Genomic DNA, 552,524 nt, shown 5'->3' with positions numbered 1-552,524 from the left:
GATCAGCATTTTCCAGAAATGAAGACAGCTGACACACCAGCCTGTGCTGAGCAATGGTGCTCTGGGCTGCAGCTGCAAGTGGAGCATCTATGCTCAAGGCAAGATCCAGGGACACCACCGGGCAGGAAACCTGGATTCTTTTACGGGAGGGCTGCCCCATTCAAGAGAGCACAAATTTGTGCATCCCCATCTGTCTCTTACCAACCTCAGACACTGTTTCAAAAATGTTTGGATAAGAAAGTTGGCTTCCAGGTGGAAAAATCTAAATTGGAAACAGAACTGTTAGAACCCAAAACTAAGACTTTGTCAAAAATGTATAATTTGCTGTTGAAATGGAATACTCAGGATGAGACGGTTAAATCTGCTATGATTAAATGGGCACAAGATGTTGGACATAATATTATGTTTGCTGACTGGGAACAGTTATGGACCACAGGTATGAAGTTCACGGCATGTAATGCCTTAAGAGAGAATATTATGAAAATGATATACAGGTGGTACATGACCCCAGTCAAGCTTGCGAAAATCTATCATCTGCCCGATAATAAATGTTGGAAATGTAAGGAAACCAAAGGCACATTCTTTCACCTTTGGTGGACGTGCCCTAAGATTAAGGCTTTCTGGGAAATGATATACAATGAATTGAAAAAGGTATTTAAATATACCTTCTTGAAGAAACCAGAGGCCTTTCTCTTGGGCATGGTTGGCCAGTTGGTGTTAAAAAAGGACAGAACGTTTTTTATGTATGCTACAACAGCAGCAAGAATACTTATTGCAAAGTATTGGAAGACGCAAGATTTACCCACTCTGGAAGAATGGCAGATGAAGATGATCGACTGTATGGGATTGGCAGAAATGACTGGCAGAATCCGTGACCAGGGAGAAGAGTCGGCGGAAGAAGACTGGAAGAAATTTAAGGACTATTTACAGAAATATTGTAAAATTAAAGAATGTTGAATGATGTTGGATTGAAATTAAGGGGTTTCCAGCTGCAATGTTTTGAGATAAGGATTTGCTGAGTAAATAATTTGAATTGGAATACAAGAAGGGGAGGTATGAGGAGGTCAGGGAAATATGTCATTGAAAATTAAGTATTGTGAACTGTATGTGTTTTTAAACTTTTTTGCTTTTTTTCTTTTTGTTTGTATAAAATTGGAAACTTAATAAATATCTTTATAAAAAAAAAGACACTGTTTCAAAAATGATAAAATGTGGCTGGGAGGTTTTACCCATTAAACTGGTGGTTCTCAAAGGGTGTGGCAGGAGATGATGGCAAGCAGGAGGGGAGATTATATTATATTTTGGGAATGACTCGTGGTCTTATGTAGCTGCGTTGTTTTATACTTTCTGGATGTCCCGTGATCATATTATAAAGTAGTTGTGTTCTGTGTTATAAATCAAGCACTGCTAGGAGCTGTTTCTTTTTGTTTTCAAAAAAAAAAATTGGTGTGGAGTGAGCAAATTTTTATTCTGAAAGCATGGCCTAAAGAAAAAGGGTTCGAGAACCACTGCATTAAACAGTCTATAATCCCAGTCAATCAATCAATCAATGAGGCAAAGTTCAATGCCACTTGCATATGAACAACACTGGACTTCACATTACCAGCAGTTTCATGTAGATGTGAAAAAGGACAGGAGACAGAACAGTATTCTGTATTCTTCAGCACTACCTCTGGTACAAGTGTAAAACAGTGCTTTGTCCTGGGCTAAGATACGGGTGATCATATCAAGAGCTTCACCAGATTTACTAGTGAAGCAGTTATAAACTGAAGGTGTGTCCCTAGTGTCTTTGGAAAGATAATTAACTTTATGGTGTATCTTAAGTTCTTCTCTGTCTTGTCTGTTTGACCTGACACTGGACTTTGATATTAGTGAACAGTAAGGAGCATTTGAGTATGAAGTGTTCTGTGTAGTGCTGCTGCTGGGGGTTTCTGTTTTTTATAGTCCTGGTACTTATGACCATTGGACCAATATGACTGTATATTGACTTGTTCTTTCAGTTTGCACCACTAACTGAGTCTAGTGAAAGGATCCCAGTTTAGAAATAATGTGGAGCTACCAGATTTAAATGACCATTCACCAAAAACAACTCACAAACCCAGCTGATTTCTAGGCCCAAATAGCAAGGTGTTGTTCATTGCTACTATTGGAGTGAAGTAAACATAGCATTTAAGATTTCCCTAGCTCTGCTAGTGTCAATAAATAATCCTGCTCAGCATTTGGGCCTGGGATTATGAGTTATTTATTGGTTTATAATCTGGTTTTATGGATTATATATTTGCTAATGATCACTGGACAAATACTACAGTATGGGAACAGATCCATTTAAAGGTAAATACTTTTATTTCTGGATCCGATTGTAAGCCCCACACCTTTTCCAAAGCAAATTAGTAGCCTTCATAATGATACAGTCTGTAGCAATGTATTTATGTGTGCTCATACTGAATTTTTAGGAATACACAATGCATGGAACAGCACAAAATCAGAGTCTCTTTCTAAAGAAAAACAATCACTACAAATCGGTCACTTTATAACCATGCCCTATGGAAAGGCACATGTTTATCCAAGAGTTGCCCTCTTAGGGTCTCTTATCATTGGCAGCAAGTTGCTTCAATCCCCCCCCCCCCCCAGCCTTGAAGAATTGGCTTCAACTTTAGCGTTATCATTAAGAATTTGCAACCTTCTCAGTCATTTTTAAAGGAATAAAGCAGTAGCAATTCTTCCCCAAGGTGGTTTCTTTGTTCTGCTTTGTTTCCCCTCCGCATGTTTCTCTTTGACTTAGGACCTGCCTGACAGAAGTCTGGCTTGGCAGGCCCTCTGAAAACTTATTATTACTTATGGCTGGCAGCAGCACTAGAAACATGAATAGTAGTGAGGCAATGACAGCAGTTAGGTTAGGAAGTTACAGGGTAATAATATCCCTAGCAACAGTTTTCTTAACTTTTCCTCTTCACTTTCTGGTTGACTGGTAATGCCAGTATTGCAGGCTGACTGCACTCACACCTGAACATTATAATTGCTCTGCTCTTCTAAAAACTTCTTCTGTGGTCGGCAAAATGGGGAGAAATGATCGGTTATTGCAGTGCCCTGCATGCAGAAAGTAACAGCCTCAATCCCAGGTGTCTCCAGTTAAAAGAATTGAGTGGCAGGTGATGAGAAAGACCGGTGTTTGAAACCCTTGAAAGTTGCATCCAGTCAGAGTAGTGGGGTAGGAGAGCTGGGGGAAAACCACACACCTGATAACCCATGCGCCTCTTTGGTCTACATGGGTAGATGAGCCTGGAACACAAATTTTCACGGCGCTCTAGCAGCTGTGGTGGTGGCTCATCAACCAGAAGTAATATATTTAGCGTTAACTCTGGAAGTGTGTACTTGATTATGAGCAAACTAAACCCTCCTAAGTTGAATATTATTGTATTCGAAATTTGTTTGTTTCTCATTCTTGTACCGATGTATTAAGTTGTGCCTTAAGGATGCTGCATATCATTGATTAACGGGGGATGAAGGTTTTATGGTCATATTTTGGGGGGTCATAGTGATGTGTATTTTGCTCTAGGGGTTTGCACAACAGCAGAAGTCTCATCATGCGAACACAAGTCTCATATATACATGACTTGGGGCTACAACACTATGTCTCAATCTTCTCCCACCTAATATCCTCCAGGTCCGGATCAGAGAAGAATGGAGTTGTAGTCCAAAACATCTGGAGGGCACCAGGTTTAAGAAGCCTGCGCTATGTCTTCAGAACGATCATGGATTTCCTGCATCTCATTTATTTTAGCCCTGTATGGTCAGAGACAAGGGATGCGGGTGGCGCTGTGGGTTAAACCACAGAGCCTAGGACTTGCCAATCAGAAGGTTGGCGGTTCGAATCCCTGCGACGGAGTGAGCTCCTGTTGCTCGGTCCCAGTTCGAAAGCACGTCAAAGTGCAAGTAGATCAATAGGTACTGCTCCGGCGGGAAGGTAAACGGCGTTTCCGTGTGCTGTTCTGGTTCACCAGAAGTGGCTTAGTCATGCTGGCCACATGACCCAGAAGCTGTACACCAGCTCCCTCGGCCAGTAAATCGAGATGAGCGCTGCAACCCCAGAGTCGGTCACGACTGGACCTAATGGTCAGGGGTCCCTTTACCTTTACTATGGTCAGAGATGCAACAATAGGCCCAGTACCAGAAGTCCATTGTGAATGCTCTGCCCTGTGGTGGATTTCAGCAGGTGCCTGACTGCTCAGGCCATGGCTGGTGGAGACATCTGCTTTTCTCCATAGATCCAGCGCCGAGGGCCTTCTGGCGGTTCCCTCACTGCGAGAAGTGAGGTTACCGGGAACCAGGCAGAGGGCCTTCTTGGTAGTGGTGCCCGCCCTGTGGAATGCCCTCCCATCAGATGTCTAGGAAATAAGCAACTATCCTACTTTTAAAAGACATCTGAAGGCAGCCCTGTTTAGGGAAGTTTTTAATGTTTAATGCTGTATTGTGTTTTTAATATTCTATTAGGAGCCGCCCAGAGTGGCTGGGGAAACCCAGCCAGATGGACGGGGTATAAATAACAAACTAATATTATTACAGTCATACCTTGGGTTGAATGCGCTTCGGGTTGAGCGCGTTCGAGTTGCGTTCCGCGGCAACCCAGAAATAACGGAGCGTGTTACTTCCGGGTTTCACCGCTCACACATGCACAGACGCTCAAAATGACGTCACGCGCATGTGCGGTAGCGGTGAAATGCGACACGCGCAGACACACTGTCGCATCTTGCATTCCGTTCGGGATGCGAATGGGGTTCCGGAACGGATCCCGTTTGCATCCCAAGGTACCACTGTATTATTATTATTATTATTATTATTATTATTATTATTCCTGTGATTTCAATAGGCGGGATTCCTCCTAACTACGATGAAGTTGGCCAACTATTGTGACTGGAATGGCAGCCTGCTCTTTCCTGTATGGCACCAGCCCTTTCTTTAGCTTCAGGGTGGTTATTTTCAATTGGCAATGACTACGTTTGGGCAGCTGGGAGATTCTGATCCCTGGCTAGGGAAATACCCGAAGTTTGCAACTGCACACATGTGTCGTGATCCTTCTGGGCCATGGGAGGCGTCTGTTAAGGTAGACTCTTCCAGTCAACATGTTTGTGCATTGTGTGGAAGAGAAGGTGTTGGCAGCTGTGTGGTGTGATTGTAGCACTGATGGTCTGCAACATAGAGATCAGTGGGTGGCAGTGGGGTTGGCTGAGATAATTGTGGGAGCGCCTGTAGATGCTGCTATTTTAGGGGTTGTTTCTACAGCTATTCTCAACTCTGCTGCTCTTATTACGTTGAAAGGGGTGGGGGAGAAATTTGATTCAGTTTGCATTTAAATGCAAAGCTTCCTGATATGTACTTTCCAAAACAATATGCAAACTGAAACAAAGTCATTCTAAAAACTGCATCTCTCTGAATTTTACAGCGCAGTCTTCCAGCCATGCAATGTGTACAAAAATGCATATAGTAGGAAGTGCATAAGAAATGCATTCATTATTGAAAATAACATAAAATGCATTGTATCACCGGGAATTTGTTTGCAAAAACATTATGTATATCTCACTCATATGGCTGGGTTGCTTTAGACAAAATTGAACACAAAAATGTGTAATTCAGGAGAAATTAGTACTAGCATGCTTATGAATTTTAATGAGGTGATAGATAGATAGATAGATAGATAGAGATAGATAGATAGAGATAGATGATAGATAGATAGATAGATAGATAGATAGATAGATATAGATAGATAGAGATAGATGATAGATAGATAGATAGATAGATAGATAGATAGATAGATAGATGATAGATGATAGAGATAGATAGATAGATGTATAAAACTGGTGAGGAAATGTGGAGAACCAAATTTAAGATTGGAAAAATAATAAACTGAAAAACCCAGAAATTGACAGATTGCCCATCCCAACACATAACATTGTGTCCATGTTACTGGTAGGGCATTGCAGCCATTTTTCATGGTGGGACCATGGAACCATCCAGTTCTTAATATGATTGTGCTCCTTATGGCTTTATTTGTAAGTTGTTTTAGCTCTGTCTACTGTTACCTGTAACTGCTTTGTTTCACTTGCCACATTTTAGTGCCTTTCAAATGGCTTGCTTTTATTATTTTCTTGTAAACTTCCTTTGGCGTTATTGGTGGGAAGGCAGGATAAAAATACTTGTAATATATCAGCAAATAAAACATACCTGACTAAATGGCATACGACAACCTAATAACATCGAATCACTATGCCAAACAGCTCTGGCTATTTTGGTTGCCATGACATCTCTGGGTGCTATAGACTCTTCTGTCTACATAGACTAGGTCTAAGATGTTCCTCAGTCTATCTTGGGGAAAACAGCATCTCCTAGAAGCTGTATAAGCTCATGTTATCTATTGGTTTCTTATGTCCCTAAGACCAGTTTTCGGTGGTCCACACCTTGGTTACCTCTGCAGTGCACTGATTATGGGGCTGCCTTTGAAAATATTCTGGAAATCCCAGTGGGTACAGACTACAGCTGCTGGAGTACTAATTGAGACTATGGGGGACATGAGCGTATTATGCCAGGAGGACTTCAGTAGTGATCACTGCCTCCTGTTGGCACTTTTCTAGGCTATTAAGTGTTGATTTTGACCTTTAAAGCCCTTCAGAGCTGCACCCTTCAGTGTCTGGAGAATAGTTTCTTTCCATCTAGCTACCCAGACATTGAGATCACCATTTTAGGGCCTTTTCAAAGCAAAATGTAGCAGGTAGCATGAGCTTTTTCAGTAGAATACTTTCCTCTGAGTTGCCCAGCTTGCACCTGCTCCCATTTGTTTTTAGTACTAGGCAGAGATACCTGTTTAGTTCTCAGGACTTTAAAACTATGTAGTGGTTTCATTATTTAGCTCTGTGAAATGGGATGGTTCCTCTGCTCTCTTGTTTTAAATTGACCTGGCTCCATGGTTTTATTTCCTGTTCTCTGTTTTGAATTGACTGCTTCGATTTTACAGTTGCAATTCACGCCTGCTTTTCCTGCCTTTTTATTGTAAATATGATCATTTTTATGTTTTAAGCCACACAGCAGACTTTTCTTATAAAGCAACACATAAATAATGTATATATATATATGCCTGCTGTTCCTTATGATACTTTTTCCACTGCTAGGACTGATTCCTGATAATGGATAGAGGTTCTAGGGCAGAGCCTTGGCATGCTGTCGGTCACAATTAGGACCACTCTCACGAACCTTTGATCACTTTTGCTATATTCTGGTGTTGGTTCAGCCACCTGCCTATGATTTTATCCTTTAACATAAACACATACTTTCTCCTGCACACAAACAGAACTATAATTCTTTTTTCTTTCTCAGCCAAAATTGGTGCTTGTCTTACTGGAGACCACGCTATAAGCAGTAGTGAATGCCACTTGTACAAAATCGACATAATATTAATCTTCAGGCTTGTGTATTAACAAAGTATTAAGGAGCAAAAGAGTGGAAAAAAATACAACAGGCCCATTGAGCAATATTACTATTGCCATAGCAACAGAGGGGCTCTTCACTGATGAGCTATTGCTGTTTATCAAAAAGCCTTAAGTTTTCCATTCTGCCTCTTTATTATACTTTTATTTTCTGGCCCTTTAGCCTTCCCTATTCTATGAAAGGAGCATGTTTGATGAGATTTCTTTTCCCCGTTATGAGAAATGGCATCTGTGTCTGCTTTTGTATAATGGTTCAGTTGTGCACATCAACAACATGACTGGAATTTTTATTTACAATTTTGGCGTAATGTGCCATCGTGCCTGTTATGATTTCATTGTTGGGGTGACAGTAGTTCAGTGCCCAGATGTATTTATAAAACGGCAATGGGAAGTGTTGACTTGACTGGCACCCTGATCTTAAGTTAATTTAATTGACAGTTAAGTCTCACGGGCTTAAATCTGAGAGCACAAACCAAAGGACACTCCCAGAAATAGAATGAAAGATGCAGATGGTTGCTGGGTAAATGCAGGAAATGGAGGTCTAGAAAAAGGAGGAGCCCGTATTAAATGAAAACCTTGAAAAATAGTTAGGACTGAAGTGACATCAATAAAGCCAGTGGAAATGACAGTGAAGAGATTGCTGAAAGGTGGGGCTTTTGCTTTTGAGAGGGCAACCCCCTGCTATTAAGTTGGCTTCTCTGAAACAGGGTTTAAGGGAGAATGAATGTGTAGAGATAATGTGGGGAAGAACCAACCAAGAAAAAGTTTATTTGACAGTTGATATAAAGGCAGCTTATTATATCCTAAAAGGAGCAGTTGGCCATTTGGTAGTTTCGTTTTTGTAATAGCAATATGTTGTCAATAACCCTTTGAGAACAATCATATGCTCCCTGGGAAAGTGTCTGAGGGGTGGTAGGAAGGGCCCGTTCTCTCTTTCCACGGACAGAGAATGATGTCCACAAGTGGAAGCCTCCCCAGTGGAGCGACTGAAGGCTCTGCTGCCATTGTTCTGCCACCAGCCATGGTCTGAGGGCAGAAACAGGATGTTCCAGGGACGTGTTAGAGGAGGCTCCAGATCTGCTGGATCTAGCAGCCCTCTTGTTCACATGCCTCCCATTCACTTTAATAGACTCGAAGAGTTGGAAGTAACCTTGATAGTCATCTAATCCAGGAATCCTGCCCACAGCCATCCCTGGGTAGGCTCAAACCACCAACCAGCCATGCGCTAACCCATTTTGCTCCCTGAGGGCTTACCCAGAAGGGTAAAAAAATATTCCAGGCCTGGGGCTGACAGGAGAAGAACTTTTAAAGGCTAAATGGATTTACTTTCCCCCCATTAGGCATGAGCCAGCAGGGCTTAAAGAACAGCAGTTTCTTCATCACAGAATCTCCACCTTGATTATTGCTCTGCCCACCCAAATTTTCCAGAAACTTCATAACACATCGTATGTAAATAATCCCTATGAAAGTCATTGAGGAAGGTTCATATTATTGTCCCTTCATTACTGTCTTGGGACTCAGGCAGAGAGATACTGGGTTTTGTATGTTGGTGTAGAGCTAACATTTGTGTTCCAGTGTCTAACTCGTGCCCTGTCTTCACCACTATGCTTCTCCAGCTATGACTGTGCTTTAAAGAAAAAAATTAAGGCCAGACTTTTGATACTTCATGTATTAATTTGGAATGACATCCTCCCTCCCACCCTGGCTCTGTCTTCTAAGAGAATAATTGACAGGCTATTAGCCACACATCCTTAGACACTGGATGTGCCTGAAGTTTGAATACTGTTTTTGATGCTGTTCTTGATAAAACTATCCTGGGGAAATATTTAGTCCATCTTGAAAGACTGCATTATGTAATATTTCTAGTTTTCCTTCTCTGAAGGTAGGCTCTTACAGTGACAGAATCAGCTTCCGATATTTGCATCTTTTAAAGACCAGAAAGTTTACTGATGCTAACAAGGTGACTAGTTGCTGACTGAAGAGGAACCCCAGTGACAGTCCAATTAAGATGCGGCATACTGCCTCCAGTAAGCTCCAGCTTGCTTCTAATTTTAGAACGGAGAGTGAGAGTGAGAAAATGGGAGAAAGGAATTCACAAAAGAGGTTTGAATTCTGGTACTTGGGCTGTGTAAGATCGCTTTGCACAGGTAGCTCTGAAATGGCTGTATTTTGTTATGCCAACATTAGACTTGGGAATAACTATGCTGCAGCACTTTAGTGAGGAATGAGAGGCAAGGTCCATAAGGAAACCTAGGACTAACAACAAGCAGGTTTTGATGATGCAGAGTGAATCAGTGCTCTGGCATGCCTTTAGTGATATCATTAGGCTGCTGCGGATGGTGCTGTGATTTTGGATAAAGTGTAAATCGATGTCTTGACTGTGTGCCAGATGGTGGGAGGAAAGTGAAGGGCACATTAGACAGAACATCCTTAGCTCACCCTTTCCTGATTAATGCCCTGAGAGTACTGTTTGATTGACACAGAGTATTTCTTCCTTCATCCTTAAGAGGGTGAGTCGCAGAGCCTTTCCCAATGTCCATTCAAGGAATGAGAAGAAAACTCAAGCTGTTTTGTAGAATAGCTTTGAGTTGAACATTACCCCAGTTATCAAGTTCCAGCAGGCATTCACTATTGCCCACAGATGGCCTAAATGGCCAGGGCCTTGTATGCCCAAGAGTGAATTCATCTTGCCATATTGCTTCTTTATCATAACTGGAAGCAGAAGAAAGGGTAGTATGGCACAAGAATGCAATACGACCAGTAAAGACCGTAGCTGCACACTCCAGTTGGGTATCAGATGTGCTGGCTCCAGTTATCCACTGTGACACTGATATGCCAGGATTTCTTTGGAGAAGTCCATTTAGAAGTAACTAGAAAAACAGGATCATGTTGCATCATTCTTTGAAAGTGGCTCCCTCACACCCACTGTGATGGTCACTTTATCAAAGCATAAAATCACTAAGATGAACTTTAAAATTCCAAAAATAACATGACATTATGTTTGCTGACTGGGAACAGTTATGGACCACCGGAATGAAGTTTACGGCATGTAATGCCCTAAGAGAGAATATTATGAAAATGATTTATAGGTGGTACATGACCCCAGTCAAGCTTGCAAAAATCTACCATTTGCCTAACAATAAATGTTGGAAGTGTAATGAATCTGAAGGTACTTTCTATCACCTTTGGTGGACGTGCCCAAGGATTAATGCCTTCTGGGAAATGATCTATAATGAAATTAAGAAGGTGCTTAAGTGTACCTTTCATAAGAAACCAGAGGCTTTTCTCCTGGGCATGGTAGGCCAATTGGTGTTAAAGAAAGATAGAACGTTTTTTATGTATGCTACAACAGCAGCAAGAGTTCTACTAGCAAAGTATTGGAAGACACAAGAACTACCCACGCTGGAAGAGTCGCAGACGAAGGTGATTGACTATATGGGACTGGCGGAGATGACGGGCAGAATCCGTGACCAAGGGAAAGAGACGGTGGAAGAAGACTGGAAGAAATTTAAATTTTATCTTAAAAATTGTTGTAAAATCAGTGAGTGTTAAAATGTCATGGGTAAAACATAGCAGATTTGCAGCGATAAATGATTGGACAAGTGAAAAAAAAGGTTAAAGAAAGGGAATTACAAGTAAGTTAGATCAGGGGTTGCTGAAAAAGTTTAAAACAGGGATGCAGAAAAGGGAGGCATGGGGAAGTCGTTGAAATTGGGTATAAGAAAAAAATCTATGAAATTATACATGTTTATATGTTTGTTTGTTTGTGTATTGTTGTTTGTAATGTCTTATAATATATGTTGAAAAACCAATAAAATTTTTATAAAAAATAATAATAAAATTCCAAAAATAAAACACATGGTACAGCCCCTCCAAGCAGTATTCCATTTCAGAATGTATGCTTCCTAGTGCAGTTTTCTCCTGATTGAAGCGCTGAGCGTTTAAGGACCCGGACATTCACAGAGAAACCAAAATGCTCATCTACAAAGCCATTGTACTGCCAACTTCACTGTACGCTTGTGAAACATGGACCACTTATAAACGCCATCTTCAACTCCTCAAAAGATTCCATCGGCAGTATCTCGGCTACGAGTGAACGCCCAGTAAGATTGTCTTCCATGAAACCGGTTTTAACAGTGAGTCCGTTAAGTGACTGTTGAGGCCAATTCTGGATCCACACGTCCTTCCACAGTGGGGACATAGAATTCTGGGTGGGAGTTGATCATGGTGAACACAAATGTGCCTTTCCTCTTAGCTCATTTTTCTTTTTTGCCCTGAATTTATGCTTCTTCAACGTCCACAACACCTATATTTATATCAAAAGGCATTGCTTTCTAAGTCCAGGTCAAAAATCCTCATGGGTGAAAAGCTAAAAAGCTGGGAAGGAGGCCTGTTTAGAACCCCCATCTGCAAATTACCACTTTCAATATTCAGTAGTTGTTTTTTTCTTTTACATTGGAGAACATTCCAATATGCTATCATCCACCTACAGTCTGAGACGATACAGTCCAGCAATAGTTTCATTATGTGCTGAGTTGCTAGAGAGTGTCTAAGAACAGATTTTTTTAAAGCAATGACAAAGTCATCTGTTTTTACCCCTTGGTATAAATTCCTTGCATATCAAGTAATGGGCATTATTTACAGGAACACTTTAATGAAGAACAGTCTTTGAAGTTGCTGCATCAGAAGAACATAAACTCAGGTGGACTTCAAATGATGAACACTTTGCTAGCTATATTTACAATATAATTTTGTGGGGTAACCATTTTTCCCACACTGATATGTGAATCTATATTTTTTCAGCGGTGGCAGGCTCCTTTTTCCTATTTCCCCCCTTTTTAATGATTTGATGGACATTAGACAGAGAACCTTGCAGCTGACTTGTCACTCAAAAATACGAAGATATATCATCATCAACATTCTGCAAACATGGTATTGGCCCATATTGTTTAGGTATTAAATTGTTTTTAGCATACTGTTGTATGTCTCCGGACAATAAATGTTTACTCCTCAATAGAGGTTTGCTGGAAATTGATATAAATCCAATTCACACAGCTGGCTGTATGCCTCTCTTTCTTATGCAAGGATTGTTTTGCTTGAATGCAGTGAATTGGATATTTCTTTAACACAGCTTGGCATCTCAGAATTGCCTCAAATACTGAAAATGCTGATCCTCCGACAAAGCCTCTGCGGTGCTCAGCCTAAGCATTACTCTGCCCTTCCCTTACATATTGGATTGATTATTTTCTCCTGGAAATTATGGATTTCCTTCCAGAGCTGACAGTCAGAGATGGCAACTGCCTTAGACAAACTGTCGAATGTCCATGCCTTCTGGCATGGAACCTTGTACAAAGTGTTTCTTAAGGTAATGGCACACCAAACACTCACCCACGTTTGCTACCAGTGGCATAACCTGCAGGAAGACACTCATTTTATTCACCCAGTATGTCATGCGTTCTGGATTACCACACTTCCCTTTTAAGGGATAGCCTGAATATCGTAGTATACTGAGTCTGGAATGTGCCGGTTCAGAATGCAAGTAGGAGCTTACTTGGCTGAAAGCTTCACCATCAACTCCATGTCTATCATGTCCGACAAAAGCCAAAGCTAGAACAGTGTTTCCCGTGCCGGTTCAGAATGCAAGTAGGAGCTTACTTGGCTGAAAGCTTCACCATCAACTCCATGTCTATCATGTCAGACAAAAGCCAAAGCTAGAACAGTGTTTCCCAACCTTAGTTCTCCACCTGTTTTTGGACTACAACTCCCATCATCCCTACCTAGCAAGACCAGTGGTCAGGGATGATGGGAATTGTAGTCTGAAAACAGCTAGAGACCCAGGGTTGGGAAACATTTTGCTAGAACCTACCTCACAGGGTTGTTGTGGATACATAATGAGCAGAAAGGAGACCTATGTGTGCCACCCTGAACTCTTTGGGATAGTGCATAGGATAAAAGCAAAGCATGAAAGGGAAAGAGTTACACTCCGAATATATTTAATGGCTGAAGTGTCTTGGGAAAACTTCAGTAAACTTAACACAATTAAAAATACATACAAATAAACAGTCTGTGAACAATCTGTGATTCCGTGAATCTGCTATGAAATGTGAAGTTAATACTGTTTATCTAAGTTCAGTTATTAGTTCCCATAGACCCTTAAAAACTGGGCCATCCTGATTTTTACAGACTTGTTTATATACCCATTTATCCCAAGATAACAATCCCCTTAACTAACTTCAGCCTTGGATTTTCTTGATTCAGTTAAGAAGAGTAAATCAAGTATTGAAGAAGGCAACAAGCTTTGGGATAACCACAGTGAAAAATACTTCACAGAACCAAAATTGGCTTAAGGTCACAATTCATAACAAGCACAGTGATTCAAGAGTAATCAAAGTTAGGAAACATGACCAATTAGACCTGACCAGTTTCTCCTGGAGTTTTCTGCCCATGTAAGCAAATCGAAGATGTTCATGTGGGAGAACAATGGCACCTTAACAAACTTGCACACAGAATTGGTATCTAAGAACAGGGTAAAGAAAGTTATGCTAAGAAAGCAATAACGAGTGCAAGCTGGCAAAGAACAATCCATTTAGAAAAGAGCCCCAATTTCACATTTTGTGCCTGTGATTTCTAGACCAGTGGTTTTCAGACTGTGGTCTAGAAAACCATTAGCTCCACTGGAACTGGAGTGGGTTGTAGTATATTCTCCAGAATCCTCTGCGTATTTCCCTCTGCAGCACAAAGGTTTTCTCTGGCAGACTTGCAAAGAGTTTCTAAGTACCGTAGATAAAAGCCCTACCCAGAAGTTATACTTGCACATAAGTTCTGCACATGAGCGGGGATTGGGGCCATGCTAAGTAACCATGCTCCCAACATCACTCACACTCACTAGCCCTACAAATATCTACAAGGAGGGAGCCTTGGCACATACACTTGTATGAACAAAGATACCCTCTCTGCAGATGTTCACCAGTGTGGTGTAGTGGTTAAGAGTGGGAGACTCGTAATCTGGTGAACCGGGTTCGCGTCTCTGCTCCTCCACATGCAGCTGCTGGCTGACCTTGGGCTAGTCACACTTCTTGAAGTCTCTCAGCCTCACTCACCTCACAGAGTGATTGTTGTGGGGGAGGAAGGGAAAGGAGAAGGTTAGCCACTTTGAGACTCCTTCGGGTAGTGATAAAGCGGGATATCAAATCCAAACTCTTCTTCTTCTCTTCTTCATCCATGGATGGATGCCAGGCGATGGGGCTAGTCATTGGAGCACTATACATTGACATAACCCTTTTAATGCATTGACCTTACATGCAAGTAGAACTTCTGAATAAGGCTTGTGAAAATGTGAAAAAGTGTCTGCGAAGCCAGAAGATATGTTCCAGGCAAATTGTCATCCAAGTACATTATTTTTTAGTAGGATAAAATCACATCAAAGCCACCCAAATCAGCTAAGCAAATGCAATGTAAGGTTGCATTTACATTAAAGGATCCTAACTATACTGGCACGTTCTGATTTATAGGATTAATAACACCCACCCCATTAACTGCAACTAGAGAAATAATGAGCCTTTGTAAGCTCAAATCATTTCCAGGGATCAATCTATCAATATCAACAAGGCACAATGTTTCCTGGAACCACCATAAGTTTAGCAAGAGGCATGGCTGGTGAAAGATTAGGTGCACCGAAGAGATAGTTCACTAGGTCTAAATAACTACTTGTTAAAGGAATCTGTCTTTTAATGACAGTTTGAAGGGGGGAACTAGATCTGTGAGGGACAGAAGAAGTTCGAAAAACAGCAAACGTGATAAATGATAGGTTTCATTAAAAAAGACCAATACAAGGCCAAAATGTTTATTGCCATAGACAATAGGGGTGTACATTGGATTTGGACAAATCCTGAACTGACACAGGCTGCTTGCTTTGGACCGATTCAAAGTCTGCTTGTGCACAAGTAGAAGCTCTTAGAAGTGCTCCAAATCAAAGGAGTGTTGTGGGGTGCTTTGGAGATTTGGATCTTTAAAAAATGCTGCAGAGTCTGCAAAAATCAAAATATTTTCCCTAAATGTATGGAGCATATACAGAAAACATCAGCATTGGGGGCAGAGGTATAAAGCAGCTTTGCAACTAACAGGTCTAGGTTCAAACCACAGGGAGAAAAACCTATCTCTTTTAACACTGGGTTTTTTTGGGGGGGTGAGGGGGAGAACTAAATGTGCCTAGCATGCATACGCGCACACAGAGAGTGACACACACACAAAATTCCTCTACCTATTTATAATTTAGCAGATTTCTTAGCTAGGTGTACATTTATATGCTGCTGATTATTCAGATTTTTTTTAGGCTGTGTACATAAAAACAATCCAAAGAAAATGGGATTGCCCATAAAACAATTGGGAAGATGAATTTTTAATCTCCAAACTCTAAAGGCTGTTCTTCAGAAATTTGGCAAGCTCCGTTCCCTCAGAAGGGATGGCCATTCCTGCAAATTTCATCCACTTTTGCAAAAAGGAAAACATTTATAGATTGTTCCTTTCTGGACACCCTCATACACATTTTAAAAGTGCCCAGCACCCTCCCCACAAACCTGTTTGTCTGCAGGTGACACATAGTCAAGTGGGATAACAATGTCAGCAAATTTCACCCAATTCTGTAAAAAAGAAAGAAAGCGTGGCCATTTTGTTTCCCCCCCATAATAGTGAAGGAGGAAGACATTAAGCTTCATTTCTTCTCCCCCCCAAAAAAATCAGTATTCAGATTTGAACCCTGAGTCAAATCAGACAGCCTCTGAAACACTGAATCAGGGTCAAAACTCAATATTGTGGCCGGTGTACACTCTTAAAAAGAACAAACCTGGAAAACTCTATCAATCTGCTGGTATTTAGTGCAAATGCTCATTCACCCCATTGCATTCAGTGCAAACATAGCTGTTTGATGGCGCTGACAGCATTTTTACAATCTGCCTTCAAGGTTCCATATTTGCCTTAGGCTATATATTATGGCAGCAGCCTTGGAAGAGAAATATCCCAATACAACTGTAAGTGGCAGTTGGTTTCAAATGGAGAATCGGCAGGAGGGTGAGAGCTGTAGCTGGAGACTTCCTTCCTCCACCTATCACTTCCTCCCCCTTTCCCCTGCAACCCTCTCCCCAGTCCATTCCCTGGTCCACAGCCAGACTTGGCCACTTGAAATCACCCCCCCCCCCCCGCGCGCCCTCTGCTGTTGTGTAATGGCCCATATCTGAAGACACAGATTGGCTGCTTAATGCGCAGTTTGGTTTCAGCGGTAAGAATGCAAAGAACCAAGTCTTTAGGATTGATTTGCCACTGAATTCCCCCCCCCACACACACACAACAATATGTCAAGGTGAATTTCGAGTTTCCTCCTCAGGCAAAACGTCTGAGGCATCTCAAGCGGGGTAAGTGGGAGAAGAGAGCTGATAAGACCAGCAACGTTTGAAGGCAGCAGCGGGTGTTGGCTGAGGCTGAGCTCCTGCTGAGATTCAATTTTTATTAGTACATTGTCAGCTTGGGGGCTACTGGCTGATTTCAGAAGACATCATTGCTTGCAGGCAACCTTGGCTCAGAAGCTGTGGAACTGAAGGGTTTGCCATACTTTTCCATAGATGGCTGGCATTTTTTCTGTAATTTGTTTTTAAATTTCCCCTCAAATCTAAAATCTATAATCCAGGGACCCAGAGGAACTAATAAAGATTTACAAGTCAAAGATAATGGTATGGAGAAAATACATGAGATTGAGGAGAAATGTACCCTCAACCTGCTTGCCTTCCCTCATGGAGTCCTATGGGTTCTCCTATAGCTATCACTAGGACTGTGTGTACTCTGCACTTTAAAAAAAAGGGGGTTAAACCTCTGCCCCCCAACTCTAATTTTGTATCAAGAAAAGTTGAATTCTGCAGCCTGCATCAATTATACCAAGTGATAAATTTCTCATGTTTTGCATAATTTAGTATCTACTTTTATTATAATTTAGCTTGGGTTTTGCTGGTCGTGAGCGAGTATCTATGTAAGGCATCGAGGCCTCATCCTGAACTATTCAGAATCTTATTTACTCATCCCCTCTGGCTTCTGAGATTTTAGGAAGCATTGCCAGCATGTCTCCAGACATATCTTTGTAGCCATAAGGGCTACACACACACACTCTCTCTCTCTCTATATATATATACTTAAAGATATATAAATATCTATATAGGTAGAGTATGAGAAAGTCAAACCCAATTCCAAATTGGATATATTTCCTACTCACATGAAAGAGCAGATAGTTTTAATGTATTAAAGCAACTTAGAATCTGATTCTAATTTGCCATACACAATTATGCAGTTTCTACCTCTAGACTGTAGGCTTTGCAACCAAAGCAAATCAACAGTTCAGCCAACCTGGCAATACAGTAAAATGTCATTGATCCACAGACATAAGATGGTCTACAAGAATATAAATAGGTGAAGGTCAGTTACACACAAACACACACACACGTAAACTATTGCAACTAATACTGACCTAATCCTAGAAAAAAAGACTGCTTGCTTGCTTGCTTTTTTATTTATTTATTTAAAAGAGTTCATCCCATAGGCAGGGGCCACAATAGAAAAGGCCCTCCTCCAGCTTGCTGCTTGATGAACTTCTGCAGGACATGTCATGATTAACACAGCCTCCTCCCAAGTTCTTAGTGAATGGGAAGTCTATATGGGAGAAGACGGTTTCTAAGTTCTTTAGGACTTTAAAAGTCAATAACAAAACTTGAGTTATATGTGCACAGTAGGGTGCTCCACTTAGCAACCTAGCTGCTGCATTTTGCACCAACTGCAGCTTCCAAAACAACCTTAAGGGAAACACTAGATTGCATTGTAATAGTCCAGTCTTGAGGTTACCGATACATGGTTAGCTAGGTTATCTGACCCAGGAACCATTGTAGCTGGCCAAGCAACCAAAGTTGGCAGAGGCTGCTCCAAGCCACTATGGTCAATTGGGGTGCCAGCAACAAAGATGGAACAGGGAACACTCCCAGACTATGTACCTATTCCTTCAGTGGAAGTGCAGCCCCATCCCCAGCAGATCCACTTCCCAGCTCCCAGATGTGTGAATGACTCACACACAGGGCCTCCATGTTGTCAGGATTCAGTGTCAGCTTATTGGCCCTCATTAAGCCCCTCATTGCATCCAGAAACCACTCCCATAGCTGATTCCAATGTAACACAGAAACAGAGCGTCATCATCATATTGATGACACTGAGGCACATGCAGAGGCAGTGCCTCTGCTGCTGCTTACAAGGATATGTGAGGGGAGTAGAGAACCTCTTCTGCTTTGCCACTCAGCCTGCGTGTTCCAGTTAGATCTACAGCTACATGGGTGGTGCTGTGGTATAAACCACTGAGCCTCTTGGGCTTGCCAATCAGAAGGTCGGGGGTTCAAATCCTCGTCACGGGGTGAGCTCCCATTGCTCTGTCCCAGCTCCTGCCAATCTAGCAGTTTGAAAGCACGCCAGTGCAAGTAGATAAACAGGTACTGCTGTGGCGGGAAGATAAGCAGTGTTTCCGTGCGCTCTGGTTTCCATCATGGTGTCCCGTTGCGCCAGAAGCGGTTTAGTCATGCTGGCCACAGGACCCGGAAAGCTGTCTGTGGACAAACGCCAGCTCCCTCTGTCTGAAAGCGAGATGAGCATTGCAACCCTATAGTTGCCTTTGACTGGACTTAACTGACCAGGGGTCCTTTACCTGACAGCTACCACTCTCAAGAGCTGGGTCTTGGGAAAGAAGGTATTGCAGCCTGTCATGTCCACATCGATCACACTCTTCCTCTTTTTGCTCTCTTAGTGAAACCATGCCAACCCTGAAAGCAGCGTCTTCTGCTGCTGAATACTCAATGAACTGAATGAAATCCACAGATGTAGAAATGCTAGCTTTTTGTAAGAGGTTATTTGCTATTTGTGCAAACAGATTAAATATTTAGTTGTGAATATGCTCCCTTTTCTATCAAGAGCTTAGAAAGTAGGAAATTAGATTATCCACCAATGCATCTTACATCATCCTTACAGCTATGTAGATGTCTGGATGTTTTGGGAAACACGATCTCTTTGGGCTGTCCAAATAAGTCCAGTCACTATCCCTTTAGTTCCATTGGCTAAGCTTTGAGGATGAGGTGTATTTATAAACGAGACAGAAAGAGGTGTCTGCAGATAGCCTGCTCCAGTTTTAATTATGCACAAAAAGATGTGTGCAACAAGTGGCCTCAGGCAGTGCATAGAGACCTACATTTCCATCTGCTTGTACAATGTATGCATTTGTGGTTTTTAAAAAATCTATATATCTAGCTGGAGCTTCTTAGAATGGCTAAGCCTACATTAAAACACCAGAAGAATACATAAGAAACAGAGCAACAGAGAAACAGTACGAGCCAAGTAAGAGCCGGTGGTTAAATTTATCATTTAAAAAGCCAAAGCAAATAAAAATTTCTTGCCAGGCACTGGGCAAACTTCAGTGAGTGCCACGACTGTAAATGCTTTTTCCTGGGCCCCAACCACAGGTCATCCTACACTTTCAGATGAAAGATGTCCAAGGTCTGAATCAATTTCATTGGGACGAAGTGCAACTCACAAAGCTTAGATCCAATCTGGTATGTCTTTGTGGTTGAAGGTAAAGGTAAAGGGACCCTTGACCATTAGGTCCAGTCATGACCGACTCTGGGGTTGCAGCGCTCATCTCGCTTTATTGGCCGAGGGAGCCGGCGTATAACTTCCGGGTCATGTGGCCAGCATGACTAAGCCGCTTCTGGTGGACCAGAGCAGCGCATGGAAATGCCGTTTACCTTCCGGACAGAGCAGTACCTATTTATCTACTTGCACTTTGACGTGCTTTAGAGCTGCTAGGTTGGCAGGAGCTGGGACCGAGCAACGGGAGCTCACCCCGTCGTGGGGATTCGAACCGCCGACCTTCTGATCGGCAAGTCCTAGGCTCTGTGGTTTAACCCACAGCCCCACCCATGTCCCCTCTGTGGATGAAACTCATGCATTAAGTTGAGGGTCACTGATGTTAAAGTCAAGAAATGAGTGAGGTACTATGTTCATAATTAACATATTTGGAAAATAACTAAGTTATGGTGAAACAAGATCAATATGACCGTTTTCCTTTCTGAACTGCAAATTGCTTGCTATAATAAGAGTGAAAAGCAAGGTCATGTTGGGACCTGTATTTGCCAAGCAGAGAGGATGCAGTAATAAGGCAATCTAGTTCTAAAGGGCTGGGATTCATTATGCTGATTGGCTGAGCAGATGGTAAGTGTAATTCAATGCAAAATTATATAGAATAATTAGTCTAGGATCAAGGAACCATCCTGAGAAATGCATGCTTACTGTTAAAAGGAACACTTATGTAATCAGGTAAGGGATTTGCAAGCTGTTGCGTAGCAAATAATCGAAAACTGTCGGTGGAGGCTAAGCCCAAAGCAAAGAAGTAAACAAGAAACAAGGTGAAGGGAGGGGGGCTGTATTTGACAAGAGCTGAGCGCAGTACACAACCATTTGAAATACCGCTGTCAGTATTGATAACTGTAGCAGAGAAAAGGCATCATTACCTTGAGAAGGATACTGTTTAGACAAGAAATATGATGCCAAATCTTAGAAGAAAAAATATTTTCTCCTATGAAATAGTTGAATAGTTGATAATAAAGGACATGTTTATTATCCATTAGATCAACAAGATTTTATAGGGGGTTGTAGAATGCTTCCCCCCCTTTAAGTGACCCTCTAAGACCCAGACACAGAATTCACTGCCATCACTGGGAGTTTATGGGGTATTTCACATGGGAAGAGACCAGGTATATAGGACAAAATTCTTTTTCCACTGAAGTAAGTGGGGATTTTTGTTACTTGCAGACTTTTGTGAAGTATCCCATTTGTATTCACAAATGAGTCCAAGAGCCATATGCTTCAGAGATCAGTGCGGAGACTGGGAGAAGACTGAGGACAGGACTACAGTTTAAGGTCTTATCCTACATGATGCACCTGAGTTTTCCAGGCTTTCAGTTCTGGCCATAGTCATTATTTCACAATAGAGCTGCTTGTTTTGTGCTAAGCAGTTGCATGCTTTTTGGCAGATTCTCCCCCAACCCCGTCAAACACACCCAAAGTAGATAATTCGTGATAAAGAATCTCAGCTAAAGAACCCGTGACAGATGACCATCGAACCTCTGCTTAAAAACCTCCAAGGAAGGAGAATCCACAACCTCTAGAAGGAAACCATTCCACTGTTGAACAGCTCTTACTTTGATAAAGTTTTTCCGAATATTTAGTCGGAATCTCCTTTCTTGTATCTTGAAGCCATTGGTTTCAGTCCTCCCCTCCAGAGCAGGAGAAAACAAGCTTGTTCCCTCTTCCATGTGACAGCCCTTGAGATATCTGAATTTCTTGAGATGTTTGAATTTGGTTTTATGGCACCAAAATACAGCCACTTTGCTGCAAATCACCCAGAGACTGGGCAGTACATCTGCCTTCTGCCCACAGATGGACCCTAGATGGCAGTCAGGTCACCCAGAAACCCAACATGTCATTGAGTGTTTGAAGGCATAAATGAAGGAAAAATGAATAAATAAATGAAGGCTCCTCAGATTGTTTTGGAAATGGAACTGAGCCTATGACAACCTTAAATATAATGCAGCATTACCTGTACTCACCAGGTATGGAAATTTGCAACAATATCATGGTTTCCCAGGGTTCCCTGTGAAGAGGGATGATTGATAAACCACTCTGCAATTGTAGCTCTACCAGGGGAATAGGGGTCTAAGCTTCCATAATTCTTTCGGTGAAGCCATGGCTGTTTAAAGTGGTAGCATAGCACTTTAAATGTATGGTATGAATGTGGCCTTACTCATCCCAACTGAGGGTGCACAGGTTTTCAATCTTATTTTTCTTCTTCACTAATATCCCCTGTCCAACATTTCTGAATTCTAAAACATATCGTTTCCAAAGAGAGCAATTAATGCCCAAATAGAAAAAGAGTGAAACTAATCTGACCACAGAAAGTGGAGCCATTTTTATTTACAGATTCCTTTTCCTTATGGCAGAATTAAGATACATTTTTAAAGGTGAGGCTCTCTTTCAAATTCCATGCACTTGTTTGCAAATAGAAATAAATGAAACTCCTGGCCTCATAATTCTGCTTTGAGATATACAGTCACGTTTACCTTGGCATGGTCCTTGCAGCCACCAATCAGCTAATCAAAAAGCAGTACACCTGCCAGCTGTGTTTATTTCCTTACCGGCATACATAATGCCCTTTTCAAGAGGGTCAGCGCAAATAGTGTGACTAGATGATTCATTTATCACACAGGAATTGCTGTACCACCAGATCCAATTCGTATTAATTACATGGCCACGCTTACAGAAATTTCTTTCAAATAGGTAATCAGCATGGCCGGCGCCCCTGTTCCCAGTCACCATTTTTGAGATAATCAAAATAGATGGCTCTCATCAAACGTTGTCGCTTTTCCTCTGGCAGCACATTTCTACAATATATATATATGTAGGTCCTCATCTGTTTTCTGAGATGATAGCTTCAGTCTCATTTTTCTGCCCAAGAATCTTGAAGAGTCAGACGAGAGTTGGAGAACACGTTATAAGATTCCAGAGGGATGCTGTGAAAAGGGGGCTCTTCATCCTGGATCATCTTACTCCCAGCCATAATGTACTGGAGACCTCACTGGGTGGATTGGGGCCACCATATGATGAGTTATGGTGCTCCTGTACCTCTAGTAATTGTAAGGAAAGAACCCCCCAGTTATAGCTCATCGTGACAAGTTTCACTTGAAGTGGCAAGTGAAGGTGCCTTGCCATTTTTGCATCCGGGCACCTCCTAGCTTTAACATTGCAATGGCCAGAGAAAACCTGAATTACTGTTTGTTCTGATTGAGCACTAAAGAGCAGTTTTCCCTGGGTGAAAGCAGCAGAGCTAGAGGAAGGGTGGATAAGCCCTTAATTTGCTATCACACCTGGTTTTTAGATATCAATATTTCTCAGTCATAAAGAATTTCCCCCTTTTCATCCTTAAGTCCTTAGCATCCCAGCAAACATTAGGTTAATCCTTCATCCTAGACTACTGTCTATCATTTCTATTTGCCAGTCTCACCACCCACAAAATTTTCAATCTCATTGTGTAATATAATCTTTTTATATGGAGGCCTATGACTAAAAGCAATAAAGTCTGTATGTATAATCATTATTGCTTAATTTCATCTAGTCAGCATTAATTACTTCTAATTGCCTATTAGAATCTTAATATCACTATTGGGGGGCGGGGGAACCAGTTCTTTGAACGACAATGGAGCTATTCAACAGAAACATTTTTTGTTGAGGAGAGGCATACATCAGCTCCTATCAGCTTCAATCACAGTCAGCATGGCCTTTGGTCAGGGATGATGGGTGTTAGAGTTCAACAACATCTGGAGAGCCAGGGGTTAGCCCAGAGTTTCCCAAACTTCAGTCTCCAGCTGTTTTTGAACTACAGTTCCCACCATTCCTGACTACTGGTCCTGCTAGCTAGGGATGATGGAAGTTGTAGTCCAAAAACAGCTGGAGACCCAAGTTTGGGAAATCTGCTATTAGCCACTTCCTGCTAAGTCAGCCAAATTTGGTGGGCAGCATTTTTAACATGATGTTTGCATTCTCACATTCACAGTTTGCAACTTGCTTATCTTTGAAGACTAGGAGAGCTCAGGTAACAGAAGCAGCTTATACACAGGAATGAATAACTTTGAACAGTTCTTGGAATAATCTGGGAAATATCCTGGTTCTGCCTCTCTGTATATCATGCTAAGGTTCCCCCGCCTCCCCACTGCAAAAAAAGTTTCCTAGTGTGATATCCTACTCCATTTAACATCCAGTCTAAAATATTACTGATTAACAGCAATACTCGGATCATGAGGTTGCTTCAGTTGATGTCCCAGTAGCAGTGTACACACAGAATACTGGGTTGTCCTGACTTTGCAGGATGCAGTCTAGTTTATGCTCCTTCTCACTTTGGGTTCACATCTGCAGATACATCAGGCCGACTCTTCAGATGATGCATGTCATAGCTGGAAGACTGTGGCATCGAAAGATGACTTGTATGTGTGAACGAGCTATTCACTGATCATATACCACACATGGAATTTCTGTGTCATTTTGCAATCTCCCAGAAGCGTGCTTTTCAGTAGGGTTGACTCACACACTTCACTGTGAGTTTTCAAATGATGAAAGTGAAGTACATCAGCAATCTGTTCCTCACGGGAATTTGCAACATGAGGACCACTTTAAAAATTTGACTCTCTCTGATTTTCTCATTTCTCTCACTTTCTATTTATTTTTTTAATCGCCTCATCACTGATGAGATGCAGTTTGTGAATCCCAATTAGGGTGGCCAAATACAAAAAAGGGATAGGGCTCATGCATGTTAAAAAAAGGAAGGAATTTCAGTAAGTGTAGCTTGTCATGCTTGAAGACTATGTATGTGTATACAAAGGTAGAGATGTGTGGTGGTGGCAGGTGACTCCCCACAGAGGGGCACAGAAGCAGAAGTGTGTGGAGGAATGACTCCAGGTTTCAGTTGTCTCTACACAAATGTACAGAGTAAGGGAAACAAGCAAGAAGAACTTGAGCTGTTAATACAGGATGGCAAATACTACCTAATAGGCATTACTGTGTCCAATTCTGGGCACAATAATTTAAGAAAGATAGTGACAAGTTGGTGCATGTGCAGAGGAGGTCAACCAAGATGAGGGAATTAGGTATGTTTAGCCTGGAAAAGAGGAGACTGAGAGGAGATATGATGGCCATCTTCAATATCTAAAGGGCTGTAACAAGGAGGCTGGAGCAAGCTTGTTTCCTCCTGCACTGGAGGGCAGGACCCAAAACAATGGCTTCAGGTTATAAGAAAGGAGATTCAGACTTAATATCTGTGTTCCATGACCAGCTGATTATCACTTGGTGACACAGAAGTCTGCCTTGGATTATAACATCCATCTTCTTGCATTCCACTCCTTGGGTAGGCAAATACAATAATGACCTCTAACTGCATCTTATAAGCTTATAGGTTTACCTTCTGACTCTTACATTTTTAATATTTTGTTATATGCTGCTCTGTTTTATTTGTGATAATACAGTTGCATTTTGTTTTTATCCAGTTTTTAGAAAATGTTACTCAGTGTTGTTGTTTTTTATGTTAACCACTTATAGGTTACAAGTAATTTATCTTATTTAGATTAACACTTCTTTATAGCATTTTAAAACAACAAAGATACAGTGGTACCTCGGGTTACATACGCTTCAGGTTGCATACGTTCAGCTTACAGACTCTGCTAACCCAGAAATATTACCTCAGGTTAAGAACTTTGCTTCAGGATGAGAACAGAAATCGTGCTCCGGCAGCACGGCGGCAGCAGCAGGCCCCATTAGCTAAAGTGGTGCTTCAGGTTAAGAACAGTTTCAGGTTAAGAACGGACCTCCAGAACAAACTAAGTACTTAACCCGAGGTACCACTGTACTAAAATCACAATATAAAACATTCAACAAATACAGCAATAATATCCCAGGGAAGCATAAAATAGCAGCCGAGTGGGCACATAGGTGATCCTGCAAGTAAACTGGTCCCAAGCCATTAAGGACTTTATATATTGTTGTGTGTTTGTGGGTGCCAGACCCCTAAATTCCTGGGTCAAGTAAGTGTTAGAATTTAATCAAGACTTGGGGTGTTAAACTGGATGCTTACTCTTCTAATTCCTGGATCCAGCAGGTTTTAAAAGCTAATGAAGACAGGCTAGCCTCCTGGGTGATGTGCCACTAAGAAATCAGAGCATCAAAGGGCTTGTGCTGGATGCCAAATGAGTGGGGGGCCCTTCCTCAACAAATAAAGCCAGAGTTTAGAGAGCTGAAGAGAGATGTGACCTAGATGGAGGGTGGGGAGATCAGCGTTAGAGAGCGATGTTTGATGTCTCTTTGAACCCAAGGCTGCTGCTACGGGAGAAACAAGACCCTTTTGGGGTGATGCTGCTGCAAACCCCTCCATCGTCGGCTCAGATATTATATATATATGTATGTAAATAACCCATATTGAAGTGAAGGACATGAGGCAGGAGTTGGCAATGCAGGTGAGCTGTGCGCAGGCAAGCTGCCAGCTAGCTCTGCGGAGGCTCTTTTTATTAGCACAATATGCAAAACCAGTCAGATACATTTTGGACTGTGCCCTTTACACATCTTCCAATCCCGAGATCGTGGGATGGTACAAAGTTATTTTGGCACCTGTTTCCACCACGTCATTTTCCCCTTGAACAATGTATGTCGAAGGAGACAAAGGTCACAGACAGGGCACAGCAGACCACTAAGAGAGCAAAGGTTAGATAGAGGGCATGATGTTCAGACAGCTGTGGTTTGTCTGTGGGTGGAAGTGTGCTCCACACTCGGCGGTCATTCCTTCACCATATATCATAAATTGCACCACAGTCTCCGCTGTGCCTCATTTCCAAAGGAAACATGAACCTGGAGGAGCGCCTAGACTCTCATAGCACTCAGAGATTGGAGCGGCATGCCACAGTATCAAGAGTAATATCCTGAACTTGGCCTGGTAACAGATGAGCAAACCGTGCAGCTCTCTGGGCCTGGTTGTAATATGCTGACAGGGTCTCATTTCTGCTAGCAACTGTGCTGCAGCATTCTGCACTAGCTGCCGTTTCCGGAGCACTGCAAGGGATGCTCCACATAAGAGTGCCCTGAAGTCAAACGATCCTGCAGCCACCAATGCCTGAACTGCTAGCTTACAGTGTGGATCGGGAGTGCAGAGAGGAATTCATGCCTGTCTGGTGGGGCAGGGGTTGGGGAGCTCTGAGGAAATGGTGTGGGGAAAGCCCCTAAATAATTCACACTGCCAAAGGCGAAATGCTATACAAGACGGAGTAAAACTGTGTCCCTTTCATTATTCACAATCCTGACATGGACTTGCACTTACACAGCCTGTCGCTTGGAACAGCTTCCTTATCATGCTTTGCGGTCTGCATTTTAAGTGCAGGTTTTTTATCGATATTAACACGAGTCGTTCAGAGGCCTAGAACGCATGCATAACAGAGAAGCATGGGGTTTTCGCTGGGCTGGGGGCTGTTTTACTTCAAGGAAATTAGGAGGAAACGGCACCAATACCCTGAAGCACTTTTCTTCCCTTTTTCTTTTTGTTAAGAGGCATAAAACAATATGTTGTGATCCACTAAGGAGTAATTGCACGGGGAAGTTACAAGGATGGCTTTTAGGAGAAGACTGTAAAACTACTCGTTACTCCAGTTACAAGGTACTTAGGTGACATTTCAGTTGAGTTATCAAAGCACTTGCATTACCCCTTTTCAAAGCCAGTGAAATCATAAGGAAAGTCTAACAAAGTTCACCATTGTCTGTGAGAGTCTGGGCTTGTAAAGCAGTACAGTGAGAGCAGGTGTAAAAGTTGCAAAGTAGTGATCCATGGGCTTATCCGAACTTACTTTTTACCCCTTGGTTTCCAGGCACAAACAGCAATTCAAGTTTTACCTTGGAGGTTGAATGGCCATCTGTTACCAAGTTACCAAGTTTTATTACGGCAAAAGCCAGTGACACTAAACACCACAAGATCAAACAAAAAGAAATCAACAACAACATCAGAAAAGAAAAAAAAATAAAGGATTACACAAGGGAACTTCGCAGTGTGCCATTCAACAGAAGAGATTTACGCTTCCTGATTACTAAAGTGCAAAATTTGGCCACCTCATATGATATTGAGCTTGAGGAATCTTCCAGAAGGTATTTTCGTAGAATTTCGGGGGAGGATTCCAAATAATGTTGTAGGGGTATGAATTTTGATAAAAGCGGCAAAATAAGTTGAACTCGCTCTTCACTATAAAATTCGCAAAATAGAAGGATGTGTGTGACAGATTCTACCGTATTTTTTGCACCATAACACTCACTTTTTTCCTCCTAGAAAGTAAGGGGAAATGTCTGTGCGTGTTATGGAGGGAATGCCTACGGGTGACATGCCTACGGATTTTCCTCCTCTAAAAACTACGTGCGTGTTATGGTCGGGTGCGTGTTATAGAGCGAAAAATACGGTACCTTATTAGACATACAGGGGCAGAGGCGCGCATGCATTGGTACCCGCGTGAATTTGCCGTACAGCACTGCTGAGGGCAATGTCTCAAAGCGGGCTCTAGAGAAAGCCCATCTATAAGCTTCGTTAGTGATGTTAGTTAAGTAATGGCCATCTGTCATGAGTGCTTTCATTGAGATTCCTGCATTGCAGGGCATTGGACTAGATGACTCAATGGGTCCCTTCCAACTCCACAATTCTGTGATTCTATAGGATATGTCCGCAGTATTATCTCCACCATTCAGATGGACTGAAGCTCCAATCCTATACAAGACTACTCAGGAGTGAGTGAGTTTAATGGTGAGGAGATATAGAGGGTTGCAGCCTAGCAGCTAAATCCTACGCATGACTACTCATGTATAAATGGGCACAGCAGCAGTTGCCAACGTGGTTCCCTCCAGATGTTCTTGGATTATAACACCCATGACTAACCAAAGGCCTGGCTGGTAGGATTCGGGAGTCCAGAACATCTGGAGTATACAGTGCTGGCTATCCCTGGTGTATGGCATTGTAGTCTGATCGGTGATTTAGGATCATCAGGTGTTCTCAAATGAGTTGGAATTGAACCCAGATTTCCACCAACTCTCATGACATTAACAATGAGCGTTAACACTGGAATAATGCATAGTTAAAATCGGATAAGTTGGCTGTCAACTTTTAATTCACGTATAATTTAGATCTCCACAAATTAAACTGTTTGAAGAACACATGAACAAAACAATTCTCGGGATAAAACTGTAATGAAAAAGAAAACATGGAGACAGTTTGGTTTTGTTAGCTCATCATTTACACAAGACTTCATAAGCATAATAATCTGTCAATGCTAAACTTCTTTATGAAGAATCTGGGCTGGTGCTATGACAGAATTTGCATCGATCTATAAATAGTCAGGAGACACCTTTACTGCAAACTGGAGAAGGGCAGGCTCTTCATCTTTGCCCTGCATTGTTTAACTCTGACCTTTACTCTTAGAACTGCTTATAGATTAATTTCTCAAGTCGTTTAACAGGAGTGATAGTATAGATTTTGCTCCCGATGAAGAGCTCATTGCTCAAAAAGTGCATTGTGGTCACGTTTGCACAATGAGATACTTCATAGCCCAGCTGAGTTCTGTAAACCCAAAATCTGCCTCAATATTTGTCCTAATAAAGGTATTGTCTGGCACAGCTGTTGACTTTTTTAAATGACCTCTGCTTTTCATATCACATGTGGCTTTTGCTTTCCTCTGCTCTCCACACATCCAGTTGCTCACTACAAGGGGTAGGGAATTTTCTCTGTGTAGTCACATCACCTACATTAAAATAAAAAGGTATACAGGTGATATAGAAATAAAAAGGTGATAATGAGATAAACAGGTGATACAGAGGACCTATGTACTAGTTGCCCCCATGAAACAATTTAAAATAGCCTCGCAACAAAGCTTGGTCACATCAACATCAAACATTTAAAGCACATTTAAAAGCACATTACTTCTCTCAAAGAATCCTGGGGGCTGTAGTTTGTTAAGGGTGATGAAAAGTAGCTCTGTGAGGAGTAAACAAATCCCTCCATGACTTGTTGGAGGAAGGCGTGTGCTTATAAAAATGTGTGTGACGGAGAGGCTAGTAAGTAAAAAATAAAATAAAAAAAATTCAGCATTGAGTAGGAAGATTATCAGAGTTTAAAAGACTAGTCTTGGAAAAACTCAAAAACGTAAATTACAGAAATGCGGTACATCCTTAAGGTATCTTCTGTCTCTTAATTATAGCGAGTGACGTTATCAATGCGAGACTGTCGCACACACTTTTTCTCATGAAATGATTTGTGGTTTCGGCTTGCACACTTCATTCACAACCGCATTTAAATTCTTGCATTATTACATCCATAGCCAGTTTGTACAATGTGAGAGACTGCTAGCGGTATATTGGAGCAGCTGAAATAATCGCATGTTGTCTGAATCCTCCTGCAGCTAAGAACTTGCTATCAAAAAGGGGAGAAGAAAGAAAATACTGGCAGGTAGCCAAAGTGCATGGCGTGGCTGCAGTAGGTGTTGTATCGTTATCGTCTAGATTGAGGAGGTGGAGATCTCTGCATTAGAGAAGGCGGGCAGGATTTTATAGTGGATAGAAACATTTTTTTTAAATGGAGAAGTAAATTATCAAATGGACATCTGAGCTGCTCTGTGACCAGGACAAGAGGTGAATGTATGAATAAGCAATTGGCTCAAGTAGGGAGTGATGAAGGCAGCATGGAAAAGCTAGACTGCAGCCATTATTAGCAGGGCAGAGGTGATCTGGAAGACGAGGTCGGCTCCGAGATTACAGTTCTCATGGAGGAAATGGAAGGATCACTTTAACAAAAGATATGGGTGAATATCCTAGCTACTTTGTGAGGAACTCCTTTGAGTGCTTCTCAGGTGGAAAAATATAACCAGAGCCCAAGAGAGGCAAGTTCACTAGAGGAGCAAGGTTGTAAAGCTGTTCAGTCGTACCTTGGAAGTCGAACGGAATCCGTTCCAGAAGTCCGTTTGACTTCCAAAACGTTCAGAAACCAAAGCGCGGCTTCTGATTGGCTGCAGGAAGGTCCTGCAGCCAATTGGAAGCCGTGGAAGTCCTGTTGAATGTTCGTGTTCCAAAGCACGTTCACAAACCGGAACAGTCACTTCTGGGTTTGCGGCGTTAGGGAGCCAAAACGTTCAACTTGCAAGGTGTTTGAGATCCAAGGTACGACTGTACTTGCTTACCTGGAAGGGAGTCCCATTGTACTCAGTGGGATTTACCTGTGAGCAAATATGCACAGGATTGTTCTGTAAGTCAGTGAATTTTAAGGAAGCAAGTCCATGCTGATGGCAGTGGGGACTTTAAGGTCCCACCCACATCATCCATTTAAAGTGCAGGCTTTCCTCCCAAAATTGTGGGAAATGTAGTTTAAGTGTGCTGTGATTTGTGGCTCCATGGGGAGTAAACTACAGTTCCTAGAGTTGTTTGGCTCCCAGTACGTTTCCGAGCACAATTCAAAGTGTTGGTGCTGACCTTTAAAGCCCTAAACGGCCTCGGTCCAGTATACCTGAAGGAGCGTCTCCACCCCCATCGTTCTGCCCGGACGCTGAGGTCCAGCGCCGAGGGCCTTCTGGCGGTTCCCTCATTGCGAGAAGCAAAGCTACAGGGAACCAGGCAGAGGGCCTTCTCGGTAGTGGCGCCCGCCCTGTGGAACGCCCTTCCAGCAGATGTCAAAGCGATAAACAACTACCTGACATTCAGAAGACATTTTAAGGCAGCCCTTTTCAGGGAAGTTTTTAACGTGTGATATTTTACTGTATTTTTGGTTTTTATGGAAGCCGCCCAGAGTGGCTGGGGAGGCCCAGCCAGATGGGCGGGGTATAAATAATAAATTATTATTATTATTATTATTATTATTATTATTATTATTATTATTATTATTATTATATTGTTTGGGGGCAGCCATGTGCTTTAAATATATCGTGGGGCTTTGTCTTTTGTTTTTATACATCTAAAACTTTTAAAAAATATATGTTTCATTATCTGAGAAAGGGTCGGTTGACCAAAGAAAAGGATGCTAACTTTTGTGCAACCATGTAAATTAAGATTCTGAGAGACTTAGTAGACAATTGTAGGGAAATAAATGCTTCTGGTCTCTAGTTCTGAAAATACCATATTTTGTGCTCTATAAGACTCACTTTTCCCCTCCTAAAAAGTAAGGGGAAATGTGTGTGCGTCTTATGGAGCAAATGCAGGCTGTGCAGCTATCACAGAAGCCAGAACAGCAAGAGGGATTGCTGCTTTCACTGCACAGCGATCCCTCTTGCTGTTCTGGCTTCTGAGATTCAGAATATTTTTTTTCTTGTTTTCCTCCTCCAAAAACTAGGTGCGTCTTGTGGTCTGGTGCGTCTTATAGAGCGAAAAATACGGTAATCAACCTTTGCTCACTTGCTGCTACAGCGATCACGTGTTTTTTCAGTGCAATTCCCAAATTAAGGATGGATTACCTTGTTGACATCAGCAGCAAGACAATTGGCTTAGCTGTCCCATCTGCATGCATGCCTTCTTCAATGATCAGATAATCCAGGTAATTGTTCCAACAAACCTTTACCACATTTAATTACATTGCCTGCAGAGTTCTCATTTCCTAAATGCTGGGGTCTAGAAATTTATAAGAATTGTGATGTAAGGCTCCTAGGTCAGAAAGCCTATGGCTTGCAAAGGACATCAACAAATCTCAGCTTTCTTCATTAAATAAAACAAATTATTATACCTAGCCCTCTCCCCCCCAAGTATCTGAAACAGATGAGCAGTTTTTCAGAAGCTGCCTCTGTTGTAGAAAAAAATTGGGCTTGGCTTTTACAGCCTAACTCTCCATAAAGGGATTCAGTCCGTTATCGGTCAGAGAAAAATGGATGGAGGCAATAGCCAGTCAAAGCAAGGCCTATCTTTATTTTCCTGTTGCAACAGAGTCCCTCCCCCCTTGTGCCCCCGCTGCAAGGAGGTGAGGACCCAGAACAAAGGTGTGCAAGAACTTTTAAAGGCTGTAGAAATTGCCCAACCCCTTAGCCAAAGACCACCCAAAAGCATCCCACAAGAGTCACAGACAGAAAATGTCTACAACAGAAATTTGACAGTGTAGTTTGTCTCCTCTCTGTCAGAATACCTGATATAGTTTGCTGGTTGTCACTGATTTTGCACACACTGATCTTGTCACTGTCTAATAGCCGTCGGGAGCATTCCTCAGTACCAGGAATAATATTCAAGATGACCACTCACTCTCATTTCACGGAAATCGCTTAGAAGGCCACACATTTTGCCCCATAACTTTATTTCATGGTGAAAAAAAGAAAGTTTAGAGTCTGGGGCACATGCCCACAGGTGCCAGGGAAAGCCTTTGTGAGCACCAGGTTGGCAACCTGTTATGTACTGAGTTGAATAGGATCCAAAAGGCAGCAGTCTGATTGGTCCACAGGAGCCACCCAATCCAGCTCCAGGTGGAAGTGAATCCGCAACCTGATTGGCCTACAGGCAAATCCTGGAATTAGCCAATCACATGGGGCCCATTGTGTAAATAATGTATATAAAGCAGACATTCTGGGGGAACTTCCGTTCCTCCTCACCACTATGAGCTGAATAAAGAGCATGAAATCCACTCTCGGCGCCGAGTATATTTCACAACCCCTGCTGTACAGTGTACACATAATTTCCATTTGTTTCTTGATATATAGATCCCCAAGCCATCTCAGTCAAGAGTCACCCATATGTCCTTCAGACTGCATATAAAAATCATTGAATCTTGGTGGGCCTTGTCACGAATTTGAGCAACCAAAAAGTCTCTTCCTCCACGTGCCTCTGCTGCTGTTCTCCCACTTATCTCTCCTCATTGTTGCTTTTCCTTACCTGTCTCCTCCTCAGCTGATGAGTAAGTGGTTTCAAAGTATGACAGAGACATTCAAGGGTATATTTAAGGAGATTCGTAGTAGATGCTGATTGCAATAAGCCACTTTAAATTTAGATCACTTTGGAACTCGAGCGATAGCTTAACAAAGCAGATACTGACCTTGCTGATCTATCTAGCCAGAAGCAGGCAGAGGGTGACTGGGTGTCTTGTTAAAACCACCCAGCTGAGCGGGAAGGCAGACATAACATACAGACTTGGGGCGCAGGGCACTCCAGTTAAGTGAGGCTTCTTAGGTACATTACCATATGCCATTAGACAGACAGTGGGATGTCACGCTGTGCTTCTTTAAAGATCAGTCAGGGGGAAGGAAGCATTAAGAGATCCTGACATGTGTCAGGAGGCCCTGACCTCACACTGCGGCTCAGCACAGCAAACGGTATTTGGCTCTTTGGAGAATGGCGATTGTTATGTACTGAGCTGGAGCCTCAGATGAATCCCGGGAATTATCCTGCGGACTTCTTTCTCCAATACAGTGGTACCTCGGGTTACATACGCTTCAGGTTACATACGCTTCAGGTTACACACTCTGCTAACCCAGAAATAGTGCTTTAGGTTCAGAACTTTGCTTCAGGATAAGAACGGACCTCTGGAACGAATTAAGTACAGTGAGGCACCACTGTACACAGAGGCATCTAAATTCAGGAGGGAATTCTGTTCCTATGCACTCGCCCTTTGTTTGAGAGGGTCTCTCTCTGTCCAGCTTCCAGCAGCTTCTGAGGGAGCAGGAAAAGCAGCAAAGGAGGAACTCTTCTAACATTTCCCCAGAAGACCCTTAAGAGGTCTCCAAGCTCCACTCTAAAAATGCCTGGAACAGACTCCAAGGAAGAGGAACTTCCACCAACACTTTCTTCTTCCTCTTGGATTTTAGTGTTATTGCAGGGCAGTAGAAGAAGCCCTATTACCACCACCTACTGGCCATCATGTTATTACTTTCCAGTTCAACTTCCTGGCTTTGCAGGAGCTGCCCTACACCTGGTGGGGCTATTTGCCCATCTCACCCAGTAAGGTCTCCTCCGAATGGCAATGGCCCTCTGGGGTCTCAGGCAGAGGGTCTTTTCCTATCACCTGGCACCTGTCCCTTTTAACTGGAGATGCTAGGGATTCAGTCTCTGACCTGGATGCAGTGCAAGTGCTCCCACTCTCTGCTATGGCCCCTTGCATTAAGTACAGTACAGCCACCCTCTCTTCCTCATTCCAGACTTGCCCAGCAGTGATTTGTTTACTTATTATTAAAAATATTGTTACAAGTTTGGGGTCAGTCTGCATTATGCCCCAAGTCCCTTCCAATTCTTGGGGTCCTGTACCCAGCGGGGGTAGGTTGCTGAACTAGTCGGACCAGTGTCTTCGTAAGACTGTGACCTTAGCTGGCCACTTAAGTGTCCCCATCAGCATCCCAAAAGAATGAGCAAGGGTGCAAGAGCTACAAATAAGTGATGGTGCCCTCTGGACTTTTTTCCACACACACCTCACCTAACTACTAGGTAGGAGAACAAAAGCCAGGGAGTGTGGGTTTGCTGAGCTAGAAGCAGGCTGGAAGGTGGATAAACAGATATATGCTTGCTCCATGCTGGATCCAAAGTTATGACTCATGGAGATGCAACATCTGTTGGGGTGTTAAGGTGGTGAGCCCTTCATCTTACGCTCAGGTTGCATATATGTGTAAATAAAACCATAAACACGCCACAGACTCTGCTGAGCTTCATTCCAAGGAAACTGAACCCGGGTAAGTGAACTGAACCTTGGAATTCTCTCAGCAGTCAGAGATTGGGGTGGCTGGTAACAATATTTACAGCCCACCCTTCCTAGGTACTGATGGAGGGGGGATAGATGCCATACCAATAAGCGAGGTACTTTACTTTCCATTATCTGTCTTTGAAGAAAAAGAATGGACGCTATAGGCAGTTTGTTTGTTGTGACAACAGGATCCTCGCAATTTTAATGGACTAAAACTCCCATGCCATCCCATGCCTTAAGCATAGAGCTTGGAGGGAAAAACTGTGTGTGTGTGTGTGTGTGTGTGTGTGTGTGTATGTGTGTGTGTGTTTCTGTTTAAATCAGAGACTGAGAAAGTTAAACCCCTTTGTGATAGTGTGCGCACTCCCAACTTCTGCCAGATGGGTTAACATGTCAGAGAGGTAGGCCTGTGCCACAGGTGATATTGTCTTCTTTCTTTGGTGATCACACGTAGCCAAGTAAGATTGTCTTTCATGAATATGGTCTTAACAGGTGATATTGTATGTTGGTGTTAATGTTATGTGTTCCTATGAACTCTTGCATGTCATTCCTCTCTTTCTTTCTTTTTTTGGACAAGCAGTAATGTATTGTGGCACCTTAAAGGTAAAGGTAAAGGTACCCCTGCCCGTACGGGCCAGTCTTGTCAGACTCTAGGGTTGTGCGCTCATCTCACTCTAGAGGCCGGGAGCCGGCGCCATCCGCAGACACTTCCGGGTCACGTGGCCAGTGTGACATCGCTGCTCTGGCGAGCCTGCACCAGTGCAGCACTCGGAACGCCGTTTACCTTCCCGCTATAAAGCGGTACCTATTTATCTACTTGCACTTTAAGGGTGCTTTCGAACTGCTAGGTGGGCAGGAGCTGGGACCGAAAGACGGGAGCTCACCCCGCCGCGAGGATTCGAACCGCCGACCATACGATCGGCAAGTCCTAGGCACTGTGTTTACCCACAGCGCCACCCGCGTCCCTATTTGTGGCACCTTACAGACTAACAAATTGTACAAGAGCATAATGGTTTTGGGAGGTCCAAAGGAAATTAAATCCATACAGTGCTGACAGGCAATTGCATATCATTAACACCGGTTGTTCACAAGAGCGGTTCACAACAAGCAGAGCTTGCAATGTCCTCTGTTCTTCATTGTTGATGCTGTATACCCTCCCCCCCATACAAACCTGCTTATAGCTTCAGACTGGTGCTATAGGAACATGGAACTGGGGAGTTGGTTTAGAAGTTAGCAAGCCTATTAGTAACCATTTTTTTACTGTAAATAAATAAAAAAACTGGATTTCTGCAGCCCACTCTTCAAAAATCTTGAAACCCCTTTCATAGTACAGTTCACTCAGCACCTCTAAAATTTAAGAAATGTGGTAATTTAGTGAGTTAGAATTAAAGTAAACAGATTATCTTTTAAGACTTAGGCAGTGCCGTGACAGCCCTTTAAGTTCCTGGAGAATAATGGGAGGAGAGCAGGCGGAGGAGCTGTAAACTCCAAAGGCAGAAAAACAGTTCAGTGGTGCCTGGGATAACTTTTGAACAAAAGGAACTGCCCAGCTCCTGCCAGAATGTGCAGTCAGGAGCTGCAGCAATGTTATTCCATTAAGAAAATATTGGCTGTCTCCTCCATTGTGCTGAAATCCATTTGCAGACAGGTAGGGAAGAGGTGGGTGGGCGGAAATGTGCATATTTCCCGAAGCTTGATTACCTCCCTGTCAGAATATGCCACATAATTCGTGGTGAAGCATCTATTTTATGCGTCTTCTAGAATGGTGGGATCTCAGCACTCCCCCAAGAACTTGTTAAAAATAAAATCGCAGAATAACTTTTTGGGTGCAGGGTGGTTTTCACTGCAGTGCTAAGGACAGAAGAGCATTTTCCTTCCTGTGTCTCACAAGTTATGAGTTCTTTTCACTTAGTACTTCAGGATATCATTAACACCAAAGAGAGGAAGAGGCACACATGCCTTTTAACCTCTGCCTCTCCTGAGGAAGCAGGAAATGTGGTCAGGCAGATGACACCATTGACCATATCTTCCTTCCAGAAGCAGCTATTAAAATATATTAGCCAGAGACTGTTGTTTGGGTCACAGTGTGCGGATTCAAGGGAAGGGATGTGGGTTTTCCAGTGCCTCTATCATCATTTCCTGATCTAGCAGGGCTCTCCCAATGCACTTATATTAAGTCTCTTAAATATGGCTAGCTTCTGAATGCTGCGAATATGATAAGGAGATTGTTGGCCTTGGTAATGGTTGAGCAGGTTTCAATGGCCAGTCGTGGATTTATTTGTTAATCCAGCCAGCTAGCCAACACGAGCACAAACACTGAGTCTCAACTGCCCAGTCTTTAATTGAAAAATTATTATAAGCTCCTCATCTGAGATTGGCGTGACTGTTGAGAATGACTCAGCTGCATGCATTTGTAAAGCCCTCTGCAAGCTCGGTTGTTGTATAAACGATCATTACTCATGAGTAGAGTAAGTGAGGGTTTTCTGTTTTCTTTCTAGGTTCTGTTTTCAAAGTTCCCCACAACCAGACACTAAGTGATGAAAGGCCATGTGCAAAAAAAGGGGGGAAATTAGCATTGACAGTATATTTATTTTGCAAAATGTTCTGGTCTTTGTCTGACAAAGAAAGATGATGTGCCCAGACTCGTTGAGCTAATGACCATGTTTACCTCTAAGACATAACAAAGGAATTCTGGTGCAAGCTTTAAGTTCTGCTGGAGATATAGCTGTGATAAATGCTTCATCGGCAGTGACAGAAATGTTATTCTCAGCCACCAGAGCCATAGAGGTGCTGAAAGGAATGGCATGACCTCAATTACTATCTAGGTGGGGTGACTGATTCCTATCTAGTGGAAGTGGCTGAAGAATAATTTTACATAGAAATTTGATCATGCTCAACCCCAAAGACCTATATTCAGAAAGCTGCAGCTATCTGCTAAAAGCTTAAACATAAGATTAACTGCATCTTCGCTGAGGTGAACAGACCTACCTGTGAAGAGCTGTCAAGGGCCAGTAATTAACATTTTAGAAAGGCAAGCAGGTAGAAAGTGGAGGCCTGAGAATTAGGGCTGATCTACAATTCCTCTAGTCCTGCTGTTTTCCCCCGCGGGAGAAACTAGTCTTTAGTGCTCAATCCCAAACCGCAATTTGGGATTTCCCCGGATTACTGCTTGTTCTGATCTATCACTAAAGAGAGAGTTTTCCTTTGGAAAGGAGTGAGGCAGGGGAAAAACCACTTGGACCCGTGCTGTGGGTCAAGTGGAAAGCTGCTCTGAGCAGCGCAAGCAGAAGTGTGGCTGAGCCCTTAGTTAGTAGATGCACTCTAGTAAACCATATGTTCCCACCTGCACCCCGCTGCCCAATAATGTATCACAAAAGTCAGTCACACTCCTATTCTTGTGTGTATCAGTACCACAGAAATCTCCTGGGCCAAATACAACTTCCTGTGCCAGGCGCTGCCAACTTTTCGGGTCCATGGGCACATTTGCAAACTAGAGAAACGGTTGTGGGCAACACTCACTGCAGCCAAGCACCCAACCTGTTCCATTGACTTCAGGGGAAAGCTTGTTTCAAGACTAATTTCAGTGCAGTCTGGGGGACAGGACTTTTGTGTAAAGTACAAATCCAAAGTCTCCATCCCTTTCCTGAAAGAGTCCCTGGCTCCTTCCCATTTCCCTGCACATCTGGGCACCCACCTTTTGCCAGAATGCAGATTGCAACCCTAGGGAAACTTACCTGTGAGCACCTTTTTCTTTGTAAACATGCATTGGGTTAGGCTGCTAAACAGTAAACTAGTTTACTTGGAACCAGTGCTTTTTTCTGGGGGTACGCAGGGGTGCGCACACCCCTAAACATTTTGTGGATCCAAGTTTGGCCTCATTAAGGGGCCGTATTTCAATATGAGTAGGAAAATGAGAGTACCCCTAAACATTTTTTAGGGGGGGAAAGCACTGCCTGGAACTAAATTCACTAGATAGTACCAAAACAGTAAATTTAGTTCCAGGCAGTGCTTTAGGTAGTACCAAAACAGTAGGGACACAGGTGGCACTGTGGGTTAAACCACAGAGCCTAGGGCTTGCTGATCAGAAGGTCGGCGGTTCAAATCCTCACGACGGGGTGAGCTCCTGTTGCTCGGTCCCTGCTCCTGCCAACCTAGCAGTTCGAAAGCACATCAAAGTGCAAGTAGATAAATAGGTACCGCTCCGGCGGGAAGGTAAACGGCGTTTCCGGGCGCTGCTCTGGTTCATCAGAAGCGGCTTAGTCATGCTGGCCACATGACCCAGAAGCTGTACACCGGCTCCCTCGGCCAGTAAAGCAAGATGAGCGCCGCAACCCCAGAGTTGTCCACTACTGGACCTAACAGTCAGGGGTCCCTTTACCTTTACCAAAACAGTGTGGGACAAAGAATCACAGAACTGTAGGGTTGGAAGGGACTCTGAGGATCATCTAGTCCAGTCCCTTGCAATGCAAGAATATGCAGCCATCCTATATGGGGATCAAACTGGCAATCTTGGCATTATCAGCACCACACTCTGACCAACTGAGCTATCCAGAAGCAAAGTTATTCAGGTCTGTCTCCATCTCTGATCAGAGCACAGGGTCCTGTAGAAGAAGGAGAGGAAAAGCAGAGAAAAATGTGTGCAGTGCTAATATAAGCTGGAAATTAATTTTAGATTATGTATGAGATAAGGGTTTTCTGTGTCACCATAAGACTGTCACATATTGCAGTCATGACTCTACTGAGCTTTTTTTTTGCCAGCAACCAATTTTTCTCTTCTCCCCACCCCTCCACCTTTTAAATAGCTGCATTTTAGTTGACTCTAATAATTAAGTAACACAATTCTGGTTGTATTTGTTTTTTCTCACCTGCAAACGGACCTTCCTGACTACCCTTTCTGTGTGTATGTCTAGTCCTGTCCCAAACTGGCCTTTCTTTGACTCCCCTGTCCAGTTTTAGAAAAAGCCTAATCTTGCTTCCCGTTCTCTGAAAATCCATCCTAGAAGATAGAAATTGATTTGGCACCTTTGCCATTAGCAGAGCTGTAGCAACAAAAACATTCTGCAATCAGAACCTAGTCAAAAGTTCTGTTGCTGGGTCAGCCAGAACAGGATGCGGGCAGTTCGTTCCCAACTGCATCAGCTCTGCATTGCTGAGCCGGATTAAGGAGGGTGGGGAGTAAAGGAAGAACCTGGTTGTTTAGATGTGCCCCAGAGAGGAGATCAATTGAAAGAGCTCTCAGACCAAAGACCATCTTTTCTTTAAGACATCAGGGGGGAGGGCGGCTCCTTTTTTAAAAAAAGCCAGGAGAAATTTTTATCTGGGCCAACTTACTGCACAGTTTGTGTGCTTTCTGCCTTCAGTGCCTTTTCATCCAGTTTGGCATAACAGAGCTATGATCCAATGCCAAATTCTACTTCCTGGGGATATGCCATGAAATCAGAACATAATTCAGGGGATAAGACCTGGATAGGCTTACAAAAACATCAGCTAAAGGCCTGAGAGCTTGGCTAATGCTTCCGGAGCTTGGATTGCTCTCAGGGAGAATGGAAGAGGAGGGAACAGGATGCACAAATGTGACAGCCTTCAGGTAGCATTACATGATGGCCTTGCTAGACCTCGATCTGGATATTCCCTTTGATCATCATAATTTACTTTAGAGTGTCACGCACCAAGCTGAGCCTGGGCCTTGTAAGACATGAATTAAGTCATCCATTTTGAGGAGTGGTGGTTCTTGCAGCTATATGCAATGTTCCAGATCAGACAGAACATACTATTGGGAAAGCAGAAGATGCCTATATATCTACATTAAAAGTAAAGAGACCTCTGACCGTTCAGTCCAGTCGCGGACGACTCTGGGGTTGTGGCGCTCATCTCGCTTTACTGGCCAAGGGAGCCGGCGTACAGCTTCCGGGTCATGTGGCCAGCATGACTAAGCCGCTTCTGGCGAACCAGAGCAGCGCACGGAAACACCATTTACCTTCCCGCCGGAGCGGTACCTATTTATCTACTTGCACTTTGACGTGCTTTCAAACTGCTAGGTTGGCAGGAGCAGGAACGAGCAACAGGAGCTCACCCCGTCGTGGGGATTCGAACCGCCGACCTTCTGATCGGCAAGCCCTAGGCTCTGTGGTTTAACCCACAGCGCCACCCGCATCCCTACATTAGGAATATGTGAATCAAGGCTACAGGATACCTAGAAAATCCAAAGAGCAAACACAGCCTGTTGCAGAGGCAAAGCTATCACAGTTGTGGTAAAACTCAGCCTATCGAACAGTGTTGCATGAACAAGTTAAAATATCAGGCGGTCCTGTCATAGCAAATAAAGTCTGGACATAGAGTTGATTCACCAATACATGTACCTATAGACAACTGGCAGCCGACTCTGTGAACAGTGAAGATCAATGTGTGCAGGGAGATATGAAAGCTCTGGCTGTAGCGCTAGATCTGTGATCAGAGGTGGATTTACGGCAGCGTGACCGGTTCCCTTGCACTGGGTGCCAAGCCGAGGCAGGTGCTGCAGGGCGTCACAACTATGACATAGTACATGCACAGAAAGGCAGAAGACGAGAGGCAGGGGCACCAAATTTTGGCCTCGCACAGGATACTGCTGAAATTTGAAAGGCCAAAGTCTGCCCCGGCTGTGATGGTTATTTATGACCTGTGAATAGAATGTTTCTCACACGTGTTGCATCACAGAGTTGGAACATTGTGCTGGACACATCCTCCGTACCAGGCAGTCCCAAGATAAGTGGCTATGTTGCTCTTTCACACATCACTTTCCAGACGACTGCTTGATTGGTTTGGATGTTCTGTACATCCTCTAACCTGCACCATTTATACCCCCGCCTTTATTTTGCCAGAATTGGAGGGCATACGGAAGGACTTTTAACTTTTCTTGCTTTTGTGATGGTGGTTTGTTTTCAAAAAACACTCTGCAGTCCATTTTGTCTATTGTGTGCTCCCTGTTTGATCAATACTTTCCCCTTTTAAGCTCAGCTGCTTTTTTATTTCTTCTGACAATGTGTTTTTTAAATAGCTTCCCCTCTTGAAAAAAAAAAGAAAAAGAAAAAAGCACCTTGGACATTTCAGTGCTTTTTGGCCCAGTGATCTCTCTCTCTCTCTCTCTCTCTCTCTCTCTCTCTCTCTCTCTCTCTCTCTCTCTGCTTGTGAACTTTATTAAAGATTCAGGATCTACAGAAGCCGTTTCAAGTGTTCCTGAGTGTATCTGGCCTTGAGGAGGCCCTGGGCGTTGCTTCTTTCCTCCGGTACATTCGGCTACTGAAAGTATCACATGCATTGGAGAAATATGACTGCATATTCTCAACAGACAAGTGTAATGAGATGTTTTGCCCAGAGACACAGTACAGCATGGGAATATTGCGCTTTTACATTAGTATAAGGGGGGAATTAGTTCTCACACCATAGGCCAGAGTGTAGAATCAAAAACATACAGCTTCATTATAAATAGAGATAGTGGTTTGTATGCAGATTACAGAATGAAAAATGGAGAGTTAAGCTAGTGGCATTCACATCAGACCAGCTACTAAGAAGAAGAAGAAGAAGAAGAAGAAGAAGAGGAGGAGGAGGAGGAGTTTGGATTTGATATCCCGCCTTTCACTCCCTTTAAGGAGTCTCAAAGCGGCTAACATTCTCCTTTCCCTTCCTCCCCCACAACAAACACTCTGTGAGGTGAGTGGGGCTGAGAGACTTCAAAGAAGTGTGACTGGCCCAAGGTCACCCAGCAGCTGCATGTGGAGGAGCGGAGACGCGAACCCGGTTCCCCAGATTACGAGACTACCGCTCTTAACCACTACACCACACTGGCTCTCCCAGTGGCTCTACTTAGCTACAGCTGGAGCCGTCTGAGGCAAGAAGAATCACCCAGCAAACATGGACAGCAGACAGACAAGAGGGTCAAGTCAGTAGTGGCCGGTGTGATGGGGCAGAGCCAAGGAGCTGCCTTCCTAACACTGCAGCTTTTGCTGAATCTTTTATGGGAGAGGCTGAGAAGAGCAGCGGGGTTGTGTGGGTGCACTGGCAGGAGTGTGGGATCAGCGTCACCAGCGCACCTACACGGAAATTCAGCTCTGAGGGCCTACTGATGGTTCCCTCACTGCAAGAAGTGAAGTTACAAGGAAGCAGACAGAGGGTCTTCTCGGTAGTGGCACCCTCCCTGTGGGACACCCAGCAGATGTCAAGGAGATAAGTAACTGTGCAACCTTTAGAAGACATCTAAAGGCAGCCCTGCATGAGGAAATTTTAAATGTTTGATGTTTTATTATGGTTTTGTATGTGCTGGAAGCTGTCCAGAGTGGCTGGGGCAACCCAGTCAGATGGATGGGGTATTATTATTATTATTATTATTATTATTATTATTATTATTATTATACAGCCCCAACCTCAACACTGCCTCACTGTCAGGGACTGGGGAGAGGAGGAATGGTGGAGACTGCCTCCCCAGACAATTCAGAATTACAACGGGTTTGAGGGAGGTCATAGCTCTGAAGCAGATGAGGGGGGAAGTTGGGAAATAATGGGAAAGGAGGAAGAGGAAGCAACAGAGGGGCGACAGCTGACGGACACAATGTCTTTAGAAAGCATTCCAGACTTTCCCTCCCTCGCAGAACCCAGCAAGCCTTGAAAGCAGGAGAGCAAAGAGCTCAAGGGCAGAGGGCAATTCTCAGCGCCCATAGTAGAGATGTTGAGCTTGATGAATGAGGAAGTGGAAGAGACAGGGTGGGCGGAGATTCACACAGGACAATGCCATTATCTAAGAAGCTGGGTTTTATAGCCTCTCTCTGTAAATACTGAATAAAAAGCAGACGGTAAGACCCTTCCTTGTCTTTGTGCGTTCCTGGGCAACCGACCACAGGAATTGCTGTTCAGCAGCCTGACACTCAACCTGTCTAGGCAAGCAGCAGTGATGCCAGTGTTGGAAGGATGGCTTTGTCCACTACACTGACTGCTCCTTGTATAGTTTAGCCAAGAATCATAGAGTTGGAAGGGAACACAAGGGTCATCTAGACCAACCGCCTGCAACACAGGAATCTTTCACCCAATGTGGGGCTTGAACCCACAACCCTGAGATTAAGAGTCTCGTGCTCTTACTGAAGAGGGTGCAAACATGGCAAAGTATAGGATCTGAATGGGGAGTAGAGAGGGAATGGCCAATATTCCCTTTCCCAGGGCCTGAGAAAATGAAGTGGGAATAGAGTCCAGAGATCACTATTACTGGAAGATTGTGATATTTTGTGATATTTTGTGATATTTTGAGGCATCCCTGAATAAGGCTAAGAAAGGGAAGCTGTTGCCTCAGATTCCAAACTAAATGAAGTTCAAAACAAAACAAAAAACAATAAAGGGAAAGGAATAGTGAGAGGTAGGATAGGAATTAAACCAAAGCTGTCTGAAGGAATAGATTGAAGGTGTCTGAGTATTCCACAAAGTAATCGTCCTCCAATCTGGATCTGTGAAGTGGATCCTTCAAGAGTTCACTCAGCCCATGAAACCTAACTGGGGATCCATCTAACAGGTCAAATTAAGAACCTAGAGCAGGCATAGGCAAACTCTGCCCTCCAGATGTTTTGAGACTACAGTTCCCATCATCTCTGACCAATGGTCCTGTTAGCTAAGGATGATGGGAGTTGTAGTACCAAAACATCTGGAGGGCCAAGTTTGCCTATGCCTGACCTAGAGGGTTCTTTCCCCCACATAATAGAGAAGCAAAGGTATTTATGGGCTCTTATAGCTACCATGAGTCTGAAATGAATAGAAGGTTTTCTATCCAGTGGTTAGAAACCACTGGAAGGTTTCTAACCTGAAATGATGCTGATAGCTATTAATGGGTTGGCCAGCAATGGTAGTACTTTAAATGCAGTGCCTAATTGCAAGTGGGCTGTAAGAAGGCCATGTTCATGGTGTGCACTTGGATGTCTTGATTTGTGTGTAAATCCAGTGATGAGGACGGCACCTGCATGCCAAATTGAGGAGAGGCTGTCCCATCGAAGCAAACATGTGAACTTAAGCTCTCTTGCCCTGGCTGTTCCCAAGCTTCATGCTTAGTCAAACTTTGCCCAGGCAAAACTAAGATAGCTGGAGTCAAGGTTCTTGGAGCAATTCCCAAGAGACCTGTGAGTCTGAGCAACTTGGTAACAAAAATGTCTGAATACAAATGGCTCTTAATGAGAACGCTTTCCCTTTCGCAAGGATCAAGAAGTGCATATAATGGACTGCTAGAAAGCTTTCAATACTAAGAGGATAGATCCACAAATTGACAGGCCAAGGAACTATAAGAGGGGTCTACCACATTGCAATGAATATCAAAGGTTTCTTCCACACAGTAGCCTATTTCTGGGTGTGGTGTTGCTCGTGCATGCATCCATACATTGACCATATCAAAATGCCACCCCACATTATTTTCCCATTTAACCTGGATTTACCGTTTCCACAGAAAATCTGATTAGTGAAAAATCCCCATTGAAATCTAGATTATATGAGGGGAGGGTGATAGGGGGTGACATTTTGAGGAGGAGATTGTTGTTCCAGATATGAGCAGCACCAAGTAAATAATCACCCACCACATGGAGCTACCTCAAAACTTAGTGGATGCTCACAACAGCAAGATGCCAGCAAAGGACCAGAGAGGCCTACAGTCCATCACATAAGCTTGGACCACCTGGTCCCAGTCACTAATCTGACTGCTGAATTCTCCATTAGCTACAGTTTGCAAACTGCCTTCAGAGGCAGCCCCATGTACAGACACATTGCAGTAATCTCACCTAGATGTCACCAGAGCACAAGCAACAAAATCTAGGCTATCTCCACCCAGACAGAGTCACAGATGGACCACCAGCCAAAGCCAATAGAAGGTACACCATGCCACAGAGGAAACTTGTGCCTCCAATGAAAGTAGTTGACCTAGAACATGTTGGGATACTGTCGGGGAGACGGGGGCATTTGGCAGGCCCCCAGCTTGCTCCAGCCACCAGCTAGCAGCCGGGTGATATCCGGTACAGCATCAATCAGTGACACGAGCCTCAGATACATTTGGAGACTTACCATGCTCTTATCAGCAGAGTGAATAAATCTTCTGACAACGGAAGTGGCGGACAGAGACATGTGTAAGCATATTTACAGCATTTATTCAGCATAGTTCAGGAACAAAGGAAAAAACATATCTGCTTCCCTTCATGTCCAGCAGACAGCAAGAAAGCAAAAGCTATATACAAACGGAAGTTCCCAGCAAACCTGTGCTGGAAGTAAACAGGCATGTGACACACAACAGTCATGCCTTTTTAAGGTGGAACGGAGCCATATCCTAACAGAATGGTGGTTCTCACAGGGTGTGGTAAGAGAGGTTGGCAAGTGTGAGAAGGGCAATCAAAGAAACGTTTAAACATTTCAGTGTAGTAGCGTACTATCAAAATAATTGTTTTCATTTGCAGAATATAGATAGATAACTTTTCAAAATCAAGCACTGCTTGGAGTTCTTTTTGTTTTCCAAAGTATTTCTTCTCAATTAAAAAAATCAGTGTGGCATAAGCAAATTTTCATTCTGAAAGTCTGCCCCAGTGGAAAAAAAGTTTGAGAAGCACTGATCTAGAAGTCTGTCTAAACTGTTCACCTGCTCCTTCAGGGGGCATACTAGCCCATGCAGAACTGGGTGCACCCTGCCCATCAAGTCTGAGGGAACATATCTGGGATTGTCATAATGCACACATGAAACACGGAATTCACTAAATTATAGATCATCACAGTAACATCATACTATTAAATATAACTAGCATAGAACATCACCAGTGATGACAGTTTATGGAACCGCTTTAGAACATGGGAAAATCAACAGGTAACATTCAAGGTATATCAGCTCCTAACACAGTGAACCAAAATTTGCCCTCTTTCAGGAAAAGGAAAAGGACATGAAGCCATACTCCCAGCTTTTATTATTACAGCTCTGTTTGGGTTCTGCACAGATTTTGTCCGTGCTTGAATGTACATGACACCCTTTCTGTTAGAAGGGGACAGCTTCATTATGGCAACATCATTCCCAGCCGCCACATTCAGAAAGAAAAAACAAAAATGGGACAGTTGAAAAGAAATGCTGAGAAAAGATGCAATGTGAAGGGGCAGAAACAACCTCAAGTATGTAGATGGGGAGAGCCCAGCAGCAATAATCCCTCCTATTTCTTATATTCAGGTGCTGAGTGCCATTGCATAAGAAGCCAAATGTGAGGTGGGGAAGAATGCAATGGTTTACAGAACTCAATATTTCAGGGATAGAAGAAAAAAAGGGGGGAACCCTAAGGGACCTGAACCCTAAAAACAGCTGCCTGAGCTCAGAATGCTGACTGTTGGGGGGAACCAATGGAAAGGTAAATGGAAAGGAGTATCCTGGTACATGGCTGGCTGACTGGATGCAGGAACAGTTTGTCGCTGGTCCCATTTTTCCTTTCCAAGAAGGCAAATCAGCTCCCTATAGATGAGGTCTGGGAAGGATTTGCTGACTCCTGTGTCTGACCCTGGTGATCAAACCCCATATTAAATCCATGTTGTAGACTTAAGAGCTTGGCTCTACTTTGTTGTTGGCTTGATAGATACAGGTTTCCATTCAGTCACCAGCCCCTCTTTCCACAATCTGCGAAATATCACGAGGCACAACCCTTTGCAAAGGGAGGAGGATTTAGAAAAGTTGATGAATGTGTTGCCTTTTTCAAGGCTGGATTATTGCAATGTATTGTTTGCCGGAGCCAGCGACCGTGTTATCTCTAGTATGCAGGAGCTCAAGTTCTTTCAGGCACTCAGTTGTTTCAACCAAATATTCCGTATTTCTAATTTCTGCACTGACTTCCAAATACTTCTTATACTTAACTGTTTTCTGCTCCTTGCCCAAAGAGCTCAGGGGGGCGTTTTAGCTCCACAACACCCCTGTCAGGCAGGTTAGCCTGATAAACGGTGTTTTGGGGGAAACACCCATTGCTGAGCTGCTGTTTGAACACTGTCACGCTGACTTTGGATGGGCTGTTACATCCTTTATGGCTTTCAGCTTACATATGTGGTTGATATATCAGTGACGGTTCAGAGGTGTTTAGACCTGTTTCACACAGAAATAAAAACAAAAAACTCAAAGAGCACACCAAACTCCATGTTTGTATCCGTTATAATAATAGTTGTCATTCAACCTACATGGGACTTTACAGAGTTTCCATGAGCAAAAATGTGGTTCTGTGAACTTGGTTGGGATTAAATCATGAAAGTCAATACAATTTTATGTAACTAATGTTTAATTTTGGAAAGCATTTATTTTTGCTACTTCGTTTCATTTCAATCTCATCTTTCCTCCATGGAGCTCAAGGTGGCATAAATGCAGCTTTCCCCCCTTTCTATTTTATCCCCACAAACGGAGCCAGCCCTAGGCATTTTGCCTCCTGAAGCGAACCACAAAACACATGCCCTACAGTCAGGAAAGAAGGGGTGAGTGAAGATCTACATCAGGAACAAGAGGGAAACAAAGATCTACATTGGGAACAAGGGTGGAAAAGTCCAGCAGAATCTCCTGTTTGCAGATAGACCTCCACATAAGTGGTTTGGAAGGAGGGCGGCTGAGGAAGCGGCAGATCCAGTCTCCAAGGAGTGCACCATAGCCATCGCTGCCGCCATGGCAGCAACAGTAGCAGGCAATGCATTCCTTAGAGGTTGACTCCGCTGCCACTATGGATTCTGTCGCCTGAGGCGGTCATCTCCCCTTGCCTCATGGGTGGGCCGGCCCTGCTCACAACCACTGAGTAAGATGAGTTAGCCTGCCCCAATTGGTGACTGGCCTATGCAATCCATTGAGCTTCACGGCTGAGTGGGAATTTGAATCTGGCCTCCCAGGTCCTAGTCCAACACTCTCACAATTACACCTCATTGACTCTTTATGTTCACAACCTAGATCTGGTTTCAGTCAGTGTGAGTTAGGAGTAGAAGGATGTTGGGATACTGCCAGGGAGGCAAAGTCCATCATAGCCCCCAAGCCGGCTGCCGGACGATACATCGACCTCCCGTAGACAGGCAGTATCAGCAATTAGCGACACGAAGCCTCAGAAATAGATTGCCACATTCTTAGGCTGGTGCACACTCTATCAGCAGAATTCACACAGCGAAAGATGCACAGCAGGAGAGCATTTTTCCAAGTTTATTCAGCGTTGATCAGAACAAAGAAAAACATGACTGCCTGTTTCGGTATGCTCAGGCAACAAGAAGAAAACGAAAGCAACTGAAAACATAAACATCCTGTGAACAGGAAATATGCAGACTCTGTGACTCACAAAGCCTGCTCCCTTTTAAGGTGGAACAGAAATATCCTAACAAAGGAGTCTATGTGAGAACCAGGCTGGCTAGAGGCAGTCTTATGTTTTTTCTAACGAAACCAGTTTAAGTTTAAATGCAGCTTTCAGTTCCGTCTGTTCTGTTTTTGTACTGTTTTATTGTTGTTAGCCGCCCTGAGCCCGGCTTCGGCTGGGGAGGGCGGAATATAAATAAATTTTATTATTATTATTATTATTATTATTATTATTATTATTATTATTATCATTCAAGTGAAGCAGAACATACCGTATTTTTTGCTCTATAAGTCTCACTTTTTCCCTCCTAAAAAGTAAGGGGAAATGTGTGTGCGTCTTATGGAGCAAATGCAGGCTGCGCAGCTATCCCAGAAGCCAGAACAGCAAGAGGGATTGCTGCTTTCACTGCGCAGTGATCCCTCTTGCTGTTCTGGCTTCTGAGATTCAGAATATTTCCCCCCCCCCTGTTTTCCTCCTCCAAAAACTAGGTGCGTCTTGTGGTCTGGTGCATCTTATAGAGCGAAAAATACGGTAAATAACAGTTCAGTTTGCATGTGGCGCTGTGTGACTAAACATTTGAACTCATCTGGCCTGCTGTGGAAGCTGCTCACGTCAAAATATAGTCCTCTCCTAAAGTCAGCAAGAAAAATTCACATAACACTTTCCCCCATTCCTGGGTGTCAAAGATCCATGCCTGTGAATTTCCTTTGTCTGTTGCCACTGATTGGTTCCTGCCCACCCCAGACACATTTGCAAAACAAATGGGATGGTGCTGTATGGCCCTTTGACTTATCCACACCTAATGCCTAACCCGAGTTTCCTGTTCCTAAACAGAATGCACCAACGGTAGGCCAAGGTCACACAAACGCCAAGCTTTTCTCCCTTTCCTGACAGAATAAATAAGTTGTGCAGATTGACAACTTTCTCTTTGGCAAAGTGGATCCCAAAGAAAAGCTGTTATTTGCCTTTCTTTCAGGGCCACCCCACTTGTAATTTCTGACCCCCTCCAACCTCTCCGCACACAAAAACTAACAGGATAACTTCAAACTACAAAGCAAAATGCTTTTCAGTTATTAATTTGCTGCTGTGGGAATCCTTGCAACCACCTGGAAACGCTGGGAAGGTAATGGGCTCTCCATCAGCCGTGACTCAGAAGTGCTTGTAAGCTGCAGATGAAGAAAGCTTGAAGAATGTGCATGCTGGCTGGAGTTTGTGCTACCACAGGGAAATCTGAAGATTCCCCGTGTTGAAAATTAAATCTGGAGAAGCCTTCTTTTTATAGTCAGATCCAAGAACGAGCAAAACAAAAAAAACAAAATGGCATTTACAATTTTGGTAGCGGAGGCAGAGAGATGACATTGGTGGAAAGCAAAGAGCGACAGGCTGCCTGTGGAACCAATTCCCCAGGTTCACATGGAAACCTTATTTAGAAACAATCTTCAACAATGGGAGGAAAGCGCTGCCCCAGAAGGCTGTTCCCAGTGCAGCATTCAAAGGTGAGGAAATTTCCCCAGGGGTTTTGAGAAGGATTCCATTATTAGAAGCCCATAGTAAAATGCCCCAGTACCACTTACAGCATTTGAAGCTGTCTTGATCTCTTCCTGCTGAGCACATCTTTTGGATACAAAAAACAAGACCTCCAGAGAGGTTTCCAATGGAGGGGGCAGAGTGTCTGATATCGAGCCAGTGCATTGGGAAGGAAAGAGGCATGTCTCAACATCATGCCAACTGTTATGTACTGAAGTTCTCACCCTGGGCCAGCAGGGGGATACTGTAGATTGTTCAGGTCCACATATGCAAATAAGGGATCGAAAGTGACGTTCAGTGATTGGATAGTTACAGAAAATGGTTACTGTTGCGTTGTAGTGGAGCTGTATATAAGCAGGCTGGCTGAACCCTTCAGTTCAGTTCTGTTCTGGCCTGTGAATAAACAAGAGCTGTTTGAAGAATCGCTGTGTCATCTGATATGTTCACCCACAACTTAACAGCAACTGAGTCATGGAACCCGCAAGTGGAAAGGATCCAAAAACAAACAAACCACTTTTGACTTCAGATGAAGGTACTGGGTAAGTAGCAACAGAAGAAGCCTAATGAAAACATCCATTATTAAAACAAAGCCATTATTTGCACTCTCTGGCAGCAATCCAGTACGGTGGTACCTTGGATTAAGAACTTAATTTGTTCTGGAGGTCTGTTCTTAACCTGAAACTGTTCTTAACCTGAGGTACCACTTCAGCTAATAGGGCCTCCCGCTGCCACTGCGCCGCTGGCACATGATTTCTGTTCTCATCCTGAAGTAAAGTTCTTAACCCGAGGTACTATTTCTGGGTTAATGGAGTGTGTAACCTGAAGCGTCTGTAACCCGAGGTACCACTGTAATGTGCACATCAGGCCCACAAGCGCAGCGGAACTATTTTGGTTGCTTTTTCTCTACAACCGTTAAATCTCCCAGCTGACTTTAACACTTTCTCTATAAGCAAACAAATAGAGGGGATATTGCCCAATAAATCCTGATGTGTATGCACTACACTTATGTGTGTGCGAGTGCATGGAGAGCAGTGTGCTCAATTGGGGTCTATTTACACATGTGAGTCACACTTCCTTTCTCAGGTTTGCACACAGGTCTCTCTGGCCCAATTTCTCTTACCACCTGATTATTGTACTTTGTTCCAGCTGAACGTGTGAAGAACCTTGTGAACTCCTTCCACTGTGTGCATTTCTTATCTCTCTCCCCCCCCCCCAGCCAAAAAGGCTCTCTGGGCAGATCACATAAGGCTGGAAATACAAATTCTAAAAGGCTCACAACACCAACGGGAAGAGGACAGGAGAGGAAAGAGGAAAATGCGCAAAGCCAGGCACCAGTTCTTAAAAGAGGTCAAGATGATATGATAGCTCTGCCTGTGGTAATATGTGTGGTGAGCCATTTATGAAACGGTCATCAAATGATGAACATGCACATGGAAATCAATCTCTGGTCTTAGCATAATGTTTTAAATTGGCTCCACTGAAAGGTATTTTGGTATTTTATGAAAGCGTTATTTGTGGTGCCTGACGCGGGTGGCGCTGTGGGTTAAACCACAGAGCCTAGGACTTGCCGATCAAAAGGTCGGTGGTTCGAATCCCCACGACGGAGGGAGCTCCCGTTGCTCAGTCCCTGCTCCTGCCAACCTAGCAGTTCGAAAGCACGTCAAAGTGCAAGTAGATAAATAGGTACTGCTCCAGCGGGAAGGTAAACGGCGTTTCCGTGCGCTGCTCTGGTTCACCAGAAGAGGCTTAGTCATGCTGGCCACATGACCCGGAAGCTGTACGCCGGCTCCCTCGGCCAATAAAGCGAGATGAGCGCTGCAGCCCTAGAGTCGGCCACGACTGGACCTACTGGTCAGGGGTTCCTTTACCTTTATTTGTGGTGCCTAATCTGTGGCGTCTCCTTCCCACGTGGGAGGCTGCATTATACCAGTTCCGACAATTTATCCATCTAGCTTAGTATTTTCTGCTCAGACTGGCAATAGCTTTCCAGAGTCCCCAACGGTGGTCTTTCACCTACCTGAGGTCCCCTTTAACTAGAAATGAAAGGGCTTGTGTGGGATCTGAACCTGGGACCTTTTGCACCCTAAGAATCATAGTCCTAGATCAGGATGAAGGGAACCTGTGGTTCTCTGGGTGTCATCGGACTCCAACTCAGCTGGCATGGAAATGGCCAGGGATGGTCCAGCAATATTGGGGGGCCATGGGTCTCTCATCCATGCCCTAAACCACCAAGCCAGACAACCCTCACTGTTTCCCCCCTTCTTGTTGAAAATCTTTTCAACTCACAGAACTTTATTTAATAAAGCCTGTTTCTGACCTCAGTTAAATTTTATATAATGTTTCACATTGTTTTCTTATTAAATTGCAACTGTATGTGTTGTAAGCTGCCCTGAGTGATAGGGTTACTCTATAAGGATGGAATATAGATAGAGTAATGCCATCAGTGAGTGAGAAGCATTGGCTAGGCTGAAATTTAGCAGGCCTACAGATTGCTAATCTTATCTATAATTCAGGGTTTAGCAAGAGCATCACAATGTGCTATAGCATCTTAAAGACAGGAACACATTTATTATGCCATAAAGCTTTTGTAGACTACAGTTCCTTTCATCAGATGCAGAAATGGCTATCCTCAGTTGCCAGGATTATATGGACATAAAGAAAAGGGGGGGATTCTAAACACCGGGGTCAAATAGCAATGGAGAACTTTAAAAGATATGGGAACTAGATATTGGCACATAAAGTCTTCCCAAGGACTTAAGTAAAATTTGGGAATTGTGACCCTTAAAATTTGTTTCCAGTTTTCTGAGAGAAGACTCTTTAAAATTATTATACAGATGGTATCACACTCCTTTGCAAATGTAAAAAACGTTTTCTTCTATATCGCCTAATTGTTGGAGGGGTAGCAATAAACTTGGTACGTATTATCATTTACAATGGGAATGTCAGTTGGTGCAAGATGTTTGGAATTTAATTATGACAGAATTGATAAATATTATTAAGGAAACAATTGCTTGTTGTCCAAAATTAATGCAGTGAAATTTGTGAACAGTACCTCCAAAGGAAAAAAAGACTTCCCTCGTTTGATTACATGCAAAATTATATTCAAACAGAGCCTGCTGCAGAGAAATCCCAGATGTGTCAAAGAGATTGCACATGTTCTGCCATACAGGCTAATAACCCACCAGTGGCACGTTGCATTATTTATAATTTTGGTTTATTGGATGCATATTAAAGGATGAATAGAATTACATACAGATTATATCATGGGATCTAGATAAGGTTTGTGTTTTATGAATCCTCATTTTGAATAGGTGAGGAGTTTTAGGTGAAGAAAAGCTGGGTTCTGGTTTTTCGCACCCTTGGTTTGCAGTGCAACCACTCCAATATTTCATCAGGTTCACTCCTTATTTATGCCACCGGAAATAAGATAAAAAAATTCCTTCCAGCACATAAAAATTGGAACAGAACAGTTCCACATCCTACTTTGTGTTCAAGGGTGAAGAACTAATCTAATGTGCTTTTTCTTGTCAAGTATGTATTACTAATGAATCATGTAGAAAATTTACTCACCACTTTGAAAGTTTCTATAGCATTTCTCTGGGTAAAAAGTATCATTCCTTTACTGTCAGAGTTTTCTTCACACTTTGGGACACTGCTATCATGATGTTACTGAAGAAGATTTAGTACTTAATATATCTACTGGTGGGGATGCGGGTGGCTAGGACTTGCTGATCAGAAGGTCGGTGGTTCGAATCCCTGTGATGGGATGAGCTCCCGTTGCTCGGTCAAAGCTCTTGCCAACCTAGCAGTTTGAAAGCACGTCAAAGTGCAAGTAGATAAATAGGTACCGCTCCAGCGGGAAGGTAAATGGTATTTCTGTGCACTGCTCTGGTTTGCCAGAAGTGGCTTAGTCCTGCTGGCCACATGACCCGGAAGCTGTACGCCGGCTCCCTCGGCCAATAAAGCGAGATGAGCGCCACAACCTGAGTCGTCTGCAACTGGACCTAACGGCCAAGGGTCCCTTTACCTTTAGCTATATCTATTGGTATTGATGAATTGTTTCTTGACTAACATAAATCAGTATTCAGGGTGCTGGGGGGGTAGTACCTCTGGTGGGAGACATGATGTGCTCCTTTGGGGTAGTTTGTCCATCTTTGGGCCCTACCCTGCACTCAGCTCTCACCTATGGCTCCTAGAAGCTGTCAGCATGTGGCAGTGGCCACACCCTGGGAACGGATTCAACTGGCCAGCTAAACCAGGTGAGGGTAGCCAATGGGTCTCAAACTCTCAGTGAGTTAGGAACTTCCCCTGCATGTGAAGACAGGCTCTGTCAGATTGAGCAGACAAGCCCAATAGTGGGTTCAACGGCAAAGAAGGCAGTTTCTGCACATGCTCTGGAGGAAAATGAGGGGCAGATGGGGCTCTTCAACCTGGGAAGGTAACCCATATAGGAGAAGGAAAACTCTGATCCTAAACCTCCACTGCCTTGCAGGAAATATTTGGGATTATCAGTGTTTTTGGGTTTTTTTGCTTGGGGTACACAAGGGTACACAGTACCAGCACCTTTTATTTTATTTTTCAAAAGTTAAAAGTGTGGCACTTACTCTAACAACTTCATGGTGAGTACTGGCACATTTCCCCCCCTAAAAAACTATTATGTTACTTGATAGTGTGTATAATATGTACATATTAAAAGGAAGTGACTGTAGATATCTTAGGAATAAGTGTGATGTCCTGGGATTCGGACTCGGATGCTGAACCTGAGGGATCCCAGCCTGCACAGGATTCCCCGCCTCCAGAACCAGCTGAGCTGGGGCTGGGGCATGAGCCTGAAGGGTCCTCACCTGTGCTGGATCCTCAGGTGCAGGCATCAGCTGAGTCTGCTCTGGCTCCTGAGGTGATGGAGGACCCATTGCCTGCAGGTGCTCCACTCTCAGCCCCGTCAGGGGAAGCTGAGGTTGCCTCTGGGTCCGGTAACCCTCCAGCCTCTCCTGAGCTACAGAGGCTCAGGGCAGAGAGGCGGAGGGAACTAAGTTCCCGCAGGAGGAGTGCTCGTCTCCAGGCCAGGAGAGTTGAGTCACCAGAGGATTGGGGCCGCCCTATGCCTTGGGGGAGATAAAAGCCGGCCAGCCCCAGTCCCAAGTTGCGGGAGCAACATTGTTGGTAGCCTGTTCCTGCCTGCACCCTGTCCTGCTTTTCTGTCAGAGCTCCTGACTCGCCCTGGCTCCCTGCTTGCATGCCTGTCCCTGACTTCACCCGACTCCCTGCCCTGCACCCTGATTCAGCTACTATGGACTGCCTCCACATTGCACCTTTGACCACGGACCAGACTTGGACCTCGCCTCTCGGGTAACCCACGGGACCAGTACACTCAGACATTGTACATTGAGCAGGTGGTTTTTCATCAATAATGGGAGCAAGAGATGATCTGGTAAGGAAGGCCCCACCGTGGGTGCAGGTGAGATGGGGTGTGTGTGCAAAATCAGCTAAAAATATGTCCATAAATATGTCTATAAATAAGACTTGTCCTTGGCTAGGAGGCACGGTCTGGACGGTCTTGACAGGAGCTCAAGAACACCTAGCTACGGCTCTGCCCCTGGTGTGTGTGTGTGTGTGTGTGTGTCTGGTGGAATGAGATACCCTTCAGAACCCGAAGAAGTGGACCCCTTCTTCCTCCAAGGATTACAGAGAGAAAGGGAAGCAAAGAGAACAAAAGAGCAAAGATTTTATATCTGGAGCTAGTTAAAACTGGGAATACACCTTTCAGAGGGCTGCAAAAATTCCTAGCAGGGGATTTGCTATTTGATATAGGAATGCCTGTTTGTTTCCATTATGCTCTGGTTGTAATTGGTTTCTTTTTTGAATTTATTGTGACAGTTGCATAAATAAAAGCAGTTAAGGCAATTGTATATACAAACTTTATTTTTAAAAAACCAAGTCTAGCTATAAAAAGCAGTTTAAAACAAGAACAGCAAAATCATAAAATCAATTTAAATCCAAGAGCGATGCCAACTGGGATAAAGATCTTAGAAGCTTTAGCATGAAGGAAATATTAGAGATTGACTGTCTTGTGCTCTTTTATCCAAAGGAAATTAAACCCTGTAGTATTAGCCCTGCAAATTTCCACTTGGTAGAATGGGGAAGTATATAACACTATAATGACAGCATATGGCATTATAAATGCAGTGAAAGTCTTACTTTTATTAGTTCAGCTCTCCAAATGTCACACTCCCATTAAGCATAGTCAGCCTGATCCAACCACCTTAATACACATTTCCAACTACAATGTACGGTATTTGCTACCAGAAAGCAAGGAATATTTCACAGGATCGGTTGTTGTCCTACACACTTCCTTTTCCTGCCTTTATAACTATCCATGCTTTGGATAAAAGACACTGAGTCCACAACATTTCACAAAGATGCTGGAGAGAACGTTTCTGAAACTTTTTATTTTTATTTTTTATAAATCCTGTGATTGATCTTGTCTTCCTGTTGACAAGTAAGGACAATTTTGCAGGAAGCAGTATTAGATTTTTGCAGTTTGAACGCTCGTAAATCCTACCATGTGTTAATGTGCATCCATATCAAGCTGTCAACTTAATTCACCAAATGTCAAAAGAAATGCCTCTCTTCAAAGGCAAAATAATTCATGAAGAAAACATGATTTAACGTAGCATTTTTTAGGAAAGGCAACCTTGATTTTATAAACCACGAGGTAGTAAAGCATTCCAACTACATGTATATTAAGCTACTGCTTCATCACTTGTTTCTTAGAAAGATAAACTAGATTTAGTCATGGGCAGAAAATGTATTCTTGCTGTAATCTGAGCCTGAACAAAGGTCCTGTGTATGCAGATTGTATGTTTTATAGGCATGCTTTGAAATCTTGGTTCAGCTCTGACTTTTCTGGGTTGCTTTGGGCTAGTCATGATCTCACTCTTAATTCTCAGTCTGCAAAATAGGATTAATCACCTGATCATCAGGGCTTGCATGGATCCATGTGCGCTTTGCAACCCCTGACAACCAGCTGGTGGTTGGTACATCAAAGTGCTGTACAGAGGCCTCTGCACAAGCTGATCAGCAGCACCCGCAAACCCCCTTTGCCCCAGCCGCCAGGTGGGTATAGCATGGCCAAAATGCCCTTGCAGGAGAAATTAGGAGACCCAAAAGCCGGAGGTTACCCACCGCGGATTAAGTCAAAGAAATGTCACCCGCCTTTTCCGGTCCTTTGCTCATATGGTCCAGATAAGTTGGTCCCCAGTGTACCTTGCCTTGCACTGCTGTAAGTCCATCATTATCCTACGTTCCATCAACACCAACACATTGCAGCTGCAACATCAAAAGAACTTCTGATGCAGCAACTGTGATACAGCCACTCTGCAACTCTTCTGCCAACCTGGTGCCATAGAGAATGCGCCAGGAAGCATGCAGTATTGTCCCTTCAGAATTGCCAATCATGCCCTGCACCTTTCTACCTGCCCCCCTGCCCATCGACTGTAAGAGCTGTATGGATGAGGTACAGGTGCCTTCCACTCTTCCCATAGGTCAGACGTTTTCAATCTTTGAGTCCATGGCTCCCTTGACCAACTACATTCTTTCTGCGTCGCCTCTGTGGGGCTCAGGAGCCCAGTTATGTCACCCCTTGCCTGCAGAGCTGGCAGCCTCTCCCCTTTTTTCGAACACCCTCCCTTGTGAAGTGCTCCCTCAGCCTCCTCTCCTCTACCCTCTCCTTGGGAGTCCTCCAGGCAGCCCCTGCTGTTGTTCCTGGTCTCTGAGCTGCCCCCCCCACCCCAAAGAGAGGTGCATCATTTGCCTGCTGCAATAAACAGCTGTGCAAGCCTTTGGGAGGCAGAGACGTGAGAGGGCATTAGAGGAGGGAGGGAAGGAAACAGGGACAGAGGCCAGTGTTGCCCGCAGCACCCCGGACCACCACTCAAGGCACCCCACTGCCATAGATCAATTCTGAGCTGGGCTTGACAAACTTAAGAAGAAGAGGAAGAAAAAGAATTGTTATAGATTTAGGGGATTAGTTTGGATCAGGGTTTCCCAAACTTGGGTCTCCAGCTGTTTTTGAACTACAACTCCCATCATCCCTAGCTTAGCAGAACCAGTGGGCTGGGATGATGGAAACTATAGTCCAAAAACAGTGGGAGACCCAAGTTTGGGAAACACTGGTTTGGATGATTCCCAGTGTGATTTCGTATCGACCAGATGGAGGCCTGTAAGAGAAGGAACACCTGAACTGATCAAACCAGTTTCTTAGTTAAGCCGGTCCAGGTAAGTATGTATGACTGAAGAGGTCGCTGAGTGATGATGCTCCCTAGGAGGAAATATCATATTGTAAGCAGAGAGAACAATAGCCAAGGTAGTCTGGGCTGGATGCTGAGAAGACACTCTGTGTGCTGAATTCAAAGCTATGGCTTTGGGGACAGAAACATCACAGCAACCTAATGGGGAAGCATAGTCTGTTGGAGTGTTAATGCTATAAGCCCTCACATCCTGTGCTCAGGTTGTATATACAGTGGTACTTCAGGTTACAGGCACTTCGGGTTACAGACGTTTCAGGTTACAGACTCCGCTAACCCAGAAAAGAGTACCTCGGGTTAAGAACTTTGCTTCAGGATAAGAACAGAAATTGTGTAGTGGTGGCAGCGCAGCGGCAGCAGGAGGCCCCATTAGCTAAAGCGGTACCTCAGATTAAGAACAGTTTCAGGTTAAGAACGGACCTCCGGAATGAATTAAGTTCTTAACCCGAGGTACCACTGTATGTGTAAATAAAACCATATATTCTAAACCAGGGGGTCACCAACCAGCCAGTGTTGGTCGTGCCAGTCACAAAATAGCTGCTATTGGGGGGTGGCATGACACAAAATGGATGCAATGTAAATGGAAAGATACAAGTTGAGATCCTACTCCAGGGAAATGCTGCCGCTCGCATCGCCATTGCTGCCACCGCCACTCTCTGCTCTAGAGACTTCATTGATGAGGTCCAATTATTCATTTGTGAAATTTCAGTAAAGTTCAATGGGAATTACGTAGAGTCATCCAAGAACAAAGGCTAATGCTCCACCAGTGCTGCTCATCAGAGCTTGACAGGGGGTTGATTCTGGAAAATGCTGATCACTTCACTCTTGATCTTGCAAAGGACGGAAGTGTTGGGTTATTTGTTGCTTTAAATTAATTTTATTTAAGATGCAAGTTCTCAGCTGAAGGGCAGATTAAAAGGAGAATCTGAGCAAAAAGTGTCTGGTCTTGTCTAAGCTACCCAAATTTTCTGCTACTTCTGCTTTTAAATTTCATAGTAGGAAGGAACATCAAAGATCATCTATTCCAATCTCCTGCTGATGCAGAAGATCTGCTACTACAGTATCCCTGATAGGCTGGCATCAAGCCTCTGCTTAAAAACCTCCAATGCGGGAGAGTCGTCCACCTTTCAAGACATTCAAATATTTGAAGGCAGCTATCATATCACCTAGTAATAGTCTCTTTCCCAGGCTAAACATTTTTGCCTCCTTTTTGGGTAAACCTTGATGCCTTTGAGCCAAGGTGCTCACAGTAGAAAACCCAAGATGGAGATGGAACATTGCTCTCTGACAACAGTGTTTTCTTTGTCATAAAGCGGGACGTAAAAATAACTTCCACCCTACTGGGAATGTTGCTTTTTAGCACATTGGTTTTGGTATTTATGCAGGTGTCTAACTGAGTTACAGACACAGTCACGGATTTCCTTTTCACCCCTATGCTGTTTGACATAATGCCTTGATTCGTAAGCAAGTTACATGGGTGCTAACCAGATTGCTCTTTGATCTTTTTTTGGAGCGACACGATGTTTGCAGTGTGCCTCACAACAACAAACAACATGAAGGGAATGGATAATGAAGGAAGGGTTGTTGTCCATGGAGCTTCTAATTTTATAAAGATACTGAATTAGTAGTCTCAGATTGTATGGGGTGTGGGCAGGGTCTGGGGAGCAGTAGTGCCTCTGGTGGGGGACACATCATGCTCCTTCTGGGGTAGTTTGTCCGCCTTTGGTCCCCACCCTGCACTCAGCTTTCACCTGAGGCTCCTATAAGCTGTCTGCATGTGACAGCGGCCACACCCTGGAACGGCTTCAACTGGCCGGCTAAACCAGATGAGGGTAGCCAATGGGTCTCAAACCCTTGGTGAGTTAGGGATTTCCTCTGCAGGCGAAGGCAGGCTCTGTTGGACTGAGCGAACAAGACCAATAGTGAGTCCAGTGGTCAAAAAGGTGGTTTCTTCACTTGCTGCGGTGGGAAGTGAGGGGCAGGCGAGGTTTACCAACCTGGGAAGGTAGCTCATCTCAGAGAAAGAAAGCTCTGATCCTAAACCTCTGCTGCCTTGTGGTTTATCTTCAGGAGAAGAAAAGGCTAAGCAGTAAACCCTACACAGATCTGGAGTGGAGTTCCTAAGACATTTGTATGCCTCCTCCTCCTGGCAACTCCTGCAGCCAAGTTAGTTCCAAATGCATTGCTTTCATTTAGACCACATCATTGAGGCCGGGGGGGGGGTCTTGTCGTCTGGGCAGCTCAGCTGTCTCAAATTAGGGAGCATTCAGAGCTGCCGCCCCAGTCTGCATGGAGCTGCAGGGCCTCCACCATATCCACAGCCCTATACACATGGCAACATGGGCAGGGAACGAGAGCGCAGACAGATCACTACATCCGTGGATGCTGGACCAGCCATCTTCCTGCCCCTGCAAAGCGGGCAGGGCTGGATGATGGGACACCTGGATCAGCCAGATTGGGCTGGTGGTGGGCGCGCAGCCGTCCAAAACACTTGGAGGGATCCAGGCTGGCAGTTCAGTTAGGATAATATGTCTTTCCCTCCTCTCTCTCCATGGCCTTCAGATGTGGGAAGGGATATGACATATTTTCAGGAGACAGCAGGCAGACTAGGACAAGTCTCGGGGGTTCAGATGGTGAGCAAGAATGGTGTGGTGGAAAGTTGCCATCAGTTTCTACTTACAATTGGCTTATTTAAGTCTAGGAATGGGAATGTGCCTGGATTAATAAGGGTCTTTCCCTCCCATAGTACATCTCACAATCTATCCATCCTCTCTTAAAGGTAAAGGTAAAGGGACCCCTGACCATTAGGTCCAGTTGTGGCCGACTCTGGGGTTGCGGCGCTCATCTCGCTTTATTGGCCGAGGGAGCCGGCGCATAGCTTCTGGGTCATGTGGTCAGCATGACTAAGCCGCTTCTGGCGAACCAGAGCAGCGCATGGAAACGCCGTTTACCTTCCCGCTGGAGCGGTACCTATTTATCTACTTGCACTTGACGTGCTTTTGAACTGCTAGGTTGGCAGGAGCAGGGACCGAGCAACGGGAGCTCACCCCATTGCGGGGATTCAAACTGCCGACCTTCTTATCGGCAAGTCCTAGGCTCTGTGGTTTAACCCACAGCGCCACCCGCGTCCCTATCCATCCTCTCTTACCCCTGACCTACTGTAGTCATTCCTCCTAATGGAAATGGATTGAGGCATCTGTGAGCAGTGCAATTTCTCACGCATTGTAAAACTAAATTGCAGTTTTTGCTGTGTTCCTAAAAGAAAGAAAGGAATCCTTCCTATGGATTAGGTTTCCATTCAGTTTGGTAGCGATAAAAATATTAAACAACTATGAACAATGCTGGGCATTATTGAGCACCAGCTTTCTATCATATTTTCTATTAACTGTGCGCAGAATTCTCTCTTTCAGAGTATCGCTATAGCTCAGCTGAAATCTCAGCAAAGACAAAAAAGATTTTAAAACTTGTTATCATGTCAGAGCACATCTCACAGCTCCCCTAGAAATTACCTTCTTTGTGTATGTGTGTGTCCCCGATTAACAGGATATACATAATGAGCTTGCCTCTGGGTTCTAATTTAGGAAAACCTCCAATCTGGGTTTTCTTATGTACAACTGCCTTACATCCAGCTGTCACACTTGCTCTTTTCCATTACATCCCTGATAGCAAATTCCACCCCTCCTATGTATTGGCACTTACATCAAACCCACGTTGTCAGTACCTGACATCAGTGCCTGCTGTTCAGTGACAGTAACACACCACCAAAGGTGCAGATGAAGAATAGTCTCCAGTGGTGTATTATTGGCACCTAATGGCATATTCTGAGGCAGTCGGGTGTAAGGTAGGAGCAGAAGCTGTCTACACATACCTAATGAAAACCAGCTGCGCAGTCCAGCGATATCAAATCAAAATGGAACTTCCCTAAGAAAGATAAATTGTTGTTGTTGTTGTTTAGTCGTTTAGTCGTGTCCGACTCTTCTTTTTTCTTTTAAAATAATTTTTATTGGTTTCATTATACAACACCAAACATTAAAACAACAAAAAAGGCAAACAGAACACGAAAAAGTAAAGAGAAAACAAAAAAAAAAAAACAAAAAAAAAACAAAAGGAAAAACAGTACATAACATAAGATACAAACAAATTAAACTTACAGTAATTAGATAACTAGATCACATAACAATAATTGACTTCCCTTCAACTCGGTTTTGGAATATATTACAATAAATTTACTATCTGCAGTTTCATTTTCTTAAAACTCTTTACGTCACAAGCGTTATATCGAGCCTACTGTGATTTTTAGGTTTTTTACATCTGTTTCAATATATGTCATAAATTTGTTCCATTCATTATTAAACTTTGTACCATTTTGATTTCTTATTTTCTGTGTCATTTTTGCCAACTCTATATAGTCAAATAGTTTAGATTGCCACTCATTTATAGTTGGGATTTTTGCTGTCTTCCAGTTTTGTGCTATTAGTGTTCTAGCAGCCACTGTTGCGTACTGGAAAAGCGTTTGGTCTTCCTTTTTAATTTCTTCTCCAGTTATCCCCAAGAGGAAGGCCTCGGGTTTTTTTGTGAAGGTATATTTAAATATTTTTTTTAGTTCATTGTAAATAGATTCCCAAAACTTTCTAATTACCTCACACGACCACCACATGTGATAGAAATTGCCTTCCTTGATCTTACATTTCCAACATAATTTGTCCCCGGTTTTGTACATTTTATCTAATTTTACAGGCGTAATGTACCACCTGTACATCATTTTATACATATTCTCTCTAAGTGTTGTACATGCCGAGAATTTCATACCTTTGTTCCAGAGCTTCTTCCACTTATCAAATTCTATGTTGTATCCAATGTCTATTGCCCATTTCACCATTACTTCCTTTATTTCCTCATCCTTGGTGTCCCATTCAAGCAACTGGCTGTACATTTTTGATAGGAGTTTTGATTTGCTTTCTAATATTTCTACCTGGAATCTGGATTTTTTATCATTCATCCCGTTCTTTTTGTCCTCAGTCCACATAGCATTAATTTGGTGAAATTGGATCCAACCTGTCAGTTTATTCTTTACCTCTTCATATGGCCTAATCTTCCATCCATTTTCTGTTTTTACTAGCAAATCTTCATACGTCCATCTTTCTCCTTCAATGTTTGTTTTTTTTATTGCCAATATATCGATGGGTGATAACCACCAAGGGGTATTTTTTTCCAGTAATTTTTTGTTTCTCTCCCATACTTCCAACAGTGGCCCTCTAATAATATGATTAGAAAATCCTTTGTGGACCTTTTCCTTATTGCGCCACAAATAAGCGTGCCAACCAAATCTTATATTGAATCCTTCTAAGTCTAACAGGTCTGTGTTTTTGATGACAATCCAATCTTTAACCCAACAAAGGCAGGAAGCTTCATAATACAACTTTAAATTTGGAACTGCAAATCCTCCCCTGTCTCTTTGATCTGTAAGTAATTTGAATCTAATTCTTGGCCTTTTTCCTTGCCAAATAAATTTGGAGAGTATTTTCTGCGAATCTTTAAAAACTGAGGTTCCCCTGATTATCGGTAAATTTTGAAATAAAAACAGCAATCTCGGTAATAAACTCATCTTAATTGCTGCCATTCTTCCCAACCAGGATAGCTTTATTCTGTTCCAGGTGTCCAGGTCTTTCTTTATTTCTTTCCAGGTGTTTGTGTAGTTGTCTTCCATTAAATTTATATTCTTCGTTGTTAGCCAAATTCCGAGGTATTTTATTTTTCTAGTTGCTTTAATCCCCGTCTGTGATTCAAGTTGGTTTTTTACCTCTTCTGACATATTTTTGGTCATCATTTTAGTTTTTACTCTATTTAATTTAAAGCCGGATAATTTTCCAAATTCTTCTAGCAAATCTAACACTTTACCGACACTTTTTTGGGGGTCTTCCAGCGACAACATAAGATCATCGGCATATGCTTTTAATTTGTATTCTTTCACTCCAATTCTTATACCGCGTATCTCCGAAGTTTTCCTTATCTTATTTGTGATTATTTCCAACACCAAAATAAACAAAAGAGGTGATAGAGGGCACCCCTGTCTTGTACCCTTTGAAATTTCAAAGGATTCTGTTAAGTTATTGTTGATAATTAATTTAGCGCTTTGTTGTGAGTAAACTGCTTTTATTCCTTCCAGGAATGTGCCCTCTATCCCTGTCATTTCCAAACATTTTATTAGAAAAAGCCAGGATACATTGTCAAAAGCCTTTTCGGCGTCAATGAACATTAATACCGCGGGAATTTCATTTTTCCATTCTAAGTATTCAATAAGGTTTATTGTATGTCTTATGTTGTCTTTTATTTGCCTATTAGGTAAAAAACCAGCTTGATCATTGTGAATGAGTTTAGCTAAGCACTTTTTAAGTCGACTCGCCATTACATCTGCGAAGATCTTATAATCATTATTTAATAATGAAATCGGTCCGTAGTTTTTGATGTTAAGTTTATCTGAGTCAGGTTTCGGTATTAGCGTAATATGTGCTTCTTTCCAGGACGCTGGTATTCTTCCTCCTCTTAGAATCTCATTCATTACTTCACAGAGCACCGGTGTTAAAAGTTCTTCTAAGACTTTGTAATACTTGGCCGATAGGCCATCTGGCTTTCCCCAGTTTCGTCTTCTTTATCGCCTCCTGGATTTCCTCTACTTTTATGGGTTTATTTAATAGGCTTCTTTCCTCCTCCGATATGCTGTTAATTCTATTTTCTTCTATGTATTTTCCTATTTCTATTATATCTTCTTCTTCTCTTTTATATAACTTTTCATAGAATTTAAGGAAGCTCTTTTTTATTTCATTAGGATCTTCCAAGACTTGTTCTTCTACTTTTATTTTATTGATTACGTTTTGTTTTCTCCTTTTTCTTAGTTGCCACGCCAGAAATTTACCAGTTTTATTTGCAGACTCGAAATTTTTTTGTTTCATTAACTTAATTCCCCATTCCACCTCCTGATTTATTAATGTTGAGTATTGTGTTTGTAACATCTTAGACAATTGCTTATTTCTTTCATCATTCGGTTTTTTTATCAGATTCTTTTCGCATTCTCTCATTTGTGTAATTAACTCTTCTTTTTTTTGCTCTCTCACCTTTTTTCTATAACTATTTTGTTGTATCAAAAAACCTCTTAACACTGCCTTACTGGCATCCCATACTATGTCCATATTTGTTTCTTTGTTAATGTTCACATCAAAGTAATCTTTCAAGGTGGTTTTAGCCTTTTCAATCACTTCCTCTTTTTCAAATAAATAATCGTTCATTCTCCATCTATACATACCCTGGGTCTCCCATTTTAAATGTAACATTATTGGGCTATGATCAGATAGTGTTCTGGGTTGTATCTCGCATTTCGACACTCTTATTGTTAATTCTCTTGAGATCCAAATCTGATCCAGCCTGCTCCAACTCTGATGTGGTTCTGAAAAGTGGGTGAATTGTTTTGTCATGGGGTTTTTATGTCTCCATATATCTATTAAATCTAAATTTTCCTCGAGGTCATTAAAAGATCTTGGAAGTTTCCCTTGATTTAAATTCTTCCTTTTCGCACTTCTGTCTAATTCTGGTGTGGGCACCCCATTTAAATCTCCAAGTAAAACCAATTTATTATTCTCTAGGTCCAGTAAGGTTTGTTCTAATTTCTTTAAAAAATCCGTTTTATTTGTATTTGGCGCATAGACCATTACCACATTGATTTCTTCTTCCTGAAAATTAATTTGTACTCCTGGGATTCTTCCTTCCTCATCCTTACATACTAATTTAGGTTCTAATTTCTCCTTCACATAAATTACTACCCCTTTTTTTTCTTAGAATCTGAATTGATAAACTCTATTCCCAACTTTTTATTTATTAAAAGACGTTTGTGTTTTTTGGCGACATGTGTTTCTTGGCAACAAATCACATCAATATTTTTCTTCTTCACAATTTTCTCAAATTTATTTCTCTTAGACTTTTCGTTAAAACCGTTCACATTCCAAGACAAAAATTTAAGGGTCATTTCAATATTTATCTAGCGTACGCTTTATCTTAATTTCTGATTTAAATTCTAGTACTTCTATTTCCAATGGTTTCCTCGTCTTTCCCCTCCTCCTCCTCCCCCGATTCCGCCTCTTCTACTTCTTCCTCTGCCTCTCCTCTCTTCCTCTCCGTTCCTTCAGCCTCTCTCCCCCTTCCTCCCCTTCTCTCCTCTATGCCCATCTCTCCTCCTCCAAGTCTTTCTTCTTCTTTTCCAAGATCCTTTTCGTATCTTCTCAGAAACTTTTCCACTTCTTGTATGTCTGTCAATTTGAACCTTTTGTTTTTGTAAAAGAACGAAATCCCTTCTGGGAATTCCCATTTGTATTGTATTGTGTTTCTCTTCAGGACACTTGTTAATTGTCTGTATCCTTCCCTTTTGCGCAGAATCCTGATTGGAATTTCTTTAAAAATGATAATTGGACAGCCTCCAATCATTAATTTTCTTTTGTAGCTTGTTCTTAATATTGTGTTCTTTATTTCTATTGAGTTAAATATAACTAAACAGTCACCGGGGATTTTTTTTTATTTGGTTTGTTGGGATTTCACTCTTATTCTAAACGCACTTTCTATCGTGTATGCTACGTGTTCTTTTTTTTATCTCCAACCATTTTGCAAGTTCTTTAATCATTCTTTCTCTTATATTCTCGTTTGCTTCTTCTGCTACACCTCTGAATTTTAAATTAAGTTGTTTCTGACGCATTTCTGTCATGGCTAAATTGTCCCATATTTGCTCTTGCGCTTTATTTAAGTCTTTTATTTCATCCTTTAATTTTTCTGTCTCTTTCTTTTGGTCCCTCAATTCTTTTTGAGTTCTTTTATTTGTTTCTTCAATTATTTTTGACTAGGCTGTCAAGTCTTGGATTTTACTAGAGAGCTCTCCTACAGCGCCTTCTATTTTCCTGTCTATCTGTTCCTGTATCTCTCCTAATTTGCTTTCCATATGTAATTCATTTTGCTTAAATTCCTCCTTGATCTTTAACCATAAGATGTCTAAATCTCTAATTTCCTCTTGACGGGATGCCTTTCTCTCTCCTGGCGTCCCTCCTGCTTTCCCCCCATTTTTCCCCAACATTTTGCAGTTTATTTTTCAATAGTCAGCTTTAATTTCAGCTCTTCCCCCTAGGGGGCGCACAATCTCTCTTTTACCTTTTCTGTATTTTCAACACTTTTATCTATCTATTCTTATTTCCCTTCCTTATATCTCTTTGTTTTGATTCTGAACGTGTCCCTTTTAGTTACAGTCCAAATTTTATACCCAAAGGAAAAGAGAAATATTTCAGTAACTTAATCAGTATTGTCCATTCCCACTAGCCTTATCAATAACCTTGCGCCATCATATGGTTAAATTAGTATGTTAGTATGTTAGTTTCAAAAACAGAAGAGGTTGGTGTTTTCCCTTTTGTGTTTGCAGTCTCGCCGTCCTCAGGGTCTTTTAAAAAAAAACAAAAAAAAAAGCGAAGCAGCTTCACACGGCTGGGTATTTTATCCCTCAAGGGTCTCCCCCTTGAGATTTTTGGGGGGTGCAGTGCCTTTGCAACTCCCCCAAGCCCCTGTATTACTCGGAAAACTCCTCCGAGGGTTTTCCGCGCTCCCTATCTGCTCGCGACGAAATCCGGAAGTCTAGTCGTGTCCGACTCTTCATGACCCCCTGGACCAGAGCACACCAGGCACTCCTGTCCTCCACTGCCTCCCGCAGTTTGGTCAAACTCATGCTGGTAGCTTCGAGAACACTATCCAACCATCTCGTCCTCTGTCGTCCCCTTCTCCTTGTGCCCTCAATCTTTCCCAACATCAGGGTCTTTTCCAGGGAGTCTTCTCTTCTCATGAGGTGGCCAAAGTATTGGAGCCTCAGCTTCACGATCTGTCCTTCCAGTGAGCACTCAGGGCTGATTTCCTTAAGAATGGATAGGTTTGATCTTCTTGCAGTCCATGGGACTCTCAGGAGTCTCCTCCAGCACCATAATTCAAAAGCATCAATTCTTCAGCGATCAGCTTTCTTTATGGTCTAACTTTCACTTCCATACATCACTACTGGGAATACCATAGCTTTTACTATACGGACCTTTGTTGGCAAGGTGATGTCTCTACTTTATAAAGATAAATAGGATCTTCTTAAGTTAAATCAAATCAACAATGCAGGTTTGCGGTTCATGGAGAGGCACAACATTATGGAATAAAACTTAAATGGATGGCATTTGATTTTTTAAAATATTGAACCTTTGAGCAGGTTCAGGTGTCAGGGTGGGGCAAGGCAGATGGAATCAAGGAAATATGTGATGAGGCAGATTTAGGGCCAGGGTGGAATCTGGTGTGCTTGGTGGAAGCCAAAACAGAGCCTGGTGGATTTATTGAAGGAGCCTTTGCATGACCTGCAAGTCTTTTTGTATCAAATGTTGGTGAGCTGACAGAAGACAGTTTTATTAAGTAGACACCGGGAAAGGCTGGTCGACTGGCTGGCTATTCTGCAAAAAGCCCACATTTGCCTTGCTATGGGTTTTGACATGTTTAAGGCATATATTTTTAAAAAAAATATATCTGTGGCAGAATTACTTACATTTCCACAAGGAATGCTAATCTAAGGCCATGAAAAACAATTGACCCAATGGAAGAGAAGGAATACAGTGGTACCTTGGGTTATATACGCTTCAGGTTACAGACTCCACTAACCCAGAAATAGTACCTCGGGTTAAGAACTTTGCTTCAGGATGAGAACAGAAATTGTGCGGTGGCGGCACGGCAGCAGCAGGAGGCCCCATTAGCTAAAGTGGTGCTTCAGGTTAAGAACAGTTTCAGGTTAAGAACAGACCTCAAGAACAAATTAAGTTCTTAACCTGAGGTACCACTGTATTCCCTCGGGGTAATGGATATGGTAAATAATGGATATTATACAAAAAATATTTAAAGTCTTAAACACAGCTTTGATTTGTCATTCTCTGTTTCAAAAGTAATTTAGTGAGGTGTATTTTGATTTATTTTGCACACCTGCACACTTCCTCAAATTGCATTTTAGGAAAGCATAAGCATACACTTCCATATCAACAGGGCCATACATTAAGACAGGGCTTCCTAACCTTTTTGGGCCTGAGCAAAATTGGAAATCTAAGAACCTCCAGCAGGCTGAACCCATTTCACAGAAGAAAAACTGGTGACCCACAGATATATTCTGACATATTGTTCACTAATTATTGTTCACTTATTATTTTTCTTCTCTGAAGGGTGGGGACACCATTTTGTGGTTTGCCTCAGATGCCAAAATGTATTGGGCCAGCCCTGCTAGCTAGCACTGAAAGCTTCATATGAACTAGGGCTGTGAATGACAAAAACGAATCATCATAATTTTCCGAAGCAGTGCTATGGTCTAAAAAAAACTGAATTCAGCCCAGCGATAAATCTGCTCAAAACACAACGGCTCCGTTCTTGAACATCAATTGTTGCAACAAATTTCACTATGAGCAGTAGGGGGAAATGGGTAGAATATTAAGTTGAGAGAGGAAGGAAAGAAGGGAAATTGTCTCAGCAGTTGTCAGGATACTCAAGGGCAGCCTAGGCTTAAGATAAAAGGGCAATGAAAGCAGGCTGGGCGAGTATTATGATGGAATCTGGACTTGGTATTACAAAGACAGTGGAGAGAAAAAGGTGAGCAGGGCCAGTCCTTACTATAAAACTGTGAAGTCATTTCATAGAATCATAGAGTTGGAAGAGACCACAAGGGCCATCGAGTCCAACCCCCTGCCAAGCAGGAAACACCATCAGAGCACTCCTGACATATTGTTGTCAAGCCTCTGCTTAAAGACCTCCAAAGAAGGAGACTCCACCACACTCCTTGGCAGCAAATTCCACTGTCGAACAGCTCTTACTGTCAGGAAGTTCTTCCTAATGTTTAGGTGGAATCTTCTTTCCTGCAGTTTGGATCTATTGCTCCGTGTCCGCTTCTCTGAAGCAGCAGAAAACAACCTTTCTCCCTCCTCTATGTGACATCCTTTTATATATTTGAACATGGCTATCATATCACCCCTTAGCCTCCTCTTCTCCAGGCTAAACATGCCCAGCTCCCTTAGCCGTTCCTCATAAGGCATCGTTTCCAGGCCTTTGACCATTTTGGTTGCCCTCCTCTGGACACGTTCCAGTTTGTCAGTGTCCTTCTTGAACTGTGGTGCCCAGAACTGGACACAGTACTCCAGGTGAGGTCTGACCAGAGCAGAAGCCATCAAAGATGTGCTGGAAAAGAAATGGCGGCCGACGGGGGTGTTTGTGTGTGTATCGCTCTTTAACAGCTAGTATTTTCTGCCAATCCCCCCCCCCCGCCCAATTGTTTAGAACAGTGATTTTGCCAAATTGTGTTGCAGGGAACCTCAGTAGCTCCTCAAGGGTTTCTCAGCATGAATATTAGTGAAAACTGAGAAGCTTTCCTTCCCATTCCTACCCATTTTCTACCCCTTCTGTGTGCAACCAGAATATTGGTTGGGGTTCCAAAGGGGTCCAGCAGCCCTGAGCAGCACTTGGGAGCTGGGAGCCAAAGAAGAACAAGACTAATTTAACCAGGAGGGCTTGGTTTTCCACAGAAAATCAGCATAAAATCTGGATGGGGATCACATTCCACACCAGAACTGCTTTTTCTCAAAAGTGAAAGCTAAGCACAGTGAAGGTTGAGCACAATTGCTTAAACATGTGACTAATATCATGTATCATTTGGCCCTTAATTTCCCTACTGGACTGGGGGAAATAACATATGAAGAAATGTGTTTTATTGTTCACATCCATGTTTGCTGCTTTCTGTTAGTGTTAATTGCTGTCTGTATAGTGGTGATGATATATATATATATATATATATATATATATATATATATATATAAAATCATTACTGTGAAACTGCTAAGAGACACGGTTGGATCAAAGGATGATATATAAATGTAATAAAGGAATGAGTGCTGTTAAAATCCTTGTGCAAACAGGGAAACTGTACAAAAGTTGCAGTGAAGCTGTAACGTCATAAATTAATGTTGTCAGTGCTCCATGGTACCAGTAAATTATGAGCAGAGAAAGAGCAAATTTCAGTATTCAGTTCAAGACACTGGACTTTTTAAATAAAAAATGCAGTGAGGAGCCACTGAAATATATTACATATTTCTTTCCCCACAGCTATATTCACGCAAAACAAAACACAATTTTCTCTTAATATTGCAGGGTAAGTACAATATACAATAAATAAATAAAATGTATAATTGACAGCTCAAACCATGCTGAAAGATCAGAAAGACTTCCTTAGTCCTCAAAAACTGAATTCAGATCCAACTGCCTTCATTTACCAGGGAGAGTCCTTATTTCTGGTTCCTGATTTGGTATTTCCCATATCCATTTTCTCTGTTTTTGCTTTTGGGGACTGCCATGTTAAAATATTATTAGTGCCAGGTGCTTGACTTGCCATTCTTCAGAGTTCAGACCACCCTCCTTTCCTAACTGAATTAGTCTCTGGTAGTGATGACAATGACAGGGATGCACCAAGTTAGTAGTAAAGGTAAAGGGACTCCTGACCATTAGGTCCAGTCGTGGCCGACTCTGGGTTTGCGGCGTTCATCTCGCTTTCTTCCTTCCGGGTCATGTGGCCAGCATGACTAAGGCGCTTCTGGCGAACCAGAGCAGCGCACAGAAATGCCATTTACTTTCCCGCCGGAGCGGTACCTATTTATCTACTTGCACTTTGACGTGCTTTCAAACTGCTAGGTTGGCAGGAGCAGGGACTGAGCAATGGGAGCTCACCCCATCGCGGGGATTCGAACCGCTGACCTTCTGATCGGCAAGGCCTAGGCTCTTTGGTTTAACCCACAGTGCCACCTGCATCCCTTAGGTTAGTAGTACCGCGTTGTAAATAAGCCCTCAAAAGTTACTAGCCTACAGAGAGAACGAAGGAATGAGCTTCCTGTCCTTTACAACCAACATGGAAACAAAGGCGGCTAGTAAAGAAGGAATGGAAAGATCTGTCTACCTGCTCACTCACCTGAGAGGCATTCCTGATTGCCTGGAGCAGTCCATACAAGGCTGCAGTCGGGGATATGCTGAAGCAGCCTTCTTTTTGCCTTGAGAGTCAGTCCACCAGGTGGTCACATGCTCGTGGTAAAGGGACCCCTGACCATTGGGTCCAGTCGTGACCGACTCTGGGGTTGCGGCGCTCATCTCGCTTTATTGGCCGAGGGAGCCAGCATACAGCTTCTGGGTCATGTGGCCAGCATGACTAAGCCACTTCTGGCGAACCAGAGCAGCGCATGGAAACACCGTTTACCTTCCCGCCGGAGTGGTACCTATTTATCTACTTGCACTTTGACGTGCTTTCGAACTGCTAGGTTGGCAGGAGCTGGGACCGAGCAACGAGAGCTCACCCCGTCGCTGGGATTCGAGCCGCCGACCTTCTGATCGGCAAATCTTAGGTTCTGTGATTTAACCCACAGACCACCCGTGTCCCATGCTAGTGGTACGCAGGGACAAAACAAGAATGGGTGTGCTCAAAGTGGGCGTATTGCACAAACACACAAAGCTGCTCATTTGATTCCTAATCAGCTTGATGTAGGGAAAGAGTTCACCATTACAGGGTGTCCTAAAACTCCCCTCACTGCAATCCTCCTCCTCCTCAGCTGATCGTGAGACAGCCGTGCAACTATGAAGAGGGGGCTGCACTCTTAGGAACCAACACTTCTTGGTGATTCATGTACCGTGAGGCAGAGGATCCTGACACAGCTGGCCTTCTCAATAGAATAGGTGAAGGGGGAAGTCATGGTCTGGCTGGACACAGGAGTGGTGGGAGGCACCAGATGGGAAACCACCAATGGAAGAAGGCTTAGAGACCGGGGATTGGTGGTGGGACAACGATGAGTGGTCAGAGGGAGAAGAAGGAAAAGAATGGGGGAAGGTGGTGTTGGAACCTGAAAAGGTAACAGGGCTTAGTGAGAAGGGAGAATCTGAGGCAGAGAGGAGTCCAGAAGCAGGAGAATGGGATGATGGAGGCCAAGAAGCAGAGATGAGTCCAGCTGGTGAAAAAACCAGGGTGTCCCCCACTCCTGCTGCAACAAGCTCCCCTCCCTGCTGGTCTCCCAGGACCAGGAGAGGTATGAAGTGAGAGGAGCAATGTCATGCACAATGGCGCAGTCTCAGATTGCTTGGGAGAGGAGGAGACTTAGGCAGCTGTGGGAAGGCGTAGCTTTCACAACTGCCTCATAGGGATAAGACCTACTGAAGAAGAGTTGCTGTGCTTTTCTAAGAAAGAGTTAACTTCACTTACTTTGTGTGGTTTATTGCTGACTTGCTCCTGAATAGGGGTGGGGAGGAAGCCACTGAGAACGGCAGCTTTAAAGAGCTGCAGGTGCCTTGAGGGGTGGCTGGCCTCCCAAACACCTGACCTTTCCCAGCAGTGAAGGACAAAGGAAGCCACTCAGAACCACCACTTCAATGTGTAACTGATGGAGGAAGTGGGCAGAACGTTGCAAGCACTGGAGGAAATCAGGCTCTTGATCTCCAGTGGTTGCAATGCTCCACCCACCTTCCCCTTCAACTACACTTGAAGCAATGATTCCAGAAGATGGCACTTTCATGGTCCCATTCACACTGCTGCTAAGGAGGCTGGTGGGCTGGATCCCACCTATGGGCCAACAGTTTTCTACTCCTGTATTAAGGCCTTGTTTAGTGCACAGCTTAATCATTTTACACATTGCAGCCCCTGAGACATACAGGTGAAACTCGGAAAATTAGAATATTGTGGAAAAGTTCATTTATTTCAGTAATTCAACTTAAAAGGTGAAACTAATTTATGGGATAGACTCATGACATGCAAAGCGAGATATGTCAAGCCTTTATTTGTTATAATTGTGATGTTTATGGCGTACAGCTGATGAAGACCCCAAATTAACAATCTCAGAAAATTAGAATATCAAATGAAATCAGCAAAACAAGGACTGCAAATAGAGCAATATTGGACCTCTGAGAAGTAGAAGCATGCATATGTACTCAGTACTTGGTTTGGGCCCCTTTTGCATCAATTACTGCCTCAATGTGGTGTGGCGTGGATGCTATGAGCCTGTGGCACTGCTGAGGTGTTATGGAAGACCAGGAAGCTTCAATAGCAGCCTTCAGCTCTTCTACAATAACTACCTGACATTCAGAAGACATCTTAAGGCAGCCCTGTTCAGGGAAGTTTTTAATCTGTGATATTTTAGTGTATTTTTGGTTTCTATGGAAGCTGCCCAGTGTGTCTGGGGAAACCCAGCCAGATGGGCGGGGTACAAATAATAAATTATTATTATTATTATTATTATTATTATTATTATTATTATTATTATTATTATATAGCTCGGTCTCATGTCTCTCATCTGTCTCTTGGCAATGCCCCATAGATTCTCTATGGGGTTCAGGTCAGGCGAGTTTGCTGGCCAATCAATCACAGTAATCCCATGTCCATTGAACCAGGTTTGGGTACTTTTGGCAGTGTGGGCAGGTGCCAAAGTCCTGCTGGAAAATGAAATCAGCATCCTCATAAAGCTTGTCTGTGGAAGGAAGCATGAAGTGCTCCAAAATCAACGGCTACGTTGACCCTGGACCTAATGAAGCACAGTGGACCAACACCAGCTGATGACATGGCTACCCAAATCTCTTTTCTGATGAGAGCAGCTTTTGCAACTCATTTGGAAACCAAGGACCCAGAGTCTGGAGGACGAATGGGGAGGCACACAATGCCAGATGCTTGAAGTCCAGTGCGAAGTTTCCACAGTCTGTGTTGTTTTGGGGAGCCATGTCATCAGCTGGTGTTGGTCCACTGTGCTTCATTAGAATAAAGGAACACAGTTTTCCAATGTGCAATGTGAAATTGCAGCGAGGCAGTGATCCTTGGTGAACGAGTGGGATGGGACTAGCGAATTTGTTTTCATTTGTGAAATATTGGAAGGGTATGCTATGATCATTCTTTCATAATCAGCTATGTCAGTTATTAGCTTTGTTAACGGAGGATTCTTGTTTTTGTCTTTTGTAAACAGCTAATCAATAATTTGCAAGGATTTTGTTGAGTGGAGAACCCAAAATCCCCCCCCCCCTCATCTCACCTCTCTGTTCTAGATTCCTTTCCCTCCTTTGTTAATATGCCAGGTTTATTTTTGCTGACATATAAACCTAAGACTGAGACAGCTGCAAGCCTACAGAAAATAGAATGAGGGAAGAGATCAAGCTGAGTAGCAGATAGGATTTTTCTGTCAGTCTCAGTAAGCAATTTATCAGCCCAGGGTAAAATTTAGCTGCTTTTTAAAAGTTTTATAGATTGAGAAGTGAAGCCCACATTGAGTCTTTGTCTGCAACTGCAACAAACAGTGCCTTTCTGTCTTCTTTCTGCAGTTAGGAAATGTTTGGTTTGGTTTTTTCCGCCTCAAGATGAAGTACATCATTTAAAGCTCTTTTATTGACAGCAATTACAGAGGGAGCTGTCCTTCATGCCTTAGTAGAAACTTGCAGAAATGGGATGGATGTTTACATGAAAGACAGACTGGGTCTGAACAACAAAATTGCTGCAAGGATGAAGATGATGATGAAGAAATCATTTTGAAATTGCTTAATTTTTTTGTCAGATCATCACATATGAAAAGGGAGCATGATTTTTTCTCCTTGCCAAATGTTATTTAGAGGATCACAGCAAGTTCCCTGCCTCAAGTAAAACAAAAACACCAAGCAAATTATTTGAATGAACTCACAGTTAAGAGGCCTAAGAAGAGAGCAGAATACATATTTCACGTTTCTCTTCAAGGATACTGCCCAGAAACTGTTAAGCTCTACCTCACACACTGGGATTATGGGCCCCCTAGATTTCCTCAATGGTATTTCCTTCTCTCTCTAACCCAAACCACCATCTTTGTTATTTTGTGCTACGGCTGTGTGATGTGATGGTCCTCTTCCACGAGAGCCTAGAGTCTCAAGGAAGGCTTTGTGGAGTTGGTCCCAATCTTTTAGTGAGAGCTTGACTGTGGTGCAGCAGGAGACCCTATGTAAATGTTGTGTTGGAAGCCGGGAGCTAAATATAGAACAATTCTGTTTGTAGGTACTTCTGTTGGATCAGGGTCCTCTTCTATGCTGGCTGACGACTTTAGCAAATTATTGTTGAGCATGTGTGTGTGTGTGTGTGTGAGAGAGAGAGAGAGAGAGAAAGCAAATGTTTAATTTACTTGTTAGCTTTTTGTTAGTGTTGCTTCCTATCTTTTAATTCTTTGTAATTGTTTTATCAAAGTTATGTTAATTATATAACGGGCTGTAACTAGGATGTTTTATTATGTTGCTGTTGCTGTTTATTGTCCACAAGCTGCTTTGGGATTCACTTGAATGGAAAGTTCAATCAGTCAATCAATTCTGGCAAAAGAAAAAACAAATAATGTCAGTGGAATATACTAGAACAATTTTCGGCAGGTTCCTCTATCACTTCAGCCCTGGGTTGGGATATCACTGAGGCAAATATATCGGTGTGTAGTTCACTCTTTCCAGCCATAGAAAGGTATCATCAATGGAGAAAGGCAAGGAAGAAGCAATGTCATGTGGACCAATGAGATGCTTTCAGATCTCCCAAGGGTGGAGCCAGAGAGAAATTTGTTCCAGAATGCTCTACTGACAGCAATTGTTTTCCATCTTGCATAATAGATTCCATCATGGAGGGCAGGAAATACCATTGCTGTATTCTATGTGGCCTGTATTCCATCCATTATATGAAACAGCAGTTAACTGAATATCTTACTTGCTTTATCACATGAACATATATTAGAATATATATATTATTTGAGACAGGCAAGCCAGGCTCCTTGCAGAGGTCCATGCACTAGAGCATGAGGAATTCAATGATGCCTAAAAACATTTTGCCTTCTCCTTTCAAGCGTAGCAAAAGAGTATTGAGAACCAAATTTTGTTGCTCTGGCTGCAAGTTGTGTGGGGAGTGCAAATTAGCAGGTTAGAAATGTTAGAAAGTTCAGACTCCTGCTGTAGTGCCTTTTTCAGATTTCAGAACATACAGAGAGCTCAGCAGGGATCTCTCCTCAACCCACAGCACCACACATCCACATTACAAATACGCACTTCTAGCCACATTCTTGTGTTTCCCGTCCTAAAGAACACCTTTTAGCATGATTAGATCTGGAATGGAGCTGGTGTGCTTTATCATTCTCCATCTGTACTTGTGTTTAGAGCTGTCTACCCTGGTCTGCTCTCAGACATGTACTTCTGCTTCATTGACTATGCAAAAGCCTTTGACTGTGTCGACCACGACAAACTATGGCAAGTTCTTAAAGAAATGGGAGTGCCTGATCACCTCATCTGTCTCCTGAGAAATCTCTATGTGGGACAAGAAGCTACAGTTAGAACTGGATATGGAACAACTGATTGGTTCAAAATTGGAAAAGGAGTACGACAAGGCTGTATTTTGTCTCCCTGCTTATTTAACTTATATGCAGAATTCATCATGCGAAAGGCTGGGCTGGATGAATCCCTAGCCGGAATTAAGATTGCCGGAAGAAATATCAACAACCTCAGATATGCAGATGACACAACCTTGATGGCAGAAAGTGAGGAGGAATTAAAGAACCTTTTAATGAGGGTGAAAGAGGAGAGCGCAAAATATGGTCTGAAGCTCAACATCAAAAAAACGAAGATCATGGCCACTGGGCCCATCACCTCCTGGCAAATAGAAGGGGAAGAAATGGAGGCAGTGAGAGATTTTACTTTCTTGGGCTCCATGATCACTGCAGATGGTGACAGCAGTCACGAAATTAAAAGACGCCTGCTTCTTGGGAGAAGGGCAATGACAGGCCTAGACAGCATCTTGAGAAGTAGAGACATCACCTTGCCAACAAAGGTTCGTATAGTTAAAGATATGGTTTTCCCAGTAGTGATGTATGGAAGTGAGAGCTAGACCATAAAGAAGGCTGATCGCCGAAGAATTGATGCTTTTGAATTATGGTGCTGGAGGAGACTCTTGAGAGTCCCATGGACTGCAAGAAGATCAAACCTCTCCATTCTGAAGGAAATCAGCCCTGAGTGCTCACTGGAAGGACAGATCCTGAAGCTGAGGCTCCAGTACTTTGGCCACCTCATGAGAAGAGAAGACTCCCTGGAGAAGACCCTGATGTTGGGAAAGATGGAGGGCACAAGGAGAAGGGGGCGACAGAGGACGAGATGGTTGGATAGTGTTTTCGAGGTTACCAGCATGAGTTTGACCAAACTGCGGGAGGCAGTGGAGGACAGAGGTGCCTGGCGTTCTCTGGTCCATGGGGTCACGAAGAGTCGGACACGACTAAACGACTAAACAACAACAACAACCTGGTCTGCTGCATCCTTTTCCCAACAGCAGACTGCTTGTAGGCTGCAAAACAGGCCTATATCCTGGATATACATGTTTACTGGACAGTATGAAGCTAGGGTCCCTGGAAAAGACCCTGATGCTGGAAAGATTGAGGGCACAAGGAAAAGGGAACAACAGAGGACGAGATGGTTGGACAGTGTTCTCGTGTCTCTACATGTTTTGTTGCCCTGTCCCACGCTGTTCTCAAAACCTTTTGCTTTTTTCTCCAATTCTCATCCTGGCACTGGGCTGCTTCTAGAACCCAGGGGGCCACATCCAGTTCTGTTTTAAACGGTTCTGCATACTGGAACACTCTGTCAGATCGCTTACTAGTCCATCTTATCTCTTTATCTAGAGTTTTCCCCCCGAAGTCATCATTATCATTATCATCACCTTTCTCTTCACCTTCCTTGCTTGCATCACAAGGGGGGTGGGGAGGGGCAGAGGGGGGAATCTTCTCATTTGGGTCCTCAGTTTGGGCATTGGGCGGAGAAGCAGCCCTATTTGCTCCCAGATTTGCTTGCCTTGGCGCAGTTGCTGCATATGGTGGTGGTGGGGTAATTATCTCCTCTTCCAGGACTGGCAAAACTGGTGACTTTTTAACTTGTAATTGTACTGAACACAGTTTGACTTGGGCAGTCACAATTCTATTTTTCTGAAGCCATGAGAGATTTTGATCCACATTGGCTTTCCAGATAGAAATATAGGGAATCTGATCTGTGTGGGCCTTGAAAATGTTACTCCATAAAATGTTGACCAAGTTTGGATCAAAGGATCCTCCAGGAGGCCATTCTGGTAAATACGAAGGCCAGTCAACTTCACATAAATGTTGGAGTCTGCTTTTTCTGAGTTTACATCCCCACTCTTCTGCTTTCATGGCACATTCCCAGTTTTCCAGAAAGCTTTGTAGTGGTGTCTCAAGAATTATTTTACTGCTTTTCCCCCCCATGACTCTGGGATCCTGGGGACACTGGGACACTCAGCCCTCCTAACGCTATTTTTTCACTCAGTCACAGGCCAGACGTTGCTTTCAACGTCCCACACACTCAAAACATTCACTGGAGTGTCCCCACACGCACATTCAGAAACCCATGCACCTCCCCCAATCCCCCCTTTTTTCCCCAAAACCAAAACCACAACCGGCAGTGCTTAGACTTCGACCGGGGCCCAGCAGCACCCTTTTTGCTGCTTTTCTGGGCGACACCAAAACCAGTGGCACTTCTTCTACCCTGCTGGCGGAGTTGATCAAACTCTCTTTTTGCTCGCACCTATACCCTGTGGAGCTTACCTTGTTCCTCGAGGTACCTTCTTTCTGCATGGCCGTTGCTCTTTCTCTCCGTCACTTGTCGCGTGTCCACTCAGGAACGGGTGGCCAGTCCCTCCCACGAAGTTGGCAGGATGCGCGCTGGAACTGTTGACCCAGGATCCCAAGCTGTTCGCCTTGCAGTGACGCCCTGGACCTCTTTGTCCCTCGATCTCGGGGAACGTGCTTTTTCCCGGCCAAACGCACCAGAAATATGTAGCCTTTTTAATCCATGGGTAGGAATAATTGTTGCACCCGAGCAGAGACAAAAGGAGCCAAATGACACCAAGGGGTTAATCCAGAGAAAGAGCGTTTTATTCTGCCATCCGGGGGGGGGGGGCAGAGGCACCTGTGTGAATCAGTTCACAAAAGACAGGCCGCACCGAAAACATTTTACAAGCAGGTTTTATCCTTTTTTCCAAACCCCTTTTTCCTCTCCCCCTTCGCAGATTCTTACATAGAAATGTTGCTTTTCGTTCTCTGACTCTGTTCCCGGAAGTATGTTGCAAAACAATGTACCAGGACAAGGTTATCTTGGATCTGGGAAGCGAAAAGCTTTTCTGTTCTCAGCTATGGGTTTGTTACAGCGTTTTTGTTACAGAGAGGACTGCGTAGCTCATGCTTCTTGTCTTAGAGGAAAATGCAGTTTTTAAAATGCGTACGCCGAGGCCTGGCTGGGGGGGGGGGAATTCACAAACAGTTTTTAGGGCTTTCTGGGGTAACCCTAACTGTACCCCTTCACCAACATGAGTTTGACCAAACTTTGGGAGGCAGTGGAAGACAGGAGTGCCTGGCGTGCTCTGGTCCAGGGGGTCACAAAGAGTCGGACACGACTAAACACCTAAACAACAACATGAAGCTAGGGGGAAAGATTGCGGTTTGGCAGCAGAGTGCATACTTTCCTTGCAAAATGTCACAGGAGCAATCTCTGGTGTTCTCCGTATAGGGCTGGGAAAGACAGCTTTCTGAAACCCTGGAAAGCTGCTGCCATTGAACTTCCACAGCACTGAGCTAAGCAGACCAATGGGCTGACTTTAAAGAAGGCATCTTCCTGTGTGGAACAGAGATCTGCAGAATTCCTGTGGGTGAAGGAAATGGCTTTAAGCCTCAATAAGGCAGAACTGAAAATATTGCTTTACAGAGTTTCTTAATAGCTCTGTACAAAGGTTATAAGCTTTTTGGGGGGGGGAAGGGAGCTGTTTATATTTGATATGAAAATAGCTGAGTGATGCTTTGAAAAACAACCTTACGATGCTATGATGATGCCTAGGGAATAATTCACAAGGCGATCCACGAGATTATTCCTGTTCATGCTGCTTGGCAGACAAGTGTCGGAAATAAAACAGATGCAGATGTCCCTGGGGAGAATATCTATAAATTGGAGTATACGAACTCAGTTGCTGAGTTCGATGTTGTTGTTTCCTTACAGTTTCAGGGTTAAGCTCCATTCATAAACCCACTTATTACTTGGGAGTAAAGCTGTTCAGAACTGAGTGCACACAAGAAAAGCATCGAGCTGTGTCTCATTTCCAGCAGCAGAGCTAATAATAAGGGCATCTAGTTAAACCCACCTGGGATTGAATTGGGCAGTAATGTTGATTGGCACCCATCCGTCTCCGGAGACGGTGGGGTGCATCTTTGGGGCTGAAGTCAAACCCCTGGACTTGCTGTGGCTGTAGAGAGCAATTCCAGAAGGGCATGTTTTGTTGCATCTGGGGCAGGTGAAGGCGTCCGGTTGTGCAAATGCACCGCGAACAGTAAAATGGCAATTTATGTCAAGGGTCTCAAAAGGCCGGTCTTAAATATAGGTTTGCCACACTGGCGCGTCCCTTCCAAAGCGGGGGGCTTCCCCGCAGCGGGTACTGGACACGGTGGGGTGGGAGCACCAGGCTCATTCTCCAGTTGCTTTTATGCCCAAAGACATTGCGCGCTCCCTCCCGCTTTGCTGCCAGCCGTCGCTTTCGTTTTGGTTTCCCTTCCTCTCTCGCGCTCCCCCTGCAGGCCGTGGGGAGGAAAAGCACCCGTCCAAAGTAAGGGCACCGGAAAGTGCCCTCTAATGACTTCACCGGCTGCTACTACGCATGTTCATTTTATAAAAAAACCCCCAACAAACGCGCGGTGCGCCTGCGCCTTAGCGATGGTAGGAGGTGCGTGTGGCTTCGCCGCGCATGCTCAGTGGGTTCGCGCGTAGTCGGAGCGGGAGCCGGGGAGGGCGAAAGGTGTATTTTGGCGGTTCAAGGGAGAGCTGAGGTAACTGAGGCCGGTGAATATTTGGGTCCGGCTCCAAGGGACCTGCCTGGCTCTTACTTCCACAGAAGCATAACAACAGGGCTTACTCACTGGGAGTCCTTACTTCAGACTCGCTTTATTGCAATTCTTGAAACAAAATGCATCTTGGCGGGGGTGGAATTGGCGACAAATCCCTTCTCCTCCCCAAAAATAATAACGTGGCGGGCAAGTGTGTTGCTTATTACCGCTGTGGTCGATATTTAGTGCCCGTTAGGAGCGACTTTCAAGTGTTAGCTGCTTCTTTGCAGATGGTCTGATCGTTAAAATCTACATCTATGCCATAAATACCAGGCTACAAATTAGTGGGGATAATCTCACATTTATTTTTATTTTTTTACTACGGCCCAGACCGCTGTCATCTTGGGCTTCAGGTGGACGATTGGTTGGGCTGCAGTGTTTAATTCAGTTATTATTATTATTATTACTGCTGCTGCTGAAACAGTATGCTACAACGTGAGAATCAGTTTGTCGCTTCATGTTTCCCTTAACAGACCTGCCCACCTCGCAGTCCTGGAAGTTGCAAGACACAGAGACAGAAGTTAAAATGCCTGTTTTCAAACATCCAGAATACCCAGAAGCGACGTTACTTCGCTTGGAAAGCTTGGTGCTTTTTCGGGAATCTCAAGTGTCCACCTTGTTATCAATCTTCGGAGAGGTAGCACTTTCTAATTTTCTTTTTTTTTTATTGCCCTTTAAGATACTTGGCCTTATTTTTTAAATTCAAAGTCTGCTTTTCAGGCAAGATACTTCTTACTGGACAGGAAAACAGTGTTTTGTTTTGGTTTTTTTTGCTTCTGACAGGTAGTAAAGCTGAAGTGGATATACCACAGTTGGCCCAGGAAGACCTGGGTTCAAATTCTACTTTAACTGAAGGTCTCTGTGACCTTTAGCAAGTCTTTACTATTACCTTAGCATGTCCTTTAGGAGTTCTTTGAACTCAGAGATACATACATGAGTTAACGCATGTGTTTTTTCATAACACAAGGGATTAACTCATGCACGTATCTCTTAAGTACAAAGAAATGCAGTTATGGTTTTTAATGTACGGTACAGTGGTACCTCGGGTTACATATGCTTCAAGTTACAGACTCCGCTAACCCAGAAATAGTACCTTGGGTTAAGAACTTTGCTTCAGGATGAGAACAGAAATTGCGTGGCGGCAGTGGGAGGCCCCATTAGCTAAAGTGGTTAAGAACGGACCTCCGGAACGAATTAAGTACATAACCAGAGGTACCACTGTATCAGTTTTGTATTGCTGCTTTTCTTCCCCTGGCTACCAATAGGAGTTTACAAGAAAATGTAGACTATTCAGGCCCCCCCCCTTTTTTTAAGGTTGCCATATAAAACTCAGTAGTGATTCTGTTAAATTCTAATGTACAAACATAGGCCTTCTTTTGACATTTATTTATCTGATTAGGTAGATTAGGGAGTAATGCATACTATTTATGTAACGCTGTTCCTTAAGTACTCAACCTTTTCCACATACAGTATCTCTGTATCCCCAGCTATGTTTGTGGAGACTGGGGTATTTCGATGGTTACCAGGAATTCCTTAATTTGAAAAAAAGTTATCAGTGGACCAAGATTTCCTGAAAGGCAGTGGGACCTCGGTTTTCGAACATAATCTGTTCTGGAAGACTGTTTGAGTTCTGAAACGTTTGAAAATAAAAAACTCCATACAGAAGCCTCAAAATGGAAAAAACAATACGGAAAACCCAAAACGTGCATGTTCGACTTCCGAAAAGTGTTCAAAAACTGAAGCATTTACTTCCGGGTTTACGCTGTTCGAAAATCAAAACGTTTGTCAACAGAGACATTCGAAAACTGAGGTTCCACTGTAGTGACCTTTTTCCTGTGCTGTAGCTATAGGGAACTATGATGTGTTTGTTCTAGGATGCCTTCTCAGTTCAGATTAGAAATGGTAAGGCCCAGTGTGCCTGGCCATTACTCCACATCACCTGTGGTGTTAGAACACGTTCCAGGTTTTTTTACAGTGTATGGGACTTCCGTGAAATGCATGCTTTCCTTGGCAAGCAAATTGTTATACAAAGAGCTATCTTCATGTAGTGCTTTCTAACTTACTTGCAGAATGTTAATATCCTTATAAATCTATGCTAAGTAGGGCAACATTATCCTCGCATTTCAAATGGGGCACACTGCCAAAAAGATAGTGGCCTATGTATGGATTCATGATAGGTGAGATATGAAGTGGGGAATTCTTGGCTCACAGCTCATTCTTTATGCAAAAGGTCTTTTTTAAACACAAACATTCCTTGGCTTATGTTAATAATGGGAAGAGCATCGCTTCAAGCGGAAACTGTGAGGGTAATACTCTGCTATTCCCTTCTCCTGTCTTATATAAGCAGCAACTCCTGCATTGATTAATATGGGCTGTGGCATAGTTGAAGTTGTTACCTTTATCTGTAATTAAATATAATATCCCTACAAGCCGTTAAGGAGAATAATGTGTCATTTGGTTCACGGTATGGAAATTGATGTCGGCAGTCGGCTGCGGCATTTAATTTTGCCTGACAGTCTTCTGAAGCTTGCTGTACTGATGTATTCAGCATGAGTGCTAGACGTGCAGACTGTTTTTAAATGAAAGGTTACATTTTTCAACCATGGAGATGATTTTGATTATCTCAGTAATTTCCAGGGATTCTCCTAGTAATCCCTGAAGAATGAATTTTTCAACCCTGCCTTCAGGAAACATTGCAACACTTGTTGGTCTACCCAGGCATTTAGCTTGAACTTAGTTAACTGAAAGACGTGGACGTAATAGTTATTCAAATGGTGTTCCTTCCAGAAACATTTTTATCGGTTTATACTCTTTCTTTTACCAGTTTATCTTTAAAATTATCACTGTGTACAATATACTTGTATCTGAACAGTTGTTGCAGAAACATGTCTACAGGTAGCATTGTATCTTCAAAATAGATTTTTCCCCTATTTTTCTTTTACTTCATTCCCAAGCAGTACTAATGATCTGTGTGTGGTGTTGCTTTTTCCTTGTTGAGTGTTTATATTGCCCTCAACAATTAAAATAACTTTTGATGCGTTGAAAATTGCCAATATACAGTTAATTGCTTTAAATAGTGTTGCAGAGAATGAATGAATAACTGCTGGAAATACCTTACTGAAACAGAACCTTTGATAAGGTGGCAGGAGGTCACATGTTTATGGTGGGTGGTTTTCGTTGTGGGTGAACAGCTGTATTTTTGCTTCATTTTAATGGATTTTGTTCTGTAGGGTTTTGTAAATCGTTTCAGGACCCCTTCTGTGTGAAGTGATGCATAATTTGATTGAACTTGAAATTTCATTGTTTAGAAAACTACTCATTGTGGGGCCAGTGTACACAATATCAGATTTAGCAAATCTTTATGTGAGGTGGGACAGTAGCCACTCATCATCCTGTCTCCTCCTTGGATGTGCACAGCAATGAGTGGACATTTAAGATTTTCTCAGCCTCAGATGGCTCAGTGCAATAGCTTGTGGACTGGAAAAGCAACTCAGAATAATTTCCAGAAAATATTTAAAAATGGTTAAGAAGCAAGATATTGACTTAATAATCAGTGGTTTGGATATGCAACTCTTTCTGTAAATTGAAAAAAAAGGAAGCAAGTTTCTTGCTAAGAAGAGGGAGAGAGAGAGAGATTATGCAGTTAAGTGCCAGGACCTCAGAATTGCAAATCATTGACTTATTTTCTCTTTAAAGGTATTTGACCACATACTGAAAAAGCATTCTCTATTTAGTTCTGGTGTCTCCAATTTTGCAGAGCCTGTGAGCACATTTGGAGTTCTGCAAAATTGTATTGGCTGTCATGGTGGGGGCCAGGCCCATTCACAAAACGGCCACTGTGTTGGGTATAGCTGGTCACTAGTGAGGCTAAAAGATAAGTAACTCGCCTAGGAACTCCAGGTCACAAAGCCATTTCTTAGAAACCATGTTAACTGAAAGATCACCCCAAAACTGTTTCACTCAGCCTAGTCCCTTCACTGCATATATTGAAAAAAACCACCCATCCCATTCAGTAAGCACAAGCACACAAAACATCTGCACACAGACTCTCTGCTTTATCAATCCCCTCATAGCCCTGGCGCCCTTCCCAGCACCCAAGCAGTTGCCCTCCCAGCACTTGGGTTCAGAAGTTGTCTCCTAACTAGTACGTTTACCTGCTTGTGTGAAGCAAGTGATTGGACTGCATGCACCATTACGTAGCTTGTGCACAGTATGGCTAATTCAGCCAAGGTTCTTGACTTACTGTTAATGTGTGAACATGGCCTATGACTCAACAAGTTTATTGTATTTGTTTCTTGCTTTTAGCTGCGATTGGCTTTCGAAGCAGCTTACAATTACAAACTGTCACAATGATGTTTTTGAAAAGCTAACTGTATGCTCCATATTAAAGGCTTTCTGTCATGGAGCCTTGGGTACTGTTACCAAACAGGCCAATCTCTTGACTTGTAATGTCTTGGGAGTTTCAGTCCTGGGCTTCAGGCCAGTCATTCTTTTGAACCGAACTTCCTTGTATTTTGATGGATTATAAAATCAAAGGGATAAGCTGTCCTGGTGGATCTTAGTTGCTGCATTTTTAGCGAACCCTTCATTCTTCAACTTTTCATCTAGCCAAAAACTTGATGAGTCAAAGTTCTGTACATCTTTTGATTGAAGAAAGGCCAGTGTGCTTGAAAAGAAAAGAAAAGAAATAAAACAAACACTGAATATATATATAATTTTTGTCCAGCGTCAGCATTTGAGCTTCCCATCCCTTTTTATCTATGGACACACATCCAGTGGGAAGACTTATGTGATGCAGACTCTTCTGAAAACCTTAGAGGTAAGAAGAATAATGGATTCATACTGTATATTGGGAAATGCTTTCAAGTTTTGTTTTAAAAAATCCTCTGAAACCTTCAGTTTGTTCATCTGTTTCCTCAAGAAAACCATTCTTGACTGTCCCCGGATAACTTGGTACATCGGGCCTTGGCTTACGCAACAAAGAATACAAGGAAGCAAAGCTCTGTTTGCCCCTACAAATCAGCTGTAACTTAGTGCTGTTGTATTTCTATATTTGCCCTGCCTCTGGCAGTGACTGGTACTGGCTATAGTGACAGTACATGTCCAGCCCTATCATTAGGCATACCTGAAGGTGGCCACTTCAGGTAATTTATTTTGTCTGTCATGAAAGGGCAGCAGATGGTTAGTTGTTTAATTTATTATTATTGTATTTTTACTGGCGGGAAGTAGGAGAGGCCCTTGTGAGCTTTTTCTGCCTTAGGTGCCAAAATAACTTGATAGACTTTGAGTGGCCTTGGGAGGGGAGTGTTAAATGCTACTGTGCCTCAGGCATCAATATCTCTTGTGCTGGCCCTGTTGATGATCCATGGGTTGAGGTGACATGAATGATAAGACAAGGGCTAACTCTTCAGAACAAGAGTGAACTAAGAAAAAACTTACTGGTTTCAGCTTCATGCTGTGCTTAAACCATATCTTAACAATCCATATTAAGTACTTTTAACGTTTTGGATGGATCATATTGTGGGTTTTAACATCTTTTTAGCCTCTCTCAACTTGCCCTGTGATGCTCTATGGTCCTCATTTTGGGGCCTATCAGATAATGTTGTTGTGCCATGTTCTCCTTAACTTTCTCTAACCTTGTTTACAGCTAGAGAGAGTGATAATGAATTTGTGATTGACATTGTATAATACTGGTTACGAATGGGCCCGGCCGTATCCCAAAAGCTTCGTAACCGGAGGTGCCCTTCTGCGCATGCACGGGGCGCAATTGAGTGTGTGCAGAGTGCTTCTGCACATGCGCGCGCGGTGAAACCCAGAAGTATACACATCCAGGTTTGCCGCAATCGCAACCCAAAAGTTATGTTACCCAAAGGTAACATAACCCAAGAGTCCATTGTAGTTGTTTATTGTTCACTTTCATGAACTTCCTACTGTGTGTAGACTACATTGAAATGGCAGCAAATGTAATAATTATTTCAACTTCATACATGAAGTCCAGTCATTCAATATTTAGTACTGAAATACTTGCATGTTTGTCAACAAGCAGTCCTCATTGAGAAGTAGTTATGTCAATAAATGTGAATGAATAATGATCTCTCAGGTTGTTGGGTTTTTTAAAAAAAAATCATAACAAAAAAAACTGGTGGTGGTATTCTGCAAATTCTTGTAACAGCATTAATGCAATTTTCTTTCTCCTTAGCTGCCTCATGTGTTTGTGAACTGTGTTGAATGTTTCACTTCAAGACTACTTCTAGAAGAAATTTTGAGACAGTTACAAAGCCTTTCCTCTAAGGAAGAACATCCTCTTCCATTCTGTGATACGTTCAACGATTTCATACGTTTATTTAAGCAGGCAACTATGACACCTGATCTGCAGAAACAAACTTTGTATGTGGTAAGTTTGAAAGGCCACCTGGGTTTAGGGTTGGGTGATATCTGCTTTCCAAAATTGTAATACACCGCCAGCAATATGATGGTGTTTTACAGTTTCGTAAAGGAGGTGGGCTTCCTCTTCCTCCTGTAAGTTCTTTAAACTTATTGAAGAAATTTTAAGAAAACCCATCTAGGCCTGATGTTTTATTGGTTTTCAGGTTTTTTTTATAGCTAGGTTGAGATCATCTTCAGTAATTTTAGAATTTAGGAAGATACGTTGTTCTTTAGATAGAGCAGACAAGTTCAACTACTTTTTAAAGCATTTTCTATACATTGCCACTATCCATTTAGGAAGTTTCTTCACAACTTAAACAAAACCCAACTGATTTATGAGTTCAGTAGCAACTTCCAAGACTGTTGAAGCTTCTGTTGGCAGTGGAAATTAAATAGATTTCCCATTCTTATTTTAATGTTTTGTGTTAGACCCAGAGGTTGTCTTCCTTTGGCACTGGAAGGGAAAATTTTCATCCAACCAAAACTTTTCCTGCACTGTCTTGCTTGTTAAGGAACATCTCACATATTGCAGGAGTCGTGCTCTAGGTCAGCACTGGGTTGACTTCAGGATTGTGGAATCTATTTTGTTTGTTGAGCAACTGGGAGTCAGAAATTCTTGCTGGTCAGCTTCATTGCATCCAGAGATCCACCTTCTGCTCACTCGATAACTCTAAGGTGCCCATTCATGTAGGGCACTGCTCTGGCCAGTTAGACCTCTCCATTACCTAACGTGAACTAAGAATACAGCCTAGAACACATCCAAAACTTTACTGCAGTTGTATATTAGAATGGAAGTGGTGGTGCCTTTTAGAAACGTTTGTCCACCATTGTGATCTTCTGATTGAGCAATCTCATATTTACTTCCAAGGAATCATAAGGCTCTCTGTGGCAGCTTTTTAAACTGCCTGATTTAATAATTGATTATGTAAAGGCGAATGAGGATACTAGAACATATCAATGTTTATTTTAGCCAAGTGTGAGAAGGGGAACAAACATTATCAACTCAGACAACCAACTAACTGTTACTGAAGGGTTTGTACTATAAAGCTATTAAGTGGGGCAGCTAATGTAAATGGGAAGGTTTGGGTAGGCTAGCATAAAGTTTGTGGTTTGGGGAGGGGAATTAGCTCCTTTGAATAACAGGCTGTTAATTTTATGAATCTTATAGTCTAGGGGCAAGATTAAAATCTGGGGTTTTTGTTGTAAAAGATTTAAGCGCACTTGAATAAATAATGTAGTGTGTACGTATAACTAGAGCAATGAAAAATTAATTGGGCAACATAGTCTGTGAAGAGTAGATGGAGGAGAAAGGAAATGTGGGTGAAAGATTATTGTACTACTTTGTATGAAAAATAGCTAATGCAGAAACACTCGTTAATGGATACACAGTGGGAATAGATGAATTCCTTTCAAGAGAAAGATCTCATTCTGAACCTCTGAGGAAAACTGAGAAAGTAATATCACACTGAAAATTTTATGTTAATTTTGAGCAACTTGTAACTTCACCGCCACCCTACCTCACATTCCCTCCTTTGGTGTTCTATTCAGCAAGCTACTAGTACACTGTCCATCCTGGAGTCTAATAAAAATCTGTGAATACGTTTTGAAACACATTCAGATACCTATTAAACATTGGCTATTATAATGGTGGATTAACTCCTGACTTTAGGAATTATATCATGGCTTTACTGTCATGTTTTGTGCCTTTATGGCTGCAAACTTATGTATGCTTACGTGGGTATGAGCCCCACTGATTTCTGTCACACTGATCTCCAGTGAAAATAATATTCGTAGCTTAGCGACAGAATACATATTTTGCATAGAGAAGTTCTTAGATTCAATCCTGGGTAGCTCCAGTTAAAAGGACCACAACTGATACAAAAGATCTCTGCCTGAGATCCTAGAGAGTCACTTCTGGCCAGAGCAGACAGTATTAGGCTAGGGAGAAAATTGGTCTGACATGGTATAAGGCAGTTTCCTTTGTTCCTAAGGCTCTGTTCAGGCCTATGGTTGATCTCTGGTTTTGGGAGTGGGCTGTGGGATTGTATACACTCTACCACTCCTGTTGTGCGTGCCTTCTGATCCTCTTCCTTGGTTTATGTGAATGTCTTCAAAGGAGGTTAAAGTGGACCTGCCTTTGCTCATATACTGTGAGAATGTGCTTATCATCAGGGAAGAGGATATGTACATGATCCTGCAGTCCTGCTTTGATATTTAAATCCAGGTTTCGTAGCTCTAAACTGGTTGTAAGGGAGATGGTTGGCTAAGGCACATATTCCTTGTGGCTGCCCTGCTTCTTGCCATTACAGGCTCACCAAAGTCCCAAACCCAAGTGCTTTTCCCAAAAATTTTTGAGACAGGTGTTTGCCCTGGCCTTTGGCTGAAGGCTAAGATGAAAAAGGCTGTGTGCATTAAGTTGAAGACTGGCTCACGTTAAGAGCAATCCTATTGTGACTGGCTGAGAAGAGCTCGCATGTAAAGCTGGTGCCACCTTCTGGAAGCTGCACACATGGCTCCAATGAGTTGCCCAATTGCAGGAATGCATAGATTGCCGCGGCCATGTTCACACTCTGTACGTTAGGTGGTAAATTTCACAATCAGGACTGCCTGATGGCCGCTCCACACCACTCGTGTGGGACACTTACGAGGTGGCACCTATAAATATGAATTAGCCTGTAGTTACTTCTGGCCATTTTCCAAAGAACCATGCACCTTCAAGGGAGTTTTTCAGCAATGGTTTCTCAAGCCAGAAGCACCATATTCCACATGGTAAATCACTGTTGAAACTGAGGCATGTTTCTACGGCTGTTTGTGATATGCCAGGGAAGTCTGCTGTTTAAATAAACAGCCAAAAAAGTTAGTAAGTGTGCCCAACATCTTTGGCTCACTTAATTTCTTTGAATTCAGAGGTAGTGAATTTGACATTGTGCTTTCTGACTGTGTCTCTTGGACAGGGTGTATGTTATCAAAAATAATGCTGGTAGTAGTGACAAGGTAGAAAGTACAGTAATTCCTTATTTTCAAGGGAGAGTTCCCCTTTACTTCTTCCTGGTGCAATAATCCCATACTGCTGCTGAAAATAAGCACCAGGTGGGCGCGGCCAATTGTATGGGTTCTTCACACCCAATCATTGCCCAGCAGAGAAGGACCCATGTCATCTTGTCCGGTATTCAGACAGTTGCTATTGGTGGAAGAGATCTTCCTACATTGAAGACTCCCACCCTTCTAGCGATAAAAATTAGTGCTAAGTGGGAAGGCAAGGAAATGCTTACTTAAATGTACAGTATCTTTATGCATTTAAACAAAGTACATCAAAGGACCTCCTCCATTTTCTTCAGGAAAAATGAGCATTTGTTGTTGTTGTTTAGTCGTTTAGCCATGTCCGACTCTTCGTGACCCCCTGGACCAGAGCACGCCAGGCACTCCTGTCTTCCACTGCCTCCCGCAGTTTGGTCAAACTCATGCTGGTAGCTTCGAGAACACTGTCCCACCATCTCGTCCTCTGTCGTCCCCTTCTCCTTGTGCCCTCCATCTTTCCCAACATCAGGGTCTTTTGCAGGGAGTCTTCTCTTCTCATGAGGTGGCCAAAGTATTGGAGCCTCAGCTTCAGGATCTGTCCTTCCAGTGAGCACTCAGGGCTGATTTCCTTAAGAATGGATAGGTTTGATCTTCTTGCAGTCCATGGGACTCTCAAGAGTCTCCTACAGCACCATAAAATGAGCATACAATTTATACTCATAAAATGAGCATAGTTAAGTGCTAAAAATGTGGTGTGAGATTCTGAAAGATTACTGCTGTCAGATGAGCATGTTACAGTGGGGCAACCCTTGACTTAACTGGTTTTAGAACCAATTTTTGGGAATTAATAATGTTACTTATCGTAATATTTGAAATTACTTTAAAATAGATAATAAAATACTAGGGCAGGACATTAAATATTGCAGAATGATCAATTTTATTGGGTAAGATGTTGGTAAATCAGAACAATTAAGTGTTAAATTAGAGCATTTCATTCTGTGCATGAAAATAGACAAGAGTGGGGGAGAAATCAATTTATGTGAATTAACCTGTGTCTTTGGATTTATTATGGGGTGGTTTAAATGGAGATTGATGGAAGAACTTGCGTTCTGGTAGCACAAGCTGGCAAAACTAATCTATGCTATTTCGTTTCATTCGTAAATAATGTGAGATATTTCAGCCTCAATTAATTCAGTGAAAATTAAGATAAATGGATGGTCTCTTCAGTGGCTTCTAAATGCTTCTCTTAATCCAAGAACAGGTACTGAACAATCATGATTAATCATGAGGCTCAAAATGATTCATTTTCCCCAGTGAAGGATGGTGCCAATAAAACTTTGTGTTTATACCTGCGTTGAGAACAATGTGTCCTTCGTGTTCCTTCTCTCCTGTGTTTGGAATTGCAATTCATCAGTCTAGTTATCTTTAACACATAAGAGCTGGTGTAGCATAACAGTTAATGTGACCTTTTCCCTGTTGAATCCACCAGGTGGCCTTAGCCAAGCCATAACACACACACACACACACACACACACACACACCGCCCCCAATCTCAGTATGGCCGTCATAGAAGGAGCAGGAATATAGGAAGCTGCTCTCTATTGTCTAGAGACAAAGCTGCTCTCCAAGGTTTCAGCCAGAGGACATTTCCAGTCCTACCTGGAGCTGCCAGGGATTGAACCTGGGACGTTTTGCATGCTATTCCTTGACAGTGTTGTTAAAAGGATTACTTAGATGGCGTATGTAAAGTTCTGTATAAAGTGTTTGTCAATATCTTTACAAACTCCACCTAGAGTTTGTATTGTAATCATTTGGTATATACATTTTGTTACAGAGAGATAAATGAATGCATAATTTGTTTAGATGGCCCATCGAGTACAAACATCCCTTAATAGCCCTGCAAATAATTTGCTGCCACTACCTATTTATGTAGAGAGAGCCTTTTATAAACTTGGCTCTCTGATTAAAAGGCACTGTGTGGAGTGAAATCTCCTAATGTAGTCTTCCTCAGGTCACCCTCCTTAATTGAAGAACTCTGTAAATATATTCATTTGTGGAAAATAATATCTAGTACTATTGGTAATTTGAGAAGAACACATAGTTTTAGCATAACAATTCTCTTTAACAGCTTAACTTTCCCTGATTATTCTTTGTCTGTTTAGCTTTCAGCTCCTCTAACTAAGTCCTACTCCCTAACTATCCTTTTCAGATGACCTTCTCTGTCACTCTTAATTCCACCCCACCACATTCAATCCCACTCTCCTGCTGTCTATTCATCCACCATTGTATTTTCCTCTTTGGATTAGGATCCCATGTTTATATATAAAGTGATAACCAACATTAATCCTACTCAGAGTAGCCTCACTGGAAATCAGTGGACTTAAGTAAATCAAACATTTTAAATTGCTTATGAGTTACTTTTATTGTGTAATAAAATTTCTCTTTGGTTTTAAAGGTTTTGGATAAAGCAGAGCAGCTGAGGGAACTAGAAACAAACCTCTTGCCAGGTTTCCTTAGACTACAAGAACTGGTAAGTAAATTGACCAAGTGATCCTTATTGAGCTACTTCATTTTAGCGGTACTTATAAAACAAATTTCCAGTATGTACTACGTTGGTTCAATGAGCCAATTTCTGCTGTGAAATACAGTGAATCCACTTGTGCTATGGGAGGAGCAACACTGGAGCCTTCTGTGCATTCACGGTAAACCAATAACCATTGTGATGTGTACAGCGGTCCAGTGTTGGAGACAAGGGAATCATCATTGTCCCCTTTCCACCTTAGAATTATGTTGTGTAAAGTAGATGTTTCATATTGCTTGGTACAGCTTACCTTGCTTTTGTTTTCTGGGACAGGGAGGTTAACGATATGCTCCTAGAGCATTTGAAATGCTAGTTTAGGGTTGCTCTTCCTGCCAGTTTCCTGTACAAGTAGGAACCTGATAAACGGTACTGATCATTTTTTGTAGATGTGCATTAATCTTGGTAGCACACTGGAATGGAGAATGCGCGTGTTGCTTGCTTTGGCACTTTCATGTGTTTCTTTTGCAATAATCTGATGAACTGTAACAAATGTGACTGTAACAAATGTGAGACTTCGACTGCAGGGAAGAAATGTGTTTTGCTTTGGATTGATGCTGGCTTTTGCTGCAATTCAAGTGGATTAGAGAAGCATAGTGCATGATTCTTATATCTTGCCAGTAGGTAGGAGCCAAACAAACAAGACTCCTTAACTCTCCTACCAGGAGAATAATTAGAGATCAACTTGTTGGAAAATTCCTGGTGATGCTCTTGGGAAGGAAGGCTACACAGCTATCATTTTTTGTGTGATGATGAACAATAGTGATATGCAAAAGAGGCTTGGAAAGCTAATTGATCTTGATTCAGAAACTGATATATGTAGCAAGGTCATATTGTGTGCTATGGAAGGTGAGATTTGAAAACATAAACTGTTCTCTTAATAATGGGAAATGCCTTTGTTTTCATGTGATACTCAGCCGCTAGATTAGGACAAGTGCCTTAAAATCTTGGTAGGTAAGTTAAAAGGTATTAAAAAGCCTTTGCCTCCCTCACTTTATTATATGTCTGTAAAGCTCCTTGGGACGTGGGTGATGCTGTGGGTTGAACCACAGAGCCTAGGGCTGGCCAATCAGAAGGTTGCGGTTCGAATCCCCGCAACAGGGTGAGCTCCCATTGCTCGGTCCCTGCTCCTGCCAACCTAGCAGTTTGAAAGCACATCAAAGTGCAAGTAGATAAAAAGGTACCACTCCAGCGGGAAGGTAAACGGCGTTTCCGTGCGCTGCTCTGGTTCGCCAGAAGCGGCTTAGTCATACTGGCCACATGACCCGGAAGCTGTACGCCGGCTCCCTTGGCCAGTAAAGCAAGATGAGCGTCGCAACCTCAGAGTCGGTCACGACTGGACCTAATGGTCAGGGGTCCCTTTACCTTTACCTTTAAAGCTCCTTGAGTATCTTGAGAGGGAAGAGACACATTTTCTCTCCCTCCAAATATTTCAGGCCTAAAGGGCAATTGGCGCCTCTGATTCCGTAGGTGAAAACACTTATAAATCTGCATTTATAGTTCCTGAAGCGATATGGATTTGATTTAATTATAGAAGCCTAGATTCCTGATCTTCTGGTTCTCAGTGGAGTTGCCCTTAGTGTAAACTGATGCCTTCGAATCTGTATTGTTAGAAACTGTAGGGTAATAAATTCAAAGAAACTGAGGCTGGAATCCTATATATGTCTGCTCAGAAGTAGAGGGTTGAACTAGATCAGTGGTGGCCAAACTTTGCCCTCCAGCTGTTTTTGGACTACAACTCCCATCATCCCTAGCTAACAGGACCAGTAGTCAGGGATGATGGGAAGTGTAGTCCCAAAGCAGCTGGAGGGCCAAGTTTGGCCAACACTGGACTAGATGGTCCTCAGGGTCACTTCCAACTCTGTGATTCTATGATAAGGAAGTCTCAACTCAGATGCTGTGTCCCTCATTTTCAAGCTACAGTCCTAGGAACATGCTCCTGCAGGGAACTTGCTCAAGAAAGGAGGGAGCAGTGATTTGAAGACTGAAAATTCTATGTCTCAACTGAGCTCATAGGCATGTTGTGAAAGCGACTGACCAACAGATGGACTGTCCGTTTATCTTACTAAGATTTTAATAATTTAAGAGTCAAGCTTTTTCAAGCAAACACAAGCCTCCTTCCTGACAATTAAGATGTGCAGCCCTATTTAGCTTAAATGCCATAGTGCACAGCAATAGAAGAACTGGGTTTTTTTTTTAATGCAGATGTATTAGCTGCTTGATTAGGCTGCTTACGGTCTTATGATTATGCAAATAATTTGCAATAAAATGCTGAATCAGATGAGTTTGTTTCAATTAGAAAGAAACTTCACAAGTTTTTCTGTGACTAAAAATGCAGCTACAAGGTCACCTTTTCCCTCTCTCCCCTCCCCAACCCCTGTCCTCCAGACGGAGAGAAATGTGACTGTGGTCCTTCTTAGTGAAATTGTGTGGGAGCTGCTTCGTCCAGCTACAGGATGCCTTGAACCATTGCCGTTGTTTTTTCCAGACTACAGCATAGGTAACACAAGACACTTGTTTTGGGTTGTTCGTGGCTATTAAACATAATAGCTAAACGAAATCTCTGTGAATGGAAGCTGTATACCTGAGTATCAGATGCTGGAGGCAAACCGACTAGGGAAAGCTACCTTCTCTCCTCAACATGCTTCCAAGTTTCCAAAGGGAACTGGCTAGTTACTCTTGGATGCAAACAGGATACTAGATTTGATGGGCGCTGGGATGATGTTTAACATCTACTTTTTGAAGAATGAATAATTAGTACCTTTATTTTCTGTATGTGTGTATACATCACACCCCTTGCAGTCCAAGGAATTAAGAACTCCTGGTTTGAGAGAATTAACCTTGTTTTATGAAAAGGATGGTGAAATCCGGAGCTTTTGGGGAGCGTGGTTCTAACTCATTGTGAGAGAAAAATTACGTTGCTAGTTAAACTTCCAAATCTTGGAATTCTTTATCTTTAAGTGCATATCACATGACCAAGTTTTCAGCACTGTTGTAGCTACCAGAACTGGTCACCAGCAAAATGCTTTTTATATATATTAAAGAGCTTTTTATGCTCATGGTTGGGTGGGGTGGAGCTTAGAAGAAAAGAAAGAAATCACCTCTCCTGGTGTTCTAAACTAGGTCCTAAGCATAAGAGTAAATAGTAGCTCTGTTTTTTGCCTTGTCACAGATTCTTAAATTCAGGTACTGATGAAGATTGACACAGTCAGGATTACATTTAAATGCATTAGTGTTACAAATAGCAATACAGAAAAATATAGCTATGAACAAAATACTATGTAATTAATGAACAACTAAGGTTGGTATATAGCATAATGATTAGGGCACACATAGCAGCACCGTGACTTGTGAAAGCAGCCCTAAATATCACAGTAGGACAGCTAGAAATTATAAATATGTATTGACTAAAGCTGGAATCCATAAAAGTGCATGTTTTTCTGTAGTTTAATACCTAAACTGAATTAACAACTCGGGTCAAATTTGAAATGGAGAACTTGTTCTTACCCTGAAGTCTGGGCCTGAAAGAGAAATTGATCAGAAGGGGAACCTTGGATTTTGGTCTGATTAAAAATGCCTGATTTAGGGTACTTAAAGTTTGTTTAGGTTTGATTGTTGTACTCACAGCTGACTGAGTCTGAAAGTGTGTGCCTTTATCTTGAAGAGAGATGATTGGAAACATGTACGCTTCCCCCTGAAACCATACATGGTGATTTTGCCAGTCCCTGTTCTTTCACATTGGAGACTCCTTACTACTGGATTTTCCAGAGCTGGTTTAAAAGGTGTTCAGTGCTGAATTGCCAAGAGGGAATTACAGGCCCTCTGGCAGAAGGGGGGTTTCCTGCTGAAGTATAACTGTATATCTAAAGTGTGCATACATTGTTTGTTCTCTGCATAATTTTTAGCCTGAGAACAATTCTATGATGTGCTCATCAGCTTTTTGTTTTTCAATGCTCTTTCTTTAAACAGGACACCTGCAAAAGATTCTGTCCCATGACCATCCTCCAGAGTATTCTTTTGATTTTTATGCTGCATATATAAATATTCTGCTTGGCGTTTTCTATCCTGTCTGCCGGGACCTGAAGGAGCTCCGACATCTAGTAAGGGGTCTCTTAGGTGCTTTCATAATGAATGTGGTGTCATAGTGCTTTTGATGCTGGCTTTGGAATTCTTAGAATGTCCTATATAACATAGCATGTGGATTCTTTGCTATTTCTTAGTATGTAACCAGGTGTAGGTTGCTAGGGTTGTCGGCTCGGCAGACAAGAAAGAGAAGCTCAGCGAGCTTGCAGCCTTCACAAAGCCACATTATTGATCTGCATACATAAAAGTAACTGTTGCCTACATGTAGGGGCTGGAATAATACAGCTCTCTCACTAGCAGCTGAGCGGGTTCTGAAAGACATGGTTGCTGTGTCTGAACATCCTTGAAATGTACTAATGCCTCTTGGTCGCCTAGATGAATAGGTACACAAATAGAAATTTCTGACTTTTATGTGACTGGACTGTAACCTACTGTACAAAGATATTTATATCCATTGTTGCACCCACTCCCAGCATGTCACCCTTGGAAAGTTGCCCACTAGGTTATGTGGCTCCAGTACTGAAAGAGGTTCCCCATTCCTGTCTTAAAATATGGACACTCATTCAGGACCTTCAGGTTACCAGATATGGCATTATACTGTCCTACTTATCCATGTCAAAGATTTATTTTGTTTTTATGGCTCTGTGCAGCCACTAATCCATCTACCCTTTTCTTGTTTTATTTCTCCTGCATGTAATTTCATTGTAAGCTGCTGCTCTTCAGGGTTGGAGAGGGGTGTTGCAGCTCCTTTTCAGATAGGGGTGGGATATTTTTAAAACGTGTCCCAGGGTTCTTTCAAATGCCAGGGATGCAAGGATTTAAAATGTGGGAAAATACCAGTTATACCACTGCTTGTCTTGCAGGCTGCACTCAATTTTTCTAAGTACTGTGAGCCTGTGGTCCAGCAAAAGGGTGAGTGTTTTTCGTTCATATGAATAAATAGTAGATGATTCTAGAGAGGAGGCAATAAAAAGCTTTCTGAATCTTTATATGTTTCTGACCATGATTAGGCAAATCAGAAGTGCTCCTTGGGCTGATTTACTCTTCTTCCTGCCTTCTCTCTCACCTGGACATCGTTCTCTGTCAGTTTTGGGGCTTGCTGTGGAGTTAAGTCTTATGTGTATTCCCCAAACCACGATTGGTAATCATTGTTGGAAATGGGGTGTGCAAACTGTGTTCTTGCCGTTACTACTTTAGGGGTCATGGGCAGGCTCAGTCGTCTAATCATAGTTAGGAGATCCAGTGTGCTTTTTGGCCTCTGTGCTAAACTGAACAGCAAGATTGGTTATACCCATAGGGCTGATCTCCAAGGAAGGAAAGGGGGAAGGTGGGGATGGTGCAATTTCAGTCTCTTGAACAATGGTTAGGTAATTGGATGGTGCTTTGTCTGCACCAGATTAACAAGGGCAGGACTGAAGAGTCTTTTCAGCTAAAAGGATGCAGATAAGACATAGAATTATCAGTCAGTAGGGCATGGAACTCTTAATCTCAGAGTTGTGGGTTTGAGCCCCACAATGGGCAAAAAGATTACTGTATTACAAAGGGTTGGACTGGATGACCCTTGTGGTCCCTTCCAACTCTACAATTTCCATGATTGCAGTTCCAGTTATTCTCAGATTGTACACATCTGCATAGGAGGGGAGAGTGCATAAGCTGAGGTTTGTTCTACCTTATGCATATCATGCTAAACCATCGGTCCGTTATCAAAACATTTTTCCATTATGCAACATTTGCAGCATAACAAACAGTTATACTATAGTTTGATGTTATGAACATAATCAGTACCAGAATCTCAAAAGAAATGTGACTTTTAATCTGTAAACCTATATTAAATCCAAGAGCCAGTGTATCACCTGAACACTTCTCAAAGTTCATCTTGAATCAATACTACTTCTGTGTGTTTGTGATACAGCAAGTGAACGTGACACACGCAAACTTTGGAAAAATATTGAATCCCACTTGAAGAAAGCTATGCAGACTGTTTATCTGCGGGAAATATCAAGGTAATTGTCCCCCTCTTTATTTTTAGAAAGCTGCCTCTCAAGACTTACCTAAAATGTCAAGTAGGTGCTGTAGGTGGTATTCTTTACTGCTAAAGCAGATGTCCTGGCTTTTAAAAATCTGTTAAATAGGTTACGCCTACCAGTAAATGAAAAATAATGCAGTATGTGTTTCTAAATGGAACATTAGGATAAAACTGTTAGGTCAAGGTGCTGCTAGATGAGATATGGGAAGTCTGCAAATGAGTGTGGTGTGCTGGTGGAGAAATGCTTGGGGTGATTTAGTTATTTAATAAGTTTAATTAATAATTTTTTATACAGGAATTATGTATTTTGGTTGCTTTCTATTTTTATGCTGGGGTTCCTTTTGTAAACTATATTGTAATGACCCCTTTGGTTAAGCGATACATGCAGTTTGATTTGAGGTGCTTAAAATTCTCCCACTGAAATTTGTGAGATTGACTTGTTAAATCAATTTTCTTCACTTTTCTCTTTCTTCCAGAGAGAACAGGGCTTGTTGGATATTTGTGTGTATTTGCCGGGGAAAGGTTATATAATCTGTACCAGGGCTATACTAGTTTAAGCTGAAGGTGTGTGATCTGAGATGGAGCAAATGTTTATACGGAAAAAAGTCTTCTTGTACCTGGAAGATTAGCATGGCAGGGAGAAGTCTGAAAGGGGATTTTGTCGCAGTCGCATACCATCCAGCATAACTGGATACTAACCTCATGCTGTTAATATTTAACATTTTCACTGATTGCTATTGCTATTTATGTTATTTTAAACAGTCAATACTTTAACGCACTTTAGAATCATATTGTACAACAATATTGTTTATTTATACCCCGCCCTCTCCGGCCAGGGCTGGGCTCAGGGCAGCTAACACCAAATATGAATTACAATAAAATGTAATAGAAAAGAAAAACAACAACAAACAAGCAATTAAAATACAGCTGAAAATACAGCTGAAAATGCAGCCTCATTTTAGTAATAGCCCATAAATCAAGACCATAAAGGGAGGAAACATCAGATATTCACCCGAGCCAGCTATCCATGCTGGTCCTACATGGGCCAGCAAAAAAGCCAAGGGAAAATTTATATACCAAATTGCATACAAGGGGTCAGAGTGAGTCCAAACCAAAGGCCAGGTGGAACAGCTCCGTCTTGCAGGCCCTGCGGAAAGATGTCAAATCCCGCAGGGCCCTGGTCTCTTGTGACAGAGCGTTCCACCACGTCGGGGCCACAGCTGAAAAAGCCCTGGCCCTAGTTGGAACCAATCTAACCTCCTTGAGGCTTGAGACCTCCAAAGTGTTGTTATTTATGGACCTTAAGGTCCTCCATGGGGCATACCAGGCGAGGCGGTCCCATAGGATAAGTCTTTTGTAATTAACTGATTGTAGAATATTATTCTGTTTTACCTACACTTAATCTTTTATCCATTTTTCATTTACATAAATGTTGCTGTGTTTAGTGACTATTTTTGCCAGCAGGCCACAAATAAGGGTTTCCTAGACTTGAGGACTAGCTTCCTGTTCCCCACTCTCTCCCCATCCCAGGTGAAATCATTTGATGTTTTCTTTTGTGGTGGTGTGGGGGGTGGTCATTCTTCTTGCTACAATTCCCTACCCAGTTTGGAAGCAGCTACAACAATGAAATGGAACCAGAGAACCTGAATGGGGAGTTACTTAGCAACTGAAGCATTGTGTTTGGGTTTTTCCCATTCTACCCCTGTGCATGACAGTTTTAAAGCTAGTATTGTTTCTTTAGGCAGTTTAATATGGTTGGCATTTAATATAGTGCTTTTTGAGTATTCGAATTATTTCACACACAATGCTTACACAACTACCCCACATGGTAGGTCAGTAATTTCCCCATAATGCAGGTGAGAGGCTAGAAGATTATGGCTTGCCTAGGACCACTTAATGAACTTACAGTTTTGGTGAGAAGTGAACTAGAGACTTGCCTGTTGATATTCCTAAACTGGGTCTAGAATGAGACATCAGTAGTAGTAGTAGTTGCTTGCAGGCCAGGTTGCACCATCCTTAGGTTGTTGTTGTTTAGTCGTGTCTGACTCTTCGTGACCCCCTGGACCAGAGCACGCCAGGCACTCCTGTCTTCCACTGCCTCCCGCAGTTTGGTCAAACTCATGCTGGTAGCTTCGAGAACACTGTCCCACCATCTCGTCCTCTGTCGTCCCCTTCTCCTTGTGCCCTCCATCTTTCCCAACATCAGGGTCTTTTGCAGGGAGTCTTCTCTTCTCATGAGGTGGCCAAAGTATTGGAGCCTCAGCTTCAGGATCTGTCCTTCCAGTGAGCACTCAGGGCTGATTTCCTATAGAATGGAGAGGTTTGATCTTCTTGCAGTCCATGGGACTCTCTAGAGTCTCCTCCAGCACCATAATTCAAAAGCATCAATTCTTTGGCGATCAGCCTTCTTTATGGTCCAAGCTCTCACTTCCATACATCACTAATCCTTAGGTTAGATTTAGCCAATGTTAAATCCAAGAATAAAAGTTACTTTGCCTGTTTTTGTCTGGCTAACTGATGTAAATCAGAACAATCTGACATCATTGTTAATCGTCTATATACTTTTAAACAGTTTAATTGCATAATTATTCCTATTCAAAAGTAACACAAATGCACTCACTCATCTCTAAAAATCAAATGTCTAAGTCTCTTGCTTTTAGGCATGGCAAATGCATTTTTAAAAATAGCTGCATTGTCTTTTAGCTCCCAGTGGGAACAATTACTCCAAGATGATGGTGAAGCGGGGCAACTAAAAGGTATGTGAAGAAGTAATAGTGTAGTGTTAATTATTGACAAAAAATACCCCTGTAATTTGGAGCAATTCAGTCATTGTCTTCAGTATGCATTTGCAAATACACCGACAGTTTAAAATGGAATGCTGGTACATATTTTCTTCCAGCAAATGGGGTTTGTGGGGATCAACATTGGTTAACTTAAGTCTTTCAAACTCATACATTTTTTTGTCTCACAACTTTTGTCTAGGACTTTCAGCCCATGCTCATGTAGAACTTCCATATTATTCCAAGTTCCTACTAATAGCTGCATACCTTGCTTCTTACAACCCTGCCAGGACAGATAAGAGGTTCTTCGTTAAGGTAAATAGGTTTGTTCCTTTTGCTGTAATCTGTTCCAGCATTCTTTAACATTCTTTAATACATTTGTATGTCTCGAAAGAGGGACATGGGTGGCGCTGTGGGTTAAACCACAGAGCCTAGGACTTGCCGATCAGAAGGTCGGCGGTTTGAGTCCCCGCGACGGGGTGAGCTCCCGTTGCTCGGTCCCAGCTCCTGCCAACCTAGCAGTTCGAAAGCACGTCAATGTGCAAGTATGCAAGTAGATAAATAGGTACCACTCCAGCCGGAAGGTAAACGGCCTTTCCGTGCGCTGCTCTGGTTCGCCAGAAGCGGCTTAGTCATGCTAGTCATGACTGTACGCCGGCTCCCTCAGCCAATAAAGTGAGATGAGCGCCGCAACCCCATGACTGGACCTAATGGTCAGGGGTCCCTTTACCTTTATCTATGTCTCTAAAGAGCTTTATAAACCATGGCTAAAATTACACTACTAGCTCTACGTGTTCAGCGGGGCTTTGAGCCAGACTTGGTAGCGCTTCAATAGCAGGAATCTCTCCCCTCAATTCTATATGGCAAAACACTGTTGAAAGTGGGGGATATAGTTTCATCTGGGGTAGAGATCAAAGAAGAGAGTCAAAATTCTGACTGGACATACCTTTAAGTAGCTTTTTGACTCCTAGCCAGTATGTACACATTAATAGCCTTTTCAGCAATCTTGTGTGACTGCAGTATGAATGCTGCATTCCTTTGTAGATAACCTTCCAGGGATGACACAGTGGTAGTGGGAAGGCCTAGAAGCAAAAATAGACAGAACAACAGATATGACTCTTGCCTTTCCAATACAGGCTACATTGGAGTCTCACAAAAGCCCTTCTCCCTCCTCCAGACTGTCAGGCAAGAACCATTCTCATAGTTCAAAGACACCTTGCAGCCAGGCAAAAGCACTTGGGGAAGGCGTAGATCAGGCCTTGTGGTGGGCCATGGCCTCCAGAGAGTCCTAAGAGCTGGCTAGAGAAGTCTGGAAGGCCACATTTTCTCCCTGCTCTAAAGGCTCTTCTCCCTTGCTTTAAAACAGGAGTGGGAAACTTGTTTTTTCTGCCATAGGCCTCTTTCTCTTGGAACTTCACACCACAGTGGAATCCTACCTGTATGGCAATGAGAAAAGATGCTTTGGTCAGTTAGGAGGTGCATAAAACTAGCATACAGTCAGAGGCTTAAAGACAGAAAATAATTAATACAGGGGTTGATGATCAATTGCATCCACCTGCTAATGGAATGGACATACAATGGGACTTCTTCCTGTCTCCTTCTCTGCAGCATCCCCCACCACGTGCCCTAAATTCTTCTCTGGGTGGCTAGAGAGTCCCCTGGAGCAGAATGTTTGGGGAAGGGTCATGGGTTGCAGGGGAAAGTAGATGTAGATGAAAGAGGAGTCCTGTTGCACAAGTGAAAGTCTTTGTGTGATGTTGGATTTCACTCACTGAGGGCATTGGAAAAATGGAAGCTTCTTTCTAATGCTGGGAGAAAAGCCTAAATCTAAACAATTGGTTGGTTTTAATTATTTCAAAGAAATGAATTGTACGTGATTCATTTTATTAATCAATATGATTGTTTTATACTACACTAGGATGAATATAGTTTATATGTAATTTTTCCCTTTTTATCTTTATAAATTGCTTATTTTTAATAAAAATACTCAGCAAGGCAACAGTTTGATTTACTTTATGTAACCAAATAGCAAAATCTGAAGAAACGTCAGTGGTGGGCTGATACCAGCATTTGGTTGGCAACTGTCCAAAATAATTAACCCTCCGTGCCTTCCATCAATTGCTGATTTGAACAGGCGCAAAATTGGCTTTGTATCTAAAATAACTACTTCTTTACCTAGATTTGATAAGGAAGCAAGGAAAGGCTGGCAGCATTTTAAAGTAAAGCAGTAGCTGCTTCATCTTGTCAGTTGATGGAAAGGAAAACATTTCTCCCCTCCCAGTCTTTTTGCGGCTATTTTACCAATAGGGAGAGAGCGTGAGAGCTGCATGTTTTAAATGGTTGAAATGGTTTAGTGAATTTTCAGATAAATTTGTGGATAACTGTTTTCAGAGGTACACACAATTACTTTCTGATTTATTTTTTATCTTATACCTTCCAGTAAATATTCCCCCCCCCCCGTTATAAATACTGTACTTTTTCAGTGGTGTGCACTGTCTGTCACAGTTTGATGTGCCAAAGGCAGGCCACAGTGGGCCATATTTTAGCACTGCTATTGTCCATACAGGGTTTGTGAAGAATAAATGAAATAGTTATTACATGAAGTATACCTGCAACAATACAGTTATTGTTTATGCTGTCACGTAGCTGTGTGATATGTTCAGTGATGTTGGGCTGTTCTCCCCTTATAAATTATGTACCATTGTAAATAACTATTTCACAGCGGGAATTTTCTTTTCACTTGCAGCATCATGGAAAAATTAGGAAGAAAAACTTTCAGAAGAAACATGAAAAGGTAAATTCAGCTTTCTGTTTGATAGATTATCTCCATTCTGGTGTACAATTGAAACAGAGTGTCACTAAATTGTCTTAACATATGATGAAATGTCCTACTTTATTTTACTGTATATTCTATGATTGCCTTGAGAGGACTTTGCCTTAAAAGGTGACCTAGAACTGCCTAAAGGAATAAAGGCAGCCATGCCCACAGGTTGATGTGTTTTCTTTCTGCAATAGTTTGCATTGCTGGAAAGACCATCCCTTCTTTAGTTTGATCTGTGTCCTTTTAGACTTTTTAGGGTAGGAACTGTTTTGGCTGAACACCCACCTCCAAGGAAACTTCCCAGACATGCATATATAATTCCACACATGCAAAAATCTCCTAGTGGCCAGAGGCTGGCAGAAAGTTTCACTCCCTTACTAGCAATAGCAGAAACAAGCCAAATAAGAATCTATATGCAGATTTGCTGCTTTTGCATAATTTGTACAGGTTGCAGAATGTATTTATATGAATAACGTTAGAAACCCTTCCTGGATTTTTATACCATTGCCTATGAATGTTTCCTCCGCTCCTTTTAAGATTGCAGAGCTGCTATATCTTTTTGATAACTAGTGCAGTAGAATGGCTGAAGTTGTTATTGAGAGAGATTGCCATCCAAAGATTTAGAACCGTGACTGCCTTCCCTTTAATCCTAGTTGTGAAGCAAGAAAAAATAAGGAATGCACACTTCAAGAAGAGATGTTGAAATGGAAGATCAGTTTATGGAATGAAAAAAATGTTTCCCACATCTACAGTTTTATACTCTGTAAATTAAATAAGTTAAAAATGTGCAGTCATCATACAGATTACTGGGTTGTAGCAAATGCTGACTTTTTCTCCCCATTTTTCCTTTATAAACATACCAGAGGCTCACCTGATCTTTGAATGTGCACAGAGCCTTAACAGAATTCAGGTGACCACATCATAGCTGTGTACTTAAATTATAAGTGTGGAACATACAAGTTGCATTGAAATTCTTATTACTGGACCTTGAATTACAGTCCCCTGGCTATCTAAATTCACTGTGTGAATCATCAGCCTTTTCAGATGTTACACTGAACATGGGTGTTTAGCCTGCAAGTGCCTCGTGTTTGCATGCTTCCCTCTTTGGCACAGCCATGAGATTGGAATTCTAACCAGACTTCCTTGTTGCATCCAATCTCTGTGAAACTGGTTCAAACAGAAAGCTGGTTTTCCCCACCATTTTAAATTTATTAATCAGTATAACTAACTGAGGCAGAATCCAGCAGGAGCACCTGTACAAGCCCAAGAGCAATAAGCAAAATCTGTGCAAGAGCACTCTCAATTTATTTTAATGACGCTTCTGTAAGAGGCATCCCCAACAGATTGCATTGCCTGTTGTTCGTGGTTGTCACTACTACTTGTTATAATCTTCATTGTGTTACTGGCTAGCAGGGGTGGTGAAGCCATGGCCCTCCAGACACCAGCCTCACCACATGTGAGTTTTTAAAAGAGAGGGGGGAAATCCACAGTTGCAGTCCAAGCGCTTGGCCATTTTGCTAGAGCAGAGCTTACCAACCTTTTTGGACCAGTGGGAATACTTTAAACTTCATGAAAGTGCTGTGGGCACCAGTCACAAAGTGGCTGCCATGGGCACATGGCATAACATAAAATGCTGCAAAAATTTGTGCTCCTTTTGGTTTGTTTTCTTCACTTGGACAAGATGTCTGTTTTCTAAAATAAGTCTTCTCTCTAACAGCTTATTTGATATTGTTTGCTAACTATACTGGCATCCTTTTGGCCTAGATGAGCTACTAATACTGTGGTTTTAAACAGTCCCAACTGTTTTTCTGCAGTCTCTTTATCTTTAAAAAGTTGGGTTAATATGTGTATAATCCTTGTAATTTAGTACAGATTGAGTCCTGAAGTCTTGAATGCTTTTACTCCTATACTGCAAAACAGTGTATTAAAAATAAAAAGCGGGGCTTTTTGTTTAATGTAAAAACGTATTGCTGTCTGATAACTGGAAAAATAAAATAAATAAGATCCAGCCTGCTATGTTCCAAGAAAATCCAGCTGATGAAATATACTTTCTTTTAAAACAGACCAGCAGTCACCTTCTTGGGCCAAAGCCATTCCCTCTGGACAGATTGTTAGCAATATTGCATAGCATTGTTGATAGCAGAGTTGCTCCAACTGCAAATATATTTTCTCAGGTGAGTTAAGTTCCTAATATAATTTTTTTAGACAACAGTTTACTGGTTTCTTTTTACAATATAATTGTAAGCTTTGGTTGTTTCTTGTGTTACCCTAATTAACCACTCACAGAAGTTATTTTAAATATTTAATGAGAAATTGACTGTGTTAGCAATTGAAACTTCCAAAGGTTCAGATTCATGGTTTCTCACTGTTTGGTTGTCATTTAGTTCCAAATGTTACCAATCCCCTTCTGAAGAGCTTTTAATGCAGATTTTAGCCAAGTATTTGTTGTGTTCATGTTGATATGTAGAAACTCTGCGCTGCATGTTGCAGCTTTTCATTGCGTAAATATAAGAGGCATGATTTAATAATCTTAACATGTGCTCAAGTGATGATATATACACATACATGAATTGTTACTTGGCACTACAGAACAGTAAACCACCTTTTAAACTGGTTCAAACTTAGAAAGGTGTTTCAGGGTCTTTGACCTGGCAAGGAGGGAGAGGGATTAACTTGAGAGTTATTCACTCATCTTTACACTTCTCATATATTTTGGCTGTTGCAACATTAGACAAGAATTATGTCTAAAAGGAAAGCACTGTAAATGCAGGTAGCTTCACTCAGGATAAGAGTAGTGAGAAATATGCTTGGTAATTTGTACAGTGCAACCCCCCCCCCAATGAATATCTGTCAAAAATTAAGCAGTGTGGTCTTGAATATTAAATCAAAATGATTACAGTTGGCAACCAAAATGATAGGCACCAGAGCACTCGCTCCATAAAAAAGAGAAAAGGTATAGCATATCTAATGTGCAGCACAGCCATTGTTTTCTGACTCCAAAAATGGTCTCAGTATGGTCTCTCTTATATTGTTGGTCTAGATGGGGAAACCATATTCTTCCTGAATGAATATAATTTGTCAGTTCTTGTCATGCAACGCACACAACCACCTCTCATTCTCCTCTTTTTATATCCTTCTCTTGCAACCTACTGGAAATGTGACAAACGGAACATATGCACCATGTGTTATAAACATTAACTGCCACATTCAGTTCTCATTTTCCCTTCCTTCTAATTTTGGAGCCTGCCTTAGTTGGTGCCATCAGGTGTCCAAGTGGCTACCACTGACCACAGGAATAGATTATGTAATTTTGAATGCACCAACTTGCTAACCGTGTAACCTACTCTCCTGGTAATGCCGCTAAAAAAGAACTTTGTTTAAGCTACACATTTGAGAAAGAACATTGTCAACTTTCTTTATAGTGTATAGATCTTGCTTGCCACGCTCCTTCATTCCCCTGCCCTGTCTTAAGTCTGTAGCAGTATCTTCTATGTAACATTTTGATATTTTTATTGAGTCAGTTTTCGCTAGATGGCAGCATAACCCAATGAACAAGGGCAGTATTTCAGGAAGTGACCCTCCATCAATGCACAGGTTTTTCTTTCACATTAAATAGAAGTGTTGGATGGAAGTTTACACAATGCAACCTTCCGTGTTGTGTTTAATAGACAGAGTGGTTGTCTGTGTAATAACTATCTGCGTGTGTGAATGAGCTTTGTATACAACAAAGTTACTGTTTCTCCATGTAGGAACATGGCTTTTACATTGTTATCTTAAATAAAAAACAGCAACTAGCCTCATGTAGCCCATGCCTGTGCAAACACAGGTAACCAAGTCTTTCAGACCAGACATTATGAGCTTCACTCATGCCAAATGGCTGCTCTGCCCTGGGACCCTGCATTTTGAAAATATGAAAGCCAGCAGTTATTCAGATTTGTATCTAAAATTATAAGTGAAACATCCAGGTCTCCTTGTGAAGCAGAGAGTGGAAGTAATGGGAAAATCAAGGTCTTCATATTTGCAAAGCTGAAGAATAATTTTAGATAGAGTACTGGGTAAAGATCAGTTGAAACCAAATAGGATAAGCAGACAAAAGTGGTTGAAGGGCATGCAACTCTGAAAAAGCAAAAAACTGTATTAGGTGGTAGAAGATCATCATCTAGTTCCAGGATCCCACGGTCCACTTATTGTTTCTTTGTTCCAGTAACATTGAGTGCAGCCACTAATCTGCTCTGCTATTTTGTTGTTTACCATTTAGCCTGACACGGGTGGCGCTGTGGGTTAAACCACAGAGCCTAGGACTTGCCGATCAGAAGGTCGGTGGTTTGAATCCCCGCAATGGGGTGCGCTCCCGTTGCTCGGTCCCTGCTCCTGCCAACCTAGCAGTTCGAAAGCACGTCAAAGTGCAAGTAGATAAATAGGTACAGCTCTGGCGGGAAGGTAAACGGCGTTTCCGTGTGCTGCTCTGGTTCGCCAGAAGCGGCTTAGTCATGCTGGCCACATGACCCGGAAGCTGTACGCCGGCTCCCTCGGCCAGTAAAGCAAGATGAGCGCCGCAACCCCAGAGTCGGTCACGACTGGACCTAATGGTCAGGGGTCCCTTTACCTTTACCTATTTAGCCTGAAGAATTCTGGCTAAGTACTCAGTACTTTGGGACATTTTGCTTGAGGTTTCCCCCTAATAGCCCAACGTGTCTGTTAGGGAAATGTTTTGAGTCCAGTAATGTTTTCTGTTTCAGCATATACACTAGATGGCAGTTGTGTCAAGTAATTGCCCTTCTTGAGTTGCATTGCAGCTAGATTATTCAACAGTTTGAAACTGATTAAAATGTTGCTTTATTTAAAAGTCAGCCACCCCACTCAAGAAGCAAAAATGTAGGATAACATAGTCTAATAAAGTCTGAAGAGCTCATGTGCACAAAGTTGCCTTGCAGCTTCTTCCTTAAGATGCTTCCTTATAAGCGACTGATTGTGTGTACCACAACTACGTAAGCAGAGAGGATTATGTGGGTCTTTCCACCCAAATGCCATCCGACCAGGAGGGAGGTAAGCCAGTAATTGGGTGGGATAAGACTTATACAGGAAGCCCTGTTCATGTGGTTGCAGTGTTGGTACATATGCTGCAGCTGTCTGGAATAGCACAACAGGGAAGTGACTGCCATGTACACATGTGTGATGGGATCCTGAGATTCATTTCTCCTTAAGGGCAGACTGGCTCATAATTCAGGAATCAAATGTACAGCCTTCCAACTAAACCCAGCCCCCTTTGGTTGAGTTTAAGGTGGGCAAGACAAAAAGGGCTACTCCCCTTTTCACTTCTCGCTTTGTAATTGGGTAGGAGGGACAGGGAGAGGAGCACAAATAAGAGAAGGAAGTGAATCTCCCTGCCATTTCTCTATCATGCAGTTTCCTCATCCACTCCCAGGGACAAGAGCTTTCATTCCCACCTTGCCTGCTTCTGCTTCACTTCTCTCTAGTACTATTCCTTGCAGGAGGGAGGAAAATATGGTGTATTACTTCAAACTTCCTCCTGACATGGCATATACTCTATATATGTTGTGTTAGAATTGGTTTTGATTAAAGTAATATTTTCTTGCACGCATGAGAAAGGTGAAGGTGCCATTTTAATTTGTTGTTTTTTAAAATAATAATAATACTGTGTATTATTGTACAGTGTTTTATATTTTAAAGAACGGTTCCACATTTTCAATATTAGGACAGTAGTATTTGAATCCATAATATTTCTTTCTTTTAAAAAAAATCTAGCAGATAAAGTAGAAATGAGATTGCAGAAGCCAAATATTTTTAAAAGTTCCTTGTATGTGTCGAGGCAGTCTTCCTTAATGCATACTAGGCAGTTGCAGCCAGGTAATTCTTAACCTCAGTCGGAGTGAATCTTCTCAATCCTGCCTTATTACAGATGCCAACCTCTATGTTATCTTCTGTCATTTGTCCTTCAAAGCTTTCCTTCAGTGTCAATATGAATAGCATCTTCAAGCTCCAAGTCTTTGCTGTACCTCTTTTCAGGGAATGTCTTCCCGTTCACATAGCTGTCTTCCCATTGCAGTTGCTTTCCATGCAAAATAAGCACCAGATGTATCAGACTGAAATAAATATGGTCATCCCTCATTCCACCCACATATTATCAATGATACACCAAATGGACAGATTTTGTGTATTCTTGCATTGCAGAAACAACCCCTTGCACTGGCCAAGCTGTTAGAATAGGTTTATGATAAACCAAGTAGAAACTGCTGGGCCAGTTTACATGCTGTGTGGACAAGTACTCTGTAATCAGCACCCATATACCAAGCCTATGTGTTTGATTTCGGGTTCCACCTTGCATACACTTCGTTCATCATACAGAATGGATTTCTGCTTTTTTCCTGTTGCCAGTACCACGCCATTTACAATTGCAATTCCAACTGATGGGGCTCCTGTGGCAACAGCTCGCATGCCTGTTTTTAGGTCTGTTAGCTTTTGTAGCCAAATGATCAACCTATTTTATATGTTTGCCCTCTCAAAAGAGTCCTGAGGAGCAAGCCTTGCTATAAATGATTTTCAAGACATGCCACATTACCATTAATTTCTGTACTACTCTGTTGCTGAAGGCACACCCACTAACAGTCTGCAAAATACTAGGATCTCCAAAAGTAGTGAAAATGTCCATCAGATTGTCTGCAACTTTTGCATTCTTGCTTGCTAAAACTCTGCATCTTTTAGCAAGATACAGATAACATCACTGTAGTAATGTGGCAATGAGAGAGAAAAATTGGAAGTCATTGCTATCGGAAAGAAGCAAAAATAAGATTCTACAACAAGACTCTTCTGGGTTATTTTCATTTTCCTAGTCATTGTTAGTTGCTTGTTTTTCTGTAAAAATAGCCTGTTTGGGCTTACAGAAAAGTGAGTTAGGTCTGTTTTCTTGGAGAGTGAGTCATAAAAATAACTTTGTCCCTCATTTTTCACTGATCATTACTTTCCTTCGACATCTGCTGCTCCCTCCTCAATCTTTGCTTGCACCTAGTCAGATTGATTTCTCTGGCAACATGGCCTCCTTCTTCTCCTGGAACCTTTAAAGCATTGCTTTAAAGGCCCATTGAGAAAGCTGTATGTGAGCTATATTTTTTATAATCCCAGAGGTCAGCTTTATTTTCCATTCTGTGAGTGCTTAGAGCCAGACTGATTCCTAGGTGGAACCAGTGTGTAGAATTCTGTCAGTCCTTCAGATTAATCTGCACAGTTACTGGTTATTTATGAACATTTTCAAGCATTACTGGTGGACAGTGATGTTGAATGATCAATATACAAAATTCCTTCATATATAGCTACTTTCTGCACACTATCTGAGGTTACTTGGAGACTATCCTTATTGCATGGGTGAAGCACAAAATGACCAAACTAGGCTGAAGTATTCACATTCTGCAGTGTTTCTTGGACACTATGTATATCTTATTGCATATCTTATTTTATTTAACAGGATTTAAATCTGCTTAATCATCAGAACTGCTAATATGTTAACGTATTGCTCAGAAAAGGTACAAAATGCAACTGAGAATATGCACATTCCCCAACACTTGTTAGAAATTATATCTATCGACCGGAAAATATACACTAGTTTCTCTTCACGGGTAGATTATGAGCACAGCTTCCATGACGTGAATTTGTGCATTGACTGATTATTATGCACCTTGATAATTCAACTTGCTCCTAACAACAATCAGATTTCACTGCCAGAGATCCCTAGCCTCCCTCATACAACACAGAAATATCTTAGAAGAGGAAATTACCATTGCACCATTTGAAATATGTGGTGTAGAACATATTTAGGATTGGAGTCTCCAGATAATAAGCCTGATCCTGGCCTCTTCTTTGTTGTAAGAAAAGACTTGCTCCACAGTAGTTAAAACACTAGTTTATCATGAGAAAGGAGGAGCAGAGCTGTCCCACTTCCCTCTAACATCTTGATATAGGCTTGTACCTGTGCCGGAGGAAGTACAAGGTTGCTTCTGTCCTGCTATACTGCAGATTATAGGACCATGCTCCAGAGTGGTTTTAAAACTGTTCTAGGGAAAACTGGGTCTCATCTGCGTATTGAGAATACTGTTAGTATATAGTTCCGTTCCACCTTAAAAGGAGCAGGCATGACTGTTTTGTGTCACATGCCTGTTTACTTCCAGCATAGTCTGCTGGGAACTTCCGTTTGTATATTGCTTTTGCTTTTTTTTTCCAAGGGAGGCCGGAGTTCGCCCAGCTGCTGGCCGGTGGCTGGAGCTAGCTGGGGGCCTGCCTGACGCCCCTGTCTCTCCAGCAGCATCCCAACAAATACCACTCCCCAGATGCACAGATGACCCTTCAGTGGCTTCATATGGGTGATGTAGGACTCACCAGTGAGCCAAGCAATCGCGCTTCCCCATGGCCACTCCCTGAAACCTACTTGTAGGTAGGAGTGGAACTGCTGAAACACTGTGCTTCAAACTCACAGTCTGCATTGCTGATCCAGGATACCTTGGTCAATGGTATCCAAAGCCAGTGAGAGATCAAGGAGAACCAACAGAGTTGCATTCCCCCTGCCTCTCTCCCAATGCGGATCATTGGTTAGGGCAAACAAAGCTTTTTCAATGCTAAAATTGAAATGGGTCAGGATAATAAACTTCTTTAAAACAAACTTCAAGTTGCACGGGTACCACCCCCTCGAGCGGAGATGTTTTCACAATCTTCTGGGTCCAGGAAGATCCTCTTAAGGAGGGGATCCACCACCAGCTCCTTTAATGAAGCTAGTACCACTGCTTCTCACAGTGAGGCATTAACTACTCCCTGGACCCACCTGGGTTCTCAGAAGACAATTTGATATGACCTGTGGATAGAAAGTTTGATAATCCTTCACTAAGAACATTCATATGTGATAAAAGTGATGCAGGATTCCCCTCCCTGGTGATTATGTACTCTAGAAACTGTCCAACTTTTACCTTGATGTTTGTCACTTTTGACTGGATCATTGCAAAGGGGAAGAGAAGTTATTATTGGAAATTGAAAAGTGGGGATATTTTGTATAGCTATTAAATCATTCCTTTTGTGGTTTCCGTTACATGTCATTGAACTCATTTTCTACAAGGAGATAGCATCTTGAAGTTTAGGCTAGAGGAGTTAAATGACAAGCACTAAATCTTTGCTACATTCTGGGGATGGATAGAAGAAATACTGGACAAATTCTTGATAAGATTACATGCACTGTTTGTTAATGTTTAACTAACGGACCCTAAAGAATTGTGCTCTGCTCTGCTGGGATCCACCTAGTGACTGTATTGGTGTCCCAAATTACAGGGTATATTACATAAACAGGTTCCCTCCTACAGAAATAACAAATAAATTTAAGAACAGGTGTAGAGAAGATAAGTGCGCCCCTGTGTGATTAGTCTGACCAAGAGTTGATCATAAAAGGAGCTATCTGTCTTTCCACATTCATATCGACCTTCCACAAAGGTGCTGAAAAGAACTTCTATATAGTTTTCCCATTTTGTCCTTGCGACAACCCTGAGCTGCAGAATAGGCTGAAAGATAGTGACTGACACAAGCTTCATGGCCACGTAGAAATTTGAACCTGGATCTTGCAGGTTCAAGTACATCATTCTGTCCGCTACACCATATTAAAGTGACTGCTGCATCGAAAGGAAGGACCTTGGTTGTTCACTGTATTTACTCATGAGGAACTGCATTTGTTTACACTGTGCTAGCAACAGGAAAGGGCAAATCGTGTTACATACCAAGTAGCATTACAGTTCCCTTCATAATATTTATGGTAAGGAGAAGGCATCTGTCCTGCTTAGATACACATATAATGCCTATTTAATTTGCTGGATAAAATGAGTAGTATTTCTGTAGCATACTACTGTCAAACTCTTTAAGTTCCAGTACTTAATAAGTTGAAGATTTACAGCAGGGATGAGGAACTTTGGCACTCCAGATAATGTTGGACTCTTAACTCCTATCAGCCCCAACCAAGATGGTCAAAGCCCATGGATGATGGGACAACATTTGGAGGGCCACAGGTTCCCCATTCCTCCTTTATAGCATTGATTTAAAAAAAAGCTATGATAGCAATCAGTGTCAGTTGTTGGGTTTTTTAAAAAATGTTAGTATAAAAAGGGAAGCACAACAGTGCAAGCTTTGACTTCTGCTTTCCTCAGGCCAAGATGATCCTGGAGAAATCCCTGTGGTGGCAGGTAGAGGGGCCACCACTGTGAGCTGGTGGCGGCTCACCAGACTGCTTTTCTTTAACCTTGACATAGATAAATCTCAGTTTAAGAATCTGAAAGCCCCCGGAGCAAGCAGCTGAGTTTCCACAAAGTTACCACAAACCTTAGTCATGGAGTAGAGTGTACCATATAATTATCAAAATGGTGCTGTCTGGAACTTATCTCTTTTAGTCATAGGGACAAAGATTTCTCCGCAAGGCATAGTCCTGGACATCACTGTTTCTAACCAAAATTTGGCCATGAGGTATAACTTAAGCTTTTGATTTGATTAAGAATGCACTTCATATTTACAGCTGTATCACTTAGACCGAAATACTGAATGCTAATATGATGTGACTCAGTCAAAATAATGAGCACTACTTTCACCACGCTTCCAGCTGGAGAGAGCCAAAGGGACTGTGTTTGAATAACAACCAAAATGTTTGGGCTTTTGAAGGAGGGACAATGTGACAGATTATCCCCCTGTCACGACTTTTCTTATCTGTTTCAAATGGATTGAACCTGGCAAGCTCCAATTACTGTGCTCTTAATTATTGTCCAAAGTTTATGTAGTGATTAAATCCAGTGAGAGACTTGTCTAACAACACATCACAGAAATATAGGGATATTTTTCAAACCAATGGGCTTGATGAACTTAAATAAACTGTTGTTTCCAAAATAAGGTCTAAGGTTTAGGGGTTTTTGACTCATTTCCCTATGGGAACAGTCTGTGGTGTCAGCTACATAGGCTGGAAAGGAACCTCACTTGTTGTGTTTCTCTGTTGAAGAAATATGCCAATTTAATAGTTATAGTCTTCTACTAAGCATTGCCATGGCTATAATTATCCTTATTTTTCACTGGTTCTGTAAATTAAATCTCAAACTGATTCCTGGAGTATTTTCCTTGGTATGAAATGAATGGAGACCACCACATAAGAGCATGGATAAACTTCTGTAGTTCCCATAATTCCAGTGATTCTTGAGCAGAAAAAAAAATCCCATCAGATTGTGCACAATGGTATAGTTTTGGTGAGTTTTTTTATGGCTTGTCCCAAAAAATGGTCAGTCCCCTTTCACTTTTCAGACAACTACTGGAAGAATAGGCTATTTAGGTGTTATATAAATTTTGTCTATAAATGTACATGCCTATATAGTTGGTCAGTCTTAAGTCATTCTGTTGAACAATTACAGTGGTGCCCCACAAGACGAATGCCTCGCAAGACGGAAAACCCGCTAGACGAAAGGGTTTTCCGTTTTGGAGGTGCTTCGCAAAACGAATTTCCTATGGGCTTGCTTCGCAAGACGAAAATGTATTGCGAGTTCCTGCAGGGTTTTTTTCCTCCCCCCCCCCCCTTTTCCCAAGCCGCTAAGCCGCTTATCAAATCCACCTCTTAGGCCAGATGGAATGAGTTGTCACCAGCTCATTCAGCTGAAGTGTACCTTGCACTTCAGAGGGAGAAAATGGGATGGAAAGAAGTTTAAAAGGCCATAATTTTCTTGTTATTTCTTTAAAACTTTCACTTGTGACAAATGTGGCAAGAGCATTCAAGCTAGACGTGTAGAAAGCGCAGCATGGTAGCTTTGGTTAGCACTTCAGTATGAAATGTGGCACTTTCAGAGAACCTGCTGTTGCACTGAAGGAAATGAGCAGGCTGTACTTTTTATAGCAAATTACTAATAGAATGTCAAGGCTTGCCATTGGTGTGAACAAAAAGAAGAAAAGAGAAAAACACCATATTTCCCATTAGAATGTTTTATTTAAAAAAAACAAATTAAAGGTGTTGGGATGCAGTCACTAATAAGTCGTAGTCATTTTAATTGATTTTAAACCTTTTTCCTCTTCTGAAAATGGAAGCTTTTTTCCTAGTTTATGTTTTGCAGATAATCAGACTTTATTAAATGTACTGTGCTACATATTATGGTGCATATTTCTATTCAATTCACTGATGTTGTCCCTTTGCATCTATTTACCAACATTCTCACAAGTGATCTCAGTATTTTTTGTTCATTTTTAGTAGAAATTAATGGACATTTGGAAATTTTACACAGACGAAAGATTATCTGACTACTACTGGAAACTGCAGAATGTACCATTTTATATTATCAAGGGAGTGTAGGTTTTCTGTGTGGTATGTCTTAATATTGTATTTTTATTTTGTTTTTGGTGAATATGATCTACTTGGTTACCAGTAAATGAAGATTTCATTGCAGCAATGATGGAAAATCACCATTATTTAGTTCTCACAGTTTCTCAGCAAAATACCGTAAAAATAGATGCTGGTCCCTAAGAATTAGAATCGTAGGATGTTCATCCCTGCTCTTATATATAGATTTCCAGTTGCAAGCCAGCAATTGAAGTCTAGTAACATTTCTGCTCCAAACCTTGAAAGAAGTTCCAGTGAAAGTATTTGCTAATGGTGTTTGACTGCATTTCTGAACTGACTTTTCTCCGTGTATTAACTCATTCATGTACTTCAGTAGAACTAGTGTTGGAGTCTGCAGAAAGTGGGTTTTTTTATCCCAGGAGTGGGGGCATTTTTTCCAAGGTCATGCTTGGAAGCCTGCTGTTCAGAGGAGAAACCCCAGTTTACTGATTAGCTTTCCTCAGTTTGTTTTTATGTAAGTGGCATAACTCCATACAGGCAACACACACCATGGTCAAGGAAGGTTATCTGTTGCTTTGTGTGATGTCTGAAATGATAAATTGTAGTTAACAGCTATTGCTGCACTTCCAGAGGCTGCTGGATCATGGAGACTATCATGAAGGGGAATACTCAGAGGATGGGAAACAGAAGCAGACAAACTGAGTTTTGTGCTGTACTTTTGGAAGCTCAAACAGTGCTTTGCATTCTAAATTAAGATTGGTACGAACAATGAATTGGTGTGATATCTTTAACTGAGCTATAGTTGGGCAGCTCCTGTTCTTTTTTTCTGTTGTGCCTGTGTTTTTATATCAAACAAATCCAGCTGAAGCTTGTTACTTACTGCCTTTTTTTAATCTTGCTGTTAAATACAAGCTCCTATTGTTTGGAGCTAAATAATCGGCTCATCCTTATGTAGACAAGAACAAAGACCGTAATAGCACATCTGGTTTATCTCTTAGTAGAGCAAAGATTAATTAAGTGGTAATGGTGCAACTTTTCTTAATAACTCTTCTAAATAAAGCAAGCTTGAAAATGAGAAAAAAGAGATCTGTCACTTAGATGCCTCTTGTAGTTTTGTTGACAGGTTTGGAGGGGTTGTTAAAATTCTCTTTCAGTTGAGGGTGGGAATATTTTTGTTCATGGGTTTTCTGGAAGCCTTTTTTATTTCAAAGTTTTTGAAATTAAATGAAATCCTGTTCCTTGAAATGATAGAACAAGTTAACACTATTCAAAAAGGCTTGCAGAAGCTTGTCTTCAGGACTTGTAAATGAAGATACCCATTTTGGTAAAGGAAGAATAGATTTGTCCCAAGCTTTTTAAAAGTGTAACATTTTTGAGGCACACTCCAGTGTCTCGAGACAGACAGATACCAACAACCTGGTCACCATGTTGTTCAGCTTATATCTTTCTCATGCCCTAAAATTGCATCTGCAGTATGGGGGTAATAATACTCCTCTAGCTTTGTCGGTTGTTGAAAAGATTACTGAGATAATGTGAAGGGCTTTAGGCACTTGAAATGACTGTATAAATGCTATGCTGTTGTTTTATAGTACAATCCCAGTAAAAATATTAGATTTCCCTCAATTTCCCATGAACTGCATCAGAACAATTATTACCTTGTTTCCTTGACTTTGAGAGCTCCTGGCTGTTGTTAGCTGGTTCTTTATGGGAGGGAGGTGGTACCACCTCCACGCAGGCCTTGGGTTATGATAGTGATGGGAGTGATGCTGTATCCTTTCCACTGAAATGGCTCACTGTCCATTACTGTCCCTGTTCAGCGTTCCCTTCCTGTGGCCAGACTTTGTGCAACAAAGCACCGCCATGCGCAGCTGAGGCTCTCTTCTTTGTCCTGGCCTTGCCTGTTTCCATTAAGGATGATCTTGCAAGCCTCTCTGGGTGCCCAGAGCCTCTCTGCTACTGACTCCCCTCTTCATACCTGTTTCACCTATTTGAACAGTATTCTGGAATTGATCAGTCACCCTCCCAGAAAGCGACAGCTAGATGTAAAGAGAACAAGGACATTTCACTTCCTGCAAATAGCAAAAAGAAGAGCTAAATATGCAACCTTGAGAGTTGATTCATAGCAGCATTTTGGGCGCAATTAACAGCTTAAGTGTTTTTAAGGCAGTGCTTGATTGATCAGATGGACAGAATGCAAATGTGGCTTCCCACATTTAAACAGTATTTTCCTATAGCACCTAATGGGGCCGCGTTAAGTATTTGAAGGAAGATAATCTCAGTTACCCTGCTGCTACCCACAGACGGAACACTAATAACAGATTAATAGTAATAATTCTGTGTTTAAATCTTCAGATTATAGTGTTCATCCCATATACCAGCATTTGGTCTTTTATGAAATTCTAAACATTAATAATACATACTGTATGATTACATATAAACAAATATTGTAAGAGACGATGCTGTTATCCAAATGAAAATATAAAATTATTTGGGTTAAGAAACAGAAGGTATTACCTCTTTTGCTCATAAATAGTATATCACAAGCCACAGGACAAACCTTGATTATAGTTTATGGTTTGCCAGGAAATAGCTGAAACACAAGCCCAGCTTCAGACAACATGCTAAACCAAACCATGGCTTACCTCAGCTCAGCAGCCGAACAGCTATTTCAGAGCAAAGTGGCCTCCATTTCCTCTCTAGAAGCCTGGCTTAGTGTGACATGCGAATCAGGCCATTGAGCTCGCTGTGATGCCCTTGGAAAGATACAGTAGTTTTGAATCTCAGCATTGGGCAAATTCAGCTACTGTGGATTACTCACATGTGTTCTTTAAGCAGTATAGAGGTTTTTTCATATATATCTCAAGACTGTTTAGGTGTTACTCTATGCACTTTGAAAAGCCACTGCCAGTTCGCTTTTCAGCAAACCTGCTGGTTTCATGCTGTTCCCTACATGGCAGTCTTCTCTCTTTTTTTAATTCATTTTTAGGACTTGTGTGCACTGTACTGATAAAACTATAGGATATGTCAGCAAAATATGCATATTTATTTCAGGGAGAGAGTATGTGTGAGGGATCTGGTACTGAAGGAGCCTGCAAGTATAGGAGTGGCGAGTTTATGCTTGAGAATGATATGCACATATCCAAATATTCCAATATTAAGGTCAGTAGCAGTCATTCTGGAACTGAAGCCAAAGCAGCTATTATTTTAGAAGTGTTCCGGACTTCTAACCCTAGTCAAATTTACAGCATGAAGGAAGGTCTACGTATCATGTTCAGTTAAAGATATTGGAAGCAGAAAAAAAATTGGGATGAGTAACTTGAGAAAATTTAATAAGTAGCACAGCAACAGCACAGTACAAGGCCTGAGCCTTTGTAAGACAGGTAGGCTTGACCTTTGAAATGGAAATTGCAAAGCCAGTGGCTTTGCTAAATAAGGAAATTAATGGGTTTAGAGTAATTGGAAACTACATGATTATCTGTATTATGACCACTTAAATCTCATTTGGATAATTAGACCCACATATATTATAACTTTGTGGTTAATGGGAATAAAAAGGCTTTTAATATATGGCAAAAGTAGACATTCTCACACCCTAGAGAAGCCTAGTTTTGGTAATATCTTTTTCTTTGTAACTCTTAGGAAATAATATGTAACCTCTATAACTGATGCTTTTAAAAGGTTACACTATTTCAATTATTATCTGATTGAACATTTTTTCTCTTTAAATTGTTTTTACTCTGAGCATTCCTTATAAGTTATGTATCTGCTGTTCAAATTTGATTATACCTTTTTTATCTTAGTAAAACTATTTTAAGTGTCATCTAAGACTGTGTATCTTGACCTGAGAAATGTGACTGAGAGGCAGTCCAGGGGGAAATATAAATGAGACCCAGACATAGTGATTTCTGGGCTTAGGAACAATTTATTTCACATGCAAATATTTCTCTAGGGTACATGGGTTTGCTCATTTCTTGGTTTAGTAACTCTGTCCTTCATTACTTGCTTGAGTCATTACTTAAACCCTTTCCTTCTTGAATTTCACATTAAAAAATAGAAGTAGTCAAAGTTGGCCTTATAATGGTCTTTAAATTATTGTGGAGGACCTTGAGCTTCTTGTTTGTTGCGCATTGTAAGTTCAGTGCTGAGATCATGGGATTGCATAACTGAGTTTGAGACTGGGGAATAATTTTATTTATTCTGTTTTTAAAAGTATGTACCACTCATGTAAAATATTGAGGCAGTGTACAACACAAAATGGGACGCGGGTGGCGCTATGGGTTAAACCATAGAGCCTAGGACTTGCCGATCAGAAGGTCGGCGGTTCGAATCCCCGTAACGGGGTAAGCTCCAGTTGCTTGGTCCCTGCTCCTGCCAACCTAGCAGTTTGAAAGCATGTCAAAGTGCAAGTAGATAAATACCGTATTTTTTGCACCATAACACTCACTTTTTTCCTCCTAAAAAGTAAGGGGAAATGTCTGTGTGTGTTATGGAGGGAATGCCTACGGGTGGTATGCCTACGGATTTTCCTCCTCTAAAAACTACATGCGTGTTATGGCCGGGTGCGTGTTATAGAGCGAAAAATACGGTAGGTACCGCTCCAGCGGGAAGGTAAACGGCGTTTCCGTGTGCTGCTCTGGTTCGCCAGAAGCGGCTTAGTCATGCTGGCCACATGACCCGGAAGCTGTACGCCGGCTCCCTCGGCCAATAAAGCAAGATGAGCGCCGCAACCCCAGAGTCGGCCACGACTGGACCTAACAGTCAGGGGTCCCTTTACCTTTACCTTACAACACAAAATATTCTAAAAAACAGAAAAAACCACAAGATCATCGCAGAATCTCTAGCTTATTTCCTCCCAGGATCCTTCGGATTATTTTTTGGATATAGCAAATAGATCTAAGGCAGAAGGCTGATGATACTGATCTGTGACCATGAAAGTGAAGAAGATACAGATTCTCAGTATTTATACCAGGTCAATCCAAACCAGATGCTTCAAATTACCTAACAGTTGCAGGGACAATTCTTAACGTTTCTTTGGTGCCTGGAGGAGATTTGAGAACTCAGTGCCCACAGCCTCATTTCCTCACCAGACCAGGTCTCAATCTCAGTCTTTGAGGTTCTTGGTGTCAAAACCAAATACCTGCTAGGAATAATTGTTCCATAAGTTGAAACCTCATAGTCTACCCAAATGCAGCAAGGTTTTGTTGCCTTTCTTTAACGTTCTTAAAATTTAGTATTCTGTTTGGCCTCTATCACTGTCACCCTGCCCAGATGTGTGCATATGCAATCTTCACTGCCAGTTTCGGTGTTGGTTGTATGGAGACTGGGAAGCCATGAAAATGAAAGACTCAAGTCATCGTTTGTACCCCCACCCATTGCAAAGTGGCAGGAGGGACCAAAAACATTATCAGGGTGCAGGACACTTTCCTACTAAGCAGAGCTGATGGTACTTTGCAGTTTACAATTTGGCGGTGGAAACGGTTATGACAAAGAGAGGGGAGGTTTATGAGAGGGATGGATTATGCTGGGGGGATTGCATTTTTTGAAGCGCTTCACTTCTTGTCCATTGACAAACAAGAGTGTCCTGATAGAAAATATCCCTCTTGCATCCCACAGAAGCCTCTTCACTGAAGTCCTTTTTATAGCTTGTATTATGTCGCTTACTTGCTGCTTTCTACCACCTGCCGGCTTAGCACCTGCTCCGTTCTGATGTCATGCATCTGAACAATGTCTCCTTCCCAGCTGAGTGTCGATTATGACGGCCTCTGTGTTTACACGGTTAGCGCTCTTCGACTACATTGTTGGTGATCTTGTCCCGTCACCTAATACAGAATAAATAAGGCAGGTGTCTTTAATGAAAACTCTTCAGCTGTCTAATAGGTCTCTGAGTGCTTATGCTTCCAGTTGATAGATTGGGTTTAAAACAAAAACGAAGAACGATGGTGGCCTTCATCTTCCCTGCGAAGCTTAATGACCTGTTTTTTGTTAGTTCAACTAAAAAGCACTTTTGCTGTTTACGTGTCTCAACAAACATTTTGAGGTTGTAAATCCAAAGGGGTGGAGAAAATTGAGGAACTTCACATTTGGAACAAGTAAATGATTCTGATTCAAAGGAGAGCATAGCTTTGAATATTGTGAATGTGTCTGGAGGGAGAAGAGGGAAGGTGTTGTAAATATAAATTTTCTGTCACTGGTTTCTGTGATCTCACATAGAATAAATTGGCAAAATGAGCCTCTCAGTTCAGTAGCACAGTCTAATTTATGTAAATTCTCTTCAGAATAGGCATTAACCTTGATCCTTACTTCCTCTGTTCTGCTTTAAATCTTGCCTTTGATACAGTAATTGTAATAAAAACAGAATATTCCATGATTAATTGCCTTTTCCCTTACTCACTTTCATTTCTCTTTCCAATATATTGAGTAACGTGTTATTGATATCCCTCCACCACAGCATTTGGCAATCATTAAGCAGTGGTATTTGTTTAACAAAATTTATGTGACTTTAAAATAGACCGAGTATTTAGTTTTTAAGCTGCAAAAATCGGCTAGAACACAATAAAAATGTATTAAAATGCCATAAAATACTCATTCCCAGCCAGGTTGTACCATAGAATCAGTAAGATAAATTCCATAATGACCTATTATACTCTCTAATTCACATGGATATTTGGTGTTGCTAATGCGTAAGAGGTAGTGCAGGGCAGTCTTGTTAACCATGCCCCATGATAAATCAGAAATATATTGAGAGACTGAGAGACACACACAGAGAAATTTCAGAATTATGTTCATTTGGAGAAAAGGTGTGTTGTGATTGTGAATTTATTTATATATTTTTTTACCCCCTTACATATGGAGAGACGCTAAGCAAGATGAGATGCCTACAGTGTTTTAGAAAGAGCTGCTTGTTACTGGAAAGAACAGTGTCTTTCCACAATAGCAAAAGTAAATATCTTTGATAGTCATAAATATTCAAAACTAGATTGCTTGAACATGCTTCAAAGATCAAGTAACTGGAAGACATAATAAACAGAAGTACTAAATAATGGCCCAGGAAATGACCCTGTTGAGACAACAGGGGTCAGTGTCTTCTGTGATGTCGTGACTAGAGCCTGAGTCAGAAACTAAACTCTAAATGCAATGTTTATGCAACTCAAGAATCAGTTTTTTAGCTGCTGACCCTTTCTCTTTTGTGGTTTTGCACTGATTTCATGGAATTGTGATTCTATATATTGTAAGTATCTTTGACTAGAGGTTTGGAATATAAATGCTCTAAATAAACAAATAAATATTTGACTATATGTGTTTACATAAAAGGCAGGCTTTAGCTTGTGTGATAAAGGGTCTGTATTTCAGTTTGAGATCATAAATGTAGGTTTAGCCTTTTCTTGAATTTATATCTGTTGTAACATAGTTATAAATAAAAAGAGGCATGTGTTAAACAGCTCTCGATTCAAATTTTAAACATCTGATTTATTAAAATGATCTTTAACCACTGCTGAAATTGCTGTTCTTGCACAGAAGTGCTCACTTTCAAGACTTATATGAGGAAGAACTGACGTCTGTCAACCTTGATGGTTATTGTTGGGAACCTGAGAGATGTGTTCCTTGAGTCCTTCCCCCACTGACTTTAATTTTGCTAGTATGAGGAAGGGAATACAATAGTGAGAGGGAAATGTGCAGAAAGTGTGCGCTGTGCTGAAAGCTACCATTTACAGAAAAATCTTAAAAGCAAAGATAGTAAGGTTTTAACTCTATTGTTTATAGCATTGTAAACAGGATGGGATTCAATGTATGTGTACAGCTTGTTTGTTTGATTCTTTGTTTTACAATAACCTAGGCTTTCTTGTGGGGCTTGCTTTGATAGTCTTGGAAGTTTCATCTTTATGTGTGTTGTAGTATAAAAGGTAAAGGTAAAGGGACCCCAACCATTAGGTCCAGTCGTGACCGACTCTGGGGTTGCGGTGCTCATCTCGCTTTATTGGTCGAGGGAGCCAGTGTACAGCTTCTGGGTCATGTGGCCAGCATGACTAAGCCGCTTCTGACGAACCAAAGCAGTGCACGGAAGCGCCGTTTACCTTCCCGCCAGAGTGGTACCTATTTATCTACTTGCACTTTGACGTGCTTCCGAACTGCTAGGTTGGCAGGAGCAGGGACTGAGCAACGGGAGCTCACCCCGTCGCTGGGATTCAAACCGCCGACCTTCTGATCGGCAAGCCCTAGCCTCTGTGGTTTAACCCACAGCGCCACCCGCGTCCAGTATACATTAGTTCCAGGGATCGTAGCTCAGTGGCATGCATAAGTTCTCCGATTCAATCGCTGGCATCTCCAGTTAAAAGGATCAGATAGCAGTTGGTGGGAGAAATCTCTGCCTGAAACTCTGGAGAATTGCTTCCAGTCAAAGCAGACAGTACTGGGTTACATGGACAAATAGTTTGACCTGGTATAAGACAGCTTCCTATATCCTCCATATATTCAGTACCACATTTCTAGTGAATGATAAGATCCAACAGTCCAAAGGTGAATCAACTTGTCCGGCAATTGGAGGGTACCTAAAATCTCTTCCACATAACAAATGACAGATATTGAGACAGGTGCCCCTTCACAGACCTCAAGTGACAATGTTGCTTCTAGAGATACGCTCCCAACCTGTATATTTTCATTCTTAATGGGAACTAACTACCCACAGTCTGAATATCTTAAATAGAACCACATAACTCATCATTCTCCAAACATATTTATAAATGCATTGATTTAACACCATAGGTGTTCTTTTCCTGTTTCTTCAGAAAAAATGAGATATGCAAAGACTTGCTATATAAATATATCAGTTTTCTGCTTGGTTTTTAAAAATAGTATAATTGTTAATATAATAAAAAGGAAAAAATACTAGCTGTTTCAGACAAAACTCGTTGCTTTTTGGAATGTCTCTTTAAAACTCAGAAGTGTCCAAATTAAACAAATTCTTGTTTTTCTGCATGTCTTGTGCACAAACAAAGCGTTTACAGGTGTCTGAAGAATGACTGCCAGGGAATGTGTCCCATATAGCATTCAAGATTTAAATGTGAATTGGTTGCTGCTCTGCAACACAATCTTTTCAGATGTGCCCACATGTTGACTATTTTATAGTCAGCAAGTATATAAGTAGATATAAGCACAGCTGGATTCCAGGCCTATAATAAACTGCTAGACTGAAGTTTCAGTGAATATTCATATGTATTTCTACTTTATTGTTCCATACTTTATATTCTTTGCATGAATTTTGCCTTAGTTACATGGTGGGGAAAATAACCACATTACTACATCCGGAAGTGCAAATTAAAATAGCATCAAGCAACCTTGTGATTGAGCCGGGGGGAGGGAGAAAGCTTTGCAATAAGTGTTTCAGGGCTATATTCCTGAAAGACATACTTTACTAAGGCCACGCTGCATTTTTTACTATTTCTGTTCTGCTAGCCATTACGAACCATTTCACATGTTCTACAGAAGCGCTCAGGAAAGAGAACATGAACAAAGTATTTATCTCATTTAACCCCCCCCCCCCCGTGCATGTGGGGATTTGAGTCATAATTGGAATGTCAGTGCAGTGGAGAGAGTGGACAACTGCAGCTTCGGGGGTGAAGTGTTGGAAAGTTACAGCACCTGTTGTAATTGGGAGACCAATACGGGAGAGACATGTTTTGTTACAGCTAGGACAGATAAAGGTGTCCTGTTAGGCTCATGCAGGTATACCATGGAGTTTGTTCTTTCTGCAGTCCTCCCAGCAGTCATTCCTCCTCTGGTAACTGACTCGTGTGAGTGAAAAGCTACATAGAAAATGAATGAATGAATGAATGACTGCCTCCAGACATGATGGTCATCTGCAAAGGATTTCCACATGGTGGGGTTAATGTCACGCTTGCAGACATCTTTGTAAGGCACGGTTGGTTTGGAAATAAGGGGTAAAGTCACAAACTCAATTTGTATGGTGCTTTGCAGAAGTTAGTGGGCATGGCATATGAAGATCAAGTCAATTGGGAAATACAGGAAACAGGTGCCTATGGTAGAATTTTAGGAGAGACTTATTGATTTATTGACATTTAAGATGGAGAAATGCAAAGGTGTAATGTATGCTAGACTTGATGTGCATTCGTAAAGTATTCTTTTTGGAGGGGAATGTGTTCTAAACAGATGGAATCCCAACAAACCAAATAGCACCTGAAGAATAGCAACTGTTGAAATGAAGTTGAGTTTCATGCCTCTATGTGATAGTAATAACCTGCTTTTGCCAAAATAAATAAATAATGGAATGGTGGACAACTGATAGCAAGTAGATTGCTTTTCAACAGGCTTTCATTTGAGAGGCTATTCTCAATTGTCTTCCAATTATGTGCTGTGTTTGTGTATTTAAGGAGATGAGGAGGTTAAACTGCTATTAATATTTCATGGCTAATTAGTACAAGCGGGACCAAGAGCTTTACATCACGGAAGGTGGTTATTACTTTAGAAGTGGTTGCTATTAATGTGAACCCCCTGCAGAATACATGTGCACCTTAAGAAAGGTCTGGTTCCTATAGCTCGTGCTGATTGTAACAAGGTTGGCTCACCAAGTCAGTTTTTTCCAGTTATAAGGAAAAACACCACATGCAGGTATCACTTCTCTAGGGTTTAGGGTTTAGGATGGCACAGAATTCATTAAAATACATAGGCTCAGGCTTGTGGACATTTGGCCTTGACAGAACTTGCATCTTCCAGCATCTTCTTGGTTGTCCGACTTCTGTCATAATCTGAACTTCATTTTGGTGAATCTACTTTACACAATGTCTTTCTGCTGTTCTCTGACAAAAAATAATTATTTAATGAGAATTATGCCCAAGTATATCTCTTTGGATGCGGGTGGCGCTGTGGGTAAAACCTCAGCGCCTAGGACTTGCCGATCGCATGGTCGGCGGTTCGAATCCCCGCGGCGGGGTGCGCTCCCGTCGTTCGGTCCCAGCGCCTGCCAACCTAGCAGTTCAAAAGCACCTCCAGGTGCAAGTAGATAAATAGGGACCGCTTACTAACGGGAAGGTAAACGGCGTTCCGTGTGCTGCGCTGGCTCGCCAGATGCAGCTTGTCATGCTGGCCACGTGACCCGGAAGTGTCTGCGGACAGCGCTGGCTCCCGGCCTCTAGAGTGAGATGAGCGCACAACCCTAGAGTCTGACAAGACTGGCCTGTACGGGCAGGGGTACCTTTACCTTTACCTTTATATCTCTTTGCACCCAGGAGACTCCCTTGAAAAGGAATTTCATGCCCAGATTGGCAAGTGAAACACAAAATCTTAGTTCACAGTCCCAACCAAGTTCCAGGCCTTAAAGCATTTCTTTGCTCTTGCCTTGTGTGTGTTTCAGGGCCAAACAATTTTGTGGTGGTTGCTGATGAAGAGTAGTCCTTGCCAGCATATTTAAAACACTCTGCAAGTTTGGCTGGAGTGCTTTTCTTCCTATACACGGGAGTAAAATGAAGAGGTAAAAAGTATTTGTTCGTTTTGAACGCCCTCCCATCAGATGTCAAGGAAATAAGCAACTATCCTATTTTTAAAAGACATCTGAAGGCAGCCCTGTTTCGGGAAGTTTTTAATATTTAATGCTGTATTGTTTTTAATACTCTATTGAGAGCTGCCCAGAGTGGCTGGGGAAACTCAGCCAGATGGGCGGGGTATAAATAAATTATTATTATTATTATTATTATTATTATTATTATTATTATTATTCATTATAAAGTACATTAAGCATGAAGGGTAAGTGGTGCTAGGAGATGGAGTAGACCAGACACAGTAGGGGTGTAAGTTCCCACATACTAGTACCCACTACTACACACACTAGTACACACAGTAATCCTTGCCTTGGAGCTCTTGGTGGATAAAGCCAGGTAGCTTTAGGAGACTAATGCACCAAGAACTACTGCTTCATGCTACCCACACACATTTTGGTGAGAGTGGTCCAGAATTGGACCTTAATTCTCATAATATGTAACCTATGATAACTCATGTGTCAAAATGTTAGGTGCCTACAGGACTCCTGATGTTTTGGATGCAACATGCTAACTATCTGGAATTCAGTTTAATTATGTGTCTCTGGCTTCTACAGCTTTGCCTATCTTCATAGAAACATACACTTTAGCAAGTCATATTGGGAATTCTGATGGTTTTGTAATGGTTTGATGTAAAGCTTCTTCTAGGATTTGGGAGGTCTTAACGAATGCTATAAGCAAATGAGCTTTGGTGGGTGCCTCCTTTAAAAAAAAACCTCTAGGAAAAAATGTTTTCTCCTTCAGTTTCTCTTCTATTTTCCATGCATGTAAACAGCATCTTTTAAAATATGATTTTACTTAAGAACTGGGTGGATCATTGCCATTTTGCAGTCTGACCTGCAGTTGACCAACCCAAGCAAACTTAGGCTAAGCTGCACTTCAACCAGCAATTTAATTCTCCAGTTGTCTGTCTGGATCACATTGGTTCTTAATTTCTTCCTCTTTGTTTCTTTTTTGGATAGCCATACATACATAACTAACTTATGTACACATAATCTAATGTATATGTACACATAATCAGTGTACACATATGTATATGTACACATAATCAGCTGATCCGTAGGAAAACATTAGGGATGCTGTATGATCAAAAGCATTTTTCCTATTTTTAATTTGTTTTGAAAATATTCAGAGAGGAAATAGCACATGGTAGTTCTTTCTATGTTGTAGTGTCGCATTTTAAACAAAGCTCCCACACGTTGTGTGTGTCTTCCTGTGATACAGCTTTTTAAAAATCTATATTTCAAAACACATAAGCAGCCAGGTCTTGTTGGTGTGTGGGTGGTATTGGGTAATTAGGCCTTGTTAATATCTTGCTTGCCTGTGCCAGATTGGATCAATACCCTTTCAACATTTAATTATCATACATTTAAAATAGACAGCAATTAACACATGCTTCTAACACCATTTAGAAAATGAAAGCTGTATACGCTAAGCATATTTTTGCACAAATGTAATTTTGTTTAGAAGTGTGCTGATGAAGACCTAATATTGAGCAGCATATCCAGTTTTCTATAGTCTTCTAATGATGTCAATATCAGTGTTTTAAAGAATGTAGGTGGCATAATTACTAGGGGATGCATCGTTGCATTCAGTTAGAGGCTAGGTGAAAATTCTAAAATAAACCATGGCCTGAAATTGAACTTAAAAGCATTCTGCTCCACTTAAGAGTAAAACTCTAAAGTTTAAACATGTATAGCTATTCATGATGGCATGTTACATCTAATATTTGAATCAAAGAGGGATATGTAGCTTTTCTCGTCCTTCCATATTGGAAGCTAAACATGCCAAAATGTGTCACACTAGTGTGCAGAAGCCATTTGAAATCCAACAGCCATTTCCACAACAGTGGTTGCTTTTTCCAGCCTCCATAAATAGTGGAATCCCAATACTACCTTGATATATGTAAAGGTAAAGGGACCCCTGACCATTACATCCATTCGTGGCTGACTCTGGGGTTGCGGCGCTCCTCTCGCTTTACTGGCCGAGGGAGCCGGCGTACAGCTTCCGGGTCGTGTGGCCAGCATGACTAAGCCACTTCTGGCAAACCAGAGCAGCGCACGGAAACACCGTTTACCTTCCCGCCGGAGCGGTATTTATCTGCTTGCACTTTGACGCGCTTTTGAACTGCTAGGTTGGCAGGAGCAGGGACCAGGCAACGGGAGCTCACCCCGTCGCGGGGATTTGAACCGCCAACCTTCTGATCGGCAAGTCCTAGGCTCTGTGGTTTAACCCACAGCGCCACCCACGTCCCTGTCTCATTAAAGCCAATATGTTATCATGCTGTCATGCATTCTCATTCACAACTGCATACTGACAGGTATGTAGGCTTGCATGTGTAAGCTGCCTGTCATTGGTGAATGACAGGTGGATTGGGGAGCCTATATAGCCCCTCAGATGTTGGGCTTCTAACTTCCATCAGCCTCATCTTATGGTCAAGGATGATGGGAGGTTTAGTCTAAGCAACATCTGCAGGGCCACAGTTTCCCACACCTGCACTAAGGTATCTAGACATCAAGTTCTGTAGCGTTAAAGACATTGGCACAGAAAAAGTGTATAAGTCCCTGTAACTGGATTCTAGAAACAGTTAAGCATTAACATTACTAAAGCTAAGAGATGTGGATCAGTAATCTGGATGTGAGACCACTGGGAACCGTACATAAGAGCAGAAGATGAATAAAATAAATATTAAACAACAAATCTAAAAGAAATATATAAGCCTCATATGAATCAGTGAGAATATATAAGCAGGTGCAGAATATGAATCTGGATGAGTTAATGTTAACTATCTGAAAATGTTATGAAAATTGGGCTTTCCTCTCAGTTTTCAGTGTCTGAAGATATAATGTGGAAAGGAAAGGTTTCATTAATAAGTGAAAAAGGAGGTGATATTTATGATTTTAAAAATGACAAAGTTTAGTACTGTTTCCATAATGGTGATACTTTAGAGAGAGAGAAAATGAAGAATAGTAGTAGGGGATACTGGAAGACAATTGATAACTTTACAAATTAGTAATTCATAAAAATGAGGCAAAACACTAGCGGAGGTTTGGTTAAACTTTAACAGATTGAGTCAGTCTGACATCTTTGACTCTGAACCAGTAAATGAAATATCCTTTGTACATTGTGGGTGAAGTATGACCTCTGTTGGTCTCATAAAAAGCAGCCATTTTCATTTGAAGCCTATTTTATACTGAGAACTCAGCATGCTTTCAGTCCAGTTCTTAAGCCCAGCTCTTGGCTAGTAATGGGATGAATATTGTTTAGCACACTTTTTAATGAATAATACAATTACTGGAAAGTGTGGTGTGCATCTCCCCCCCCCCCCGTTTTGTATGCCTATGTGAGAATAACAAATTACCTGAAACAATTATGGGTTCCCAAGTTCTGTCTCTGTATGGTGCTTGAAGCTTCAGATAGTTGTTGTGTTGTTGTTTTTGTCGTGACTTGCCCTTTGACAGTGTGTTGCCAGAGCATGAAGTCAGAGGACTAGAGTAGGGCATATTACTGTTGGATTTTCAGAGCATCTTATATCACTGTTATGGCCAAATTATTTCTAGAGTCATAGTTGACAGATTGATGGCACGTACACAACTTTTTTATTTAATTTCAAGGAGCTAAGCCTGAGTTTGAAGGCCTGGGTAGAGCAGCATTTTTCAACCTGTGGGTCCCCAGATGTTGTTGGAATACAACTCCCATCATCCCTGAGCTCTGGCCTTGCTAGCTAGGGGTGATGGGAGTTGTAGTTCAACAACATCTGGGGACCCACAGGTTGAGAAAGGCTGGGGTAGAGGTACTTTCCTGTACTCTGGGGGTGGTGCTGTGTATTAAATGACATACCAGTACTTTCTTTCCTCTCCTCTTGCCTCCTTGCATGCACCTCTAAGCAGAGAGGAATCTACATTGCATTGAGATGTTTCCTTCCTTTGCAGTTATTTGTTCCACAGCTGCCACATGGCTTAGATGCCACCAACTGGAAATGGGGAGGTACCTGCAAGGGAAGGGGGGTTTACCCCTTTCCAGTACCCACACACCCTCTGTGACACACCTTGCACTTGACAGAATATTTTGCAGTCCTCATTAAAGTTGTGTGTGTTATCAGATTTATCAGTGCAATTCTACACATGTCTGCTCAGAAGGAAGCATTTTCAACAGATAGAATAAAGGTATAGCAGGCATGTCCAACTCCCAAGATACTGTGATCTACTCACGGTATAAAAAGATCGGCTGTGATCTACCCATTATCAATGCCAGGAATTGTTGAGCTATTTTGGGGGGGGGGAATTGTAGCCTTGTATTTAAGTATTCAGGGGTTTGAATTACTAAGAACTCAAGATTCCAAGTAACCTTTAAGTGTTGCTTTACTGACATATCATAGCTTTTTATATAAGGTATTTTCTTACCTGTTCCATATTTCTTAATCCATAGGATGCCTCACCAGTGATTGTGAGAAAAAACTATATATTTTAAAAAACATCTTTTTGTTTTTAGAGAAACAGTCAGTACCCCTCCCCGTCCCAGCATAGGTTAGCTTTGCTGCTCACTACATAAGTGGATTTTTATGGCAACATAATTTGTGCAAGCATCATTGAATTTAATTCCAAGAGGCTAGTTCTGCACATTCTGTCTGAAATGTGTTTTCAAAATGACATCTGGTTTTCAAAGTGCTTTTTGCTACATATTAGTGGTTTTAACATCTGTATGAACTTAAGTACCAGCAGCAGTGGGTTTTGTACAAATGCAGCCAAAAGACTAATTTTGCACTGCTTTTTAAAGAGCAAAAAAAGCTGAACATAGACGACACTGCAAACAATTGAGAGTTTTAAGATAGTGTAGAATGACTGAAAACACTGAAGACGTGATATTCACAGTAGAGTATGTTTCAGTATGTCTTGGGGACTCAGAATCATGTTGTAATTAAGTCTAAAAAAGATGTTTTTAACCTTTGGAATTAGAAAAGTGCATAATATGACAGAGATACACCTAAGAAATTTTAAAACTTCAGGTTGAATCAACTGTTATTTCTTGCTGGTACCATATTGTTCCCAATGGTGTTCAGTCTATGTCTTCCCCTGTGGCATATGCTTTCATTCTCTTCCTTTCATCAAACGGAGTTACGTGCTCTTTAGGCAATTGAAGTACAGTACATCTGATTTGCTTCTGCTTTCTGCCTGTTTCATGTCTGTTCTGGGGTTTGTGGGCTGCTCCATAAGAGATCTTGTGACAGTGATTTGCCTTAAATTATTGGTCTTCAACTGGTGGGTCTCAGTCTGATCCAAAGTGTTGTGGCCTGATCCAAGGTGGGTTGCAACAGGAGCCCTACCACAGTGCAAATATATGGTAAATGATTAAGAAATGAGTCCCCAAATGTATGTTTGGGTTAAAAGTGAGTTCTGGGTCTGAAAACGTTGGAGATATCTGCCTTAAATGACCACACAACTTTTCTGTTGTTTGTATTTTATTACAGAATATCAGACAGTTGCTCTGTGCTTGTAACTCTGTACCTTATTTATAGGTCTCCCAATGCCATTCTTCACTTAAGCTATGTATAGCTCTCCTGTCAGTCAGCCAGCTCCCTCTTCTCTTTTATCTTTTTGAAAAAAGCAATAATCTGTGATGTATTTATTTGTTTTCCCAGGATTCAAATGTGGCAGATAAAGGAATGATATATTGAAAGAACTGAAACTATGTGTGAACATAAGAGAATGTAAAATATAGAGCATAGGAGTTTTGTAATATCAACCCTGGTTCATGTCCATACTTTCGTTGTATCAGTATTTAACCATGGCTGTATGCAGATTTCATGCCAAGCCATGGTTTAGAGCTGCTTGCCTCGATTTGTTTTTCCATCTGTTCAGCACCCAGCTTCATAACCCCACTCCTGTCTCTTGAGAATGAGCAAGTCTTATCTCTATAGTACCATCTTTCGTAACAGACCAACAGCAGGAACTGTGGTTTGTGCTTTGAGATATAACAGCAAACTACAGCCAGCACAAATAATTGTTTGATTTTCTTCTCTGGAAGCCCCTTGCAAAGTTTATGTGATGACTTAGGTCTGGTTTGGACAGTTTTTGCTCATTCTCAGTCTTCGTGCTGCTCCTTCTGTCCTCCCTTCATACACTGTAATAAGCCAACAAATCTTTCATTAATCATAGTTTCTAGTTAGGTCAAAACTAGGAAACCATGGTTACTAGATGTGAACAAGCCAGGAGCTTAAACTACATTCTCTGTATTTTAATCAATGCATACCCAAATTTGTTTATCTGTATTTGTTTGTTAGATACGAAACCAGGCCTTCTCAGCTGTTCACTCTTTTATGCTTGCCAAATAATGTTGGATTTTCATGCTGGCAATGAACATGAAGCACCTCTGCCTATAATTTTTCTTCCACAGTGGTTATTTGACTGGATTACATTTCCAATTGAAAACTCAACAGCCATTTACTGTGCAAGCCAGTGCCTCTTCTTTCATTAGTAGTCCCAACACTATTTTCTTTCCCTCCTTAAGGCATGTTTCTCATACTTGCATTTCATGAATGAGAAATCTCTATATATCAAGTATATAATATTCTAGTTATTTGCTGCTTAAAGATTCTTTATTTTAAACATATATATATATATCTAAGGTTATACCATTTTAAAGCTATTTTCAAGTCTGTCCTTGTAGATAGATGTGTGTTATGGTATACAGTGACAATGAAATACTGTGAGTATAGTATATGACACAAAGGAAAAACAGCTCTGTAACAATTGAGACTTTGGGAGTTTATTTCCCCTACCGAGGGGCACAGTTAGTTTGACATTGCATTTATCATTTTCCTAATGTAGTACAATGTTTTTTCTCTGAGCCAAGTCATTTCCTCTTGAATTTTGGATAGATTTCCCCCCAGAGATTAGTTCCCCAATCTTCAGATGGGACTCCGATCTGCCCAACTCTGGGTGCAAGAAGCAGAGCTAAAGGAACATGGCTGCTGATAATACCGCATACTAATTTTATGCAGTATTTTAGCTACTGAGGGCATGTTCAATTGCTCATTCCAGGACCATATCCATAGTGAGTTTGGGTTTGAACCTCAGCCTCACGTTTCCCCTTTTTCTTACCCTTCTCCCTTATTGTGGGTAGAATGTCACAGGTGAAGCTAGAGATTTTGTGTTGATTTGACAGCGCATGATTACTTAATGCATCCTGAGCATAATCCTTTGGGTAAGCTTGGACTATGATAAATCTTAAGCATGGTAAACAGATATGGCATTAATTGGGATGTGTTACTTTTTTTCTACCTTTCACAGAAGTTCCATCCATTACAGCAAATGATAAACCTACCAGTTTTGCTCAGAAGGGGAAAGACTGATTTGCTTCATTAACATGGTGGGTGGGTGGTGTATGTGTGTGGGGGGGGGGGGGGGGAAGGGATAGGGAGAAAGAACAGGGCATGAGATACCTTTTCATGTATGAATTGCCTTGAGTTTTTATTACTCCAGAATTGCGTGAATCAAACCAGGTGACTAGGGCTGCAGTTTACCCAGATAAGTAACCTTGTCTGTAAGCGATGGCCAAAGTCTTTGTATCTACTCTACCATGTTATGCTTAAAACGTTAATCAGAAATTTCATATCCAGGTTTGACACCATTTCAGATTTATAGCCATAAGATTTAGGGAGCAATTTTACAATACTGACCTTCTGTTCCATTTTACTGCATTTGGAGAAAAGAAGAGGAAATTTGTCACAGTCCCTCCCCCCCTCCCCAATTGTTGTTAACAGAGTGGCTGGCACATTTGTAATGCAACAGCAAGGTCATTTTTGAATCTGCATTCTCCATAATATTTAGATGGGTCCACCTCCAAGTCATCTAAGCTGGTGTGTTTGCTGGGAGCTTTTATGAGCCTCATGCCATTCCTGCTGTGGAATATGACCTATTTTCATCGGTAGTCGCAGAGTGTAAGAGGCCAGCTGCAAGAATACCCTGCAAAAATGATTAGCCAATAATGGTGCACTGGGGTGTAAAAGAGCAGTTGTAATAACAGATTACTCCATTATGCTTCATCGTTGACTGAATAAGGGCCTGAGTGAATGAAGAGTAATTTTCCTCTTTAACTTTAGGGGTTCGAAATACCCTTTTTTAATAGAAAAAGTAACCCTATGAAATTTAGGAGGCATACAAGAAAATTTCTGTAGTAAAAGTAATTTCTGAAAAGCAGTCTGGGCCCATTTCTGTCTGTTTTCCTTTTCTAAAGCGCTAGGCATACATCATTAGTATTGTTCTGTGGACAATTGTTTTGTAAACTTGTAGAGATTTGTTGCTGAAAATAAGCAAAATAATTTAAAATGTGAATATCCAGACTTGTAAGATTATATATAGCAAAAACCAGCAGAGTACAACACATTCCTACATTAGTAAAAGCATCTTAACAGTTTAATTGGTGAACAGTATAATGCACACATACAATCACTTTGTGGAAACATCACTAAAAGGTTGAGGTGACCAAGTTGAGGTGACCTTGTACCACCTGTGTGGTAATACTGCTCTTCCCAAGCCCTATAGAACAAGCCTGGGGGAAATTAGATATATTTATATCCTGTTGACATTAGTGTTACTCAAATTAGCTGTCGCTAACTTGTCCCATTTACTCTTAAATGCAGCTAACTTTTCTTGGATTGGATAAGTCACAATTTTATTTTAGGTTGCTGCTTCTCATACTAATCTGATCTTCGTGGTGGCCTTCCCCTCCCCATTTTAAAACGTTCATCTAGGTCAGTTGTCAGAGCATGATCCACTATATGTAAATAATATGCTAATGGATAATCTATACCACTTTAATTAAATTTGTCTTTGTAACAATGCAATCTGCACACATTGAGAGAAAACTATATTTCAGAAATGGCAGCTAATCTGATATTTGTGCAAGACAAACTGGAGTCAAGAACCATCAATGGGTTATTTTGAAGGAATTTTCTCCGATATTTGTGGATGTGAATCTAAAAGGGGGAGTAAGCCATAGTTTCCCCCATAGCAGGTTATCCAATTCACTTCAAAGATCCATCTCCCCAACAGATTTCAGAGGAACAGGGTGGGGACTGAAGGTCTACCAGCAAAGAGTGCATAAAAGAGACAAATCCTCGGCACATTACAGATCTAACCAAACCGTCAAGTGAACTCAGATTCCTGGTGCCCACCTCCTTCACCTCAGACATACTTTTAAAGAGTGTAGCTGCAAAACATTCAACCACTTTAGGAACATATCTTATAAAGTAGGCATCAGGCACTGTTCTGATTTAGCTTCTGTTTATTGCCTCCAAACCATTAAAAAAAAATTAAGTTCTATAAAGTTCTCTTGCAAACCACCCTGTGTCAGGGACTGGCTGGATGACAAGGAGTGGTGGGAAGTACCAGCCAGGGAAGTACCAGCTGGGGAAACCCCAGAGGAAGGAAGACTCAGAACTGGGGGTTGGTGGTGGGACACTGTGGAAAGGTCAGGGGAGAAGATTGGGAGGAGGTGCCGGATGCTGAAGGGGCAACAGGGCTTAGTGAGCAGGAAGATCCTTCGACAGGGAGCAGTTCGGAGGATGATTCAGAGGATGGGGGTCAAAACAAGCTCCCTCCCTCCCTGGTCTCTAAGAAGGTGCAGCTTAATGAGGAGAGCGGGACAGAGCTCAAAGGTGGGCAGACACAGTTTGAGAAACATCCAGGTGAAGAGGAGTCTTAGAAAGGTTGGAAGACCTTCAGTTCTGGCAACTGCTCCATAGGGGCTAAGACCCACTGGGAAGTGTTGCTGAGTTGTATGCCGTTTCCTTGAATAAAAAATTTCACTGATAATGGAGCTCTGCTTCTTCATGCTGACCCGCGTCTCATTCCAGCCCTGACGCCCTGGGGCCTTAGGGTGAAGGCAAGCAATAAATTGTAATAATAATGCACTGTGTACATTACTCAGGCTGTGTCAGAAAATATACAATACTATACTATCATATCTAGATGGGTCATTGAGGCCAGCCGGTACAACTTGTGACCTATAAGCACAGCAGTCACATTGTGTGAGTGGCCTGGGGTCAAGAAACTACTTCTGTTTGCTGGCGGTTGGCTGCTGCCTTGGTCATAACTAGGTGGTGAATCACGGTCTTACATGTAGAAGACGGAAGGGTCAGTCCCTGACATCCCCACTTAAAAGGGTCCAGCCAGCCCTGTATGGCTGTATAACTTAAAATGTCTGTGCTTTTTGGTGCATTTGTGTATTCGTGTGTGGCTTAATTTATCTCCTTAAAAGAAACCTCTTCTTTGTTCCTAAATAATTTTCCATTAGCTGAATGAATGACTGGTTTAAAATGAGAATTTTCAAACATAATTTTAGGAATACATAATGGGGGTTCTTCTCAAACTAAGCGAAAGGGACCCTGACAATATATTTGAATACTTGGCATTATTGACATTTCTCATTTTGGCAGTTTAGATTACAGTTTGAGGGAACACAAAAAATGGTAAGAAGATACTGCCAAAAGAAGGAAAATCATATAAAGAAATTGGCAATCTTTTATCGAACGTGGAAAAGCAAATTTCTCACTTAACTGTAAAAAATAAAACAAGTTGTACTTTAACATGTCTAAATGTGCTCCATTTCTGTTTTCTACAAATGAAATACGCTCAAAACAAAACAAAAGATAGGAGACATAGGGTGTTTGCACCTGAAAACAAAACTTATAGCTGCTATACTGTAGCTGTCAGTTCTTAAACAGAATTTTCTGATATCTTACTAAATTATAACACATACCAAGTCATTTCTCCATGCCAGCTAATAGGACAAATAGTTTTGATTGGACATGATGCCTCTGTCTTGGTGTGACTTTGCCTCCGTCAGGCTTCCTCAACCTCGGCCCTCCAGATATTTTTGAGACTACAATTCCCATCATCCCTGACCACTGGTCCTGCTAGCTAGGGATCATGGGAGTTGTAGGCCAAAAACATCTGGAGGGCCGAGATTGAGGAAGCCTGACCTACATCTTACAACTAGGGAACAGGTAATAACAGGCTGTGGGAGAGGCAGCTTGGAGTACAGTTCTGGTTTGTGCCACAGCCAGGTCAATGGCACTCTTGCCAACAAAATCCTCCTTGTGGCATCCAAGCCATAGGATGCCCACAATGCTAGAGCAACTAGGCCTCTAGAATTTTAACTCCTTAGGGTTTTATTCAATTCTGTGTTTTATTGTTTGTTTCAGTTAATTGAGTTTTACATTTGGTTTAAACTTGGTTTAGACCTGAGCAAGTGCTTTACTGTGTAAAACCGGCTAGCCAGTTCGAAAGGTATGTTGTTAATGTGGTGAAGGCTGCCCTGATTAACGTAAAGCCAATTAATGTTTCTCCCCCCATTTTCTAGATCACTTCCCTTGTGACGCTACAGCTCCTCTCATTAGTAGGCCATGATGACCAGCTCAATGGACCAAGATACAAATGCAGTGTTTCTCTAGATTTTATCAGATCCATTTCGAGGTAAGCTGCATTCACGGCCGCCTTGTGCTACTTGAACAAATTCTCAAAATGGAAAAATATATGTATTTCCCAGCCATTCACAGGAAAGTGCATCTTAGGGTGGCTGAGAGTGAATAAAAACCGGCTGCAAAATAAGTAAATGAAAGTGATTGTAAATCTCGCAGTAAAGTGAAGTGCAAACATTCACCATTTGTGTGAGCTTCCAAGCAAAATACAGCTCAGTAGCTGTGCCTGACATGTGCTTGGCAAAACAACAAGCAGGCCAAAGGTGTATTCCCCTCCTTAGCTCCATGACATGGCTGCCGGAATACATTTAGCTCGGTGGGTCACACCTGCCATAGGCCACTGACCTTGTTGTATTGCTGTAGGACTGCAACACCCACCATGCTGCCTGGGGCTGGGGGAAGTTCTGGGTCCCAACAATATTTGGAGGGCCCCAGATTCCTCATCCTTGTTCGGGAGGATCTATTCATGATTTATATTGAGTTTGCTCATTTGTTTGCATTTACAAAGAGCACTGCGGTTGTAGCTGATACTTTCTGTGTGGTGTGATAACCTGGAGCCCAACAATTTCTAGAGGTCTCAATATCTAGTTAGCCACCTTGCTTTATGGAATGTCATAAAATAATAAGGCAGGGCCGTGTCTGAAGGACATGGTAGTGTAAATTAGGTAAGGGGAATGACAGACAGAGGAAGTGAGCAGGAGGAGTAAAGGAATGAAAGTCAGCAAATGAAGTTTACATTTCTTAGGCTTCATTTCACTTACAGATACGAACTAAGGGGTTGCTAAAGCGTCCCTCCAAGCAAATGAAGCAGCTTTTCAAGAGAGATAGGTATCAAAAGGATCCCCGCTGCCACCCTTGTTTGAGACAAACCACGGCCCATATTCATACAACACAACAAGACATAGCATGGCTAGTTTGGGCTGTGCATGCACGAAAGTGGCAGGAGATAGGCGTTCGTGAAATGATTTAGGACAAACTGGCTTACCATGATGTTCAAATGAGCATGTAGGTTTTGCAGGGATTGCAGTTATCCGTTACTTATATTTATAAACTTAGATTTCATTTGGAGTGAAAACCTCTTTCCTCTGCGTCTGCTAATATTTTTCATGCTGCACAAAGCTTAGGAAATGTTGAGGCAGAATGTTGTTTTCCTAGCCCTTTGCTTATTTGTTGCCTGCCACAAATGATTAGTCCTTCCGCTTCATTCAAAATTAGCTTTGCTAAGAATGAGAAATTGTACATAGAAAAATCACCCGATTTATATTAGTTTAGGGTTCACCATTGGAAACCCTTTAAATGTAGACTTGACTTTGAAGAAAATAAAAGAGCAAGATTTGCATAATGTTCAATCAGAATGCTCGAATATCTACTTTCCAATATGTTTTTATTACTTCGAGAATTCATTTTTTAAAATCAAAATCCCAAAGGATTTCAGAAACAATGTTTAAATGTCTTATCCCAAATTTAAATTACCCACAAATTGTATTTATACTGCATCTCTTGGGTACTTAAAAAGGTACTTCATTAAGTAGGGATATCCTTGGATTGTCCTTAGTCTATGGTTGGATTTTATTTCCTGTTTTGGAAGCAAGAGATTAAAACCATTTTTTGTAAATATGTAACAGTGGTTGTTGTTGTTTTTTTGCAATAGCAAAGCAGAGTGAAGTAGAAAGGCCGTCCTATTTGGACCGAGGGAAAAGTAGTGGATGGGTAGAAAGGGTTAAAAAAGGAGCAACGATCTGTTTATGGGAAATCATCTTATATTGAAATTACTAGTTAAGTTTCTAGATCATCGACTGCTTTCTCTTAGCAATGGTCAAGGGTGATGGTCTAACCACATTGGAGGGCCATAGGTCTCTCCACTGTGCCATAGAGGCTTTCTGTTATTTTACCTCCTAACATACCCTTCATTCTGCTGTACCAGAGTTCCTTGGAAACAGAAGGGCTCCTCCAGTAGCTTATACTTTTCACTTTCTGTTGAGGGGTCAGTCCTGATTAGGTGCAGCTGTACTCTCCACTGATGTAAATTGGAAAGTGTACAACTGCTTTGTAGTAGACCCTTTAAGGCTATGTCCTGATTCAAAACTCTGACTACATGGAGAGTTGTTTTTCTTTCATTTTTTAAATGATCTTCCGGGTTCTTAATCTTCAAAAATGAGTTGCTTTTGACTTGGTGGCGAAGTTCAGTGGGGAGTTGCTTCTCTTATACAGTTAGGTTTCTCCTACACTAGTGCAAGTGGCTAGCATATGAAATATCAGTTAATTGGACAAAACATCTTACGGAGTCATTATTGGTGCTAGTTAGGCCAAATGATTGATTGTGGTGTTTGTGTAGCAAGCTTAACCTTTGCCAGTGAATATAGTTTTAAGCCTCTGTAATGAAGGTCTAACATGTTAACCATGAGATGGCATTTATCTTTAAAATGTATAATGTGCTAATTAAGTGCATACCTTTTAAGTATTGTAATAGGCTAGATAATATTTGACACTTCCATGTGCTCTGTATCATACTTCCTTAGAGATGATGACTAAAGGCATGGATTTGAAAATTGTGTATGAGCTAGACCCAACTCCCTTGGCAAATAAGACATCCAATTAGTCTTTAGAATTCCAATTTCAGTTACTTTATGCAAAACGCATTATTTCTAAAATTGTTTCATTTTTGTCATACCTTGTAATTTTTCTCATTTTTATATAAAAGGAAACCTCAGTGCAGGGATGTTAATATAATACATCAGAATGTATTTGGAAAGGAGGAAAAATGAATTCTGTGTTTTACTCCCTTGGTGTATAATTCTTTATTCTAACAAAGCACAAAAATACATTCAAATCTTCTGTCCTATTGAGTATTCTTGGATTGTTCAAGTTTAGTTAAAAAGCATGGGTCAACTACTGTCAAGAAAGAAAGAATGCAGACTGCAAATTAGTACAGATGAAGGAGTTATGCCATACATAATGCTGAAACAGGTGGTTTGGACGAATAACAGAATGTTCAATAGCAGACAAGATTGCCGCTTTGCATTTCCAAACAGTGTGCCATGTTTACTAGAGTTGGTTTTTAATTTTTTTAAAAAAACCTCTCTTTTATTCTTGAGCTAAATTTGTTTTACAGCTTCAGTGCTGAGAATGAGCAACTTTAAATGTTTGATAGTCTTTGAAAGCTGTGTAACGAGACGACTCAGGTGCATTCATTCATTCATCTGGGCCAATGGTGTAGCAGCTGGGGCAAGTATCTGCTGTAAACCACTGAAACCACATACAGTCAAACCTTGGTTGTCAAATGTGATCCGTTCTAGGAGCCCATTCAGCTTCCAAAACATTCGACAACCAAGGCGCGGCTTCCGATTGGTTGCAAGAGCTTCCTGCACTCAGACGTTCGGCTTCCGAAAAACATTCAAAAACTGGAGCATTTACCAGAGCATTTATGGAGCCATTCAGGAACCGAGGTTTGACTGTATATGATCTGGACGCATCACATAGAGGCTCAGAGGCACAGAACCCTAATTTGTGCATTCTTTCCCCCTTCCTCCTTTCGTCCTCTTCTCTCTCCCTCCACCCTCAAAGCATACAATCAAGATTTGGCACGTAGAGGCCTACACGTGGAGCATCTCTGTCACAGGATGTATTGTCTATGGGGTGGAGAGTTGGATGATGATGACTACAGATAATAATAAAAATCTTCAAAAAAACAGAAAATACAATAAAAGCAAGTAAACATGAATAGAGTTAAAACTATGTACATATATAAAATCTGTTTAAACATAGAAGTGATTACAATAAAAGCAGCACAGCACCAGCTGTTCATTAAAAGCAGTCACTTCCCAAAAAATTGTTGGAACAAGAAGGTCCTCACCTGCCGGTGGAATGGCGGCAAGCAACCAGTTCCTCCACTGTAGAAAAAGCAGTGCTAGAAGGAAAGTCTGTGAGCCTCGACCTCAATGTTCCAACCTTTAATATTTTAGAACTAGGCTTTGTTACATTCAGAATTCAAACTTCGCAATCTTACTACCATGGAGGTCTCAGTTCAGAGGTGCACCAGGTGACTTGGCCATTCCCAAAGAGGAGCAGAGATTTAAGTAAACTGACATACTATGTTGTTTTACAGGACTGTGAACTTTGACATCATAAAGTACTTGTATGACTTCCTGTGAAGACCATCTGGACACTGGGATGACAACTAAGGCAAATGGTGTTCCTCTATCTACTTTAGCCATCCAGCGAGAGGAGACTTTGGGCTCTATTGGATTTGTCCAAAACAGGTGCTGGCTCAGCATGGGATCTGATGAAAACACTAGTTGGTCTGGATGGATCTGAGCTGAGGACTATTTACCCAAGACCCTGGAGTATTTGGAAAGAACGTGTTAATTATAAACAGCAGGGACCAAGCACAATCTGTTCTGCTCTTAATGATGTTATCTTAACGCTGAAATTGCCTGAAACCCATTTTACTAAGGAGTGTATTTTGTGCTATGATGAAGGTCTCCCCCTGTGCTTTGAACATGGCAGCAGCCTTGTTTGTATGCCCAGTCCTTTCACTTCCTCTCCATGGGAACCTTTTGCATTTGTCTGCCAAAACAGCTCGGTCCTAAGGCCACCTTTTAAGAAATTGGAATAGAAAATACAATAAACTTAAAAACCAAGCTGCTTATCTTTCATTCCTAGATCCTGTCTAGTTATTTGTAGATTCACTATTAGAACAGATTTGTAAATACCATCTATTTTTTCACTAAACATCCAGTTCCTACTGTTGCTTGTGGCAATTACATTCAGAGAAGAGTGCACTTTGGCAAATTGCTCCCTTCTCTAAAGATGCACTGTCATGTAATATTGGAAAGAATAATAAGCTTATCTAGCCTGGAGAAGAGAGGTGGGAACTCTGGGGCAGCTTCCAGAGTTTTGCTGCACAGGGATCTCCTCTCTGTGGTAAACACATACATCATGAGAAGGAAAACATATCACAACTACCATTAGTCAAATTGTGGATTGTTCTATAGCTTTTGACACAGTGGTGGCTATCTGTTGGGCCTGGTGGAGTGAAGGGCAGGACAGCTACTAGCAGGTGGAGCTAGGAGTAGGTGGAACCAGAGCTTACAACAGGCAGAGCTAGGGGCAGGGAGGAGCAAGAAGGAGTAAGAAGAGGAAGGGGAAAAGACAAAGAGCTGGGAAGATGCAGAAATAATAAGGGTTAAGGAGTGGAGAGCAGTTTTTCTATGCTGCAGGAATGGAAGTACTCTTCTCCTAGCACAGAAACCAAACAATATTGCCATGGTTCCCTTCCCCTGCTTTAAAACAAAACAACACAACCCACCTTCACTTTCCCACCATTTTTCTATGGACAATTGCATGAGTAAAGCTGTTGTTTTCTTTCTAGAAGGAGAGCGAGCTAAAGGGGTGGGACCAAGCCACAGCAATGAAGGCTCCAGGCATGGAGAAAGGTGGAGAATGGGTGGTTATAACATGGGAGACAGAGAGGACTCAAGCGCTCAAGGTAAAGGAGGAAGGGCTTAGGGCTGCTGGTGGGGGGTGGATCACTGTTGGTGGCTCATTGTCAGTTTTAAACCAGTCACTCCTGCTTTGAAGCTTGAAGTGGCTTCTGTCAAATGCCTTTTCTGCTAGTTGTCAGTTGAGGGGCAGCAAGAATGCCTTGCCAGCTCTGTTTTTTTGTTTTGACACTGGAGTGAAAAGTCTATTTCTCTTTAGAGCTGGATATTTTTTCTGCCTCTTTCAAACTTACTTTACTCTTGAAATCTTTATCTGGGGAACACTCTGTCTGGGAAAGCAGTAGGAAAGCCCTGCTTTCTGGTTTTTTTGTGGCACAATCTGGACTATAGAAGTGTGGAGTTTGGGGGCAAATGGATCAGTTGGATGGAAACGTTGTGCCTGACTTCCTTGAGAGGAGAATGAGACTTTGGAGACTATCCTTTGTGCCCAATATTTACTTAAGAAGGTCAGGAGCGTAAGGAAATGTCATTTAAAAGGCACTGTCCGTGCAGAGATAGCCGCTCATAAGTAATTTCAGTGGTGCTAGAAGCAGGTACCAAAGTCTTCTTAATTGGTCATCTTGAGAAATCTTCTAAAGCTACCAAGACCAATGTCTTGTGTTTGGCTCAGTTCCCTTGAGATCTGTTGTCAGTGACACCAGCATCCACAAAGAGCCACAAGTCAACTCAGTGCCTCCAGTTCCATTGTTTAAGCAGAATTGCAAATACGCATAGAGAACCAGTGCTGAGGATCCCTGCACCTCCAATACAGCTGAAAAGAAATCCATGGACTTGCCAATTATTCTAGAAGTGAGTCTCCTGGTCTTAGAGAAATTTCAAGAAGCCATAGTGATGCCCCAAGCTCCATATTACTTGAGTAGATCGAGGAAAGGGTTGCTTCAATCACAGAAGGTGAGCTGTACACACCTCTGTCACCCAAACTAGCAGGAGGGATGAGTTTGCCTTGCCTGCATTGATGATTCCATGTGAAAAAGTTTTGCCAGAGTAAAGACTGGATTCATTCCACTCTGATAGAATCTAGAACAAGTTCTGCAATCAATAGGCAGGCAAAGCTTGTCATAGGCAATAAATATCACTTTATGGGTTCTGTGGGCACTAGCGCAGCCAAGGATTTATACCACTAAGCCCTTACCATGCCAAAAGACCTGCAACATTTAAAATAAGTGTCTGGAGCCTCCCCCCTTTGCTTAGTGGACTTCTATAATGTCTGATTGAGAACTTGCAGGGCAAGGTGCCGAAGCTACACACGCGTGTGGAATATCTACCTTGTATAAACACATTCTCTTTTGGCTGTACTGTAGAAATGGAAAAAAGCACTCTCCAGCCGTCAGTGGTTTTGGTCACATCAGAAACCTCTTTTACACCAGCCGCATGCTTCAAGCTGCAGAACTGTTGCCTTTATAGAAACACAGAGCTATGAATTATTGGGTGACGGAGCATTTGCCACACCGCTGAGCTTAATTCTATAACAAAATGATACTCATCAGTCTGGTGCTGTCAAGTGACTTGCAATTTTCAGCTAACACTGCATTGCATTTAATCTTGGATTCATGCTAAAGTGAGGTTGTCCTCACTTTATGTTTTTTTTAATGCATTGTAGGATTGAGAATCATTTTATATCTGATTTGAAATCAACTTCAGTATCTGTGACTGGTACAGAAAGTTGCAGGGGGAGTAAACGACATACAAGGAACACCAGTTGAAGTTGAGCATGGACACCTGCACCTCCTGTATTATGAAGACTGAAATATATATATATATATATATTTTACATTGTAGCATATAATAGAAATCTAAGATAGTGGAATTGTTTAATGGTGTTTTCCCCTATCATAGGCTACTGTGGGGTTTAGGCATGACATGTCCAGCAACCTGTGAAAACAGATTATTTTATTATTCTTTCTTTATTTCCATTTATATACCTCTTTACTATCTATAGGTCTGACCAGTTTACATGCACAGTAAACCGTTATTGACTAACAAAGGACTCAGCTACATTAGTAAAGAAAAATCATTTTAGATGCATTATAACATTGCGACACCAGATGGCGCTGTGGAGTCCCGTCTTCAACCTATGAAGGTTACAACACGTTTTCCTGAAACACTTCTCTGATGTGTCTAGATCCAGCCAAAGTATACTTGAAAGTCCATGGCGCACAAGATAAGTTTCAGGAATTTTGCTCGTGGATCTTGGGAATTCAGTGCAGCTAATCCGATAGCAACCAGAGGGCCTGTAATATTTCTGCACAGACCTGCTGTGACATCAGAGCACATGAGCCAATGGTATCAGCAGTCAAGTAGTCAGATATCAAGGAGATGGCTGCAAGAGTGAAGAGGTCACAAGACAGGGAGAAGTTCTTATGGAACGCAATATACCAATCTGCATGGGGGATGCTGCTGCCCTCCTCACCTTGTTAAGACACATTACTGCTTCTTACTGAGAGGTAGGAGGGCCTTGAGGTGTTCCCAGGCACACATTAATGTTTCAAAATACCAGGGAGGAGATGGCAAGGAGGAGAGAGTAGGCAGCAGCAACCAGCTCCCTCGTCTGCCTCAACCTGTGGGGAAGTGACCTTGAGAAGAGAGAGGAAGGTGGAAGGGAGAAGGAGGGAAACAGACAGAGGCAGAAGAAAAAGGCTGGAATGTATCTGCAGCTTCTGCCTGTATCCGTCTCTATAAGTGGTGTTGCAGTGTTTGGCTTCAGCGGCAGCAGTAAGGTCAGGTGAGTAAAGCTGACCCTCCCCCTACTGTGTGTGTTGCATGATGTTGTGTGAGAATCAAAAATAAAAATAGCTACTATATATTTTTAAAGGTAAAGGTACCCCTGCCCGTGTGGGCCAGTCTTGCCAGACTCTAGGGTTGTGCACCCATCTCACTCAAGAGGCCGGGGGCCAGCGCTGTCCGGAGACACTTCCGGGTCACGTGGCCAGCGTGACAAGCTGCATCTGGTGAGCCAGCGCAGCACACGGAACGCCGTTTACCTTCCCGCTGGTAAGCGGTCCCTATTTATCTACTTGCACCCAAGGGTGCTTTCGAACTGCTAGGTTGGCAGGCGCTGGGACCGAGCAACGGGAGCGCACCCCGCAGCGGGGATTCGAACCGCCAACCTTTCGATCGGCAAGTCCTAGGCGCTGAGGCTTTAACCCACAGCGCCACCCGCATCCCCTATATATTTTTACAAAGTGCCTAATGCGCTATATATTATGATTATCTATGTTGGACGTAATTCAGCAAGCATTTTCAGTTCTAATCACGCTTGCTTAGAAGAAGGCCCACTGACTTCAACTGGGCTTGCTCCCTTGTTAAATTGTTTTAGCAAACATATTGAATTATTTTCCCATTGGGCCTGTGTTATCTTCTTTATCCTGCTGCATTTTTTAAAATCACAGCTTCTGTTTGTAGAGTGGATGTACAATTTTCTGAGTCTGATTTAGCAGCATTTTATACGTCCTCATCGTTCCTTTCGCACAAAAGTCATTGCACAGTTTTATTAACAGAACTATAACCCCATATAAGGCTAAAGTCAGCCAAACAATGTGGTGTTCAACATCCTGAAGATATTGTTTAATGGTCTTGGCTATCATGGTTGCAGAGAAAAGATTAGACAATATGTGCATGCTGTTCTGCTTCTTGGTGAAAAGTAAATGAATCCAGATTTTTCAAAACCTGAATTGAAGAGAGTTAAACACGCAAACCTATGGAAACATACATAAATATACTTAAGCCATTTATGCTCAATTGACAGTTATAGTAAGTTTGACAAGGTCACTGAAAAAAATATACTCAAAATCTTGAGAGGTTTCCTCCTGAGAGTGCCAAATTCTCCAGTATGTCTCTTACTACATCCTAAAAAATCCTGTCTGATTCACTGTTAAAGACGGAGGCCAACCTCAAATTCATTGTTGCTCATAGCCATTGTCCTCTTTCCCTTTACATCCTACAATGGTGGTAGTGTTCTGCACTGGTAATTCACCACCTATGAGTTCCATCTCTTTAATACGACACTTTGAAAACATACTTTAACTTTTAAAAAAATCTGATAAATGGCGTTAATTCCCAACAACATCAGCCCTTCGGCTTTCTTGCCTGCTATTCATAAGCAGCCTGCCCTGTATGTTTGCCACTTCACTTGAGCTACAGAAGTTATTTATGAAGGAGGAAAGCCCATCTTTAACCTTATGCGTCTGAATTGTGGTAAGCATACCTGCTAATAGCTTGCTATTTTTTGTAGTCTTGGTGGGGAGTAACAGTTTATGAAATGCACAATTCTTACAGATTGATTCACAAAGTATTTTTTATAACTTTTCATAACAGTGAACAGTCATCCTTGATTTTAGAATGCTCTTTTCCACAAGCTGTGCAGAGCAGCAGTGACAACAGTAAAGCCAAAACAATTCCCAAAACGAAGTGATGCTCCACATCGTGTTTGGTTTTCTCCTCCCACAACTATGAATGGTCAGTCATGTTGCAGAGTTTGCAGGACATCTTCTGGAATGCCTCCATCTGTGATGGGTCCCCGCTGATTTTCAGATTTGAAATAGTGATTTTGATGGGATAAAATTCTGCAGTCCTGATTGGTTCCATTATTCCCCCCACTTCTCTTGGGTCATGAACCCAGCAGAGGTGTCATGGAGGGGATGGTTGGATCAGAAGGAGGAATGGAGTCAGAGGACCCTGGGTCTGTGGAGGGCTCTTTCAGGACCCCAAGAAACAGCAAAGCCCGCGAAGGTCTGTGAACAGGAGAGCACAGGACTGGATCCTGGTGGGTTGTCAGGAAAGTCTCCTCCTGTCATTGAGCCTCTCTCTGCCCTCAGAGGTGGTGCTCCTCTGTCTCCTAGAAACAGACAGATGCCAATGCAGGCGCAAACAGGCACATACCCATCACTGAACATTAGTCAGGCTGGGTAGGGCTGATGGGAGATCCAATAACATCTGGAGGGCTACAGTTTCCCCATCCCAGCATTCTCAGCTTCCATGCACAGAAACTTTAATGTGAACAAAAGTTTGCAAGCCTCTGTTATGCAAATAGATCCTACCATATTACCCACCCCTTTTTAAACAGTGGGTGGATCTAACACGAAAAGCCTGCCCAAGTAAGCATTTGTATGTGTGCAGGTCCTTTTACATTTGGGCTGAAATTTTGTCCTAGCATACATAGAAATAATCCTTACTGAAATCAGTAGGACTTACTTCTGAGTAGACATGTACTCTGTGAAGCCTCAATGTATGGCAGTGGAGGACTCAATGAGCCAGTGTGGTGTAGTGGTTAAGAGCGGTGGACTCGTAATCTGCTGAACTGGGTTCGCTTCCCCGCTCCTCCTCATGCAGCTGCTGTGTGACCTTGGGCTTGTCACATTTCCCTGATGTCTCTCAGCCTCACTCACCTCACAGAGTGTTTGTTGTGGGAGAGGAAGGGAAAGGAGACTGTTAGCCGCTTTGAGACTCCTTAGGGTAGTGGTAAAGCGGAATATCAAATCCAAACTCTTCTTCTTCTCCCATGCTCTGCAGAGTATAATTCTATACTCTGGGACTATTTGTTTAGACTGAAAACAGATTCTTAGGCAAAAACACCCACACCAAAACCCTCTCAACTGATATCATTTAGCAGGATCATTAGTTTCAATTATGACTTGGGTTATATTAGCTGTAGTTCAGTACTGCACCTTTGTTCTTCCCTATCCTTATGGTTTTTATAAGTATACTAAATAGATAATATTTTTCCATGCCTTTATAATTCATGGAACATTCATATTTTTAGTAAAAAGGTGTACCATTAGCATTCAATATATTATTGCTAAGAAAGCATCAGACATCTTCTTGACATATGGCTGCAGCGGCACATGGTACATTAATTGCACGGGACTTGATAATGTGTTCTTAGACCTCATAGAAATATGGAGAGAACACTGTCTGGGGTTGATAAGTCAGAACACAGCAATCATTGCCTTTCTGTCACCAATGAGAGCAGGTGAATTCTGACTCTGTGATTCATGTATAGGAGCAGTAATCCCATTATCAATCATCAACAATAAATATGCCACAGCAGGCATTCATATGGCTTGCTGTGATATGCAGGAGCTATTACTATGTACAGTGCGGCACAGTGCATGGGGCTATGCTAAAGAGCATTTGGATTATCAAGGGTTCAGATAAATAGAGCTATGTTGGGGAGGACTATCCGGATGTAGTGCTGCATAGGGCCAGACAGTCAATTCTAGATAAGCAGAGCAGAAAATTTGGGAAGCTCTGAATTTTTTAAAAAATGCCCTATAGTGTATGGCTGCTTGAAACATTGTAGGTAGAATGAAGCACTTGTGGTCTTGTCAGCGCTGGAAGTGCATAGATGTAGGTGCCATTTATGATACACAAATGCGCTCTCCGTAAGAACTGTATGAAACACGGGTAAAGCTGATTTAAGTTTCCTGGTGGAAATCTTTCCAGAGTTTGCTAAATACAGAATAATATTAGCGCTGCTTGCCTGCCTTGTACCAAGGTGCAGGGGCAGATAGATGCTTTTTCACTTTCTTTTTAACTCTCTTCTGAAGATTCAGCAAGCAATTTATGAACATCAGGGCTGGAGGGCTTGTGGGAAAGGATGTTTGTTTTTCAAAAACGGACCTGATTTATGTCTAGTGGATAAATAATTCAAATGAAATAATTTGTTACTAGTATAGCTGTATATTCTAAACCATTTTTGGATATCAGACGTTGCTTTACTGTTTTTTTGTTAAATTTATATACCACCATCCGAAGATCACAGGACAGTTTATAATATAAAACCACAAACATGCCCCCCCCCGACAGACAAAGCAATAAGCCCCCAACACAAAGTTAAAAAGGTCATGGATTATTTAATTAGCCAAAGGCCTGGAAGAAGAGGAATGTTTTCACCTGGTGCCTAAAGATATGTAGTGAAGGTGCCAGGCGTGTCTCCCTGGGGAGAACATTCCACAAACAGAGAGCCACTGCAGAAAAGGCCCCTTCTTGTGTTGCCAACTGCCGGACCTCTTGTAGAGGGGGCACATGGAGTTGAAAGTGACCACGAGGGTCATCTAGTCCAACCCCCTGCAATGTAAGAATATGTTACCCAATGTGGGGCTTGAATCCATGACCCTGACACTAAGAGTCTCGTGTTTCACCAGCTGAGCTGTTCCAGCAGATGATGCAGGTGCAATATATCAAAGGAATATTGGAGGTAAATGAGAAGTCAAATAAAAGAAATCTTAGAATATAACATCCCATGACACCCTGTGTTCTTTTTACATAATAATAAGGAAAGCTTAGTGAGATTAGAGCATAAAGAACTAGTTTACTATATGTTAGCAGCAGTCAGGGTACTACACTTTACACCTTCCATTAAGGAATGGTTTGACAAAATATGGGAATTTGTGGCTCGCTCTTTCTTTCTTTCTTTCTTTCTTTCTTGACAGGATAAGGTTTGGCTAAGATGGGCAAAGTTTATTGAATATAGTAATAGAAAGAGATTAGTACCAAATCCAGGTTATGGATTTGCAATTTTTTGATACCAATTAAGATGAAAGTGAGGTTGCTGGCTGAGACTCCCAAAGGAATATCCTCATGTTATCATATATGTAATATTGCATTTGAATTTGAGAGCATGTTAAGTTAGATATGAATTGTTTTGTTTAAGTTGTATTACGAGGGAGAGCTGGGCTCTGACTGACGTCAACTAGAAAAGCTGCTGCAGCTGCTACCAGAGACCATCTTGCTGTTACTGCAGAAAGACCTGCTGTCCAGGATGTCTAGAGACTATCAGGGAAGGGTGCTGTTTAGGAGTTTTTGCTGGGGGCCAAGCTTTAATTCTGGAGGTGCATTATTTTTGCTGTTGTTGATTTTTTAAAATATAGTTTTATTGTTAGACCTCATTATGTGGGGGTTGTTTAATTTTATTCTATTTTTGCTGTGGTGTTTTCTTCAGTTTATTGTTTGCCTATTTAAATTCCATTATATTTCTGTAACTCTTAAGAGTGAATTATGCAAAAAAGCAAGTTATTTTGTGAACCACCTGGACTGTGGTTTATCTACGGAAAGGCAGCATACAAATAAATGACTATTTATTTTCACAGGTCACCACTTGATCTCACCACAATTAGCATAAGCCTTGATCAACAAAATTAACACACAACATCTCCCCCTCCCCCGCAGCTGAAGAGTTAATGCTTTATTGTCATTTGGAGTTGGATCTACAGTGTAAAGCTGTGATCCTATAATAAAATATAAGATGGTTTAATAATGCAAAAATTTGGGCTCCCATGTGACACTTATTCCTGGTGCCTGAATTGCTGAAGAGAGCAGGAACAGATTTTCTTTCTCTTGTGTCTTCATCAGCTGATGTGAGTGAGTAGCTAGAAGCTAGAACAGGCATAGGCAAACTTGACCCTCCAGATGTTTTGGGACTACAACTCCCATCATCCCTAGCTAACAGGACCAGTGGTCAGGGATGGTGGGAATTGTAATCTCAAAACATCTGGAGGGCCGAGTTTGCCTGAGCTAGAAGCTACTCCCTGGGGGGATTGCTCACAGGTCAGAGCCTATGATTTCCTGATAGGTTTGAGTTCTGACACCTCTCTGGGCCAAATAAGACAAGATGGAGAGCTGTCACTGGATCTCGTCTCTCTTTTTAAACCACAGCCCCATACCCACTGATTTGGTTTACGAACCTGGTGGTGGAAGAGGGATTAAACTGTGTGCCTGCCAGCTGATACTTGCTCCATTTGGGAAAACTTACAGATACCAACAGTCCCCCCCCCCAAATAAGCAAGTAGCATAATTTGGAGGGTGATTTATAATGGGGTAATGAGAAATCTCTACGTCGGACAAGAAGCTACAGTTAGAACTGGATATGGAACAACTGATTGGTTCAAAATTGGGAAAGAAGTACGACAAGGCTGTATATTGTCTCCCTGCTTATTTAACTTATATGCAGAATTCATCATGCGAAAGGCTGGGCTGGATGAATCCCAAGCCGGAATTAAGATTGCCGGAAGAAATATCAACAATCTCAGATATGCAGATGACACAACCTTGATGGCAGAAAGTGAGAAGGAATTAAAGAACCTTTTATTGAGGGTGAAAGAGGAAAGCGCAAAATATGGTCTGAAGCTCAACATCAAAAAAACGAAGATCATGGCCACTAGTCCCATCACCTCCTGGCAAATAGAAGGGGAAGAAATGGAGGCAGTGAGAGATTTTACTTTCTTGGGCTCCATGATCACTGCAGATGGTGACAGCAGTCACGAAATTAAAAGACGCCTGCTTCTTGGGAGAAAAGCAATGACAAACCTAGACAGCGTCTTAAAAAGTAGAGACATCACCTTGCCAACAAAGGTCCATATAGTTAAAGCTATGGTTTTCCCAGTAGTAATGTATGGAAGTGAGAGCTGGACCATAAAGAAGGCTGATCGCCAAAGAATTGATGCTTTTGAATTATGGTGCTGGAGGAGACTCTTGAGAGTCCCATGGACTGCAAGAAGATCAAACCTATCCATTCTTAAGGAAATCAGCCCTGAGTGCTCACTGGAAGGACAGATCGTGAAGCTGAGGCTCCAATACTTTGGCCACCTCATGAGAAGAGAAGACTCCCTGGAAAAGATCCTGATGTTGGGAAAGATGGAGGGCACAAGGAGAAGGGGACGACAGAGGACGAGATGGTTGGACAGTGTTCTTGAAGCTAACAGCATGAGTTTGACCAAACTGCGGGAGGCAGTGGAAGACAGGAGTGCCTGGCGTGCTCTGGTCCATGGGGTCACGAAGAGTCGGACATGACTAAGCGACTAAACAACAACAACAAATGACACATTAATTTACTCACCCAACGCTGTGACCTTATCCAACTACTGGCTTCACACAAGAGAGAGAGAGAGACATGTTTTGAGGTATATAATCAAGTGGTATAGAAATATTACAAAATAAAAATAAACAACAAGAGGGACCTGTAAGAAAATGCTGTCGGGTACCCTTAAGTCCCGAGTGCTCCTGTTTAGGGTGCCAGCCACGCCCTAGTCCAGGCTGCCCATTCCATTCCCAACCCCAGCTAACTTATTTTCTTTTCCAATTGATACTCAATATTCTGCAGCTGCTGAGCATGCTGAGTCTTCCTTGGGTTTTGTGAGGAGTTTCCTCCTTAGGATCCCTCCCCCTGATACTTATCCAAACCTTGAGGCTCATCCAAACATGCAGATGCCTCCCATTTGTTTCTTAGTAGACCCATTTTGCCTCCAATCCACTCATCACCTGAGATTTGCTATTTGGAGGAGTGACTTGGAGATCCATGGTTCACTGGTGTTGCATTTAGTTTGGTTAAGCATTGCCAGTTAGAAAAGGACAGGACCTCTCCTGTCACGGGGATACTTTCTGACTCTTCCTCCTTCCAAGATGGCTTCTTGGCTTGTAAAAATATTTGCACTACTGATAATAAGGTAACATTTTTTTAAAAAAAGATAAAGCTATTGGGAAAATGTATTCTGCTAAAGTAGCATAAAAATGTAAAATGCTGTGTTTCCTTTGTATAAATCTCAGGGATGACACATTTATTTAAAGGTGGGTCTCAGTCATCTAAAAATAAACATGGGATCAAAGTTCTGTTTACCATGGGATTAATAATTACCTCATTGATATGAACCAGAATCCAGTGACCCTGCAAAGCCTTTCCTGTCAGTCTTGACATACTGTATGCTTAGAAGATAATGCCATATGATTTATTTCAGTCGATACTTACAAATAATTAGTTCAAAAGGTTATTTCAAGCCAAACAGGAGCATTAAAAATAGTTAGGTGTTTCCCCACCACCACCACCACTCCCTCTCTTCAAATCTTATCTGCAGGAAGACTAAGGTTTACCAGAAGGGTTGAAGCATCTACATTTCAGCTATATGGAAGCAATTTATTTTTGCCAAGTCAAAGAGCCACGAACACCCAGAAGTCAGTAGCAAGAGGTGAATGCAAGGTCCTGTTTAACTCGTGAACCCATTGATCTTTGCAGCCTTGAACTGGATGTCAACAATGAATGATTGCCCTAAGAGACTCAGAACATCAAGCCACTTACATTATAGATGCATTACGGTCTGTAATCCCACATCTGTGCCAATCTCTAGCACATAGTCATCTGTCAAGAATTTCCACGAGTTTTAATCTTGAATCTTAAGTATAATCTTGACTCATACTCACTGAGGTAAAACATTAGACTACATTTAATCAGTGTGAAGTATTTATTATAAGAGTATATCTTTTAATAAAAACACTTTGTGGCTAATCCAGAATAAATAGTGGTATGCTGATGGAAGACTTAAGCCTCTTTCAAATTAATTTGAAAAACTTCACTCTCCTTCTCCTCCTGCTAATTTATGTCCTTACTTAAAATGTTTTGTAATAACTGGTTATGAATAGAAATTCATATAAATACACTTACAAAAACCACATAAAGCATTTGTGCTTTGAAAGCAACTTTCCCTAACACTGTTTTGTTTATTTATGGGAATGAGCCCAAATTCTCCTTCACAAGAACTATACAAAGTAAGTGATTTTTTTGCAATTCAAATGAGTCCCTAAGAACATAAGGAGGAAAATATGCAACCTGCCAGAATAGCATGAAACTTCAATATGAAAATTGTATCGGCAAGTGTCTACCAATTTCAAATTAAAAATCAAAGGGAGCCGTTAAAAAAGGAGTGTGTTGTCTCCAATATGTAGCACTGAGACACCTTCCCCAAGGAAGGGAAAAAGCCCAAATGGCAAGCCTTTCCGTTTACAATCCATAAATTATCAAGTCGTTTCTCACTTGTGGAATTAATATTAGTCTACACTCCCACATCATCTTGAGACCGGAGCAAGCCGAATTTTCAAACATTGATTCAATATGTCTGTGAGACTTAATGAACAGCATGGCATCCAGTAACTGCAGGAAAGAGGCATTTGCAGCTAATCATCTGCTTTTTCACTTTGTTTGGAGTTGTCTGTCGGTGTTTGTGGACCTGCTAGACACTGTGGCGGTGAGTCAGTTCCTGCTGGAAACTTAATGAAAGGAAGCGGGAGGAAAAACAGAATTTGGTCCCAAATAGCAAATCACAAAAATATCCCTAAATATAGAATCATAGAGTTGGAAGAGACCACAAGGGCCATCGAGTCCAACCCCCTGCCAAGCAGGAAACACCATCAGAGCACTCCTGACATATGGTTGTCAAGCCTCTGCTTAAAGACCTCCAAAGAAGGAGACTCCACCACACTCCTTGGCAGCAAATTCCACTGTCGAACAGCTCTTACTGTCAGGAAGTTCTTCCTAATGTTTAGGTGGAATCTTCTTTCTTGTAGTTTGGATCCATTGCTCCGTGTCCGCTTCTCTGGAGCAGCAGAAAAGGATATAGCAAGAAAGGATTGATAAAGGTGTGTGGGCTTGTGACAACATAAAATTCCAGATAGTTAGAGATTTTTATTTTTGGTCAGTTAGATGCCCAGGTCCCGAGAAGCATTTGTGTTATGTTTTTAAGACAGGTCAACAAGAGCCATGGTTATTTTTTACCTAAACCTTGCTCCAAAGACTTGCACATGATTGCACTCTCTCAATAAAAGCCGCTAGCAGTTCTTTCTGCTTCTTAGGCAGAAGAGGACCTCAGTGTTCTTCCTGATTTTGCTACTCCCTTGACCGGTTTTTGCAAACACTCATAGCAGCACAGCAGGTTTGGAAGAGGAGCAAAGCGGTTACGATCTCCTCTCCAGAAACTCACAAACTCCTTCACTTGTTCTAAATAATGGTTTGGAAACTGGGTCTATGCAGTGCTTTTTTTCTTTAAAAATGTCAGGGGTACTCATTTTCCTACTCATATTGAAATACTGCCCCTCAATGAGGCCAAACTTAGATTCACAAAATGTTTAGCGGTACCTCTGCGTCCCCCCAGAAAAAAAGCACTGGGTCTATGTATTATTTTTAGATTTTTTTTAAAACCCACAAGTATTCACCTACACAAAATTAAGCAAGAGTTACGCAAACTTGTTACGATTTATGGAAATATTCTTCTTGCTTATCTGAAGTCTGTATCTTTAGTGCTAAGTTAGAAAATATAATCAACTGTTGGGTTGAATGGAACATAACACCCCATGACATGCGCAGAAGCCAAATAGAATGTCAAAAGCCTCCAATATGCTATTGTAACCCAGTGAATGTGGCAAGTGTTTGTCTATCTGCATGAATTTCCTGCAAAGAAGGAAAATTATGAAAGCCTGCAGAATAATGCAATGCTCAATACGTCAGTTAAGTTTAATTTGTTATCGTGGCTCAATTTTAAAAGGTTTAATTAAGGTTTCTTTTCATAACCTCAAGCTTCCTGGTAACTTCCCCCGTCTTTTCAAAACAGTTTGTCTAATTGTTACTGAAATGGTATTCAATTTTATCTCTAGGAGGCTACTATGTGTGATTTGGTTCTGGCATTTCAGTCTATGCGCTTGGCTGTGTACGTGTATGTGCTTCTCTTTGCAACATTTCATCTAGTAATATAGGGCAATGATTCTTAAAATCAGTTGAGCTGAGGGGGTGCCTTGGCTCCCGCAATATATCTTGTGCCTTCAATCAGAGCCAAAAAATCTGATCCCATCATCACCAATAAGTTCAGAACAATGATCCAAAGGCAAGAGGTTTCACAACCAGCTTTTCACTGTGGTTTGTAAGTTTGTAAGTTCCTCTGGTTTCAGGCTTTCCTGGACTGCTGACTGAAAAATACTATAACTGTGGTCCACACTGCATGGTCCACTTCCCAATTAAGTGTGAGGATGTGGAAATGAGAAGCCAGAAGAGAAGATTTTGCTGGGGATGAAGGAAGAATGCTAGAAAGGACAAGGAATCTCCTCTGCTTTGCTTCTAGTTAGGTGTATGTATCTGTAGCAGAGAGCAACTGTAGAGAATAAACTCTGAGGGTGAGTCAGTGACAAGTAGAGAAGAGGCAAGGTGAAGGAAGGTAGGAGAAGGACAGAGGGAGGAGAGAGAGAGACTGCCCTAAGCCACTCTCAGACTTTGAACATCTGGTTCTAGATAGTGGGCCTCCAATTACTGTACAGTGGTACCTCGGGTTAAGAACTTAATTCGTTCCAGAGGTCCGTTCTTAACCTGAAACTGTTCTTAACCTGAAGCACCACTTTAGCTAATGGGGCCTCCTGCTGTCACTGCGCCACTGCCGCACGATTTCTGTTCTCATCCTGAAGCAAAGTTCTTAACCCGAGGTACTATTTCTGGGTTAGCGGAGTCTGTAACCTGAAGCGTATGTAACCCGAGGTACCACTGTACTGTGCACGTGAAAAGTTGAGATGTGGCAGCTATAGTGGTTTGTAGTACAGTCAAACCTTGTTCCCGAATGGCTTAGTTGCCGAACAAATCGGATCCCGAACGCTGCAAACCTAGAAATAAGTGTTCCGGTTGTGATCATTTTATGGAAGCTGAACGCCTGGTGCGGCTTCCGCTTGAGAGCAGTAAGCTCCTGCAGGCAATCAGAAGCCGTGGCTTGGTTTTCAAATGGTTTCGGGAGTCAACCGGACTCCCAGAATGGATTGAGTTTGAGAACCAAGGTACTACTGCATCCATTGTACCTGGAGACATGGAACCACTTCTTCCTTCAGCAATAACCCCCCCCTCCGTGTGTGTGGGGGGGGGGGCTTGCCTCCACCAGAACTGCCCCAACCCTGGATCATAGGCACTATCAAAGCTGAGTGGCTGAGCACATGATTTGCTAGGGTTCCATCCTTAGCACCTCCAGGCAGGGTTGAGAGATACTTCGGTCTGATATCCTAAAACAGGCATGGCCAAACTTGTCCCTCCAGCTTGCTTTGGGACTACAGTTCGTATCATCCCTAGCTAACAGGACCAGTGGTCAGGGATGATGGGAATCGTAGTCCCAAAACAGCTGGAGGGCCAAGTTTGGCCCTGCCCGCCCTAAAGAGACATGGCTTGACATTGCAGGCAATATTGGCCTATATGGAGGAATGATCTGACTCAACACAAGACAGCTTCTTATGTACTCTATTCCTTCCTTGTGAATTGTGAGAATTGACCCCTCCTAGTGAACCAGTTGGGTCCTAAAGCATACAAAACCCCATGACATAAACTAATTGAGTGAGGGGGGATATGGCGGACCAAGAATAAATGTTGAGCCGTTGCAAGAAACAGGCCAAGAAGCAAGCACAGCTAAGAGGCAGGTGCTGTAGTATTGGGACCATCTGTCATGACTGAGAGCTCCTCAAGCTATTTTCTGCTGTCCCAGGACAGCTTGTCTTACAACTTCTGCATAAATGACATTCGGCCAACGGCAGCATTTACAGGGAGGACACACCAACAGGAGCCGCTACAGTGTGCCAGGGAGCATAGTGGATGTGGACCATGCTGACCCTGTGTTCAAAACTCTGCAGAAGCTTGGGCCAGTAGCAATCTTTAAACCTCAAAGGTGTTTCTTTTGTGATGATAAAACGAAAAACTCCACAGATCCTTCCCCAAGTTTCTTGGAGGCAAAGTGGAATGCAAATGTGATAAATGAAGAAGCACCACAGTGTGTTGGCTTTCTCAGCCATTCAAAGGCAAATGGATTCTCCATCAGGGATTCCATTTGGGCCATTGTAGCAGCCTGCGGACTTGGGAACAAAGTTGAAAGCAAATAATTGGTACATTTCATCTTTGGATTTCTGGGGTGAAAGGGGTTATTCACCACCTTTTAAGGTCTTATATTTAGGCATCAGGCATTGGTCCATTTCCCGAGAAGTAAAGATGCTGGAGGTTTTTAAGTAGTTGAGTCCATGGCCTATTCTGCTTGTTTAATTTTTTTCTAACCTTAGGTCACAGAGCATGGAGGTCTTAGTTCTTGGCAGAAGGGGAACTGGAGGGAATGGATGCTGTCTGTGGTGACCTCTGACCTTTCAAAAACTCTGCTTTCCGAGTGGAAATGTGCTTGAGACTTGGCTCTGGTTTATTAAAGCATACCAATGTTCTTACAGCCTCAAAAAGACTGGCGTGACTTTAATGCCTTCAGTAGAACTTAAATCCCCTTCATGGATCACTGCCTTGCCGTGGCGAAGGGGCTTGAAGAACTCAGAGAAGCTATGAACTATGCCAAGCAGGGCACCCAAGATGAACAGGTCATAGTGGAGAGTTTTGACCAAACATGATCCACCTGGAGAAGGAACCGGCAATTAACCGAAATTAAGAGACGCCTGCTTCTTGGGAGGAAAGCAATGACAAACCTAGACAGCATCTTAAAAAGTAGAGACATCACCTTGCCAACAAAGGTCCGTATAGTAAAAGCTATGGTTTTCCCAGTAGTGATGTATGGAAGTGAGAGCTGGACCATAAAGAAGGCTGATCACCGAAGAATTGATGCTTTTGAATTATGGTGCTGGAGGAGACTCTTGAGAGTCCCATGGACTGCAAGAAGATCAAACCTATGCATTCTGAAGGAAATCAGCCCTGAGTGCTCACTGGAAGGACAGATCGTGAAGCTGAGGCTCCAATACTTTGGCCACCTCATGAGAAGAGAAGACTCCCTGGAAAAGACCCTGATGTTGGGAAAGATGGAGGGCACAAGGAGAAGGGGACGACAGAGGACAAGATGGTTGGATAGTGTCTTCGAAGCTACAAACATGAGTCTGACCAAACTACGGGAGGCAGTGGAAGACAGGCGTGCCTGGCGTGCTCTGGTCCAGGGGGTCACGAAGAGTCGGACACCACTAAACGACTAAACAACAACAAAGAACTTAAATAGATTGTAATGGCCCGAGCAGATGGCAGATGGTGTCTCATGAAGCCCACCATAACCTTTCTTGCAACTCTGTTTTGTTAACCCTCCTCCTGCCTCCAAATCACCAGCCATTTACAACTTTGGACTAATTGTAATGTCAGCACTACTAGACTAGTTTAGGGCACATCTGAATTCTAACCGGCTGCACGGACCACACATTAGCTGGTGTTAGAAACAATGTCTTTATACACATGAAGTAGAAGATGCAGGGGGTGTCTTTGTGTCTGGATGCCAACAGCAAGAAGAAGCAGTGAGGGACTTGACTGGGTCTTGACTGGCACAAAATATGCAGCAGTTGTGTCATCATGCAGATATATTTAAAGTGTGTGTATACTGTATTGACATTAATTTGAAGTTGTGTCAGCTGACTAGGAAGTCACTTTGCAAGTGCTATTGATTACCTGTGCCTTTGTCCACATGGTTTGATTGTGTGGGCAAATAAAAACACGGTAAAGGTAAAGGTACCCCTGCCCATACGGGCCAGTCGTGTCCGACTCTAGGGTTGCGTGCTCATCTCGCTCTAGAGGCCGGGAGCCGGCGCCGTTCGAAGACACTTCCGGGTCACGTGGCCAGCGTGACGAAGCTGCAGCTGGCGAGCCAGCACCAGCGCAGCACACGGAAACACCATTTACCTTCCCGCTATAAAGCGGTCCCTATTTATCTACTTGCACTTAAGAGTGCTTTCGAACTGCTAGGTGGGCAGGAGCTGGGACCGAATGACGGGAGCTCACCCCGCCGCGGGATTCGAACCGCCGACCATACGATCGGCAAGTCCTAGGCAAACACGGTACCTGGAGTCATTGTGATGTCAGATGACTGACAGGTGGGAAGCAGGGGACACTGAGAAGCAGGGGAACCCCGAGTGCAGGGGGCACTGTTACACGCATTAGGTTTTGTCACGGTTTCTACATGAAAACATGTTAATGTGAAAGAAAATATTTTCAACTTAGAAAGAGTAGACAATATGGTTTCAGGTTTCCCCTGTCCTTGGCAAACATTGTGCAGAAAATGAAGACCATCTTTTAGAGCTGCTAAAGATCTGACTTCTGCTTTCCTTGAAAAGGTAAACACTGGGCAAGTTGTCATAGGCTGTTTGCCATGTGTACCTTAGGTCCCCTTGAGGACATTACAGTAGGCATTAGTGAAGTGGAGAAATAAATTAGGTCATGAACACTCTGAGGGCTTTTTTGTGTGGCCAGTGACATTTGCCAAAATAAAAATAAGAAAAATCAGATAGTGGCTGAAGGATAAAATACTTGTGACTTCTTAAGAAGCCCTTATAATCCTGGCAAGCATTTCATGTGAACACAATAACATGCCTCTGACATATATACACACATACAGTTACAGGCGTGCACCACAAATACACAAAACGATTGAATTATGTGTTGAGAGACAGTGGAATTCTGAGACGGACTTGTGTTTTGGTGTCCTACTGATGGTGGCAGTTGTAACAGCAGAAGTAGTAATTTAAATTAAATCTCAGAGATCTCTAATTTCTTGCATCCCTTATTTGGCACTTACAGAGAGCAGGAGCAAGTTGTGAAAAAGACCAGAAAAAATATATGAATTTCACCTGAAACCATATTTATGCCTGCATTTGCCTTCCACTCTGTGATAAAGACATAGACAAATTTTGCTCTACATATGGAAGGTTGCTGGTTCTGCTCTTATGATGCTTCACAATGCGTTGAGAAAATTTGAGAGCACCACCTGCTTTCTTCATCCATGTGACAAGCTAAGACTGCAAGAGCAGAGAGGTACCGTATTTTTCGCTCTATAAGACGCAACAGACCACAAGACGCACCTAGTTTTTGGAGGAGGAAAACAAGAAAAAAAATATTCTGAATCTCAGAAGCCAGAACAGCAAGAGGGATCACTGCGCAGTGAAAGCAGCAATCCCTCTTGCTGTTCTGGCTTCTGGGATGGCTGCGCAGCCTGCATTCGCTCCATAAGACGCACACACATTTCCCCTTACTTTTTAGGAGGGAAAAAGTGAGTCTTATAGAGCAAAAAAGACGGTATTTAATGCTGCACCCCTAGTGGACACTTGACAGATAACTAGAAGGCTAGTTGTCTCCTCTCAGGGCTGAGCTATATGTCACTTTTGTTTCATGCTCAGCGACTGCATTTGGTTTTTCAAAAATTAATTCTAGGGTCAGGTTCCCTGGTTTTCATCAGCACTGCACAGAAAAGTGAGTTTTAACCCCTTCTTCTCTCACACATTTATCACTAGGAATAACTCTCCCATTGGTGCCAGTGGGTGTTATTCCCTCCCAAAGGCTAATTGCAACTTGGGAATTATTTTTATTGGGATCACCAATGTGATGGAAGGGGTTAAAGCACCTCTCCATGTGTGTTGCCTAGCTGTGTGTGCAGGGGTGTGTGTGAATGCCTAATTCTTTATTTATTTTTTTAAAGAAACCAGAAATGGTTGCTCACTACACAATTAAAATGATACTTGTTTGACCCCTAACATTTCCTGATAGCAGCTGCAGTGGGGAGATTTGGATTGGAAGAATGGTAGGCGTGAAGTGTTGAAATCCCATCCCTCATGCTACTGCCCTAATCCATATTTCTCTACCTTCAATATGGCTGTTATTTCGTAAAGAAAAACCAGGCATGCAAGGGCCAGCCATGTGAATAACATCACGATTACTTTGGCCCACAGCAGACTCCATCAGCATTTTTTAAGTTTATTATTCTAGCTGGCATTTCATGGCCATGAATAGGATACATTTGTGGTAGATTCCATAAGAACCGACAGAATTTCACTATAGCTTTCTTAAATACATATATTTAATCTTGTTACCTGCCTTCAGGATGTGGTGACAGAAGTACTCAGTAAAAGCATGTTCACACTCTAAAACTAAAGTTTTACGGGTAGCGCTTGCACTCTAGTATATTTCTCCATTGCATACTTGTTTTGCATTACTAACTCCCAACATTCTTTATGCAGCAGATGAAATAGAAGTATCGAGTTCTCAGATGTAATTAGAATAGCAGAGCACAAGTTAGAGAAGTCCTGTAAAAAGAACCATAAATCTGTAAGTTCCAACACAATCTTCACACATTTGCAAGGACTCAGTGTAAGGATGTTATCACTTCTACAAACTGATTTTTGTTCCTTGAGGAAAGGGCATCATTTACCGGCACACTCTGAATGACACATAAAAAAACCTAATAACTTCCACCCATATCAGCATGCCAAGTTCCAAATTTAATGGGCACATTGATTATTTCCGAGAATATACTTTCCCAAGTCAAGGCGGGAATGACTGTCTTACTCCAAATGGGGAGTAAGCCTTCACAGGGCAAGTTAACTAAGGATTCCATTTAATAACATGGAAGCTGTGTCATATACAGGGTGAGTCCTTTAAAAGAGGCCCCGTGGATACAGAGTACACATGTTCCACAGGGCCTCTTTTAAAAGACTCACCCTGTATGTGGTGAGGCTGTTGATCCATCTAACTCAGTATTGTCTCCTCTGACTGGCAGGGAGTGCGCAGATTTTCAAGCCAGTCTTCCTAATGCCTACCTGGAGATGCCAAGTTTTGAATCTAGGACCTTTTGCATGGAAAGCATGTGCTCTACGACTGAATGACAAACTCTCCTGGAACATATGCAGATGGATAGCTCAGTTGGTTAGACCAAGGTTGCAGGTTAGATCCCCATGTGGTACAGCTGCATATTCCTGCATTGCAGGTGGTTGGACTAGATGATCCCCAGGGTACCCTCCAACTCTACAGTTCTGTGATTCTATGTGGGGAAAGGATCCAGACATACCTACATACCCTGTGTTTCAGACTTGATGTAATTATTGTGCTGGAATATCTGTATTCCTGGTTATTATTAGGTACAGCAAATGCTTTCAAAATATAGTGGCTATCTGTTCAAGTGTACAACTCTAACTGTTGCCACCACACACAGAAATAGATTTGCTCCCACCTCCTGAAGCCTGAAGTGGCAACCCTGAGATGAAAATGCAAGCATTCTCCTCACCAGAGACCTGAAAATCCATTCTGCAACGGCTGTTCGAAGCAACCATGCTGGAAATTCTAGCAGAGCTCTTGTGCCTTTCAAGCATACCGAAGTAATGTATAACAGTACGGGGGAGTGTGTGGCAAAGGGGGAGCCAGCGCCAGAGTTAAGGTGGCCTGGGCGGTCCTCCTGCAAAAGGTGCCAAGCTGAGGGGGTGCAAAATTGAGAAGATCCATAATGGAGAAGATTCATCTCAGAGCACCAAATTCTAGCCTTGCACAGGGTGCCATATTATGAACTATTACCAAATTCCACCCCTAGTGGAGCTATAGTTACCGTATTTTTCGCTCTATAACACGCACCCGACCATAACACGCACATAGTTTTTAGAGGAGGAAAATCCGTAGGCATGCCACCCGTAGGCATTCCCTCCATAACACGCACAGACATTTCCCCTTAATTTCTAGGAGGAAAAAAGTGAGTGTTATGGTGCAAAAAATACGGTACTTCTATGCCTGCCATGAACCTTTCAAGGGAAGAGAGTGCCTGCAAAAACTAAAGGTTTGCAGCACCCGTTCCTCTGTAATACCGTCAAATCTCTCTCCACAACCAATACTGTTCAGTAAAAGCTGTGGCTTTTCCAGCTATGTCCCAGATCCTACGATGTTACCGTGTGAGGAGACAATTGCCATATGAAGCAATTTTAAGTGGCTCTCATGTGACAGCCATTTCCTATGCCATCCATGTCTTGTCTTCAATCTAATGTAGGTAGATGCACTTAAGTATCAATGAAATCAGTAAGACTTACACGTGCCTAACTCTTCAGTAGTCCATGCTACCTAAACTTGAAAGATAAGTATTTTAAGTGAGAATACTTTAGTTCCCAACTGCATTCCTCCTTTGGCAGATTTCTAAGTAGGCACAGAAATTCCATACTGCCTTTTACACCATTATATCATTTTAACAATCATTTCTTCATTTTTAGAAGGTTTTGATGTACCTGGAATCATGGCGTTTTCCCTCATCACCAGCCTCTAATGATTCTCTGAGCAGGCAGAACATTGTTAATGCAAATCATGCTTTAAGCTGGGGATGGGGGGGGGGGGTCAACAGCATATAGCTCCTGCCAAAAGAGTTATTAAGCCTTGCAAACTCAGATAAAGATATCAAAGGCTTTGATTTTGATGACCCGTTAGAACATGTAGCTGCTTAATAGATAACTCATCTTTATTGCCATTTTAGAAACTAGATTAAGGCTGTCTTTATTATGCTGACATTATTACAGAGTGTGAGAGATGCGGCAGCACATAATCAGTTGATGGCAGGCAGGAAAGTGTGTAAGGATGGAATATCAAGGGGAGGAGAAAAGGAAGAAATGTGTGCACCCCTTTCCAGTGCAGACATGGGTAGGGATGTGACTTGAATTTTATTTGCTTGGTGTTATTTATATGCTGCTTCAGGTGCAATAGGTGCAATAGATATGGGGTTCCCAACCTCTGGGCCACTAGTTGTCCACCACCTTCATCCAGATAATTATTGGCATGTCTGTAAAAATACAATTAAAAATCATGCAGCATTTAACACAATATTGCAATTGCTACAAGAGGCAGAAAAAAATCATTAAGTGGTCCACCAAGATGCTCATCGGTTTCTGCGTGGTCCGTGGGAAAAGGGTTTGGGAACCACTACAATAAATGGAACAGTGGACAGTTTAATGACTATTGTGAAACGGAAATCTACATTCGTAAGTTGACACATCTGTAATGCCCTAATGCTGATAGTGTTAACTCCCAAATTTTGTTTACTAACCATTTTTGTGTGGCATTTTATTCTGTTTTATTAACCATAAGAACTGTGCCCAGTGATGGAAGACATTTTGCAAGCAAAAGCTCCCAGGTTTCAGGAAGGACTGGAATAATCTGAAACCCATGAGACACACTAGCAGCCAGAGTAGATAACACGAAGCTAGATGGACAACTAATCTGTCTTGGTATAAGGCAGCTTTCCGTGTTCTTATTTTAAAATTAAGTTTCTATTATTTTCAGTGCAGAGTAATACCAACAAAATTTAAATTGAAAGACTCTGAACTCCCAGGCTGTAGACAGTTCAAGAACTTAAGTATACAACGTAGTTAGATAGCAAAAGGAAGGAAGTAAAGAATGTTTAGCTAGCACAGTGATTATACAGCACTTTTTATTATCAGAATGCAAGTTAGTGTTAATCAAAGAATCTAACACCAGGCTCAGGTGGCAGGTAAGATAAATGGGAATCCAGTCTAGTAAAAGCAGTATGTGTTGATGGGTTTTGCCAAAACTTGAGCTACTGGTGTATGCTTTTCATAATTAATATAATTACTAGAATTGTCATAATTTATATTCTCAAATATATAGGTATGTCTCAATTGTACATTCCAGATATGGACTACATTGGGTTTCTTTGTACATCAAGGTTCAGATTCACAAAGCTTGCACATTCAAACCCACGTCGAGCTCTGGGGGGAGATTGTAAATAAAGAAGGTAATATGAAGAGGGAGATACAAGATAAAGAGCTGACATGAGGGAGGAAGGGAGAGCGATACTATGGGGTGGTGAAAATGCTGCGGATGGATGCTGATAAGGTGGAGTAAGAGAGAAAAATTAAGGTAAAACTGAACAGCCCCGAGAAAGCTTTGGAAGTACTCTCGTTGACTTCCGCAGAGATTAGAATCCCTCTGATAGATCTGAAGACTTTGTGTCATCCTTCCTCCAGCTTATTTGTAGCGTTGTCTGCTGAAAAAGGTAACACTGGCTAGATCAGACATATCCAAGCAGAAGCAGCTGGAGTCCATTCCTCTTGCTGCATTGTTAGCAGGTGGTGTTACAGAAATTCCTCCTCCCTCCACTCTATGTTTAGTTAAGTATATAATGCATGAGATACATGTAGACATCCCTCCTAAATGTCTCATGGGTCCACCACCCCCAACTCAAATTATTGCTAGTTCTGCGTATTGGCATGTCAAGGAGGGAATGTTTGTTACCTTGCATAATTTGGTCCATTTTGGAATATCTGTGCTGGCAGGCCAGAGAGCATGCTAGGAAAATGTACTCGGAATGGGTTGTGCTGGCAATGTTATGTGAAAGGCTATTTGCCTGCACTCTGTTTGGCAGTAAGAATGGTGTTATTAGCCTGTCATGTTTATGAGCACTGAGATTCATGGAACTGACATTTATTTATTTATTTTTTAATGGTGAGAACGGAGCCAGCTTGATTCTCATCTGTGACTTTCAAAGGTTTCCGTTTCCAAGGCATTAGACTTTTGGAATGGGCTTGTGTACTGTAACTTCACTGCAGGATGCCCCATTTACCTTCGCTGTGTTGGAAATGCCTATGTTGGACTGTGCATTTTCACGTTCTCATCCAGCCCTGTCAAAAAAATAATAAAAAATACAGTGTTTTTAAATACCCCCTCAATCAACACAGCTGGGGAAAATTGAGAAACGTTCTTAGGAAAAGTTCTAGCAGGTGAGCTGTGGTTTGGTACAGATTTGGCAGTGCTTCCAGGTAAAACAGATGGCAATGACCTCCCTTGGGCCTGGTATGTAGAATACACATCAGATGTGTGGGAGATGGGCCAGAGAGGCAGTCTGCCTGCGCGAAGAGAGGGAAAGATGTAGGCCAGCCACAAGATGCGTTCCATGTGATCAGCTTGTTCTTCCTTGAGATTTGGGGGGGGGGAATTGGGGTGGGGAGGTGAGAAAGGAAGGATGTCTTTCCCTTTGCAATGAAAATAATTCAAGAGGGACCTTCCTGGACTGTACCATTCTTGCACTTCAAAAACGCTGGCAGGTATGCTATCATTTCGAATTACATCATGTACCGAATGCTCACACTGGTTCTGTCGGGTTGCTGGTAGGGGACCAACAAAGCTACATTCAAGCCTGGAAGGTTTGCTACTGCCTCCTGGTGCCGAGGTCCTCCTGCCAGTGCATCCTGAATGTTTGAAAGCGAATGCTTTGCTCCGAAATATTCCTCCAGCCCAAGCTCTGCATTTGGCTTTTCGTTTTCCCCTCCTTCTGTGCATCTGTTCTTTTCCCCAGTGATAGCGCTCTTTCAGTTACACAGGTCTGGGCCGAAGGGATGGCAAGGAAATGTCCCTGCACAAACACACACAGAGCAAAAGAAATAAAACTATGTGAGCCAGAAGCTGCCAATTTAATTACATTTAGCTCTTTCCCCCCTTTTAATTGTTACCAATTGCCCACTCAACTCTTTCGGACGTTAAATACCAAGAATGATATTTTGCACTCCAGTAAGTTCTGGTGCTGTGAGCCTGGCAATTGGAGAAATTAAGATGTAATGCAATGTAATGTTAGGAAGCTGCCAGCCTTGCTTTTTCCTTTTTGTAAGTGTGTGTGGGCTGGGCTGGGGGATCACATTTTTTAAAAAGATCAGATGTGAATGCTCAAAAGCAATGCTCAAAAGAACATCATTTGCTCTTGCTTCTGGGCTAATCATATCAAGGTTGCAAACGACCTTTTTTGATATTGATTTGATATTCATATAATTATCAATAGTTGCACTAATAATAATAATAATAATAATAATAATAATAATAATGGGGTTTTATTCCCCAGCAGGTGCAGCTGAAGTTTCTGTGGTACTCATCCCTGGCCGAAAGAGTGTCCTTGGGTCCCTGATCCGGTGTACTTTATAAGAGGGGAAGAAGAAGGGAGGAGAGAAGGGGAAAGGGGGAAGGAGGACAGAGAAAGAGAGAAGCCCAGACAAAGCCACAGCCAAGTCGCCCTTCCAGCTCCCTGCCCGTCTCTTCCTCACGAGCAGCAGCAACTACAACCAAGCGGGGAGAGCTGCCCCTCCCTCGCTGCCCCCTCAGCCACCAAGGGGAATCCATTATTTCCAGCCCCGGCGCTTTTCTGCCTCATCTTTTCCCTCAGTCTCAGCGCCTGCTTCCTTCGTCGGACTCCAGGCGGGCGGGCGGGCGCTTTCCTGGCCTTGCCCCGCTCGCCCCTCAAGTTGCCCCCGGGAGGGCAGAGGGCGCGGTGGGCGGGAAAGACGAACCTCGCTCCCTCGCGCGCGCGCGCGCTCTCTCTCCTCGCCGCTCCCTTTCCCACTCAAAGCTACCGGCGCGCGGCTTTAAGAAGGTGTGGGGAGCGGGCGCGCGGGAGGGAGACGGAGAGGAGGAGGAGGAGGAGGAGGTGGCAGCTGCTGCTGAGGCGGCTGAGGCGATTTCTGTCTTTCTCTCTGTCCGCGGCGGGGAGTCGCTCGCGGGGCAGCGGCGGCGCCAAACTTCTGGGTCTGCCCCAATTCCCGTCAAACTTCGCTCCCCGCCTTCGGCGCGCGGCGCTCTCCGCCTCCGCTTCTTCCTTGGGGGAGCCCCCCGCCTCTGGATGACCGTGAGGAGCTGGCGGCGAGCGGAGCATGGAGCCCAAGCGGACCCCGCCAGCCCCCCGGCCCCGGACTTTCCCCTCCGGGGCGCTGCTGCTGCTGGGCGTGATGCTCTGGGCGCCGTCCCAGGTGGCCAAGGGCGCCGCGGGCTACTACCCGCGCTTCTCGCCTTTCTTTTTCCTCTGCACCCACCACGGCGAGCTGGAAGGGGACGGCGAGCAGGGCGAGGTGCTCATTGCCCTCCACATCGCGGGGAACCCCACCTTCTACGTGCCGGGACAGGAATACCACGGTAAGGGTCCAGGACGGGGGGGGGCGGTGCTTCTCGTCCGTGAAAAGCACCTGTGAGCTGCTGCTCTTTGCCTGAAGAAAGAGAGTTCGCGGGGAGCGGGGAGGGTTCTTGCTGCCAGGCGCGTGTTGCGCCGCCGACCCCGCACTTCAGAGAAGGGGCCACTTCGGAGCGCGCAGTTCCAGGCTGCGCGGCGCCGGTGGGATTCCGCCGCCGACGCTCAGGCAGCCTTCGCCGCCGGTTCGCGGCTTCTGCCCCCGGTTCTTTCTAGGTCTGGGTGCGTAAGGGGGGAGCCGGTGGCTTCATTCATTGATTTCAGGGATGGAGGCAGAGGAAGACTTGCGCAGAACAAAAAACAAACCACGACCACCTTACACCCCGTTGGTTTCAGTGGGTTTAGCCTGGCTAAGGCTGGATCTAGTCCTTTGCGGGGGGGGAGTCGCCCCTGCCCCCGCCAAACCAAGCCTCTCCCTTGGTTTGACAAGAAGAGGAAATGGATTCAGGTGGTGTAACCCGAAGTACTCCCTGCCCCCGCCCAAGTCATTTTTGGGCAACGAATTTGGTTCCTTCCCTTGTTCTCAACGCGTCTCCCTTCAGCCCCCCCCCGCCCCCGTTGCTGCCCTTCTTCGCTTCCTAGTTTTGTCTTCAGAGCTTTTGCGCGCTCCTCCTCTTTAAAAATGAAGTCGAGACACCCTGTTCTCTCCATCCCTTAATCTGCAGTCTAGAAAACTTTTCAAAAATCTATTACACTACTTTTTTTCCTCTTGTTTGCCACAAATCTGAGAGGCTTTGTCTCCAGGCCAGAGGGGTTAGTGATGGGAAAAGGTGACATTGTGGAGTGGCAGGAGGAAATCCTGCATTTGCATTTGTGCTTAGGACAATGATTCCAGTGTCCTTTGGATTATTTTTTTTAAAAAAATGCTGTGTGATGTTTCAGATGATGTGTTTGGGGTTAATTAATGTGTTTTTCAATCTTAAATGTGATTTTATTTCAAATAAAAGATTTATGATGAAAAGCTATTGTGCTGTATTGGCTTGATGAAGTGGTGGAATTGGGGCAGCGAGATCTGGGTTCAAATCCATGTTAAGTCATGAAGTTCATGTGAATGACTTTGGGCTACCCACTAAACTGCATGAGGGGGATACACATGGGTTTCACCTTCTTTTTTCATCTTCCTAACACCATCCTGAACTATCTGGAAGTTGGGTGCCATTAAAAATGCTGTAGATGAAATATTAGCTAATAATTCCTCATAAATTCATTTGTAAATTATTATAATTCCTTATTAATTTACACGGTATGTGGGTTGCACATTGAGACAATTTGGGGGAGTGGTGGGTTTAGGAGGGAACATTTTGGTTGTTCTGTTTGGGATCTATGCAGCATGAACCTAAGCACATCTACTCTGGGAAAAGTTCCATTGAGTTCAGTGCAATTTACTACAAAGTACTTTTGCATGCTCACTTGGAGGGTAACACATGTCCATAAGCTTGGTAGGATTTACTTTTGAGCCAACATGCTTGGGATCACAGTGTTGGTCCAGCCTCAAAGCCCAGAATGATTTTAAACACTGCTGCTTGTCTACTAGTGGGTGGGAGTATTTTATATTGTATTCTACCCCAAGACTTCGTGACAGGCAGGGTGGGATAAAAATCCTAATTAATAAAAGGGAAAGAAGACAGGTGCTGCTGGCTACGTCCTTGTGACAGAGATTTAACATAAAGTAGTTTTATTGATTTAATTAGGACTTCAAGAACGTTTAGTTGATTGGGACCTGTTCAAATAGAAACTGTTGTCTGGTATCGCCTGTAGATATTTTCGAGCTTAGCTACTTGTTAACTGTGACCTAGAAGAAAAATAAGTGATTACTTGCAGAGTTTGTATGTCATTTATGATGTAAATTATGAAGACAAATGAATCCTTGGGGGTTCCTTTCTATTTTGGTCCTGGTAGCATGACTACTAATAGCCTAGAGTGAACGTTAACCTCTCTTGTCTCAAACTGTGTGTTAAAACCTGTACTGCACTGGTGTGCAAATGCTCAATGCCCTTGTTGATACCTTTCTCTTGGGCTGTGTAGCTGGTCGTCAAAGGCATTTTTTTTGCTTCTGGAGAATCATGCAAAAGCTCTTAGGATTTGGAAGAGAGACTTTCCACTGCCCTCAGTGGCCTTTAGAGTGTAGAGCCCCGCCTGAATAGATAGCAGTTCCATTGCTTGGTAAATGCACACAAAGAGTTGAGTGGTGCCATTTGAAGGTCACCCATTAACTTCCGTAAGAATGATCAGCCAATATGATTGTGACACAGGCTTGACCCCAGAAGTGATTGAGCTTTGTTACTCAGTGTGACCTCAAGGATGGGGATAATTTTGACGATAAATGTTGAAAGTGAGACTGTTAGGTCAGATGCTCAAAGCTGGGTTCAGTGAACCAATCAAGTTTTATTGGAAGATCCTACATTGTCCTTAATTTTCTTCTTTGTCCCTAAATGGAAGAGCTCTAGTTGTTAGGTTGAAGTGAATTTTTCACAGCGAGAGGGAATTACGGTACCTTTACAGAGATAAAGAAAGCTGCTTTTGTTTTGTCGTTCTTTTATTTCTTTTCCCATAGTTCTTAGTCTTCCGGAACACTATTGCCTGCTTGTTCCATTTTTGCTTCTAACTGTAAGTTGTCTCACATTGAGCACTCCAGTAGCTGCTCTGCCTCCAGTGGTGATGCTGGAAGTGGGAGCACATCTTGGGTGACATCACAGCTGGGGGGGGGTTGTTGGAGCAAGGGAATGGTGGGCCAAGCAGTGCTGAGCTGTGGTGATGTGCAATTGAATGATTATGGCAACTGCACATCACACTCCATCCTGTCACCACTGCTGCCACCTGCCAGTATGTACAGGAAGGACCTTCCTTCTTGCTTGGATGTTGCCCAGGATTGACAGCCATCAAGCCATTTTCCCCTGTCAGTATTCCTCCCTAGGAGATTATGTTTTTAAAAAAGGTTTAGACCCCTAGTATCCATGTTTATCACTGGAGTCATTTAGATGTACCCCCCTTTCTGTTATTTTTATTTTTCATTCTGTTAAACTGGTTTATCCAACACCTCCAACATGACCTAAATCTGTATATATTATGTTAGCCTCTCAGTTCACTTAATGCACAGGATAAAGCAGAGACGGACCAATACCCTAAACATTTATTTGGATGTGTGTCCAACTGAATTAACTTGGCTTCATTTCTGTATATAAGTGCACATATTTGCAGCCTAAATCAGAGAGGGTGAAACAGGTGGAAGAAGCACTTGTATGGGGTGGGGGCAGGGAGACGGAAGGAGTTTGATTACCTTTGGTTTCGCCATTTGCATAAAAAAACTTTCATGCCATTTTCACATGAGCAAACCAAAAGTGTATGCTTGCATAGCACAGTTCTTGGCCAGCAGCAAATTTCTGGATTTTAAGAAATGTGATCATGTAAGTGCAGCTTTTTTGTTGTTGTTGTTGCCCACAAAACAACAAAAAAGCTGCACTTACATGATCACATTTCTTAAGATCACAAAACAACAAAAAAGCTGCACTTACATGATCACATTTCTCACATTTTCTGTTTAAGAACCCCAAGAGCTTTTGGTTTTTTTTTTTTTTTGTATAATAATAAAATAACAATAAATGTAGACCCTTATTATTTATGACTTCACTCTAGACTGTGACAGGGCAACCACTTTCTCTTAGCACCCATATGTGATATTTTGCACATCCAGAACAAAATACCTTGAGACACTATTGCTACAAAGTAAACAAGGCACATTTAACACCATAGCATGCATTATCTGTGTCTGAATTCTCTTATTTAGATGAAAGGATTTATGAGAGATCAAAACATTTCGAAGTTTTATTACACCAAGAATGCCAGGAGTTGCCTAGTGCTACCGACACATGTATATTTTAGTTTAGCCAATGGCATTTGTACTCAATTGTCTGTAATGGATGCTTTCTCTCACTCTTATCAGTTTGTCCTCAAATATTTTAGATGTGTAGATACTAGAAGATCATGTAGGAATGTTAGTAATATGCTATTGTTGTGGAAGGGAGGGAGGGAGAAAAACACACACCCCGAGTGGCACCTTCTTGTCCAAATAACAGCCGAAAGCAAATGTTCATACCCAAGTAAAATACTTGGGGCCCATAGAATTTCTGGTGACCACAATGGAGCAACTCTTAAGTAGCTCTTCCACACTTGAGACTTACATACGCTTTATTTTAAAAGGGTCCTTAATATGACTATAAAAAATGTATGCATTTGATATTTCTTCCAGATTCTCTTGCACATGAACAGCATTTAGATGTGGCACAAAAAACAAGTGATGGTTTGAGATGGGCTTCTTAGCGTCATGTGATAATGCGAAGGAATTCCCACAGATTTGTAGGAGGGGGATCTGAGAGCTAAGAGCTAGAGTGTCTTATGGAAAAGGTTGGGAGAGTCAATTGAATTATATGCTCTGTTGCTTAAACTCTTCTCCCAAACTGTCAGCACAGAGTAAGCTGGATTCTGAGAGCACTTCTCGGCTGCTATTTTCAAGTAGCATTCAATCACAAACCAGCAAATTCAAGCCTTTGCAATTATTGTTGATTGGGAGGTCTGGCACAACAAATGCGCTTCCCCAAAATACTGGACTTTTTGTGATAAGGGAAATGCACTGGGAAGTGTGAGATGGCACTCAATTTGACGCAATGCCACCTAGCCGCCTTGCAAACAAATCAGAATGTGGTGTAGTGGCTAGACTAGGACTGGAAAGACCCAAGTTCCAGTCCTCATTCAGCAAATCTGGACCAGTTGCTTTCTTTCAGTCTAATCTATAAAGAACATTTGAAGCTCACAGCTTCTCCCCAGTAATTCTGAGAACTGTAGTTTCTCCTCACATAGCTACAGTTCCAGCACCCTTGGCAAACTACAGTCCCCAGGATTCTTTGGGGAAAGTCATGTGCATTTTATGTGCTTTTAAAGGATGGTGTGGATATGTTTGGTCTCACAGGGGTTCTTTTGAAGATAAAAGGTGTCAGGTGAAGGGAATGGGAAAGATGGGGTATATAAATGCAAATAAGACTTATGAGCAAGACCACATGAACATGGTATGCTATAAATGCATGAATAGGATTCAGGGATGTAACTACTAAGTAGGTAATTTCCTTCCATTTGCATTTGATGTAATGTTATCACACACAGTCAGACTTGAACTACCACCTTTTTGTGTGAAATAAAATACTTTGTGTATTACCAGCCTACAGCCATGATTTGTGACCAAAGTTCTCTAATTGCAAAAAAGGAGAAAGTTTTAGTTGTACTGCATACAATTCAAGGGTCTGACCTTGTGTAAAGATATAATCAAACTGGACAAAATGTTGCACATAAAGCAAGTCAATCTCTATTATTTCTAACTCTGCCGTCTAAAGTCTCAGATCTGTAGATTAAATGCTTTAAAGAAGAAGAAAATCTGCTTTGTTAGTTAGGGGAATTGTTTTGGAATACGTATAGATATGTACTCCTGCAATGCCCATTAGAGATGTTGGGCTGGTTCACACTTTAAACTGACGGAGGACCCTCTTTTTGTGACTGAGGAGGCAATGTATCCCCCACCCTCCATGCGTATAATGTGTAACTGAATCATGCCACAAGTTGGCTTCCTCACACATAGGCTTAATTAGTTTGATCTTTCCCCTGAGGAAATATATATATGTGCACTGTACTGATGAACATCAGGGCAATGCTTTGGATATAATGCGTTTCCCTTTTATTTCTAAATGCCTTATTATATCACTCTAGTTTCCTTTCAATAAATGAATTGACTGTGCTTAATTATAATGAAAATCTGTTCTGAGCCGTGCATGCCCGAAAATGCCACAAAAGTCCAGCTGTTCTGACCTAATGCTACAGAGAATCAGTATAGAAGCTGGAAAACATACACACACAGGATTTTTAAAAAGTGTTTCTTAAAACTTCAGATTAGTTCAGATTACTCTTTTTGCTTTTTAAAACAGCACCAGGAATTTGATATAAGGAAAGGTGTTGTTTGGTCCAAGGTTCCAGTGTTAAAACATAGCAAACAAATGAAACTGTGATGGTACGAATGGGGGGGACGACCCAAATCCATAGTTGGGCAGTAACTTAACTAGGGCCAACTGAATCGTTGCAAAATAGTTAAAACAGAGTTAAAACATGGAGTGTATTCAGTTCTGGTCAACTTGAAGTCACACATAAGACAGTGCCAAAATGAGTGAAGGCCAATACTTTGCTTGGATAACCTGGATTGGATAGAATATACCCAGAAGCCAATCAAGGTATAAATTGTACAGTATGTATTTTTGACAAGCCAAGGCAAAAATGAAATATATAAAAGCCATTATTACATTGCTGCTGCAATTTTGAGTAGTGGGGTTCCTTACAAAGCAAGTTCTTAAATTGATACTAGGCCATTGGCACATAGCGCAACTAATTCACCTTACAGTAAAATGTGTGTGAGCCTTTGTTCATTCCAGCTAACTTAAACTATACTTTCACTTGGTATGAATTTGGCCTTGAAAATCTTGTTTTGGGTGGATTTTAATTTCATGTGAAAGTGCTCTGACTCTGAAAACAGTGTCCATTGGCCCCCAAAGTTTTGAGACTAGAACTTTTAAGAAACATAATATTTTCCCCTGTTTGATGTCAGTCTAGAATCATAGAATTGTAGAGTTGGAAAGGGACCCTGAGGGTCATCTAGTCCAACCCCCTGCAAATGCAAGAATCTCAACTAAAGCATCCATGACAGATGACCATCCAACCACTGCTTAAAACTTCCAAGGAAGGAGAGTCCACCACTTCCTGAGGGAGACTGTTCCACTATCAAACAATGCTTACTGTCAGAAAGTTCTTCCTGATGTTTACTCAGAATCTGTAACTTGAATCCATTGGTTTTGGTCCTACCTTGGTCCTACCAGAGCAGGGGAAAACAAGCTTGCTCCATCTTCCATGTAAAAGCTCTTGAGATATTGGAAGATGGTTACCTCTCCTATCATTCCCATCTTTTCTGAGATAACCTTTGTGAGACTTTGGCCTGTTTCACATGTTATATTTTTCCTTCACAGAGCTAATCTCCATTCAGAATAAAGCATGGGGGGTGTGTGATATCACGTGGAGTTGGGGGCAGAGCCAAACGTGGCCGCAGCACAGCAGCAATGCAGCTTCAGTGGCTAGCGGCTCCTCGTCCTGCTGCTGCCACCATCAGGGGGCTGCTTCCCTGTTCCTTCCCCTCTGTTGCAAGAAGAGGAGGAGAAGGAGAAGGAGCCGGCCACTGAAACCGTGCTGTGCTTGGCTCCACACTTGGCCTCCTCCACTGTTTTTGAATGTTTTTTATTATGTCTGACTCTAGGGCCAAACAGAGGTGTCACTGCACTCTGTTAGTTATGTAATCGGGAAAGAGAACAATGTCTCTCGTCCAATGGTGTCATGGGCAGCACTGCTTAGTGATCCCAAAGTTGTTATGAGAATTTCAATAGCACCTCATAAAGGCTGCAGTCTTCTTTTAACATGCTTCCTATCTTTTTGTAAACATTTCCTGCTTGTTCATATTGTTTAAGGAAAATGTTCACTGCATATTGGATTTTGCTGCTGCTTTTGATCTCATTCCTCCCACTTGTGCCAAGTTGGGTATAATATGGTCTTCTGCACCATAACATCTGTGGTCTTCCACTTATACATCCACATTACTACTTTTTTACCGATATGCAACAAAATACATACGTTTTTCTGGATTCAATATACTAACTATAGAAAAGACAATCTATTGCTAGGTTCTTTTGTTTGGGTTTAACTTCAGGATAGCAAATGTTATGAACTTATTAGATCTCTGATTTCGATTTGTGAGGATTAGCATGCTGCTCTTAGACATTTGTGCTAGCAAATCTGCCAAATGTTGGTAGACCATGTTGTGCTATGACAGTCCTTCCAATCACTTCATTGGATTGCCTCCTAGTCCCATGAACACTTAAATCCAAACGTCTTACCACATCAGGTTTTGTATTAGACAGTTCGTGATGTTACTATGATTCGTAACTTTTCCATCTGCACTAGGATGTTAAAATGAAAAATAATAGGAGTATCCATTTGGAGTAAGAATATGATCATGACAGTAATTTGCAAAAATTATACCAAACTTCACCTGAAGATCACAGTGTGGTTTGAAGCATAAAAATACAAAATAAAAACACAAAATCCATATCAAAAACAAACAAACAAACAAACAAACAAACAAACATAAAAACCAACAGCCCCCTTGTTATAACCAAAGCCCTGGTTATAGAGGAAGTTTTCAGCTGATACCTATTCATATTTTGGATTAATGCAGTGTAAGCTTTAATTTTTAATTTAAGAACGGGGTACACACATTTCTTATTGTCAATGCATAGCCTCTGGATTTAAGCAACTTGTGGGGTGAGCACAACTAGCTCATTTTCTCTTCCTTTTTGTGGGAGGGGATAGTAAAATATTAGTATATAATTGAAAAGTTCGTATTTCAAATATGTGAACATTACATTTGCCACCATCATGTTAATCACCAAATTTCATAGATACAAAACTGAAATACTAACCTGCGTTTGGGCACTATGGTCACAATCCTGCCAAAGTTAAGCACTTTTAAGGCTGCAAACATTTGCGTGTGTAGGTCCCCAGGCGACCCCTCAAATAACTTCACACATAACACGTAATTTTTGTTTTGGTTTTTGGGCACTATTTTGGCCACAACTTTATCAAAATACAAAATCAGTGAGTGGTTGTTTAGACATTGGTTATGACTATCTGTCCCCCCGCCTGGGACAGAACTGACATCCCGAGGTCCGATCGATCGGTAGCCAGTAGAAGGGAAAGTCAAACTTGGGGGTCATTTGAGCTAAGTGTCGGACCCACGCCACTCACCCCAGCAGCTCCCCGAAGGCTTGCCGGCCCTGGTCCCATGACAGCGATTGGACGGCCCTGATCCCATGACAGGGATAGGACGAAATCGTGGCAAGCCCCAGGATTCCTTTAACAGAATTCCCTTCAGCGCAATAGGAGGGGCAGGCACAGCCTATCCTGACCCCTCCACCACCAGCATATTATAACCAATGCCGAACCGCAACCTTACAAGTTGTGACAAATTGCTGAGTAGTAGGCAAAAACCAAATGGCCCAGGCAATCACTAAATGGCAAAATTCCTATTAGGCCCCTGCGCCAAGGCAGACGACCCCATGACAGGCAAAGCAAGGTCAACCAGAAAAGAGGGCGGGCGAACAGGTGATCCAATGCACTCTGCAAAGAGAAAGAGAAACCAGAGTGCACCAATATTTAAAGACTATGGTCCCACCCACCCAATTTGCAACATGCAATTTGCCCCAGCAACCCGGTTATCCAATCACAATGCCAGGCAACAACTATTAACCTGCCTGGCAACAAGAGGGCTGGCCCGGCGGCCCACACCGCAACACGTGCTCTCATTTATTGGAGAACACACTATATGAACACTCACTTGGGGCTTGATTCTGGATAAGCAAACACTGAAGCAAATTGCATGACCTATTATTTCAATGTGAGTGAAATACTAACAAGTTTTAAGTTCTACTGAGTCCACTGATAAAGTTAAAAGTATGCTTCTGCTATTACCTCCACTATCAAAATCAGTAGTGTTTTACAGGTGTTCATGTTTGACCCAGGGCTCAACTTTTTAATGTATTGGAAATCCATCATAAGAATTTGAGAATTTCAAAAAATGAGCCCAGTTTCCCCCTGATTATTCTCCTTTTCCCCTTAATTTGCCAAATTGTGTAGTGGTGCAAGTGATACAATTCTCCAATTACATACTTTTGCAAAAAAGAAAAAAAAGGGAGATTAAAATAAAACAGCAGGGGGTGGACTAGATGACCCTTGGCAGCCCTTCCAACTCTACAATTTTATGATTCTTTGATTCTATGGAATGACGAGATAAGAGTAACTTAAGCCCATTAATTTCAATGGGTCTATTCTGAGGAGAATGTAGCTGGACACAACCCAGAGTGAGGGGGAGGCGTGTATTATCAGTGCACTGCATTGATTTCTCTTTGCTTGTATTGCTTCTGAATTAAGCAGTCTATTTTGCCATCATCTTTCAAATTAACTTGGCTATCACTGTTATAGCCCAATCAATGTATGTGGTTAAACTGGCTGTGTGTGGCTCATTTTTTCTGGCAACAAATGTTGCCCAGATTGTTTTTGTGGCTCCCCATGTGTGTCTGTTCCATCTTTTCTTAAAATTACTGGAATGCTTCCCCTTTCATTAAGCAGTATATCAGTTTTATAAATATCTTTTCCTTTTCATTTTATTGTAGGTGCCATTAAGATAAAATAGGCATCTGACTAAACCCACCACAAGCATCTTGGATTTAGTACTGTTTTCCAGTAATGCACATAATGCTGCCTATATATATATATATATATATATATATATATATATATATATTGTAAAAGCCATTGAAATGATGTAAGGAAATGGCTCATAGTCAAGATGGTTTGTGTTTTTTTATAAGGCTATTTTCCCCCCACAGCTGCCAACTTGAAAGGACTTTTCCAATGGATTTCGGCGCATTGAAATGGCTTGGGGAAATGTGATGATTGCAACTTGCCACATTCTGGATCAATATATGTACTATTTCATCATTTGCTGGCTGCAATCTTTACACACAATGAAGAGTTTGCAAGATGAATTTGACACAGCGAAGTGACGAAAGTCAACCACTAGTTGATTCCATCTTTTCTTTTCTTTTTTACATGATATGCCTTTAATTGAACCAGTGGGAAATCTAGTCCATTACTCTCAACATGGCATTTTGGTGGGCATCATAGCTGTCAGGCATGTGCCTTGCTTCCCCCTGCCACCCAAGATTATTTAAGCAGAAATGACTGGTAGGCTCAAATTGTTGTTGTTTAGTCGTTTAGTCGTGTCCGACTCTTCGTGACCCCATGGACCAGAGAACGCCAGGCACCTCTGTCCTCCACTGCCTCCCGCAGTTTGGTCAAACTCATGCTGGTAACCTCGAAAACACTATCCAACCATCTCGTCCTCTGTCGTCCCCTTCTCCTTCTGCCCTCCATCTTTCCCAACATCAGGGTCTTCTCCAGGGAGTCTTCTCTTCTCATGAGGTGGCCAAAGTACTGGAGCCTCAGCTTCACAATCTGTTTCTTTACGGCTCAAATAAGAAGATGCAAAGCAAGACTGCAGCCTCCAGGACCAGCTGATGATATATCCCTCCAAAATACCCCAATGCAGTGTTGTTCTGAGGAATTTGAGAGGTGTGTGTGTGTGGAACTTACCACAAAAAGTGGCATCTCCCACGGGTAGTTACCATTTTTTGGTGGTCACCATTTTTTATCCAAAATACCCAAGAATGATGCTATCATAGCATTTCAGTTGGTGGGAATGAGGAGGACAAGGGCATCACTTGTGCATGTTTCGCTGCCAGGACAGGCAGTAGCCAAAAATGTTTCACAAAAGGTAAAAAAGGAAACCCTGAAGACAAACGCAAGTACTGAAATGATAAATTTACTAACAAAGGGAACACAAAACTCATGTGATTCCAGAAAAGGAAACCCTGAAGACAAACGCAAGTACTGAAATGATAAATTTACTAACAAAGGGAACACAAAACTCATGTGATTCCAGAAAAGGAAACCCTGAAGACAAACGCAAGTACTGAAATGATAAATTTACTAACAAAGGGAACACAAAACTCATGTGATTCCAGAAAAGGGAAACACAGGTGAGCATGGCTTTCAGGTACAGAAATGCGCAAAATCCTGAAGAAGAATAACTTGCAGCCTACCCCTGATGCACACAGATGGGAACTGACCCAACTTCCTCATTTCAAACTAAAAGAAAATGGCTGGCTGTTTTTATGGCTAATATTAAGATTGCCAATTGTTGTACTGAGGCTGAGGAAGGCACCAAGACCCAAGAAAGAGGGAGCAGCTACGAGTGTACCATTGATCATTCTTTTCCCCCAAGATAAGCTGAGGATGATGGAGCTGTACCTTAAAAAGTCATAAACATATTCAGAGACAAAACATTTTGCTAATGCAGAGTTAAAACTAAAAGTACTTCTCACATTTTTAATGCTGCAGTGTTGAAAATGCTAATTTTATCTAGACCTAATGTTTAAGAGGCAATCAGAAAATTTTAATTCTCTTCCCCAAAGTGAGGTGTGAGGTGGGTACTTGCTTATAACTATTTGAAAAAAAACAAAACACATTTTGATACTTTAGTAGAGGTGCTGCTAACTTTGTGGGTGATGAGTGCTTCTCCTTTCTAAAACATAAATTTCAGCCTCAGGAGCTAAGATTTGAACAAACTGGCTGGCTCCACATTGGTGTGTTAATTAGTTCGCAAACCCAGGAACACCATGAGGACTGCAGGGATAAACAATACACATATTCCAGGTGACAAGTTTAGAGCAAGCCTGAGTCTGCTGCAAATTCTGCTCATCCATCTGCCAGAATACATTGAGAATGCATTCTTATCCATCTTCCTTGTTCAGAGCCTCTGTACACCTTCCTGCCAGTGACACAAAACTGCTGCTGCTGCTTGGTCACTCCTTTCCTTATCAATCCTTCTCTAACTGTCAAACTGCATGTTGCATTAAACACATTATTGCATTTAATGTGACTGGTTATTAAAATAAAAATAGTTCCTCTGCCACCCCATCCTCCAGCAGCAGCATTGTGAGATTCCTTTCCAATGCAAGTTGCAGCACTGGGTAGGATTCTTGCCTGGACGCGAGCAGAGGGAACAGGGTTAAACTCTTCCGCCCACTGTGGTTCTGATTCTAATCCTCTCCTCCTCCTGCTGCTGCTGCTGCTGTTTTGTTATTGCAATACATGGTGTGGCTCGCTCAGGCTAAAAAGCCAAGCCAGGAGAAAACAGAGTGAATAATCAGAGGAGAAGGCATAATAGGAAGTAAGCAAAAAATTGGAAAGGAAGGGAATGTATTATTGACAGGCCTTGACAGAAAGTTCATCATGTGCATTTGTTACCCCACAAGCTTCCGTTCTGTTCTTCTCACTTTCCTGAACAGTGGTTTCTCTTTCTCTTAAAAGTAACCTTTGAAAGGTATTCCATACTATTTTATCTATATGACACTTCTATTTCTAGAAAGAGCATTGCTCTTATTATCTCAAATCCTGTTCACCTTTCTATTTTTCGTTTACTTAGTGTCAAATGAGCACTAGTAGCAAAGTAGCTAAAAAAAAAAGGTAGTACATTACTTGCCCCCAACCTAAGGTTCATTGCACCACCATTTTAAATTATTGTTTAAATCAGACATTTAAATAAAAACTCATATACAGTTCTATAAGTTTCAGGGGCAGACTTTGGTAATATGGTACCTTAACGGTAAAGGGACCCCTGACCATTAGGTCCAGTCACAGAAGACTTTGGGGTTGCGGTGCTCATCTCGCTTTATTGGCTGAGGGAGCCGGCGTTTATCTGCAGACAGCTTCCGGGTCATGTGGGTCATGACAAAGCCGCTTCTGGTGAGCCAGAGCAGGGACTGAGCAACGGGAGCTCACCCCGTCACAGGGATTCAAACCGCTAACCTTCTGATCGCCAAGCCCTAAGCTCGGTGGTTTAGACCACAGCGCCACCCACATCCCTAATAAGGCACCTTTAGCGAGGACAAAATTTGGGGCACCCAAATGGATCTTCTCAATTATGGATCTTCTCAAAGTTGTGCACCCTCACCTTGGCACCCTGTGCAGGGGAACCGCCCACACTGTCCTAAATCCAACACTGCTGGTTTTGCCTGTAAACATTAGTAATTTGTGACTCATAATCACCCAAAAGTAAAACAGAACTCCAAGAGGGTGCAAGAGGGTAACAAGTCTTCTGTAGAGATGCCTGATGTTGGCTCATTTATGTACCTCTTTGTATATCTGTAAGCAGCCCAGGTGGTGGGACAGAGCCACTGTCCTAACATTGGTGTTGCTGCCAATTACCTGGATGGGGCAGGAGTGGAATAGGGCCTGGTGGCAGTGAGATCAGGGATGGATAGCTGCACCAGTGGAGCCACTCCATTGCTCCTGCAGGTACACCCATGCAACTCCAAACTCACTGCCCCTCTGTCCCGCTACAGCTTGTATCAGGTAAGCTGCAGCAACACCAATGTGAGGAGGGTGGCTTTCTACTACATAGGCTGCTACTGTATGTAAATAAAGCCATTATTACAAAAGCCCACAAATATCCAGTGTTTTCTTATTCAGTGGAAAGTAGGGTGACCACCTACACATCACCCCAAATGACACTGATTTGCATGCAGACGACACATTGATTTAAATGCACATAGATGCACATTTATAAATAATTGCTGTAACTTAATCAGAAATGTCTTACATCTCACCTAGACTACGGACAGCTGACCTGGGTCCCTCCTCAGTCTTCTATCCGGGTGATACATGTTGATGGACAACTTCAAGGCCCCTTTGTGCTTCTTCTTTATCTTTAAAACAGACTTGAAGTGGACAGTTCTTCAAAGAGAGGACTCCTGTCTCCAAAGGCTGTTCAAACAGAGGACTATCCTTTGTAAAACAGCCATATTGAAAGAAATCAAAACCAGTTGCGCTGCCCTGGGCACTTCTTACCACATGGGGAAATGTGCGGGAATGTACAGGAATCTACTCCCTTTTATGTTTCCTTCAGAAGGCACAGATTACAATCATTAGAATTTCAAATCTATGATCTTGGAGATCAGCTTGACTCAATTTCGCGCTGTGTGTAATTTTTATACAACAGCTGCATGGTGGAGGACTCCTTTTAAAAAGTAAGAATGGAAGGTTTCAGGGAACCAGGAAGAGGGCCTTCTCGGTAGTGGCGCCTGCCCTGTGGAACACCCTCCCATCAGATGTCAAAGAAATTAACAACTGTCTGACTTTTAGAAGACATCTGAAGGCAGCCCTGTTTACGGAAGCTTTTAATATCTAATGAATTATTGTATTTTAATGTTTTCTTGGAAGCTGCCCATCTGTAACTTTGTTTCTCGCAGTGAGGGAACTGCCAGAAGGCCCTCAGAGCTGGACTTCAGTGTCTGGGCAGAACGATGGGGGTGGAGACGCTCCTTCAGATATACAGGACCTAGGCCGTTTAGGGCTTTAAAGGTCAGCACCAACACTTTGAATTGTGCTCGGAAATGTACTAAATGATATTTTTAAATTAAAAGACCAGGTGCTGGGTTACACCTTTTTTTTGTCGACCCCTTGCAATTTAAGCAAGACAGTTTAAAAGGGTCAGCTGTAAAATAAATAGAGCTTTCTCTAACTAAAACAAATTAGTATTAGTATTAAAACAGATTAGTATTAGTATGAATAACTAATATCTCATTATTATTCTTCAAGTTTCCTTAAAAAGGGAATTTGAGAGTTGGTTTGGTTCTTCTCCCAGCACATACATACACATCCTTTGCCAACATGGACAAATAATAATAATTTATTTTTCTTAATACACATGTGAGGTGTTCATTTAGTTCCTACCCTTGGTTCCATCTATGCAGTCAGAATTCAGCTGCTAGTGTGTGTCAGTTGTTGAGTTTTCCTTTTATATTCATTTTTCCACCCAAGTGTTTTTCTTAAATAAATGACACTAAAGTTCTTTGTGGGTGGCATGCAAGTTCTCAACAAAGGACTTGATGGTTTCTCAACAAACCGTCCTCCAATTCATCTTTGGAGGCGAGAGTATTTCACAAACAATGGAATTGAGTGCTGGAGCTTGATGATGCCTTAAAGAAAGAAATTGGAATAATGAGGGCAAGATGAGCTGAAAGAAGATTTCAAAAGAGGCACAGTTCAGGCAGCCGCAAGGGATTTGCAGACTCATTCAGGGTTAAGTAGTGATCCATTTATGAAGCTAAGTAGGGACATGAAAGCATACAAACAATTTGGATATACTGCTGATTTTATATGTCTGTTTCTTGATATGTTAATCATATATGTTCAGGCATTGGTTGTTTTTGAACATTCACCTCCTACAGCATGTTTTCTTAGTTATGCACCAGTGACTTACTATTATTCGTATGTCCATGTCTGTTAACAGACATCATGAAATGGAGTTGTCTCCATTGGTATCCTTAATTCAGAATAAATGTTCATTCGATTTCCATGAATATTCTGGCTTTTTGCATCATCATCATCATATTAATAAGTACCCCGCCCATCCAACTGGGTTGCTTAACAAGGTTTTCCTGCAATTGTCCTATGGATTTAGGACCAGAGCCCACATTACATTTGCCAAGAGGATGTTACTAAAAATGGTATCTGAATAGCAAGTGAGCCCCATTCTGTTGTGTTCCTCATTCATAATGTGTAGAAGTTACTCCTTGAATCGCATTATGGCTTTTCAAGTTACCTCTTCGTATCCATGGTTGTTGCCACAGATGCTTGTGACCTGCGTAGTAATTACAGGTCTGACCATTACAACAAGCCAGAATTGGCCCAATACATTTTGGCATCTGTAGTGAACCACAAAATGGTCCCTACCCCTTCTCCTTCAGGGAAGAACAAGTGAGTGAAGAGCTACATCAGGAACAAGAGAAGAACGATCTGCATCAGGATCTGCTGCCCCTGTTGATCCTGCTGACTGAGGTGGTTGCCCCATCTTGCTTCATGGGTGGGCCGGCCCTGCTTATTAAAGCGAGACCACTTTCAGTGGTATTCTCATGGTAAATATGACATATGTTTGGTCTTCACCTACCTAGCTTACAGGTTGCAACCCCAATAAAAGTAGAATGAATTTTGAAGCACGAGTATTTATTCTGCGAATTGATCTGAGAATTTGTCATGGTTAGTTAAATTACATGACATCAGCAAATGTCTAGCAGTGCAGTTTATACTTATCTATGCAGAAGTAAGTCCCATTAAGTTCAATGGGGCTTACCCCCAGGTTAATGCATGTACAATTGCATCCCAATAAACCCCCAAAAGGGAAAAAATACTGTAAAAATCAACAGTATATTACAACTAATATATAGTGGCATGACATTTTATATATCAACAGGTATCTACCATTAAGGAATTTGCAAAGGTGCAAAATATTAGACAAATTAATAGATCAAAATACAGAGGGCAGAAAGAAAATTTTAATACACTTTCCAGCCGTAAGTGCACCTACAAATACAGACTATTTCAGATAATATATTAATTCTGCCTTCGTAAAAATAGGACTTTCCAGACATTTATGCATTTGTGTTTGCATGGTTCTAGACTTCTTTTATTATTTTGATGGTCTTTCCTATTGTAGCAGCCTTCTTTGTTCTTGGTGTGGGAAAAGGTCAGTTGCTTGACTAGTCATTGGGCTGTCTTTTCTGGACTGGATTTAAATGTAGCTTTTGTCTCTTGAATTCAGAGTGCTGTGGAAAAACTGGATGCTTCACTTGTGGGCCATGAGACTGGTACAGAGAGACTACTTTGGGTGGGTGGTCTTAAAGTCTAGCATTTGGACTTCAGTCTTACATCTCCTTACAAATCCTGCTGAACTCAATGAAACATACTTCTGAGTACACTTGTGTAGGATTATACTTTGGCACTTATGTGCTTCAGCTGATAAAATTAGCCTACAAAAGCTCATGTGATGTCTGGGGCTGAATAAAGTTGTAGTCAAAATCGTGCAGATTTCATTGTGTTTACTTATGTATCTGTTATCTGACTTGGTAATCAGCCCTTATCTAACTTTTACACCTTGGGTAAGTTATTTTACATTGTGGTTGGGTTTGTTGGTTTTTTTTGGTAAAGGAGTAAAACAGAGAAGAGCAATAGAAACGTGTTGCAGTGAGGACCACTGCCAGACTTCAGGAGGGCCCTAGGCGCTGTCCAGGTGATGGGTAACCAGCCCCACCAATTGCCCCTTTTGTGGTCTGCCTCTTTGTGGCAGCAGCAGTGCCAATCTTCTTCCTCCACACAACTCCTGCAATCCCCTCTTTTACCTTTTTAAAACCCACATTCCTTAACATAGAGATCTGAAACCCCTCAGCTCTTGGGCTTTTGAGAAAGGGCCAAAGGGGCCTTTCTCTGAGAGCCAGGCATTCTGAGCAAGATGGCCACAAGAATGCCTCGGCTGCTGCCATTTTAGGTTTTTTAAGTTTTTTAAGTCTTTCTACCCACTATGGCAAACACCAGCATTGGTGCAGGCAATACCTGGCCACCTAACTCAGAATGCCAGGCTCTGAAAAGAAGGACCCCTTTGGGCTTTTCTCAGATCCCAGAGAGGTGGAAGAGCTAGCTGGCCACCACGGATGAGAAAGGATAGGACCTGGTTGTGAGTGAATGGATCAGCCTGAAGAGGAGACTTTCTGATTCCTAGATCCCTCAGCCAGGACTCAGTGTGGCTGATCATTAGTCCAAGGTCAGGGTGCAGCTTGACTTAAATTGTAAACATTTGTGGAGGAATTATTTGTGTCTGTCTTCACCACAAACGATGTAGGAGGTTTTCCATGAAGGGAGTCTGAGGAACTGAGGCATTAGTGCTGACAAGAGATGGAGTTCTAGTCCTCCTTGACTACTTATTATGCTGGTCTACGACTGCAATATAGTGTTGTTGTTGTTGTTGTTGTTGTTGTTGTTGTTGTTGTTGTTGATATTAACTATTTGAAAACAGACATTGTATAGATAGTGACCATCTTAAGAGTTTTTAACAGAACTCAGATGTGAAACTGTAGATACATTGGTACCTCAGTTTATGAACAGTCCTGTTTATGAACTACAGTGGTACCTCGGGTTACAGATGCTTCAGGTTACAGACTCTGCTAACCCAGAAATAGTACCTTGGGTTAAGAACTTTGCTTCAGGATGAGAACAGAAATCGTGTTCCAGCGGCACGGCAACAGCGGGAGGCCCCATTAGCTAAAGTGGTGCTTCAGGTTAAGAACAGTTTCAGCTTAAGAACGGACCTCCAGAACGAATTAAGTACTTAACCCGAGGTACCACTGTATTTGGTCGACGGACTCCACAAAACTGGAAGTAGTGTTCCAGTTTGTGAACTTTACCACAGTCTATGAATGGAAGCCGAATGGTGGAATGGTGGAAGCCGCATGGGAGGCCTCATTGGGGAAAGAGCGCCTTGGTTTAAGAATGGTTTCTGTTTAAGAATGGACTTTCTTAAACTAAGGTACCACTGTATTATGGAAAAAGCGTGTAACATTTTTCTAAGATCATTCTCTGTACCTGAGTGCTAGAGCAGCCAATGTTAACACCATTAAAATAAAACAAAACGATGCAGAGCAGATATAGCTAAATGAATGCTGGTTTGGCATGAATTTGTGGAAAGTAGCATTAAAGGTAAAATTACCAAGTGTACAGAGGCCAACACACATCAAAAAGGTTGATTATAGGTGGGAAAGTTTCAGAAAAGGACAGCCAAAATGGTCAGTGGGCTGGAACAACTTCAGCGCTACCCTCTTCCCCTCCCCACTTTCTCCTAATGCTGCAACAGGGGATCATTAATAAAACTGAATTGCCAGAGATAATGGAAAAGACAAAAAGAGGCACTTTTTTGCACATTGTCCAGTTAAACTAGGGAATTCAGTACAGCAAAATATAGTTATTTCCACCAATTTGGACAGGTTTGAAAGGTGAACATAATTGCCTCTGGTAGCGGCAGGCCCCTGAATATTAGTTGCTGGAGATTATGAGTGGAAGGCAAAGGCTATTGTACACATGCCTTGATGATGGGCTTTCAGTAAGGATCAGGTTGGCCGCAGGACCTACAGGAGTAGGACAGTTCCCGAAAACCTTACTTGCTTTCAGTGACAATTTATATAATAATAAAAAAACCCCACACTAATATTTTGCCAAAGTGTCAAATGACTCCAGCAAATGGGAAGCATAATTTGTAAGTTAAGTATAGTCAAACATTACTGACTTTTCCACATCTGAAATCATACTCTGACTCAAATATGACTAAATTGTGATAAATTTAGTCCATGGAAACCTGAGCAGGCTGCTGGCATAGCAGAACCAAAGGACTGTCCTGCCAGAATGCAGTTTGCAATATCTCAGAGGTGCAGTCTTATTTTCTACCAGTGTTATAAAAAATGCCAAGTTGCATTATTCTAAATATATATCTCATCTCTTAAGCTGAACTAGTAAACTAGTCAACTGCTGGTTGTTTCACTCGCTAATCAGAAAGATAATTGTTATACAGTTGAAAAAAGACAGCTGCAGTTGCTATAGAAAATGTAAGGAGTTTTTTTGCATAACAATGAAGCGCAGCACCTGCCTTTCCAATATACTCTACCATTGTTCTTCTGGCATTATTTCCATAACCTTGAACGTTAAAGAAAGATGCATTTAACAGATAAGTCATGGCTAAGAACTTATGTTGGTTTTATGCGTTCATTTACAGCTGCTGTATGTGTTAAAAACATTTTCACTTGATATTTAGGATGCCTGATTTCAGATGTAATGGGTAGATTTCAGAGTGCTCATAGGTGCAGACAAGGGCTTGAATACACACAGTGGATATTGCAGGTGCTTCCCTTGCAACTGATCTCAGTTTTTGCTGAACATTGGAGGCGGCTCCTAAAACTTTTAAAAGTTTGGAGAGGCTTGCTAGACATTTTATTGGGGGCACCAAATAGACCTCAGCCCCTAGGAGTTGGCTGCTATGCCTCTGAAGAAGATCTTAAGGTTCAAGTAGGTATATATGCCAGAAGGCACTATTCCAGGTAAGCAGAAGCTTTCTTTCCCCCTGCCATCCAAAATCTGCTAGCTTTTTTTTGCTTCTTGCCATGTCCTACTGGCATATGAATTCCGCTGTTAGCTTCTACCCATGGAAGACTGTTGCTATGCTGGTGTGGATTTGCTATGTCAGGCGTATTTCTGGGCTCTGGGGCCACAGAATTTAGAAGCGATTCTTTTCCCACTCAAGAGGAATGTCTGCCAATGGTGTAGCAGGGGGAGGGGGAGGGGGGCTGAGGAGCTGTGGCCCCAGGTGCATTTTTTTGAGGGGGCGTGACCAGGCACCCCCACAACAGCCCTTGAGAGCCAGTGTGGTATAGTGGTTAAGAGCAGTAGACTCGTAATCTGGTGAACCGGGTTCGCATCCCTGCTCCTCCACATGCAGCTGCTGGGTGACCTTGGGCTCCTCATACCTATCTGAAGTCTCTCAGCCTCACTCACCTCACAGAGTGTTTGTTGTGGGGGAGGAAGGGATGTGCAGGATCTGATTAATTCAGTATATTTTTTAGCAGCTCATAAAAGTTTGATATACTGTATTTTGCCTGATTGGATATGATATAAGCTAAATGGCGTGGCAAAGAATGCATAGCTTTTATTTATTTTTATGTTCATGTCCTGCTTAATGCTTTGTGCTTTTTGCTGTAGGTTAACACTTATATTTGAAATTACCCTTTTATTGTTTGTTGCATCATGGGACATAATGTGGAATTAAATACTAAAGTTGCTGCTGAAAATACCACTTCCTGTGATTCTTTAAAGTTCTGTTAAATGCTGGTTTGAACAGTGTTGAACTATTTTGACAGAGCCCTTATTGTAGCTCCACTGTTGTTGTGTATAAATTTACATTTAGATGACAAGATTTACAGATACAAAAAACAACAACGCCACCTTTTAAATTACTTACGTTGTAATTATCAAATACATATATATAGTATAGCATTTGATTGTCAATGGATTTTGTTAATTGAAGCTTGGAAATAAGTTCAGCTAAAATAATGGGTATTTATTTTGAAGCATATTTGTTCAGGACTGGGGTGCATGACCCTCATTAATCCAAGATCCATTTTCAAATATTTTGAGCAAGTGATTTTTTTAAAAAAAATTCTTGTCATGACAGCTTTGCGCCTAGTTGTGTGAACTAGAATATAAGTCTGAAGCTGCCCAGTTCCATTTCTTGCAACTCCTTGGCCCCTGCATTTGTCCTTCTGAAGATTTGCAGGTTTCCTTTCCTAGGGGAATCTGTATATATACTGTGTGCCATTTTCATTCTAAAATCATTGTGCACAAAACTACTGGGGGAGAATTGAATCCCTCCACACACAACAAAAAAAATATATCAACTTTTAAGTTGCCTAGCCCAAAACCCTGCACACCTATTCTTCTGAAACTTGGCATTTAGCTTACTTACAGGCACCTCTCTGACATGTGTTATTTTCATACAAATTGCCCAGAAAACAATATGAGATTAAGTGCATCTTTTTAAAAATCACCGCAAAAGCTGTAAAGTCTGCCATTGAAAAAACAAAACAAAACACCACTGCAGCTATATTTATTAAATTTGGCAGTATTCATCCCCTGAGAAGGGCTACTATGCCTGCGAATTTCACTCAATTCTTCATAAAATTCAAAAAGTTATTGACTGATCCTTAAAAATATATATACTAATAATCAGACTTTAAAGGGACCCATCACAAAATCCTCTGGACCTATTTCTTTGGAACTGGCAGATTTTATTCATTCAGGAAGGGCAATGTCTGAATGTCTTTTTTAATAGCTGTTCTATTATTATTTACCATTTACACATATTATTAATAAATATGTGTAAATATAAAACAGTGAATCATACTATGTAAGTATTAATTTACATCTTTTTAAAATTATTTTTATTAGTTTTCCAGATTAATACAAATCAAACCAAATTTATTTAATTTAATACAATTTTTAAAATCTGTGCGACGGGGTGAGCTCCTGTTGCTCTGTCCCAGCTTCTGCCAACCTAGCAGTTTGAAAGTACACCAGTGCAAGTAGATAAATAGGTACCACTGTGGTGGGAAGGTAAACGACATTTCCGTGTGCTCTGGCTTTCGTCATGGTGTCCCGTTGCACCAGAAGCGGTTTAGTCATGCTGGACACACGAGCCAGGAAGCTATCTGTGGACAAATGCCGGCTCCCTCAGCCTGAAAGCAGAACTGAGATTTCCACCCCGCCCTTTTTTTTACCTTTACCTACTTTGACTGCCTTTGAGATGCTTCTCTTTTTTTAAAAAAAGTATAAAGTAGACATTGAGTAACTTTTTAAACCATGCTTCAAGTTGAAACAACAGCTTCTGTAACTTTGCTTTGTTCCCAAAGAAGAGTGATAAAAATTAGTTTCTTTTTAATGTCATTCTTAATGATGGCAAGGACCCTGTGTGTATAGCAGAGATGTCAGCTTGTGTTTTGTTTATCCATTCCCTCTAATCCTTTGACACTTTGCTATGACATTTTCAAGCCCACTACTGCTTATATTTAAGGCTGGGCTGTTTGATATTACACTGACTGCGTGTTGCTCACCCTTCCTCTCAGATGTTACAACACAGGCTTTGTAGAAATGCATTTATTTGTTTTAGTCTTGAATTATTTCTGATTTTGTAAGACAGGTGCGTAGCTTTTGGGTATCCTGGCTAAATTTGCATACCAGTGATACAATGATTCCAGCCAATGTATTTAAGAAATCTGCACGTTGATTCTTTAAAAAATAAATAAAATAGCCTGACCAAAGGGAAAGTAATGGAACATTTGTTCTAGCAAATAATTGCGGTTGGTTTTTCTTTTTCTTTCCTTTTTTTTAAAAAAGAACCTTACTAAAATCTTGTAATACATGTTGGCATGTTGAATGTCACCTTCTGTCATGCCAGGTACTTCTTCATACTAATTGTGTCCTTTGGGATTTGGGCGAGCTTTCTGTCAGCCTGAATTTATGCATAAAACAGTGAACTACAGTATCAGCATTCTAGCCAAGCCATCACAGCATTCTTTCCCCACAAAGCCAGTAACACTATATATTTCTGCAGTTGTCCTTGCATCCAAGCTTGGGAGAATTTAAGAGCCAGTTCACATGACCTGTTTGACCCGTATTGGATTCAACAAGATTTGATGTTTATATGTAGTTATCCTTAAGTCTTAAATATGATTCAGTATATGTCCTGATTGCAATATGAAATGTCGTGAAATATCTTTGAAAGGAGGACAGCCATTGAATAATTCACAATGCAGTTTAAGCAAACCGTATATAACAATGTGTATGCCATGTTAAAAAGAAACGGGAATTCAAAATTAGGGATCCGCAGGGAAACAAGGGCTTTCGCCATTGGCACAATGGGTAAATTCAGGTGCCCATTTGCCAAATGGCAATGTTATCATGGTATATATGCAAGCACTTGGTAAGCTATATTGCCCTGCCATGTGGCAGCCTGTTCAGAGGAATACTAAGGTTTTCCTTACCACTTGGCAGTACAATAGTGATAGTTCCTTGGGAGGCGACTCCCATACTGAACAGTGTCAACACAGCTCCTTTTGGACACCTCAGCATCTAGTAGCTGCTCTTGCTGCACAGTTCTAGTCCAGACCTTCTTACTCAAATATTTGCTCCTGCTCCTTGTGCAGCACTGTTTAGGGTATGTGGAGTCAGACGGGGGGGGAATGCCAGGAAGCAGTTGAATATTTCCCATTCAACTAGACAGTGAACTACTTCTGCAGCTGTTGCTCATCCTCTTCCTGCATATTCCCCACATACTGGACTCTCCCACTTCCACCTGCCACAGTGTCTTGCTGGCTCCATGACTCTGCCTCTATCTTCACTGCCCTGAACTACTCTCCTGGCGTTTGGGGCACATTGGTGGTGGCAGTGGTTTTGTCAGATAAGGAAGCACACTCATGTACACACACACATGCATCTAAACAGAGCCCCCGGTCTAGGAAAGCTTTTTGCTCAGTCATATCTCTCTCTCTGTGTGTTTATTTGTTTATGTTATGCATTTCTATATCATCAAGGAGCCAAAGGCAGTAAACACTATACAGTGGTACCTCTGGTAACATGCTTAATTTGTTCTGGAGGTCCGTTCTTAACCTGAAACTGTTCTTAACCTGAAGCACCACTTTAGCTAATGGGGCCTCCTGCTGCTGTTGTGTCACCGGGGCACGATTTCTGTTCTCATCCTGAAGCAAAGTTCTTAACCCGAGGTACTATTTCTGGGTTAGCGGAGTCTGTAACCTGAAGCGTATGTAACCTGAGGTACCACTGTAGTGGTAAAACAATACAAATAAAAGCCATCAAATGCCTGGGTGTAAATAGTTTTCTTGATTCCCAATATATAACAACTATTACCCAAAAGGTAAAAAGATACAAAAGCAAAATTCCAACTTAGCCCCCACCCCTCCAGGAGGGACTAAAGTCCAGTCTTGTGCTTTTGGGTGGTTGCCATGCCTCAGAGTTATATAAAAGGATGTCATATTTCAACAAAACCACATACATCATTTGTATTATTTGATGTGCGTAATCGCTTTGTTAATTTTTCTGATACAGCAGTTGAACATATATTCTGTTCCCAATGAGAAATACACTGATGTGCTGATGCTTTTCGGTTCTGTGCCAACAGCAGGCATGCTGCTGCTAATGAAAATGTTTTTAATTCCTCTGGAAGGTCAGTTGTAGAGGAGGCAGACTCACCTCATTCCATGAATGGGGAAGTACCACTGAACCTTTAAGGATTCAGCAGCATCCTGTGACAGCACCAACAACTGGGCCTGGACCAGCTGGTTTACCCCATATTTAGAGGCTACAAACTTAACCGGCACATTCATTTGTATGTGGAACATGATGACTTCTTGTGTTGGGAGATGGAGCACACATTCTGCACCATCTGAAGCTATCCAAGACTTGGAATAAGCCCACATAAAGCTCACCACAATCATTCAGCCTCATAGTTACAAATGCATAATTGTGGTAGATGGAAGAATAGCTTGCAGCCTTTTATACTAGCTGCTGCTGCTGCTGCTCCTACCTGAAGGTTCCATGCCTTATATCAAATCCAGACTCACTCTAACGCTACAGGCTGTGTAACTAGGGGAGGTTGAACCTGTCAGTGACTGGTGAACCCAATCCTTTCAGGTCACTGAGCCTGCCAACCACTGTTTTAGCCTTCTGTGGATTTATTTTGTTATTTGCCATGACAACCTTTCCATTAGAATGTTATAACCAGAAATTTCTCAATAAAGATAGAGCCCATTGTTTAGTTTAAGAGGTATTTTTCATTTTTTAGGAATTTATCCTTTTATTTTTATTATTATCTTTTTGCAAATTATGTGGCTTAGGTCTGGTAGCTCATGTTCTGCATGTACAAAGTCACAGGTTTAGCCCCTGGCATCTTCAGTGCGGGGACTTAATGTAATAGGGCTGTCAAACATCTTGCCTAAGAAAGTTGAGTTCAAGCTTTGCCAACTGTCAGGTTTGACAGCACTGAGTAATAATTCAGTAACAGACATTTCCAACACAGAGAACCTAATACTGTGTTGGCCCTTTATGTAATCAAGTTATTCAGAAGCTCTGGAAGCCTGTATTTTTAAAGTTATCAGCAGGAACAAAACAGTATATTTTTTGGGGGGGGGGAGTTTGCATGCTTATTTCTCAAGATACAGTACTAAGCATTTCTATTAAGAGCAGTACTGTATTGCCCCACCCCCTGAAATGCCTGTTTGCTCCAACTTGATTTTAAAGGAGTCCACTGCAAGTTTCTAGAACACTGCAGTGTTACACAGGATGCAGTGATGATTATCATTTAACTAAATTAGAAACCACGGGTGGTCCTTGTATTATTTTGCTACAAATTGCTTTGTGACCAGACCAAACAGCTGGCATGGTGTCCCTTTTGTAAAACGATTGTTGTGTATCACTGGTGTGCACAATTTGCCTCGTGGAAGTGGAATAAGTCTCATGCCCTTTGACAGAGCTTATTGTCTCCCACATCATGCTAGCAGTGAGCCACCTGTTCAGGGTTCTTATCAACTTCCATGCCACAGAAATGTTGCGTTGGTACAGTGTCTCATATGCACTTCAATGCACTCATGGTGCCTCTGTGTGGCCAGGATGTCCTTTTCATTTATGATGCAGGGAGTGGACCACGTGTAAAAGGAACTTACATTCAGATCAGCTTCTTCTAGCTAGATAAAAGGTAAAGGTAAAGGTACCCCTGCCCGTACGGGCCAGTCTTGCCAGACTCTAGGGTTGTGCGCTCATCTCACTCTATAGGCCGGGAGCCAGCGCTGTCTGGAGACACTTCCGGGTCACGTGGCCAGTGTGACAAAGCTGCATCTGGCAAGCCAGCGCAGCACACGGAACGCCGTTTACCTTCCCGCTGGTAAGCGGTCCCTATTTATCAATTTGCACCCGGAGGTGCTTTCGAACTGCTAGGTTGGCAGGCGCTGGGACCGAACGACGGGAGCGCACCCCGCTGCGGGGATTCGAACCGCCGACCATGCGATCGGCAAGTCCTAGGCGCTGAGGTTTTACCCACAGCGCCACCCGCGTCCCTTCTAGCTAGATAGAGCAGTGCAAAACACATAACAACCAGGAGCTCTTTGCATACATATTGCAGCTCACACACCCAGACAGTTCAATAAATTAGGGTACAAGGTAAAGTAATATAAATTAGAGCAAGAATAAAATATATTTCCTCTGTTCCGTCTCCTCCTTTCAACCTGAGGGAGAGAGAGAGACGGTTTCTTTTTTCAGGGCACAGCCCACCCAAGAAAGCTCACAAAATAAAAATAAAAAAGCCATTACAAAACATAAAAGCAGCATTCCATATCTTTAAAAAAGCAGCATTTTAAAATCCCAGCACTCATACTTCAACAACAGCAATCTGAAACAAACAAAAAAGCATTCAGGGTCCATTCGCAGATCAGTACTGATAGGGCCACATGTACCTCTCTCTGTATTTAGGATGTACCTTCTCCTGTGGCCTTGCCTATTAAACCTGGAGAACAAGGAGCTGCATCAACAATGTGATGGAGAACCCAACTTTGGGTAGTTCAGTGTGTGATGCTGTGTGAGCCCTTGGGAGTATGTTCATTGATAAGGAATCCTTCCCCACTGCAACCACCTATGTCCCATGAAAAAGCTCCTCTGAGGGTCAGAAGACTCTAAGAAAAGGTCTTGGACAGGTGAGGGAGGGGACTTTGTCTTCCAGATGTTGCTGAACTACAACTTCCCAGCAAGACCTCACCCCTTTACCTCTAACTGATTTCATCCATCGAAACATACAAAAACAACATGACTTAAAACATACACATTTCTAAAATAAAATATAACATTGCCACATCAGTCAAGGATGGATTCAGATATTACAGACTTCTGCCGACAGAATGGCATGATTTATTCATATTTTCTCCTTTTGCACTCCCCAGGAAATCATGAGAAAGGTGTGCTAATTCTAGGTGGTAGAAGTATCACAGATTTCATTGCCAGTTCCTGCTTTGCATGTTGCACAAGAAGTAAAAGGTAAAGGTACCCCAACTGTTAGGTCCAGTCGCAAACGACTCTGGGGTTGCGGCGCTCATCTCGCTCTATAAGCCGAGGGAGCCAGCATTTGTCCACAGACAGCTTCCATGCCAGCATGGCTAAGCTGCTTCTGGCGAACCAGAGCAGCGCACAGAAATGCCGTTTACCGTCCTGCTGGAGTGGTACCTATTTATCTACTTGCACTTTGACGTGCTTTCGAACTGCTAGGTGGGCAGGAGCTGGGACTGAACAATGGGAGCTCACCCCATCACAGGGATTCGAACCGCCAACCTTCTGATCGGCAAGCCCTAGGCTCTGTGGTTTAGACCACAGCGCCACCCGTGTCCCTTAGCACAAGAAGCACATTCGTGTAATTTCTGAAGTGGCTCAAACTGTAATTTGACATACACCAGATTCATGAACAAACTAGCTTTGTTAAAAAACATAATTATCTCATCATTTATGTCTGAGTATATTATACTGTGAAATAAAGAAGGGAAGTTATGTTCAGTCATGCTGAACATGGATGCACACAAACTGCAAATTAACTTGGAATCAACATCTCTTTGAATTATGGGAATATTACCTTTTCACCCCCAGTGAGTGGCGGTTGCAGCCCGGTGCAGAATGGCGCAGCGGCAGGCGCTGGTTTCACAGGTGGCCAGGGAGAACATCATTTCCTTCCCCAACGGTTGCACAGGCTTCCAATGGTTCTTCCGTGATTCTGTCCAATCACTGGTGAGCCAGGAGGGTGGGACTTCAGAGTGGACCTGGGGGAAAACTATTTCTCTTGGGTCTGCTCTTTGGTTATAAAGCCAAGCTGTGCCTCCTGCCCAGAGTCCAGTTCACTTGGCTTCTGGGACTTGCACGGATGGTGAATAAGGCATTGGGTTGTACCCTTAGTCAAGGCAGACAGGGGGATTGGGACCCTTACTCCCCATAAAGAGGTTTGTGAGTGTGTGCTTCCATCCTAATGCCCAGATGGGGGCTGATGGGCCATGACACACACTCCCCAAATGTTGATCTTAGAGGGATTGCCCGATTTGACGTGAGCCATGCGCTGATCCTTAACCTGGGATTTTGTTGTTGTTGTTGTTTAGTCATTTAGTCGTGTCCGACTCTTCGTGACCCCATGGACCAGAGCAGGCCAGGCACTCCTGTCTTCCACTGCCTCCCGCAGTTTGGTCAGACTCATGTTTGTAGCTTCGAGAACACTGTCCAACCATCTCATCCTCTGTCGTCCCCTTCTCCTTGTGCCCTCCATCTTTCCCAACATCAGGGTCTTTTCCAGGGAGTCTTCTCTTCTCATGAGGTGGCCAAACCTGGGATTAACCCTACTCAATAATCAACCAGCAGTCGGGTTGGGTGATTCATGATACACACCCAATGCTTATGCCAAGATCTGTAATCAATAAAGTTGTGGTCTATTCTATCTGAAAGCAATTGGCCTGTGATTATATCATCTTCCATGTTAGCCCCTGGTAGCATCACTGGCCATCACATGTTCTTAAAACATACGAATTAGGAAAGATTTTTCTGGAATATTATTTTTAGAGCCCTCAGTGGCCAACATGCTGTTCTTCTGTGATATAACAGGTTTGTATAGAAATGAAAATATTATTTTATTATATTTTTAAATATAATGTAAGAAAATATATATATTCTTACTGGCAGTCTTCTTTGTTGATTTGCAGCTGTGTCTCTCTTCATTTAATGTGAATGTTTGCAAAAGCATTCTGCACATCAATTTTTTAATATGTAGATGTTTCTTTAATTTCTAATGTCGCTATAACAGTTTTCAACTCCATTTGCTTAATATAATCATAATTCGTTTGGTAAGAGGATTTATATATTTCTAAACTGAGGTCAATATGCTCAGAAGCCTATGTTTAGCTAGCACACTTTCCTAATCTAAAAATAAGACACAATTCTTGCAAGCATTTATAATTTTCAGAAGACAAAGATGATTGTATCCTTAGTAGGTGGGATGGTTGTGGGCTTAAAATGCCATTGCTGTTTATGTTTACAGCGGTTTCTTTTTATGAGGGCAAGCGAATAAAAGGGATTTACAAAACAATGCTGAAAATCTAAACACAACACTCATATTCATATCCTTTTAATAATTTATTTAGAGTGGTGCCAACAGTATGAAAATTTCATGTATGGGGATCAAGCAGCCAGCCACACATAAATCTGAAAGGCATGAGCAATGAGATTAGATTTAAAACAGAGGTCACTAAATTTGTGATGCTGTTCCTGGATTACATTGATGAAAAGTTAATTGTAACAATTTGAAGTTAATGATTTTTATTTAAAAATCTCAGCATATTTGGTAGAATAACTCCAGGATTCATAATTATTTAGAATTGTGATATTGTTTTTCTTTAAAATGCATCTTGAATGGTGCTAACAAAACTAGATAATTTTAAATTACTAATAGTTTGTGTACTCTGAGTTACTGATGAAAAGATAGCAGATAGCTTATTCAACCATTTCACTGACATGGGCAGAGTTCCTTATGGTATGTGGAAATATTGTGCTTTGTGAAAGAAGAAGAAGAAACTAAGTGTAGGAGCCAGTCATTATGCAACAATTTCAAATATGAATTCTAGTTGCATGTCTAAGAACAGTCTTCTGTCCCGTCCAGTGAAAACAAAAATGATAGACACAGGACAAGAGAGAGTTTATCATAGTAGGCTTCTGTTTTATGAAGACTTTCTTTGTTTACATGACTTGGTGCAAGTTCAGAAAAAGGCAACAAGGCTCTAAATTTGTCGTGGAGTGCCAGTGACCACACTTTTTCTCACTTAAACATAGCTTGTGTGGTCTACTACACAATAACCGCTTGCCTCCTTTCAACAGTAAAACAGACCATATAATTCCACTTAGACCACATATATATTTGCTTCTGGAAAAAATAGGCTTTGTACTTAGTACTATCTTATTAGGAAACAATCCCATGGAAATTGTGGGACATACTTCAAGGCAAGCATGTTTAGGACTGGGCTTTACTTGCATCTTGAAGACTTCAGTTATAAATGAGTCTGGCAAGTCTTGCCTTGCTCAGACTAGGTCCTTTCAGCTAGCTGGGTTTTCTTTTATATTTGTCAGTAGCTCACAATATGTTTTTTTCAATGGTGCCATTGGGTGTGTGATGGGTAAATGCCAACCAAACAACAGCCAGGGGTGATACCACCAACAGGGCCTCCCTGTTAATTGTAGGCCAGTGCGGTCTGGCAGGGAGATTCGGTCTCTATATTTCCTTAAGGAACATTTTGTACCATTCCTAAGTTCTAACAATACTACAGATGGGAAAGTAAAGAGAACAAGACTCTGAGATACAAATGCCTTTTTGTTAGGAAGTGATCAGATTAGGTGTATTGATTGTGGTTACCAATAACTCTCTCCCATTTAGTGGTTATTACTAAATCAGTGGCACCCATGTTACGAAATGCCCTCTATAGAGATGTGCATTGGGCCCCTAATCTAATTTCTTTCTACTGGTATGTTCAGGCATTTTTATTCAGAACGTCCCTTCAGTTACTTAATTCTTGACTTGTTTCTAACTTTTGAAAACAAAACAACTGTGATGTGGTTGTTCCAGGCCAGGCATCGGCAAACTCCAGCCCTCCAGATGTTTGGGACTACAATTCCCACTATCCCTAGGTAACAGGACCAGTGATCAGAGATGATGGGAATTGTAGTCCCAAACATCTGGAGAGCTGGAGTTTGCCTGTTCTAGGCTGTCATTTCCTCCTGTTTTAAGTTTCTGCTGCTACTGTTATATTTGTGTTTTTATTGGGTATTCTATTTTTTTAATTGTTTGCTCACTTTATCTCTTGGAATTTTTATTGGTTTTTACACCTTGAATATCCTTTTAGCAAGGGGACCCATTAATAAATAAGGTGCTGCAATCCTAATGACATGTCTTATTTACATATATAAAGAGATCGATACAGTAGAAGAAACAATTTTTTGCTAGTAAAAATGTTGTGCCTGCCCACCTGGAGTAGGAAAACAAAAGGGGAAAGATGGTAACCATTAATGTAGTCTTCCCAACTATGCAAAAGGTTTGCTATGAGAGGCTGTAGCCTTTTCCCTGTGAAATCGCTGGTCCAGTGACTTCGTCACATTAGTCTCCCTGGGTTTTAGGAGACGAAATCGGATCAGGAACCCCCGCTGCTACTCCTGCTGCTTCCCTTCTGGGCAGCCTGCCAGCTGAACGGCAGCATGCGGTAAGCATTCAGAGGTTATGCTGTGCATCTGCCTGCACTGTGGTCCTCACCAATCTAGTGAATTGCATGTGATTTCCTCCTCTTTACACCTTGACCAACGGCAACTACATGGCTCATCACTCTTGTATAGGCAGAAATATATGCCTGCGTTCTGTGGCAAGTCTTCTCCAGGTTCCATCTGTCAATGAGGCAATTGCCTTTTCTGCAGTTCCTGCTCAACAAAGATTTGAAGCTAAGCTAGAGCCTTTCTTCCTGGCATACTAGATTCAACTGTGTGAAATTTAAAAACCCCACAAAATATCAGGGAAGCATCCTAATATGCAGTCCCATAGCTGTAGTCCTAAATGGTACAGCCCAGATGAGACTGTAATAAGTTCTGTCTGTTTAGCTGTTTCTTAAAGTTAAGACACAATCAAAGGGATCACTCCAAACTGGGTGAATGGACGGCAAAACGGCAAATGTGCTTCAGTTAGTGGGCAGCTTGATTAAGATGTTGACCCAGTGTGTGGCAACTGTGAAAAATTGTGACTTGAATGTTACGGATCATTAGGAAAGGGATTGATAATAAAACTACCAAACCATAATCCTGTTATAGAAATCTATGGTGGGACCACACTGTATAGAGTACTGCATGAGGTTCTGGTCACCAAACTTGAAAAGGAATATCGCAAGCTTGTAAAGGTTCAGGAAAGGGCAACCAAAATTGTCAAGGGGTTGGGACAACTTCCCTATGGGAAAGAAAAAGGGCGCATAAGAGAGTGTGGAGAAAGTGGACAGAGATACATTTTTCTCTCTTCCTCATAATACGAAAGCCTGAGGTTGTCCAATAAAGAAGTTGCATGTTGCAAGATTCAGGACAGGCAAATGGAAGTGCTGTTTTCTATGGAATGCAACCTCACAATATGTAATAATGGACAATACCCTGGATGACTTTAAAAAAATTAGGGTTATCAAGGGGCACTAGCCATAAAGACTATGTTCAGCCTCCACTATTGGAGACAGTGTGCCTCTGAATACCATTTGCTGGGAATCAGAATTGAGAGGACACTGTTGTACTCAAGTCCTTCTTGGGGGCTTCTCACAGACTTTTAGTTGGCTACTGTGGTTCTTGACCAGGTGAGCCTTTGGCTTGATTCAATAAGGCTCTTCATCATGTTCTTAACCCGTTAACATCACAACTCAGACTTGGATCAGCTCTACCTCCTTTTTGTTATGCAGGTGTTTATATCAATTTACCCCTCTTTTTTCCATTTCGGTCTCATTACAATTCTTATATTTTCATTTTGTATACAGCTTGACAATGATGCTTCCCCCCTCCCTCCATGATGTTGGGACATACAGTAATTAATACCATAAGGAGGGTGGAGACCAGGGAAAATGTTGATATTAGCACAATAAATTTCCTCTGATGTACCTATAAAATGTATGCACATTTTCAATAACAGCTTACACAAAATGAACAGTTGACCTCAAAATAATGCCAACTTCCTAAGAGACAATTGTCTTGTATACTATAAAGCTTCAGTTTGCAACCCAGGATGTTACTTCACCTAGAATTTCAAACAGTATGGTAGTAATATTCATAAGTTCTGCATGGCTTACATTGGTGCTCACATGGGAGTTTAAAATAGTATTTCTCTAGAATTCTCTAGAAGCAACAAATTAGTGATGTTTTCACATTCTCTTCCATGGAATAAAGGAGAATATTGAGTTTGAAAAGGGCTCTTTGATCAGTTGTATCACCCAAGCTACCTATGACTTAAAATGCTGTGAGCAAATTATCATATTGCATCCCAGTTCTGAATTTGTCTCTAAGGCTTGCTGTATCAGTTTATAAATTCTTAGGACAAGGTGCATTGAAAACATGGTATATGGTCCCAGGCAAGCTTTGAGGCACAAATGCTGTGATTTGGAATGCTGGAAGTATGTTGGTTCTGGAGAATATCAGGGGAGACTGCAATTCTATACAGACATCCCATGGGATAAATCTCACAGAACTCAGCAGGACTTACTTCTGAGTAGACATGCATAGGGTGGTGCTGTAAAAATGGTTTTAACAGTTCAAGGCCATTGCTGCAGACAGCGAGACATAGAGAATAGTGCTGCTAATCTGCCATGCTTTGACGTAATGGAGAAGAGCAGCAGTGAATAATTTTGGCCTTTCTCAGCCGAGGCCATTTAAGCATATTAGTATATTTGAACTAGTAATATCTGACGATAAAAATGTCAAGCAGACATGTTTAAGATGAATGTTCAGAAAGAAGTACTTCAAAAATTCTGAATGCCATATGGCTCAAGTAATTTAGAGTTCCATTTCTTAGCTCTAAATTATGTCAGAAAAATAGTAACAGGTGCCTAAATGCCAAAGAATGCTTATAATCTGCCCAGTGGGTTATGTTGGTCTTTTTCATTTTATCTCACTTACAAATATTTAAGACTTAACAGCTTAATACTCTACTTCGCATTCAGATTGTTGTGTAAAATACACCAAAAAGACACAGTATTATCGTATTATTAACCATGCAGATATAGTACTGTGTAATATGCCATGGTAATATGCTGCAAGCATGTCCTTTGTTTTACTAAAGATATAACATTTGCATTTCCGAACTGAAGGGTTGGGTTTTTTTTACACCATAACAAAGTTTTAGCCTTTCTTGGCAAGCAGCGCCTTTCAGAAACAGTGAGCTGAGTGACCTTTCATTGCTACTTTAAAATCTTGCTGCTTTAATGCTTAGTGTGCAGCACTTCATGATAGAAAGCTCATTAAGTATAAAAATTATTTCTGATTCATTAAAGATGACAAATAATTTAAGCATGGTTGTCTTTCTCAAGATTGTACAATTTGAGGGGGTGAGGAGACACAGTGAAAGAGATATAAATAAATTAGGATTGCTCAGATGAAATATTTGGAAAGTTTCTGACAAAGCTGCAAGTAGGGTAGTGAGGAGGAAAGCTCTGACTGGCATGCATTTCTTTGTAACATGTGAAGGATTCTATGCATGTATGAACATATGTATGCTAGCAATCTTGCATTCATGGTAGGCAGAATTGTGTTTAGACATGCATGGACCCTTCAATGGATTTCTCTTTCTCCATTATTGACACTCCTATTTAGGTTAATGTGGGAAGCAACCCTGCTCAAATCATTTCCACTTGATTTAGAGTCACTCGGTGCAGCTTTTCATGTTATTTGGCACGCATAATTGCCATATGTTCACCAGTGTTGTTTGTGGCATTGTTGACACCTGTGAACACATATCCAGGGACTTGGGCCTAATCAGATGTAAGTTCAGTTTGAAAACATGTGTACATGGTCCACACTGTTATAGAACATACCTGTGTATGTGCATCAGCCATCTTTGTCACATAACGTGTAGCTGTCCATTGCACCGCACAATTTGTGAATCCTGTTACTAGAGCTTCTTCTTGGAACTGTTATAGTATGAACCTACTATGAATAAATTTTGGGCTGTTATTCCAGTTGTGCCTATGAATTTGTGAGGAATACAAACTGACTTTTAAGTATTTGCTTACAGTTTATGTCAAACCCTACATTTGAAACTGAATGGTTTCATAGTTTGGGAAATGAGTTGTTGCTGCCAAATAAAAAGCTGGTTATTCTTGTTCAGCACTCATTATAAGGCATGGAAGAAGGTTGGCTATGAAGATATCTAAAGACCAGTTAAAAGGTCATTTATTGTCCATGTTTGCCTTCCCTCTGCTGGTAATCCTATGTGGTGGGAAGTAGGATTGCAAATGACACTCTAAATACATGGAGAATTCTCATGTCAGTGTCCACTATCTCCAGGGCTATTCAATACCCCATGTATTTAGATTTGGTCACACAGAAGAGATGTTTAAAAGTTCCTCCCTGCAACATGGATTGCCCACATAGTGAAAGGCCTTTTAGCAACAACCTTGGTCCTAGATAACTGGCTTGAGCAAAGAAGGGTGGTGAAATCTTTCCCTTAAAATTGAGAATCTTTTACATATTTTTAAAATTTCTTTCATTTCAGTGACTATTTCAACGAGTACCTTTTTTGATGGCTTATTGGTCACGGGACTCTACACATCAACCAGTGTTCAGGCTTCACAGAGTATTGGCGGGTCCAGTGCTTTTGGCTTTGGTAAGTACAAAATGATTTCATGAAGTGTGTGTGTGTGTGAGAGAGAGAGAGATAGAGAGAGAGAGAGAGAACTGTTTAGCTGCATAGGTCAATATGTTGTATTTTGGATCTACTTCCTGGTCCATTCCATGTGGAGCCATGATCAACAGAACCTGCACCTCTGTGGAAAGACCTCTACTATCAGACTTCAAGCACTGATCCACAGACTCCTCAGTGGATCAAGAGAGATTTCCCCAAAACTTGAAACCCTAGGGCAGCAGAGGAATATGCCAGCTCTTTGACTGGCCAGATGTAGCATTCAGGAGGCGGGGCCTCAAATCAATCAATACCTAATCCATACTATAAAGCTTTGACAGCTGTTCCAGGGCACTGCTGAGACAACTATTAGTGACTAGTAGGATGACTAGCTGTGGTCCTGAAACCCAAATAAGGTCCCTCTCCAAGGTGCTGATCCTGCCTTGCTTTGCTTTCGTGTCTCTCTGGGACAACCACACTGCTTGGTCATCATCATTCTGTGGTGCTGGGCACCCGCATGAATCAGGACAGAATACTGTGCTCAGTTCTGGTCACTTCAAAAAAGGCATTGTAGAGCTGGAAATGTTCAGAAAAGGGCAACCATAACAAAAGGTGCTGGAGCTACTTCCCTCTGAGGAAAGGTCACAACATTTGGGGCTTTTTTGTTTATTAAGAAGTAGAGTGAATAAGTATGAAATATGGACTCTTTCTATGCAGTATGCTAAATAGTGCTTCCTTTTCTATTAAATAACTGCAGTTTGAACTAAATTCCACTAAAGTGAACAGAAACCAGTGGCCTCAAGGTCTGCTGTAACAAGAAAGTGGCTGGAATATACTTGTCTTTTGTGCCGAAGTCCTTTTCGCAATGCTTCCCATCCCCTGTCACAGCCCTGTCAGGCAAGGAATGCCCAGAGTGAGGAATTAACTATCGTCAAAAGTACACTTATAAATTAGGAAAAGGCATGTCTATCAGTCCTGTGTCTTTCACCTACTCATAGATGTGCGCCTGAAGAAGCAGTTGCAGCAACAGAGAGGCCCCTAATTGAGCTGCACACAAGCAGGCACTCTCTCCCTCCTCCTGCCCCTGTTCTTTATTCTCTGATCTGCAGCTTCTCCTGCCTCTGACTCTCATCTCCTGGCTGTTACAGACTCTCCCAGATCACTGATCTCTTATTCCGAATCAGTCTCCAACCTCCACTTCTTCTGGTGTCCACTCATCAGTATCTAGCCACCACTCTCCAGTGTCCAGACAGTCTCTGACATCCCCTTGCGTGCTATAAGTATGCACAATATGACTAGCCATCTATGTACGCTGCCATCTATGGGCTCCTTGTGTAAGGTTTAATCATCTGCTGCAAGAGAGATGTGGCTGGCAGCAGAGTTGATGAACCCTTGTGTTCCACTGTGGCTGCACGGGCAGAGCAGAAAGAGGTGGAGGAAGCATGCGTTTGGGCTCTTCAATTATTTCAGTGGGAGTATTTCAGCTTGTACTTCAGCTTTTGCCAGAAGGATTCCAGCACAACCTCATTCCCCACTTGACACAGCTCTGGTGCCTCCCATGCTCAGTCCCTCCATTAGCAGAGTTGTGGCAATTCTGCTACTATAGCCCTAGGACAGGGGTGACAAGACATCTCTTAAAACACTTTAACCAGCCTTGCCGGATAATAGGATTGTGCTAAGCGAGGCATTCCCATGTACACTTTCTTTGGCATAATTACCATTGGAATTGGTGCCACACATTCCTAAGTATGCGTGTCCTTGATCAGTCTCAGAGACTCAGGCTCAATTTATTAGCATAGGGACCTAAAGGAGGCCAAATCAAGATAGCAATATGCCCCAGGTATACCATTTATGTATCTGCGTTTTCTAGACTAAGCCCTAAAATAATGTGGCTTCAGGATTCTTCAGAGCATACTTTAGCACATATATGCATGCAATATTGTTACAATATTCACAGGAACACATTAGTTGTGCAGAGAGCGGACTTAAGAGTTTTCCGGTGTTGTGGCCCCAATATCCCAATCCCCAAAGCTGCAATTCCCCTCAGGATGAAGCTTCCCCTAAAGATTTAGATTTTCAAGTACTACCAGTAATGTTCTTTTTGATTAAATCAATGCCTCTTACTCCTCAAGGCTTTTCAGTTTAGCAAACATCAAAAGCACAAATAAATATGCATATAGTAAATAAGGTTAACAAACGCTTGCTTCCTGTTTTGTGCCGACTGCATTTCTCATTCACCTTAAAAGATCTACCACTACTAAGGAAGACAGTCAGGTTCACAACACCTCTGTCTTTTTACAATTCACCTGAAAGCAGTTTCACTTGATTTTAATTGAACTTGCATGTAAGTGTAGTTCAGGTTGAAGCTTAGACATCTGATTCTCTGTGCCACTCCAGCAGAAAAAAGCAACTGGGTAGTCTTATAGCAAGGCAATTGCTGAGGCAGAAGTTGTGCCTGCAGTGGTGTTTTGAACTCACCCAGGATATTGCACCAGTGCAACAATGTGGATCTGGGCTGCTTCATAGCAACCACCTGGATCGCTAGAGACAAGAAGTGTTTCATAGCAAACAAATGCTTAAAGGTAGACCATGGAGCAGGTGGATAAGAGGAGGAGCATAAAGGGGAAGCAGCTATAACAGACGCTCCCTATTTTTCAAAAGAGACAAGAACCAATAAGCACTTTGATGGAAACAGCCCGGCAGGAAAACACTGTGACCATGGTACAGACCCTGCGGCCTTGTTGCTGGACTCCAACTTCCATCAGCTCCAGCCAGCAAGGACTATAGTCAGGGACAGCAGGAGCTACAGCGCAGCAACATCTCAGGGGCTAGAGGTTCTCCATGGCACTGTATCCCACCAGGCCACTGTCCAAAATTTGCATTAAAAACTTGTTGGAGAACATTAGGACTGTGCACATATTATAATTGTGTACTCTGAATGAACATAGAGAGGAGGATGAGAGTACACTTTTAGCTGTACACCTGCGTAGCTGACCAGACATGATCTATTCCACTCCCCTACATATTGATAGTCTGCACAATCGCAGTTGTATGTCAGAAATGTTATGGAGTTGGAAAAATGAACTGCATTTTCTTGATATTACCTCTAAAAAAGAAAAAAGCTTCACTTATGATCACACATACAAAGTAGATGACTTCCTAGCACCGTTTGGAAATTGGGTGTATTTGCAGATGATTAATGGTTGTAATATAATTTTTATTCCAGACTGTTTGCTAATGTTTGATATTGAGGAGAGGGAGAGAAAACAATAAAGATAAAAAAGAAGAAGACGAAAGAAGAAAAAAAACCACTGTGCTTTTAATGGCCAAGAACAGGGAAGATATACGAGCAGTTTGGGGGAAGGTTCCTTCCTCCCCCAGTCAGGAAAGATGGATGGATATTTAAAAGTTCCATTACTTAGTGATTCAATGTTATTACACAGAATCCTGGTACTGCAACTGAAGGTCTAGGCATGATGAGATTGAGAATTGCCACTTACTGATTCACAAAGACTAAGTAGTATTGCTATATGCTGTTCACATTTGAGGGCTATATGAAGCTGCACATCACTGAGCACTGAGCACAAGGTTCATACTGAGCACTGTTGCAGCATGGTCTTGACCTTAGGGCAAAAGTCCAGGGCCTCACATCCATGGGGCACCCTCAAGAGAGTAGCAGATTATGGGGGCAGCAGCAAATATGTCCCCCATCAGAACCCAGGCCATCATGGGCATGTCAGAGCAAATTAAGGCTTCTGCAAGCCACTGTGGCAACCTTTCTTCTTATTTTAAAAATGGGGTGGCTGGCCAGCCATGTCATGGTTACTGATGCCCTTTTTGTTATCTATCTATCTATCTATCATCTATCTATCTATCTATCTATCATCTATTTATCTATCTTATCTATCTATTTATTATGTGTTGTGCTATTCCAGAACAAAATGGTGCTTATTCTCAATAAAAGGTGTTTAGCATCAAGGGAGCAGGAACAATCTCAGTTTTATTCCTGTAAGTAATGAGCACATGCTTGGAGTATTTCTGTTTCTGTAACATATAATGAATGTCGAAGCAGCTGTAATGCATGGAATTGTGGTGACTGAGGTAGAGGGGAGAGATAAGAGAAATGCTAAATGTTTCCTTTGCAACTTAAGTTATGCATAAGGCCAGCTAAGAGAAGGTCTGTAAGACCATTTAGTTCAGGGTCTAAAATTATCTTGTTGTGCCACGGCTTCTGACAGGATGAAGTCTGCCTAAACAGGTGCAGTGGTTTTTGTACTAAGCAACTTTCACATTGATTTTCATAAAATTTAAAATGAGCACTTTAAAAATTCAAGCTTTCTCCCTTTCTTTAAGAGAAAAATCACCTTACTAACATAAAATTTGACAGGTGGGGATGTCCTTATGACACTGGCAGGAAACTTCGACAAAAGGACTCAGCTGCATCTTTTATTTACTGCAAGTCCAGTCAAATCCAATCCACCCTTCCATATTGCCAACCAGGGCAGCAGGGCAAAGGCACAGCTTGTTTAGTACCCTGGAGAGCTCACAGCAGTCAGTGCCAAGACTTGGGGAGAGTTCTTGCTTCAGCAGCATGTTGAAGCCTTCTGAAGATAGGTCAACTTGAGCCTCTTACTAGCTCTATTCTCTCTGAGGTGCTACCTGTTCATTAAAAGGGTCATTGGCCAATTCTGTTACGGTTTGATCCTATGGTGGCCAAGCAAGTAGAGCTGAATTGCAAGAATAGTCTCGGAGTCAGAGGAGTCCAGTAAGGCCACATACTCTGGCCTGGGCTGCCCAGAAATGAGTGACAGTGGCTTGCTAACTGATGCCTTTCCACCCAAGTCTCCTAACTGGATGAAGGATTATGGCCAGAGAACCTCACAGGTTCTTTCTCTTTCCTTGGACCTCAGCTGGATCCTTAAGACTCCACCTTCAACCTTCTTCCTGGTCTCTATAATAGTAACTAAACTAAGCCAGGCAACATTGGGGCAGGTTGCCTTTGTAATGTATTACTGATCCTTTTAACTCTGCATATTTTGATAACAGCACATCAAAACCTCAAATGCCATGATTTTACTCTTAAACCATATTATTCTTTTGCAAATAAATATTGCAGTTGCAACCCTGATGTGTTTGTTGCTGGTTCTTTGGAGCAGGCACATGGATATTGGTTTCTATTGATCATTACTAAATCCCCACATGTAAGCAATGGCATCACAGCCAGTGCAGTCCTTTTCTAGCACACAATTGCCTCCAGTAAAGATCTCAAGAGTAGTATTGTTCTTTTCCCCAAATTAGCTTTTATGTTAATGCAGATGAAAGATATGGGTTCATGTGCCTGTGAGCACTGGTACACAAACAGATCTGGGAACATCCCAGAAATCGCCATGGGGACAATATGAGCTTTGCAGTGCTCCTATTTCAACTTTGATGGAATGAAAGCCAAGTTGTAAATTGGGAGTGTACAGTAATTTACTGCTTGTGCTTAGTAACAAAGAATGTGGAGTGAGGCAAATTGCAGTAGTACTCAAAGATACCACAAACTTACTTATTTTTAATTTTTGCCAAAAAAAATTTGTTCCATCAGCATTAAGAAATAATTATCATACTGGTGAACAGCAAAAAACAACAATAGAATTACATTAATAAGACAAATGCCAAATGCAACATAAATCAGTAGATGAGATGAATACTGGCTCTCCATATCCCACCCAATATCCAAAGAGAGTACCAAGCTTTGATAACCACCCAACTGACATTTAACCATGTTAAAGAAAACCAAGCCTTATGAGCAACAGTTGGAGGAGCTGGGTATGTTTAGCCTGGAAAAGAGGGGACTGAAAGGAGATATGATAGCCATCTTCAAATATCTTCTGTCACATGGAAAAGGGAGCATGCTTGTTTTCTCCTGCTCTAGAGGGTAGGTCTCGAACCAATGGCTTCAAGTTACAAGAAAGGAGATTCTGACTAAATATTCGGGGGGGGGGGATTCTGACAGTAAGAGCTGTTTGGCAGTGGAATACACTCCCACGAGAGGTGGTGGACTTTCCTTCCTTGGAGATTTTTAAGCAGAGGTTGGGTGGCCATCTGCCATGGATGCTTTAGCTGAGATTCCTGCATTGCAGGAGGTTGGACTAGATGGCCCCGGGGTCCCTTCCAACTCTATGATTCTATGACTCTATGGTGCAAGGTCCCAATCTCTCAGAAGTGGACTATTTGCTTGGGCTTCATTTGAAGTAAATGGATTGTTCCCCAGCATCTCATGGTCATAATTTGCTTGGATTGGATTTTGGCTGCTAGATCCAAGATTAAGCATGGTGCTTAATCATGGTACCTGATGTGCATCAAGGCTAGTATATTTTCTTGTTTGGTTGTGGTATTTGTATTCGGTTTATATTTTATTGCTTAAAACGCCATTATGCAGTATTCAACACAGAAACATTTCCATTGTCACATATTACCAAGGATGACCTATAATTATGATGCCAAAATTTTAAACTGGACTCTTAATCTCAGGGTTGTGGGTTCAAGCCTCACATTGGGCAAAATGATTCCTGCATATCAGGGGGTCAGACTAGATGACCCCTGTGGTCCCTTCCAATTCTATGATTCTGTGATTTAAGATAACCCCACAATAATGAATACAAAATTCATAAACAACGTATCAATAAAGTTACACTACTTCTATAAATGCTTGCTTGGATATATGGATGGAAAAAATTAGTAACAAATATTGTAATCAGTAAAGTGCTATCGAAGAGAATCTGGGTGGTCTTTTGCATTTCCAATTAGCCCAGTTAATTACATTTAAATTTGGGCACAATTTTTCCATGGAATCACTCCTTTAAGTGTAGTGTTTCCTGTGAATTGTTAATGAAGTTGCTCCATAGGGCAAGACAAAAAATGCTGGACAGAAGCAAATGAGGTCCTTAAAGGCAGGAAATGTCTAAAGAGAGAGTTGTAAGTCACTGATGCATACTAAGAGATACCTCATTTTGCTTGTTGATATGAATCTTAAAGCGTGATGCCCCAGGGAAGTCTAATGTTTAATTATGAATATCCATTTATGCACTGCAGGAGAAAAAGTTTCCTTCTATGGCTTGTCTTATGAACAGCAGCTTTACCGCACATTCTGAAGAACTGGGAGCCAAACTAGACAAGACATCATTCATGCAATTAGCAACTGCATGAATGGCTTTTAAAAAGTAAATACAAAGCATGGAGAAGTCCAATCTAGACTGGGAACCTGATGTGAAGGTATTTTTTTTTTGGGGGGGGGACACGACTTTAACCCTCTGCTCACCTCACTTCAATCCCAGTTCACTTTGGGGTGTCTGCACCAGCTATTTGCATTGGGGGGAAATGCTTTCTTTAGCATGAATAGGAGGTTTTATTCGAGAGAAAATAACAGAGATGTGGGGTCCCTGATTCAGATTGGGACCACATCAGCAGGCAAAGAGTTAACGTTTCTACCCCCCCCCCATGCCAGGGTCTTGATCTGGACTGTGATCCCTACTTCTGATATCTCTTTTAAAAGCCATCCATGCAGTTGTTACTTAAATAGTTAATGACAGAATTGTATCTTGCCTTGTTTGGCTGGGAGTAAAGCCATTCGCTTTTACTGTTTTTGATGTTATGCAATTGTTCTGGGACGCGGGTGGCGCTGTGGGTAAAACCTCAGCTCCTAGGACTTGCCGATCGCATGGTCAGCGGTTCGAATCCCCGCAGCGGGGTGCGCTCCCGTTGCTCGGTCCCAGCGCCTGCCAACCTAGCAGTTCAAAAGCACCCCCGGGTGCAAGTAGATAAATAGGGACCGCTTACCAGCGGGAAGGTAAACGGCGTTTCCGTGTGCGGCTCTGCCTCGCCAGGGTAGCTTCGTCACGCTGGCCACGTGACCCGGAAGTGTCTGCGGACAGCGCTGGCTCCCGGCCTCTAGAGTGAGATGAGCACACAACCCTAGAGTCTGTCAAGACTGGCCCGTATGGGCAGGGGTACCTTTACCTTTTACCTTTACCTAATTGTTCTTAACCTTAAACAGATACTTAAGAAAAACCACTTGGATTTTGTTATTAATCTTTCTTTTTATTCTGGTAATAAATAAAGTGGAGATGCTATGAGTGATCATTTGAGGAACAAATTACAATTACATCAAATTACAATGTTATATTCTAGAGTCCTGTGCACTGTTTGTAAAGAAGGGAGTGCTCAATCTCTTTCAAGGACCGGAGTGCGTAGAAAAATAAGGATTTTGGTTAAATTGTCTACTAGATTTTCATGTTGCTTTCAGGAGAGGAAAAAATAGCTTTCTACCCACCGTAGTTCAGTTGTAGTTCCCTTTCCAGCTCCTATCTCCAGCTTCATAAACATTTCCCCCTAATGTTGGAATCTTATCTCTGCACCATGTTTCCCCAGGCTTCCAAACTGCTCTTAAAAAGCCTTGCATTTTAAAAGCACTACAGGGTATTTGCACAAGAAGTGTTTAAAAGCAAAGAAACATAGGGAAAACAAAACAAAAACAGCAGGCAAACTCCAGGAGACCCTTTAGACATCTTGTCAGTGCAAAAGCCAGAGGAGGGGTTTAAAAGTAAAGGGGAGGGGAGGTGGGTGTGCACTTGAGCTGTTGCTTCAAAGACATCTCACAACAAAACCTGTTCTGCAGACTTGCTTCCGCACAGCTACCATTTGGGAAGGGTCAGGTATTTTAGGGCACCATGTGGAACACCAAATGATCTTCCCTACAAGCTCATTTGAATGGGAAATCAATTCTAGATAAAAGAAAGGAACATGCCTCCCGCTGGTACTGCACTGTTAACAGAAGCAGAGGGAAAGGAAATAGACTTCTGTAGCTGCGTTTGTGTTGGCACTGAAGCATTTTGTTCTTGGGATCTACGATTTAAAAAAGCAGAAACTATCATGACTGATTACTGCATATCCAGGAAGCATTAGCCTGCATAGCATAACATTCTTGAAATCTTCCCCTGTAAACTACTGAAATTGCTTCGTGCCCCTGGCTTACTTTGTGACAAATCAAATGGGCTCCAGGACCCTCACACCAGAGACACATGCCAGAAACCAAACAGATGGTAAGCTAGGAAAAATCACCCTCAGGTTTCTCATTAGAACAGTTGGGAAAATTTTAATAGGCCCCCATTTGCCTTGTGCTGTATCTAATACCCTTTGAACTGCCACTTTTTTGTTACAAGTCAACAACCGCAATGTATATTTTAATAGGGATTATCAAACACAATTTGCCCAGAAGATGTACCAGCCCTCCACTGCTAATTAGCCAAGTTTAAATAATCACTGAGTTCTGGAATAATTGGAAAGAAATCCTGTTTTTCTTGCCAGTGCATAATTACTAATTAACAGGGAGATAAAATATCTGTATAGCGTCATATCTGGGAGAATCTGTTAACAGTTAATTAAATTGTTAATGGGGGCCAAATTGACATTGGTCAGCAAAGTTTACATTTCAGTTTTACTATGTATAATCAACTTTCCTGAATCAGAAGGAGCCATGATGACAGTGAAACCTGTAGAGATAAAAGTTGATGGTCCTGTCAAGTTTTGTTTAATAGACTCGAGGGGGAAATGTAAGCCTTGATAATTCCGAGTTCTTCACTGCGTCCTGCTCTATATGTTATGTTCAAGAATGGCAAAACCAAAATCTATACTTTTAACCATAAAAATTAGTTGTTAACTAACTTTTCCAATCCAGAAAAAATATTATAAAAATGGAACCTGTAATGTCCTGTTCATGTTTCACTTGCAATAAATTTGATAAATTGTTTTTAAACGAAGTCATGCTATTTAACTGCATTCAACGTAGACCAAATATCCTTGGTAATATTTAGCACAAATATTTAGAAATTGCTGGTAGTCATCTAATTATTATTTTTGTACAGGCAGCTATATTGTTTCAATAATACATTTATTAACAAAGTAAATAAAAGTACAAGCCTAATCCTCTAAAGAGTTCATTATATTTTATTTATGAAACTCTATCCACTGTAGTGCAAATGCTGATTTGCTCTATAGCAGCTGAAGTGGTCTGGATATGGCCTCGATATTATTTTGATCCTAGATCTTCTGCTTCAATAATCAATATTTTATTGACCTCAGTGCAGTACTCCATAGAACTGTGTCCAAAAATGACAATGGATTTCCTAGGAAATGTGAGATTTGATGCAATAGGAATACCTTAGCTGCCCCCCAAATTAAGAAATCCAAAGACATTTTATTCTGTCATATCTTATTGGCCACTTATTATATTAGACTATTATGCCTTCTCCAGAAACCTTGTGTGCAGTCAGTATACAGACTGCTGAGCACAAGGATTTCCTCCCATTGATCACATCCTTAGTGCTGTCAGATGAAAAGGTAAAGGTACCCCTGCCTGTTCCGGCCAGTCTTGACAGACTCTAGGGTTGTGCGCTCATCTCACTCTAGAGGCCGGGAGCCAGCGCTGTCCGCAGACACTTCCGGGTCACGTGGCCAGCGTGACGAAGCTGCTCCGGCAAACCGGCACCAGAGCAGCACACGGAAACGCCGTTTACCTTTTCCGCTATACAGCGGTACCTATTTATCTACTTGCACTTAAGGGTGCTTTCGAACTGCTAGGTGGGCAGGAGCTGGGACCGAACGACAGGAGCTTACCCCGCCACGGGGATTCGAACCGGCGACCATGCGATCGGCAAGTCCTAGGCGCTGAGGTTTTACCCACAGCGCCACCTGCGTCCCTAGTGCTGTCAGATAGGACAATACTAATACTAATACTAATACTTTGCTGTGGGCATGGGGACAAGACACTGCTCAGGACAGAACAATGTGTTTAAAAAGAACATCAGCTGCAATGTGCAGAGCTCCCTTTTCCCATTATAACATCTATCAGAACTTAGTTTGCAACCTGGTATCATGTGTCCATTCTGTGTGTTAGCTGTTGCTGACTACAAACTGGGAAAACACATAAGGATGTCAGGATATGTGGTGAGTTCTGATCGATGCTGTCTTCTGTCTCATGTCATGTGACCTCCAGATGCTGTATGTTCTCCATGAGGTGTGATAGATATGCACAATAGCCACATTAGCCACTTGTTACGCACATTAGCCACTCAGCTTACATGTCCCCTAACATATGCAATTGAACCAAGAGAATGAAAAAAAATGAAATGGCAGGCTCCTTTAAGCTGTCTGAGGGGGAGCTACCCCTCCACAGCTTAAAGAACCATGGATGGGGGAAGGGATTAAACTTGGAGTACCCACTTTCTCTGAGACCAACCTCTGACTTCCTCACTCCATTCCCCAGTGAAAGTATCATGAGACTTAGCTTTCTGCAGTACTAGTAATATAATGATTACCATAATAAAATGGAAGCAGTGGGAATGATAAACAAATTCTGATGTGTAGCCCCTTGCAAATATTTGTGTGCAATTCATCAACAGTTTAATTAAGTATTCCAACTCTGAACTTAGCTATTTGGAATTACATGCTCAGTAGTTTTTATTTAGACATGACATACAGTAGTCAAAAGCAACTTTCCACATACGTCTTGGTTAGTGTTACTAATTCTTAGTGAAACTTGTGAATATATATTCAGTTTTAGTATGGACATAGATTATGGAAATAGATATTTTGCGTCACACAGAGTTACCAAACACACAGCAATATTAGAATTCAAGATAGCATATTGTTCTGAACTCTAAGTTTTGCTCTTCTAATAGTTTTGCTCTTCTGCTCTCTACCTATATGTGTGTCTTCAGCTAAATAGCAAACACAAATGCATTGTGGCATTACGGACATACTGCAGTCACATGGAATCACGGTCACTCTGATGCTTCCTGACTTGCTATCAAAAGAACATAATTATCATTACAATGAATCTATAAGTACTGACAACATTAGCTGCTGGATAAAGAATATGAGTTGTAATGAAGTCTACATTAGATGAAAACAGGCCCTTTGGCCTTGAGCTAGTGGAACTAATCCTTTAGCATAAATATCCAGAAAGCTGGGTTGGGAAACAACTAAGTTTCTTTTGGAGCCTCCTATACTATATGCATTATTTTATTTTATTTTTTAAAAGGCCCTGTGTTTCTTCTTGACTCATTAAATAAAATCCTTTAAGGTCATTATTTTATCTTTAAAAAAACTTCCCTCTTTCTTCTGCATTCAACTAAATTGGGATTTTGCACCATCCAGTACCTTAGAAATAGTATCACGATGCAAGTGGACACATTTTTAACATCCTACTGCTGGCTAGTGAGCTAGTAAGTTGTAATTCGTTTGTATAAAGAGATCGGGATAAACCTTGTCTTGAGAAGGGCATGGATTTTAACAACTTATTACAAAATACCTTCCATTTTAAGCCAGTGAAAGTTCACATCCTCAATCTTGGGAAGTTTGGCAGAGAAGCTGTTTTAGCTGATACTTTCTTATACCAGCATCAAAGGCAGCCCCACTCTGTCCTCTGTAGTGTGGCTAATGATTTAATTTGCATGCAAATTCCAGATTGAGGCTTCAGATTTTTATTAAATGAAGTGTAAAAGTATTTTTAAAGCACAAAATACCCTTAACTTGAGACATAATTCTAGGAAACATAATCTTGTGGAGTACAGGAAAGTTAAGAGGTAACCAATATGTTATACAAATCCAGTGGTTGCTCCCGAAACTGTCTGCACTGTCTCCTCCAAAAGTTTCAACTTAACTTGTCATGACAGACCACTGTCTGTCAAACCCTTTGCACTGCCAGGCAGCAATCAGTGATTGTGACATAAGGGCAGGATGCAGTGATGTCACAATATGAGGTTAGTTGTCTGGCTAAACCAGGTGAGGGTAGCCAGTGGGTTAGGGACTGAGTGAGTTAGAGACAGGCTCTGGTGAAGACAGGCTCTGGTGAAGACAGGCTCTGGTGAAGACAGGCTCTGGTGGAGTGAGTGAACGAGACCAATAGTGGGTCCAATGGTCAAGAAGGAGGTTTCTGTGTGTGCTGTAGACGGAAATGAGTGGCAGGCGGGGCTCATCAACCTGGGAAGGTAGGCCATCTAAGAGAAGGAAAACTCTGGTCCTAAACCTCTGCTGCCCTGTGGGATGTCTTTGGGAGAAGAAAAGGCTGAGGAAATTTTCTACTTCCAAATTTTGGACTGAGTAGAGATTTTTCCAAGAAAAAACCCTCTGAAAACATGGAAAACATCTTTCTTTCTTTCTTTCTTTCTTTCTTTCTTTCTTTCTTTCTTTCTTTCTTGTTCCTACCAGTGACATTGCCTCCTCTGGTTTTTTCTTTTTTAATGCCATTGGCATAGTTCAGGCATAACAGGAAACCACAGTTTCTCAGTATTTGAAAAAGCCACAGCAAGCCAGGGTCTCGTATGTTCCCCCTGTACACATCCTCAAGGAGAAAGACTGAAGCATTTGCTTCCAGTTTTAAAGAGGCATCACTTTCCTTTGATGTTCAAATGCAGGAACCTGTAATTTAAGTTCTACTTATTGAGAACAAAGTCACTAAGTATCGGTTCCTGGTTTGCTCACTTAAACTCTAGTTCAAATGTCAAGAAGAAACTATGGTTTGTTTAAAGGCATAAGCTTCTGATATCTTCCTGAGTGCAGAAGAGAGGGAACGATAGTGATAGGGGGAAAGGATAGGGATTTTTGGTCACTGTCAAAAATGTTAAAGAAAAATCATAACTAGTTTCAGCTTAGCGCTATACATTATTGCTCTTTATTATGTTTCTTGACAATGTTGGGATTTTCTCTGTTAGAAGGATAGGCATAGCCTCTTTCCTATTTTTACTGGTTTGTTTTGTAAAAGTCTGGTTTTAGCAGAGAAGAGCCCAAAATCGGAATTTCCACATGTCCTTAAAGGCTCAAGAACTATTTGCATAATTTTAAGAGCAATCCTGTTATTTTTGTGAGACTTGACTTGCGACTTCTAGCATCTGGAGTTGATAAAAGTGATTACGCAGGGGAATAAAGCTAGAATAGGAATACCAAGGAGAAAGAAAGTCCTATTAGCATATTACTAGGGGGTGAGATTAATGAAGGTTAAAAAAATGGCTAAGCTTCTGATCTGCTAATCTGCCTTACAAGAAAAACAATTAAGAAGCCATATCAGACTCGCCATGCTCCCCTTACGTACCTATGTTCCTTTCAGAAATCAATGGGGTAGCACAAATATAACTTCGGGGGAGGAATTTGGCTGTAATTCTTCATGTCTCTTGAGAGCACTTTTTCTCATTAAAGGCAGATTGACAGTGCATAAGCGCAGTCATTTCTATCCATTAATTTCTGCCCCCTGCTTGTGTATGTTGCTTTATTTATTTGAATTCTGAAATTAGCTACATTTGGAATAAATCCTAATATTGCATCAGTCAAGCGTTAACATTATTATTATACCCTTACTGTGGTAAAAGTAAGAGTTACACGACTCAGAGTAATGCTGAAATATATATAGATCGATCAATCAATCAATCAATCAATCAGTCAATCAATAGACTTAATCATCCTTCCTTAGAGGGAAAAGCTCACTAAAGTAGTATCCAATGAAAAAGTTATAGAAGAAGCTCAATAAGAGTGTCAGTTTTTATCAGCAACAGTTTATGTAGCAGTTTCCTGGAGGAGAACTTGTTGTTGTTTAGTCGTTTAGTCGTGTCCGACTCTTCGTGATCCCATGGACCAGAGAACGTCAGGCACCTCTGTCCTCCACTGCCTCCCGCAGTTTGGTCAAACTCATGCTGGTAACCTCGAAAACACTATCCAACCATCTCGTCCTCTGTCGCCCCCTTCTCCTTGTGCCCTCCATCTTTCCCAACATCAGGGTCTTCTCCAGGGAGTCTTCTCTTCTCATGAGGTGGCCAAAGTACTGGAGCCTCAGCTTCACAATCGGTCCTTCCAGTGAGCACTCAGGGCTGATTTCCTTCAGAATGGATACGTTTGATCTTCTTGCAGTCCATGGGACTCTCAAGAGTCTCCTCCAGCACCATAATTCAAAAGCATCAATTCTTCGGCGATCAGCCTTCTTTATGGTCCAGCTCTCACTTCCATACATCACTACTGGGAAAACCATCTGCAATTGAGCACTGATGCCTAGAGTCATAGGAGCCAACTCCTAGGGGCTGTGGGGGCTTTGGCCCTCAAAATATAATATTTGATGGGGCCTGGCCCCCACAAAGTTGGCGGGCATTCCCATTCAAATGATGTGTGCACACTGTGTCATGTGATTGATTATGCGGGGTGGGGCGGGGCTTACCTGGACCCCCACAATATTGTATTCAACTTTGCACCCCTGCCTGGAGTAGAGAGATCCAATACTCTTCTTGTATGGTGTTGGAAGGCATCAGCAGAAGCATGGAGTCTGCTTCTGCAGCTCTGTGTGGTCACACATTTGCTGCCTAGATAGCAGTATCTGTCGGAACCGTGAGATGGAAAGCCAGCTGGACAGACCCCAGCCGGAGCGTCTCCCTTCTCAGCCTTGCCGCTGCGGAGATCCATCAGTCATCCTCCTCCGACGTGCATCTGTGACTCATGCTGGCATGCATGAGCACATGTTACTCAGCAGACAAATTCCTCATTGGTCAAGTGTTGGTACAGACCCTTCCCTAGATTAAACACTGAAATCCTGAGCCAATGTTTTAGGGCAGCCCACCACGCTCTAGCTGAAATTGGGCATTCACCAGCTTCCAACAGAAGTACGGAGTTGGGGACGCAGTTAGGTACCTGCAGCAGAGATCGTAGAAATTTTGCCTGAAAGCCATCTAGCTTTGGCAGGTCCCCATTATGCCAGACATTTGCTGCATACAGGAGTTGGGAAACGGGCTTTGCGTTGAAAACCCTTAAGGCTGCTGGAACATATTTGCCACATCTATTGGCCTGTCTCCCCCCCACCCCAACTGTATTACCTGGGTTATGAAGGCGCCCAAAAGGTTTTAAAGCAAAGATTATGGGACAATGCACACAGCGACTTGCGATCTCGGTCACACGCAGTCTGTAGTCCGCTGGCAGCAGGAGTTCGATATGGGTATGTCTTTGAGTTAACATCTTACATCAAAAACCTGACAGTACCTAACTATCGAAGGCTTTTCACCAAAGCCAGACTGAATGTCTTCCCCTCTGCAGTGCTGGATGGTAGGTTGAGAGGAGTTCCCTACCAGGACAGACTTTGCTCGTGTGTTCAAGACATTGATTCCATAGATCATATTTTGTTACATTGTGCGAAGTATGAGCAAGCCAGGGCTGAACTGATACTACCCTTGCTGGTGCCTTTCCCGGGAAAGTCAGAGGCTCACTATGTCAGCTTCCTACTGGAAGACCGGACAAAAGCTAGAACGTTGGCAGTGGCAAAGTTTTTATCGGTGGTTGCAAGAACAAACGAGCACTATATGCCAAACAAAGTGCTTGATTAACCTGCAGGTAGGCTGTATGAACTCTGTATTGATTTGTAATGTTTTGTTGGGTCTCTGGACCGTAATAAAGATTGTTGCTGTTGTTGTTGTTACTCAGCAGAGTAAACACACAACAGATATGGCTCGAGGCATGGATACTAGGCTACTTTTATTGTACATAAATCAGAACAAAGAAAACATGGCTTCTTTCCTTGTCTCTTGGAGAGAGAGAACACAAAAGTAATACAGAGCAGATATTCCGCTCACAAGACTCCAACAATCTGTGCTGGAATGTAAACAGACATGTGACATGTAACAATCCCACATATCTGCATCAAGGGTGGAATGGAATTCCCAACAGTACCTGGCACAGACCAATGAAGTCACCATTGATACCTGTGGTGGGTGTTGCAACCCACTCAACACCTATGCACCTGTACAGTGCTCAGGTAGCAGCTCTTGTTCCTCTCCTGCCAACTTGTGATACTTTCCTTACTCACTAGCCATGTGGGAGCTTCAGTGCTTGTAGAAGATCAAAAGGATGACCCAAGCACTTTTGGGTCCCATAGATTTCATTGAGAGGGTAAAAGACATACATAAGATACTGTATACACTTACCTAGGAGTAAGTCCCTCTGAACTCAGTAGGACCTATTTCTGAGTTGATATGCACAGAATTACACTGCAAATCTGTTTACCACAGAAATCTATGGGACTTAAAAATTGTTAGCTCATGTCTCAGACGTGGCCTCAGATGAATTAAGAAGTTTGGTTGTTGTAGAGGGAAGACTGGCTGTATTTAGACACCAGAAATGAAGTCTGTGTGGTGACAGATTCAAGTGCTGAAATCTAGAGCTTGAACTTATTCTACTATTTTTTGCTCTATAAGACACACTTTTCCCCCTCCAAAAATTAAGGGGAAATGTGTGTGCGTCTTATGGAGCGAATGCAGGCTCCATGCTTCAGCGAAAGCAACGCGAAGCCTCCGGAGCACAGTGGGAGCATTCCTGCTGTGCTCCGGAGGCTTCGGACGGCTATCCCTGAAGCCAGGAGAGCAAGAGGGGTCGGGAGTTCCTGCTGCGCTCTGGAGGCTCCGCTGAAGCCTGGAGAGCGAGAGGGGTAGGTGTGCACCGACCCCTCTCGCTCTCCAGGCTTCAGGGATAGCTGCCGAAGCCTCCGGAGCACAGTGGGAGCTCCCGCTGCATTCCGGAGGCTTCAGGTTGCTTCAGGGATAGCTGCGCAGCGCCCCTTCAGTGAAGCGGGAGGAGTAATGAAAGGGGCTCCGTTTCTGCTGCCGCTTCACTGAAGGGGTGCTGCACAGAGAGGGAGAGATATTTTTTTCTTGTTCTCCCCCTCTAAAACTAGGTGCGTCCTATGGTCAGGTGCGTCCTATAGAGCAAAAAACACGGTAGCTAAATCTACAGTGAAAAGCCTGCTTCCCCTACATTCATTCAGAGAAACAATTCAAGCACGCAGAAATAAGGTATGGTAGGATCTGCTTTGGACCGTATCACTTTAAAATGCAGGTGGAGAATCATGCTGGAATCCCACCCGGGAAAACCAATTAGCACAGTCTCATATTTAAGCAGTTGCTTGGTAGCAACAAGAAATTACATGTAGTGAGATTGCAGAGGAGGGATGGAGTGTGGTGTTCTGTGCCTCTTCTGTGGTGTCCAGCATGGTAGTCAAGCAGACTGCCAAAGGAGGGAAGGCCCCTCTTCCATGTCCAGGGTAGAAATGCAGTGGGCTGCTGTAGGAGAGAAGGAACTCTCTGTTCCTACTCTGCCAGCCCCGAGATGCTAACTTTTGTGGGCTCCTCTACAAGGCTGTGTTTTAGCGCACAGAATTTCCCCATCAGGAAGAAGGCCATTCTTCTCTCTGGCATGCTATCTTCCCACAGACAGGGAGGTGTTTTATTTTTGTTTTGATTTTACAGAAATAACTATCCAGGCATGAAGTTTTCCACTTGTAGTCTGAGGTGGTACAGCTTGGAACGATTTTGGTATGTGTTTTGTCTGCTTGTATGAATCAGCTCTCAGTTTCAATTTGTAAACTTGTAGAGAAGGTTCTTCATGGAGATACTGTAGGGCACCAATGCAGCATCTTTGAAGGGAATGTGCCCTAGAGAGACCACTTGCCATAACTCTGATGGTGGCTGCAGTTGCAGCCTGGCATAGCTTCTGAAGAGCCAAGGATTTAAGCAGTCACCCTTGCATGGCTGGCTGACATCAGCACTGACCTTGGCTAGCTGTGGGGGCTAGCAGAATTTTAATTGGCCACTCAGAGGCCCAGAACAGTGGGGGTGCCTCACCTGTGGACCTGGCTGGGCCAGTCTTCAGTCTGGTCTGCTAGTGGGTCATAATGAGCAGGGCATGCATAGGGCCTTGTTGCGGAATTACTCAGCCACTGTTATGTGGGGCAAGGAAGGAATTTGCCTGCAGATTTATTGAGCCTATTTTGCGAGGTGTGGGTATGCGTGCCTTCCTCTTAGCAAATGTCACAACTTTGGCGGAAAAAGGCATTGGGTTGGACCTTTAGTCAAGAACTTGGGGGTGAATGCATGTCCCAACCCCAGAATTATAGGATAAATACAGAGTACCCCAGTAAAGGGGTTCAAGGATGGGGTCTGTCCAAAAGCCCAAAGAAGGGCTGCCAGGCAACAGAACATCTAATAATAATAATAATAATAATAATGCTTTTTTTCTGGGGAGAGGCAGGGGGACGTATACCCCTAAACATTTTGTGAATCTTTGTACTTTTGTCCATTTACTGTATTTACCCCCCCCCCCATTCGAACTATAAAATTGTGATTTCCTTGAGTCAAAATGAGAGTAACTCTAAACATTTTTTAAAAGAAAAAAGCACTAATAATACAGTGGTACCTCAGTTTACAAACTCAATTCGTTCCGGAGGTCCATTCTTAACCCCAAACCATTCTTAACCTGAGGCGCATTTTCACTAATGGGGCCTCCTGCTGCCGCCGCATGATTTCTGTTCTCATCCTGGGGCAAAGTTCTCAACCTGAGGTACTACTCCCGGGTTAGCAGAGTTCGTAACCCAAAGCGTTTGTAAACTGAGGTACCACTGTAATGATAATGATAATGCTATTATTTAAACCCCGACCATCTGGCTGGGTTTCCCCAGTCACTCTGGATGGCTTACAAGCATATATAAAACATGGTAAAACATCAAACATTAAAAACTTCCCGATACAGGGCTATCTTCTGGTATCCTGGTGGGATTTCCCTGTTAGATCTGCGTCAGTGGAGGATATCCTCTCACCAGGACTGACCCTAATGGATATATCAGTCAGGAATTGGGTTGGCTGATTCAGGACACCCACCCAATGCCTATGCCAAATCCAATCAACATCTGTAACTAATAAAGTTGTAGCCATTTTGATTCCACACTGGTGTCATGCCTTTTTTTACTGTATTTACATTGTTAACCCCACCTCAAGTGCCAGCTGTAATCATCGCCCTGCTGCGGTCTGCAGATGTTTTCCACCCACCTAGGAAAAAGAAAGAAAACAGTACTGTGGTTCTGTATCATTCTTACTACTCGTTACCCTCTTGATGCCTCGTCTAGGCTATAATACATTAATTTTGTTTGTTTCAGCTACGATTTCTAAAGGTTATTCAGTGTTGCATATGGTTCAAAAATGTAACATTGGCTGGCGAAGTAGCTTCTGTTCAGTTTGTTTCCCCAAAGAAGATGGTGATAACACGTTCACTGCAACTTAGCATGAAGAAACCACCAAATTGCAGTATTTATCTAGCCATTAATGGCAGAAGAAGACAGCTTTTATACACTGACTCAGGCAGTGCTGAAGACAGAAAGAGAGTCCCTGTTCACAGGCCTATGGCTAGCAATGAACTAATTAGCCATCAGAGAAGAGGAAGTCCTCATTGGAATAAATGGATGTGTTTAGGCTGCCGCTAGAGCAGTGTTTGAAATTGCGAATCTACAATGAAAGCAAAGTTTGCAGTGCATAGTGGGTGTTCTGTGAGCCAATACATCCCTGGTTCCTATTTCTTTTTGGTGGCCTTGTGGATTTGATGACAGGTTTAGAATCCACTTATAGAAATTGTAAAGAAGAACAAGAGTGGAATAAAGGTTAGGAAAACTATTTTCTGAAATAAAATGCATTGCCGTGTAAAGATTATCTTTTCCATTCATATGAAAAAGTTGCTCCATCAGTGCTATTTTTCTGCACAGAAAACTGGTATTTAATACTAGGTGCTGTAGGCATGCATAGTGAATGGACACATCTCACTTGGCCTTGAACATAAGTAGATTATCTGAAAAATTATTTCATTTTCCCTTTTATAATATTTCCAGTAACTGCCTAATGTTAGCATTTATACATGTATTTACTCCTTATCTCCATTTACTAAACTCCCTTGCCTTTGTATACTTAACTATCATTTTGTTCTCTAGAATCTTCCCAATTGTCAGTGAACATTCTTAATAGTCGGTGCATCGGGCATTGGCATCCATTTCTGACCTCCCTTTTTACAAATACACATGCTTAATAAATTGTACAAGGAATCTCATTCAATGTCTTGGGGAATTATGCAAATGAATGGCTATATTCTCCTCCCAGTGGGCTCTCATTTGCATATGCGTAACTCATGTCAGCTTGAACTCATAAATCCCCAAGATGAAAATACATCTCTAGTGGATTCTGACAAAAGGCTTTCTTAGAAAATGTTAATTAACTACCCATCAAATTCGGGTCATTTAAAACGATTAAAGGAGGGTGGGGAGGAGTAAATCCATATACTGTTGGCTAGATGCAACTGTGTCTTTTGAATAAAAGATAGTCCATGGGCATTGTAGAGTGTCAGCCTTTTTTAGCCACCCTGTAATAATATTGAGCATTGTAATATCTAACAGAAAACTAGTTTAGACTTTACATTTCTTGGCTTACTTAACAGAAATAACTCCTGATGTGTGCAATGTGAGGAGGAACTAAAGTGATTTAGAACTGGCTGTATTGGGGGTGGATGGGGGTGGAGACTCAGTTCAGAGTGACACCCACAGTGAAAAGAAGCTAGGGAGATCTGACTGGTTGCAGTTTTGTATACAGTGGTACCTCAGGTTACAGACACTTCAGGTTACATACGCTTCAGTTACAGACTCCGCTAACCCAGAAATATTACCTCGGGTTAAGAACTTTTCTTCAGGATGAGAACAGAAATCGTGCTCCGGCGGCACAGCGTCAGCAGGAGGCCCCATTAGCTAAAGTGGTGCTTCAGGTTAAGAACAGTTTCAGGTTGAAAACGGACCTCTGGAACGAATTAAGTACTTAACCCGAGGTACCACTGTATAGCCTGGCGGCAGCATGCTACTAAGCTAAGCTTGTCCCTTCTGAGCTAGTCTTTCTGGCTCATTTGCAATCTTAGTATTGCTACAATGTGGGCATTTCAGTGGACATGCCAGAGGGCAGGGGGAACTGTAGGTTGATTGTGGCAGTCCCTGCCCCAACCTACATACAGTATAGTCATTATGAAGATCAGGCTACACCCTAAATGTGTAGGATATGTACAGTTGTAAGGCTGTGCATGCAGTGGTGAAGCTGCATGCTCTGCTACCGGGAGCAGAGAGCAGGTGGGGGCATGGCTGCTGCCCACCACGGGGGTGCGCTGTGCGTGTCCGGGGGGGCTGCCGCGATGGCACCCTACCGGAATAGTGGTGCCGGGGGCGGTCCGCTCCCTCCACACTCCCGTTCCTCCCCCAGTGTGTGCATGAGCCTTGGACTTCTCCTATCTCCTCCTCTTCTGACCTGGCCCTGAGAACGAGATCAGAAGCGGTTGCTTCTGTTTTTAACTAACTGCAGCTTAGGGTTATGTCCAAACCCAGGCAAATTGTCTTAGTCATAATTACAGTTTACTGAGCGAAGTCGACTTCAAACCAAGGGTTTGTGGCTTGTTTCAATAAGCTATATTTAAGATTAACCATAGTTTGGGTTTGGAGATAATGCTAATTGAAAGTGAAAGTTTCTGATCGCGTCCTTGTGTCCACAATATGGAGGGGTAGTGCACAAACCTATTATTACAATTAATTTATTAATCACCTTCTGAACCACCATCTCAGTGTGATTTACACATAAAGGTGTGTAGTTTGGGGGTGCTCCTAGATCTACCTCTGTCACTGTACGCTAGGAGTGTCTTTTACAAACTTAGGTTGGTAAGACACCTAGGATCAGGATAGCTTGACAACAGTTGCCCATGCATTGGTAACCTCACGGCTGGATTACTGCAGTGCACTCTATGTGGGGCTGAAGGTGTTGCAGAATGCAGAAGCTAGGTTCTTTTTTTGGGGGGGGGGGTGAACTATCACCAGCATATAATGCCTTGCTTGCAAAGTTTGCATGGCTGCCAATTTGATTCTGGGCCAACTTTAGGCTGTTGGTACTAACATATTTTTTCCTCTCTCCTGCAAACACAGAACACAAGCTACATGAACTTGCTGTCTTCTTTATACAGACAAGATATCAAAGCTGTGAAGTGGCTCTTGTGTCTTATGTACACAGATCTGGTGCTTAAATAAGGAGTGGATGTGACCAAATGAATCTAATTCCAACTTCAATATAATTATTTCCCCCTAAATGCTAAGAGATTGTATGAATTTACTAACATCCCAATTTAAACTATATTCCAAAATTAATATGCTTTTTTTAAAAAAAATGCATAGAAGTCTCTTTTAGTGTCAGGGTGAATACCTTCTCTAGCACCTTGTTATGTTGTAAGACTGTTATTTTCAAAATAATTGATATCATCTATAAAATAATTTCAGTGCTTGAAGTAAGCTAAAGCTAACATAACCCACTGAGGAAGGGAAAAAAAGCTTCCAGAATTGTCAGTATGTTCTCCCTTTGCGATGTTTAATAATTTATCAAGCCTTGCTGACCCCTAATTGATTGCAAAAGCCAGCAAGTGTTTTAGAAGTCTCTTCCATTCTATCAAACTAGATGGATGTTTTTTCCTGTGAAGCAGAATGTAATCACCCAGAAAAAAATCAATCAGCAGCTGTATGTTAGATATGAGTGTAGTACACTTAGGCCTTCATTCGAAATGCCAGTAGGTGGTTGTTAATTGAGTAGTTCACTGACTTTAATGGGATTATCATATGAGAGTTGGTTGCAGAATCATTGCATGCATTATTCTCATCTTTAAACAGGTAAAAAAGAGTAACACTCACAGCAATGAAATATTGATATTTCCTAATGCACCAATTTGTTATATGGGATATAACTGCTGCTGTTTCATGTTGCCACATAAGGTCTTAGCTACTTTAAACACACAAGGATGACTCGTGGATCTCTAACAGTTGGATAAATTAATCAGTTTAAAACTGGGTGGTCAGTGAATCACTCAAATAGTAACCTATCAAAGGAACAGAATTTGGTTCTCAAAAGAAAAACTCACACATTCACTTCTGCTTTCTCTCTGCTTCCCAGCAGGACATTTGTCCCATCAACTCCCTCCTCCCTCTCATTTATTTCTTCCAGGGTTTGTTAAGCCACAGTTTCCTGTTACTCCCAAACTTGAAATTATGGTTTAAGGACTGGCTACACACCAAGATTGGAAACTGTGGTTTGATCCTGGTTTGCAAACCAATATTTTATACCGTTTACCTTATGCTGGTCTGCGACCATAATAAACTATTGTTGTTGTTGTTTTGTTGTTGTTGTTGTTATACTGTTTACCAGTCCAGCCATGAGATAAAATTGTGATTATATTAGTATTTAAATAAGTATTAAAATACAAATTTCCATGCAGTTATTTTTTTAAAAATCTGCAGGTTAATACAAAACATGACAGGCTGGATTTATGAATAGGCACATACAAGATGGAAATGGACCAGAAATAGCCATCCTTACCTGTGTTTCTTTGACAGTGTTGGGGCCATAGATATGTGACCAGAGCGTTTCAGATGCTGCAGTGGCCTTGACTTGGTCTAAGTTATGTAGCAGATTATATATATATATATATATATATATATATATATATATATATATAATGAATTCAGGAGAACAGAGTATGTTATGTACTGTCATATGGCTAAGCTTTTCACTCAATTTCTTTTTTGTGGGTTTGGATCAGGCATGATATATAGCCAGTAACCCTAATAGCTTCACAGCAAAGTAATATACAGTGGAGACAGACCTAACTGGGTAGTGTAGCATATAAATTATTTCAACACAATGAGCACACACAGTAAAACTCGAGGGAAAGGGAGTTCAGAGAGGTTCTTCTTCACATTGAAGTAGCATATGATTTAGTGATGCTTAGTTGCTGCAGACCTTGGATATACTCCCTGGTGACCTAGATGCACGGAAAAGCTGCTTTGTTTTTTGTTTTTGTAAGGATTTGCACAGTTGTTGGTCTCTCAGACTCACTGCCATACCTACCAGCCCTTAACACAAATTATGTGAATGTTCTATTCACTTTTAAGTAATAGATAAGCACATTAGTTTTCAAAAGCAAGTTCTGCCTCTGGCATATCTTATCACTCACTGGGATTGTTTTGAGAAATGCAATATAATTACTTATTTTCTGTGTATGTCTTCCCACGTACCCCATTGCAGGGTATAGTGTAACATAGCTGCCTGATCAGCTGTGTTACTGAGAAGTCTTCTTGGTGGGGAAGAGAAAGCTGGTTTTATTCACAAGACAAGCACATGGCTAGAAAGAAAATGTGGATTCTTCTTCATTTTAATGCAACATTTCATACCAGTTTAGATGCAATCCTAAGTGCATTTACTCGGGAGTAAGCCCCTTTGAAAACAAGGGACTTACCTTTGAGTAAATTATTCTTTATTCTTATTAGTATTAACTAAACTTATTCCTCAGCTGTTAAGTTGAAAAATATGCATGAATAAATACATTATACCATAGAAAAGAGATGGGGACACTCCATACAAGATATGGGAGACCGCCCCCTCCCAGCAAATAGCAGTATGTATAAATATGCATATGCATACATTGTTAAGGTTCTAACCTATTGGAACATAGACTCCTAGAAGTTGAGTAGAGTTGAAAGGGACCTCAGAGGGTCTTCTAGTCTAATCCCCTGCAAGGTAAGGAATATGCAGGTGGTTCATACGGGGATTGAACCCGCAGCCTTGGTGTTATCAACACCATGCTCTAACCAACTGAGGTATCTGCCACCGAGGCCATGCTGTGGAGGATTTGAACGGAGTGGAAGTATCCTTCTGCTCAGCTCTGCTGGCTGAGCCAGCCAGCCTCCTGCTGGCCACAAAACATGCAAATGGGCACAATGTTTGCTGGCAGTTTCCCCACTGGCAGAAGTCAGCAGGAACACCCAACGTGAAGAATTCTGACCCCGAGCCAGACTCACTGCTGTCACATGGTGGCATCAGACCTAATCCAGACCCAGTCACTGCACCAGCCTGGAGCTGGCTGGCATGGTTATCAGGCCTGATTCCACAATCCTGATTGCATTGTGTCGATTGGTAGGCTGAACAAAATGGCATTTGAGGTTTTTCCAACCATCTCTATGACAGTATGAATCTAGAGGAGGAGCCAGGAAAGTCTGGTTCCACAATCACTTAAAAGTCAGTAATTTGTGGAAAGGTGGAATATACTCACCTTTTAAAGAACTAAAGAAATAAATAGGAAGGAAAGATGGACATAGCTATTCAATGTACTATTTGAAGAGAGTTGAGGCAATCTTTCCTGTCCATTACTAAGCATAATGTCATTCTGAGGAAGGAACTGCTTTGAGGTCACATTACAGATAGGAAAGCATAGTGATTAATTTGATTGACATTCAAATGGAAAGGTTAGGTTAGGTTCAAGTCCAAAAAGCTTTAAAATAGTGGAATATGGCATTTGCTATTGATACACCAACTGAATATTCTTTGCTATAAAAAATTTACTTAACATTTCTGAAGCAATGCAATGAATATTTGTGTTTAATTGCATCTGGTGTTTCATCTTTACTTTCTGTCTTTCTTGTAGGAATAATGTCTGACCACCAGTTTGGAAATCAATTCATGTGCAGTGTGGTTGCATCTCACGTAAGCCATCTACCGACAACAAATCTCAGTTTTGTTTGGATTGCCCCACCTGCAGGAACAGGCTGTGTAAATTTTATGTAAGTGTCAAGATACTGTTGCTGATAATGCTAAGGTTCTTTGTAGCATGGCTACAGGAAGTAAAATGCATGTAATTGTTTCAACCATGAATCTCAACATATGTGGAAAGATTTATCTCCAGTGAATATTTGGTATTGGTAAAAAAGCCAATCTACCAGTCTTACAAATCAAGAGGCAGATTGCCTGTGTTTTGTCTATGATGGGTGGTTAATGTTCACATTTTTAAGCAGTTGCATGGAGAATGGTCAGATTTGCTCTAGTATCAATTGTTGCTCAACAAGCTACCTTTATTAGTTATATTTATAATTTAATAATGCTTGGGGTGGTAACTTTCTTGGCTTACAGAGGAAGCTCATGACAGTTTTAGTACAGTCTTGGAGATAGTTCAAACACTCATAAATAGCTCTATGTAAAGCCAAATAAAGGAAGTGATCTGACCTAGCGCACCAATTGCTGCCAAGTGAAAATTTGAGTGCAGTGGCTAAACAATGTACTGTCACACTGCTTGAATTGTTGCCAGGAATTGGCAGACATATATCTGTAAACACACTGAGTAAGATGATGCTTCTTTTATGCGTCTGTGACGCTGTGTGGACCAATGTATACATTTCTCAGCCAGCCCAGTGTATAGGATGAAACTGCAAACTGAATTTTCTCCTGGTCAACTGAATTCAATTTGTAGCTTCGTTCTGCAAAAAAACAGGTAAAAGGTGAAAGATTTATACAATCTGAAGAGAAACCAGAGTACAGGTGGGCCTCAGTCTCATTCTCTGCCACCCTACCCCCGCACACTTGCATGCACACATTAGCAGACTTATACACAACCCTCTGTGACAGAAAAGTTTGTTTGCTGGGCAGTTTGGGTCACCAAGTGTTTTTTTTCCTGCCAGCAAACGGTTGACTGGCAACAGCGTCTGATTGGCCAAAGTTCCGGGGGAGGGAAATGATTGGTTTGGAGAGGTTAGACAGGTTTCAGGTTGGGAGAGAGGGTGAAGGGGTTCTGAGGGGAAAAGGAGATACTCACTGAGGAGACTATATAGCATCTAGATCAAGGGAAGTAATAGTGCCACTGTATTCTGCTCTGGTCAGACCTCACCTGGAGTACTGTGTCCAGTTCTGGGCGCCACAGTTCAAGAAGGACACTGACAAACTGGAACGTGTCCAGAGGAGGGCAACCAAAATGGTCAAAGGCCTGGAAACGATGCCTTATGAGGAACGGCTAAGGGAGCTGGGCATGTTTAGCCTGGAGAAGAGGAGGTTAAGGGGTGATATGATAGCCATGTTCAAATATATAAAAGGATGTCACATAGAGGAGGGAGAAAGGTTGTTTTCTGCTGCTCCAGAGAAGCAGACACGGAGCAATGGATCCAAACTGCAGGAAAGAAGATTCCACCTAAACATTAGGAAGAACTTCCTGACAGTAAGAGCTGTTCGACAGTGGAATTTGCTGCCAAGGAGTGTGGTGGAGTCTCCTTCTTTGGAGGTCTTTAAGCAGAGGCTTGACAACCATATGTCAGGAGTGCTCTGATGGTGTTTCCTGCTTGGCAGGGGGTTGGACTCGATGGCCCTTGTGGTCTCTTCCAACTCTATGATTCTATGACTATCCATAGGGAGAGGACAAAGCCTCGCAGCTGGGATATGGAGACCAGGCTGAGGGTCTGGGGAAGGTATCCAGACAGGAGTGTTCTGGGAGGGCTGAATCTGAGCCAGGAGAGACAGATCCAGTGTCTCCCAGGGTGTCAAGTCTAGCCAGGAACGGAGAATTCTTCTAGGTACTTAAGACTCCCAACCCAGTAACAAGGGGAGAGGGGATCCCCTGGGTCTGTAATACCATTTATAATACCTCAGGTGTGGGATTGTTAAGACAGGGGGTAACTGAGGAAAAATGCCCCTCACTCATGAACCAAAGGATTAAGCTGTGAAGGAAGCAGTATAGTGTTGAAAGTATTGTATTATCTAAGTGACAGACACTGATTTGAACATTTTACCATCTTTTCTGGAAACCTGAATATTTATCTACCTGAAGTGTGCCGACTGATGTTTAGTTACTGAAGTTTAAGAAGAGTTGTACCTATAATATTGTGTTTAAGCCTGAGACATCTTATAGTTAAAGTAACTAAGTTTAATTCTACCTGAAAGAACTCGTTTCCTGACCCAGTTTGTGTCAAAAACTACCTTTGTTTAATAAAATTTTCGTGTTTGTTTGATCAACTCCTGCCTTAGACTCTCACACAAGTCCCCCATTAGATAATCTGGGGTAAATTGTAGAAATTCGTGTAATTGGTGTACAGTGAAGTGGTCGCACTAAATTTAATTGAGAGCTGGCCAAACGCGCCAGGGTGAGAAAGCAACGTTGCACCGTCTCACCCTCACCCCTCTTCAGGTCTCCCATGCAGATCAGCTGAGTAGGTCCACTTGTCAAATGACTGATTTGACAGGGCAATTTGCATCTCTGTCAGGATGCTGATGTCTGCTGTCCGCTGTCTACTATCTCTACATTGTTGTTGTTTTATTTCTGCCGCTGTTACCAAAATTTGTGGAGACTTGGAGGACCAGAACAATTTGCTTGGGGAAACTGGATGAGGCCCCCACACTGAGAGTTAGTCATCCCTGGGATAAATGATGCAGTTGACAATTCTTGCTGTTAGTCCAGTCTTCAGCGTGTTATGAAGTTGGTGCTTTGAATCCTAAACTTGGATTTTCCACTGGCAGAGACCTCATTATGGGAATTGCATTCTGTTTCTGGTATCCATGCCAGTGTAAAACACACATGAACACTTGCTCCAGAAAGGCTTTGTCAACAGCCTATTACACACTGGCACAATGCCAATCTGCAAGTGAGTTGTGGTGGATGCCAAATAATGCAAGAAACTTAAAAACTGTTTCAAAGAATTCAAGAGCAACACAGAGTCACTACTGCAGCTCCCTCCTATGTTTGGAACCCTCCAGTATATTGGACGTCCCTAAGTTTTATGCACAAGAATAAAGGTGTGATCCCACTAAACTCCCATTGACTTAATGCATCTATTCACACTAAGGTAACCCAACACTATTATCTTGCCATTGCAGAGAAATGGTGGCTTGCTTGAGTTTATGGTTGAACTCAATAATGAAAAAAGGACTTCAGCTCATTCTCTTGACCACTAGATTACACTAGCATAGGAGATTTCCTCCTCACCTCTATAAAATGACAAGATTTCACTCCCTTTATATTGCTGTCCTCCATGTTTTATCAGCTGACAACTTTGTTTTGATCCTCTCCAGCTTGCAAGACTTGGCATAAAACACAGTAAATCTCTCCTTCAAGGATCATCAAATCTACAGATAGCAATTCTTATCTTTTGAGTGACCTGGCTTATGTGGGATGGGGGGATGACAACATATTCTGCTCTTCATTGGGTGGGTGGGTGTGTTTTAAGATATATGAATACTTACTTGGTTCTGTTGCATTATGCTATATGACAGAGACCTGTATATGCTAAATCATATCACAGTGTATCACTGTGTAAAATAAGAAGTTTGTGTTTACTTCAATACGTGCTCTAGAAACAATACTGTCTTCACTCATGCAGGCCCAGGTTGTTGTTGTTTTTTTATAAAAAAAATCATTTTCTCATTTTACAAACTTATAACAATACAAATTTACACATCCAATTTAAGATACCAAATATTATTATAGACCCCACTCTCCTCTTTCTGCAGTCGCTTGTCATATATTTTACCACTGCATATCCAATTTAAATCTATTTATTATTTGTCCTTTATACTCAATTTTAATTATTTTACTGCTCATTTGTAATTCAATCCTGCTAGCATTTGTTTATGATAGTTCTTCAGATAATCCTTAAATCTTCCCCATTCTAAGTTAAAAAGTCTCTCTTCTTGATTTCTTATTCTTCCAGTAAGTTTCTCCATTTCTGCATACCATGCAGGTCCAGTTTCCAAGGTGATTTCCAAAGGAACTTGCATGCGTACAACACAGCTGAAAGTGGACATTTCCAGTCTGCCTCAGTGATAGACTGATTGTGCCATAATTACATGGCCAAAAATCACAGCAGTTGGGGGAGATTGTTGTGAGGCCTCTTTCACTCTGTATAGTGCCATCCATTATGCTTGTCAAAATTCATTTTGCTGCTGTAGTGAGGGCATTTCCCTTTCCTATACCGTAGATAGCATGCAAATATAAATATATGCACATTTATTCTATTATCGAAGAGCAAAAAGAAACAGGTGAATTGTCAGGGAGCTTGTACCCAGGTGGTGAAATAATGGTTGCTGATATGCTTAAAAAACACACACACAAAAATAACCTAACGCCTTCCTTCATTAGACAATAAACAATACACTCTGTTCTTATGGAATAGCCAGAGAATTTTATGTAACTAACTGCGCTGACAATAAAACCACATTGTGTGCAAACACGGAACATTAGTGGAGGGAAAATGTTCCTCTTAAACAGAATATACTTCAGCGTTAGCCACCATGGACAAGCTAAACTTCTCATAATATTAATGATACTGATAAGATTTAAACTCTTAGGCCAAACTGGACAGCGGACATTCATCCAGTAAAACATTTGTGGCCAAAGTAGGTAAAGACTACTAGTACTAGAACTAGGGCTGCATTTTATTTAGTACAGATCTCAGCAGTGGCAAACACTATGCAGAAGCAATTATAACTCACCCATATTTGCTAGTGATTCCTCATCCAGCCAGGTATATACTCTGCCTCAGTGGAATTGCAATCCCTAGCTGGATTGGGGCATTAGAAAAACTACAACTAACTTCAAAAGCATGCTGAAGCATGTGTGAGAGAAGGAGGAAAACCTGTTTTCATCTTTTGATTTCCAGTTAGTACCATTTTCTCCTATGTTTTATTTACTATTCAGCATACTATTCAGCAACTGCAGCGGTTGCAGAGTGCCGCAGCGAGACTCCTTACGGGGTCCTCGCTGCGAGATCACGTTCACCCGGTGCTATACCAGCTGCACTGGCTCCCGGTGGAGTACAGAATCAGGTTTAAGGTGCTGGTTTTAACCTTTAAAGCCCTATACAGCCTAGGACCTTCATACCTACGGGACCGCCTCTCCTGGTATGTCCCACAGAGGAACTTACGATCTTCAAACAAAAACATCTTGGAGGTCCCAGGCCACAGAGAGGTTAGGCTGGCCTCAACCAGAGCCAGGGCTTTTTCGGCCGTGGCTCCGATCTGGTGGAACGCTCTGTCACAAGGGTCCTGCGGGACTTGACATCTTTCTGCAGGGCCTGCAAGACAGAGCTGTTGCACCAGGCTTTTGGCTAGGGCACAGCCTGACTCCCTCCTTTGGCAATCTTCACAGAACTCTAGCCCAATGGTTGCCATAAATTTGATTTGAATTAATTTTATAATGAAATGATTTTATTGTTGTTAGCCACCCTGAGCCCGGCTTTGCCTGGGGAGGGTGGGATATAAATAAAAATTTATTATTATTATTATTATTACATCATGGACAGAAATACATATTACATCAAGGTTAGGAAATCTGTGGTCCTCTATGTTGTTGGGCTCCAAATTGGCCATGCTGGTGGGAGTTGGAATCAAGCAGCAACTGAAGGGAGGCGAGTTCCACATCCCTGCATTATACACCCCTTCTATTCAGAAAAAATGAACATCAGAAGGGGGGGCAGTTTAGAGTTGGGGAAGAGTCTTGCTCTTTTCCATCTGCAGCTGTGCCATCCAAAGCACTTCCAGTTACGCCTTCCTGAAGTTACTTGTTCCTAACAGAAGCTGCCATCAGGGTTTTGTTGCATGTTTTTCTGTGTAACATGTCACTTGTTCCATTTGAGTGTGTTTTGAAGGAATCCTACAGCCATCCCTGGTTTAAAAAATCCTACCACTCCGTAAACAGTTAAGGTTAGCATCATGTGTAAAAAGCGTTCAACACAGAGTGAATTAGCATCTGGGGAAGTCGAGAGTCATGTTTATCAATGAGACTGGAAAATAAGCCTCCCTGCACTGATACTGGGACGAGAATGACTCTGCTTAGTCTTAGCTCACTCTTCATGTTAATTCATCTCCAACCTCTCCACTGGCACAGATCACAGGTCTGCTAATTAGTTCCCAGTATTTTGTAATGCTGATGTTTATTCCTTGAGAACTGAACAGAAGCTACCAAACTGTCCTTGAGAGCTATAAGAAGATAACAGCTTTCAAATACCATGGCCATGCCCTGGATTTCATCACTGGGCCGGCCTGCTATTAAGAAAAACTATTAGGAAACTTCAGCACAAATGATAAAAAATAAAGATGAATGGCTGACATTTATCCTTAGAGTCTCTCTAAACAGCATATGCTTCATTAGCTGATAACCATGCTTTTTGATGCTCAACTTGAGCCAAGGAACATTAATTAAACTGCTTTTTGCTTGAGAAAAGTTCATAGGTTATGGCTGTGTAGTGCTTTTTTTTTTACCATTCTCTTAATCCTAAATTGCCCGATAATCACTGAATGCCAAGCCTTTATTTTACACTGACCAGACCTGTGCTAAAGACAATCCCAGCTACTATAAAAATGTTAAAAGGAGGATAGTGCTAAGATGTGTAGCTGCCACTCCAACAAAGGAACCATGAATTTAGTTCTATTTTCCCCACCCATTGCAAAATACCTACTCACCTGGGGCTCCAGAGGAGGTGGCCATTTGATGCCACCCTCCTCCAGAAGTGACAGACACATTGTTTTGAGTGGGCCTTGCCCACATGCCTACTGGGGCATGGGCACAGGGGGGGTGTCCTGCCCACACCTGGGGTATTTAGGAGGGTGACCTGGAACAGGCCACCCTTTTGGCTGATTAACACAGAATTTGTCTCCCTCCCACCCAGACAGTTAGGGGCCAGCTTGGTGGGGGAGTGGGCAAGTTGGCGTAAGGACCTTGCTTTGGTTAACTGGTCAGGGAGGGATTTTCCCAGCTTGCAGGTTTCTGTCTTCCTCATAGCAACCATCACAACTTTGGTGGATACAGCATTGGGCTGAATCCTTAGTCATGTGGGTACCCTGTTAAAGGGCTCCAGGAGTCAACATGGGGACCAATGGGGGCCCTGTGTGGGGTCGTGGCACCCTCTGCAATTGATAGCAACTGCAGTAAGACTGCTGGGAATGTTGACTCTGGAGTCCTGGCTGCAGCTAGTCTTCCATGTTCAACACTAAATTACACCAGTATTACTGAGGAAATCTACATAGAACGATCCTTAATGCTTTTCAATTAGACATTGCTGTTACAGTTTGGTACTTTGTGCTCACATTCCTTTGTCATTGGCAATGATAACGACTCCTAAGCAGAGACATGCCATTATACCTTTGAATGTTAAAGCTTCACACTTTAATAAAGGACTTCGCATACTATGGTTGCAAAAATGATTTCAATTACTTGAAAATTGCCCAAGCAAATTGTGCTTGATATTCTAGATGAATTTACTACAGAAAGTCCCATAACTACATTATGGGGAAATTTTCCATTTTTGGTAGTAAATTTCCAGTAGCAGTTATATGTTGTGGAAAAGTTAATCCCTCATATTTGAAATATTGGCAATATTTAGTCACCAAAGACAACTGCACTTATATTGTTTAAAGCAACATCAGACACCCTGCAGTGAGCCTATAATGAGGGGACCTTTTCTATGACATGTCATGTGCTTATGTACATTGTAAATCATCTTAGCTTTGCAGGCTGCAGATGCTAGATGTTACGTTCAGATGCAGCTTTAAACCATTGTTTAGTATTATGAGAATGAATCGCAGCAATCCCTGGCCTTCTGAATTTTCCTCTCCCCTGTCCTGTTCTACAGCAGCATACCAAGGAAGAGACTGGAAGTTTTGGCTTCAGTTTTGCATTAACCACAGTTATACCATGTTGTCCAAACCCTAAACTGTAGTTAATCTAACTGTGGCTTGTTGGAATAAACCAGCTTCAGAACCTATTTTGTGTTACATATATACTGTACATTGCCATAATGTTATAGTAACAAAATGCAGTACTGTATGTAATTTTTATTACACATTTTAAAAAAATGTCTGAAGGATGTATTGATGTTATATATAACATAAAAAATCACTATAGGTGCTTTTTACAACAATAAAACTAAAAGCAAAACTAAAAACCTTGTTAACCAGGAAAGAACTTGGAAAACATATTAGGTGTTCTAGCTCCCCATCATAATTTCCTAAGAAAGCTCATAAATACTAAGAACAATTTACCCTTAACTGATAGGATCTTCCCCAATATCTCCAATTTCTAAACTGTGTTCTGGGGAATCTAGGCATTTCTAAGAAGCTTTCTATGAGTTTCTCATTGAGATGTTTACTAATAAGCAGATAGGTTTCTCTGAAAGAAATCTTGGACATCACAGCTGTTCCTCTCTACAGTGCACAGCCATGAGGTGTGTTCTAAGGACACACTCACAGGTTGTATGGGACAATGATAAGGCCCAGCTGGTCCGGCTAGTGCTCCAAATGAAGTGGGCTTATGCAATGCCCTATGCTTTGAATTCTCTATGACACTTTAAGGATTCAGCCCCATAGAAACTGTTGAGAGAATGAATAAATAAAAAGAACAGTTGCTTTCCTCAGCTGACAAGCTGATTCAGAGAGTGTTCTCTGAAGGTAGGGCAGCAGTCTGCAAGTTTTGTATCTGAATTTATGCATCCCAGAGCCACTGCAGGGCAACTAGGCCTCTGCTGTGGCCTAGTATAATGAAAGCAAAAGGTGCCAAATTGGTGTCAAGCATAGGACATCCATCTCTGTTTGTTTATTTTAAAATGTAAGTATCATGCAAGACCATCTCACAACAAGAGGTGCAGACTGATACCTTCTGAACGTTTAAAATTGCTTTTAAGACTGAATGTATGTGATAGGTATACTATTGTTCTATTTATTTGTTTTTATCATATTTTCATTTTACGACTGGATGAACCACTTTGGATGATGGTGGTTGTTTTGAAATAAAAAAGTGGTATACAATACAAATTCTTTTAAATTAAAAAAAAATACATAAAAATCAGCGAGGGTAAATTTTTCATGAAAACATGCGGTTGTTTTCTGCATCTCATACTGTATATATTTCAGTGGGAGTGCTAAGCACATGCTTAACTTCCTTGTTGTAATACAATTTAACTGCTTAGCTGAATTATACTATTTTTGTGTGCCAGGGAAGTTAATATAGAATGGTAGGAAATGTCTGTAACACTGGCTTGCAAACCTGCAATGAACCCGTGATGCAGAAGAGCCACAGTCTAGTCAGATCTTGGGCCGGGAAAGGGGGAAACCAAGTATTCATTTCCAATTTGATCATGTCACTGTAACTTTCCAATAATAGAGTCCTCGTGTTGCTAACATGTTTTTTTGAGGATTTCAGATACTCTCTTCCAGATCTGTAATTTACGTGTCTGTGTCTCAGACTGTTTCTGGTGGAGGACAACTGTGCCTACAGATATATCTGTGCAAACAATATGTAAAGCAAATAGAGAGGCTTAAAACATTTATAGAAACATCCAGCAAGATTACATGGTCTGTTTAGATGCTTTTGACTGTGGCAGAAAAGTGACATGCTGTCTGAACAGACCACATTTTTGTGGTAAACCACTGAGCTAGAATGTCTCTTCAGTTTGTTAAAAATAGCAAGGTGAATATCCCATTGGAGAATTATGTAAAGACTGATGTACTGCGCTTAATATCTCACATATCAGACATGGTCGAGCTCAGATTTGCCTGAACGTCTTATCTTCTCTATTGAGCTGGCAGTGATAGGTTGGAATCCAGGACAACTCCCAGATTACAAACTCTTCCTTCAGGGGTAGCACAACCTCTCACAGAACAGGTTGTGCACCTAATTCCTGGGCCGCCCTGGGTGGGAAGAAAGGGGGAGCAGAAAAATTAAATGTGCATCCTTGTTTAATCTCGCACCTTTCTAAAATTCATTTATTGGTGTGTGTGTTTTCTTTTTGTAAATCTACTGAAGAATAATATAAAACAAAAGCAGGATTGGGGCATTTGTGCTGTGTCCCAGTGGTATAGTGATAGTGGCACTCTCCCTTCTTCTGATAGAAAATGCTCTGGGGGGGGAATAGGGGGTTGTGGAGAGTCACTTGTGGGAGAATGAGATTTGTCCCTGTTTTCATCTGAGGAATGTTGGAGGGTATGTTACAGCGTTACATAACAGATTGCAGAAGTCATGTTCGTATCAATAAACATTTTAAGAACATTTGCAGCCATTTGAAAAACATCATACATAGAGAGAAAATTGCATATTTCTCTATTCATTCAGAACAATGGTGAATTAACCAGCTGGTTTAAGAATCTGCTGCAAGAAGCGGGGAGGGGAAGCCATTGCTTGGCACTGACCCCCCTGAAGAAGTGTAGAGCCAAGCATTCCAGACAACAAGCACACATTGATTGCAGCCAGAACGAGTGACTGGGTTTGCAAGTTTTAAAATATTTTATTTCAATGCCCAAAAGTCATTTGGACTCAAAACACGGGCCCCTGTCTCTGTGGCTGCTGCATGCATCCAATCATCGTAAAGGATAACACCCTTTTCTTTGATCATATGATGCCAGAATGAAACCCATGCTGAAGTTTCTTTCCTTTGTGTAGCTACAGTTCTAAATCATCTGTCATGCATAGTAGCAGGAGGTTGGTTTTATTAGTAGCCTTTGGGTAGTTGGAAGATGTTCAGAGTGTTTCTGTGTAGGATCCAGTCATGTTTTTCATAAAAAGAGAATGGAATTAGATCAGTTCCTACTAGCAGTATCTAATAATAAATTCCTTTTAAAGAAACTGTTCTTTATCACATGCTCATCTGAATAATATTTTTTTTAAAAAAAAGAATTTTGTTTTATCTCTTCTTCTCCCTTGAGACACGTACATGTTGCTTTGTATGTGCCACCATTAGCTTATAGCACACTAAAATATAACCCTGAAATATATTTCAGAGTAAAAACTAAAAACATAAACCCTGACATCCTTCAATGAAGCACCCATTCATTTCCAAAAATACTCAGAGCACATCCATGGATGTATCATGGATTGTTTTTGAATGCTTCGCAGTGTAGAGGTGAAAGATTGCCTTCCTCTGCAGGTGAGTCCAGGGAATAGTGCCAGAATGGAAGCCTAACAGGAACCAGGCATAAGTTGGTGGGATGTGTCAGAAAGAGAGATGTATCTGATGAGTCTGGGGAAAGCTTGGGCAGAATCTAGCTGGTAACCCATGGACTCTTGTGAGTTCAGAAGCAAAATAGCTTTGTTTGGCTGGCTCTGAAGCTTACTACTTTTTAGAACCCAGTGCTTGTTGGCAGATCAGTGCAGCAAAGGTGGTGTGATTGATATTAGGAGCCTTACCTTAGAAGCAAAAAATAAGATGCAACAGATAATGCAGCTTTGTACAGGAGAATTTAAGTGAATTACGTTGCAAATGTAAACTGATAATTTCCTAGATCCCTTTGAATGTTTATTTGTCATAAGATGTTTGTTATAATGAAAACCAATTAAAAAATTATAAAAAAGAAAAGAAAGAAAAAATTGTTACAGCCCAGTCTTACGAACTACCAGGACAGCCTTAAACCAAATAGCGCCCCAGGCAAGGAGTGCATGTCAACTTCAAATACCTGTTTTATTGCACTTCTTGTGCAGTTCACCACTTTGATATATAGTACGCATGCACAGTTTATCTCTGTCATATAGGATGCTGTAAATTTTCCTGTGAATTAAAAGCTCCCTGCTGATGTTAAAGCAATGCCGGTTGTGCAAGTCTGTGGTGCCAGCTTTAGAAGTGAAGATGAACTATTTGTATTATTTATTTCAGCTGTTGAGCAGTTATAACAGTTCTCCCCCTTAGGGAAGCCCTCAGTTACTGCTGCTATGTATATATATGCATGCATACCACTAGATACAGACCTACCCCCCCATACACTCACCGTGTATACAAGCACACCTGTAGGAACACACTGTATGTTTCCCTCCTTCCCTCCCTCCCTTTCACACACATCAATGCACACTCACAGACACTCACACATGCTTATTCATGCACAAGCACTTGCGGAACTGCAGAAATGCACACACAAAAGCAGCATTTCCATCCCTCCCCACTCCAGTGCTGGAGTAACGGTGGGTGGAAATGCTGTCTATTAGTCTTAAAAAATAGATAGCGTTTATCTCCAGCCTTAGCACTGTGGTGTTTAGGGTTAAAGGTTATGGTCAGAGAGAAAAGATCCCTCTGTTCTTCAGAAATTTATTGGATGCTTGCTGCAGGTTAGCTACCCCTGGCTTATATCAGTCAGCTAGATAACACACACGAAAAACCCCACACTGTTTGGGTGTTGTTCTGTAACATAATATCTAGGAATTTTCATCATTTGTTGCTGATAACAGGATGAATTTAGCTGTCAAAGAACAACTCAATAAGTAAGCATTATGCAGTTATTGTTTCTGTAATAAAATTCTTGTTCCCACCAGTAACAAAATTCTTGTTCCCACTAATAATTTAACAGATGATTAGGTCTGTCTAAATGCCACTCTTTAAAAAATGTTGACAAAACAATTGTATTCTTTTTAATTTGTCTACATCTTGTGAATAATTAAACTATATCATTTCTGTTCTTTTTTAAAAAAAACTAACTAAAATGAACAACACTTGACTAGATTTTTTCCATTAACTTACTAATTGGAGGTCAAATTTTGGCTATTTCCTACCCAAGGCCCTAATCTAATCTAAAAAAAAAAGTGCTTTCTAAATTTCACCCAAGCCTTATCAACATGAGTGTTTATGGAATTTTCTAAACAAATTAGTTAGCAGAAACTTACACATGCCAAAGAACAACATCCCCAGTTCCTCAACATGTTAAACAAAGATAAAATATGGTAAACATTTCCTTATGATACCACATAGATGGCCAACTGACTTCTGCAAATATCTGAAACTGTTAGCAGTGTAAGTGAATGGTAACTTTAATCTCAACAAAAGAGAGAATTTTCCTAGCAAGTTACACATAGAGGCACGAGCTCTCATGTTCAGGGAATGATCTGCTTATTTGCGGGTTAGTTGGGTCATGATCTTGGCTGAACAATGGCTATTTTGTTCTGACAGATGGTTCAGAGGAGGAGGAGGAAGAGCGTGAGGCTGCAGGCACCAGGGTGCAGTGCACTCCCCTAGCCAGGAGCACATACTCTCCAAAATTTCTCCAATGAAAATAGAGCTATCCCATTCCATAATGATAATTTTACTATTTATACCCCACACATCTTACTGGGTTGCCCCAGCCATGCTGGGCAGCTTCCGACATATATAAAAACATAATTAAACATTAAGCATTTTTTTAAAAAACAACAACAAACCCTTCCCTATATAGGATTGCCTTCAGATGGCTCAGGGGTCGGATAAGGCCATACCTTCCAACATTTCTCCAATGAAAATAGGGACATCCTAAGAAAAAGCAGGCCATTCCATGATCAAACCAGAGACCGTGATGGCTTCTCTAAATCAGGGATGCCCCTGGAAAATAGGGATACTTGGAGGGTCTGGAAGCAGCAAATAAAGCCTGGATGGAAATACAGGCTTACCCTCCAGGCAAAGACTTACTGCAAAGTCCTACTCATAAAAAGAGATGGCGGTGGAGAGAAGAACAAGAAATGGCAGGAGCTTGCAGGGAGGCTGTCTGTGAGAGTCAGAAGGAGAGACTGAGCAGGATAGATCATTTGAGTTATCTGAACAAGCTTAAAAGATTGTGAATGTTTCTCAGTCCTAGTTGTTAGGGTTTGGTCAGAAAGACGGTTCTGCTGGAGAGTGCCTGGTGAATACTCGCTACACCCCAGAGAGAGATGGTTAGTAAAGAATATTTCTGACCAAGAATAAAATCTGGAGTGCTCTTCCATTTTGGTTATTACCAGGCTTTGTCCAGCAACCACAGTAGTTGCTTCAGCTTTCCATCAAACCTGGCAATATAGTACTTAACATGTCTGTGGATCAAAATTGGATGAAAAATTGCCATTGCTCTTTGCCAAAGCCATTTGCTGCACATTTTATGGGCCTCAAGATGCCATTTGTAGCATGTGATAACACAGCCAACTGAAGCATCTGCCTGGAAAGAGATTACTTTAATTATGGGCTCAATGTCTTGTTTTTCTGCAAGTGATCCCTAGAGAGCAGCTTATTGCTAGATGAGAGGTGCTATCGTGCACATTAAAACCTGCAAGCTCAAATCCAGAGGTTGCAAAATTGAGGGAAGTACTTTTTAAAACCTCCATGCTTGCAAGCTGGTTGCTTTACACCCTCACAATACCCCCACACCACCTCAAGAAAACACTTTAAATGAAAAATAATAGTGGTGCTCCTGTCCTAACTAGTTTAGTTTGTGATGATCAAATGAAACTGACAGAAGACCAAGGCTTACACTTGTGTTTCATACATACACTGAGGGCATGTTTATATAAGTGGCAGTTAATGGCAAGCTGTGTTCAGTTTGGCTTGGGATTTGTACAAGTCAGGTTGTGTTATCTGTTGAGCCTGAACTAATAAATGCAGCCTTCACAGAGGTCTTGATAGCTTAAATGGTTTATTAATAAGGGTGTGGTGTGTGTGTGTGTGTGTGTGTGTGGTCTTTGCAGGGCTCTTAATATAGATGTGCTGCATGCTTCTCCTAGGCTTGTTGGGGAATCCTTTTCCAACTTGAAAGCTATTTTCTCTTCTGGGCAACCTTAGCAGGGATGAAATACCAGTGGTGGGTGTGGCCAGAGACAAAAGTAGGAGGAGCAACAACTGAAAATTTCCCCTCTATGCTGCAGACTGTTTTCTACATCCACCCAGGCAAAGAATAGGCTTTATCAGAGTTTGAGGACACATTCCAGCCAGCCAGAAACACTCAGGGCCCAGGAAGGTGCTCTGGGGCTGGGGAAAATCACAAGATCTAAATAGAGATGCTTGAAGGGTTGTATTTTGCTCCCAGACCTGATGCTCCCTAGCCCTGTCCCAGGGGGGGCATAGCTGTGGTTAATAGGGCAAAGCACTGGGGTTTACACAGCACACAGGTAGCTTATAAAGTCTCCTGGAGGGAAATCTCTGAAATACGGGCTGGTTGTGGCTTCATATAAACATGGATTCATTTTGCACTTGGCAAAGAACGTGGCATCCTAAAAACTTCAGTTTGAGCATGATAAATGTAAAGCTGAATAATATAATATAATATAATATAATATAATATAATATAATATAATACTATACCTTAATCTCTGATGGCTGAGAAAAAGCTATGTAATGTTTGGCAGAAACTGGAACATGATAGCATAGGACTCTCAAACTCACTCTTCCTTGTCTTATTTCACTTACTTCCCCCTTATTGCCAATTTGTTCTGATGTGCACATGGAACATCTGTTTATTCAGACTGTCCATTAATTTAAATGTAGGAGCAACTCTTCACCTATAAAGGAAGAGGTATGCATGGCTGCATGCTCCATTAAAATTAATAATAAATTACTAGCAGGAAAGTGAAATCTATCGACACATCAGAATACCTAAACCCATTTCCCCTAGCTGCCTAAAGTTCCTTAATCTACACGATCTATTGCAACTTTAGAATTTGTATGAAATTGGTGTAGGGTGAAGAGAAGCGTTTTTGTGTGTGATGAGTCTCTTTAAAATATTTGGTAAAGATATTTTATCTGAGTATCTTGCATGCATCACCCTGAGATCTATGAGCTCTGCAAGGAAAACACCCCAAATATGTACCGTATTTTTCGTTCTATAAGACGCACCAGACCACAAGACACACCTAGTTTTTGGAGGAGGAAAACAAGAAAAAAAATATTCTGAATCTCAGAAGCCAGAACAGCAAGAGGGATCTCTGCGCAGTGAAAGCAGCAATCCCTCTTGCTGTTCTGGCTTCTGGGATAGCTGCGCAGCCTGCATTCGCTCCATAAGACGCACACACATTTCCCCTTACTTTTTAGGAAGGAAAAAGTGAGTCTTATAGAGCAAAAAATACGGTATTCTTATTCCACAGAAAACTGTCCAAGAAGGTTTGTGCAGCCATTTCATTTCATATAATTCAAAATACATACTACAAGACTTCAAAACTACATGGTAATGCTATTGAGTTTTTTGTTTAAATGTTTGAAAACATTCATAGCTATCTATCAGTGTAGTTGAGTTAAGGAGAACATAGGTCCAAGTTGTTCTTGTCTGCTCTTTGTAACCCGTAAAACTCCTCATCCTTCCACATTGGTTTTCTGTAATCATGATAAATTGATCATAATGAATTCATTTACTATTAATGTGACTGTCAGGTTTGCTTCCAAGATGTTCTGTATAAAATGGCATTGATTTAACATTATTTAATGAATAGCACTTGTTTTAATCTGTCCTTGTTAATTTAAGAAGCAAGGAAGGTTGTCAGCAGCTGTGAATGCAAAAAGGTGTTTATCACAGCCTTGCAGATAAGTACAAATAATTTAGTGCTTCACAATAGGGATGTCATTATTAAAAAAAGCAACTTAGATTTGCTGGAGTGGCAGTAGCACACCCCTTGCCAAAATGCTTAGCCTTTGTTTCCTAACAAACTAGATATGATTCTCTCAAAACTAGGAACAATAATCAAGTAATAGCAAACCACCATAATCAAACACTCCTAGAACAACATCTTGACTCCCCATTTGTGGAATGCCTTCATCTTACAAATATAACTGAAGCTGATGTTATTGTTTCAGTGCCAGGTTAGAATCCAGGCATTTCAAGTTTGCAAAATTGACAATTGTTTAACTTGCTTAGTTGTTTTTAGTTGCCTCTACTTGTTTTAGATAGTATGTTTTATAGTTGTTTATTTTATTATTTTAGTTGACGTTGTTGTTTGTTGTTGTTGTTTATTCATTTATATCCCACCATTTTCCCTGACAGGGACTCAAGGTGGCTTACAGATAAAATAGGAATAGCTACAAACATTACAGGGGGGTAGTATATAAAAACCACGGACATAATTGTGTGTTCAGACCCAGAAACCTCACACTTGACTCAATTTTTAGTTTTGGTTTTTGGCAGAATTTAGGCCACAACTTTATTGATTACAGAAAGTGACTGGTTGCATAGGCTCTGGTTTAACTAGCTCCCTGCCATGCAGGTAGCGCTGACCCAGGGTTCCAGCATAGGTCAGCCAAGGGTGAACACCTGAATAAGCAGAAAGCTGGGAACAGGCTATCTCCGCCACCCAAATGTCCCCCTGGACTCAGGCATGGGCACAAACCATTGAGTCCCTGGATTCCTTTAACAGAATACCCTTCACATAGGGATGGCGAGAGCATTCTCCCATCCCTATAACCTGAACCAGAGCCTATTCACAACCTTACAAGTTGTGACAATTTGCTATGCGGCAGGCAAAACCCAAATGGCAACAGCCAATCAGCCAAGTGGGGAAAATTCCTGCCGTGCCCCTGTCCCAATGACAGACGACACACGAGGCATAGCAAGGTCAAGTGCAAAGCCCTAAAAGTAGAGAGAGGTGGGCGGGTGTTCCGAATGCATGCGCCGAAAGAGGAAGCTCTGGGTCACGTGCATGGGCATAAATAGGTCCCTCAAACAGTTTGGACTGCGTCCCATTGGCCAGATTGCACCCACTATGAGGGACCTACCAATCGGGTGTTGTGGCTGACCAATCATACCCACCCACAACACAGGGTGTCGGTTAAAGGGAGGACCCAATTTATTTTTTAAAAAACAGCCCTTTCATTAAATGCAGTCAGTTCCTGAAAGTCTGTTGGAATGAGAAAGTCTTCACCTGCCAGCAGAAAAACAACCAGGAGGGAGCTAGTCTAGCTTCAGATAATGATTGCAGGGTCCAGGTTGGTTCATATGAAGAGAGGCAACCATTGAGGTATTGTGATCCTGAGCTATTTAAGGCTTTATAAGACAAAACCAGTACTTTGAATAGGACCCGGAAACAAGTTGGTGGCTAGTGCAGTCAGGCCAGGATCCGTGTAATATGCTCAAGTTGACTTGCCCCAGCAAGCAACCTGGCCACTGAATTCTGCACCAGCTGAAGCTTCTAAACCATCTTCAGAGGCAGCCCCACATATAATGAGTTGCAGTAATCTAACCTAGAAAAGAAGGCTGATCGCCGAAGAATTGATGCTTTTGAATTATGGTGCTGGAGGAGACTCTTGAGAGTCCCATGGACTGCAAGAAGATCAAACCTATCCATTCTGAAGGAAATCAGCCCTGAGCACTCACTGGAAGGACAGATCGTGAAGCTGAGGCTCCAATACTTTGGCCACCTCATGAGAAGAGAAGACTCCCTGGAAAAGACCCTGATGTTGGGAAAGATGGAGGGCACAAGGAGAAGGGGACGACAGAGGACGAGATGGTTGGACAGTGTTCTCGAAGCTACCAGCATGAGTTTGACCAAACTGCGGGAGGCAGTGGAAGACAGAAGTGCCTGGCGTGCTCTGGTCCATGGGGTCACGAAGAGTCGGACACGACTAAACGACTAAACGACAACAACACAACCTAGAGGTTACCAGAGCATAGACAACAGAAGTTATGCTATCCCTGCCCTGATAGGGCATGCAGCTGGGCCACCAACCAAAGCTGATGGAAGGCACTCTGTGCCACTGAGGCCGTCTGAGCCTTAAGGGACAGCAGTGGATCCAGAATAACCCTCCAAGCTGCATATCCCACCTACAGATTGAAGTTGTGTTTTATACCCATCCTGCTCTGTAGATTCTTTCATAAACCCACATTCATTACAGCATCAGGAAGAAATCTACCTTTGATCTTCTCCCTTCTTGGGATATGGAGAAAACACCTAAGAATAAAGTGTTTTCCTATGCACTGCATAGGGTAGCAGAATGACTCCTCGGATTATGCCGAAGATGTATAGAACAAAGATTCTCCCCCTCACTTAGAATATTATGCTTATATATGAGCAAACCATGAAACTGAAAAGTGCATGTTACCTTCTGGCAGAGTAGCTTTCAGGAGCACTGCAATGTTCTATGCACTATTTAGCTTATTAATGGTTTCTTCCTATGTTGTTGCCCAGGCATTGGCTTTTTATTTCTGCTGACCATAGCAGACTGACCTTTCTCTTACAATTATTGTCCATAGCCTCCTGGGGCTGGCAATGCTCAAAAGGTCACAGATATTTTTAGCTGAAACTTCCACTGTGCTTTAAATAGCAGAAACAATTAAATACTTGTAAATAGTCTTCCTTTGTTGTTTTAATACATTGAAGTGCATTTTAAGGAATCTCGTCACAAAGGCAGCATACAGATTACTCTAGATCAGTGGTTCCCAACCCTTTTATGGCCCCAGCTAAGCATCTCAAAAATCCTGATGTCCCTCCCCCTCCCCGTGACATATAATTCGTATTATTCAAAAAGTGAACTCCTATTCACGTGGAGGAAGCCTAAAAGGCCATTCACTGTTAATAACTCATTCTACAATTGCCCCCCCTTAAAAATAAAATTGCCCCCCTGTGGGGTGTGTGCCCCACATTGGGGGAACCACGGCTCTAGACTATCCTTCCCAGAAACTATGGCATTTGGCTTTTAAGGCAGTTCCATACATCAGAAGCATTCACTTCTATTTGTATCTTATTGTGAGCCTGGAAATGTGCTTAGTCTTAATTATGGTTTAGGGCAGTGGTAGTAGCAGGAGAGAATGGCAAGTGTGGTGGGGAGATTCAAGGACAATCAAAGAAAGATGTAAACATTTCAGTGTAGTATTGTAGTCTCGCCAGAGTGGTGCATGCTCTAGTTATCTCTCGCTTGGACTACTGCAATGCGCTCTATGTGGGGCTACCTTTGAAGGTGACCCGGAAACTACAACTAATCCAGAATGCGGCAGCTAGACTGGTGACTGGGAGCGGCCACTGAGACCACATAACACCGGTCTTGAAAGACCTACATTGGCTCCCAGTACGTTTCCGAGCACAATTCAAAGTGTTGGTGCTGACCTTTAAAGCCCTAAATGGCCTTGTTCCAGTATACCTGAAGGAGCGTCTCCACCCCCATCGTTCCGCCCAGACACTGAAGTCCTGTGCCGAGGGCCTTCTGGTGCTTCCCTCGCTGCAGGAAGTCAAGTTACAGGGAACCAGGCAGAGGGCCTTCTCGGTAGTGGCACTCGCCCTGTGGAACGCCCTCCCACCAGATGTCAAAGAGAAAAACAACTACCAGACTTTTAGAAGACATCTGAAGGCAGCCCTGTTTAGGGAAGCTTTTAATGTTTAATAGACTATTGTATTTTAATATTTTGTTGGAAGCCGCCCAGAGTGGCTGGGGAGACCCAGCCAGATGGGCGGGGTATAAATAATTTATTATTATTATTATTATTATTATTATTATTATTATTATTATTATACAGTATAGTGTCTTTTTTAAAAAAAATATGCAGATTATGGATAGATATCTTTTCAAAATGAGAGCAAGAGCATCAAGTGTGATACTGAGGAAAATCCTTGTTGTGTTTCCCAATGTATTTCATATCAAAAAAAATTTTTTTTAATGGCGTGGGCCAGGCAAATTTTTATTCTGAAAGTGTAGTCCAGAGAAAAAAGTTTGAGAACCACTGGTTTAGAGAAACAAGCTAGCACAGGAAAATACAGTTTGAAGTTTGCTGGTTTCCCTAAAACAGGTGTGGGGAACCTTTAACTCTCCAGTTATTGCTTGATGACAGCTTCCATCTTCCTTGACAAGGGCAGAGCTTCACCTCAGGTGGCAGATCTGACCTCCTTCCTGCCCCCACTGTTGCACTGCTGCCAACCTTGACATGACTTTGTCCATGCTCATGCGACTGCTGCCACAGCCCCTTTGCCCTCACTGCTAATACTAACAGTGTTGTTGAGGCAGCATGGTGCAGCTGCAGCCAATGGTGCAGTTGCAGTGGTGGGGCCAGTAACAATGTGGTAGCAGGGAGAGGCCTGGATCTGGGAGGGGGGGCGCGTTGGCAGCACAGAGCAATGGTGGGGCATTTTGCATACAGTGGGAAAATGTCCCAGGCTCTCCCTGAACCATGACCATTGCCCGTGCTGACTGGGGCTGCTAGAAAGTGGAGTCTAACAGAATCTGGAGGGCCACAAGTTATCTGGGTTCACACAACAACAACATCAACAACAACAACAACAACAGGTGAAAAGAGAAAGGAAAGCTTCCAATCTGCTTTTGCACACTGGAGAAGGTGAGAGGTTGGAGGAGTTTGTAATGATATCCTAACAAGCTCTTAACTTAATTAGCAAAGCAAACGGCAATATCATAATGCCTTTTATGTTTCTGCATGCCTGCAAATTAACTCTTACTAAGAGAACTCTTGCCAAAGGCTGAAAGCAGTTTTTATCTACAATTGGGCAGTGTGCAAGAGAGAATCTTCAGCAGCTGAAAGTTGAAAGTTTGAAGTTGTGTATTGACAATAAGAGACCATATGGACAAGTTGTACCAGCCATATTGTCAAAAAAATAATGCTAACAATGGCACTCTTCCGTGAATGCCTTGCTTTTATTCACTAAAAATGTAACAGGTATACGGAAAAACAATATATACTGAAGGCTGTTTTTATGGTTTTGTATTTCAGAATGTTGAGTTTTACAAGCAATGTACAGGAATAGTTGAACCATACCGTATTTCAAATGCCTGTGTATAATGCAACAGTTACAATTTCTTTTTGTTGTTTTTTCAATGCAATTCATTGCTTTGCATCAATGGCAGATTTTGAGAATTGGGTAGCCTAACTATAGCTTCCTATTGACCAGTTGCATAAACTATAACTGATTTGCATCAACTGGAAAATCTGCCTCACTCTGCCTTAATATTTTAACCTATTTCAGTACAGGTTGAGTTCCAAGTCATATTGGCTGGATATGAGCATAAGGATAAATATATGAAGTTGCCTCATCCTAGGAACACTCCAATGCCTTATACTGAGGTTTTACCCCAACGCCAGTATCTAAGATCCTTTAATTGGCAGTTGAACCCAGGATTTTATTAATGTAAAGCATTTTCTTCACCACTGTGCTATGGGTTCTACAAGGAATTTTTTTAAAGTTTAGATAACAGTCACTTTCTGAAAGTTTGCTAAATCTGTATGTTGATGAACTGTTACTGAACACAGCTGAATGATTGCTCCATAGCTGTCAATCATTGGACAAATGAGATCAGTGACTGCTGCCCTAGATAGCTTCAAGCAGGCAAGGCACTTCAAGAAGGTCAAGACTCTGGAGTTCAACCGAAATCTTTTTTCCCTTTTCTGGTCCCACCTCCTTAATGAAGAGTAAAGGCAAAGGGACCCCTGACCATTAGGTCCAGTCGCAGATGACTCTGGGGTTGCAGCGCTCATCTCGCTTTACTGGCCAAGGGAGCCGGCGTACAGCTTCCAGGTCATGTGGCCAGCATGACTAAGTCACTTTCTGGTGAACCAGAGCAGTGCATGGAAATGCCGTTTACCTTCCCACCAGAGTGGTACCTATTTATCTACTTGCACTTTGACATGCTATCGAACTGAAAAGTCGGCAGGATCAGGGACCGAGCAACAGGAGCTCACTCCATTGTGGGGATTCAAACCGCCGACCTTCTAGGCTCTGTGGTTTAACCCATAGCACCACCCGCGTCCCTGAAGAGTAGAGTACCTTAAAGTCGTGGTCCTCTAGCCTAGAACATAGCATTGCAACACCTGTCAGTCAGCTCCTTCTTCAGCTGTGGCCTGCACTGGTGAGCAGGCTCTGGTAAGCACTAGGTCCCTGTGTAAGAGGGGACATTCCTCAAAGGAATTTGTTTCAGTGAGTACTGTCTCCAGGGGTCTCTCATTCAAAGGGCTCCTGGCTGGCTCCAGCTCAGTGTCATGTTTTGGATTCAGTACTTTAGTAGCTTGCCCCTATGGGCTTCCTGGTATAGCTGATTTCTCTCTCTCTGCCAGTGTCTTGGCTGTGTTAGAGACTGGCTGGATGAGGAAGTGGTGCGAGCAGCCCATGCAAGAGCTCCCCTCGAAGGGCACAGAAGATGACTTAGATCCCGTATCCTGGTGGTGGGATACCGTCTACATCTCAGAGGAGGGGACAAGAGGGGAGGTACTAGATGCAGGAAGCATGAGGGATGATGGAGAGGCAGAATCAGGCAAGTGGCCCAGCACAGGGCAGGGTGATGAGGTTTCCAGTTTGGATGCAGGCTCTGACAGAGTGGAGCCAGACCCTACATCTCTCCCGCAGCACCAAGAGGACAGCCTCTCTGCTGAAGGCTCTTTGGCCCCACTGACTCCCAGAATGCAAAGGATGTTACATGTTGCTGAGAAACTGACCAGACAAGCACAGAGAGAGGCTCATTTCGTTTGCCATAGCAGAAGATTACATGGGATGAGCCCTGACTGGGGAGCAAAGGAGAGGCTGCATACCAGTTCAAACAACTTCTTCATTAGAAGGGTTTGCCTTATGAGCCTCCTTGTATTTTTCCTCTCATTAATGAAGAAACTAATGGCATGTTAGCCTCTCATCTCCCCCTCTGACCTGTGAATGACCTGGTCATCCTGTCAGCCCCTTGACAGGTTGCTGCTTAGGATCTGGTTCATGACAGTCTCTGTAAATTGGAGGTTTGGCCCCTTGAGAGAAATTATTGGTATAAGGGAAGGCATCACATGGCTACCAATAATCACTTGCCTTGATCTCCACCCCCCTTTCTTTACTTTGAGCACCACAGAAGTGTATGGATAGGTAAAGGTAAAGGGACCCCTGACCATTAGGTCCAGTCGCGAACAACTCTGGGGTTGCGGCGCTCATCTCGCTTTATTGGCCGAGGGAGCCGGTGTACAGCTTCCGGGTCATGTGGCCAGCATGATTAAGCCGCTTCTGGCAAACCAGAGCAGCGCACAGAAACGCCGTTTACCTTCCCGCCAGAGCGGTACCTATTTATCTACTTGCACTTTGATGTGCTTTCGAACTGCTAGGTTGGCAGGAGCAGGGACTGAGCAACAGGAGGTCACCCCATCGTGGGGATTCGAACCGCCGACCTTCTGATCGGCAAGTCCTAGGCTCTGTGGTTTAACCCACAGCGCCACCCGCGTCCCCAGTGTATGGATAGCCTGCAATAATTAGCTGCTGAGCAGCGACTATCTGTTCCAGAGTAGGATATTTCTAAGCTTTTTATGGAAAACTTTATAGAATTTATGCCACATTTTCTCTATGTGAGAGGCAGAATGGTGGGGGAACTGTGGTTGTGGTGAATGACTTATATCAGCCCACATGACATGTATTTCCACAGCAACCCGCAAAATGACAACTACCTGCAACCCAACACATACTTTGTTTAAGCAGGTTGGATAGTTCAGAAGGAATTAATGACTTGTTTACTGTCCAACTACTGTAGAGGAATAGTTTAAAGGCTGTGATATTAATTCTTCTGTATTTTGCATTTTCTGTGTTAGGAGTGTGATTTGTATCATGAAACTGATCTGCAACTTGAGTTTCTGATATGAAAGTAACTGAACATAAATAAGGAATGATGTTTAATACATAAGTTGCAACAATCCTCACGTTAGGTGAGTGTTGCATTAAGAACTGTCACAGATAGGTTTTACAGTATATCCTCTACACAGGATCTGCATCTGTTTATGCACATTCCAAAAACAACAACAACATTGGGGTAATATTGTTCTGTATTTCAAAGAAATGCCATTTGATTTTCATTCAACCAGTATTATTCTTGGCTGCCATAAATCTAAGATGCAATATGGGTACATTTAATATGCATCAGGCAACATGTAAAACATGCAGTATATTTCGCATAACTAGCAACACAACTGAATTTCAAAGATCAGATGGAGTCCAGGGCCTGGATATTACTAGCACAATGTCTGCCGTTACAACAAACAGGGTTTGAGTAAAAAAAGATTCTGCACACTTCAGGAACCCTGGGAGATGCAATGTTTCCCTCTGTGCACAGAAGAAAGACATTGTGCCGCTGCAGTTAAAAACACTGAAGTAGTTCACTGTGGGAGAGATTCAGACACATTTCCTTTATTAAATCCTGCTGCTAAAGCTACCACTTCAGCCTCCAACACCTCTTCTTCCCAGTCTTCTCCTTCTGGCCACTCATGGTTGTCTCAACATCACTCCCTTCTTCCCTTGGAAAGTTCCTCCCACCACTCCTTTGTGTTCAACCAGCCCATGACAGCTAAACAGACATTTAGCCTGAGCTTGTATAAGGCAACTTGCTATACTCCTGAAAGGTGGGATATAAATATTATAAATAAATACATTTGCCACACCAGATGCATGCCCGGCCTCTGCCTGCTTTGCTGCCAAGCAGCAAAGATCCCCTCATGGTTTGAAGAGTGACACAGTAGCTGGGCTGTAAGAACAGACTGCTGCAGGGGCTGACCTCAACCGCCTTCTAGGGAGATGGAGAACCATTTGTCTTATCGCATCCTTGCCACTTGTCCCAGGCCGTGGGAGATGACAATGACTGTGCTCTGTTGGCTGCTGGGGAGAGGCAGCAGACTTTATGCTCGTCTTTTTGCTTCTGGGGCCAAAACAAGCAGGAGTGGGGGGGGGGGGAATCCTGCCCCTGCAGATGTCACTAGCGCTCATGTAACCTTGAGACTTGACAAATGTAATATGATTTGTATCGGGATGCCCTTGAAAACTATCTAGAGGCTGTAATTTGTACAGAATGCAGTGTCCTGCTTCCTGACGTTGCGTGTGTCTGTCACTAGGAGTGCATTACATCAGTGCTCCAGGATCTGTGCTTGATTCCCGTAGCCTCTGTCCACAGATGCTGGTCTGGGCAAAGACGGAATAGGTTGTATTTTGCACGCGTTCATAAATCTTACGAAATATATATACATATTAAAAGGGGGAGAAAGACAATAAGGGAAGCAGAAATGGCTACAAAAATAATTATTCACTGTGGGGGGGGGGGAGCTAAAAGCCAAAGCTGGTAGGGGATCAGGTACATCTCTTAACATACCAGTCGTGAAACTCACGGGGTGACCTTGGACCAGTCACCGCATCTCAGCCTAACCTGCCTCACAGGGTTGTTGCGAGGATAAAATGGTGGGGTAAAGGACGACGCATGCTGCCTTGAGCTGTTTGGAGGGAACAGCGCAATACGAATATAATAAATAATAATCAGTGAGAGGCTGATTTGCATTCATGAAGCGTGGGAATTTCTCATGTCAGCAGATTAAGAAACGTTTAAATGAGGGAATCTGTAAGATATTTTTTGCCACTGTTTCCTAAGGTGCAACTATATGCTATCGAAAACTCAGGGCTGTCACCAGAAATGTTAACCCTATGTTGAATTCCTCCCTGCCCCCCATCTATATCGTGGTATAGGAAACACCCATAATAACTATTTCAGGGCATTAACTGCACATTATGGAGGAGGTGGGGTGGAACTCCATATGGGATGCCAATTTATTTATTTATTGCAGTATCCCATATTTCAGATGCTGTAATCCCACCCTAAGAGTGTTCTGCTCATTTGTACAAACAGCCACTTACTATGACATAAAAATAGTGCTGTTTGACGTGTTTTGAGTAGTGATTTAAATGCTTCTTTTTACCTGAGCAAGAGTAGAGTGCTGTTGTTTTTCTGAGTATGTGCTAGGGGAAAATGTTAGCTCAGAGTATTCTGTGTGTGAGATTTAATGCATGTGACTCTTTAAAATGAGAATCAGCAGTCAGCGCCATCTGCATCTGCAGGAGAATGCTTCCTGTTGCTTGAAAGCCACATTTTTCCTCTGTAATTTGATGTGTTTCTGTTGTGCTAATGTGATACAAGAACTACCCAAGGAAAATGAAGAGCAATCTTGATAATTTCAGGCATTAAGTGAACTCAGTTCTTCATTGGAGAGAGAGAGACTTACACTGGTTTGAACAATGAAAACCCAGGCCTCTTATTCTGAATACCTACTCCCAGAGCTGTAGCTGACATCTACAAAAGCCAATAGAGGGAGAAGGGCTATTTTCCTCTGGCAGGTCATTTCTTGGGAAGCATCTTGAATGGAAGCTGAAAAAGAGATGTATCCTGGTTTTAACAGTCATTACTTCCATTTCCTCCATTTTCAGTAAAAAGGATTTGAAATCCCTTTCCCCCCTCTTCATGTGACTTCTTAGTATCAGTACTGTAAGCTACTAAGCATTTCTCTCCATCTTTTATTATTTTGTTCAGCGCTTGAGGTGTCTAGGAAGCCACCTCATTTGTTTTAAGGCAGACCTGAAACCAACTCGCGGGCTATTTTTTTCAATTAGGGAGGGATGGATTAGTCAGTCTGTTTCCAGTATGTGCCAGTTCTACATATTTCCATTCATTCATATGTCTATTCAATCCACTTTCTGCATCAAAATTTTTAAAACATGGAAGTTTTCATTCTTTTCAAATTTATTTTTTAAAGATGCATTTATTGTGACTTTTAGCCTAAAATATTTTTTTATCAAAAGTATGCACTTTCTTTGCATTTTAATGTTTTCGGTGCCAAGAACCATGCTCCCAAATTTGGAAAAGTGTGAAAAATGCTAAATGCATGGTGAGAAGCATTATGCTCCCAAATCAGGTTAGCTCACATAAAAATGTGAATTTAGTGAAATCCTTGAACACTGAAACCTCTAATTTCTTTGCATGTAACAGACTCTGGCCTAATAGAAAACAAAATGATCCCCTCCCTCCTCCTTGAGCACATTTGTTGGGAACTATTTCTGAGCATTGAGCTCAGGAACACTGTTTTCACCTGGAGCAGCTAGAAAGGCACTACCACTCCCTCTAAACCAAATATTAATATTTATTTGTGTCAGGACTAAAGCTTCAAATGAAATGCAAGATGGTAATAAATCTGAGGTTATAGAGAAAAAGGGAAAATGCATTCAAATGTCGCATAATGTCCAATAGAGAAGTAGGTTTCTTCACCTCTGCTAGCTGTTAGGGTTGCCATATGTCCAGAATTTCCTGGACATAGCTAGAATACTGTCTGGGGCCATGTGGACATACATGTCCAAATGTGGCCATACAATGTCAACAGTCTTGCTTTTGGGCAAAACTCAACAACTTTTATGTTCAGATCTTTCACTTTTTGAAATATGGCAACCTTAGCTGTTATGTGGTGTGACATGTAATCAATTCCTTATCATTTCTTCTTTCCAAGTCATCCCCCCCTCCCCTGCTCGCTGCTCGCCCTGCCCAAGTTGGGTTCCAAACACAGGGAGTAATTTCTGGGAAGAACAATTGGGAGTAGAGAAGCAGTTCTCCCTCCTGCTTCTCAGCTTCACCCTTCCTGTTGTTGGGGCTCTCTTACACGCACTTCCATGCAAGCAAGTTCTAGGCAAGCCATTCATTCACAAGGGATGACTAATGGCCGAAGTATAGATGTGTGTTGCATTAGATATGGCGCTGCTCTCATGGAGATTTAATTATGGATATGCAACCATTTTATGGTTGGCCAGCAAGTACTGGGGTCAGCCTCCAGCTTCCTCTTTTTACCACAATGATGTACTCATTACTCAGAGCAAAGCCAAGTCACACACATTATCTCAGGGCGAACACAGAGCTACTTCATAACAATCTGCCCCAGAGATCCATGCCATTAAGGCCCAGTCCTGTTCCTGTATCTAGAGCCCTGCTTTTCATCGGCAAAGCCATATTCTGGGTTCTGCTTCTTTGTCACCCCATAGTGTGTTGAGTACTTACCAGGCTCTCAAAGAGAGATTTGTGCTTACACAATGTGTCTTTTGTCCTAGGCAGTTGGCTGTACAAAACATTTAAATACAATAGATGAAAGGTATTCCTATTCTGTTCTATGGGTTGGAGCTGCTCTTGAAGATCAGAAGACGTTGCCTATGGTGATTAGCAAAGGAGCATTTGAAACAGGAGTACAGTGGTGCCCCGCAAGACGAAATTAATTCGTTCCGCGAGTTTTTTCTTCTTGCGAGTTTTTTGTCTTGCAAAGCACAATTTCCCATAGGAATGCATTGAAAATCAATTAATGCGTTCCTATGGAGACCGCCTTCAGACCAGGTCCGGGGACAGTCTGTCCCCGGACCTCTTCTGAAGGCAGGCCGGGGGAGAACGGCAAGCTCCGGGGACAGAGGTGAAGGGGCAGCACTCCTTCGCCTCTTTCCTTGAACCTCTTCTGTAGGCAGGCGGGGGGAGAAGGGCTTTTCTTCCCACCGCCAGCCTTCAGAAGGCTGTTCTGAAGGCTGGCGGTGGGAAGAAAAGCCCTTCTCCCCCCACCGGACTTCAAAAGAGCTGCGGGAAGTCCGGCGGGGGTCCAAGGGATTCCCTCCCAGCCGCCCGCCTTTAAAAGCACTCCGGGGAAAGCAACAAAGCGCGCCACGCTTTGCTGCTTTCCCCGGAGTGCTTTTAAAGGCGGGCGGCGGTGAGGGAATCCCTTCTCCCCCCACCGGACTTCAAAAGAGCTGCGGGAAGTCCGGCGGGGGTCCAAGGGATTCCCTCCCAGCCCGCCCCACTCCGCTGAAGTTTAGAGGGAGCCTGTGGGGAAAAACTCAAAAAAAAAAATCGTTTTGCGAGAAAGGCCCATAGGAAAATTTGTCTTGCGAAGCGGCTAAAAAATCAGAAAACCCTTTCGTCTTGCGCGTTTTTCGTTTAGCGAGGCATTCGTCTTGCGGGGTACCACTGTACTGTATTTCCCCCCCTCCTGTGCTCATGAGCACTAAGTTGCCAGTCTTCTTGCATAAAATGCTGTCTGATACATTGAAACTAGTAAAAGTGATACCTAACTTTCCTGTGATTAGAAGTAGCCCTTCCCTTTTCCAACTCAACCATTTAGTTTGGGAAAAACTCCTTCCAACGCACCTGTCAGAAACTGATTCTATCAGTTTCCTTTTTCAGATTTTAAGAATTTGACAGAACTCATTCACCATGTAGCATGAATGCAGGAGCAAAGAGAAACACAAATCTTTTGTAGAGTTATATTTTAAGAATGCCTACGGCTATTTTGTGGACAAGCTGTGATGCAATTTTCCTTTCTGCTGGGTAGCTTTTCAGTTTATAGTGAGAAGCAATGGGTTTGCTCATTACATGGCTGCAATCCTGCAGGTGACTAGGCAGCTTAAATCCAGTTGCTCATAAAAGAGTTTATGTTTGTCTGGATTGTGATGGAATGTTTATTATGTAAGTTTGTGTTTAGAAACATTATTCACCGTTGGTGACCAATATAGGGCATAAGCCAGACACCATGAAGCCTAATTCTTTAGGGTTCTGTCAGGGAACTGCCATCGGAGCCTAGAGTGGAGGTAAGGCTCCCTAACGATGCAGGAGAAGGGACCAGCAGGGAGAGAGAGCAAGCTTCCTTTGAGGAAGGAAATAGGAGGGACACCAGGAAGCAAGGGGAGACTGCGGAGGGAGGGCTCCGAGACTCTTCCACAGAGAGCAGCGGGGAGAGCCCAGGACCTCCGTTGGGCACGCCCACTCTGCGCAGGAGACTTCCGCGCAGAGAGGCTAGGCGGAGACTTGGGGTGAAAGAATTTTTATGCTGGAAGAAGTTCAGAAAACGCCCACTGACGGATTCTGCCAGTGACTGACACAGCCATGGAGAAAGGGCTGTCCAGCCAGGGAAAGGTTTAGCCAGGCAACGTTGCCTAGAGCTGCAGCACCCTTTACGCACAAGCAACCCCCAATTCCCTTTACAGGTTCCTCCTTTAATCATACCTACATCTTGGACACATTTCTGCCCCCTCCCCCAATATTAAGTTTGCTGCTTGTGATTTGGTAGATCACTATTTTGCTTTGTGCCACTGATTTTACCAGATAATATACATCACAGCCCTTGCTCCTGATAAGGGTCACTGAATGAGGGTGCTTATCTACTTTGTGCTCACAGCAACCCCATGAGTGTGCAGTGATACCATTTTAGAGATGGGAGGGGAAAGAGCAAAAAGCAATGTTTTTCCAAGGGTAAGCAGCGAGTTTTATGGCTCGTGAATCTAAATATCAGAAGTGTAACATAAAGAAGAAAATTATTTATTTTAGGTAAAGACTCTCCTCCCTGGAAGAGAGGGGAGTAGTTGTGGGCGGGAGCCCGAGCTCCGCCCCTGGCCGGGGGCCTATGCTATCTACCGTGGGTTATTCCGTTAAAGGAATCTGGCGGTCGTGTATTCCGTCCCATGCCTGCTGGGCGGGAGGCCATGGCACGACCCTCGGTGACATCAGGGGTGAGCCTATAGTTGGATTAGCATCAACAGGCTCCACCTACTGTTGAATAAACCCACCTCCTATAGTCATCCAATGCCTAAGCCAATACCTTTTCACTGCTGTAATCAATAAAGTTGTGGCCTTTTCTTGCCCATTAACCTTATATCACGTGTCCTTGTGTGTTTATTTCACATAGCGGGGGTCAGGCCCTCGATCCACAAATCAAAGTCGAAAAACAACTAAAAAAAACTACCACCAAGAAACAAAAGTCAAAACTAAAACCTTAACATCAAATGAAGCAGTGTTACAATCTTAAATAATATATCTAAAAACATTTTAAAGCCATGCAGAATAAGAATGTTTTCACTACCGGCCTAAAGGCCATCAGAAATGGAGCTTCATCTCCTTTGGGAGGGGACTCCACAACTGGGAAGGGGGGCTTCTACTGGGGGGGGGGGCTGTCTTGTGTTCCAGCCAGCTGGCCTTGTTTTGCTGGTGAGATGTATCACAAGAGGGAAAAAGAAAAAAACTTATCAAAGTGCCAATAATAAGGATAGTCCTTGAAGGAATTCATTCTTTCTAAAACTTGTTGGACAATACCAACATTATGGGCACCTTGTCTCTTTGGTTTCTTCTTGCATTCAGTGCCTCTCCCCCACCCCGTTTTGCTTTTGGGACATATTACAGGGCTTCCAAAAATACCTATAGGCTCCAAGATTTCTTGAAAATGCCACATTCTAGCTTACTAAATACATAACAATTTAAGTATCTCTTTTGAATTTAAAATAGTTCACATATACCAGGCATGGCCAAACTTGGCCCTCCAGCTGTTTTGGGACTACAACTCCCATCATTCCTAGCTAACAGGACCAGTGGTCAGGGATGATGGGAACTGTAGTCCGAAAACAGCTGGAGGGCCAATGCCTGACATACACCATCTCAATAATCCTTACAACGCTTATAAAAGGTAGGTCAATTCTATTGTCCTCATATTGCAGTTGGGATAGCTGTGGCCAACAGCATACTGGATTGCCTAAGGTCACTAGGTGAAGAGATACAGCTTTAACCAGCAACGTTCTACCTCACAGATCACATGCTGTGATCACTATGCCAGTAAACAGTTCAGTATGCAAAATATATGTAGATATACAGTCGTACTTTGAATGGAATCTGTTTCAGAAGTCCATTTGACTTCTGAAAACATTCAAAAACCAAGGCGTGGCTTCCAATTGGCTGCAGGAGCTTCCTGTACTCAATCAGACGCTCAACTTCCAAAAAACATTCGCAAACTGGAATACTCACTTCCAGGTTTGCGGCATTTGGGAGCCAAAACATTCAAGTCGCAAGACGTTCCAGGACCAAGGTACAACTGTAGTTCATTACTATCAGCAAGGCAAACATATATTCTTTATTGGCCAAGTTGTCATTCTAAATGTTTGGGTTAGGTGTAAACTTCCTATCATTCTTAGAACAGGGATACAAGTTAGAGTTGGGCTGCAATCCTAAACTCACTGACTAGGGAGTAAACTCATTTAAACACAGTGGGACTTACTTCCAAGTAACCATGCATGCATACATGACATCATTCACTATCTCCTTTTATGAAAGCCATTCAACAACAAAATCAAGGTTTTAAATAGTAGTTACATATGTAATCAATATTCCATAGGTAACCCAAATATAAGCAACACAAGGTAGAGTATGGAATGTAAGAACATGATTTCTCTGCTGGAAAGGACTCAATTGTTGCTACTGTGTCAGTAGAGAAACAACAAAGGCTTGTTCTATTATTTATATGAATTGACTGATTTGGCAGATGCCACTGCAGTAAACCTTTTTTGATAATGCAGAGAGAAAGTGGGAAAAGAGGGCACTTGCTTTTCTTCAGAATCAAAGGCAACGGCAAGCATTTCAAAATGCTCAAGATGGTACATACAGAGAGGCAAGTGTTATGTATTGAAAAGGGCAGTAGAAATGCAATTTGAGTTGTGCATCCTAGGAAGTAGCAGTAGCGTTCCAGAACAAGTTTATTTTATGAATACAGTGCATGAAGGATTACTCTTGCAAGTATTTCAGGTTGCTTGAGAATTTCATTGCTCAACATTTTCAGATTTTCACACCTGAGCTGATGCTTCTAGAAGCGGATTTTTGAGCAAAATAAATGTACCCCTTCTGTGTATTATGCTGTAATCCCACGGTGTGCCTTTCAAGGTGAAGAGCAGAAAGGACTGGCTGCAATGTGAATTTAATGATACAGAACACTGACCAAGCCTGTTGGGCCTTGCTGTGATTTTCACTTTTGTGTATGAGAATGTGCCCTAGAATACACAGAACTTTTCCCTGCATCTGAACATTGCAGGGGGAAATTGGGGTGGCGTAAACAATGAAAAGTGGATTATAAAGAAAGTAAGTAAATAAAACTATAGTAGCCAGGCAGCTGACTTTTGGGGACCTTATCTGCTATTGCTGACCCCACCATGGAACTCCTGCTAAGTTTCCAGAGAGCTCCAACATTCCCATGATCACAAATTGAAAACCGCTGACCTGTGATATTTGGCTCTGAACAAAAAAGCTTTCTTCAGAAATCTTTAGAGTTGAAGAGACTCAAGATCCTTTGGCATCTTCAAAAGCAACAAGCCAATGCCTCCCTGGAGCACCAATTGCAGTTTGACTTGATTACCAGGTCAAGACATATTTCCCCCCAAGGCACCAGTCTAATTCCTATTAGCTGTGACTGACCTGGTCAGCTAAAGCTGACACTGAAATTAATAGGAGTGTGCTACTTTCAGTGTTAGACTTCATGCCAAATTATCCAATTTCATTCTCGTTGCCCTTGCTAAAAAGGAGGCCATCTCACGGAGATCGATAATGATTAAAAATTATAGTGTTGTTCCAAAGCCTAATTTGGGGGCCAAGGTGGAGAATGGCAAATGGAGCCTTGTCTGTATGTACAGTACCTATGTTTGTTTGTTTTTTAAAATCAGTTTTAAAATAATATAGCCACTAATCTTGGATATTTTACTTGAAACCTTATTGAGTGCTATTCTTAAATCCTTTGATGTATTTAGTTTCTTAGAAATCCTGAGTTTCCCATTTTAAGAAGATTTGATATATGACTTAAGTCCAAAATCCAGAAGGAGCAAAGAAATGAAATCCATGTATTCACATAGCCCCCCCCCCATAGTTTTCTGATTCCCATGATTTTCAGAACTCTCTTGAAATTGTTAGCACTAAAAACTTACTTTAGTTTCATCCACAAAACTTCATTCAGTTTTTTGGCCAAGCAATGACTAAGGCTAAGTACGCCAGCCAAATTCCCACATGGGTAATCCTATTGTGTATTTGTCTCTGCTGGTTCAGATGAAAGTAGTGTAATTGGTTTTTCAGGGTAAATTTATTAAGAGCCATAGGGAAAAAAATCATACATTTTAAAGTCCCACAAAACATAGGTAAAATGTAAAACCTATTCACCTTCATTGCCTTAACTAGCAAGCAACAGTTGTCATTGCCATATTATCATCTATTTATTTATTTCTAAATCCAAAAAGCATGTGGGAATATTGGTGGAGGAAGACTACTGCTTACTTCCTAATCAGAGCTGTCTTCCTTCCACAGCTCCTTCCAGAGCACCAGCCAGGTATTTTGCCAGCCATATCTGTATTTCATTCCAATATACAGGGAATATAATAGAATCACTGAGGCCTCCTAACCCAGGAAAATAACATTAATGACATTATAAGCATTCTTACTGTTTTAGCTCCCACACATACCTGGGCAGCTTTCCATGGTCTCAGCTGCGAAAAGTCATGGAGAATTTTGTATAAGTTGGAAAATCCATTACAGCTCGGACAAACATGCATCCTTAGCTATGGTATTAATCTTTAGATCCCACTCCAGATGGTTGGGTTGGATTTACTATGTAATAGCTCTTTGTTCTTCAAGACTGAAGCAATGTTTGTATATCTCTTCATCATACTGGCCTTGGGAACTCATATCCATGATATTTTAGGTGAGATTCTGTCGTTTGTTGTACACATAAATAAGGCAGATATAACTGTTTGCAAAACCTCCTGTAGCCATCTTTGGTTGTTCCTCCTTAATCCTTTGCAAGTGCCAATTATTGTCAGTAATTTTGCTGAAATGAAGAACCTTGGGGGGAGAATAATTCAATCACCTTTCATGCCCGGTTCGGTACAGCTAAGGGAATGGAGGAGGCAATATGATTTTTGAGGCACCTGTCCTGGCACACCTAGGAGACAAAAGAGCCATTGGCAGAGTTTAGAACAGCCTTAGGGCTGCTGCAAGTCATATTCGTTGCAACAAACCCTCAGAGACTGCTACATCACTAGTCAAAGATCAAGCAAAATACTTTGTGCTGCAACAAATGCTTTTTCTGCTGCTATACTCCCTCTCCCATGGATCAGGGAGGAGTGACAAAGATTAGCCAACAGCACTCAAGCAATTCCAGGCTGCAAATGAAACCCATGCCCTGATTATGTACTGCTTTCAGTTCAGTAACCAACATGCTACTTTGGCACAGGTCCAGGTCCAAATGACCTGGCAAAGGTATGAGAGGTCTCTCTGCAGTGCTTCTGGAGGTTTAATGCCAGAGAGCCTATAGTTTACTGTCTATAAGACACGGTGCATAGGCTTCAGAGCCTTGACTTTCCCCCAAATGCAAGTATTTTGTTTTTGTAAACATTCTTCCTTTAGAAATGTATATGCGTTAAAACCATCTTTTGTTCTTTTACCTTTCTTGTTTCTCCATCTCTCTTAACATGATATAAACGGTACATATTGCTGGGAAGAACCCGTACATTTGGAATAATGGCTTGGTTGAATGAAAAAATTAATTGATTAGCAGCTTGTGTGGCCTATTGTTGCTGCAGTTAATAATGTGGCAGTTATAGAGCGGGCCTAAGAGAAGGCTGGGAAGATTCAGATTAAAACCTCTGCTCAGCCATAAAGCTTATGCTAACCTTGAGCCAGTCAGTATTATTCATACTTCCTAACTCACAACACATTATGAGGTTAGGACATGGTTGGGAAGAGAAAAACATGAAGGCCCTCCTAAGCTGCTTGGAGAAAGGACAGGATAAAAATATAATAAATTTATTATTGTTAATTATAAGAAAGATACAAAAAAAATTAATAGACTGGCAGGAAAGGGATGTGCTAGGCACAGAAGAAGGCATAGCATCTCTGTCTCTCCCCTGCAGTACCTAAATGCATCTGACCTGCATGCAGTTCCTTGTCACCTATGGTTACGAAGCTAGTGATTAAATACAAGGCTGTACTAAATGCTTGCATGCACATTTATTCAGTTAATAAAATTTGAGGGCTGGATTCTAACAAAGGCTGCATTCCTAACTCACCTGGGTATAAGCGCCACTGAATTCAATATAACTTACTTCTGAGTAGACATAGGTGGAATCTACACACATATAAAAAACGGTGTGAAAATGCAAAAACCTTTTGAAAAATAGATTTAATTTGGCATTGCTCACTGTCACCATCTAGTGTCACATTTGTATATTGTACTTTACAGGACATTTAAAATGTTTTATTTGCAGCTGTATAGCTGAGTCAGTTAGGAATGTGCTGTAAGTTAGTCACATTGATATCAGGATGAAAAGTTAACCACAACTAAGTTAAGTCCCATTGATTTTAGCGGGAACTAGGTGCAACCAACTTAGTCTAGATGCAGCCCTGAGAATATTACCTTATGTTACTGTATGCCAAAAAGAAAAGACAAGGGTAGAGTGGGTATGAAGAGATGTCTCTTTTCATACTATTAGAACTCAGGCTCATTCAGTGAAATGGATCAGCTGCATCTTCAGGATGAACCAGAGGAGGTTATATTTCATGGTGTTCAGGGTTAACATGAAATTCACTGCCACCAGATGTGGCCATGCCTACTTAGGGTGGCTGAATAACAGTTTTTATAAAGCAAACCAAATGCTAGGTGCTGCATAGAGAGTAAGTGAAATTGTACTTTCTGTAGGCTTACAGACTATAAAGTAGGCCAACTGCAATAATGGGAAAGAGGGAACAAAGTGCTTGAAATGAAATTTATTCCAAGCCCAATGCATTTGGAACAAATCCTTATTTGGGGACACCTGGAGTTTTTCCTCTCTCTCAATGACCATGCTGTCTAAAAAGGGTAGACCGTGGGAAAGCAGAGGGTTGGGAAAGGAAGGAAAATAGGTCTAACAAAGGTTTTTAGCAGTGATAGCTAAGCGGCATTTGCTGACTTTGAACACTTCTCCCCTTGAATACCAGATGTTAGGGAGGGCTGTTACCTTCATGCATGAGGTTTAGGCTTCCCAGAGGCAACCTGGTTGCCCACTGGTATATACAGCATACGGAAGTAGATGGGCCCTTGGTGACTGTCTGATCTAAAAAGGCCCTTCTGATGTTCTTATAAAAATAGTTTCACGCCAGAGCTTTAATGCTAAACAAATGTCTTCCGCAGCCCAGGTGAAAGCAGAAACCATTATCAGCCACATTTCCCAGCTTAAAATACAGGGCTGGGGTGAGGTGAGGTGAGTAAATATTTAGCAATGAACATCATAATTTAATACTACTTTGCATGTATTTAATGTATTTTACCCAGGAATTCTTAAGAACCTATAGCCCACCATAACACAAATTATTTAAGCACTTTGTCAGCTGCTTAGAAAACAACAACACCCCAGTCTAGTTTTCCTGTTTGCCTTGAACAGCAGCTTGATTTGCAAGTGAACCATTTCACAGCATGGACATTTCACCTGCTAATTGCTTTAGCTCAAACTGCAGTTTTATCTGCAGCTACAGGGATAACTTCAAATGCTACCCAAAGCAGTAGAATGCAGTGTCAGATATCAAATATGTTATTTGATATCTTTTGTTGCAGCAACTCCACTTTATCCAACAGTTTGCAAAACTGTTCCATGGGACTCTTTGCAGGCAGAATGGAAAAGAAAATCTTTCCCAACCAATTCCACCCCCCCCAAAAAAAATTAATTACGAATTTAGATGTCTCTGGTTATTCCAGATAGATAGCATGTGCTGCTGCTTCTCCTCCATATATTTTATCTAGAGAAAAGATATATCTAGGATAGCAGCAGGAAGGTTAAAGGACAATTCATTCCCACAGTATGTATTAATGGCTGCCAGTTTGGACTGCTTTAAAAGAGGATTATAAATTCATAGAATATAAGGCTGTCAATGGATACTGGGCACAATGGATATTTTCTACCTCCAGTATTGAAGGCAGCACACCTCTGTATATCAGTTGCCGGGAATCACAATTGGGAAGAGTGCAGTTGTACTCAGGCCCTGCTTATGGACTTCCCAGGGGCATCTGGTCGGCCACTGTAAGAGCAGGATCCTGGACTAGATGGGCCTTTGCTCTGTTCTTGTAAGATTCTTCTTATGTCCCTTAAGCACACAATCTCTTAATGAATTGCCGAGTAAGTCTGCATAACATGTGTAATAGATGAACAACTTCCTTTCTGCTGCAGGAAAATACGGCTATCAACACTGCAATCCTGTTTAAGTATTTGGGAATAAACCCAATTGAAATGCATACATGATCACATTGTAAGCCATGTTGTTGTTGTTTAGTCGTTTAGTCGTGTCCGACTTTTCGTGACCAGAGCACGCCAGGCACTCCTGTCTTCCACTGCCTCCCGCAGTTTGGTCAAACTCATGTTGGTAGCTTCAAGAACACTGTCAAACCATCTCGTCCTCTGTCGTCCCCTTCTCCTTGTGCCCTCAATCTTTCCCAACGTCACGGTCTTTTCCAGCAAGTCTTCTGTTCTCATGAGGTGGCCAAAGTATTGGAGCCTCAACTTCACAATCTGTCCTTCCAGTGAGCACTCAGGGCTGATTTCCTTAAGAATGAATATGTTTGATCTTCTTGCAGTCCATGGGACTCTCAAGAGTCTCCTCCAGCACCATAATTCAAAAGCATCAATTCTTTGGCAATCAGCCTTCTTTATGGATTGTAAGCCATACCACCAATCAATAAATCTCCTTTATTGGCATAGAAAGAGTGTCTCATGTACATGGGTCAGAACACAACACAGGTAAATAACATGCATTAGAGAGAGTCAGGATAAATTTTGAAGCCCTGAAGAACTAAATAAAGATGTGAAAAAGAGATAATCTGCCTCACTTGAGCCCATTAAGTTCCCTTTCTTTTTATAGACGCACTTAAAAGTTATCTTCTGATTCAACAAAATTTAAATAAAATATGAAATATATACCTCTTTGTGCTGTACTCCTGTTAACAGCTGGCATTGAAATTTCCTGGCATGTAGTCTTTTGTCTGGAATTCACAATAGCTTGTCCTTTTCATGACTATTGGGATTTGTCAAGCATATGTTCTTCCGTTTAGAGAATCCACCTAACGTATGTACTCATTACCACGACAGGAGTCCTCTCCTAAAGACATAATGCTAATAAAAAGTCTCCCCAGTTATACATAAACCAAAAACAGTGGGCAATATAAAGCCAGCTGTGAGCTATGCAGTGGATGTTGCTGGAGCCTTATAGATGTGAAAACTTCTTTCCTAGTTAGGACTCAATTATGCATACATAATTTTGTTTGTATACCACCTTTCCATAGTTCAAACTTTGCCCAAGGCAGCTTACAACATTAAAAATAATAATCACGTAAGTACAAACAGTAGTCATAAACAATAGAACATCAAAAGTACACAACCAAATCAAACAATTTCCATGTTAATTGTAATAAGATATAAAGATGCAAAAGAGTCAAGCAGTCTTTTCAGCAGCCTCAGCTTTTGCAGCTGGAATCAAATAGGGCCTTACCCCCGCCCAAGCCAGGTAGGAAAAGGCCTACAAGGCAAGGAGTAGTTCTTCCAGGACTCACAGCCAAGGCAGTAAAGCTCAGCCAGTAAAACAAAGTCTCTCTGAAACCATTGGTATAAGTTGCTGACAGCTTCTAGGAGTGACAGGTGAGAGCTGAGTGCAGGGTGGGAACCACAGGTGGAGAAAGTACCCCAGAAGGAGCACAACCTGTTGTCCACCAGAGGTAGTACGCCTCCCCTTACACCCTTGTATGCCTCCTTCCAGCAACTCCTGCAGCCAAGCTGGTGCCAAATGTCTTGCTCTGCTTTCCTTTGGACCACATCAGTGAGTCTTGTCCTCTGGGCAGCCCAGGAGCTCCAGACACGCTGCCCAGGTTTGTACCCCAGGGATGTCACTTCAGTGCTGCTAATGCGGTGATTTGACTCCACTGGCACTCCTCTCTTGAGGAAGACGGATGCCAAGACAATCCCATATTAATAAAAGGGGGGAGATTTAACCAGTGATAGAGTATGAGGGATGGATAGGAAGGTTTCTTGATGATATCATGCAGCACCAGTCATTTAGCCCTGGACATAGCTGTCTTCTGCAAAACTTTCTGTTGCTGTTGGTGGTGATGTCTTACACATCTTGAACCTGGAGATTAATAGGTACATTTGGAATGAACTCTCAAAGAGCACTTGCATGTGAGCTGTAATCATGCAAAATGTTATGTGAGCATAACACTTAAAAAGCTTTTTCAATTTTGTTGGAATGAACCTATGTCTTTTTAAGCGAAAGGGTCATATGTTCTGTTTTCACATGCCAACACATGTCTTTATCTTCATTTGTACTTCCTATGCACCAATATTCCTGTGATAGTGAATATTGATGGGGAAAAATGTCACAGTGAGATGCTGAGCTGCTTTCATCACACCACAAGGTGTACATCTGAAGAAGAAAAGAAAAGAAAGTTGCACTTTTCTTCCACTCAAAGGAGTGAAAACAGTATTTTAAATAGTAACAAAGACTACTTCTGGTGAAGGGTAATTTTTAGAATATTGTTATTTGCATTTTTTTGAAATTGGTATTAATTCTAGTAATCAAATACAGTTGGCTAATGTTTTCTTTTTGATGCTCAGATGCTGTGACTAATCCTTCTAATAATGACATGAAAGAACATAATGTGCTGGTAATGAAATCAGTGTGCTTTTTAAGTTAGATAGTGTGCACATCAGCAACCATGCAATGTTTCTGCCAGTATGGATAAACCGAGCAGTTGCTCATAATCTTCCTCTTGTATTGCTTCTGTAGTGGAAAACTGCATTTTTATTACATTGTATAGTATTATCTCAATCTGCAAATGGCTTTGGAACGCAAATCTCAAATCCCACAGCTTATTGGGGTACATTTACAGAACTCAGGTATAAAATTTTCAGTCAAAGTAATTGTGGATCAGAGAAAGATTAGACCAAAGACCTTTGGGGAAAATTACTGATAAAGATCTACCTGAACATAAGAGTAGAATGGTAGCAGATGATGGAATGGAGAATTTCTGGAGGAGTGAAACAGACAAACAATGGAGTTGTGCTGCTGGAGAAGTGGAATGAAACCACAGACAGAGACATTAAAAACCTCTTGAGATGGCAGCGGCAGAGCTGAGAGAGAGAGGATCCTGTGTACAAGTTGAATTCAGAGGAAAAAGTCTTCAATCCTCTGTCAATTCTTCTGGAAAAAGGGTGGAAGAAGCGTGGAAGGAATTTTCTAAATTATTATGATGGAAAATCATGGCCAACAGGAAATGGGATGGGAAGTTATGGAACTGGGTTTGAATGAATAACACCTAGCGATAATAACAATTGAAGGGCCCCTTTGGACTTTTTGTATGGAAAGGAAAATGAATGAACTTGAGGTGCCTGGGGTTGAAGACTGGGAAAAGACCACCTAGCAGATTGAAGAATAGCTGAATGTTACCTTGGAGTACAGCTGGATACCATTCTGGAGTGAACACTCTGATGATAATGATATAATTGATAGATGGAGAATCAGAAGTCCTCTTTAATTTTCTCTCTCTCCTCTCTCTTTTTATTTCTTGTGATTTTATTTCTTGTGTTTTCTTTTTCTCTTTTCTCTACTTTTGCTTGTGTTTGGCTTTGTTTTTTGAGGTCATCTGCTCTGGGTTAAAGGGACGCAGGTGGTGCTGTGGGTTAAACCACAGAGCGTAGGACTTGCCGATCAGAAGGTCGGCGGTTCAAATCTCCGCGATGGGGTGAGCTCCCGTTGCTCGGTCCCTGATCCTGCCAACCTAGCAGTTCGAAAGCATGAAGTGCAAGTAGATAAATAGGTACCGCTCCAGCGAGAAGGTAAACGGCGTTTCTGTGAGCTGCTCTGGTTCACCAGAAGCAGCTTAGTCATGCTGGCCACATGACCTGGAAGCTGTACATCGGCCAATAAAGCGAGATGAGCGCCGCAACCCCAGAGTTGTCCGCGACTGGACCTAATGGTCCTTTTATTCTGCGTCAATGAGGGTACACATGGGAAGGTGATAGATGGGAGGTGAAAGACCCTGTGTGAGAAACAGGGAAGGAAAGACTTTCCATGATGGGAGACTGGGAAAATAAAGGAAAACTGATGAGAGCTGGGAGGGTCCATTTCCTTTAATGTGAGACAAGGGTTAAGATCTTTTTTGTTGATTTCTTTTTTTATTTAATCTATTTTTTATTGTATCATATGCTGAAAAGTTTCAATAAACAAAAATATAAGACTTTGAGGGGTTGTTGTTTTTTAAACAGTTTTACCGAAGAGAAATTGTTGGTGAAAAGGGGGGAAATGATATAAAGTAAGAATTCCTGGATGCCAATAATTCTAATTTTATACCTTTTTTTTCAATGCCACCAACATATAGTAGCAGAGAATGGTTATCCCACAGAAATAGCAGAGATGGGTGCAACACAGCAGCTAATAACAAAAAGCTAGCACAACAAAACCATTCCTAACTCCCTCCTTGCTGTACTCAAACCTTATTTTAAACTGCCACTTCCCCCTCCCCTCAGTTACTCAAACCTCTGTCAATGTTTTAAACAGCCACTTTTCTCCTCTCAGTATTTTTGCATCCCTGCTCAAACCTCTGTTGTTGTTTAAAACAGCCATTTCCTCTCATGATCCTCCACCCCAGCTTTACTTAAACTTCTGCTATTGTTTAAAAGAGCCATTGCACCCTTTTAGTGTCCCTCCCTTCTCACTGTACTCAAACATCTCCTTCTTGCATTCCTCAGCTGCCTCATGTTTTTAAAGATAAAATATGCAGAGCCCTCAAATATTCCATTGTGTGAAGGTACTTTACTCAAATCTTCTGTTGTTTAAAACCATCATTTTCCTCGCAATTCTTTCCATTCCTACTTTACTCAAACTTCTGCCATTGTTTTACACCACCACTTTCCTCCTTTCAGGGCCCTGCTGTTGTGCAACCGGCCTTCTCCTTTGCTCTCCTACCCAACCCTGATTTTATGCAAATCCACGATTGTGTTGCAGCACTACAAATCCTTCAATGAGGGCTGCACAATGACAGCCTTATATTTTTATGTATATAGGAAGAAATGTAGCCAAATCTCTGTTTCCCACATGGTTGCTCCTGGAACATCTTATAACCAAATAATCCCAAATGTTTTTTGTTTGTTTTTACCATGTCTTCCGATAGCTGAATGATCACTAATGAAGTTGTTTTCCTTTTTTTGCACATGAATGCACATTCCATTTTGTGTCACTGGGAGTTAGCTACGTGAATCAAAGGAGAATTAGACCTCTGACGATTAAGCACTCAATTATGACAGCATTGTGGCATCTGGAGGTGTACTTTGTACCTCCTGCATTTCAAAGAAGCAAAAGACTAGTTGTGCTGATTTACATTCATAATCCTCTTCAAAGACTCCTTTCAGCTAATTGGGGAAACAAATATTCTTTTCCACTTTCCTTTGGAAGGGGCTGTAGCTCTGTGGTAGATCACATGGCTTGCAGGCAAAAGGTCCCAACATCTCCAAGCGCTATCAAAACAGGGCTAAATCAAGGGTCAGGAACCTGTGAACCTCTAGATGTTGTTGGACTTCAACTCCCCTCAGCCCCAGCAAGCATGGCCAATGGTCAAAGATGATGTCGGAAGGACCACAATTTCCCCATCCCTGTGCTAGATGGACCAATAGTTTGACTCAGTGTCAAGCTGCTTCCTAAGCCCATTTCCATGAATTAACACCCTAATTTCTCAGGCCAGTGTGCACTGTACACCTATGCAGGTACCCAAGCCCAATACTATGGCACAATTCAAGAGATGACTGCCATACTGGAAACCAGGAATGGGCAAACTTTTTCAGCCCAAGGGCCATTTTCCCTCTTGGGAAGCCTTCCAGGGGCCACATGCTGGGGTGGGGGGCAGAGCCAGAGATAAAAGTAGGCGGAGCTGTAAATGTTAATTTTATCTTTGTACAGTAGCTTCTCCACACTTCTCTCTATTCTTCATCAAGGCAAGCAAAAGGTATTATCAAATTAGTCAGGCAAAAAATATACTCCAGGATGCTCAAATCAGTGAGGAGTATGGTCTGGGTGGTGGTGTGGGGAGAGTCCTGGTGGCCAGGTAGAGAGGCTTAGAGAGGCATTTGGCCCAGGTTCACTACTCCAGTGGAAGCAGTATGGAAATCCAGGTTTGTGCTTCTCATGTACTAATTTGTTTCTCCACAACCACAGGGAATCCTGAGTCACAGCCTTGATTTGTACAGGGATGCCGTGCTTTACCCCAAGTTGGTGGTAGCAAGCGGTATAAAATCAGCTTACACCATCTGTTGCCAGCTATTATTCTTCCTCCCAGGCCACCCAGCAGACAGGCTAGGCATTTCCATGATTAGCAATCAGGCTGTGCCAGTGATATCAGTGTGTCCCTGGCCAGAGGAAGCCAAATTAATGTAAACTGAAATCAAGATGACCAAAGCCTGTTTTCAACCTGTTTCTGTGTGTGTTTACCGTCTCTGCCCTGCCCTTCTCTTTACCCTCTGTTGCAGGCACAACCAGCATGGAAGTTTTATAACAGTGTCTAAGGTGCTACATTCATTAAATGAAAAGAATGAACGAAGAATGGAAAATTGAAATCACATGATAATTTGAATGTGAAAAACATAGTTGTGCTGATTTGCAGCCCACTAACCAAGCAGAATATATTTTCCCTTCACCCCACTCACATGCAGTTTTCATACACTGATCATCTTCTTTTTTATATTCAGTGACAGATGTCCATCTTAAGATGGTGTGTCAGGTTTTAAACAGCGTTCGAAACTCCCATTCTTCTAGGCACATTTTGCGACAGGGAATTTCATTAGCGCAAGCAGTTTCTGAGCTCTGGGCACAGTACTGCACCTAAGATTTCAAATTAAAACTGCAGAGTAGAAGGAAAGGAGGAGCTTTTTCTGCCTCCCCACTTCCAGCTACCCTCTGAAGACTGAAGAAGAGACCCTCTTAAGAATATTGGGTGGGGAAGAACTAGACCATGTGAAAAATGAACATAATATTTTAGCTACAGTTCATTCATTTTCAGCTTTCTATTCTTGTTATAAAAAAGCGCGCCTAGACATTCCATTGTTGCGCCCATAACCTAGGTTTAAGGTGCCATTTAGCTCCTAGCTTTCATATCTCACTTTCTAACACTGCTTTTAAATATTGATATTAGCTGAATAGTCAGTTTCTTTTATTTCTAGGAATATGTTCATTTTAAGAATTCATGTTCATTTAGCTAGAACATGCATTAAGTAGCTTTTTGATCAGTGAAAAAAACACTGATGGCATATTCAAATGACTACCTGTGCTGCGGTCTCTCCTTAAATACAGCGGTACCTTGGTTCTCGAACTTAATCCGTTCCGGGAGTCCTTTCAAAAACCAAGGCATTGCTTCCAATTGGCTGCAGGAGCTTCCTGCACTCAAATCAGACTTCTGGCTTCCAAAAAACATTTGCAAACTGGAACACTTACTTCTGGGTTTGCGGCACTGAGGAGCCAATTTGTTCGATAACTAAGCTGTTCGGGAACCAAGGTACCACTGTCATTGCTTTCAAGTGGCTGCCGATGTGTGGAGAGGTATTTGTCTGAAATGTGTATAGTGATGTGTATCTTACCATGCTCTTGGCAAACCCATATTTTCTGTAACCTAAATCAACTATTTTGTACCACAACTGAGCTTTCTACATTATTTAAGTTTTTTCTCTTTATATTTCCAGGGCAACAGCTACCCACAGGGGCCAAGTAATATTCAAGGATGCCTTAGCCCAACAGTTGTGTGAACAAGGAGGTAAGAGTTATTTTCATTTAAAATCTTACTCTTCCATATTCATTTGTAGTTGTAGACATTATTAGTACTTGAGGAGACGCATAGCTGATTGATAGACATAAAAGATGCAAAATTATTAAGGATGTGATTGTGTTGTTCTTCCATACCGAAGGATCAGTTTCAGGCTTTGTTCCCATATGCTTGGCAAAACGCAAGCTGTTTGTTATTGAGCTTCTTGGTGGAAAAGACCTGCCATGACCTCCCCACTCTACTCAAGAGTCCATCTAGCATGAAGATGAGCAGATGCAAAGGACTTGTGATTTGCATAATTGTGTGGAAGAGAGAATTTCAACAGATGCAGATTTTCTCACACCTGCATGACAAGCTCCCTTAAGGCCCCATCTGCACTATATATTAAGGGCAGTATCCCCACTTTAAACAGTCCTGGCTTCCCCCAAATGATTCTGGAAGTGTAGTTTGTTGAGAGTTGCTAGTAAGCTCTCACAATTCTGGGTTCCCTGGGAAGAGGGATTGATACTTGAAATGACTAGATTAACTGTCCTATCTAGAACTCCATTCAAACAAGTTCTGTTCTGCCTCCGAGGTATCTGGGATGCATTCTAAATAGCTGCATTGAACCACAAAGTATCAAGTCCAATTTAGGCTGTAATCCTATACCTATGAGAAGGCCCCATGAACTCATTGAGACTTCCTTCTGAGTAGAGGTGTACAGGGAGTCAATCTTGGTTTTTTCCATTTAAATTTAGTTTGTAGATTTGGAACAAGTGAAAGGTATGTGGCAGCCTCAGGGACATTTCAAACACCACAAATGCTTTATGATTTCTACCTTTCTCTTGGCATTGTTCAAAATTAGACACTGAGATATATCATTGCATGTTTCTTGGCATTTTCCATCAATCGATATAATCTTAAAAGGTTGTAAATTCTGCACTTCCATAAAATTCCTGCTCTTTGTATATTGCATAAAGTCTACATTTTTTTATTAACCCAAATAAGAATCTTCTATTCTGTTAAGAGTAAACAAAAGCAAAGGGATGTGTGCCACTCAGCGTGGCAATCCTCATGTATTTACAATCAGGATTGTGTGCAGGTTTAAAGGGGAAGGGGAAGACAGTTTATTTCAGAGCTAGGAGAACAACAAATGACTCAAGGCGGGGTATGTGGGGTGTGACCAAAAGGTACCCCTGATGCTGTTGTGGCCGCTGCCTATCTTTTTAAAGCCAGTTTCTTTTAGGGCAGGAAGCAAGCTGTGGAGATGCTTAAAAGGGGGGGGGGGAAGAACTGGTCAACAACTTTTGCACAGGGCACCACATGGGAAGAAGAATCTGTTGGTTCTTTTCCAAGGAGAACCAAGGGGCAAAGAGAGGAGAGGAGCCCTGCTTGTGGGCAGGAGGAGGAATTGAGGGTTTCATTTGTGGAGAAAGCAGAGCCTCGCTGATTCTCCAGAGCCTAGAAAACATAGCAGACAAGGCTGCGGCAAAGGTTGCCAACAAGCCAGGGGAAAAAGCAGCTTGACCTGCTCTTGCACAGATGGTTTAATATGCAGAAATCAACATAATAGTGCTCATTTGATTATCTAATTAATCGTTTTGATGAAATGTTAGCACTGATTTCTTTTCCCAATAGACCGAGTTTCAGAAAAGGTTCGCTTGTCACACCATTGTTATGGTTGCTCACCCCAATTGCATTCCTCCATTCACTTTTTATAAAAATTGCATCTCATTCTACTCCTTATTCTCCAGGAAGACGCTTTAACTCCTTCCAGATACTGGAGTAGTTGATATTCCTCTATGGACCAACTTTATATCCCTATTCCCAATTGCTATGAAATGGAATACAACCAAAGTAGAACCACTTATTCAACAAATATCAGAGCCACCCAAAATGTTTCCTAAGTCCACGGGAACGAATAGACTCCCGCAAACCATTTGCTCTAAGTTTTAAAAGCTCCACTTAAAACACTCCGTTTCCAAAAGAGGTCACTAGATGGCCTATGAATTGTCACAGCAGCAGAAGTCAATTTAAAATTCAGCTGATAAAGTTCACTACAAGAGTGGTTAACTCATTACATAGTTCATAGATCCTGTTGTCACTGTTGCTTTAATTATTTGTTGCATTTGTTCATCACTTTTATCTATGTATTTTCTAATAAAAGCAACTTGCAAATATTTAAAATACCAAATGGCTTTGTCAAAGGGCAAATGGGCAAATTTAGCAGGGGATCAAATACTTTCCCCCCTCACTGTGCTCTCACTGCTCCTGGGTGCACTTCATTTGAGAGCTTGCTGTTAACTGAAGCACAGCTATGGTAAGGTTATCAGATCTTTTTCTATGAATCCGGGGACACTTGTTTGTGATGTACATGTGAATGCTGATAAAGCTGTAAATCTGGGGAGTGTCCCTGGGAAACAGGGACACCTGGTAACCTCCCCCTATGGGAAAATATCAAAGAGAGACAAAGAGAATGGCTCTTTCTCTTTTTTGCCTTTCTGAAGCAGGTTCTTCAGAGGCAGAAGACCTTCATGAAGCCCCAGTTTAAAGCAACTCCAAATTAGTTTACAACCATGATCCAAAGAACTACTCCAAGTGAACCCAAGATCTTAATACTATGCATATTCCTTATTGGGCGGGGAGAGGATTCTGTAATATTTTGCTAAATATTCCAAAAGTGTATGCAAAGGAAACATGAACAGAGGGAAGCATTGCTAAGCATAATTATATCTCTTCCTCTTTAATAAGCATTGATTTGTGCTATTTAGATTTAAATTTGAGCACTGAGCAAACCAAACATGCCTCCCTGGGTGGGCTTTCTTGCCTTTTTAAAGCTGGAAAAATGGAAGAGATGATGAAGAAAGGTAATCAGTGACCCGGAGTGTAAAGAAATACATGTGGTGAGTTCCAAAGCCCCATGCACAGAGGCTTCCCATTCTTAGGTATGAAAGAGAATTATCCGCCTGCTCTGTGGGATATGGGAAGCGCTCAATGTGCACAGTGAGTGCTTCTTCTCATAGGCAAGAGAGGGAAAGTGCCCCTGCAGGCAATCATTCCAAGTCACTTGTTGACTTGCATGCGGAAACTTTGCAGCCTGAGTTATGAATTCATACCACCAGAACAGCTGCTCTGATTGTTGCCTCATTCGATTGCCAGGAGTAAGTCGCCAGCTCCTCTTTCTCATTCCATTCTCTGTTCCGTCCTTCTCTTCTTGATATATTTTAGGTTGCTGATAGGCACATCACTGTGTATACAAGGACACAAATCATGCAACTAAAAACATGTATCAATAAACGTAACTTGTTTCTAAATTACATACGGTGTCTACACCATTCTCCAATATTCCTTTTAAGCAATCTTTTAAGAGCCATTGATTTCAGCAGAACACACTTCCAAGTCTCATATGCTTGACAATGGAAACTTGCTTCAGAATTCATAGGAGAATTCCCATGAAAGAAAATTTGATTCTTAGCCCACAAGATCCTCCTACAAGTCACCCAATTCTCCCTTTTGGGTCGAGAGCTGAAGACTCAACCTGGGCAGTGAGCTGCACCCAGGGAAAGACCTAGTGAGGATGCAGCAGATCTGTCTCCAGCCCAGTAGGCTACTGCAGGAGGAAAAGGAAGGATATAGAGCTTCAAAAGATTGCCAGGGTGTGGAGAAAGAAGAGGGAAACCAGTAAGGGAAGACAGACATCAGGGGAGCAGGTGGCTGCAGTTTGCCTTTTCTCTTCGCGAGTATCCAGCTGCCATTACCTCACCTTCTCCAGCAAGAGATCATAACTGAGCTCTACTGGCTACCTCTGCCTGAACAGGCTAGTGAGGAGGACTGCCTTTCAAATTAGCCATCTTGCTTCCTGGTGGGTGCTGACAATTGTGCTGAATATCATGGGGAGAGATGAAGACAAGTCTCCAAAAAGAGGATGAAACCCTTAAGAACATTAGGAGAACCTCACTAGATCAGATGAAAGCGCTGTCTATTCCAGCACTGTGTTCTCACAGGGCCAACCGGATTTCTGTGGGAAGCCCACAAGCAAGTACTGTGATAAGAACCTGTTTGCTCATGTGTGCCTCACCGTCACTTCCTGGAGGAGCTGTTCCCTTGGGAAATTCTGCACCCTCACCTTGGCTACAGAGGGCAAGGTTGCAGATTTGATCTTCTGCACTGCAGAGGGTTGGACTAGATGATCCTCAGGCTCCCTTCCGGCGCTACGATTCTATCATTCTATATATTCCTAAAATAAAAGTATAGGGCACAATCCAACTAAAGTTAAGGACTTTTTATCTCTGTTGATTTTAAGGAGTGTTAAACATCTCTCTAACTGAACTCTCTGATTTTACTTGTAAGCCACTTGGAGAGGTGTCTGGGTTGTTGTTTTTAAATCAAGTGGCTTATAAATCTTCTAATTAAACAAATGGGTTTGAAAATGCCTCAACTTTGGCTAAATTGTAGCTCATAATAATAATTTTGGGTTGGTAAGATTCTAAACTTGAAAATACTTTGAAAAGTGCTACACTCTATTTTATATGATGCTCCAGGTGTTTGACATTTTTGGACCTTAATTACAATATCTGAAGGTCAAAACTTCACCCTAGTGCAATAAAATATAAATTGTAATAAAGAAATTATTCCGGGGGATATAAAAGTATGTTCATCACTCGTTTAATGGTGACTTCACAGTTCCTCTATAATTTCTCAGATGAAGGATTAGAATTTAAAATTAGCTTAAAGGTACTTGAGGCAAAGAATCCCTAAGCTTTTTCAGACACTCTAGAAATTTGGGAAATGAAATGCCCTTAACATTAATTTTTTATGGGTGAGAAGTTAAGAACTGTCTTTTGTTAGGCATTTAATACTTGCTTAACCTTACAAATAATTTTTTTCAAAACCAAAAGGTAAGTAACTCATGCATGCTGAATTATTTCCCCACTCCTTATAAAATACATTTCTTGTTCCTATGAATCCTAATAAAAATGTGTGCAAAATTATTGCCAACAGAACAAAAAACAGTGCAGGGCAATCAATACATTTCTGTGCTAAATGCTGACAGGTATAAGGCTGCGTGTGCCTAACTTCACATATTATTACTGGATGGCTCAAATAAAAGTTTTGGGGCTAGTTCACAAATGCAGCTGAGTGTATTTATTAAAACTTTAACAAACTATTTTTCAGGGCAGTTGCCCCCACAAGGCAGTGTACAAAGTGATGTCAAAATAAGCATAACAAATATACAAATTGCCAAGTTAAAATCCACATTACAACCCCTTAAAATAAGCAGCAAAACATCATCAGGACATATTGGTCAATAAAAGGCAGCTGGAAATAAACACACCTGAAAGAAATCATTAGGAACAAGGCCACATGTAGTGGTTTGGGGGTGTATAGACCTTGTTGCTAGTACCCATCAACCTAGCAATCCGCATTGATGAACCAGAGAGCAATATCTGTGCGGTTATGGTCTACTGGAGACCCAGGTTCAAACTCCAACTGAGCTATGAAGCTCACTAGATGAACTTGGACTAGTCATTACTACTTCCCAGGGCTGCTCTGAGATAAAATGGATATGAGGAAAAACATATACTCCCCCCACCCCTTAGAAAAAAATGTGTGTTCTCCTTGAAGAAAAGGTACCCTAATATAAATAAATATCACTTGATGTTGCAGTCATTCTACAATACACATGCATGTGCAAAAGCCAAATTTCTGTCCATCAGCCTAAAAATATTGGATTACAAAACTTGAGAAATATTATTATTATTAATTAACAATTGACATATTTATAACTGGCCACAGGAAATAAGTATCATGGGAGTGAATATGTACAAATGAAGCTTTATGCACATGTGGACAGGAGCCAATTCTGTTGTTGGCATCCGTCTCTCTCAGGAGACAAAGGAATGGTGCACCTTTGAGGCTGAAGTCAAACTGTTGGAGAGCTACAGGGACTGAGATTTGTGGTGGCTTTTAGTGCCTGGAGACAGACAGTCAGGTCATATATCCACAGCAGTGACCAGAGAAGAAAAGACCGCTGGGAAGAGAAAATAAATGCCATGGTGCATCTGCAGCAGCACAACCGGACGCCTTCATCTGCCCCAGCTGCAACAAAACATGTCTCTCCTGTATCGGTCACTACAGCCAGGCAACACATGTGATCAGCCTCCTCCATTTGAGGCCAGTAGAAAAAAGACCAGTCATAGAACCAAGAAATTGCACAAAACAAATGAAATACCGTGAAAATCCCTGAAACGCGAAGTTTTAGCTATTATCTATTTTAATATTATCTATTTAATATTATCTTGTGGAAATAAACTAAATAATAAAAATCAAAAAGTTTAAGGAAAAAATTAGAAAAACCTAAAATTGAACAAAGCCTTAACGGGATGCCGGCTACAAACTTCTTTTCACTGAACTATTCAGTTTCCTCAGAAGGAAATAGAAAAATCATAAACCTTAAATGACCAAAATTCAAAAAAAGGGGGTGGAACTCCCAAAGTATTTGAGGAGCTATGTCATATTTAATGTGGCTTTTATTTCCTTTAATATTGTTGTCCTTCATACCAAAAGTTTGTTACTTGAAGACCACTTTGCGAAAAACGAAAACAAGATGGCAATGTGATGTTTGTTTAGCATGTGAGAAGAGCAAGATACATATGATATGCAGCATTATAACATTTATATCATTTTAATCTTCTGCCTTATTGAAATAGAATGGTGTTTTCTTCTTTCCTCTTGCAGCTCCAACAGAAGCTCCCTTGTATCCCCTTTTAGGTATGTCAGTAGACTTACTATTACTTTTTCCGGTTGCCGTGTTATGTTATTGTATTTGGATTTTTGCTTTGCTATAATGCAAAGCAATCATGAAACTGCAGCTTTGGAAGAGTTCGGATATAAATCAGACTTGAATGAGAAATGAATATACTTAGTTCTACTCTGCCCTCCCATTGCCATTTGCTTATTAGATTTCAAATTGTTGCATCCTAAATATATAATATCTCAAATCTCTTGTCCTCAGGTGCACAGAACAAGCTCTGAGAAAGCAGCAACGGAGATGTTACTGTATTTCTAGATTAATCCCAGATTAGACTGAAAATCATAACTGAATCTTTTCCAGCTCATTTTGGATCCCCTAAATGCTTAGTAAAATAGCTGACAGATGAACCTAACAGATGTCTCTCTGTCTCTTATAAATATGTTTGAGCTCATTTGTTTATTACATTAGCCTTTTGCAGACATTAGTATTCTATCTCTGGCGGGGTGGTGGGTATGTTTGTGTCAGTTGGCTCCACCCCCGAGCATGTCAGATGTTCTCATATTAGATGTCAGATCTGCATAGGGTCTGGGCATGTGGGCCTAAAATATGTGCTCTGCATGCTTCATTTTTGCAGCGTGGAGACTGCAAGATATACACATTGGGTCTGACTCCTATATGAACACTGACACCCAAGGCAAGGATGTTGGATAAACAATGCATCAGTGCCAGCAGGGACAATCATAATCCCCTCTCCCTTTTAGATAATATATAGATTTCATTGACCACTATAGATGTTAATATATATGAAGAGTCCATGAGTATTAGAAACCTAAAACAGGATTCAAGCATTTGATAAATTCCTTCACCAGTAGTTCAAAACTTGAGAAATTAGCGGTTGGACCAGTGTTTCCCAAACTTGGGTCCCCAGCTGTTTTTGAACTACAGTTCGCATCATCCCTGACCTCTGACCCTGCTAGCTAGGGATGTGGTCCAGAAATAGCTGGAGACCCAAGTTTGGGAAATACTGCATTGGACACTGGCTCACAAAGTAGGAGGGAGATGAGTGGAGAACATGAGAGTGAAACCACTACTAGCTAACTGGTCCTGAATTGTTTTTTAAAACAAGTGGAGGCCTTTGACATTATTTATATCAGGCACAGGCAAACTTGGCCCTCCACATGTTTTGGGACTACAACTCCCATCATCCCTAACTAACAGGGCCAGTGGTCAGGGATGATGGGAACTGTAGTGCCAAGACATCTGGAGAGCCGAGTTTGCCTATGCCTGATTTATATTCTGTGGGATATGTATTCCACATGTGACAGAAGTAGGAGAAGTAGGAACATAGGAAACTGCCTTAGACCAAGTCATGTGGTTGGTCATGCTAGCTCAGCATATGTACAATGATTGGCCATTGCTCTCCAGGGTTTCAGACAGAAGTCTTTCCTAGGTCTACCTGGAGCTGCCAAGGACTGAATCTTAGACCTTTTGCATGAAAATTGCGATCCCTACCACTGTGCAAGAAGATCCAAAAAAATTAAAGCGAAAGCAGGACATTTAGGGTATCCTTCAACCAAATTCTATTTTCAGAAAGACGAACGAGAAAGAGATTTCATTTGTTCATTTGATTTTCAAACTATGCTGGGAATTCTTTTTTGTGTTTCATTTTCAGCTGAAATGCACAGCGAAAGCATAATATTACGAGATGACTTTGATTCTTATCAGCTACAAGGACTGAATCCTGCTATGTGGTAAGTTTTGCTTCATTTTTACATTTTTCTTGAAGAGCCGCGTATAGTATCATCTTTCCCCCACCCTATTTTTATTGTGACAACAGCCAACCCCCTTCCCCCAACCCTCAAGTAAAGAAGAGGCACACTCAGGCCATGGATTTGATTAATTGTATTTCTGAGCTGCTTTCCATTCAAGGGGACGCGGGTGGCGCTGTGGGTAAAACCTCAGCACCTAGGACTTGCCGATCACATGGTCGGCGGTTCGAATCCCCGCGGCGGGGTGAGCTCCTGTCGTTCGGTCCCAGCTCCTGCCCACCTAGCAGTTCGAAAGCACCCCTAAGTGCAAGTAGATAAATAGGTACCGCTTTATAGCGGGAAGGTAAACGGCGTTTCCGTGTGCTGCGCTGGTGCTGGCTCGCCAGACGCAGCTTCGTCACGCTGGCCACGTGACCCGGAAGTGTCTGCGGACAGCGCCGGCTCCTGGCCTCTTAAGTGAGATGAGCGCACAACCCTAGAGTCTGTCAAGACTGGCCCGTACGAGCAGGGGGTACCTTTATTTCTGAGCTGCTTTCCATTCAAGTGATTCTCCAAAAGGCTTTTAAAAAATAAGTATCAATAGCAATAAACATAATAGAACATCATAGCTATGATACAAAACACCACAGTTACAATGCCTGGGCCAATAAAACTACAGTGGTACCTCGCAAGACGAATGCCTCGCAAGACGGAAAACTCGCAAGAAGAAAGAGTTTTCCGTTTTTCGAGGTGCTTCGCCAGACGAATTTCCCTATGGGCTTGCTTCGCAAGATGAAAGCCCATAGGGAAATCTCCGGGGACAGCGGGGAAGCGCAGCGCGTCTTCCCCACTGTCCCCGGACCTCTTCCGAAGGCTGGCGGTGGGGCGGAGAGACCTCCTCCCCCCGCCAGCCTTCGGAAGGCTGCTCCGAAGGCTGGCGGTGGGGCGGAGAGACCTCCTCCCTGCGCCAGCCTTCGGAAGGCTGCTCCGAAGGCTGGCGGTGGGGCGGAGAGACCTCCTCCCCCTGCCAGCCTTCGGAAGGCTGTTCTGAAGGCTGGCGGTGGACCACCAGCCTTCAGAACAGGTCCGGGGACAGAGGAGAAGCGCAGCGCACCTTCCCCTCTGTTCCCGGACCTGTCCTGAAGACTTGCGGTGGGAGGAGGGTTTTCCTCCCCACTGCCAACATTCAGAATGCTGTTCTGAATGTTGGCGGTGGGGAGGAAAAACCCTCCTCCCACCGCAAGCCCCGGGAACAGAGGAGAAGCGCTGCGCACCTTCTCCTCTGTTCCCGGACCTGTCCTGAAGACTTGCAGTGGGAGGAGGGTTTTCCTCCCCACCGCCAACATTCAGAATGCTGTTCTGAATGTTGGCGGTGGGGAGGAAAAACCCTCCTCCCACCGCAAGCCCCGGGAACAGAGGAGAAGCGCTGCGCGCCTTCTCCTCTGTTCCCGGACCTGTTCTGAAGGCTTGCGGTGGGGAGAAAAGCCCTTCTCCGCACCGCCAGCCCGGCAAGCGGTTTCCATAGGAACGCATTAATTGATTTTCAAAGCATTCCTATGGGAAACCGTGCTTCGCAAGACAAATAACTCGCAAGAAGAAAAAACTCGCGGAACGAATTAATTTCGTCTTGCGAGGTACCACTGTAATACATTATCATTAATAAATCAACAATAAAACAATTATAGGCAATTATGGTCTATAAAACTACACTAGCAAAACAGCAGCTAAAAACTAGTCTAAACATTATTATGTTCACCAGCCCCTCATCCCATATACTACCTCAATAATTCACTCTGCTTCGTCTATTAAAAGAAGCACCCAGCATGCAAGTGAATTCTGATCCAATAAAAAGACAAACAGAACTGTCGGTTCCCCTCTGTCTCAATAGACTGTTGGGCCCCCTGTTAGTCTCACCTGCTCAGTCTGCTGGAGCATGTCTCATTTAGGGTTTGAGACTCAATGTCTGCCCTCACCTGGTTTAGCCAGCCAGTCAAAGCTGTTTCCCAGGGTGTGGCCACTGTCACATGCTGACAACTGGTAGGAGCCACAGGTGAGTGCTGGGTGCAGGGTGGAAGACGAAAGGTGGATGAACTACTGCAGAAGAAGCATGACACCAGGCACGCCATACACCCCATAAACAGAACGATACTATAGCAAACTCATAGATGTCTCATAGATGAGTGTTTGTGGAATGCAGCCCAACTTCCACCCAGGCTGTCATCCCCCAAAACCTCAAACTTTCTCCCAGAGATTTGAATAAACTCCGCACAACTTCCCTTGGGAATCCTCACTCTCACTGGAGAGCACCACTTTTCAGCTCCCATAAAGGGTAGCAATACAGGCAGACAGATGTATGAGATGTTCAGCAGTTGGCAGCAGATACACCCTAACACTCTTCCCAGTGCTTCTGCTCTAGAAGAGCTGCAAGAGAATCGGGTGAGCAGATGGTCTCAGTTACCTCTCCCCCACCCCCATTCTCATACTGCTTGGTTTGACAGTCAATGTCTTATCCTTCTCATGCACCATTAGCATCTTCTCTGCCATCGTCTCCTTTCTTCAGCTGCTCACACTTAGATGAGAGCCTTTGTGCTATCAACATTTGCGGATTATAATGCAAGGCTGCAATCCTGCACAGTTCTAGGAAGACAATTACCATCGATTTAACTGGAACGCATGCACCTGTAATTTCACAAACTAACATCCTCACACCTTAGCGCAAATTCTACATAATACCCCTTTAGAGTTATCACAAGTACACATTGTGAGTTGCACAGGTCATACGTCGGTGTTCAACCTGAAATTCAGGCAGTTGTATCATTTATACCACCAGATTTGTTATTTCTACCCAAGGTATACACATACAGTGGTTTATTGGCATCTTACAGGCCTGTAATACCTTCAGGGACTCCTTTTATCTGGATGGTTTTTCTATCACGCAAGGAGTAGCATACTCTCTCTGAAAGTAATAAATGCAGTGAAACAGTTGTTGCAAAACTAGCCTCTGGGTCTCTTTAGGTTACTCACACCGAGAAAATTTGAAGTGTCTGTTGCAGGGAGTCTTTTCTGTCTTTATCAGTGGGGAAAGAGGCATTCTAAGACGGCATTTATATATACCTTGACTGATGAGGTTCAGATTGCGGCCAACTCTGTGTTTCCTGCTACACTCAGTTTGTTCTCAAGGGGTGTTGTTTGCAAGATGTAGTATACACACCAACAGAGGAACTGTACAAGGAGGACCCTTGAAAACACCCCATACTTTCTTGGTAACTTCCCCAGACTTTGGAACTCCCTCTCTAGAGAAGTTAAACTGACTCGCTCCTTGTTGTCCTTCCTCTGGCAAGTGTTCCAACACGTTTTTGGGAGCTGACTGCTTTTAATGAAATGGCTGGTGCCGTGCTGTTTTTACTGTAATTATTTGTATGGCTTTAAAAGATTTTTTAATGTGTGTATGTATGTGTGTATATATATATATATATATATATATATATATATATATATATATGTATGTGTATATATATATATATATATATATATATATATATATATATATCCCAGCCCAGGCCTTAAGTCACCCAAAGCCTCCTTAAATGGAAAACTCTAAGCTAGAGTCTTTTGGGGGCTGCACCCCTCAACCAGAGCCACTACCCTCACACTCACAGGCCCTCCATCTGGCAAAGGCAACCACATACCTGGCTGTACTTAAGTGATGCAAGGCTTTTTATTACCCTTGTTCATTCTACAGTGGGCCAGAGAGGACTCAGCTAGGTTGCAGACCTTGTGGGTGTTGGGATGCGTCCGGGGAGACAGGGGCAATTGGCAGACCCCCCAGCTGGCTCTAGCCCACCAGCCGGCTGCCGGGTGAACTCCGATTCTCAGAACAGCATCAAAACTGCGACTCAAGCCTTAGAGACCTTTAGAGACTGAGCATGCAAGCTAGCAGAGATAAGAACTCTTTGCAAGCATTTATTCAGTGTCAGGACAAAGGGAAAAAACATGTCTGCTTTCCTTCGTGTCCAAGCAAAAAGCATAGGCAAAAGCTATATACAACGGAAGTTCCCAGCAGACTGTGCTGGAAGTAAACAGACATATGATATACAATAACTCCACATGCCTGTTCTAAACGTGGAACGGAACTATATCCTAACAGTGGGAGCAAGTTGTCAGTTTGGAGCTGTCCAGTGTCCTGCTGCTGATCTTATCTACTTATTAATGGCACCCAACCCCACCCTCCTTTCTGCACTCCTCTGCCCAATCAGTTTCTTACCAGGCAGGTGGGTTGCCCCAAGTCCTGTGCATAATATTTCTGAGCTCTAATGGGCTTTTCCAAGCCTTCTTGAAATTTTGTATGACGTGATTTATTCACATCCTCAAAGCTTGGAGATTTATATTTCAAATTTAGATTGGCTTAGCTTTGTCTTTTGGAGAGTGGGTTCTTCCTCTTGCTGTATATTTGTTCAGAATATTATGTTCTTGGACCGCAAAGAAAATGCTTGCCTTCAAGGCTTCAGAGAACTTGGTTTTGGAAATGGACTGTTGTGCTTAGAATCCTATCATATATCTACATCGGGTCAAGAACATTTTAGCAATCTCTCGTTTTCTTTTCTGTTTTGAAGTGATCCAACTTCCTAAGTTTCAACTTTTGGTTTAATGTGCCTATGAATTTGCACATTTACATCTGCTTAGTCACTTAAGGGCTTGTATCCAAAGCTAGTTTCACCTAGAGCAGACTCATTAAAATTAATAGCCATGGCTAACTTTAGTCCATTAATTTCAGTGTGTATACTCTGAGTATAACTTAGATACAAGTTTTAAAGTCCACCCCTCCCCCTGCAAAATATGTCATGCTACTGGTAACTGGATATTTCTGTTTTATGCAAGGAAATTAGGCACTTTCAAAAGGAAAACCTGATTGGGGTGGCAGTGTGCTATTTGATTCTTGGGAGTAAGCTCCATTGAGTTCAAAGGTCTTACTTCTGAGTAGACATGCATAGAATTGAGCTGCAAATAACTCTTTAGTAACATCAGGCATGAACACAAAAATAATTGAAGCCATTTCTGTATTTGAGATGAAGAATATCTGAGGTGAGCAGCAAAGGCAATTAAGAAAATTGCTTACAAACACATTTTCTGTCAAGAGGATATGAACCTGGTTGCTGGAAGTTCTCTTTTCATTTGATGCCCTAATGATGCTACTAATATTTTACTGGCATGACTTCTTCAACTTTTTATTTTTTAATTTTGTGTGTGTGTGTGTGTGTGTGTGTGACCAGCTCTAAGCCATTTAATTTTCGAAGCAATACATTTCAAAGTCGACATGAAGGCTTGGAATCAGGATTTGCTCAAAGCTGTTCATGATTTTATAAAGAAAATAATCCTAAAGGAGATGAAAGATGATAAAAAGAGATGTTCCAGCTAGCCAGAGCTCTTCACAGTATTTCCTAAACCAGATTATAGAGGAGAAGTAGCTGAACAGCAAAGCCACTTGATATGCATAGAGTTTGAGAAATTAAAAAGAGGGAAAAGGCCTAATAAGGTCATCCAGATTAACCTGTAGCCAGTGGTGCATCCCCTGTTCTGTATTTACAGAGAAGGCAGCCTAAGCACACATTTGTATACTCGCTTGCATTTTAAGCTCAGTTTTGGGGAAAGGAAGAGTTAAGATTGAGAGAATTATATTGATGGTGGCAGTCAAGCTTAAAAGGGATATCAGGCTAGCTGCCATCCAGCAAGTATCAGAAAAAAATAGCTACTTGTTTGAGATTAGCAAGAATCAGTATTAAATCTTTTAAGTTTTCCTCCAGTGCAAACTTGATGATAGGGGTTGTCAAGTGTGGGTTGTCAGCCAGGTTGAATGTGGCACCAGTAGTTGTCCGTAACTCCCCTCTTGTCCTTTTCTTCCTTTGTGGAGTTGACATTTGGGAAGACAAGACAGATGTAGAGCAGAGAAGGCATGATCAGAGGGGACATGGTGAAGCAACCTTGCTGGAGCTAAGCATGACTGGGTCTGGGTAGTATCTGGATGGGGGGCTACCTGAGAACCCCGTGCATATCAGTTTGAATTCCATGATTGAAGGAAGGTGAGATATCAATGTAAGAGTGAGGCTCCGGTTTCACTTTGCCTGCTCAATCTCATCATCCTGGTTCAGATATCACAAAGAAGGGGAAGAAAAGAGGCCAACTCACTTAGGCCACCTTGTATTCCATGACAGAAGAAAGGTGGGATATAAAAGTAAGAAAGAAAATAAATAAATAACTTCCCCACTGCTTTTTTTAAAAATGCAACACATTCTCCCAAGCTGCTTTCTCAGAGCATCTATTTAAAAGCTGATATTTGGGAGACCCAAGACACAAAGGTTGCAGCATTCTAGGTGAACCTTAGTATATGGCTAGCAGAGTATGTTCAGTGGACAGGCCTATTCCAACTGTTAATTCCTCACAATGGCACAGTACTGAGACTGTGTTATAAATGACTCTGGGCACACTCCTGAAATCCTACCCATTTTCCTGTTCTGTTCTTTGAAGGGGATTGCAAACACAGTGGTTTCCCTTAGGGTTTGAAATTAGCAGGGCACCAGGCTCATTTTGTGCCGAAAGATTAATCATTTGCAAGTGCCTTGAAAAGCCTGGGTGCCATTTTTTGCGCCTGGCTGACACTCAAGGATTACTCAAATGTATGTGCTTTGAAGCCTCAAAGTCTATGTTAAGGATAGACAATATGTGAAGGAGTTTAACAATAAAGAGAAGAGTGCTTTCAAAACTGAAGTAGGGTACCAATATTTTTGTTGTAAACACCAAATTAAACATGTATTAACAATTTCTGATAAAAATGTGATATTAACAATGTGTCACTTAAGTGAATGGCGTATTAGTTCATGCTTATCAAAATAATAAATAAAAAGTTTTGCTAACCCCCCGCCCCAAATGGCGACTAGACATTCTGTTTAGGTCCCACAACCCAGGTCCCAGTAGCCATTTGGCTCCTAGCTTTTCTATCCCAATTTCTAACACTGATTTCCCTATTGCATGCATGAAGAGTTCCATCTTCCCCCACAGAAGTCATTATACTTCGAAGGGATTCAAAACAATATACTACATTAATAGTTTACCATTTCCAAGGAAAAACGCCTGAAAAAACACAACCCAGTCATCAAGTATTCTGCCCATTAGGACTCCTCAGGCTATAGGGATTGTGAAACAGACAGCCCTAACCATTTTGCTGACCTAACAACCAGCAATTATTGTCAAAAAGTTATCTTGGAGGATAAGGACCCCTAGCAACTAATTCATAGAATACAGAGCTAACTTCTTGTGATTTAACAAGCGTTTAAATCCCCCTACCCTGCTCTACATGGGACATTTTTAAAATAACATTTGGGTTAAGGCAAGCACATTTCCTTAGTGGGCAGTCATTTTAATAACAGCACATCTACAATCTCATGTTCATGGGCAGCCTTTTGGCAGCCTAGCCTTCTATTTAGTCCATCTGTTGCAATGGCATAATGCCTGTTTATGAATTGAGTAAGTCTTTTGTAGCACTCCAGGTGCCTAGCAACTGTTGTACAAATACTTCAGCAAGGGATTGTTGCATTTTTTTAAAAAAAATGTCTAGCATTAGATGTTCTTGCTAGGTACTTTTTAGGAAGTCAAGAATGTCCTCCAATTTGAATTCTCAGTTCAGTAGAAATATATATAACAAAACGTTGGCAGGACGTCCTTTTAAATAAAAAAGAAAACAAAAGCCAATCAGTTAGCTACACCCTCACTTGTCACTGTTTTGGATTATTGTCATCAAGGTAATCCTTTCATTGCACCCACTCCCCTGGTGGATCCGCCGGCTAAAAAGTGAACAAATATGTCGTAGAGAAGAGTAGTTCTATCATACAGGTCTTTGGGAAACGATCTGCAATAAACAAAAATATTTCTTAAAACTCTCAAGTCAATCTATGTGACAACAACCTTATAAGAGCGGTCTGTGCAGAAACCTAAGCACATTGTTGCATGTATTACAGTTGAGCCAAAGGTGTGTTTTCTGTTTATCCTTAGGCAAGATTCATTAGCCAAAAGGAAAGGCTGCCAAGTACCCAACAAGATTTGTAATGCTTTGCTGCTTTGGTACAGATGGAAAAGGCTTGCATGCCCATTACTTATGTAAACAAGAAGTACACATAACTGGGTATATTTGTGCTGGGATCATGTTGATCAATTCAAGACTTGACTTTAATTATCAAAACACAAATAAGAACCTACGGAATACAAACATGAGGGTGGAAGCTGGAAGGCAAGACTGAAAGAGAAGCTGGGGGATGAGGGCACATAACCTGCCTTAGGACACCACATGTGTCCAAGGGATGTCCCATAATAAGGCAGATGTTATACATTTAGTTTGTGATGGGCATGTAACATGTGGTGGGACTCAAGCACAGCTCCCCACAATGTGTACGTGTACACACAGTGATGCTGTACAAGGGGAACTGATTGTTGATATTCCTTTAGGGGTGGGGGGTCATTCTGGGTCCCCTCCCAGAGCCCGCAATCCTGTATCTATGAAAGTAGAATGTAGAAGGGAAAAGCAGCCAAACCAGTTCCTTTGCCAATATAATGGCTTTGGCTGGTTAGTTAAGTGCCACAATTTAGCATAACCAAAGAAGCTGCTCTGTGCCATAGAACATATGGGTGGGCCTTTTCCCCAACCCTCACTTAGCTGCTAAGTAGGAGAACAGTATGTAGAGTTAGATGTGTGAGATTTGGAAGCTGAAAGGTGGAGGCTGGAGGCTAGAGGCTGAATACACGGGGACAGGTCTTGCTCTATGCTTGGCTTTGGGGCTCTCCTGGGAACCTAAAGGGGAAGCAAGGGAGTGTTAATGCAGTGACAGCCTCCATCTTATCTTCAGGCTGTGTGTGTGTGTGTGTGTGTAAATCCTAAAGCCATCACAATCTCTGCTTACCCTCACCCCAAGGAAAGGGAGCCCTTGGTTAAACCGGAACCCCAGGAGTCTCTCACAACTCAGAGATTGGGGTGGGGTGGTAACAATATGTATTATGCATTACAGGGAATGCGGCAAATGCATCCTGTGTCATTGCTAATCTGTAAGTGCAAAGCAGCTCTTACTGCATAGGGGTTTCTAAACAGGTCCATGCTATATAAGTGTTCAACACTGCCCATCACACCTTGGGTGCAAAATAAGTAGCAGAATTAGTCATTTTGTTTGAATAAAAAATACTATTAGAATCATTTAAAAAGTCGAAAGCATAGACTGTGATTGGACTAAATAAGTGATACTGGGTTAATAATGGGACACTTTGGTCCTCTTGCCATCAGCCCATGATGATGCCAAGACTCAATTAGCTGTTTTTCTCCTGCTTACATATAGTGTGCTTAGAAATAAAATCTGTTTCAAAATTATCCTTACTGTAATACCACACAGTAGTACTTGCAATATTATATTTGTTATATTTGAAAACTAAAACATGACTGTAGTTGAGGGAAAGAACCCATTCACTTGTTTTAAATATTTTGAATTAACACGAGGATGTTTTGTTGGTGGGGAAAGTGGTGCAAGATTAAATGGAGCGTCTTATAGGCAAGCCAAATAACAATTCTGCTTTGGATGGTAATTTGTTCATTAACTTGAGTTTGGGGACTCCTAAACAGACCTTTCCTTCCCAAAGTCAGAATTTTCAAGCCTCTAATTTGCTTTTCAGCATTTTCAACTCGACTGTGTTCTGTTTTCCTGCAGGTTTGAATGTAGTAATTGTGAGGTTGGAGACCAATGTGGTGTAATTATGCATGGCAGTGCTGTCACTTTCTGTGAGCCATATGGGCCAAGAGAATTGGTAAGTGGCTGTTTGCGAAATTGACTGATTTGTGGAATTTCAAGTTTTCAATTCAGAAACTGTCGGTTTTCTTTACATGTCACTGTCAACGTTACAGTTGGGGGGGCGTTCTGGCTCTTTTCCTTAGTCCCTATTGCTTACTTGTACTTCTCCCCAATGCATTCCAATATACCCTTTCAGATTTATACCTTTATATGTTATTGCCTTTCATCACAATCCTAACCATTTCTACTCAGAAGTAAGTCTTGTTGAATTCAATAAGTCTTATTCCCAGAAATGCAACCTTAAGGTTTCAGTCTTAAGCAGCATTGGTGTATTTGTTGCTTTGTTTCAGCATTCAAGCCAAGACAGACTAGCAAAGTGGAATTAATCATCTAAGGTGCTGGCTGCACAGCAAGCGCTGTGCTGGCAGCATCACAGGATGAGCCATCCAATGGCAGAATATAATGCTCTAAAGAGGAAGGATATATTGGAGGATAAACAAGCACCAGCATGGCTGCTGCTTTCATCGTGTGGGCATTCAAAAATGGAGATATGAACTGTGAAACTTTCTCATTTGAAGTTCCTAACTCCATTAACTATGCAGAATTTAAAATATTATATATATATTTAAAAGGCTGGATAAAACCCCCAGCCAGTTAATTCTTTCTGGCACAATTGCACGTGACTCTTGATAAATAATGCATGTTCCATGTTAATAGGTACAATGGATAAGTTGAGACCATGAGTCCTGTTAAAAAGAAAATTAATAATAATAAAGGTTGCACAACATCATTATTTGGATTGCCTAAAATAAAACACTGCTTTAAACTATATTCATGCTCAAAAATAACCACTCACAAAAACAATAATCAGTTATTTGTTTACTATTTAGAATGCTTAATTTGTAGGTAAGATGGTAAGGGTGCAAAATCAATTTAAAAATCACATGTTCATTTCATAATTACAACAAAAGCAAAGAATTTATAACTTGCATATGGTAAGGTAGCAATACTTGGAAAAGCAGAAAATAAAATATCCTTTATTTCTGAGCTTGCCACTGTTGAAAGTAACTGGAACAGAGTCCAAGGCATTAAACTTACAGGGTTCATAGATTCTCATTTGTATTTCCAAGAAAACTACAATAAACTAATTAGTTTGCTGATTCAGTGCAACATTTCTTCTTTTCCCTTCTCCATAGACTACTAATGGCCTTAATACAACCACAGCTTCTGTACTCCAGTTTTCTATTGGTAAGTTCATATATAGTGTCTTCAGTTTAAAAAAATATACATTTTAGAGATGAAAAATACAGCTCAAGTTTTTAGTCTTCTTTTTAAAAAAATAAATAAATATGTATATCATGAAAAGTTATCAGTAAATTTCCATGTAGTAATTAGTTCAGTGTGTGCTGGAAAAGGAGATATGTCTGAAACTTTGAGAGCATGAATATCTGCTTTCCTTGCTCTCAACCTTGGGTCCCCAGATGTTTTTGACCTACAACTCCCATCATCCCTGACGACTGGTCCTGTGAGCTAGGGATCATGGGAGTTGTAGGCCAAAAACATCTGGGGACCCAAGGCTGAGAACCACAGTGTTAAACAGTCACCATTTTAAACATACCTTTTATTTTAGCTCATTATTTTGTATTTATCCAGAGGTGTTTAATGAATGCAGAATTACATCATTCATATATATTTAGCCAATACACATTTTAATCCTATCATGTCGCAATACAGCTATGGTCAGGCCAAAGTCCTCCTATCATCAAAACTGTGTGGGCAACTAGTTAAACCCTGCTGAGAATGATTGAACATTTGTATGATGTGTTAAACCCTGCTGAGAATTACTGCACATTTGTATGATGTATTAAGCAAAGAAGGCAAGTGGTGACTTGTGGTTTTTGACAGGCATAGAAAAGTATTAATTTTTTGAAGGCATGATTCAATTAAATGTGTGCTGGAGGAAAACGTTTTAGTGTATAGATAACTCAATAAGACCAAAGAAGCAATGTTGACTGTTTCCTCTGTGGAATTCTAGAAATGTATTTCTAAATTAAATTCTCATTTTAACAAGTAATTCTTCTAGCAGGGTATACCTCAGTAGAGTTGTGATTAAACTGTGGAGATACTTGCTGGAAATGAAAACTATCAATTAGATTGACACTAGGGTGGTTCTCTACTTTGAATTAAATCTAGATGCCAGAAGGTTCCAAAAGTGTGTAATACATTTATACTTTACATTGACTTATTTATCAGACTTTTAAATATTACTTTAATATCACTTGGAATACCACTTGGAATTAGTAACACAGCTAAGGGGTCAGTTGTAATATTGGCATCTCTCAGTCACAATACGTTGCTTTCTGCTCACCACTGATCTGGTTCATTGTGATACTCATGTGCCTGAGAAAATAAAGGAAAGTCTGCTTTCCATCCAGAGTGCACATTTGCACTGTCCAGTGTGCACCAGCCATAGAGTGCAAAATATAATAGAAAGTAGGTGTCAGGGAAATGCCATTGGTTCAGGAGGGAGAGAGGAAAAGCCGAATGGATTATAGAGAGCCTCCAGGGATTGTGGGAAGCAGCTCCTCTTCAACGGAGGAGAGTAAACATGCCTACAGTGGAGAGGAGCTGCAGGAGTCGGAAGAGGCGAGGCGGTCCCAGGACTCCTTGCCTGGGCAAAGCGGGGAGGAGAGGGGTCCTCCGTTACCCACGCCCTCCTTGCGCAGAAAGCATCCGCGCAGAGAGGGGAGGCGCAGGCTGGACGTCAAGAAGCTGCTTTGCTGGGGAAAGTTTAGGAACCGCCCACTCACGGATTCTGCCAGCGACTGAGCCAGCCACGGGAGAGTGGGGCTCTGGACAGGTAAGGTTTATTTTGGCAGCAAAAGCAAGGCTTCACAGCCAAGCAGGGAGATATTTTCCTGCTTGCTCTCGAGCAACCCCTTGGAAACATAACAGTAGGCTTGTATATGAGCTAAGTAATAATGTGAGAAATGCATTCCACCAAAGCATACAGCACTGGAATCAGTTGTGCCTAATTAAAAAAGTCCAAGCACATTAAAATTTAGTTAGATTTAGGTCTGCCCTCATCCACATTTAAACAAATGTTGCCCATGAAAATACTTAGGCTAGAATAAATCACAGACACTCAACAATGCAAACAAATGAATATTTTACTCACAAGAGTTTCAAAAGCAAGTTTCCATCCATTGGCAGTAAAAAGAGAAAAGAAAAATAATGTTCCAAATGACTTAAAAAGAAAGAACTTGGTTTCCTAACAAAAAAAAATAATGTAATTTTTGGTTAGCAAAAATGCAGGTTGTAAACCATGTGTGCCAATAACTGCATATTACAACAAGACAGAGAGATTGACTCAAATTCACCCACTGAGCTCATGGCTAAGTAGGGATTTGTTAGTCCTAGTCAAACACTAAACACCAACACCAACATTGCAATATATACTTGCAGGTAGGAATGGATGGAAGTACTGTATCAATTTTCTTTCTTTTACTTTTTCGGGTTTCCAAGAAGTTCAGTTTGGGGTTTTTAAAAAATCCTCATGAAAATTGGTCAGCATTTTAGTGCATATTTATCCTGATACACACATTTTTGCAAGCAAATTGGCCTAAAAGATGGCAATTTGTATGTTCCTTTCATTCTTATGCACATTTCCCCCTAATATGCCAATTTCTTTGGCTGAAGAATTGCATCACAACATTCAGAGAAATACGAATTTTGAAGGATAGTTACATTTAAGTTTGTGGTGTTGTTTCGGGAAATGAACGTTAGGTAGGTTCGTGTTAAAATGTGAAGGAAACAGAATTTCTCCCCCACCCATACAGGTACCAAACTCTCATATGCAGGGTAGCTGAGGGTAAAGAAAGTAAATACTCACTTTGCCCAGGGTGGGAGTGAGGAATGATCACTGTAATATCAGGGAGGATCAAGGAAAGGGACATGGTTCAAAGAGATGGAGATGTGAAAAGAGTTAGCGGAAGGAAGTTAGAACCTTTCAATATGTTCAAGGTGTGTGTGTTTTTTAAAAAAAATATGTGTGGGAGCATTAAAATAGTCAAACTGCCAGGAGCAGTGTAAAGTCATATAGTCCAGTAACAGGTACTTCAAGCGACTGCCAGTTGTGCAGTTGAGCTCTAACACTTTCTATCTGCTTGTTGTAAAGCTGTAATATATCTTACATTGTGCCAGTAACAGACTGCACATTGCACACCCCATGCAACAACTTAATACACATCTTTCATCCAGATCCTTTCCATTGCCAAAACACCAGGCATGAATCAAGTAATTTGAGTTAGAGGAAAGGATAATGACTAAGGATTTAAGCAAAAATGGCCCAGATTTCATGCTAAATCCCAAGGCTCCTTAGATCATGCATATGAAAGGATAATTTCCCTGAGAAAATTTCATTAAATGCATTTTCAAGTAGTACCACATGTTCAATAGATCCTGGGCTCTGCTAAATACAAGCATCCAAAATATTGAGCTGCTAATAGTTTGTTGCTATTTTATTGAGCTGGTGAACAATTATTCTTGTCAGTTGAGTTTAGGGTGAACTTACTGATGCAAGAAACTATTATTATCCCTAAAGAGTACAGCAGATAACATCTACAACATATAACAGCCTTTGCAGATTCACACTAAGGTGCTGGATTTGCATGTTTCCTCTGAATTAGTGCTGGTTTTTCTTAACTCAGAACCGAAATGGTATTTTGCTCTTTCTTGCTGACTGCCCTAATGCCAAATCATTTCTAGCCATTTCACATTTCCCTCCTCATATGCTGCTCCATTTCAGCAAGACTAAATGCTCTGAGTTACTATAATGTGCAATGGGAGTACTCCTAATTAAGATATTTAAAGGCAGTACCTTAGGGATCTTTTCAGCAAAAAATTTTAATTGCACAGTTTAGGGCTGAGGAGGAACACACGAGAGTTTTAAAGCTCAGCTGCCATGAAATATTAGCATGGTTCATTAGCCAAAATAGTCCCTTCATCTCACTCATAAAGCCAATGTTCCCCCCATAGCTATGTCCCTGAACTTCCCCCAAATATGATCATTCATAGCCCATCTGTAGAAGGTGACTCACAATAATAATGGATTTAATGACTGAAGTGAGTATATATGTAGACAGTTAGGTAAGAGAGAAATGTTCTAGGGGAAGAACTACTTACATGTAGAACTATTTTAATTTTGGAGAGTTAGCAAAGTGTGCAGAGTGTGTTTTCTGCATAAGCTGTGTTTTGTAAGGCTGTACATGAGCTTGGGAACCAAAAAGTGTTTCATTTTGTATGAGTCAAAGAATTGGAATGTTCAGCTGCAGAACTGCAATCCTACAATCTTTTTCTATTACCTTCAAAATTTGTACATCCTTACAGATATGGTAGCACTCACATTCATAGAAACATAGAATTGTAGAGTTGAAAGGTGTCCCCAAGAGTCATCTACTCCAACCTCTTCTTCAAAAGTTCCAATTAAGGAGAGCCCACCAGCTGCCAAGGGAGTCCATTCCAGTGTCTAATAGCCCTTACTGTCAGAAAGTTTTTCCTGATGTTTACTTGGAATCTCCTTTCTTGTATAGTGAATCTATTGGTTCAGGTCCTAGCCTCCAGACCAGGAGAAAAAAAGCTTGCTCCATCTTCCAGGTGATAGCCCTTTGAAAAAGGCTGTCATGTGTCCTCTCAGTCTCCTCTTTTCCCGGCTAAGCATACCCAACTCCCTCAACCATTCCTCATAAGGCTTGGTTTCCACACCCCTGGTCATCTAGGGAGCCCCCCTGTGTACATGTTCCAGCTTGTCAATGTCATTTTTAAACCGTGGCACCCAGAACTGGATACAGTACTCCAGGTGTGGTCTGACCAAGACAGAATAGTGTGGTACTATTACTTCCCTTTATCAGGACAATATACTTCTGTTGACGTAGCCTAAAATAGCATTAGCTTTTTTGCTGCTGCATCACACAATTGACTCGTGTTAAGCTTGTGATCTACTAAGAGCCCTAGATCTTTTTTACATGTAGGCCAGGTGTCCCTTGTCTTAATTTGGTGCAGCTGGTTCTTCCTACGCAAGTGTAGAACCTTACATTTGTCCGTATTGAAATTCATTCTCTTAGCTTGGGCCCAGTTCTCCAATCAGTTAAGATCATACTGAATCCCGATTCTGTCTTCTGTAGCATTAGCTACCCATCCCAGTTTGGTGTCACCTGCAAATTTGATGAGCATCTCCTCAATTTCTTCAGCCAAGTCATTTATAAATGAATTCAATGGTGCTCAATTCCAAGGGCATATGATTGCAGCCTTGGACAGTAAATTGAAAGACACATAAAACATATTGTCTAAGCATGTTTGATATATGAATGCTAAATCAGAAATGGCTTATCTCTTACTGACTCATATGGCCATATCCAGAGCAGAGCAGATGCTTGGGTCCTGAGAATCGCTGGTGGGACTCCACAGAAGTGGTCTACAGAAGCTTGATAAAAGCTTCAGACAACCCCACCACATGCCCCAGTGCTGGGGTTCTTAACCTGCATTCCATGAACTCTTATGGGGTCTATAATGGGCTTCAAGGGATCCATGAACTGGATGCAAACCAAAAACAAAAAAAGATTTACCCAATACAATAACATAAATTCTTTTGCAAAATTTTGTGTTTGTGTTTATGTGCATTTTTGTGGTTTCATGGCTTTTAGGGACGCAGGTGGTGCTGTGGGTTAAACCACAGAGCCTAGGACTTGCCGATCAGAAGGTCGGCAGTTCGAATCCCCGCAACGGGGTGAGCTCCCGTTGCTCGGTCCCTGCTCCTGCCAACCTAGCAGTTCGAAAGCACGTCAAAGTGCAAGTAGATAAATAGGTATCGCTCCAGGTTCACAGGCTTCAGTGCCTGTTATTTTTGAGGGTCCCCGCGTCACCGCAGCGGCAAGACCCAATCCTGCAGAGCCGATTCCCTCCGGAGCTCAGAGGGAATCTGCCATTAGCCGATGGCGCTAACCCGGAAGTCCGCAACAGGCTTAATGCATTTACTGAATTAAAATGTAGAGGGGAGATTATGTAACCTCTTCAAGGGCTGCACACCTCTATAGATTTGCATTGTTTCAGCTTAATTATAGCAATTGTTTATACCAGGTATGAAACTTCAAGAATTTTATTTTAAAGCAGCTAAGCACTTGTTCTTTTAATTATTTTCTCACCAGACTAAATTCAGCCACTTCATTCCCTCATGATATAAAGCCCAGGGTATGGCCTGTGGGTGAATGTTGATATTCATTTTAGAGTTGGCTCATCTCGTAATCTTCTTAAATGAGGGCTCGAAAGGGAGATGTGTTTCCTTCCTGAACAAATATTTCTTCCCTATGACTAAGCTTTTTCCACTGACTCCCACACAAAGACATTCATTCATGCCAAATTCCATAACAGAAAATGGTCCTCCAAGTGCTGTGGCTAATCTACAGCTACTTGTGTGGTAGAGCAACAATGTGGGGTACAGAATCAAGAATGAAAATCAGCCCAGCATCTGGAGACCAAGGGATAAATTTAGTCTTTTGTCAACATCACTTTGACATTTTGCCGAGCACTTGAACAGCCACCAGATTTGCCTGGCATACCACTTACTAACAGTGGCTCATTGTCTAGGTCTCGGCAGAATGAGATTATGGTGGCATACCGACTGCTGTGGAAAAAGAGGTAGACAGTTGATAAGGCTGTAAAGCATGCAAAAATCCTTGGGTCAAAGTCGCAGGTGAATAAAAGGATGAGGAGTGCCAACAAGTAATGGAAGGTACAAGACAAAATGAGTAGGTATGTGAGCTGGTGTAGTCCAGTGACCTCCCATAATGGCACATAACTCAGACTTAGGAAGTGAAGCATGCTATGGTATGAGAATGAAAGGCATCAGAGGTCTCAAACCTGGACTTCTGGCAGCCAGGCTCCTAAGCAGGCCTGGCAGCAGCACCTCTCTTTGCTCTGTCCCAGCTCCTGCCAACCTAGCAGTTCGAAAGCATGCCAGTGCAAGTAGAAGCGGTTTAGTCATGCTGGCCACATGACCACAAGCTGTCTGTGGACAAACGCTGGCTCCCTCAGTCTGAAAGTGAGATGAGCGCTGCAACCCCATAGTCGCCTTTTACTGGGGCCGGGGCCCTTTACCCCCCCCCCCTTGCTAACTGGCTTAAAGGAGCTGTAGTTCCTTCATCTGACTAGCTTTCCCGGCGGTAACTAAGTAGTGAGCAGTAGGATATGTGTAGTTTGTTTGCTAATTCAAGATCATAGTGTACCGTATGTCTATACTTTTGCTCTAGCGTGTCTATGCCACTTTGAACATTTAGGGAAAAAGAGTAAAGCAGTGAACCTTAAGAAATCTGCATTCCAGTTTAGAATACCAAGTTTCCTAAACTTGGTAGAAGCAGGTGCCATGATTGAATTAGTTGTTGTTGTTGTTATTATAATAAATGCTACATTATAAACAGATTTTAAAACAATAACTTGGCTTGCAATATCATATTGCAACAGCATTCCTTCTGTAGTTAATTTTTCTTGTAGCTATTTGATCAGGTCACCCAAGCTAGGACTAAGGACTTAAAAATTGGCTCCCCCAAATCCCCTTATGGGGATCTCCTCACAAGCTATGGATCTTTCCCAAGGCTCTACCCTACAAAAACGTTCTGACAATCCAGGACATAATTATCATGCAACACTCATATCTTTGCTATGGGAAAGGTGGAAACCTTACAGCTGTAGGCCAACTGAGTGAAGATTTCAGGCCGGGGTGCTCATACCATCAGTTTTGTAAGATGACATGAAAATATTTGTGTAATATTCTATAATATAATGATAGATAGATAGATAGATAGATGATAGATAGATAGATAGATAGATAGATAGATGATAGATAGATAGATGATAGATAGATAGATAGATGATAGATAGATAGATAGATAGATAGATAGATAGATAGATAGATAGATAGATAGATAGATAGATATAGATGATAGATAGATGATAGATAGATAGATGATAGATAGATAGATAGATAGATAGATAGATAGATAGATAGATAGATATAGATAGATGATAGATAGATAGATAGATAGATGATAGATAGATAGATAGATAGATAGATAGATAGATAGATAGATAGATATAGATGATAGATAGATGATAGATAGATAGATGATAGATAGATAGATAGATAGATAGATAGATATAGATGATAGATGATAGATGATAGATGATAGATGATAGATGATAGATGATAGATGATAGATAGATAGATAGATAGATGAGAGAGAGAGTATGAGAAAAAAGCTCCCAGTTCCATTAATCAGTGAACAACCTAATTCCACAGCAAGTACAATTTTAACAGGGGGGAAGTCAGCAGTGCAATGTGGAAGACAATTTGGTCTGGGTCAGTTTAAATAGCCTGGACTCACACCGCCCACTATGCCAGAGGCAGAAGATGGGGCCATGCCCTGAATGGTAGTGAGATAGAATCTGTAGCAATTATAGGTCAGCCTGCAGACTGTTTTCATTCTAAATAGTCACTATTCTCATGGTAAAGGCTCATCAAACATTTATAATTTGGTTCAGATTTTTCACATTGGTATTTAGCAGGAAGAGCTTGCTTTTTAATTTAACCATTTATCCGTTTTACAAAACAGTTAACATTTAGCCCTTTGTGACATGGGAGGAGAAGGTGAAATCAAAGGTGTAACAGTTTTTGTTGTTGAAAACCTGACCTAGTATTTCTACAGATGGCATTAAAACTTGGGCATTTTGACAAATCTGATTTTTATTCCCTTTGTTGTTTTTTACAAATGTATAAGATAAAATATTATTATCATCCAAACACTTTGAATATCACTGAATTCATATACTGTTCCTGTTGAAAACAAAATCCCAAACACAACCCTAGAATTTTGAGGATTGGTACCTATTTGGAAACAACAGATGGAATTAATTGTTAATGTGCTAGGAGAGCATGAAACAAACATGATATAAAATGACTAAAATGCCCCATAAAGACTTAGTGCTGCAGCACATAATTTAATAGCATGATGGGACTTGTCCAAGGACTATCAGTTTGAGCTATAGCGCTAAGATGGTTGCTTCAACCTAGCTAACACCTGCCCTGCACATTTCCTGTTTTGTTCCTTAAGTATCCAAGTAAATGAGAGTAAATAAGAATAGGAAATTACAGCTTTAATTCCCCGAAAGCTCATTCATTCACACCAACTACCTGGCATTAGTAACAGAAGCCATTATCGTAATTAAAACTAGTTACTGAACTAACCAAATAAGCAGAAGCAGCCAACTAACATACATGCATTGATGACATTAGATAGAGTGGGGTTGTACCATATTCTATTTTCATCTCACTATTCAAACAATATGCAATAGAATGTCTGTAATTTTGCACAGGCATGCTCTTATTTGTCTGGTTTCTGTCTGAAGACTTGTTTCTCTTGAAGAGAAGTACAAAGCCAGCTCTTTTCCTTGTTCAGTCCATTGAATCACTTGCAATGGTTCCTGGGTGATTCTCCAGAGGTTCAGACCACCACAGCCCATGGTAACAAACATAAAATTGCTCTTTTCACAGATGACATCCTGCTTATCTGAGTAAAACACCATTTGATACTGCGAACTGCTGGTAGTATATCTGCCTTTCATAAACATAGCATTGTCAACGGCTAGTCCCTCAGGCACCTACCAATAGAGTCTAATTAAGTGCCTCTGCTTGTTGTCCCAAAGGCATTCAAACACCTGGAAGTATAAAACTCATGTAGTTCAGCTAAGAATCTACTACATATGCAGCCTCTTTTGAGGAGCTCCCTAAGTGGCCATCATTTAATTTTGTACTTGCCTGAATAATCAGTGTAATAGAAATGGATGCATTTCCTGGTTGTTGTCTGATGTTATTTAACAGTGCATTTAAGTTGTGTTAATTGAACAGAGTTAGAAACAACTAGATTGGCTGAATGGCAATTTTTCATCAGTGAAGCAGAACCCAAGGCAAACTTAGTAAGTTTCCAGAATAGAATAGCTGTCACCATGAAACTTTAGGCACATCTCTGGGGCCTTTTGCTCTTGTCAAGCCAAGATCTGACCTGGATAGGCAGCAAAGATTCAGTTTATCAAATCAGGGGAATAAGTGAGTGTGACAGCGCAGATCTTAGCCTGAACTGTGAGAGGGAGGGGGGAAAGGCAAACCAGTTCACCCACCTCTCCTTCTTTGGTCTCCACCATTGCCACCAAGTGGATAATTTTATTCACTGGTTGCCTCCACTAAACAGCCGTTTAACCTTTGGAATTTATATACTGAGCCAGCCAACTCTCTGTAGCAGTAGTGTGGTAAGGCAATTAGGCATGGGGTGAATAACAAGGACTCCATGTTAAACCAAAACAAATTTTCCCTTGACTAAAAGTATTTGTATGGCAGCAGTTTAAACACATTCCCTATGATGGTTAACATTTACATGAAACCACTGAGTGGGGTCATCTGGAGTTTTGGAGTATGTTGTCAGCAGCATGCTGATGGCACTCAGCTCTATTTCTCCTTTACATCTGCAGGTGAGACAGTGGAAGGGCAGGACCAGTGTCTTGCCTCAGTAATGGACTGGATGAGAGCCAACAAACTGAAGCTCAATCCAGATAAGACTGAGGGAACTGTTAGTGGGTGGCTCCCTAGACTGAATGGATGGAAAGTTGCCTGTTTTCCCTCTGAAGGAGTGGGTACATAGCTTGATAGTATTCCTGAATTTTTTGAATTATGGTGCTGGAGGAGACTCTTGAGAGTCCCATGGACTGCAAGAAGATCAAACCTATCCATTCTTAAGGAAATCAGCCCTGAGTGCTCACTGGAAGGACAGATCGTGAAGCTGAGGCTCCAATACTTTGGCCACCTCATGAGAAGAGAAGACTCCCTGGAGAAGACCCTGATGTTGGGAAAGATGGAGGGCACAAGGAGGAGGGGACGACAGAGGATGAGATGGTTGGACAGTGTTCTCGAAGCTACCAGCATGAGTTTGACCAAACTGTGGGAGGCAGTGGAAGACAGGAGTGCCTGGCGTGCTCTGGTCCATGGGGTCACGAAGAGTCGGACACGACTAAACGACTAAACAACAACAACAAATTCCTGGATCCATTGCTCTTACTTGATGCTCAAGTGGCCTCGGTGGTGTGGAATGCCTTCTGTCAGCTGATAGTATTCCTGGATCCATTGCTCTTACTTGATGCTCAAGTGGCCTTGGTGGTGTGGAATGCCTTCTGTCAGCTTCGGCTGATGACATATTTGGAGGATTGCACATGTATTCATGGGAACAAACAAACTGCCATTTTCATTCCCCCCTGGAGCTGCCCTGGAGCAGCAGAATGTAACTACTTCTACTTAGGGAGCCAACTTCATGCATTTATTCTGAACATTTTCTTAGGACAGGTACCTTTCTACTATTTAACATAAACCAGTTTAAATACGAACACCGCTGAAATAAGATAAATCATCATGGTTTAGAGTAGTACCCTCCGGCACCCATCAGCTCCAGCCAACCTGGCCATTGGTCAGGAATGATGGGAGTTGTAGTCTAGCAGCATCTGAGCGGGCACCACAATGGATAACTCTGTGTTAGAGTATGGAATTCCTGTGCACTAGAAATGTAGAAAATAGCAGAGATGACAGCCAGTAAAAATGATTGTTCCAAGAGGTGGATAAAAAATGGCATATAAATTATTTTCTTACTTCATTTGCTTTTTAATACTGCAAAGAGGAAAACAGTTGTGTCATTAAAAATAAACTAGTGGCAGTTGCTACTCAGTTTATTTTCAAAAGCTTAATTGGAAGTGCAATGTATCCTTGTTTGTGCAACATTAATTAATCACAGCCCTTTTGCCTCTGTAGTCATACAAAGATGTTGGAGCATATTGTACATGTTTGTAAGAGTTTGAAAGTTTATTTTTAACATCATTAGCAATTTTTTAAAAATGGTGAAGTACAGGAGAGAAATAAGGTGTTATCACAGATTCTGGTTTCTTTCCTGAAGTATATTTTTAGATCTACAAATAATTGAACTAATTAAGTGGAACATGTTTAACTTCTTTACTTGCACCACCATTTTCACAAGCACCCTAGCCGAACTTTTCCAAGTTGCCCCATGATTTCCAAAACAGGCACCTTTTCGAACTGTACATATGAGGTAACTGACACGTCACAAACAACAGAACATCCCTTGCAGCACCATTTACATTGCAGCTATGACAATATGAGGAACTGCTGAAGCTAACAATTCAATGTATAGTGAAGAGCACAGTGTGAGGAATGTTTTCCATTAAAAGAGACCGTTCCACCTTCGCCTTCAGCACCTATGGAAGTTCAGTGCATATAGCGCTTTCACTTTTAAGGACTTCTTGAAAAGAAAACTAAGAAGATGTAGTCCTTCTGATTAATTTATTTCCCCGTGCCTTTGACTTCTCAGTTGTAATTTGAAATTAAAATCTGAACTCAGTACCTAACCCAGTGGCAGCACCTTAATCACTCTACAAACATGGTCTTGCTGCGGAGGTCGGGAGGAGATCCTGTTTGCTCACTTTTCCTAATCATGGCCTCTTCCTCTAGACCTGCATAACCTGCAGCCAACCTAGCCAGTTATGTCCCACCAGATGCGAGCAAGTCACAGTTCATGGCTGTTCCTAGTAAGCTGTCCTTGCCTTGCTGAGTCAGAGTCACACATTGTGCAGGCCCACCTCACAAAGCATTCCCGCAAAAGAAAAATGATGGGACTGCATCTTTGGAACTAGGTTAACTGCTAATGGAAACTTAATTTTTTAATTGAGGGAAATATTCATGCCTGGTTGTTGTTGTTGTAGTCGTTTAGTCGTGTCCGACTCTTTGTGACCCCATGGACCAGAGCACGCCAGGCACTCCTGTCTTCCACTGTCTCCCGCAGTTTGGTCAGACTCATGTTTGTAGCTTCGAGAACACTGTCCAACCATCTCGTCCTCTGTCGTCCCCTTCTCCTTGTGCCCTCAATCTTTCCCAACATCAGGGTCTTCTCCAGGGAGTCTTCTCTTCTCCTGAGGTGGCCAAAGTATTGGGGTCTCAGCTTCAGGATCTGTCCTTCCAGTGAGCATTCAGGCCTGATTTCCTTAAGAATGGATATGTTTGATCTTCTTGCAGTCCATGGGACTCTCAAGAGTCTCCTCCAGCACCATAATTCAAAAGCATCAATTCTTCGGCGATCAGCCTTCTTTATGGTCCAGCTCTCACTTCCATACATCACTACTGGGAAAATTCATGCCTGGTAGTGCATTGCTAAGCATGTGTGATCCCAGACCTTATGGAACCCTCAGTATGCTACTGCCAAAAGCCCCCACAGCACACAGGACCATGGCCATGACAGAAAAGTATTTTTCCTTCTATTGCCATCACAGTAGCGATGCCACCACCTTTTACCGCCGTCCCTGCCAGCCCTTTAGATGGCATTTTAGCAGTGGGCATGTGAAAGTGCCATTTTTGAGTGGGAGCCAAGCTTCATGGAAGAGTCATCAGCAAGAGTCACTGTGGTTGTTCTTTATCAAAATGCAGTGCCCCAGCCTATGGTTCTTTTAATATTACTACCCACCCTATAGATCTATTTCTTCAGTACACTTTGCTACGAACCTCAACCCGCATACTCAGCTGCTAAATTTATCCTCACATGGAGGGCAGGGAAGGAAGATGTTTTGCTATTGCTAAAGGCCAGTCTTCCTGCCATAGAACAGGGTGAAGCAACTTGTTTCAGATAGCACCACAAACATGAGCAGAAGGGGAGATAAGTGAAGGGAGAAAATAGTGTCTGAATGGTACAGCAATACTTCTCAAAAACCTAATCAGCGAAGGCACCATTTGGATTTGACTTTAGGCAGAAAAATGTCTCGGGCTGGTACTGAATAGCAAAGCCATGAGGAATATATGCCCAGAGTATAACCCTAGAATGTGTTTAAGGATGACTTTTGTCCCCAGTGCATTGGTAGGAACAGAGGTCTGACGGTTTGCTGGGAAGAAAAGGCAAGACATGGCAATCTGTTTCAGCAGTGCATGCTGCGTAAAGGATCTGCACCTCACTGCTGCTGTTTAAGATTTGCTTTTACTTAAATTTTGAGCAAAATGTTCAGATTGTGCATCATTTTTATAGCTCGTAAGACAACCTTAAATTTCAAAGGTAGAATCCATATCCAACTTTGAGTTAATTCGTTGCACCTAAGCCACAGTACTTCTGCAATATGGGGCTTGGTTTCCTCTTGAAAAATCTCTTTATGTATATAGCAGCCTTTGAGTGTTTACCTTGGAAAGTGTGGCACATGGCATTTCGCTTTTGCTTTAACATTACTTCTGTGTGCGTTTTGAGTAGGGGGTGTTTAGTAATTTATTATGGCTCCCCTTGGGAAATCTACTGCAGATTATGCTGCACTGCTGTGATTTATCAATTCCACATTATTTCTGACTCAGAGAGCAGACATTATTATGCGTTTTCCTTCAGCAACAGATCACAGCAAATTTAATCATCAATCAAAGAATTTTAAAATATAGAAAATTGATAATGGTGGTGAGTACTCAGTCAGAAGTGAATGTATCAGAGGGATAATTGATTGCTTGACTGTGTTATAACACTTTTAAATTTATTGCTCTTCACAGGGTCAGGTTCATGTCGCTTTAGTTACTCAGATCCAAATATTATTGTGTCGTACTCCAAGAACAATTCTGCAGATTGGATTCAGCTGGAGAAAATTAGGTTTGTTACAAATACTTAGCATTCATCACTTTCTCGCTTTGCTTTAAAATGTGTGATATACTAAAAAAAAAATCTAAAATAAATAGGAAGTTGGTATTCTTTCAGTTTTTCAGTTTTGCATATTTTTAAACGTTGTTTGTCCAATTGTGCTTTAGGAAAAGGCCTGCATAGCTCTGGGGTTTAAGTTACAGTACAGGGAACCAGAGTAATGGTTCTGACTGAAAGCATTTGGGGATGGAGGCAAATTCAATCAATATTTCTATTCTTCTATGAAATAAGCTAATTGTACAGTTTACTGGTACTATGCAGTGCTTTTTCTTGTGATGGTACACACAAGAACATCTTTTGTGTGTGTGTGTGCTGGCACTAGCAACATTTTCATCAAGAGATGCATACGGGCACCTCATTTTTTACCAAAAGAAAGCACTATTATGTGACCCATGAACTAGACTTTGATCAAGGGAAAGGGGACTTCAGAAGGATAGAACCTTCACATGCACATAGCTGGCCCCATGTGCATAAACAGGCAATTATTCTGTGAAACATTCTGATTGCAGTAAAGATTCATTGTACAGTTTAGTAGTGTGGCGCCATGAACTAAACTTCAGTCAATGGAAAGGGAGCCCCCTGTACCTTGCATATATGTTGTCCACACTTAGGCGTCCTAGATTTCTGCACAGAGCTGCTGGTTTTGCAGTAATTGTCCTGCCTTCTTACTTGTTATTGCAGTGATAGACATTTCTGGAACTTTATCTGAGGACTAGGCTAGAGATCCAGGAAGACTGCTGTGATTTGTGATAAAGCTCATACATAGGCTTGGCTATGAACACACCCTTATTCAAGGCAGTGCACCTTACACAAATAATATTTCCTTACTGTATAAGACTATCCCGAGGTTTTATTCTCTCTGATGATTCCTTCCATCAGATTCCCATAGAAAATTATTTTTTTATATATTGAAGATTAATTATGTTGCAAACTTCACCCGTTCTTTCTCCTCAATTTGAAGCCGTGCAGTTGGAGATCCAAAATAATTGAATGGCAAAAATGGAAATTGAAACCTCTGCTGCCATGTTTACCAAGCTTTCTGCTCTATCAAAGGGCAGGGAAGATGTATGGGTTTGGCACTGTCTTTTCACGGCTGTTTTATTACATTCTGAAAGTACTGGCGGTTTACATTTTAGCACCGCTTTTAATCTCAGCAAGGGCAGTAATTTTCAGCATGGCAGCTACCTGCTTCAAATAGGACAGAAGACATAAAGCAATATATAGTTTCTTTCAATGGCCTGTCTTGTGATAAAGTTGCATCAACACTTCTTAAAATTGCATGTTTTTGAAAGAAAAGAGCTTTGGCTACAGCAGCACGAAGAGTTATAAAATGTTTGCTTTCCCTGTAACACATGCTATTATTTAATCTAAAAATCCTGTGAAGCAAATATTGTATTATGGTAAATATTTTATGTGTTTCAAGAGTGTAACAGGAAAAATAGATATGTATTTTGTTCTTTTTACTCTTCTTTAGGCACAAAATATTTGAATGCATCCATTAGCACAATCCATTAGTAGATGTCTCATTGAAATGAATGACACTTACTGCCCCACCAATGAGACAGTTATTCTCTTGTAGAACTCTAATTCATTTCAGTGGAAGATGCACAAGAAGTTGGATAGTGCTTATGGGCACAGTACAGTTCAAAAGAAGTAGTTGTGCTTTTGCACATTTTCAGTGCATTTCCATGGGACTTGTGCACGCTTGACCCATTGTTTCATGTCAATAAGCTAAATACTGGATTATCGTCTTAAACAAGTTTAATGTCAGTACATGGTATAATTTGAGGAAATGCACTTTAATATTACTGACTTGTTGATGAGATGCAACACACTGTAAATGATTGAATTGTTTGATTATAAAGTATAAATAGTTTTTATATATATGTCTGTATCTCAATATCCTACAGAGCTCCTTCCAACGTCAGCACAATCATTCATATTCTGTACCTTCCACAAGAAGCCAAAGGAGAAAATATTCAGTTTCAGTGGAAACAAGAATATGTTCATGCTGGCGATGTCTATGAGGCCTGCTGGGCATTGGACAATATTCTGATAATAAATGCAGCTCACAGACAAATTGTTTTGGAAGATAATCTTGATCCTGTGGACACAGGCAACTGGCTGTTTTTCCCTGGAGCCACTATTAAGGTTTGCTAAATTTTGGTTTTAATTTGCTAATGTTTCAGTACATACAATGTTGGATCCTCAGTGCAGCCGGCTGACTAACGCACTCCTTTTTTGAATGAGATACAAGAGAAGGGATATATATATATATTATATATCCCTCTAATTATTTCATGTTGTCAGATAATTTCCCCGCCCCCATCACAATGCCAAATCTCTTGATATTTTATGTACTTGAGCTGTCATGTCAAAGGTCATCCAGCAGAAAATGTCTCGATGGTATCTGTTCAGCAAAACAGAGCTGAAATGATTCCTTTGTGTTTTGTAGCCACCCTCCCACACCGCATAAGAATAAGGCTGTTAATTACAGTTTTTTCCATTGCATAACCATTTAGTTTTCATCTCTCTTCCTGGGATTTTACTTATTTATTTCCTTGCTTATTTACTTACCTACTAACTCCATTTAACATTTCATGCTTTCAGTCGTGGAGTACAAACAAGGTAGCTAACAAAATAAATTAAAATAGAAATTATAAAGCATTGTAATGTAAATCACATTTACAAAGATTAAAACATAGCAAACAACAGCATTCTTTTGGGCGGGGGCATACTAAGAAGTATCCAGCAACTAGCATCCAAAAACATATTTGAAACTTCCAGGGTTTAAAACTACTAGTTGGAAGACTGGGTGAGGCAGAGCCGGGGCAAGGCAGGTAGAGTATGTGTTCCATAACTGTGTCACTCCAACTGGAAACATCCTGTCTCTTGATTTCACCCACCTTGTTTCTGCAAGAGGGGAAAGACAGAGCAGGGTCTCAGATGTTGGCTGGAGCACACAGGTAGGTTCAGGGGTGCCAACGGGATTTCCTGGGCCCAGTACACTGTATATGGATTGGACCCTCTGCACCCTTCACCCATGCAATCTACAGACAAGAACTGCTGCTTATGACCTTTGCTCCCCACTCTGCACTCAGTTCTCACCTGTGATTTCTAGAAGTTCTCAGCATGCAACAGCAGCCACACCCCGGGAATGGCTTCAACTAGATGGCTAAACTAGGCAAGGGTAGCCAATGGGTCTCAAACCCTTTGTGAGCTAGGGACTTCCCCTGCATGTGAAGACAGGCTCCAGCGGATTGAGTTGTCCCACTTCAAACCTTGGCTTGTTCTGGTGACCTTAGTTGCAAGGAGCTTGTTCATAGCTTAGCTTATTATTTTATTTTATTTATTATATAAAATGTATATACTGCTTGATTATAAGGGGGGACGGACCTCAAAACAGTTTGCAAAGATTATGATATGACCAATTCCAGCTGTAGCCTTTCATGTTGTGATATATACTTAGTTGTGCATTCAAAACAACAATAACCAGGTCTTATCAAGGTTAATAACTGATACTGGTAATATTCTTGGCATATTTGGAGGAAACAGATAGGGCCTGTAGTAAAGTGTGGTAGTAAATATGGAACTTTTTGGGGTGGGGGATACCTCACAAGCATAGTATATTGCTGTAAGAAGAATTTAAAGCAGTGCAAATTGTTGGAAATATTTAGCATATGAAATTTTGAAAGCCAGTTATAATATTTTTATTTTATTGAATGTATTTCAGTTAAACAAAATAAAAGGGAAAAATCAAAAAGGAAACAAAGAGTGCATTAAAAATACAAAATAAAAGAAGAAGAAGAAAGCCAATTATGCTAAGCTTGCTTGTTTCTATTTGGTTCAATGCTTTCATAATATCTTTTATTTTTAAAAAACCTTTTATTTTACTTTATAACGGCTATTAGGCACAATGGTTATGTTCTCCCTCTGCTGTCAGAGGCAAAATCCCTCTGGATGGCAGTTGCTGGGAATCACAAGTGGGAAGAGTGCTGTTACGCCTTGCTTGGGGCCTTCCTATGGGCGACTGTTTGGCCACTGTGAGACCTGGATGGAGAACTAGGTGGGCCATTGACCTGCCCCAGCAGGCTCTCCTTCTGCCCCTATTTTACATCCCTTCATTTTCTTTCCATCTCTGCTGAGGCCTATGCAACTATACTGAGATCCCATAGCAGAATATAAATGTAAAGCATGCAGAGCTTAGCTTAGCTTAGCTTAGTTGAATTGCTCTTGTTTAGCAGTTGCATGCAACTTATGGGTGAAGCTTAACAGCAAAAGTGGGTGAATTAGAGATTAGATATGTACTAAAAGTACTATAAAATGCTTGTCAAAACTCATTTTTCAAAAACAACAGAATAAAAAGGATACATATGCCAGATAGGATAGTGGATTAGTTTACTAACCTTTCATCTCCCTAAGCCTGCATGCGGTTTTAGAGGATAAATTGTGTTTGTCAATCTAATCCCCATCTGACATTTGGCCACATTACACCTGGTACAGTATGGAGCTTGGCTCTGTGCATTTAACAGAATTTCATATAGATATTTCACTCGGGCATCTTTTCCTCTAACACTATGGCTTTAAAGGGCATGCTGATCCTGCCCTTTAAACCAGAGCTGGAAAAATCCACAGAGAAACTTGGGCCTATTAAGCAGGTATGTCTGAAGCAGCTGCACAGAACACGCCTTGACAAGGATGGGGGCGTGAGAAACAGCTGCTATTTTTAATGCGGTTGAGAAGCACTGGCTGCTGGGAAGGCGGATGGAGTGGGTAGAAACAAGAGAAATATTTGAGAACATATCGGTGTGTTGTTGTTGTCTTAAAAAATGTATCCCATAATTATTCTGGTTTGTTTACAAAAACGCATCCTCATGTCAGCAGAAGGTTTGGCGCTCAAGGCATGGTCTGCATAGACAACATTTGCACCAGAAGTCTGGAAATTGAAGACAAAGTATGGAATTTAATTAGGGCCAACTTATTTGTTCTCGCTGAAGGTGAAAGTGGAGGAGGGGGTAGGGAGGCAAGCAGGGAGAAAGGCAGGCCTTGTATAGCCCTTGCTGCCTCCTCCAAAGGGCTCACACAAGCCTTAGAAGGCACCAGAGGTGGACTTTCACCACACTTCCAGTCCACCACGCAAACAGGCTCTTTTGGAGCTAGAAAGGAGATTAAAGTTGCATTCCTTGATTACACGCCACATTTCAAGACAGTGTGCTCTGTGTTGTGCATGTTCTAGAGGTCATATCTCTTTCTTTCCCAACCCAAAGACTTAATGCTACGTTATTCTTAACTCTTTGTGAAAATTGATCTTAGTTTATTAGGTTGCATTAAGTAAAGTTATCGTTCCTTAATTGCCACAGTCAAATGTTATCAGCGTTATTTTTCTGGCGGGGCTGAGCACATGCAAAGTTTTTTTTTAAAGTACCATACTGGGGAAATTAACCTAGAGTAGCTGCAGGAAGAAATACCGTATTTTTTGCACCATAACACTCACCTTTTTCCTCCTAAAAAGTAAGGGGAAATGCCTGTGCGTGTTATGGAGGGAATGCCTACGGGTGGCATGCCTAAGGATTTTCCTCCTCTAAAAACTATGTGCGTGTTATGGTCGGGTGCGTGTTATAGAGCGAAAAATACGGTAAGTAGTAAGACTACAGAGAACAAGTGAGACTCAATTGCTGCAGGACCTGGGAGAGCTCCCAGGCACAGCAGGAACTAGATCTGAACAAAACCCAAATTGGGGGGGGGGCATGTGAAGCAGAAGGGGGAATCTTCCCCACTTCTTATCTGCAAATGCTCTCCTTGATTGGTTTGGTTTGTGTGTTTTTGATTTTTAAAGTGTTATTAATTATTAATAATTCATACAAGCAATATAAAAGTTATATTATCACAGTCATCTAAAGAATCTTCTGAGCTGTTTTTCCCCCCTCAGCCAGGTAAAAACCCAGCAGTAAGCCTGGCTTTGTAGCAAGGGAAATGGGAGGGGTATTTTCTGGGGGAAAGCACAGGAAGGGTTAAACTTTAAAGTTGACTCTCCCTTGCAACTGCTTCCCTGCAGCCCACATGGTAATTCAGTAACAGGTTATTATCTTTTAGCAAGTTCTCCCTTAGAGTCTGTGTCTGACGGATTTGAAACCTATGAGATTCTGGCTCTAAGTCATTATCAGGGAGATCACTAGCAGAGGGCTCTGAGGTCACATCAGCATTTGACACAGGTATCAGAATGTTTCTGTAAATAATGCTAAAATAACAAAGGGTTTCTAATGCTTGAATTTCAATGGTAACCTGCAGTAGGAAATGTACTGTGGTTAATCTTAATTATGGTTAATGGACGCGGGTGGCACTGTGGTCTAAACCACTGAGCCTAGGGCTTGCCGATCGGAAGGTCGGCGGTTCGAATCCCCACGACAGGGTGAGCTCCTGTTGCTTGGTCCCTGCTCCTGCCAACCTAGCAGTTCGAAAGCACTCCAAAGTGCAAGTAGATAAATAGGTACCACTCCGGCGGGAAGGTAAATGGCATTTCTGTGCGCTGCTCTGGTTTCACCACATGACCTGGAAAAACTGTCTGCGGACAAACGTCGGCTCCCTTGGCCAGTAAAGTGATATGAGCGCCACAACACCAGAGTCGTTTGTGATTGGACTTAACTGTCAGGGGTCCTTTACCTTTACCTTTAATCTTAACTATGGTTAATGAAAGCAACAGTTTAGGGTTTTTGGATGATGCACTAAACTGTAGTTAATCTAAAACAGAGGTGGAAGTTTCCATTCTCCTTATGACCATGCTGAAGACTTTCCATTGAATGTGGTTAAGCCATGTGACAACACACATTTATATGTCAAGCATCTATGAGGAACAGGCATCACACAGATATCTCAAGTGGCCTCCATGTGATGGTCGTGTATTGCAGTGGGGAAGTGACCATTTATAGCTGTCAGTGTATATAGCTAGTTTTTGTATCTAGGGTTAAATCATATAGAAATCTAGCATGTAAGAAGTGATTAAAATCTTGTTTTACTTCATGCAGAGTAGTTTTTAATCCTAGCTGGGTGTTTCTTTTAATTACGGAAAGAGATTCATCCTGAATCACCTCATACTCAAATCCATGTAACCACTTAATTCTGAATAACAGCAATTAGACTGTTAAGTATGTTGCTGTGCATAGATTTGAGTTTATGATCATTGGATCCTTCCATCAATCTGCTATCAGATTTAAAATCTAAAAATTCCAGTCACTAGCATAACTCATTCCCAGCAAGAAACAATATCTAATTTATGACTCTGCAGACAGTGCCATTTTAATTAATTTTCTCCATCCTAATTTTTCTTTCCTTTCCTCCTCATGTCTAATCTGTTTGCACTGCGTAGACTTTAATTAAAAAACAACAACACACCCTCTCCTCTCTAAGGAGCAATCTGAAGTGGCAAAAATAATCACTTAAAATATTACAGCCATTTTAAAAAAAACTGGCTGCTGCTGAAACAGTGCGGTTTCAGTTTGCCTACAAATGGTAGTTTGCCTTCTGTTTTAAAGTGCCCTTTGCATTTGTATCTAATGCAACCTGCTAGCCAGGCTCTTGGAAAAACAGCAACCTTCTTTTCCAGCTGGTTGGGCTAAGTGACAACCCCTTAATGGGGGAAATGGATGACTCTCCACTCATGTGAAGGTGCAAGCACGATGGGCAGATTTCTCTCCATCTGCCACCAGCCCTTTGCAAGCTGGCATTGCCCAAATGCCTGATATACTCATTCCAGTGTAACCAGAGTCGCCAAAAAATAAATTGTGAGGCTACAGCTGTCTGAAAGAATCATCATGTCCATTAGGCCACTGAGAGTTATTAGGAAGAGGCACATCAGTGTTCATCTTTTATTTTTATTTTTTAGCCTAATTAAATGTTGGTAGAGGAGACAGCAAATGTTTTGAAAGCCCAGAGGTGAAGTCACTAACTCCGGAGCATCCTCAGGAAGATGTAGCCCACAACTGATGCTCAAAATCTGTTAGACTGAGGAATTTAGCACGGATGTTTCCTGTTGATGCATCTCCAACTGGCAAAGCTGCATCACTTAGTTACACTGTGTTCTGCTTGTCAAGCAATGAGAGACTATATAGCCAAGGGAAAGAGGTGGGGGGAGAATCGGGCTTATTGATTTACAGTTATAAGCATAAAAGAGCAGGGGAAAGAGACAGAGATTTCAAACCTTAGATGTATTGCACTTTATTCATCTGTAATGAGACTTTTGGCCTGAAAAGGGCAAAGCAGTACATTCTACCAGTTTCACTACCCTTCTTTATTTTGATGAAAATTTAATGTGTACCCTTGGCGCTGTTTCAATTCCTCTGCATTTGTAAGATGGGCCTTTGAGTTGGAAGAACTGTATGATCAGCAGCCTGTTTTGAAGACTACTCTGGGATGCCTCGTGCCCTTGATCAAGTCACTTTGTTCCTGCTCTGTCCTGCATCCCTGTGCCTGTCCAGACACAGTTTTGGTCCCATGGCTGGACCAGTTCGCACAGACATTCAGCCCACGGGCAGCTGCAGTTTTCAGTGATCCTGTGCAAGATGCAAAAGCCATACCACCATACCCTTAACTAATCAAACATTTGCTGATGTCAAACTTAGCGTGGATTGGCTTTTGTTACCCAGTCAGGGCTGCAGCTTTTCAAGTAAGGGTGTGTTCACATTACTGCTTGCTGCAGGTCCAGTGTGCTCCCGTCACAGGTTTCATTAAGGCAGGTGACACTAGCCACAATTCATTTGTATCCTGTTGCTTTTCAAGAAACATTCCTCTTTAATGCACTTTCCCTCAAACCAGCTTCCATCCAATTTGAATACAGAAGCAGCCATTGCACAGAGAAAGAAATCAGTGGATATCCCCACTCCTGCTCGGATGTGAAGAGCAGTGAGAGAAAGCGACTTGCAAACTCAGCAGGGGAAAACATTCAAGTCGCTAATGTAGACTTAGCCTAAGAAAAAAAACACCACAAAGGTCCATGGGGATTTATGCCATTTATTTTTGAGGAATTAAGATTGGGATGCTGAGGTACACCACAAAATACATTTATCTGTAGGTTTATTCATTTATCTGATTTTTTTTTATTTCCTTTATTCTGTCCAACTGGTCAGGGATATTACTTCCCTTCTTGTTCCAGCAGCTTATTGATATTGTTAGTCAACTTCAACATGGAAAACAACATAGGATGTTTGCAAAAGTCACTAAGGAAAGCCATGTGAAATTGTCCTTTATTTATATAATTAAAACAAGTGTATGATATTTGATTTTTTGTATTTTCTTTGCTTGTTTGTTTTTTCTTCTGCTTGCATTACATTCCTTTGGCCTACCACAACTAACATTTACAGCAACCCCCTGATCACTACTGATAAAACAGTTCTCAAAACAGGCAAACAAAATTACACAATATTGTCTTTACCTATATCCTGTTCTGTCGGATTTTTCTGAGATTCAAAGCAAACTGATTAATCAACTGTTGCCCGGAGGATTTTCCACCATTGTTTTCCATTTGTGATGTCAACCAGTATATTATCTGCATTTTTCATTCACAAGGAAGGGCTTTTCCTATCTGAATTTGCATGCTCTGCTGGCAAAACTTGGATTTCTTTCTGACTGTATCTCAAATGAGGCAGGATTCTTGGTTTGGGGATTAGTGTGGATTGAGTATTCAGATACTTAGACAGCTCAAAATTCAGACTGAGGGTACAAGTTTCATGCATTGCACACGTGTAACCTTGACATGGTGGTGCTATAGTCCCATTGAGATGATCATAGAGGTTTAAGAGCAAAACCCAGGTTCACTTCAAGCATTTGTTTAGCACAGAAGGGCCTCATGATCTTGTCACCTAGAGCTTGTGGTTTAACATTTTATTTACTGTGCTACAGAACCATTTGTATTTGACATATATATAGATATTCAATGTTACAACTTTTAGCAATGTTGCAGATAGGGAAAAAGTATTGTTGCAAGCAGCCCTACAAGTTGACTGAATACTGACAGTAATTTATAAATTATTCAAGATACATACAGAAGAATTAAGTGCACATTTTCTCTTTCTTTCACTTTTTGGTTTAGCTTCTGTAATCAGCCAGTTGCTAAATAATTTAATGGCTTTCTCAGGGTTGTCGAAAGCTGCTGTTACAAAACCGATTTAATACATACCTCCTGCATGCTCCTTTTATCTGCAGCATAGCTGTCAGTCAGATGGGAATGCAATTTATTTCCATGGAACAGAAGGCAGTGAGTTGAATTTTGCCACAACGCGAGATGTCGATCTTTCTACTGAAGATGCCCAGGAACAGTGGGCAGAAGAGTTTGAGAGCCAGCCCAAAGGGTGAGTGTTCACTACCCTACAGAAGTATAAGGACGCATGTGGCATTACTCTCGGGTTGGGGGGAAAGCAAGAAGCTTCAGCTGAGAAGCACTTTTTCTTGCTTTTGGCAACATATGTCTATATTGATAAAATACTGTCAGGAAAGTGTTACCCCCCCAAATTTTAGAGATGAATAAGTCAAGAAGGGTCAGTGGCTCCAGAATGATATATTGAGTTTTTTAAAATGTCTCACTTTTCTATGGCAAAATCACTGCTATCATGAGCAAAACTCTTAACACTCAGTATTAACTGACAGTGAATCTTGAAGAAACATCTTGAGATAATTCTGCAACTAAGTACCTAGAAAGCATCTCTCATTTTGCAACCCACATACCACTGGAATTCTATATGTACTTCATATATTTGTGCTCATTCCCACTGTTTTTTATGGGACTAACACACAAATCTTAATATTTTTTTCACGTGGAAATAAATTTCACTGAAGCAAGTAGAGACTGCTTTTTTTAAAATAGGATTAAGGTGTAGAGTGTTGCCTTGGTGGTTTGTGTATTGCAGTTCAGCTTCACCATGACATATGAAAGACATACTATAACAATGGTGGCTAGCATTTAACTTTCCTCCAGATTTCAGATTATGATGGTAGTGGTGATGATAAAGACACAATTTTGGCTGATTATAGCCCGTTTTGAATATTTAATTGGGGAACCAAGTAAGATTTTCATGGGTCTATGAATGCCTCACATTTAAAATGAAATATTCTAATTAAGCTACAAGCTGGCCTCTTCTCCTTTTGTGCCATCTCTATCATCTGTAGGCCATGAGCCTTCTCTGGGCAGGGATCATGCTGTCTATATAAAGGAAGGTGCCTAGAATATTATTGACCCGGTATCAGTATTCATTATTGAGAATCATTGCCATCCACACATAGTATGATGAATACTTTAATTCTGTGATCACATGCTGTTTTTTCCGCAGGATCCCTGCCTCATTCAATGCACAGGATGGACGTTGTTCAGAGAATGGGTAGCTATTCAGTATTTTTTCCTATCCTCTTCATTCTTTCTCTGGCGCTTCCAGGCTTCGTGTTTCCTTTATCTCACGAGGCAGTGATCCTGTTGGCCAACATCTGGATGTGATCATCTAGTCAAATACTGTGACTGTTCAATAGCAAAATCAACTCAGTTCGGAATCTACTTCATGCCATAGTCTAATATTTAGGGAATTTAATTCTGATGAGAGAACCCTCTAGATATGTTGGGTGTATAATTAAAGGATAGATGGTCTGGGTGAAGCAATATGAGAGGTGGGGGGACACAAACATTTTTAGACCCAAGATGGTGCAGAGGAGAAAAGAAGACCTCATTGCAAGAGCCAGACTTGGAGTTCTAAACAAAAGGAAAAATGTCAATGTGAATCAGCATTTCCTCAAGAAAGCTGCAAATACCAAACGTTGTCTGAAGGTACCTATGTCTAGAAGTGTGTTTTAGCGTACCCCCCCTCAAAAAAACCCTTCCACCCTGACTTCATTCAGTGCCTTCAACATTTCTTGTGTGTTCCTCACTCTGATTCGACTTCGTAATGTTGCCGTGTAGCCTTGTCATGAGAGATCAGGAGCGGATAGCACTGTTTCATATCCTCATTTTAGTGTCCTTGAGGAAACAGCACCATGCAGTGTAAGTGCTGCTGCTGCTACCCAGGCCATGTGAACAGGTGGCTACTGTGAAAAGGACAGGTATGGTCCCCAAAGCCTTTGGTTTGAGCAAAAAAAAGTTCTCAAACCAACTTTCAACCTAACCATATTTTTTTCTCCTCCTTTTGTTGACCACACAATTTGACTTGTGTTGTGCAATTCTCCTATGCCCTGGCCTACATTTTAGAGTAAATCAAGCAGTAACTATAGTCGCTGGTCCTCTCTTCAGATTTGTTGTTTTCCCTGCTTCTTCAAACTCTGACCTTAGTTGTTTCCCTGTCATTTTTCACTACCTGACCTGATTTGCACTTCTGCCTGCAAAGTGTCTCTGCTCACATATTCCCTAGCTCTGTGTATCATTTCACTCTTTCATTCAGCACCTTTTGTAGCTTCTTTCTCATTTATCTGTTACCCCGCTGCTATTTGCCCACAATTAAATACAAACTGCATTTCCTATGTATATCATTCCCTCTCAAGACAATTCTCCATTTCTTGCTCAGTGGTAGCGTTTCTGTTCCTTTAAATGTTTTTTTGCTTTAGTCAGTCCCTTTAAAATTACGCCTCTATTTCCACCTCTATTCCTGGTCACTTTAATTATGGTGATGGTCTCAGGGCAGTGACATTCTGGCAGCCACCTATGGTATTATGACCCTCACCAGCTCATTGCATTACAGATCCATTCTGTCCCACATTTCAAAAGATCAGCTCAATATTTACATGCTTCTCTTTCCCTAAACACCTTCTGGCAGTGCTCCAGGAACTAACTTGAAGCTGAAAATGAGAAAGACAATAATGCTGAATTCAAAGGAAAAGTGCATAAGGATAGGCTGACATTAGTGCACTAATAAAAGAAATACAAGGACTGTTTGGCGGGCCATTGAAGCTTTCAGGTCTTCCAAAAAAGATTCTTCAGGTTTTAAAACAAACTTATTGAACGACAAAGTATGGTTTTGTCAGGTACATAAGACCTTAAATTTTCAAGAGTGGTTGTGTGCCTTTTGCACTTAGAAATCAGACACGCATCCTTAGACATTATCTTGCTAGTGCATTTCCAGATTCTCTCGTGGCTCTTCCCAGACTATCAAAGAGAAAAGTGGGTTGCCTTTATGACATTGTCAGCAACCACGTACATCTCCAGGAGTCAACAATTGGTGGCAAGTGAACAGCAAGTCCTTGATGAGAATGTCTCAATGGTCCCTACCAGGCACAGCCCTTTTGCAGGGAATGGGGCTGTGCATATCTTTGATTAGAACATCATTTCAGAATTGCTATTCGGCCATTTCTGGAATTGTGTGAAATAACTTCTTAAACAATGGCTAGCATGCACACTGTAATTCTCTAGGCTTCACCCCCCCCCCCTCCTGGGTTTCCATTTCTCTGTGTTCTCTATGTTGACTAGCGCGTGCATATGTAAATATACACAAAATATCATTGCAGTGCTTGCCTCCCATCCCACAATAACTTGTTACTTGTGCATAAAGTAGACCTTGTAGGAAGCTTTTGAAATATGGCTATTCTGTAACTAGGACAACCAGCTTCGTGGTCTGATTAAAAATCCTTACATTTTAAAAAGAAGGAAACTGTTATGACCTGCTCACTAATATCATTGCTTTAGAAGCCGGTGTATGACAGGCTATTGCAGAATAAATGAGTGCAATATAAAGGAGATTCAATACATAGCCTTCAACAGTGTGTAACGGGCCTGAGGAGGGTGCTCCAGCAGTTAGAATAGGTATATTGCAAACACACAAGAGTGCTCCTATTTTCTCTCTGTGAAATATTGGAGGCTATGCATTATGTGTTGCTTGCTCTGTGACTGTCTGAGATGCCAAACACCAGTTAGGAATTGCATGCTGGTTTGTCTTGTGAACTTTTAAACTTTCCCTGCAGCCCAGTAATGTTCTCAAGCTTTAGGCACAATGAAGTAACTGAAATTAACCAGTTATTGAAAATCCAGATAAATGCCAGTACCAATTAACCCCTTTTTAATTGCAGAATATATCCCTAATAAGTGCATCTTTTGTGAATGCTGTTCCAATTAAACATCAGCCCCTGCCACTCATTATCATTAGTCTAAATTGGTTCCCTGGGAGTTATCCCAATAAAGTAACAACCCTGATTAAGTAAACCTACTTCAGCACCTCTTAGGCACCTTGCCTTTGGAAGAGCCCACAATTACAGGCATGCAAACATTTGTAATGCCACCTTGAGAAACTAGTTTGGACTGTATTTAAATTGTATCAGCAATTTTGTGAAGAAAAGAAATTACGTAATTACAGTCTGATTAGAATGTCCTGTGTAAGGAACTATCTGCACTGATAATAATGATTTGCACTGATACTTAGTTTTTTTTATTAATGTATTATGAGGTACATCTTGAACGCTAAGCATTGAAAAATATTTGATACAACTTATACCAAATGCATGTACTTTATGCAATGTGGATTAACATTAGCTTGGTTCAAGATGTGTTATCAGTGTAACTGCAGCTACATAAAAAAGATCCTGCTGGATCAGGCCAGAGGCGCATATAGTCCAGCATCCTGTTCTCACAACCAGATGCCTATGAGAATCCAGTAAATGGATTTTACATATTGTGCATGATCCCCACATATACAAACAACTGGGTGCATGCTTTAACTTTTTCTGATAGATCATTGCTCAGTGGCGGCAGAGGCATTTTTGTGTCGAAAGTGGAGCCCAATTGGTGGCTCTAGCTATTCCTCCATCCCTCCCAATGCTGATAGCTTCCGTGTGCTGCATGGCAGAACCAGCCCTGTTCTTGCTCCTAAAAATATGCAGAATCTGCTTTTTGAAGGTTCTTTGTAGTTACAGGAGGTTCTTGGAGGTATGGGTGCATGTCCTAGACAAGTGGTGAGTAGACTTTAGACACGTGGAATCTACTGTTCGGGGCCAAAAAAGTATACCTTCAAAACATTATTATTGTCTTTCTCTCTAACCCCCAAGAGGCCTTCATAAAACGTTACTGCATTTTCTGCTGTTGCTTTCCAAGGAAACTTCTACAATGTCTGAAGCTCTTGATGTCCTTCAGATGAAGGAAGATGATGTCCTCAAATGTCATGCTCCAGGAACCCTTCTGGGAGGCACCAATCTAAGACTTTTAGACATAACAGATATAACAATTCATTTATAAAAGAAAAGGTGTTGCTGTTGGTATTTATCATCATCAGTCTGAAGAGAACATGGAGAAAACTTCTCTAGGCAACCCATGCTTTGGTTGCCATTGAGAACCCAGTTGATGTGGGTGTTATCTCTCCCAGGAACACAGGACAGTGAGCCTTTCTGAAATATGCTGCTTGCACTTTCGCCAGTCAGATCCTGGGAGCCTTCTGTGAACCCCTCCTTTTGTTTGTCACTGATCCACAAGCTGCTTATCAGCCACGGAGTGAATCGTAGATAAACATCTGCACCATTGCCTTGTGTAATCAGATTCCCCTCTGTGCATCTTGTGCAGCAATAAGGGGGCTCACCCATTTGGTGTGATGTGGGTGTTGGCTTGTGAGGCCCCACATTGCTTTTGACGAGTACCTGTGGGAGGTCCATGCCTGATTTCTCCTTCCAACATGATCCCGAAGAGACTGAAATGGAAACTGCAACTGAAAAGGCAGTTACAAAGGAAGAATTGCAAGGCGAACGGACTGCATCTGTACATTAATTCACTGCTTCTCCACAGCCTGTGGTGGCTGAAAGTTCTGAAGGGACACAATTGCCCTCTGTGCCAATACAAAAATTCCCTGCTAAATAATTGCAATGCAGCTTGCCACTGATACTAGGTAAAGGGTCATCAAGACTGACAAAGAGGGTAGACAGCTCTGATCCTTCCCTCAATTCTGCTCCTTGGTGGCAGTTAAAATGCCTATTCCGTCATTTTTGTTTCCTTATTCTTAACCTTTTCATCCATCATTGAGACTACTGCCAAGAGTGGGGCAAGCAACTTGGTCAGGAGAATACACAATGCATAAAAACCTTTTTCAATATTCATAATAATTTTTGTCAAACATGTAGCTACTTTGAATGATGGTGAACATATTTCAAATCTTGTCATGCTGCTGCTTCTTCTTCTTCTTCTTCTTCTTCTTCTTCTTCTTCTTCTTCTTCTTCGGACACTGTTATTGGTGCCCCTCCACCAAAAAATCCTGAATATGCTTTAATTAATTAATGTAAGTTTGCTGCTTTTAGCACCAAGGGCCACTTTACATGACCTTTTAGCTATAAATTGTAAGGTGCATTTATATATTTAAAGACATTTGTACCCCACCTTTCTACCCCAGGTGAAACAGTTAATACATTAAACATAACAATATCACAGGAGACCACATATAATATGAGAACAAATATTGGTAGTAAATCAGGAAGAAAAACAAAATACTGTACATACCCAGCAGGCCTGAACATACTGTCATATTGGCCATGGTTTCCTGTTGAGTCTATACCCAGTACCAAGGATTGCTTCTACATAATGTGTGAAATAGCCCTATCTCTTACATCTTGACTAATGTCTTTAGGTGGGATATATCTGGAGCTGTAATCGGCACTGAATGTGGAACCCTGGAATCAGGTTCATCAGCTGTTTTTCTCAGAGATGGAGAGAGAAAGCTGTGCACTCCATATATGGACACTACAGGTTACGGAAATCTGAGGTTTTATTTCAGCATGGGTGAGTATGAACCATTAGTATGTTTTGGTGTGTGCACATTCAATGAGAAAAGGTTAGTTATTCTTTTGGAGAGTGTGTTACAACCAGTCCTTCTGTCTGAGTGCCTGTCCTTTTCAGAATCTGTGCGGCACTTGTTCCTCACTGCCTCGACTACCCTTGACCCTTGGTTTGGCTGTTTTTCCTTCCACCATTTTCTCACTGTCACTTGCTACTAAGCCTTCACCAGGAAGCAGTTATCACAAGTACTTATGACAAAACTAGAATGGTGATAGTTCATCCCTTCCATACTGAGACTGGATCTAGACATGTCAAAGAAACAATTCAGTTAATTGCGCTGTAAACTCATACAGGGAAATCCGGTAGGGAAAGGCAGGACTCCACAGCGTCATCTCGTGTCACAGTGTTATATTGCATATATAACACATATAAAACACTTTATGTTTACCAATCTAGCTGAGTCCTGTGTCTCCTGACCTCATAACTCTGTGCATTTCCCCCTCCAAACCCTGGTAGGGGCAGAAATATATGCTATATGATAACATCAGGACATGAGTAAATTTTACTACACATTTCCTAGGAAGAGGTAGAAAACTGGACCTGTATTAATCATAACATTGAGTTCCAGCTTCTGTTTCTACTTCACCTGCTATATTTCCAGTGGGATGGGAGATGTATGAACCTAGTCTCATGGCATCTGAGTCAGAGACAGTGTTTTTGAGGAGCATGTTTTGCAACAGAATTGGAGGCCAAAGACTCAAGTTGGTTATGCCTATGTGTCCCAGAAGAAGAATCTGCATTTTAAAGGTGTTGGACAGGGCTTGATAAATATGCTGGTGGTCACCTGAAGAGTTCCTCCTCTTCCTCTTCCTTCCTCTTGCGTTTTGTGCCTTCCCATTTTTTCTTTTCTTTTCTAGCTAGTCTGGTAATGAGCTGTTACAATAATTACTTGCCTGTGGTTTAAAAGCAACCTAGCCCAGACAGAAAAGTATTCTGTACAACCTCATGCTGAAATACTTTTGGAAATCTTGTACTGGCGGGCCTTCCACAAATGGGTGGTTGTTACCTTGGTTAACACTTTGCGAAGACAGCAGATGAGATAGCAAGCAGGGGGCATAGATACAAAAGCAGAACCATCTGCCTCTCTTAGTAAGAGAGCTGCAATTACTGGAGTTTTGTAACACTTTTTGGTAGTGGGAACCAACAAGCAGAAGATTTCAATGGCAAAATCGCACACTTTGTCTTTGCGACACTTTTTCCAGGAATGTTGTTTTTCAAGCTCTACAGATCAGGTAAACTACATGTGGAGCTTATTCTTTCAACACTGTGTTCATTAATGTGAAATGGAAAGACAGTAAAGGAAACAGAGAATAAATTTGCTTTTCCGATGAAGCAGCCTTTTATGTCAAAAAGAGTAAACAGCCTTTCTTACTGGAAGTGGAAGTTCTCTGATATTTGCTCTGAATTGTCACGTCTCCTCTGTGCTGCATAATGTACCAAAAAAAAAGCACAGGAAGGGGAGATTTCTGCATTTCCAGGTCTTTCAGGAGATGCACACCTGCATGAAAAACAGGAAAGACACTTTAGTCGACCTTCTGAACTCTTGGGCAAAGCTGTTGGCTCAGCAAGAAAGACTGTCGACTTTTATGATCACACTGAAAAACATTGTGTGAAAATTGACTTGGTTGAATATCCAAGTGGGGGAAATATTAGGAGGGTGGAAGTAAATTTTAATTTGAGTTTAAAATATAGGAGCTGAACTGCATCCAGAATAATCCCACAGAACAGTCTTGTTGGGATTGTAAACTTCAAGTTGCAGATAAGAATCTGCATGCTTAAATACTGTGTGAAATCAACCTTTCTGTATATAGAAAACCAGCAGAACAGTATGAAACAGTCAGAATAATATGCTTCTTTTCTACACAGTGTGGCTGTCTTTTCTTTTTCTTTTAACTTCCAAGCATGTGGTTCTCATCACTGTTTATTTAAACCTCATTTTGGGATGGGTATTCTATTGCTGCATTTGTTGCATTTCAGTGGCATTGACTTTGGTTTCAAATGTTGCACACATCAACTTAACAATGTTTGGCGGCTGTCATTTTCACAATTGCTTTTATGTAAGGTGAGAAGATTTTAATATACAACTGAATGTTAAATAGCTAACTCCACCAATATACACATTGCTACAGGTGGGAGCTGTGATGCTGGACAAACCCATGAAAGTGACGTGATATTGTATGCAAAGATTGAAGGAAGAAAAGATCACTTAAATCTGGATACAATGACCTACACTTCTTATAGGGTAAGAGTTCAAAACAAATCCTGAAGGTAGCACAACTCAGGTGACAAATGCTTGGCTCCTAAATTGATCCTCCATTCATATATCAGATTCCCACCAATTCCCCATTCCTCTGTAACCCCCTTCCTGTTTCCAAAACTATTCCCAAATTTGAGGCAAGTTTGGAGGGGCTTGCTCAGGTAATAAGACTATTAAAATAGTTGCAAAATTAGCATGGTGTCCTCACCATTTAAAAAAATTCTTGGAATTGTAGTTCAATAAGCTGGCTATGAATTCTGTTCATCCTAGCCTGACTAACAAAGTCACGGTTCCCAACCTCTTTGGGAATATGAGAATGACTCTTAGACATATTCCTGTAGTATAGGTACAACAAAAATAACACACAATACCCTAATTCAAACACAAGAGAATAGAGATGACTAATCTCCTTTCCACGGAGGCGCAGGTTACAGCAACAGCCAAGGCGACATTTTTCCACCTTCGCCGCATCAAGCAGTTGGTCCCTTACCTTTCCCACCCCGACCTGGCCACAGTGATCCATGCGACGGTCACCTCCAGGCTTGACTACTGTAATTCACTCTACCCGGGGCTGCCCTTGAAGCTGTCCCAGAAACTCCAGCGGGTGCAGAATGCTGCAGCGAGGCTCCTGACGGGGTCTCTGCCATGGGAGCATATTCACCCAGTGCTTTTCCAGCTGCACTGGCTCCCTGTGGAGTACAGGGTCAGATTTAAGGTGCTGCTTTTGACCTTTAAAGCCCTTCACGGCCTAGGACCCTCGTACCTACAGGACCGCCTCTCCCGGTATGCCCCACGGAGAGTCTCAAGGTCCATAAATAGCAACACCCTAGTGGTCTTGGGCCCTAAGGAAGTTAGATTAGCTTCAACCAGAGCCAGGGCCTTTTCAGCACTGGCTCCGGCCTGGTGGAACGCTCTGCCTCATGAGACCAGGGCCCTGCAGGATCTGATTTCTTTCCGCCTGGCCTTTGGCTTGGAGCCAATTTGATTCCCTCCCCCTCTTTCTTTTTTCTTTTTCCATTCTCCTCCTGTGATGAGGCTGCATTTTAATATTTTAATGTTTCAATATTTTAATGTTTTATTTTAATCTTGTATTTAAGTTGTATTCATTCAACTTGTTTTTATTATTGCTTGTTAGCCACCCTGAGCCCGGCCTTGGCTGGGGAGGGCGGGGTATAAATAAAAATTATTATTATTATGTGCAAGTACTGCTTTTGGAACAAAAGTTTTCTAAGATAGTTCGTATCTATTTATATGTATTTGTGTGTGTGTGTGTGTGTGTGTGTGTGTGTGTGTGTGTCTATTTATCAGTCTGTAATTTATCAGTCTGTAATTTATGTATCTCACAGATTACACTACAGCAATGTAATTAATGTGATTTCTGTTGAAGGTTCCATCTTTGGTTTCGGTTGTCATCAGTCCAGAGCTGCAGACTCCAGCCACAAAATTCTGCCTCAAGCAGAAGAATCATCAAGGGCATAACAGAAATGTCTGGGCAGTTGATTACTTCCATGTCCTGCCAGTACTTCCTACCACTGTAACTCATATGATACAGTTTTCTATTAACTTGGGTTGTGGAACTCACCAAGCCGGCAACAGGTAATTGCATTTATTTATTTTTTAATGTAATTGTTAATTTCTCTTAACAATTCTAGCTTTTATCAAACTGCCTCCCTGTGCTCCTTGGTGCATTTATGCAGGGCTACTGTTAGGATCTGAGGGCTCCTGAACAAGGGACCATCCATGGACCCTTTTCACCATGAATGGGCTGAGGTACCAAGATAAGCAGAATGAGGGAACATAGTAGGAGAGAAGACCATAGCTCACTGGTAGAGTGTGATTGGCAAGTAGAAGGTGCCATGAGTGATCCCTGGCATCTCCAGTTGAAAGTATTGAGCCCCTTTTGGGGCTCGTGGAACCCTTAAAGAAGTTTCAAAAAATGTGAGCACCATCACAAAATGGCTGCCATGAGGCCTGGCTAGTCACAAAGGACCGGTAACTTGCCCAAGTAACTGAGTACAAGGAAGAACTGAGGTCTGTACCTACAAATACACAACAACTCCTTTGAGCTCACAGCTTTCTGCTGTAAATTGAAACCAAATGCATAGATGGGTTCTGAACCACAAACCATAAAATTGCTCATTTGAAACCATGGCAATAATTGTGTTTCATTATTTCTTCAAATCACTTCTAACTAAACTCACTTCCCCAATGTCTTCCTCTCTTTTTTCAGGATTGCCTCCATAGCTCTCTTTCACAGGCAACCCAAGCAGGCACTCAATTCATCTCTCTCCTTCCTTCCTTCCTTCCTGTGGTCCCATCTGCTCTCCTTCGGCTCCACCAACACCTCATCTACACTGGTTTTGTCCTCCCTATGAGGCTCTGGCTTTCCCCTTTCCTACCTTCCCTCCATGGCCCCATCTGCTTTCTTTCTGGGTCTCACAACATCCACCCCTGCCCAGATGATCCATGCAAGCAAGCCAAGTCACACCATGTGTCAGAAATATTATTGTGAGCCAAGCCACATATGAAAGACAACAGTATTCTGTAGGTTTATGTAAAACTTCAGCATCTATTTTCTTCAGCTAGGACAATTGTCAGGGAACTGCCATCGGAGCCTAGGGTGGAGGCAAGGCTCCCTGACGATGCAGGAGAAGGAACCAGCAGGGAGAGAGAGAGAGCTTCCTTGGAGGAAGGAAAGAGGAGGGACACCAGGAAGAAAGAGGAGGCTGCGGAGGGAGGGCTCCGAGACTCTTCCACAGAGAGCAGCGGGGAGAGCCCCGGACCTCTGCTGGGCACGCCCACTCTGCGCAGGAGACGTCCGTGCAGAGAGGCTAGGCGGAGACTTGGAGTGAAGGAATTTTTATGTTGGAAGAAGTTCAGAAAACGCCCACTAACGGATTCTGCCAGTGACTGAGACAGTCATGGAGAAAGGGCTGTCCAGCCAGGGAAAGGTTTATCCAGGCAACGCTGTCTAGAGCTGCAGCACCCTTTACGCACAAGCAACCCCCAATTCCCTTTACAACAATAAAAGCATGAGATAGGTTTGAAAGTTTTGGCCAACTTCTGCATACAACTTCTTGGGAACCCTTAGCTGGCCATATGTGTTCTACATATGCAAATGTAGGTGTTCTGTATTTTGGTAGACCATGCTCAGGAGAGATCTACAATTAGAACAGTCCTTTTAAAATGAATTTCTCTTTTAAGGTACAGGTACAAGCATAATTTCCTGCTTCATAGTAGGGTTTTTCAGTACAGTCTTTGATCTTTTTTGAAAGATCTCCTTTCAACTCAAATAGTGGCTCCGATTCAGGGAGTTTGTTTTGCTTTATTCATTTTTGAAAAGAACTGCTAACTTCCCACAAACCTCATCTACATTTCAAAAATAATTTCACCATGCAAATCTCCTTGTCCACCAAAGCATAATTTTTAGCAGTACTCTCATTTCATGACTAGGAATATAGTAGAATATGGAGTAAATGTGGTCCTCAAAGGTATCCATAAAATTTCAACTCAAATGAAATCAGTGAAGCCTCATAAGCTATTTTAATTTACATTTAAAATATCACACACACAATAATTGTGCGGAAAGACATTCTTCAAGTAAAATCATATTCCAAATAAATTATTCTGAACTGGATAAGCCATGTGCTGGCTATTTGGCGCCAGGCTGATGAATTATTAATTTGTCTTAATGCTTCATTTGCAGAACTTAAAATGAGACTATTAGAATTAAACTGCGCTGCTTAAATTATTCTACACAGACATTTTTCAAAAGGCTACATTTCTTTCAATATTTCCCAAATTAGTTGAAAGCTCACAGAATGTGACTTGTGATTATTCCAAAAGTATGTACTGAAAGTGCTTTTATTTTTTATAATGAGTGGCAGTAAAATACTTTAAAAGTTCAGAGATGAGGTGATTCATGTTGCAAGAACTTTGGATTAACTCACACATTTTTGACCACTCACAAATACACTCCTCCTCATTATGGATGTTGGTGGAGATGGTTGCAGCAGGGCATTCTTGAATGACAAAGATCAATCTGGGTTCTGGTCTGGCCTTGGGACCAAGCTGACCTTTACCTACAACTGAGCAAGGGAAGTACAAGCTTACTCCTGCTTCTCAGTCACAATGAAGCTTTTGATAACGTTGACCTTGGCATCCTCCTGGACCAGCTCCATGGGATAGGGTTGGAGGATCTGTTTTACAGTGGTTCCAGTCCTACCTATGTGGTCAAGTTCAGAGAGCATCACTGGGAGAGTGCCTTTTCACCCCTGAGAAGTTATGTTCTGGGGTGCTACAGGGCACTATTTTATACCCAGTGCTATTTAATATCTATAAGAAGCCACTGGGAGCAGTCATCAGGAGATCTGGAAGAGGCTGTGTGTGCCACACATATCTAACCTATGATCACCTGAACTGCTCCAATATGTGAATATCTCCTTAGCTAAGATCTCTCACACATGTACTTCTTGTACCCCGTACCCACCCTCCACCCACTAGAATGCTTCTTAGAGATGCATGGGAAGCTGTTCCTTCTCAAGGTCAGAGTAGTCTGATATAGGTCTATACACACTGCAATCCTCCTCTCCCCCCACCACCACCTTTTGAGCTTCTCGGCTACTTGGGAGGAGGCTGAGATTGTCCACTATGCAGCTTCTTGATCAAGAAGACAGCTATTCTCGTATGCCTACTATATTTCTGTGCTTCTGTGGAATATAACATGCGTGCACAGCTTGGCCTTTTATCCCTGATTGTTCTGAACTTATGAAATATAAATAACCCAACTCAATTGCCAGCTCAGCCTCCTGACCCCTCCACAAAATGGTTTGAGAAACATATTAGCAGTAGGAGCACACAGGCCTTACCTCTCAGTTTCCCTTTGGTCTGCCTCCTTCTTGACACACCAGTACTGGCATCAATCCTCTTTAAACCCAATGTAAAAAACAACAGCCTGCTGGGTAAGTCAGACTTGCAGAAACTGCTCTCACACCCATCAGCTAAACACTTTCTGACAAGGGTTACCATCTCATCTTTTAACGCACTGTGCTTCATGTCTGTTTCATCTTGAATGTTCAGCACTCACAGGCATTTCATACCTCAGCATCCAGGGGATCAATTATTAAATAAGCCATGATTTTAAAGCTTTTGTGTGTTCTTGCTATTAATCGCAGTTAGTGTGGGATGAATAGCCCATTTTACTTCTCTGTTTCTTTGGGTTCCTAGTGTCAGTTTGGAATTCTCCACCAACCATGGCCGATCCTGGTCCTTACTTCATTCTGAATGTTTGCCGGAGACATGTGTTGGGTCTCACCTTCCTCACAGCACAGTCTATGCCTCGGAAAACTACAGCGGGTAAGGAAGTTCGCTCCAAATAGCTCTGGTGCAAAAATGATGCAAGAGGAAATTGCTCGTGACTCTGAAAAGCAACGGATGTGATGTCAGTGTCTTAGCTCTTCTCTGTGACAAATGGAGGAAGGCATCTGATGTTATGCTAAGAAATTTTATTCACCTAAGGATGTTTTAATTGTAAGAAGGACAACCTGATGTTTTCAGGACCCATAGTAACTGAAAAATAATTTGATAAATCTATTAAATAAACGTGAGTTTCTTAAGAATTATATCAAGCCTAAACAGTTGCTTATGGTTAACTCTGTCTGCATATTCAAACCTAAATGGCTATATATGAGTCCTCGTTAAACAGCAATAAAGTTACATTACAAGTGTAAAGTAAACCTTTTATGAGTGATGTCATTAAGGCTTCCTCAAGTATGGGCAAATCCCAGTATAATAAGGATTTGGCATAAAGGCTCTTACTCTACTTTCCTTGAACATTATATGTTCGTTCCAGAATTGTTTCCAAAGTTCCTATTTGTATAACAATAATTTGAAGGATTGAGAGCAACTAGAATAATCTGCTTCAGTGATGATAGCCAGAGAGCTTACAAGCTAAATTTAGATTTGGAGGGGGGAGAGTGAGGCAAGGATATTAAGGAACGAATATATGCAAATACAGTTGCATGCATTTAGACTTAAGCTACTCTATCCACTCCACATGCTCCTAGAGTTTAAGACGCTGTGATCCTTAAATACTAGGATACCCTTTGTCTTTGTGAGTGAATGAAGCATCTGCAACTGGTATGAGCTTGACACTATTATAACTCTAAATCGACTTGTAACTTTCAAAGCATGAAGGCTCATATGTTTGTTTCAGGTGGAACCGAATAACTATTCCACTTCCAAATGCAGCATTAACTAGAGATACCAGGATTCGATGGAGGCAAACAGGACCAATTCTTGGAAACATGTGGGCAATTGACAACAGTTAGTAGTATTCATTACCATCATCATTGTGCCTCAATAGTGCTTATTGTCTGTGCTCCCTTCTCAGTGAGTGCCTTTGTGTTTCGCAATATGATAAAAATGGTAGGGATCCCAGTTTCTTAAGCACTCCCCCCAGGTGTTGTCGTTTTCTTTATTAAAGTGAGGCTAAATATCATTTTTCCAATTTAAATGGCTTGCAGAATCTTAGGATATAACATTATGCACTGAAGCAGGCAAATACATACACCAGGGCTGCCCAAACTTTTTTCAAAGAGGGCCAGATTTGATGAAGTGAACATGTGTGGGGGCTGACCAAATTTGTTGAGCTTTTTTGAAGTTGCTGAGCTTTTTTTAGGATTTTACCCCAGGACATATACTGCCACGGGGGTCAGCAGGCTGGATTAGGCCCCTGAAAACAATGGACTTTGGACATGCCTGACATACACACAGAGACAGAGAGAGAGAGAGACAGAAATATAGGGAAGTCTTAGAAATTGTTTTGAAAGCATAGATTTACGTATGTAATTTTTTTTAAAAAAAAATAATGCATGTGTCCTATTACACAGCCACATGTGGAGTTGCAGGAATGACTTTTCTGGCTAGGTCCAGATGTACTAGGAAACCAAGGTTTAGAGATTTGCCACCACATCTCCTAATGTCCATTTCTCTTCACTCTCCCTGTCTCTTGCACAGGAAGTGCCCAGACACTTCTCAGCGTGGGTTTAAATATTACAGTTAACCATCACTACATCAATCTGAGTGCAATCAACCACACACTCCTATTTTCTCTTTTATAATTGTGTTTAAACTGAGTCTCCAGAGCGGGTGTAGGAGTATGGCTGGTTTCATTTTATTCCTGAGTGGGCAAGGAATTCATTTGCAAGAGGGAAGAGGCAGGGAGAAAGTAGGCAGAATTTCAAAGCCTGTTCCGAGTCCTGCAGTCCTCATTTAGCAGGCCTTATTGCCAGTAGATATGTAGATTAAGTCATATGAGATCTATTAATAAAATAAGAAGGGCATGATCAAAGCAAAAGCATTTTACAATGTAGCACTTCATTTGTGAATGACATACTATATAGCTGGTTTTATATTAAACATATTTGAGGAATAAGAAAGCTGCAAAATGTGCAAAGCTCTGCAAAAGAAGGTGAGAGTTCACTAATATCCCCATAAAGAAATAGGATAAATTTTAACTTTATTTTATTATAAATGCAGGTTTTCAGGCCAAGATCTCTGATGTTGATCTGTGAGTGTGTTGTTGCTTTAACAAAAATTTTGCATCAAGCTAGGAAGTATGAAAAACGGAGTACATTTCTTCTTTTAAACAAGTTGCAGTCCAAAAGCTGCACCATGTAACTCAGTTCTTACAGAAAAACCTTACATGAATTAAAGCTGCAGTCCTATACAGCCTTACTGAACTCAGTGAAACTGAGTAGACATGACTAGGATTGTGTTTTTAGTCTTATGGTGGGGGGGACATGGGGAAGTACGCTTGATAAGCGATATGAAAATGTGTGATAGTTAATTTTTGCTGTTTTTTGTTGTAATGTTATTCATATATGCACATTTTTATTTTTTTTGCATTAACTAGGGACTAACTGTTTTTGAGGCAATATTAATGTTTTGGATTGTTTGTGGTGACATCCCCAAAATGAAGGAAAATGGACAGCAGACACTTTTCACTGTGTATTGTTATTAAGAAGGTATACATGAAAAAAACGTAAATTCTAAACAGAACAATGGCAGCACAATTGGTGACTGAATGTTCATGTTTTGAAACCAAAACAAGTCCGCATGAATTTTCCATCAGAAATACATATTTAGCTTGCCAGTTTGGGCCTGAACATGGCAATGGCAAGGCATTCCAGTGCTAGCTTCAAAGTTTCCAGTGGGAAAACAGGGCCAAACCACGGACAATTTCAGTATCATGCCGGTTAAATGGAATAACTTTGTTCACATGGGAGTCTATGAGAGTGCTGGGTCCCCTGCTAGACACTAGAGTTTGTTGTCATAGCATGTACATGCTATACAGTGTTATTTGAAATGTTGTACTGTATTGATCATTACTAACTTCTTAGGTTTTCACACACTCATTGTGTGTTATTCATATCCATTGCTGGTTTTCTTGTATTTGTCTTGGGTCTTATTGAGGTCCTGGATAATGGATATAGTAAGGCTATTTTTGGAAAACTGCTTATCCATATCAGTTTCCTTCAAAAAAGGGGCAAATGTCCAAAAAATATCCACAGAGTAACCTTAATTGTAACAATATTCAAAAGAACATAAATCATCTTGCAAGAGCAAGTTTTGTTTCAGTCAGAGTCATAGTTAACAAATGCATCCATCCATATATTCACTATAAATCTATCACTTACACAATCACATTGCTTGGATCAAAGGTAAATATCCCAGTCTTGCTTGATATTATGAAGTCAGTATATCTGTGCCTTGTTTGTTTTTTCTTTGTCTCAAAATTTAATATAACTAGTTTTCTTTATCTGCAGTTTACATTGGGCCATCTTGCCTCAAATTCTGCTCAGGTCGAGGGCAATGCAGTAGAAATGGCTGCAAGTAAGTCTGATATAAACCATCGGCCAATGTATTTGTGCTTCATATTATGGTTCTTTTTAGGTTGTAAGATAGTCTGTCCTCTGGGAATGCACCCTCTCCTGGTGGAATAGGCAGGATCCTCTACAAGTGGTTATCAAGAAGAAGAGTTCTCGCCTCGCTTAGACCAGACCTGTCTCAGTAGCAGCACTCTTGTTAAGTCATTCTGTCATTCATTCAGCCCATATGGAATCAAAACAATTATCAGGTCCTCTGGTGTGGCATAAGGTGGGGGCAGTGCTATTCACCAAATACTACTGCAGTGTTTCAGAGGGGCCTACCTGGGATCCGCCATGTAACATGGACTGCAGCACCACCTGATGGGTTGTTCCCTTTGTCTTCCGCCTTTATTTGTTTACCATGCCTATTATTACTTCTCCCAACTGGCAGTGGCAAAAGGCATAGCTTCAGCTGCAGGGAGCAAAGCATCTTCCATGAGCTCCATACCTGCTACTTCAAAAATTATTTGCCTTTTCTCCAGAAGTTTTGGAGCATTTTAAAATTACTCTAATTGACACTCCAACGGTCACCCTAACTTTTAAAGTTTACCATCCAACCAAAACAATAGTTGCACTGACGTTTTGCTTCATCAGGTGTTTGAGACTGACTCCATTAGCTTCAGAGCTTCAGCCTCTATTTGCTAGGGTTCTGGTTATGTGGACTGGTCACCCAACTGCTTTCGCCAAATCTATTAATTAAAAAATGGTCTGTAAAATATATCTGTGTCTGTGACCTTTGTAGCAGGGTCCCTTTTTGATTGAGTGGTAGTTGGGCCTAGGTTTCTGGCCTCGGTGTCAGTCACAAGCAGAAATGAGTCCATGCCTCTCCTTGGCCATGGAGCTGTCATTTGCAGCTGAGGATCATGAAAGCTTGGAATTTCCCATGATTCCCAACCACAAAAAAAATAATGGGAGTCCTCTGCCATATGTTACCCCTACCGTTCCCTAGCGCTTTGTGCAAAAAAGGTTGGTGAGTGTGAAAGTAAGGTTATCTCTGGTGTTCCATTGAACCCTTCAAAAAAAATTGACTTTTTCAGAGTGCTCACATGAAATACTTCTAGCAACTTGCTTTGTTTTCGGTCAGACCGGAAGTGTGAACCTATTTCTGCCCACACATCCAAAGGACTATGAATGACACCTGTTGGGTGTGGGTAGGGCTCTTATTTGTTGCACTTAGGATGTACCAAGCCATATCAACAGAGAGCTGATTCCCACATCATGCTAAGCCATACCACAGCTTAGTGTGAACTCACAAGGATTAGGGTTCCTGGAGAGGAGTCTAGAGCTATCACGTTCTTCCCCCAGTCCTCCTGCTGCTGCAGTGCTGTGTTTCCTCCAGACAAACTATGAACTATAAACCTAGGAACGAACCTTGGAGTTACAGCTTATGGTTTGCTGGAAAAGAGACAGTGGGACACAGAGAGAACAATGAAGGCGGGGGTTCCTGGTTTCATACCTGTACAGAGGTACCTTGGTTCTCAAACTTAATCCGTTCCGGAAGTCCATTCCAAAACCAAAGGGTTCCAAAACCAAGTCACGCTTTCCCATAGAAAGTAATGCACAATGGATTAATCCATTCCAGAATTTTTTAAAAAACAAACCTAAAACAGCAATTTAACATGAATTTTACTATCTAACAAGACCATTGATCCATAAATTGAAAGCAATAATCAATAAGCTGTAATATAAAATAAATAAGACAGTATTGTAGATGATAAAAATTAAAATTAATTTTTTCCTTACCTGCACTGATGATAGTCATTGTTTGGATGGGGGGCTTTTATCCATTTCCACAGTCACACAATCAATCAGTAGCTGAACTGGGTTCCACACAGTCACAAAAACAATTTAACCGAAAAAGCCTCAAAAACAAAAATGCAAAATAGCTAGCAAAAACAAAAGCGCCAAACTTAATCCCCTCCAGAAGTCCATTTGACTTCTGAAATGTACAAAAACCAAAGCGCAGCTTCTGATTGGTGCAGGTGCCCCAGAAACAATAGCCAACAGCTGCATCAGATGTTCAGCTTCCGAAAAATGTTCGAAAACCGAAACACTTCCGGTTTTTCGGCGTTTGACTACCAAGGCGTTTGAGAACCAAGGTACCACTGTATTACATTTCTCTCTCTGCTATTATGTTTTTATTTTGACCATTCAGTTTCCTTTCCCTAATCTAGTTGCTGTTATAACATATAACACAGCTTCTTGGATTTTTGGAATTCCTGCCCTATGTTATTTTAGTCTGGACAAGGCAGAGGACAGACTGCCCTATAATAAATTCCGCTGCAGTAAATAGGTATTACTGTCAAGTAGAAGAGTTTTGTTGTCTTGGGACAGGATTTCCTCAGTTTAGCAAAAGAATGTTTAAATGTGCTTTAAAAAAAATATTTGTAGAGATTTAAAACTGAAGAGGAATGGTAGCTGGGTAGACTTAATTTAATTTTTTGAAGTTTTATACAGCATTATGGTTGTTATGTCTGAAGACATCTGACTTTATCCATGACTTCATCTTGCACGTTCCATGACTTGATCTTTATAATACCTATAATATTTAGCTGAACATAAAATTCTTATGTTTTATTACAGATGTGATCCTGGCTTTTCAGGGCCCGCATGTGAAATGGCCTCCCAGACCTTTCCTATGTTTATATCTGAGAGTTTTGGCAATTCTAGGCTTTCTTCGTATCACAATTTTTACTCTATCCGTGGTGCTGAAATAAGTTTTGGTTGTGGAGTCCTAGCAAGTGGCAAAGCCTTGGTTTTTAACAAAGACGGAAGGCGTCAGCTTATCACTTCTTTCCTTGACAGCTCACAGTCCAGGTAAATAGAAATAAATGGAAATAACACATTGAAGTTACAACACAGGATCCAGAGAGCCTCAGGTATCATGTATTAAAACTCGCAGCCTCCAACAGAGAAAATTGATCTAACATGTTACTAGTTTCTTAATATACTTCTTATTTGATTTTGGTTGTGTGAAATTTAATTTTAAAATTCATTTGCTTTATCTGCTGCACTAAGTATTTAATACATTTGGGGGCAACTATTGTGTGCCTGAGTTTGCAAACATGCGGCATTAATATCAAAAGTGAGTGTTGGAGCCAAGTGCTAATTAATTATTTATGAGGTTATATTTATTTTGACAGCTTGTGGCAGCTGATTAGATCCATTCGATATCTCCTCCACCCCTCCGGTTCCTAATAAATAATTGAAGGCAATAATGATTGGCATTTTAAAACAATATATTCCACATTGCATTGCTGGACTGAATAAACAATTTCAGCTTCACAAAGACCCTATAAATATTGTTTTCCTTGGCTTGTCTAGATTTTTAAGATTAAAAAAACAACAACAGTTCTAGGAAGAGAATGCTGTATAAATTGCAATTTACAACGATCTATGCCCTTGTTATCTAGGTTCCTCCAGTTCACCTTAAGGCTTGGAAGCAAATCCATCCTGAGTACCTGCAAAGCACCTGATCAGCCTGGAGAAGGAGTATTGCTGCACTATTCATATGACAATGGGATTACGTGGAAACTGCTGGAACATTATTCCTATCTGAACTACCATGAACCAAGGTACAACAGTTATTTTCATGGAGAATGATGTGCTTCCCCAGTTAAGTCTACAGCCCCATCCATAATGCACTTAAGCTGGAGCACTTGTACTTAAGATGATTTTGACAGACTCGGTTTAGTAGGAGTTCTTGGTTGAATTGAAAATACACTATCGCTGCAGTTGTGCAAATTACCTTCATTGTTGTGGGCGTTTTTGTACCCTTCTCATGTTTTGAATTTAATATTATTTCAGAATGTGGGCGCTCCTTAGATATTTATGGATTAACTGTATATGTAATGAAAGGCTACATATTTTGGAAACAATATCAGCAACTGAGTATTATACAGTGGTACCTCGGGTTAAGTACTTAATTCGTTTCGGAGGTCCGTTCTTAACCTGAAACTGTTCTTAACCTGAAGCACCACTTTAGCTAATGGGGCCTTCTGCTGCCACCGTGCCGCCGGAGCACGATTTCTGTTCTCATCCTGAAGCAAAGTTCTTAACCCAAGGTACTATTTCTGAGTTAGCGGAGTCTGTAACCTGAAGCGTATGTAACCGGAGGTTCCACTGTATACTACAGTCAAAGCTACCTAAACATTACTACTCAGAATTATGTCCCTTTCATTTTGGGGAGCCTTATTCTCATACGATTATGCCTCAGTCCCATTATGCACTACAGTATTTAAGGGTTTTACTACATAGAGCCCACACCTAGTTCCCCTCGGCTATGCCCTTGTACCTTCCCAGAGCAATCTGGTAACGACTCTTCTTTCCCTGTTCAATGCGTGGTAATAATGATAGTGATGAGGATTTTAGAATTTCATTTCCTTCCTGAAAGTGGGACTTCCATTCTAGAAGTATTTTCCATGTTATGTATAATGTATGAATTAAGGAAAGCGGCTGCCAGTATATCTATATAGTTTTATGTACCTTTTCCACTGAATTCTTTGTATAATAGATTCCACAACAAGAGGCAGTTTTATTTATTTATTCATTTGCTCTGTATCCTGCCTTTCATCCCAGGAACTCAAGGCTGTGTGTACATGGTTCTTCCTCACAATAAACCTTTGAGGTAGGTTAGATCAAGATAGAGTGACCAGTCCAAGGTCACCTAGCAGACTTATGGGTCAAAGGTCTACAACTAGTCTTTGCCTGCAGCGGCAGGTCATCAGAGAAGGGACTAGCTGGGTATTTCTTGACTTGCCTGTTTGATAGTCAGAATTGCTGCTGGGTTAAACTCAGAGTAACTTTGGGCTTTATTGGAATAGTTATCCTGTGGCGCTGTGGGTTAAACCACAGAGCCTAGGGCTTGCTGATTCGAAGGTTGGCGGTTCGAATCCCTGCAATGGGATGAGCTCCTGTTGCTCGGTCCCTGCTCCTGCCAACCTAGCAGTTCGAAAGCACATCAAAGTGCAAGTAGATAAATAGGTACCGCTCCGGCAGGAAGGTAAACGGCGTTTCCGTGCGCTGCTCTGGTTCGCCAGAAGTAGCTTAGTCATGCTGGCCACATGACCCAGAAGCTGTACGCTGACTCCCTTGGCCAGTAAAGGAAGATGAGCGCCGCAACCCCAGAGTCGTCCAAAACTGGACCTAATGCTCAGGGGTCCCTTTACCCGCACATGTATCTTCATTGGATAACATTGCCAGGAGCAATGTACAACTATACTTCAGTACTATACTTCAGTACTGGATACTTCAGTACTGATTAAAGTAAGCATTATTTATTTATTTATTTATTTTTGAACTTATGTACCACCTATAGGAGGGACGCGGGTGGTGCTGTGGGTTAAACCACAGAGCCTAGGACTTGCCGATCAGAAGGTCGGCGGTTCGAATCCCTGCAACGGGGTGAGCTCCTGTTGCTCGATCCCTGGTCCTGCCAACCTAGCAGTTCGAAAGCACATCAAAGTACAAGTAGATAAACAGGTACCCCTCCAGCAGGAAGGTAAACGGCGTTTGCTGCTCTGGTTCTCCAGAAGTAGCTTAGTCATGCTGGCCACATGACCCAGAAGCTATACGCTGACTCCCTTGGCCAGTAAAGCAAGATGAGCGCCGCAACCCCAGAGTCGTCCAAAACTGGACCTAATGGTCAGGGGTCCCTTTACCTGCACATGTATCTTCATTGGATAACATTGCCAGGAGCAATGTACAACTATACTTCAGTACTATACTTCAGTACTGGATACTTCAGTACTGATTAAAGTAAGCATTATTTATTTATTTATTTATTTATTTATTTATTTATTTATTTATTTTTGAACTTATGTACCACCTATAGGAGGGACGCGGGTGGTGCTGTGGGTTAAACCACAGAGCCTAGGACTTGCCGATCAGAAGGTCGGCGGTTCGAATCCCTGCAACGGGGTGAGCTCCTGTTGCTCGATCCCTGCTCCTGCCAACCTAGCAGTTTGAAAGCACGTCAAAGTACAAGTAGATAAACAGGTACCCCTCCAGCAGGAAGGTAAACGGCGTTCGCTGCTCTGGTGCTCCAGAAGTAGCTTAGTTATGCTGGCCACATGACCCGGAAGCTGTACGCTGACTCCCTTGGCCAGTAAAGGAAGATGAGCGCCGCAACCCCAGAGTCATCCGCAACTGGACCTAATGGTCAGGGGTCCCTTTACCTGCACATGTATCTTCATTGGATAACATTGCCAGGAGCAATGTACAACTATACTTCAGTACTATACTTCAGTACTGGATACTTCAGTACTGATTAAAGTAAGCATTATTTATTTATTTATTTATTTATTTATTTATTTTTGAACTTATGTACCACCCTATAGGAGGGACGCGGGTGGTGCTGTGGGTTAAACCACAGAGCCTAGGACTTGCTGATCAGAAGGTCGGCGGTTCGAATCCCCGCAACGGGGTGAGCTCCTGTTGCTCGATCCCTGCTCCTGCCAACCTAGCAGTTCGAAAGCACGTCAAAGTGCAAGTAGATAAACAGGTACCCCTCCAGCAGGAAGGTAAACGGCGTTCGCTGCTCTGGTTCTCCAGAAGTAGCTTAGTTATGCTGGCCACATGACCCGGAAGCTGTACGCCAGCTCCCTTGGCCAATAAAACGAGATGAGCGCCGCAACCCCAGAGTCATCCACTACTGGAACTAATGTTCAGGGGTCCCTTTACCTTTACCACCCTATACCTGAAGGTCTCAAAATATACAACAACAACAACAACAACAACAACAACCCAATAACCCTCTCCCCAAAAAACCGCACATTTTAAAAGGGCATAGGATTTCAATCAGATCAACCAAAGGCCTGGTTAAAAAGGAATGTTTTTGCCTGGTGCCTAAAGGTGTACAATGAAGGCACCAGGGAAACTTCCCTGGGGAGAGCATTCCACAGAAAGGGAGCCACTGCAGAGAAGACCCATTCTTGGACCTCCTGGGCAGGAGGCATTTGAAGAAGGGCCTCAGAAGATGATCTCAGGGTCCAGGTAGGTTCATATGGAAAGAGGCAGTCCTTGAGGTACTGCGGTCCTGAGCTGTTTAAGGCTCAGAAGTGGCTTACTTGGTGGGATGGAGCAACATCCTCCTGGAACCTGGTTTGTGCTGCTTACCAGGAGAGGGAGAGTTGTGGTGGCAGTGAGGTCAAGTGTTACTAAATCAGTCATGATGGCAGAGTATATCAGCTGGTTAATTTGTCTTTTGGACCAATTCTGATGTAAATTCTTCTTTTGTAGAGGCATACCCATGGGTATTTAGAAAATATTAGGGACTCCTGTTCTTGTTCCTTAGAACCACTGTTTCTGGATTAATTTTTCCAGCACTTCCAAAGTCACTTGTTCCATCTGACTTCTTCTTGTTAATCAGTTAGCACATTCTGTCTGCAAGAATAAATGTGATATCACAAGATACTTTGAGTGCATATATTAAGATTCACAAAGACAGCTTAGCAAGCACTTTCTGAAAGTGCTGTTATTTGCCATGAGTGAAGATGCAAAGAGGTTTTGCATGTATGTGAAGAATCAAAGAGCAACGTAACAGCACATACCTCAGGTAATTATATGGCCCATACAAGGGGGAAAGAAGGAGCACGATGCTAAATGTATGAATTCATTCCCCACCGCCAGTCACTTATGCCAACTTACTTACAGATTTTCTTTGAAGGAAAAAATAAGAAAACACACAGAGAGACTCAGTAGAAATATACTGAAAGCATTTTTTGCCAGTATTTAATTGTACATTGATGGAGACAAATGCTCCTTATGCTGTCCTGCCACACATCTCACCTTGCGTGTTGCATGTGGGCATCTGCTGTTATTGATTTATGGAACATTCACAAAGATGTCATTGCCATGGCAATTAATGTATGCTCCCTGTAGCTGTGTACTGTAATTGCTCCTGGAAATTCGATATTATTCTTAATTTTCTTCACAGTTTGTCAAGTACAGGTTTTGTTGTCACAGCTGTCACGAGAAATCAAGTGGCCTTGAAGACGGTGGTAGGCTCATGGGACTGGCTGGCAAAAGAAATGCATGGGCAGTACAAAACTGCAAACAATCTCATCCTCTGATGGGAGTTCATTTTTATGTTTTAGAGAAATGAGTATTTTCTAGGGATTGTTCCTCCAGAAATACTGCAGTTGGGTCTACAGTTATGTCAGTGCTATGATGAAAACAAATGGAGAAATAAATTGTTTAATGAAGGAATATAACATGTGCTACATGCTGTAGCCCAAGACACTGGGGGCAGTAAAGCTGACAAAAGGTTTTTAATTCAACTTTTGGAATGATTCTAGCATAAAGGGTTTGGTTTTTTCCTCTACTGAGACATGACCTAGAGTTCCATGTCTTTTCCCAAAAAACATTTATTTGAGTGGGAAATTAGCCTGGGAAGCAGTAATTAACAGAAAAAGAGCAAGAAGGGGCAAGGGGCTGATTAACCCTTCCCCCCGTCACGATATTTGTCCAAAAAAAAAAATCCATCCTCTAGGCTACTTTCCCACCTGCTGGGGGGAGACGTCATCCCCATGGATGAGAAAGTGGCTTGTGGGTCATTTGGCAGTGACAATTATATGAGGGGGAGAGTAGAGCAGCCTCTCTTCACATGACCTTCCTTTGCTCAGATTGCCATCTTGCCAAGCCTGATTTTGGTTTTTAAAACTGATGGGAAATGCTATGTAATGTCTAGTAGGGCCCTGATTGCAGCTAGGAATCTGTTCTAGAGATGGCAAGAGTTGCTTATACTTGGTCCGCTGTATGGTGATAATAATAACTGTCATTTTGACTTACCTTAAAAGAGCTGTAACGATTATTGGGAATTATCTATGCATATGAAGAGCTTTTAACATGTTAAACATCTATAGAAAAAAAAGTGAAGTTGCATTTTTCTCCTCTGGACACATTGGCAATTTTTGTGTAAGCCTGTTCCAAAGTTTAGAAATGGTTGCCTGGAAAAGTAAGTATAATGTAGCTCAGGAAAACCTTGCGCTGTAAGAAACTCCCCCTTCATGCACATTTGATCATCGAAACAAGTTTTGTTTAAGTATGTTTTGACAGTCTTTTCCAACAAATATATTCCTGGAGCTGTTGTACATCCACCGTATGGATAACTGGGATGATTTAGACACCCAAAGTGCTAGTTGTGCCTGTTGAAATTCAGACAGCTAATATAAAATTATATACTGCACCATAAATATGTTCTCCTGAAGAATTCAGTGCAGCCCACCTACTGGCTATAGCTTACTTACTATCATAATTTATTGATCTCCAGAGACCTCTTGAATGTGTGCCAGCTACCTTTTGCTGGTGATACACTACAAGAGAAGGCTCTAATTCTTTTCCATTTGCTTTAAGCTAGTACATAATTCTGCTTTCCGCCATTCACATTTTATCACTTGTATTTTTCACCCTGTTCTCCTCTAACTCTGCTTATTTCTAATTTATTTAGCTTTGAATTGTAATCTTTCCACCAAGGTTTGCTTTGTCCTTACCATAATGACATTTGGTTTAGTACCGTAGTCTTGTATAATATTACTAACCTCAGTAACAGCAACTGTGCATTGGGTTTTTAAAAAATACATGCATGCAGGGCGGTCAGTGTACACTGAATTTCACAGAATTAATTAGGGGGAAGGACCCCTGCAAAAAGGAACTTGCAATCTGAATTTTAATAGTGGGGAAAGGAGGGAGGGAGACATATGGGGTAGCAAGTGATAAAACATGAGCAAAAGCAGCTATACATATTTAGACTTGGGTTACAATAGGGGATAAGGATCAGAGCAGGAATAGACAACAGAACGGCAGTCAACGGAGGTTTGTTTTTAGGAGGGATTGGAAGGAAAATATGAAGGGGCTTCATGCAAAGGCATTGGCTTTGTAGAACCATTTAAGAGGTTTCTCTACCATGGCAGTTTCAATAAGTTTATTTTGTTTGTTTGTTTTAAGAATAATTTCAGTGGAGCTACCAGAAGATGCAAGGCAGTTTGGCATTCAGTTCCGATGGTGGCAGCCATATCATTCTTCTCAAGGCGAGGACGTGTGGGCGATTGATGAAATCATCATGACTTCTGTGCTTTTCAACAGTATTAGCCTAGACTTCACTAACTTGGTGGAAGTTACTCAGTCTCTTGGATTTTACTTGGGAAATGTTCAACCATATTGTGGCCATGACTGGACACTCTGGTGAGTATTTTGGGTTTTTGGTGTGAAATTTCATTCTTATATTCACTTGCTTGAGTAGAAGCCCCAGTAAACTCAGCAGAACTTAGTATCATGTAAAAACCTGCTTTTAGGATATGGATATAAATCTTTAAGTAAAGAGGATAATAGAGCATGTTTCTAAGTATCCTAATGAGTGTAGAAAAGGTCTAATTGATTTCTGCAGATGACTCTCTTACTTGTTGTTCATTAGAATTTTCCCCTGGGCACATAACATGAGCAACAATGTGTTCGTTGACCTATATGTAATGAGGGGTAAATTTTACACTGCAATGCAATGTGATTTATGCTTGATGGTGAGCCTGTGCTCACATGGTTTCTTTGCCTGCAACATGTTGGAAGTTTATCATGAACTGATCACTGATGTAAATTAAAGAATAATTAGCTGCTCTGATTTCCTTCAGTTACATTAATTAATTTATGCAAATTAAGGCAGGGAGATGGGACATAACGTGATTAGAGGACACACTTAAAACACAATTGATAAAGAGTTTTCTGTGTAGCTACTTAATCTTTTGTATTTAGCAGGACCTATCTCGCAACAATTCTATTCAAGGGATATATGATCTATCCAAATCTAAGCATTCTAAAGTCTAGCAATGTAATGGGACAGTTAAACACCTATTTATCTCTCTACCCCCATTGAATCCAATGGGGTTTTGAAAGGTTTTCACTGTGGCTGGATAAGTTCCCAGCAGTTTTCAGATATAAAATGGTCTCTGTATGGAAAACTCATAAACGTACTCCCATGAATATTTTCCCCCAGTGTTTTTGCCAACATCCCCATAGTGTGGGATATGTAATATCTACTTGCCAGCTGCTGTCTATTACAAAATCCTGTTACTGCATATCAGATAGGTCATATTTTGCCAGTATAGCAGGCTTCTTGGTGCCCCAAATCACCTATAGAATGGTGTTCACGGAATTGTCTCTTGTTTTGCCATAGCTCTACTTCTGCTCTTAGTTCTGTATTTCACTTTACTGTTGTTTTTTAAAGCTACTCTGCTGTGCGTTGCTGTTGCAGCACCAGCAATTCCCTACACTGCAATTGTATGACACCCTACAGTTCCATGCCACACTACATATTGGAGTATTGCAGTGGCAGATCAGTTATCGAACCACATCCATAATGCTTTCCAGTGCATTACTGTACATTGTAAAGATGGACTGTGACAACAATATGCAGAATGCATATTAGGAGTTTTTATTTTTATTCTGCCCTTCATCCAAAGATTACAGGGCCGTTCAAAATATAAAAATACAAAATGAGAACACCAATTACACAATAAGAGTAAGAACAAAAACAAAGGCCCCCTTCCCACAAGCACATTTCAAAGGATATAGGCCTGGTCAAGGAGAAATGTTTTTGCCTGGCACCTAAAGATGAAGGCACAAAGCAAGCCTCCCTGTGGAAAGAATCCCACAAATGGGGAGTGTTGTGACGTGGGGTTTGTGATTTCAGCTCTCTTGACATAATATGCTGGAGACAGTTCTGTAGTAACACTTCTTTATTAAAGCAAACAAGACTGAGAACTGAGGAGGGGAGAGCTACATTTATAGGGACAGGGAACTAGCTAGGAAGGATACATTTTGGAGGGAACAATATCAGGCAATCACAGTCCTGCCTTTTGGAGGAAACCAATAAGACAGAGGATCCAAATACAGCAGCTTAAATGAACCAATAGTAGCTGTACCCTCTGGAACCAAAAGGCAGTTACTTTACCCTAATGCAAATACAGACAATAATAATACAGATATAAAATCCTTTGACTCAATACACAACAGGGAGCTCCTGCAAAAAAGGTCTGTTCTTGTGTTGCCACACTCTGGACCTCTGGTGGAGAAGGCACACAAAGAAATTTTGTTTGATTTTCTGTGCAAAGTACCTTTAGCCCTTATTCATTTTTTTCCACTTATGAACATTCTCATCACATGCATTTCTTGTGAATTTTATGACAAGAGTGTATCTATTGAATAAAGGGTGATCTGTAGTGAGGACACTGGTACTTCCGTAAAGCCAAAGTGAGAGATTACAAAGTTGAAAGCTGCTTTGTATGGGAGGGTTTCTTTAAAACTAAGTAAGTAAGTAAGTAAGTAAGTAAGTTACTTCTGAATGGATATTTCCATGTATGAGACTATGCTTGCTGTTGTTGTTTTACTGAGGAATGTGAGTAAGACCCAGTGAATAGTACTTCTGGGGAGGAAATATGTGTGTGCTATACAGATTCCAGTATATAGATTCTTTCACACTGAAACATAGGGCCAGATGGGTTTGTCATGGCTAAAGTAGACACACAGAAATCAGTGGAGTTTAAAATTAGGCATGACTACTTGCATCAAGACCAGGAGTTGGCAACCTGCGGCCCATGGGGGTCGTTTAAATGGCCCAGGAGCCACCCCTGAACCAAGCCACCCGCTTGGTGAGTCCTCGCGTGCTTCACTAAACCGGCGTAGCGCGGACTCACTTCCATGGCACCGGGAAATCGCGTCTGCGCAGATGCAATCCGGCCCACGGAGTGATCTCCACGGGAGTGAACTGACCCAGGTGAGGTAAAACTTGATGACCCCTGATCAAGACTAATTGTGGATCCAGCACTTAAGCTATTATTATTATGAAACAAAGCAGTATAATGCACCAATGGAAAGAATCAGTTTTATTAAGCCATGTTTCAGTTGCCTTTGAAGGTTTTATTTCATAATGCACTTGCATATGAATATTGCATTAGCATAAACTTTATGTACTAGTATTACTAATGCATTAGGACTGGTATGGTGAAAAGTTATTTTTCATTAATTGTCAGCATCTGTTCAAATAAAGTTGAAAGGTATCCTGAGTCAAACATGAAGGCTCCAAGCCTGATTACAAGAACTTTATTTTTCTGCTTTCATCAAACCACCCAGTAAACGTTCATCCATCTCTAATCAAGATTTTTTTCCCCCTGCTATGGATTTGCTATATAATGAATAATTTGCTTTGAGAAACTGGAATCATTGTGATTATGAGAAAACAGTAAATAATAGAACTGTTGGCCCAAGGGCACCAAGGCCTAACACGCCAGGACTTTTATTAACAAGTAGATTTTGAACAGTCTGATTTGACTTTCTGATCACCTCTCAAACTAAAAGGAGTTGACTTGGCTGCGAGAACAACGTAAAATGTGCTTTGGCAGTGATAATGAGGCTGTTGAAACTGCATTAACCACTTTAATAAGGACAATGGAAGTACTCACTGCTCATTAAAATGAAACAACATGGCCATGCTCAAACTGTTTGCATCATTTTCATCAAAGAGTTGGCATGAAAGGCCTTTAATGCCATTGCTTTCCCTCTGGTCTCCTTAGATTGGCACAGCATATGTGGGGATTTTTTTGATGGGCTTTTTTATTAGGTGGCAAGGTAAAAGTTCTTTTCTTGTTTTTTCTTCTTTTCTTCTTTTGGTTGCCCCCCCCCGCTCCCCCTGTAAGTCCAAACAAGAAACTACAGTGCTAATTACTCTGCAGCCTTCTCTTCTTTTGGTTGATTATTGGTTGATTATTGCTGAATTGGACAGAAAAGCATTGTGTGCACTTAAATTATTGGGCTGTATAAATATTCTTTGGGTGCTTTGTGAGATGTGAACTATTCCCTTCCCTGACCTTGCATGTCTCAAGGGAAATTTTTTACTTATATCAGGTCTGTGCAAATGGCTGGTAGTTAAATTAATTATTGTTGGCTTCTCCCAGCTGTGAGTCCATTTGCTTCTCATTTTCTAACTCATGACTTTCCATGAGCATGGATTGCTATGGCATGAAGAGTGTTCTCCTGGGAGAACTCTGACAATTGCTTTTTCATTAGAAGAACTGTAGTCAATATGCTATAAATCATTTTACACCATGTCATCTTAAAGCACAATTTCAAGAGGGGGGGGAATGCTTATAATTATATGGTGGGTTTCCCTTTGTCGACAGGAATTTGTAAAGCAGAATCTGTTTCTGCTTCAAGATTTAAGCTCTGGCATTTATAAAAGCTTTTATACATTTTCCCGCTGAAGTATTTCCTCTCCTTTACTGCTGCTTAATGGATGGAAATTAGCTCAAACTATAAAGTAACTTGTTCCATTAATTATCCATTAACATTCAGACCAATATTTGGTGGTGGTAATAATAATAATAATAATAATAATAATAATAATAATAATAATATGAACAGCCCAGATCACCTTTGAAAACTAGAGTGGTTGAACTATACACAGTGGATAAGGGCTGTGTTTTTTCCTGTTACTGTAGGCATATGAAGTAATAACTTAGGTTTGTACAAAGTCACGCTGGAATTATTTCCAGTTTGCTTAAGTGGGGAGGCACTTGTTAATCTTAAAGTTCTGTGAGCATTTGCATAGATATTTGTATAAATATATTACAATAGCAATGAATGAAAGAAAGAAAGAATGAATCTCCGAAGAAATCAGATTTGTGTATCAGTACATCCAATAGCTGCAGTGATCTACGTTGACGGTGGCTCAGCTTTTCCTAAAAGGAGCTAGGTGGTAGTAACCATGGCTACTACTAATGGTTCACAATGGTATCCTAATTCAGATTTCCCCCTTGCATTAATGGCTAATCTGCTAAATACAGAAAAGCATTTTCACAGTGTTTCTGGATGATGTACTGAGCTCCATGGATGCTGGTACCATTACTTGTGTGAAATTCCATATATGAAACTTCACATATGTATTGAGGTCCTTAGGGGTTAAGGCAAGGTGAATCAGACATGACCAAAAAAACCACTTCCCTGTTATAAAAACTTTGCTATCTTCTGAGGCAAAACGACAAGGTTGACTGTGGGAATCTGCAATCTCTTATGTTAACATGCTCGATTTGTCCAACAACAATTTATCTGTATTCACAGGGGTTTCCATTGTTATTGAAAGTCATGGATTCAAAAGTGCAGTGGTTGTGAAAGTCCCTGTACATTTACTTATGCTATTATCCCCACATGTGCCAATTAGTCTACAGTGCTTGCAGGTGGACTGATTACTTTGGGAATACCCACAGAAGTTGACTATTTCTGAGTGTGCACATCATTTAATTAAATGTACGAATAGAATTCATTTCCCAGAAGAATGTTTATAACAAACATCCGCTTGGTTCCTTGTTTCTGGAGAGCATTTGATCACTCTTCTTTTATGATGCAGCCAATATATTTGGCCACCTTCTGACAGTGCTCAAATTGATTCCAAGCATATGTTTTTTCACACAAAGGAAAAGGGGGTCGGGAATCCTGCAGTAAAAATCGGCAGTAGGCAGGTACACTGGAGAATTACAGAAGGACGAAATGAGAGAGGGAATAGAGTCAGTGTCTTTAATGCTACTGAGTTATGGCTACCGGCAATCTGTAGGCATAAAACAAAACTATGAAAAGGAACCGTTGTTGTTTTTTTAAAAGCATCTCTTCGCATATCATGCTCAGAATGGTCCCTGCATAACATACCTTCTTTGATCTTTTTTTGATCCTTTAACAATGGCCTATGAGACAAAGAGATTGTGCTTTCTCAGTATTTAGGAGTTGAGGGGGCAGGGGGAGAAATTCCCCGCACTTAGAAGGCATCAAAGTTATTCTACCCACCCCGGATATATATCCAGTGCAATGAACATAAAAGAAGGCAAGATTATATAGTGGATTGACCAACACAGAGAAATCCAGTTTATTATTCAGCCTGATATATTTTAGCCACGTAGAAGATCCAGACAAATCCCAAATCCTGAGCCAGTCAGGGGAGCTGTGGGGGTTCTTCAGCTTCTCAGAGGTGAAGCAGGATCTGTATGAAGCACCCTGAATCAAAGCAGGGCCCCCCAAATCACTTTGTGGCAGCTCAGCAATTCAGACAATGCTCGGACAGGTGTCTTACTAATGTAACTTGGCTTACCATATAAGGAAAACACCAAGGTAGGAGAGGAGAACGGGCAGCTCCATTGTGACGGACAGGTCTTGCTTACAATCAAAGGGAATCATTTTATCAGGGTTCTCCAGTCCCAGTGCTTTGGGGGAATAATGTTGAAGCAAGTAAATAGCTCTGATCTCATGTGCATCTTGCAGTTTGCCTGTTTTCTGAGGAACAGGAACATTATTTAAAGAGTTATGGTGCGGGAGTTGGAGCGAGACTTTCTGTTGTTTAAGTCCAATGAAGTCCTGTTTCCCATCCTTTCATTTAAAACCGTGCAGTATTTTCATTATCCTTCTGATTTAATCTTCTTGTTGCTTGCTTCAGAGTCTTGTGTTGTTTGCTTGTTCTTATCAGAATCAGTGGGGGGAAACCCCCTTCCCCAAAGGTGTTTGCTTTAAGTTCATTTTTATTTGTCTCATGTGATTCTTATTTAGCCTTACATTATTAAATTGTGTGTGTGTGTGTCTGTCCCGAGTGATTTTTATTTATTTTATTATCAGACAAGCAGTACATGCAGGCCCCAGAAATTCATTTGTTAGGGTAGCATTCACATAACAAGCTGACAATTTCCCGAATTTCCTATGGGGACATTTCTAATCTGTGATTCTCCCTCCACCCACAATGGTTTCTTCCTAAAATGGCTGCAACCGACCAGTGAAAGAGAGACAAAGGGAAAACAGATTTGTCCAATCTCTCCTGCTCTCTTATTTGTCCAATCTCTTTCCCCCCTCCCTCTCTCCATGGTTTCTGCCCCAAAATGTCAGCTGTCAACCAGCAAAGTACATGTAAGGAAGTAGGCAAACTCTGGCTGTTCAGAGCATGCGTTCTTAAGCTTCTGGGGCATAACAATGCCCAACCAATTTAATATTTCCTTTTAAAATGTTGATTTTTCAACATAACCTACTAAAGCTCAAAGGTACATGCTGAGTTAAATTTTAGGCACCAAGGTCCCTCTAGTGCTAATCCCAGGGCTGCTATTGTTCTCTTAGAAGAACAGAATATTTACACTGGCTACGCCCCTGAAAAGAAGGTCCCACACTATTTTAAAGTAAACCTGTGGTTGCCAGGACTCCTGAGTCTCAGAGCCTGAAACTCAGGGGACAAGCAGTTTGAAGTTTAAGGGCATTGCTGCTGAGTGAGCAAGAGGCAGACTATAACCAGAAGAAAATTGTAAGAAGAAAAAGTGGAAGCTAGTACCAAAAATGGGAGAACCCTGAGAGGATGGGACTTCAAGACCTGATAGGAAACTCTACTTAACTGAGGTGGAATCTAGACACATATAAAAAATGTTGCAAAAAGGTTTGTTTTGTTTTTTAAAAAAAAAGGTTTTGAAAAATATATTGAATTTGCCATAGCTTACCATTGCCATCTAGTGTCACCTTTGTATAATGCACTTTACAACACAAAACATTTTATTTGCAGCTGTATAGATGAGTCCTGAGACTGCAGTCATCGCAATGTAACTGGGAGAAAGCCCCTTTGAATTTAATGGGATGTCCTTCTGAATAGACATGGTCTAATTCAGCATAATTCATTCACTGAAAGGCACCACAGATTTTATACCAAAAATGATCCAGCACTTGTTTCAGTAAAACTGCTTCTTAATACTATTGTGGTCCCGGTTTCTACTTAATAATAAACAGCAGATAGCCTTTCAAAATTAAAGACATTTTTTTCCTACCACTTTACTTCCTAGTGTGTAGCATTCTTCCTTGTCTGCATTCTTAGTGACCCAACAGCATACAGAATCCAGCTAATTATTTTCTTGACCTATACTATTCATTGCTTTTTGTAATTTTCTGAACCACAGGTCTTCACTTCCTCATGCCCACAGCATGCACCTTCATGCTGTGAGAAAAAAAGAACAACAGGTATAACTAAACTAAAAGTGTCATGGTCATATATAGCTGCTGGTTCTCAACTATTTTTTAAAGCAAATCCTTATTTCTTCCTTGCTTCTTCCAGTTTTACAGGAGACTCTAAGCTAGCTTCTAGCATGCGCTACGTGGAAACACAGTCTATGCAAATTGGAGCGTCCTATATGCTACAGTTCAACTTGGTCATGGGCTGTGGGCAGCCGTACAGGCCTCACATGGACAACCAAGTGAAGCTGGAATACTCTACTAACCATGGTCTTACTTGGCATCTGGTTCAAGAGGTAAGTTCGCACTTAACACTAAAACATGGTTTACTACTATGTGCACAGGCTGTGTGCGTGGGTCTTGGACTTGTTGCGCTGTCTGGTTTATAGCAACTCTGCTTAATTTCAAAACAGCCCAACTGCAAACAGTGGTTCCTGAACCTGGCTTGCTATACTGACCAGAGTTTGCTATATAAACTATTGTCCCTGGTCCAGATGACACGACAAGCCAAATTGAAGGGAAACAGAAAATAAATGCTAGTGAAATCTCTCTTCCAGAGACCTCATTGGAGGAGAGAGGTGAATGCACAAGCCTGAGGTTTGCTTGGGTTCATTGCAACAGTGTGGACATAAAGCTAACCCCCCATTGAGCATTATGTGATCAAGCCTGCTGATATGTCGAGTTCACACATTCTGTCCTCTCCTCTCCCTCTGGTTTGGAGATAAGGAAGAGACCGGAAGCACGTGCTACCAGTTTAGCACTAACAATTTGTTGATGTGCGCCAAAAGACAAGTCTTTGTTAGGTTAAATTGTGGTTAATTGAAACAGACCAGATTTATTATCTTGGCTGGCTATTAAACAATAGCTTAAACCATGGGTAGGCAAACTAAGGCCCAGGGGACGGATCCGGACCAATCCGGCCTGCCGACGGTCCAGGAATCAGCATGTTTTTACATGAGTAGAATGTGTCCTTTTATTTTAAATGCTTGGCTGGGTTATTTGTGGGGCCTGCCTGGTGTTTTTACATGAGTAGAATGTGTGCTTTTATTTAAAATGCATCTCTGGGTTATTTGTGGGGCATAGGAATTCGTTCATTTTATTCTTCAAAATATGGTCCAGCCCCCCACAAGGTCTGAGGGACAGTGGACCGGCCCCCTGCTGAAAAAGATGGCTGACCCCTGTAATAAGTTTTCCTGTAGGAAAACCAACTCATGGGCTGCGATCTAGAGAAAAATAGACACATTTACACCCCACAGGCACCTGTGGGGCAAGCACTCAGTCAGTACCCTGAGTTCTATTGATTTACATTCGCCTTAGTTTTTCTAGATTTCGTGCACTATCTGCAGGATGCCAATGGCGGACTTTGGGCTCACAAATTTCAGTGGTGCCCTGTGTGACACTCAAATTTGGTGGCCCCCAGCCTCTTGTGATCCATTTTACAGTTTTGTTGTACCACCCCCTGCATTGCAGTGTAGTGCAGTGCAGTGCCCAGTGTGGCCAAACCGGTCTTGCTACCCTAAAACCGCCTCTGGGGAAGCTCAGGTATTCTTCCAATGGAACAAGGAAAGAATCCAGCCCTCAAAGCAACTTTATTCTTCTAGTACTGGATAATTCCGACTTTATTATAGCTCCATCTGTGGGAGGGCTGACCCCAGAAGCAATGTCTGAGGTATAGAATGGCCCCAGAGAATCTAGAAATTGTTATGTACTGAAGTTCTCACCCTGGGCCAGCAGGGGGATACTGTAGATAGTTTTCACTCAGGTCCACATATGCAAATAAGGGATTGAAAGTGACATTCAGTGATTGGATAGTTACAGAAAGTTGTTACAGTTGCGTTGTAGTGGAGCTCTATGTAAGCAGGCTGGCTGACCCCTTCAGTTCTGTTCTGGCCTGTGAATAAACAAGAGCTGTTTGAAGAACCGCTGTGTCGTCTGATATGTTCACCCACAACTTAACAGAAATGGTCCATCCCTGGATGAAAGGCTACTGTTTTGAAGCCTTGTGAGGTATTTTATTCATGACAGAAATATTGTAGCGCAGGATTGGGAACCCATTTCAGCCTGAGGAATGCATTCACTTCAGGGTAATTTTCCAGGGTGCACAAACAAGCAGTAGGTGGGGTGAGAGGCAAAAGGAGGCTAGTTTTTATACACTCTCAAACTCCTCCCAAGCCTTCGTCAAGCCAAGGCATAAATCATTATTAAAGTTCAAGCAGACAATTCAGCCAAGCAAAAGCAGAAAGTGAAGCAAGACCCGTGAGGGGGGAGTCCTGAGGGGAAAGGATGTGTCTGAGGATGGCGTGTGGCCTCTGTAGCATCCCAAGGACCAAAGAGGGAAGTCTGATGTTCCCCTCCCTTGTAGTGAATGTTATTGGTTAAATAACCGTCACACCTTTTTTAAAAAGTTAATTTTAATGTCTTCACGTTAATCCTGATATTCTTGTGTGTCCTGTCCTCCGCCCCTTTCCCCCGTAAGGAATGTCTTCCAAGTATGCCTAGCTGCCAGGAGTTTACACCAGCAAGCATCTACCATTCCAGTGAATATACGAAATGGAGGAGAATCACAGTACTTTTACCTCAGAAAACATGGTAATACCTGCTTTTCCTAATAAACATATCCTGCTGTCTTTCATGCAAATATGAGGGTTGTCCAAATTACCTTTATGGCCCAATTACATTTATAGAGCTATATCAGTCATGCTGTTCTATTATTGGAAACTTCCTTTTTTTAAAATTTATATTTATATTATTAGTTTTATGTTTTTCAAATAAGTCGTTTATTACAAAAGACTTAAGTCTACAATACGCTCTCATCAGAAACACCCACCTTGATGCTACAAGGCAAGGGCGACAAACTTTTTTTAGGCGTGTCAGCATGAGTTTGGCCAAAATCTTCTAGCAGGTGAGGCCAATTCATGTGTTTTTAAAGGGCACCTTTTGGATGTCTTGGGTAGGGAGTCACAATAGGCTTTTGGCATCACAAACTCACAGTAGAGGGCTGGTGGGAGTGGTCAGAAAAAATATTTTAAATAAAATAAATAATAACTGTGCTTGTAAAGATCTCTGCAACTTCCTGTTGCTCAGGAAATTTAGAAGCATGAAACAGTTGTGTTGAAATGTTGATATTATCCATTAATAATTGCTGCTAATTACTGTTTTAAATGGTTTTAATGATTGCATGGTTTTTTGGTTTATTGATATAATGTATTGATATTTTAAATGGCCTCAGCCCAGTATACCTGAAGGAGCGTCTCCACCCCCATCATTCAGTCCAGACACTGAGGTCCAGTTCCCTCACTGCAAGAAGTGAGGTTACAGGGAACCAGGCAGAGGGCCTTCTTGGTGGTGGTGCCTGCCCTGTGGAACGCCCTCCCGTCAGATGTCAAGGAAATAAACAACTATCCGACTTTTAGAAGACATCTGAAGGCAGCCCTGTTTAGGGAAGTTTTTAATGTTCTGGTGAAAGCCATCCAGAGTGGCTGGGGAAAGCCAGCCAGATGATGATGATGATGATGATGATGATTATATTGTAACCCAGTTACAATGAATTGATGAGAGGAGGGATAGGAAATTAATGCTGCATAGGCCCAAATGTCATTTCAGGATAAGCGTCATACTTTTTGTTTCTGGCAATGCGATTCCTTGAAAAAACAATTCATTTGGCTGTAAGCACTACAAAATCTTCTTGGTATCAGGTGGAAATATTTAAGCACACACTTAGCTCTATTATTGAAATCAAAGGGAACCAGTAAAGCTTAGCTTCCCCCTATTATGCTCTGAATTAGTAACAATCATAAGGTTTTTATTAGCAATTTCCATGACCAAAGCAATGCAAGCACATTTATTAATCACCAGTTTCTATAAATATTTTATAGCCATTCCATTTATTCATTTCCAAAACAAACAAATAATCAGAAGATTCCTCTACTTCGCTCTTTGGTCTTGTAATCACAATAACTCTGATATTATTATTTTTTTTAAAAACTAGATAGGTTTCATTATTATAAACCCTTTATGACTTCTTTCTATTGAGAATGAAATGAATAAATTAGCATTACTCTTTGGTTATCTTCAAACCCAGTGTCTCACAGCAATTGGAAATCAGGCCAAGATCGATAAATTAGTTTCATTTCCCTGCATTTGGCCATTTCTCTGTATAACAAATGACTCGGACGTACCTCTTTTCTGTTACTTACCTCATCAATTATTTTTTCTTTCCAAGTGATGACATTATATTATAATGTGTAGCCCATATTAAAAATGATCATGTATTTTTAGGAAATAAACAACTGGTCTGAAACCTCTCAGGGTCTGATTTAATTTCACCGTTTTACCCAGAGAGAGACTGGGAGTGGACATTTAATTCATGCAGTGGTCCCATATTTCTTCTACGTTCTTTTCACTGTTGGGAGAACGAAACAAATGAACAGGGACCTCCTTCATACCCTCCAACATTTCTCCGATGAAAATAGGGACGTTCTATTCCATAATAATATTATGATTTTTTTTTTTACTATTTATACCCTGTCCATCTGACTGGGTTGCCCTGGCCTAGCCCCTCTGGGTGGTTTCCAACATATATGAAAACTTCCCTATACAGGGCTGCTTTCAAATGGCTGGAGGGTTAGATAACTCCATATCCACATTTCTTCAATGAAAATAGGGAAATGTTGGACATTCCAGGATCAAATCAGAAACTGGGACAGCTTCTGTAAATCCAGGACTGTCCCTGGAAAATAGGGACACTTGGAGGGTCTGGATCCTGCATTTATTTGAATGAAAGATCTTGCAGGGTCAAGGAGATCCGATGTTCAGGTCATGTGTGTACTTTCCTAGAGGTCTGAATGCTTCCTCTTTCTCAACCACAAATCAAAGTAATTTAAGCAGGCAATGACTTTCCTTGCCATAAGCTGTCTTGAACGCCCTGTTGTTTTTTCAGCAACATATGCACCTGTAAATGTAGCGCATCTGAACACACAAGGTTTTAGAGGCTCCTCGTGTAACTCAGGATCTGCTGGGATGGAAAATATGAGGCATGGGTTACTTGTGTTGAAAATATCGGCTGGATGCACCTGCTCTTTGGACTGTATTGTACATGAATTATACGTTTCTAACACTGATGAAAATTAATTTCACTTTTATGGAAGGCATTTACATAAGAACAGGCTTAATGAGATACAAACAGCTGCCAGTTGCTGCCTTCATAAACAAATCAACACCTAATGGCTGAGTTGCAGGATAATTGGGTAAATGTAATTAACAGTAACTCTGAAGGTAGCAAATATAATTTCATCAGCCCTGGGTCCTTAGTCTCTCCTAATAGTTGAAAAGTACCAGCATTATATTATGTTAAATCCAGGATAAGAAAACATACTTTGTGGTTTACCTGAAAGGAACACTATTTGTTGTATTTCAAAATTAGGGTAATTTCCTTTAAGACTTAGTAGCTATAGATATATAATGAAAGCTTAAATCTGACACAGAGTTGATTTGATATGAAAAGAAGTGAGGAAGCGAAAGGACAGGGGGGACATGGTTACAGTGCAAAGCATAACATAGTTTTAAACATTAGTAAATGGCAGATTGAGCACTGTAACAAAACTCATATTGCCATACAGTCTTGTTCTATGAAGTTGCCAAGTGGTAATTGCCCAAGCAACCAATTGTTATCACTGAGAATGCAGCTGACATTCACCCTTTCATTTTTAGTTTCTTAATTAATATGGCCAAGCAGTTTTAAAATTGTTAATTGCTGTGCTAAATACAGTAATCCTCATATGCTGCTGTCACCTGGAGGTAAAGTGTAGCTTTCAAAATGTAAAGGGGAGGCAGATTTTGGAGGAGGAGGAATATTTTTATTGTTATTTCAAGGAGTGGGGCCTAAACCTTGCTGTGTTTTTCAAAATGTTCTTTTCACCTATGTAAGAATCCAGCAATGCAATCCTAGACATATACAGTAGGGTGGATGCTTGCTCATCACCAAAAGAGGAAAGACCTCACCAAAAAAGGGGATGAAAGAAGGCACACATTTGCATAATATTTGCATGTGCTCATATAGGAATTATAAATGCAAATTTAGAAATAATGACACAAATTTAAATGGAAATACAATGCATAGCTGGAAAGCCTGTGACCAGGTGGACCAATATGGCTGATCTTGATGGGCAGCTACAAGGTCCCTGCTCCTCCCTCTTAGATCACCTTTCCCGTTGCTCTCCTCTTTTTATCTTTACGCAGGACTTGGATCTGACTGCCCTTCAAATAAAGGACTCTTTCAAACAGAGAACTATCCTTTGTAAAGTAGGGTTTATGGACGCCCTAATGTACAGAGAAGTAAGCCCCATTGAATTTTATGGGACTTAATACCAGGCATTTGTGTACAGGATTGCTACCTATCTGTGCAACTTATTTTATTACCCAAAACTACTTGATCATTTTCATAAGGATTCTCAAAATTCCTGCCTCAGGTGGGAGAGCATGAGACTCTTGGGTGGAATCTAAACACATACAAAAAACACCGTGAAAACGCTTTTTTTAAAAAAAAGTTTTGAAAAATATATTGAATTTGCCATAGCTCGCTGCTGCCATCAGGTGTCACATTTGTGTATTGCACTGAGTCCTTAATCTCAGGGATGTAGGTTTGAGCCCCACATTGGACCAAAAAATCCTGCATTGCAGGGTTTTGGACTAGATAACCCTTGTTGTCCCTGCCAACTATACAATTCTATGATCCCTCAGGTTCTCTGATATCAGATCTTGAGGAGTGGTTTGTGTTTTTGTTTTTAACTAGAATACTCACATTCTTTATAAACATCTGCCACCATTTTGTGGCTGGCTCTTCCTGTGCCCTCAGTAACTTTCAGTTGTCTCAAGTGGGTCTTGGAGGTGGAAAGTTTGAGAAGCCCTGTTCTAGGCAGTTCACAGCATATCAAAAATAGTAAAACAATTAGCCGATCATAAAACTCGCAGGAATACTGAACAATTTAAACAATGAAACAACAGCTAAACGTTTTTGCCTCAGCAGAAGCTCACAGGGGCAACTTTAATACAAGATCAAAAATACCATTAATTTATTTTAAAGGCATCATTTTTGTCACTGCCATTAAAAATAAATAAATTAGGAAATGCCAAAATGTAACTCCAGTCCCAAAACTTAGAACACAGAGCACTCCTCTTAGATATGAAAGAGAAAAACAAACACAAGGATTTGACAAGCAAGCAAACATTCTTTCATGTTCCTCATTGGGTTTGGGATGTTACAGCTTGTGGTTAGTCTCTTCTGACTTCATTGATGTTTATGAGGCTTGCTTAGTGATTTCTCTCCTTGGTGTACCGCAGTGACTTCTGGAAACACCATTCTAAGACAGTAAAGGACTTCTAGGACAGGAATCAATGACCCATTATCTTCAGATCATTGAGAAGATAAACAATAAAGGGCTCACTGTGGACATTTATTATCAGTTGTGCCTCTGTGTCATTAGGGAGTCCTTAAGAGATGAGTAACGGATTTGATAGGCTAGAATGAGTCATCCATAGCCATTATGAGCTATCCTGTAAACGCATTCTCTGCCAAGGGAACATCATTAAAGCTAGAAAACCGCCCATGCACATAAACTCTGCATGTGTAAGGACGCGTCAAACATTGTCTTTGAAAAGCATCAATTCAGGATGGACCTGAAAATTGCCATTCAGGGTGAAAAGTTTATTGTAATTTAGTTTCACTTTCTAAATGTAGGTGGAATAATGGGAAACTGGATTTTGTAGTATATGTATTCAAGTTTATTCACATGGATTAGTTATCCTTAACCCTTTAAAAGCCCCTTCCACTGCTCAGACTGCATAGGGTATGCAATATGATTATGTTGTATATAATATATATTTTACTGTAAATGGATTGCAAGCTGAAGAAGGTCATTTTTCAATATGGACTCCATTCAGATCTCTGTTTCTGGAACTAGTCCTAGTCATTGACTAAAACAAATCTTGACTCACTCACCACAAGACCAGGATCAGTCCAAATCTCCATTACGTAGTATGAAACTGCAAAACTATAAAGGAAAGGATAGGAGAAAAGATTTCATTGGTTGGATGGGTACAGGTTTTTATTGTTTTTATTTCAATTCAATAATTTTTAAATCTTAATTATATGTTACTACTTATAGTCCCCAACAATATTTTTCAATGGAAGATATAGATAGATAGATAGATAGATAGATAGATAGATAGATAGATAGGTGTGTGTGTACACACACACACACTCTTTGTAAAAATAAATAAAGTAAGTAAGTAAGTTAGTTAGTTTCTGGGACACATTTAAGGGTATTGAACATTCTGGCGTCACTTCTCAATTGAAGTGTTGCTAAATTTTGTTTTATGTATGTATCAAATCGTTCAGAACTTCAGAAACAGTCTGTGAGTACCAATTTTCTTTCCAGTGTCCAGTATTCCATTGAAGGCACTATTTTCTGAAAACCAGCTTATATATTTCTCGTTTGAAATGTCATCCTTTAATTTGCAAACTCTTATGCAATATGCTATGGTTATTTATTTAACAGAATTTATATGCCACTTGATCGAAATAAAATCTCAAAACTGCTTATGAGAAATGGGCTTATATACTGTGTGTTATATTAATGACACACACGTTTATATATATCTATTTTATCTTTTAGGTCCAGTGCTACACGTTTTCGTTGGAGTCAGTGCTACTACACAGCGCAAGATGAATGGGCTTTAGACAACATATACATTGGGCAGCAGTGCCCAAACATGTGCAATGGGCATGGCTGGTGTGACCATGGTGTTTGCAGGTACCGCATGTTTGCTCTTGTAGTGGATGAGTTGCTGTTCGTGGCCTTGCAGTTATTTATTCCAAAAGCCAGCAGATCCAGTGTCTGGGGGCATAGGAAGACTCTAACTTGCCATGAGTTGCCTGTGCATTGCAGTGCACTGGATGGAAGACATCTAGTGAGGAAGACAGGGCTTTAGGACAGGAATCATCACAATCTGCTTTCTTCATGTGGAAAAAGAACCGTCCATCTGTCTAAATATTATCAAGCTCTCTGTTCACATACATAGAAGGTTGCTTGCTCAGTTATTTTTTTCAAGCAATATATGTTTGCCCCTCTCTACAGATGTGATTCTGGATATCAAGGTGCTGAATGTCACCCTGCAAATAACCTCCCTTCAACAATAATGTCTGATTTTGAGAATCCAAACAGTTTGGAATCAGGATGGCAGGAAGTGATTGGTGGGGAGATTGTAAAACCAGAGGATGGCTGTGGAGTCATCTCATCGGGATCCTCTCTCTATTTCAACAAGGTATATGTGTACACACACCTTAATACACATTTATACGTACTTAATTATATCTGATGTAACTAGTAAGGAAGTCAGCACTGTGATACAAGATTAAATGTGAGTTTAGATTTATTTTTAAAATAAAACCTAAAATCCCTGTGGCCCACCAAAATTTTTACTTAAAAACAACAACAACAGGAATGCAGACCCAGGATCTCCTGATATTTAAAGCATAAGCTGCGTCTTTGTTTATTATCTGTGGACCAAATCTCACAGATGTATAGGGTCGCATTGGATGTGTCTGGGTGACCAGCTAGCAGGGTGTTGTGAAAATGCTGCCCCAATTTAGCATTGGCAAGCAAGGGAAGGTATAGCGAGAATGGAGTGACTGACCACTATCTGAGACTGAAGCATAAAAGTTTGGTCCCTGTGTTCCAATTCAGCTCTCCAACCCTTCCAAAGCCTGGTTAAGATATGAACCATGGTTTGTTTGCCTCCAGCATTGAAACTGCACGTGACTTGTGGACTACAGTATTTACATTTCTCAATCTGTAAAATTGGAATAAACATGCTATAATCCAAATTGCCTTTCTATGTGTTTCAATATTTTCTGCAAGCTTTCCTCAGTTACAGATGTCTTTCTTTAAGCCATGTGCATTTAGCGTCACTAGACCCAGGTTAATACATGTGCTATTTTAAATAAAAGTCTTTATTTGTGTGTTGCCTTTGAATTGTTAAAAAAGGTTAGTTTATTTGAATTTTTGCTGATACAGGAAGTGCATGTTTTAATTTCAATTACTACTAACAAATTTGGTTTTGTACCCAGCTTACGTTTGTTTTATAAGTGAAATGCAATGATGTTGCTCTACTAGGGAAAAAGCTTTTGATCCAGTAGCGAAAGCTGTATATATAAGAGAAGGAAAGGCGATTTTGCTGATTCTCTTTCTACCCCGCCCCCAGTCCCCAGCACATGCTGTTATGGAGTCCATGCTGTTATGGAGATTCCCCCAATCCTCTGGTGACACAGGGGCCTGTTTCAGTAAAGAAGAATCAGTTTGAATTGCACCTTCTCTTATTTTATTGGGTTCCTTTGCTGGATCAAAAGCCATTGTGCAAACAGAACATCCACTCTGGATTTTACCTTACACTCTGTTTTAATTGTCTGTAATCATATTTGAAGAATGTTGTTCCTTTTAATTAGCCTTCCTTCTCATTTCCTTTGCGATTTCTGTAACTGGAGACCTTTTTTTAATTAACTTTCATTATGTACTGCCTCATCCCATTGATGGAGTGGTTCTCATGTTAGAAGTATGACATAGACAGCTGTTCTTTCTGGCATTGTATATGCTCTTCACCTGAGAGATGGAGTCCTCTGTGCTTTCCTCGGGAAATCAGACTATCCCCAAATGGATCCCAGCCTCTGGAAGCTTACGCATTCTACATTTGTTTATTTATTTTACCCATTTATAAACTGCTTCACAACCTGAAGCCACCAAAGAGGTGTACAACAAGGTAGAAATGAGATAAAATGCACACGCAAAATACAGCTTCTAAAAATCATTTCTGCAAATATACAGTGGATATTCCATAAATCACTGGGTCACCTCAGGGAAACCCTTCTTAAACAAAAATTGTCTTCAGTAGACACCTAAAGATCATGACGTTAGGCACTTGTCTAATTTCAGCTGGAAATTGATTCCAGGGGACTGGAGCTTCAACACTAACAGCCCAGTTTCTGGTTATAAACTTAGTGCCCCTTAGGGGAACCTGATAGTTTCCAGCAGTACTGATAGTTTTCAACAGTGCCCCATCTGAGGCGGGTGGTTGTCGTTAAGGTCTCTATGGGATGCTTCCTTCTCATTGGTAGCTTGGTCCCAAGTTTTTAGGACTTTAAATGCTAAAAGCAAAACCTTTAACTCTGCTTGGTAGCAAAACAGCAGCCAGTGCGGCTCCCTCAACAGACGTGTTATATGGTGTTGACAGGATGCTGCAGCCGACAAACTAGCAACAGCCTAAAATGTAACTCCTCTACCAAAAAACCCCCACCAAATTATTCTCACTTCTCCACCAAAAAATTGAGCTGGGGAAAAAATGTTCAAATTTTGCTTCTCTGTGACCAAATATTCATATGGTGATTCAAGCTCTGACTTTGGGGATCCAGCGATGCTCCACCATTCAAAAACCAATGCAGGTATTGAATTAATTGTCTGAATGATAACTTTAAATAGGAAGCCTTGCTCTTGGCAGGCAGATCAAGGTCAAATATACCTTCTTGTCCCCTGAAAGGAACATAATATGTATTTCTGCTGACTTTTTTATTATTTTAAGTGTATCAGGCAGTTTAAATCCAAGCGATAAATTCTAGTCACTCAGTGCCCACATAGATCTTGTCAGATGTCTGTCAGCAGGCCTTGGAGGTTTCTGAGGATAACTTCTGAAAGCTGTCATGAGAAGGCCATCATCAAAATGACAAACATGTTTTGACCTAACCAAATGGCTTTTGTATACTAAGCTCAGGATTTTTGGTTTTGAAGTAGGCCTTTGTATTCAAGCTGGGGGAAATATCCCCGACTGTATGCTCCTAGATGTATTTCTGTGTGTAAGTTCCTAACAGGGGGAGCTGCCTTACACTAGGTCAGGCTATTTGTTCTTCCAACCCAATATTGCCTGCTTTGACAGACACTGGCTCTTTCACATTGTGTGCTTCTTTTAAATGAACTTACCATACCACAGATTGCACCTGCTATTGTCCTCCCCTTTGTTTCATATTTGCACAGTCTATATCCCTACTAGTAATATTAGATTGGTCCATTTACTGAGGCTTCACCATCTGAAGTACATACTGGCACCCTCAGTTTGTGGATGCCATGACAAAACAGTTCTTTGATAATCTCAGATTCACAATATCCACTTAATATCCCATACATTTGAAGTAAATGTAGAATAACTGTCCCCATTGTTGTTTTTTACTACAAATATTAGCTGTCTCAATAGCTTTGTTTTGTGTCATTGTCCCCTTCCTTTGTCCCTTGCCTACTGTAGGCTGGAAAGAGGCAACTGGTCAGCTTGGATTTGGACACCGCGTGGGTAGACTTTGTCCAGTTTTACATCCAGATAGGTGGAGAAAGTCCTTCCTGCAACAAACCAGACAGCAGAGAAGAAGGTATCCTGTTGCAATACAGCAACAATGGAGGCATCAACTGGCATCTGCTGGCAGAAATGTACTTCTCTGACTTCAGCAAGTCCAGGTACCAGTTCAGACCATGATGGGACATTTGGAAAGCCTGTTTCTGTGTATAGTGCACAGCATTGCTAGCCATACTCTTATCACTAACAATAAAAGATAAACTCAAGGGATAGTGTGGAACTCTGTTTTGGATAGACTGCTGAATTAGAAGCATTCTAAGCCACAACTAAGCAATCTGAGCTCTCATATGATTTATCTGTTCATTTTCACTCAAGTGGCATGACATTTTTAAGCAGCAAACAGAGTGTCAGTCAGATAAATGTGTCATGAAAAACACACACACACACACACACTGTGAAATAATCCAAGCACACAGGCAATCTGTGTGTGCAAGCTCCCTAGTATGTAACTTTTTAAATGTGTTGGAAATCTTTGCATCTAGATTTGTCTACCTTGAACTTCCTGCTGCTGCGAAGACACCCTGCACTAGATTTCGCTGGTGGCAGCCAGTATTTTCAGGGGAAGGATATGACCAGTGGGCTATTGATGACATCATAATTCTGTCAGAAAAACTGAAGCAGGTCATCCCTGTTGTTAACCCCACTTTACCTCAGGTAATCCACAAGTGCAACTAATTAAGTTCCTGGGTTAAATGAAAATTCACGTTGCGTGATTGAGATGCCATGGTAATACTCCAAGCTCTGTTTCCAATGCAGACATTGTACAACATGTGCGCCAGGCCCTCTTTATATCTGCTTCTGTCAAATTTGATTTCCATCAGAGGGGAAAGTATTTATATATGCAAACTCACTAATGCTTTCTAGAGGAAATAATACATGCAGTTGTATGTGTGACATGCTATTTTTATTTAAACAAATTTTAGCCCATTCTTCAGCCAAGGCACCTAATTGTCAGTGCTTAAATAGAGTCCTGCATGGCAATTTTAAACTGATAAGCACCTGTCAGGCTTCCAGTTGCCCTGGACCATGGCTCAATGTACTTTGATATTAAACAGCTACAGGTTTTGCGCGCTCTCTCTCTCTCTCTCTCTCTCTTTCTGAACCCACACAATTTAATTTTCTTTTTTTATTATACACTTTTATTAGTTTTTTAACATATCATTCCAACAGTCATTTAACATACATTCTTATCTTATACAGTATTTTAGACTTCCGTCAACTACCTCTGAAGATTTTCCATTCTTTATCACTTAATCTGCACTTCTTAATTTCTCTATTACTTTTAATTGTCCTTAACTGATCATTCTCTTCATAGTCTTCCTTGCAATATTTGGCATAATCCTCCTTACAAAACTTCTTGCAGTCCTACTAGCGTAATCTGTTTATTACAATTGCTTTTCAAATAGTTCAGATATTTATCCAGTCCTCTAAGAATCTCTGGTCCCGCAGGTTTCAAATCCTTCCTGTCAGTTTGTCTAATTCTGCATCGTCCATCACACAATTTAATTTTCATCCATGTGGGTGAAAGCAGGTCACCTGATGTCATTGTGATTTCAGGTGATTGACAAATGGGTGGCCCATGGGGAGTGAGAGAAATAAAGACACATGAATACAGAGGGTCACAAGCAGTAAAATGGTAATTAAAATAGCAACATATCTTGTGACAAAAAGGCAAAGAAAGACTGTAAGGCAACTCTGAAAACTGAGTCCTTGAATATAACCAGGTGGGCATCTCAGTATATTTTAGTTGTGAGTCCCACTGATTTCAATGAAACATATTTCCAAATAAAGACAAAGCAAATGAACTTCAGCCCTGATTGTGCATGTGTGTATTTGTATGTTTTTATATACACTGACTTCAGGCCTTTCCAGATTATTTTTTTCTCTACAATATAATATATTTATTTTGTGGGACCAGTGTTGTCTTCTTTCTCTTATGGAGATGTTACTGGATAACTCAAACTATTTCTCTAGCTGCTACATCTATGGCTTTTGCAAATGCTGGGTAGGATGTCGTTCCATAACTGCAAAGAACTTTTTTTAGATGTTGCATGTATGATGAGAACTACACATGAACATCCCATTACCCTCACCTGTGACATTTAATGAATTGTTTGATTATTTATTTATTTTGGAGGCTGTGGGCTCCCCTGCTGTGACTTTTGATGGGATAGTGTTTGTCCTCTTGATCATATGCAAGGGCCTTTGCATTTGAGGACTAGCTCACACATGCATGTTCATTACCTGAGATCAAGTGATGGATGGGTAATCTCAGAAGTAGCAGCAGTGATAAAACCTTCAGTTCATCTCAAAGTCAGTATTTTCCAATGGAGTTGGTTCACATAAGCACGTGTGAACCAATCTCAAATCTGATTTAAGCAGAATTTATGTCCACATTAAAGTGGTGAGGATCACATCATAAATCTCTTTATATCTAAGTACTTCAGCTCAACTCCTTTGCGTATCAGGTTGCAAAATCCTCCTATACTAGACACAATGAGACATAATTCTTTCTGTTTTGCTTTATATTTCCAACAGAACTTCTATGAGAAACCAGCATTCGATTACCCTATGAACCAGCTCAGTGTGTGGCTGATGTTAGCTAATGAAGGAATGCCCAAAAATGAAACTTTCTGTTCTGCCACCCCATCAGCAATGATATTCGGGAAATCAGATGGTGATCGCTTTGCAGTGACACGGGATTTAACACTGAAACCAGGATATGTCCTTCAGTTCAAGGTACACATCATTACAGCTTAAATTAAGAGAAAGCTAATTGCCCTGACCTTATTCAGTCAAGCATCTGAACCTATTCAAATTGTGATTCCGAGATGTTTAACTAAATGTTTACCTGTAACAAAACTTTCTCTTCCATTGGAATTCAGCCGTAATCTCTGGCCTTTATATGGAATAGGCCTTTGTTTAGCCACTTTCACCACATTATACATCCCCCCCCCAAAAAAAACCACACCCCACACAAGATCCTCATTCAGGTTGATTGTTGTAGCAACGTGACTGTAAATATGAACAAGTACAACTGCAGTATACATTTCTGGGAAGTAATTACTTAAATTGGAGAGTGGTAAGGTCAGGGACGCGGGTGGCGCTGTGGGTAAGACCTCAGCGCCTAGGACTTGCCGATCGTCAGGTCGGCAGTTCGAATCCCCGCGGCGGGGTGCACTCCCGTTGCTCGGTCCCAGCGCCTGCCAACCTAGCAGTTCGAAAGCACCCCCGGGTGCAAGTAGATAAATAGGGACCGCTTACTAGCGGGAAGGTAAACGGCGTTCCGTGTGCTGCGCTGGCTCGCCAGATGCGGCTTTGTCACGCTGGCCACGTGACCCGGAAGTGTCTGTGGACAGCGCTGGCTCCCGGCCAATAGAGTGAGATGAGCGCACAACCCCAGAGTCTGGCAAGACTGGCCCGTACAGGCAGGGGTACCTTTACCTTTACTTTAAGGTCAGCTCTTGCAAAGTGTGATGAAAAGACAGTCAAACCATAGTCTAAAAAAATGGTGGACTAGTTCAAGATTTGATTGGAATGAAATCTGAAAGGAAATTAGGGGACTATCAACTCTTGAGTAGGAACAGGAACAGGCTGGGGCGGGGGGGGGGGGAGCCGGCTAGTGCCAGGTTTGCCTGCCATGATGTCAGGTAGTCGGGTATATTGAATTTTTCAACTTTCAAATTCCAAAAAGTTGTAATGTGACTTGGGAATTCAAATGATATTCTGGTTTAATTAATATAATATAATTTAGTTTTGCTTGGTAAGTAGAATGTGTGTAAAATTGCATAGAAATTATACTCTATAGTAATTTTATTTTATTTTTATTTTTACTTAGAATTACTTGATATTTTCAGAAGGTAAAATTAAAATTCTTTGTTTTTCCAAAAGAAGTTTATGTACTTCTTCATCTAACCGCCCTGAGATCTGCGGATGAAGGGCGGTCTACAAATTAAGTAAATAAATAAAAACATAGACTTACCAAGCTAAATATTGTCCAGTCACAAAAATAATAACAAGTTTGAATTCATCACACCAATAAAAGCCCCATATACAAAAGACTTCACTGCAGAAATTTGCAAAAATTTAGTTTCACCCCCTAAAATGACACACCCTAACTCTGCCTCCTAGGTTGTGAATGTACCCCATGGCCTGACTATTTCCTAGCCAGGTGGTGGGACTTGTCCCCTCTTCTATAGTAAACATGTTGATTGTCCCTCTTACATGATCTTCAAGATTTACTGTCACCAGAGCATCAAGTATTGCAGTCAGGGGAAATGGCAGTCACATCATTCCTGTAATGTCAGAACTAACTGTTAGACGAAAAAGAAAGTTTATGTGCTTTGACAAGCTGCTGTGTCTGAACCCTAATCAAAATTTTATTGAGTTTATAATGAAATCCCATTGTGAATTCTAGGGATCGACTGCGCTAGAATTTTAATGAACTAGCCACAAGTACATGATCCTTACATAATTGGTGGATACAGGCGCTGAATAATTTACAAACAGAATTATTAAAGACATCACATGTTTACAGGCAGCTTTTCAAATATAATTCCCACCATCCTACAAATAGGGAAGTTGGCAAGGAGCCTGGGGATTTGTAGAATAATCTCATTCCGCTTTGACATTACAGTGACGAAATGCCACGCAACCTGAGAACTGCTTTGTCTCCGTGTTCACTGTGGGTTTTTTGTGACACTCTCTTTAAAGCACTTCCACTTAGGGGTTACCTACGTGCATCATTTGCTTTTCCATAGTGGCGTGCAGCACTGCAGACTTCACAATGCCACTAATCCTGCTTTGGAATCAAAGTCAGTAGAGGTCTCTTCAAACTGTGCAAAGACAGTGACCCTGAGGGGAAATTCTCAGCCTCCATATCTTTCTGTTCTACACTCTGCCTGAGAGTTCCTGTCTCCACAAGTGCTCAGTGCAAGGAAGGACAGAAATTTGTATGGATGGTAATAAAGCAGGCGCTCCTCCAAACAAGCTGGTGTTCATCCTAATTTGCTTGCACAAAGCTTACGCGGAGGTTATACAATATCCACCCTCGATTGAGCATTTGTTTTATTTGTTTGCAGGCTAGTTACATGACCATGAGCATCAATCCTGATTTGCTTGCAGGATATTTATACGTCTTCCTGTTAATCATTCATCCCATAATTTTCAGTGCATTTCCTTCTCAATTTCCTAACCTCATGCTAGGGTAAGATGGTACTTTAAACTCTTTCAGTTGTGTGAACCTAGATTCCCAGCCTGTGCCTGAGAAATCCTCCAAAAATAGTCTTTAGGGTTTACCCCTATAGTTGCTGGGGGCAGGGAAGCTCAACAAGTACTAAGGCGTTCAGTAGTATTTTCGTAATAGATAAAAATCTTTACAGAGCAAGTTTGCTTGAATACTTGGGAGGAGGAAGCAAGCTTCATGCATGTCCAAACTCTGGCTGTGAGCAGGTCAAAGTGGGGCCATCAGGTCCTCTGTAAAAACCATTATAGCTCACGGCTATAGCATGGCTCACAGCTCATGGCAGCAGCTCTAGCTCCAAACCTTTGCCTGGCATGAATGGGACGGGGTCTGCTTGTTGGCATATTCGAGTCATTTTCACATATCTCTTCATCCAATTGCCACCACAACCCCATGTTCAATGACAATGAAAAGGGTACCATATATAACATTATCAGGCCCTCACTTGCTGTAACAGATTTGTGGAAGGAAAAAGTAGGGAGAAGCTTGGCTGTTCTGTTCTCCTCCACTTTGGAACTGCTACCTCATTCTCTGCAGCATAGAAATAACATCCAAGTGGAGGAGAGGAGGAGAAAAACAGCCCAGCTTCTGGAGGGAGGTTTGTATTGTGAGAGAGATTTGGGGCGAAAGATGCTGGGAAATTATCTTATCCCTTCCTCTCTCTTCTGCAGAGCTGCAGGTTTCCCTAAGTAGTTTTCAACCTGGGCAGAGACGCCTGAGTTGTATCCACTCTCATCCACCTTTGAACATGTGTTCCCCACCAAAAAAACTTAGCAATGGACTCAAAACATCAGAAGTCACAGAAATACAAGGCTTTAAACATGTGGCCATTCGGTTGGCACAAAGATTGAAAAAGAAGATTCCTAAAACAGTATTCATGAAAATAGAATTAGTTTTATCTCAGGAACAAAACATGCACTCTTTGTGTTAATGGGTTGTGTGAGTCTTCCAGCTGGGAAGATTCACCACATGGTGTTTGGGGAGCTGGAAACCAGTGATAACCCCCTGCTCTTAAATTTTCTTTCTTCCAAATTAAGAAAATAGTGGACTAACCTAACAGAAAGCAAAGACTGCAAAGTGCTTCTAAGTCCCTCCGAGGAGAATGCGGCCATAACTAGGGGACTTTCTGAAGCTGCTTGCAGTGTGACTACCAAGCTCATTTAGGGCAAAGAGCTCTTAAAAGTGGTCACAACCTGTTCAATACATTGTATGGTAACTCTAGTAATGAGCTTGCCGATCAGAACGTTTCCTTGGGGTCCCCAGACAGAAAAGAGGTTTCACTAGATAAGTGGGTAAGGTGATGGGGCAGTGGCACTCACCTGGCCTCCTGGCAGCTGGCTCTTTGCTGCTTACCAGGAAGCAGAGGGGGAGACATCAGGGAGTTTGGTTTGCAGCAGACACATTTGCTGCAGGAACACCAGATTGGCCCAGCTGGTGCATTTCCGCTACACCTACCTCCCCGCATAGTGACTCAGCTGCTCAGAGATGAGGTGAGCGCCGCCACCTCACCAGCTGCCACTGGGTTTCACTTGGCATTCGCTGAGTTTTAACCTGTCTGGGCAGGCAGCACATAACATGGCATGCCTATTCGGGGGGGTCAAGTTCGACCGGGGGTCCGGCACACTTCTCTGCGCAGCTCTGGTCTTCCCCCTTGGAACCTTTGACTCCAGCAGAGCGTAAAACACAGCGGAAGTAGAAGCAGGAACTTTCTGTCGTGTGGTGGCAATAACTCAGGCTGACACGCAGCTCTCCTTATCTTAAAGTCTTTATTGCTGTACAGATCAACACATCGTAAATCTTCCCGGTGAGACGCAACTCATGTTGCTCCTTTCTCCTTGAAGCAAACACGCAGACTGAAAGCACACACAGAAACCACTCCCTTTCCGTGTTCTGTGCCCGCCCTCAGAATGTGAGGCGTCATCACTCAGAACTCTTAACCCTGTAAGTTCTGAGCCCCCTCAACACCCCCTCTCGAATCACATTCTGAGAGGACTTCTGAGTGTTCAACACCTTCCCCATTGCCTTCCGCCCCTTCCTGGCATCGTTGTTAGGCACCTGTTGAACCTCACAAACCTCAGGTTCGCACTGTGCGAAACCAACCCACGCATTTGTGACCTGAAACCTCTCAGGTGGAATTCCCTTCGTTGCCCTTGAAGACCGCCTGGGCACAAACTGGGGTGCTCCTTTTGACCCACTGGGGCCAGCATGTGCGTCTTCCTCATCAGAAGACTCCCCCTCTGACTTGACACGTCTGTGAGCTTTCTCCATTATGCGCACAGGAGATGAGGGCTCACTCTTGGACACTCCCTTCACAACCTGTGGAGACGCCCTACTCTGTTCAGGGACCTGGTCTCCACCAGCAGGTTCAGGCTCTGGCTCTCTTTCCTCCTCAGAGTCAGACAGACAATCTGAGTGAACGTCAGAGCGCACTTTGCGCCTTGCCCAACCATCCTGCTCAAAGAACTCAGCCTGTTTACTGACCAGAAGCTTGGTCTGATCACCTTCTGGGTATGCGAATCTCCACCCCTTGGTCGCGGGTTCGTACCCACAGAAGATCATTTCCTGGTACTTTGGACCACCTTCTTGCTGCAACCACTTTGGTACAGGCACCATGGCCCTGCAACCAAAAGTGCGAAAGAAATGCACAAGCGGCTTCTGCCGATGAAGCAGGAAATACGGGGTGTCACCCACCACTGCATTGTAGCACCTGTTCATCGTGAAATTGGCCGTTTTTACCGCCTCCCCCCAAAAACTGTGAGGCAAACCAGAGTCATCCAGTAGAATTTCGGATGCTCGAACCAGAGCTTTACTCCTCAGCTCTGCCACGCCACTCTTCTGAGGAGAAGTCACCTTGTGACGTATCCCCCTCTGGCGAAAGAAACCCTTTAGAGCAGACCCAGTGACCTCAGAACCACGGTCAAACTGGAAACCTTGCACCTTGGTGGAGAACCTCTGTTCCACCTCTGCAACCCAATCTTTGATCAGTTGCGCTGCGTCCTCCTTAGCTTTGAGCGTGAAAGCCCATGCGTTCCTAGTATAATCATCTGTCAGCACCATCAGCCACTTGGCCTTGCCCAGACTTGGCTGTGGCATACCTAAAAGGTCTGCATGCACAAGCTCAAAAGGCTTTGTGGTGACTTTCTCCACCCTGGGATCACTAAATCCCTTGTTTCTGGCTTTTCTGCAAGCCTTGCAATTCAAAGGTTTACCACATTCTTTTACCTTGCAACCTTTGGTGCACTCTGATAACATCTGAACGTCCTCACAGGACCCATGTGACATCCTCTTGTGCCACACGCAAGCACATGACACATGAGTGTGGTCAGTGGCTTTCCCCTCACCCTCGAGAGGTGATTCCAGAACAAAGAGGTTGTTCTGATTTTTTCCAACACGTACCAGTTGCTCTCCACCTCTGGAAATTGTACAAACATTTTTTTCAAAACTCACAGAATATCCCTCCTGTAAAAGAGAAGGTACAGACAGCAAGCAATGCTTTATCTCAGGGAGAACATAAACCTTCAATTCAGCCTGTAAAAAAGAGACAAACAAGTTAGAAATATGGGTTACACGGCCCTGTGCCCCTGTAGCAAAACTAACAGTTTTCTCAGTTGAAACAGCATTGCAGTTCCACATTTGTCCATCAGGTGGCGCTGTTACCAAATGGGCATTCGCAGCTGAGTCAACAACCCAACGTAGGACCCTCCCCCCTCTGGAGTTGTCCTTCTTTGTTGCCTTAGCAACTGACTTCCTGCTCCTCCCGACCTTGGAGCTCTCGCTGCAGGTGGTGTTGTCCAAAACCGCCATCGAAGCAGTCAGCTGAAAAACGCTCCCACGTCTGCTCCCACTGTTGCCATGGAAACCCGGCTGGTTCCCATGGGAAGTGTCCTTGGGACTTTCCTGCCCTTTGTCTCGCTGTGGACAGCTTCGGCGCAGGTGCTCCGGAGAACCGCAAACAAAACATCTCCTAGTGGAAAACTTTGCAGACGTGCCTTTGGTCTTCGCTGCCCCCCCAACCTCTCCAGCAGCCCTCCTCCTTGAGGCTTTTCTGCCGTTGGGAAAATGGCTTTTGGCTTCTGCTGTGGTTTCTCTGCAAACCCCCTCCAGCTCCTGCCAAACAGCCTGGGCACTCTCAAGACCCTTGGACTGGCCTTCCTGGCCTGCACCCCCAAACTTGGATGCACAGCCCCCAGAGGAACAGCTTGCCTCTGCTTTCCTCTTCCCAGCTTCCAGCAGCTTTCCAGCACACGGCTGCCTGTCTCTCTGGCGTGTCAAAGCATCGCAGCAGCTTTTAGACACGGCTCCAGCCCACTTTGGGCTTCCAGGGCGTCCCACAGCCCCTCCTTGACTCTCTGGGCGTTCCCCAGCTTCTGTGCAGCTCTTGGCCCCTGCTGGGCGTCCCTCAGGCTGGCGTCTAGCCCCCTCTGGTGTGGCTCCCACTCTCTTCAGTGCCTGCCAACCGACCCAGGGCTCCTTCCCGTCTGCCTCTTCAAAAGGGACTGCACGCGATTCATGGCTGTCTGCCATCTCTCCCCGGGGCCCGGCCTACTCACGATACAGTAGCACCTCCCGGTCCGGCAGATCCTTCCCAGCGAGCTCCTCCCGGCTGGCTCCAGCTACTCCTTAGCTCCTCAGCCGATTCTGCCTGCCGTCTCTCTTTCCCAGCGTCTCATCAGCTGGCCTTTGGCTGCCGGCCTCTTTGCCTGCAGTTTCTCACACGCACGAACGTTGCTTATCTTTATTGCTGATCCCCATAACCTATTCGGGGGGGTCAAGTTCGACCGGGGGTCCGGCACACTTCTCTGCGCAGCTCTGGTCTTCCCCCTTGGAACCTTTGACTCCAGCAGAGCGTAAAACACAGCGGAAGTAGAAGCAGGAACGTTCTGTCGTGTGGTGGCAATAACTCAGGCTGACACGCAGCTCTCCTTATCTTAAAGTCTTTATTGCTGTACAGATCAACACATCGTAAATCTTCCCGGTGAGACGCAACTCATGTTGCTCCTTTCTCCTTGAAGCAAACACGCAGACTGAAAGCACACACAGAAACCACTCCCTTTCCGTGTTCTGTGCCCGCCCTCAGAATGTGAGGCGTCATCACTCAGAACTCTTAACCCTGTAAGTTCTGAGCCCCCTCAACAATGCCATGACTCCTGTCCCTTGTTTTGGATTAGCGCAACTGGAAACTGTTCTGCTGGAGACTCTTGTTTTTGCTCTCAGAGCCTTAATAGGATTTCTGAATTCAGCAAACAGCTTCTGATATATGTAAGTCAGATTAGCTTTTTGGGATGACTTATATTTTAAGCCAGGAGTGGCAACCATTTTGCCCCCTGGGGCCAGGCATGCACAGGTTGAGGAATTTGCATAGTGCAGCAGGTAATAATGTTCTGCAAATCAGAGAAGGCTTCATTTGCATTTGTACATTCCCCCCTTCATTTGACAAGTTGCTCACACATTAGCGTAGCATTTCTATAAGGTTAATAGCTAGCTAAATCAAGCTACAGGTATTGCCTTAAGTACTGAGGGTTAACTAATATGCATTGTTCTTCTTTCAGTTGATTTGATGTCTCTTATTTAACTTTATCAAAAGCATGACTTGGTATTTTTCCAGACCATTTGCTTACACAAATAATCAAGAGCAGGTTAAAAGCTGAAATTCTGAGAGGTAAATGCATAATTGTATCTGAAGTTTTGGAAGGGCAGAATTTGGTGAAGCACAGTTTCGATACTTCAAATGGGCCAGAGAGTTCATAGGTGATACACAAACTGCATCTACCTAAATATATTCCCTTCCTTCCTCCTCAGAACATAGGCACCATGACTGCCTGAAGTAAAGTGCACTTGCACATAACATTTATGCTATTTTTTTAAGGGCTACAGTTCTGTGCACCCACACCTGGGCCACCTCCTATATTTTGCAGGAGGTATTTATACCAGAAATTTAGGTATGCACAATTAAAATGTATTCAACTGCTCTGGCACAACAAATACCCTTTTTTAAAAAAGAACTTTTGCCACCAGGAAAGTGACAGGGAAATGCACTAATAAGTGTGGGATAAATTGTTGAGTGATGGGAAGACGTGTAACTTCCATGCAAGCAAATCAGAATGAAGTCAATAAAAAGCAAACACTGTATGACCATGTAAGCTGTGTGCAAGCAAAGGACAATGGATGCTCAATGAATCTGGACAAGACTCTGAACACTGTAAGACTTACTTCTGAGTAAACATTCATAGGGCTATGTTGTGCATTTTTGATAGTTTGTTTAAGCTGAAATGTTATGGTACTTTCAGTAAATGCTTTCCGATTGGGACAGTGCCCTACAACCCCCTGGAGATAAATACAGTGCTTCAGAATTAGTATAGAAACCACACAATACCCAATAACAGTGGTTTTCAACCAGTGTGCCATGGTACCCTGGGGTGCCTTGAGTGGTGGTCCGGGGTGCTGCAGGCAACACTGGCCTCTGTCCCTCTTTCCTTCCCTCCCTCCTCTAATGCCCTCTTGCGTCTCTGCCTCCCAAAGGCTTGCACAGCTGTTTATTGCAGCAGGCAAATGATGCCTCTGAGAGGCACCTCTCTTTCAGGCGGGTGGGGGTGGGGCAGCTCAGAGACCAGGAACAACAGCAGGGGCTGCCTGGAGGACTCCCAAGGAGAGGGTAGAGGAGAGGAGGCTGAGGGAGCACTTCACAAGGGAGGGTGTTCGAAAAAAGGGGAGAGGCTGCCAGCTCTGCAGGCAAGGGGTGACATAACTGGGTTCCTGAGCCCCACAGGGGTGATGCAGAAAGAATGTAGTTGGTCAAGGGAGCCGTGGACTCAAAAAGGTTGGAAACCTCTGCATAAGGGCTAAGGGAGTTTAGGAAAAAATACCAAAAACAAGCGGCATTTCCCTGTCCCTAATTTCTTTGAGTCATAATAACAAAATAGGTTACGATCATCACTTCAGAAACTAACAACATCCCCCTCCAGCTATCTGGAAGTTCTCTGACAGGCAGATTCATAAATGTAAATGTAGACATGAATAGTTAAGCAAAATAAAACACAGAGCACTACATCTGACATTTGCACTCCCTTCTGATTTTCCACCATTTCTGTTTCTGTTTTTTTTAATAAATTTATTTTGCAGCTGAACATAGGATGCACAGATCAGTTCAGTAGTTCTGCTCCAGTGCTCCTTCAGTATTCCCACGATGCTGGCCTGTACTGGTCATTAGTAAAGGAAGGCTGTTACCCAGCATCGCCAGGGGTCAAAGGATGTGAAGGAAGCTCCCGAGAACTGACTGAGCCAACCGCATATTACACAGGCGACTTTGAAGACTGGACCAGGATTACCATTGTCATTCCAAGATCTCTTGCCTCCAGGTACTGGTTGTGATGAACTTATGGTGCATGATTGTTTGTTTGTTTGTTTGTTTGTTTGTTTGTTTGTTTTTATTTTAGGCTGCAAGAATCTGGCAGCTACCTCAATTTTCAGGCTATTGTTGAAGAAACCCCAGAAAAGTAGTTTCTTTATAAAATTAGAACAAAACAAAGCATAGCATTTTATTTTTTGAAAAAAATATCTTTTAGACATGCAAGCTGCAGTAAAATGAAAAGAGCATGTTTCTGACAAATAACATTTTCTTCCTTAGTATTCCCTCTTTCTTTGGGATTATCAATTAGGTCTGGAAGGCTGGCTGGAGAGCGATAAGCCCTCTGAATAAAATAAGCCATATCAATAGGATTAATTTCATAAACAGTTACTCCTGGGTAAAGAAGCAGCAGAAGGGCATTTGAGCTACTGTGTAATGTGCCGTGTCATTGGCTGATGATGATGAGTGTTAGGAAGACTCCTCTGTGCAGAGCGAGCAAAACTCCGGTTCAGAATATCCAAAACATTCTCTCAGCTGCAAACAGAAACAGAAGGACTAGCAATAGCAAGTGACTACCCAGTACAGAGTAGATCATCCAGTGTGATTTCTTTTGCTCCTACCTCTGTTGTGCCTGAAGTACTGCTGTGTGCAACATTTGCAGTTGGACAGCTGCAAACAGAATCCAAATGTAAACTTTCTCCTCATTCTTAACAGCCTGACATCTGAAATATTTGGGGCCTCATGTCAGCACAACACCACAGCCGGCTGTTTATTTATTTAGGGTGGCGTTCAGCTCAGTTTTACTCAGAGTATACCCATTGAAATTAATGAACAGGACTAACTTAGAGCTATTTCTTTCAGTTGGTCTGCTCTGAGTAACACTTAGCTGAGTGCCACCCTAAATAAAAACATAACCAGCTGTGGTGTTGAATACCACTTTTCACTCTACGAAACAGCTTCTGATATAGGTGAATTAATATGAATATGGCTTAGAAACAGTAAAAATTTCAGTTTAAACAAACACCCCAGCGAGCAAGGTCACAGATGATGAAAGTTGTAGTCCAACAACATATGGGAATTCACACTTGGGAATAGCTGAGAAACTGTGGCTTGTTGAAGGAAACCATGATTTCTAATCCTGGATTATCAACAAACCAGTTTGTTTTGGTTTTCCCCAGGTCAGCCATAGAAATAAACTTTGGTTAGTACAGGCCAGGAACACAACCACAAGCAGGGAGTTTGCCTGTATAAAACGGGGAACGATGCTTTCAGTCTCCCCTGTGTGGCCATGTCAGATGAGAAGAAGGGTGTGGGGAGAAATTAACATTTCAGCTGAAATAGTCCTTTGTGTGGCAACCTATGAGCTCTATCTATTTCAAAGGAACAGATACTAGGGTTGTTAATGCATCTGGAAGGGAAACATGTAGTTGCAAGGGATTTTAAATGGCAATTAGGACAGGACCTGTATTAGCTCCAGAATCCCAAGCTACTGTATCCATTATAGATTCAGATGCTATTAGTCATTGCTTTTACTCTCTGGAAGTATGGCAATACTGTAGTATTTTGACAGGTAGGAACAGATTCCTTAGGTTCTAGGAAATAGCACCTTCCAAAACAGTCTCAGTGACTTTTCCAGAATTGAGATGGGCAAATCACAGCCTAAATGCCTTGTTCAAAGAAAAAGTGTGTGACATAGGTAGGAGTTTATCTTGGGACTCAAGCACGTATGCACATGCACACACTCCTTGTGCATGCTCATTTCATGAGTTTTCTTGCCCCTCTTTTCTCTTTTGCTAGCAGTAGTGGCCAAGATATTTTGTTGTAATGTGTGTGTGAGTTTTCAGACTGGCTCCTTCTGTTACTGCCTTAACAAATATTTACAGTGCATGGCATGCTGTGTAGCAGGGGGAGCTGGTGTCTTCATGGTGAGAATGTATCAAATAATCAGTGTGTGCTGCAGTTTAAGTATTTTCCCCTTAATTAACCAACAAACAGAAGTGCCAAGTCACACAAAGCTGACACTAACGAGTTTGCTTTGCCCAACACAAATAGCACCAAATCAGTAGCGGCAGTCTGTTTAGCATTATGTTCTGCAAAATAATCAGGAATAGGAAGCACAATCAAAGCAACATCCCCCAACCCAAAAAGAGTGTGGATAGGCATAATTAAATTCATCCCGTTGCCATTACAGATGGAGTACTGTTACCTCTCTCAATGTGTCAACTGTAACTGTTGTATGTTGACAGATATACATCCCAGTGCTAAATATATTCCCTTGTAAGTAAGTTCCATTAATAACAATGGAATTTGCTTCCAAGTTTTAATACATTATGGAATTATTTATTATGTTTTTCTCATGAGTCCAAGCCTCTCAGAGAAATATGCATAGATTTTGCAGTTGGTTTTCCCAGCCACGTACCATACTGTATATTTAACTTCAGGAATTATATTGCACCTTGCACCACTGACCATTCTCTGGGCTCGTCCAGTTTCATGGCACACATGCCCAATTTAGATTATTGACTCTTAGGAGAAGCTCTTAGGAGCAAAGTAGAGAGTACTGTACAGAATTGAACTCGCCTGCCTGTACTACTGCTGCACATCCATATACTGCTAAAATGTTTGTATAGGCCCAGCATACATATAGTCAATAACATGGCTATTTGCAGGACAAATCAGTTGTGCAATTTGGACTACTGGTGTTAGACTTACATATGGCTTAAATACATAAAATCTAATATCTACATGAGTTCAGACTAGGCCTGGAGGCAAAGCAGTCATGCCCAGGGACAGGGTGGGCAGGCACATAGAGCCAGTATCACTCCACCTGGTGGGAAGACAAAAACAAACTGCAGCTTCACCTAGTTTCATGAATGGCTGCATTTAGACTTGCTGCACTAATGTAGTTCAGTTGGATCGCCATCATTTTAACGATTTACAACAAGTTTTGTTTAATATTAGTTATATAAGCATATACCCAAGTACAAATTAATATTATGTACATCTACATTGTGTGCAAGGCATTGCAGACCATTGCCTCATGGTAAATGTTTAGTAGCAGTAGCAGTGCATGCACATCTTTTTGAAAACTAAATTTATTCCTGTTATCACAGAGTTCTTCTTACTATGTGAGCTTGTGTAATATAGCATATCTTTCTGGCATTCCATGTAGTTTTCTGCTTTCAATATTTCTATCCATACAGTAAAACCAGATTCCGCTGGATCCAAGAGAGCAGTTCACAAAAGAGTGTACCCCCTTTTGGCTTAGATGGGGTATACATATCAGAGCCTTGTTCCAACTATTGCAATGGGCACGGGGATTGTATCTCTGGAGTCTGCTTTTGTGACTTGGGTTATACAGGTAAGATATTGGTTTATATAGAATTGCTGTGGATATCAATACGTAACATTCTGTTCATTCATTTGACTGTGTTTATATTTGGGGAGGGAAGAGGGAACTAAACATTATATTTGGTAACTGTTGGCAGTGCGTGGAGCCTGAAACCAGTTTTTCATGCACACAGCAGCTATATCTATGTGCATGTAGGCATCTGGGAGAATCAGCATTGAGACTGACTGGTTGTTTGGCAAGGAGAGGGAACAGAAAACCAGCCTCCTGCTCTTGTTGCCAAACAGCTGATCAGCTCGCTAGCACAGTTTTTACAAGAGAACACACATGCAGGCTCCATAGCTGGATGAGGGATGGAATTGTGTGCCCAGCTCTACCTGCTATATACAAGTTTCCATCTCCAACTAGGGCTATATTCACATATATTCAGCTTGCTAGACCGTAGCATCATGTGGGTCTTCTTACAAGCTTCTGTGAAAAATTATGTTTGCAGTGCTTTGCTTTTCTTCTTTTCTTTTCCTAAAGACAAAAGTACCCAGAAAAAATGCTGGGCTTCTCTTCTGAGTCCTCAACAACAAACAAATAAAGGTGAAAAGATTCTTGAACAATAGCATTGCCTGCTCCTCCTTGCAACACACTTCATTGCCAGTGTTCATTTTGGATGTCTTCCACTTTGAGGGGGAGAATTGGTGTCAGAGAGAAACTTAAGGAGCAGGAGAGTGGGGTGTTTACAAAAATAACTAAATGTTATCACCCCTGAGCTTTCTGCAGAAGAAACTAATACATGTGATTCATGTAATGCTGCTTGCCAGTTTATTGACCTTTGCTACCCGGCACTATTTCAACAAAGAATCTCCCTTTTTTTTTCTTCTTCCCCATCTGAAGCCTCACATGGAACCTGTGTATCTAATGTACCTAACCACAGTGAGATGTTCGACAGGTTTGAGAGGAAGCTGAGCCCTCTCTGGTACAAGATAACTGGAGGGCAAGTTGGGAATGGTTGTGGAATACTCAGTGATGGAAAATCTCTTTACTTCAATGGACCCGGCAAAAGGGAAGCAAGAACCGTCCCTCTGGACACCACAAGCATCAGGTCAGTTGTGTATTCTGCTTCTAAAACCTGTGGGCAATACTGACCTTACTTGGCCATTAATTTTGCAGAACAATGAACAAGTTTCAAGTACTTCTCAAACAAACAAGGATTTTGAAGAACTGCTTTTTATGTAGAGTTACAGTACTTTGAGGGATATAAAGTTACTTAGGCTCAAAAATAGCTTTTGTACTACATGGTGAAGCAATGGCATTTAGCTGACCTGTCAGCAGCAGGAGGGAGAGTTGGAAGGGCATGGTGACAGGGAGGTCAGCACTGTGCAAACGCACCAGCAGGATCACTGTTACGGAAATTACAGGGGGGGCACATCTTTAAAGTTAAATATTACAAATATTATGCCTGAATATATCCTTCCAACTTGACAGCTCAGGGAAGTCACCTAACTTTAAAAATAAGATAAAATCATCTCCTTTCCCAGTTCCCCCCATTCCAAAGCTATTTTCCCCTTGCAAAAGGACTCCAGGAAGTTCTCAGAGGTGAAAATTTCTGGGCTCATTGTTAGCCAAAGGAAGCCAAATCTCATCACCTGACTCGCCTCAGGCTCCAGACATGCAAAGGAACTTCTATTGTACTTTTGGGTGGTGGGTACTTAAGACGTATTTGTCTATGCTAATCTTATACCTGAGTCTTGCCCTCCCATGTCTGCTTATGCTAATCTTGTACCAAGGACTTGTCTGGGCATGTTTGCCAAGGTTAACCCCTCCCCTTTGAACTGTATTCTGGGATGTGGTGGGAAAGTTTTAAAAGTCTTTGTCACCCCATCCTCAGGGTTCAAAATTTGCTCTTTGAACCTATTGCGCAATAAACTTTGGTCTACAGCTATTTGCTCCGGTTGGCTGGACTCCTTCCTTTATTCCGCAGGGACCCGCAGGCTCTGCACGACGAGCTGGGTGACTGAGCAGCCTCACACCCAGATTTTTCCTTAACAATCACTATATGAACTCTACCCGTGCATTTGCATAGAACTGACCTCCCCACTGGCTTGTCCCTCCCTGAAAGCAATAGTGACCATGTGCCTGGAGGCTAGGTAAAGACTGCTGCCCCACCCTGCCATCTGCTACTGAAGTGGGTATATCATCAGAGCCAAAGTGAAATAACTTGTTAAAATTCAGAACAAAAACTCTGGCTATATTTAAAACAGAGAGTTATATTTCATTCAATGTGCATTTTGAAGACCAAAGTGCTTTCTTTTCAAACATACAGTGAAATCACACTCAGCTTGCTTAACCCCAGTCTGTTTCAAATACCAGTTCTATCAGGATTATATTATATTGTGTGTGGATGATTCTCAGACTTTAGCAAGCCTCTTCATGTTCATGTGTGCTGCAATAGAACAGCCACCAAGAATACCGTGTTCTGTGCCCTTGTTTGCATCAGTGCACAAATGTCACTTGAGGAATCTCTTGACGATGGTGCATGGAAAAGTTGGAAATAGGAGGAAACCAGAGTACAGATTCCAGAGTGTTGGTGCACTGTACTCCTCATGGTTCAATTGATCAACATTCTGTAATGACCGCAGAAACAGGGGAGACAGTTTTATTTAGAAATAATATTACATTTGCAACACACCCTAGTGAAAAGCCAATTAATTTTGGTACAAAGGATGTTGTACTTGAACTGCTGTTGACTGCCTGGCCAACTTCTGTATCATCAACTTTTTGTGTCCATTCCCCACCTTAAACCCTGCAGACCCAGGTCTTTCTATAAAGAATAATAAAAGCAAGCTACTTCCCCCCTTAATATTAATGACACCTCTCTATGACAATATGCAGGTGCCAAAATCCTATACAACTGTTAGTGGTACAGTTTCACAGACCTCCATTCCAACATGAAATTTCCAGCATGAATAGGTTCCTGGGGTACTGATGGTTGTATTAGCCTTCCTAAGCAGGCTGTGCATTCTGTCCCACTCATAGTACTGTGATGCTTCTTGCATAACACTAGTTGTGACTGCCAGTCCACACGGACTGCCGGTGGCTCTCTGGGGTTTCAGACAGGGGACCATTCCAGCCCTATCTGAAGAAACTCTTTCCAGGCCTGTCCTCAATCACCTCATTACCTTTCTTGAATGGCTGAAAATTTTGCCTGTAGCATTTCTGTCTTGTGGGCTGCCAATAGGCTGTCCAGATGAAATTTTATTCTATTCTTAATGGCTATCGCTTATGATTTTGTTCTCTGTCTGATCAGTCACTGCAGCCACATATGGGAGCTACCTGACAGCTGCAGAGGCTAGATAAGCATTGCAAAAGGGGTGGGGTTTTTTTTGTTCCCCAGCAGATGACATCTGGCTTGTTAGCTGTAACCACCTAAGCTTTCATCTGTGCTGCAGATTCTGCAGCTAATGGCCACAGAAGAGTCTCTCTTTTTTTTTTTGCAGACTCAAATCACTACAGATAGACTAGTCTTGTCAAAAAGTATTTTCTCTTTCTAAATCTCTATATTCCTGAAGTTTTAAAAGACTTTATTTGAAAAAAGGAAATCAAGAAAGCAGTGCAATAAATCCTGAGAGGGCAGTTGAGGGGCTACAGAGGGACAGTTGATGAGTCAGAAGAGCTCATCTACAGTCGGATACCCTCTGGCTGAGGCAGCGCCAAGCTTCAACATCATCCCTCCGCCACGGCCAGGGCTCCAGTGGTGGTGGGGACTGGAAAGGGATATGCTGGAGTCCCAAGCCCTCTTGTTTCTCCAACATATTCCCCCAAGTGGCTGAAAACCTGGCCTAGCTCCCTCCCCTGCCCCACATAGCTGTAAATGCGGCAGAAAGAACAATGGAACAAGTCGCCCCCCTCCATCTTCTTCCCTGGCTGATGCAAGAAGGTGGGCTTAGGGACTGGTTGATTCAGTGCCAAAGAACATACCTGTACCCCTCCACCCGGAACTCCCTTGGCTTGCTTTGTAAGCATATTTAAATCAAAATTTGTAGCTGGACATCATTTCACTCCATAAGGGCAATATGCAGACATATTATTCATTGTTGGTAGTTAAGTTTTTGCGAAGTGGTCAATAGTCCCTGAGGAAATTACTATTAAAACAAAATATATAACATTTTATGCAATCTCAAGTGAAACTTTGCCCTTTGACACAGCTCACCACAATCTCCATGTTTATAACTACATTTGTGTTAATTTCCATTTCTACTTGATTATAACAAAACAAATTAAAGTGATGATATAAGATGACTGAACAGAAAAAAACCAGCAAAACAACTCGGTGTGATATTTTAATTAATATGAAATATTAATTAAAAGGTTGGCAGAGGTTTGCACAATTGTGAAAAACAGGGAAGTGGTACAAAACAGTCATTTAAAAATTAAGGGAATAAAGGGAAATGGGTTTCTTTGGTACCTGATCCCTTTTGCACCAGGCAGAACGGGAAACAGGTTGGCATAAGGACTGACCTCCCTGGAGAACCCGTGACAAAAACCACTGTGTCCAAGAAAAGACCATCACGTATTTTTGTATCCTTTGTATTACAGGCATCCCCCCACTTAGGCAGGGGTTACACCCCAGGCCCTCTCACGCATAACTGAAATCGCGTAAAGCGGGGAGCACCCTCTAAGCACTCTTTAAATGCCCTCTCTGCTGCTCTTTTTCCAACCGGTACCAAAAAATACTGTATCCAAAAATATCCACAGCTAGAATTGAAGCTCTGAGGCTGGCAGGAGGCTGGAGAATGCGGGGGGAAAGTGGCTGCTGCTGTGCTACCTGGCACATCAGCTGTTAGGCGGGGAGGCTGAGCAGTGTGAACAAACCCCGCTGTGCCTCTGGTCTCTTTGGGGCTTCCCTCACTGATGTCCTCTTCGGGCTCAGGGGGGCGGGGGGATCTCCTTGCAAGCCACAAGGACTCTTTAGCTGTCTCCCACCATTTTTGGGTTTGGGTTGAATTATATATTTATTTCCTGGCACCATATGTGAGTGGGCGCTATGCAATGTGCTCTAAGCACCTCTCTGGAGTAGATATTTAATTCAGACAAGTCCTATTAAGTTCAGTGGGTCTTCCTTATTCCCAGGTGTGTAAAGGATTGCAGCCTCACTATAGGATATGTTTGAAAACCATGCATTCATATTTTAGAGAAAGAGCTATGTTTTAGTACATAAACTTTTAAAGCCCAGCCTACTCTCCTGCGTCAGCTGCTTCTCTCCCCCATCCCCCAACTCTGCCAGTTTCCTAAAGCCATTTCCGACCTGGGAGGAGAGGGGGTTGCGGGCTAATCCCTCCCACACGCGCGCGGGGGCCGGCCTTTGCCCCCGCGTGAACAGGGAATCCCCGGGCGTGTCTCCGACCCGGCCCGCCAATCAGCGGGTCAGGGAGGTGGGGCATAGCCTATTTAAGCCCAGGCACGCCCGGGGACCGCCCTCTTTTCCCCTTGCCAGCTGTGAGGTTTTTGTCGCTGTTTTGGAGCCGTTGCGAGCCTCACCTTCTGCCTCGTGCTTGGCTTCACCCCTACGGAGCTAAATCACTAAGGAGACCACGGTCTCCACTAGAGCTGAAATCAGTTTCCTAACTATGTGAAGAGGTGAGACAGGGAATGGACTCCTGTCACTAAGTAATTCTAATACTCTGGAAGTCCCAGAGGAGTAAAGGGCATCAGACCTAAAAGATGTCCTTTCCCATAAAGCCTATGGCATCCCAGGCTAGTAAAAATTTGAAGCAATTTTAAGTAGGAATGGCTAAACAGAGGTCTATGCAAACGACGATTTAAAGAGAAATCATGTGCTAGGAAAATGTGTCTGATAATACTATCCTCCAGGCCAGTCGTTCCCAATTAGCTAAGTGCTGCGAACCCCTGTTTTTCAAAAGCCAAGCCATGGGCCCCCTACTTCTGAAAATATGATATCTCTATGGTAGTTTTTGTTATGTGAACGGTGCCACAGACCCCCCCCTGGGTGGGTTATGCGGATATTCTGGGGTCCGTAGACTACCTATTGGGAACGCCTGCTGGAGGCTTTAACTATGCTGTGTGTGTGGTTTTTCCCCCCCTAAAAGAAATGTTCAACATTTTTGTTAACAGATTAGTTCAGTTTTATGTACAAATTGGAAGCAAAACAATCGGCACAGGCTGCAACAAACCCAGAGCCAGAAATGAAGGTAAACTCGATTTTTATTTAGTTGTAAGTTTTCACATATTTAAAACTGTCTTGTTGATATTGTGTCTTAATTTTTGTGAAAGACATATGGAAACCCATTATTTTGTCACTAATTTTACCCTCGCAAAATGCCCATCAGTTTGATTTTTGGGGGCAGATACACATTTCACACCTGAGTGTGAGGCTTGGCCGCTAAGGGATACAGTCAATGAAACACTAGGGAAAGGGCTAATCCTACTCCCTGCTGCTAGTAACCACTGCCGTTGAATCCTAACACTATCCTTTTTAACAGTTTCCATTCTGGCTTCTATGTCATGCAAGGTGATATGCCTTCTGATGTTGGTGCACATTGTGTACACTGCAATGAGGAAGCTTTGAGGCATGCACAAAGGCATCCATGTGATCTGGAATCTTGTGCAATGCACAGTTTTTGCTTTACACTTTGCTCCCAGAACATAAGCCCCACATAAACTGAGGGTCACCTGTACACAGAAAAATAAGATCCCGATTGTAGGCTTTTCAGATACAAGCAACTCTCCACTTACACAGGGATTACATTCTGGACCCCTGCGCACATAAGCGAAATGCACTTATGTAGAGAGCCCATTGCAGTACATGCAGCTTCCTGCCCAACAGCTGTTCAGCAGTGTAGCCTGGCAGCAGTGAGAGTTCCTGTGTGCCATTTTGGAACCCTTGGAGTCTTTTTTCCTAGACCTTTGGCTAACTGACATCCTCTTTGGGCTCTGGGGAGGGTCTACTCACAAGCCACATATGAATTTCCAGCTATCTCCCACCATTGCAGCTTAGAATTGGTTTATTCATTTATATCCCTGCACCACGCATAGACACGGTTGCGCCCAAGTGGGGAGATGCCTGAACAGATATATACAAAGTATTGTCGTTGCTCTAAGTAACTTCAAATAATCAAAGCACAACACTGAACAGCTACTGAAGTGGCTGCCATGCGTTAATCACAGATATAGTTGGAGAATTGGGCAACTGCTGAGTTGACCTTGCACCTGTGATCAGCTCACCCATGGGGTAATTTCTGCTCATGAAGGAAATTAACCTCTTCCTACATCCAGCTACTGCAACAGCTTAGGCTGTATTTTGCTGGCATTGGGCTGTGGCAAACCAGGGTGTATGATGGGGCAGACAGGCTTCTGGGCCTGACCCTGCTCATACATGGATCCAGTGTGTGAGAGCATTTTGACAAAATAGGCATAAAGACGAATGTACATTTATTTCCTAGCTATACGAGTCCCAAACTCTATGGTCTTTCAATTAATGGAGTTACTCTCGAGTCACCTCATAAAAACTGAAGTTGGGGAAAGTCTCATTTATACTGATGTTTATATTTAATATTTACACTGCTCAATTTTTGCTTTGGTTGAGCTCTTTCTCTTTTTGTGCCTGTGTAGTTGAAACAAATAATACTGAATTCTGAGCAGTCAAAACACACAGCACGGCCTCATGTGAAACAATCTGAGCGCAAATATTGCTTTCGCCACAGAGAATTGTTATCTGTGTGGCAGCGTTCCTGCTGTTGGTCATACTCTGAGGCCAAATGAACTATGTAAGTAAGGAATCGCACAATAGCATAGCAAGAGCCTGTTGGATCAGACCAATGGTCCATCTGATTCAGCATCCTGTTCTCACAGTGTCCAACCAAATGCTTGTGGGAACCCAGCAAGCAGGATTTGAGGACATGAGAACTCTCTACACTTGATCTTAGCCAAAAGGCCGAGAAGCGATGAGAACTCTCATCTCTTGTGGTTTCCAGCAGCTGGTATTCAGAAGCATGGCTGCCTCCAGCTATGGTTGCAGAGTCATCTTGGCTAGCAGACATTGATAGCCCTCTGCTCCATTTTCATAGTCCATTTTCTCCTCACTTGCAAGAAAGTGGCCTTGACTACGTGAGACAAGACCATGATTTTGTGAGTTTCTTTGCCAGCTGCTGCCATTGAGAAAGAAATTCACTTTATAGCCTCACAAAATGGCTAGGAAGTTGGGTGTTCACAGGGACGCCTGTCCTCATTGTAAAAGTAACATCTGGGTGAGTTTTTAGTTCCGTTACAAAAAGCAGAGAAGTGTTCTATAATATCCTCTACCAGAGCCTGTTGACATCCTATGTTTTCACACTTTGAGGGCCACTGAATATTCCATATTAATATTGTAGAATTATAACATTAACTTTTCATGGTAAAGAGCTCCTGTCTTTAGGGAGAAATAGGTCAAACATATCAGCATCATACAGAATGAAAATTAGAATGTTTTAAAAGCCATAATTTCTCTGTTGTCATGACAGAAAAAGTACTGCATTACTTGAAAAGTAATTCAAGCATTGATTCTTGGCTGCTGCTGGGTTATTAATTCTGCTACGTTATTAATTCTCAAACCAAGTTATCACAACAGTACCCCTCTGGTTTTTTTATGGGTTTTATGTATATGACCATACACTGATAAAAGACTAATTATGCATGAACTCAAAATTGCATGCATGGTAGATTACAAATTGCCTCTGTGTGATTTTGTGCTTAGTCCCAAAGGCTGGAGTCCATTATGCTGCCAGCACCATGGGAACAATCCTTTAGAGACAAATGCAAAACTAACCCCATCTTCTATAACTCTTAAACCATAATGCCCCAAAGCCCCGACTCCCCATGTGATTTCCAGCTCACAGACATCTCTCAGCCTCAGTGTAATGCTGCCACTTCAAATGTAAATCTCTCTAAATCCTTCCGCAGAGTACTCATATCTGTGAAGTATAGATGCCTTGCTAGTGAGATGCAGGTATTAATTTGTGTTTATGGATTTAAAATCAAATTAGCACTATCAATAATAAATTATTGACTAGAAAACGTGCAGTGGGTATTTGTTTTAAAGAGCAATGGCAGCAGGTTTCCCTTGTAGCATTACTATTACACTTGCTCCACTTCTGCAGCAATATGTTAGACTGAGGGAATAAATCTTGCTGCTTTGTTGATGTGAAAACTGTTGTGGGTAGTCAATTACGTCCAGGGGTCCGGCACACTTCTCTTGCGCAGCTCTGGTCTTCCCCCTGGGACCTTTGACTCAGCAGAGCGCGTAAAACACAGCGGAAGCAGAAGCAGAAACGTTCTGTCGTGTGGTAATAACTCAGGCTGAAACGCAGCAGTCTCCTTATCTTTAAAGACTTTATTCCTTAGCAAAACACAACAGCTATAAATCTCCTGCCTGGAGACAGAGCGGACATCTCGCTTGCTCAACGGAGCAAACACGCACACTGAAAGCACACAGAGAAACCACTCCCTTTCCGTGTTCTATGCCCGCCCTCAGAATGTGAGGCGTCATCACTCAGAACTCTTAACCCTGTAAGTTCTGAGCCTCTCCTATCACCCCCTCTCGAATCACGTTCTGAGAGGACTTCTGAGTGTTCAACACCTTCCCCATTGCCTTCCGCCCCTTCCTGGCATCGTTGTTAGGCACCTGTTGAACCTCACAAACCTTAGGTTCGCACTGTGCGAAACCAACCCACGCATTTGTGACCTGAAACCTCTCAGGTGGAATCCCCTTTGTAGCCCGCGAAGACCGCCTGGGCACAAACTGGGGTGCTCCTTTTGACCCGCTGGGGCCAGCATGTGCGTCTTCCTCATCAGAAGACTCCCCCTCTGACTTGACACGTCTGTGAGCTTTCTCCATTATGCGCACAGGAGATGAGGGCTCACTCTTGGACACTCCCTTAACAACCTGTGGAGACGCCCTACTCTGTTTAGGGACCTGGTCTCCACCAGCAGGTTCAGGCTCTGGCTCTCCTTCCTCCTCAGAGTCGTACAGACAATCTGAGTGAAAGTCAGAGCGCACTTTGCGCCTTGCCCAACCATCCTGCTCAAAGAACTCAGCCTGTTTACTGACCAGAAGCTTGGTCTGATCACCTTCTGGGTATGCGAATCTCCACCCTTTTGTCGCAGGCTCATATCCACAGAAGATCATTTCCTGGTACCTTGGACCACCGTCCTGCTGCAGAAACTTTGGTACAGGCACCATGGCTCTGCTACCAAAAGTGCGAAAGAAATGCACAAGCGGCTTCAGCTGATGAAGCAGGAAATACGGGGTATCACCTACCACTGCATTGTAGCACCTGTTCATCGTGAAATTGGCCGTTTTTACCGCCTCCCCCCAAAAACTGTGAGGCAAACCAGAGTCATCCAGTAGGATCTCGGATGCTCGAACCAGAGCTTTACTCCTAAGCTCTGCCACGCCACTCTCCTGAGGAGAAGTCACCTTGTGACGTATCCCCCTCTGGCGAAAGAAACCCTTTAGAGCAGACCCAGTGACCTCTGAACCTCGGTCACATTTGAACCCTTGCACCTTGGTGGAGAACCTTAGTTCCACCTCTGCAACCCAATCTTTGATCAGTTGCGTTGCCTCCTCCTTCGTTTTCAGCGTGAAAGCCCATGAGTTTTGCGTGAAATCATCTGTCAGCACCATCAGCCACTTGGCCTTGCCCAGACTTGGCTGTGGCATACCAAAAAGGTCTGCATGCACAAGCTCAAAAGGCTTTTTGGTTACCCTCTCCACTCTGGGATTATTAAATCCCTTGTTTCTGGCTTTTCTGCAAGCCTTGCAATTCAAAGGTTTACCACATTCCTTTACCTTGCAACCTTTGGTGCACTCTGATAACATCTGGACGTCCTCACAGGACCCATGTGACATCCTCTTGTGCCACACGCAAGCACACGACACATGAGTGTGATCAGTGGCTTTCCCAATATTCCCCTCACCCTCCAGTGGTGTTTCCAAAACAAAGAGGTTGTTTTGATCTTTTCCAACACTTACGAGCTGCCTCCCACCTCTGGAAATTGTACAAACATCTTTTTCAAAACTCACTGAATATCCCTCCTGTAAAAGAGAAGGTACAGACAGCAGGCAATGTTTTATCTCAGGGAGAACATAAACCTTCAATTCAGCCTGTAAAAAAGAGACAAACATGTTAGAAACATGGGTTACACGTCCCTGTGAACCTGTAGCAAATTGAACTGTTTTCTCAGTTGAAACAGCCTTGCAGTTCCACATTTGTCCATCAGGTGGCGCTGTTACCAAATGGGCATTCGCAGCCGAGTCCACAACCCAACGTAGGACTCTCCCCCCTCCGGAGTTGTCCTTCTTTGTTGCCTTAGCAACTGACTTCCTGCTGCCCCCGACCTTGGGGTTCTCGCTGCAGGTGTTCTCCAGAACCGCCATCGACGCAGTCAGCTGATAAGCTTTCTCACGCCTGCTCCCTCTGTTGCCATGGAAACCCGGCTGGTTCCCATGGGAAGCGACCTTGGAACCATCCTGCCCTGGCTCCTTTGCTCTCTGTGGGCAGTTGCGACGCAGGTGTTCAGCCGAGGCACAAACAAAACATCGCCTAGTGGAAAACTTTGCAAACGTGCCTTTGGTCTTCTCTGCCCCCCCAACCTTTCCAGCAGCCCTCCTCCTCGAGGCTTGCCTGCTGTTGGGAAAATGGCCTTTGGCTTCTGCTGTGGTTTCTCTGCAAACCCCCTCCAGCTCCTGCCAAACAGCCTGGGCACTCTCAAGACCCTTGGAATGGCTTGCAGCCCCATTCTCTGGTGCAAAGCTCCCAGTGGAAGAGATAGCCACTGCAATTCTCTCCACTTCTCCCAGCCGCTCTGCAGCATGCAGCTCACGTGTAGGGGCATTCTGGCAGCCCTCCAACACAGTCCCAGCCCCCTCTGGGCCTCCAGCCCCCTCTGGGCAGGGTATTATGAGCTTGGACAAACTATTTGCTTTCTGATAGATGATCACACTTATAAGCTTTTCATCTATTGCAACATAAACAAAGATTTGGCTCCTATTAACCTGCTTCACAGAACTTGGAGGTATTACAGGAGATGCAGGTATTAATTTGTGTTTATGGATTTAAAATCAAATTAGCACTATCAATAATAAATTATTGACTAGAAAACGTGCAGTGGGTATTTGTTTTAAAGAGCAATGGCAGCAGGTTTCCCTTGTAGCATTACTATTACACTTGCTCCACTTCTGCAGCAATATGTTAGACTGAGGGAATAAATCTTGCTGCTTTGTTGATGTGAAAACAGGGATACGGGATAAATTTAATTCAGTTCACAAAGAAAGGTGAACCTACCTAATTTGCACTGTCCAAAACAATATGCAAACCAAAACACAGTTGCCATTTGAAATTCACCATTCAAATTCATCAAAACACGCTTTATAATGTGTAGTTTAATTTAATTGATTTTTTAGTGGGGCAAGAGGAGTTCAGAAAAGTTCCAAGTTCTGTGAAGCAGGTTAATAGGAGCCAAATCTTTGTTTATGTTGCAATAGATGAAAAGCTTATAAGTGTGATCATCTATCAGAAAGCAAATAGTTTGTCCAAGCTCATAAGTTTCATTTTAAAAGAGAGAATTTTTTAAAATTAAGCCTACCTTGAACTTATGGAAGAGTTGCTTAAATTTTGTCTTCAGTGTCCGCTGGTGAAGACTGGCCTGTGATCCTAGGTTTTCTGCAAGGTTTTGACTAAATTACTGTATTCCATCTTAATGTACAGGGCTTGTAGTTCAATATTCAAATGACAATGGAATAAGCTGGTATCTGCTGCGAGAACTGGACTTCATGTCTTTCTTAGAACCGCAGATTGTATCCATAGAATTGCCTCGTGAGGCCAAAACACCAGCCACCGCTTTCCGATGGTGGCAACCTCAACATGGTATGTGTTTAACACTGTTATGAACCTTTACCATTACAATTTCGTATGTAATTTTTAAGACCTAGTAATGGCTAAGGAAGATACAATTTTGTTTAATGAACATTAACATGTCTGTTCTATAAACACTGGCAAAACATACCCTTGGTGTGTTCAAATATTAGGGTACATATGTTTAAGGTCCATTGATTTTGTTCATTGTTTACTATTTCAAGTATGTTTAATTGTACAGTGAATTAATTGTACCATGAATCTGCACATGTGCCCTGGATTCCCACATTTGATTATGAAGTATCTTTTCCTACTGTCACCAAGCTTTCCATTCCTGTTTTGCCTTCTTGGTCATCTCCACTCAGACCAAGTTCTTAGTTGGGATGAAGATTTTTCACTAGACCTAGATCACAGAATCGTAGAGTTGGAAGGACCTCCCAAGAGTCATCTTGTGCAACCGCCTCATAAATTAGCCCCCCCCCCCGCCAACATAAAGTGTGGGGAATAATGACCAAATATTTCTGTTTGTTTGTAGGGAAGCATTCAGCGCAGTGGGCTTTGGACGATGTCCTTGTAGGAATGAATGACAGCTCTCAGGCTGGTTTTCAAGATAAATTTGATGGCTCTGTCGATTTACAAGCTAACTGGTACAGGGTCCAAGGGGGTCAAGTAGATATTGATTGCCTCTCTATGGATACAGCTCTCATATTCAGTGAAAATACAGGTAAGGCTCACAGTTAGCAAAATGCAAACACACTACAGCTTCTTTTTAAAAAACGAATTTTAAGTAAAATGGTTTTCTTCCTTGCACTCTTTTTAGGGAAATCTCGTTATGCCGAGACTTGGGATTTCCATGTGTCTGATTCCACCTTCATGCAGTTTGAGCTGAACATGGGCTGCAGCAAGCCGTTCAGCAATTCCCATAGTATTTACTTCCAGTATTCCATAAACAATGGGAAAGACTGGCATTTGGTGACCGAAGAGTGTGTTCCTCCCAGGATAGGATGTCAGCATTACACTGAGAGCTCAATTTACACTTCTGAAAGGTTTCAGAACTGGAAGCGAGTGACCATCTACCTCCCACCTGCAACGATGTAAGAATTACTATCTTATTCAGGCTTCCTCCACCCCTTTACTGTTTTGCTGTGAAAGAAAGTGTAGAATTCAGCTCAATTTTTTCACGTAACCGTAACAGAAACTGTGAATGATTGATTCCTAAGGATGCTTTTAACCACAAACCCTATTTTAATGCACAGGACTGTTTACAAAGAGGGCCACCCTAGAGCAAAGGACATTTTTCTCCATGCTTCAAGGTTAAAGTAACTATGCTTTGGCCAAATCAAATGGTCACATCTCACATCTTCCTCAGAGCTAAGCAAGTCATTATCCCATGACTAAAAAGGGAGAACTAGATGAGACGATAAACATAATTGTGGTGTTCCTCTTGCTTTAAAAGTTAAAAGGTTAGGTTGCCAGAATATGGGGCACCTCATATAAGCACAATTTGGGATAGCTAACTTTTGGTTTGGATTTTATTTTTTAAGGGTGTTAAATGCGTATGATTTGATAGAAATAAGTGTGGTCCTGGCACAGGCAAACCTTTCAGACTTGAGGGACACATTCCCCTGGTGGGGAGGGAGTGCGCAGGGGCACATAATTGTGGGAGCAGGTGGGACCACAGGGAAAAGTAAGTGGTGCGAAAGCAAAAGTCAGTGGGACGTCTCCCCCTTGCACACCACCATTTGTAGATTCGTTCTCCCTCTCTGCAAGTTTGGAGGACCACAATTCATTTATTAGAAGAAATTAGAACTAAAATGCTGATAAATTTTCACGAGGAGCTTTTTTTATAGCTAATTGCTGCAAGTTGTGGAGAACTGCACTTAAGATTGGAAAATGAGAAACTTGGAGAACTGAAATTGACAGATTCCCTCCCTCCCCCCCCCCCCCGCAATTTCCTATCCTTTTTCTCCAATAGCAGCGGGACTGCTCTGAATTATTATTTTTGTTTGCGATTCCCAGATCTCCCAGAACACGCTTCAGATGGATTCAACATAATTATGTTCCTGGTGGGGATATGTGGGCTATTGACAATGTCATCCTGGCCACTGGGTGTCCTTGGATGTGCTCAGGCCATGGGATCTGCGATGCTGGCCGCTGTGTGTAAGGAGACACATGTTTCATGCCCTTTTAATTCTTGGTGGTGTAAAGATTATGTCTCATTAGTCAGTGGATATTGTTCCCAACCACCCCCCACAATTTGTTTTCAGGTGTGACAGAGGTTTTGGAGGCCCTTACTGTGTCCCGGCTGCTCCCCTCCCTTCTGTTCTGAAAGATGACTTCAATGGCAACCTTCACCCTGACCTTTGGCCTGAGGTCTATGGAGCTGAGAGAGGGAACCTGAATGGCGACACCATCAAATCTGGAACAACTCTCATCTTTAAAGGGGTTAGAAGTTATTCTTGTTCAATAAGTTTTGATTGTTTTTCCAATGCCTACTTGAAACTGTTTAGCAAGATTAAATTATAGAAATCCTTGATCTGCCCTGCTGAAAAAGAAAAAGAAAATAACTTCTTCCTGTCTGTTGTTACAGGAAGGGCTGAGAATGCTTGTTTCAAGAGATTTAGATTGTACTAATACAATGTACATCCAGTTTTCATTCAAATTCTTAGCCAAAGGTAAGGTAATGATTTATTACTGTAAATAATATAATCTGTACTAACTTGAAAAACTGTGGGCAATCCATAGACTATTGTCATTCTGGAGGGCAGAACCAAAGAGGCACTGATGATCAAAATAACACAGGTCGGTTTTCCACTGGCATATTTTGCTACAGGATGATTGACCAAGTAATGACTACAACTCCATATTCTAGGAGCGCCCCCCCCCCCCCGGCCAAGAAACCTGCAGCCATAAGTGACAGTGAAAAAGTGTCATTCTAAGACAGGCATAGGCAAACTCAACCCTCCAGATGTTTTGGGACTACAACTCCCATCATCCCTAGCTAACAGGACCAGTGGTCAGGGATGATGGGAACTGTAGTCTCAAAACATCTGGAGGGCCGAGTCTGGTATGCCTGTTCTAAGAGATTGGGAGTAACATTTTTGGCCAGTACTGCATGTTGCCCTTCTCCTTCCTCTCTTGATCTTTGACCCTCCCTTAAAGAGCCTTGGATTAGTAGCTCATATTGTTTTACTGTGGCGTTTTTGTTTGTTTGTTTTGCAGATTAGCAAGACATGGGTTTATTTGTAAATCTACTTGTACTGTGTTTTAATTTGAAATCTCATTCATTGCTCCGTAACGGTAGTATGCTGCCCAACAGCTCATTCTCACAGTGACTTTTACATTGTCGTTATGATTTCCTCCCTCTTGTTCTAGGTACCCCAGAGAGGTCTCATTCTGTCCTGCTTCAGTATTCCATCAATGGGGGCATCACTTGGCACCTGATAGATGAGTTTTATTTTACTCAAACAACAGACGTTCTCTTCATTAACATCCCACTTCCATATGCAGCACGAACCAATGCTACACGGTTCAGGCTCTGGCAGCCTTATAACAATGGTAATGAGAAATAATACAAAATCGTATATAATTGTGTATATTTTTACTTAATTTCAAATGGTGTGATTATACGGGGCTTCTGCGCTGTTATATTTATTTATATACTGCCTGGAATCCTGCAGCATGTTATAAAATTAAATTTCAACATCTGCATTTTGAAAGTTTCCCTGGGAACTGTTTTAAGGGTGCAGTAAAAATCCCTATAATGAATAAATGAATGAGCAAAACATTCCTATCTTGTACATATGAAAGACAATCCAGGAAGTGGGCAAATATGAGTGGCAGGAGGCAACAAGGAGGAGGAAAGGTTACACCTTTTCTCAGGAAATACGGGTTTCCTATGGCTAACCCAAAGCTGATTATAGGGATCCAGGGTCATCAGGAACCAATCAAAGTCCTCAGTGAAGGAGTTGCTTAGGAAACGTCATCAGAGACTGTGGCTGGCAAAGAGGTGTTACTAGTTATGAATTTGATGTGCCTGAGCTAATGTACCCAACAGAGAGAGATAAGTTAAAGATTTCTCCTCAGGCCAGGCTACAATTACCTATACGTACCACGTTTGTTACTAGGAAGACTATGGCGCATGGTAACATCTTAATACATTTTTGGAAACAACAGGTGAACCATAGTGATGACTTGGGATGGGGAAACAAATTCAATTCAGTTCACATTTAAAAGCAAACCTTTTCAAAATAATATAAAAACCAAAACACAGATATACTTTGACATTTACACTTCTTTGAATTTTGTGACGCAGTTCTCCAACCAACTAATGTGTAACAAAATGCATATTGGTGAAAAGAAGTGTCCGTAATATGCATATATTGGTAAAAAAAAATTTAAAATGCATGATTTAAGGGGAAATTGTAGGCAAAACTGCATACAAACAAGTGTATATTGGGATAAATTTGCACTAAAATGCTGCTGAATTTTTCACGAGGTCTTTTAAAAATAATTTGCAACCTGGTGTGGAAATGTGGAGAACTGCATTTAAGACAGGAAATATAAGAACTGAGAGAAACAGAATTTGACAGATTCCTCAAACCCTTGAGGTAACTTATCATGTGTAATTATTTTCTCCTGTTCTAGAACAATTAAATCAGTAGCAACATAGGTGTTTATTTTCCCAGGTAAGAAAGAAGAAATCTGGATTCTAGATGATTTAATTATTGATGGAAACAACATTAAGAATCCTGTAATCCTGCTGGATACCTTTGACTTTGGTCCAAAAGAAGACAATTGGTTTTTTTATCCCGGTGGCAACATCGGGCTTTATTGTCCATATTCTTCAAAAGGAGCACCGTACGTATCATAAAATATATCCAAGACTATTCCAAAAAAAAAGTTTCACTTACTAATAGTGGTGCATTTATGCTAGAAAAGCGGAATGTGCTATCCTCTCATAAATTAAATAAACATATAAAATGTATGTTCATAATTTAGCTATGAAATAATCACTTTTGTTTCTCTTAATAGGGAGGAAGATTCTGCGATGGTATTTGTTTCAAATGAAGTTGGGGAACATTCAATTACTACAAGGGATTTGAACGTGAATGAGAACACCATAATCCAATTTGAGGTACTTATCATTACGTTCTTCTCCTGCTTATTGAGCGTTAGTCATTGCTAGTCTTGCTTTGACATTTCCCTGCCTCTCTTATATGTTATTAAAGGATAGTGGAGGGAATCCTGTTAACGTAATCTATGTGAATCTCTAGAATTAGTCCAATCCCATACGGAAATAAGAAAAGAATTATATTCGTAGTATGCATTTACCTAAACTTTGTAATATTTTGACCCATTATTCCTCTTCTTATATTGTAGTTATTATAGTTCATTACAGTATCCTTTGGGTCAAAGTTGTGAATCACGGGAGAATGTAGATGAAAAAAAGGCTTTCTATATTGAGTTTGTTCTATCCAATGTATTAGAAAACCCACTGGTGCTGTGTTGCGTGTTGAGGTCCCCAGGGCCACCCCAATAACTCACACACCACACAGAATTTTTTGTTTAAGGTTTTTGGCATAATTTTGGCCACAACTTTATTAGAATACAAAAATGTGAGTGGTTGCTTAGGCATTGGTTGCGACTATCTGCCCCCACCATGGGGGACAGACTGACATTCCGCACGATGCGAAAGTCAGAAAAGGGGAATACACTTGGGGGTAGCGACGGAGCAGGGAACCTGCCCTCAGCCCTCCCCAAATGCAACCAGGAGCTCATTGCTATGGCCCGAGCCCCCTTGACAGAGTGGACAAGTAATAGTTAGCCCCCAATTCCTTTAACGGAATCCCTTGCAGCAGCAGCATTAGAGGGGCAGGCACAGCCAACCCATGCCCCTCAACCAACCAAACCACAAACCAATGCCTAACCGCAACCTTACAAGTTGTGATGATTTGCTACAGTAGGCAAAAACCAAATGGCCCCAGCCAATCAGCCAGATGGACAAAATTCCTACTGGGCCCCTGCCCCAAGAGCAGACGACCCCATGACAGGCATAGCAAGGTCAAAGCGAACAACCCTAATTCTAGCCTCGTGCAAGGAGTTTTAGCATTTCTGGCTGTCAATCAACAAATGGCAACATTAACTTCTTCCCAACAACAAGGGAAGCCCCAATCGCATCAGTGGCCAACGATCAATTAGCCCGCCCCCAACTTTGGAGTGTCCTGGCGGCCCCCACCGCAACACGTGCTCTCCATGAAGGAGAACAAGCTATGTCATCTCATTGTACATTTCCCCCTTTTTTACATACAGACAGGGGAAGATCTACTATGAAACTAATGAAGCTTAAGCTTCAGGGCTGCTAATGCTGGAGGGGTCCCAGAAGTGAATTTAGTCCACACGGCTTAAAAATTTTGAGTCCATTAGACCCAATTTGAGTTGCACAACTCAAATTGCTTATTTTTTTAAAAAATGGTTTATATTTCAACAATCCCAAAGTTTGAGAGTCAGTAGCAGAGATGTTGCAAAGGTTTGGTGATCTGTCATGGAACAACCCCTTGAAGAAGATAGCAGTGGTTGCCCAGACCTTGTTGCTGGTTGCAAAGGGGGTCCCATAACAGTTCAAGCTTCAAGACCGCAAAAATGTAGGTCCGCCCTTGCATAGAGACACACGTACAAAACATAGTTTGGATCTGGAGAGGCACCAGTGGAATGGGCAGGCATAGGGTGACTGTCCCTGGCAGCCCTTTCCCAAACTCCCTGGAAAGCCTCTCCTGATGTTCAGGAGACCCTCTTGAATGGATTCATATGAAACACAGAACTGCTCAGAAAGCTAGGCTGGGGAGGTGGAGGTACCTTTCAGGTGTGTGAGGTGCTTCGCTGGATCCAAGCCTATAAAGGTAAAGGGACCCCTGACCATTAGGTCCAGTTGTGGCCGACTCTGGGGTTGTGGCGCTCATCTCGCTTAATTGGCCGAGGGAGCCGGCGTACAGCTTCCGGGTCATGTGGCCAGCATGACTAAGCCGCTTCTGGCGAACCGGAGCAGCTCACAGAAACGCCGTTTACCTTCCCGCCGGAGTGGTACCTATTTATCTACTTGCACTTTGAGGTGCTTTCGAACTGCTAGGTTGGCAGGAGCAGGGACCGAGCAATGGGAGCTCACCCCGTCGCGGGGATTCAAACCGCTGACCTTCTGATCGGCAAGTCCTAGGCTCTGTGGTTTAACCCACAGCGCCACCCGTGTCCCTCTAAGCCTATAAAAGCGTTAAAACACAATTTCCATAAAGGGAACAAGTGTGTTTGTGTGTGTCTAGTTATACCACCAAATTTTGTATTTCCCATTCCACGTTTTTTTATATTGTGTGGCAAAGAAATATGCAATATATTTGTGTCATTATATTTGTATGCATTATAAATGGATGGGAGAAGCAGCGTTTTCATGCTTGCCATGACGTATATTTCTGTCGTCAAGTACTATGTACCATCGAAATTATACTCAGAGCAGACTCATTGAAATCAATGGACTTCTAAGCTAATTGAAGTCAATTGTTACTAACTTGAGCCCATTGATTTCATTGGGTGTACTCTGATAATGACTTAGTATATTTTTTGAGAGTCTAAATGTAAAAGTGCATTTCCCACAGGGCTTTTTTTCAGCCAAAACTTGGCAGAACTCAATTCTGGGAGCTCTCAGGTGGACACCATTGCCATTATAAGAGAATAAGGGAGGCATTCATAGTGAAAAACAGCTCTGGTTACACAAATTTATTTGTATACAGCTAGCACATGCAGAACATCAATAGTCACAGCACATTGTTGTGCAGTTTAAGAAGCAGCTGAACGTACGCCTTGTGTATTCCTAGAAAATTTGCTTTGGCTGTGTATTCATGCACATTTCAATTTGTCATGACAACTAATTAATAATATATAGAATGCAAACTGTTTTCTGTTTTAAAATATAGATTAAAAGCTTGTTCAACAAATGCCTTTGAGGTCACATTCAGACATGAATGACTCTTCAGTGCGCTTACCCCATAAGACCTGCACACACATCTTGGCATCTGGCGAAGGCATTTTGCTTTTATAAAAATTAAATGTCTTCAGCTGAGCTCTTGGAACAGGCTGATAAACATGAAGTCATTATGCATAATGCAGTAAAAGTTGCCATTCCACACTCCTGGATTCAAAGAACTTGATCTGCTGTACCATGTCTCTTGGATTCCAGATCAGTAGGTGTTTGACCTAGTTATGGAAAACTAATGTGCATTATGCTGATTAATATTCAGTATTTAACATTTTCAACCATAAATAGTTTCGTTTTCTATTTAGTTCAGTACATTATTTATTCATCTATCTATTTATCAGACACATTTGTATCTCCCTCTTGCCTCAAAGAGCTCAGCGGGGAGGTGGGAACAAAGTGGACATTTTCCCAATACAATGGGCTCATAACTTATTCTTAAGTTACATACACGATTGCAACCTTAGCCTTTTCCCATTCCCCATTTATTTATTTATCTCCCCACCCCCAACCCCCGCCCACACACCCAGTGGGTTTTCCTTGCTTACCAGGCTCAGGGAAGGTCATTGAAGGGCCCTGGGAAACCTCCAGTGCCATCACACATCCTTGCCGGTAAGCAGCCCTCCACTTCATGGGAGATGGGCAGTTCTCAAGGTTCCTGGCTTTGCATGATTTTGCCCTTACACACGGACCCCCTGGAACCAATGCCTCTCAGTAGTATAAGTGGTGTATTTTAGAAGTTTATGTAAACAACTGTTTGTGCAATGTTATAGCTGTTCCCTGAAAGAGGACTCTCAAAAGGCAAGGTTCCATAATGTGGTACAGGATTTTATTCTCATGTTTCTCTGACATTGGGACTATTGTTTTTCTTTGCTAAAGCTGTGGCTGGGAAATGTCCAGTTCCATTGCATCCAAGCCATCCCTTGCTCAGGAGAGGGATAGAAAAAGTATAGCACCAGGAAAGTGGAATTCATTTAACTGCCTCCCATTCATCGGCTGCCTCCCATTGGAGTCAATGGGAGGGCAATTACTTATATCAGGTCTGGTCCTTGCATAGATTTCTGGCATGTTTGTGAGTGTATCTGTGGAATCCTGTGGTTCAGAATTTGGCATATATGTGCCCTTCTTCATACTGCCCAACAATGCACTGGATTTTGAGGGACCCATGAAAGGAACTTCACTGGCTGAGCAATTTGTCAACCAATCCTTTCTACAATGTGCAAAGGCATTCCATATGTCTCTGCGCTTCTGAAATCTTTCACCTTACCCTAATGCCCATCAGCCAATGAAAATGTACCCTTTATTTCTTCAGTTAACTTGCTTCTTCCTACTAGCTAGGTACTATAATTCTGCTGTGTAATAATTCTCCAATCATTTTTAACATTTGAAGGTAACTAGGTGGTACTAATGTGATGTGTGGGGCAGATTTTTATACACTCTTGAGAAATTAATGAGTTTTCTCTTGTAAAGACTTCCATCGGGAACCTATAGAGACACATTTCTTTGGGAAGGGAGGTCAGGATCACTGATCTGAGTTGTATCCAGTACTAGCCCTGCTCATAATAGAACTGTTAAAATCAGTGACCTTGTCTAACTTAAGCCCATTAATTTCAATGAGTACTATAAGGAGAACTTAGTTGGAGATAGTTGCTCTGTCTCTCTTGCTCTCCCTATCTCCTTCAGATATGAATAAAACACTCTGATCTTCCAAAAACAGGTGTAGAGGCACAACTGGGAAAGGAGTGCTCATGTTCTAACTTCATCCCCTGTTATGGCGTTTGAGTACTTGGGATGATGTCTCTGGTCTGTGTTGCAGAGACACAGAATTCTGCCCACTCTGCCAGTATTAATATTTCTGCCAGCCCAGAGACCTGAATGGCACAGGGCAAAGAGGAGCAAGAAAAGAGGACTCAGTAGTGTCATAAGCCCTGCTTAAGTGGGAACACCAGGAGACACAGTCCCTTCTGAACCTCTGGCCCAGCGATTCACCCTTTTTATAGAGTTGGCTAGTGGCAAAGCATCCATAAATGTAGGCCATGCAATCTTCTAGGTTTTGTTTTATTCTACTTCAGATTAATATTGGATGCACCACTGATAGTTCATCTGCTGACCCAGTGAAACTTGAATTCTCCCGAGATTTGGGGGCAACCTGGCACCTGCTTCTTCCTTTATGTTATAGTAGCAGCAGCTACCTCAGTTCTCTATGCTCTACAGAGCATCATCCAAGCAGCACTTATTATGCCGGAACGACCCAGGGATGGAGAAGAGAAGTCATCCACTTTGGAAAGCTACACCTTTGCGGGTAAGTACTTGACGCTGCTCACCTAGCTTTTCTCTTTATATCCGTTTTTCAGCACTACTGCTCTTTAGCACACAAAGACCGGCTGGTTATTTGTATATTTATATACACAGGTGGCTTCCAGGTGGTTTACAGAGCAAGAAAAACATCGCCCTGATGGATGACCTTTTATTGTGAGAGGGACAGGGGAATTTGACATTGTTAACTTCTGTTCAGTCTCTCAGCAGCTTTTGATACCATTGGCCATGGTCTTCTCCTGGGCCAGTTCAGTGGGATATGTATTGGAAACACCATATTACGATGGTTTCTGTTTTTATATTCAGGACCATGGACAGAGAGTAGCACTGGATGAGTGCTCCTCGGCTCCCAGCTACTTGGTACCCTGTGCACAGGGTACATATCTGCCCCCCCCCCGTGCTATTTTACATCTACATGAGGCTGTTGGGAGCAGTCATTAAGAGTTGGGAGCAAGGTGTCATTGCTATACTGATGGCACACAGTTTATACATTACATATGTTTCTTACATTATATTTTAAAGATATAAGAAATTCTGAATTGAGCCTGAAATGCCATTGAGATGTCATGTTTGAATTGCAGTACCATTCAGAACCAGGCCTGTGAATGATGAAACTTATGAAAGCCATAGACTTGTCTCAGAGCCATGGTGCATGTATCACTCAGGATATTAGGGATCATTTTGGCAACTGGAGACACTCGTATGAAACATCCTGTGTCTTTAAAACATATCGTGATAACCAGCTTTGAGATTGCCACAGGGAAAAAGCGTTCCTACTGCGCGAGTGACCTCATATTTGGTAGACAAACACAGCAGCTCATATGATCATATATGAGGAACTGGAGCAAAGTCTGGAAAAAAAACCCTGATGTTGAATAATTAAATGAAAGATTTAATTTTTAAATATGTGCATGCATCTTTGATTATTGTTAACATCTGAATGTCTGGAAAGCCCTTAACTGTGCCTATCTGCTGTTCCAACCCAAAATCACAAAGCATTTCTATACTCCTCGAGTAATCCTTCTGGAGAAGAGACCCAGATGAATACCATTCTCTGGCACGTAACTTATTTGCCTGCACTTCAGCATGGATGCAGAATAGTTTTTTTGTTTTGCAGTATTTGTTTATTCAGAAGGTTTGATAAACTATTTAGTCACCCGACTCTCTGAGTGGTATACATAATAAAACGATTAATAAAACACAGCTAAATTTCACACAAAAAAGAAATAGACATAAGATACTGTATTTTTCCATCTATAAGATGCCCCCATGTATAAGAAGCCCCCCCCCATTTTTGGAGACTCAGATTTAAGAAAATGGGGGGAGATGTATCCGTGTATAAGTCGCCCCCTAATTTTTGACATTATTTTTTAGGGGGGAACCTAGTCTTATACATGGGAAAATATGGTATTTAGCAATGAAACTGGTAAGATCAGTAAAACTTTTAAAAACAACTACCAAAACCTAAGTTCTATGTCTTGGAAGCCTTTTTGAAATGAATAAGTTTTTAGCAGACTTCTAAAACAATACAGCGAGGGTGCCTGGCTGGTGTCATTAGTTCCAACACGAGAACAGGGCCTTTTCTGCAGTGGCTCCCTGTTTGTGGCATGCTCTCACCAGGGAGGTTCGGCTGGCGCCTTCATTATACACCTTTAGGCACCAGGCAAAAACTTTCCTCTTCAACCAGGCCTCAAGAGGGAGGAATTATTGGTTTGTTTTTATTCTTAATTGTATGGTGTATTTTGTGGTTTTTATATTGCAATTTAAAGCAAAGTATCAACACATGGTTAGGTGGGCTGTGGGATGGATATGGCAGGCTGGATGCATTCCACAAGCTTTGCTTTGCCTACCAATACTCTGTGCCATAAAAGTGTATTTTAGACTTTACATAAACGTAATGCAGTAGAAGAGCAGCTAATATAAAAGGCTTTGCTTTCTTTCAGATTAGTGAGGTTCAGATGGTACCAGGGATTTTATCCTGCTGCGTCTCAACCTGTGACCTGGGCCATTGACAATGTGTATATTGGGCCACAGTGTGAGGAGATGTGTAATGGTCATGGCAGCTGTGTCAATGGGACAAAGTGCATCTGTGATCCTGGCTATTCCGGACCAACCTGTAGAATAAGCACCAAGAATCCCGACTTTCTGAAGGATGATTTTGAAGGTACTTCTGTTTGACATTATTATGTTTGGACTTTTTTTGTAATATTTTGTGCCCTCAAACCATTTAAAGTTTGTTAAAGTCAACTTCTTCTTAGTTTTTTGGCACACTTTAGTCCCATTTACTTCAGTGAGATACTCTACGTTGCGTTCTAGTTAGATCCTGCCCCTCCTGCGCACATATCCTGCACCAGCTCAAGTTCCCTTCCCATCCTCTCTGGCAGCTGTTGCTGTCCACCGGGCAAGCAAATAGGTGGCTTCCTTTCTTCCCAACAGCTGGTAAGAAGATGTCAGGGAAGATATCAGCCGAGAAACTCACCTTTCCAGAGAGTTAGGCAAATGAAGGGAAGTTCAAATGTACTTGGAGACAGATTCCAACAGTGTCTCTTGGCTGGCAGGGAATGGCATCTGTTCCGCCTTGTGTTATATGTTTGATTCTGTTTTAATTCATTAGGAGAGTAACTTGGGAATGAATCCTCAAAGTGAAAGCGTACACTCTTAAAAGGAAGCCCAAGTATCTTAATTTGCATGCTTTTTTAGATTATAAAGGGCAGGCCCTCAGTGTCAACAATTCCTGGCCACACAAATGCTCCTGCAAGCCTCTTTTCAGCAGTGGAACCAGCTAGAACCAAAACTAATTCAGCCCCAACGGCTGCCCATCAAAACAGACTTCCAAACAGAATAGAATTACCCTGTCAAGTTTTTCTACGCTGCTACGCTGCATTCCCTGAAGAAAGCTGCCCACTTGCTATGTTTACATGGCAGCGGCAGAAAAACAGCTTACACAGAGTGCCTTGGTGGAGTTGGCAGAGCGGCACTTTTGCATTGACATTTGAAATTGGAATTATTACTTTGGCTCTAAAGTGGTTTCCTTTTTACAAAACTATGCATGTTCAAATCTCTCCTGTTGAAACTCAACAAGCGCTTAATTGTGGCAGAGTTGCTGCCACAATGTTTCTCCGTTATTATCTAACTACCTCATCACTTCTCAGCACATTCCCTTTTTTCTGTTATATCAGCTTTCTCAGTGCTCCTCCCAATATTATACTGTTAATTCATGAGATTACTCTCTCAACTATAAGATATACATATTAGTGTTATATTCAACAACATCATGCTCAGAATAAATCCACTTAAATGAGCTGTCCAACAGTGGAACAGACTCCCACGAGAGATGGTGCCTTGGGGGCTCTTAAGCAGAGGTTGGGTGGCCATCTGCCATGTAAGATTTAGTTGAGATTACTGCATTGCGGGGGGGCCACTAGGGGCGCATTGGAAGATGGCCGACAATACCATCTCTCCGACCCACACGGGGTAATTAAGAGGCTGTTATGGGAGTAGGCAGCCTCCCTTGTTGCCCCAAGGAAATGGGGAACACTGCCCTTGCCTGCTGTGCCCATAAATCACCCCCTAATTCGAAAGAAGGGGGTGAGGGCCCTGGGCAGAATGCCCCCGTGTGGATCTCGGTTCTCCTGGACGCTGTCTCTGATCACGCACTAGCTGCAGCAATTTGGAATAATTAATTACAAAAGAAGCAAATGCACATATTTCAAGTGAAGAAGGGGAGTGAAGTCTGCTAATTTAAGTGACCTCTGCGAAAGAAGACGACGGGTTGGAGAAACAGGAATATTTTACAATGAAGATACACCAAAGGCTGGGTATGTTGACAACGGGACTGAATGGGGGGAAAACCTTTTTTACTTTCCTTCTATGTGAATTACCAGAAACCCTCCTCATTAGAATCGTCGGTTGAACTGACCCAAGCAGGATGATTAAGGTCTGTGTGGAGATAAACTTTAACCAAAAGTATGCTTTATGGAGATCGAGAAGCAATAAGAGCTTTTGGAATGGCGCAGCAATTAATTCGGAGCCGCCATCTTGCCAAAGGATTTATAGCCGGGAGGACAGAACGGACTTGTTTTCAGACTGCATTCCTGGTGAATCTCCTCAGAGGTTTTGAGAAAGGAGGCAGATTGGTGAAGATTAATGACGCTAAGACTGTTTTGATGTATGGAAGTGATGTTATATGGAAAACGTCTGGATATGGCTACTGGATAAAAAAAATAATATCCACGCAGGATTACAAACTGTTCTAACCAGCTTGCGGAGACTATCAGAGGTCACAAAGAGAAAGGAAAAATATATGAAAATAACAACAAGAGATGTGGAAAAACAATAAGAAAGGACTGGATAGTACTGTGAACATCATAAGGTTAGATTTGTGGACATTAAAACAGCAGTAAGAAGTAAGAAGTTGATTGGATCCCCTTCGGAATTTGAAATATGGGTACCCCCAACAAAAAATTAAAATTCGGCTGTGTAATTTGGAATTTATGTAATTTGGTTTGATTTGATGTGATTGGTCGGTTAATAAAAAATTATTCTTAAAGAAAAAGAGATTACTGCATTGCAGGGGGTCCCAACTAAATGAACCTTGGGGTCCCTTCCAACTCTACAGTTCTATGATTCTAAGTTAGCTTTGCCCATTGATTTCAATGGGTGTGCTCTGTGTGTGAGTTAACAGTGCATTGCAAACCTAAGAACCACCAAGATAAGTGAGTTTAGAATAGGCAGAAGGGACTCAGCTAGGGCTATGCCAGTGTAACTCAGTCAACCTAGCTACATATAACTGAATGCACCCCCCAGTTCATTCCTCATGGAAGACACTATCCAAATCTGGAATATAGATTGGGAGATTATCCATGCAAAATCCCCTCCATCACTCCCACTGCAAATATCTGGGGGGTTTTGTGTGAATTTATATGTAGAGGTTTCACTCCTGTACCTCCTTCCCTGGGAGTAATTCCCATTCAACTGAGTCGGGCTTACATCTGAGTATACATGTATTGGAGTGCAATTCCTAGAAGGCTGAAAAACATAAGCTATGGTTGTGTATTTTATTTAATGTTGCTTTTCTGGTGGTTTCTGGGAAGGATGTTATGGTTGAAAAGTGCTTGTACAATTTCCCCCCCACTTTACAACTGATGATTTATTAGTCTTTTCTCACTTAACTGAAATGCCACAGGGTAAATCCTAAATAACTGTCCCTTGCACCCAGGTCAGCTGGAATCTGATAGATTTTTGTTGGTGAGTGGTGGAAAGCCATCCAGGAAATGTGGGGTCCTGTCTGGAGGAAACAATCTGTTCTTTAACGAAGAAGGCTTGCGCATGTTGATGACAAGAGATCTGGATTTGTCACAAGCCAGGTAACCTTTTTTTTAATGTTTCCAAATTTTAATTGAGACAGTCGAGTATTTGTGGATGAAGAGTGTTGTGTACTTCTCTTATGCTAGATGCATTAATGTGGACTCATTTGAGATGCATTTTGGACCGAGTCATACCCAAGAAAACAAAGAAATGCTCACCCCACTTTGAGTTCTATCCCCAGCAATGCATTCTGTGTTCCTTAAATTTTAGCATGTTACCCCACCAACCAAAGAGGACTGGGTTGCAGTAGAATTCTGGAAGTCAATCCATAGAGACTTTACCACCCAAGTGCTGTCACTCAGAGTCTATCCCCCCAGTGAAGGCTGCTAGGACTAGAATAAATTTCAGGATTAATGTTGTCCAGTAAAATCTACCCACTGATGAGTCGGGTGATTTGACACTATGTAGCAGAGTGAGACAGCCTGACCAAGCAATATATATTGGGGTACTATGAAAGGGCTGCAAAGTATAGTTTTAAAATTTATTATTACGTTTCTGCCACCACAGACCGTTGGGTGAGTGGAATGCCATTTGCATTTTCTGCCTTAGGCACCAAAATGCCTTGTGCCATCTCTGCCCTTCGTATGATTTTCATAGTAACCTCAATCATTGCCATTTAAGGCGAGTCTTTGATGAATGCACCAAAATGTGGTCTGCAAGATTAGGATGTCAGCATCTTGCCTAGGACATTTGCCTTGATAAATAGCATATTAATCCCATCACACTGAAATATATTGCATACTAAGTGCTCTGTTAATAGGAAGTTCCACTATGAATCATTGTTGGAACTGCAGTGTTGATTACCAGAGTAACTTTGCATTCATCATTCTGTTTTCTGTAATATCTGAAGCTTGCCTTGAATTGCAGGCATTTGTTTACAATAATTCACTGACAGAATCTAATCAAGCTGTCACCAGTTAATTCGGGTAGAGCTATTTAAAAACACCCATTTTAAAGTTAAAGTATTGTCATTTTGGACCTGCTTAGAACTTATTTGATAAAAGAGACTATGTCCAAAAATTAAGTCAGGAAAAGAACGTAAGCAAGTTTGAAACTAAACATTTGTTTACAAAGCACAGGGTGGCTCTTAGTCTATTATCCTGCCCTTCTTTTTAAGTTTCTATTTTCCTTCAGACTTATGAATTGACTCCTACTAAGCCACAGACCAATAGAATATTCATTCCATACTACATGGATATAAAAGAAGTAAAACAGACCCAAATAGTGAGAGCTATGCTTTGTAATAAAAACTGGATGGAAGCTACTCTAAACATGCCATACATAATAAGTTACCTTCAATTTTTTGCATATTACCATAAAATATCTAGATTGTCACTATTTTCAAGTGGGTTTTAGTCACATAACCAGCAAATTTAGGTTGCACTGTATACTGCATATTTTAAGTACATTTTGGCTACCCTTTCTGAATCTTAAGGACTGTAGTTTACCCCTGAGCTAGCTATAATTCCCAACACCTTTAACAAACTACAGTTTCCAGTATTCTTGAGTGTGGGGTGATGCAATGCATGCACCCAATAAAACAGCAACATTTCCTCTCAGATTAGGATCTGGAAACTAGTCCTCACATCTGTTTGAGTTTTAGGACAGACTACTTTCACATGCTCTTGATAGGGCTTCCTTTGAAGACTGTTCAGAGGCTGCAGCTGGTGCAAGACAAAGCAGATCACTTCACTGAAGGTTAATGCTTCTGGGAGCGTATTACATTTCCATTCCAGAGTCTGCACTGGCTTTCTATGTAGCTTTGTGAAAACAATCCAAAGTGCTGGTCATGGCCTTAAAAACCCAGTTTGAGCTCAGTTTACAAATTTCAGCCTAGCAGGGATTACATCAGCCAAAAAGGTCCTTTCAACAGTGTTACCCACATACCAGGTTTGAATCCAGGTTAAGAAAACAAGCTACTTCCTTTGGTTTTCAGAAACTTCCCTAGAACTCTGCAAGGTGAACGTATGTAGCTGCCTGATATAGCCTGACTGTTGATGTCGCTGCCAGTATCAGTTTTGACTGGCAGGAGCTCTTCAAGGTCTCAGGCAAAGGTCTTTCTGAGAAGTCAGGGGTTGAACCTGGTAACATGCAAGGCTTGTGTTCTACCACTAAAGCTATGACTGTTCTCCAAAGCTAAGCATATTTCAGGACTGGCGTGAGACAGTTCTGTAAGAGCAGACATTTAATGGCTGGGATAAGCCAAGGACATCACTCTGTTTTATTTTATGTCACCAAAGGATAACAAAACGAACCTTCAGGATAAAGCAGGCCATAAACTCAATATAATAATAAAAAATCCCCACCCCCCACATTTGGCTGTTTATTTCCAGCTGTGTTTAAGCACATGACACGGTGCAGAATTGTACCTTAGATTCCATTTGAAAAGCTGTTGTAGAAAGTTGCTAGACTAATAAACATTTATTTTGAAACCTTTTTTACTTTGTCATCAACAATGAAAATGGAAGGAAGGTAACAAGCAGTGCATGAAGCTTGTTAAAAGAGACTTGTCTTGCCTTCTCTGAAGTACTGTGTAAATATGAGGACAAATTTCCTGGTCTTGCCTGCAATAAATCTAGTCCATTGCAGCTGATGGGCTGCTGCATATAGCTCCCCAGTGTTGTTTTACGGCATTGATAATAGGTTTCTTTGAAACAGGATGCTTGAAATGCTCCATGTTCTGAAGAACAATGTTAGTGATAAGAACTAACAATATACCTGAGTACTTGAATTCATTGACTTATTAGTATGTGGGTTTCTTGGCATTCCCCTTGTACAGCAAATCCCTCTGGAAGCCCATTTACCCACAAAGCATAGATAGAGAGATAGGATATAAGACCGAAATTGTTAGCCATTGTTCTCAAAGTAATGAGGTGCTTGGGTAAAGGCAGCTGTAACTATGTGCACCACAACAATAAACAGCAACATTCAGCCTTGTGAACCGCATGGAAAATCTAACATGAAATAAGCATGAAAACTCATTGCACCTACCAAGGCAATGTATATGGAAATTAGCAAATAGGTGGTTTATAGACTCAGCCGAATGCAGAGGGAATATCTTGAGATGGTAGAATTGACTGCAAATTCAGGCTGAATGTGGAGGGTCATGTTTTTAAATGTTCATGCACCAGTAAGAATAAAATAAAGCACAACTCCCTGTAAATAGAAAACTAGCGTAGCAGCGGGTGGTGGGAAGAGAACCTTCCTGTTTGATGTTCTTGTTTCCTCCATACAGGGAGCTTTTTGTAAGAGAGAACACACAAAAATGAGGGCTTTTGTATGTGTGTGCATGGGTGCAATGGCAGCCTGAATCCATGATCTTGAGAGAAGAAAGATGTATGTGCAGTAAACACACACACACACAAGCCCAAAAGGTCTCTTGCCACCCCATTCCAGCAAATTCCCCTTTAACTACAATTAAAGGGTACATTAGGATACAGTTAAAGATACACCAGGAAGAATTTTCTGACAATAAGAACTGTTAAACAGTGGAACGGACTCCCTAAGCATGTATTGGACTCTCCTTCCTTGGAGGTTTTTAAGCACTGGCCATGGATGCTTTAGCTGAGATGCCTGCATTGCAGCGGTTGGGCTAGATGAAACTTGGGGTTCCTTCCAACTCTACAGTTCTATGATTAGCCAACCAGGGCCCAGGATTTGAAGCTATTTAGCAAACCCTTGATAAGATGGAACCTGACTAGTCTTAACTACAGTTAAAGATGAAGCTGCGGTTAAGGTGGAAAGTGTAATTCACTCCAAGGAGGGGATCAGCTGTAACGAGAAAGCATGCCATTGTGTGGCAAATTCACTGCAGCCGTGTTGAAAATATCTGATACACTTAATCTAAGAGTGCATATCAAAGTGGAGTATGCTTCTTGGTTGTTTCTCTTAGAATCAGCCTCTGTATTTAATGAAACAGTACTGTAAGTTTCTGGTTTCAGCGCAGAGTAATTCCATAAATCTTTTAGTAATATTACACACACGCACAAACACACACACACAATGTGTAATCACTTCTTGTGTTTTAAAAGGTTGTGTTTTTGAAGATCCCAAATCCTGAGAAGCCTGAGGTTTTTATTTTCTCCCTTGTCTTAATAAAACAAATGACTGTAGCCTAAGGCTGAATTTTTGTCTTCATAATCTAGGCTTCTGAGCTTAAAATTGTGAAAATTTGAATGCAGGATCAAATGTACTGGGATCTGCATTATATAAATAAATCTGTCTATCAATTGCATGCTAATGCCTGGAGGATAAATAAATAGCTTTGTTCCGCTCTGTGATGCCCCCTCAGCTTATAAGCCAAATGCATCATCATCACAACAGAGTACTGTACTAAAAATGGTGACCTAAAAAGAGGGTGCCATGCAACTTCTATTAAATCCCAATTCAAGTTGTCTCAAACCAGTGCTGGGCTCCCACTACGGAATATATGTTTTCTGTACTTAAAACAAAATCCAGCTCTCTATCATGAGGCTTGAGCTGCCGATTCCTTCATGGTTGTAAGACAAGCTTCTTCATCTTGTCTTTGATTTATGACACCTTCCTTCTTGTTGTTATTATTATTTTGTTGTTGTCGTTTGTACCAATGTTATAGGTTTGTGCAATTCTTCATGAGGCTGGGATGCGGTAAGGCAGCACCTGATCCCAGAAGCCAGCCTGTTTTGCTACAGTATTCTCTCAATGGAGGCCTCACATGGAATCTTCTGCAGGAGTTTCTGTTTAGCAACTCCAGCAACGTAGGACGGTACATTGCCCTAGAAATCCCCTTAAAAGCTCGTTCTCCCTCCAGTCGTCTGCGTTGGTGGCAACCATCTGAGAACGGACATTTTTACAGCCCGTGGGTCATTGATCAGGTATGTAATCCTTTCTATTCAGGAAAGTAAGTACCTTTGATTGAATACTGTTTCCTGTACTTTCCCTACTTTACATGATTAGCGGAACTTCACTTCATGAGAAACATGGAGGAAGAATGCTCCATATCGAGTTAATTTACTTGTACACTAATGTGTAGTAAAACTTTATCCTTTGTCCTGTCATGTTGTACATTTTCATGCTCCTCTGCTAAATAGTTGGCTGGTGAAAGCAAGGAAAATATGGGGTGTGGCGGCAGAAAGGAAGAATTTGAGTCAGGAGGAGAGCCAGGGCGTTGTCTCCTCTGACCAGCAACAGTTTTCCAAAGATGTGGTCAGGGGTCTTTTCTAACTCTGTTCTTGAAGATCTTTTTAATAAGAGATGTCAGACCATGAACCTGAGACCTTCTGCATGCAGAGCATGTGTTCTCCCTTAAGAAGTCACAAACTTTTGCTTTCCACTAACCAAGAGGAATATATATTTTAAACAGTCTTCTCTGGATGCATTTAAAACTTTTGATCACAGTGAACATGACTTGAATGTAAAGTTTGTTGTTGTTAAAAGAACTGTTTCTCCAAAGTCATTGGGCCCATTCCAGCGAGGTGATCAACAAGCTGTCAGGCCCAGATCTTCTGCTGGTTAAGAAGTTCAAAACTCTGCTGGTCAGAGCTGGTCCATTGCTTGGGGCTGTGTTAATATTCCCCCATTTATTTGAACTGTGTACAGCACCAAAGAGGACAATGGGCAGAGTGCTGTCAATCTGCCGATTCAATAAACATTTTGTGGGAGAGGGTGGACCACTCTTTAGAGATGACTGTGATTAGATGGTATACAAATAAAATAAATAAATAAAAATCCCCACCAACAGGTGCTCGATAATGAATTTAGGTGAGTGCACATTCTCAATATACAAATGTGAATTGGGATTGTGTGACCTAACCATAGTCCATAGTCTTTGTCATGTAAATCTCCATAAAAGATTTACGAGAATGAGGGGTTAATCTCTGAGCCTGTTGCATAGGGCCCGGAATCATTTTCAATATTTTATATATTGTGACTTTAATTTTGAGTGGTCTGCCTCTGGTTAATGGTCTCAGATATGAAATTTATGGTAGAAGCAAATGCCAAGAACACAAAACATAATTTTGTTTTCTTTGCTTAAAGGGAAAAGAGTGTTGCTGAGAAGTTCATTGTTACTCATTGTTAATTAGCTATTGCCAAAGTAAACAGTATTAAACTGAATTTAGAAGAAATATAAATAATTAATTTTAAGTTTGGCCGGGGGGAGGGGACAACAAATTAGATATTAAGTCTAACAGCAACAATGAAGTGCCTACTGTTTATTTAATACCCTAACCATTGGTGAAGATACGGGCAATGGTAAGAGTACACTTATGACTATGTTATATCAGTAAGTACAAGTAACATTTGTGAATAATTTTCAAGCATTCAGAGACCTGTTGGCAGAGAGTGGAATCACTTCATCCGAAATTGTCCAGGGGGGGCAGGCAGAGGCATTTTGGGGTTCAGGGTGGTTGCAAGGGGGAAAGGGGGGTGGGAAACTTTGTTTTCATAACCTTCTTTCCATTCACTTAACATAGGAACCAAGCCATTATTATTATTACACAAATTCCAGACCTTTTAAAGCTCTCCCTCAACTAAGGGTTCAGTGTTTTACAAGTTCAATCCTTGCAGGTACGATTAGAAAGGTAAAGGTAAAGTGACCCCTGACCATTAGGTCCAGTCGCAGATGACTCTGGGGTTGCGGTGCTCATCTCGCTTTATTGGCTGAGGGAGCCGGCATACAGCTTCCGGGTCATGTGGCCAGCATGACTAAGCCGCTTCTGGCGAACCAGAGCAGCGCACAGAAACGCCATTTACCTTCCCTCCGGAGTGGTACCTATTTATCTACTTGCACTTTGATGTGTTTTCGAACTGCTAGGTTGGCAGGAGCTGGGACCGAGCAATGGGAGCTCACCCTGTTGTGGGGATTCGAACCGCCGACCTTATGATCAGCAAGTCTAAGGCTCTGTGGTTTAACCCACAGCACCACTCGCGTCCCTACATACCTGTAATCAATTCTTGACAGCTTTCCTTTTCCACATCTTTTATGTGTCCAAGCCAATAAGTTACTTCTTACAGGGACACTTTAAGAATCAGTGTATCTTAATAACTTCTGTTACCTTAGGTAAGTCATTCTTAATCTTGAAACATCCTCTCCCACATGTGAAAACCATCTGAGTCTACACCTGTGTACCTCCACCACACAGGTAGTGCTGTGGGAGGACGCGGGTGGCGCTGTGGGTTAAACCACAGAGCCTAGGACTTGCCAATCAGAAGGTCTGGCTGTAGAATCTTATTTTAGTACTGGCAACAGGATAGCATTCTCCACTGCACCTGAATATCACAGGGCAGTTATAGGTGTGCAAAACAGGAGAAAGGTCCTCCGGGAGAGAAAGGTTTAGCTAGTGGGCTCAGGAGGACCAGCTAGGAGGCTGCCTCCCAGTTCTGCTGCTGATGTGGTTGCCTCACTCTGCCTAATGATAGAGCGGGTTCTGGTCATCTGAGCATTCTACTATGTTCCTCATGCTCAGTGGTATAGTAGTAAATTTTGAAGGGCACAAGATCATAACGACAGACCAGAGAACCAAAAAATTTAGGCAGCTGATGTGGCAAAGAGTGGCGTAGTGGTTAGCACATAAGAATTGGGCTGATTTCACATCCCTGTTCAACCATGTGGTGTTACTCCAGTCCTGTGCATAGTTCCCTGAGATAAACTCCATTGATCTCAGTGGTGCTTACTTCTGACCATTGCAGGTTCAACTTGTAAAACACCTTGAGCTTCCACAATAAATCTTCAGTCAGGTGCAATGCAACCTTCAGCTTTTAATTAGAAGTGCAAAACAATATTGCAGAGAAGTACAATTGCTTGATTGCTTTTCTCGTTCCATGCTAATTTGCCACAAACAACTGTGACACTTGAAAGCTTCATTATCAACTCATTCACTTGCCAAAGCAAGGCAGATCCATCAGTTACACTGGCTTTTCAACAGATGACATCAACATGCATGCTCTGGCGGGGGAGGGGGAATCCTGGAGCCACACTGTTTCCACCTCCACCACCCCATTTCTGATCATGCCACACCAAAAGCTTCTAACCATTCATTTGACTGAAGGGGCCAGCTCATAACCTGTGTGTTGTAGAGCATTGTTGGTGGCCTCATCATACATTCGGTGTGGGCTGACAGCAATCAGGAAGTATTGAATATAAGTGTCAATAGCCCCTGTGTTAATCAGCAGTGACTTAGGCGTGCTTGGAAAGAAAAGAAGCCCCTGCTTTTTCAGCATCTGTTTCAGCTTTTTAAAAGTAAGCAAACCCTTGCATTTGTGTTCCAGATCCTTATTGGCGGGAACATCTCTGGCAACACAGTCTTAGAAGATGATTTCAGTACCCTGGATAGCAAGAAATGGCTCCTGCACCCTGGAGGAACAAAAATGCCAGTGTGTGGTTCTACTGGGGATGCTCTAGTCTTCATTGAGAAAGCAAGCACTCGCTATGTTGTCACCACTGACATTGCTGTCAATGAGGATTCCTTCCTTCAGCTGGACTTCGCAGCTTCTTGCTCCGTCACAGACTCCTGCTATGGTAAAGGCTTCTGCATTTCCTATTAACATACTTGCCAGCCTTCTCTGCTGTTGTTGCTTATTGTTCTTCGTTCAACTCTCCAATGGAAGATACAGAAGCTAAAACAGGCTTTCCCACCAGAAAACTGATTTGTTGTTTCTGTCTTGGTGTACTTGGAAGTCTCCCATCTGTGGTTTGTGTATACTGAAAGTTTATAGATCCCAGGTATTGGTGGAAAATAAGGGCCCACTCACTTGCTGAGTTTTCTGGCTCATGAATAGAGCTGAAATTTAAAATGTATGCCTGGAAGCACTGTCCTTACATAATAACAGAAAAAGAGTCCTGCTGGATCAGTCCAGAGGCCCCATTTCGACATCCTGTCCTCACAGTGACCAACCAGGTGCCTGTGGGAAGCTCACAAGCAGGCCCTGAGTGCAACAGCATTCTCCCAAATTGTTGTTTCCAGCAGCTGGTGTGCAGAAGCAGGGCACTGTGAACATGCACAGTGTGGTGTGTCTGTCTCAGGTGTGCTGAACACCCACAACCGTGACCAAATAGTCAGACACGTACAGTTCCTATTATTCCTGTTTCCTTACATTCCAGTCCAAAACTTGAGCCACACACATCAGCTCAGCAGCTTTCCCATACACTTCAATGGTACACATTTAGACCCACCCTTTAAATAATCAGGAAGTTCTTATGGATGTGTGAACTGTGTGTATGCACCAGAACTTACCCAGCAGCGGCCGTTACTGGAACAGGAGGCTGTTCTTTATTCTGAGTTGTACAAATTTAGGACAAAGCATCTTGACATTTCCAGCCTGAATCTCTTGTTCTGACTTTGGTTCCATATAATGTTGCATTATATGGTGTGTCATGCGTTAAACTGTTATGGTTCCTGCAACCCCAGAGACCAAACTCCTACCCTAGATCTTGTTTGCACCTTTAAAAATTGGAACAAAGTAACATTTACATACAGCTGATTTAACTTAGACCAAAGGAAGGTTTAATCATGTATGTCAACTAACTGCAGGCAATTACTTCAGATTCTGTGTATAAAATGGAAATTAGGCTTAAAGAAAATCCCTAAAGTAGATTAACCAATTTGCTTATAAGTAATGAAGATATTTAAGTCTGGAAATTAACTAGGGGCCCTAAAACATAATCATTATGCTTCAGTTTGGAATCACAGTTCATTACAATTCTGTTAATGTTAAGAGTGCTGTAACTGATCTGTTAGTTATATGACTAGATTTCCCCCACTTTTAGTTCAGCCAACCATTATTATGATGGAGTTGTATTAACCAGGACAGCCATAGTCATAGAGCAATATGCTGATAAAAACAAAATAATATAAAAGTGATGTACCTTTTTTTAAAAAAAAGAAATCAACACATCATAATAATTTGTACACGTAAGTTGTCTGTGGTACATTTTAAGGCTTCAGACACAAAATTGTAACTGATCTGTTAGTTATATGACTAGGGATTGGAATTTTTTCTTTGTCTGTTCAGCAGTTAACAGTGCAAACCTATGCATGTCTCACAAAGGTCAGAGCAATTCTAACTCTTCCTTGGCAGTCACTTGGCCACTGCCACAGCCCAAGCCCTCCTGGTCTTATTTCAATGCCTTGCTCTGGCTACCATAATCATGGTAGCTCCAAAACAGCCTGTGCCTTGGGCAAGTGTAACAGAGGCTAATGCAGTAGCAGAGCCCCTCACCCTACAACAGCAGGGCTCATCAGAAAGAGACCTGCTGAATCCTAAACCACCCATTCCGAGCAACACTGGATTGCTCCTAAATTCTTTTGAGTTTAATAAGATTTACTCCCAGGTAAGTTATACCATTATATTATTGTATAAGTATATACAACTGAAACTGAGGTGTTAGAATCAAGATTAGATAATACATCTAAAACTGAAAAGTTGGATTGGGCTGGCTAGCACATTGATGTTCATCCTTTTGCGATTGCAAGAGCAAACGATGCATGTGCGAATGAGCCATCACAGACTAAACATAGAAAGTTTTGATACAGTGACACTTAACGCGGGGCTTTTCAAGAGAGTCAGTTCACGCATTCAGCTGCTAATCGTCAAGTGTTAAGGAATCAACTGATGAAGAATTAAGAGGTGTGCATAAATGTGTGAGCAAACTCCTTCAAGTAAAGTTTAGAAGATGGAGGCAATTTGTAAAGAGATACTGCTGTCTCTCTCTTTTTGCTCGCCGTGACTAATCTTTTCAGACTCCTCCACTTTATGCTATCTCAGTAATCCTCACAATAGCCATGTGAGATAGGCCAGTATTATGAACTTCAAGTGGCAGGGGTAGAGGAGGACTGAAGCCGTGGTCATCGTGACTTGCCTAAGCCTACCTTGGGAGCTTGTGACTGGGTGGAAATTTGAGCCAAGAATGTGTGCTCTAACAGTGTACACTCTTAACCATGACATCCCACTAGTTCTCAGTGACAATACATCTCTCAGCATGCCATTAAATAGATATTGATTCCATCTTGTGTGTTCAGATGCATATCCCATTCCACTGCAGGTGGCCTGTTTGCATTGCATTTCTTTCAATGCACTGTACACCTGTGTGCATTTATTTATTTGTTTGTTTGTTTGTTTGTTTGTTTTAGTATGCCACTCCCATAACATAAAGTTTTATGGGCATCATATCTAAATGTGCATTCCTTTAAAAGCAATACGGTGCTCATCATAGGCTACAGACCATACAGTGGTACCTGGGTTTTTCGAACTTAATCCATTCCGGAAGTCTGTTTTTAAACCAAAGTGTTCTTAAACCAAGGCGTGCTTTCCCATAGCAGCGGGGGACTCAATTTACAAATGGAACAAACTCAACAGGAAGTAGAACATGTTCTTATTCCAAGGCAAAGTTCACAAACCAAAACACCTACTTCCGGGTTTGCAGCATTCTTAATCCAAGTTGTTCATAAACTAATCTGTTCTTAAACCAAGGTACCACTGTGTACTCCAAACTCCTACACAAAACAGGAAATGTTTGATTGGCAATACACTTTGATATTATAATGCTGGACTGTTGTCAGTGAGTTTGATGATACCATTGTCATAACAATTCAACTCATTTTAACATTTTTAGCTATTGAACTAGAGTATTCTGTTGATCTCGGTCTGACATGGCACCCAGTAATGAGAGACTGCCTTCCAACGAACGTTGAATGCAGTACATACCATCTCCAGAGGATTTTGGTATCAGATACATTCAATAAATGGACAAGGATTGTTTTGCCACTTCCTCCTTACACCAGGTAAATTGTCTTTGGCATATCCTTAAAATACGTGACCTTACAGGTTTTGTATTGTATTTTTAATGTATTTCTGTGGTAGCTACATGCAGATAAAAATGGGGCCATTGCTATTGTTCAGTATCAATCTCCTTATCTCATTGGTGTGATCTTGATCAAGCCAAGCTCTGAAATCTCTCAGCTCACTTGAACTGAGACCAGTTGCCCCACCATAAATGAGAGACCTGAGAAATTTGATGTGGCCAGTTGTTGTTCATTTGAAACAAAAGTTTTCTGTTCACCTGTAGAGAGTGCACTCTAGAAATCCTCACTTTGAGAGATGTTGGTCAATGTCCATTTGTTTAGTCGTTTAGTCGTGTCCGACTCTTCGTGACCCCATGGACCAGAGCACACCAGGCACTCCTGTCTTCCACTGCCTCTCACAGTTTGGTCAAACTCATGCTGGTAGCTTCAAGAACACTGTCCAACCATGTCGTCCCCTCCTCCTTGTGCCCTCAATCTTTCCCAACATCAGGGTCTTTTCCAGGGAGTCTTCTCTTCTCATGAGGTGGCCAAAGTATTGGAGCCTCAGCTTCACGATCTGTCCTTCCAGTGAGCACTCAGGGCTGATTTCCTTAAGAATGGAGAGGTTTGATCTTCTTGCAGTCCATGGGACTCTCAAGAGTCTCCTCCAGCACCATAATTCAAAAGCATCCATTCTTCGGCGATCAGCCTTCTTTATGGTCCAGCTTTCACTTCCATACGTCACTACTGGGAAAACCATAGCTTTAACTATACGGACCTTTGTTGGCAAGGTGATGTCTCTACTTTTTAAGATGCTGTCTAGGTTTGTCAATGCTTTTCTCCCAAGAAGCAGGCGTCTTTTAATTTCGTGACTGCTGTCAATGTGGCCTACATTTTTAAATATAGCATTATCAAACCTTTTCTCTTTACCTCCAGGATTATCTTTTCCCCAGCAAATGCTTCTCTGCCACCTCAGTAATTTCTTAGGTGTGGGATAGCAATACAATAAATAAATAAATAAAAAGACTGAAATCTGTTTAACAGTTGTATCTTTCAGTCGAAAATACAAGCTTAGCTTGAAGTTTAATGCTGCCATCTACTGACCAGTTTTTTCAAGCATGCATTCAGCTGGTTGGTAAATGGAGTTCTCTAAAGATGAAGCTGCTAACGGATGGCTAACGGCTCATCCACACCCCCACTAGCTCCATCGCCTTCCCCCCAGGAAAATCTGTGGCTTCCCACTGAATCGGAACCATCAGCAATCAGGTTTTCCATGGATTACTGTTTGTTCCGATTCAACAGTAAAGAGTGTGTATTCCATGGGAAAGGTGTGGGGCAAACACAGAACCGCTCGGACCCCTATCTAGAAGGCACGGGGCAAGAAGGCACATTTTATCGCATGTGGTGGAATTGTAAAGTAATCAAAAGCTATTGGGAAATGATTTATAATGAAATGAAAAAAAATGTTTCAGACAACCTTTGTTAAAAGACCAGAAGCTTTTTTGCTGGGCACTATAGGTCAAGACTTGCCAAAAGAGTGGAAGAAACTATCTATGTATTCTAAAACAGCAGCTAGGATATTACTAGCCCAAAAATGGAAAGAAGACAAGACACCAACGAAAGAAGAACGGCAAGCAAAAATGATGGAATACGCTGAAATGGCGAAGCTCGCTGGAAAACCTAGAGACAAGGACAATAGAGGCTTTAAAAAGGACTGGGAACTGCATATGGTGTATTTACAGAAACACTGTAAAGAAGTGGACTCACTAGCAGGGTTTGAGTAAACACAACTGAGAAAACAAGTATAAAAGTTAAGATGTAATAATTGGAAATATAACAAAGTGTAAGAGGTAATTTGAAAAAAGACGGTATAAAAATGATAATAATATAATAATATTTAGCTAAAAGAATGCAAAATTAGGTAAAATAAAATAGGCAGGAGAAGCAAATATCTAAAGAACCAGAAGAGGAAGTTTGGGACTTACATACTCTTTTGGTGACAATGATGATTGTGTTGAATACAAAATTGTAAAACTTATTATAAAAAAATAGAAAGCACGGGGCAAGCGGAAGTGTGGATGAGCGATAACTCTCTTCCTTTGGCTCTAGAAGCATTTGTTTCATATCTCTCCACCTTTCTCAAAGGTCCCAGGCAACCCGTTTCCGCTGGCACCAGCCGGCTCCATTTGACAAGCAGCAAACATGGGCCATAGACAACGTCTACATAGGTGATGGCTGTATAGACATGTGCAGTGGACATGGGAGGTGCACTCAAGGGAATTGCATGTAAGTATGGTGCTGTCAGGGACTGGGCAGAGGAGGAGGAGGAGGAATGGTGGAGACCGCCTCCCCATCCTGACCCTTCCAGGGAGGAGGAAGAGGACGACAGTATAGATTTATAACAGGGATTTGTGGGAGGTTACAGCTCAGAGGCAGATGCGAGAGCCAGAGCAGCAGCTGGCTGACACATTGCCATTAGAAAGCATTCCAGACCCACCATCTCCCAGAACCCGGTTAGCCTTAAAAGTAGGGGAGCAAAGAGCTCGAAGGCAGAGGGCACTTAGTGGCATCCGTAGAGGAGGAGGTGGTGATGAAGTGAGAGAGACAGGGGGGTGGAGATTCACTGGGGACAACGCCATTATCCAAGAGGCTGGGTTCTATAGCATCTTTCTGTAAAGAATGAAATTACAAAGGACTGTAAGAAACTTTTCCTTGTCTTTATACCTTCCTGGGCAACCAGCCGGGAGCCGCTGACAGCATCCCGGCAGGCGCTCTTTTTAGAGAGATGGTGCCAGGGTTGCCAGACTATAAGACATGGGGAGGAGTGGCCTGGTAGCTCATGCGTTAGAGTAAGGAGCCTGGTGGGAAGGGGCAGAGCATAATGGCCCCTGATAAGGGCAGAAGCTGGCACTTGGCAGCTCGAGGGAGGAGTCTGGTTGTATTTGGTGCCTCAGAGATGGAGTATGGTAGACATGGAGTGGGGAGAGCAAAGAAGAAAAGATCTCAAGCTGGGCAGAACTTAAGTCGCCCCCCCTAGATTCTGTCCCCTTACCTTGAGCATGTACTAATTCATGTCAAGACCTTGAGAAAGGAGCTGAAGCTCTGAAACTTCAGATCAAACCTGCCAATCCTAGACATTGATGTGGATTCTAATTAGGATTCTAGCTTGTGGTTTAAAATAAGCAAGCAAGAAAAGGGATTTGTTTTCTTTCTGAATACAATTTCTCTTTCTTTTTTAGTTTTTTTTTTAAGAAGGAAAGTGAGCCAGGACCAGCCTAATCAGTGGCCCATGTCACCATTTTGTAAGGGATGCCTATTTTGCTGCATGTGGAAGGAATATTACTCCTTCTGCTTTGCTACCTTTGTGAACTTGCGTCAGGGAAGCAAGAAAAGAGTCTCTAGAAAGGGGACCAAAATTAGGCAAGGGATCCTAATGGCAACGTGAGAAGGAAAATAAGGAACTGGGTGCATTTGGAGGGATTTAAGCAAATGCCCATTGGTATTTGGAAGGTACTGTCATTGGAAGGAGGAAGGCATCTGTTTGGTACTCCATCTAGAAACTGCTGGCTGCCCTAAAACTATTTGCTTAGACTTTATGTACTGTGTTTGTTAGTTATAGCTGTCTGAAAGTAAGTTCTAGTAAACTGAGTAATATTAAAACCAAGAGCCTTCAAAATAATGAATTTTTCCTGTAATGTATTGTTATGAATTGGGACGTGGGTGGTGCTGTGGGTTAAACCACAGAGCCTAGGACTTGCCGATCAGAAGGTTGGCGGTTCGAATCCCCGTGATGGGGTGAGCTCCCGTTGCTCGGTCCCTGCTCCTGCCAACCTAGCAGTTCAAAAGCACGTCAAATGCAAGTAGATAAATAGGTACCGCTCCGGCGGGAAGGTAAACGGCGTTTCCGTGCGCTGCTCTGGTTCGCCAGAATCTGCTTAGTCATGCTGGCTACATGACCAGGAAGCTGTACGCCAGCTCCCTCAGCCAGTAAAGCGAGATGAGCGCCGCAACCCCAGAGTCGGTCACGACTGGACCTAATGGTCAGGGGTCCCCTTTACCTTTTTATTGTTATGAATTAAGGCAATTCATAATATTATTATAGTATTATTATGAATTAGACTTCACATAATTAGTGTTTCATGTTTAAAGTACAGAAAGAGAGAGTTGTGTGAGTTCTCCAACCATGCTTGTAGATGAGGCAAGGGAACTCCTAATGCTGTAGAATGGATCAAAAGCGTTCTGAAGAAACCATTGAATGCAGAGTGCCTTACCAGCTAAATTCTCTCTTTTTTTGCTATCACTTACAGGTGTGATGAAAACTGGGGTGGACTGTACTGTGATGAGCCAGAGATACCTCTTCCCACTCAGCTTAAAGACAACTTCAACCGTGCCCCTTCCAATCAGAATTGGCTAACCGTAAATGGTGGGAAACTGAGCACTGTCTGTGGAGCTGTAGCTTCTGGAATGGCACTTCATTTTAGCGGGGTTGGTACCTGCTGAACTGAGCTTTTTTTTATATAATTCTGAAACATATCCGAAAGAGAAGCAAATTAAAAGCAGAACCTTGGAGTTACAAACAACTTGGAAATGGAGGGGTGGGATTTAGTGTACAGTGGTGCCCCGCAAGACGAATGCCTCGCAAGACGAAAAACTCGCTAGACGAAAGGGTTTTCCGTTTTTTGAGTCGTTCCGCAAGACGAATTTCCCTATGGGCTTGCTTCGCAAGGCGAAACGTCTTGCGAGTTCTTGCGAGTTTGTTTCCTTTTTCTTAAAGCCGCTAAGCCGTTAATAGCCGCTAAGCCGCTAAGCCACTAATAGCCGTGCTTCGCAAGACGAAAAAACCGCAAGACGAAGAGACTCACGGAACTGATTAATTTCGTCTTGCGAGGCACCACTGTAGTGCTAAGTATTATATGCACACAGAAGTGAGGTCTAGTCATGTAACCACACTTTCCCCCCCTGTCCTCCCGCTGCATGCTCTGTGCATCTCCTAAACCTCTTCTTGGAGTTTCCCCAAATCTTCTGAGCATATTTAGGTGGCATGGAGCATGCGGGAGGAAGGGGAATCCTGTTGGGTGAACAGACCTGTTCTAAACTAGTATCACTGGTCCAAACAAGCAAGCATTTTATTTGTAACAATTTTTTATGCATGTTGCTAGTGAAGGCCTCAAAGTAGAATTTTTAATTCATGCAAGCTCACAAAATTGAAACTACTGGCAGTTCTTTTCACTACAAAGCTAAATAGTCATTTTTGCAGACTTGTTCCTATGTGTCCATGCAAACAAACAAAAATCTTTTGGAAATCTATCTTACACAAAGCTATTCCCATCTTAAACATATTTACTATTTACTACTGAGTTCCAGACAAACCATTTTAGAAGCACAGTGCAACCATTTGTGATAAAATAATTAGTATCGCTATCTGTGTTTATATATTTCTAACTGACAGCCATTGCCATTTTACACTTAAAGGTTTATTTGGTTATGTGATTTAGGATTCAGAGAGAGCAAAAGACATGTTTATGGGAGGAGAGAACCCTGTAGTGGGCACTGGGTTGTTATTTTCAGTGCAGTAGATTCTAATGCTGAAGAGACAATCCACTTTTCAGTGCAATTTCTGCTACTGGCCCACAACATAAATGCCCCCTCTATTTGGGAGTGTGATTTTTTGGATTCTGGGCCTGCTCCATGAAAACACTAATTGGTTTTGTGTTGTGTTGTTGTTGTTTTTAAAAAAAGTAGTTTTGGGTTGTTATTATTTTGAAGTGGGAAATAAATCATATAGTTGTTGTCATTGTTGTCATTATTTCCTTTGCAGCCATAATGGTTTCTTTTTCTTTTTCAAGGCTTGCAGCCGCTTGCTGGTTACAGTGGATCTCAACTTAACTAATGCAGAATTCATCCAGTTCTATTTCATGTACGGATGTCTGATAACCCCCAACAGTCGCAACCAAGGAGTTCTCCTGGAGTACTCTGTGAATGGTGGCATCACATGGACCCTCTTAATGGACATTTTTTATGACCAGTTCAGCAAGCCTGGGTAATAAGTATATTCCTGTTGCTCATGCAAAACCTGTTTTGATTATAAATACAGGCAACTCCCTGTTGGTTGTATTTCGGGTCATTGCATTCATCAGCGGAATGTGTATAATCCTGTTCCACCCCTGTTCTTGCCAGATTCCACCTTCTTCTGGGTCTAAAAGCAGTGTGTGTGTGTGTGTGTGTGTGTGTGTGTGTGTGTGTGTGTGGACGGTCGCATGTGTCTTGGTCACACGCAAAATGGTCATTCCCTGTAGTGTTTTCCTCCTCAGGCCCCTCTCTCGGAAGCTCTGACAGCTTCTTTGCTTCAGCAGGAGGTGTTATGTACTGAAGTTCTCACCCTGGGCCAGCAGGGGGATGCTGTAGATAGTTCCGGTCCACATATGCAAATAAGGGATCGAAAGTGACGTTCAGTGATTGGATAGTTACAGAAAGTTGTTACAGTTACGTTGCACTGGAGCTCTATATAAGCAGGCTGACTGAACCCTTCAGTTCAGTTCTGTTCCAGCTTACAAATAAAGAGCTGCTTTGGAGAAATCGCTGCATTGTCTGCTATGTCTACCCACTCTTTAACAGGATGGATAACAGTTAGAGCATGGGTAGGCAAACTAAGGCCTGGGGGCAGGATCTGGCCCAATTGCCTTCTAAATCCGGCCCGCAGGTGGTCCAGGAATGTTTTTATATGAGTAGAATGTGTGCTTTTATTTAAAATGCATCTCTGGGTTATTTGTGGGGCATAGGAATTCATTCATTTCCCCCCAAAATATAGTCTGGCCACCCACAAGGTCTGAGGGACAGTGGACTGGCCTGCTGCTGAAAAAGTTTGCTGACCCCTGAGGGACCCTGAAATTAAGCATATGTAGAAGGCTTTATAGTGTATTACCAGCAGATTAAACAAGAGAATGTGTCTGGCAGCAGAGGCAGATTTAGGTGGGTGCTATCAGTTCGCCTGCACTGGGCACGAAGCCGAGAGGGTGCCATAATAATGACGCACAATGGAAGGCGAGAGGTGTGGGAGGGCTGCCGAATTTGGGCGTTGCACAGGGCACTGCTGAAATTTTAAAGCCCCAAGTCCGCCACTGCTTGCAACTTCCCATTGCCCTCTTCTTACCATTTTTCAACCCTCATGATGTTTAAGGTCATCCCCTTATTTTCACAGTCAACATCACATGCTTGTGGATAAACAAACTGCTTTATTGCATTTTGGTGCTTTGTTGTCCATTATGACTCTTGGCAAGGTATGTGCAGATGCTAAAGGATTCTTAGTGACTGTTATGCAGACTTTATAATGAGGTGGAGCTAACTGAACATTCCTCTCTATATATTGTGGTAGAGAAACATTAGGGAGTTGCCATAACCTATGGCTGCTTTCATAAATCAGGTGCCCTCAATAGGTTCTGAGAATGCAGCTCCCATCAGCCCCTGCCAGCAGTCATGAGAGCTGATGAGAGTTGCAGTCCAAAAAATGTGGAGGCCATCAGGTTTGCAAAGGCTCTCCAGCAAAGGTGCTACTAGTCACTCTTATTCATCTCAGTGGGACATGCTGTCATCCTGCATAACTGCATATCTGGTTTTCATGCCATTTGCAACCAACTGATTGGTTGAAACATTCCTTTCCCTTTGTGATAGCAAAACAAAGGATTTATTATAACTGATAAAAAACCCATTGTCATGTAAATTTGAATAATAATAACTATATAACTACATTTACATAAGAAAGCACTATGCATAAGGATGTAGAATTCCTGTATTTCAAAGAGTGTCAGTGGGGGTGAAGTTTAGATGGATCCCCTGTCCTGCGATGAATGCTAACCCAGGATTTAAATCTTCATTGTGGTAATCCAACAAGTAAAATGTTGTAATGTTTATCCTAAGAGGAGCATTGACCTTATAGGTAATCATCACCCAAACAAACACTGTAGACTTATATAGAGTCATCTAACTGTACTTCTGATCTTTGGGTAATTCTCAAGTTTTCAGTGTAAATTTTCACAGGCTCTCTTGCTGCTTTTTAGCTTTGTGAACATTCTCCTTCCTCCTGGTGCCCAAGAGGTGGGGACCCGTTTTCGCTGGTGGCAGCCCAAGCATGATGGTCTGGATCAGAGTGACTGGGCTATTGACAATGTGCTGGTATCAGGGTCAGCTGACCAGAGAACTGTGATGTTGGACACGTTTAGCAGTGCGCCACTGCCGCAGCACGAACGCTCTCCCGCAGACGCAGGACCCACCGGCAGGATTGCTTTTGATATGTTCATGGAAGACAGAACAACAGGTAGGACGAAAACCAGTGTTGTCCATGTTATTATTTTTTCTTCTCTGTGACAAGCATAAATTTACCTGGAGAAGCATTTCCCAACATGGCAATTGAATAGTAGGAAAAGCTTCAGCCATTGAATTTCCTCCACCCATGCAGTGGTTAAAAAGAAAGAGGAGTGCTGTCAAAAAAAATGGTAACCGTAGAACAAGGCATAGGTAAAGCCATACATATTTTTTAAAGTATTGCAATAATGTATGAGAATAGTGTTTCTGCATTAGAATGAAACAAATCATTCTTCTATTATAACCCAATGATGATTTAATAATCCAGTAACTGTTTTCAGCACTTAACACCATCAGTATTTTTAATTATCGAAAACTGCAGTTTTAAAACATTGGTATGAATATTATTTTCTTCAGTGAATGAGCACTGGCTGTTCCATGACGACTGTTCAATTGAAAGATTCTGCGAGTCTCCTGATGGCGTCATGATGTGTGGTAGCCATGATGGCAGAGAAGTTTATGCTATCACCCATGATTTAACTCCTACAGAGAACTGGATTATGCAGTTCAAGGTAAACACCGCTTTCTAAAGAGATTTACATTAACACCAGGGCTTTTTTCAGCTGGAACTCACCAGAACTGATGCTCCCCCCTAGAGAGGAAAAAAAAAGCCCTGATTAACACCCTTTTAACCATTTAAATTTATTCTGTTGTGCCAACACTTTCCATGTGTTTTTGTGTTTCTTGTTGGTAGGTGACAGATGGTTCTTCCTTACTGGGCAGTAACATGCTCCTTATCTGGATCAGGGCCCCAGTCAGTTTCCTGTTAAAAATCTCTCCCTCACTTGACTACTATTTGACTCTGAATGTAGCACCTTCAGCAGCAAACAGAAAGAGGGGGCTTGGTGATTTTGGGGAGGAAACTGGCATGGCACCCCAATCCAGACTGAGAGTAGGTTCAGAATGAGAGCCTTGTAGCGGCTTTACTTTCAAAATAAAAGTGGCCAGTTTAAGGATGCCTCCCCCCCAAACATTAATAGTGCTACATGTAGTTTTCCCCTCAGCCTCTATAGTTGTAAATCTCTTACAAAAATCAGGTCTTGTCTTCCACAAAGAAACTGATCTTTTACAGCTTGCTTATCACTGAGCTGGAAAATCTCACTTGCAGGTACAGCGATAGAGCTCAGCTACACCAAGAACACTGTATCTTAAGCAGATAGTTGTATAATTAATGAGACTAGCATGAAAGGAAGCCTGATAACTTGATAAGATACTGACTGGATAAGTCAGAAGATCAAGGTTTCTCTTTTTGTCCTTTCATTGGCATGCAATAAAATTCTGGGCAATCCTTCATGCACCTCTGATTTTCCCCAATCAGTCTAACAGATAATAATACTCTGCTATAAATTTACGTGAAAACCTCACTATTATTTTTTCTTGCTGGAAAAAACGATATCTGAAAGAAAAATGTGTGTCACTTTTTACATGTACTATATTAGATTTCTGTCGGCTGTAAAACCTCAGAAAAAATTGCCCAGAACCAAGTCCATGTGCAATATTCTACTGACTTTGGAGTGAGTTGGAGCTACCTAATACCTCAGTGCTTACCTGCTGACCCCAAATGTTCTGGGAGTGTTTCACAGCCATCTGTCTTCTTTCCAACAAAAGGATGGAAAAGAATAACTTACCGTCTACCTGAAAGCCTAGTAGGGAAGTAAGTATAAATAATATCTGAGCTACTGATGTTATCAGAGTGGCCATATCGGTCTTCTGGACATATCCTTCCTTCTGTGAGAGTAGCAAAGTACCACACAGAAGCAATACTGATCAAGCTAAGGATTTGATGGGTCTGTTGCACCATGGTTCTGTGCTATGCATCTGATGTTTCTAGTTCATTTGGAATGAAGACATCCATTACAAGGAACAATATAGTTAGTAGTCCCACAAGCAAAACTAGACAGTTTCCATTATTTTGGAAACTGGGAAACTGATTTCAGAATTCATATGAATAACTTGTTTACATAACCTGTTCAACTGTAATAACTTATCTTCAGTCTCCTATCTTTCCATATAATTAAACTGTAAGACTGTCATCATGCAGCAGTGGCCATGTGAACGGCAGCATGATGACAGAACAGCTGGCAAGGAGCCAAGCAACAGTGCAGCCCAGACAAGCTGCAGAGGAACAGCCAGGACAACCTGGGAGCTCAAAGGCTGAAGAGGTGGGAGCTGCTTTGCCCTGCCTGTTCCCCTGCAGCTTGCCTGGACCATGGTTTGGGCAAGCTGTAAGGGTTTGGCTGAGCAAACAAGTGGTGGCCAAGACCAGGGAAGTGACAAGGAGGATGTAACTAGGGGCAAACAGGCAGGCTGGAAAGTTGAAGGTTGGATTGGCATGGAGTGGGCTTTGCAAGCCTTCTCACATTCCCCTTGTCACCTCTGCCATTTACAGGGAGGAAGGGTAATCACCCCTTCGTCTTGTCCCTGCAATGCTTCTTACTCTGGCTTCCCACAGCAATGGCATTAGTGACCATGGGATGGGACCAAAGGAGAGAAAGTTTTAGGTGTGAGCAATGTATTGAGGGGAGGAGGAGTGCAGTGTGGATGTTCTGTAGGAAGAAGGGGGAGCATGGTTTAGGCCAGTGCTTCTCAAGATACCTGATGTGGTGGACTGGCAACTTTTTCCCACTGTGCCAGGGACCTGTACCATACTTGGTCCCTGAAACATCACCCTGAACCTGGGCTGTGGTGGAGTCACCGTGGACTGGCAGCTGATGGCTCGTGGACTGACACCGGTCCATGGACAACCACTTTGTGTAGCACAGCTTTAGGTGGTCTGGAGGGGGAGGGGAGCACAGATTGGGTGATCTGTAAAGGGATGGTGTTTGGGTGGTCCATAAGAGGAAGGGGGTTGGGCAAGATGTGAGGGGTTGTGTGGTTGGATGAAGTATAAAGGGTGGGGGTTGGCAAGGGGATGGGCAGTTTGAGGGGGTGGGGAGTAGGCCAGGTTGGCAAGTAATGGAAGCAGGGACACACACCCAACTGCATACATTATCTTGTATCATCTGTTGAGAGACATGTCCTATGGCCTTCAAGTTTATGTATGCATATTACTTGTGTTGTAATTTTTGCTTATTTTCTCTATCTCTGTTTATGTGTTAACTCAGCCCAGTACGGTTTAGATTTTATCAGAAGTACTCTGATATGCAGTGGGCCATTGACAATTTCTACCTTGGACCTGGTTGTGTAGACAACTGCAGAGGCCATGGAGACTGTCTGAAAGAACAATGTGTCTGCGATCCAGGTTTCTCTGGTCCAAACTGCTACTTAACTCAGACTTTGAAGGTAATCTAAATTTGGTGCAGACTGTACTGAATATGCAGGATAGAAAGTATTTTTAAAAATCAAATATGCGTCTGTGCTAGAATTAATCTTCACATGCAAGTACCAATAAACATTTAAAAAATGCAAAACCTTTATTTATTTTTTGTCTGATTAAAGCAAACATGAGTCTTGTGTTCCAACAAAATATACTTTACATGTAAAATTATTTTTGGCATACTATAGGAGTGAAAAAACATATTTCTAAAAGCTAAATGTCTATTCTTTTTACAACTAAAATTCGAGTTGGTGACTGGCTTCTCAAATGTTATAAAATTCTTTAACAGACTTTCCTGAAGGAGCGCTTTGACAACGAAGAAATTAGACCGGATTTATGGATGTCTCTGGAAGGAGGCACTGCTTGCATGGAGTGCGGGATTCTAGCAGAAGACACCGCTCTGTATTTTGGAGGCACTACAATGAGACAGGCTGTCACTCAAGACTTGGATTTGCGAGGTGCAAAGTATGTCAGGTTACTTAATAGAGTTGAACATAGCTAATATATTTTAATGAAAGTTTAAATAATGACAGAGCGACAGACTGAGTGGCTGTGGGAACAGACAAAGGTATATGAGCCTTTTACCCTTAAAGCACCCAATCAGAGTCAGCTCAGGAAGGCAGAACTTGGAAGAATAAGTGAGAGCATCAATTCACTGGCCTTCGTAAAAAGAGTCGTTAAATTATTATCATCCACAGTTTCACAACTGCACAAAGCATGATTCACATTCTTAAATGTCAATATAGTCAGCGGCTGCAATCCTGCATACATTTTTAGTCACCTCACTTGAAATCAGTAGGTTTGGTATGTCACCAGTACAAAGGATTTAAGCCTACAAAATGTAATATGCAAGAAAAGGCAGGAGAGATAAGGAGTGCTTTGAAAGCCCCCGTGTAATTACTGTATTTTTCGCCCTATAGGACGCACTTTTTCCCCTCCAAAAATGAAGGGGAAATGTGTGCGTCCTATGGGGTGAATGCAGGCTTCAGGAAGCTATCCGCAAGCCTGGGGAGCCCGCGGGAGTTCTCACAGGGCTCCCTAGGCTTGCGGATAGCAGCCTGCTGCCCAAAGCCCGGGGTGCGCTGAAGCAGCGCGCCCCGGGCTTCAGGCAGATATCTGCAAGCCTGGGGAGCTCCCGCTGGGCTCCCAAGGTTTGCGGATAGCAGCCTGTTCTGGGGGCTGGGGTCGGGGGAAGCTTGGGCTTCCCCTGCCCCAGCCCCGCGTCTGGGGGGGGGAAATAAATTATTTTTCCTTTATTTCCCCCCAAAAAAACTAGGTGCGCCCTATGGGCCGGTGCACCTTATGGGGCGAAAAATACGGTAGTTGTACAGGTAGTCACTTTATAACAATGAATACTAGCTGTCACTCTGGTGTCACAGATGGAAAGGACAAAAGAAGTCTTGGTGGGGAAATAAGTGCTGTTGATTTGTTGGGACCCACTAGTAGGTCATGGCCTGATCCAAGCTGAGTTGCAACAGGAGCACTACCACTATGCAAATATATGGTTTTAGGATTAAGGATTAAGAAGTGGATCCTCAAATCCGTGCTTGATTTAAAAGTGGGTCCTGGGTCAGAACAGGTGGGAAATACCTCTTGTAAACTACAGTCCTTTTAGCTGCTGTATTGAGTGGTATAAAAACTGCGGTTCACTAAAGCAGCTACAGTAGACTGAGCTTGCATATGAGGTACTAAAATGGGCTAAAGGCAGGGCTTTTCTTCAGCCAGAACTCAGTTCCGGCACCTCTCAGGTGGGCACCATTGCCATCATAAGAGATTGACGGAGGCGTTCATGGTGAGTTTCAGTACTTCTTTTTCTAGAAAAATAGCACCGGCAAAAGAGTACCCAGTAGTGTTTCTCCTAACACTGTTTCAAGGACTGTTTGGAATTAATAGGTCTAAGTTAGTTGTGTCTGTTAATTTTAGACTGTTTTCTCAAGGTAGGACTAACACTGAAGACAAACCCCAAGTTTCCTTTATCCCTTGAGATATTTCTGTGCCTAACAGCTGCCAGAAGGAAAGGGGGAGGGGAGATTTATAGTGAAGTTTCTTTGAACATGCAGAAGATTGAGGCATATGGTCGGGGCACAAGGTTGTCATGTATATTTATTTTTGTATTTATTTTTAAAGTGCGAGTTATAAGAGTTTGTGCTCCTCCCCAGAGTCTCTATAAGTTAAATCTTCAGCTGGGGTAATGAATGAATCTTGTTTGAATGGCACATGCTTGTAAATGTGTGTGCACACAGGAAGGTGCCATACATTGCATAGCTATCCATTTTACATGCTTGGGGAGTATTTTGAACTGTTCATAACATATATGACTGTTACATTACAAGAATTACAAATTCTTATAATTTTAGGTTGTATCACATTCGTTTTCCAGGAGCTAAAAGTGGCATACATAAGTCCCACTCCTTTTACATTTTTACCCTTATAGTAACCCTAGATATGTCAAAGAAGTGATTCAGTTAAACAAATTGCAAACTAATACTGTACAGGGAAATCTGGTAGGGAAAGATGGGACTCCACAGCGCCACCTGGTGTCACTGTGTTATATCGCATATACAACGCATAAAAAACGCTTTTTCTTTACCAATCTAGCTGAGTCCCCTGTGAAGTAATTTAAGATGAGAGTCAATGACTGCCCAAAGGTCATCCAGTGAAGAAGTAGGGACATTTGCTGATCCACCTCAGGCATTAAAATTTATTGGGCCAGACATACAAGGGACAAGTGTTCACTAGTTGATTTTTACTGTATTTGGGGACCTGAGAGCTCCAGTTATCAATATTGCAGGCCAGCGACCCCTCTTCTAATACAGATGTCATTTAACTAGGCAATAAAGACTCATTACAGTTTCAATTCTGCATGTATTTTATACTCACCATGAAACTGATTCGAGGGTTCTTCCTTGTTTTGCATACGTTGTCTGAACTTGTTTCAATTTCATTTATGTGGAGAAATGTCTACTTTTTCCTTGGGAACATACAATTATTGTGATTACCCACCAATGTCTTTTCATTCAGATTTTTACAATATTGGGGAAGAATTGGGAGTGAAAACAACATGACAACATGTCACAGACCAACATGTCGGAAGGAAGGAGTTCTGCTGGATTATTCAACAGATGGAGGCAAGTGTCTATTTTAATGATATCTAATAAATATTTCTGCTTATATTTAAGCACCGTACAGTTACGGGGGGGAAATCCAAAAAAAGAACATTGCCTGCAGAGGTATGATTTGCAGCAGAGCAGAACCTGTGCTCTTGAATTTCAGTTACCTGAAAGTTATAGTTATCTAAAAACACTGGCTGCAAAAGCGAGCCCCTAATTCAGTATGCCTAGATGGCCTCTTTTCTGCCTTTTGTTCTGGTAACACAGACGCACAGGCACTAAAATGTGGTGTGGGAGGGGGGATAACAGTAAATCTTAAATCTGTGCTATATGTCAATATAATCCAGTGAAAACAGGCACTCTAGTTTATTGAAACTCCTCTGATAATCCAGATATTTTGGATGTCTCCCATGCCATTTGGATGAATAAAATTGTATGGTGTTCAGAAATATATTTTCATGCCCTCATTCTTGTCCTTGAACAATATTTTCCTGCATTTCAGAAGAAATTGGATGAACTGTTCCTCCTTTAACTACATGTCTTGTTGAAGACAATGGAACTGCTTAAGAATCGCCCATTGTTGCACAAGAAATATTCTGTTGGAAACTCTTCTATAAATAAACAGGACCTAACTTCTTTAAACTCACTTTATTTTTGTTATAAGGCAACTGAAATTTAATCTGACAGCTAGCCACCTGCTGCTCTCCTGATACTATGTACGTGTTAAGGGGAATGTAAGCTGAGTGATTGTGCACATTCACCAGGAAGCATGGAGAATGTACACGTAACCCTTCTGTGAAGAGGTGTGCACATATCCAAGTCAACATACATAATCTTCATACAACAGGCTTTGGGGGATGTGCATATATCGACTGAATGTATATTGACTGGGAAATGTGCACACCTCTTCATGGAAGGGTTATGTCAGGCATGGCCAAACTTGGCCCTCCAGATGTTTTGGGACTACAATTCCCATCATCCCTGACCACAGGTCCAGTTAGCTAGGGATGATGGGAGTTGTAGTCCCAAAACATCTGGAGGGCCAAGTTTGGCCATGCCTGGGTTATGTCCACATTCTCCAAGAGTCCTGGTGAATGTGCACAGTAGCCCGTTGTTATGCACATTAACCACTCAACTTACATTCCTCTTAATATCTTCACTGTCAGTGTAATATTTACACTGCACATGGTGAGTCTCCTGTACATTCCTAATGAACAAAACTCTACCTCAGAAAATATTAGTAACGAAATGTGATTTCTTCACAGTGCCAAAAAAGATTATGCAACCACTTAATCAAATGGACATTACACCAACAGTTCTAATCAGTACACTTACAAAAATCTTTAGTATCAAGCTGCTAGTAGGGAAGTGTTTATTGTTTATTATCATATCCATTTTCAGGCATCTATAGTTATGACTGGTTCAAAGCCACCCACTGAATAATGGTGGACCACTTGAATCCAATCTCAACATGAGTTCTCAGATATTGATAAGTTCTTACTTTACCTTGACTCTTTGTCCTGTAGGAGTATCTTGGACACTGCTCCATGAGATGGATTATCAGAAATACATCTCCATCAGACACGATTACATCCTGCTCCCAGAAGATGCTCTGACCAATACAACTCGCCTGCGTTGGTGGCAGCCATTTGTAATTAACAATGGAATTGTGGTTTCGGGCTTTGATCGTGCCCAGTGGGCACTGGATAATGTACTGATTGGAGGAGCAGAGATCAATCCGAGTCAACTGGTAGATACATTTGATGATGGTAAGAGTCGAGCAAGTCACCATTTTTTTCATCATTATGTTTTGTTGATTGACGGAGTTTCAAGTCCATATTTGAATTTTTGTTTAAAGAAGACACAGGGGACTTTTTAAATAAGTTTTTTTCCAAAAAAAATAAATTGCTCATAATAAAATATATATTAATCTTGTAAAATAATGCCAAGGAAGCTTCCTAGATATAGATATTATCAACATATTTTGAAATTGAATAGTTTTAACAAAATAGCACCAAAGGTCAGCAAATGCTACGACTAAGAGGATGGGGGGTATCGACTGAGCTCCCCCACCCATGTGGGCCATTTTTTCAGGTGGACAGAGCTAGACACCTATCAATCAACTGGTTGACCCAACTTCAAAGGAAAGAACCTGGGGTGAAACTTAAATTCTGAAAGCAGGGATTAGCTACACTAGGGAATACCCAATCAGGAGCTGGGTAATGGAGCTGATCCCAGCAATCCCCGCTTTGGGAAGGGATCAACTACACTATGGTGCTCCCGACTGGGAATTCCACAGTACAGCTGATCCCTGTGAGGTTTGTTGTCAGCACCAATCAGCTGATTGGTACTGAGAGCAACCCTGAAGGTTGCTGGTCATTCTTTTTCAGCTGCATCTTTACTTGTCCCATCCCTGATGTCACATGTCAGGTGTGGGGCAGGTGGACATGATTTGATGACAATCCAAATTAGGACCCCTACCAGCCTACTTTGGCTATGGGAATGAGGTTCCCCACCACTAGCTTAGATATTCATAGAGGGTTAAATGTGGCGAATATGCCACCACTCCTACATTTCCTAATGCCTTTGGGAAGGTCAGAGGCAGTGTAAGTTAATTAGCCACTGCCTGTGGCTTCCTGAATGCCAAGCATAGAATGATAAATCTAACAAAATCCAGTGCGCAGTCTGAAAGCACATGAGGTCACCACCATGCTGAAGTTATGCATGAGTCTGGTCAGTATTTTGATGTGTGGCCATCTGGGAGCCCCCTGTACATCACCATGTTTTCCATTATGGGGGAAAAAATACTGTACATGCACACCCCTTCTCAAAGAACTCTGGTGGGAGAAGGATGAAAAGAACGCCAACAATATATGCCTTGTCTGTCTGCCTATCGCTTTTTGGAATATTTTATCATTCTGTTACGAATATACAAAAAAATACTTTTATCTATTTAGTACGTATTGGAACATTATGAAACTTCTCCTTAATTCTGTCTAATTGATGTTAATAGAAGGCATTTCCCATGAAGAAAACTGGAGTTTCTACCCAAATGCCGTCAGGACTGCAGGCTTCTGTGGCAACCCATCATTCCATCTCTACTGGCCAAATAAGAAAAAGGATCAGACGGACAATATCCTGTCCTCTCGGGAACTCATTATACAGCCAGGATATATGATACAGTTTAAAGTAAGAAGCTTCTGTTCTTCCAAAGTAAAATGTTGAGTCCATAGACATCAGATTTGCCTAGAAATTCTGACAGGGTCAAGTGGGATGCCTGGTTCGGATTTCTATCAAATATTTACTGCATATTGCTTATTAGAATTTATTGGAACCACATTAGGGTGCCTAACAATAACACTGATACATAAATACTACTTCCATTCAAAGAGCACTGTCCAGGCTTTGGAAACAACTAGAGGAAAGTGATATTTTATTGTGCTCCATTTATCTCAGGGGCAACCTTTTCCCCTGAAGAAAGCCAGTTTTCCCCCTCACAAGGGGAATGTCATTATAACAGCACTACCTTTACTAGGATGTCGATTAACTGACGCTCAGGAAAATTTAGGATGCCGATTTGGCTAGTAAACATTGGCTCACCCATGCAGAAGGTTATAACAGACAGGGGAGAAGGAAAGAAAGAGAACGTCAAAGCTGGAAGGATGTTGCTTTAATTTTAGTTAAAATTAAATTGCTATTGTGTTTGTTTCAGATTGTAGTTGGCTGTGAAGCAACATCTTGTGGAGACCTCCATTCTGTGATGTTAGAATATACCAAGGATGCTAGGTAAATCTATGTCCACAGTGAGATATATTGTGGAATGGGCTTGAAAACTTGAAGTAATTCTTTAAAAAATCATTTTATATTATCCGTTTAAATTATATACAGGCACTCAGTTCAAGAGGCCCAAAATATACAAGTAGATTAGCACATACCTAAACAGTAAAATCACTGTTTGGAGCCGTCCAGTATCTTTTGCTGTTTTATTATTATTTTTTAATTATGTTTTTCAGATACGGGTTGATTGGTTTTATTGTATATTTCTGTTGTATGCCATCTTGATATATGTATGAAAGTGTGGATCATAAACATTCAAATGAATCGTAAATAAATAAATTAAGATCCAAACATCATCATAAGAATGCAATAAATATATAGAAAGAATGAGTAGCTAAAGCTGTCCTAAATTCATCATTGCAGATTTCTTTGGAATCTGACGTATCTTGTTAGACCACTTTTCTTAATTAATTATCTATGCGATCAGAAGATCCTTGGAACTAGCATGGCCCCCTACCCATTATGGAATTAGAAATGTGGAATTTGCAGGAATTCACTTGACACTTCAGGGTTTAAGTCATGAATGTGCCTGTGAAACTTATTGAACCAAAACATCCAGTCTACATGGGGACCCTGTTCTTACCAGATTTATTCCACTGCTCCTGACAAAGTTCCTATATCATGGGATTAGGATAAGAAAATCTATAACTGGGCAAAGAATACAGGACTTCAATCTTGGTCTGTTTATAACTCTACTTGGAAGAATATTGTTAAGGATAATATTTTTTTAAATACACCCATTTCCATGACATTTAGTAGGTACTCGACTTTTTTATTATTCTCTTCAGCTGCTGTAACAATATTATTTCCTTTTTCTTCTTTCAGGGCAGATTCATGGCAGCTTGTCCAGACACAATGTCTTCCATCGTCTTCTAATAGTGTTGGCTGCTCCCCATTTCAGTTCCATGAAGCTACAATCTATAACTCTGTCAACAGCTCCACTTGGAAGAGAATAACTGTTCAGCTGCCAGATCATGTCTCATCCAGGTAGGTTACTGAAAGGTCATCTTATTGCATTGCAATAAAACATCATCTGCTTAGCTGGCACTGGTTGAGGGCGCAGAAGAAGAGGCAATTTAAAACATTATTTTCTCTCCGCTCTGGTACATAATCAATATTATTGGGGAAATATTTCCCCACAGTAAAAATAAATAGTGTTTCCAAGAGAATGTCTTGGAGGTTCAGTGCTTCAGCAGACACCCTGCTCCATTACTTGTGATATATTGGACAAAATAACGTTTGTGATTTTAATGCCCTGCATCTTCCACAGCCCCTTGAAACACAGGCTAGCAAATGTTGTAACTGTAAGACACAGAAGGCACTAAAACAGCACCCAAGGCTGCAGCATGCATACACATGGTAGTCTCTATCCATTGTCTAACATGCCTATAATGTGTGCCAATATTGCAATAAAACTTTTTGTGTTAGGATGTATTGTTTGTTACAATTATATCTCATCTTTCCTCCAAGGAGCTCAGTGTGGCATTTATGGTTCACCTTCTCCCCACTTCATCCTCACAACTCTGTGAGGCAAAGGGAGAGAGGGGCTGGCCCAAAGTGACCCAGAGAGCTCCCTAGCTGACGGTTCAAACTCTGGTCTCCCCATCATAATCCAGCCATTCCTCTCTGGCTCACGGTGGCTATTTTATTTGCAGTGCAACTCAGTTCCGGTGGATACAAAAAGGAGAAGAATCAGAAAAGCAAAGCTGGGCAATTGATCATGTGTACATTGGAGAATCCTGCCCAAAACTCTGTGGCGGCCATGGATACTGTACAACCGGAGCCATTTGCATTTGTGATGAAGGATACCAAGGTGTCATGTTTATTATTATTATTATTATTATTATTATTATTATTATTATTATTATTAAAATCTAGTCCATTGAAACTAACTCAATATTAGATAGCAAAAAGGGTCTGGAATCCACCATGCTTCAGAGGAAGTCTGCTGAGACTCCTAGGCAATGTGTGGCTGGTGCCTGAAAAGTTTGGAAATGTGAATGCAGAGACCATCTTTCACCTATCAATATTAGTACTCCACCTAGCCCTTCCCAAAAAATGTGTACTTGCTTGCACAAATCACAGGCTGCGGTAGCAGACGGTGTGCTGGGGAGGCGGCACTCACCTGATCTCCTGGCAGCTAAGCCGCTAATGCTTAGCAGGAAAGAGAGGGATGGGGAGGTCAGCAGAACCAATCTGGTAGGTAATTCTGCCAATGTGTTTGCACCATGCTGACACCTACCCTTACCTGCTGTCAGGTGAGTGGCATTGCTCCTTCATGCCATCAGCTACTGACAGGGTACCTAAAACTCAAATAGCCCTGCAGTTCATATTTACGGAAGCCATTTCTGTTTTCAATTTTGAATTGGAAAAATTCAGTCCTGAAGGGGTGCAGCCTTCCAATGACAATCCAGCAAAGCACCAGACTAGCTACGTGAGAACTGCCATTTAAATGATTGGTTAACTACAGTGATAAGTCCCTCGGTGTGGTTTGGGTGGTGTATAGCCCAAATACCATCAGTAATGAGAGAGAGAAACATGAAGGTTTCCACCGCCCCATTATTGGTTGTACAAGTACTGTTCAGAGGAATTAGTTCTGGGTTCCTCAAATGTGGTGCTACACATTCAGCGGACTGGTGGGAACAATGCACTCCGATGGCTGTCTGTATTAACATTTACTGTATTAACATTTACTCCTAGGGCTGTCTGGTATTAACGTTTACTAAGGATAGTGAATTTACCAAAGAGCATATTTACCAAAGAGCATTAATCTGTATTCCCAACATGTGCAAACATAACCAGTGTCCTATCAACAGTGTTTCTGCTCTGAAAAAGTTATGTCCGATGTCGTTTTAGCTGGCAAAGACAAAATCACTAAATAAAATACAATCTCAAGACAAGTATGATGCACTATGGCAACTAGTCTTGAACATATGTGTGAAATAAGATGCTTGATCTACCACCATGTATTTATTTTTTATATAGGGCTAAAACTGGGAAAGAAAATATATGGCATTTTTAACATAGGTTATTTGAAAATCAATGAATGTTTATAACTGAATCAGTCTACAAATAAAAGACCCTGTATCTGAGGACTTACAAGTGACTTTCAGTGTTTTAAAGTGTCGGGAGAGAGGGAGCTTGGTGCTCTTATGGGGTAATATTTCAAGTCGAGCATCAGGAGCTTTCGCTTTCCCTCAGCCCCAAGTTCAAGGACTTAACCTGAAGCACAGGCTTTTCTTAACCAGGAACATAAATTCTCCGTTAGAGTATCTCAGTGTTGTCAGCATTGTAATTTTTATTTATTCCTTTTCAGGGGATGACTGCTCTGTTTTCAGCCACGACCTTCCCAGTTATATTAAAGATAATTTTGAATCTGCAAGAGTAACTGAAATAAACTGGGAAACTATCCAGGGTGGGGTTATAGGAAACGGATGTGGGCAGCTGGCACCGTTTGCCCATGGAGATTCTCTGTATTTCAATGGATGCCAGATAAGGCAAGCTGTAACTAAGCCTCTGGATTTGACCCGAGCAAGGTAATTTTGTGTTGTCATGAATCTTAAATATATATTTTTCAATTTGCGTGAGAAAGTTAGTGTTGAACACAATGGCATTCAGTGATATTAGGGGTGCAGGTGGAATGAAAATAACCTTAGGAAATAAAATTACAGGGATTGTTTTGCAACCTGAGTTGTGTTCTGTTGTTCCCGCCACGCATTTGGCCTAGACCAAATGGTGCTATGGCTAGATGAGCTCACCTCCAACACAGAGGCATTCAGTCAGACTTCTGAAAAGGGGGACCTACATGTACACATATCACCTTCCAGCTTGAAGTGTCTTTTCCTTGCTTCACTACCCTGGTGGAAGAGGGGGCGGATTGTTCCATCTGGCAAGCCAAATTGCTTGCCCTGATGGGACAATTGCCTTGGCACCACATGGAAATTCTTCCCAAAGAATCTTAAGAGTCAGTTTTATTGTTAGTAGTTTTACTCTTAACTGTTAGATCATGCAGTAAAGTAATTTCTATTCTATTCTTTTAACCTCTCCTCTCATGGTTTTTCCTCCCCAGCAAAATAATGTTTGTTTTGCAAATCGGAAGCCTTTCTCAAACAGACAGCTGTAACACCAATCTAAGTGATCCTAATACGGTGGACAAAGCGGTGTTGCTCCAGTACAGTGTAAATAATGGGATTACATGGCAAGTCATTGCACAACATCAACCAAAGGACTTTATACAAGCCCAAAGAGTGTCTTACAATGTACCACTGTAAGTACCGAGTAATACTACCAGTCTCTTTTACCGCAGACAATCCATACAAAAGAAACCCAACCACACATTAAAGTAAAAACCAGGGTGGGTGGGGCAGACACTGTAAAGTGAAATGGGTCTTGCCCTGGAGGGGGATGGATGTGACCGTTAAAAGTTATTTATGAGACACCAGCATTTTTAATTAAAGAACTAAATCCTTTTTTTAAAAAAAAAGATTGAACTGTGAAAGAAAAACCTATTATTTTCTGAGCCAATATAGTTTAAAAGTGAAAATTTATGTGGTCTGTATTCACTCGTGACTTTTCCAGAGATATTATAATTTGACATTTTCCCCCACAGATGTTGTTACAATTTCACGTTGGTCTTCGTTACTTATACTCAGTGGAGCCTGCTGCCCTTTGGAACTGGTAGGGTGGAAAGCGGGGAGCCCAAAAGAGAAGATGGAGACATAGTCAATGGCAGACAGAGCTTCCTAATTCTGGTTTTGTCCCCATCCTCCTCCATGCAATACTGAGACTGAGGAGGAAGTTGACAGCCAGCACTACCTGCTAGACTGCTTGTGAGGCGCTAGGCAGGTGCAAGCTGGCTGAGGACTGACTGGGCTTGGTGGGGCAGTGCCCTTCTTGCCCTAGTGGACAAGCCTCTGCTGCTAGTTCTATGGCAAGTAAATACTTAGCCTAAGACTTGACATTTAGCAGCAAATTCAAGGTTCCCAGCTGGTTACTTGTCTCCAGTGTGCAGGAGTCTAGGGACCTCTTCAAAGAAGTAGCCGCAATTGCAACCTGGTTCCAAGACTGGATTTTTCAGTCAACTGGGGAAAGGATGCTAGGGAAAGGGTTTGCAGAGAAAAAAGTGATGGGTACAGAAAGGATTAAACACATTTTGTGACTTGCCACTCCTGCAAGTATCATCCATCCTGGCTTGTATTATGTGGAATCCCCTGACATCAGAACAGTTGCCAAGACACAGCTAATTTTAGCTCTTTTGCCTCAAACCACTGCTTTGTGACATGGTAGCTAAAAGTCCATTAATAGGATTGGACCGTCTGACTTTGGCATCCTTAGACTAGTATCATAAATGCACCCCACCCTCAAATATTTTTTTCAGAACGCTGTTAAGCTTGATAAATCTTGAAATAGCCTGGAAGAACATGGTAGTTCAAACAATGCATTGGAGTCTTGTTTCCTGTTTGTTGTTTATTGCCAAACACATTTCAGACTTTCTGCTCTGCATCTCCTGGAACAGACCGTGATATACAGATAAGACTATGAGAGAGCTGTATTGTCATGCCTCTTCAAGGATAACCCCCCATGCATGCTAAACGTCTGCTGGTCTCATCTCTAATTTCTCCTCCTCTGTCTGCCCCTTTAGGGAGGCACGAATGAAGGGAGTGCTCCTTCGCTGGTGGCAGCCCCGCCACAATGGCACAGGCCATGATCAGTGGGCTCTGGACCACGTAGAAGTTGTTCAGTGAGTATAAAACGTCGTCTCGTATCACCACTACCCTCATCTTGGAAAGTGCTGGTTTTTCCACAGCATGGCACATTTCAGTTTAGTAAGGAGCTCTTCCTAGTCCCAGGAGAGGGTATGTGTTTGAGGTCAGCTGCAGGGTAGAGGAATGCACTGGGCACTGTTGTAAAATGCAGGAAGGGGGAATGTGGGGTTTAAACTGCTTTTGAATTGCTGATATTTCTGTGCCCCATTGTCCATGGAATGTGTGTTTCAGCAAGTAAGGTGTGAAGCTGAATTGCATTTTGAAGCACACTACAGAACTGTAGTATATGTCGTTCTTCTGCAGTTATAAACACAATTCACCTGTAATGCTAAGCCAAACCATGACTTGGTGTAAACAAGGAAATGTGTGGGTTCCTGAAGGGAAGATTGCAGTCACTGTGCTCCTCCTGCAGTCCTGCTGCTGTTAAAATACTCAGGTCTACGGCATGGCTTGGTTTAGCATTGTATTAGTCTTGCTTCAGACTAGCCACAAGGTTTTGTTCCTGGTTTACTGTTTGTGGATCGGGAGAGACAAAGAACAAACTCAGGCTGATATGTGAAGCTAAGTCAAACCATGACTAGATCCTAAGTAACACAGCAGCAACAATCTTTTCTCTGGGAATCCACAAGTTTGTTCATTCAAGCCATGGTTGGCCTAGCATTGCGGGAGAATTGGGCCATATTGCAATTGACTTGGGCTTCAGCTTTAGCAACTAATGCCTTATTCATCCCCCACCTTTTCCCCAGTAAGCAGGTGGTGTTCAGAAACAGGGTTCATTATAGCAAGTTTCTATGGGCAGACAGCACTACATTCATTTCCCTGCCACACTCTTACCAAGTCAAATGTTTTTGTCCTGTTGATTCTTCCCCTGGCTAAAATGGTCTCGCAATCAGAATAACCAGTTTATGCTTATTGCATCACAGAAAGATGACCAACTTTTTCTCTAACAATTTAGTTCCTGACATTCTAGTGTCATGACGGGCTGGGATTCATCGCTCCAGTGGTTGGCTGAGAGAGGTGTGCCTCCCCAGTAGATAGGTTCAAACGTTATTTTATTGAAAGCTTTCAAAGAGTAATGGAGAATGATGGAGCTTGGATTATATCTCCAAACATTTTTGCTCAGCTGTTAAACTATTGGTTTCTTGATTCACATTTAAATTAGGGCTGTGGAAGTATTAATTGTATTAACTGGTACACTATTTTACTCAGTAATCATCACTTTTTGTTATATACTGTGAAAAGTGCTAATAGTATGATTGGGTCAGGTGCTGGTCCCAATCCAACTAAGGTTAGTTGTGACTAAAGTCCCCAAGTTATGACCCATTGAGAGTAACAGGATGTGGGCACAACTAACTTTAAAAAGTTCAGAGCCACTGGCTTGGATCTAGACTTGCCCCATGCTCCCCTGATTACAGTTCCTCCCAACCCAAAGCTGCTCCTGGACATCAGGAGACTCTCCAGAACGCAGCACAGAGGATTAAAGTGGGAGGAAGGAATTGGAGAAAATTGGGTGGAGGTGCCTTGCATGAGTTCCCATTTGCGCAAGATGCCCCTGTTGGATTTTTGTCCATTTACGACCCCTTACACCCCATCCCATCTCATTCTGAAGGGCTACTTGACTCTCAGAACCACTGGGGAAGCTTTGGGGAGGCAAATGAGCACTTCTGCAAATCTGGATCCAAGCCATTGTGTTGGTGATTTTTAAAATGATGATGAATTAGTTTGAAGAAATATCCTATTGCCATTGAATAGCTTCAAACTGCTAGTTGTATCTTCAGCCGTGGCTGACTTTGTTAAAGCAAGACTGTAAACTGTCTTTCAAAACCTCAACTTTAGTCTATGGACAGCCCTAATTTAAAGTAGTAAATATGACAATAGCAACTCGGATTACGGCAGCTAGATAGTCCTGCTCTAGACTTCACTGCAAGGCACCTGCTTGCATGTCACTCATGCCCACCCCAAGTATTGATTCACGCTTGGCAGTCTTTTGCTTTTTGTCTTTGTTATTTTAAACACACCTTGCTGACTTTGCCTCCATAAAATCAAAATCTAAGTTTGAAGTAGAAAAAGGAAACAGAGTTTTATTCTTAACTCACCAAGTACATTTGATGCAGATTATGCATACATAATACACAAATACATTTTTTAAATACTGCATTTTGGGGTAGAATATAGGTAGCTTGGGTAAATCCTAACTTTTCAAGATTTTCATCTTTAAAAATTAATGGGGGGGGGGAGGATAGAGCTTTCATATTAAAGTTGGAAAGGATATTTCTTACCATGAAATACTTCAGATTTTTCTATATATGTGCCACTTTCTTCTGCAGAGGCTCACAAAGTGGCTTTTAAAGAGTAAGTAAAAAGCAGCATTAAAAACATAATTTCTGATAATTTTGCACATTAAAGCAACAGTGGCAAAAAACCCCAAAACAGGTCAGTAATCTCAATTTCCACAATGAGCTTAACAGAAAGTTGGTTTTTACCTACCTTTCCATTGGAAAGTCTTAATAAACTCTCATTGGAAACAGCACTAAGATGACCCTTTTCTAATAGTGGACAATCTTACATCAAATAATGGCATAGCACTGTAACGTTCTCGTTGTAAATCTAAATTCTATCTATATATGAGGAAAGGCACTTCCTAAGGAGCCAGCTAGATTTCAGGGCAGTCATCCATGGGAATTAATAGAAGAAGAAGCATCTGAACATGTATTAAAGAGAGTTAAGGAAATGAACGTGCTATGGTTAACTGGACATACAGCATCAGCTAGCTGATCTGTAAGTAGGGCCACTAGATGTGAAAGAGGGTTCCCTGTACTTATAAAAGCGGTACAGAAGAGAAATTTCCAAGTGCTGCAGCTATTCTTATTTCTGATAGGCTGTCATGTGCAAAAATTCCCTCTTCTACACAACCCTTAAAGGTAGCCCTCCTTGGCCCTGCATCTATAGCCTTCCTGCAGTCTTATTCTAAGGGCTTGTCTCCATTGTATGGCTCCATCAGATAGGTTTTACACAAGCAGGGTGCAGGAACAATCCTTAGGTCGAAGCTTTCCAAATTTTTCATGTTGGTGGCACACTTTTTAGACATGCATCATTTTGCTACACACTAATTCAGTTTTACTAGCAAACCAAGGGTTAAACTAACCCCTTTCCAGCCCCAGGAGGAGCACGGGTAGTGTGTGTGCAACACACTGCAGCCAACACACTAACGTGTCACGACACACAATTTGGAAAGCTCTGCCTTAGGTGATGCAGCTCCCTTCTGCATCCGGAACCTGAACAAGATGCAGACACATGTCCATTTCATAGGACAAGGTTAGCCAAACATTGCTGGATTACAACTCTTGAGCATTGACTATGCTTTCTGGGGCAGGTGGGTGTTATAGCAACATCTGGAGGGTACCACATTGACCACCCAAGCTACAGAAATATACCCCAGCCACATGATCCACCTACCACAAAAAGGAAGATGGGGAGGATCTAGAGTGGCACCCGCAGTTCCTTATTATGACATTAATCCCTGCTGCTGCCATTCAGTGGCCATTCCATGTTGGCTCCTCCTATCTATGCCAGTAGGAAAATGCCAGCAGGGACTAAAGAACTCTGAGACATTTATCTTTTAAGAGACCATGTCACAAACTAGATATGAGGGTTAAACCTGATGTTAGTCATACTCAGAGTAGCCCCACTTAAATGAATGGACACAGTAAACTTATTGTTGTTGGCATCTGTCTGTCTCAGGAGACAATGGAAGAGTGCGCCTTCAGGGGTGAAGTCAAAAGACAGTCCAATGTTTGTCGCACAGTTGTTTTTGGATTCACAAATAGCCATTGTGGTGTGGAGCCTGACTGGGAGCATAGTAAGGAAGAGGGAGAGGAGCTTTAACTACTTATTATTCTTAAAAGTTTATTTACCATCCTTCATCTGAAAACTTTGCTCCCATTATGCTCCTGATCAGAACTGGTCACACCATATCAGCTCTTTGTGATGGGAGGAAAGATTCCATTGGCATCAAGGACCAACGGTGTGAACAATTATCACATCTAGTTTGGCTCTCTGTCTCTTAAATTATAAGCCCTTGAATTCATTGCATTCTTGATTGCATATATGGTTGGGGGGAAAACATTTTTAGGCAAATCACTCACTTGGACCTGGGGAGAGGGTCTTTTTAGGATAAATACTTCCTTCCTTTCTGGGAAATAATTTTTGCTCTCTGCACTCCTATATTTTATCTTCAAGAGTAAAACTTGGAACCAACTTTGTATTCTCTGTGCATGTCACTTCTCCCTTAGCCAAAGCTCACTGCCTGCTTTGCTATACTGTGGAAACCACACAATTATATATATTTTTTGCATGTCCATCTTGAATCATCGTTTCTTTGTGAAGAGGGCAAGCCCTTATTAGTGACTTAAGAAACAAAGATGTCAAATGTTACTAATAGCTGAAAGATGGGACACTTAGTCGCCCGTCCTTGTTCAATGACTCCCATCAAAATGTTAATGGCACATGAATTTGGAAGTAGCCCCATAATTCCTTTTACAAATATTATCTTTATCAAAATTGGAATCATCATGTTATGAGTTTGGGCTTATGGGCATGTTGTTAATCTTTCCATAAATATCACGCTTTTCATTATTAAGATAATTTCACGGTTTTGGCACAAATGATTTTTGAAAATTTTGTTGCAAAGAATCACCATGCTTTTTCTTAAAAGATTTAGATATGAAATCTGGCTTCTAGCAGTATGAAATTGCATTCATTTCACTAGCCATCTTTCTTTGCTTCATCTCCTAAGCACAGAGCCATTACTATATGTATAGGAAAGTTTATACCTACTCCAGCACAGAAAAGAAACTGTTGAAATATTGCAGCATTATATTAATTTTCTCATTATTTATGTGAACATTCAGCTATGTGGTTGTATTTCTATAACAATTTATACTTGTAAAATTATTTGAATGATGAAATAAGCATTTTTTTAAATCAGAAAGTAATTTGTTCAATTTTTATTTTCAAAAGAGATGAAAAATCCTATATTGCCTCTAAACCTCATCAGTCTTTTATGACTAATCACAGTGCTGCATGCATTGAAATACATTTTCTAATTTGTGTTGTATTTCATTATTTGCTGTCATTGGTTTTACACTAGAGTAAGGTAAGTAAACTTATTACCACAATATCCGTGCAGCCATTATACTTTTACAAATATTCTTTTGCTCACTTAGCTAAGTCTGATTACTGTGGCATGAAGGTGACATTGATCAGATTCATTTACACCAGCAAACATGGAAACGTGAACTTCTCTGCCCGTAAAAGGCATAATCCTGTTGTCCTGTGTTGTTTGATGCCCTTAACAGCTGTAATCCATTGAAATATGAACCCAAGAGTCTTGTTAAATGTCTCTACTTCAGTCTTCACAGAGTTTCAAAATACAGCATAGAAACTCATTCCATACAGTTTCAAATCTACAAATATAAGCACAGAAGCACATGCTGGGCTGCTATAATTTTTATTTTTTAAGAGCAATAAATAATCAGTCGCATGAGATTAAATAATTTGATGCTGGCTGCTCACTGCATAGGAAGTATAGTTTGTGACAGAGCACATACTTCCAAGGGACCAAAGCCCCCTTCTTCTATTACCCAGGGGATGGCTGGAAAGTGAGGCCATTCCCTCTTGTCCTAAGCCTAAACATGAGCAGCTTCTTCTACACATCCTCATTCCATACATCCAGGGGGCAAAGTTAGCAGTGCAGTGGGGCTCACATGGTTGAATGCTTCTCATGTGTCCCTATTTTCCAGGGACATCCCTGATTTAGGAGAAGCCGTCCCGGTTTCTGATTTGATCCCGGAATGTCCCACTTTTCCTTAGGATGTCTCAATTTTTCATTGGAGAAATGTTGGAGGGTATGGCCTTACCCAACCCCTGAGCCATCTGAAGGCAATCTGTTATAGCAAAGTTTGTTTAATGTTTTATTATGTTTTTTATATGTTGGAAGCTGCCCAGAGTGTTTCCTATTTATACCCCAGTAAGATGTGTGGGATATAAATAGGAAAATTATCATTATGGAATGGGATGCCCCTATTTTCATCAGAGAGTATGGAGAGTATGGGATGAGAAGGATCTCTTCACACAGAAAGCTAGTACGTTGAGACCAGGGGAGAAGCTTTCTCCCTTACAAAGCGTTTTCAGTGAGAAGGGAATGTTTTGTTTGGAATTGTGTAGTCATGTGAACCCATTTCTCATCTGAAGTGGTATAGACTTTTAGTTTACCATCTCAATGAGAACTGGATCAAAGCCATTTTAAAACAACAGCAGGAAGTTGTGGTAGGTTAGGCAAGAAGAATTTTGGTTTGGGTTTTAATTCTGGTTTTGGCACAGGTTGTTACATTCTGTGTGCTGCTGTGGCAATACAGCAATTCATTAAGTTCTTTTATCTTGCTTTGAGATACAGTGGTACCTCTGGTTGCGAACGGGATCTGTTCTGGAGGCCCGTTCGCAACATGAGCAGAACGCAACCTGCATCTGCGCGTGTCACGATTCGCCGCTTCTGCGCATGCGTGGTATGTCATTTTGCACGTCTGCACATGCGCGAGCGGCGAAACCCGGAAGTAACCCTTTCTGGTCTTTCCGGGTCGCCGCAGGACACAACCTCAAAACGCACAACCTGAAGCAAACGTAACATGAGCTATGACTGTCCTGGTATTTAAATTTATTTCTCACATACGAGGAACGTTAACTTTTGAGAAGCGTCTTGTCGGAAGAATGCCGGTTCAGACTTTTACCTGTTTGTCTACATAAACCATCACATTCATCATCAGGAAAGTAATTAAATGGACAAACATAACACGAGCCCAGCCATCCTTGACCTGGACAGCAGCAATTCCTGTGATTGTGGTAACTGAATAAAGTGCCACAGCAGTCATGGAACCGTTCAGGGCTGTTCACTCATGTGGGTGGCTGACATTAGTGTTAATTTTTACTTACAAACACCACGAAAATCCACAATCAGTCCAAAATTGTTATGTAGAAAGGAAATCCTGTGGATCACAGGGACCTACCCTCCCACTTAGGGACATGCAGTCTCTCTCTGAATGTACTCAGCGGGATCCCTGGCAATGGGTGATGAGCTTCTCTGTAACTAGGGCAGGGGAAGGTTGAACTGATGGCAACACTCCCTTCTATGGCATGAAAGAACAGGGACACAATGGTAGACAGGGGTGAAATCTAACTATCCATCTCTGGTGATACTGCACCAAGGGTAGGTTTTGCTCACAGCATCACTGTCATATCATAGACGTTACCCTTCAATTTTCAGAATAGACTATCAGTCATTTGTTCATTTGGGAGACAGTAATATGGCAGTGTTTATGTACCATCTAGAAGGCAAAAGGGTACATGACCAGACCAGGGCACTAACTTTTACATATAGGTCAGTAATGCCCATTAGCGATTTGTATCTGCTTCATAGGGGTGGTATTATGCAACAGAATTAAACAGAGCGGGGGGGGGGGGAATGGTGTGGAAGCATTTCAGTCTTTGTGGACACTACCAGCTCTGATCTTATGGTTTCTAAGATCTACTAAGTAGATTTCATTTAAATAAGAGTAACTGCAAAAGCCAATTACTGCAAAAGGCTGCAAAACCAAAATTAATGAGCCTGTGTTTCTCAGGAGTTGAACAATTATGAGTTTAGCACAATGAAAGCAAAATAATTCTCTGCTTAATGAAGTTCTTTATCAATGATACATTTAATTTTCCAGCAGTCAGGCTGCTATGTATTTCTAGTATCTAGAGCTCACTTTAGGAACTTGGCTTATCCTCCAAGGGTACTTATCCACATGTACCTACCACTAATAAAGAAGACAGCACTAGAATCTTAACGAAACATTGTGTGACAATGTTCAATTAATGTAAAGCCGTCTTCCTAAACTGAATTGTAATGAAAGCACAGCAAGGGTCCCTTGTCTGCTTTATACACCATGGGTACAATCCAAACTTTGCATGCCTAATACAATCCTATATACTCTATGAGATTAATTCCCAGGTAAGTGTGTACAGGATTGCAGCCAAAGTCTCAGTGAAATCGACAGGACTTGAGCACATAGTAAACTGGAAACTAACAGAACTTAAGGCAGCCTAGCTGGCTCCATATCACTCCATGCCATGAGTAGCAGCAGCACTCCAAAATGCTTCTAATTTGGATTGGTTTTGGGTTTTTTACATAATTTTGTCTGAATGTTAATTATCATTTAAAGCAAGATGTGTAGAAGAATGTAACCTGCAGCTTGGGAAGTTCTTTCCAACATATATACAAAAGGACCTTAAGTTCTTCTCTTCCGTCCTCTTTCCATTGAACAGCACTCGCAAACAAAATTACATGATGAATTTTTCACGGCAACATGGGCTCAGGCATTTCTACAACAGAAGACGAAGGTCACTTAGGCGATTCCCGTGAAGGACAAGACATTTCCTTTCTTTCCCAACCTGTGATGTGCCGCTTTCCATTCTTTTCAATCTAGCACTGCCGTCTGGTTTGTCAGGACTTTTTTATTGATGAATATTTTGAAAGCCTCCATCGAGACAGAGCATTACACCACTTTTTTCGCACTGTGATCTAATGAGAAGTGACTTATTTTCTCATAGGTAAATGTTTTTAATGTTGATGTGTCTGTGAAAAATTGTGATCTGTTGTAATACCAGTTACAGTGGCAGTATTGGAAGTAAGCAACTGGTTCTGTTTTTAACAAAAAAACAAAACAAGCATACATTTAAGCACAAAAGACTTTTCATATTTTATGTCAGAAACGACAATATTAAGTACAATATTTAACATACTTTGTCACATAGGTATTTAAATGCACTGTATTTCAGCTCTGTATCATATTTTATATGATTAAGTTATCATTGTTTGTTCTCTTTGTATTCAACTTGATACGTTGGCACTGTATTGACTTGTTATAATAATTTGCTGCTGATTTGGGGGCTACATAACTGTCTGATGCTATGAGTAAAGCAAACAAATGCCTAATCAAAAAGTTAATAACAGACATTGTTGTACAAGACATCATTGTCCTTCATTCTTAATCTTTGATATGTCTGTCAGTTATTGTTTTGTGGGCAAAAAAAAAAAAATACTTGACATTTAAACCTTTTCTACTAAGCAGATGTGGATAAACTTTTTCCCACCCAACCCTCTCCAAACAGAAGCTCCTGTTTCCGTGTCCAAAAGTAAAGCAATTCTCTGTGGATGATTTACTTACAGTAACTGCCATTTGGTCTCTGTAGTAATGGAGTGATTTGTAAAAAGTGAACGTTTCTTCGTGTTTATTTGTGGTTTGTTTCTATTGCGGGTCATGTTTGTATCTTATGATGTTGTATCTACACCAGCAACATAATAATGACCCTACAACCCTAAACTGTCTTATTATCATGAATTAAACATGTTTCACTCTACAGTGAACTGAGCTAAAATTCTATGCTTCAATAAAGATAATGTCAACAAATTATTTATGTGCTACTTTTTTCACAGCTTATTCATTGGGAAGAGGGAGTGATTCAAAGGTATATACACCACACATATTTATGACCTACAGTTTTCATACCCACAAAATAAGAGGTAATGATTAGGCCTACGTCTGAAAAAAAGTGATTTTGCACCTAGGTACCTCATATAAAAGTGCATTGGGAAGAGACCTGGTGGTTTGTTTCACAAAATATTGTGTGCAAGTGCTGTGCGATTGGGAGTGGATATTCACCTGAGAGCTATCTCACTTATGACATTAACATTCTTCACATAGTTATGCATATAAGTCTGGAATCTACTTCTAATCTCACAACAGGTAGATGGGGGGGGGGTCATATCTGAACAGTCCCTTAGTGTAGGAGAAAATGGGCAGTTACACTGGCACAACTCTTTTTGAGGGCTTTAAGTACAAGTGTTGATTCCAAGGTGTGCACACAATGATGAACAAATCCTTCTCTGAAGTTAAGACATACAAATTGTGGCTAGATTTTTCAACAGTCTTAAACAACACTAACACATATTTTCTTATACTGTATCACTATTAGAGCTTGTTTTCCGAAAGACCCTTATGCCCTGTTCTAGCTTCATAGTCTGCCAGATTACCTCGGGTACACGTATGAGACAAGCTCCTCATGCAAGCCAGGCAAAACCCTTCCTTCTCCATGTTGTCAGGTGAGCTGCAGTCATATCAGCATACTCTGCCTTGCCTGCATGGTACAGCCACCTGCCCTTCCCTGGGCTCGCTGCGTATACTAATCTCAACAGATGTCAGAGCTGCTTAATACATAGGACCTGAAAGAATGGGCCACAGAATATACCCCTTTGCAAGGCAAGCCCCCAGGTGGTACAGATACAGCAGCAGCTGTGTGTAGTACCACTTATTTATCTCCAGTAGGAAGCAGTGCTGGTCTATTCCATAATAAATTTGTTAAGTCTATAGATACCACAAAACACTTCCATTCCATTGCATTCTCATGTGTGTGTATTCATACACACACCATCTGCTCCCTTCTTCTCCCTTTGCCAGGATCAATAAACAGCAATATCAGGAGATACTACTGGGTCCTGAAGTACATTATTATACAGTGTCATAGTTGTGGCACTGTAAAAACAGGAGCACTATAAAACATGGTAATCTTATCTGCTGGTATTATAACTTGGCCCAGGAAAGTAGGGAGTTGGCTGAGTTTATTGTTCACTCTGGTCTCTTACGGGTTTCCTGTGTTATTGCATTGGAAAAAATTCCAATACCACAACTATTTTTTTTTTAAAGGAAAAATATGTACAACTTTGCCAAACTACAATCATTTTTCTATTTATTTAATTATTCAGGTAGAGTATGTCATGTATTGTTCAAACAGAGTACACTTGCAGCCATGCAATCAAACGCAATTCTGAAATGTTAAGAGTTCTTCCCATTTTCTAAGAACTGGCAGGATTTTTGAGATTCCTAACAAAGGAGCCAGCCTAAGTGGATGAAAGTCAGAGGCATAAGACTCACAAGACACTGCTTAAAAGAAAAGCTCAGAGATAAAGCTAAATCCTGAAAGACGTGCCTAGGCCAACTCACGCCAGGACAGCACAAACAATGAAGTAACCCTGCAAACATAGCTTATTTGAAATTTCCCCCAAGACACCCATTCACATTTGATTGTAGAGTTTAAAAGGTGTAAGTTTGTTGTATTAATGAAATTAAACATAAATAAAAGGATTTTTAATGCATTTATACAATAAGTCCCATTAACCATTCCATCATTATTCTCACATTTAAACTCTGAAGTAAAAACATATTCTGTATGTTGTTTATATTTTTAATGCATGTGTATATTTCCCCACACCCCACACCCTTTTCACAGCTATAAAACTATGGGGCAGCCTCATCCAAAATTACTTGTTATCTGGCAGCTGATAAAGGATCCCCTCTTAGTATCTTTTATGTAGTGTTTTATCAATGCACTCCAAATGTTACTAATCCATCACTTTCGAAGCCTGAAACAATTCTAATCCTGACACGAGCAAGGGTTGAATTTCTTTCCCACCAAGTTATACTCAAAGCAGACCCAATTAAATCAGTGAGCTTCTGTTAGCCAAGTTCATTGATTTCAATGGGTAAGTTGGCTGCAACTGAGTTCTTTAAAAAAAACAAAAAAAAACACAACTTATAACCTGATATTCAACCCAGTTAAACCTAAGAATATTAATTCAAGCTTGTTTTGTTCCATCCACTTCAATAGTATATTGCGCCTTGAACCAATAGATACTACTGCTGCTTTTATTATTTAGAAAGTGCCTAACATTTCTAGGTACTAATTTTAAAAAGAACACAGGCCTTGGCTGCAGATCTGCAATCTAACATACATGATACAAAAGGAAAGGATGGGGGCGGGGAAGAGGAAAAGAATAGGGAGACTGCAATCCTATACATATTTGCCTTTAATACATCTCATGAAACAAGACATACTTTAGAATAGACATGCCTAGGATTCAATGGTTAAGGTGCCACTTATTACATCATCATCATCATAATTATCAGGTTGAATGGTTTGTGGTGCTGGGCCATAATTGCACCGCAATCCAGGACAGTTCCAGAAGATAGGCCCTGAAATGATATTTACAGGGAAGGAGCAGCTCAGGGTGAGATACTATTTCAGGTCTAACAGTCCTGAATTAGCTAACACATGTATATTAAATACAGGGGTATCTTCATGGGAAGGTTCTACCTGCGCTATGAAAGGTTATCAGTTTTATACCAAACAAAATAATAATACTGTAATAAAAATCCTTCCAGTAGCACCTTAGAGACCAACTAAGTTTGTTATTTCGAAGCTCACACCAATAACAAACTTAATTGTTCTCTAAGGTGCTACTGGAAGGATTTTTTATTATTATTTTGTTTCGACTACAGCAGACCAACACGGCTACCTACCTATAACTAGTTTTATACCAGTTACAGATAGGTAGCCGTGTTGGTCTGCCATAGTCAAAACAAAAAATTTTTTTCCTTCCAGTAGCACCTTAAAGACCAACTAAGTTAGTTCTTGGTATGAGCTTTCGTGTGCATGCACACTTCTTCAGATACGTATCTGAAGAAGTGTGCATGCATACGTATCTGAAGAAGTGTGCATGCACACGAAAGCTCATACCAAGAACTAACTTAGTTGGTCTTTAAGGTGCTACTGGAAGGGGGAAAAAAATTTGTTTTAGTTTTATACCAGTTTATCGTGGCTTCCCCCCCCCAAAAAAAAAAAAATATAATAATCCCAGGAATAGTTTGAAAGCGACAAGACGTGTTTGCCACGATCCCCAGCCTCACCCCCATTTCAAAACGGGGCGCAGGTTTTTCTGCAGAGAGGGAAACTCCTGTACAGCCAGCTTTTCACACGCGACCCCTCGACACGCGAGAACAAAACGCGGCTCTCCCCTGGGTCTGCTTTCAAAACCATTTTCAGCCTCCCTTTTCACGGGATTCATCTGCGAACAACGTCAAAAGCCCCGGACCCTCCGCTGACGGGAAGAGGAGCCCCTCGGCCGAGAAGAAGCTTAGCGAGCCATTTCGGGCGGGAGTCGGAGAAAGAGACACGAGAGGCCCGGCTTTTACCTCAGGCCCAGCGCCACCGAGGTCGCCTCGAGAGGCATGCTGGGACTTGTAGTTGCCGCCCGCTCCTTCACTCGTGCCCTGAACGGACGCGGGAACTACCGGTCCCAGCAGCCCCTGCCACGGGGAATGGGGATGAAGAAACCCTAAAGGCCCGCCCTTTATATGTGAGTGTGTGTGTGTTTTGGTAATGCCTAATTTTGGGCTGCCGGCAGGAGGAGGAGGAGGAGGAGGAGGAGAGCTCCGGCTGAGGGCGGAGAGTTACCTCAGGTTACCGTTTAACAGGCCGCCGCCGCCTTGGCCGCCGCTCCTGTTGCTACTGGGCTTGGGCGGCGAAGCGACCTCGGGAGGCCGCGAGGAGGCGGAGAAGGTGAGGCGCGAGGAGCGCGAGGCGCCTTTTTAAATCTTAATTTATTTATTTATTGTACGTTTGTGAGGGAAAGAGGGGTAAAAATAAATAAATGTAAGGCAACGGGGGAAAGGAAGGAGGCGGCGGGTGGTCGAGACTCGGCGAGTTGGGACCGAGTAAGTAAGTAAAATAAGTGAGAAACTGCTTTCGGGGCCGCCGCCGCCGCCTCAGAGAGAACGGATTTCGGACCGGGTTGATCTCGGGGCTTTTCAAGTGTGTGCGCGATCCCCTTTTAAGGACCAGCAAAACTTGTCCCGGCAGAGAGGTTAAAAACGGTGCGGGGAGCAGCTTGGTATATTCGCCGGTCAGGCTGCTGCTTTTTTATTTAAAAAAGAATGAAATTGGGGTGTGTGGGAGCAAACCTCATTCGGAGAGAGAGGAAGGAAGCCTCCTGATTATTATTATTATTGTTGTTGTTGTTGTTTCTGCTGCTTGTTGTTAGTTCGTTTAAATCTGTTTAGTCCCTGCCTGGCGGTGTATCCGAGTCAGGCTCGTTTAGAAAGTCCTGCCCGCAGGAAGCCTTTGCCCTTCTAATGGGTGAGGCTGGTTTGGGGTGTGGAAATGGCCCCGAAGGTTTGTTTCGCAAAGTTCAGGGAGGAACCTTGGTTTTAAGAAAAGAGGCTCTAAGGGATGAGTCCAGGGGCCACCCCTCTTCATTGGGGCTGCCAACCTTGCTTGCAAAAAAGAGAGGCTGCCCACCTTAGCAGATTTCGCCCGTGACCTGGGTCTAATCGCACCTCTTGCCCAGAAGTTGCAAGAAGCTCCTTTCTAAGTGCCGCTTTGCCATGAGAAGCCTCTTCAAGCCTTAGCCCATCATTTGTCATCCTTCCCTGATATAACTTCCCCTCCTGCAGTTCTTTCTCCTCCCCTCCCTCGGTTTCATCCTGTTAACTGCATCCTGCACTTCCTCTTTTAATCTTTATGTTGCTTGCATTGCTTTTATCACACTTTTATCAGTAGGATAAGGTTTACAACTTGTATCAATATACAAGCGAGACTGGCTGACTAAAGTATTCAACTCCATTGACGTGTTTGAGGAAAAGCAAAGAGCCTGTAATCGGAAGCACTGATGGGGGAAACCCCATACCTGAATCTTTAGCCCACGGCTAAAGATCCTGGCTCTAGATTCTAGGGAGAACCACTGACAAGAATTCCAAAATGAGCTGAAAATCACTTAATCATAGCTTTTGAAAACTTACTTGTTTTTCCCAAATCCCACAATCATTTCCAGCATAATCTGATTTCCCCCCCTTCTAGATGCCTTTCCACTTTTTTCATTCCCCAGCAACACAACCTTCTGTTTTTCCTTTGTTTAAAACTTTAATGGCGTGTTCATAAATCCTTGAGAATAAGGGGGCCCTTAAGTTGTGGTAGTACAATCAAAGTATAAGGAACAAAGTAGGCTGTATTGTGAATATGTATTGTGAATAAAGAAATCTGCCCAATATTTATTAATGTTCTGCATTTTTATGGTGCTTTCTGTCCAAGCTTCTGTACATAAAGGCAAGTATATTTTAACTGTGAAAGTATATTAGGCCTGCTAGGTGCATGTTTTGAATGCACAAAAGTCTTTTGGTGATCAAACAAATAGCCTCTTGGTTGTAAGGCATCAAAATGTACTGATTGCAGGAAAACCTCTGCTGGACAGCTCTCAGTTAAGCCAGAGCTGACTTAGTGTGCCTGCTTAAAACACACAAATCTTCCAGCAAAAAATACACTAATGAAAAGCATTAAGTATATGAACATTCTAAATACAATTCCCTCATGCCTCCAAAACCATTGATAAAAATTGGTACAAACCTGGCAAATGAAACTTGATTTACCACAAAACTGGCCATTCAGGAGTTAACATCCATAAAAACTATCCTGCATACAGGAGCTTAAACAACCTCACAGACCAGGGGTTGCCAGTGTGGTGCCTGTGATTGCGAAAGCACCTTTGAAGTCTTCCCACAAAACCTTGGAGCACCCTTGGTCATGAGGTGGTGTGGGTGATTACATACTTTTCCCTTGAAAAATACATCGAGCTGAAGGAGGAAGTTGAAATTATATTTTCCCAATTCCTCTTTTAGTTCTATGTGCTTTTCAAGGCTCATATTACCGTATTTTTCGCTCTATAACACGTACCCGACCATAACACGCATGTAGTTTTTAGAGGAGGAAAATCTGTAGGCATGCCACCCGTAGGCATTCCCTCCATAACACGCACAGACATTTCCCCTTACTTTCTAGGAGGAAAAAAGTGAGTGTTATGGTGCAAAAAATACGGTAATTCTAAGGTCCCTTAGAAAAGTAAAGTGTGTGCCTGCTTTTTATCTCCCTCTGCGGAGTTGGAGGTTGGTACTGAACTAAAGGAAATGGAGAGAGGTTACCAGAAGGGATGGCATCCATGGCACTCAATCCAAAATCAAATGAGCTCATGGGCCTATAAAGATTGGCACCCCTGCCACATATAGTACATACACACAAGCACTTGGATTCACTGGGGTAAAATATTTTAAAGTGTAGTGCAAAGGTTTTGTAATTGTAGGATGGTTATGCAGATAGTCAGTAGATGACTGCTTTTATAGAGAATGATTGTCATTGTGCTATCAAGGCAATTCTGATTTAGTATGACAAGCACAGCAAGGACTTGGACTGCATGCACACCATACATTTCAAGCGCATGACTTCCCCTACAGTATCTCAAGAACTTAGTTTGTGCTGGGAATTATAGCTCTGTGAGAAGTAAACTACGTATGGTGTGTAGACAGCCTCCCACTGGTATTCCCTCAGTATTTGCCTATATTGCCAATATTTCCCTCAATATGCACCAATATTTGACATAATTCCAAGATGAGTAAGGATGGAGCCGGAATGCACTATACTAGACAGGAAAAGTGGAAGCCCAGAATTATCAACATTACCCAGAAATCACAGTCCTGTTCTCCATTCCGACCAACCAGGCAAGGGGTGGAGGATCTGTGGCCCTTCAGATGCATTTAGGTTCCAGCTCCCATCAGCCCCGGCCAGCATGGCTAATGGTCAGAGATTATGAGAGCTGGTGACCAGCATCATGGCTCAGTTGGTAGAGCATGAGACTTAATTTCAGGGTCCTGGACAAAAGATTCCTGCATTGCAGGGGGTTGGGCTAGAATACTCTCATCGCTTTGAACACTACAACTAGAGAGAGAGAGAGAGAGAGAGAGAGAGTGTTAGGCTTGAACTAGACAAAGGGTGGGAGAGATAGTTAGATCCTCTAAGCCAGGCATGGCCAAACTTGACCCTCCAGCTACTTTGGGACTACAACTCCCATCATCCCTAGCTAACAGGACTAGTGGCCAGGCATGATGGGAATTGTAGTCCCAAAACAGCTGGAGGGCCAAGTTTGGCCATGCCTGCTCTAAGCAATATTATTTGCATTATTCTGCCATTGAAAGGAGGATTCTTGCCCTTTTCTCATCTTGTTATTGGCATGTGCCTAGTTCACCTCTGTATGTTCCCATCAGCAAATCAATATTGACTCTGGAATGTGAACTTGGCTAGAAACTTCATTTGCTCTATGAACCTGCCAAGCTAAATGGGTTGGTCAGGTCAGTCTTCAGGCCAGTGTCAGCATGAGGAACACCACGGAATAACAAGAAAATTAACAAGTCAGACCTCTCACTCTTTTCTCAAAGGGGAGCCTGCAAGTCATTTATGCCAAGAACTGGAACCATCGCTTATCTAAATGAATAGTGGAAAGACTTAGTGCCTTGCAGATTATTGAACTGTTTAATCAACTTGGCACATAAGAAACACGTGGTCCACAAATGGGCATTAGTGACCTTTTAAAACTGAACCTTTCTCTAGAACAAACATATACACTGCTGATAGCATACTGGGACTCTGAGGGACAAAATCATTTAAGGAAAATGCAACTTTGGAAGTGAACATTCATTGCATTTAGGCATGAAATGTCAGGCCATTGATAGCTCATTTTAAAGATCAAGAATGATTCTATCTAGATGGGTTGTTGTGTCAGTCTCTTGCAGCAAAATGATAAGTATTGTGACACCTTAAAAACTAATACATTATGGCACAAGCTTTTGTGGACTGTAGTTTTCACCAAATGCATGAAATGCTATCCTGGGTTGCAAGGGTTTACGTCTGTGTATATGATTTTTTGGGGGGTGGTACATAGTGAGGTCAGAAGGAAATAGTACAGGTGGTGATATTTATGCTATAAACAGTGGCCATTCACACCCACACACACCAGTTGTGTTGATAACACAGACATCCTAGCATTGGTAAGCCAATTAACACATGTAGTATGATAAAAATCCATTGTGAAAATTCATTCCACAAGTGATTGCATTGAGTCACTTGACACATTGCAATTAAGCAGTTAAAAGTTGCTGTCAATTATTTAAAAAAACTCATGGCAGAAAAGGAGTACATGTTTTTTCTGGTTTAGTCAGGGCTTGAATGGGGCCTGTGGTTTCTTCTCAGTTATAGAAGTTAAGAGAAGTACTTCTGTGTGAAAGTCTCCAGAGATCATGGCCTTGGCCATTATCTTGGGTGGAGTTTAAAATTCTCCATACCTGCAGTGTGACCTAAAAGTGTTCCATGAGTGACCTGTGATAGATACTTTGAAATAAAATATTTAAAATAAAATTAACTGGAATTTCTTGCCTGTGAAAACAAGGGTTGTTAACTTGGGCTAAGACTCCAGAATGATCAACATGAGTCCTCCCAGCTATGTAAACATACCCTAATGGGAGAGGCTAGGCTGAGGCTGTGTCATGATGGGCCTGTGACCCTTCTGGGCATACCAGGAAAGGCCAATCATCAGAACAAGTAACTTGACTATGAATTGACTCATGAAGGAAGTGGCTTGGGGACAAGGGGCTGAGGGTTTGCTGTTGAACTGCATCTTTCTATCATTTTCCTTATTTGATTTTGAAGCACTACATAGAGCATCATGTGTTAGCACACAGTTGCCATGACTTTCACTGCAGTAGAAACTGTTAGTGGTTTTGTGCACCCTTGGAGATTTGGTCTAGATGGAGCAGAGGAGAAGAAAATGCAAACATTTGACAATAAATATCTGGGTACTATGCTGTCTGACCTTTTATGCTGCTCATATTCTATTGCTCGTGCTCCAGAGTAATATTATGAAGAGTTCATTCTGGCATATTTGCTGTGCAAGGCTTTCCTAATCATTGTTTACACCAATGGCATTGATGCTTCATATGTTGCTGGTCTGCTTACACAATGTCCCCAGGCTATAATTTGCTTTTATTTTAACTGGGGTTGGGTAAAGTGTGCACCTAAACATGCAATCTACAAATTCGTATTCAGGAATATAGATATCTAGCATGCATATCAGAGGCAGGTTTGGCTGCAGCTCCCTGTGAAGTGTACACTCAGTGGCGAGCCTTGATTTGATGGTATTCAATATGTAAAGCAGCCCTAGTACACACAAACTGGATGAAATCTGTGGAGCTTTCAAAATGATTCAGAAATGCATTTGGTACACAGAGTCCACATGCATAAAGGGGTTTGCTTTGATTATGGTTCATTTTCCTGACAATCCACTCTGGGAGAAAAAGGGTCCCAAATTGGATCCACTAGATAACTGTTCTAATTGATCCCTTCATGAATTCAAACCAGGGATTTAAAGTACATTGGTACCTCTGGTTACGTACTAAATTCGTTCCGGAGGTCTGTTCTTAACCTGAAGCACCACTTTAGCTAATGGGGCCTCCCGCTGCTGCCGCGCCGCCACCGCACGATTTCTGTTCTCATCGTGAAGCAAAGTTCTTAACCTGAGGTACTATTTCTGGGATAGCAGAGTCTGTAACCTGAAGCGTATGTAGCCTGAAGCATATGTAACCTGAGGTACCACTGTACAATCTCTGAGGATGGTTCTGGTGTCCCTGCATCCTACCAGTTCAGTGTTGCTCAGGTGCTAAACTTCAGTTTCTGCATTCTGCTGCAGGGCAATGCCTTTTAGTTAAGTTCCAGTTCCTCTTCTTTTGGTAAGCAGATGCAGTAACCCACAGATGCAATAAACTTTACATGAGTATAACTGCAGTGAAGTAGAGTGTTGTTTTGAAAAAATCTACTGTATATGCACTAAGAATCTATAAAAGAGTCATGTTTTACATCATATATGATGTTAGGCACAGGGAACATCAAATTATGTCTGAAACTTTCAAGCTGCAGTTAAAGGAGGTAGTGAGCGTGCGCTTCCTTTGTAGTCAAAAGTTGGCAGTTTTTAAATTTTGTGCCTGCATGGCAACGGAAAAAGGTGCCAAGTTCAAAAAGGGCCGATTTTTTATTTCAAAGGAAGAATTGGGAGCACACTTAGAATGCACTTCTGATTGTTTTGTCACAAGCTCAGCTTGAATTCAACCCATGTCTCCAAAAGCTCTTCCTTTGAACCCCTACCTCAAGCCACACTCCTGATTTTTTTCCTTTGGAAATTGCATTTGTGATGTCCGGCAATCAGGGCTGGCCGGCCTATGAGGTGGACTGAGGCATCCACCTTGGGCAGCAGAATCCCAAGCGGTGACACCCCCATGGGCAACGCACCCAGCCCTGCTGCTGCTGGAGAAGTGAAGAGAAGTGATGCCTTCTTCTCCTCACTTCTCCTGTGGAAAGGGGTGGGGACCCTGCCCGCACCCTGTCCGCACCCTGTCATTGCTAGAGAAGGAAGGAGAAGTGGCTGCAGGTTTCAGCGAGATCTTGTAGCCCTTTCAAGAGATCTTTCCAGAACCCAGAAGCTGCAGCCATGCAACCCTGATAAGCAAGACTTCAACGGGACGAGGAGGCATCTTCTCTCTGACCAATGAGAAATTCCTGGAGCAGCACTTTGGCATTTAGTTTCCAATCTATTATTGCTATTTTATTTCTATACAAACAACTATATTAAGGTGGTGTACAGAATCTCACTTTTCTCACATGAATAGTGTGAGAAGTATTCTCGCAGTGAATACTTCTTGCATTTTTGTAGTATTTTCTTTATTTACAAATATACAAACAAAGCATGTGGAGACTGAAGCGTTACTAAAGGGCAGCAGCTCTTCCACCTTACATCAGGTTCCCAGAGAGTGGCCTTGCAGCCCTAGATGCCTTAAACCAGCTCCCCACTTATTTCTTCAGATTGTCAGGTGCTCTTTTCCACCAATGCATCCCTGGACCACCCTCTTAGGTGAAGGAGTGTCAAATTCTCCAAATTACCACAGGGATGTCATTCAAAAACAATGAATTTCCCCTAGCTACCAGCAGACCAGCACCTAACTAATAGTTTCCGTTGACGAAAAGCCACCAGTTATCCTGGGCTGTTAGTCTAACAAAGGCATATGGCTGCTATAACAATATTTTGTTCTTTGGGAAGCAAAAGGTGAGCTTGCTTTTATATACAGTATCTCCAGGTGATATAACTCTGCAGTATGCATCTATTCTTCTAACACTTTCAATTTGATAAGTGGCAAGAAGCCCTTTCAAAGCCTGACTTATCAGTCACATTTAAGAGCCATCAGTTATTAAGTCTTTGTGTTTGGTCTCTTGGATAATTCTTTCTAGGCAGATAAGTATTGCTGTAGCTTTTGTGGTTGTCTGTTCGGTCTTTTCAGGTGTGCACTGAGATTGCTCAAGAGCAGCTTTTCATTCTTTGTTTTCCTTTATGGGAACACAGAGGGGCTGATTTTTTTCCATCCCCAAATATTGACTTTGCTTCAGAACATCTATGCTATGGTGTATTATTGTGATATCCCAGCATTGTGTATATTGGGAGGGGAGATTCCTGACAAACTGTTCTCAATTCAGGTAGTTAGCCGTGTTGTCCAGTAGCACCTTAGAGACCAACTAAGTTTGTTTTTGGTATGAGCTCTCAATTCGTTCATTCAATAAATTTCTATAACACACTTCATCAAAAATAACCTTAGGGTGGTTTACATACATAAAATTATTAAAGCTACAAAACAGAATAACACATTAAAACTGGTATTAAAATCCATAGCCAGCCAATAGCAGCAACCAATCCCCCATTACAAATGGGCAGGACTGATAAATTGCCCCCAAATATCTTGGTGAATAAAGATGTCGTCAACTGGCATAAAAAATCATGTAGTGTTGACACCATAGTGATGGGAAAGCGTACTATTCCTGGCTACCAGAGAAAAGACCCTATAAGTCACTGCCTAATGTGGCACAGTTACTGGTGGGACCTTCAGAGTGGCTGATCCTGCAGATCTTGGAGCCTGAGCAGGTTGATATTTACAACATAAGGGAAGGTTGCTGCCAGACATAGGCATTTATTTATCTTTTCATATGGTCATGCCCACTTCTGGCAATGAGTCCTCCCTATACCACAATTTTGTGTGTCCCCAAACAAGTTGCCTAAATTTGGGAGGGGTGCTTGTGTGACAGAATAGCTCTGAAACCACCAGCCACCTGGCTTTCCCCACAAGAGTCACCCTCTGATACTATCTGCTAAAAGTTACAGATAGAGTTAAAGAACAATGAGCACATTTTGATCCTGGGGGAGTGAATTCATAGTCCTTTCACCCATAAGCCCATTCCTGGTTGGTTTTCTACATTTCAGCAGCCTAATTTAGATGTGAAAAGTCACATTTCTTGTTGTGATTCAACAGTTGTGAGATAGAAACCCTTGGTGATCTGGAAATCTCCCTGAGATCTACCAGTAAGTCTGTCATCTGCCTGCTTCTGCCATAGTAGGGGCATCTCTGAGATGACCAGGGAGAAGGCTTACAATTTTCTTTTGCTCTGCCTGTCTTCTGATGTTGCATGGTCTCAGGGGGTGGGTGTGGAGGAACAGGACATTTGGTTGAACCGTAAACTAGTATGTAATGGTGACTTTGTGGTGTCACCCATACTCACAGAGCAGTTGTTCTTCCGTGGCCCATGTGGAAAGAAGAGACAGGTGTGTGGTGATGGCAGTGCCCTTCTTCCTCCTTCAGTCTCCCAGTTCTTCGGTCTCCTAGTTCTTCAGTCCCCCTCTCTCTCTCTCAGGATACTTGGGCTTGTACGGCCCCAGGAGAGGGAAGAGTCTAGCTGAAGGAAGAGTAGACATGTGCTCCCTCCCTCTCCTGGCTCTCTCTCACAGAGACGTTGGTCTTGAGATAACCTCTTTGTGGGGCAGAGGGCCCAGGAGTAGGTTTGTGTCTCCTCCTTTCTTTATATGAAAGTACTCTCTGTTATTATCTTCCACAGAAGCAAGCACTTCTTTAAATTGTCCTTTTAAAAAATGCTTATATTTTGATAGCATCTTCAAGGAGCAACACTTCAGTTCCCTTTCCCTGAAATGTACTATGGAACATGCTGTAGAGGATGAAACTTGCCATGTGTTGGACCAGAGATACTGTGTGGAAAGGCGCGTATATAACGAAGGGACCCTACAAAAGCAACTGCACAAGAAGGAGAAGACCTCTCTGCCTCTTGCTCAGAAGATAGCACGTTCTTGTCGGTAGGACATCTTAGCTATTTATTGTCAGTAGATTAATTGGTATGGATGCCAAATTGCCCTTCCATTCACAGAAGGGCTCCTTCTGTTCGTGGCAGGTTCCTACTGGCAAAATTGGATTTGTGTGAAAGCATGTTTTAGATTTCCCCCTGTAGGTCCCACAGTCACCTCCCACACTGTTCTGGAGAAAGATATGTCAGAGGGAAGAGCATAATCTTCTAATGTGCTGGCAGTCCACTGTCAAAGAGTTCTTTAAGGTAGAGAACATACAAGGACTCATTCTGCATTCTCATAGTAGATACAATATATTTCCTATGATTAAGGTATTTTCTGCCTGTACACAAGAAATGTACATTTTGCCTGTTACTTTCAGCTGATACAACTTTTTCTCTCCCCCTCTCTCTCTTGTATTTTTCAGTTGCTCTTCCAAGAAAGCCAGATCTGTTCTGTGTAGTTTTTTACCTATTTTTACATGGCTCCCCCGCTATCCAGTGAAGGAGTATTTGCTGGGAGACATTATCTCAGGAATAAGCACTGGGGTCATGCAGCTTCCTCAAGGTTAGTGAAATTTAACTTTTAAACTTTAGTCTTCTTTTTGGAATCTTCAGAACAGCCTTGGGAGATCTTTTGGAGACAGTCAGCTTCCAGCTGATTGTACAGTCACTTTTCATGAGGATGTCACATGCCTTCTGGGGATGCATAATGCAGTACACCTCATATGTCAATCAACTGAGATGTTGCATTCATCTAATGGGAATAAACCTCCTCAGTTTTCACAATGGAAATATCTTGTTTAAAAGTCCTCCTGTGAGAAAATTGTGTATTTCTGTAATAAAGTCAACAATTTTGTCATCACAATGACTACCCTTTGAGGGTAGTGCATTTAACTAGTGCATTCACACTGGTTAAAACATGTCAGGCTTCGCAGTTGATGGCCTGCAGTAGTGAGTGAAGCTATTTTGCTGAATTAGTTTAATATCCATCCTTTATAGGATTTTTGGTGACGCTTAATGTGGCAAGTCCCGATGACACACAGACTTTTGACTCCACAATCTATACCACCATCAGATTATGTCCTTATTTTAGTACATGTAAGCAAGCAGAATAATTAAGCTGAGTAATAATGTGAACAACAGATGTGCAGTTTTTTCTGCAGAATATTTCCCCCTCTTCTTGCCATTTTTTTCTTCTGCTCTCCCAGAGTGAATTCAAATCTGAATGAATATTGGACTGGCCGATTCTAAGACTCATGGGAGCAATTTCTACATAAAAGCATATACTAGTTGTATTTTAAGGACTAGCATGTACAGGCTCTCAGGCTAAAATTGCCCCCTGCCGCTGCTCTGATGAGGTCTGCTTGCCTTCCCCAGTTGCTACCTCATTGGCAAGTGGGGCAGGGCAGAGGAGCAGTGGCTGCAGCCCTAGGAGCTGGTTGATGGTTCAGTCTGGCTTCACCACTTTCTTCTCTTCATACTATTGACTGTCCTGCTAGTTATTGATGAAGGATGTATTGAGGTGGGGGAGATTGTACATTGTGATTGTCTGGGCACAGTATCTGTTATCAATGTGGCATGTATATGAACATTTTTTCATTTGAATAATTAGTGTTGAATCTGAGTTTGTTTCACCAATGCTTCTCTCTCTCTCTCTCTCTCTCTCTCTCTCTCTCTCTCTCTCTCTCAGGATTAGCTTATGCATTACTGGCAGCAGTACCCCCAGTATTTGGCCTATATTCTTCATTTTATCCGGTCTTTCTGTACACTTTTTTTGGAACTTCCAGACACATATCAATAGGTAAATATTTTAGCATGCAAACGTTTGTTTTCTTTAAAGGTCAGATTAACAAAATGCACTTCTGCATCAGAAACGGTTAGATGCAACCCCATATGAGTATTACCCACTGTTCCATCTTCTTACTGGATACCATTTTTAAAGTTTTGAAGTCAAATCTACTTGTATTCATCATGACAAAGTCACAGCTGCAGCACAAGGGCACAGAAGTGGCCTATAACCTCCATACATCAACTGCGGCCCCAACATTTAACATTTATTTGGCCCCATCTTAACTATGGCAATGGTGGGAAAGATGAGGTCCTCCAGATGTTGATGGATTCCAGCCTCAGCCAACATGGCCAGTGGTCAGGGATGACGGGAGCTGGAATCCAACAATATTTGGGGGAGTATAGTTTTTCCATCACGGTTGTACATCCTTAGGCAGCTCAGTTTTGTGCCATTTTAATTTCATTGTGTGTCAAATGTGATCACTTTTAACGGCTTGTAATTCAGCAAAGTTTCTGTGAGAACCAGGGTAGTGCAAATAAGTGTGGTGCTTTAAATACTCAAATGCTATATAAATTATTATTAGTAGTAGTAGTAAATATATTTTGCCTTGTTTTTGTCAACTCATTTTCAGTAAATGAAAGCTTCTCATTGGCATTTGAATTCCTGCGTTGCAGGGTTTTGGACTAGATGGGCCCTCAAAGTCCCATCCAACTCTACAGTTCTATGATTCTATGACATTGATGGAAATATTAATTCAGGCCCATAAGGTGGTGTTTGTGTGTGTACTTGTGTGTGTGTGTATAACTGCAATAAGGAAGATGATTAAATTTTCTTTTCAGAAGCTGAAATATATGTGATCTAGCAAAAACATGTAGGCTTCCCTGGTAATAATAAACATGTATCTCCCCTCAATCCACACTCTTGCAGGAACCTTTGCTGTAATTAGCCTGATGATTGGCGGAGTTGCTGTCAGAGAAGCCCCTGATGAAATGTTTGCCAATACGTACACCAACTCTACTAATAACACAGATCTTGAAAACAGTGCCAGAGATGACATGAGGGTGAAAGTAGCTGTTGCAGTTACCTTGCTCTCAGGGATCATACAGGTAACGTCACTGTTGGTCTAGGAGCAGTTTTGAATATTGCTGCCCAAAAGATTTGAATATTGCTGTGCAGAACTCCACCTAAGTAAGCCCCTGGTTCATACACCTGATTTTCCATTCAGGATCTAAAATGGCATGGGATGTATCCTTTCAACCTACATTTTGGGGAAGTAGTTTCAGTCTGTGTTTTTGTTTTGGGCTGTGGAGTGAGGAGAACAGGGTATGCTGTTCTAGACTTACTGGCAAGTAACCAGGTCACGTAGTACGCACAACTAGGTAGACTTTGTTCTCCTTTAAAAATAACATTTTCTTCCAAGAAACATATCACTTGTGTTGCTTTCATTGGTCACATGGAGTGGCAAAGAAGTATGGAAGAGCCCAGGAGGTCTCATGACTTCTGGAAGCCCTCGCAAGCCACCTTGGTTATAGGTGTCCTGTTATCACTTCATCCAACTTAAAAGACAATAATTTTTCCCTGCTTTCCTGAGACTTCTGCTGTTTATGCTTGCTGCTTCTATAACCACACACTGTGCAACCCCCCAGAACATGCAAATCACACAAGTATTAGACCTGGCAGCCTTGACATGCTTCAACACTTTGGGCTGGGAGGTGTAAGAGGAGGCCTGCATGGTTGGCAAGAGGTGGCTTTACTCTTGATGCAGTGTGCTGAACTTGACTTCTCTATGACACTGTCCTGAGCTGGCTTTTAAATGATGATTCCTTGAACATGGCTCTTTTCTCTTTTCATTAGTTGTGTTTAGGACTCCTTCGATTTGGATTTGTAGCTATTTATCTTACGGAGCCCCTGGTCCGGGGATTCACCACTGCTGCAGCTGTGCACGTCTTTACATCCCAATTAAAGTATCTGCTTGGAATTAAGACTAAAAGGTTCAGTGGACCCCTCTCCTTTCTTTATGTAAGTAACTATATCGGGAAGTTAAAGCACAAAGGGACCATTCCTTAGTGTTTAAAGCCACTTGGGGTTATAAAGTCTCTAGATTCACTGTCCATATCCACAAAGAAATATTAACCAGCTTTCAAATGGATCACTCATGGGTTTTGCCAGGGAATCTTTTCATTTTGTGAGGTTCCTCAGAAACTTCCCTTTCAGATCCTTCAGGCACCTAGAAGTGAGGGAGCAATGATGACTTAACCAGTGTAAGTTTATAGGAGTGTGGTGTAGACACAACCTAAAGAAAGACAGATTTTTCAGTACTCTGAAATAGTTATGTCAGTTATAAACATATAGCCTTCTGCTTTTGCTTCCTTTTCTTTGTAATGGCCACTAGCATAGATGGCTTTAAAAATAGAGTGGGCAGAGAATTGATTGATCAGTGGCTATTTAATATGACAGCTATATGGATCCTCAGTGTTCAGCGGTGGTACACATCTAAGTACCAGATGGTTTTTCATACCGTTCTCTGCTTTCAGAAGGCATTTGAGTTGAAAAGCAAATGATACATCTTCAAATAAATAAATCTTCAAGGGCATTTGTCTGGTCCCTCCTGGCATTGGTTTGCTCCAACAAGGCAGTTTTAATTTTAGTGTACCATTGCAGACTATGAAGAAGTCAGATATTATTTGTGGCCAATTACTGAGCTGACATTGATAGGTCTCGTATATAGCTTATATTATAGGATACTATGTTAGTGTCAAGGCCAGTATACCTTTTGTTGGCAGCATACGAGCCCAAATTACCACTTTTTACACTGCAGCTGAAAAGAGGCAAGAGGTATGTGTATATAATCTGTTCCATAAAATCCGTGCAGTCAGTGTTAGAAACAAAGATGTGAAAGCTAGGAGCTAAATGGCACCTTAAGCCTAAGTTATGGGCACAACAATGGAATGTCTAGGTAATTTTTTTAAATAACAAGAATAGAAAGCTGAAAATGAATGAACTGCAGCTAAAATATTATGTTTATTTTTCACATGTTCTAGTCCTTCCCCTGCCCACCCCCCTAATATTCTTAAGAGGGTCTCTTCTCCAGTCTTTAGAGAGTAGCTGGAAGTTCCTCCTTTCCTTCCACTCTGCAGTTTTAATCTGAAATCTTAGGGGCAGTACAGAACTCAGAAACGGCTCACGCTAATGTAATTCCCTGTCGCATAATGTGCCTAGAACAGTGGGAGTTTCAAACTTTGCCTGCAGCTTTTTCCCCCTGGCCAAGATTCTCACCTTTTTGGGAGGGGGAGTAGAAGAATTGCAGACAATGCTGAACCTTGAGAAGGACCATAGCTCAGTAGTAGAACATCTGCTTTGCATTCAAAAGGCCCTGGGTTCAATCCCCAGCATCTCCAGTTAAGGCTGGAAAATAACTCCGTCTGAAAACTCTCAGAGCTGCTGCCAACCAGTGTAGACAATACTGAGCTAGGTGGACCAATGGTTTGGCTTTGTACAAGGGAGATTCCTCTGTTCTTCCTCCCCACCTGCCAATTTTCTGATACAAACAGGTTCCTGGCCCCGTGTTAACCACCAGAAATATAGATTGGCCCTTGACTGATAATTCTTCGTGCTGCTCAGAATCTGAGACCATTGTTATGCCGGGAGATAGTGCCCTGCAGATGAAAAACCATTTAATTAGACAATTGGCAAGCAAAGCACTGCAAATCTACTTCCATAAAATCCCTACATTCCTGTGTATCTTCTGAAGTGATTTCCGCCCCCGCCCGCCAAACAAAGTTCTACCAATCATAAATGGCTCAAGAGACATGCCTTTGGTGTTTTTGCTAAGGTTTGAATCTGGATTTTTCCCAGTAGAAATAGCAGCTTACTTGTGTCTCTTTAATTATTGGATTACAACAGTGTAAATGATGGAGGAAAAGCTACCAAGATTTGTCAGAATAAGCAAATGCAAACCAATTCCCCAGAACAGATTTCTTGATATTGGAGAACAGTCAAAGTGAAGCAATCATATGGCTTTTCTGTAAGTTACTTTCCAAGAACTAAGATACCAGTAGCAAAATAAGATTTTAAAACAGAATGAGGGATACATGTGTCCAACACAGTTTGGGTCACTGAAGAATAGCAGTGGGGAAAAAATAAACTGATTTAAACAAATTGTCACATAGAAAAGCCTTTACTAATAATCTAGTAGTGTCCTCCAGCAGCCTTACATGAGTGATAATCAGACTAACCTGATTTACTTTCTACAACTGTATTTGCAGACAGGGATTTATTTAGGATACCCCAACCCTATGCAACTTTTGCTTTAGCATTTCTGAGGCTGTGTGAAATATTTTTCTTGAAGGCCATAAGCACTAGTCAAATTGGCAAAACACAAATGCACACAAGCCATCATTTTTGTTTTCAAGTAATAAAAATAGGGGGGGCGTGGCTTTCTTCACTCTGGCAAAATGCCATTCATATTTATGTGACAGTAGTAAAACCTGGTTAAGTGAAACTTCATTGTGTTAATGGTTTTAACATTATTCATACATTTTAGGATTTGGGTAATTTGTTTTGATGTTTGCATTTGTCACTTAGCTATGACTTATGGTTAGGACAGTTTTTTAGATTTGAAATATGAAGAGAAGCAACCAAAACCTTTGCCCAGGAATTTTGAGATCGAACGTATTTAATACATCATGCTCTGCATGCGTTTCTCCTGCAGCCCCCTTGCCAACTTCTAGGAAAGATCACTGCTGCTTAATCAACACTGAATTTCATTGCTATGGTAACCCTGAAGGCCTGTTGGCAGCTCCCTGCCTGTAGATCAGTTTATGTACTTTTAAACAGATTTGATTTGCTGGAAAAGGTTTGAAATCATTATTTCCAGTGCTGGTGTGTGTTTGCGGTCAGCACAGATGCAAGTTCTTAAGTTGGTGTAGTATGTTTTGTCTTAAATATTGCTATCCATTTGGAATTTAAGAGATAAAAGGATCATGTGCACTTCTGTGTGGGGAATTTAAAAGTCATTATCAAAGAAAGCTGAGTTCTCTGAGCTGAATAAATTCTGTGATTTGAATACCGGTAAATTATACAGATTGAGAAAAACTGATGTATTTTACCTTTCCACATAGCCTCCACTACCACCACCACTGAAAATCCCACTTAGCCCTCTTTAGCCTCAAAGATTTCATGAAGCTTGTCTACTTTCTTTCAAGCCTATTTTAACACCCAGAAGGGATAGAAACATGAAAAGAGATATTTGAGGTTCTCAGGGTGCTATATTCTGCATCAAACATCACATTTCCACATAAACATCCACATCTGCTTCTCCTTTGACTATATCACTTATGAATAACATTCCACATTTTGTTGTCTTGCAGAGTTTAATTGCTGTGTTTGAAAACATCACAAAAACCAACATAGCAGCTTTGGTTGTTGGACTAATTTGCATGGTTTTGTTGCTGAGTGGTAAAGAAATCAACGACCGCTTAAAGAAGAAACTTCCAGTTCCTATCCCTATGGAGATCATTGTAGTAAGTGAGGGATAAGAAGGGATGTCTTAAGTATGTCCTCTTAAGCATGGTTTAGAATGTCATTCACTGTGCAGACAAAACTTCAGACTGAACTCCCTCTTGGATTAGCTTCCAAGTTTTCTTATTGTAACCAAGTTGCCTCTTGTTTCATGTGTGTTCTTTTTAAAGGTGGTAATTGGTACTGGAGCTTCAGCTGGGATGAATCTGTCAAAGACTTATGGAGTGGATGTTGTTGGCCATATTCCCAAAGGGTAGGCATGAGGAATTAATCATCTTCTTAGCCCTCTGTAGTTTAATACAGCTAGTCGATAATAGTTTTTCCTTTTTAATTCCTTGCAGATTACGTCCTCCACAGGTACCAGATATCAGCCTCATCCCAGCGGTATTTGTGGATGCAATAGCCATAGCACTTGTTGGATTTTCCATGACAATCTCCATGGCCAAAATCTTTGCTCTCAAGCATGGCTATAAAGTTGATGGAAATCAGGTAATTTGAATGTAATATATGTCTTTCACTATCTGGTCAAAAGCCTGTTGAAATTGGTGGGGAATCTTTCCAAAAGCTAGTTGCTGAAGACACACTTATCTGAAAAATAGCTTCCCTACATTTCCAGGGCCCAGAGAAGATGTAACATTCCTGACCTCCTAACCATGGTTAGGTTGGAAACATTAAATATGCACTGGCCTCGTATCCTAATTGAAGAAGTCCTATGAGTTGGCAAGAGAAGATTCTTCCATTAAAAAGATTTGCTTTCAGTACACATGCTGCCTATCCAGTCAATCTAATACAGTCAAACCTCAGTTGTCAAACATAATCCATTCCGGAAAACCATTTGACTTCCAAAACGTTTGACAACCAAAAACTGAATGCAGAAGCCTCGGTACAATAGGGGAACTCAAAACAGAAGCCGTGTAGCGCGTTCAGCTTCTGAAAATGGTTCAAAAACCGGAACTTTTACTTCCGGGTTTTTGGCATTTGGGAGCCAAAACGTACGCTAATGGAGGCGTTCGGCAGCCGAGGTTTAACTGTGACAACAAAGAACCCTTCCTTGCAAGTTTGGTGCAGGCCACTTCAGCTTTACAAAGGTTTTGAAGTCTTCATTTTGTGCTTATGGACTTTAAGAACATTGTTTCCATTTTTTAAAATTCAGTGCTTAAATTATCTTTATGCAGTCCCCCCCTCCCCAATTAGTTGCAAAGCAGTTTCTTATTTAGGAGATAATAGTCACGTGTAGAAGTTTGGTATGTATCTGTGGCAATGTTCAGCATGACTTCTGCTGGGGGGGGGGGAGAGAGAGAGAGAGAGAGAGAGAGAGAGAGAGAGAGAGAGAGAACAGAATGCTAGACTAGATGGGTCATTGGCCTGATCCAGCATCCCATCTTATGTTCTTACTACTTTTGTTCTCCTGCTTTTTCTGTGTTGACAGGAACTCATTGCTTTAGGCATATGCAATTCTGCAGGATCGTTTTTCCAGACCTTTGCTATAACTTGCTCAATGTCCCGGAGTCTTGTCCAGGAGGGCACTGGGGGAAAGACTCAGGTAGGTGTATTTAGGTTTCACTTGTCCTTCCTGCAGGGCAGCGTTTGAAAGTCCCACTGTTCTTGGCATGTTTTACAACAGGGAATTTCATGAATGCAAGCAATTTCTGAGCTCTGGATGCAGTACTGCGCCTAAGATTTCAGATTAAAATTTCCAGTTTCTGGAAGGAAAGGAGGACCTTTTTCTGCCTCCCCACTTCCAGCTACTCTCTAGAGAAGACTGGAGAAGGGACCCTTGTAAGAATATTAGGGGGACAGGCAGGAGAAGTATGGCTTGGTTTTTTGCAGTCTTCAGATGAGGACCAGACCATGTAAAAAATGAACATAAGATTTTAACTGCAGTTCATTTTTGGCTTTGTATTCTTGTTATAAAAAAGCATGCCCAGACACTAGGTTGTGGTGCCTGTAACCTAGGTTTAAGGTGCCATTTAGCTCCTAGCTTTCATATCTCAGTTTCAAACACTGCTGCAGGGACGTGATGATTATTATTATGATGGTGATGTTTAGTACAGTATACTGCCATTCATCCACAGATCTCATGGTGGTTCACAACATTACAATATAAAAACCACAAAATACATAATAAAATCAAACCAATAATCTCCCCTCCCACAACACAGTAAAAGGGTTGTCAATCAGCCAAAGGCCTGGTTGAAGAGGAACGTTTTTGCCTGCCAACTAAAGGTGTTTAATGAGGGCACCAGCTGCACCTCCCTGGGCAGAGCATTCCACAAACAGGGAACCACTGCAGACAATACCTGTTCTCGTGTTGCCACCCTCCGGACTTCACGTGGAGAAGGCACACAAAGAAGGGCCACACAGGATTATCTCGGGGTCCAGGTCAGCTCATATGGAGAGAGGTGGCCTTGAGTTATTATGGTCCTGAGCTGTTTAAGCCTTTATAGGTCAAAACCAGCACTTTGAATTGGGCCTGGAAACTAACTGGTAGCCAGTGCAGTCGGGCCAGGATTGGTGTAATATGCTGAAATTGTCTTGCTCTGGTGAGCAACCTAGGTGCCAAATTCTGCACTAGCTGAAATTTCTGAACCATCTTCGGAGGTTACACGTTGCAGTAATCTAACTTAGAGGTTACCAGAGCATAGACAGCAGTAGTTAGACTGTCCCTGTCCAGATAGGATATCAGGGTCATATACCTTGGACTTTCCCATTTTATCCTCACTTCTGGGGGCCAGCTTAGGCTAAATAAGTGGAATTACCCCAAGGCCATCTAGTGAGCAGGGATCTGTATCTATATCTTCCTGCCTCCCCCAATTCTGTCCAAGTCCACATACTCTGTATTTGCTACTCTGTATGACATGTGATGTATGTAAATTTAGTTGATGCCTCTTCTTGTGAGTGTTATTGCTTAGGGCATCAGAGTGCTTGCTTAAGAAGACTCAATCAGACATACAAGTATATAGAAAAAGAAATGGGAGGAATATTTGGGCTTGGCAATGCCTTTAATAACCTTTTAAACTACCGTATTCTTTGCTCTATAACACACACCCGACCATAACACGCACGTAGTTTTTAGAGGAGGAAAATCCGTAGGCATGCCACCCATAGGCATTCCCTCCATAACACGCACAGACATTTCCCCTTACTTTCTAGGAGGAAAAAAGTGAGTGTTATGGTGCAAAAAATACGGTATATATGGGATTCTTCAATAGTGTTTCTGTGTCCTTCCCCCCCAGGTTGCTGGTACTCTGTCCTCAATTATGGTTTTCCTGGTCATTGTTGCCATTGGTTATCTGTTTGAACCACTGCCACAGGTAAGAGTCTCTTATATATATGTTTTCATTCCAGTCTAAATTGGTACATAAGCAGCAGTAAAACCGCTTTTGTTAAAGCATTGCACAATCTGTAATGTTTAGAGCTGTAAGGAAATAGAATGTTCTGTGCTGCAACAATAAGCTCAAAAATTGGTTCAATTGCAGGGTAATTTAATGGCATTGGTGATTACTGTGCATCAGCTTTATCTAACGTCCTTCCTGAATATCTGCAATTGGAGGGAAGGCTTTCTAGTCTGAATACCTGTGTGAGTCTCATTTGGCTCTGGTTAACTAACAGCAGCTCCTTTTATTTGTCCTGTCTTTGGTCTCCACACCTGTAAGCATGCAAGAAATTAAATATGCTTTAGCAATGAAGACTTGAGCTTTGTAATCCTAATCCAGCACTTTATACGTGTTACTTTATCACCTTTTATACTTTCAACCATTGATTCAGGAATAGTGGGACAGAACTGTTAGCCAATGATTAGCAGGAACCTCATTGTTTGGGTCCTCAGGTTATGCAAGTTGCAAGTGAGAAGTCGTTGTTCAATCCACTGGATGCATGCCGATGTGCTGACACATTGATCTTGAATTTATCTAGTTCTAGGCTGTTGAGATATTATTTTAGCCAAACAAAAGTATCAGTTTCCTAAAGATCACCGCTTCTCTTTCCTAAAATGAAGATAAGAAACCTGTAGGTCCCAAATAAAGCTTCAGAGATTTTATTGCTGGTAGGCCAGGCCATTGCCCTGTTTACTTAACTGGAAATAAATAAGGCAGGGAGTGACATGATTGGGAAGTGACAGTTTCGCAGTAACTAAGTAAGAGTCCATTTGCTTGGTTAGCTGGAGTGGAAGAAGAGCACTTTGCACAAGCCATAAAAGGTTTGTCAGAGGGCTTGAAGATTAGCATTTTATTAAAAAACAAATATAAGGATTACTTTGTATGCTTTCCTGGGATCTGCGCTAACCGTAAAAGGCTAAAGGAGAAATCCCAGTTAGAAACCGGTGCAGGCCAAAGGGTTTTGAATACAGAAAATAATCTTAGTAACCTATTATTCTAGTAAAACACTGGAATCTCCATTTCGGACCCTAAAATATAATGAGGCAACAGATTGTTACTTCTCTTTTCAGAACAACAACTTGGGTGTGGAGGTAGCTCAACTGCCCAAGGAAAGGGGGGGGAAAGAAAAAAAGTTCAGCAACTTTGACTTGTATATTACAGGGCTTATAAAGCATTCAAATGATGTAGTGCAAGGGTGGGAGAACAATAGTTTCCATCATCCTCTATCTAATAACCCTTCTGGATGGAGTGGTTGCATTACAACCGCATCTGGAGGGCTCCCATCCTTGCTGTAGTGGGCATGCCTATTTTAAGTTCCCCCAATTTCTTTGGGAGAGAATGCTCCTCCTCTCTGCTGTGAAATCAGCTGTTTGATGTGTTTAACTTCTACTGAATGAAGTTAACTAATGTCATGGATGCTTTAGCTGAGATTCCTGCATTGCAGGGGTTGGACTAGATGACTCTTGTAGTCCCTTCTGACTCTACAATTCTATGATTCTACAAATTGTACCCTTACAAGGGAAACACATTGATTTTGATATGGGCCATCCAGGAAGGTTGCAGCTATAGGCACTTTAAACAAAACCCTGCTGATGTTTATCATCAAGGAATCTCATTTGGTTTCTGATGAAATATATGTGCAGATAAGCAAAAGATCAAAAATGACATGTGACTGCATGGCTGTTTACACTTGCTAAACAAACATTTTAAAAAAATATTCTTGTGTATGTAAATAGATCTCCTGCATAGAACCTGCTAGTTATATATACTTTGGAGTGCTTTTTTTTAATGCTGCAACATGGTTTAATAATAAAAATAAGAAAAGCAAACGCTTCTCAAAATTTGTTCCTAGGCTGTGCTTGCAGCAATTGTAATGGTCAATCTTAAAGGCATGTTCAAACAGTTTCAAGATATCACTCGCTTCTGGAGGACCAGCAAGATTGAACTGGTGAGTGACCTTGATTCTGATCAAAGTGCATGTAGAACGTTTCTGATATGGTAATCCACTGGTCCACCTGCAATGTTGTGTTGCACAGAAATAGTTGCACTGTGAGAGTCAAATGATGCAAGAAGAACAAAGCTCTAGGCCCCAAATCTAGGAACATAAAGAGATAGTGCAGGAGAGGGTATTGAAATGTGCTTAAGATCAATTAGGCAATTCAGGGTCTCATCTGCCAGTGAAACCCTTCCCTGCTTAGAAATGCAAAGCCAGCACAGTGGATACATTAGGTTATATCCACCTAACTTCTATTTAGAGTAGACCCAACAAAATTAATGAACCCAAGTTAGCCATGGCCGTTTATTTCAGTGGGTCTACCCTGAGTTTGACTACCTCACAGAGGTAGGAAAGGCATGGCCCTTGCCTATGCAGGAACAAAACTCAAGGCTTGACTCCTGGCAAACCCTGAGTTCTCTTGCCCTAATCTGCATTGATAAGCTATCACTAAGAACTGCTTAGAGCCGTATTTCTGTTTATATTCTCTCTCTCTCTCTCTCTCTCTCTCTCTCTCTCTCTGTGTGTGTGTGTGTGTGTGTGTGTGTGTGTGTGTGTAGATAACCACTTTTATTTAACGATATTTATATAAGTAGGGAAATCCTTTTCTGGGAATTAAAGATTTTTCTCAGTACACCACCTGCTTATTTTATAAGAACAAATAGGGTGTGCAATCCATTTCATCAATGAGGCTTCAAAATAAGGCCTTATTTACTCACACATTTTTTAAAATCCATTTGCCTTACTATATTAGGCCTATCACTAGTTTTGAGTGTACTAGAAACAGTTCAGACCTGTTTCCTTCCCACAGTTTCCTCTCCCCACCCCATTCCCGCCCGCAAGTAAAATGTGAGTGTGAAACATGGTTAGCCTTTTCTTGAAAGTGGTCTTGAGTGTTTGTAATTGACTCACCAGGCTTTTATTTGAACCTGCTGGAAAGTAGAAACCATATATTACTGATTAGGTGTTTGTTTGTTTGTTTAGGCTATCTGGATTGTAGCATTTCTGTCCTCGGTTTTTCTGGGGCTCGACTACGGTTTGCTCACTTCTATAACTTTTGCAATGATTACCATCGTGTACAGAACACAAAGGTGAGGCTCACTTTCAAACATTTATTCTCTCAAATCGAAGCTATTGGTGGTGGGAGTAAAGAGGGACAATCTCCTTCTCTGTGCTCAACCAGTACAGTGTAGTTTGCTGAGCTAGCTCGTCCTCCCTACAATGGAAGGTGAAGTCATTCATCAAAATGCTTGATTAGGGTACCACTTCTGCTTGCTGGCAGTGTGTTAAGAGACCTTCTTGCACCTCTTCCAACCCAATCAATCCCTCCCAGTGCAGCTGGAAGAATATCTCCAGGAAGAGTTCCTTGGAAAAGCAAACATTTGCGCAGTAGTATAAACGGCATCTGAATCTAAAATAATATTGTAAAACCTAAACTAAATAAAAGTAGTGAAGAGCCATAGCTTAATGGTAGGACATCTGCTTCGCATGCAGAAGGTCTTAGAGCTGGGAATGTCCCTAGTCTAAAACCCTGGAGACCCACTGCCCGTCAGTGTAGTCAGTAGTAAGCTAGATGGACCAATTGTCTTACTCAGTATGATGCAGTTTCCTATGCTGCTAAAGGTAACTCGGCATCGGCATCATCTGTTCTATCAAATTTCTCTAGATTGCTTTAAAAAACACAGGCCCGGCACTCAGTTTTCAACCCGTTTTATGCCTCAAGAACTGGAATTTCTGCTGATGCCTCTCTGTTCTGGCCTTTGATCAAGGCATTGCATCAGAAGAAACCTGTTGGGTTACTTTTGACTTCAGATCTGATCTTAAGTCCTAAAAACGAGGAGAGCATTTACAGCTCAAGCAGCCAATAAATGGCAAGTTGCAGCTTCTCTTTAGTGAGTCACACCCAAGAAACTACAAGCAATAAACTGTATAACAATATTCAGGATCTACGGAAGGGGTGGGGAGGCAGCAAAACTGTCTAAGCAGACCTTATTTGCAACTGACGTAATTTCCCAAATCTGATCCTCAGACAGAAAGCAGATTTGAAGTGTAGGAAGTGTCTATATGATTCCATGCACGTTGAAATAGGGTCCAAAATGTGCTGAAGTCGAAGTGTCGTTCTCCCTTCACGCCCCTCTTCAATTTTATTTCATAATATTTAATATACTGCTTGACTGTAAAACAAGAAACCTCAAAATAGTTTTCCTCTCACTGTTTCTGGATAATGGGCACCAGGCCTTTACCAAAGAGGTAAAGACATTAGTGGGAGGTTCTAACAGAGATTGCTTTTATAGCCTCTTAATACAGAGACTCTTTCTCTACAGTCCACAATACAGAATCCTCGGCCAGATTTCCGGTACAGACATTTACTGTGATATAGAAGAGTATGAAGAGGTAAGAGGGTGCTAAATCTCTTTATACCCCTTAAGAAGAAAGGAAAGTGCTCTCTTTGATTTAAGATGGAGGGGAGCAGTAACAAAGCCTTGGTTGGGAGTTGAATCTGAATCCCGTAGGACCCCATACTGAACATTAAGATCCATTCCTCCCAGTGCAAGCCCACCACATGGGGAGATGAGAGCAGGAATGCCAAATGGTTCTTTGGGAACTAGCAGCTGGGACATTTCTGGAGGGAGAAATAACCAGAGCCATGAGGCATGTTCAGAGATGAGACAGGAATGCAGTGTGTGTGTTCAGTAGTCATGCATGCCTGTTGGTGGGGAATCTTACCAGACTCCCCACCCCCGCTTGACTTAAGATCTCCGCCAGCTCCCCTGCTCTGATTTCTAGCAAGCTTCAGGCCTGTTCTACCCATGTAGAAGAAACAGGAGACTGAATCCTGAGGTGTTAGGAAGGACTAGCAATTTGAATGGCTTTAATAGTGGTTTAGAAAATTCCATGGAGGATAAGGCTGTGTTCTTCCTCCACTGTCAGAGGCACTATGTCCTTGAATGCTGGGAAGCGCAGTTTGAGGAATCAGTGCTGCATTCGGGTCCTGCTTCAAGTCTTCCTTCCCATAGGCATCTAGTTTTGGCCACTGGGAAAAGGGGATTCTGGCTTGGTCTGGCAGGGCTCTTTTCCCCCCCAACTGCATCACTTCATACTGTAGGTCAGTGGGAAATCAGTTTTTTGAATGCTCTCCAGCATTCTACTGACACAGCAGAAAGGCAGCTCGGCTGGAGCCTTTCTTTCTGAAGTATTAGTTTTTAATTGTTAGGAGGTTGTTGTTCTTTTTACTTGGGGGAGCATTCAAAACCTGGAATGCTCCACCTGCAGTTTGGAGTGGTTTAGTCTGGTTCTAGCACATCCTAGCACATCTTGTGAGACCCAGTCCAAATTCAAGGGCAGATAGCAACAGTCTTGGAAGCAGAAGTCAAGGTCAGAGCAGAGGTGAGGTATTTCAAATCAGTTTCTTCTTTCAGATATCGTAAGATTTTTGTGCTCTTAATAGATGTGAGTGGGTGTTTAGACTGACATCTTCCCGTATGAGGCTGAAGTGATATAGTCCCTCCATGGCAGCTCCAGCACAATGTATAAGTCTACCCAAAGGCACTACTAAAGGGATCTTTAAGCCTGTCCTCCTTCATTGGGACAGGTACTGTCCCAGGTGAGATTCCAAGGCCAATTCCCGTCAAGTAGGTCACTTATTCCAAAATGGTAGTTTGATGATGTGATGCGCTTGGGGTGCCAGAAAGAAGGGTTTGAAATGGCTCATTGAGGCAACATGTAGACTGATGGATCCTCTTTGCAGGAAGCAAGGAAATAGGGAGCCAGAGGAACAAAATGTGTTAGTGGGGTGGGATAGATCACCACAAAAATCTCCTTTGAGTTTAATCTTGTGCTTTCCCACCTCCGCCTATTCCCATGTGTACTATATGACCCCTGGGCAGCATGTTCCGGCATGATGGACAATATGTACTTAACCTCTAATGACTATATATTTTATATTGCTATATAAACAAGTTGAGGAAGACATGCTTTCTTTATTAAAAGAATCTCTTCTTTTCTTAGGTGAAAGAATGCCCTGGAATCAAAATATTCCAGGCAAATGCATCGCTCTATTTTGCTAATAGTGATTTATATATCAATGCACTGAAGAAAAAGGTGAGGAACAGCAATTCATTTCTACTCTCTATCCTATTGAAAAATGCTAAACACTGCCATTTCACACTGCAGGGAATTACATATTTGACTACTCCCCTGTCTAAAAAGGAAAAATAAATCTATGTACAGACAATACTTGGATTCTAGACCAATGTAATTTCAATATGCTGGCTTTGTACAGAAAGGGTGGTGTTTGTTTCTTAGACATGGGAACACTGATTCCGTTCAACCATTCTGGTTTTTCACCCGTAGTCTGAGAAGGTATAACCCATCAACAGAGTTATGTGAGTTTTCTGATGAAGTGTTTCATCTCTAAGCCACCCATGTCACATCTGGGTGTGTTAGGAAAGCCTTCTGTCTCAGCCAGCCTGAGCTAAGAATAGTTGGGTTAGTTGTTGAAGCATTTGAACATAGCTCCATTCTCAAGCATGAATTTGTGTCTTGTTTTGATTCTTACCCCACACATACACAGAATCTAATTTGACACACTTAATTCTCTTACACCCCAAATCAGGTGGGGTAGTGATATTGGAAGCTCAAGGAATGTTACTGTAATAGGTGGTGCTTGTTAAAACCAAATAAAAGCTCTGTTTTCTAGTATTCCCAGCCCCCCTTTTCTCTGTCCTAAATAGCAGTTCCATTAAAAAGAGTCTTTCCATTGTAAATTCACCAATTTGGCAAGTGAATTCATTTTACTTCTTTAATAGCTGCTGAAAGGTGACCTTTTAAAAGGCAAACAAAGAGTCCTGCAGCACCTTAAAGGGTTATGAATGTTGTTAGGGCAAAACCCATGGCTTGGTTACCACTTTACAAAGATGAATCTTCTCTGGGGGTTTTTTTGCCTTGTTTCTGCTATAGACTGGTGTTGATCCCTGTGCAGTCTTGGCAGCAAGGAAGAAAGCCCAGAAAAGGCACAGAAAGGAACTGAAGAACCTTCATGAACAAAAGAAAACAGCAGTCCTGAAAGTGGTAAGCCTTGCAAGTGTTTCCTGGCACAGGCTCTGGCTCCTCCCTAGCAGTGATTTAATAAATCGAGAACCAGCTTTCTCTTCTTGCAAAGCATTAATTTCCCCCTCCTGCAGCTAACCGAAATGTCTGCTGTCTTTGCCTAATGTTAGTTGGGTTTCCAGTTTGCCTGGATCTGAAATAATGGTTTGTACGGAAACCTGGTTAGTATTAACCATGGTTGAGATCAATGTTGGCGTTTTACTTAATCGGTGGGAAGGAAGGAAATTCATTTAAGAGAAGGGTCAGATGAAGGAGTATCATGTTCTTGAGGCTGGTGCTATTTTTGAGCTATGCATAGGCTATGTTTTGATAGTTGGCTACCCTTATCCAGTACTATGCATGATTTTTACAAGGGTGTCAGTGCAATAGGAACATAAAGGTGTGTGTTTAGTGCAGCTGAGGCCATTTGATTGACAATTTTGCATTTCCTTTATGAGGGAGGAAATACTCAGGAATCAAATGGGTTTGTTTCAAGTCCATTACGACATGCAGCATGTGAGCAGCAGTTTGCCTTAATAGAATCCCTGTTAAATACAAACATTGGGATTTGGGGAGAGTGCTGGTGACATGTGATATGAATAGGGAGCAAGATGTGGATCAAAACTAGCTGTTACTTTTGTTGCCTGACCACACTTCCTCCTTGTGGTGCAGAATGAAACTGCTGCACCAAGAGAGTTGCCATCATTGTTCCTCCTGCTGATCTCACAAAAGAAGCTTTTACTGTTCCAGAGAGGCACACAAAAACAAAGAATGACTGGAGAATTATGTTTTAGATTGACTTGTTTTAGAATGAGGATGTCCGAAGGGCAGATTCACACACCCACTTAACCACACTGACCCTATCTCCCTCCAAAGCCTCTCCTTTTAAACTCTCCCTCCTGGAACCACAGCCAATCAGAGGCTGCCATTCTGTAACCATTTGCTAGTAGGAGAAAAAAGTAAAAAGAAACACTTGTGGAACCAACTTTTCCATCACAACATGTGTCCTTATATAGTAACACTGATACTTGTCCTTTGATATTTCCTAATTTGTATGTAAACAATGAGCTCTCTCTAGATAAATATTTACATAGAGTCAACCCTTTACATTCATTTACACAGAGAACAAGTGTGCATGTGGAACTGTTGTTGTTGTTGTTGTTGTTTATGTAGAGTTAATATGACATCCTGTGCTGATTGTAGGAACTATTGATTGAAAGAAGCAAAAACCTATACTTAAGTCTGGTGTTTATTTATCTTTTGTGAAAGACAAACTACACAGAGAACAGTGTGAAACATGAAGTAATGAATGACGAACTGCCGCTCAACGGAAAGTTCTCTGCAGCTACGCAGGACTCCTCTCCCGATGAGCTCGAGCGCTTTATGGAGCCAGTGACCAACATTCACACAATCATTTTGGATTGTTCACCTGTGAACTTCGTGGATTCAGTTGGAGTCAAAGCCCTAAATTCAGTACGTGGCATCTTATCTCATTGCCATATCCTACACTTAATACCTTGCTACCAGAATACCTTTTGCTGCTTTAAGGCACACATCAAAGACAAAGTTTCATGCATCCATGTACCAAGCAAAGGGAGCTCTCTTGCACAAGACCGTGCACAGCTCACGTCCATTTCAAAGAGGCTTGCACAGAAGAGATTCCTGCTGTCTTAGGCCTCAAAACAGGGTGGGAGGATCTGTGGCCTTCCAAGTGTCACTGGTCAGCCAGTAATCAAATATGATGGGAGTTGCAGTCCAGCAAAATCTGGGGGGCCACAGGCTCCCTAGCTATTTAGGCTGCAATCCTGTAGACACTTAACCTGAGATTAAGTCCCATTCAATTTGAAAGGACTTAACTTCAGCATAGGCATAATAATAATAATAATTTATTATTTATACCCCGCCCATCTGGCTGGGCCTCCCCAGCCACTCTGGGCGGCTTCCATAAAAACCAAAAATACAGTAAAATATCACACGTTAAAAACTTCCCTGAACAGGGCTGCCTTAAGATGTCTTCTGAATGTCAGGTAGTTGTTTATCTCTTTGACATCTGCTGGAAGGGCGTTCCACAGGGCGGGCGCCACTACCAAGAAGGCCCTCTGCCTGGTTCCCTGTAGCTTTGCTTCTCGCAGGGAGGGAACCGCCAGAAGGCCCTTGGCGCTGGACCTCAGCGTCCGGGCAGAATGATGGGGGTGGAGACGCTCCTTCAGGTATACTGGACCGAGGCCATTTAGGGCTTTAAAGGTCAGCACCAACACTTTGAATTGTGCTCAGAAACGTACTGGGAGCCAGTGTAGGTCTTTCAAGACCGGTGTTATATGGTCTCGGCGGCCGCCCCCAGTCACCAGTCTAGCTGCTGCATTCTGGATTAGTTGTAGTTTCCGAGTCACCTTCAAAGGTAGCCCCACGTAGAGTGCATTGCAGTAGTCCAAGCGGGAAATCCTTTGCATGCAAAGGATTGCACTTCTAAGCACTGTACTCCTTGCCTCCAAATTTCTCCCTTGGTATTTTTAGAATAACTGCTCAATTTTAAAAGGGCATGTGTATGTTATGACAATGACTTTTAAAATACAAATATATTAACTGCAAATTAATTTCTGCACTGTTGTAGATCATAAGAGAGTATGAAGAAATAGGAGTTTCAGTGTATATCAGCGGCTGCAATGGTAAGCCTGTTTGACAGCTGGAAATCATGGACTTGCTGTGGTCACTTTTGACCCCCACCCCCACCCCATCTAGCCTTGCATGATCTAATCTAACTGGCAGCAGCTCTCTAAGGCCTGAGGCAAATATTGGTCTACTGCCTGATTGTACATAGCAAAGATGCTAAAAACATGCTGTGTTAGTGATGTGTGGCTTCCTGATCAACCCCATATCATACAAGCTATGCCTGTCTCTCCTTTCTGCCTGAAGTGCAGATAAAGTGACTGTAACACCAGCAAATTCAGCTAAAGAACAACAGGAGAAAGTGCTAATGTAAATCCTAGCAACCTACAACTGTTGAAGATAAACCCAAGGAATGAGATACTTGGTCCTTACCTGTGTAACTGTTGGCATTTTTGAAGAAAGAGGAGAGGATCTTGTTAGTTGGTTAACACACTAGTTTCTGTTAAAAGAACAGCCTGGAGGCTGTATGGAGCCCTGGGACTTTTGATCCCCTTTTATCCAGCTGGTTTTTAAACTCAGCAGTGCCCTCAGTGTGCCCAAAGGTGCTCTCTGGCTTGCAGTCTTTCTCTGAAGTTTTTCACCACACTATGGGTGATGCTGCATCCAATCTGTATGCATGTTGGACTACTACTTGAACTTTTCTGTAAGAGTGCTCAAATTCAGTATTCAAAATAAGTTCAGGCATTTTGCACACATTTGTTTTGCTGCAGACTCTCGAGGGTGCTTGAACGGACACACAAACACCTCTTCACAGCCATGGGAGTTAGAAATGGTGTCTTAAAATATCACAATATTTGGGGCCACGTCCAATACTGCAACACCAATGAAGCCACCGACTTCAGGGCATGGAGCAAAGCTTCCTATTCCTCTCTTGCCTCCTCCCTCTTCTGCTCCCTTAAAATTGGCTCTGGAGACTTGCAGGAGGCACCAGAGCAGATTTTGACACTTACTCCCACCATGAGCTCCATAAATCTGTTCTGGGGATTCCCCCAAGCCTCCAGAGCAGATAATGGGAGGGTGTGAAGTTCCATTGTGCCAGTGGACATCCTTGTGTTGATGAAACTAGTTAGCTGAATGCCGCTCAGTTTCCCCCTCATACTGGGACTATATAAATACAGCCGTAGCTCCTATATTGCACCCGGAACTAAGCACACACCACCCATTGTATGCACTGTTCCTCCTCCACAGGTGTGTGTGCTTTTGCATAGGTAAGCTACTTAGTCAGATCACAGCAACAACAAAAAGAGGCTGTACAATTTTACACACCCACACCTCTTAAAGCTTTTTCTTTTCTACCTAGGATCGGTTGTGGAGAACCTTGCTAGACTACATTTCTTTGACAAAGCTGCTTGCAGAGACTTGCTGTTTCCCAGTACCCATGATGCTGTCCTCTTCAGCCAACTGAAAGGCCTCTCAGCCTCGCAGACTCCTGTAGATGTGGTGTGAACACCTGCATCATAAATTGTATGGTGGTGCATTGATTAAATTCCAAGGGCTTCTCTTTAATACTTAATTTGCACAGATTATACAGCGCCTAAGATTAGCCAGTCTTACGGGTATGTGACACAGTAGTAGGGCCGCCTTGTTTTCTGCCAGAATGCTCTCTGAAGAATTTGAAGCCTTAATACTTTCAAAAATTGAAGTCAGGTATAGCCTGAACTGGTTTGTATAAAAAAGAAGACTCGTGTATTTTCCTGAAAGCATCCTAAAATATTTGGGAGTTTCTTTTTTGTTGTTGTTCAGAAATGTGCCAGCAGATGAGATATTGCACTACATGGATATTTTTAGCACTGTGGATTACCGAAAAGAGTACAGATGATGCAGCAAGCCTGGGAGACATGGACTGCTTGCTACTTTCCTTTGACGCTTTATTGTGGAGGCATTGTTGTAAAATGTATTCTTGTACCATCTACTGAAGAATTGCACTGTACAATATCTTTCAAGTGTTCAGCACTGGCTTTCAAAACTACATTTTATGTAGTCAATTTTAAAAATCCCATAAAAGCCATTTTTTGCAGCTTGTGCTAAGTTCTTCCATTTCCCTTCTGCTTATTTTTAGATGTTATGGTAGTCAAGATAGATATGCACCTATGTGACACTTTGATGGTGCCTATCTATTAGGTTAAAGGTTTTGTGACCTGAGACAGTAATAGACATTAATGGCAATTATTCTTTTTTAAAAAGGGGGGTCAGTGATCTAGTCTGATTAAGCATATTGTTATGGTAATTCAAGTGTATAATGAAAAACCTTTTTACAGATTTCCTCCTAAATGACACCAAAATCTGATACAAAAAGGCACTGTGGGGCACTGTAAAAAACGGGGGTTTCACTGCAAAATGACTCCCTTGAAACTGGTGCCAAAGTTTTGGAATCTCAAATGTTGGGGTTTGTTATTAACGAAGGTAACATGTACTCCACTTTCAATGAGGTAGTTACTGATTTCACAGTGCTGTACAGGGTATGTCCCACTCAAAAGCTTGTAGAAAGGAAGAGGTGCTCCCAAACAGAGTTCATTAGATCTAGGAAGGGTAATATGCAGTTAAACATTTTTACTGAATATCATAAGGAACCACACCATGTAACTTGGAATATTCCATTTATTTCTACTAGTCCAACTATGTTACACCACACACACGAACTAGAACTTTTGATATTACTCTGCGTAGTATTAGCCATATGAAGGAGATCTCTCAGTGGTATCTAGAATCAGTTGTAAGTCATATAGCGAGGTGTAGCACTGAATTTGGCATATGACTTGATTACTTTGTTCACAGCTTCCAAGAAGTCCTTTTCAGTGGCAATCTTTCTCCTTGCTCTGATGGCGAACATACCTGCCTCTGTACACACACTTCGAATTTCAGCACCTTGCAAGGAAGAATAGTGGATGTAAAAACAATCTGAAATAACTATCAGCACCACCAAAGAGAGAGAGAGAACAAGAACTATGATGTTTGACTTACCAGTGCTGTTAGGGCACAGTCGAGCTAGCAACTCAAATCTTATGTCTCTTTCAACACTCATTGAACGGGCATGAATCTTGAAGATGTGAGTTCGTCCCTAAAAAAACAACCACAGCTAGACTGAGCATAAGGGCTTCATCCCCTTGTTGCCATCTACACATCAGTGTTGGGAAGGCCAAAGACAAAGAGTCAGCAGGGCAACAGATGTGACTCGTAATTTGGTAGATGTTACATTCAAGCCACACCACCCTCCACCCATTCAAGCAAGGGACGTTGTCCCAGTTCAGAAACACATTCCAGTCAAGCAAAAAGCACTTGAGGGTACAGAGCAGGACCAGTGGCCTGGGGAAACTCCAGAGGGCCAAAAAGAGAGGCCTGGGGAGCTGCTTGATATTCCACATTGCTGATGTCTAGTGATGCACCTGGGAGTAAAGCAGTTGTTCAGCCAATATGATTTGTCCTTTGAAGGGACAACAATGGGGGAATGCATCCTTAGGCTACTGTTGAGGCTCCAGCACTTTGGAAAGGTCCAGAGCTGCTGTTCTGCAACCACCTCCTTGCCCACCAACCTCCACTAATCGCTTATCTGCCCCTTCTCCAGAAGAAGAAGGCAGGTGAGTGAGCAGAAGGCAGCAGCTGCTCAACAGATCATGGGTTCAAGCCCCAGAGCCAAATGTTGGGTGAAAGATTTCTGCAATGCAGGAAATTGGACTAGATGATCTTCGTGGACCTTTCAAACTCTACAATTCTATGAAATAAAAACCTGCACTTTCCCTTAAGGCGTCATACTTTCCTATTGCCTATGCTGTAGTCCATGTCACCCCCTCAGAACAACAGGAAGTGCAGACAGAATCCTGTGGCATCTTCAAGACAAGCACAGCACAGTACGACCTTTTGTGGGCTGGACTACAATGTTAGTTTCCTTTTTGTTAACTGCTACAACACAGAGTTACTCTTTTGGAATTTGTCATTAGACAGAAGCACCAGGTCAAATACATAATTTGAAATTGTCTAGACAGACAGGAAAGGTCTAAAATTGCCCACCAGAATCCTTTTGACAAGAGAGAATCAGCTGTGGTACAAAATGACTATTTGATCAAATCCATTTTCTGAGAGCTAATAGAAAAAATTATCACCTTCAGTCCTTCAAGTTCTAATAAATGTGTTCTTATTGACTTCGTTTAGTATCAAAATAAAATTAGTCTAACCTCCAGATCTGGCAGGCTAAATTCTATTTTTCTATCCAGTCTTCCAGGCCTCATCAGTGCTGGATCCAAAGTATCAGGTCTGTTGGTTGCCATCAGTACTTTAATGTTGCCTCTTGGATCAAAGCCATCAAGCTGGTTTATCAATTCTAGCATAGTGCGCTGGACTTCATTGTCCCCTCCAGCCCCATCATCAAAGCGAGCCCCTAGAGAGAGACAGCAGGAGAAACACATAAGGCACCCTCGTTAACTGTACCCCCAAAACAAGAAAATGCAATTCATGTGTACTCCCTTACCATGTTATCTATGGCTATTGAAGTAAATCAAAATATCACATTCTTTTTTTTAAAAAAGGACACTACTAGGATATACTTTTGTTAAATACTTTTCCTTGTCCTTTGCTGGTGGTACAGAGACCAGCATGAAGTAGCACAGCAGAGAGGCCAAATATCAAGTTGCTTCTGCCATTCTATTACCTAATCATCTCCCAAACGGACTAACCTGACATAGAGAAAGGGGACCTGGTCTGAACGATAAATTCACCTATGCTTTAATGTGAGCAGTGTGGTAGACCACACTTACTAACTTCCCTGTTCCTGCTGTTGCTGCACCAGATAGAAAAACAAGCCAGGGTGTGGCTTGTTGTTATGTAAAAACTCGAGCTAGTGGTTTGTTTCTCTCCAAACGCACCATGAGTGCTAAGCCAAGAATAAAGAAAGAATAAAGAGTTGTAGTCCAGTTTCAGAAGGGCACTGATGTAAGGTGATACCAACCTCCAATAGCATCAATTTCATCAAAGAAGATAAGGCAAGCTTTTTTTGTTCTGGCCATTTCAAAGAGTTCCCGAACCATTCGAGCACCCTATAAAAAGACACAGATGATTTACTTTCATATAAAGCCAACTGTCACTTGAGTTAAGAGTATTTAAAGTAAATATTAAAACTTCCAAATGAATCTACAGAACCAAGAGGTACAGTGGTGCCCCGTAAGACGAATGCCTCGCAAGACGAAAAACTCGCTAGACGAAAGGGTTTTCCGTTTTTTGAGTCGTTCCGCAAGACGAATTTCCCTATGGGCTTGCTTCGCAAGACGAAACGTCTTGCGAGTTTGTTTCCTTTTTCTTAAAGCCGCTAAGCCGTTAATAGCCGCTAAGCCGCTAATAGCCGTGCTTCGCAAGACGAAAAAACCGCAAGACGAAGAGACTCGCGGAACGGATTAATTTCGTCTTGCGAGGCACCACTGTAAAACTGTGCTCGTTATGGGACATCATTTTAGTTGCAGTTCTTTCCAGGACACAACTGGTGCCTGGCTGTCCCAACTCATGAGAATAGCCTACTGTACATCATACAGAATCTCACATACCCTACATAAAAAGACAGGCTTCAGATTCTATATGACCCAAACTGCCAGAGGAGTACACAAATACATAAAGAGTCCAGGTTTCTAATCATACTGCATAATATTAAGGCAAAGACTCTCATCCTCCTCTGCAGGAAAACTTAGATTATTTAAAGTATAGTTTGAGCAGGCTTTCTGGAAACTTGACCTCCCCTGGTACAGATGCACAGACATGCTCCCTCTTTTCCTTACCTCTCCTACGTATTTCTGCACCAGCTCAGATCCAATCACTCGGATGAAGCAGGCATCAGTCCTATTAGCAACAGCACGAGCACAGAGAGTTTTCCCTGTCCCCGGCGGGCCAAAGAGAAGCACTCCTTTAGGGGGCTCGATCCCCAGATTGACAAATCGTTCTGGCTGTAGTGGTAGGGAGACAGTAAGTTTAAAAGTTGCACAGACAGGATGAAACGCAGTATCTTTCCCTGGCCCTAGACTGGACCCAGGGGCAGTCAAAGCCCTGCAGGAGCCCAAGTTTGCCACAGCAGTACAATTTTAGTATTATCAATGAACTGTCAGGAAATCTTTCATTTTAAAAGTAGTGCACAAGTCAAGAAGGGACCGAGTGGCAAGAAAGCTGTGCAGCGCTGTGTAACAAGAGAGTCGGTGCAAAGCCAATAGGAAGGCACTGAAGCTTCAATAATGCAAGCAGATAAAGACATTTTCCATTGCCATTCCCTTTCTTCAAGCTTCCAATGGTACATGCTCCCTGCAATTTCACAAAGACAGCACTGCCCTATTCAAGCAGTCAGCTTGATCACGGGAGGATACTAACAGGGTAGCATCTCTCTGAATCCCTAATACTATTGTGACAGACGACAAAAGGGCATTGTTTTGTGCCCCACTTGTGGCAGCCTAGAAGAGGAATTTCCAAAACAGTGGACTAGATGAGGTTTTGTCAGATCTAACGAAGAAATTCATACTTTCCTCGAAAGGTGAACAAAAGGAGCATCTTAAATATTGACAATTGAAACGTAAATCGATTTAAAAGCCTTTTGACTACTGAATAATTTAGATTCTTGCGGTATATGCAATTAGCCCTTGAAAGCTGTAAGAGGAAATAAATCAGCAGATCACACACACCTTTTATTATAATACTTACATGAAGCAGGGGTGTTTCCACCACCTCTCTTAGCTTCTCAATCTGTTCTTTACAACCTCCAACATCACTGTAGGTGACATCAGGCTTTTCCTCTACCTTTGTAACAAAACAGATGTGCATACATCTTTGTTATTTGCAATAACGTGTTTTTTTAACAGATCTTATGAAATAAGAAGAGCAGGTTACAATGAAGTCAGATTACAAAGGTAAACAAAGGCCAATAGTAATAAGAGTTCTTACCTGCATCATAGTAACAGTTGGATCAATCTTTGGAGGCAGAGGGATATGAATCTGATACTTGTTTCTGTCAACACTGCAGAAATAGAATACAAATGCATATTAGCTCCACAGGGGCAAACTCTCCCTTCATAAGGGGGTCTGGCAAAAGCATTCTTCAACCACAGCAGAGTGCATAGACTGCAGCCACAGAGATGTAAAGGCTTTTCTCCATTTGATATTGGTGAGGCTGGTTACATAGTGAGGGCGAGGGGTCGGAATGGGTAGCTTGGAATACTAAGGGACACATTTGGATAGACAGGTATGTCATGTGGCACCACAGAAACATATTGAAGGAATCCAGGTGGAGGGACAACTTGTCCCACCCTCTCTCCAGGGAACTTTGTGCCTCGTATTTTATCACAGCTCAGATGTGAACATTTTATTTACATTCTGCAGGTAAGGCATTTTACAACCAAACAGTACTCTAGAAGAATACAAGACCAAACTCCACTTTCGTATCATGTTCGGCTTATAATCAAGTTTTCCCCGTGGGTGCTGGGTTCAATGCTGACCTTGTCTGGTGCCTTGTATCAAGTGATCACACTCTGCAGATGGTCTGAAATCAAAACTTGTCCACTTTTAGCTGGATTAAGCCTCAAGTGCCATTTAGTCCAGGCCCTTGAACAGAATCTGCTATTATCAGTTGGTCCCTAACTGGCATTTTGACATTTAAAGCTTTACATGATAGAGACCCTGTTTATCTGATGCCTCCTCTCCTCTATCCCATGCAGTAAGAGCTTCTGATGAGACGTTCTTTCAAGAAGCCCCAGTGTCTGAAGGCAGGATCCAGAGCCTTCTCCGCGATAGTATCCCAGTTGTGAAATTTCCTGTCTAGGGATAAGGCACTCTCTATGTTCTCCATTCTTGTTCTCTTTTAGAAGGCAGCCAAAGATTATTTTCTTTCAGAAAATGTTTGTTGACTTGTACTCTCATTTTCATCTGGGAATTATTAAAATCCTTACGTATGATGTTGATATTGTTTTGTGTTCCATTTTATGAGCTTGTTGTATTTTACTCTACAATTTTTTTCTATTATAAACCTCTCAGGGAACTTTGTTATGCAGCAATATAAGAAAATATTATTTCAGTTTCCAGTCCCAAATCCAATGTGCTGGCTCACTGGATGTTAGACTGGCCCCTTGCATGTATTTTAGGCAGCCAATCAAAGATGTTTATACTGCTTGAAAACTATTTCACTTCTTCTACCATGGCTTGTTTGAATGCATTCCATCTTTTAATTGCACTGTGCTATTGTAAACCACCTTGGGAGCCCTGTTTAGGGCAGGAAGGCAACATATATACATTTTGCTATAAATATAAATGTGCATTCAATCCTCTAGACTCGATGACTAAGTCAAGTAACTCAAACTAAGAACAGTAAAAATATTGGTATCAACTCACCCAACTCTCATCCCTTCTTCAATGTCGGTGGGTGCCACCTGATCACTAAGATCAACCACAAATTTGGCAAACTGCTTCACATTGATAATGTACTTCGGATCCTCAGAATCTGCATTGATTATCTTGGTGCATCTAACCAGAAGAGAAAAGTAATTAAACAAGCAATCTGTGAGCAAATGAGGGTTTAATGTGCCTGACAGCCAAGTGTCATTCGAAGTCCAGGTTTCTTGAAGAACTTACAGGAAGGCTAAATTTCTGCTGCCCTTGCCTAGCTAACCATAACTAAAAACTCTTCCTTCTACCATATTTCTTTTTCTCCCTAAAACTTAAATAATCATGAACAGCATGAGAAGTGGCACTTTAAATATCCAACTAAAGACTGCTTTCAGTGTAACCCACCCCACCCCCAGGGATTTAAAACACCCGGGCCTTAAGATACGATGTCAGAATGAAACATTAAATTAAAGCTCCTAGGAAACAGATAGATGCAAATAGCAAAGTTTTAATATTTATGTTGTAGCATAACTCCATATGTTATACTGGAAAGGACTCTATGTTACTTGTTTGCAACAGGGATTGCACATTACATGTGGAGGATAGAAGCAGCGGCTATAATGCTATGCATTTTTATAACTATTTGCTCCTATGGCTGACCAGATAAAGTATCTGCATACCTTGCCACTTGCAGTGGCTGCTCACTTTGAAGAGTTTGCTTATCTGCAGCGAGATCCCAGAGAGCAGGGGGAGCCAAGCCAGTGTCTGATTCCTTAATACCTAAAAAACAAAAGCAGAAAAACCACTTGCTTTGCCACTCAGGTCAATGCTGTGCTATATATTCAAGCACTAGCTTGCTTCAATTAGTTTCAGCAGCAAATGCAACATAAACATAACAAATGCAACATAAACATGACTCTGCCACTTGCATCAATGCTATGTAATACTCAACAGGTTTGCAAACCTTCCTGGGGGAGCATTTTAGGAGATTTAAACTGGGGACTTTTAGGTCCCAGTCTTAACAATTACACCACACTAGATATTCAATTGTACATTGGTTATCCTTTTCCATGTCAGCTTCAACATCCCAATTGTTAAAATTAAGCCGCTCTCTGTATCTGACAGCATCTCCTCTCTCATATTTCCCCTTTCTCTCTGCCCATGAAGGTTTCTTTGTTTTCAGTTCCTTTGTTTTGTTCAACAACCCTTCCTATTTGGAGTTTTTCGTGGGAGTGAGCAGTAATGAACCACAGGCCCATATGCTCCATAACTGAAAGGGCAAGACTAAAATGGAAAAGATATATGCTTTCAATGAACCCTAAAATGACATACCCGTGAGCTCATTGATTTTCTTAAGCAGCTGCTGGATGTCATCTTCGACTTGCTTGATCTGCCTCGAGTATGTACTCTGGCCCTGGATTAGAAAAAGTAAGGCAGACTGGTGGATATATGAATGGGACTTGAACAGATACTTCCCAAATGCAGACCTATGAACAGATAAACCTTATTAATCAGGCCACTGGTCAATCTAGCTTGGTAGTAGGCACTGCAGTTCTGCAAAGTTTCAAGCAAATGTTGAATTTTGTCAGATCTTGTTAATCGTGAGATATGAATCCTTACACAGCTCTTTGCAAATAAGACACATATTTACTCAAGTCAAATTGGCTCAGCAATCTGCAATTTTCATCTTCTCACCAAACCACACATGAAACTGTAATATTTAGGCTTTTGATTTGCTTATTCCAAATTGGGTTTTGTTTTGAGGTGCTGTTACTTTAGATGAAAGTGAAATCTTCCAGCTGAAGAAGCAAAACTCACAAATTTATGCATATTTACTTAGAACTAAAGCCTGCTATTTTCAGTGAGGCTTACTCTAAGTATGTCTTTTAGGACTGTTTACTCCTCCCAGTTGGTTAATGTAGATGTTTCCCAAACATTCCAATATTACTAGTTTTTTTTTAATTTTGAAGCTGTAACTGCAACAAATACTTACATAGGTTTTCAACAAAGCAATATCACCTTCATCCAAAGCTGAAAGACACACAACACAGATCATATTAAAAAGTGAAACAACCATGTTTTGTACTACTTCCCACCAACAGTCTGAAGACATGACTTTTCTGTTTTATTATTTGCAAAAATGTATGTACTGCCAACATTAAACTATATATGGTGGTAAGCAGCAGATAAGTAAAAATACAAAAATACAATTCTACCCATAAAATAAACACATCACAAACTGGTACATCAAATTAATACATCAACACAGTTGCATCACATCAGGCAAAGCCTGAGTGAACAGGTGAATGTTAAGCAGGTGCCTAAATGCCAATATCATGTAGACATCTACCTGATGTCCAGCAGAAGCACATGTCAAAGGGAAGGAGTTGTCACACTAAAGGCTCTGATCTTAGTGAACATAACCAACTTTGGGAGCATATGGCCCCATGGAGTGCCTCTCCCAAGGACTGAAGTGACTGGGAAGGGTGTATAATGTATAGCTTTCCCAAAGATAACCTGGTCCCAAGTTGTTCAGGGCTTCATATGCCAATAATAAGTCCTTAAATTTGGCTGGGCAGCCTAACAGCAGCCAGTGCCACAATTTAGCCACATTAGTAATATGGGGCTAACAAGAACAACAGAGCCTACAGGGTTAGAAGATGCAGCAAGCTTGTTTTCTCCTGCTCCAGAGGACCCAAACCAATTTATTCAAGTTACAAGAAATGAGATTCCGACTCAACATTAGGAAGAACTTTCTGACTGTAAGAGCTGTTTGACAGTGGACCGGTCTCCCTCGGGAGGTTGTCAGCTTTCCTTCACTGGGGGTTTTTAAGCAGAGGGTGGATGGCCCTCTGTCCTAGATGCTTTAGCTGAAATTCCTGCATTGCAGGGGGTTGGACTGGATGACCCTCAGGTTCCCTTCCAACTCTAAGATTCCATGATTCTACGTTTAACGTAGGGAGGCAAGATTTTAAATTAAATTGAATTCGTACACCGCCCTTCATCTGCAGACCCAAAACATCTGCAGGGTACCAGGGTTTGGGGGGGGAGAGAAGGGAGGGGGCGCAAATGAGCAGAGGGGCATCCGAGAGGCACGCATGCGCACTGGAACCCCAACGGGCGACCAGGGACTGGGTGTCAGGGGGCTTTTCTTTTCCGCAGCATCCCCCGGCTCACCGCGGATGGGTTTGTCCTCCTTCTCCTCCTCTTTGGTTTTGCGCTGGTCGGTTCCCAGGTAATCCGGCATCGTGTCTTCCCCTCAGAGCTTCCGACCGCGGAGACTCCTGCTACCGGCGGCTGCTACTGCGCATGCGCATTACGCATTACGCAGCATCTCCGAGCTTCTTCCTTCCGGGACTGAACAGGAAATACATCATGAGCATTTCCTGCCGCCGCCGGAAAAGGCCCCTCTCCACACGGGGGTGGAGGAATAGGTCCTGGAGCGGCTCTGTAATCCACATAGAGATGCGGGGGAAGTTTAAAGCGGTGCACAGCCGGATCTTCCGTCTCGAATGGGCAGAAAAAGTTTAATGCGCGTTTCCACAAATCTCACCCTCCCGAGACACAGCGTGCAGAATCTTTTGGCCAACGAAGGGCTTGAACCCTGAGATGAAGAGCATCGTGTTTTTTCTACTGACTGGGCTAAATCTCTTCAGAGATATCATCCCCCCCCAAAAAAACCCCACTTCTGACATTCAGGACTGCCTGGGGCTTTGTTTTCTTTGCTGTTCCCAGGAACAAACCACTTTTTCTTGTGGCCTTTTTGTCGCTTGTAGAGAAAAGCAGATCTGAAATGTTTATTTGCGTCTGTATCTGCGGCCCTCAGTCCTTCAAGCGGGAAGGTCTCCCTAGCGGCTCACCAAAAAATCCCTGTGCGCAGTTTAATAAAAACACAAAACTTTAATTCTCTACAACATGTAAGATGGCAGGGACGTTCCTTTCGTTTAAAAAGGAGGGCGGGGGAGAGAGACAGCGAGGCCTGCGGCGGAACCTCTCCGTCGCGCTCCCAGGCGAGGCGGAAGACAGGAAGCCGCGGACAGGAAGCGCGTGACCCGATGCCCCGGAAGTGTTCGCCGGGTCCTTCCATGCGCCGGCTCCTGGCAACCCGCGACCAAGGCCGGCGGCGGCGGCGGAGGGGAAACACACCCGCGGCGGACCCGTTTGTTCCGGGACGGAGCGGCCTCCCCTGGGCGGCGCGGCGATGCTGCTGAGAGGGGCGCCCGAGGGGCAGGTCACCGGCGTCTCCAGAGCCTTGTCCTCGGGTCGGTCCCTTCTCCTTTCTCGGCTCCTTCCCCTCCGGCCTTCCCAGCCTCCGGGGGCCTCGCAGGGGGGCCACTTCTCCGCGAGTCCCCGGTGAGGCGGCTTCCTTTCACGAGGCCTTCGCCGCGACTGGGGTGCAAGCGGCGGCTGGGAGGGGGGAATTCGTCGCTGAAAGCCCCCGGCTGTTTCCCTCTTTCTTCCCGCCGCCCCGGTTCTGCCGCCTTCCCCGCCGCGGGAGCTGCATAAGAGGAGCAGAAATTCACCCAGCGCACCTTTCCCCGGCACCCCGTCGATGTAGCTTTCTTGCTAGTAGAAGCTGCCCCTGTTGAATTTCCGCCTGTCGCACAGCTATCCGCGGCTCTAGAAGTTTGTGCAGCATGGAGGGGGGTTTTTAGCTCGTTTGCCTCTTGGACATATTACTGAGATTGTTGGGTAGAAGATCTCTCCTGCTTTCTCTCCCACAGAGGCTTCTACTTACTTACTTACTTATTCAAACCTTTATTAGGCATTATACAAATAAAACGATAAAAGAGAAAGTAACATATAAAAGCCTTGAGATATATACAGAAAGGCAGCAGTTGGCTACATACATATATATATATATACATATAAAATCAGTGGTTTTCCTTGCTAACCCGCTCCTTGGAGGGCTACTACCAAAAACTCGGCTACCCCCGCCGTTACCCTTTGGTCAACGTCGGATAGGCAGAATCCCACACATTCACCTTGTTGGGGCTCCAGACCACCCAAAAGAGGGGACAGCACGCGTTGACGGAGCGTACTGTACAATGGGCACTGAAAGAGAATGTGCTCTACCGTGTCCGGGACATTCATAAAACATCTGCAGAATCTCTTGTTTCTGGGGATGTTTTGATATCTTCCCCTGACAAATGCTGAGGGAAAAACATTCAAACGGGCCAGCATAAAGGCCCTACGTTGGGCTGGAATTATTAATTTGGTGACGTAATTGGCTCTGCTATCTAAGATATTTAAATCATAGAATATGGGCGAACAAATTTTGTTTACCGCTGCCATAATATTTTGCCTCTCGACATCCTTTAGTCTAGTTAGGATATTATGGAAACATTTAAAAATAATCGTACTAAACTAGAGCCCTCTTATCTTGATGAAAAAAGAAAATATCATTACATTCCACAGAGGCTTCATGTAGGAAGGTGTTAACTCCATGGGAGGAATGCGCTGTTTCCTACCTTAGTGCAACACTGCCGACCTTATTCACGCGTTTTTTAGAAAAAGAATAAAGCAAGTCCTCATCTTTTTGGAGAGAGGTGTCTCACACGCACACCTGAAGCCGTTATGTTGGTAGAAGAAAGCCCTTCTTGCTGGTTGAGCAGGTGTTTAGTCTATAGCTTGTAGGATTGCAACCTGAAACAAATACATTTTTCTTTGGCGGACAGAAGAGCCATGTTGCCCTGACATGTAACTGACTAAAGCACAGCATCTACTACCCTAAGTATGTTAGAAATGTGTCAGTTATAATACAGTTAACCAGCTAAAGTGCTTCTTGTTTTAAAAGCACTTTAAAAGTGACCTATTTCTAATAAAACTACTTTTCAAACATCTTCCTATCAAATATCTATTTGTAATGACAATTATAAAGACGGGTTTGCTGATGAATTACAACAAATTTAAATAGCTGGTACTTAATGTGTGTGTGTGCCATATATAATGTTTTTATAGGCTGCCTTGAAGAGGGCAAAATAAGAGTGCATTTATTCATGTATATGATATTTTAATGATGCCAAACTAGGATTTGCCACGTCTTATGTTTGCAGAACACATATTTTTGGCCAAATAAATGTATACAAGGTTGTCCAGATTTTGGTACTGGGTGAATATGAAGATTTTGCTTAGTGGAAGTGCCTCCTAAGCTTGTAATATTTTTATTCACAGCTTCTGTGCTTTGCCAAGTTGAACCTGTGGGAAGATGGTTTGAAGCATTTATTAAGAGGAGAAACATACATGTTTCTGCCTCTTTCCAGGAACTGGAAGATGAGAAAGAGCTCTCTGAAGAGTCAGGTGATGAAGAATTGCAGCTGGAGGAATTTCCTATGTTAAAAACACTAGATCCAAAGGACTGGAAGGTATATGATCTAATATTACAATTGTATTTGTTCATTTCTTAGTGAAGATTTCCTAACAGTACTAACAATTTGGAATATTTCTATTTTGCTTCAAGCAATATATATTCTGTATTGCTTCTTGAGAATTGCTTCATCTTTTATTCCATGTGTGGTTTGATCTTAAGAATTGTTTTCAGCCACTTGTAACAAATGTTGGAAATGTGGGGAGAAGGAGGGTACATTTATACATATGTGGTGGGAGTGCAAAAAAGTGAAGGGATTCTGGGAAATGGTATACAATGAGTTAAAGAAAATGCTGAAATATAGCTTTGTAAAGAAACCAGAGACCTTCCTATTGGGAATAACTAAAAACGATATAAAAAGGAGGGACTGTAAACTCTTTCAATACGCAATAACAGCTGCGAGAATATTGATGGCCCAAAGGTGGAAGCAGGAAGAACTTCCAACTCTGGAAGAATGGAGAGCAAAACTAACAAACTTCACAGAACTTGACAAATTAACTGGAAAAATCAGACTTCAGAGAGACCATAAGTTTTTAGAGGACTGGGGAAAATTCAGAGATTATTTGAAAACTGCATGTGAGGAAAATACAACGCTAGTGTGTTTCAAAGAAGCTTTGTGAAAAAATAAGGAATATCACAAAAATGTAAAAGAGGATGGAGAAATGTATTAAAAGGCGATACTATAATTAAGGAATGTGTAGATAGGAATTTAAGCATGGATGATTGTCAGAGGAGTGGAGGGAGGTCCAATAAGTTAAAATATGTGATGTTTAAAATTGTATGATTGGAGATATTATGGAAAAACTTAATAAAAATATTATAAAAAAAAAAGAATTGTTTTCAGCCACACAAAAATTAGTTCAGGGAAATTCAAGATTCAATCCCACTTACGTAGGAGTAAGCCCCATTGAGTTGCCCAATAGCATTTTGTGCCCTCTCCTTTTTTCAGATTGGTATTAGGTTTCACTTAAAGAGTGGCGCTTTTCCCAGTGGCTAATACTAAGTAAATAGTTCTAAGCTAACAGCACAGTGTCAATGGGTCTCGTGGAAAAAATATAACATTATAGAAGCTATTATATGATGAACATATAATATGAAGGTTTGGTCAGATCAGCTAACAGTGGCAGTATGGAAGTCTGCATTCTAAAGTTCCATTAACAGGCATTGCTGCTGCCTTGTGCTTAATTTATACATACCTGTTTTCATTTAACTCTTTTCTTTTGCTTCTGCTTCATTTTGTTGTGCTCACATTTCTTTCTGCTAACACTTTTCTTGTGGCAACTATTAGAGAGTTGGAGAAGTAGGGCACCACACTGTAGCAGCTACCTGTGTTCTTTCCCTCTCTCATGAAGTGAGATGGTCTTCTATCTCTCCTTTTTAAGGTCTCTTAAAAGACAATTCCGTATTCAAAACTTGAAGTTCTGGATGGAGGAGCAATAGGGATAAGGAAAGGCAATAAAGCCAAAAGTGGCAAGAAAACAGAAGAAGGAAAAGAGTAGTTTAGCTTACTCTGCCACTTGGCTGCTAAATAGTTGCTACTCACCATAAATAGCTGTTGATATTTGCAATTTTCTCTCAGAATCAGGATCATTATTCAGTTCTTGGGCTGGGACATATAAGATACAAGGCATCTCAGAAGCAAATAAAAGCTGCTCGTAAGTACCTTACATTCATTTTTTGTATTGAAAATGCTTCAGGTCATATGAACAGTTCTGTGCTGCACTGAAAGCTGTTGATTTCATAAAGGAAGAATAGTTCACTTAAAAGGACACCAAGAATGTGGTTTTGACTGCTGTGGCACAGCTCTTCAGCTGAGCCATAGAGTCTGATTGTTAGTTTAGGACTCTTATGATTATGGGGCGGGGAGGACAACACTTTAAAATACATGTGTTCAGGGGTCAACAATAACAGCTGAGTCACAAAACTAAAGAAAAAGAGTAAGATGCATTTTACATTGACTTCCAATTGAAGTAAAACACCTGAAATTAAGGTGGGGCAAAGCTATGCACACACGCAGCCTGTGGTCCATTTGTAATTTTTATGTGGTAACTCAGGCTCCTGATACAATATAACTCCTTGTGCAATTTAGTTCAAAACCTAGAGATGCCAGACACACACAAAATACTGAAAGGTTGATAATTATTGATCTTAACAGCTTCATCAGCCAAAATCAGCTTTGCATATGCAGAGTTGCATTTTTTCAATACTGTAGTTACAGTATAATTAGTTCTTTAGTATTCTGAAATTAATGTGTGGGGTGAGATGTTGAAACCTTAAATATGTGTGAAACATCACAAAGTACTTGTTTTGCCACTTTGCATTTCATGTAAGAGAGAGGGGAAATAATTTTACTTACATTTCTGTCCTCCGTTAAGGATAGCTATGACCCCACAGATGTGTAATATGGTTCAACTCATGGGGTGTCTATGAAAGTACAAGTTATTGCTGTTGTTTGGATACTTTTTGCTTCTTAAAACATTTTTGCTGTTTAAAACAGGCAATATGCAATTGATGATAAAGCAGGTGAAGGGAGGTGTTTCTGAAGTTGACATTTCCTTCTACTCCCATAGATAAAGCCATGGTTTTGAAACACCATCCAGACAAGCGAAAAACAGCAGGAGAACAGATAGGTGAAGGTGACAATGACTACTTTACTTGTATAACAAAAGGTAAGTACTAGTTATCACTTAACATAGCTTATATGACTGTGCATAAAGTAGTTCAGTATATTTGTGATTCTTGCTTACGTAAAACACATATTAGAAGAACAGAGCTTATGGAACTGTTGGCAGTGTCTCGGTAATAATAATAATGTTGCTACTTAATAAATTAATCATGAATTCATTGAAACAAGTTCTTCCAAGTTGAGCTTTCCTAGGAGTTATTGTGCTCCTTATTGTTCTTGTATGCAGATGAGGGGGCTTGTGTGTGTCAGCTTAGATTAATTATGAAATAATTGATTGAATGATGCTTACTCATGATTTTAGATTCCTAGTTTGTGTGTATGTGCAAGCTGCTCTAAAGATAAGCAGCCCCTTTTTTAATTATTGCTTTTGTCACGAGTCTGAAATGTTGCATTCCAGAAATTGCAATAACTGGGGGAGCTTTTGAAAAGGGAAAGCTGATGTAATGATGATTTTAGAATTGTGCTCTATCCCCTTTTCAGAAGTCCTAATGGTAGCTTTTAAGCATGTTACAGAAACATGCAGTGCATATCTTATTCTATTGATTCACCAATCCCATGCCTATTGGCAAATGCAGTCACTGGGATTCTTCATTAGCTCTGAGGATTGGATACATATGAATAGTTACTTAATCCATCCAGCACAGTCCACAAAGCTAATTTTCTGAAATGGCTGTGCATTGCATGTTAGTTCAGAAAAAGTCAGGCTGGGCATTCGCAGCGCATGAGCAGCAAGGCACTTTTAAGGGGGAACCAAGTCGATTACTTACTGTAAATTGATTATTTACTTTAATTCCATTTTCCAGCCTATGAAATTTTGTCAGATCCTCTGAAGAGACGAGCCTTTAACAGTATAGATCCTACTTTTGATAACACTGTTCCTTCTAAAAGTGAAGCAAAGGAAAACTTCTTTGAAGTTTTTTCCCCGGTTTTTGAAAGAAATGCCAGGTAAGCTATATAATAGGCTGTAGGGGAGATTGTCTCCCACTTTTCCTCATTGGCAGTGTGTCTTTGTGTTAGAAGTGTCTTTGATTCCAGCCATTTGGCAGGCTTGAGCATCTTAATAGTGGTCAGGTGCAGATAGAGTTGTGTCTACATACCTAGTGGTTTGATGTGTTTGAACTGAACTCACACTCAGTTATCTCACTCTTAGGTACCAAAACAATATTTGTGTGCTTATTGCTGTTTCCTAGCAACACACACTGGTGATACCATTAGAGCAGTCTGTTGTAGAGCAGATCCATCTGTTGGTTCCAGAACTGTTCTAATTGTTTAATGCAGCCTCAGTGCTTGGCTATCTTCCACTGTCACTTGCTTCACAAGGCCTAGCCTTCACGATGGTGCACAAATAATTTTCTCAACTTTGTCAGAGCAATGGAGGAGAAGCTATGCTCAATTTATTGGTTTCTGTCCAGTGTACAGTTTTATATTGCATCTTACAGCTGTGGATGTTTTTAGTCCAGCAGTGCTAGGTTAAAATAAACACTTAGTTTTGTTTGTTACTATGTTAAATATTTTTGTGTTTTTATATTGTAAATCATTCTGTGATCATTGGATGAAGGTATAGAAATTTAATTTAATTTGCTAATACTGCAGAAATAATAGAAGTCTTATCAATTATGGTCTATAGAGTTCAGAAGATTAGAGAATCAAATCCATATACTTCAGATTAAATTCTCACATGATATAGCATTAATGTATAGTCAAAGTTACTGTTTCTTCAATGAAGTCACCCAACTTTTCATCATAGTGAATGTCTGTGTCTTAATTGCTACAGATGGTCAAATAAGAAAAATGTACCTAAGCTTGGGGACACAAATTCCTCCTTTGAAGAGGTAGATGCATTTTATTCATTTTGGTAAGCAAACTTTTTTCTTTTTCTTTTGAAATAATTTTATGTGGCCTGTCAAAATTGTATGGGAAAACTTGTCTGTAAAAATAAACAAGACTCTTACACTTGTAGAAGTCTGTATAGTATAAAAACATAAGAGCACTGAATAACTTTTCCTTAGGAATAAAGGGTGGGACCAGGAAGTAACATTGCAACCCTGTTGCAGTTTGAAACTTTCCTTCCCCCCAAAATAGACTGCCATATATATAAATAGTGGGATTGCAGAGTCTTTAGTCAAGACAAGCCTGGAATAGTTGTGATATGAGATCTTCAGATTGATGGCTTGTGACTTATGGGAATGACGTTTTTATTTAGTGGCAAACAGATGTATGTGACTAGATGTTAACATCATTGCCAATCTCCATTGCTCTGTGCTGTGGTTACGTAGAAATGCAGAAACGGCGCTAGGGGGAGAGGGGCCAATGTAGGAAGCAGAATGCCCATCTGCACCCCATTGCCATTTTCTTTGGAGGCACTGTTCTTCCCATATCATAAGATTTTGCCCTGCAGCATAAAATAATCAGAATGAGCTGTTCATTAATATTCTGGTGGCATGTAGATTTCCTTAAGCTTGATAAAGTGTATGCACCAGACAACTAGCAGTACAATCTCAAATTAAGAATGCAAACTAAAAATGAAGAATTTGCAACACAACTATTGCGACATTTGATTAGGCATCAACGTAGCACTAACTTTCTCTCTCTTACTTTATTGTATGTTAGGTATAATTTTGATTCTTGGCGGGAGTTTTCTTACTTAGACGAAGAAGAAAAAGAAAAAGCAGAATGGTATGTAAATAAAAGCACCAAAGTTAATACACCAAACAAATTCAACTTGCGTATCATAGTATACAGTGGTACTTCCGGGTTTGCCGTGTGCGCATCCCGAAGGTTACATAACCAGAGGGTTACATAAACAGAGGTTCGACTGTGTTACAGATTTTACACTAATCTTATTAATGATAACAGGTACTGAATAACAAAGCAGAATAAGCCTTGTGAATAGGCCCAGTATAGATTCTCTGAGATAATCAGTCCAAAGAACGGCCCTGTTCTCTACTCTAGTATCTCAGTATTGTGCAAGCATTCCCCAGCTCATTGAAGGAAAATTTGAACAGAAATAAAATACAGGAAAGCTTTCTGTTCTTAGGAAGAATGTACCAGGAGGGAGGGTTTGGTGAGCCTAGGTTTAGAAACTTATTCAGGCAATGGTAAATACATGGTATGTGTCAGGCATTGAATACAATAATTGGGGTTCTATCAAAAGGCATCACTTGTGAAGCTGTTTGAAGCCCTGCTGAATACGATCGTATTCACTGAGGAATTCGTGGAAGTGCTGCTGTTCCTCTTGAGTTTTACAACATTTCCCGAAATGATTTTATACTGAGATGTGCTTGAGCATAGAAGTGCTTTCTACTTAACGCCTCTCGTCTCTCTCTGCAGTCGAGATGAGAGGAGGTGGATTGAAAAACAGAACAGAGCAGCTAGAGCATTAAGGAAAAAGGAAGAGATGAATAGAATAAGGACACTCGTTGGTAAGTGTGAACTCACTTTTGTCAAGACCCGTTCATTACGTTTCAGCCTTTATATGTTCACTTCACAGACACCTTTTCTTTTCTTAGACACCGCATACAGCTGTGATCCCAGAATAAAGAAGTTCAAGGAAGAAGAAAAAGCAAAGAAAGAAGCGGAAAAGAAAGCAAAGGCAGAAGCAAAACGAAAAGAACAGGAGGAGCGTGACAGAGTACATTTCAATCTATACTTGTTTTGAAGGATTCAAAAAGTGTGAATGCGTACAGCAGAGCTTTCCAAACTCTGTGTCACAACATGTTAAGTGTGTCAGCTGCAGTGTGTAGGTGTGTCACGCAAATATTCCCCGTGCTCCTTCCGGGGCGGGAAAGGGGTTTGTTTAACCTCTGGTTTGCTAGTAAAACTAAATCACTGTGTAGCGAAATGAGGCTTGTCTAAAAAGTGTGTCACCTACATGAAAAGTTTGGAAAGCATTGGTGTACAAAATGTTTTGGTGCGCTGCCAGCTTGACAAAACTACACATTGGGTAGTATTCAACCAGCTTGAACTATGAACTTCTGCTAGCAGAGCAGGCCTTCCTCTTCCTCACTTCCCCCCATGAATCCTGCCCCCCGCTCCCCTGTGGAGGACCCTCCATAGCTGATTTTATGGATGGGGGCTGCAGTGGGAAGGAGGTGAAGGAAAAGTTGTTACAGTAGCAGACACAGCTGCCACCCCTTGAATATCACTCCAAATTGCTGGTATTTGTTGCCAGGGGTGTATCTGGCAACTTCATTATAGTTTTCAGCAAATGCTGAAGACGCACCTCTTTACCTTAGTCTTTGACACTTGAGATGTATATTTTCATGACCCACCCTATTTTTTATGATTGAAGGCATACAATTAAAGAATACAAACTGTTCTAAATTGTGTTTAAAATAGTAATCTGCCCTGGGACCTTAGAGTGAAGAGCAGGTAATAAACTGAAATAATAATACAGCAATTTAAAGGTTTTGGTTTTACATAATAATCTTTTGACTTGGCCCATGACCCATGTAATAAATTTTGCTTTCCTAGAAGATACCGTATTTTTCGCCCCATAGGACACACTTTTTCCCCTCCAAAAATGAAGGGGAAATGTGTGTGCGTCCTATGGGGCGAATGCAGGCTTTCGCTGAAGCCTGGAGAGCGAGAGGCATCGGTGTGCACCGACCCCTCTCGCTCTCCAGGCTTCAGGAAGCTATCCGCAAGCCTTGTGCGCCCGGGGGGAGTTCCCGCGGGCTCACAAGGCTTGCGGGTGGCAGCCTGCAGCACGGAGCACAGGACGCCCTCCAGAGCACGCCCCGGGCTTCGCGCAGGTGTCGGCAAGCCTTGCGCACCCAGGGAACTCCCCCCGGGAGCGCATGGCTTGCGGGCGGCAGCCTGTAGCGTGGAGCACGGGGCGCCCTCCGGAGGGCGCCCCGTGCTCCGAGCAGATGTGCACAAGGCTTGGGGCAGCAGCCGCGGCTGGGGGGGGGAATAATTTTTTTTTATTCATTCCCCCCCCCAAAAAAACAGCAACAACGAGGTGCGTCCTGTGGGCCGGTGCGCCCTATAGGACAAAAAATACAGTACCTTGTTCCACCTAATTAAATATGTATTCCACCTAAACAAATACACAATATATTTGAATTCAAGTGATGGGTGTGTTTTGGCGCCAAAACATGAGATAAGCAAGTGTTTAAAAAACTATTTTAATCCTGTTTCATTAGCATAAGAATTTGTGACGTTCACTAAAGACCTGTCATGCTGAAAGATTTCATGGAGCACAGATGATTGCTGGAATGATGCAGTTATTTATTTGTACAATAATTCAGGTCATGGCCTTGAAATAATGACAAATATGCATCTCTGGTTGGTTTGCTAGTAAGAATACCTAAAATTTTGACAACCGAGTATCACAAACTGCTTTTAACTTGGCATAGATATGGTATCAGACTTTACTGATTCATAGTTTTTCTTCTGTTTCAGCAAAGGCAAGCAGAATTAGAAGCAGCACGATTAGCCAAGGAAAAAGAAGAGGAAGAAATTAGACAACAAGCGCTGCTAGTGAAAAAAGAGAAGGATATTCAGAAAAAAGCAATTAAAAAGGAAAGGCAAAAACTTCGAACAACCTGCAAGGTATATGTGTACTGCTATAGTTAAATATAAATTTTATCAGCTTTCTAACATCCAGCTCATAGAACATCGGGTTTGAACAGCACTCTACATTAGTCCTAATTCTCGGAGAAGCGACCTTGATATCTTAAAAGAGTTTTTCTTTAAAGCTTTATAAAGCCTCACATTTACTTTTGATGGTGTTATTCAAAATATCCTTGTGAACTGAGGTGTGGTAACTATATATAGTTTTCCAGAAGGGATGCTAAAAATAAACAGTTGCAGTTATCCAAATAAAAAAGTGAGCACTGGGGAAACATGCACACAAAATGTGTCTATTAGCAAAAATAATGTACAAAAATGCATTACGTTAGGTGAACTTGCACACACAAATGTGTATTTTATGGGGGGGGGAATACGTATGTCCTTAAGTGATGCTGTGGTACTCATAGTCAAAATGACAAGAGGTGCAAGAAGTTCTCCAAAATATAAACATCCAATTTTAGAAGCGTGCATTTTAGCCAACATATGTGTCACTGGTATTTTGCACTAATTAATCAAGAGCTTAAAATACTAGGCATTTGAATGTCAGAAATCAGCTAATTCTTCAGTGCTTTCTGCTCTGAAAAGCAAAGTTAGTTCAGCTTTCGATAACGATGTTGTTCATGGAAGCGGTTTGCTTAAATAAAGAATTACTACAGCTAAAATGCCCAAACTAAACATTGCTTGTTGCCTCTACCTGCTGTTTTTCTGTAATCTGAAGGTAAAGCATATGGTGTTCTCCTCTTTCAGAACTGGAATTACTTTTCTGACAGTGAGGCAGAATGTGTTAAGATGATGGAAGAAGTAGAAAAGCTGTGTGATCGTTTGGAATTGGCAAGGTATGCATTTCTGACCTACATGTTACGTTTTTTGACCTTCAGCTTTCTACTAGATCTGAAATATCGCTCAATAATTTATTTTTAGTCTGCAGTGCTTGAATGAAGCACTTACATCCACAACAAGGGAAGAAGGAAAGGCTGCTGTAGAAAAACAGGTAATTATTCATCTTTTGTCACGTAAGAGTGTGTCAACATAGTGAAAATATTGGTGTGATCCTGTCCAACATGTATGCTGTGTTGTATAGGAAGCAAATTGCCTGGCAGAATTGCATTTCTAAAGAGAATTTGCACCTGCTCACACAACTAATAATGCCTCTTTTATTGCATTTTTAAAGTGCAGCAGAATCTCAGAGCATACAAAGTGGAAGAGCGGTATGCTATCTAGAGGTTAGCAGATGAATCTTTGCACATTTATGTAAGCTTGAGAGATAAAAACGAGAAAAATGGGACACTACCTTGTCCGTCTCCCCTCTTCAGGGGTAGCAAGCGGATTATAGATTTTTTATATATAAAAAAAAGGATAAGGAAGTTCAATGCTTGAACATCATGTTAAAGTATATTGACTTACATGGTGCCAATACCAACAGAAGACTGAGACACTGCTTGTTCTGTTACGCTATTTAAACTGAATTGTGAATTAAGCTTAAATGGTCTGACAATTCTCTTGCTTTATTGTGGTTACAACATGTCTAAGACCAGTAAGATGCATGTGATGAAATAATTATTTCCTCCTTTAGACGAGGGTGTTCCTCATGAGAGTTATAAATCAGTCTAAAGCTACCTATTTAAGTGCAGTTAATTTGCACAGATCTTGGGGAAAACTTTAATTGCTTCTGCAAGAAACAAATGGTGAGACATGCTGGGGTCACAGAGTTGTGTTGTAACTTGTGCAGCTGCTACCTCCTCAGCTGTGTTTTTGTTGGAAAGCAGTGGACTTCTCCCACAGTGGCAGTTGTGGACCAGGAAACTTGTGGCAATTGCCTACGTACTGGGAGGAGGCTTTTGGGTTTGCAGCAGTTCAGTGCTAAAGTCTCGTGTGTTCTTGTATTCCCATAGATAGACGAAGTAAATGAACAGATAAGGAGAGAAAGGGAAGAAGCAGAGGCTCGTATGCGGCAAGCGACAAAGAGTTCTGAAAAACCCACAAGCGGAGGTGTTGGCGGAAGTAAGAACTGGTCAGAAGATGACTTACAGTTGCTAATTAAAGCAGTAAACCTCTTTCCTGCTGGGACTAACTCAAGGTATCTACAATTACTGAACAGTATGTATATAGGCAGTAGTCTTGTGTTAAAAAAGCATAAAAGGAAGGCAAGTCAGGGTGCTGATTTTTATGTTAAATTGATTTGTGAATATACACTTTCTCAACATATCACAGATCTGCAGAAACAGCTTTCTGCTGAGGGATATTTGCAAAGCCATTCAAGTTGATTGCTGAATTTGTTCTGTATTTCTGACTGCGTGGTTTCGGCTAGATTGCAGTTTCGGGGTATGAACTGAAGGCCAATGCATTTTCCAGGGAAGACCCTTTCTTCTTCAACAATTTGTGTTTTTCTAAAACACAAGGTTATTGTATATTATGGATATTGTTAAGCATATGCATTAAGCACAACTGAGAATAATGTAACTTTTATTTAGGAAGATGTGCATGTATAATTCCAAAACTGCATCCAACAAATAATTTCAGTATTTGATTTTAAAATATACAGGGTGAGTCCTTCAAAAGAGACCCCATGGATACAGAATACCCATGTTCCACGGGGCCTCTTTTAAAAGACTCACCCTGTACATCTTACCAAGCGATATATTAACTACCGTACAAAAAAAAACTAGCCAGGCATTTAACTGCTAGAATCTACATATTTTTTAAAGGATGTTTTTAGAGCATTTTTCTTTTTCCTTTTGCCTGATAATAGGTGGGAAGTTATTGCCAATTACATGAATTTGCACTCTACTACGGGAATAAAGCGAACAGCAAAAGATGTTATCAACAAAGCAAAGAGCCTCCAGAAACTTGGTATCTTTATCTTTGTAAGATGGTCTGCATGCTTCCATTTACTTCCTAGTAAATTCAGCTTACATTCCGCAAGCCTACATACATTCTTTCCGCCCTTGCCCATTTCCACTATCTTCCCCAATTCTGAGGCAGAGTATATGAAGGGTGAAATAATATAGCCCTCCAATCTGTTTCATTGGTTTCTTGGCTTGATTTCTCCTGGAGTGCTGGCTGTTTTTCGTAATGAAGACTTTCATATCCCAAGGGTTGAGATGTCCTTATAATAATTGGAGTGTCATTTTGAGCTATATGTATATGCAAAATTTCAACATTGTATAAGTATTGATGCTCCTTACAAGGGTGACCTAAACCACTTTGTATGTGCACCCTCTTGATAAACTAATGTAACTTGTTGGCCTTTCAGAGTTTACTTAATATTCTCAGACTTCTTTCATTTATGACATGGGTTGAATTGTTTATTTGGCCTTTTAACGCTTGACTTTTAAGCAGAACAGTTTCCTGTAAAACATTCGTTTGGGGCATGATTACTTAAAAGCAACTTCTTCTTCTTCTTAGACCCTCATCAGAAGGATGACATAAATAAGAAAGCTTTTGATAAGTTTAAAAAAGAACATGGAGTTGTGCCACAGGCAGACAGCGCTACACCGTCAGAACGTTTTGAAGGTAAGCAGGGAAGGATTCGCCTCTCCCCACCGTCCCCCTCCCAAATATTCCATTCAGCATTCTTACGCCCAGATCTCATGTGGTTAAGAGCCATCCCTCCAGTTCTGCCACTGGATGCTTTGGGGCATTATCTGCTTGATGTCTATCACTACTACTGGGAGGAGCTGCAACCAAGTGAACAAAGTTCTTCATCTGCAAGTTCTAGTGTTTGCAGATGTGAACAGAATAGTTAGAATTCGCGTGAAGTTATGTACTGTTCAATTGGTGGAAAACAAAAATGCCGCGATGCTTGAACTAAAGGCCTCCAGGGAGGAGGGAGAGTGCTGGAAAATTGCCTGGGAGTTTTGCATAGCTTTCACTAAGGACTTTCTTGATTAAAACACATTCTTTTCTCATGTATTATTTTTAACAGCCACATTTACAGATTTGTCTCCATGGACAACAGAAGAGCAAAAACTTTTAGAACAAGCTCTCAAGACATATCCAGTGAATACTCCTGAAAGGTGGGAGAAAATAGCAGCTTCTGTTCCAGGCCGATCTAAAAAAGACTGCATGAAACGATATAAGGTAGGAAAATATTGCTTCTGTTTTTACTCCATAGTGCACTTCAGAGTATTACCAGCTTAAGAGAGATCACATTTGCTTCTCTCCATTCCGCCTCTTTAATTTCTCACTCAAGTGTCATAGGAACCTTACCTGTTCCTTCGGAAAGAGATCATGAACAAAGGGAAGAGTAGCTTGCTGATAATAGTCACTAGCAAAACAGCTTTCATGACTGCCTGAGATAGTAAGGGCAAAATTAATGATGCCTTGCCTTATGTAGAATTTGCCATTTGTGCCAGGGAGGGAAAACCCTGGCTTACCAACTTTTCCTGCAGGCAAGGCTGTCCCAGGCAAAGCAAATCACACACTATGGGTCCCCACATAACATGTTTTAACAGGCAAACTGCTTCCAAAACTAATCAGGAGGCAGAGGAAGCTACAGACCCTGTCTTGGCAGATAAAAATGTAAGCGCCATAAAAACCTTTAGATAGGCACCAGGGATTGAATGTGATGGTACATACATACATACAAAGCACACATTCACTGCGCATACCTCTTTAATTAAAATAGGCTGGCCAAAAAAGACTTTTAGGATTGCATTATACCATTTGAATCGAAGACATATACCATGACCACTTGCAAATGTAGAATTGTATCAAATGAAGAAATAGAAAAGAGCAGGGATCACACTAGAATTTTCTTTCAATGTTAACTAAATTCAGAGTGCTGACCTTTTAGTTCAATGCCATTCATTTAGGATTATTTGTGGTCTTTATTGAATCGAAACAGTGAACTAGTGGATTTCAAAATTGGGAGTCCCAAACTTCACTGCTCAGTCAGTGGGAAATGGGGACACAGCTGAGTTTTGTTGCAGCTGCCCAGAGAGAGAATTATCTCCCTCCATGGGCAATTCACAGACCTCAGAGGGGGAAAGGTTTCTTGTCCCTGCTTTATGTGCTTAGTCTTACAGTAAGTGCCAATTCATGGTGGCACAGCCAAAACCCACACTATACTTGCATCAAGCTTATGTTGAATGTCAAACAGAAGCACTGGGGTGCTTGTACAGGATTACAGTGGTACCTCAGGTTAAGTACTTAATTCGTTCCGGAGGTCCGTTCTTAACCTGAAGCACCACTTTAGCTAATGGGGCATGCTGCCGCGCTGCCGGAGCACGATTTTTGTTCTTATCCTGAAGCAAAGTTCTTAACCCAAGGTACTATTTCGGGGTTAGGGGAGTCTGTAACCTGAAGCGTATGTAACCCGAGGTACCACTGTATAGAAATCACCCTATAACTTGAAACTGAATAGCTTTTGGAATAGTAATATCTATCCCACTCTGAACCCTGATTTTGGAAGTCTGATCTATTATAACGTCAATACAAAAGTTATTGAGCCGTTAAATTGGGTGGTGGGAGTGAGTGTTTTTCACAGGAAGTCTAGCTGGTGGCAGCCTACTAATGGCAAGTGTTTAAAGTTACTGATCGTTTGAAACTTTGTCTTACTGTGCCAAGACTTGAGTATTCTTTCTAGCTTCTCAATACTTGAAATAAATAGAACTTGCTTAGCAAATTCTACTAGATAAAAAACAATATGAACAAGGTTCTCTCTCTCTCTCTCTCTCTCTCTCTCTCTCTCTCTCTTATTCTAGGAACTTGTTGAAATGGTTAAAGCGAAGAAAGCTGCCCAAGAGCAAGTAGTGAATGCTGCTAAGACTAAGAAATGAGATTCTCAATGACAATCTTAGTGTGTTCTGTTTTGTAATAAAAGTACAAATGTATAATACGTCTTTTATTATTTATATAGATAGCTGTACACTTCTTTGTGGAAACAGAAGACAAAATGTCACGTAGTGAACTTTGTTCCACTCAGGCAGCATACTTGGGTTTGTTGTTGAACATCAAAGCAAAGTTTTAGTTAAGGGGGGAGGAATCAATTTGCCAGTCTTGAAAGTTCAAAGCCATCATCACAAATCTCTACAAATCATCCCTTAAGCCTCCAGGAAAGCTTTACGATAAATTCAAGCACGAAGCCAGTACATTCCACTACGGAGTCTGTTGTAATCAGGGAGTTGCTCAAGTGGCCCTGAAATTTTAAAACAGAGATAATTAGAAAGAGCAGACAACTTTTTAAACAAATGGCAGCTAGTACTGAAATCCTTACCGACAGCAGCAATTGCAGGGCACTTATCATAAATATACTTTGTGCAGACTTCTTTGATTGTTTGAGCATCAATTGCCTGAAATGCAAAGAACACAGTAAGCCTTTAATTTGTGACCATTTTATGTGACAGTGCAAATAGCTGAAACCTAAAAACAAGTATCCGTCAGCATAGCTGAGGGTGTCTATATGCCATATCAATCATTACACCAAGAAGAGCTACAGCCCATGAAGTATGTAAGAATTTTAACAAACATCCAAGTTTTCCTGAGAGCCGTTAGGAGCACTGAAACACAGCTCTCAACTGCTGGAACCCTACTTTTGCCAACTCTCTTGTAGCTGAGATTTCAACATAATCTTCAAACACTCTGCACCCACACTAATGCAATAAACAAAGCCATAACTCTGAGCTACTAGGTTAAGATGGCTAAGAAAAGCACCAAACTATTATGCTCCTTACTTCAATTCTTGCTTCAAGCTCAGGAATTGGGATTCGACGATTGTAACACAACATTTGTCGTCCAATGTCTTCACAAATGGGAGTGGAACCTAAAATTAGACATTCTTAGCATGTGTGCAAATTAATTAGACCGGACTTTTAAAAAGAAAACAATCAGATCATACCATCCAGTTGTAACAACATGTTGGTTTTCAAAAGATTCTTCGCACGTGCAACCTCACTTTCAGTAACACTAGTACACAGTCGTATCCTAAAGACAAGGAAAAATACAAATATGTTTTAATAATTTGGCTGCCAGTGTTCTTCATGATATACTTCACTGGGCTCACTAAGAACAAGCAAATGCACAATCTCGATAATTTAGAAAACAGGCCTTTATGAATAGCACATAGAACAATCACAGCTCCAGTAACCTGTTCCTGTAAGCTGACATCCCAGTGAAATAGACGGGTCAAGGCCACAAGAATTGTAGAATCATAATGTAATAAAAGTACCGTAATTTATTTCTTATACCCTGCCTATCTGACTGGGTTGCCTGAGCCACTCTGGATGGCTTATAATGGTAGAGTTGGAAGGGACCCTGAAAGTAATCTAGTCCAACCCCCTACAATGCAGGAATGCTGCCCGCAGCCGCCCCTTGGTGGGCTCGAACCACCAACCACCTGGTTAACAGCCAGATGCACTGACTCATTGACCTGTTAGGTTTCAAACCCAGCACCAAATATGCCAGTGCATGCATATTCTCCTATGTTTTGTAAAAAAAACAAAAAAAAGCACATGGTATCCTCTAGATCAAACTCAGCCCTCCAGATGTTTTGGGACTACAACTCCCATGATCCCTAGCTAACAGGACCAGTGGTCAGGGATGACGGGAATTGTAGTCCGAAAACATCTGGAGGGCCGAGGTTGCCTATGCCCGCTCTAGGTGAAATCCTGCACCAACTTTACGTAAGCTACTGCTCTCATGTATGCATTACCCTTCAGGGCGTTTGTTGCTTTCATTCCATATCAGCTCCTTTCAGATATGATCACTTCCTTACCATTCTCTCTGAACGAAGTGCATCATGTCCTCTATGGTTGATCCCTCGCAAACCATATAGACACCCCACAGTCCAGTATCTGTGTAGCAGGTGTTGAAGGACTGGAAGCTATGACAAACGTTGCCATGGCATGCAACTTGAGCAAGCTTACTAGACAGATTCTGTTGAAATAAAAAGAGGAATATATTTGGGGTAGAATAGGTCACTTCAGTATCATGAAGCTTAGACACAAATGTCTTCATTCTAGGCACTTCTTAAATGCAGATGTTTTTCTACCCCACACTTGTCCATCTACCAGCTTCTAAGTGGCAAGTACTAATCTATAAGAACAAGTTTAGAGACAGACAAATCAAAGCTAAAATAATGCCTGTTGGAATTGAAAGGAAACTCGGTTCAGAAGGGGCTTGATTTCTGCAAAGGATAATGTTAATGTGTCATTTTCAGCTAACTCTTTTTCCCTGCAGGACTAACGGCAACTGGGGGAGGGGACAGAATTTGCCAAGCAAAAGCACAGGTGAAAATAATTCAATCCTTTCGCTGCCCACACAGCTTTTAACCTAATAATATCTCCATATCACATCAGTTTTTGCTCTTAAGTGGCAGGAAAATGGATCTACAGGACTCAAGGACTGACTTATTTTCAAATAGCTATAGGAAGTATCAAGACTTGTCTCCATTTACAAAAAAGAAAGAAAGATGATACTCGAACTGGGCTCATCTTTCGCAAGGAGACTGTATAGACACAACCAACACTGCAACAATCCTTTACTTGAAACTGGTTAGTAATGTTGAGGCTAACTCACCACGCCACCTCCGAAGGATCGATCCCAGTTGCCTATCAGAGTATTTGCCACCATGAGAGGAATGGTGTCCGGGTGACACCAGCCGGCTGCTTCAACAGCTATCGCAATGTGGGCCAGAGGCATCTTATCATCTCGAACACGAATCTGATAAAGCACCACAAACAAAAGGTTTCAGATACCTTTCAAACAGGCCGTGAAGAACCTCAGGCCCTGGGGCGAAATGCCACAACCTCAACCATCTCGGCCACACACCTCTTTCTCCAGGCCATACCCCTCTCCAACACAACTTTGCACCCTCCTTGAGTGCAAAGTTTTTGCCCGGCTGGAATGAGCCCATGAACTTTGCCCAGATGGATGGAGGACAAAGAGGAGGGTGAACAGTCTAGTTAGAAACTAGCCTATTGTAATAAAGGTCCTTCATCTCTGCCTCTAGCTTCACCTACCATTGACATGTGGCCTTTGGAAGTCTGCCCAGGAGGGGATGTGGACCTCTGTCTGAAAAAGGCAGCCCCTTCCCTGCTTTAATGTAAAGGCCAAAATGGATGGAAGCTAAAAAGACACACACAGCCAAATTTGCCTAATAAACTAAATCAATTGTACAGCTTTTATTTCCACTATAATGGCTCTGTAATAATGTCTAAACAAGACATCACAGCAACTTAGCAGAGGTTAAATGAGAAATGGATGGAAAGTCAAAGCGGCAAAAGAAACAGGCCAGAAATCCCATGAGTGCTGTAATGCAACACTAATGGTGCTTCAAAAGATGCTGACCTCCTCTGCTCCTTTATCAGGTTTCTCAGCAGCTTTCGCAGCCAAACCAGAAACTCAGCTAACCCGATACCTTCTATAACTATTGCATTATCAGTGATTTTTCACGCTGCAGCTGTCTGGGTGGAAGGTAAAGGCCTCAACTTACTTCACTGCCCGTGAACCGGCAAGGGGGCAAAGGTGGCGCTCCTCCTTTTGCAACAGACGGCAAGTTACCAAAATGGTACTTGGCTAGTTCAAGCAATTCGTCATGAGCGACTCCTAAATGAGATGCACGTCAGTTTAGGGGTGATATATGTAAATGAATCAGACAAAAAAGCAATTAAATACTTCATTTTAGAATCCAAAGTAATACTTGGCTAAACATTGACTATTTTATCCTTTCTGATTCTGAACAGAGGAAAGATGTACTTCTTAGTTGTGTAAACATCACAAATACCGCAAACATCATACAACAGCGGCATCATACCTCCCGCAGCAGCAAGTACCATTCTGGGTCCTTTATAATGTGTTGTAATATACTCCACCAAGTCATTACGGTTAATGGACCTACAAGCAGATCAGCAAAACAGTGAGAAAGAAAAAAAATATGATGCATAGAAGGGCAACAGAACGAGATAACTTGTCTACAGTTAGAAGCAGCATGCCACTGTATGAAGCAAAATTGCTTCTGGTGTTCAATATGTATAATTTGGGAGGAGTGAATGGCCTTGCTTCTGTTTGCCATGCTACTTTTCAAGAAGAGTCCACCGGGGCAGAGTTCCCATACATGGTTTTTATGGCCAGGAGCTCTCAGGAGAGAAGTGAAACACTAACAAACTCCTGTACACTAAGAGCAGAGTGCAGAAGAGCAGAGCATTCAAACTCTGAAACAATTAAACAAACTTAGAACCAACTAGTTGATTGCTATGGAGAAGAATTACAAGGATTTGTGTCACCTTCCACTAATCATGTTACATTAACCAATTAAGAGTGGAAATAAAAATTGTTACCTGGAAATACTGCATTTTTCTCCAAGTACAAAGTGCAACACGTAGTATACTTGGCAAAAAAAATGCAATAGGTCTGCCAGAAAAAGCCCGCCCTGTAATTTCAAGAATGAGATGGACTATGCACAACAATTTCAATTAACTTTCAATTAAGTATAATGAACTGTGCAGAAAGGATGGAACATTGTATTCTTTGGATCACTGAGAGCTCAATTCCCCGCCCCCCCCAATAGTAATCTTTGCTTTGAAAACTGTAGTATCATGTAAGGTTTTAGCAGGGAGCACAGCTATCGTATACCCTTGACCAAAGAATGGTACACTCCTATCTGGAATGGTCATCCTCTTCCACTGAGTGCACAGCTTTGGGAGGGAGGGAGGGAGGGAGGGAGGGATGCATATGGAGCCGTGAGGAAGGAAGGGGACACCAGATAGGCTGAATCTGGTGACTAACGGGGTGACAGATGTCGCAGCCAGATCGCCCTCACATAATAAAACGACTAGACTATAAAATATCATTTAAGAACTGGAGCAACGAAAAGGAGGCATACTTTATGTTTTCTGTGGGTCCTAATATGGTCCGTCCCAGTGCTGTATTTTGATAAGCCGTGGCATGAAGATAGTCAAAGACAACTTCCTGTAAATTAGTCTCAACTTCCTGCATTTCTCGAAGGATCACTCCTCGCTCCCGTTCAATCTCTGCCTCCCCAAGTGTGCTGTTCTGGATGATATCAGCAAGAATCTCCACAGCTGGAAGTAAAATAAGAAAGAAATATATCTTTTTGGAAATAAATTGGGGAAATGACAATTTTATATTTAGAAACAGCCAGGAAATGGGGGGGGGTGCATAACTTTGTGCTCTGGATTTCAATTTATTTAAAATTCCTTGTCACAGGATCCAGATTTGGAGCCAAATATGGTACACGATAAACCATAGCTTACTCTGCATATGTGAATCACACCCAAGTTGCTCATCCCATTTGGTACTGGGAGGAAACTAACCACAATCTTTGGCTATCTCAGCAGGGATCATGGTTTGTTTCACTCTACACAAAAACAATGATAAGCAAAAGTTTATTCCTAGATTGCCAATTGTGGTTTCATTCTTCCACGCACTAGCAGGGAGAAGTGAAGTCACACAAATCAGTCATGCACAGTAAGCCATGGTTTATACCTAACTGTGATGTGCAAACATGGTCATTAAGTATACTTTCAAGGTTCAACTCCCGCGCACTCTTATTTGGGAGGAAGACCCACAGAAATCAAGACTTATTTCCAAATATATCAAGACTACTTCCAAATTAATTATTACAGTCAGGCCTCAATTTTAAAAATAGTATAGAGAGTATGACACAGAAAGGCATAAATAAAGCAAGCCCAGCGCACAGGGCCCCCAACCTTGGGTTTCTGCCGATGTTGAACAGCCAGTTAATCTACTTTCAAGATCAGTTCCTTAGGAGATAAAATCTAAATTCCCAAACTCACAATTACCTCTTGGCAGGTCTTTTGAGAAAGCCTTTGCATAATATACAGTTTGTTCTCTTGATGTATAAGCATTAAGGTGAGCTCCCATGTTTTCAATCTCCAGTTCCAGATCCAGCTGGGACCTTTTTTTTGTCCCCTGCAATTTAGATAGATTATTATTCAAGCTGTAGATAAGAAATAAAACAGTAAGAGTACCTTGGTGGAAAAGGAGGAGATAACTGTGAAATGACATGCTGTATTTCCTTATCAGAAATAAACAATGTAGTTATTCTATATCAGGGACCCCAAATTGATCTGGTCTAGCAAGTTTGTCATGGATGTCTACTGGATTATCTATTTCCAGTTTGTCAACAATAACCAGGGCAGGTATTTAAGGCACCTGCCTCACATAGTGTTTGGTCTATGACAGGCTTCCTCAGCCTCGGACCTCCAGATGTTTTTGGTCTACAACTCCCATGATCCCTAGCTAGCAGGACCAGTGATTAGGGATGCTGGGAATTGTAGTCTCAAAACATCCAGAGGGCTGAGGTTGAGGAAGCCTAGTCTATGAGCTGAATTTGACCAAAGAATGGTTTTAGACATCAGGGAAAATACTGCAGTCGCCTGACAGACTGTCCCAGCACACGCTGAGGACAGCCACATATGTGTGTGCCCAATATTATTAAGCAGAAACTCTAGTTGCTTGGGTCCTGGTTACTGAGTGGTTTTACATGACATCATGAAGGAGCCAAAGTCCCCTAAGAAAAAGGACTCAGAGGTCATTTTTCTGCTAAATCCCCAAATCGTTTATGGAGACCTCTGCCCCGAGATACCAAAACCTTAGTTTTTTTTAATTGGAAACAGAATGTGATGTGATTTCAACTAGCCTTTGTTGGGTGGGGCCCAGGTTACTTTACTTACCATTACAGGTTTCCTAATTTTTAACAAAGCATTACCTGCCTTGTGCATTAAATACAGAGAAAAATGGTATAGAAGTTAGCTAACAAATTTGAGGACAAAATGATTATCTGCATCTAAAATAGGTAGGTACAGTCCCCCAGGTCTAAATGAACAAAAATGTATATCCCCAGGGTCTATCATCATGTAACACACAACACAATCTTTTATTTGTTTTCTCAGAGGTTAGTCCCACCAAGTTCAACAAGACTTACTTTCAGGTAAGTGGATAAAAAATTGCAAGGCTACACTTCTATTATGTTGCTGGAATCTCAGAAGTCACCCAAAATTTAAGATATAACGTATCAAAACTAATTCCTGTTCTACTTGACCTATCACTCTCAATATTTTTAAAAGCCCTGTTTTCTTAAGATAAAAAATTGTCTCAATCTGGTCCATAAGCTCTTATTTGATTAAAATAAACCAGTTTCTATGGCTCACTCCCCAAAAAACAAAGATGGCCAGAAATATACTCAACCACCTTTGAGTTTTACAACCTCTAGATGGAGCAAAAAGAAATAGTTCTTGAATTAAAAAAATAATTGTGATCTGAAGTCTTGTATGGTTGTCTTGTATGATTTGAAGGCAAGCTTTCAGTGTACAGACTGCCCAATATCTCCTGGCACAACCCAGCATGCTCCCTTAATGCTGATAGATCTTCATGCTTTTGCCGCAACTGTTGTGTGGGACCACTGCGTCACATGCTCTAAAAAGCTTTCTGCAAGTATGGCGTGACATGATGGAGTTGCATACCTCACCAGAATGGAGCACCCGCTACGCGTGATGCAGCACCCTGTAACGCAAGGAGCAAAGTCTTCCTAGAGATTATGATGGTTGCGCAGTCAGCAAATTTCACAGGCCACAACATACAATACAAATGGGATAGATCCTTCGGAGCAGCAGTAAAAGAACTTCATCAGCTTCATCCGGATGACAGGCTGTAAAGTAACTACTCGTCCTTTAACCTTGGTGGCTACTTTCAAAACCATTAAGCATTAAATACTTGGGCCAAGGTTATTTCACCACAGCTGCCTTTATTGGAACAAGATCTAGATTGCTTACGTGCTTTGACACTGCTTTCTAGTTTTCCAATCTGAAGCTAGGCATAAGGTCTACTACTGAATTAAAGATGAACACAAATTAATATTTAATTGGAAAAACAGCATGGGAAAGTTAATTTGAGAACTTGCCTTAAAAGCCATATGCTCCAGGAAGTGAGCTGTTCCATTGTTTTTCTCATTTTCGTATCTGCTTCCAGCGTCAATCCAAAGTCCCACCTCATTCAAAACAAATCATTAGTCTTACCAACCAATAAAACACAGACTGAGATTCAATATGCTGTGGAGGCAGAGTGTCCCCCTCCCTCGCCAGTGGCGGGGGGAACATGGCCAGCAGGCAACTGCGGGACACACGAGGGCAGCCCCAAGGTCTCCCAGTCTGGGTGCCTGCCAGTGTGCCTCCCAGCCTGGCTGAGAGGGAGGGAGGGGAGGAGCAGCACTGCCGCCACCACCACCACCCAAGGAGGGAGGAAGAGGAAGACAGGAAAGTGCCCAAGGAAGCACACCTCCACACCAGCTGCCCAGTCCACCAGCAGGGAGCAACACTTGCCCTGCCCCAGGCACCAGCAACACACGTTGCGCCTCTGGTGTGTGGAAGAGGCATTGATTCTGTAAGGCTGCATTAGGATAATGCAAAGGCAAGCCGGACTCAGGAATGCTCCCACTGCAACCACACTGCACCACAAAATCACCACCTGATAATTATTGTCAGGGAACTGCCATCGGAGCCTAGAGTGGAGGTAAGGCTCCCTAACGATGCAGGAGAAGGGACCAGCAGGGAGAAAGAGCAAACTTCCTTTGAGGAAGGAAATAGGAGGGACACCAGGAAGCAAGGGGAGACTGCGGAGGGAGGGCTCCGAGACTCTTCCACAGAGAGCAGCGGGGAGAGCCCAGGACCTCCGTTGGGCACGCCCACTCTGCGCAGGAGACTTCCGCGCAGAGAGGCTAGGCGGAGACTTGGGGTGAAAGAATTTTTATGCTGGAAGAAGTTCAGAAAATGCCCACTGACGGATTCTGCCAGCGACTGACACAGCCATGGAGAAAGGGCTGTCCAGCCAGGGAAAGGTTTAGCCAGGCAACGTTGCCTAGAGCTGCAGCACCCTTTACGCACAAGCAACCCCCAATTCCCTTTACAATTATCAATGTATTATCATATTGCTGCTGCATAGTGGATCCATCCCATTGATCCACTTTGGTATCTTGGATCAATTTCCAACATCAGAATACCAGCACCGGTGACAACGACTGATATTTCCCATGAGAACAGTTTCCCTGCTGATGCAGCGATCAAAGCAATTAGGCCTTAATATAAACAACTATTCTACAAGCCAGGAAAGTTTACATTAAAATCTCCTGCATAAGTAAAGCGTACCCTTAATGCAGCATCCTTAATATTTACTAGGAAGCCTTGGCATTTAAATTTTCCTTCAGTAAGGATGCTATCATTGTTCTTTACAAAACCAACTTACCGATATTTGAAAAGGCAAAGATTTGAAAGGCCAGGGGAGTATTTCACTCACAACTGTTACTTACTGTGCATGTTGAAATCCCAGAATCTTCAGACGCTACCCTCAAGCCGTTATCTAGAGAAGATACCTTCGTCTCAGGAACATTTAGGACAATTTGAGATACTGCCTTGGTAGCTCTGAATCTGCTTCTCCCAAGATGTACAGACTATTGGAAAAAGTGGCCAGTGAGGAGTACGATACAAATGCTTATCTTCACTTACAAGGAAGTAAAGCACATTTATAAAACTATGTGAGAGCAAACAGAGTTCCAGTTACTGTTCTATGAGAGTTTAAGACAATAAGTGCTCCCAAAACTTTGTTCAGTATTTTCTATCTACAGAGAGACATACTGGGAAGCAAACCTATGTGGAGCCCTCACTTTAGGGTTGTTGAGACAACCCTCTCAAATGTTAAAAGAATGCAAAAGGAAGCCACCAGATTGTGTGGGCTGGCTTTTCTGCTTGCCCCCTATTACCAGAGCTTCCATGTGCGAGGGATAATTCAGAGCCCCCACATGAAATAGCTCTATACATGTGGCTACATATGGTCCCTTCTCACAGTTGCTGGAAGCACAGCCATATGGCACATCAGTAGAAGAAAGAGCCGGCCCACGTCCTTAAAATTTAACGCATGAGAGGGTTCGTGTGAACCCCCCTTTTTACTATCCGTCACAACCAAAGGACATATGGTTACCGAGTGATGAGAGTAATGTGTTGTAAGATACAATATTCACTATTGCTTTGGTGTGTTTGGGGGCACATTTTGATACTGAAACTAGGCTTCGACATGAAGGCCACACTCGATAGCAAGACCTAGCTCCTTTCCCCAGAATTACCCTTTAAATAAAGCATTCACGTTGGAAAAGGTGAAGAACGACGACTGGCCTCTTGACCAAGCTACCTCCTGACCAGCACCGCTGGACATTGGCAACGCAGAAAGAACTAGGAGGAGCTGGATGAGGGTCAGTAGCCATTCATAGGGTGGGGAGCATCCCTCTTCACAACAGGGCGTGGGCTGTTCCCCAGCACAGGGCAAAACAACAACCACCACCTATATTTGTAGGGGTACATACAGAGCAGATACATTAAAAAGTCACAGAAAGGTAGCCGTGTTGGTCTGCCATAGTCAAAACAAAACAAAATTTTCCTTCCAGTAGCACCTTAAAGACCAAATAAGTTAGTTCTTGGTATGAGCTTTCGTGTGCATGCAGACTAGTGTATCTGAAGAAGTGTGCATGCACACGAAAGCTCATACCAAGAACTAACTTAGTTGGTCTTTAAGGTGCTACTGGAAGGAAAAAAATTTTTTGTTTTGATTAAAAAGTCACTGCACCAAAAGGAACAATTGTGAAAAATAATAAATATGGGGGGGCAGCCAAATTTTGTCCTTGCTCAAGGCAACCCTGCTCACACCTTGTGAAGAGTTCAGAGGTACCAGGCGACATCCCAATGCCCCCAGCGAAACTTAAATCAACAGCACGGACTACAGCTCCCATCAGGCGGCGCGCCACGGACTCCATCAGCGGGGCAAGACCGCCAGGAAACTACGCGCCCCAGCATGCAGTGCGCGGCAATACACAGGCGAGAGCGCCTCTCGTTCCGGCAGCAGCTGCCTCAGAGGCCCGAAGGCTCGGCAGCCGTTGGCCGGCGGAGCTTCGGTCACTCACCCGTTTCCCTAAGGCTGAGTTCCGCGAAAGGAGGAGGCCCGGGCAGGCCCTCAGGAGACGCCCGCCCGCCAGCCGACCCGCGGCCGCCGCCATTTTCCTGCCGTGGCCGAGCGGTCGGCGGAGCCTGGAGCGTTTCCGGAAGAGAGAGTCATGAGGGGAGGAAGCGCGCGAGAGGGGTCGTTGCGCAACGGGGAAACGTCGCCGAAGCAGAAGCGCCCCTCGTACTTCCGTTCCGCTTTCGCGCTCTTTGAAACACCTTTCCTTGATTTCTCAAAATCATGTCAAATGTTCCCCCGCCGACCAGGGCCGGCTCACCCGTGAGGCGAGGCGACGCAGGATCGTAGAATCTTAAAAGTTGGAAGGGACCCCCGAGGGTCATCTAGCCCAACCCCCTGCCCAGCAGGAATCCCAGCTAAAGCATCAATCCAGTCTCTGCTGAAAAACCTCCAAGGTCCAGTGTGTAACAGCTCTTATTGTCAGAAAGTTTTTCCTGATGCTTAGTCAGAATCTCCTTTCTGGTAACTTGAATCCATTGGTTCCAGTCCTACCCTCAAGTGAAAACAAGCTTGCCCATATTTCATGTGAACATTCCTTGAGATATTTTAAGATTGCTATCATTTCTCCTCTCAATCGCCTCTTCCAGGCTAAACATAACCCGGCTCCTTCAACTGTTCTTCATAAGGCTTGGTTTCCAGACCCTTTTATCTTTTGTTTGTTTGTTTGTTTTTAAATAATCTTTATTGCCTTTTAACAAAAAGAAACAAAAACACAGCAAAAAACAGAACAAACCACAAACACAATACAAAAAGAATAAGAAAAAGAAAAAGAAAAAACATTTCAAAACACAGCCTTTCTTTCTTTCACTTATTTCCTCAACTTCCTCACACCTCCCTCCTTGTATTCCACTTCTATTTAGTTAATTTCAGCAAATCCTTTCCCTCTTTCTTTCTCTTAAACCTCAGTTATACATAACATAGTTTTCTTAAGCTTATTTTAACCTTAAAGCTAAAACTTATAAGTACCTAACTTCTGATAACATTTCTGCTAAATCCATGAAGTGTCAATCCTCCGTTTTTTTATCCCTCAAAAGAAATTTTTTGTTAGTTTCATATAAACCTTAAACTTAATATATACTTTAATAAGAACTTTAAATTTCCAATCTTCTTCCCTCAGCTCCCCCCCTGGTTTCAGACATTGCCAGTCCTATCCGTCAATTCCCTGTAGTCCTTCAATCTGGAAATCTAATGTCCGAGGCTCTTAAGTCCCCTCCAGGCCCCTTCTGCAAGTTTTCTTCATGTTCCTTGATGCCAAATAACAGATCCCAGGAAAATTCCATCCTGATGTTGCAGTCGTATCTTCTGAGCAATCCAGCCAAATTTCCATGGCTAAAACTAAAGTCATATTTCAAAATATCTCCAAGTCCAAGAACCCCCAGACCTTCAACTCACTCCGAATACCAACACTCTGTAAGTCCCTGTGTAATAGAATCTTGCCAACTTTCCATCTTCACTCCAGATCAGGATCCAGTTTTCAGAATCCGACTTTCACCAAGTTCAGTCTTAAGCATCCTCCATTTATAGTCCTCAGGTTGTTTCTGTGGGACTAAGGTTTCCACTTGTGTTGTTTTGGGTTCTGTAACAACAGTTGCCGCCAAAGTAGATTCCTGTGACAAATAAGCATTAGTGCTCATTTGTCTGTGCTTAGGAATTTCCTGTTCCCAGTTGTCAGTTTTTGAAATCCTGTCATTGAACTTCTTATGTAGTTCTTCCAGCGAATAATTTATCTTGAACAATAAGTTCACAATTTCTTCAGTAAGCAACATTTTACCGTATTTTTCGCTCTATAACACACACCTGACCATAACACGCACATCGTTTTTAGAGGAGGAAAACAAGGGAAAAAACATTCTGAATGAAACAGTGGATGTATCATTTTTGTGCTTCATGCTGTGGCCACAGACATGTGATCTGATGGTGAATTTGGGGTGACCCAATGCAAAAATCCTGAGAATTCCTGTGGATCCATGCTTTGTAACCACGTTTTTGCACCATTGCAGCCCCAGGCAACAGTGGGTGCGTGATTTTTTTGGTGCAGGCTGTAGCCATGGACATGCTATGTGATCTGATGGTGAATTTGGGGTGACCCAATGCAAAGATCCTGAGAATCCCTGTGGATCCATGCTTTGTAACCACATTTTTGCACCATTGCAGCCCCAGGCAACAGTGGGTGCGTGATTTGGGGGGGCAGGCTGTAGCCATGGACATGCTATGTGATCTGATGGTGAATTTGGGGTGACCCAATGCAAAGATCCTGAGGATCCATGTGGATCCATGCTTTTTAACCACGTTTTTGCACCATTGCAGCAACAGTGGGTGCGTGATTTGGGGGGGGGCAGGCTGTAGCCATGGACATGCTATGCGATTTGATGGTGAATTTGGGGTGACCCAATGCAAAGATCCTGAGGATCCATGTGGATCTATGCTTTGTAACCACATTTTAAGTGGGGAGCGAAGGAAAAACAAAGAAGGGACATGAGGGGTGTGCAGAGAAACAACTGGCTAAGAATGCAGGAGAGAGATTTAACGGGAGGGAGGAAAGAAAGAAAGGCAAAAGTTTCCCCCCACCCAAGCCAGCCATCTCTCTCCCCCCCTCTCTCCCCCCTCCCCCCTCTCTCCCCCCTCTCTCTCCCTCCCTCCCCCTCTCCCCCAGCAGCACCGGAGCACAGAGAGGAATTAGAAGGAACGACACGCTGCTTTCCCCTCTGCTTGCCTGGAGGGGAGGGGCTTTCCCTGCTCTTTGTTCCGTTTCAGCAAACACAGCAATGAAACAGAGGAGGGTGGGCAGTAAGACCCTGAGGCAGAATGCAGGAAAGCAGCTGCTTCCTCTTTTCAGATTTCCCTTCTCCGTGAAGCGCGATTTGATTTTTGGCTGGTTTTTCGGCTCCAGGGACCACACATTCGCTCAATAACACTCACAGACATTTCCCCTTCCTTTTTAGGAGAAAAAATCTGCGTGTTATAGAGGGGAAAATACGGTAAGTATTTCAAGGTCAGTCTCTAGTTTCTCAGGCTCTTATCTTTCCAGCTGGCACTCACTCCTGCAATAGTATCAAAGATCTCCCACTAGAGGGACACAGTTTCCATTTGTATCAATTTAAGTTACTTTTCTCCATCTTGAAATACAGAAGGGGATGGAAGAAACTTTGTATTTTTACTGACTGTCAAGTCCATTCTGTCAAAAATCTTTTGATATAATTCTCCAAATGTCTAAGGCAGCCCGTTCCCAGGCTCAGAGCTGAAGTTTTTTAATTTCATAAATCTTGTTAAATTCAAAGTTTCCCCCTACTTCTTCAAAAGGGGGGTTTGCATTTTAAACGATGGATATCGAAACCTTTATCAAAACCTTACAGGTTTTTAGCTTGTAGGGTCTTTGTTTCGATCTATGTACAAAAGCGGAAGGCGGACTTCCTATTTGAGCCTTCCCGCGTAGCTGCCAAATTAATTCTTTCCCTTTTTATGTCCTCCAATTAAAATTAAAGTCCTTTTTGACCCTTTTTCTTTTAAAATCTTCCGATTTGTTCTACTCACGGGTAGTTGCTTTTGGGATCAAATTGTCCATAGGAAAAAGTCAGCGCTCTCCAGCAACGGCTGTGCAGCTTCACTCCGTGAAAGAAGCAGTCTGTTCGCAGCACCGCGCCACTCGCCCTATCTTGCTCCGGAGACCCGAAAAATCGAGGTCTCCCCGCGAGTAGGGGGGGGCGCAAATGGTGCCCGCCGAACCCCAAGTTCACAGGCTTCACCCGCCTGTGATTTTTGGAGGGTCCCCGCTTTCGCCGCAGTGCAGGACCCGATCTCATGGAGCTAGTTCCTCTGGAGATCAGAGGAGCTCCGCCATTTGCCGATGGCGCCAACCCAGAAGTCTCTCCAGACCCTTTTATCATCTTGGTTGCCCTCCTCTGTACATGTTCCAGCTTGTCAATATCTTTAAATTCTGCTGCCCAAAATTGAACACAGTATTCCAGGTGGGGTCTGACTAAGGAAAAATAGAGTGGTACTATTACTTCCCTTGATTGGGACACTATACTTCTCTTGACACAGTCTAGAATAGCATTAGGGTTTTTTGCTGCTGCATCACGCTGTTGGCTCATGTTAAGCTTGTGGTTCACCAAGACCCCTAGATCTTTTTCACATGTACTGCTAGTAAGCCAGGTGCCCCCCACTCTATATTTGTGCATCTGGTTCTTCCTGCCTAAGTGCAGAACCTTACATTTGTCCCTGTTGAAATTCATTTTGTTAGCTTGGCCCAGTTCTCCAATCTGTTAAGATCATTTTGAATTCTGATTCTGACTTCTGCAATATTAGCTACCCCTCCCAGTTTGGTGTACTCTGAAAATTTAATGAGCCTCCCCTCAATTCCAATATCCAAGTCTATTATAAAGATGCTGAACAGTTATGGGCCCAGGACAGAACCCTGTGGCACCCCACTTGTCACTTTTTTCCAGGATGATGAGTAGTTGCTTCTTCCACCTTCTGGGAGATTAAATTGTTAGCGACGCAATGGAGGAATTTGCCGAACCTTACATTCTTAGCACAGTTTGAGTTCCAACAAATATCAGGGAAGTTTAAGCTTCCCATGAATACTATATCTCTCCTTTTTTTATTGTTTGGTAATCTGCTCTATGAACACATCATCCAAGTCTTCAGTCTGTCTTGGTCTACAGCAGACGCCTACATTAAGGTCACTGTTGTTTCTGTGGCTGAGATGTTTGACACACTTCTAAATCGGCACACCACTATTGTATTTGCTGTCAGTGTGCTTATTTTAACTGGAAGGGCATACCATTTTTATCTTTTAAAAATATCAATATAATTTTAATCTATTTTAAATCAGGGATGGGGAACTTGTGGCCTTCTAGATGTTGTTGGCAAACTCCCATCACTCTCAAGTCACCATGGCCACAGATTCTCCATCTACATTTTAAAGTATATTAATATTCTATTGTATTTTTTTAAAGTTAAAAATGGCATGCTCAGGTGAGTTGATTCTTTAACACCCACTAGTGTGGACATATCCTGTGGAATTAGATGCCGCAAGATATGATGGTGGTACTAGCTTAGGTGACTTTAAAAAGGGATTAGATAACGGTTTGGATTTGGTTACCTACTGTGAGAAATAGGATGCTGACTAGATGGAGCTAATCCAGTAGAACTCTTTATGTTCTTAGGAATAAACATTCACAAACTAGAGACCTGAGCTTACTTCATCAGATTACTGAATATTGTTCTTAGATGGTGTGGATGAGTGTGTGACACATAGTTGTAGAGAAAAACATTGTAAACAGAGGGGCTAAAAATCCAACAATATTTAGATTGTTCACAATTTGGAGTTACCTTCAAGCTTTTATTCTGCTTTATTTATACACAAAGTAAACTTGTAATTAACTCTGCTTCTAAATTGCTGTGTCCAAAAGACGTGTCCACTTGGAGGTATTAGCTGTTATGCCTCAGAATGAGAAAAGAGCGCTTCATTATTCTCTGGCAATTTTCCTCACCTTCATCTTTTAAACATATCTGAAGCAGGGGCAAATTAAGGATTTGTAATCTTAAGTGTTTCTGCCTCACAGTGTCTGTGTCTGTAGGTAGCTGCTTCATTGAACTTTAAGTCCTGCTTTTAGGCAATGTCTAGATTTAATTTACTGAAGCTAAGCAATTTTCTACTGAAACTAATGGTACCATTTTTCTGGATGGAATCTACCCATTTGAAGTGCTACACAAATGTTGTGCTTGCACAACCCCTTCAGGAATAAACTGACAAATTACTGAACTATATATTCTGATAATTAATGACTATTCTGAGTAATTGAATTAAAGTAACACTCATATAGTGTAAACCATTGTATTCACAATTTAGACATTATTGCCAAAGTATTTTATGTAAATTCAATAGGTGAGATGGTACAATATCTTACGTTTTATGGAAATTGTTTGGCAAAGTTACATCTATTGAACAGCTGCTCATTATCATCTCCTGAATTTCATTTTATTATCTTGTTTCCAAACCAATTAAACAGCACAATTTTTCTTTCCCATGGCTGATTAATGGAAAGTAACTACATAAAGCCTTCAGGCCACTGACATTGATTCTTTGTTCTTGTGAGTTGCAAGGATTTTTTTTTCTAAGGAATGAGGAGGGAAGATTGCTGTCGCAAGCTGTAATGTCAGGGCTCTTCATTAACCGGGTGCTTATTTTGAGAACAATTGTTAGCATTTTCACAGCCCCTAAAAGAAAATATTACCTCCTCAGCCTGTTTTCCCTCATAATTCTTAGCAAACTGCATCATCAACTCATTAATTTTAAAGCACCAGTAAAAGTGATGCCATTGTCTGCTTTTAATGGATTACCGTATTTTTTGCACCATAACACTCACTTTTTTCCTCCTAAAAAGTAAGGGGAAATGTCTGTGCGTGTTATGGAGGGAATGCCTACGGGTGGCATGTCTACGGATTTTCCTCCTCTAAAAACTACGTGCGTGTTATGGTCAGGTGCGTGTTATAGAGCGAAAAATACGGTAATTTCACCTCTAACACTGTTGTTGTGGTCATCACAGGAGCTCATGGAGTTTTTTAAATTATAAGTTAATTTAGATGACACATTGCCATTCTAGTGACCAGGTGCTTAGCATATTGAGTATAGCATATTGAGGTTTATAAATGTAATATTGGCATTACATGTTTACGTATGTACTCAATGGCTTCTAATTTTGCAGTATGAAGATAAAGCAGGCTTACTTAGGGGGTTTCTGGAAAAGTGGAAGAAAATGTCATAGGAAATGATGCCTCTCTCAGACAATGCTCAAGCCTTTGAAAAACTATTGTCCGCATCCAGCCTTGCAACTGTGTTCTTTCTTTTATCTATATTATCTATATTGCTGCAGCCTATTCCTGCCCTGTATGCCTTGGCTGCGTTTCATAGAGTCCTTCCATACTCCCATATTTCATTGTAACTGCCACCATTTTTCTTCTTTATAGTGTTCCTCTGCAGTGCTCTAGTATTACTGCCTTCTTTCTCATTCTCATTGAACCAGACAACCATGTAAAAGTGATCTACAGAAAGAATAATACAGTAATGTTAATTGTTAAATTAATGTTCTTTTTCCTTACTGAGTTATTCCAAAACAGTGTTGATTTAGGTTACATTTTTAAAACATAAAAATATATATTAAAAAATGAAGTATATACACCAAGTATCCTGATTAATCTTAGAAAAATGAAGCATTACTTAATTCTGGCCAGCTCAGATTGGAATGTGTCAATGTACTCCTAAAGCAGTAAAATGGAACTTTTTGAAATTCCAGTGCGCCTCTAGGTATTTCATACTTTTTGGATCATTTTGCAGCTCTGGGTGCTCTTCCTACTGATATTAATTCTGTTGTTTCTGTGTTGGTATTGGAACAACATCTTGAGACTAGTCTCTTTCTCAAGGTTATCCAGAATTATTTTCATTTACTCTTGGGACCACTTGGCTGAACTTCTTAACTTCCTATCCCTCCTGTTTCCACTTCCTTAGATGTATTGTGTCCTGTAGATTGTAATTGGCATAAAAGTTTGATCCTGTTCTATTTACACTAAACAGGAAGTAAGTCCACAAGGCACTGCAGGAGCTACTTCTGAGTAAATGGCACTCAGAGAGTCCTGTGGCCACAAACTTATCCTCTGGAATATTTCAGCAAGGAATGAGCTGTCATTAGGCCACTAAACAGCTGTTTCTTCCTTGGGGTAGATGTTCCTGTTGGAAGGATTGCTAATGAGTGTATACTAGTTGCAGGATAAAAGTCTATCATCCCACTATGTATATGTATGGCTTTTCAGAATTTGGTCAGTGCTTACTTACTTTTCCTCAGCCAATGACTTTAACTGAACACCAAGGCACATATGATTATATCTGAGATTTTAGAATTCAGCCTAGAACCTTTAATGCTAAAAGAAAAAACTGGAAACATTTGCTTTCAGTTTTAAATTAATCACGGTTTGTTATTAGGTCCAAACCATGGCAAACTTTGGTTAATTTACAGTTAATTGAAAATCTGAAGCGTATGCTTCTAATCACCTCCTTGCAGTTGTGAGGGCTGAGCAAGCATGTCCAAATGTATCCCAGGCATGTTCCGATAATGCTAAATTATGGTTTTGTGTTATATACAAATGAAGCCAGAAAAACAGATGTTGGCAGGCTGCTACCTGCAAAAGGCTGCAAGATGTTCCACTTCAGCATTGCTTATGATATTTGAATATGGCTTTGGTTTGGTCTTCAGGAAAAGCAGGAGACCGGAAGCCTAATGAAAAAGGTATCTAGAACATTATATTGGTCACTTCAGGGGAGATCCTGTTGAAAGTCATCTGTACAGGACATAGCTGGGGGAGTGTGGTCCCATCAAACCACAAAAGAAATATGATATATTATGGCAAGGAAGGGACTCACCCTAATAATGATTGCCCTAGTCATTCTATAGAGAAAATACCAATGCATGTAGCACACAGGGAGAAAGCCTTATTGGACCTAGCCATAAGTGGAATACTCATTGAAGACTGATTTACTGATTACTGTGTTTCTAATCACTCTTCACACACACTCACTTTGGTGCCTGAATACTTAGCTCCAGCACAGAACCCAGGGACTCCCTGTGTTATTCCCCCGCTTTTCCTATGTTGCTGAAATGGAGATCTTTGGTCCAGATGCTCAGATCCTGCCCTGGAAGCTTCTTCCTTCACTGTCTTCACCTGACCCAGGAGTTTCAATGCACCCTGGTTTTATTTTATTTTTTCCAGGAATGGTCCACTGTTGTTGTTGTTGATTATACGTTTAATCGTGTCCGACTCTTCGTGACCCCATGGACCAGAGCATGCCAGGCACTCCTGTCTTCCACTGCCTCCTGCAGTTTGGTCAAACCATGCTGGTAGCTTCGAGAACACTGTCCAACCATCTCGTCCTCTGTTGTCCCCTTCTCCTTGTGCCCTCCATCTTTCCCAACATCAGGGTCTTTTCCAGGGAGTCTTCTCTTCTCATGAGGTGGCCAAAGTATTGGAGCCTCAGCTTCAGGATCTGTCCTTCCAGTGAGCACTCACTGATTTCCTTAAGAATGGATAGGTTTGATCTTCTTGCAATCCATGGGACTCTCAAGAGTCTCCTCCAGCACCATAATTCAGAAGCATCAATTCTTCGGTGATTAGCCTTCTTGATGGTCCAGCTCTCACTACTGGGAAAACCATAGCTTTAACTATACAGACCTTTGTCGGCAAGGTGATGTCTCTGCTTTTTAAGATGCTGTCTAGGTTTGTCATTGCTTTTCTCCCAAGAAGAGGCGTCTTTTAATTTCGTGACTGCTGTCACCACCTGCAGTTATCATGGAGCCCAAGAAAGTAAAATCTCTCACTGCCTCCATTTCTTTCCCTTCTATTTGTCAGGAGGTGATGGGCCCAGCGGCCATGATCTTGGTTTTTTTGATGTTGAGCTTCAGACCATATTTTGCGCTCTCCTCTTTCACCCTCATTAAAAGGTTCTTTAATTCCTCCTCACTTTCTGACATCAAGGTTGTGTTCATCTGCATATCTGAGGTTGTTGATATTTCTTCCGGCAATCTTAATTCCGGCTTGGGATTCATCCATCCTAGTCCCTGGGAAAGATACATTCTGTTCCCTATCCTATCTCATTGTCGCCTCCACCTCTTCTCCTGCTTCCTGTTTTTGAGTGTGTTTGTGTAGGGCTGCCAACAATTAGAATATGTTTATAGCCCTGCTAGAAAGAACATTACGGAGCAAAATGTGCAGTATCGTTCTAAGTAATTTTGATGAGATGGGTCACTCTGGCTGCTGACAACTAATTGTGTTGTAAATTATACGCAATACTTCTTCAACCTACCCGAACTCAAATTTTCTGAGACTGGAGGATAAAGCACATCAATTAGCATGAAATGAATAGCTGACTGAATCAAAGAGTTCTTTAAACTTATATCGAAAATACATTTTGTTGTATGTTCTGCAATTTTCTTCAGAATATCTGGGCAACTCCACCGCTAAAGGCTGTGTATACACTCCCCTTCACTACGCATCCAGTGTGTTTATGCTGCTGGTTTGAGAGGTGGTGTACCCACAACATTAGTTGCAAACTACAGCTATCCTTATGTTTCTTATGAAATACTGCATTCTGATGCATTTCCCCCCAATTCTGCTTCAATCCAAATTGATAAAAAGAATGACCTAGCTGCATTTTGCACCAGTAATGTGTACAAAACCAAAGCCTCCTGCATGAGCCCCATTTGCGGGGGGGGGGGGGGAGGTGGTACACAAGATAAGTTTACAAAATTGTATTTGTGGAATAATAAATTGTTTTAAAGTTTATACACTTTAAAATTATGAGATGTAATCTGTTCAAAAGTCGTTTTTCTGTTACTTTTGAGTTTTCTGTCTTTTATTTAATGTCTTAATACAAACTGAAGCAAAAGAGCACAAATATATTCCTGGACTAACTCCATTGTAATCAGTTGATAGGGAACCAAGGATAAATTGTGCCCAAATGGCTCAATAAATTGCCCAAGGTCATACAGCATGTCAGTAGCTCAGAGGTGATTAGAGCAGAGAGACCATCCCGACTTTCCTTTTCAATTACACTCTTGGTTACAGAAAAGAAAAAATCAGGAGAATGTCCTTGAGACACCATGTTTTCTTACCAAATGTATAACTTTTGGTATAATTTTCTAGGAATATATCACTATTAATGTTAAACACAAGTAGTGATTAACGATATATGACTGTTATTTTTCATTTAGCTGTATTCTGTTTTTGCTATAGCAAAAGAAAACCTCATTTGTTTAAAAACAAACAAAACACAGAATGCAGACATGAAGAGTGTTTCAAATAAATTATCCATTGGATTAGTGGGAGTATAAATACAAATAAGCATTTTTTTTTCTAAAATAAATTTAGGATTAATTAAATACATGCAAGTGAAACGGGTTAGATCTCATTATCACTACCTTCAATAAGGTTTCCTGATGGCATATGATTAATACTGCATAATTTAAAAAGCGTCATTATTTTAACCATCTACATAGATATATTTGGATCTCAACTGTTTATCTCCACCTTATTCTTTGTTATACCTATTGATGCATTCTGTCTTGTTTTCCCCCAAATGTAAATCCCTCTAAATGTTTCAGTTAAAAAGAATAAAAACACCCTTGGGAATTTGTAAAATCTGCGTATTAGCATGGTGATAATTTTACTGATTACTGTGTTTCTAGTCTTCAAATGTTAAAGATTATATATTCATCAATAGCAGAGATTTAATTGCGGTTCTACCATGTCACCACCAAACTCTAGACAGCTGGCACTGTGTACTGAACATGTTGATTATGTTTAATTCATGCAATTAATGAGTGCCACATACTCCCTTGCAGTTAAGCAGTTGCAGAAACCTAGAGCAGAACGTTGAAGCTGAAACTAGAACTCTCAAATGGCTATTTTAGATTTGAAGGATTCCAGTGTGCTGAAGTATATATTTTATGATGTCTGGAATAAGGAATGTTTTATGTGTCAGGTGGTTCAAGAAATAAGGAGTGAGTAATCTGTGATAGATGATTATATTGTGCCATATAGTTACTTG

The 552,524-nt window shown here is 41.9% G+C and overlaps 6 protein-coding genes, 1 long non-coding RNA gene and 2 pseudogenes across 14 annotated transcripts; 5 read left to right on the top strand and 4 right to left on the bottom strand.

Annotated features, from left to right (window-relative positions):
* Positions 1-83,773: 83,773 nt before the first annotated feature.
* ORC5 (origin recognition complex subunit 5) lies at positions 83,774-147,668 on the top strand. 4 transcript variants are annotated; one of them, XR_008332378.1, is made up of 15 exons: positions 83,774-83,880; positions 84,402-84,565; positions 88,655-88,747; positions 90,128-90,322; positions 95,828-95,902; positions 98,339-98,450; positions 99,920-100,050; positions 100,897-100,945; positions 101,946-102,036; positions 104,763-104,815; positions 105,042-105,154; positions 107,586-107,633; positions 109,724-109,834; positions 126,847-126,939; positions 142,911-142,999. XR_008332378.1 is itself a non-coding variant. In XM_053405033.1 (15 exons), the coding sequence occupies exons 2-15, from the start codon at positions 84,455-84,457 to the stop codon at positions 147,177-147,179; spliced, it is 1,341 nt and encodes a 446-aa protein (XP_053261008.1). In that variant the 5' UTR covers positions 83,774-83,871; positions 84,402-84,454; the 3' UTR covers positions 147,180-147,668. The 4 variants fall into 4 exon arrangements, 3 of the variants coding, with proteins under 3 accessions (XP_053261008.1, XP_053261007.1, XP_053261009.1); XM_053405033.1 differs by lacking the exon at positions 126,847-126,939 and adding an exon at positions 147,134-147,668 and having other exon boundaries at positions 83,774-83,871; positions 142,911-143,023; XM_053405032.1 differs by lacking the exon at positions 126,847-126,939 and adding an exon at positions 147,134-147,668 and having other exon boundaries at positions 142,911-143,023.
* Positions 113,493-114,116, bottom strand: LOC128421802 (proteasome subunit alpha type-2-like; annotated as a pseudogene).
* Positions 147,669-174,439: 26,771 nt separating the features above from the next.
* RELN (reelin) lies at positions 174,440-467,079 on the top strand. Its single transcript, XM_053405719.1, has 64 exons — positions 174,440-174,969; positions 211,497-211,607; positions 237,987-238,122; positions 284,298-284,368; positions 291,095-291,127; positions 292,783-292,861; positions 302,596-302,692; positions 303,873-303,924; positions 318,344-318,440; positions 320,399-320,639; positions 328,683-328,828; positions 335,045-335,196; positions 337,383-337,495; positions 338,898-339,106; positions 342,737-342,865; positions 343,725-343,834; positions 346,339-346,405; positions 349,024-349,257; positions 349,854-350,015; positions 356,386-356,622; positions 364,544-364,736; positions 366,917-367,029; positions 373,113-373,250; positions 373,575-373,761; positions 376,783-376,988; positions 377,370-377,541; positions 379,426-379,626; positions 389,249-389,484; positions 392,678-392,835; positions 393,709-393,916; positions 398,947-399,023; positions 405,576-405,734; positions 406,258-406,446; positions 406,543-406,816; positions 407,742-407,882; positions 407,990-408,167; positions 408,313-408,397; positions 409,098-409,280; positions 410,411-410,582; positions 410,757-410,859; positions 415,815-416,044; positions 418,002-418,222; positions 421,277-421,424; positions 426,020-426,278; positions 429,673-429,922; positions 433,016-433,184; positions 435,330-435,470; positions 437,492-437,669; positions 439,031-439,224; positions 441,239-441,495; positions 441,900-442,054; positions 442,982-443,196; positions 444,647-444,824; positions 445,148-445,323; positions 447,880-447,986; positions 449,495-449,737; positions 450,982-451,157; positions 451,681-451,754; positions 452,631-452,792; positions 453,461-453,618; positions 455,122-455,341; positions 455,875-456,072; positions 457,447-457,545; positions 465,932-467,079. Exons 1-64 carry the CDS (start codon positions 174,711-174,713, stop codon positions 466,026-466,028), a joined length of 10,413 nt encoding a protein of 3,470 aa, XP_053261694.1. The 5' UTR covers positions 174,440-174,710; the 3' UTR covers positions 466,029-467,079.
* On the top strand, positions 332,259-335,038 carry LOC128422115 (40S ribosomal protein SA-like; annotated as a pseudogene).
* A 1,316-nt stretch (positions 467,080-468,395) lies between the features above and the next one.
* On the bottom strand, positions 468,396-470,532 carry LOC128422117 (uncharacterized). The gene is made up of 2 exons (XR_008332435.1): positions 470,410-470,532; positions 468,396-469,695 (listed from the first exon to the last, which is right to left on the bottom strand). It is a non-coding gene; the product is annotated as an uncharacterized LOC128422117 (long non-coding RNA).
* A 213-nt stretch (positions 470,533-470,745) lies between these two features.
* On the top strand, positions 470,746-502,995 carry SLC26A5 (solute carrier family 26 member 5). Of its 4 annotated transcripts, none has more exons than XM_053405711.1 (19): positions 470,746-470,858; positions 480,354-480,554; positions 480,970-481,109; positions 482,235-482,345; positions 483,261-483,439; positions 484,188-484,352; positions 487,703-487,855; positions 488,024-488,106; positions 488,195-488,342; positions 489,283-489,396; positions 491,090-491,167; positions 493,083-493,178; positions 494,208-494,314; positions 495,548-495,617; positions 497,232-497,324; positions 498,183-498,293; positions 499,581-499,784; positions 500,923-500,977; positions 502,279-502,995. In XM_053405711.1, exons 2-19 carry the CDS (start codon positions 480,400-480,402, stop codon positions 502,422-502,424), a joined length of 2,208 nt encoding a protein of 735 aa, XP_053261686.1. In that variant the 5' UTR covers positions 470,746-470,858; positions 480,354-480,399; the 3' UTR covers positions 502,425-502,995. The 4 variants fall into 4 exon arrangements, with proteins under 4 accessions (XP_053261686.1, XP_053261684.1, XP_053261687.1 ...); XM_053405709.1 differs by lacking the exon at positions 470,746-470,858 and adding an exon at positions 470,903-471,061; XM_053405712.1 differs by lacking the exons at positions 470,746-470,858; positions 484,188-484,352 and adding an exon at positions 470,903-471,061.
* Positions 502,996-503,558: 563 nt separating this feature from the next.
* PSMC2 (proteasome 26S subunit, ATPase 2) lies at positions 503,559-512,645 on the bottom strand. Its single transcript, XM_053405717.1, has 12 exons — positions 512,493-512,645; positions 511,309-511,346; positions 510,648-510,729; positions 509,996-510,095; positions 509,322-509,453; positions 507,882-507,954; positions 507,642-507,737; positions 506,735-506,899; positions 505,918-506,005; positions 505,148-505,350; positions 503,940-504,036; positions 503,559-503,843 (listed from the first exon to the last, which is right to left on the bottom strand). The coding sequence occupies exons 1-12, from the start codon at positions 512,560-512,562 to the stop codon at positions 503,686-503,688; spliced, it is 1,302 nt and encodes a 433-aa protein (XP_053261692.1). The 5' UTR covers positions 512,563-512,645; the 3' UTR covers positions 503,559-503,685.
* A 731-nt stretch (positions 512,646-513,376) lies between these two features.
* Positions 513,377-529,782, top strand: DNAJC2 (DnaJ heat shock protein family (Hsp40) member C2). Of its 2 annotated transcripts, XM_053405714.1 has the most exons (17): positions 513,377-513,577; positions 515,490-515,680; positions 517,262-517,337; positions 518,253-518,351; positions 519,172-519,313; positions 520,143-520,223; positions 520,979-521,044; positions 521,699-521,790; positions 521,878-521,999; positions 523,775-523,924; positions 524,693-524,781; positions 524,867-524,936; positions 525,838-526,022; positions 526,695-526,795; positions 527,351-527,458; positions 527,871-528,025; positions 529,651-529,782. In XM_053405714.1, exons 1-17 carry the CDS (start codon positions 513,517-513,519, stop codon positions 529,723-529,725), a joined length of 1,863 nt encoding a protein of 620 aa, XP_053261689.1. In that variant the 5' UTR covers positions 513,377-513,516; the 3' UTR covers positions 529,726-529,782. The 2 variants fall into 2 exon arrangements, 1 of the variants encoding a protein (XP_053261689.1); XR_008332434.1 differs by lacking the exon at positions 529,651-529,782 and having other exon boundaries at positions 526,695-526,809; positions 527,871-527,978.
* PMPCB (peptidase, mitochondrial processing subunit beta) lies at positions 529,778-541,009 on the bottom strand. The gene is made up of 13 exons (XM_053405715.1): positions 540,870-541,009; positions 539,229-539,369; positions 537,828-537,914; positions 535,708-535,837; positions 534,768-534,966; positions 533,700-533,779; positions 533,379-533,491; positions 532,463-532,606; positions 531,660-531,820; positions 530,784-530,869; positions 530,620-530,708; positions 530,163-530,238; positions 529,778-530,084 (listed from the first exon to the last, which is right to left on the bottom strand). The coding sequence occupies exons 1-13, from the start codon at positions 540,960-540,962 to the stop codon at positions 530,020-530,022; spliced, it is 1,464 nt and encodes a 487-aa protein (XP_053261690.1). The 5' UTR covers positions 540,963-541,009; the 3' UTR covers positions 529,778-530,019.
* Between the last annotated feature and the right edge of the window lie 11,515 nt (positions 541,010-552,524).

Source organism: Podarcis raffonei, chromosome 10, assembly GCF_027172205.1.
Source record: "Podarcis raffonei isolate rPodRaf1 chromosome 10, rPodRaf1.pri, whole genome shotgun sequence".
In the NCBI taxonomy this organism is placed as follows: Eukaryota; Metazoa; Chordata; class Lepidosauria; order Squamata; family Lacertidae; genus Podarcis; species Podarcis raffonei.
The sequence above is the reverse complement of the archived record's forward strand: the minus strand, read 5'-3'. Positions and strand labels throughout refer to the sequence as shown.

Coding starts and splice junctions, on each gene's coding strand:
- ORC5 (XM_053405033.1), top strand. CDS start 84,455: ATGCCTGTTTTCAAACATCCAGAATACCCAGAAGCGACGTTACTTCGC. Junction 105,155..107,585: donor ATAAGAGGTTCTTCGTTAAG/GTAAATAGGTTT, acceptor TTTCACTTGCAG/CATCATGGAAAAATTAGGAA. Junction 107,634..109,723: donor TTCAGAAGAAACATGAAAAG/GTAAATTCAGCT, acceptor CTTTTAAAACAG/ACCAGCAGTCACCTTCTTGG.
- RELN (XM_053405719.1), top strand. CDS start 174,711: ATGGAGCCCAAGCGGACCCCGCCAGCCCCCCGGCCCCGGACTTTCCCC. Junction 429,923..433,015: donor CGTCACAGACTCCTGCTATG/GTAAAGGCTTCT, acceptor TAACATTTTTAG/CTATTGAACTAGAGTATTCT. Junction 433,185..435,329: donor CCACTTCCTCCTTACACCAG/GTAAATTGTCTT, acceptor CCTTTCTCAAAG/GTCCCAGGCAACCCGTTTCC.
- SLC26A5 (XM_053405711.1), top strand. CDS start 480,400: ATGGAACATGCTGTAGAGGATGAAACTTGCCATGTGTTGGACCAGAGA. Junction 489,397..491,089: donor GCACTGGGGGAAAGACTCAG/GTAGGTGTATTT, acceptor CTTCCCCCCCAG/GTTGCTGGTACTCTGTCCTC. Junction 493,179..494,207: donor GGACCAGCAAGATTGAACTG/GTGAGTGACCTT, acceptor TTGTTTGTTTAG/GCTATCTGGATTGTAGCATT.
- PSMC2 (XM_053405717.1), bottom strand. CDS start 512,562: ATGCCGGATTACCTGGGAACCGACCAGCGCAAAACCAAAGAGGAGGAG. Junction 510,730..511,308: donor TTGCTTTGTTGAAAACCTAT/GTAAGTATTTGT, acceptor TTTCTAATCCAG/GGCCAGAGTACATACTCGAG. Junction 507,955..509,321: donor GAAGAAGGGATGAGAGTTGG/GTGAGTTGATAC, acceptor CTATTTCTGCAG/TGTTGACAGAAACAAGTATC.
- DNAJC2 (XM_053405714.1), top strand. CDS start 513,517: ATGCTGCTGAGAGGGGCGCCCGAGGGGCAGGTCACCGGCGTCTCCAGA. Junction 517,338..518,252: donor GAAGCAAATAAAAGCTGCTC/GTAAGTACCTTA, acceptor CTACTCCCATAG/ATAAAGCCATGGTTTTGAAA. Junction 523,925..524,692: donor AACTTCGAACAACCTGCAAG/GTATATGTGTAC, acceptor CTCCTCTTTCAG/AACTGGAATTACTTTTCTGA.
- PMPCB (XM_053405715.1), bottom strand. CDS start 540,962: ATGGCGGCGGCCGCGGGTCGGCTGGCGGGCGGGCGTCTCCTGAGGGCC. Junction 539,370..540,869: donor ACTCAGCCTTAGGGAAACGG/GTGAGTGACCGA, acceptor TTTTTCCAATAG/TCTGTACATCTTGGGAGAAG. Junction 537,915..539,228: donor CTGGGATTTCAACATGCACA/GTAAGTAACAGT, acceptor GTTTTGAATGAG/GTGGGACTTTGGATTGACGC.